Below are 538900 nucleotides of genomic sequence, written 5' to 3' on the forward strand. Positions count from 1 at the left end.
CACTGGCAGTTGTGGGAGAGCAGTGTGTGCTGAAAATTCCATGTTTTCACCCCCAGCATGGAGCAGCTGGAGCAGGACAGATACAAATTCATCCATTCCCCTCTTCATATGGGACAGTGTCAATTGTTCTTCTCCCCTGCTTACTCAAAGCAGAGAGAAAGGGGAACTGAGAAGTGATGAGTGTTGGATTCCAAGAGGTTTTGACACAGTTGGTCGCAATTAGACTAGAAGGAGATTGTCTCCTTTTTGGTGAAATATCACTCTTTTTATAGTGGCAAAATCCATTAAAATACAGTGAAGAAATATGGGACTTTTAGTCCAGGTTACTATGGCCAAATCTATGCTGGATGAATTTTTACCCCCACATTCTACAGGTTCTAAGATAGTGGAAGTTCTAGTGTAGACAAATCTCCAGCAGCTGAAACCATTTTGACCACCCGTGGAAAGGTGAGTCATTTCAAAATGGTGGTATAAATGGTGCTAGCCTCCAGAGTCTTTACTACACTAGGACTCCCATTGGTTTAGAACTAGTGGGGAAATTTTTGAATATATTTCCTCACTTTTAAGTTAGACCTACATGTGGAGTTTCACTATAACAGAGTTCAGGATCGGGGGAGTACACTGTATTCAAAAGTGTTTAAATTAAGAACTTGTTTTGATAACAGATTAGTCAAAAACAGCTAAATTGTGGCATTAAGCCAAAGACTTACATGGGGGCGGGCACTGTGGGAATTCACTTCACTAGCAGAAATTCCAGGAATCATCATTCCTTTCTCGGAGCTGTCAGTTGCACAGTGGGAGCATCGTCACTGTGCCACCCTTTCAGGGGGTGCTCTCCTTTGTGGCTGGACTGGTGCAGAACAGTGGGACTATGGCTCTACCCTCTTCCCTCCCCTTTTGGGAGAGTTAACACTATTAGTTAGTACCGATTACTAGCCTTGTCCTAAAGCACCATTGAGGTTCAGCTATGGACAGTGGCTGTGTAGGCTGTACAAAAGGACACTTCTTGTGCCCTCCACCCACGGGCCCAATCTGACACAGAATGCTTCAGCTCCTCAGTCGCTCTCCTTCAAGAATTGATTACATTAGAGTGATGTTGCCACCACCACAAGAATTAAAAGCAAACACATGATACTGTGGAAAGTTTGCAGGATTGCCATGCAATTTTAATAACTATTTCTGGGCCCCTCTTTATGGCTCTGTCAGAGCTGGATATCATAAATGAGGGAAGGGAACAAGAGAGGGAGGTGCACAGTGGTGGCTTTAAGCTGCATTTGTCCACCTGTGATCCTGGAGCTGCGATGCATTAGGCCAGTCTTCAGGGACAAGTTAAAATTGGTCAAGGCCAGCTCTGTTGCCAGGAGCCATTATATCAGCTGGAAATTGCTGGGATAAAGACATGCCCTGGCTATGCCCCCCTGTGCTGGTTGCAGGGAGGAGAGTAGCATAGAAACCACTATGCCAGCTTTGCACCAACCAAGAACCTCCCTGCACAAGAGTGATCCTGCCCTGGCTGACTCAGCCAGCTTTAAGATGGCAAAAGCCTGTCCTAACCCAGACGATAATCTGGCACTTGGATTCTGAACTGAGTGTACTTGTCTCTGTTGTAGGAGTTCTTGCTGAGTATCAAATTTGTTTGGCAATGCTTGCTACAATGCGTCTTACAGTGCAGCTTCAGCTTCAGCTTCGCCTCCATTACTTTCTCTCACCCTTCCAGTGACAGTTATTGGTTTTAATTGGTGGAAATGTCAGATGGACAAACTTGGAAACAATAGTTAACATGCATGAAGAATAAGGAGTTTAGGATCAGGGGGAATGCTGGATATTTATGTTGATGTTGACTCCAGAAATTGTTCTCGATTTCAGTCATGCAATGCTGTGTCGGTAGGGAAAATTGTATATGTAACTGCAATCTTTATAAAGTGTTTCTCTCAGATTTGTCTTCTATTTTCAGTCCAGAAAATTGGTAGATATGAATTTTCTAGGTAAGGGGTGTAATTTTCTCAATGGACTTTCTATATGAATTCCATAAAACACCATAGTAACATAGATGTTCCATTATATCCTACTGCCAAACAGGTCAAGAGGATCTTCTACTGTATTATATCACTTGTAGGTCATTCTGCAAGGTTCTTCTACGATTTTGTCATTCCAATCATGAATGGACATTTAAGGCACATCACATCCCAGTCAAAACTTTGAAGAGTTTATTCTATTTTATCTGCCATTTGCTCAGGTATCTAGAAGCCAGTATTTTTTTTAAGTTTCACAAATGACTATATATACCTATCTCTCTCACTGTCTCTCGCTCACTTAGTTTTATACTGTCTAGTGTCTGGGTTAATTAGCTAGTTCACTATGCAAAATATCTGTGCTGACTGAGATTCTTCTGTGTTGATTGTGGCAGAATAAAAGGCTCATTTTGCCTCCTTCACTGCAGTGGCCTAGTCCTGTAAGTCCTGCTAGCAGAGGCATTCAAAATGTCTTGACAGAGTGAGCTAGTATTTTAATGACGTTTCCTACATGGATGTGTCTATCTTAGGTACTTATATGGCTTCTATTACTGTTGTATCTGAACTGAGCACCTCACCATGTATTTATTCCCTCAACAATTCTTGTGAGGTAAGAAAGTGCTATTGTCCCAATTCAGCAGATAGGGAACTGAGGCATAGAGGGACTAAGTGATTTGCCCAGTCGCACAGAACAGGGAAATGAACCGTGGCAGAGCAGGGAAATTAACCAGGTTTTTAAAGTCCCAAGCTGGCACTCTAACCTCTGGACCATCTGTTTCCTCTGTTAGAAAGTTCATGCTTTTTATGGGGTATTCTCTGGCTGATGCCTGCACAAGTGAACAAAGAGAGAGGTACACAAGAGAAGTTTCCCACCTATTCCTCTCACAAAGAACCTCTGCTCCGGGGGAAGACAGACTCCTGTTGAACAGCCTTGTCCCCGCATCCTGCTCACTCCAGCCATGGTCATGTGGAGCTGGATGTCTGGGTGTAAAGTGGATGACATAAGGCATGGGTGGAAGAGCTGCTATTCCAGCATGTGAACCCCTGCAGCCCCAAGGGGAAGTTTGATACTGACTCCTCCAAAGAATTCTTATACTGACTTAACCAGAGTTCCCCCTCCAGCATGTAGGACAGAATTTTGGTCATGGAGATGATTTTACTGTGAACAGCTATTCACTGCTTTCAAAAGAGCATGGTTTGCTTTTTTTTCAAACCTTTCTTGTTTTAGTGCAATGTGTAACACTTATAACAGTATCAAATTCCAGTGCTTCATAGTATGTAGGAATTTCATTTCATCATACTAGTATAATATTACACAGAAGGTTCACCCCATTCTAAGACTTTAATTGTGGGAAAGAGCCCAGTCATTCCTATCATATGCTATTTAAAAAACAGAAAAGATAGTCAATTTCTGGCCAATATATGACTGAGACAGAAAAATGTGTCCCAGTTTGACTTTATTGCTGACTCTCTTTCAGATGTTTAAGGGCAGAGCTAGAACGTAAGATCATATTAGCTATGACCTGTTTGGCTAAAATGTCCTTGCTCTACAATGGATGAATAAATCAGTACCTACCATACCACAGAGGATTGGGGGCAACTCCAGTAGATCCCCAACCCCTACTACCCATGAGTGAAGGCCATCGTGTGTGGATGTGCAAGTGCGCACACAATCGTATTTATATTGACGTAAAAAAAAGGATGCTCACAATCTGGACTATTCTTACTGTCATGGTCCCTGGCTAAGCTATTTCTTCGGAGTCCCTTTTCCAGTCCCCCAAGAGCACCCTTTTCAAGTGGACGCCCCTGACTCTACTTCTCTTTGAAATGGGACCTCGCAATCCAACTGCTGTCTGACTGGGTCTCTGGGCCACATCTGCTGGTTGCCAACTGTGATACCTAACAGGCCCAATTTGCTTGGCATCTGCAAGAATTTCCTCTTCAGGTGAAGACAATGGACAATAGCAATGTTCAGTCACACAGAAGCAGCTCTTTTATTTTGATTTATTTTGCCAAAAGGTGCACAGCACTCCAAGGAATGGAATTAAAGCAACAAAGAGACCTATGCTTGGCACGTCCCTCAAGTCCGTAAGTACGCATGACTTAGCTTGGTTCCCCCATTCTCTTGGTAACCATGTCATGAACCACTTACTGCAGACCACTGACTCTGTGGCAGCCTGCAGCAGTTGACAATTCTCCCCACCTTTTCTTGTGGGAGGATCTTTTAAGTGATCAGTGCCTCTTGGTCTTCAGGTTCACAACTTTCGTAAAACATCTGTGTCACCAAGGTTGGGGCCAAGATATTGCCCATTTATTGCTATTATCTTGGTTTTTTTGTTTGTTGAGATGCTGCTTATCTAGGTCATTAGGTTTGTTGAGATGCTGCTTATCTAGGTTAACTTCCCTGCTTGTTTCCCCCAACAGCCCTATTTGATCTAATGGCATAGCAAGTAGCCCATTGTAAACAAACACAGAGGTATGCACAACAGTCATAAAAATAATACATTGTCCACTTCTCCACACTCACTATTTATTATTTCAAGAGAATGCGAGATGCCTTCCCATACAGGCAAGCTCCATGCTTTGAGGAGCTTACCGACTCGTTTTGGACCTGACTTGACAAACAGCTTAACAAGACGGTAGGGAGGAGTAGAAGAGGAAGGACAGTTTCAACATCGTTAAAATAATTCTGCATTTACTCAACAAGGCTAGTTCTGTGTATTACACCATATGTGAACTAGTGATGCAGATCTGAAGAAACTGCATTGACTTCAAAGCTGGTCCTGCTCAGTGCTCCTGGGGGTCATGTCTGGGCAATAAGCTGTGGTCACGGCTCTACTTTCCTCCCTTTACACCAGCATATAGCTGCAGGGCAGTACTGAGGGGAGCATGATCCACACTCGTAGAAGAGGAGGAATAAATGCTGCCTGTGGAAATGTTTCCTCATCCCTTGGAAGGCCTTATGCCTGTTCCTGGCCTTTGCTGGCCTAATGACCACAGCTGTTAATTCCCAATAGGTAATACAGCAGGGGTGGGCAAACTACGGCCCGGGGGCTGCATCCAGCCCTCCAGACGTTTTAATCCAGCCCTCAGACTCCCACCGGGGAGTGGGGTCAGGGGCTTGCCCCACTCCGCGTGGTTCCTGAAAGCAGCAGCATGTCCCCCCTAAGGCTCCTATGTGTAGGGGCATCCAGGGGGCTCTGCACACTGCCCCCACCGCAGCGCTGCTCCCACAGCTCCCAAGTGCCAGGAACCATGGACAATGGGAACTGGAGGAGCGGTGCCTGTGGACGGGGCAGCGCACAGAGCTGCCTGGCCGTGCCTCTGTGTAGGAGCTGGATGGGGGACATGCCGCTGCTTGAGGCAAGCGCCACCCGGAGTCTGCATCCTGACCCCCTCCCATGCCCCAACCCCTGCCCCAGCCCTGATCCCCCTCCTACCCTCAAACCCCTTGGTCCCAGCCTGGAGCACCCTCCTTCACCCCCAACCTCTCCTCTCCAGCCTCACCCCAGAGCCTGTACCCCAAGCTGGAGCCCTGACCCCTTCCCATACCCCAGCCCCCAATTTTATGAGCATTCATAGCCCGCCGAACAATTTCCATACCCAGATGTGGCCCTTGGGCCAAAAAGTTTGTCCACCCCGTAATACAGCATCATGCTAGCCAATATGTGTGTGACATATAAAATCTGTCCTTAAAAGGACACAGGGAGGACAATTCCTCTGGAATGGTGGTTGATGCATGAAGGGACATATAAATCTTTAGCGCATCTGGCACGTAAATATCTTGCAAAACTGACTACAACAGTGCCATGTGAACACCTGTTCTCACTTTCAGGTGACACTGTAAAGAAGTGGGCATTATTATCGCCTGTACATGTAGACAAACTTGTTTGTCTGAGCAATTAGCTGAACAAGAAGTAGGCCTGAGTGGATTTGTAGGCTTTAAAGTTTGACATTGTATTATTTTTAATGCAATTACTTTTTGCATAATTCTACATTTGTAAGTTCAACTTTCATGATAAAGAGATTGAACTTTAGTACATGTATTAAGTGAATTGAAAAATACTATTTCTTTTTTTAACTGTGCAAATATTTGTAATGAAAAATAAATATAAAGTAAGCACTGTGCACTTTGTATTCTGTGTTGAATTGAAATCAATATATTTGAAATGTAGAAAACATCCAAAATATTTAAATAAATTGTATTCTATTATTGTTTAACAGCGTGATTAATCACACAATTAATCATGATTAATTTTTTTTATAGTTTGACAGCCCTATTTAGTATCCCACAACATTATAGGGTTGGATGTGAGGAATACTATATTCTGTTAAAATCAGAGGGGAAATTAAGGTAGGTACAGGTAATTACCTGAATTGCAGTTAGGCCAGGATATTCAGGCTAACAGCACCTCTTATTAACTGCGCGATTGCGAAATTTTCAAATGAACACCTTCATGCTTCTCCCATGCAACCTTAGACACTTGCGAGGCACTCCTTGTAAACATCCACAAAACTCATTATCCACTGTCAGATTCCTTCTCAAAAACCCTTCTTTTCCATGATGCCTACAAAACAGTTGATTATGGTGAGGCTGCTCGTGTGAAGAGACCACTGCCTATCATGCTGACCAATACTATCTACTGGTCATAGTGCTTCTACTCCCCCATATGTCTGTATCTATTTGTTGTCTCTTGTCTGGTAGTTAGACTGTAAGCCCCTGGGACAGAGACTGTCTTTTTGTCATGTGTCTGTTCAGCACCTACCACAGTGGAATCCTGGTCAGTGACTAGGTCTTCTAGAGGGAACACTAATACAAATCAATAATAATAATACTTCTATGATTACACTAATTATATTTTAATGCTTTATTATTAAAAATGCTATGAGATTTTTAATGACCACAAATGGTTGGAAGCTCAGTTTTACATTTCTACGAACTACTGTATTGTTGTTATCTGTTTGTAGATCAAAAGCGCTCAAAGACCTCACTCAGAATCAAGTCTGTATAGTACTAGGAGCTGTACAAATACGCAGAAAGGCCTGGTTCCTACCCCAAGCACCTTACATCTATGTATATCAGGTATTAGTGCAATTCCTTGTACAAAGTGGGCAATTTAATTTTATTCCTCAGTCTCTGATTCTGTGGGTATTATGTCTGATAGCCAGCAGCAGCTGTGCTGCAAGATTGTCAAGAGAAATATGTAACTGAAGTCTGCATTTGCTGGTGCTGCTCCTACTGCAGTTACTTTGCGCTACAAAACTAAAGTATACAACACTAAAACCCAAAGACAAAGTATGCTTTCAAAATGTTCTGATGGCAGTGTTGCTGTAAACACTCAATTTACAATTCAAGAAAAGCAATCCCTATTTCTGTTCACAAGATAAGGACCTAGTGATATACAAAATTATAGATATAGAAAATTACAGAACGCTCTTAGATTCTGAATCAAATTGGGATCTTACAAACCTGACAAAAATGTAGAACAAATGTAGAAGGCCCTGCATTCAGTCAATGGCTTCTGGTGTTCTTTACAATAAGTATTCTTTGGAGAGGATTGTAGGGGTGAGGCTGAAGGTAGTGAAAGAACGCATCACCTAGTGCTCAGGGAAAATGTAAGGCGTTGCAAGAGTCTAACCTGGTAATATCATAGAATCATAGAATATCAGGGTTGGAAGGGACCCCAGAAGGTCATCTAGTCCAACCCCCTGCTCGAAGCAGGACCAATTCCCAGTTAAATCATCCCAGCCAGGGCTTTGTCAAGCCTGACCTTAAAAACCTCTAAGGAAGGAGATTCTACCACCTCCCTAGGTAATGCATTCCAGTGTTTCACCACCCTCTTAGTGAAAAAGTTTTTCCTAATATCCAATCTAAACCTCCCCCACTGCAACTTGAGACCATTACTCCTTGTTCTGTCATCTGCTACCATTGAGAACAGTCTAGAGCCATCCTCTTTGGAACCCCCTTTCAGGTAGTTGAAAGCAGCTATCAAATCCCCCCTCATTCTTCTCTTCTGCAGGCTAAACAATCCCAGCTCCCTCAACCTCTCCTCATAACTCATGTGTTCCAGACCCCTAATCATTTTTGTTGCCCTTCGCTGGACTCTCTCCAATTTATCCACATCCTTCTTGTAGTGTGGGGCCCAAAACTGGACACAGTACTCCAGATGAGGCCTCACCAATGTCGAATAGAGGGGAACGATCACGTCCCTCGATCTGCTCGCTATGCCCCTACTTATACATCCCAAAATGCCATTGGCCTTCTTGGCAACAAGGGCACACTACTGACTCATATCCAGCTTCTCGTCCACTGTCACCCCTAGGTCCTTTTCCGCAGAACTGCTGCCTAGCCATTCGGTCCCTAGTCTGTAGCTGTACATTGGGTTCTTCCGTCCTAAGTGCAGGACCCTGCACTTATCCTTATTGAACCTCATCAGATTTCTTTTGGCCCAATCCTCCAATTTGTCTAGGTCCTTCTGTATCCTATCCCTCCCCTCCAGCGTATCTACCACTCCTCCCAGTTTAGTATCATCCGCAAATTTGCTGAGAGTGCAATCCACACCATCCTCCAGATCATTTATGAAGATATTGAACAAAACCGGCCCCAGGACCGACCCTTGGGGCACTCCACTTGATACCGGCTGCCAACTAGACAAGGAGCCATTGATCACTACCCGTTGAGCCCGATAGTCTAGCCAGCTTTCTACCCACCTTATAGTGCATTCATCCAGCCCATACTTCCTTAACTTGCTGACAAGAATACTGTGGGAGACTGTGTCAAAAGCTTTGCTAAAGTCAAGAAACAATACATCCACTGCTTTCCCTTCATCCACAGAACCAGTAATCTCATCATAAAAGGCGATTAGATTAGTCAGGCATGACCTTCCCTTGGTGAATCCATGCTGGCTGTTCCTGATCACTTTCCTCTCATGCAAGTGCTTCAGGATTAATTCTTTGAGGACCTGCTCCATGATTTTTCCAGGGACTGAAGTGAGGCTGACTGGCCTGTAGTTCCCAGGATCCTCCTTCTTCCCTTTTTTTAAAGATTGGAACTACATTAGCCTTTTTCCAGTCATCCGGGACTTCCCCAGTTCGCCACGAGTTTTCAAAGATAATGGCCAATGGCTCTGCAATCACAGCCGCCAATTCCTTCAGCACTCTCGGATGCAACTCGTCCGGCCCCATGGACTTGTGCACGTCCAGCTTTTCTAAATAGTCCCTAACCACCTCTATCTCCACAGAGGGCTGGCCATCTCTTCCCCATTTTGTGATGCCCAGCGCAGCAGTCTGGGAGCTGACCTTGTTAGTGAAAACAGAGGCAAAAAAAGCATTGAGTACATTAGCTTTTTCCACATCCTCTGTCACTAGGTTGCCTCCCTCATTCAGTAAGGGACCCACACTTTCCTTGGCTTTCTTCTTGTTGCCAACATACCTGAAGAAACCCTTCTTGTTACTCTTGACATCTCTGGCTAGCTGCAGCTCCAGGTGCGATTTGGCCCTCCTGATATCATTCCTACATGCCCAAGCAATATTTTTATACTCTTCCCTGGTCATATGTCTAACCTTCCACTTCTTGTAAGCTTCTTTTTTATGTTTAAGATCCGCTAGGATTTCACCATTAAGCCAAGCTGGTCGCCTGCCATATTTACTATTCTTTCGACTCATTGGGATGGTTTGTCCCTGTAACCTCAACAGGGATTCCTTGAAATACAGCCAGCTCTCCTGGACTCCTTTCCCCTTCAAGTTAGTCCCCCAGGGGATCCTGGCCATCCGTTCCCTGAGGGAGTCGAAGTCTGCTTTCCTGAAGTCCAGGGTCCGTATCCTGCTGCTTACCTTTCTTCCCTGCGTCAGGATCCTGAACTCAACCAACTCATGGTCACTGCCTCCCAGATTCCCATCCACTTTTGCTTCCCCCACTAATTCTACCCGGTTTGTGAGCAGCAGGTCAAGAAAAGCGCCCCCCCTAGTTGGCTCCTCTAGCACTTGCGCCAGGAAATTGTCCCCTACGCTTTCCAAAAACTTCCTGGATTGTCTATGCACCGCTGTATTGCTCTCCCAGCAGATATCAGGAAAATTAAAGTCACCCATGAGAATCAGGGCATGCGATCTAGTAGCTTCCGTGAGCTGCCGGAAGAAAGCCTCATCTACCTCATCCCCCTGGTCCGGTGGTCTATAGCAGACTCCCACCACTACATCACTCTTGTTGCACACACTTCTAAACTTAATCCAGAGACACTCAGGTTTTTCTGCAGTTTCGTACCGGAGCTCTGAGCAGTCATACTGCTCCCTTACATACAGTGCTACTCTCCCACCTTTTCTGCCCTGCCTGTCCTTCCTGAACAGTTTATAACCATCCATGACAGTACTCCAGTCATGTGAGTTATCCCACCAAGTCTCTGTTATTCCGATCACGTCATAGTTCCTTGACATCACCAGGACCTCCAGTTCTCCCTGCTTGTTTCCAAGGCTTTGTGCATTTGTATATAAGCACTTGAGATAACCTGTTGATCGCCCCTCATTCCCAGTATGTGGCAGGAGCCCTCCCCTCACAGACATTCCTGCTTGTGCTTCCTCCCGGTATCCCGCTTTCCCACTTACCTCAGGGCTTTGGTCTCCTTCCCCCAGTGAACCTAGTTTAAAGCCCTCCTCACTAGGTTAGCCAGCCTGCTGGCAAAGATGCTCTTCCCTCTCTTCGTAAGATGGAGCCCGTCTCTGCCCAGCACTCCTCCTTCATGGAACACCATCCTATGGTCAAAGAATCCAAAGCCTTCTCTCCGAAACCACCTGCGTAGCCATTCGTTGACTTCCACGATTCGACGGTCCCTACCTAGGCCTTTTCCTTCCACGGGGAGGATGGACGAGAACACCACTTGCGCCTCCAACTCCTTTATCCTTCTTCCTAGAGCCACATAGTCCGCAGTGATCCGCTCAAGGTCATTCTTGGCAGTATCATTGGTGCCCACGTGGAGAAGCAGGAAGGGGTAGCAATCCGAGGGCTTGATGAGTCTCGGCAGTCTCTCCGTCACATCGCGAATCTTAGCCCCTGGCAAGCAACAGACTTCTCGGTTTTCCCGGTCAGGGCGGCAGATAGATGACTCAGTCCCCCGGAGGAGAGAGTCCCCGACCACCACCACCCGCCTTCTCCTCTTGGGAGTGGTGGTCGTGGAACCCCCAACCTCAGGACATAGCATCTCATGCCTTCCAACCAGCGGAGTCTCCTTCTGCTTTCTCGCCCCAGACATATCATCTGGTCCACTCTCCGCAACGATACCTGTGGAGAGAACATGAAAGCGGTTAGTTACCTGTGTCTGTGTTACTGGAACCTGGACATTCCGCTTACCTCTTCTGGAGGTCACATGTTGCCAAGCTTCTTCACTGGCCTCTTGGCTTCTCTGTGCAACCTGCTCTATATCTTTAGAGCTTTGTGCCCCTAGAAGCCTATCCTGAGTTTTGTCCAGTAAATCCTCCGTTTCTCGTATGCAACGCAGGGTTGTTATCTGTTGCTCCAGACCTTCAATCTTCTCTTCCAATATGGAGACCAGCTTGCACTTTGTACAGACAAAGTCGCTTCTGTCCTGCGGAAGAAAGACAAACATGGCACATCCAGTGCAGGTCACAACAGCTGAACCCCCACCTTCCATATCACCTTCCTACTACGAGCTTCCTCAGAGCAGTTTGCAAGACGTAAGCCTCACTGGGCTCACTCCAGGCGAACTCCCAGGCAAACTCCTGCTGTGAGCTGCTCTGCTGTCCCCAGCTGCTCAGCTAGTTCGCGAAGCTCTGGCTATTTTTAAACAGCCAGGCTTCCCTGAAGCAAACAAACAGACACCCTACTGCCCGCCCCCTGCAGGCTAGCAGCCAATCAGACACTCACTCAGGCTCTCACACTGCCCTCCCAGCAAACACACGCTCGGATACTTCCTCAGCAAGCAAACACACACACACTCGGATACTTACCAGTCCCAGGCAAACTCCTGCTGTGAGCTGCTCTGCTGTCCCCCGCTGCTCAGCTGGTTCGCCGCCACTCCTCAGCTGGTTCGCCGCCGCTCCAAATTATAAAGCAAATCCAAATATGATTTGCTTTATAATTCTACATATTAAATAATTGAACAAATGGACAGTGTGCAATTTAAACCTACTCAGAAGCTACTGTAACTTGTGCTGAATCAGGGTTGTTCATGTAATCTTGCTGGTACCCTTTGTCATCTTTATAGTTTGCAAACACCCTCAGCATTATACTGGTAATGTCTCCCATTAGGCCCAGTAACACATTTTAAATTGCATTAAATATATTGATCTTCCATTATTTACATGGAAGAGGCAGGGTACAATATTTTGAGTGAATAAATAAGTAACAAGCACAGACACAGCAAACATCCTTGACAAATGGGGCCCTAAAGGGCCACGTTACTAACCATGGCAGTTCAATTGTACTTTTCTCCATTTTATGGTAGATGGAGCAGTGTTTAATAACTGTTCCATAATGGACATCTTATTAACAGGACACAGCTCCTCCTGAGATTCACTGACTAAGCTGTGACACTTGTATTTGCGTGATATTGTACATACACAGCTAAACAACAGAGGTGCTGTCTCTCTCCTGATCGACAAGCAAAATGTTCACGGGTCTAAAAAATGTCCTGAGTTAACTTTTTTCCTGTCATTACTGAACAGTCTTTTTCCATCAAGATATTTTATTACATTCTGTGCCTTCTGGCTAACTATTTGATCATGTTTATGTAATTCTATCTGGTCATTGCTGTTATCAGTACATTTTCAAAATAATACATATCTTTCAGGCAAATTCTTTTACATTCTTCCACATAGTGCTTGATTTGGGGGTTTTTTTGTTTGTTTTTTTACTATAATTTGGCATTGAGGACTTTGCTTTTTATCTTTATCAAAGAGGTAAAATATATTTATTAGGAGGGTTATTTTTTTTCACATTTTTATGAGGTTAGACTATAAACTTTGTAACATGGGTGGGCCATGTGTGGGCCAGAGTGGGCCAATAGGATGGAGGCATTTTCTTTTTAACATGTCCCTGCACCTAACTTTTTCCACAAGACTCAAATTACAGAAGAACATGACCTCACCTAAAATATTAGCATCCCAAAGTACTTCAACTTCAGTGCCAATGTTAGCACTTGCTTCATTTTTTAAAAGCCATGGTATTTCTTAGAACTTTCTGTGCATGAGACAGATTACATATAAATATGCCTTTTTAAGAAATGTAAAACAGTGTATTTGTGCAGTGTGAGATGATGCATTTCTTCACATAGACCTCAATTAAAGGGAAAACATACTACAAATATATAAGGTTTCAGAGTAGCAGCCATGTTGGTCTGTATCAGTAAAAAGAAAAGGAGGACTTGTGGCACCTTAGAGACTAACAAATTTATTTGAGCATAAGCTTTCGTGAGCTACAGCTCACTGCATGCATCCGATGAATTGAGCTGTAGCTCACGAAAGCTTATGCTCAAATAAATTTGTTAGTCTCTAAGGTGCCACAAGTCCTCCTTTTCTTTTTACAAATATATAAGCAGCTTCATTTTATGTGAATTGTTTCTGACGATACACAAATACAGAATATCAGTGTCTGACATTTGGAATAAGATATTACAATATTAAGGATGTGTCCTAACCTTAAAGACAATGGCCCCAACCAACAAAGTACTCAAACATATGAATAGTCCGGCAAATTAAAATTAAGCATGTTTTAAGTGCTTTTCTAGTTTGGGGACAATATCAGGGATATATCTGTGGCTCACTCCTATTGCAATTGGATTGTTATCAATCCATGTACTAATACCTGAATGCAGGAAGAATTTATGCCAGATGTCATCCACTCACCCCCTTCGAGTTCAGAAGAATGGAGTTTAATATAACTTAAATTGAGCAAATTAAATTAATAGCGTAGACAGCAGACAGTGGGGCCAGACATTGGAACAGAAACAGAGTTTTAGACACGAAGCACCAAAAAAGGTAATAGACATATTTTTCTTGCATGTTACTAGTTCCATGCTAGGGAAATAGTGAATTAATTTGAAAAGAGGGAAAAATACACAAAAGCATACTGAAATTACAATAGTAGAAAAAGGGATCAGGTCTCACATTTACATAGTGCTTGTCATCCCAAAGTATCTCAAAGCTCTTTCAACAAATTCACTAAACTGATGTTCAAATAATATACAGTGTAAATAATATATACCCAGTGAAATACAGATACAGCTGAGGTAAAATGAGGTGGTGGTTTAGAGGAGCACAGGAACACTAAATTGATTAGAATATTAAATAAAGAATACTGTTGGAGGGATACTGTAGCTCTGTTGAACTTAATGAGAGTTTTGCCATTGACTTCAATCAGCCAAAAATTCCGATTTTACATTTCAAAAGATTGCACATGCTGCAGAACAATAGTCACTGAAACCATGCTGGAGCATTGCTTTATTACAGTCTGCATGCATTTGCACAACCAAAATATAACTACCAGCAGCAGAAAAGTCTAGAGCTCAGGTCTAAGTATTCTGATTTACCAAATGAGCAACTCCCTAATTTATCTCCTATTAAGAATATTAAGGGTAATTACAAAATGGAGCCTTTGTAGTATTGAGCATCATAGGCAAGTAAAATGTATATGGCATATTGCATTATCCCCAAAATCACTGTAAGTGAATTCTAACAGGGCTTTGGGAGGGGGGGCCTGCAAAGTACATCTACCGAAAGTCTTCGAAGGATTCATTATCATGGGGTTCTTTTCTTGCACATATGAGACATGCAAAGGGGTACTGAAAAGGTCACTCTGTTTACTGTAGAATAAATACATGTGATCTGATTTTAGTAGGAGTTAATCATATTCCAGAGTTGCTAATGTGAAAATTGTGATAAGTGGCAGCATCTTGTAAGCAGCTTTGTTGGTTTGTATACTGAAAGAGAGGGGGAAAGATTCCACTTGGGATAGCACTGGTAATATGCCCAGACAAAGTTGATACTCTTCTAGGTTGTAACAATTTCATTTTATTCTAGATTAATATAATCTAAGTGAAGATATCAAGAACAGAGAATCTGGTAGTACAAAATCTAAGGGAGAAATAATCTTATACTCAGAGAACAGAGGATACAGTACGACTTGAACATAAGGTATGTAAATTACTTATGGGTAGCCTGTCCTAATCTGTGTATAGAAGGCTGAATTGAATATACTAGGAGTGGTAGTCATGGCAAAGAAAGTGACAGTTTATTAAATTAATTTTCTGTTTGAGTTTGTATAATTGAATATTAAAGGCAGACAAAATATTCAGTGCACATGGAGTATAACTTTGATTGAACACATTATGGTACTTTATGCAAAATGCTTAGATTAATAATCAGACTGGACAGCTCCAGTAGAATCTTTTTATCACATATTAGCTACGTATTACTCCTGGTAATAAGTTGCCAAACCATGCAGCCTGTCCAAAAGACAAGAACAGATGCTGCTCTGATAAACAATCTGGATCATTTTTTGTAATTAGGTATTTACATGAGAGAACAAAACTGCTGTGCAGAGTAAATATTGTTCACATGTTATCCCTTATTGCTTATTAAACCGAATGACTTGATTGGCTCTGATGAAGGCTTTTTGGCCTTTGTGACATAATAACTGTTTCAATTAACTCCTGGGAGTAGATGACAGAGTATGGATCACTCAATGATTGTCTGTTTTGTTCATTCCCTCTGAAGCACCTGGCATTGGACACTGTCAGGAGACAGGACGCTGGGCTAGATGGACCATTGGTCTGACCCAGTATGGCCATTCTTATGATCTTAATTATTAAATTAACCTATAAATGATAAAAAATCAACTAAAGCATCTTCTGTTATTGTGTATGTATTATATGTTGGCCAACAGTATAATAAATAATATGGATTATTTCTTAATGTGGTTGGAAAGCCCAGTAGTGTGTTTATCTACGGATCTTCAAGATTGCTTAATACTCTTCTAGGAAGTTTTCTCTCTCAAAAAAACTCCTGCCCCCAAGAAATGTAATTAAGTTTAAAAAACACTGGAAAAAATACTAGTGCTCTAAAAGAAACCAATATGAACCACTAGATTCAAAGTTCGCAAAATCACACCATTATGCCTATTTTTCCTTCCACAATACCATGAGTGTCAGATATAAACATGGCTTCAGAGTAGCAGCCGTGTTAGTCTGTATTCTCAAAAAGAAAAGGAGGCCTTGTGGCACCTTAGGGACTAACCAATTTATTTGAGCATAAGCTTTCGTGAGCTACAGCCCACTTCATCGGATGCAACATGAATTTCCTGGGTTTGCTCTGGATGTGTATGTGTGCCAGTCTGATTTTTCTTCTTAAATTTTGTGAAAATATGATGTTTATTAAGGTCAAAGATATAATAAAAGCGCTGGATAGATCCCAGCATAACATGTTTAAGTAATGTGCCAGTGCACCTTAGTCCTAACCTGGAACTCTCCTGCTAATCCAGTCTAGCAGATCCTCCTGCATGTGAACTCTGGCTAAACAGACATGCATTGTCTGCAAAATCTGCTCAATGTTCATTAAACAGCAAGTAAATAAAGATGGTCTTGCTCTTTAATCTGATTATATTGAATAATGTAATTATATGTCTTATTTATCCTTTCTGTTTTTCATTTAAGGAAGTTTCTCAGATTTAGCAATATGCTCAAAACCAATTAGGAAGGCAAGCTGGTTATTACAACTTCAGTTCACCGAGTTATAAAACAAATGTAAAGAACAACTTTTATTACAGTGAAACTCTTATATTTTTAATCTTAAATAAGGGTTAGATTTTTTTCAAGAACCATGACTCAACACCAAAATTATTTCATGCAGCTCAGTAAAATGTAGGCCCATATAAGTGTAGTTTACAATGGGTGAGCTGGGAGGACAAGCTAGCAGAATCTAATTTATGAAGACATTACAATCTCCAGGCACAAACAGAAACAAACAGAAAAAATAAAACCAAACAAACTTAGACCCCAGCCTGTAAACTGTTCCACATGGGGAGACCCTTGTGGCTGTATCGAGCATTCTACATGGGTGCGATGTTCACCTGAGACTGTGAGCCACAAAGTGTGGCAGTCACATGGCTAGAATGCTTCTAGAGCTGAGGGTGTGTTTTTTGAATGAAGAAAGGGAGAGAATTTGGCATACATAAATTGGAAAGGCTATTTCAGGCATAAGTGGAATTCTTAATAAGTACTTTTTAAAAAGACAGTATATAATTCCTCCATCAATTACTCTTAGCACTTTCCATAAATTAAATACACACCTCCAGATTTAAGAAGACATTGATCAATGACTTCTTCTCTTTTATTGCTCAAAAATTTCACTTCCAACACCTGTTGCAAATGCATTGCTTCTATAGAATTTTCTGTCCACAGCAGCAGGATTTTTCTATCCACTTACTACACTCTGACTACCAACCCATCGACTTATCAATAATGTAATCTCTTTTATAAGTTTTAAAAAACGATCAGTCCTCACGCGTGTTGCTAATAAAACTATTCATTTTTGTAAGTATTGGTTAAAATTGACTCTTCCATGTATTTCTTGCTATAAAACCTGATCCAAAGCCCACTGAAGTCAATGGAAAGACTCTTATTTACTTCAATGGGCTTTCAATCAACCACATAGGGATGTCACTAGGTTAGTAAACTTTATTAAAATTCTCTCTCTTCTCTGAGCTTGGCATGAAAGCCTTAATGCTGGTAAATAACAGATGTTTTAGAGCTTTTGAAATCGAAGTTCTATCTAGGATACCATGAAACCTAAAGGGAATTAAGTAGTAGATGCTCAGCTGGTGTAAATCAGCCTAGTTCTTTGACAAAAGTGGAATAAATGGAGCTAAACTGATTTACAGTTGGGGATCTGGCTCCAAGAGCCACAACTTCTATGAAAAATGGAACCCTTGCAGAAGTGAGCGGGAGTTTGCCACTGACTTCCATGAAGCCAAGAATTCACCCAAAGAACATTAAGGGGATGTGGCAGACACTGCTACTGTTTGTACTTTAGTACCTTTCAATGCAGTCCTCTGTGAAATACTCTAAGTAAAAAGATGGACACTGTCCACGCAAGCATTATTGCAGTGCACAATAAGTTTGAACTGTTGTCTTTGGGAGTTTCCAGCTTCAGCACAAAGACTTGCATGGATACAATAGATCAGTTGATGACGCAGACCAGATTAGAGATGGAAGAGAAGTAAAAAAGATTAATGCATTATGAACAGCTGTGATTAAAAAGAATAAGGTTCTACACGCAACAATAGCTATGCTGGAAAATCATCTTCATGTATAAAATGTGAAAATAATTGGAGTGCCTGAAAATGAGGAGGGTATGGATAACTATGATTTTTTGGAAAGATTCCACTTGGTCTATATATATATGTGGAATGATCTTTTACAGTATCTGTTGAGCATGTGTATAATATTTAAATTTCCATACATAAAGAGTATGGTAAAGATAAGGTTGCAGTATCCTATCAGTGGTTTGAGTTAATATTAACTCTCAAGGATGTGGGAGTCCAAGAAATGAAGGAATTATGGGTGCAATTCTCAAGCAAGACATCCAAATCCTTTTAACTCTGCCCCCAGAGCAACCACATATCTTCCCCTCTTTGCATGTAGGAGGTATCAGAAATATGCAATACAGTACATTTTTTCTTACAACTTGTTTCAAACATACATGTGTCTGATACTAAGTGTAATGCTTTGTCACCACATTAGCTTTTGCTTATTTTTCATGTAAGTGCTCTAATTTCATGATATGAAATTTGGAATTGGAGACATATTAATGACAGTTGATAGTGGACTGCCTACTACCATACTTTATCCTGTAAAGTGCTCCTGTAAAGTAGCTCCTCTTCCCATGAGGAGCTGATTGCCCTTCCAAGATTGGGCCCTTAATGAGCAGTGATACTATTCAGTATTCTATTTGGCTAATTAAGAATTTGTATTGTTTTTGTCCCTAAATATGGCTGTAAAGGAGAGTAATCACTATAATCTGAATAAGGGTCTAGATTTAACATGCAGTGATAAGTAGGGCCAGTCATAAATTGTTTGCCAAAATTATTTTTTTGGCAGAAAAAGGGGTTTTGACTGAATAAAATTTTGCTCAAAAGCTGTTTGTCTTCCACAAAATAATTTTACTTTTTCTTGAAACTTGAACACAAAATATTGTGTATATTTACAAAATACAAAATATATATAAAATACACAAAATATAGTTGTGTATATTTATGTTAATATAACTCAAGTCTAACAACTTTTTAAATGATCCATGAAAAATATCCAGTGACTCAAATAATATAAATCAAGTCTCCCAAAATAAACAAGATGGGTTATCATTTCTACATATTACATAACCCTTAAATACTCACACTCCTTAAGCAACTTTGAGCTACATTGGCAAAGATCAGTGTTACCCATTAATCCAGTTATGATTATACAATAAAAATCCAAACATGCTCAATGAGATTCAAGAACAATTTCTTATGAGGAAAAATAATAGAATCTAGGTCTGGTCAAAAAAATTCTGTTGCAACATTTTTGCAATGAAAAATGGCTTTTCCAGCTAAATGAATTTTTTTTTACAAAAAATATAGTTTTAGTAGAAAACTTTCAGAGTTTTTAAATGAAAACTGAAATTTTTCACGGGAAAAAAATAATTTCCCAGCCAGGTCTATTATAATCACAAATATACTTAGTGTAAAATGCAGGGGGTGGAGGGAAATGGGGAGATCAGACCCTCAGAATTGACCATTGTAATAATCTTTTGTTTTTATATATTCTCAGGACTCATTAATTTTCAGTGAGTTTACAGTGTTGAAACAATAATAGTTTGATTCCCATCACTAAAACTAGTTTCTGTATGTGCATGCGCGCATGCACACGCATACATGCATATATATAAACATTTTAAAATACAACCAAAGCGCTGACTCAGTAGAAACATATTACATTCTCTGACAGAGAAACTGAATTAGTAACCCAGGGTAGGGGAACTGAGTTCAGGAGTAACCTCCGGACTGCTGCTTCCCTTCCAGATGGAGAATCACAGAAGATGACATGTGTGGTCTTCAGGGTTCAGGCTGCAAATCACCTCAGGCCCCTTTTGACAGCCAAATCTACTGTGCACTAGTTACAAGGGCCTTGCAGCAGACCATGCTTCCTATTCTCCTGGCCAGAGGAAAAGGTTGCCACAGTAGTGGATGGTAAGAAAAAGGGAGTTTAAAAAATAAGTATTAGTGTACGGCAGAAATTTAAAAAACATATGACATTAATTCTAGATAAGCTAAACCAACACAGCACAGTTGAATACCATTCTCTAAGAAACAGAAAATACTAATAATGTGGCATAATATCTGCTGCCCTGAACAGGAGCACTCCTCTCATGATGTTAACAAATCGGCATGCACTAGGAGGGGGTTAGTGGGGAAATGCCTTCTTTCCCCCTTCCCTCCTTTTTCTTTTTAAACTTTCTTTTCCTCTCTTTTTTTGTTCTGTTCCTCTGTTTCCAATATTGTCCTTTTAGCCTCCTTTTCATGTTCCTTTCACAGTAATACACCTAAAGCCAGTTCTTGTACTTCCATAACTTCCTGGAACTATTTTATCTTCATATAATCAAATACACACACACTGTGAACCCAAAGCTATGAGCATTGTAAAGCCAGTTTTAGATTGATTTCATTGGATGGTGGAAGCACTCAACTTCTTACAGGATCAGGCCCAACGTGTAAATTGTGTTTGAAAGTAGTGGAAGATTAACGCTTATGAAAAGTGTTAAACACAGTATGTACCTCACACCCAAGGATCCATTTCCTATCTTCACACTTACATACTTTATAAAAATACAGCACTGTACCAAAAAGGTCATATTCAAGTACATTTAGGTAATGGTGGTTTCCTCTATAGTACTGTACCAATTTTATATGGAATACTTTGCATTTTTATTTTAATATATTAACATTAGATCCTGTATAATTATAAAACTATCATTATAGTAATATCAGTGTAATTACCAGTGTTTACAGAAGAGACAGTAAAGTGCTGTCACCCAGTGTGTTTTATAAACAAAGGACCAGAATCAGAAGCAGTGCTTAAAGTGTCATAAGTTAGACTCCAATACATGGATTCTACTCTTAGAGCTACTTACTCTTACCAATGTGCAAAGGTGTTTAAGCAAGTGTAACTTACACACTGAGAATGGAAGAAGATGTAAGTTAAAGTCAGGTAGAGCTATTTTAACTTATACCTTCTTACAGGACATGTTAATGTGCCAAAAAAAAAAAAAAAGTAAGTTATAGCCATTTCAATTACCATCCCTAATCCTAGAAACGTAAAGCCAGTAAAGCTGGTTTAAGGAGGTTTGAAGGAGTGTAACTTACACTACTTTATAAACCTGTAATGAATTTAGCCCAAAGATTTGGAATCCACCTCTTTCTATTATGAAAGAAAGACCTAAGAATGGCAGTGCATAGCAAAAAGACTGGAATATCCCCAGATTTGATGCTGAGGCTCAGGAAAACCACCCCCTCCTTCCCCATGGATATACAGTTTAACATTTGGATTTACAAAAAGAAAAGGTAGCTGTAGCTCATGAAAGCTTATGCTCAAATAAATTGGTTAGTCTCTAAGGTGCCACAAGTACTCCTTTTCTTTTTGCGAATACAGACTAACACGGCTGTTACTCTGAAACCTGTCATTTGGATTTACAGTTTGTTAAAGTTATAATAATAATTCTTAGCTTCTTCATTAACATTCTTTAAATGGCACAAAACTATTTAGAGAAGCTACATCACTGATATATTCTCTATTGCAGATTGTTGTTTTTTTTTAATGGGATAAGAATTAATGTTACTTATTTCTACTCTGGTGCTGATTGCAGTACAATAATGGTTGCAGAGTACCACTGAATGTTTTGTGCGATTAACACTATGGGAATGGATCCTAAAATCTCTGTCTTTGTAGATCTGTGTTTCATTGTACAGTACAGGATTGTCATTGACCTGAAGAAGACTGTTTGTTTGTTTTTTATATTTTTTTTTTATAAAACCTAAAGGAAAAAATGCTTCCTTGAGATGGAGAAGGCTATCTCCAAAGACACTTTGCAATACTACTGTTTCATAAGTCTGTAGCTGAACTCCATGATTCCTTGGAAAACAGACCTTTCATTAGCGAAACTGGTTTTTCAAGAAGCTCTAGAATCTCAATTACCTTGGGACAGTGACATCAAGAAAAGTATAGAGTAGTTCCACATTTTGCTACATAATCTTCTTGGTCTAGCCCTGTCATTGTACATCTTAAAGCTTTAAGAATATTAATTAATATATTAAGTATCTTAAAGAATATTTAAGTTTTATAGGTCATCTCCTTTAAAGGTAAAAAATATGTAGGCCATTAAGGAACCCATTCAAGAAAAAAGGAAGATCAATTTTTATTTACTCAATTTCTAAACATCTAGCAGCTGGGAGAGGGTGTATGAGGGGGAGCAGGAAGAATGAAAAAGACCCCACAATGGTACAAAGTGACTGGAAGAACTAGGATTCAAAGACGTGTAAAATACAGAGGTGATGTGTAAGGTATTGTATATTAGATGCCTTTACACTCAGATTCCATTACACTCAGCTATACTTACATTCTGAGGAGCTGGAAGAAGGTATGAGAAATGTATGTTAAAGGAGTTTGGGGACAACTTTGACTTACACCTCTTTACACACTTCTGTTTGGTGTATACATTGCTTGTACTCAGACTCCCTTACATATTGGTAATATGGATGCAAGAAGCTCCTTGGGACTGTAATGTGTAAGATGCTCTAACTTACATCATCTGAACTTGAGCCACAGTCCAGAGGAACACTGAGTCCCTCTTCACTGACAACCTCATCTCTTTTTTGATGCACAGACATTCACATAAACCATTGGTTTATGAAAGCATATGTTAATTAGCTACAGACAATAAATGATTATTTCAGTTACCTGATCTTTAATGATATATTGTGACAGTGTGAATAATTTGTAACAGAGTTCTCCTCCTCACCCCAATGGACAATAAAGGGCATCAGAAAGAATCCCTTTGTACAAAGACTCAAAATGGCAGGCTATCATATATAACATTTCATGGTAAATAACTGGGTCATTACCATATACAGCCAATGCTATGGCTAAATTTTATTCAGTTTTTCATTTTGTAAAATTGCACGAGCCTCATCGTACATTAGTTTGCAAATAGTTCTGAGACTTATATGCCCACCCTTTGAAATATATGAAAGCAAGGAGAGTTGTGTATTTACAGGGCTGGGAGCCAGGACATCTGGGTTCTCTTCCCAGCTGTGCCACAGGCTTACTTTGTGACTTGAACAGGTTGCTTAGCTTCTCTATGTCACATTTTCCTATCTGTAAAAAAGGGGATGATAATACATACTTCAGAAGGATAATGTGAGGCTTAATTCATTAATATTTGTAATGCCTGAGATTACTGAACGTAATGTGTCTTATAAATATGAAGTAGTATTATTTATATGATTGACAGCTGGCTGAAATAACCTCTTAGATTAAAACCTGAAGAATAAAAAGAATAGAAAATAATTTTGTTATTCATTTGGAATTATTCTTCAAAAAATAGTTTGACGCACTCTGAGGTGCTTGTTATCTCTACAGAGAGTCTGCAGTGAAATAGGTCAGTTATTAGTTAAATTAAAAAGCTGACCTTTCTTTTTGCCTCCTCCTTCCACAAACCATCCGTATGGCTCTTAAATTTCTTAAGCAAAGTAAGCAATCATGGGATCAGAGGGAAGGTCCTATCATGGATCAGTAGCTGGTTAAAAGATAGGGGGGGAAATTGTAGGAATAAGTAATCAATTTTCTCCATAAATAGCAGGGTCCCCCAAGGATCTGTATTGGGACCTGTGCTGTTGAACAAATACATATATGATCCAGAAAAGGGGGTGAACAGTGAAGTGGCAAAATTTGAAGACAATACAAAATTACTCAAGATTGTTAGGTCTGAAACTGACTGTGAAGAGTTACGAAGCAGGTCTCATAAAACTGGATGATGGGGCAACAAAATGGCAGATTAAATTCAATATTGAAAAGTACAAAGTAATTCACACTGGAAAAATTATCCCAACTATACATACATGGGGTCTAAATTTGCTGTTACCACTCAAGAAAGAGATCTTGGAGCCACCATAGATAGTTCTGTGAAAATAGCTGCTCAGTATGCAAAGGCATTCAAAAACACAACCAATATTTGGCACAATTAGGAAAGGGATATCAGGGGTTCTCAAACCTCATTGCACCACGACCCTCTTCTGACAACAAAAATTACTTCACAACCCCAGGAGGGGGGGACCAAAGCCTGAGCCCACCAAAACCCCACTGCCCCGGGTAGGGGGGCCAAAGCCTGAGCCCCACTGCTCTGGGTAGGGGGGCCAAAGCAGAAGCTCGAGGGCTTCAGTCCCAGGTAGGGGGCCTGCAACCTGAGTCCTGCCACCCAGGGATGAAGCTTCATCTTTGGCTTCAGCCCTGGGCAGCGGGGCTCGGGCTTCAGCCCCGGGCCCTACCAACTCTAAGCCAACCCTGGAGATCCCATTCAAAGGGGGTTGTGACCCACTTTGGAGTCCGAACCCACAGTTTGAGAATCACTGGGATAGATAAGAAGACAGAAAATATCGTAACGACATTATATAAATCCATAGTACACCCACACCTTAAATTTCCCACGTAGTTCTGGTCACCCCATCTCAAAAAAGGTATATTAGAACTGAAAAAAGTACAAAGAAGGGCAACAAAAATTGTTGGGGTATGGAAAAGCTTCCATATTAGGAGAGATTTAAAAGACTGGAACTGTTCATCTTAGAAAAGAGGCGGCTAAAGAGGGTTATAATAAAGGTCAATGAAATCATGAAGGGTATGGAGAAAGTAAATAAGGAAGTTATTCTCACATAACACAAGAACTAGGGGTCACCCAATGAAATTAATAGGCAGCAGGTTTAAAACAAACAAAAGGAAGTATTTCTTCACTAAGTACATAATCAACCTGTGGAACTCATTGCCATGGGATGTTTGAAGGCCAAAAGTATAACTGGATTAAAAAAAGAATTAGATAAGTTCATGGAGCATATAGGTCCGTCAATGGCTATTAGCCAAAATGATCAGGTGCAACCCCATGCTCAAGGTGTCCCTAAATCTCTAACCTCTAGAAAGTGGGACTGGATGACAGGGAATGGCTCAATTGACAATTGTTCTGTTCATTCCCTCCAAAGTATCTAGCAATAGCCACAGTTGGAAGACAGGCTATGGAGCTAGATGGACCATTGGTCTAACCCAGTATGGCAGCTCTTCAGTTCTTTTATACAATGGATGATACAGAAGAGACACCCATACATAGTTTCTGAGCTTGATTAATTAAAATCTTTCTGGAAGTCAATGAAAGATCAGAATACGGAATACAAACATTTGGGTCATCCTATATCAGGGGACAAAGCATATATATGATTTGGGCCATTAGGTCTGAGGTTAAGTGGTGTAATGGTTAATCTGGTTCTGGGACAAAAGTGCCTATGCTGGTAGTTTAGAAGGAAACACAAACAGAGAAGGAGCTAATTATGAGTATTGTGAAGCAATGGAAGCAGGAAACAGAACAATTTGTCTGCCTGCTCCATTCCATGATTAGAGCCAAAACTACATACTCTCTACACTCAAACATCATGTTAAATAGGCTGTGCATAATGATGGACCTACAGTGAGAGAATTCCTGAGAGACACAAGTTAGATCTTAGATTGTTAATACTTCCTCAGTGAGGGAAAACAAAAAAACAACCCTAACTATTCACTTACCTTGTAAGATGTAAACTGTATATTAGGATTCCATCAAACTTTAAATATTGTAAGATATTATGCTCTCTATGGATTAGATGAAAATTTATTTAAACAATTCTTACATTTTGACAGAATTTTCTCTATTGCTTTCTGAATAGCTGCTTGATTTCAAATTATAATAATCTTGACTTTTCATATAAGAGGAATTAGTTGCTTATTAGGGGACGGGAACACATGACTTATGAGGAGAGGCTGAGGGAACTGGGATTACTTAATCTGCAGAAGAGAAGAATGAGGGGGTATTTGATAGCTGCTTTCAACTACCTGAAAGGGGGTTTCAAAGAGGCTGGATCTAGACTGTTCTCAGTGGTAGCTGATGACAGAACAAGGAGTAATGGTCTCAAGTTGCAGTGTGGGAGGTTTAGATTGGATATTAGGAAAAACTTTTTTTCACTAGGAGGGTGGTGAAGCACTGGAATGCGTTACCTAGGGCGGTGGTGGAATCTCCTTCCTTTGAGGTTTTTAAGGTCAGGCTTGACAAAGCCCTGGCTGGGATGATTTAGTTGGGGATTGGTCCTGCTTTGAGCAGGGGGTTGGACTAGATGACCTCCTGAGGTCCCTTCCAACCCTAATATTCTATGATTCTATGATTATCAAGGCAAGACATTTTGAAGCATTACAAAAAACATTGGCAACCTGTGGGGTTTAGTATAGATGAAAAATAAATATTTTAAAAATATCTAGTATTTAGCATAACTACTCTTTTCTTTTTGTTCTCACTGCAAAAGTGAAACAAAAGGAACAAAAATAATCATTATTGTATACCAGTTTATTTGCAAAATATTTCAACATATATTTCTCAGTATTGGCTTGGTTTCTCTGCAAAGACTTGACCTGTTTGAGAGAGAGAGGTGATATAGTTTGACAAACCTAATTAATTGACTTTTAGGAGGAAAAAAGCAGAACAATTTATTCTTCTGCTATATCCCTCATCCTGTACAGAAAGGTCAAAGTTTCAAAATGGAAAAATAATATAACAATTTCTAAAAAGTATTAAGGACTACTGTGCCATGACTGCTACAGTGATAACAAAGGTCTCTAAAACAAACTTTAAGGCACTTGGCATTAACAACCACTGTTGCACAATGGGGTCCTAATTCTGTTGTCACTATTTTGATGTTATTTGAGCATAATTCTGTTGAAGTCAATGTGCCAGATTCCACTTTTAGGTACTCTGTATTTACACCAGTGTAAGTCCACAGAGGATAATGGCATTACTCTGGATTCACACAGATGTAACTCAGAGCAGAATTTGGCCCAGTGGAGTAATTCAGTATGCTGTTGGTCAAGGAGATTAATAGTGCATAGACTCAAAGGACATTTTAGAAAGGTAGGAAGACAAAAAGCTGATGTACAGTAAACTCATCCCCCATTTTGATTTAGCAGCTTCAATGAGAGTGGAAGGCAGTCAGCATTTTGCAGGGGGACAGCAGTAGTACACCCTGCTCCCAGAGACCTCCCAGTCTCTAAGTTTCAACCAAATATTTTGTAATGCCTTTCCAAAATTATTAAAGAATTAGCTAAAGATTTTGGAATCGCCTAACAGATGTGTGCTTTAAATCTATTTGGAAAAAGGGATGAGTATTACTGGCCTGGAGAACAGTTTAACATCTGTATTTAAAATATCCCTGGAAACATTAGGCCTATAAGCTTTACACCATCCATGGAGAAGATACTTAAAACAGGAATTACCCAGAGAATATATATTATTTGGAAATTTATAATATATATAAAGACAGGCAATATTGATTTTGCAACAAATCCTGCAGAGGTTATTGTGTTAGTATCAAAAGTATTGGCAGGTAGATGCTATTACTGTATTTTACCAGGACTTTATGAAAGTTTATAAAGTAGATTGAATAAAAAGAAGCAATTTAACAAAGGTTTTGTTGTCTTAATTTAGATGGAATAACTGGGCCAAAGGTGTTACCATAACACTATTTAGTGCTGGACAGTGACTGGGGGTTAAACAAGGTTTGGGATTTGGTATATAGAGACCTCAGCCTGCTTAGTACCATGGTTAACACACCACTAAAAATCCTTTTTAACCTTTTATTAAGGATACAGAAATGAAGGAAAAACCATTAAAGTATTTGAAATGTAACATAAGGTTTTCATTTTAAGAGCACTTCTTGTTCCATTTCCCTTTAGCTGGAGAGAGTTTTAGGGACAAAACCCTCCAGTCTCTTAGATGGTACCAAAGATGGCAATTGTCCTTTTGGGGAAAAGAGAAGAAGTTAATTGAGATGGGCTAGAGCTGTTGCTGTTAAATTTGTCATAACCATACAGCTAAGGGTAGCCTAGAATTCCTCCTTACCTGTAAGGGGTTAAGAAGCTCAAATAACCTAATTGGCACCTGACCAAAGGGACCAATGGGGAAAGAAGATACTTTCAAATCTGGGGGGCCGGGGGTGGAGGGGAAGGCTTTGTTGGTGTGTTCTCTGGGGAAAGCAGAGAAGCATCAGGTCAAAAAAACCTCCTTCTCCTATATACTATCCTTTGGGACCTGGGGTCTCAGGAGGCAGTTGGAGTAGCAGCCATGTTGGTGAAACTTATTCCAGTAGCCTCCATATGTATTTCTCTTCCATCTGTTCTTTTTTAAGGAACCACAAAGGGAATGTAGCATGGAATAGCTCATCCCCTCATTATTTTGTCTATCAGTTTGGCCTAATATCCAGCACACTTTAATTAATTTCTAGTTCCACATTTTCTGTTTTTACCAAGCATGATTTCAACATAGTCCTTAAATTATTCAACTTGGCCTTTTTGTTTGGACTAATTTAGTCTTTCTGTCTGGTTCTTTTGCATCTGTTTATAACATTCATTATTGAAAGCAACTTGGCTTACCTTCTGTTAACATTTGTTATTATAGGTTATTTTAACATTTTATGAACTTTCATATTGATCTCACAAGTAAAGTAAATTTGTAGGGCCAATTTTCCAACAACTCTCATCTTTGCAGATCTGGCACAGTAGATGCAGAGATCAGAATTTGTTAGCCACATCCGTCTCCTGAAATCCATATGTCCAACTCAACAAAAAACCAGTCCAGAAAAAATATCTTATTTTACTGCAATCAGTTTAACAAACTCTTTCCACTTGAATGGATTACATCAGGCTCTAATTTCATTTCTCATAGCAATACTGGATCATCTGGTCAAACTAATGGTTTAATTATGATCTCATACAAGATATAATGTCATCAGCTATCTTCTAACATCACTTTTTACTCCCATTGGGTACATTTGTGCTGTAGCTGTGTTTACAATACAATGTGCAGTGATATGAGCTCATACAAAATATCCAAAATAAAACTACATCCCTAAGACTTTTATACCTTTCAGATATATGTATATAAGCCTATAACATCATGTCTTTCACAAATTGATTTAATTCTTCCTTGAGCAAATGATAACTGCATAAATGACACATTCATACCATATAGCCCTTCTAGTTTCTCCAGGATTATTGGCAGTTATATAGAAGATTTCTTGCTGCTAATGATGAGACAGGTGTCATGGAAATCGGGATATCTTCATGTTGCTTTATACATTTGCGTAGAATATAGCCTTTAATTATTGGAGGTAGTTATGGTAATTTTTGCAGAGTGTAGTAGGATGTGTCAGGCATGAATTCTGCTCAAGATTTTCTCCTTTTGAACTGTCACTTTCTCTCTGTTGAATTGATAGAAAAAACCAAAATGATTTAGTGTAATTTTCCATATCTAGTCTATTGAGGCAAGTTCATTTTTGGTCCATGGATGGTGCTGGCAGCAAAAACTATCATTTCCTTTTGGCATGGACTATGGATAAACACTCACTCCCATACTGCTGCACCTCACAGAAGTGTTGCATATTATCACCCAGAAGATGCTACTGCTGCACCTCAAAACTCCAGCAGTGAAAATTAAAATGTACAGCTCTGGTTCAGATCCTTCCTCTTGGAACAGTTTGTAATGGGCATCTGCACCTCCACCTCTAGAGACCTCACTTGTGAAGTTATACAATGCTCTGTCCACATTCTTATTCTCTTCAACATGTATCTACAACCTTTAAGGAGATTCTGGCTCCAAATACCTCCAGTATGAGGATGGCATGAAACTCTACTTACCTTCCATAGTAAATGCTAACAGTACCATCTCCCAGCTATCCCAGTGCCTAAGCAAGATCAATGTTGGGATCAATAGTAACTGAGGGCATCTAAACCTGATCAAAATGTTAATGGGAAGAGAACATTTCAAAGAACTAAGCAAAACTCTAATATCATCCTCAGTCAAGGAGGCCAAAAGAGTTCACAGCCTTTGGATCCTCATGGGCTGTGTTGCTACTGGATTTTCAAATAGCCACAGCTGCCAGAAACACTTTGTTCCATCTACCACTGGCCAAGAGACTAGGCCCTGTCCTATCATATACCAGCTTGGCTGTATGGATCCAGGTATATGTGACTTTCAGGCTCAACTAATGCAGTGTGCTGCTTTTGGAAATAACATCATCATCTCCGGGGGGAACACAAAACTTCAGTATGGTTCAAAATGCAGCAGTCCACCTATTAAGTAACACACACAATGCAAGTACATCATCCTGGGGCTCCAGATGTTACACTTACCACCTAACAAATACCAGACCAAATTCAGGATTCTGGTCCTTCAAAACCCTCAAAGGGCTGAATCTAGGCTACTTCAGGGACTCAGCTCTTTCTATGTAACTATGACCTTTCATGATAGCTGCATTCCTCAGGAGCAAGTGTGAAGCTCTATCTACATAAGGGAAATTTGCATCAGTGTAACAACATTGTGCAAGCCCTAATATAAAAGTTTTGCACTGATGCAAACCATGTCTTACACTTGCACAGTTTATTTTGGTATGTTACCAGACTACACTGCAGTGGTGTAAACTCTGCACCTATGCAGCATGTCTACATTTAAACCATCAATATCATTACATCAGTGCAAACAGGCCCTATGAGTCATGAGCATGGGAGACACAGCTTTCTCTGATGGGTGAGCAACAGCTCTGGAACTCTCTTCCTCAAGAGTTTAGTATAATCATGAATCTCACTGCCTTCTGGACAAAACTTAAGATACAACTCTTCTTCATAGATTTTCCCCAGTAGTAACTTTAGTAATAAAATATATCTCACTTCCTTCCCAGGTGGGTGAAGAAGAGAGAGAACCAAACATCAATATTAATTTGACTACATAGTGGACCCATTTAATTCCATAAAATGTTCAGACACTGCAGTAAGGATCACAATTGAAATGCCCAGATAGATTAGGTAGGTGAGATACCAGCCTTCAACAGGCCTTTTAAAATTAAGAAGGTTAAGGGATTTCTCAGATTTATTCAAAGAGATTTATTCAAAGAACAGAGCTAAGAGGTTTTACTCACCTCCTTTGCCAAAACCTCATTCAGAGGTACTTATATTTCCCATTTCCTGAATTTTTTAGTGCTTGTCTAAGTCAACCCAATAAAGGAGACCAGCTTCAACAGATCCCAAGGGTGTTATTGCTGATTGCCGGGAATCTGTCTGGCCAAGATGGTGTCCATTTCCCAGGTGGAAATCTGATCCCCATAACTAGACTGCGGACAACCATCCAGTAAAAGGCAATTTGTTAGTCATAGGGAAGGTGGTCAAAATTTGTCATCAGTCACACTCTTCTATGGCTGTCTTTTGTGTTCATGAAGTATTGACAGAAACATGATCAGCAATTCCTTCTACTTAATGTATGATGCATTATGTATGAAGCACCATATACATTCAAGATACTTTATGAGTGATATTTAATCATAGTAATATTAAGAAACATCAAAACACATTTAATGTTGCACAGAGATGCTGCATTTGCAAATGCATGTAATTCATTCTAATAAAGTGGTATACATATGAAAATACTAAAATCACCTTCAATTTGAGAAATTTTGGGGATTTTTCCATTAAAAAAGAACTTTTAGAGCAAGTTATTAGGTGTGGGAGACAAAGTAAAACTGTGAAGTTTCCTTATTTGTTAGCAACCAGATTGCTCCTTCCTATTTCAGATATCCAAACCCCACAAAAACTGGATTGACACATTATTCTGTGGCACTAGAAGATTTATAACTGCTCCAATTTAGTCAGTGTGAACGCCACCCATCCCTGCTACAGCTACACACAGTATAAGCAAACAGTATACTATATTTAAGAGGAGGTTTCTGACTTTGAAGACATATGGCAACTCTTCTTGAAGTCAGTAAGAAGAATTGGCATGTAGTACTTCTTGTACTCCTTGCCAGGAAGACAGATTGTACTTTTCTGAGTATACTGACAAATGTCCCTTCTCACTGTGGTTTTGCCCTTTTTATATTGCTATATCATTATTCTTTTCCTTTTGTACTGCAATTTGGATTACTACATTCTTAGGCAATTCTAGAATTTTGTTTTATTTTTGGAATGGTTTAGAAAATGATCAGATGCTAATTATCCTTTCACATATATACATTTATCAGTAAAAATATACTTAAAGAGATATCACCCATTGTGGTTAGACAAGCAATATGAACATTCAAAAGGTAATAAGAGTACGTACAACCACAAATAAACTGCAACATTTCTTTTTAAGTTGCATTTTTAATGAGACTTCTGAGCTGACTCTTGTGGGCTGCCTTTTTACATTTGTGATGCTAATGTGTGGAAACCCAATGTTTATAATTAGTGGCTGTTTTCTTTTATAATCTGCTGTAGTAGTCTTTTAACACAGAAGAACTTCTATGAATATTTGCCTTGGGATTTTTATTGTTTCAAGCAGTACATTTGTTGCTGTAGTATAAATATAGTTTTATTCTAAAAAGGTAGTTGAACAAAGAAACAGCTGCCTCTCCTCTTCCAAAAAAAAAAAAGGAAAACATAAATGGTCACATACTACCTCTATGCGTTTTTTTCCCCTAGGGGATAGGAAACTCCATGAGTTCTCATTTTCTCTTTCAAAGTGGAGCAGGATTTTCCCTCTGCCCCACATCGCCATGGAACTGCATATCTTGGGCTGTTCATGTGTGCAATATTATTTTTATGAAGGCCCACAGCCTCCACACTGCTTACTTGCCTCTTTCTTCCCCAGGGCAGCACTGATCATCTCGCATGAGCTATGTTGTCATGAAATTCCTCACTGATGTCACAACAACACTCTAGTACCACTCCTGCAGTTGTGTAAGTGGGAGTTACTGCTACAACCAGCAAAAGCTTCCAAAGAGATTTCAAGGGACGCATATTCTTCAGCTCTCTGGTTCTATCCCCCCAGAGCCATGAAGCCACTGTTCCCAGGTATCTGCCTGTTGATTTTGCCCATATGCTCAGGGTCTAACTGACTGCCATATTTGGGGTCAGGAAGGAATTTTCACCCAGGTCAGAGTGAGGTTCTGTGACCTGCAATGTGCATGAGGTCAGACTAGATGATCACGAAGGTCCCTTCTGACCTTAAAGTCTGTGAGTCTATGAGCCCCCAACCCAATCTGTAGCTCCTGATCTGTCATATGATACTTACTATGTATGCAGCCCAAATACTTCTGTCTCGGGCAGGATTTTAGCTACAAATTATTTAAAGAGAAGCACCATAACTCCAAAGAGGATGTGAAACTTAAAAATGATTGAAATAGTGCTTTGCCTGAAAAGTCTCTATGTGCTCAGTGCTTGTTTTTGTCATTTAACTAGTTTACATCTAAAAAGGAGGTGGAGTGCACCAACATCATAGTCTGTCAGCTTTCACAGTCACTCCATGGGACCACAATTTCTGAGCCTCAAAATTGCTCTTCCGTTTAGAATGTATCCCTACCATCCCTGGGTTGAACTCTGTCATTTTGAAGTTAGTTACACATGAGTATTTTAGATTAGTTATAAATACTATAGACAATGGATATATAAGTGCTAAAGGGCTCCAAAGTGTTTAAATTACTACTACTTCTCTTGTGAGGGGAAAAATGTACCACTTAGCCCTGGTCTACACTAGGAGTTGAGGTCGAATTTAGCAGTGTTAAATCGATTTAACTCTGCACCCGTCCACATGACGAAGCCCCTTTTTTTTTTTTACTTAAAGGGCTCTTAAAATCAATTTTCTTACTCCACCCCCGACAAGGGGATTAGCGCTGAAATCGGTCTCGCTGGATCAAATTTGGGGTACTGTGGACACAATTAGATGGTATTGGCCTCTGGGAACTATCCCAGAGTACTCCACTGTGACCGCTCTGGACAGCACTCTCAACTCAGATGCACTGGCCAGGTAGACAGGAAAAGGCCCGCAAACTTTTGAATTCCAATTTCCTGTTTGGCCAGCATGGCAAGCTGCAGGTGAGTACAGAGCTCATCAGCAGAGGTGACCATGACGGAGTCCCAGAATCGCAAAAGAGCTCCAGCATGGACCGAACAGGAGATACGGGATCTGATCGCTGTATGGGGGGAGGAATCCGTGCTATCAGAACTCCGTTCCAGTTTTTGAAATGCCAAAACACTTGTCAAAATCTCCCAGGGCATGAAGGACAGAGACCATAACAGGGACCCGAAGCAGTGCTGCGTGAAACTTAAGGAGCTGAGGCAAGCCTACCAGAAAACCAGAGAGGCAAATGGCCGCTCCGGGTCAGAGCCCCAAACATGCCGCTTCTATGATGAGCTGCATGCCATTTTAGGGGGTTCAGCCACCACTACCCCAGCCATGTTGTTTGACTTGTTCAATGGAGATGGAGGCAACACGGAAGCAGATTCTGGGGACAAGGAAGATGATGATGATGAAGTTGTGGATAGCTCACAGCAAGCAAGCGGAGAAACCGGTTTTCCCGACAGCCAGCAACTGTTTCTCACCCTAGACCTGGAGCCAGTACCCCCCAAACCCACCCAAGGCTGCCTCCTGGATCCACCAGGCAGAGAAGGGACCTCTGGTGAGTGTACCTTTTAAAATACTATACATGGTTTAAAAGCAAGCATGTTTAATGATTAATTTGCCCTGGCATTTGCGGCTCTCCTGGATGTACTCCCAAAGCCTTTGCAAAAGGTTTCTGGGAAGGGCAGCCTTATTCCGTCCACCATGGTAGGACACTTTACCACACCAGGCCAGTAGTACGTACTCGGGAATCATTGCAGAACAAAGCTTTGCAGTGTATGCTTGCTGGCATTCAAACAACATCCGTTCTTTATCTCTCTGTGTTATCCTCAGGAGAGTGAGATCATTCATGGTCACCTGGTTGAAATAGGGTGCTTTTCTTAAGGGGACATTCAGAGGTGCCCGTTCCTGCTGGGCTGTTTGCCTGTGGCTGAACAGAAATGTTCCCCGCTGTTAGCCACGGGGAGGCGCTAGCCACGTGGTGGGAGGAGGCAAAATACGACCTTGGAACGAAAGTACACATGCTATGTATGTAATGTTAACAGCAAGGTTTACCGTGAAAGAGTGTACCCATTGTTCTATAAAATGTGTCTTTTTAAATATCACTGTCCCTTTTTTTTCTCCACCAGCTGCATGTGTTTCAAGGATCACAGGATCTTCTCCTTCCCAGAGGCTAGTGAAGAGTAGAAGGTGAAAAAAACGCACTTGTGATGAAATGTTCTCTGAGCTCATGCTGTCCTCCCACACTGACAGAGCACAGACGAATGCATGGAGGCAGACAATGTCAGAGTGCAGGAAAGCACAAAATGACCGGGAGGAGAGGTGGCGGGCTGAGGAGAGTAAGTGGTGGGTTGAAGAGAGGGCTTAAGCTGAAAGGTGGCGGCAGCATGATGAGAGGGGGCAGGATTCAATGTTGAGGCTGCTGGATGATCAAACTAATACACTCCAGCGTATGGTTGAGCTGCAGGAAAGGCAGCTGGAGCACAGACCGCCACTACAGCCCCTGTGTAACCAACCGCCCTCCTCCCCAAGTTCCATAGCCTCCTCACCCAGACGCCCAACAATGCGGTGGGGGGGCCTCCGGCCACACAGCCACTCCACCCCAGAGGATTGCCCAAGCAACAGAAGGCTGGCATTCAATAAGTTTTAAAGTTTTAAACTTTTAAAGTGCTGTGTGGCCTTGTCCTTCCCTCCTCCACCACCCCTCCTGGTGCTTCTCTCCTCCACCACCCGTCCTGGGCTACCTTGGCAGTTATCCCCCTATTTGTGTGATGAATTAATAAAGAATGCATGAATATGAAGCAACAATGACTTTATTGCCTCTGCAAGCGGTGATCGAAGGGAGGAGGAGAGGGTGGTTAGCTTACAGGGAAGTAGAGTGAACCAAGGGGCGGGGGGGTTTCATCAAGGAGAAACAAACAGAACTTTCACACCGTGGCCTGGCCAGTCATGAAACTGGTTTTCAAAGCTTCTCTGATGTGCACCGCGCCCTCCTGTGCTCTTCTAACCGCCCTGGTGTCTGGCTGTGCGTAACCAGCGGCGAGGCGATTTGCCTCAACCTCCCACCCCACCATAAACATCTCCCCCTTATGCTCACAGATATTGTGGAGCGCACAGCAAGCAGTAATAACAGTGGGAATATTGGTTTCACTGAGGTCTAACCGAGTCAGTAAACTGCACCAGCGAGCTTTTAAACGTCCAAATGCACATTCTACCACCATTCTGCACTTGCTCAGCCTGTAGTTGAACAGCTCCTCACTACTGTCCAGGCTGCCTGTGTATGGCTTCATGAGCCAGGGCATTAAGGGCTAGGCTGGGTCCCTAAGGATAACTATAGGCATTTCAACATCCTCAACGGTTATTTTCTGGTCTGGGAATCAAGTCCCTTCCTGCAGCTTTTGAAACAGATGAGAGTTCCTGAAGATGCCAACGTCATGTACCTTTCCCGGCCATCCCACGTTGATGTTGGTGAAACGTCCCTTGTGATCCACCAGTGCTTGCAGCACTATTGAAAAGTACCCCTTGCGGTTTATGTACTTGCCGGCTTGGTGCTCCGGTGCCAAGATAGGGATATGGGTTCCATCTATGGCCCCACCACAGTTAGGGAATCCCATTGCAGCAAAGCCATCCACTATGACCTGCACATTTCCCAGGGTCACTACCCTTGATATCAGCAGATCTTTGATTGCGTGGGCTACTTGCATCACAGCAGCCCCCACAGTAGATTTGCCCACTCCAAATTGATTCCCAACTGACCGGTAGCTGTCTGCCATTGCAAGCTTCCACAGGGCTATTGCCACTCGCTTCTCAACTGTGAGGGCTGCTCTCATCTTGGTTTTCTTGCGCCTCAGGGCAGGGGAAAGCAAGTCACAAAGTTCCATGAAAGTGCCCTTACGCATGCGAAAGTCTCGCAGCCACTGGGAATCGTCCCAGACCTGCAACACTATGCGGTCCCACCAGTCTGTGCTTGTTTCCCGAGCCCAGAATCGGTATTCCACGGCATGAAGCTGCCCCATTAGCACCATGATGCCCACATTGCGAGGGCCCGTGCTTTGAGAGAAGTCCGTGTCCATGTCCTTATCACTCTCGTCACCGCGCTGACGTCGCCTACTCGCCCAGTTTCACTTTGCTAGGTTCTGGTGCTGCATATACTGCTGGATAATGCACGTGGTGTTTAATGTGCTCCTAATTGCCAAAGTGATCGGAGCAGGCTCCATGCTTGCCGTGGTATGGCATCTGCACAGAAAAAAGGTGCGGAATGACTGTCTGCTGTTGCTCTGACAGAGGGAGGGGCGATTGACGACATGGCTTACAGGGTCTTGTTTAAAGTCTTGTGTCTAAAACAAGACAGTGGGGTGGGAGGAGGTATTGTTTTATGATCTCTGTATGTATATAAAGTCTGCTGCAGTTTCCACGGTATGCATCTGATGAAGTGAGCTGTAGCTCACGAAAGCTCATGCTCAAATAAATTGGTTAGTCTCTAAGGTGCCACAAGTACTCCTTTTCTTAATGCACTTAGAGCATTTTGTGTGGGGACACACACAGTCGACTATATAAAAACGATTTCTAAAAAACTGACTTCTATAAATTTGACCTAATTTCGTAGTGTAGACATACCCTTAACTCCATATGGAAAGGGATTAGTAATTGATACATATTGGTACAAAAACAAGTATAACCATGGAAAAGAATAATCCTCCGCCCTCCCCCTCCTGTCTTTGCAGGTATGACTGGGTGAAATTGTATGGCCTGTGTTATAGAGAAGGTCAGGCTTAGATGTTCACAGTTGTCCTTTCTGATCCTAAAATTTATTAAACCTGTTTATTTCCTTATACAGCCAGTAATGGAGCAAGTCCCAGTGCACAATTTACTTGATTGCCCCTGTTTAAGAGATGTGATGGGACTCAAACTGTATATAAAACAGATTCAAAGGCAGGGTTTCTTTTTTGTTTAATGAAGAAACCTAATTAAAATGATAGGTATTTCTTGGGGAAATACTCAGGTCATTCATTTTTAAAGGTCATTCACTTTTAAAAACCATGATCTTTTGTTTTATGAAAGGTGTTTGAAGTCTTTGAATTTTTACCCCTTTGCCACCTTTCTCATCTAAGTGCCTTAAGTGAATCCTGAGTGGTTTAAATGATTAAACATCCTTTGGGGGATTATGATTTGTATTTCTGATTACACAATAAATATATCAAGTAGTTATTACACAATCAAGATTAAAATGTTTAATCCTCAAAAATTAGTTCATATCATATTAAGTGATCATGGATTTAAGGCATATCCAAAGGGTAAGATGACATTTGTCATTAAAATAATACTTTAAAATACACTGAAGGAGGAAAAGATGAATCGAGTGGTGAGGGGATGGGGAGAAAAGGGGAGGAAAGAGAACTGAACTTAGGCCAAGAATTAAATCAGAAATGTCACTGACCAGTTGGACCTCTTTACTTTGGGGTAGACTCTGCTCCTCAGTACTTGTACTGAGTGGTAGCTTACTACACAAATAGTCCCATGTGCACCATCAATTTGGTGGCAGATTTCAGTATTGTTACTCATGCTAGTCCTACTAAACTTGGGGTGCTACCCAACCTAAGGAATCAGAATCTGACCCATAAACTTTGCAGAATAAGCTATCACTCAGTGCAGGTATGGATGGCAGAATCAGGTTCTCAAAGACATTTGGAGGAAAGAGAATAAGAAATGTATTTCTTGAAGTAAATTCCTAACCGAATCTTGCCAAAACATGGGCAAGCTTTCCTTGCTTGAAAGAAATACTACACTTTTCACATACTTCCTCTGGGTATGTTTAATAGCCCCAAAATAGGCAAATTAGCTGGGATCTATCTCCATTAGCCTTATTACTCCATCTCTTAGAATAACTTGTTTCTGTTGCTGGAATCTGAAACAATATCTTTGGAAGAACAAGTTCCTTCTCTTACTCCAGGGAAAGATTTTAACTTGTCATTGAACAAGGTGCAGGGCTTATATACCCCATCAGCGTTCTCTGAAATTTCTGGGAAATCCACATATATTCAGCAATCCATCACTGAGAGCCAGTGTGCAGATTGGCCCCATGTAAATAATACAGATGCTCAGTGACAGCCTCTTGATTTGTATTGCTTCACTCAGGCAAAAGAAAAATAAAATAAAATAAAATTAAGGTATAAAAAGTGAAGGATAATTTACACTCCAGCAGATAAAAACTGAGAGAGTGTTTGTCTAAAGAGTTACTAAGCTGCTGAACAGACCAGCCATGCAGTGCCTATCCAGAGCCTAATTCCGTCACCCTAAAGCTGAGTGTCACATTGGTCCAGTAGGTCTAAAGAGTACCTTAATTCTCTTTTGCATCATTATTGTTATTATTAATCATTTGTATTGCAGTAGCGCCTAAAACACCAGTCAAGCATCAGGGGACCATTGTGCTGAGCACTCTATGAACACAACAAAAGACTGCCCCTTCTTCAGACATCTTACATTCTATAGCCTCAATCCTAACAAAAACTTCTATTTTACTACTGAAATTTACTACTGGGAGTAGTCCCATTGAAGTCACTTGTGGTAGTAAAATTAAGCATGTACATAAGTGTTTGCCGCATCAGGGCCTAAGGTAGGGTAACCAGACAGCAAGTGTGAAAAATCGGGACTGGGGTGTGGGGTAATAGGCGCCTATAGAAGAAAATGCCCCAAATATCGGGACTGTCCCTATCTGGTCACCCTAGCCTAAGCAGACATATCCTCTGCTTTTGACATAAAACTTGTAATACAGCATTAAATAAATTTCTCTTCTCCCCCCCCCCGCCATTTTTATTTAACAACAGATTTACTTTTATCTTTATTTTCACTGCTCTAAAAGTGGAAAGGTATTTAATTGACATGTGTGACTGCACAAATACAAATTTAGACACTTTTAAAAATACATGTTAACATTTTAAAGTATTGTGTGTATCAGGTCAGTTGCAGTGGATGAGTTAGTACAAAAACTAGGATTATACAATCTGCACTTGAATGGATCCTTGCACCTGGGCAGAATCCCATTGAAGAGGGCTCTGAACAGGCAAAAAGATGGTGCATGTAGATTGGATTGCAGGGTCAGGACCATTGCCTGGAAAGGAAAAGCATCAAAAATAATTTGATTGAGATATTTAAGATTGGGAAAGTCACTGTAAAAGTCATCAGTCTCACCTTTTGACTCCTTACCCTAGCAAGAGAACAAGAATAAAATCAACTGAGCAATGAATTTAGAACAATTTTTGAAAAAAATACCATTTTTGCAGCACATTCTCAGGCCGAGGAATTTGCTGCTTCAGTAGGTCATCAGGTTAAATACTATTACTGGATAATTTTATCACTCATAATGGGCCAAATCTTTCTCCTTTAATCCATGCATGTAGTTCTATTGACTTCACTAAAAATATTTACTTGTTTGCGAAAGATACCAGGATTTAACTGAATAGTGGTATGATAGCTGTACCAGATAAAATAACAAATATAATCAAGTCGTTTGCTTCAGAGCATATGCTGTTTACTTAAGAGGTTAGTAAGGAAGGATTTTCCATTCACCATTTCATAATTAGGTCAGAGCAGTTTCAAGCAACAGATACTGACTGCTGCTAGAGGTAAAGGGTCAGAGATGGACCTATTGTCTTCTCCAATGTTGCAAACCTTTTGCCCAGTGTAACTGTAGTTTATTCTGCAAGTATACATTATAGGACTCTTACGTGTGGGTATTGAGAAAATGGGCAGAAAAGCTGCAGAAAAAATGTGAAATATTTGAACTTGTATTAGTTTTTGAACTCTTCTTCACCAAGCATGCAAATGATTGCCCCTCTCCTCAGCCACAATGTTGTAAATTATACATTAGTGGTATGAATTACAAGCCATGTTTCTGTCTGGACTGAACTTGGATATCCATTTCTAAGTCTTTCAGAATAAAAGTTGCTAATAGAAACCATTCTTAACAATAGCAATAGCCTACGGTTTCCTTTAATTTTGTAAGGATTTGCATCTTTTGACCCTTTCAGAGGGGAAATTGACTAAAATCAAACTTTGCAGATGGAATCCTGACATTCAGAAAACTATAGGTTTTAGTGGCATTTAGTAAAGAAACCATTCTTAGAAAAAAACTGAGTTGCCAATGGACTGGATTAAGGCCTATGCACTATAGACAAGTCTAGAGTAATGCTTATGCAGTCAAGTAATGATGTCAGAATCTCATCCCTCATTAAAAAAGAGTTTCTAGATATGTTAATTACAAAGAAACCTTGAAAGTGACCTGAGTATAATGAAATCAGCGCTGTTATGAGCAGGACTAGGTTGCCCCCTGGCTAGCTGGAGGGAGGGGACCGCTTCTGCTGCTCCCAACTCTCCTGAGGGGGGACCTCTTCTGTAATCTCTGCCATCTCTAGAGGAGGAGACCCAAGATGTCATGCCTATCTCTCTGTGTGGGAGAGCCCTCTGCTGTCACCCCACCACTCACAAAGGTAGGGGACCTAGCTGCCACTGCTCCTTGCCAGATGGGCGTTCTCTCTACAGCTCACTCTCTCACTCTTTTGGTCTCCCCCTTACTCTCCAGAGTGAGGGGGAAGACTCAGTGGTGGAAAGTAGGCAATAATAAATATGGGATATGGAATGAATGAGGAGGGAGAGAAGATGAATGTGTAGATGGAATGAGGGAGGGATAGAGTAAGAGTAGGAGAGTCTTCACTCAGAGATGTCACATTTCAGTGTGGGTAGCCATTGGTTCTGCACACAGCCAAGAAGGAATGCTGGTCCTCACCTCACCCCTTGGTATAAGAATGGTTGGGAGAGTTACTATCTCCTTGGAGATGGGGTTCCTGCATATGGGTTGATTAGGAGAAGCACACCTACATCACATTGGTAGAGGTCTCTTGCTGCTGCCATCCCATCCTGGTTTTGTTTGGGTGGTGCTGGGTACATAGGGAGTCCTGCAGTCAGGTGGGGGGAGGATGAGTCCTTTCTCCTCTTGGATGGACCCAAGATCACCTGGAGACAAGGAGTAGGGAGGAGACCAGGGGTGGCCTAGCCTACTCAAAAGGAAATGGTGGTAGACCCCACCCCACCCCAGAAGATTGCATTTGAGGACCAGCACCCCAGGTGGTGCGATGGTGTGGAGTTCAAGGCTATGGCAGGGATCGGACTAAAGGGAGCCCATATGGCGGTGAGTCTGGGGATTGCCTTAATCTGACCCTGATTCTGCCAATTTTACTCACATCGAACAGTCCCTTACTACACCAGTAATCTCATTAAAACCAGTGGAATAGTGGCGGAAATGAGCATTACTCAGCTGGAGTAAAGTCTGCAGAAGTGGGCTGAGTCTTAATAAATCAGAACTATCTGAAGTTAAATCATCCATCCTTGTATAGGCGTAGCAGGTGAATTACGTGTTGACTATGCATGAAGGAGCAAAACCACCATCCACTTGACGTCCCAGTCACTCTGCTAGTCCAATCATGTGGATTTTAGGTATTTGAATAGATTAAAAATCACAGCCATTTTCCAGCAGGGCTTTTCTCAGCAATTACCTCCCGGAGCCCACTCAGAAACGCTTTCAAAAGGAACACGATGCCTCCCGGCTTGATTTCCTCCTCCACCTCCTCCTGATGCATCAGCAGCTCCTGCTACTTCCCCCTCCCCGCGAAAGACGGGGGTTTGCCTTTCAGCTAAGCAGACGCTCGAGCAAAGCCGGCGCCTCGCGCTCAGAAGTTGGACTCGTGGAAACAGGTGCCCTGCGCGGCCGCCTCCCGCGCCTTTCGCTCGGCAGCGCCCCGGCTCCCACCTCTGCCGCCCCCAGCGCCGGCCCGGGCGGGGAGGGCGCGCGCGCTGCGCCGGGGACTGGGGCAGCGCGGGTGCAGCTCGCCCCACGCGCGTGAGAGTCCGCCTGCCCCCGGCGGCGGCGGCGGCGGCGGCTGGCGCCTCGTGCAGCAGCATCTCCCCAGCGCGGAGCCGGGCGGCTTCGCCTTTTCCTCCAGCTATTTGCAGCTCGTCATTTCCGCCAGGCTCCCGGCCGTGCGGGAGAAAGAGGCAAGCGTGGAGCTCGGGGAGCTGCCGTGAGGGCGGGGGGAGAGCGTGGCTGAGCCCCAGCCCCGCGGTTGCCTGGTTAGCCGCTCACGCCCTCTGCCTTCGGAGCAGTCCGGGGATCGCTCGGGAGCAGCGGGGGCGGGAGGCCCGAGGCGACGGAGCGTGCAGCAGCTTCCACCCTCCCCGCTCCCCGCCGAGCCAGCAACATGAATTGAAACCCCGAGAGAGAGGCAGAGGCAGAGCCGGCGAGCGGGAGAGGCACGCGGGGCTGTGGTGGCGTCCCCTCCACTGGCGGGCTCCGGCGCAGAGGCTGGGCTGCGAGCGGGCTCTTGGAAAACCTGCTACAGCAGAAAGCAGCCTCCAGCTTTCTCCCGCCTCCCCGCCATCGCCACCGCCTCCCACTGCTCGGCTGCCCGGGAGGACGAGGGGAGTGGGGCAGCGCTTCTCCGCCCGCCCAAGCAGCGGCCAGGTCCCCGATGGCTCTCATCATGGAACCCGTGAGTAAATGGTCTCCGAGTCAAGTGGTGGACTGGATGAAAGGTAACTAGCGTGGCCAGGCTGTGTGGTATCCCCGGGGTCTCTATCCCCCCTGCTCCCTCCCCCCTTGCTATGGGCTCGGCAGCCTTCCCTGCATTGGTGTGTCCGAGCTCGTGTAATCTGGGTGTCACGCACGTTTGTTTTATCCCGCTTCCCCCCCCTCCCCCACAAGCGAGCTGGTGGCGTGTGGTGCGACGGCTGAGAAATAACCTGCCCCCGGGTCCGCAGCCCGGGAGGGCAGGATCCGTGTCCCGCGCAGTCTGCTACACTCGAGACTTTAACTGAACCTGGATGGACACTTCTTAGCGCCCTTCCGTGCCGCTGCCCCTCCGCCGCCAGGTTGCTGCTGCTGCTCTCCGTGGGCAGATGCCAGCTCTGGGGCTGGAGAGGCACCGAGTGCTCCCTCTGACCCCGCTGCTGCCCCGGTGTGCTCGGCAGGGGTCCCCGCACTCGGCCGCCAAGCAGCGGGGCCGAGGCCGGCGGGGCGCTGCTGGGAGAGAGCCTGGTTCATAGCGATCAAGTTCTCTCCGTCTCATCCTCATCGTCCCCTGTCAGCAGGCAGGTGTTTGATCCGCCACCGCCAGCCGCCTTCTCCCCCGCCCAGCCTCTTCTTTCCACCCCGGGAGCGGCCAGGGGACTTGCCTGGCCCGCGGGACGGGCCCTTCCCACCCCTCCGCTCTGGAGCTGCCGCGGTGGTTCGCTGCTGCGCTGCCCTTCACAACTTCTGCCGCCCGGCCCAGCCCCTCTGAGCGCGGGATCGCCAGAGCTGCCCCCTGGTCCTCCCCACGCGCCGGCCCGGCTTGCTGGTCCTCGCGAGGAGGCTGGTTTCCGCTGTGGGGCGCGGGGCTTGGCATGTTTGGCGTTACTGGCTGAGGCCGGTTGGTTCCCTTTCCTCTCCCTGTACAGCCAGAGCGATCGGGCGCCTCCAGCCCTGGCTGCCGGTGGAGTATTTGTTTATAGGGGGCCGGTATATGGTGGCTGTACAGCCGGGGAGCGCAACAGTTCCCTTGTCCCTCTCCCCGCACAATTCCATCCATTTACATCAGTAGGGACGCTAGGTCCTTCTAGTCTTTTAAGGCGGCTTCCCCGCCCCCCCCTTTTTTATTGAGACTGAATGTCATTTGCACCCTTCTTTCCTCATTATAAGGCTCTTATATATGTTGTAACGCTGCCTGACGCCTCAATCCACTACCTTTGTAGCGCGCATAGTATTTGCCAGCTCAATGATGGTTGTATGGGAATGGAAGGAGTATGGTTGAACACCCTCCCCCCCACCGATGATGTATTTCATACACTGTAATTCACATGCTTTAAGATTCAGTACCTATGTTCAGGAGGAAACCGGGTGGATTGTTTTAAAAATTAACTCCCGGTACTTGAGCATGAAAATGAATCTTTTTAAAAAAAAAATAGATTAGCTGGTCCAATTAAAAAAAACACATTACACATTTGAGCTCAGGCAATTCTTGACAGATGGGATATGAAATGACTCATATAATAAAAGTTTAACATAATGTCTAATGTTAGTTAATAGAGATGACTGATTTAATCATTGTATTTTGTTTTCAGAGGATTAAAACTTTAAGCAAGATCTACCATATGTGAGAGATGTAATCGGTATATTTTTAGTCAGGGTTTCATCTCTTGTGAGCACCATAAAAAGCTCCCCCCTTGAATGAAGCATTGGAAATCAATATATTGTTATAAATTGTATTTCATTGTATAAAACAATGCCTATCTCAACCCTAGATGCCAGCAAAAGTTTTAAAGCTTTCTGGTCATGATCTAAGATGCATTATTTACATTGACCTGGAACTCTTTATTGAACCGTTCTGTATTTATTCACCCCACAGCTCAAGCCCTTAAAAACAAATCTTATCCAGATAGGAATTGAGCTTTGACATGTTTTCATATTATCTTATATACAGATACAGTTTTAAAACTCTAATTTAAAAACCAGAATGTTTAGTATCTCTAATCTAGGCTGCAGCTGTGATTTGAATAAATCACATCTAGTATTATATATCCTTTAATAAAGACAGCACAACTGGATGAATATGACTTTTGAACAACTGCTACATTGTGGGAGTTCTTCATAGCATGTTGCACCCTACTAATGTAACAGCGTCATCATCCTTAAAATTTGAGGCACATAGCATATGTTTTCAGTTATTCCACCCTGGCATTTATAGCCATAAACAGAGTTATAATGTTCATTAACACTCACATTTCTTGCTGCTGCAGAAGTCCTCTCCATCCACAGAATTTAAAAACAAACCAACAAACATAACATGGTCATTCATCTTCTAAGAAATTACAGAGTAACCAAATTTTACAAAGCCATTGAAACAGGCTGAAAGTTGTCAATATTGATAGTATGTACCTTGTAACTGTAAAATATTTCATGAGAAGTATTAATTTAAATATTCAAGTCCAATAAAAGTAAAAGATTACAGAATATTTGGGAGCTTTCTCAATTGATGCCTTAGAATAGAGTGGACAAATGTAAACTTCCTCCACTATTGATTTTTAAACAAGTTATAGTCTCTCCCTTCTTGGCTTAATAGATTTGGGAAGAGAGGGTCTTAGTCTGTTTGTAGCTATATCATATTTTCTAGTCCTGCCCTAGAAATGTAATAACATGCCAACAAATTTTTCTAAAAATTTTTTGGTAAGGTGTATTCATTATATATTTTTCCTGACAATACTGCACCTATGTAAAATCAGTCATTAAAATAATTTCAGCTTGTTTATGATTACTGTAATAAGATCTAGTATTCAAAATTATATCACTATTTAAATACTTGTATCCTGAAACCTATGTCTAGAGATCACTATCATCTGTCTGAAAAAAAATACATGCAAGCTTATCAAAGAAAAATGGTTAACACAAATTATGCTTGAATTTTACATTGCAAAACTTGATTTTAAATGTATCTAAACTAAAAATTTAGTTTGGCTTTAGTTGGTCTTGTCTACACTTACTGGAGGATTGATGCTGCAGCGGTCGATTTAGCAGGTCTACTGAAGACCCGCTAAATTGACCATCAGTCGCTCTCCCGTCGACTCCTGTACACCACCGGATCAAGAAGAGTAAGGGGAGTCGATGGGAGAGCATCTCCCGTTGACATCGCGTAGTGTGGACCCCACGGTAAGTAGATCTAAACTATCTTGATTTGAGTTACACTATTCACGGAACTCAAATTACATAGCTTAGATCAACTTTTCCCTTTAGTGTAGACAAGGCCTTAGCAACGAAACTGCAGTAGCAGAGCAAGTAATACTGATGACATACTTAAAGGTTTTAAAGTAATGTTAAAGTGTTTTTAATCTTTGTAGGAATGAAATGAAAATTCAGATTACTCAAGGAGGTGGCGGTGAAATAATTTCCTTAAAAAAGGATAGAATGGCCTCTTGAGTGTTCATATTAAAGGAATGTAGGAAACAACTGTGGAGTTTTCTAGTGCATGGAAGTGTGCAGATTGAAGGGGTGGCGATACTGCCAGGTTATGCAAGTAACCTCGTCCTCAGTGAACAGACATACAGCACTTCTAACCTTCCCTTTCTTTCTTTTTGTACTTGGCACTGAAGGTGAAAGCTCACGTTCATTGCATCTCATTATGAAAGAAGCTTCAGCATTTGACTAGAACTCTCTTAGCAGAAAAATGTAGATAATTACATAATTTTATAACTCTTTGGTTTAGAAATTAGCAACATAAATAGTGGTGTGGTGTACTGTACTTGGTGAATAATGACATGCAAATGTTTAGAAATACTGTAATGGAAAAGGTTAAGTGGAAGTGGTCACAGTGATTTCACCCCCATCATTACTGTTCTAAAGTATTGCAATTTTTTACAAATTATCTGATGGTGACATTTGATATCACTTCAATCACTTTTTGTTTTCCTAATGCTTTTAAACATTTATTACTAACAGTATTACAGAAAGTCTCAAGTAAATAGCGTATTCATATACTTAATAGATACTAATTTGTATCTATAAAAAGATAAAGAAATAAAATGTGTAATTAGTACATCTGTCTTATTTCATTAGAACTTCAGTGGAATGCTGAGGAAAATGCATTAAGGATCTTCATAATAATGGCGATCAGTCCTGGTTTGCATCCATTGCACTGAATCTTCGTTATTAGAAATCAAGTGCTGTTTGAATGTTTTTTAGAAATTGGGTTATTTTGGTAAACTGTAAACAAGCTTGCTTTACTTAGGTGTTCCCTTATAGAATGTGTCTGCTAAGGGTAGATGTCTCAACAGAGTACAACAGTTTGTCGAAAAAATTGTTCTTTAGATCAGCTTTCAGTGTTCAAAGCACAAAATCTTTTTAAAAAAGGGAAAAAAATCCTACTGATTACTGTTATCTGGAAGGTATGTGTGTATGCGTATGTGTGTGTGTGTGGGGGGGGGGGAATGCAACACTTCAGATGATTGCTTTTGGTATTTATGTGACGATAATCTTACTGGTATAAATTCAACACTTGCAATAAATGGCCCAGTCTGGAATTATTTTTTCAGGCAAAAGAGGGGCATTTTGCTAGAGTAAGGACTAAAGGATTGAGCTCTATATTATAAATGGAGATAAACTAATGTAAGTAAAGCATTATAAGCTCAGAAGCAGTATGTAATATATCTAGACTTCAGGAGGAGATCTGGGTGTGCAAGGAATAGGAATGAAGTCCATGGATATTTCACTGGATAAAAATCTCTTAAAATAAGATTTTAAACTTCTAATGATTCCAGTATACACAATGTGGCCCAATAGTTTTCAAATGATCTATGGATTCCAGTACTGAAATGGACATAGTGGTTATAGAATTGGCTTAGCAGTTAGTTGGTCAACATTCAAATGACCAGTGAAAATCTATAAAAGTAGAAGAATCCATATAAGCTAGTCACAACTCACAATTAAAAAAGGACAAAATGCATTCAGCTTGTGTCAGCATGGATATTTTGCAAACTTTAAAATTAACCCATCTACTATAACTGAACTGACACGGAGCTGTCAGATCAGCAGAAGGATTGGCTTTTTCTCTGTCTCCGACATACAGTATGTTGTCTTGTATGGTGAAGATGGAAGAAAGGAATATTTTAATGTCTTAAAACTGCTTCTTTTTTTTTTTTTTGTGCTTTTTCACATGTTTAATGACTATTCTTAAAGGCCCTTCATGGATCACTGAACTAAGTTGGTGTCAATCAACTCCTCTGCCTTTTCCTATGAGGACATACGTGGATTTCACTGAGGAATTGTGAGACATTGACATATTCCATGGATGATTCTTATTGGGAGTCATGGTATGCACTTCTTTGAGAAGTGGAGCTGTCAGATACACTTCAGATTTTTGAAGCGTTGGGGAAATGTTGAGGACAAGATTTATGATTACTCTCCAAACACCAAGATGCACTTTGCGGAATCTTATATTTTTATTAACTATATCCCTTGTAAGAATATTTATAATAGCTGTAGTTTGCTGACAATAGCTTGATTTACTGTGGTTGATATGGTGACTCATTAGTTTTCAAAAAGTGTTAGTTAGTTTTAATCTAATGCTCCCAGTCCCGTCCACCAAAAAGGATGCCATGCTGGGGAAAAAGTTAATCAGGTTTGAAAAGCTAAATTAAACCATCTAATAAACCTTATACCTTTGTTAACGGTACCCTGTGATATTTTACCAAATGAGCTATCTTAATATCAAAAGAGAACACAGTAGATTAATATTGCCTTGTAGCTTCGCTTGTAGTAAACAGAAACTGAAATCTGATGTGTTGAGTTTCTCTCATGGCTTTTAATGTTATATTTTTTTCCATCCATAATATCTTCTTTAAAGCAGTGCATGTGGGGGGACAAGTAGCATGGAATAAATAAAAGCAGAAAGTAATTAAGAAGATTCTTAATTTTACTGTGTTTAATATTAAATACTGTTAATTTCCTCAGAATAATAATTTTTTTAAGTTAAGTAGAGTGCTACATAGGTTACTGTGTGTGTATATTTCTGATGAGACATCAAAACTGAGTCCCTGTCCTGCATAAAGAGAGATTCCATAGCCCTTTTCATAAGAGCATGGGTTTGTTTGGGTATCACCCTTCCCTCCTGACAGCAGTGCTTTAATTGACAGATGGCTTCCACCCCTCTGGTGGCAGCATTTCAGTGATCTATGTTTTATGCTTAACAATCACCCAGCACTCCTGGCCCAAGAAATTGCAGGGCTGTATGGAAATTCCCTGAAATGGCTCTGGTCTTTCCTTTTAGACCAAACCAGAGTGGTTTCATGGGCAACTGTTCTGCCGAATCTAGAGCCCTCCCCTCCAGAGTTCCACAGGTTTAATCCTTTATCTCATTATTCAAAATCTATGCTAAGGCTTTGGGAAGGTTATTTAGACAGCATGGGGTGAAGTGCCAGCAGTACAGAGACACAGCTCTTTATCTCATATCTCCCAGCTTTCTCGATACTTGGCACCTTGAGGAAAAACGATGGCTAAATTTGAACTTGGAGAAGACTGGTAGAAAGAGACATGCTCTTTTAAGACTGGTCTGCATCTTTAGGAATTCTTTATCTTTAGGAGTCTTTTAGAATCTTCCTTGTATTTGGATGTCCACAGAGCTACGGTGGCAAAAAATATGCCCCATCCTAGTGAACACAGATATTGCTACGTTGAAACTCGCATTTGTGATCTCCAGGCTTGATCATTGCAACTGGTTACATCTAGGAATGAAGCCCCACATTCTGAAAATACTCTAATTGGCAAAAATGCAGCCACTGTCTGCGTAGCAACAGCATTCGCTATGAACATACCACCCAAGTTTTCTCTGCACTAGCTTTCCACTAAATGCGGAGTCAGCTCAGTTAAAGATCTCTCTCCTGATATTCAGATCTCTCCATGGAACTGGCCTAGGTGCCTGAGAAAGATCACTTATCCCTCTGTGTCCATTACCTGCAATGACAGCTACTTTCCACTGGAACAATGAAACTGTCAAGCAATAATGGGGAGGCTCATGAGTGAAGGAGAGAGAACTTTCACAGGAGCTGAACAAGGAATATGGAATTTATTCTTATAAGCGCTAAGAATGACCATAGATATGGCCACTTTCAGAACTTTTGCAAAACCCATTTTTGGACTTGGCTTTCCCTGAATAAAGTTCCTCTGACATGCAAACACATTAGTAATCAAAACACAGTAAAACTATAATTTAATCAAACTATCTGCTATACTGCTGCTAATATCTGTGTCCCTTCCCTCTCATACTCACCCACCAGTATGGCTCCCATTTCCATGTCCTGTCCCTGCAGCTGTGGTTTTCCCTGGGGAGGAAGTCACAAAGTTTTCACCCTTGACTCTTCTACGTTGGGGGGTGGGGAGGAACGGAGGGAGACACCAATCTGGCCCATAGACAAGCCTTTCAATATTACCTCCTTCCAAATGTCCTCCAATGGTTTATTAAGTTACATTTGTTTTTTACTCTTTGGTTTAAAACGTTTTGAGCTCTTGTATGTAATGGCATTTTTATATGAACAAATGTTTACATTAGAGTCTACTGTTGTCAGCCTGGCTTTTTGTATTATAATAGATTATTCATAACCCACTTGCAAAACGTGTTCACCAGAAATAATTGTAATCTCCCTGTTTTTTTCCTTTTGGAAATAAGTCTGCCTAGGTATGAAAAATACACATGATCTGCAATCTTGCATTCATTGGTGAGACTGTGTAGGTAGTCCAAGTATTGCACAACAATGAAAAATGGTCATTGCTAATTGTCCTGTGTGGAACAGGTCAGACTTTTACATGGTGTTGGTGTTAAAATATAAAGTTTCTTTCAGAAAAACAAATTGAAATTCTGGCAGATCAGAGGGTGCATACAACACTCCATTCACTTTTGAAGTGATGCCATTAGACTTTGAAGCATAACAAGGAAAGCTGTTGTTGAAAAACAATGAAATAGGGCTGTACTCCAGATTTTTTATTATGAGGAACCGTTGAATGTTTTTCTTTCTTAGAGCTTTGATACTATTCTGAAAATTTTATTAATGCAAATTTCAGAATAACAATGAGTTGTTTCCTACAGTAGTGAAAAGGCTAATCTCTTTTTAGTTTAGTTTACTGTATCAAATTTCATTTTAAAAGGATTCCACTTCTAAAACTGCACTGAAGGGTCATCACTGAAAGTTACATATTTTACCTCCTCTTTTCTTTCTGTGAGCATCTCTTCAATATTTTTGCTCATCCTTATGACATGAATTTTAATAACAATGATAGTTGACACTTAAATCAGTTATGGTTATCTATTCAGATATATTAGTCAGAGGCTGAGACGCTTTAAGTGCCATGGTTTATGAGCCGAAACCAAATCTTGAGTTGAAATTAATATATGCGACAATGCTTAAAAGTCCCTTGGTTGGGTAACATTGTTTTTGCTATGGCAATCAGCCACTTCGCAAATAATTAATAAAAACCATATTTTAAACATAACAGAAAGCACATACTTTAGATAAGTTGTTAATCTTCTAGGTAGGTAGTCTTATTGGATGAGGCAATTTTGTTCAACATGAAAGTAAATGTGCTAATTGTAGTGGCCTTTTAATATTGCCTGTTATACCTTTATTTTGCTTGAACATACTGTTCTGTTTCTAAAACATCTGTTGGTTTAAACATAGCCTCACAATTTGTTTTCTCAAGTGATTTCCACAACGATTATATGCTGTGTTCATAGCAGTACTGCGTTCTGATCTTTCATAGTTATTTTGGGTTTTGTTACACAGTACAGCATGCTCTCTTAAGCCAAACAATTTACAAATGGGCATGGAGCATTCTTGACAGGCTTACTATTTGATGGCAGTCTTGCAAAATTGTAGAAGTCATGTGAACCATATCAATTCTTCATATTAGAGTTTAGAAATGTCTATTTTACAGGAATTTTGGCAGCATGCTTTCTAATATTAGTTCAGTAATAATTAATTGTACATGTTCACTGTGTAAATTCCCCAAATGCTGAGTTGCTCCAAACTTGTGTCTGCTTCCAAGAACCACCGATCGTTACCAAATCTCAGTGACATTCAGTTGGATTGTGGATGCTAGTCTGTATGTCTCAGTGATGGACATTCTATTGAGCGCAGTTCTGCTCACATTGAATCCATGGATGTTTTTGTTACTGATTTCAAAGGAAGCAAGCAAGCCTGTGTTGTTGTTGAGAGTGTTCCTCATTTTCAGACATGATCTGATTGTGTGTAGCCAGGAGAAAAGTAAAATGTATCACAAGAAGAGATGTCTGCAGCTGGTTCTTCAAACTTTGACTATATGTGCGTGTGTGCGATTTTATTTTTTAAGAGACAAGGTGGATGAGGTAATATCTTTTACTGGACCAACTTCTGTCCCTTACAATATCTGTTAACTGCTTATGCTGTGCAGTCTGTTCCACCTTGTATTTAGCTGTGAAACAGAGTACATTTCCAAGACCTGAAGGAAAAGCTCTTTGTAAGCTTGAAAGCTTGTCTCTCTCACCAACAGAAGTTGTCCAATAAAAGATATTCTCTCACCCACCTTGTCTCTCTGATATCCTGGGACCAACATTGCTACAGCTACACTGCATACATTTTTAAAGACATTTTTGTTTTGATTAAATCATGTTGGCATTATCACCTCAACTAAAGCTGTAATCTAACATTTTTCTTTTACCTCGTTAATTTTAGCTTTAGAACTAAAATCAGAACATAAGAATGGCCATACTGGGTCAGACCAATATCCAATATCCAGACCAATCCAGCCTAGTATCCTGTCTACCAACAGGGGTCAATGCCAGGTGCCCCAGAGGGAGTGAACCTAACAGGTAATGATCAATGATCTCTCTCCTGCCATCCATCTTCACCCTCTGACAAACAGAGGCTAGGGACACCATTCCTTACCGATCCTGGCTAATAGCCATTAATGGACTTAACCTCCATGAATTTATCCAGTTCTCTTTTAAACCCTGTTATAGTCCTAGCCTTCCCAACTTCCTCAGGCAAGGAGTTCCACAGGTTGACTGTGCGCTGAGTGAAGAAGAACTTCCTTTTATTTGTTTTAAACCTGCTGCCCATTTGTATTAGGCCCAAATCAAGGAACTGTACTAGTATGGTACTTATTAGTCAAACTGAATCCTCTTAGGTGTTTTTTTTTAAGGAAAACTATCACAGCCAAAAGTTTAATGGATAACAAGAAAAACTCAGTAGAACACATCTCAAAATGCCTGGTTTTTGTTTTAAAAGATATCATAAGATTGTTAAATTAATTTTAAATATTCAAAAAGCTAAATTCAGGATATTTCACAGGTTCTTGTTACTTTCTTCATTCTTCTGTTCTAGTTCAGATTCACTTTTTTTTTTTTTTTTAAAGCGAGAGTTTGAGAATGGTATTTGTTCAGCTGTAATTTGCAAAAAAAGAAAAGGATTTTTTGGTCCTGATACTTCACTATATTGAAGCTGTGCTCAGATGTAGAGGAGAAGGTTTCAGTTCCCTGCTCCTTGGCATTCCAGCCCCAGGGAGCCTTCTGTAACTTGCTCCGCTGGTGTAAGTAAATAGGACCAGCATGGGGGCCTGCTGTAACATCTGCTGCAGCTGGGCTGCTGAGGGCATGGAGCCATTTCCTGGAGCTTCCACTTCCCACTGTGGGCCTTATGCCAGTGTGGGATAAGGTGTTATGAAGCTCTGGTCTACCACACTCCTTCACCTCAACCCTGGAATGCCCTGATCACATCCCACCCTTCCCATACAGCAGGGTTAGGAGGATGGCTGGAGGTGAAGGAGCCAAGTCCCAGCCTTCAATCCCAGCAGGTTCCCCCTACACCAGTGGTTCTCAAACTTTAGCAACCTGAGGGCCCCCATTTTGATTTAAATTTTTTTGTGGAGCCCCAACCCCCTCATTCAGTCCCAGGCCCTGCCCCCACTCCATCCCTTCCTCAAAGGCCCCACCTCTTCCCAACCCTGCTCCACCCATGCCCTTCCTCTTCCCCACCTCTTTATGTCCCCTCCCCTAAGCACTTCCCATCCCCCTCCTCCCCCTCCCTCTCAGCGCCTCCTGCATGCCACTGAACACCTGTTCCGCGGAGTGCAGGAGGTGCTGGTAGGGGGGGAGTGGGAGGAATTGATCAGCGGGGTCCACAGACCCCCTGGAGTACCCTTGTGGACCTGCAGGGGTCTGCAGATCCCAGTTTGAAAAACGCTGTCCTACATAAAGGGAATTCTCTGCTGGCTATCCAGCCGTGTTAAGTCCTTAGTGGGCCAGAGAATCCAGCTTTTCATGTTCTGTCTGCCTTCACAGAACATACTCTTTGAAAATAAGTATGGGTCTGATCCTGGTGGGTGCTAAGCACCCTGAACTCACATTTACTTCAATGGGATTTGAGGAAGCTCAGCACCTCACAGAGAGTGTCCTTGCAGTATTGGGCTTTACGTAATTAACTTCTGCTACCATACCATATGGCAGTAATTTCCAAGTAAACTGTTAATTAATATAAAAGAGCACACCAGATTACTCTGTGGTTAAGCTGTATAATACTGTTATTCTAATACCATGGGTTGCCATGTGCTGCATATTCATGTTATTCCTCTATGTTTAAGCTAAGTAGATTGGCTTCATAAAGTAAAATAGTAAATCTACTAAGAACTTATTCAGACTTTAAATTAAAGTGTAAATGTTGTAATGTAAATAAATTATTTTAATGATTTAGCAGTTGCCCCTATTGAAGTCATTGGGAAAGCTCCTGTTGGCTTCAGTGATATCCTGCCACTTAAGGCACCCAGGTGCTTTCAGGGTTGGTTCTAGGGGTGGGAAAGCAGGGCACTCCTCCGGGACGCAACCTCCACTGGGCACTGTACCTCTGGGTTTTTTCCCCCACTTTGATTGGCTGGCCCTCCCCACTCTCCCAACCCCCACTGATTGTCTTGCTTGGATGCTGGGAGTGCATATGTTGGAGGGTGTATTGCTGAAAACATTTTTCGTCCTGGCCTGCAAAACAGCTAGAGCAACATAGGCAGAGCACATTTCTGAATAAGGTTCCCTAGGAAATGCATATGAAACTTATTTGTCATCTTCAGATTTTGGATGCCATACAAAATCACTTGCTAGTATTTTACTGATTTCTAGCCACAGATCCTCTAGACTGGAGCTCAGATCTGGTCAGATTACTAGCCAGGCTGTCTCAAAAGGGCTGTTCCCTGGTGTGCAGGAGGCACTGGTAGGGAGGGAGTGGGAAGAATTGATCCGCGGAGCCCGCGGACCCCCTGGAGTACCCTTGTGAACCTGCAAGGGTCTGCAATGACCTCATGCAATGAGGTTCACAAAGTAAGACTGTTTACAATGCAGAACTCTTACAATTTAAGATAGTAATATTTATTATTCATTTTATTCTGACTCTAACATGATTAACAAGTCAACAAGTGCTACAGTTGTCAATGAGCTATTTTAAAATAGGTCCTTCTCTCCTCACCCCTCCCTTTCACCCTGATAATCTGTATGCAGTTAATAAAGATGAACAAAATCTGCACCTATGCCATCTAGTGCTGTGATCCTGTCATTGAGGTCAGGCCAGATACATTTTTTCGATGAGAGATTTCTGGGGGATAGAAAAGGAGTACTTGTGTCACCTTAGAGACTAACCAATTTATTTGAGCATAAGCTTTCGTGAGCTACAGCTCACTTCATCGGATGCATGCTGTGATCTTCTACACTTTCCACAGTATGCATCCGATGAAGTGAGCTGTAGCTCACGAAAGCTTATGCTCAAATAAATTGGTTAGTCTCTAAGGTGCCACAAGTACTCCTTTTCTTTTTAAAAAAACTGCAGCAGACTTTATATACACACAGAGAATATGAAACAATACCTCCTCCCACCCCACTGTCCTGCTGGTAATAGCTTATCTAAAGTGATCATCAAGTTGGGCCATTTCCAGCACAAATCCAGGTTTTCTCACCCTCCACCTCCCCCCCCCCCCACAAATTTACTCTCCTGCTGGTAATAGCCCATCCAAAGTGACAACTCTCTACACAATGCTATTACCAGCAGGAGAGTGAATTTGTGTGGGGGGGGGGTGGAGGGTGAGAAAACCTGGATTTGTGCTGGAAATGGCCCAACTTGATGATCACTTTAGATAAGCTATTACCAGCAGGACAGTGGGGTGGGAGGAGGTATTGTGTCATATTCTCTGTGTGTATATAAAGTCTGCTGCAGTTTCCACGGTATGCATCCGATGAAGTGAGCTGTAGCTCACGAAAGCTCATGCTCAAATAAATCGGTTAGTCTCTAAGGTGCCACAAGTACTCCTTTTCTTTTTGCGAATACAGACTAACACGGCTGTTACTCTGAAACCTTTTCTTTTTGTGAATACAGACTAACACGGCTGTTATTCTGGGGGATAGGAAGAGTTGTAGGACTGTGTTGGTGATTCACTAGGTGGCATTCTTCCCTCTGAGTCTGTATTGAATCCATTCCCCTGCATGGTGTTAAAATGCAATGCTGCCAAATAGGCTATCTTTTAGTAAGGTGCTAAAAAGAAGACCTGACCACCCCTTGGCATGTTTTGTAAATGTAGAAAAGTAAAAATGTTAAACATGGTTCTCTGATTATATTCTGAATAATTAAATTATCCTTGTGGTTTCTATGAATAGAGTATTTTTCAGTACTGTCTTATATTGTTGTGTAGTAAATTGCTGGTTGTTAAACAGTTGCCATTTTTATCCAGTGGTGGTAAGGTTTATTTGGTGGATGAAGAGATTCCTCTGTTTAGTTCATGCTGTAGAAACTTAAAATATTGTTGTATTAAAGTATTTGGAGTGGAATATGTGTGCTGTTTTTTAATGATAATGATATACATACAATCAACTTAGAACAAGTTTAATCAAGAAATGATTAATATTATCTATTAAACTTTTGAAAATATATTTTCTACAATATGGCTTGCCATATATAGATCTAAAAACAAATACTAAGTTTCTTCTTTGTGTAGTAGTATATGTGGCAATAATGGGGGTTGAAATGACAGGAGTAGAGTACAGTAAGTAAGTGAATTCTTATTTCTTAAGTTGCTGTGCTACCAACTTTGGCTTCTAGATTTGTTGCTACTTTCATTTATTGTGGACTGTTCTCTTAAGAAAATAACAGGCTTGTATATATTAGTCCCAGTTAAATAAAGAAATCTTTTTAGACATATCTGTAGTTTCAGAACAAATACTACGACAACAACAATTTCCCTTTTAATCTCCTGAACTCTTTGCAAGTACATCTGTGCTGTCCTAACCGTTGTTGATCTTCAGAAGGTTCTCTGTAGCTTTGGCATGAGAGAGAGAGAGAGTTGGGGACAATATAGGTATTGCGTATGTGCTCATTGTCCCTCATTGTCATTGTCCCATTGTCTAAAATAACATGTGCAGTTGTATCTGTGCATAAATAAAGTTTGCTTGGGAGAGTAAAAAGTGGTTGGTTTCAGTCCAGTAGAAGTTAGTTATACCTCTGCATGTAGTGCAGGCTTCAAATGATCCCTTTGTTGTGGGATGTATACGAAGACAAGCATGAACTCCTTTGTGTGAATTCATGAGAACAAATGTCAAATGGAATGGATAAACCTGCATTCAGCTGGCCCAAAAACCAAGGGAAAGGTCCTGAAGGAGGAGAATACACCCTGATGATCACTAGAAAAGACATCTGCTGCTCTGTTTCTTAAGTGAAATTAGTTCTCAAGGTATTTTTTAAGTTACTAAATTATTACAAAAATTAGTTAACGGATGTGCAGCAGCACGTACACTCATCTCAAAAAATCGTAGCATCAGCCGAAATGGTTGTTCAACTTGGATAAATGTTTTGGGAAGAGATGGAGGGGGCGGGGGGAGAAAAATCAAGAAAGTTGCTGTTTGATATAATGCAGTAAATTAGCCCTTTTGGCTCTCCAGTAGTACCTGTATTTAAGAAGACCTAGATTTAATATTGTAGTAGGGTATATATTTTTTGTATTGGAAATGGTGTGAATTCATGCCATGTGGATTTGAAGTGCTTCAGTGAAGCATAGTATCAAGACTGTGCAAGCTGGCCCGCTCTTCCTAATACTTTGCAAAGAAAGCAAGCTCTGAATGATGGTTTTCAATAGACATGAAGTTGAATGGTATTAATGGACCCTTTCCAATTTCTGACTGCTAGTATGAACGGTATCTACTTATACACTATCAGTAATCTCAGTAGTGTGCATATCCAGAGTAGTAACACATTTGGCTCTACTGTTTCAGGGATTTCTTTCTTCCGTTATAATCTTTTATTCTTGGACTGTGCAGCAAAATAACACTTAATAGAGTGGGTTGGAACATTTTTGATGAATTTTTTTTTATCTAAGATTAAACATTTTGTGGAGATGTCATCTATTTCAAGGAAGTTTTTGTTGGGAAGGTCTCTAAGGTTTGAGGTAGACTCTTTAATAACAGAGAAAGGTGTTTGATTCAGGTTTCTCTTTGACTTTTCATTCCAATTTCTCAGCATTGCTTTAAGCATACGATTTAGCAAATTGTGTGTTAGGGTAATATCTGCATATGCATGCAAGTTATCATGAAACCGTAGTAAACAACTCTACAAAAGAAAAGAAAGCTTCTGTAATTATGAAACTTTCAGTCATCCTGAAATTTGTGTTTCCCCTAAATTGTTGTTTTTTTAGCACCACAGTTCATAATAATTTTCTTGGTTTAGATGAGGCTGCTGGAAGAGTCATGCCAGAGCTGTTAAGGTGTGCAATTCATCACCTTGTTTGAAATATTAGCATTTGGACATTCACTTAGAATTGCAGTAATTACAAGAGTATTTGACAATGAAACATTTGGGCAAAAGAAAATTTTTCTTTTCTATAAAAATATATCCAATTTAGCATCTAATGTTCACTGTAAGATAGCAGGTGGGGTTTGGTAAGGAAAATGGAGGGGAGATTCTAATCAATTGCTAAACTGTTGAAAGTCAGGATATGGTAGTCTCATCAGTGAGGTTTTTTTTTTATTTTGGCATTCAGTCTTAGAAATAATTTTTATTAACTATCTTCACTTATTTCAGCCTCAATTAATTTTTTGTCCTCTTCATCCAAGCTATTCTATATCACCGTAAGCTAAATTGAACTGTGGAATTGCAAGTTCTGTCCCAGGTTTGGAAGGAGATGAGTCTGATGGCCTCTGAATGAGTAAGCCTGGATAAGTTGGGTTAAAAAAATGACGACAATGCAGCAATCTGACCGATGGGTTGCTGGCAGTGTTTTTGAGGTAGAATGTGACTCCTGTGATGGCATATGTTAGATGGAACCCTGTGCATTTGAATTATGACAAATTCTGGTTTAGAGACTTGATTCTGCAAGATGCTGTGTGCCATGAACTCTGATTATCTTCCTAACAATGTGAGTTCAGGGCACGCTGCACTTTGGAAGGTCAGGCATTTGGTGCATAATAGAATAACTGAAAATTTCATTTAGAAATATGAGAGTTTAAAAGTACTGACTGAGGAAAAAGATTAGGTAACTGAAAGGAATCTTTCTTACTCAAAATACAGATGACCAATAAAATAGAATAACAATAAATTCTGGTCCAATCTTTTATTAATATTTAATATAAAAAGTAAAACAATACCCAACCTGAAAAAGGTATGAACATTTGCTTTGTAATATGCTGAAATATACTAGTCTCTTTCAACTGAAAATAATAATATTGTGGACTGTGTTGAGAAGGCAGACTTTTTTTTATCCCACATTTCAAAAGAAAAATTAGTATTCTCATAACTTTACATACATACAAGCTTCAGCTCAATTAAATTATATTGGTTTCAATAACTAAGACAGAATTAAATGCAATAACTGCTAGGAAGCACAAATGTTATTGTGAGACATCTCTGATTTTTTTTCACTCCTATTATATTAGTAAACTTCGTACATGTCAACAACTAGGTCTACCTTTTACAGGATACTGTGTTCCACTGTTAATTAACTAGAAATCCTAAGCATATGCTCTGTTTTGTATTATTTTAAAAGTATCAAAAGTACTGCCTTGGCAGAATTTCATATTGGTAAATGTTACAAAATCAAAATTTTTGTCATATTGGAAGAATTACAATGAGACTATGGACCTCTAAAAGAACTGATTGCTGCATATCAGAGTTTGCTGTAGAATTCTCAAATTCAAGGCACACCAGCAATTAAAAATATCCATATACTGCAAATTCTGGAATGAAAGTGGCTTCCAAATATGTGAGGTTTTAAAAAAATCAATATTGCAGTTTCCTAATATTATCATTGCAGTATATAGGTACATTTGCATTATCATAGTTTAGTTAGCACTTTAAGATACTTAAGAAGTAGCCAGCACAGTTGTTTAACTGTACAGAGGTGATACGTAGTTCCTTCATGTAATCAAGCTTTCTAAGGATCTTTGACTTCAGTCGGCTTGGATGAGGCACTAATGTGGTCCCCTTAAATTTACTGTAATGGGGCAGATGGGAAGTAAACTGGAGTTCAGAGGGAGCTTGTAAGGCCAACTTAAAAACTGTTGCATGCCTTTTTTTTATTGCCATTTCGCTGTTGCATATGTAATATACTTTTTAAAATTTTGTCTGTGCTTTCTTAATCCAGTTGCTTCATCTAGTAAAAATAATTTTATTTTTTAACTCTTTATAGACTTCACTAAACTTTAAAATATTTCATTTGAATTCCATTCAGAATTAAATGTTCATGTAGATTAGAATAAGTTATTAAAGATTTAAATGTTCATAATGGGACTTGTGCCAGTTTTTGAAATGAAGTCATCGTGGTCAGGAGCTAGAAAGTAATAAGCTTAATAAGGTTTTAAAGGTGTGTTGCAAAACATTAGCCCCTGTAAAACATGTAAGATGGTAACAATATATTTCATCTAATATATCCATCTTTAGTTCTCTGATGAACTGGGTCTGTGTGTGTACAGTTTAGGAATTCTTATCATGAGTGCTCATAGGTAGGGCCCTGCCAAATTCATGGTCATGAAAAATGCATCACAGACTGTGAAATCTGGTCTCCCCCTGTGAAATCTGGTCTCCTGTATGCTTTTATCCTATACTATACAGATTTTGTGGGGGAGACAGATGTTTCTCAGATTGGGGGTCCTGTCTCAAAAAGGATTTGCAGGGGGGTTCAAAGGTTATTTTGGGGGGGGTCATGGTAGTGCCACCTTTACTTCTGTGCTGCTTTCAGAGCTGGGTGGCTGGAGAGCGGCAACCATTGGCTGGGCACCAAGCTCTGAAGACAGCGCCCTGGCAGCAGCAGTGCAGAAGTAAGGGTGACAATACCCTACCACGCCACCCTTACTTCTGTGCTGCTGCCTTCAGAGATGGGCAGTCGCAGGGTGATGGCTCCGGACTGAGGGCCCAGCTCTCAAGGCAGCAGCACAGAAATAAGGGGGGCAATACCCTACCATGCCATCCTTACTTCTGTGCTGCGGCTGCGCCTTCAGAGCTGGGCTCCCGGCCAGCAGCTGCCTTTCTCCAGCTGCCCAGCTCTGAAGGCAGCGCCGCCACCAGCAGCAACGCAGAAATAAGTGTAGCAGTACCGCAACCCGCCCCCCCCCCCCAATAACCTTGCAACTCCTCACACAACTCCTTTTTGGGTCAGGACCCCTACGATTACACCACCGTGACATTTCAGTTTTAAATAGCTGAAATCGTCAAATTTACAATTTTTAAAATCCTATGACCATGAAATTGACCAAAATAGACCATGAATTTGGTAAAGCCCTACTTATAGGTATGTGGAGCCACCCTTACTGACAGGTCCTGTTGCAGGATGGTACACCCCAGACAGATACAATGGAGTGATGCTTAGGACTCAACATCCATATTCTGGTGCAAATATGTGGGAACGATGGGTGAGCTGCATCCACAAAAAATAATTTTAGTTCAACTCCCCCTGATGGGAGGAGGGAAGGAAGGGTGTGGGGGGATTGGGCTTAGTCGGGGGGAGGGGTTCTGAATTTGTGGGGCTCTGTGTGGGGGCTGTGTGCTGAGGGAGTGGGACTTGGTGGGATGGGGCCATACCTATGAGCACTCATGATAAGAATTCCTAAACTGTGCACACGCAGCTCCAGTTCATCACAGAACTAAAGATGGATCCATTAGAGGAAAACAATTGAAATATATTGTTACCATCTTACACTTTCTTTACAGGGGCTAATGTGGGGGTCTAATTGCAGGTGGTTGGGCTCAGTGGGGTGGGGGTTCAGGTAAGCGGGGCTTGTTGTGGTTATCCAGGTATGGGGGCGGAGCTCATTGGGTGGTGGTTTGATGGGCCTGCTTAATGGGGGAGTCCCAGCTGCTGCTGACAGGATGTCGCATGCTGAGCTCCCGCTTCCCTACCTTTCTCCTCATCCCCCTTCCCCATCCTATCCTCCTTCCCCACTGCCTCTTCCCTTCCCCTTCCCCTTCCCCCACTTCTCCTGCCCCACCTCACCCTGCGCCTACCACGGGCACTCACAGTTGTACAGAAAACAGGAAGGCTCCCAGCACCCAGAATGGAAGAATGACCCGCACTAGGACCCAGGAGGCAGCATCCAGCTGCAGAGTCAGCAGCAAGAGCTAAATCATCCTTCAGTTGGGCAGCTCTGCACTTGCAGAAATGGGGGGCAGTGGCACATGCCCCCCATGCCTTGCCTGTGTTTGGGCAATGCGCCCCCCAAACTATACCCATAGGTGTCCCCAAGCCTGCTGCTCTGGGCACCAGAAACCATGTGGGCATGTGACTGCTCTTGCGGCTTCCCTTTGCTTCCCCGTCATTTTCTGCGGGGAAGCAAATAAATCTGCGGAGGGATCTGAATTCTACACCCATGCAGTGGTGCAGAGTTCCCCTAGTAGATAGGATGGAGAGTTTTAGGCACTGCTAAGGAACAAATATTTCAATATATTAGAAATCTAAACTGTTTAGCAAAGCAGAAATTGCTTTATAATCTATTCAGTCATGTGGTAGATTTCCAAGGAACATCCAAATGCTGCATGAGATGGTGGTGTAGGTGTTACTTTTCCCTCTGTATATTGCTATGGCATTACAGCATCACTGGAGGTACCAGCTTTTTGCTCACATGCAATTTAGGTCCTAATTACTCTTGGATATTAAAGACCCTGTAACTCCTTTTGGAAGAGTAAGGGTGTTAGACCTGCTGTTTCAGCCAAACTTCAATTTGGGTAATATTGTACTTTTTGCTGCTGAATATTTCCTTTTATACATATTGTGTCCCTCATATCCTCTCATGTAGGGTTGCTATGTGTTTCACCCCAGAATTGGCAGCATTCTCGTGATGAGTGTAGTGATTCCTCACTATGTATTATGCTGCAAGAAAATGCTCAGAGTTTTCTGCTCTAAAAAACTTTGTATATAAAAGATTGTCATCTTTAGATATACTGAAAATGGTCCTAATTGCCTACCTTCCTGTTTATTAAAAAGAAGCTTTTCTAATAAGTTCTTTATATGGCTATCTAATTAAAACATCTCCATTATATTATTCTACATATATCTTGTTTGGTATGCAAAAATTATATTCTCCTTGGCAGATTTATTTCTTGTTGATGTTAGTTTAATTAGATTCCGCTGTACCGAATTTGTATAAACTAAGAAATAATAAGGCATTAAAACATTTTATACATTTGAAAATACAAAAGCCATTAATAATACTAGAGAGTATTTTCAATGTTCTTTGTTATAAGAGACCATTAGTTCCACATGCATGAGTGGCTCTGCCTTATGGCAAGGCTAAGTTGAGGGAAAATTTAGTTTGATACATTTAAACCTAGGAATTTCTTTAAATAAAGATAATTATAACACACAATGTGCCTTAACAAGCAACCTTTCTAAAAGCTGTCAGGCTGGAAAAATGCTTTTTTAGTGAAGAGGCAAAACTGTTCTTTCCCAAGTGCTCCATGTTAGGTGCAGCCCTTTTGAATTGTTTTAAGTCATTATGCTGTTCCATCCACCACTTCACTTGCTGCACTTTTTTTATTCAGAACTGATTTAAGTGCCCACTGGAGAAGCTTGAGCACTGGCAGGACACTTTTCCTTCTTACAACTGATCTGGAGCTTTGGCACTCCAAATAACACTGCTCATCACTAGCAGAGGCTAACTGGCTGGCAGAATGGAGGGTAGCCATATACATATTTGATGGAAGGGAAATGTCAAAACATTGAATGGACTAATTAGAATTTTTTGTTGAAATTGACATCTTCCTGTGGAACAACTTTGATACTTTGGTGAACCTCATATTTTTTCTGGCACATATTTGTTTGAAAAATTTCAACCAGCTATAATGTACTCTTATCTTTACATTTCCAGGTGGCATTTTCCCCTTTTCATTTATAGTACCATGATCAGGACCTCATGCTTTCTACTGCCACGAAGTTGGCCCCAGAATCCAGGGTGCTATTGCAAAATCCTCTAAAATATGTTGGAATGGGAATTTTCAAAAGCACTCAGCATTGACCTAAGTGTGCATTTAGTGAAGTCAATTAATTTTTTTCCCATTAACATCAATGAGAGCAGAGTTAGACCAGTGCAAAGTGTTTTCAAAAAATCCCACCCAAACATTCTTTCCCTTATGCTTGTGAAGATTGTATTGGTTTACGCTCGGTTGGCTTAGTCTACTTGAATCTCCAAACAGCCTGAAATTAGTAAAAAGTAAAGTTGAGAACTGGACATATTTACCTCAATGAGATATTAAATTTGAAACTTGATGATCAGTTAAAATGTTAGCATTAACTACTTTGCTGTAGTTTGAGACAGAAACTATGTTTTATGTGTATGTTAAGTGCCTAGCACAATGGCCCTGATAATCCTGGATGGGATCTTTGAACACTATTGGAATATAAAATATTAATGTTTAGCCAAAACATCAACATGCTTATCTCTTGTGCCTGGACCATGAAAAGAGTGAGATGGTTGATTGCTGTCAAAAGTTGCTGGTACAGGTAGTTAGAAAATCAGGCTTCATTTTTCCTCCCAGATAAAACTCAAGCCCCTTTCTCCTGTGGTCCCAACTGACAGGGGAACTGGAGGCATATTCCTTAGTATCATAGAATATCAGGGTTGGAAGGGACCTCAGGAGGTCATCTAGTTCAACCCCCTGCTCAAATCAGGACCGATTCCCAATTAAATCATCCCAGCCAGGGCTTTGTCAAGCCTGACCTTAAAAACTTCTAAGGAAGGAGATTCCACCACCTCCCTAGGTAACGCATTCCAGTGTTTCACCACCCTCCTAGTGAAAAAGTTTTTCCTAATATCCAACCTAAATCTCCCCCACTGCAACTTGAGACCATTACTCCTTGTTCTGTCATCTGCTACCACTGAGAACAGTCTAGATCCATCCTCTTTGGAACCCCCTTTCAGGTAGTTGAAAGCAGCTATCAAATCCTCCCTCATTCTTCTCTTCCATAGACTAAACATCCCCAGTTCCCTCAGCCTCTCCTCATAAGTCATGTGTTCCAGTCCCCTAATCATTTTTGTTGCCCTCTGCTGGACTCTTTCCAATTTTTCCACATCCTTCTTGTAGTGTGGGGCCCAAAACTGGACACAGTACTCCAGATGAGGCCTCACCAATGTCGAATAGAGGGGAACGATCACATCCCTCGATCTGCTGGCAATGCCCCTACTTATACATCCCAAAATGCCATTGGCCTTCTTGGCCATAAGGGCACACTGTTGACTCATATCCAGCTTCTTGTCCACTGTAACCCCTAGGTCCTTTTCTGCCGTACTGCTGCCGAGCCATTCGGTCCCTAGTCTGTAGCGGTGCATGGGATTCTTCCGTCCTAAGTGCAGGACTCTGCGCTTGTCCTTGTTGAACCTCATCAGATTTCTTTTGGCCCAATCCTCCAATTTGTCTAGGTCCCTCTGTATCCTATCCCTACCGTCCAGCGTATCTACCTCTCCTCCCAGTTTATTGTCATCTGCAAACTTGCTGAGGGTGCAATCCACACCATCCTCCAGATCATTTATGAAGATATTGAACAAAACCGGCCCGAGGACCGACCCTTGGGGCACTCCACTTGATACCGGCTGCCAACTAGACATGGAGCCATTGATCACTACCCGTTAAGCCCGACAATCTAGCCAGCTTTCTATCCACCTTATAGTCCATTCATGCAGCCCATACTTCTTTAACTTGCTGGCAAGAATACTGTGGGAGACCATGTCAAAAGTTTTGCTAAAGTCAAGGAACAACACGTCCACTGCTTTCCCTTCATCCACAGAACCAGTTATCTCGTCGTAGAAGGCAATTAGATTAGTTAGGCATGACTTGCCCTTGGTGAATCCATGCTGACTGTTCCTGATCCCTTTCCTCTCCTCTAAGTGCTTCAGAATTGATTCCTTGAGGACCTGCTCCATGAATTTTCCAGGGACTGAGGTGAGGCTGACTGGCCTGTAGTTCCCAGGATCCTCCTCCTTCCCTTTTTTAAAGATGGGCACTACATTAGCCTTTTTCCAATCGTCCGGGACTTCCCCCGGTCGCCATGAGTTTTCAAAGATAATGGCCAATGGCTCTGCAATCACATCTGCCAGCTCTTTTAGCACTCTTGAATGCAACGCATCCAGCCCCATGGACTCAGCTTTTCTAAATAGTCCCGAACCACTTCTTTCTCCACAGAGGGCTGGTCACCTCCTCCCCATGCTGTGCTGCCCAGTGCAGTAGTCTGGGAGCTGACCTTGTTCATGAAGACAGAGGCAAAAAAAGCATTGAGTACACTAGCTTTTTCCACATCCTCTGTCACTAGGTTGCCTCTTTCTCAGTATGAGGCAGGAGCCCTCCCCTCTCATGTGCTCCTGCTTGTGCTTCCTCCCGGTATCCCACTTCCCCACTTACCTCAGGGCTTTGGTCTCCTTCCCCCGGTGACCCTAGTTTAAAGCCCTCCTCACTAGGTTAGCCAGCCTGCTTGCGAAGATGCTCTTCCCTCTCTTTGTTAGGTGGAGCCTGTCTCTGCCTAGCACTCCTCCTTCTTGGAACACCATCCCATGGTCAAAGAATTCAAAGCCTTCTCTCCGACACCACCTGCGTAGCCATTCATTGACTTCCATGATTCGATGGTCTCTACCCAGGCCTTTTCCTTCCACGGGGAGAATGGATGAGAACACCACTTGCACCTCAAACTCCTTTATCCTTCTTCCCAGAGCCACGTAGTCTGCAGTGATCCGCTCAAGGTCATTCTTGGCAGTATCATTGGTGCCCACGTGGAGAAGCAGGAAGGGGTAGCGATCCAAGGGCTTGATGAGTCTCGGCAGTCTCTCTGTCACATCGCAAATCTTAGCTCCTGGCAAGCAGCAGACTTCTCGGTTTTCCCGGTCGGGGTGGCAGATAGATGAATCAGTCCCCCTGAGGAGAGAGTCCGCGACCACCGCCACCCGCCTCCTTCTCTTGGGAGTGGTGGTCGTGGAACCCCCAACCCTAGGACAGTGCATCTCATGCCTTCCAATCGGCGGAGCCTCCTTCTGCTCCCTTCCCTCAGATGTATCGTCTGGTCTACTCTCCGCATTAGTACCTGTGGAGAGAACATGAAAACGGTTACTTACCTGTATCTGCATTGCTGGTACATGGACGTTCCCCTTTTTTCTTCTGGAGGTCACATGATGCCAAATTTCTTCACCGTCCTTCTGTCCCCGATGTGCAGCCTGCTCTGAATCTTCAGAACCTTGTGCCCGTAGAAGCATATCCTGACGTCTGTCCAGAAAATCTTCAGTTTCTCTTATGCAATGCAGGGTCGATACCTGTTGCTCCAGACCTTGAACTTTCTCTTCCAATATGGAGACCAGCTTGCACTTTGTACAGACAAAGTCGCTTCTGTCCTGTGGAAGAAAGACAAACATAGCACATCCAGTGCAGGTCACAACAGCTGAACACCCCCCATCCATATTACCTTCCTTCTACAAGCTTCCTCAGGAGTTGTAGTAATTATTCAGAGAATCTGGCAAGATGTAAGCCTCAGTGGGCTCTCCCCAGGAAAACTCCTTCTGTTAGCTGCTGTGCTGTTCGCTGCTCAGTTTGCAGCTGACTGGCTTTTTATACAACTTCTCCAGTACTAAAAGCTGCAATTGTGGCTTGAGCACCAAAACCCCCATACTTCTTTCTGCCCCCGCTGTGAAAATCCCTGACAACTTCTTACTGTACTGTTGTGTAGACACTCAATTCTGCAACATGCTGAAAACAGAAAATTTGAGTAAAATGAATTGATAAATATTCTAAAACTGAGACTCTCATTGAGTTTATTAGTATTTATATTTAATAAATAATCTTAGTGTGTGGAGATCAAATATGTTGAGGCTCCATTGTGTGAAGTACTGTATCAACATTATAACAAGTATCCCTGGCTTAAAGAGCCAGCAGTCTAAAAGACAAGACAAGACAGAACAGATGAGACAAACATGCAGACAGGGTGATAACTGGGGGAGGATGGGTAACAAAAATAAAAGGTGTGCACATTTCTTGGCAAAGCAGAAGTCATTGCAACTTGCCACCTGCTTAGTTGTTATCCTGAGTTTAATATGAGAGAAAACACTTATCATTCATAATTAATGTATTGTGGATGTTCACTTTGGGACTTCACTGTGTTATGTGTTGTACAGATATGTAGTAAAAAATAGTCCCTTATGATCTAGATTAAGGCAGTACATAACAGGTGGGTGAAATCAATAGAGGGAGGAAGAAAGGGTAAGAGTAATAAGTGTTTTTTCCCCATAGATGAGCTTTGTGAACAATTGATAGTCATGGAGTGCCACTAGATGTAAATTGGAGTAGATCCATTGGGTTCTGATTTAATGTTTGTTCATGGAGACAAATTTGTACTGATAAAACATAATCCTGTTTCAGAATTCACGTAAAGCTGTAATAAAAATGTGTGTGTCCTTCAGAACTTAATATGATGCACCACACTCATCTGGAGGAGAGCTGGGGCTTCTAGCTACTGAATTTATATCCTGCTTGCTGCAGAGTGCACAGGGCTTGAAAACATGTGTTTTATGTAGTTCACATAATACTACCCCTTTTTGACCTGAGTGATGAGTCAAAATTTGGGGTCATGGGGACATTCTGGTTGGAAGCAGAAATTGATGGAGTCTGGTATTTTCTTTGATGCAGTCTTGTTTATATGCACGTAAAATCCTGTGTCTCTGAATACATATAGCAGGAAACAGGTTCTTTTGCTCACAGCACCAAGAATACTCTTTTTCGGCCTGCACTCATGAGCCAAAAACCTTTTTCGGGGTCAGACACCATGCGTTCAGCTGCTCCTTCTGGCTACCTGCCTGTTTCTGTGTCTCTTCCAGATTTTGTCTCTGTGTTGAGTTGAATACACATGCACCCTCTTCCTCCCCCCCACCCCAGTATGCTGCAAAACCCCTCTGTCTACTCTGTCCAAACTCCTGGGCGGGTTCACAATCCCCTTTTGTCATAGTTGAGGGGCTTCTCATTAATTTATACTGACATTTATGTTAATTGAAGGATGCATTCACACCCAATCGCAAAGAAGTTTGTGATCCAAGCAGTCACCAATACCTTTGAGCATAACTATATATATATATTTTTTTTTTTAAGAAAAACTTTTCAAATGTAACTAATGGATCCTTCGAGTCTATCTGGTGTGTATATATATGCGCCAAAGAATAATACAAAATGTGGAATGGTATCCTCTAGAACACTCTCTAGCAAGTGTTTAGTGAACTTTGACATTTCTATAACAGCAGCCTTCTCAGTTTCAGCTTTTATTTCTGAGGTTCAGTACAGCTCTTAAAAATTGGAGTAGTTTCTTGGTCAAAGCATTTACTGGCAGACTCAGAAAACATTTTAAAAGGAATTTTGAAGTGAAGTCACTGTATAGTTTGAGACCAAGGAAAAACTGTATATTCTACTGTGATGCTCACACAAAATAATTAATCAGAATAATTTTCAAGTTCCGTAGAAAATGTGGTGCAACAAATTTTAACATATTAATTAAAATGAATAATGCAAAATGTTCTCAATGTACTATGCACCATTTTTATAATATTGTATGTAAGAGGGCCAGATGTCTGTTGAGTGCCTGTTGGTTCCAGAGGTCCCTCTGCAGTGCCCTGCTTCAATTTCCCTTCAAAAACTTAAGATCACAGACCAAAGTTAATTAAAACAACTCCCCTTCTGGGGTCTAATTTATTTAGTCTTGACACATAGTGGCTGTCCTGATGCTGCATTAGGTAAGTCTCTCTCTGCCCTGAGGTGGGGAGCTACAGTCCTCCTTCCTGAGCTGGGTCATAGTTTCTTTATTGTCTGCCAGTACCTCTAGCTGAAGCTCATCCTTTTGGCTCTGCCTTTCAGGCCCCAACCGTTCTCCTAGTCATAGTGTTCTACTCACTCCAGCTTTTGTCTGCCAGAGCTTCTATTTACTGCTTCCTCTGGCTCTTTATGGGGAATACCTGTCCTCTTATGCAGCCCCATCAAGCCTGTTAATGGGACACAGATGGGCTGCAGCATTTCCTTCCTAAAGGTCCCAGTCCACTCTGTGAGAAACTGTAAACATTCATACTTAAATAAACATTATCTAAAACAGAAAATGACTGTTTACCATATGCCAAACACTATGAAATTAGATCTTGTGTCTGCTTTATACAGTCTTCTTAGCAGTTTTATCTCTAAAGGCAGTATAATCTGTTGGGGATGATCACCCCATTGTAGGGGAATCCTCTGATGGTGGAGAGCTAGCAGAGAGGCTCATTCATCACCTCCTTCCTGCTTCTGGTATAGGGGGCATAGAAAGTGCTTCTCTAGTTGCTTCACCGTGGCAACCAGCCCAGAACTAAGTAGGCTCAGAAGTAGGAGGGCAGAGGTGCCATTTATGCATCCACATATACCGCTCAAAAGTTGCTCTGTATACATTATGGCTGTACACAAGGGTTAGACCAAATATCTCCTAGTGAGTATGCATGCCTCCCATTAATATTAGTGGAATGTTGATATGCTCACTGAGAGTGACTCTGCTTCAGCTGTGGAGGGCTTGCAACCACATAGCATGTAGTACACTCTCAAAGTAAACAAAGCCCTTTTTAGATGGATTAAACTGTATAAGGTAAGGTGTGTGGTTATTTTTTTTTAACATTAGTATTTTAATTACAGTTTGCATTTCTTAATCCGGTGGCGGTCATCTTACTGAAGTGTGAGATATGTAACATGGGCAGTCAAAAAAACCCTTACTGCAGGTATGTGTGAGTCTAAACACATTGAAGTTCTTTCAGTGTATCATAAAACAAGCTAATATCTAGGTTGAATGTTTAAGTTACAATTTACAATACACTTCTGACTGTTAAAACAAAACTAAAGCAGGTCGTACATTGGTCAACAATAGCATCAAAGGAAAGTCTATAATAGTTGATTTTTTTTAACATATTCTTTGAACACTCATCTTTAAATATTAACATTTTAAGGTAAGTTTATTAAAAGATGCTTGAAACATGTTTAATCATGATGCCCTTTCTTAACAGAATGACAGCCAGTGGTGCCAGGTTCAAAAATACCAATTGTGATTACAATTTAAAATACATTGTCACACTGTATGGACTGGCTCATGACCATGAGTGCATATGTCAGGGCAGATTGTCAAAAGCAGGTCAGATGCCACAACCAGTGGTATGTTCTATAATTAGATTTCACCAACCTAGTACCAAATGTGAACTCCCAAAGCACTCCAGTAGTCTTCTAATGGAGTCACAGACAGTCCCCTTAGATGCTTCCATCTATCTTGCCACCCAAGCAAGTTGGTTTATGTGATAAATAGTCACTTACACCAAAAATCACAAAATATTCAGGTTGCAAGCAGTCCCAAGAGACCAGTCACTCACCCAGGTCGCCTTGCATCCTAGATCTCAATTCTATAGTAAATTAACTAGCGGTTCATTAGCTAAGAAAAAGGAATGAGAGTTTATTGAGAGGTTAAAGCAGGTAAAAATATATGTGCAGGTGAGTCATCTATACTTTCAAAAGGTAGCAGAGATATAGTATTCTGTGACAGTTTCCCAAAAATCTTCTAGGGCTACCCAGAGTAACTCTGGGGATCTCAGTCTTCTCGTTCGGTTATTCTGCCTGTTAGAATCCAAACTGTCCAGAGATGAAGAATTTTTCCTTGTGTTCATATTTATAACTTCTCCCAGAAACCAAGCTAACAGCAACAGTTCCCACACAGGCCCCTTTTTCATGGAGGGTGGGAGTGGGGAGGAAGTCTTTGCTCCTTGATTTTACACAATGGCTCATTTGTGTTTAATTAACAGAATTTAACATCTTCTTGTAAGAGACCATAATTTGCATTACACAAGGCTTTTTCTCATTTGATGGGTTACTTAGTTACAGGATTATATACAATGCAAATGGTTGCTGTTACATTATAACATGGATATAGTTGAATGAGAACAAGACATGCAGCATCCTACAAGCATTTTATAAACTACTAAACACATTCTTATCAATTTAACATCTAATATTTATTTTGATAATGCTAACACAGAGATAAGAGAGACTGGTATCCAGCTACACATCTGTCAGTGTTCAGTGAGGCCGGGGTGTTGGCATGAATTGGCACCTGGTCTACCAGTGTCACATACATCTTGCTGTTTACCTTGTGAAATGTTTTGACTACTGGCTTGAATAAACTGAGTGTCATTCTCCTCTGTAAAGTTATTTTTAATTGCCTAACAACTGAAACCATTAATAAAATGTTTCTGTGCATTCAGGATTTTTAAAAACTTAAAATCTGGAAACTGGATCCTCTCATTTGGCTTTAAGGCTTTGGGTATCTTTAGTGTTTGAGACAAAAGGATAATTTTTTCTCTCTATTAAAGTGAAGGGTCTACTATTTAATGAAATGTTAAAAGGCTGATACAACACTAGTCTTCTAAGAGTAACACTTAAATTGGTTTGCTTCTCCTCCACATGAAATACCCAAAACATTTAGAAATGTGCAACTACACTGCTTACAATAAAGGAAACATTGAATTATAAATCAAAGGACATTTTCTAATCTTCAGAGCACGGCAAAGTTGTAAAGCACAGTTTTTCCTCATTTTAACCTACCCATACAACTGCCTTCCAAATAGTTGTAAAATAAAACTTCCAACTCCCACATACACCTGTAATTAAAGAACCTACTCCTAAATCTAGACCTCCTCTGAACATACACAGCAGCACAAAACTGAAGCTTTGTCAAAATCATCTTAATTTTTATTGATGATACTTTTAAAAATATCTGAGCACAGGAAATTGGCAAAAGGCAATTTTTAACCGTTTATATCTCTGTAAAAGCTAAATGGAATTTCACAGGACAAGGAAAAGGTGTTCCCTAGACCTGTACTATTTCCCCTGACAAATACCAAAGGCCGCTGCAAACAACGGTTGCATAAATCTTTTTATAAGGGAAAACTAGACAACCTAAGTATAGGGGTTGCTGCCAGCTCCCCCAATAGTGATAGAGATATACAAATCTCATGGCAGCATAGCTGGGGAAGAAGAGGCTCCCTTGCCTGTAGAATGCTAGGCAACAAATGGAAATAGATTATGCTGAAGATGACTGAGGAAAATAGGTCCCAGAATGATGAATGTAGCAATCATGGAGCTTGGTGAAAACTGAAATGCAGGAGAATAAATTTAATTCCCTATAAATGCCTGTTTTTTACTTTATGCTGAATGGCAATGTTTTCGTTAAGGAGTAACTGTGAAAACCTGATCAAGTAAAACCATCCCTGGATTCTGTAATTCCTGTGTTATGTTGGACTAGATTTCCTTAATAATGTTTAGAGAATGCTTAATGATGAGTGTCAGGTTTTAGGTTGCTAATTTATTTTATTGTTATTTTTTACAAAATGGAATACATTTTAAGAGAACAAAAAATAGCTACATACCCTCATGATCTAGAACCTACGGAATTCTGAAAACATAGATTGCTCTATGTAAAGTGCTTTGAAATCTATGGAAGCCTGAGGCCCTGATCGTGCAATGAGCACCACTCAGATGGTCTGCATCTTCAGAATTCATTGCAGGATTGAGGCCTAAAATCTATTCTTGTTGGTGGTAGTATTAGGTTTTCTGTCACTATGCAGAACTTTATTTCCTGTAAATGCCATATTTAATTCCAAGATAACACCTATATTTTCATGACACTGACCAGTTTGGTGTATTTTCAGGGTGAATTTTTTTTACAAATACAAAAGTAAAAACTCTTGTAAATATAGACCCACATTGAAAAACATGTGAGTAAACTTATGCACGTGCTTAAGTGTTTGCTGGCTAACATAAGGTGAGAATTTAGAGAACATCATCTACACAATATTACATGGATTTTATAACTGTTCTGGAATTATTTGTGGATGCATCCTGTGAGATTCTAGTACTTTTTTTATATTGGCTTGTGTGTGTGTTAAAAGAAAAAAAATTGAATATTTCCACAATTTTTGTTTGACACTGTGTTTAAGACTTTAAAAATGTACTACAGTAATTAACAGGTAAACAAGGTATAAATGTTTTTAATGATTTCTCATTTATATCAATGCAGTGTTTTTCCTCCCATAATTATAGTGAAATAAGTGGTCATTAGGGACTGATTCGCCAAAAGACTGAAATTTTCTAATTAGAGAACAAGAGAGAAATGCAAGCTTCCTCAATTGTGATGTGGTTGCGTCTCAGACCTTTTCTGGTGTGAATCTGGGAATATTCTGGGATAATAGGCCTATTAAATCCTTGGCTACTCAGATTCCCATACTTTTAGCAATCTTGTTGTTTTTTTGTGCAATGCAGATGGTCATCATCCAATGGCCTTGATTATGCAAACACACATATGCAAAACTTCCTAATTGTCAGACTGGTTAAGCACTGGAGTAAATTGCCTAGGGAGGTTGTGGAATCTCCATCATTGGGGATTTTTAAGAACAGGTTGGACAAACCCCTGTCAGGGGTGGTCAAGATAATGCTTAGTCCTGCCTTGAGTGCAGGGGACTGGACTAGATGACCTCTCGAGGTCCCTTCCAGTTCTATGATTCTAAAACTTTAAGTACATGAGTAGTCCCAGTGACTTTAGTAGAGTATTGAATTGACTGCAAAATCCTCAATAAACATGACATCCACCATAATCTCTTCACCTCTGAGAGGACAGTCATACAGTCCTTGAAATCTAATCACCAGATAGTGATCAAACCAGCAGACTAGCATATCATAGAATATCAGGGTTGGAAGGGACCTCAGGAGGTCATCTAATCCAACCCCCTGCTCAAAGCAGGACCAATCCCCAATTTTTGCCCACGTCCCTAAATGGCCACCTCAAGGATTGAATTCACAACCCTGGGTTTAGCAGGCCAATGCTCAAACCACTGAGCTATCCCTCCCCCGGCGAAGTAGTACACAGCCATTGTAGTCCTCAACCACAATGACTATGTTAATGAGGCCAACCTACAGCTCCCTGGCACCACTTACTATAAAGCAGTGGCTTTCAAAAATTTTTTCTGGGGACCCAGTTGAAGAAAATTATTGATGCCCATGACACAGCAGAGCTAGGGATGGGGGGTTTGTGGTGTGGCAGGGGCTCAGGGCTTGGGGAGAGGGTTGGGCTGCAGGGGTGAGGGCTGCAGGGGTGAGGGCTGCTGGGTGGGCTGGGAATGAGGGGCTCTGGGTTGGGGCAGGGGTTTGGGGTGCGGGAGGAGGTCAGGGCTCTGGCCTGGGGGTTCAGGCTCTGGGGTGGGGCTGGGGATGAGCGGTTTGGGGTGCAGGAAGGAATTCCAGGTTTGGGGGTCTCAGGGCTGGGGCAGGGGATTGGGGCATGGGGTTGGTTCGTGGGTTTACCTCCAGCAGCTCCTGGTTAGCGGCGCAGCCGGGATGCAGAGGCAGGCTTCCCGTCTTCCTGTCCTCCAAGAGAGTCTACAAACTCATCCCCCACGAACCCACCCCAGGGACCTTCTACATGCTTCTCAAGATACACAAGCAAGGGAACCCAGGAAGACCATCATCTCTGGCCATGGCACCCTTATTGAAGGAATATTGGGCTTACGGAAACCATCTTCATACAAAGGGCCGGCTTCTTTCAGGATAAAACTGACATCCTCCACAAACTCCACAATATTAACAACTTCCCTGAGAACACCATTCTTGCCACCATGGATGTCACCTTCCTCCTTGCACCAACATCCCTCATAATGACGGCATAGCTGCCTGCCTCAAATATTTACAAACCATGGACAACCCTCAGATATCCACCCCAAACACATTGCCAAACTCATTCATTTCATCCTCACCCACAGCAGTTTTACATTCAACAACAAATGCTTTTTGTCAAAACTAAGGGAAGAGCCATGGATACTAGGATGGCTCTCCAATATACCAACTTCTTCATGGGCCTCCTTGCAGAAGATTTCTGGACAAATGCACCACAGAACCAATGATATACCTGAGATACATGGATGATATTTTCATTCTCTGGACAGATGGCTTACACTCCCTCATAGATTTCCACCACAACTTCAATAAATCACCATGCATCTATTATTCTCTCTCTGGAATACACCCATGGTAGCATCCACTTCCTGGACACCACACTCAGGTTCAACAATGAAATCCTACAGACAATCATATATAAGAAACCTATGGATCACCACACCTACCTTCCTAGATCCAGTACCACCCCAAACACAACCAGAAATGTGCTATCTACAGCCAGGCAGTCTGATACCACAGAATATGCTCTGAGGAGAAAGTCCAGGATATAAACCTTAACATGCTTAAAACTGTCTTCACCAAACAAGGAGACACTACCAGAAAAGTAGATTGCTTCATGGAATGGGCCACCCAAATACCCCGAGAGAACTTGCTTCAATGCAGAAATAAAACCCCCTCTGATCACACATCCCTAGTTGTCACTTACCCTGTAGGGGTTCCAGTGTTAGGTGGTATAATCAAAGTACAACCCATACTCGATGGGGACCCCATTCTGAAAGAACTCTTTCCTGAACCCCCACGTCTGGCCGTCAGACAACTCCTCCAACCTCATGATCAGAAGCAAGCTCCCCACAGACCAGGACACGCCAACTCAAAGCAGCACCAAACCCTGCCATAACAACAGATGCAAAACTGCAGATGTATCTCCACTATTACAATTATCAATACTTCCCACAATACACCTTTCAAAATCCATGGATCCTACACATGCCTATCACAACACCATGGTATACCTCATCCAGTGCACTAAATGCCCCAACAACAATTATGTGGATGAAACCAGACAATAACTACACTCTCAAATCAACTCACATAGGATATTTTTGTCTTTTATCGTTTGCCTATCGTGTGGGTGAACACTTTTCACAAAGCAGTCAGTCTATATCTGACCTCTCAGTTTTCATCCTCAAAGGAAATCTGCACAACACTTTCAAAAGACAATCCTGGCAGCTTAAATTTATTACTCTGCTAGATACCAAAAATCACAGACTGAAGTGAGACACTGGATTTATGGTTTATTATAACGATCTGTAATCCACTTACCTTCCCTTTTTGTCCTATGTCTGCAGAGATGTTAAGAGGCCGCTCTACCTTGAATGGTTCCTTACAATAAGGGCTAACTCGCTATGCTAAACAATCTGTTCCATCTTGCATTTTGCTGGGAATTCCTTTCCCAGACCTGCAGAAGCGCTCTGTGTGGCTTGTAAGCTTGTCTCTCTCCCCACAGAAGTTAGTTAAGTAAAAGATACTACTTCACCAACCTTGTCTCTCATATACTTAAACTCATGCATATTTTGTAGGACTTGGACCTTTATTTTGGATGTGCAACCTGGTTGACTTACATTTACAAGAGAAATCTTAATATGGGGGAATTTCCTGATTTGTGAAGGGATTTTGTTTGTGGGGGGAGGGGTTGATTTATTTTTTTCAGCTTTAATAGTGCATTAATGCTAGTGTCTTGCATTTAATTTGTCCTTCACTCTTTTTCTATGACAGTTATACATTCTTGCATGGTTGCTGATAGTGCAAGTAGTATTCAAGCAGAAGTATATTTATGTTGTTACTTTTACATTTCAGTGTATATTCTCTGTTGTTCTTTACTTATCTTATGTTCATAGTATGATAATGCTACTCTGAAGAAGGAGCCCATATGCAATTTTGCACCGTTTAAGGCTGCTGTGAGCAACTGATTCACTGAGGGAAGCAATAATATTATCTCCAAGTATTTCAAAATGGAAATCCTAGTTAGTACTGTTTCCCAAGCATTTGGTGAAAATGTCGTAATTTCTGTAGTACATCCTTGAAAATTTGAACCTACCATATTATACAAGATGGGAAGGTTAAATCTTTTTCAGATTATTTTGAAAGTATTGTTGTTCAGTTGCCTGCTCATTGACCTGATATGTAAAACTGAATATTATTCACTAATTTACTTTATAAGATGCTTTCAAAATCTCCTAGTGCCGGCATACTTAATTCTGTTTGTCTGAGAAAACCTGTAATCCTGTGTCTGCAAATCTTGATTTGCTTATTAGCCTTCCTCATCCTAACTGAAAAAGAGAGAGAGGCTTTGGACTAAAATCCAATGGTGGCTGGCCAGACATTGAAAGATTGTTTGCACAGCTGCATCTAGGCAGTGACCAAACCATTAAACAACCTAGTGGAGGAAAATGAATAAGAGATGCTTGTTGGCCGGAACATTAAATTTCCTGGGCATTGCTCTGCATGTTATGAAGTCATTGCACAAGCTGGGTCAGTGTCCTTACCCATTCCCCTGCCCCTCCTCCGCCCCTGTCCCTCCCGCTTTACGTTCAGGAATAATTTGTGCTTTGCTTTTTCATAATAAGATAGTGGTCTTAAAACAATTCCAATGAATGATGCACTCGGTGTATCTTAAATATAACTTAAATTAAGAAACCTTTTCCTGATAGTTAAGTGATTCACTGACATGAGTGAAGACTGTGTCTGGATATCTGTCTTGTCTCCTTGCAAACTGTAGATTATGAAACTGGGCTACTGCACCATAATTTAATCAGTAGCATCAGAAGATCATTAAGCTCCATTAAACATTGGGTCACCATCCTAACAAACGAGTATTAAATTATGGCTTGCAATTTAGCAATGCTTATTCAAGAGGCAATCCTTAGGTTCCTGGCAAGTGTTTAATGGTTTATTATCGAACAGATGCTTCAGAGTTTAACATATGACTAAAATGTTAAGTTGTGTCAGAGAAGATGGGTGCAACACTAAAATATGGTTAGGTCACTTTGGTTCTATGACTACATTAGACACAAATCAGACTGTATGTGCAAAAATGAAGTGATTCAGTAAGGTGTCATTGAAATTAGGACACTTAGTAGGTAGTAACATTAAAATCAAGTAAGGGCTTCTCAAAATGCTCCTTTTTTCTCATCAAAGGTTGGTTTACAATATCCATAGCTTATTCTGGGACTGCCTTTGTAAAATCTATTGACCAGTGATAGTGGAAAGCTTTCCCTAATGAATGATGGGGATGTCAGCCATCAATTTCTGAAGAATTTTAATTTTTTATGTAAAATAGTAATTTTTAGGGCTGTCAAATGATTAAAAAATTAATTGCGATGAATTGAATGTTTAGCACATCTGGCGTGTAAATATCTAGCAACGCTGGCTACAGCAGTGCCATGTGAACACCTGTTCTCACTTTCAGGTGACATTGTTTACATTTATGGGAGATAATGCTGCTTGCTTCTTATTTACAAACTTGTTTGTCTTAGCGATTGGCTGAACAAGAAGTAGGACTGAGTGGATTTGTAGGCTCTAAAGTTTTGCATTGTTTTATTTTTGAGCACAGTCATGTAAGAAAAAAATTCTATAGTTGTAAATTGCACTTTCACAATAGAGATTGCACTACAGTACTTGTGTGAGGTGAATTGAAAAATACTATTTCTTTTCTTTTTTACAGCACAAATATTTGTAATAATAATATAAATGAGCACTGTACACTTTGTATTCTGTGTTGTAATTGAAATCAATATATTTGAAAATGTACAAAACAGCCAAAAACATTTAAATAAATGGTATTCAGTTATTGTTTAACGTTAAAACTGATTAATCATGACTAATTTTTTAATCTATTAATTTGTTTTGTGTTAATCGCTTGAATTAACTGATTAATTGACAGAAATTTTATATTCCTTTTAACTGTGGTAATCTTTTGATTGTGACCCATTACAGAACTGTCTGAGTGAGTCTTCAGACAGATGGCTCCAGGGACTCTACTCTGCTGTTCATAGCTTTATCAAGCATCATCAACAGAGTGAAACTAACAAGACTCTCCAGTCTGTTTCACTGTTGCTATTCAGAACCCTGTAGGCAGCAGTGAAATCATCAGGAGGCTTGTCAGTTCATTGCTGTTCAGTGCTTCTGCTGCTTAGGAAAGCTATGAGGGACAGTAGAGGAAGCACTGAAGCTATGTGGTGGGTAGAACAGCAGAGGTTCTGAGGTGTGGGTTTGGCTAGTTTTGGGGCTGAGGAAGGGGGAAGTGAGATTGAGATCTTTTCTCTGTCCAGCTTCAAATTTACCATAATTTTATATCTATCTCTGTCTGGTTGGTAAGAAGGATCCCCCATGCAGGAATCCGAGCACCTTCTCCTTTCTCAGCAGCTGGGAAGGAGGAATTCGGTTTCTCAGCAGAATGTCATTCATAGACATCTTTCTTGTCCACCTTTTGACAATTAGTTTTAGTTTTCTGTTAAATGGCTAGTAAAATAGTTCAAGCACTGTCCTAGATCCCCATCTAGTGAAGACTTATGTCATTGTGATCAATATATTGTGAAGAAAGCCTTCACTGCTGTGCAAGAAACCAGAGTGCTCCTTTCATTGTTAGAGGCTGGGAACACTGTACTAGTGCTACAATTTCTGATGAAGGAAATTAAGAAGCTAGCTTCAAAATGGTTGAATTTCTCTCCACTGGCTAGTCTGCAGAGTTACACTGGTGATTGCTTTGAAGGAGAGCATATGCTTATCCTTCTGTCTGGAAGATACAATGATGGTGATTTGAGCTATTAGGATAATGTGGTGAGAGAGGCTACCTAGGTTAGAAGGGTTCTTCTGTGACTGAGTGTCACAGTTAATAAAATCCAAAATTTCATGTTTGTTTATTTTTAAACAGAGTACTGTCACAAATCTGTATGTAACACCTTGTCACACTATTTTTTTTCCTTTTGGTTTTCGAAAGATCCTTTTAAAGAGCACCAGCTAACATGTTGAATTTTTAGTGCAGGATATGTGTGTCTACAACATTTCAAAAATGTAATGTGTATGAAACCTTTTTTTCCATTCCCTTACTTTTCCTCTCTTCAGAATGGTGAAATTCATCACTGTGCAGAGGATCAGCTGTAAGTGGGACGTCAGTGGGGCATACTGTCTGCGTCTGGGTGAACCTTAGTCTGTGTTCATAAGCTGTACAAGTTGTCCTTATCCACTAGTACTTGGCTTAAGGCAATAGCCTTACTGTTGAAAGACACCATTGCAGTGGAAATAAAGGAAGAGGGGTTCTAATTAATAGAGGAATTTCAGTGTGAAGTAAAGACTTTAAGGTACTCTATGTGTGGAATATACTTGAGACTGAAATATTACCTAAGCATTAGTATGGGTACAGAACAATGGAAGATAGGAGTGTGACTGATAAATACATGTTTGATTAGTGGTTTGGCAGTCAGGAATAATGGATGATAAGTGATATGTTTGCTGATTCTTCAGATCAGGCACTTTCTAAAATGTCATCCTCTGGAGGATTATCTTGGTTCAGGAGCTTTGCTATGGTGCCAGAAGATTCCACAGCAGATCCAAGGCATAGAGATGGGGAAAGTAAACTGGGATTACTATTCCTATTTAAGAACTATTCGTTTGGACTTGTGCAACTCTTAAAAAGGGCAGCTAGCCATATGCTTTAGGCATGCTTGATGTCACTGTAAAATACATAACAAAAATACCCAGGTAAGCAAATACCTAAGGTAAGCAACTAGTACAACTCACTGAACTGTTTCTTTAGAAATCTGTGGGATGAAAATAATTTTAAAAAATTTCATGAGGTATCACTGTCTAGTAATGTAATTTCTGACGAAATGATTAAGGGTATTAAGAACAAAATACTAGTTTTTTAGACATTAATACATTAATATATTTGATCAATGCTTTTTAGTTACAAAAAGTCTCTTACCAGCTTAATCAGGTTGTAGAACTTTTTTTGGTCCAAATTGCAAAACCATTATAAATCACAAATTATGCCAGATTGTAAAAATTTCTGTTTGTGAAAGGCTGAAGACTAGGAATTGCATGGGCATTGCAAGAGAGGATTAAGGGTGCTTGGCTCGCAGTTTGGGGAAGCTTGCACTCTGACTGTCTACGTTAGGCCTGATTATTAATAGTCTCTACCTTGTGTAGTCATTTGTAATGATGTCAAGTACTACCATTCAAATATGGGTGCATTTTACGTTTGGTTAGCACAGCTGCAAATGATTATGTGAGGTGAAAGAGAGTGGGGGATTAGGCCCAATGTGTCTAGCTCGTCAGAGTCATTTGTCTTTTAGTCTGATGTGCATAAAAAACTGTGATTGAGACTGGTGTCTAGAAAAGATGAAACTATTAGAAGTATTATCTGTACAAAAACCATTCCCTATATCAAAGGTCATCCTTTAAAGGTTGGTTACAGAAACGTTTATTTTTGGCTGAAACTATGACTAGTTGGGTTACTGTGTATGGTCGTGGGAAAGCAAAATGAAAACTAATGGAGATGTTTATATGATGAGCCTTACTTTTTTTAATGTTGGTTCCTTTTGGGTGTTCTGCTTTGTTTAACTTAATCTACCATGGATTTTCCATCAAAGTGTGTTCTATCATAACGCTTTGCATTTATGCTTAGAATTATCTTTAGGGATTGTGGTGATTGTATCACTATGTGGGAAATATTTGAAGTACACAATTATTTATATAAAGTATGCACTGTGTATTACATAAATGTCTGAGTTGCAGACCTCTAGAATACACATTGCCTAAGGGTTAGAACAATTCCTGAGTTTGATTGGCTTCAGACCATATTACACACTCTCCAGATGTTTTCAACCATCAGGCACAATTATAACAGTGTTGCCCTTGAACCAAGGTGATATTTGTTCTATCACTTTAGATTTTGTTAGGGCTGTCGATTAATCGCAGTTAACTCATGCATTAACTCAAAAAAATTAATCACGATAAAAAAAATTAATCGCGATTAATTGCAGTTTTAATCTCACTGTTAAACAGTAGAATACCAATTGAAATTTATTAAATATTTTTGGATGTTTTTCTATATTTTTAAATATATTGATTTCAGTTACAACACAGAATACAAAGTGTACATGCTCACTTCATATTTATTTTTGATTATAAATATTTGCTCTGTAAAAATGATAAAAGAAATAGTATTTTTCAGTTCACCTCATGCAGTGTGATCTCTTTATGATGAAAGTGCAACTTACAAATGTAGTGGTTTTTTTTTTTGGTTACATAACTGCACTCAAAAACAAAACAATGTAAAACTTTAGCGCCTACAAGTCCACTCAGTCCTACTTCTTGTTGAGCCATGCTAAGATAAACAAGTTAGTTTACATTTACGGGATATAAAGCTGTCTGCTTCTTAATTACAATGTCACCTGATCGTGAGAACAGGCGTTTGTATGGCACTTTTGTAGCCAGCGTTGCAAGGTATTTACCTGCCAGATATGCTAAACATTTGTATGCCTCTTCATGCTTTGGCCACCATTCTAGAGGACATGGTTCCATGCTGATGATGCTCGTTTAAAAAATAATGCGTTAATTAAATTTGTAACTGAACTCCTTGCGGGAGAATTGTATGTCTCCTGCTCTGTTTTACCTGCATTCTGCCTTATATTTCATGTTATAGCAGTCTCAGATGATGACCCAGCACATGTTGTTCGTTTTAAGAACACTTTCACTGCAGATTTGACAAAACAGAAAGGAGCTATCAATGTGAGATTTCTGAAGATAGCTACAGCACTCAAGCCAAGTTTTAAGAGTCTGAACTGCCTTCCAAAATCTGAGAGAGATGAGGTGTGGAGCATGCTTTCAAAAGTCTTAAAAGAGCAACACTCAGATGCAGAAGCTACAGAAACCAAAACACCAAAAAAGAAAATCAACCTTCTGCAGGTGGCATCTGAATCAAATGATGAAAATGAACATGCGTCAGTCCGCACTGCTTTGGATAGTTATCAAGCAGAACCTATCATCAGCATGGATGCATGTCCCCTGGAAAGGTGGTTGAAGCAAGAAGGGACATATGAATCTTTAGCGCATCTGGCATGTAAATACCCTCTGATGCTGGCTACATCAGTGCCATGTGAATGCCTGTTCTTACTTTCAAATGACATTATAAACAAGAAGAGGGCAGCATTATCTTTTGAAAATGTAAACAAACTTGTTTGTCTGAGCGATTGGCTAAACAAGAAGTAGGACTAAGTGGACTTGTAGGCTCTAAAGTTTTACACTTTGTTTTTGAATTCAGTTATTTTTTTGTACATAATTCTATGTTTGTAAGTATAACTTTCATGATAAAGAGATTGCACTACAGTACTTGTATTAGGTGAATTGAAAAATACTATTTCTTTTGTTTTTAAAGTGCAAATATTTGTAATAAAAATAAATATAAAGTGAGCACTGTACATTTTTGTATTCTGTTTTAATTGAAATCAGTATATTTGAAAATTTAGAAAACACCCAAAATATTTAAATAAATGGTACTCTATTATTGTTTAACAGTGTGATTTAATTGTGAAATTAATTGTGATTAATTTTTTTAATCTCTTGACAGCCCTAATTTTTGTTAGTGCTTGCTGTTTGCTTGAAAGATGGTAGAAAGCAGCCACAGTATCAATAGAATGGCATGGTGATGTTAGATGGACTCTTGAGCTGTTCTTTTGACTTGTAGACACAAGTGCATGCTATTCTTGGTAAGTGTCCACATTCAAGTTTCCTCGTGGTTCAAAAGGGAGATACTTTTGGTCAAGAAAGATGCACAGAGGTGAAAGGGTTAATAGAATGTCAGTGTAGAAGCTGCTTCCATTTCCTTAAGTTTCAGAAGGGTAAAAAGATGGTTTCTATCTCTTTACTATTTATCTATAGATTAAACTTTAATAAATGTTTATTCAGATGCCTCCCACTAGTGAAAAGGCAGACTTGAAGCTGGAAGGAAACACAGTTAAGAAATCTTCAAGTACTTTATACGCAGTATCTCTTTTTAAAAAGGATGCTTTATATTTTTCAAATGACCTATTTATAGCACAATTATTACTTACAGTCAGATGCATGATAATGCATTTTTTTGCGGGTGGGGGACAACAGATCCTACAACTTTAGATACACAGAGGAAAAGAAAGTATGGGAAATCTGTTCAATGGAAAAAATTACAGACAGCCTTATATCAGGATCAAGTAGATTTTAAAATATATGGCTACCATTTTTGGAATTTGAACAAAATAAATACACAGATAATGAGATGAGCTTGACCAAATACATATAGATCTTTTAAAGGTAACAAATACAAATTATGAATCTTTAATACTTGTATAAAAATTAATGTATATTTATAAGATGTGAAAAGTTCTAGTTATATAGTATAGAAAGATATCATCATGTAGTTTCCAGATCCATCATTTAGATTTTGCATAAAAGGTTTTACAAATCCTAATATTAACAAAAAAATATTAAGAACCTTTAAAAAAAACCCCACGCTGTTGGGATTTAGACATCATCCCTATAATACTTGTAGCCCATATATTTCAGCATTGTGTTTAATGCAGTAGATCTCAAATTACAACTGTCCAACAACCAGTTTTCTACATTGTTCTTTCCTCTGGTCTCCAGGGCAATCAGAACAGACAGAAAATGCTATGTTGAATTGGTACAGAACTGCAAGATGAGTTGACCAGCAAGCACGTTTCTCTTTTGTGAAGGGATATGCAAAATAAATTGAGGGAGGCGGGGAGAGAACCAGCATGCTAGTGCATTAAAACCAGAAAGTAAAACACACTGGAAGGAAAAGTGTTGGTTGACTTGTTAGTTTTCATTATCATAGCTGAGCGAATTGCAAAGACAATGTGTAAATGGTAGAAATCATGTTAGATAAATAATAATTAAAAATTCTAATATGTGTTAATAAGAACATAAGAATGACCATACTGAGTCAGACCAAGGGTCCATTCAGCCCAGTATCCTGTCTTCCAACAGCGGCCAGTGCCAGATGATTCAGAGGGAATGAACAAAACAGGGCAATTATCAAACGATCCATCCCCTTTTTTTCCAGTCCCAGCTTCTAGTAGTCAGAAGATAGCTTTTTAAATTATTTGTTACGCATCCTGGGTCAGGACCTTGTTTGTGTTTGTACAGAGCTTAGCACCCTGGGACCCTGATTTGTATTGGGGCCTCTGCATACAAACCTTAAATAATTTATTATTAAATATAATCTCAACCTGAGGTGTCATACCTCTGATTGTGGTTTTTTTCTATAGTTTTAACAACAATTTCATTCAACTTTTTCAGAAATTGCTATGGTCTAGGCTGTAAATACAATTCACTTGCTAATGTGCCAAGTTCAATATCATTCTTTATGAAAACATTAATTTTATAAAGGAAAGTTTTATAAAGGGCATGATGGAAGCTTCACTGTGATAAACTATCTGTAGATATTTTTACTTTGTGCTAAGCATGTTAGATAATGCTTGGACACCTTACTGGAGGATTTTTAAAAAATATAATGTAACAACTAAACTATGTTTATTTAAAAAACAAACAAACAATTTTTTTCTTAGTAATGATGGGCTTAGCTTGCAAAATTTGGATCCAGATCTAAATTTCCTCAAAATTGATGTTTCATGTTGTTTCTGGTCTATCTCTAGTTTATAACTAAACCCTCAAATTGTGCTGAACTTTGAGGCTTTAAACCATTCCAACACCAGGCAAAGAGGATCTTTCAAATTAAAGTATCAAATACCATGATGAATGCATATCATCCTCCTCCCCCTTTGCAGCCAGTCATAGCAAACTATTCTGAGTAAATGCCTGCATTCCCTGTATGAGAGATGGTATTAATGCTGGCTTCATTCAAAGGATTCCTGACTTTTGCTGCTGTGGGTTGTTTGGCAGGCTCCTTCCTCCTTCTCCCCTTTACCTCCAAGACATTTCTATTCCCATTGACAACCACACAAACTTTCAGCATGCTTCAGCATTTTTGGTGTGCAAAGGCCACAGCTGTATGTTGAACAATATATCATTTATAATCCAATAAAAATAGTCCTAAATAAAACAATGATAATCTCTTACATTGAGAAGAAGAATAATCAGGGACATTGATCCTCGGTTTTCATAGAAATATGGACAGAATTGCAAAATTTGGGTCTTCTCACTGCATTTAGCAGTATTCTACATATTTTAAGTTTTCCTTACAAAAAAAGAAAATGGGTTTGCTGTGAACTTTTGGCAATGTTAAAACTATCTTTCTGAGTTGGCAGGCGCGTATATTGAAACCAGTAGCACCCAGAGGAGTGTGAATCTTCAAGTTTGTCAACAGCAAACTCTGCAGGCATGAAAACAGAAGAAATTTTAATCACATTGGGAGGACAGGACATGAATTTAACTTAGGGGAGTAGTATCAGAGATGGGGGGAGGGTGGCTATTTCATCCCACCTTTCTACTGGAACCCTTCACATTGCCCCAATCACACTTCTTTGCTTCCTAGATCCAGTCTAATGTGAAGATCCCCATACTTCCTCTGATGGTCCTTTCAACTCCTATAGCAGGGGTCGGCAACCTATGGCATGCGTGCCAAAGACGGCACGTGAGTGGATTTTTAATGGCACGCTGCTACCTGCTGAGTCCCAGCCACTGGCTCAGCTCAGCCGGCTGCCGAACCCAGGCTGGGACCCCGGTAGGCAGCAGCGTGCCAATAAAAATCCTGCCCGCCTTGGCCCACCCCCCTCCCATGGGGGCAGGGTGAAGAAGCTTAGTCCTGCCGGCTGCTGCTGCAGGGCAGGCAAGCTCCTGCCTCTTCCCCCAGGGTACTGGGTTCCTGCCCCTCCTCCTCTCTCTCCGTGCCGCCGATCAGCTGATGGCCCTTGTGAGGGAGGGGGAGAAGTGGAGCCGCAGTGGGTGCGCTGCTCCAGGAAGGAGGCGGAGAAGAGGTGGGGACAGCGCCTTGGGGAAGGGGGGGTGGAATCAGGGCATATCCCCTCCAGCCCCCTGTCGTGAGCTGCTCAGGGCAGGGGGCTGGGAGCACCCCCACAACTCCAGCCCATACCCCAGGCCTCTGCTCTGACCCCTGCACTCCCTTACACACCCCCAGCCCTGACTCCTGCACCCCCCAACACATACCCAGCACCCCACACCCCATGCCCTGATTCTTGCAACCCCCACATTACCACCCCCACCCTGAGCACCAAACGGGAGCTCCTGCACCCCCCCCCCACATTCCCACCTACACCCCTTGCACCAAATGAGAACTGCCCAGGTAAGCACTCCACACCCAAACCTCCTGCCCCAACCCTGAGCCCCCTCCCTCATTCTAGCTCCTGGCCAGACCCTACACCCCAACCCCCAGCCTGCTCCTTCACCCCCAGCTCTGTGCTCAATGCACTCCCACCCTCAGCTCAGTGCAGAGAGAGAGGAAGAGAGAAGAAGAGAGAGGAAGAGAGAGGTGAGAACCAGGGAGAAGGTAGGTACCCACTCTATGTGGGCGGGTCCAGGATCCCAGACTGGCAGGGGGCTGAGCGGGGCTGGCAGGAGCCGGCGGAGAGAACCCTAGACTAGCAGTGGGCTGAGCCGCTCATCCCACTGCCTGTCTGGGGTTCTGGCTGCTGGCCCCTTGGCTGGGTCCCAGCCGCAGGTCCCACTCAGCCCGCTGCTGGCCTAGGTGAATGGAACCCCAGGCTGGCAGTGGGCCGAGCGGGCCAGCGGCATAAGATCAGCATTTTAATTTAATTTTAAATGAAGCTTCTTAAACATTTTGAAAACCTTGTTTACTTTACATACGACAACAGTTCAGTTATATAATACATAGACTTATAGAAAGAGACCTTCTAAAAAACATTAAAATGTATTACTGGCACGTGAAACCTTAAATTAAAGTGAATAAATGAAGACTCGGCACTCCACTTCTGAAAGGTTGCCGACCCCTGTCCTATAGCATATTGCTCCCCTTCTCCTGATAAAGAATAGAACAAAATGGAAAAATAAAAAACATAATTCCTACTTCTTTGTCTCCTTGTGCATTTGTGGTACTTTGCTAAATTAGGTCACTACTATGTGCATGCTGTTTCCTCTGGTAGGAAAAACTTCATACAGCCATAATACATATGCATAATGGAGCCTAATATTGTGCTGACAACCTTAGCTCTCTATGGAGTGTAGTTGTAGCCGTGTTGGTCTCAGGATATTAGAGAGAGCAAGTGCGTGAGGGACAATATCTTTCATTGGACCATTTTGAGCCACACAGAGACTTGAAGAAGAGCTCTGAGTGGCTTGAAAGCTTGTTTCTCTCATCAACAGATGTTGGTCCAATAAAAGGTATTACTTCACCCACATTGTATCTCAAATGCAGGTCCCTTAGGCCACAGGATGTGAACTACTATTTACTGGGGCCTGGGTTGGAACCCAGTGGCACATGGAGGGCTCAGGTTCCCCTATCCCTGGCCATGGACTCTTGCTGCTGGGCGACATGGGGGTCATGGACTCTCATTGCTGGATGGTATTGCTTGGCTCAGACAACAAATCCCTCTCCACATGGTAGAGAATGCAGGCAATGCCTAGGTTCTGTTAAAAGGGTCACTGAAATGTCAATTGAAGTGACCCAAAAGAGGCTATGGAAACTGAGAAGCTTTACACACACACCCCCAATTTGTGAACCTTTTGAATACCTTATTTTTTATTGCATTTGCAGCCCATTTCATGACTTTGATGCATGATTTAACCCTGTCATATAAGATGATAAATTTGCACGCTAGGATCTGTAAATCTGTGTTTATTCATACTATATATAAACAAATACAAAAAATTGTTTCGTCTAAGTTTATAGAAGTTTTTTAATTTTAAGAATAACTGAAATGTACTAATATGAAGCAATTGAACTGTGCACCAACATTGGGTGGGCCAGTATTAAATAGTGTTCCAGTAGGTGACAGCCTTAGAATGTTGACCCTACTCCTTTAGTTCAAAGGTTGGTTTTCTCACCTTTACTCACACAAACTGAAGCACACCACCAGAGAGATACAAAGACTGACCAGTGGCATTTTCAAACGATAAAACAGCAAGCAATATCAGTTTCTTGTTGGCCATCATCGATCGAACGTATGTTTTAATGAGCCTGAGCTTTGAAAAGCTGTCCTCACCACTCACAACTGTGACGGGCAGCATGAGCAGAATCCTCAAAGCTATCCACACATTAGGAAAAATGTCCTTTAACTCTGCATCATGAATGAATTGGAGAACTTGGATTGGAGAGTGCTTCCCGTGTTGCAAAATGTGACGGACATTGTCCAATGCGACAAAGAGATCTTTATCATTGATGATGTCTGAACATTCCCCATGTGTCAGCATCTGGTGAAGGTCTGTACAATTGCTCAAGAGTGTTTTCCTGTTTGCCGGCAGCTTACTAAGGTCATACAAAATTGCCCAGGTCTTTTTGTAGTGCTTCATATATCCAAACCTTTCTTTGATGGACATGCGGGCCATGTCAATGAGTGAGCAAAAAACCACCCTCTTGAATTTTTCTTCTGAGCTTCCCATCATCTCATCTCTGCTTTCGGAACCAAACTCTCTTCTTCCAGTGAATACGAGTTTCCTTGAAGACAGGCTCATTTTCTGCCATTTCCTTGGCAGCAGTGATAGCATCTTCAAAGTGGTTGTCTCTGTGGGCCACAACGAAATCAAGGCAGCTTCTCATCAAAGTTGTAGCAGTTGTGATGTCCACTGACTGAGTTTGTAACACCTTGCTTGCAGAACTTACTTGGAACAGGATATCATGCCAAACGACAGTTCAGACCAGAAATTTGAAGATCTGGTTTTCTAGGCATTGCGCCTCATGTGGGATTCCAGCCTTGGCTTCACTTGAATGCGCCAGTTCCATCAGGGCGTCGTAAACCTCAGTCACTTGATACCTCACTGGCCTTCTGCTGTCAATGTGGCTCTCCCAGCAAGTGTCACTTAGTGGCTTCATGGTCAGATTTTGTAACATTGTCCGTGAGGATCCTCACCTGATAGTTAATGCTGAAAACAGGATGTGATGGGCTTCCTCAGGGTGCAGCCTGGAACTGGGGTACCATTGAGCGCTCTGGCATACCAATCTGGGTCCCCTCTCACACTGTGAGGCTGTGACAAGCTGCAGTCCTCTCCAGGTCTTTCACTTACACAGTCATACACGAGCAAGGATACACCCATTTGCAGTTACATGAATGCTTCTTCTAGCCACTCATGAACCAACAATAGAGAGGTTTCAGCCATTTCCCCCCAGCTGTCCAGCCTTGGACCCCAAAAGCCTGACCAATGGACATTTATTACCCACTCCACCCCTCCCTCAATGTGGAGAGGACAACGCACCAGCCCTTGTTCTTGAGCGGATTTCCCTTTGCACTTCAAACAACACACTGTTTTAGGTAAAAAATATAAAACAGATTTATTAATTACAGAAAGAGAGATTTTTAAGTGATTGTAAGTAATAGTGTACAGATCAAAGTTGGTTATCTAAGAAATAAAACAAAATTGCAATGTAAGTTCTATGCACTAGACAGGATTTGAATCAGAGTCTCATCATAGAATCATAGAATCATAGAATATCAGGGTTGGAAGGGACCCCAGAAGGTCATCTAGTCCAACCCCCTGCTCAAAGCAGGACCAATTCCCAGTTAAATCATCCCAGCCAGGGCTTTGTCAAGCCTGACCTTAAAAACCTCTAAGGAAGGAGATTCTACCACCTCCCTAGGTAATGCATTCCAGTGTTTCACCACCCTCTTAGTGAAAAAGTTTTTCCTAATATCCAATCTAAACCTCCCCCACTGCAACTTGAGACCATTACTCCTCGTTCTGTCATCTGCTACCATTGAGAACAGTCTAGAGCCATCCTCTTTGGAACCCCCTTTCAGGTAGTTGAAAGCAGCTATCAAATCCCCCCTCATTCTTCTCTTCTGCAGGCTAAACAATCCCAGCTCCCTCAGCCTCTCCTCATAACTCATGTGTTCCAGTCCCCTAATCATTTTTGTTGCCCTTCGCTGGACTCTCTCCAATTTATCCACATCCTTCTTGAAGTGTGGGGCCCAAAACTGGACACAGTACTCCAGATGAGGCCTCACCAATGTCGAATAGAGGGGAACGATCACGTCCCTCGATCTGCTCGCTATGCCCCTACTTATACATCCCAAAATGCCATTGGCCTTCTTGGCAACAAGGGCACACTGCTGACTCATATCCAGCTTCTCGTCCACTGTCACCCCTTGGTCCTTTTCCGCAGAACTGCTGCCTAGCCATTCGGTCCCTAGTCTGTAGCTGTGCATTGGGTTCTTCCGTCCTAAGTGCAGGACCCTGCACTTATCCTTATTGAACCTCATCAGATTCCTTTTGGCCCAATCTTCCAATTGGTCTAGGTCCTTCTGTATCCTATCCCTCCCCTCCAGCGTATCTACCACTCCTCCCAGTTTAGTATCATCCGCAAATTTGCTGAGAGTGCAATCCACACCATCCTCCAGATCATTTATGAAGATATTGAATAAAACCGGCCCCAGGACCGACCCTTGGGGCACTCCACTTGATACCGGCTGCCAACTAGACATGGAGCCATTGATCACTACCCGTTGAGCCCGACAATCTAGCCAGCTTTCTACCCACCTTATAGTGCATTCATCCAGCCCATACTTCCTTAACTTTCTGACAAGAATACTATGGGAGACCGTGTCAAAAGCTTTGCTAAAGTCAAGAAACAATACATCCACTGCTTTCCCTTCATCCACAGAACCAGTAATCTCATCATAAAAGGCGATTAGATTAGTCAGGCATGACCTTCCCTTGGTGAATCCATGCTGGCTGTTTCTGATCACCATCATCCTGATGGTACAAACAGTCCACCAATCTTCCATACAAAGGCTATAAATCCCTTCAGCCTGGGACTACATCCCCAGTTCAGTCTTTGTTCCTAAGGTGTTTCCAGGTGTTCAGTTGTGGGGAGAGTGGGGCCAAATTATGATGTTCCTTCCTCCATTTATAGCTTCATTGTTCCAAGCAAAGTCCCCAGCACAGTTTGTGGGAAAAGTGCAGGCACAAGATGGAGTCCAGTGTTACATGAGCTGGTCACATGCCCTTGCATGCTTCGATGAGTCACAGCAGGGACCATTCCCCATATCGTGGCTAGAACATTCACAGAAAAGTCCATCCGGTGTGGATAAGCTGCTTCCATGGCCTATTGTGTTTCTTAATGGGCCCTTATCTTGAATGTTTCTTCTACAATGTGCTCCCTGGATTGAATGTAAACTACCCCAGGAGAAAACACATTTGAAATATTGGTACATAGGCAATATTCATAACTTCAGATACAATGACAGCACATACAATCCAACAGGATATTAATGTTCAACAGTTCAAGACTTTTAGAATGATATCTTACAAGGCATACTTTGCACAAAACATATAATAATTTCAGCATGGTAAATATTGGGGGTGCCATGGTGTTGCTTTCGGGTACAGAATGTCACACAAGATATATATGCTTTGCAAAACTCCAAAGAGAGATAATGAATCTAAAGAAGATGATGCTGCATCTGACACAACCATTAAGGGAATGGCAGCCACAAGGCACAAAGAAAGCTCTTCAGTTTAGCGCAAGGATCCTTGCTTGGACACCACTGTTTCTTCCCTTCATGTTTGCGCCATTGTCGTAGCCTTGGCCATGGCAGTCCTGAAGCTTTATTTTATTCTCATTCAAAATGTTCATAAACAGTTCTGTTAGGTCTTTTCCTGTAGAGTTGTCCACAGACTGAAAACAGATGAAGTGTTCCTTTACTTGGATACAGCCATCCTCTTTGTCAACAAATCTTACTATAAATGACATCTTTTCACTGTGACTAATGTCGGGAGTGCAGTCTATAATTACGGTCTAGTACTTGGTTTTGCCGAGCCTCATCAATATGTTATCAAGCCATAAGCTCATTCAATTTGTTTTGATTTGTTTTGCTGCAGTAATGGTCCATAGCTTCTTTATGAACTACTCGACATAGGTGCTTACACATGACATCATTGTATTTCCCAAGGAGCTCTGCCAAACTGAGGAAATTACCTTTATGTTCAGTGAACAACTTATTCGAAGAGCTCCGGAAAACCAAATTATTCTTTGTAAGGAAGAGGGTAATTGAGATCAGACACTTGAGCATGTTTCTCCAATGCTGGGTTTCTACATTACTAATGCACTGATTTTCTGCATCTGTGCATTTACTCAGCTTGAGCCTGGACTCAACCTCCATCCATTTGGAGTAGGCCATAAAATGGCCAGGAGGCTTTTCATGTTGCTTCAGAGCAACAGTTAAGTAATGCCAGTGGTTGTACCCAGAAAGCACAAGTAACGATTTGGCATTCTTTTCAAATATTTTGCAACAAGAACAGACCACTTTGTCAGTTGATTTCAAGTAAACTAGCCAACGCCAATTTAGTTTCTTACCGTTCTTGAGCACTCTTTTGTAGTGTAACTGAGAAGTGTCTCTTCTGCTCATTTACTGGTGTCATATCCTTAATTTTTCCTGGCCCATTCATATGATGATCAATATCAGCAGAGTTTAAGATCACTGGCTATAAAGCAGGATCTGATGTATCGATTTGTGGTTTGCAATTTTTTTCACTGCTGTTTCTGTTATCATACGAGGCTGATTCTTCTTTGTTTCTCTCCTTTTCATGTGAGCTACATTCTTCTTTATCATCACTCCCCTTTATACTACCAGGAAAATTGAATGATTCTCCATCACTTTCCTCACTTTTCCATTCCTTATCTTCAGGTAAATCTGCTAATTCCTTAGTATGCTTAGCTCCTCAATTTCTTCTGCAGTGGGATGATTGCTACTGTCTAAAGCCCAGTCTATGTTGTTCATTTCAGATATTTTTGTTTCCTATACTGAGCTCCTGAAGGCTTCTTTGAGGGCATCTTATTATTTCTACGGGAGAAAACAGACAGTCATAGGGAGAGCAAAAGTCTGTGTTCTACAGTCCTAGAAAGTCATCAAACATTATGGCAAAAGAAGTAACAGTATTTCTTTTATATTGTTGCATAGATAGGGGTTTGACAGATATCTCTGGAGTCTCATTAAATACGTCCTTTTTTAGTTATTACCTCCTCTTCAAGTCTTAAAACACAAGTACACTTTCACAATTACACAATAAAACCAGGTTCACAGTATCACAACTGGGCTCTTACTTTACTTTGTTCTTATATCTCACTAACTGACTGGTGACACCCCACCCCTTATATACCCACAAAGGCATGGCTGACAACATTCTAGGAGGTTCAAAGAAAATGTAGTTCTCAGAAAGTCTAGAAGGTTCCATGAGATTCTATAAAGATCCAGAATATTCTAGGAGGTTAGTGAATAATGAATCCACATATGGAATACTAGGAACATTTTACTTCAAACATTCTATTTTCCCTTTTCCCGCTAACAACAAAAACAGCACCCTGAGCCTGGCACCCCCCAATCCCAGCATGCCAGGCAGTCGCTTGCCCATAAATCTGGCCCTGGTTTTCGGTTGCTCTTTAAGTAAGAAATAGAATGAAAAAAATAAGCAACTTAGAAAGGATGTTCTAATTTGGGATAGTAGGAAGTAATGCAGCTCATTCATTATTGTGGCAGGCTATTCTCAAAATGTCCTTTAAATTATGGCTTTGCTCTTTCTTGGTTTTATGAACTTGGTGAGGCAGGCAGTTGCCTGCATTTCTTTCCCCCTACAGACTGTCTGCATGAGTCTCTTCTATACCTGAGCGACAATTAAAAAATATACAAGAAGCAAAAAAAAAAAAAAAAGTCTATTTGAATGCAGTTTTCTTTAGAACTGACATATAATATATGTTTATTGAATGGCTCTATAATGACTCATTCTTAATTTGTATTATTAGCTGGGAGTGATAGGAAACTAGTTTTTCTGATTACATCAGTGTTTCATTTGATTATTTCCACAGTCTACGTAAGCAATGTGGGAATTGTTAAATGAAGAAATATCAAAAAAGTACTTATTGGCTTTATTTATTTAATTTTTTTGGCCTACTATGAAAAGACATCAAATGTCTGCAATCTGTTTTAACACTTTTTTTAAATATATAATTCATGTTGTATCATCAGGAAAAAATGTTCTGCCAACCGTTTGAAGTACTATATTTAGTTCCTTTCAGAAAATACATGTGCCATTATATGAGAGATTTCAGATGTGAAATAACTTGGAAAATGAGATTCTCAAATTTCAAAAGCCTAACAAGGTCTCTAACAGCTTTCTGGGAAAGTATATGAATATGGATTATTCAGAAAAATTCAGTGAAAACTATTTTCATGTGTTTGGGGGAGTGGTGCACGTGTGGGTCTGAATAAATGCTTTTTGGGAGTCCTTAATCTTTGAATAAAGTCAGATCAATCCTTTTCTCAACTTTGGTTGTACTTTAAGCTTTACAGCAAAGGGAGGCAGCACATGCACAAATTGGAATGTAGGAATGTAAGGTGGCCTTTTTTGCAAGGGAAGCGACAGGGAGAAAGTACTGCTATTTATGTATCGTATAACAGTGCTGGACTTTATTCCCCATGTCTCTATACTGAATGTAACCGGTAGTGAGAGTCCCAGAAGGATATGGCAGCACTTGGGTGAACTGAGGACCTCCCATTCAAATGATGGGAACAAATAGAACTGACACTTCTGGACTAAGAATAGGGATTTTATCTTTGGAGGAGGTAATGGTGTCTATATTCTGTGAAAGAAGCAGGATCCTCTTAAACATGCGTGCACACGTGCGTGCGCACACACGCACACACAGTGCCATGGGTGTGTATCCTCGTTTATAATCTTACATTTTTTATACATTTTTTCTTTAATGAGGGTTGGATACCCAATCTTGTTTTTCCCCTTAATAATAAAAATAATAACAACAACAATTAATATTTAATAAATAGCAAATGGACAGGCTAATGTGGTAACACATCCAAAATGACAGGCCATTTTGTTTTGGCCTGGCAGATCATGCGTGTTTCTACTTTATTTAAATCATCCCTTTTATCTATTGATGGCAACCAAACCATACAGTGTTTGGATCTACCGTTTGTCTTCAGTGGTCCAGTTTAACCAATCCAGAATCCCTTCTCCCCTTTTTTCAAGATTGATTCAAGAGATAAGAGGGTAGGGACTTTATTACATCAGCTCTCATTATTGAACACCAGACTATTGCCTTTTCCCTTACTGGAGAGTAGGGGACATTTTTAGCTTTCCAAGAGCCAAGCCTATAAATTCAAAAATTAGAAGGTGGAGGGAGTATTTAGTGTAAAATCAGTCAGAGAACACCATTTGTTGTTAAAAGGCTTATTTTTCTCTTAATATGTTGCTGAATGTGTCTCTTTCAGTAAGTGGACAGCTACTCAATTAGAAGAGGAAAAGGAGCGCTGAGGGCACAAAATGATAGGTTGATGGTGTGTTGCCTCTATGAGTTTGTTTATACTGCTGTGGGAGGAGGAGAAAAGCGTGTTCTTATAACCTGCCTTGGCTAACTTGGGTAAAAAATAGCAGTGAAGACATGGCAACTTGGATCAGCAGTTTGAGTTAAACTGTAGGGTAGCCTGGAGTTGAACTGTGTGTTTGTGCAGTGCCTAGAACAATGGGGACTTAATCTTGTTTGGGGCTTCTAGTGTACTGTAATACAAATAAGCCATGTGATGTCCTCCACAGAAGAATCTGTCAGGCTGGACTGGCAGCTTCCCAGCTGTAGAGAACATATTCTAGGTAAATGTACTTGTGCTGGGATGCAGACTTCTTGCTTTGCCTGGGATGGGAACCGCCAGCCATGACCCAGTGGTGCTGCTGGGGTGAGGCCACATAGTGGATTGAGGACTGAATCCTGGCAGGGCCATTCAGAGCTCTACTTGAAAGCCTCTCTGAGCTGAGGTAATTAAATGCATATGCACCTAATTATGCTCAGAACCTCAATCAAGCCCAGACTGCTTTCATGTGGTAAAGTGAATGGGATTTGCTGTCTAGAAATCAGAGCAGGAAGACTGAGTTTTCCTATTTACATGGTATGATTATGTACGGTTTGTTTTTGTAGTTTGAAGTATGTGGATTTAAGATGCATGAAGAGATTATGGCCGTGTGCGTGGTGTTTTAGTTGCTCTCCGAGAGAAGAAAATCATACAAAATGAAAACAAAACCCACAGAATTTTCTGAATAACCTGGGGACTCCTGTGAAGTTCCTATTCAGCAGACATATGGGCTCTTGCACTCACATGCTGCCTTACTTCGATTTTTATGCTTTCTGATTGTTCAGTAAAAGTGTTGTCTTTCGTTCCCAAATAAGGTAACAATTTTTAAAGAGCAGATTGCTTATTACCTTTATATCAAGATGAGTATGGCGGAAACTCCTGTTACGAGTTGTGATTTTGTTTGTTTGTTAAAATGTCTATAGTAAAGGTATGCACTGTAGTTGCAGCCATGTCATTCCCAGGATATTTGAGAGACAAGGTGGGTGAGGTGTATGACCTGAAGAAGAACTCTGTGTGGCTTGAAAGCTTGTCTCTCTCACCAACAGAAGTTGGTCCAATAAAAGATATTATCTCACCCACCTTGTCTCTATAGTAAAGGTAGTTCATTTCAAATTAGTTATGGATATTGCTTTCTGTTAAGTAATGCTACTAAATGACTTCAGGTAACTCTAAATATATGATGTACTTAACTAGGAATTTTATTAAATCTTACACGGTGAATTTCTAGATGGATAAGTAACTTGTAAGACACCTTATAACCACCTAATAAAATTCTAGTGTCCTTCATTGCCTTCATGCAATTCAGAGACTAATAGCAATGGACATAGTGTGGCCACATGCTCTGCAAGCGTAACACCGACAGACCCCAGTCATTGACGGGCGGGATCGAACTTGGGACCTTGGGAGCTAAATGCATGAGCCTCTCCTGCATGAGCTAAAAGCCACATGGCCCTTAGGTAAGGCTGTAGAGCAGACTCATTAATCTCTAAAAGGTCTCAGTGCCACTAGAGGAGACAGAACACCACACCCGGGAGGTGTGTGGGTTACACAAGGTTCCCCATAAGTTCTGCCAGTTCTGGGCCTCTCCAACAAAGACTACCAGTCCAAAAAACGCCCCGAAAACCTATAACAAATTATGTCAAGTAATCTGGTGGTTTTTGGTGCAGGCAAAAATATGTAGTAAGCTAGACTCCAACTAAGTCTTAAACCTTGTGTTCTACATAGTCTTGCTCACTCTTTGGGACAGATTCTTTCCCCTATTCCAACTGCCATATATTGTTCTATTAATGTCTGGCAGCTATTAACACACTGCAGCTGGCCAGGGGAGATTCTCAGCAGCATAGGTTTGCCATAAGTGACCCTAGGCTGCTGTTCTTGGAAGACCTGGCATAGGAGATGTATCAGATTCACATGCATAACACATAGCACTACAGGGATTCAGGGCTGCCATAAATGGAGGAACCAGGGCTGCTGTTTTGGCCCCAGGAGCAGCCCATAATCTGGAGCATGCAAAGGGGCATAAAGCCACCTTCTCTCCTCTCTGTGCAGCATAGAATTAGATCCTTTGATTTTTTTTTTTTTAATGCTTAAACATTTTGCTTATCCTTCATGGGCTTTTGTTTATTTAGTCCATTTTAGTTTGACTTTTTATTTGTGGAGTCCAGAATGTTATTAACTTTTTCCCCTTTCCCTCTCTTCTTGTAGGTCTTGATGATTGCCTGCAGCAGTATATTAAGAACTTTGAGAGAGAGAAGATTAGTGGGGACCAGCTACTACGTATTACTCACCAAGAACTGGAGGATCTGGGAGTCACACGAATTGGCCACCAGGAGCTTATCTTGGAAGCAGTTGACTTGCTCTGCGCATTGGTAAACTTCCTGGGAAGGAGGGGAGGAAAGAAAAACAGGAAATATATATTATTTGAGAGATTGCTGAATAAATAGTTAAACAAATTCTTCACATTAAATGCTAAATTGCTTGTATATTGTAAAATAGGAAGTAGTGCATGCCATCATGCTCAGTTGTTGATTAGAAAGAGGCTTTTAATTTAATAAACTGGTGTCACAGATTTGAGGCTGAGAGGCTTGCACATCAGCCTTAAGAAAAAAATCATCCTAGATCAACTCCCCTTCTCAAAGGCTAGTTTCTATTCAAATTGTAATGTGAAATTGTTGTATGAGAGTGCAATAATTGGATTCTGGTTGCCTTTTAAAAACAAAAGGTCCTGATATTAATCAAGTCAGTTTCCAGTGTCCCTTTCATGCACTCCCTTAGAGTATTATACATTACATGTTGGATGATTATTCCAGTTTGTTAAAACATAGCTGCTTTTATTTTACAGTAAAAAGGATTAACTGTTGAATAATTATCTAATGTGTGAATAGATTCATAGATACTAAGGTCAGAAGGGACCATTATGATCATCTAGTCTGACCTCCTGCACAACGCAGGATCTCACCCACCCACTCCTGCGAAAAACCTCACCTATGTCTGAGCTATTGAAGTCCTCAAATCGTGGTTTAAAGACTTCAAGGAGCAGAGAATCCTCCAGCAAGTGACCCGTGCCCCATGCTACAGAGGAAGGTGAAAAACCTCCAGGGCCTCTTCCAATCTGCCCTAGAGGAAAATTCCTTCCCGACCCCAAATATGGCAATCAGCTAAACCCTGAGCATATGGGCAAGATTCACTAGCCAGATACTACAGAAAATTCTTTCTTGGGTAACTCAGATCCCACCCCATCTAACATCCCATCACAGGCCATTAGGCCTATTTACCATGAATATTTAAAGATCAGTTAATTACCAAAATCATGTTATCCCGTCATATCATCTCCTCCATAAACTTATTGAGTTTAATCTTAAAACCAGATAGGTCTTTTGCCCCCACTGCTTTCCTTGGAAGGCTATTCCAAAACTTCACTCCTCTGATGGTTAGAAACCTTCGTCTAATTTCAAGTCTAAACTTCCTGGTGGCCAGTTTATATCCATTTGTTCTTGTGTCCACATTGGTACTGAGCTTGAATAATTCCTCTCCGTCTCCAGTATTTATCCCTCTGATATATTTATAGAGAGCAATCATATCTCCCTTCAACCTTCTTTTAGTTAGGCTGAACAAGCCAAGCTCCTTGAGTCTCCTTTCATAATATGTATGCTTCCTGACATCTGATTAAAGACATGAATGGTATAACGCTCACTAAGAAGGTTGTCTGCATTCTCAGATGTGGGATAGATGCTCCTACTGGGCATGGGATTATAGAATGAGAAGATAGAGTGTGATTCCACTAAAATGTTCTTGATTTTCCAAATTACTGGGGTTTTTAATATGAGCTAGCTTTCAGAGCTTCAGAAGCATCTGTAGGGAAGCCTAATCCCAGTGGAGCGAATCCAAGCTGAAGGATTCAAGTGGTCTTCAGGGGGCTTTGTAGTCCTGTGCATCTGCCAAAGTTGTTTTTCCAGGGCTTTTTTCTGGTGTTGCCACTGGAGCTATGTCACTAGACATGTCTCTAGGTTGTATTGTCATTTCTTTGGTGGGAGTTTGGAGCGGGGATGGGACTCAAATTAAAAAAAAGAGGGAAATACAATAAGACAAGAAATAAGATAGAGGTTTGGGTTTTGAACACGCTTTCTTCTAAGAACATTCTGTAAAGTTGTACCACTGTTGACAGTGACACACAGAGCTTGAGTGCAATAGGAGAACCTAGCCCTGGGGTCTGAACATATTTAAGATTTTGTATGTGTACACACACTTGTGTGTGTGTGTGTGTGTGTGTGTAGAGAGAGAGAGACACACACGGGACTCTTCTGAGAACTGCTGCAGATGTTCAGAGGGATGTAAAGTAGGTTATTTGCTATAATATAAAGTTCAATGAAAATATAAAGAAAACAAATGTTTATTAACTCAGAAGAAACAAAATTGAACTTAGTGTGTTTGGAGTGGCTGCACACTAGTGTAAACAAGACAGATTGTAACTTTTTTTTCATAAAAGCGTTTAGTTACACTGAGTGAGCGTTATTTGTTATAGCTAGTATAAGCTTGTTTCCTCATGCCCAGTTACTCTCATTTACATTCTGAGAAATGGGTGCACCATATATTTATAATTACCACGAACATAAAATAATATAATGGAGTTGGATTACATGCACAGGATATGAGGAATTTGTAGTGAAGGTTAAACATCATGCTTAGTTTGTGCTATTGTCTAGACCAGGGGTCGGCAACCTTTCAGAAGTGGTGGGCCGAGTCTTCATTTATTCACTCTAATTTAAGGTTTCGTGTGCCAGTAATACATTTTAACGTTTTTAGAATGTCTCTTTCTATAAGTCTTTACATACAACAATAGTTTAGTTATATATTAAAGTAAATAAGGTTTTTAAAATGTTTAATAAGCTTCATTTAAAATTAAATTAAAATGCAGAGCCCCCCCGGACTGGTGGCCAGGACCCGGGCAGTGTGAGTGCCACTGAAAATCAGCTCACATGTCGCCTTTGGCACGCGTGCCATAGGTTGCCTACCCCTGGTTTAGACATTAGTGACCAATGTTATGTATAGGTATTTAAGAAAGATAGGGTATAAAACTAACCTTATTTAAGCAAGTGCTTAATTGATTACCTATACCCCCCTTTCTGGGGTTCTTTTAATTTCAATTGCTTAACTAAAGAAAAGGATTCAAGTTGAATTTAGTTTTACTGAGTTTATTAAATATCATTAACAGTAGCAGCTAATAGTATAAGGATATCAGACGACAAAAATAGCATTGAGTTATGATTTGGCTAGCACAAACTAGAAAATTGGTTGATATAACCATTTACATTTTTCAGACTCAAATCACATAACCACAATAGAAAACAATACTTACACTTAAGCACGTTGTTTAGATTTTTGATTGAGTTTCTCAGAATAGGGCTTCGCTTTGTGCCAACTGGTTATCAACACCGGTATTGATAATGCAAAAGAGGTAAAACAATCCAAAACTACAGCACAAGACACAGTTTGGTCAGTTACTTATGTGCCAATTCACCCAGGTCTCCTTTCCAATGGATTTATAGCAGTCAACCCTTTTAACCTACTTCCCAAATAATTATATTAGTCCCAGGACCTGATTAACACTCCTAACTAATGTAGGTCAACTCCTACATTTATGACAGACTGCTTAGACTGAGTGCAGTTCCAGACGTTTGCAGACTTTGCCTCATTTATGTCTGTATACCCTTGAAAGGCAGTATGAAACCATTAATTATGGTTTGGGCCCTATCAAATTTATGGTCATGAGAAACACATCATGGACCATGAAATCTGATCTCCCCCATGAAATCTGGCTATTGTAGTGGAGGCGGGCTCCTACCATGCACCAGGCTCCAGCTGCTAGTCCTGACTGGGCTGGAGAGGGGCGGCACTTCCTCTTACCCTCCAGGGGCCGCTTCCGGGGCTGGGTCAGACCCATCTTTGGGAACCCCCACAGCTTCAGGAAGCTCCACGGGTGTGCTGCCTTCAGAGCCCAGCTGGAAGCTGCGGCAGGATGCTCCACAGTTTCTGGCTAGGAGCCTAGCTCTGAAAGCAGCGCAGAAGTCAGGGTGGCAGCCGCAGAGCTTCCTGTTCCTGTTCCCAGGTTCCCAGAGGTGGGTCTGACCCAGCCCCGGAAGCAGCTCATGCAGGGGAAGAGAGAGTCCTGTCCCTCCCCAGGCCCACAGGGACTAACAGCTGGAGCCTGGTGAATGGTAAGAGCCCAACAACTTCCACGTAAGGAGAGATTTAAAAGGCTAGGACTGTTCATCTTACAAAAAAGATGACCGGGGGTGCGGATATGATAGAGGTCTGTAAAATCATGACTGGTGTGAAGAAAGTGAATAAGGAAGTGGTGTTTGAATCTTCACATAGCACAAGAATTAGGGATCACTCAAAGATATTATTAGGCACTAGGTTTAAAGGCCAAAAGTATAACTGGAATCAAAAAAGAATTAGATACGTTCATGGTGGAAGGGTTCCTCAATGGCTATTGGCCAATATGATCATGGATGCAACCCTATGCTCTGCATGTCCCTAAACCTCTGACTGCCAGAAGCTGGGTGTAGACAATATGGGGTGGATCACTTGATAATTGCCCTGTTCTGTTCATTCCCTCTGAAGCTCTGGTACTGGCCACTAGACTGTTGGTCTGACCTGGTATAGCCATTCTTATGTTTTTATGTTTAAAAGTTCTGTGGATTGGGATTTTGGAGGCTGGTTCTTGACAGCATTTTAAAAACTGTGAGTCAGACCTTCGGATGGTATAAATTAGCATAGCTTCACTGATTTACACCAGCTGAAGATCGGTCACTTAATGAAACCATCCTTGACGTGCAATCTATTGATGGAGAATGTGGTGGTGGGGAGAGGAAACCCCCTCTAAAAAAAGGAAATAATAGATATTTTTTACTTTGAGCTTTGCATAGGTCATGGGGAAAGGAGCAGATACGGCATGCTTAGAAACTTACTTAATGTCAGTTGCTTAAATTGCTATGGCCAGAACTAGAACTTGGTTATATTCGGTGCATTCAAAATTGTGAACCTTGAGGATTACTACAGACAAGGCATCAGTGTGATTTGCCGGAGAAAATATTGATGTGCACCCATTATGAAATTAGTTATCACTAACATGAAACATTTCTGTGCAAATGCATGGAAGAATAGAACTACTTTATCCATGAATTATCCTCTTAAGAATATACTTTTTGTCTTAATCTCGTCTTCTGAAACCATTTCTTAGGTAGAAATCCTTTCCCCTGCCTTTTATCAGTAGTTAGATCTCAAAATTACATTTGTAATTAATGGTGAACATTAAACTTAATCATCCCTGTGCTACTGAGAGAAGATTCCATTTAGGAACGGAAGATCATATGTACTAAAGTTAAGATTTATTGGCAATATTTTCTTGTTCATAGGAGTAAAATTACTTATCCCTTTTATCATTGGCCTTCGTAAGCTACAGTTGCATTCATATGGCTGTTCCTTTCCCATCTTTGGCCTGAATTAAACAACAGAATCAAAAGTCCATAACTGGTCAATAAAATGAGGAAGTAAAAGGATATCTCCAATAGCCCACACAGGTCACTTTGAAGGTTCTTATTGATTTTTTAAGGTGTAGTTGGACAGTTCACTTAGAGCCTTGCAGGAAAATTATGTTAATACTAGAGGCACAAATGATCCCCCACCCCTTCCCACAAAATGACAAAAACAGAGAAACCATGGGTAGCAGCCTCAAGAGACGAAAACCTCAGTGAGGAGAGGATCCATTTGCAGAGATATCCCATGCACATGTTTCTCTCAGGCCTACTTCCCCGTGGGAATAAGGCCATGGAAATGGTGACCAAACTTGATGGATTCCCAGGGAGCTGTGGGAGGCCAGGCATCCAGTTGGAGTGGCTGTGTTCATGCATGGGCTTTTTTCTGGTGTTGCCACTGGAGCTATGTCACTAGGAACTCCATCCCCATCCGATGAAGTGAGCTGTAGCTCACAAAAGCTTATGATCAAATAAATTTGTTAGTCTCTAAGGTGCCACAAGTACTCCTTTTCTTTTTATAGCCCCATGTGGCACCAGGACTCCTGAGAGGAGGTTCTGGGGAAAAGATAACACACCTCAAAGCTGAATTACCTTTTATGGGGAGTCTTTGAAGGGACCTGTTGGGGATGATTATTCCCTTTTGCCTTTGGCTTATTCAGTTTTCTCCTGGTCCACCCAGCCTCCATCCTTCCTCACACATGTGCCTCAAACCCATGTAGGAGGGAGGAGGATGGCACTGTGATGTTTCCTGATTTCCCTTTCTGTAGGCCTGTGCACAAAACTGCCTTTGCCTCCCCCTCCATGTGAAATTAAGGGGTTTACAGTCTGTGTTGTGGATCTTAATTTTTATTTGTTTAACTTTGGTGGCTGCTTATGAGAGTTTAAAAAGGTGCACACCCATTCAGAGGAATTGGTGTTTAAAGATGTCCATTATGGAATAACAAGATTTAAACTGGTGTCACATTCATGGCAATGCCAGTGGTTTTACTGCTTCTTTTAAGATATTAGTCTGAGATCTGGGTGTGATGTTTACTACCATACAATGGTATTCTGACATATGAAATTCTAGAGGAATGAGACCAATTGTCTAACTAGGACCACAGTGATCTATTTGAGAGAACATACAGAAAAATACATAATTATTGCTTTGTTTTATGGTCTCTGATTGAATTGGACTAACAAAATAATTGTATACATGCTTTATTAGTGAAAATCTTCAGTGTCATAAGGAGAATTTGTATTTCTGATGTCCCAGAAGATAGTGCAGTGATACAGAAGTCGCTATCTGAAAAGCACAGATGGGATTGCTGGGACCAAGATCATCATTTATGTGAGACTCTCAAACTCCAAGGAGTTGTGCAGAATTGCTTTCCCTTTTTAGCACTTCCTTTAGCAGGATAGTATTGATAAACATTTCAATCACTTCGGCATAGTTTGTTTTTCAGTCAGCAAAATCTCATAGCAAATGTTAGTAATAAGAGAAGTGTTGTTGTAGCTGTGTTAGAATCATAGAATATCAGGGTTGGAAGGGACCCCTGAAGGTCATCTAGTCCAACCCCCTGCTCGAAGCAGGACCAATCCCCAATTAAATCATCCCAGCCAGGGCTTTGTCAAGCCTGACCTTAAAAACCTCTAAGGAAGGAGATTCTACCACCTCCCTTGGTAACGCATTCTAGTGTTTCACCACCCTCTTAGTGAAAAAGTTTTTCCTAATATCCAATCTAAACCTCCCCCACTGCAACTTGAGACCATTACTCCTCGTTCTGTCATCTGCTACCATTGAGAACAGTCTAGAGCCATCCTCTTTGGAACCCCCTTTCAGGTAGTTGAAAGCAGCTATCAAATCCCCCCTCATTCTTCTCTTCTGCAGACTAAACAATCCCAGTTCCCTCAGCCTCTCCTCATAAGTCATGTGTTCCAGACCCCTAATCATTTTTGTTGCCCTTCGCTGGACTCTCTCCAATTTATCCACATCCTTCTTGTAGTGTGGGGCCCAAAACTGGACACAGTACTCCAGATGAGGCCTCACCAATGTCGAATAGAGGGGAACGATCACGTCCCTCGATCTGCTCGCTATGCCCCTACTTATACATCCCAAAATGCCATTGGCCTTCTTGGCAACAAGGGCACACTGCTGACTCATATCCAGCTTCTCGTCCACTGTCACCCCTAGGTCCTTTTCCGCAGAACTGCTGCCTAGCCATTCGGTCCCTAGTCTGTAGCGGTGCATTGGATTCTTCCATCCTAAGTGCAGGACCCTGCACTTATCCTTATTGAACCTCATCAGATTTCTTTTGGCCCAATCCTCCAATTTGTCTAGGTCCTTCTGTATCCTATCCCTGCCCTCCAGCGTATCTACCACTCCTCCCAGTTTAGTATCATCCGCAAATTTGCTGAGAGTGCAATCCACACCATCCTCCAGATCATTTATGAAGATATTGAACAAAACCAGCCCCAGGACCGACCCTTGGGGCACTCCACTTGATACCAGCTGCCAACTAGACATGGAGCCATTGATCACTACCCGTTGAGCCCGACAATCTAGCCAGCTTTCTACCCACCTTATAGTGCATTCATCCAGCCCATACTTCCTTAATTTGCTGACAAGAATACTGTGGGAGACCGTGTCAAAAGCTTTGCTAAAGTCAAGAAACAATACATCCACTGCTTTCCCTTCATCCACAGAACCAGTAATCTCATCATAAAAGGCGATTAGATTAGTCAGGCATGACCTTCCCTTGGTGAATCCATGCTGGCTGTTCCTGATCACTTTCCTCTCATGCAAGTGCATCAGGATTGATTCTTTGAGGACCTGCTCCATGATTTTTCCAGGGACTGAGGTGAGGCTGACTAGCCTGTAGTTCCCAGGATCCTCCTTCTTCCCTTTTTTAAAGATTGGCACTACATTAGCCTTTTTCCAGTCATCCGGGACTTCCCCGGTTCGCCACGAGTTTTCAAAGATAATGGCCAATGGCTCTGCAATCACAGCTGCCAATTCCTTCAGCACTCTCGGATGCAACTCGTCCGGCCCCATGGACTTGTGCACGTCCAGCTTTTCTAAATAGTCCCTAACCACCTCTATCTCTACAGAGGGCTGGCCATCTCTTCCCCATTTTGTGATGCCCAGCGCAGCAGTCTGGGAGCTGACCTTGTTAGTGAAGACAGAGGCAAAAAAAGCATTGAGTACATTAGCTTTTTCCACATCCTCTGTCACTAGGTTGCCTCCCTCATTCAGTAAGGGGCCCACACTTTCCTTGGCTTTCTTCTTGTTGCCAACGTACCTGAAGAAACCCTTCTTGTTACTCTTGACATCTCTTGCTAGCTGCAGCTCCAGGTGCGATTTGGCCCTCCTGATATCATTCCTACATGCCCGAGCAATATTTTTATACTCTTCCCTGGTCATATGTCCAACCTTACACTTCTTGTAAGCTTCTTTTTTATGTTTAAGATCCGCTAGGATTTCACCATTAAGCCAAGCTGGTCGCCTGCCATATTTACTATTCTTTCGACTCATCGGGATGGGTCGTGTTGATCTGAAGAGAGACAAAAGATGGGCAAAGTAATATCTTTTATTGGACCAACTTCTGTTGGTGAAAGAGACAAGCTTTGGAGCTTCACAGAGCTCTTCTTCAGGTCTGTAAAAGGTATCCAGAGTGTCACAGCTAAATTACAAGTTGGGACAGACTGCTAAGCATAAGGAGTATCATATGGAGTATCATCAAACAGTTATAACCCATGCTTGGTGGGGACCACATTCTGAAAGAAATCTTTTCCAAACCTCCTCTTCTGGCCTTCAAACAACCCCCGCCCCCAAACTCACCAAGCTTATCATCGGAAGCAAGCTCCCCACAGACCAGGACACACCAATGCAAAGCAGGACCAGACCCTACCAAAACAAGAGATGCAAAACTTGCAGATGTGTTTCCATTGCTACAATAATAAATACCCTCTACAACACACCTTTTAAGATTCATGGCCTATCACAACGTGTGGTGTACCTCAAGCAGTGCATCAAATGCTCCAACTACAGCTATGTGGGTGGAACCAAGCAATCATGCTCTACAACGAACTCAAACCAAAAAATGATGTCATAAGAACATAAGAACGGCCATACTGGGTCAAATCAAAGGTCCATCTAGCCCAGTATCCTGTCTTCGGACACCAATGCCGGGTGCCCCAGAGGGAACAAACAGAACAGGTAATCATCAAGCGATCCATTCTCTGTTGCTCATTCCGAACTTTTGGCAAACAGAGGCTAAGGACACCATCTCTGCCCATCCTGGCTAATAGCCATTGATGGGCTTATCCTCCAAGAACCTTATCTCGTTCTTTTTTTAACGCTGTTATAGTTTTGGCCTTCAGAACATTCTCTGGCAAAGAGTTCCCTAGATTGACTGTGAAGAAATACTTCCTTTTGTTTTGTTCTAAACCTGCTGTCTATTAATTTCATTTGGTGACCCCTAGTTCTTGTCTTATGAGGAGGAGTAAATAATACTTCCTTATTTACTTTCTTCACAGCCATCATGATTTTATAGACCTCAATCAGATCCTCCTTAGTCGTCTCTTTTCCAAGCTGAAAAGTCCAAGTCTTATTAATCTCTCCTCATATGGAAGCCGTTCCATACTCCTAGTAATTTTTGTTGCCCTTTTCTGAACCTTTTCCAATTCCAATATATCTTTTTTTTTGAGATGGGGAGACCACATCTGCATGCAGTATTCAAGATGTGGGCGTACCATGGATTTATAGAGAGGCAATATGATATTTTCTGTCTTATTGTCTAGCCCTATGGGCAAGTACTTTTCAAAATGTGATAACTTCATATCTGACCTCTTAGTCCTTGTCCTCAGAGGAAACCTGTACCTCACTTTCAAAAGACAAGCCTGGAAACTTCATAACTTCTGCTAGACACTAAAAACCATGGTCTCAGTAGAGACTGGTTTTATGGTTCATTACAACAATTTGTAACCTAGTAACCCCTTTTTGTCTTGAGATTGAAGAGGTGTTAATTGCCCACTTCATTTTAAGTGGTTTCTTGCAACATGTGTTTACCCTTTATGCTTAACAATCTGTTCCACCTTGTATTTAGCTGTGTCATTCTGTGGCACTCTGGTTACCTGCAGAAGAGCTCTGTGAAGCTCCAAAGCTTGTCTCTTCCGTCAACAGAAGTTGGTCCAATAAAAGATTGGACCATCTTGTATCTCTCAGTAATTAAATAAATCATTTGGAATAAATAATTATTGAAACAAAGCTAGTCATCTTATTGTTTTGTATTTATGAAGATGGTGTGAGGAGCACACAGTGTACACTTATAAAACAGCATAATTTGAACACTGTAGATTAACCTGTTTGGCAGTGCTTCTTCAATGAGAAGGAAGGATGATACGCTTCTTAAACTTTGTGTTGGCATTGAAAGACCCTGGGAGAGGTGGCACTGAGAAATATATATTCTCGATGGAGCTGGTAGCAACGTCTGTGGTTAAGGTTGCCCAACACTTCCCATTGTAAGAGCCTGTTTTCAGTTGTTTATATGTTTATAACTTTGCAAATATCTAACCGGTTGGGGTGAAATTTTCAATGCCGGCTGTTTGCCTCAGGCTTTTTGTGTTTTGTTTTTTGCTTCAGCTAAAATGATTCAGCTATTTCTGAGAACGAAGCTTGGGAAAAATATTGTTTTCCTATGTCAGGGGTTCCCAAACTTGGTTTGTCGCTTGTTCAGGGTAAACCCCTGGTGGGCCACAAGACGCTTTGTTTACCTGAGCGTCCGCAAGTACGGCCACTCACAGCTCCCAGTGGCCATGGTTTGCCGTTCCTGGCCAGTGGCGCTGCGGGAAGCGGTGGCCGGGCCCATGCCGTTTCCCGCAGCTCCCATTGGCTGGGAATGGTGAACTGCGGCCACTGGGTGTTGAGAGTGGCCGTACCTGTGGACGCTCAGGTAAACAAAGCACTATGCAGCGCAGCAAGGGCTTATCCTGAACAAGTCGCGAACCAAGTTTGGGAACCCCTGGCCTATGTTAAAACACACACACACACACAAATTTTGCAACCGTTTCATCAAATACCTCCTTGCTTTGCAGCAGACTTGAAATTTGGCAAGGTGGTTGCCCTGGTGTCAGGGCGCTGTCTTTGCAAAAACTGACCCAAATTTGGCCAAGTTTTAAGTCTCTGAAAATCTCAGTTTGCATAAGCTCAGTAGAGACTTGTTCAGTTTGGCGGCTAAATTCTCCTCCAGAGAATCTGTTTGTATTGAGCATGCTCCATCTTCAGCGAGCAACAGGGGCTGACCAGGACTTTTCCTGTAATTGCTTCTCCTGGCTGATTGGGTCCTCTGTGGCCCTGGGCACAGGAACTAAGAGCAGGCAGACTGACTTTTCTGTGCTCTCAATTATTCCTGTCTAGCACCCATTCAGTGAGGTAGAAAAGGAGGAGGCAGCTACATTGGAATGTAGAGAGGTGAGAAATGTGATGGGGTGGAGGGACAAGGGAAGAGAGGGTTCCACAAGCTACAACAGGAGGGGGCCAGGAGCTTAGGAGTGAATCAGAGCAGAGTGAACAGGAGCTGGTGGTGAGGTATGGTGGGGGTTTGGATAGAAGTACAGGATGAGTGAGGCTAGGGGCAGAGGGGCAGAAGGGTGAATAACCACTAGAGCACATACTACCCCCTAGAACCTGGAATTGAACTCAGAAATCCTGAGTCTTCACATTCCTCTGCTGTCAGCAAATAACTGAATTCCAGTAGCAAAGTATGTATCTCTTCTCTCCCCTGTTGTGTGCTCCCGATAGAGGATAACAGTCTACTACAGCTACCATTTACTCTGTTACTTCAAATGGTAGAGTTTTGTGTGTCGAAATATTCAGACCTTGATGATGTACCATTTGGTGTCAATATTCCACATGATGGAATGTTTTTATTTGTCTTCTTTTAAGATAATTTTTTAAAGAACATTATTAGGGCTGAAAAATCAAGCACTTAGAAGTTGGAAAATGCCAGAATTAAGGTTGCATGAAACCTTAATTTGGCCCTCCCTGTGCATTTGTATCATTATACAGTCTTTAATTATACAATCACACAGAATGTTTTTCACAAGACACTGACTCATTCAGAGAATGGGTAAAATAATAATTTAGAGGAAAGAAAATGTATAACTTCATCCTTGTAAATTTTATTCATATCATCAAGAAATGTCAGGCATAATCAAGAAGTTACATTCCTAAATATGTAATTTATTATTTAGGATGTAGTGCAGTTATCTTGTAGACTTTAGCAGTTATATTTTCAAAAGGCTGTCTTGATTATTTAAACTAAAAGCATTTTTTAAAAGATCCATAATTATCCTTGTCTTTAAAAATGTTTTAGGTGTAATGACAAATATTTGCCAGAGGGAAAACAAATCTTCTACTTCTGTTATTCACTCAGCTGCTACTGCTGCTGCTTAGGGTTGTTAACTTTCTAATTGCACAAAACCAAACATCCCTGCCCTGCTACCTGCCATGAGGCCCCACCCCTTCCCCGAGACCCTACCCCTGCTCATTCCATCCCCCCTCCTTTCATCGCTTGCTCTCCCCCACCCTCACTCACTTTCACCGGGCTGGGTCTGGGGATGGGGTGGAGGAGGGGATGAGGGCTCTGGCAGGGGGTGTGGGCTCTGGAGTGGGGCCAGAAATGAGGGGTTTAGGATGCGGGAAGGGGTTCAGGGTTGGGCAGCGGTTCGGGATGCAGGCTCTGGCTGGGTGGTGTTTACCTCAGGAGACTCCCGGAAGCAGCCGGCATGGCTGTCTCCTAGGCGCAGGCACAGAGCATTTGCAGCATCTGGAGCTGGCGCTCGGGGCAGGGGCAGCGCAGAGAGTCCCCAGGGCTGCCCCAGTGCCTAGGAGCTGGACATGCCACCCACTTCCGGGGGTTGCAGGGAGCCAAGGCAGGGGGAGCCTGCCTTAGCCACACTACGCCACTGACTGGACTATCAGCGGCTCGGTCAGTAGTGCTGACTGGAGCCACCAGGGTCCCTTTTCGACCGGGTGTTCCAGACGAAAACCAGATGTCTAGTGCTCTTGCTGCCTCCTCCAGGTGGGAGGCAGCAGCTCAATAAATCACCGTCATTGAGGTTCTATATATTCCTGTCCTAGTTCTGTTCCTATTTTTTCCTTTGCCTCAAGCAGAAATATTTGCAGTAATATCTACTCCTGTGTTCTGTAGAGTAGTCCTATTCTTTGTGGTTTGGGTAATGCTTATTTTTCACCTAAACGAAATAATTTCTCAGGCATTTCTGGTTTTTTGTCCTCTAGGGGAAATGGTATCCCTTTTTTTACATCTACTATAAGGGGTAAAGATTTCTGCCGGTCAGAACCACTTTTATCACTTAGTGGGTGGAACACACAATGGGACTGTCAGTTGTCTTTGCTAGAGAGTTCAAGTGAATCTACATAGCAGCAAAGCCATTCTGGTCAATGAATATGTATACTTCCTCCACATGGATTGCAGCAGCTGGCTGTGGTGAAAAGGGAGAAACAATGGTTGAGGGAATTATGCCAGGTGGCCATATGGTCCTTCCTCTACCTTGTGTGTTTTTAAAAGACATGCAGTGACCTTGATCTCAGATGTGCTCAAAGACATCAGGGCAGTAGTGCCAGTGTAAGAAGCTATGATCCACCCATCTATTTTAAAGGGCTAAGAAACTGCTATTGGAACTGAGGCTTGGATCCCAGCAGCTTTAAACTGGTGTGCTGACAGAGCAGATATGCTAGGGTTAACGCTATATCTGTACACCAGTTTGGAACAGCCAGCCGTTCTACTTATCTATGCTGTGGCGTGAAGTGTTTTAGCCTATTAGCAAATGTTCCCCTAGTTTTTCTTAGGTTTGTGTTTTTGAAGTGGGCTTTTTTGTTTTGTTTTAGGAGTTAAGCAACTTTGTTCAAGCTAGTCCAAAGTGTTTTTATTCAGCTTTTCTCCTCATGGCATCAAATGGCTAGGGCTCTACCAAATTCAAGGTCCATTTTGGGCAATTTTGTGGTTATAGGATTTTAAAAATAATTCATTTCATGATTTCAGCTATTTCAATCTGAAATTTCACAGTGTTGTAATTGTAGGGGTCCTGACCCAGAAAGGAGTTGTGTGCCGGGAGGTGTCATAAGGCTGGTGGTGGCGCTGCTTTCAGAGCCAGGCAGCTGTAGAGTGGCGACTGTTGGCTTGGAGCCCAGCTGTGAAGGCAGAGCTGCCGCCAGCAGCAGTGCAGAAGTAAGGGTGACGATGCCATACAGTGCTGCCCTTACTTCTGCACTGCTGCTTGCAGAGCTGGGCCCTCAGTCAGCAGCCGCCACTCTCTGGCCACCCAGCTCTGAAGGCAACGGCGCAGAAGTAAGGGTGGCATGGTAGGGTATTGTCACCCTTACTTCTGCACTGCTGCTGGTGGGGTGCCGCTTTCAGAGCTGAGCGCCTGGCCAGCAGCTGCCACTTTCCAGCCAGCAGCTGCTGCTCTTCGGTCACCCAGCTCTGAAGGCAGCGCAGAAGTAAGGGTGGCAAAACCACGGTCCCCCTAAAATAACCTTGCGACTTCCCTAGAACTCCCTTTTGGATGAGGATCCCCAATTTGAGTAAAGCTGGTCTCCCCTGTGAAATCTGTGTAGTATGTGGTTAAAGCACACAAAAGAGCAGAATTCACAGTGGGAGACCAGAGTTCATAGTTCGTGAAACGTTTTTCATGGCCATGAATTTGGTAGGGCCCTACAAATGGCACAGAGCATTTGCAGGCAGAATGAGTAGGCTGGGGCCCTGCACAAAATATAGAAATAATTGATGGTGATTGGTGCTGCTGTGTGTCAATTTGAGAAGGAACTGCAATTCATCACTCACAAACTATCATATGAAGATGTAGAAAAGCAATTAACTGGTAAAATTTTAGCTCAAACACCTGCTGCTAAGCTTCACAGCTTTCTGTTATCGTTTAGTTTCCTCAGGTACTTGTTTTCTGATGGTTATAGAAGACTCCTTTAGACCCATTACTGCAGTATTGTGGTATGATTAGGGTAACTCCTGTTGCAATGGAGTTCAGTCATTCATGTCTTTCAGTTGTAAAAACAGATTTCCGAACTTGTTTAATCTCTGGTAATTCTTCAGTAGTTGGTTTTTATTTTGGATTGTGGAACCATAATATTTTCCATAGTATGCAATTATGTCTTTTTCTGTTGCTTGAAAATAAATGCATAGTTTTGCTTAGAAACCCACATTGATGGTGATGCATTTCCAAATTTAAATTATGATCAGACTTGGGAATTATTACTTGGGCAAGTTTTTTCAAGCTTAACATGTACAACTTTTCTTTTTAATATAGCCCAGTGATGAGGGAAAGAGGGTTGTTGGTTTGCCCACTGTTTTAAAGGTATTTTTTACAGCTGTGCAAAATGATATTCTGGTGGAAATTTGATATATCTATATTCACACTCCTTGCTATAACTGTGTTCTATTTTGTGTAGAGACTTCATTGAAATAGACTCCACTGCTAATATAAAATAGTTCTAAAATTTATTGATGTCAGGCACTAGCTTGTGCTCCTGATTATTTTTTTTTTTTAAATGAGAGCAGGTGATGGTTCTATAAGAGCAACAGGTTTTGTTGTTTTTACCATCATTATTTCCCCTCCCCCACCTGTGCCAATGAGGGAAGACATCCAAAAGAAAGACAGAAATCTTTAAATAGTCAAAATGTGCATCTTTAACTTATGGCCCTAAGCTTTTCATAGTAAGTACTTTTCTAAGTATTTTTTTAATGTAAATCTGTATGGCATTTTACCTCATCATTCAAATGTAGCAAAAGTGTATTAAGAATAGTATTCTAAGCCTGTATGCCTTGATGTAAAAGTGAAGAATTGAGCAAATTGCATATTATTATTAGTTTAATTATTCGCATTATAGTAGAATTCAAGGCCTAAACCTTGCTTGGAGTGCCACTGTGCTAGGCAATGTACAAGCACATAACTGTGTTAAAGAGCTTACAGCCTAAATAGACAAGACAGATGAATCTTTGGAGTATAATTAGTTATCTCTGCCTCAGTTGGGTTTTTATCTAAAGTATCAACATATATAAGATAAATTTGGAAAATGAGCAGAAATTAACAGTGTGAGAGATTAAATTTCTGAAGAAATGCAAGTGAATTTGTACTATAATAAACCTAAACAGAGATACGTAGTATAGCGGAAGAAGAAATGTGAACGAAATGTTTTGTGATGGTGAACAGAACGTGAATATAAGTTTGTAGCTATAGGACATTTTGTTCTGATTTATATAAAAGAGGCTTAATCAGATAGATCATGGAGTTGATAGTTCCTGTATAGTGTTGTTGTTATGACTGCATTTAGAAGTCTTACCATGTGCACTCAGGGCAATACAATAAAAGCAATATTATTTATGGTCAGTTTTCAAATACAAATTCTGTTTTGAAAAATAATTCTCTAAAACAAAGGGTTTGGAAAAGTTAAGATGCACTGTCTGAACAACTGATAAGAAAACATAAACCTTCATCACTAGTTTGCAGAAGACTAGGAGGTGATTTGATAACTACATGTAGCTGCTTGACAGCATCTTCACTGATGATGAACTGTTAAGTAAGTAAGTGTGTGTGTGTGTTTAAAAATATAATTTTAATTGACTTCTCAACATTAAAGGTTTATTATGGAAATACCAGTCCCTCTGTAGTTTGAGGAATACTTCTTACTGGCATAAGCATGATTCCCGTCCTCTAACTTTGCCAAACCCAGAATGATCTTGTATGAAATTTCACATGCCAGATCTTAGCCCAGTGTAACTTCTTCGTTCATTTGTTTCCTGCATTGTTTGTGGTGAATTGAACCAGACATTTGGGAGAGATGACCAGACAAGAAAGAGATGGCCTTCGGTTCTTCAACCTTTTCCTTACGTGTCTTAGCTAGAGCTGAGTGAGTTTTTGGTTTGGGGGTGAACCAAAAAAATCAGGGGAAAAAAAAATGGTTTGGTCTGAACTGAAACTGAATTTTTTTCAGTTTTTCTAGCTGCAACAAAATAACCAAAACACTTTTGTTTCAGGTCAAACAAAACAATTTGAGCAGAAATTAAACCTTTTCAGTGTTTTGTTTTTGTTCCTTTTGGGCATTTTCAGTCATGTTGCACCATTTTATTAAAATTAAATTAAATTTGAAACAAAATGGCATTTGGATATGAAATGTTTCAGTTCAAAATAATCAAAACAGACAGTTTAGACTTTTTAAAATAAAATTTCTGGCTAAATCTATTTGCTGAATTGGACCTGAATTTGTGAATAATTTTGATGCCCTGAAAAATGCATTCATCAGCAAACTTACTATTTACCGAAAAATAATAGTCCTAGTTCTGCTATTATGCTCATCATATCCCTCCAACTACTGGGCATAGCAAATCTATTTTTATTGTATCTGTTGTCCATGGTGCTAACATAAGTTAGTGGTTTTGATAAGGTGATTAATTACTGTTAGTTCTTTCACTGCATTACAAAGCATGTATTGTTTTTTCCATGTTAATTTTAATGTTGGCTTAGAAAGTTTTTCTGTTTATATTCTAAATATATCTATCGTATAATTGGTATAGCATCTTTAAATAGTGGAGAAAAATGATTGCCTTCAGTATACTGTGTATTTAATCAGCAATTAAGTCCCTTTCTAAGGGCTTGTGTATGACTAGGAAGAAAAGTCAGCAACTGTACAATTAAGAATTAAGTATTAAAGCTTCTGTAGTCAGAAAATATGTGGTAGGTCAATAGATAAGATTGTCTTGAAGCCTCTGGTTCTCAGGGTTGTATGTGTGTCTGTGATTTATTTTTATTTACCTTAAATAAATCTTTATTTATCTTAAATCCCGCTACATTATTCAAATAGTCTTAAAGTGCAGCTCTGCTGTGAAAAGTAAACGTGTAGTTGCTGAATGACTGCAAGTAAAAATGACAGGTTTCAGAGTAGCAGCCATGTTAGTCTGTATCCGCAAAAAGAAAAGGAGTACTTGTGGTACCTTAGAGACTAACAAATTTATCTGAGCATAAGCTTTCGTGAGCTACAGCTCACTTCATTGGATGCATGCAGTGAAGTGAGCTGTAGCTCATGAAAGCTTATGCTCAGATAAATTTGTTAGTCTCTAAGGTGCCACAAGTACTCCTTTTCTTTTTGCAAGTAAAAAGAGACTCTGGCTAGGATGATGGGAAACACGCACAAGCTCTTAGGTTGCTTCCCTTTGGCGCATTGTAACACCTCTCCAGGAGCAGAGACTGTGTCACCAGCCAAAGGTGTGGGATAGAGGGGGCAGCCAGTGGTGAAAGGGCCCACGGTATTTCTGTGGTCAGGGAATGCTTGCAGGAGGCAGATTCTTCCATGTGGATCTCAGCCCCCGTGGAGGTGTCTGCTTTCTATTCTACCACTCCATCAACAGTACCTATAGAAAACTATCCTGCTAATAAGCAGCAGCAAGTGTGAACTTCCCTTTCTATTATCACCTGAATAACTTGTTAAGACCCATTCATTGTACTGAAGTTCTGCTCTGAAGTGATCCCAAGGAGCAAATTATATACATCCTAACCATCTCCTCTCTTATTCACAGGATGGTTAAAAATACTCCTGGGGAAATTCTGTGCCAAAAATTAAAAATTCTTCACACAATATTTTAAAATTCTGCAAATTTTTTAGTATTTTATTTGTTAAACTAACACTACACAATCATGTCAGTTTCAATTATTTTGGTAATTTATTTCAAAATACCTGTCAGCAAATATGTCTGTAACAATACAGACACACAAAACTTCTCCCAGGGGCAGAGTTAAAGAAACGCCTACGATAACCCAGTTCCTGTTTCTCTGCCTTGTCCCCTCCAGCCAAGGGGCCAGACCGCCACTCCCTTTCCCCCTGAGTCCAGCCATGGGGCACCCCTCAGTCGAGATACTTGCACCCCCTCCCCCCAGAGCCCAGTCGTGTCACCCCAGCCCAGATACTCACACCGCCTCCTCCTCCAGAGCCCAGCCGTGCCTTCCCCAGCCCACACACTTGCATCCCTTCCCCCTAGAACCTAGCTGCGGGCCACCCCCAGCCCAGACACTCTCATCCTCTACTCCTCAGAGCCCAGCCACAGCCTCAACACTCACATGCACCCCTGTCCCCTCAGGACCCAGCTGTTCCCCCATAATCCAGACACCTACCCTACCTACTCACAGAACCCAGCCACGGGGAGCCCTCCAGCCCAGATATTTGCACCCTGTACCCTCCCAGAGCCCAGGGATGCAGAGGGAGAAACAGCCTGATGCTGGGTCCTGGGCTTGTATGAAGGGAACTGCGACTGCTGGGAACCCTGCAGCTTCCGCTCCCTATCTCCCCCAAGCAGTGTTTTCTGTTTGAGAGCTGGGCTCTGCTGGGTCCAGCAGCCCCCTGGTGGTAGCCAGCAGCTATGCAGCCCATTTCTGTGGGGGGAAAGGAAATTTTGTGCAGTGACGCAGAATTCCCCCAGGAGTAATATAATTTATAATACCCTTCAGACACAAGGGTAGGAGATGAAGGTGTTTGGTAACTGGTTCTTCATAATTATTTTTGTCAAAAGTTGGGTTTTTGTGGAAGTAGCAGAAAATGTTGGGTGACCTTATTCTATTAATAGTTGCTGAAAGCCTGTGTGGTCGCATGGGTGTAATGTGGGTAAAAAAGCCAAAAATGGGTGAGAGTTTAAAAATTGGATGGTAAGAGGCCACAAATCTTAGGGATTGACTCTGGTGACATTCTAAAAAATAGGAGCTCTCAAACATGCTTGTAGCTGTTTCCATTGCTTCACAATGACTCGATAGACATTACAGGCTTCGATGTGAGTTTTGAGGTTATTATGTGTGCTACTTGTGGTCTTGTGTGAGTGGTGGTGTTGATTTGCGTGTAGGTTGTGTTATGCTAGGAGAGTTGTGGGGAATGATGGGTATGTGCTGAACTGAGGGACTCTGTGTGTTTGAGGTTATTGTGTATACTGGTTGTGTTGTGCTGGGGGAGTTTTGTGTGTGCTGCATGGCTGTGGCAGTTGGGCACACGGGTGGTAGTTGGGCCAAGTAATGCACTATCAGTGCAGTCTCTGTCATATAGCTATTGAACTGTTGTATGCAAATTAGTTGTAGAGTAAGGGTGGTGACTGGTTGAATTACCTCTGATATCTCAATGGTCTAGGACAGGGATCGGCAACCTTTGGCATGCAGCCCCTCAGGGTAAGCCCCCTGGTGGGCCGGGCTGGTTTGTTTACCTGCAGAGTCCACTGGTTCGGCTGATCGCAGCTCCCACTGGCTGGGGTTCGCTGCTCCAGGCCAATGGGGGCTGCGGGAAGCGGCAGCCAGCACATCCCTCGGCCTGCGCTGCTTCAAGGCATGGGTACATTCCTTACTATAGCTGTGCACCACAGGGGTGAAATTTGTAAAGTCAAAATGGCTGAGAACTTAAAAATATAATGGTAAGAGACTTTGAAAACCCAGTGATGATCCAGCCTGGTGATATTCTGAACAAAAAGAACTCTTGACCATGCTTGTAGCTGCTTCCAATGCTTCACATTGAGTCAACAGGCATTTTAGGCTTCAGAGTGACATTCCTGGATTTGATTGTATAGGTACAGTTAATAACATGAATTTTATATGATAATTATATTTTATTTTATGATGCATTTTTCAGAAATATTTCCATAAAATGGAAGGATTACCAAATTTTTGTAATAAATTTATATTACTGTATAATTCAGTGCATATCTGCTGCATATTGGATATTGCATATTGCATAATTTCAGTGTAAGGGGTTGCACAGTACAGGGGACTACAGTACAGAATTTGGCTTTAAAATTGGAATGTAGTTAACAATTCTGTTGAGGTATGAGCTAGAATTGTATTGTGCTCAGTGTTCCATAGTTCTGCTATACTACTAATGGGAGTAAAAAGGAGTAAAAACTCTTTTCACAAAAGTCAGCAAATGTGATTTGGAATGCACCAGGTGAGATTTGGATGTTGTGTAGTATCTTGGTCCCACTGAAAACTAATGAGACTAATTGTAAAGTAAGGTATTGTTCAGGGTGAGTAAGGGTATCAGAATCTGTCCCATAGGCATCAGATCTCTTGGGTAGTAATGCACTGCTTTTTACAGCCACTTTTCAGAGCAGAAGCATGTTTAAAAATTTCTTTTCCAATGGTAGCTCTGATTTTTAAGCACACAGATTTTATACTTTAAAACAGTTAAAAGATTAATTACAGTTTTGCTGTTTTTCCATTTCTATTCTGTATCCTGTAGAAACAGAACATGCCAGGAACAAAAAAACCAAAACCCCACATTAATGAGTAGGCATGTTCCTACCTTAATTATCAGGAATGGCTAAGTTTCGAAGCATAAGAGCATTATTACTGTTTTTCAGTTCTACATGTTGGCAAAAAGTACTAACTTTCTTTCAATTTTATTTCTTTTAAATGCAGAACTATGGTTTGGAAACAGAAAATCTAAAAACCCTTTCTCACAAGCTAAACGCATCTGCCAAAAATCTGCAGAACTTTATAATTGGGAGGAGGAGGAGTGGTCACTATGATGGCAGGACCAGCCGAAAATTACCAAATGACTTCCTGACCTCTGTGGTGGATCTGATTGGAGCAGCTAAAAGTCTGCTGGCTTGGTTGGACAGGTAAAATCTCCCAAATGTTTCACAGGTAACCAGTTCATGCACACACCCAAAACAAACCTTTTAAAATAATTTTATATTGATTTTAAGTGTAAGCTAAAACCACAAGTTGACTTTAAAGAATGGAAATATGAATTGATTTTTTAAAAAGATGAAGCTTTAGCATGCAGTTTGGACTGCACTCAGCATCATATTTTTAAAAATACTGTAACAGTGGGCTTATCTGGAATTGAATATCAAGGCTAAACTGGATAAGGCAAATTGATTAATTTTTATATTGGTGCAGGGACAAACTTTTAAGTGAACTGTTTAATTCAAACAAGTTCTTTTGATGTTTATTGCACTGGTAAAATTTTTGAACCTATTGGTCATTGTACCAATGTTAATACATAGTTCCACGGTATCTATGTTGCAGTTATGGAATGTCTTTACATGCAGTTATAGAATTATTTACGTGCAGTTATGGAATGTCTTTGAAGCTCTAGAAACAAATAGAACTTTTCAGATCAGCTGCCTTTGATGTTGCGCTCCTAGGATTTGATCAAACTCAGATGACTAGATAGAGAGGCTCCCATTGCAATCGATGGGAGCTGTATCATGCCCTTATTTTACAATACCATGCAAATATTCAGGACCAGGACTGACCTTCTTACTACATTTTTATGTTCCAATTTTATTCATCATGGCACTGAGACTCTCCAGGTAGTAAAGATGATTATTACAATTTCTCAAGTGGTTAAAATGATTCTGCTTTTAAGTGTATGCCTTTATAAAAACACCTCACAAGTCATTTTATAGTCAACATAAATAGGCTGATTGTCTTGTCTTGATTTGAATATGCAGTTGGTAAAGGGCAATTCATATTTGTGTATTACCAACTGAAGCTGTGATACACTGTAGATTAAGTAAAAAAAAAAAGTGTGTGTGTGGGGGGGAGGGATACTTTTTTTCTTTTTGTCAGGAAAATTACCTTTGTCCCCTAAAAGACAGAAGTGTTTTGTTTTAAGTGAGATATGTACCTGTCCAGTTTTAAAGAATGTATTCTTCAAAGTCCTGCTTTTGCTGTAGGAACCGTAACTGCCATTGAAGTTTGAAAAGATTGGGCTAAAATTGGAAAACAAATAATGGAAAAGAGACATCTTGCAGTTTAAGGAATAATTTGTTGGTTATGGCGTAAATAACACAGATACTGTGTTTTGCTCTAAGTTTGGCAATAGCATAGCAACCAGAATTTTTAAAAAATGGATGCCTAATGTTGGACTTCTAAGTCCATATTTAGGCACCAAGAGGGGTAATGTTTCTTAGTGGACAGAGTACTGAACAGGACTCGGGAGACCTGGATTCTAATCCTGGCTCTGCTGTTAACCTGCTGGGTCACTTTGGGTGAGTCGTTGTGCCTCAGCTACCCTATAAAATATAAATGATACTTACCTGTTTTGTAAAGCACTTTGAGCTCTCCTGATGAAAAGCCATAGGTAAGAGCTGGGTATTATTATTATTATTTATTATTTATTATGTAGTAAGTGTAACCTGGTTTGTCAAAAGGCAAAGCACCTGGAAGCTCCCATTGACCTGGCAGTTCTGCATTTTTGAAAAGCGAGTTGTTTAGTTAAATGCCTAAATATAGACTTAGGAACCCAACGGAGATACCTATTTTAAAAAGCAGGAAAAGTCTTTTCCTTTAAGAACCATTTTGTTTAAAATATCTTTTGACATATTTTCTGATTTCTGATATCTGCACTTACAAAAGCACATTAATAGTTAAGTCTCTACTGAGAATAACCTCATTGAAGGCACCTTTATTTTTAAAAATTAAACTTCAAACTTACCTGCAATTTCACTAGTTTTAACTTGCCTTTTTAAAATACTTTAGCTCTTCTTTGCTGAGGGTTAAAAGTAAATATTTAGGGCCTAGCACTCTTAAAAAATGCCAATAACGTAAGGCTACAGTTTCCTGCTTACCTGCTGCAGCACATTACAACTTGTACTATAATTATACATCCTGTTACATACATTTTTAGTGGCCGAAGTGGTGCAAGACTTAAAATGTTTGAGTCCAAAAGACTGTTGGGTGTTATGAAATGGAGGGATTTTTAATTGAAAATGTTTTAAAATAAATTAACTTTTTTATTATTTCTAAAATATAATTGCACTATCTATTGTGAAGTGTCCATCACACTTGTAGTACTATCACAGGCACCTCCTTTCCAATTTGCTGGGAGGTGCTCGACCTCCGGCTTAGCCCCACGCCACGCCCCCACTCCAGCCCTTTCCCCAAGTCCCCATTTCCCACCCCACCTCTTTCCACCCCATTCCTCCCCCTCCCCTGAGCAAGCCATGTCCTCGCTGCTCTACCGCCGAGCCTTTTTCCCCGAGGGTGCTCCAACCTATGTCACCTATGACTGTGCTATTGATTGGAGTTTATAATATGGATGTACTACACTTACTGATGGCAAGAGACTCTTAGAAGGTGATGAGATCAGCTGACAGTTGATTTCTCTGCCTCTATAAACATAAACTCTAGATGAAAACACACATGCCCTCATGCTTTTTCTTGAGGAATAATCAGCTTCTAAAATCCAAATTCAACATAATAGTTGCTCCATTTGAGCACTAATGTGTGACATGATATCCAAGGTTGTGTCAAGATTGCATACTTTAGGATTAGACACAAAGCCAAAGCCCCCTGTTAAGAGTGGATATGGCCCAGCAATGCATGCCCTGTCATTCTTTACTGAAATTATAATAAGATTATTTATAAAGGCAGCCACATTATATCAGTCATAGATAATACAACAGGCAAACAAAAAATTAAAAGAGAGTTAATAAAATCATCTTAAAAATATAGTTTCCAATTTTACTTTCTGTTACTTGCGCATTTGAGCTCATCTGGAACTGTGGCTGCTCTGCACCTCTGAAAATGGAATCTCAAGGTGTTTCAAATTTCATGGCACTCAGAAACTAGGGCAGCAAAAATGAGAGGCTACTTTTGAAAATGTTGTCTTTAGTACCTGAATGGGGTTTTCTAGAAACAATATTTGAATTTCACTTAATTATACAGTAAACAGATATTTTGAACAGGTATGTAATTTAAACATTCTTGTGTACGTTTTTGTGAAATTTTAAGATTTTCTTCTAGCATATAATAATTTTCATTCAGTAGGTCCATTTTTCCTCTTTCAGATGTCTCAAGGGGGCAGATTAATGGCTATGTATTCTTCCTTCTTAAGAGCATGAATGTCTGGAGATCCATAGGGTTCTGTCACTTCCTGTTAAATGGCAACTGGGGGAGATAGAAAGCTTCTTTTACACAGATATGGTTTTGCTACTATTAGTCCTAACAATCAAAGTTGAGCTCCAGACTTTGCTGTTGCAGAGATACTATGATGGTTGGTGCTACCTAAGATAAAATGGACTGAATTTTTCTGTTGAATAGTTCTAGCAGTATTTTTTGATAGGTTCTCTCAGTCAGAGTGTTTTTCTAGTATTTCTTTATGCCTTGAAGACCTGAAGACATTTTCTATATGATGCTTTTATAGCCAGGGTGGCTCAAGTGTCTGACTGCTTCTCATGGCTAGCCTTAGGGAAATCTGCATTTTATATCAAATCTTATTTTTCATGTAACTTCACTATTGTGCTTTCAGTGCCTGAGAGAGATGGGGGGACATTTGTGATTAAGTTGGCATAGACTTGCCCCATATAAAATGAAAGGGAGGCATTGAGGTAAAAGGGTGAGGGTTATTAGCATGCCTCCCCTCTGACAATAGTTTGCAGCCTTGGAGTGATTTGATGTATTTCTGTCCTTGGATTCTCGGGTGGCAGCTCTGGCTTACAGCAACTTTTTTCATCTGTGACAAATAAATTAATTAAAAGGAATAATGTGGACACTAACACAGTGATACAAGCCATTGTAACATCCAGACTGGATCACTGGTATGCACATTTACTTGGGGCCACCCTGGAAAAAGCAGCTAGTGGCTCCAGCTGGGTATAAATGCACCAGCTTGCTTCTTGGGTGGAGAGCACATAAAACTTGAGCTCCAGCTCTGCACTAGCAGTTTGTTCACTTCTTAATGCAATTTCAACTTGTTGGTTACAGCCTATAAAGACCTAAATGAGCTGGGCCCAGATATCCTTTTCCCCTATGGTCTGTTGAGACTTGTGATCTATTGGGTTACTCTTACTGTTGGTTCCCAGGGTTGAATTGACCATGGCTGGTATCAAGCCATTCTTTGTGGAGGGTCCATTCCTCTAGAATCTGTTTCTTCCAGTGACTGATCAGCACCAGAGATCAATGAGCATCAGGGAATAGTTTAAAATTTCTATTTTTGCCAACTTTTTAAAGTCTTTTGGTTTACTTAATAGTAGGGATTGGGAGTTTTTGTAGAAGGCTTCCATACCTCCATTTCCAGATGTGTCAGTCTGGCTGTTCTAGGCGCCTACATGGGAATCTGATTCAGGCACTCTGAAAAGTATCAGGGCTCAGGACATTAAGGTGGTTGTGGTTTGCTTACAAGAACACTTTGACTTCCCTCTTTCTCTCACCAAGCCATAGAATTCTCCTCTACTTCTACAAGGGGTGTTGTCCTAACGTTTTATAGTCATGTTTTTGTACTCTTTTCCCTGTTCCTCTGATCTTTTGCCTGTTAGAGCTTTGTTTTCTTTAAAAAAACCATCTTTGGGTACATTTAGATGCCAACTGGCTTGGAATACAGGCCTTGGCAACCAAAGAGCTGCCTTGAATTGCTGCTTTCTATGGGCTTACATCAAGCCCATGGGTCAAATAATACTGCCCCATATGTATGGACGTATTTTTGTTTAAGGAAATATGTTCAGGTATTACAGAATTATTATGTTGTGGCCATTTGGGTTTCCCATACAACTACTGTTAAAATCTATCTCAGAGTTACTGTGAGCCATTGATTCTGCAGTCACAGCAAGTTATTTTCTCTTGAGATTAATAATATATAGCACTATTATAAATTCTTCTTTTCTGACATGGTAGATTCCTATTTTTTCTGTCTTTTAGGACTGATGCATTCTATCCTGTGGAGGAGAGTCTTCAGTGCTGTGTCTGTCTGTCTGGTACCTAATTACAAAGATAATCTGTTGTATCCCTTGAAATATGTGCTAACTACTTAGGCTAAGCAATATGTTCCACCTTATATTTAGCTGTGCCACTGAGTACCTTTCCCAGACCTGAAGAAGAGCATTGTGTAGCTCAAAAGCTTGTCTCTCTCACCAACAGAAGTTGGTTCAATAAAGATATTTGCTCACCCTCCTTGTCTCTCTAAAGATCACCTGTAACAATCCTGTGGAATGTATTTCTCATCATCTCTATTGAATGGCTATTAGCCATAACATGCAGCCTTCAAAAATTGAGGCATTTTTTTTTTAATTGAAAACCTCTCTGAAATAGGGGAGAAGACGAAAAAAAAAAAAAACAATTAGGCACTCGAATCACATTGGCAATGCACTGCTTTGTGTTTCTGGCCATGAAGCAGCAAAGTTTATAGATAACACAGAACTGAAGCAGCCACTGTAATGAGTAGAGCAGTGGTTCTCAAACTTTTGTATTGGTGATCCTTTCACACAGCAAGCCTCTGACTGTGACCCCCCTTATAAATTAAAAATACTTGTTTTATATTTAACGCTATTATAAATGCTGGAGGCAAAGCGTTTTAACCTCACAATCCCCTGAGGGGTCATGACCCCCAGTTTGAGAACCACTGGAGTAGAGAGTGCTATTTTACATCTTTTTATTAAAATATGCAAGGGAAAAAATAGAAAAAAGACCTAGGAAAATTGGAACAGTGGCAATAAAAAAAGCTCTGTCGAAAAGAAAATAAACAAAATAGTCAGAAAAAACTGATAAAAAGAATGAAAAAAAGACACAATAAAACATTCACCTTCCAAAAATGAACTGCAAAAAACACAGAGCTGACTGAGACAGTTTAAATGTAAGACTGATTACAAATTAAATGGAAAATAAAATTGAGTTTAAAAATTGTTTGTGCGCTGGAGATAAACATACAATTAAGGCAAACTAGAATGGAATCTTATATTGCAGACTGGTTTAGGGAGTGAAAGCTCAGTGAACTGTGGTTATGGCCACACAGTCTCAGTGCATAGCAATTCTATGGTATAAAGCCACTTTGTAAAAATGATACACTAATCTACTGAGTAAGAAGTTATCTGATCATAGCTGCTGACTTTATTGAAAAAGTACGCTTTTATTCCTGCTAGCCATGAAAATTCTGTTCCATCTTCGGAATCCTCATTAGAATTGTTTACAAAGTTTTGGTTGGGGTTGCTCTTGTATAGCCCCATTGAAAGTACCCTGTAAAAATTAATTGCAGTTGTGTGGTTCCATCTGAACTATTTTTCATTGAGTTCCATATCAAATGTATACAGTTAATCAGTTTTTTCTGTGAGCATCATAAACTCAACCAGGCTTCTGAGGGTCAAGCTATTGTTGTTTCTATCTCCAGCACCATTTTTAAGGTTCTACAACACAAATTGTACCCTTAGTGGCACCTGTGCACGCCTCACAGTTGGGTCCCTTTGTCCGGAGGCAGTAAGAAAATTGCAGAACAGTGACATCATAGAGGTGCCGCCTGAAGAACACCCCGGAAGCCCTGACTGTCGAGCAGTGCAGCAGCCTTTAGAGGTCATCTTTTCTTCAGTTGGGACATGGCTAATTCATTGTTCTTGTATTTTGGTCTCTTTTATTCCTTCACACTGCTTCCAATGGGTTCCCCACACTTTCTGTGGTCCATATCTTTGCAGTCCCGCCAGAGGTGCTGGAACAGTTTTTTTTAGCGGGGGTGCTGAGAGCCATTGAACCACACTGTAAACCCTGTATATAACGGAAACCACTTCAAGCCAGGGGGTGCAGCAGCACCCCTTGTTCCAGCACCTATGGGTCTCACCTAAAGTTCTGAAATGAACCCTAGATTTGTGAATCTGAGGACCTCAAACATTAATGTACTTATCCTCACAACAATATTAAGCCCAGTTTACAGATGAGGAACTGAGTCACAGAGACTTTAAGTGACTTGTCCAATAGCACACAGGAAGTGTACAACAGAGCCAGGAACTGAAATCTGAACTGAGTCCCAGTCTAGGCCAGTTCAGTTTCTTAACCAGATCACCATTCTTCCTGCGATAAAGTTTAGCTGTATTCTGATGTGTCAAACAAAAAGGTTGTCTTTGTCTTCATCTAAAATTGGGCAAGGACTCCCAGTTCCTTGGTTATGCCTCTGCACTACTCTGTTTTTTTTTCCTACATGGGAAGCTCTTGCAAAATCAAGGACCTTTCAAGTTTCAATGAAGAGAGTACCTGTTTCTTCAGATCATGTTCTACCTCACATTCCAGCATGGGAAATCTCGATTTTAAAAGATAACATCCACCATTTTAGCTTCCAGAAAAGAGTTGCTCCTGCTCTACATTATAATGCCACCATTTCATGAACACTCTTAATAGAGAATGGTCCTTGTGTGACTTGCAGTAGCACTAAAATAGTTTGTGTGTATGGTCTCTCATCATCTGCCCCCTTTGCTCCACCAATGATATTAATTTTGATGCTCTGTTTATCTGCTTTTCCTGCATCCATCTGTATGTTCTGCCACGTTGCCCTCTGTTTGGAATGTCCTCTTAATTCTAGTCCACCAAACTGCTGTCTTTCTGACAAAGAAACCACTTCTGAAAACCTATTTTTGTGTGTGTCTCAACAGAACGTGGTCCAGTAAAAGATACTATCTCTCCCACATTGTCTCTCACGTATTTTCTGTTATCCAGAATGAGTCAATATAATAAACTGTAAAGAAAATTCCTAATTACTACTGTATCTGGGCTTCCCAATACACTTCTCTATTCTGTCTTGTTTAGGTTGTAAATTTTTTGGTGGTTGGAGCTGTCTGTATGTTGTGTCTTATGCAGAGCTGAGAGTAGGGTTGCCAACTTTATACTCGCACAAAACCGAACACCTTTGCTCCGCTCCCTGCCCTGCCCCTCCTCTGAGACCCCACCCCTTCTCTGAGGTCCCATCCCCGCTCACTCCATCTCCCCTCCCTCTGTTGCTCACTCTCCCCATCCTTACTCACTTGCTCATTTTCACCAGGCTGGCTAGGGGGCTGGGGTGCGGGAGGGGGTGTGGGCTCCAGGGTGGAGCCAGAAATGAGGAGCTCAGAGTGTAGGAGGGGTCTCCAGGCTGGGGCAGGGAGTTGGGATTTGAGAGGGGGTGAGGGCTCCAGCTGGGAGTATGGGCTCTGGTGAGGGGCCAGAGATGAGGGATTTGGGGTGCAGGAGGGGGTTCTGGGCTGGGACTAAGGGGTTTGGAGGACAGGACGGGGATCAGGGCTGGGGAAGGGTGTTGAGGCACAGGAGGGGGAGTGCGGGCTCTGGCTGGGGGTGCAGGCTGTGGGGTGGGGTTGGGGGGTTTGGGGTGCAGGAGGGTGCTCCAGGTTAGGATTGAGGGATTTGGACGGCAGGAGGGAGATCAGGGATGGGGCTGTGGTAGGGGGTTGGGGCCTGGGAGAGAGTCAGGGGTGCAGGCTCTGGGTGGCGCTTACCTCAAGTAGCTCCTGGAAGCAGTGGCATGTCTATCCTCTGGCTCCTACGTGGAGGTGCGGCCAGGTGGCTCTGCGCGCTGCGCCATCTGCAGGCGCTGCCCCCGCGGCTCCAATTGGCTGTGGTTCCTGGCCAATAGGAGCTGCACAGGCAGTACTTGGGGCAGGGACAGCGTGCGGAAGCCCCCTGCTTGCGCCTCTGCATAGGAGCGGAGGGGTCATGCTTCCCGCGGACTGCCTGGCACGGAGGCTAGCAGTGCCGCCAACTGGACAGTCAGTGGCCCGGTCTGCGGTGCTGACTGGAGCCACCAGGATCCCTTTTTTGACTGGGTGTTCTGGTCGAAAACCGGACACTTGGTCACCCTAGCTGAGAGGAACGTTATGGGCTCTTAATAAATAATGAATGATGTCTATGTAATCTATGAAGTGTTTGTATTTGGAGAGTTGGATTGGGAAAGGACCAATCTCAAAATTCTACGGGATTCTTCATCGAAGCCTCGTGTACCATAATATAGCAGAGAAATGTTCATTTAAGAATTGAAGAAAATTTAGTTGATATTTTGTGCAGTAACCACCACAGTATTTTCACAAGGGTGTTAATTGTGTATTAGGTATTTCTACAGGGAACATTGGATTTCTTAGTGTGCTGTTTGTCCTAGGCACGTGCGGACTGGCAGGGCCAGCCCACAACATTTTGGCACCTGAGGTGGGGAGCTCAAATGATGCCCCCATGTCACCTCGCTTGGGCCAAAACTTTGAAACGCTGGGTCCTAGTGGCGCCCCCCAACAGTCTGGCACCTGAGGCAGCCACCTCAGTTCGCCTCATGGTAAGGCCAGCCCTGTGGATTGTTACTCAATCTGTCTTTCACAGCTGCTGAACCGTAACATGATCCATGTTTTCTCCCCAGTACTGGCCACAGCTTGCATATCAAATGCTTAAACTACTGCTACAATGTACATTAAACATTATGAAATGGGAACAAAAACATTTTGTGGTGATGAGATGTTTTTTTCCAACCAGTCAGTCTGATGCTTAGAGAAGAATTAACAGGCTGAGATACCCACTAGTTTGACAATTTAGCATCCCGGTGTCTTATATGTGAAAAAGCAGACTAAAAAAGTCAGTTAGAAGCCCTACTCTTCCTACCTATGTTTAATAAGGAGAAAAAGGTGGTAATCTACAGTAGCAGGCTGATGAATGTTGTCTTTCACGAAAAGTAGGAGTTCTTAAATTTCACACCAAGAAGGTAGATTAAGGAAATTAATTCCTCTGAGGTGCAAGAGACTGTGACCTCAACTGAGCAAAGCTACTCCTCAAAGCACTTAAACACATACTTAAGTCCTGTTGTAATGGGATGTAAGTATGTGCCTAAAATTAAGTGCATTGCTGAATAGATATGGACAGCTGAATCGGGACCTATAAGCCTTCCTGCTCTCAGCTGTGTATGCTGGTACCCTGGAACGCAATTTAGGATTCCTATTTATATGTCCAGTACAGCATGTGCTGATTCACCCATTGCCGTTCAAATACAGAAGTGTCTTAGTGTTCAGCTTTAGTACATTCTTTGAATGCTTTGGATTGCAGTAATTTCACTGTAGAATTCACCTTTCACTAAGAAATTGTTCTCTTTTTGCCACTGTGCTATGTTCAGTAAGACTATTTTGTGTGCATTTTATAGCACTTAAAAATAGTTGGATTTCTTTCTCTCATTGTTTTCAGTCAATGAACCTTACCCACAATGTGGTTGGTTTTTAGTTGCAGAGGAAAAGGTAATAACAGGTATGCATTGCCTGGAAGTATGGTGCCTAACGTGTTCCCAGTCACCAAAATGTGTTAAACCAATAACTCATACTTTGAAAGTACCAATCCCCTTCACTTTGTGCTGTGATTTTGTACAACCTTGTGAGCCATGTTTGGTTGTTTGTTGTCCTGACAGTTGTTTAGTATTCCATGAGGTGAAAAAACAATTAATTGTGTCTATAAATAGATAAAAAAAATGAATCTATGTGCTTTTCTGTCAGTTTTTCAGTTTGTTGTCCATGGGCCTTATATTCCCTTTATTTACTCCCCTTTATGTTTGTTTGAATTGGGGTAATGAACATATCAATAAAATTGTTACGCACCTACTCCTGTTAGTGCCACAGGAGCAGCTGCAAATGTTTAACAAAGCATTAATTTAAAAGTTTCTTTTATTCAATGTAAAGTTCATTGGATTTCCTGCTTATAGTGAATTAAACAGTCCAATTACAAGTGCAAGTAAAACATGGTATATGACAGTCTACCACCATGATTCTTAGATGGGATACTGACACAGTTACATGTACTACAATGCAAACTACTATGTTTTTCTTCGTTTGTTTGGGGTTTTGTTTGCCTTGCCTCTCCTCTCTGAGGGTTGAATTATGATACAGACTGGATTATCCTGAAATTTTTTATGCTAGAAGAAACTCTCAAAATGGGTTCTGGTTATTAAGTTTAAGTTCTTTTGCACACTTGTCCTCCTTGATCTGATTCTAAGATAAGAATGAGGTTAACTCTAGGCATCACGTTACTTCTACTCTGATAAAAGTGTTTGTTTCTATTGTCAGTAGTGGAACTTAGTTACTGCATTTGTTAACATTTTTGTTAATAAGACATTTAGGTCATACAAATACAAATTGTGTTAAGTGATGCATTTGTTTACAAACACTTTCATTTTCAGAACTACAGCTCAGAGTAGGGGTTACCAGTACTTTGCCTCGACCAAGTCAAATCAAACAGAAGGTGGAGGATAAATGTGAATGTGTCTGATTATGATATTGAAAGATGTATGGTCTGGAAGTACCAAGTTTATGCATCCTCATGGATACAAAGGAACCATGGGGGGGAGGGATAGCTCAGTGGTTTGAGCGTTGGCCTGCTAAACCCAGGGTTGTGAGTTCAATCCTTGAGGGGGCCATTTAGGGATCTGGGGCAAAAATTGGGGATTGGTCCTGCTTTGAGCAGGGGGTTGGACTAGATGACCTCCTGAGGTCCCTTCCAACCCTGATATTCTATGATTCTTTTAGTGTTCTGTCTTTTAGTTTTTAATGTACTCTTGAACTATAATTTTCATTTGTTTGCAATCATTGGTTACATATGGCTGTTGAGAAGAATAATCTATAACATACAGAACAGTAACATGAGACTAAACCATTGTTACTTAAGATGCATTCTTTTAGCTGATTCTTCTCCCAATTCTGTAGTGTGAATTTAATAGTGAACTTATCAACTTTTTAAAATTCCTAAAAGGTTGTGATATCACTAGTGATTTAATGAAAGTCCCAATTAAAAACAAACAAACCTTCTATGGCTCTTGTTTTTATTTACTTTGTCAAACAGCAGTTAGAAAAAACTATTAATCTAAAAAGGCTGACAGAGAGAGTAGATAGGAAATGCTGGGGAGGCCAGTGGGAGGAAATCAATAGGATTTATAGCACTTCTTGCATTATTGCCACATTTTTTGTGGATGTTGCAGAGGAAGGGAATCTTCAGAAAGGTTTTGAATGGACAAAGCATAACTTTATGAAAGACTGGGAAAGAGAGGGTATTCCGCACATATAGAGACAAACATGGAAAAAGTTCTAGGGATGGCTATGGGAGAGGAGGGTAAATGGGGCATGAAGGCTGACGTCACTTCTAAAAGTGAGCGAATGTAATAGGGCCCCAATCCAGCACAGCATTTGAGCATGTGTATAACTTTAAAGATGTGACAAGTCAGACTAGTCACATCCTTGAAATGATATACATACTTAGGTGCTTTCCTGGATCGGTGTCTTAAATGCTAGCTGAGAGTGGTAGGTCAGAGGAAAGTAGAGTAGTTTGCTTTTGAAGGAAGAGGGCAGAAGTTGAAACTTTATAGAGTTGGCTGGGGACTTAAAAGAAGTAGGGAGGATGTGTTCTGACTGGGTGTGGAATGCCTTTTTACCTGTTGCATTTTTGATGGATTCAAATGGCATTATCACACGGGTGAGGAGGTTGTTGTGATAATCAATCACAAGGTTATCAAGATGTAACAGTTACGTGCTGCTATTTAGGTTTGGTCTGTCCTGTCTGGAAATAAATTGATAATTTTAATATAATGTAAAACAATGTTACACGCCTTACTGTCAAGGTGGACATTTTATTAATGAAAACAGGATTTTATGTGTCAAATTGAGGCTTCAAATTGTGTCCATCATGGAGTTTGGCCAGTGATCCTATACTAAACATCCTAGATGAAATTTTCAAAATTCATTTAGAAGTGGAAGTCTCATTGAAATTCAATGTTTGAAAATGAGATTAGCCTCACCCACCTTGTTTCTCACCATTTTTTGTTGATTTTAGCTGCTGGAATGAGACAATTGCTTACTAGTTTCCTGCCTCCCCTGCCCCAAAATCCACTTACCCTTACCATTGTTACTAGTTTCACTTTGTATTTTCAGTGTCCGTTTTCTCATTTTTGTTTTTAGGTTCCATTTGTTTTTGTTAACTTACATTTGCAGTCCATGTGCCATTTTTTTGTTCTTTAATTTGAGTTAAACCCAATTTATTTGGGTATTTTCAATGTTCTTCATTAAGAACAATGCTCATAAAGGCTTCATTGTTGTCTTTATGAACTGTGTAACCTAATGAATAGTAGAACTATGAGAGATCATGCTGCATTAGAACCAAAAGCCTACCATAGAATTTTGTTTGGAAAAATGCTAGAGGCTTTGAGCCATCAAATAGATTCCAGCTGTGTAATTTGAAGATCAAATTGTAATAACATCCAAACATAAAGTAAAATAATACCATTTGTGGCTTGAACCCATTCGTTCTAAATAATGGTGAGAGTCATAAATGAGTATCATCTTTTTAAATCATTGCTTTAGAAGGGTTTTCTCATCTTAACAGTGGCAATTGTGAATGAAAATAAATACAAATATTTGTGACCCTTTTGGATACAATAGTCTTGTTTTAAGAGATTCTAGCTCATAACTGAAGAGTTAATTCAGGTTTCAAACATATAATAAGTTCATATTTTTATTGTAATTTGGCTAAGGTAGGTGGGGTGTGTGTGTGTGTGTTAGGTAGACGTTGTATACTGTACACATGTTGTTGTAGTGTGTGTATATATAAAAGCTGCATGTAAATAGTGATTGTAGCGTTTGACAAGTTGCTTTTGTCAAGCACCCTTGAACTCCTGACATGCACTCTGTCCACTAATCCATCACTTTCAGGACTGCTTCTAGTTTTCCTAGCCTCTGCACAGCTTCTACCAGCCATACTTCCATTATAAAAAGAACACACTGCCAGAGGAATATTACCTTCCTCCATCTAATATATGGAATTTCCTCCCCCAGAATTACATCAAATTGAGGTGCATATTCAGTTCTGACAAATTGTATCTTGTGACTTATGAGGGCTAGAATGGGAGTTTTAAACCATTAGAAAGGGGAGGAGATTCCGTTTTTCTGTTGGGAAACACCGCTAGTTCTTCAGAAAGTTCCAGGATAGCTGACTTAAAAATTGCAATATTATAGCACTTGGAGAAACTATTGTAGAAACCTATAAGAACTATCTAAAATATACTAGTTATGATGACTCTTGTCTACAGAGCTTTTTATTACTGAACTCATGGTTACTGGACTTTGGCTGGCTTTGCAGTAGGAAAAATATCAACAAAAATGGTAAAACTCTAAACATTTCCTGTAAAGTATGTGACATACAGAAGATACATGATGACATAATATAAAGTTTTTATTGATATTCATTTTGGGGTGGCTGAATTACTTACATGAGTGGACTCCGAGCTTATCTCAAATGAGTGGCAATAATACCTTTATATCACAGCATCATGTTTTTTTTATACTTGTTCTTTCAGTGTTTTGTGTGTGTGTGTGTGTGAGAGAGAGAGAGAGAGAGAGATTCAACTGATCGGGACATACAGGTGAATGAACAACACACAAGGGATGGATTTTAAGCATCAGGAAATAATGTTGTTCAACATTGGAGGGAAACACTTCCCGCTCCCACATAGTAGGCATTTATCCATGGCAGTGTTCCGGAGTCCCACTAAACAACCAGTAACTCGATGTAGACCCACCTAGGCCCACCCCTTGGATTCAGCTCACTTCTGAATCCTCCCCACCTTTTCCCACATGGAGGGATATAGAAGTTGCCAAAAGAGGATATCAGCCTGCAAGAACTTCAGGTCTCCTTTTTTCCTATTGGCAAAACCATAAACACCAACTCTGTGGGTGCTCCAGGGCTGGAGCATTCATGGGGGGAAAAAATGGCAGGCAGCCCCCCTGTCAGTACCTCCACCTTCCCCCAGCGCCTCCCACCTGCTGCGGATCAGCTGTTCCGCAGCATGCAGGAGGTGCTGGGGGAAGGGGGCAGTAGCGAGGGCAGGGCATGCTTGGGGGAGGGGTGGAATGGGACAGGAAGAGGAAGACAGAGGTGGTGCAGGGGCAGGGCAGGGTAGGAGTGGGGCCTTGGGGAAAAGGGTGGAGTGGGGACAGGGTAGGTGTGGGGACTTGGGGGAAGGGGTGGAATGGGGGCAGGGTCTGTGGTGGAGCCGGGGGGGGAGCACCTCCCAGCACATTAGAAAGTTGGTGCCTATGGGCAAAAGGACCACCAGCATGATATTTACCTCTTGGAGCTGGTCCCTTTTAGCCTTTACCATAGTGGACACTGGCCACAAGTTAAACACTCTTACTTTGCTAATATTGAACATTAAGACTTATTGTTATAACCTAACTGTGTCTCAATGATGCTGTGAGGAAGGCAAAAAACTCCATGATACCTCTTACCAGTTTTGTCCAAAGGGAAAAAAACTTTCCTGATACTGAAACAGGTGATCAGTCAGACCTGTAGCATCCTAAAAAACATGGCACGAACACTGCAACAAAGGGGAGGGAGAGTGGGGAAGCTAGCCAGAGCAAGACATTTTTGAAAAGCCTACAGGAGTTTAACTAGGTGGTGGGGGCCATGAGAGCCAATTGGTTAGCTTGTTCACCCATCCCCAGCCAGTGGTTAGGTGATGGGCCCAAAGTGGGAGCGTCTATGGCCCACATACCTACAAGCACTGCATCCATCCCAGGCAGTCCATTGAACATTCCTTCCCAGTTGATTGTGGACAGATACCATCCATGTAAAACTGTCAATGTGCCCAAATCCTCATTAGCAACATGCCTACTGTTAAAATCTTGGACTTGTCCTATAGAGACTTCCAGTCCTGCCAAAGAGTATGATAGTTTGTTTAAAATGGAAGAGAGACATAAGTGCTAGACTAAGATAACTTGAGACCAAGTCTGTATTTGAATGTAGTTCTTCAATAGTGAAAGGCGAGGACTGCTGTCCTCAGAAAATGTATCTTTAGTAATATTTTAAAATTCTTATAACAAAACCCCTGGGATTGAAAGATCCTGGCTCCAAATCAACCTTTACCTCTGCTTCTTAGAAAGTCTATTCTGATTGTGACTGTTTTGCCCTTTTTAGAAGCCGACCTAAGGGCTTGACCCAGAGTATTTCTATTGACTTCCCTGGGCTTTAGTTCAGACCCTAAGACACTCAGTACATTAGCCAAATGTATTAATGACTGTATTCATACCTGGGCACCAGCTGTACAACATATGGAAACAATAGCTTTTCTTTTCTCAGTAACTGTGCGCTTAGACTACCTCAAAAGACATGCCCCTGTATACCTGGGACTCGTATGGTAAAGTGGAGGCAGTTTCAGAAAGAAGCTTCAGCTCTTGAGGAGATGATGCCTCTATGATTAGAACTTCTCTCAAAATGATTTAAAAAATCCTGAAAAGCCAAGAAGACAGTTGAAGTAGCCATTTTCTAAAACTATGTTCTGGTACATACATCAGAAATATTGAAAATCCATTGTTAGCATTGTATTATTCTGTCCTATTAAGAATTAGTATTAAAGCAATCTGTGTTTAAAGTGCATTATGTGCCACTGAAGCGGGGAAAAAATCATCTTCCCTATGAACATTCTTTCTTTTTCTTTTTTTAGATCACCTTTTGCTGCTGTGACAGATTACTCAGTAACGAGAAATAATGTCATACAGCTCTGCCTGGAATTAACAACAATTGTACAACAGGTATGAGACTATACACTTATTCTCATTTGAATTTATTGTTGCCTATTTAATGGTAAGTGGCCCTTTGCAACTAAATTGAATCATTTTATGTCACCCACTTTTCTGTGTCCAGTTACAGCATAAAAGGAAAACGGTTGTGTTAGTAAAAAACTTTTTAGAAATGTCTGTTTCAATATCTGCATAACTTTGATTTTGGCTGTCCTATGCTTGTACTTCTCTCCTGTGTTGCAATGCTGATCTTTATTGTGAATTCCTTAGTCTATATAATTGTCAAGTTGAAAATTCCTATTTGATATTGTATTTTACTTGTAATAGTTTCTCACTTATTTTTCATTAAATGGAGTAGTTCAGAAGATCTCTTTGTATTACTCTGCATTTGTGCAGTCACCTTCATTTTTGCACAATTCATAATACCTAGAATCTTCTGCAGATAGTGTATATTTTCTAATCTGTCTAAAATGTTATATATTAGTTTTCTTAAATTTGGACTTCAAGAGAGCCACAAGCAGTTACTTAGTCTTTTGCTTAAAGGTCTGACTTCACTTTCCCGAAATAGAAGGGAAAATTGCTTGCATTCTGAGGGTGTATATAACCTAGAACCTTCCCCAGTTTCCATAATTTTGGGGGGATTTACTGATGAAAAGTTCTATAGAACAATAATACCGTGTGTGTCTTCAGTTTGGACCTGTCCCCACTCTTGGCTATCCTTCTTCCGGTAAAAGTGAAAAGCAACTTTTGTTATAGTCCAAACCAATGTTGGCACCCACTCCATTAGATGGATTAATGCTAGAAATTAAAGTAGTTCTCTTCAGCTGAGTGATATACCTTTGATTCGAACAGCCCAAAGATCTGTCCTGGTGTTTTCCAGTGCCCCTATGATTAACGTGGCTGTAATCAATTGCCTTTAAATCTTGTTAATTATATAGGTTTAGTTAATACCCCTGTTTGTTATCTAATTTTTGAGGGGCCAGTTGTGAATTCCCATTCAACAGTGAATTAATTTTATAGGCTATCCAGAGAGTCTACCCTATTTTATCTCATGATGTTTTTGTTTCTTAAAAATGCAAAGCTGAAGGACTACTTATTTGTTAGTTATGATTCCTGACTGGAGAATAGATGGCATGAGGGATTAGATAATAAATTCTGTATTTTGGATGGATTATTTTTAAATGAAAGGATGGTTTTGTTTGCTTCGGAATATTTTAGTCCTTATGAGTTGTTATTCATTTCTATGAACCTGTGGTGCCCCTTGCTTTTTGATTTGACCTGTGCAAACCCAGTAGAATTCAGCTTGCAGTGGTGTATTGACAAAATCAAACCTGTAGTTTAGGTCTGAGGGTTTTATTGAAGGCTAGAGTTGTACCTTCAGGCATGTTGGAAGTTAGAGCTGAACAAACTCAAAACCACAAGAGCTCAATCAAAGCTTTAATCCTTCCTGCCCCACAAATTACTCCATATCTACTAACCCCCCACTCACACACTGATCCTATTTATTATTAGTGTTCTCAAGGTGGAGTGCTGGTCGCTGCTTCTCTGGGCTTGGCCTATTCCTGGTGATTAAGAGGTACCAGTTAACTGCCCCTCCCATCGTCTATTTTTTGGTGGGGACAAGAGACTCAAAAGATTCCCACTGACCAAAAATGTTCAGTTTTTCAATGGAGGTTGGGAGGCATCCTGGTTTCTCTTTCCCCCGCTCTCCTACTGCTTTCCAGTAAAAAGTGGGAGGGAGACTGACTTGCCTGTTGCAGTAGGCTATGCTCTAAGGCCAGGGATAGAATCATAGAAGATTAGGGTTGGAAGAGACCTCAGGAGGTTATCTACTCCAATCCCCTACTCAAAGCAGGACAAACACCAACTAAATCATCCCAGCCAGGGCTTTGTCAAGCTGGGCCTTAAAAACCTCTAAGGATGGAGATTCCACCACCTCCCTATGTAAACCATTCCAGTGCTTCACCACCCTCCTAGTGAAATAGTGTTTCCTAATATCCAACCTACACCTCCCCCACTTCAATTTGAGACCATTGTTCCTTGTTCTGTCATCTGCCACCACTGAGAAGAGCCAAGCTCCATCCTCTTTGGAACCCCCCTTCAGGTAGTTGAAGACTGCTATCAAATCCCCCCTCACTCTTCTCTTCCTCAGACTAAACAAGCCCAGTTCCCCCAGTCTTTCCCCGTAAGTCATGTGCCCCAGCTTTCTAATCATTGTCTTGGCTCTCTGCTGGACTCTCTCCAATTTGTCCACATCTTTTCTGTAGTGGGGGGCCCAAAACTAGATGCAGTCGTCCAGAAGTGGCCTCACCAGTGCTGAATAGAGGGGAATAATCACTTCCCTCGATCTGCTGGCAATGCTCCTACTAATGCAGCCCAATATGTTGTTAGTCTTCTTGGTAACAAGGACACACTGCTGACTCATATAGAAACTATGGGCTTCATTTCCTATTGCCAGAGAATACCTAATTACCATGCCAAGCCTTATTGGACTCTACTTACTCAAAGTAATGCAGGGCTTCTGCAGTAGAAGGGGGTTGGTTTTTCTCTCATGTCCATATAGGAAGTTGTGGGAGGGAGAGGTCAGACAACTTTCCTTACCACCCAGAAGGCAGTGCCCCGTCTGCTTGCTCACCAAAAATGAAGGAAGAGGGCAGCTGTCAAGAAATGGAGTGTTGAGGCATGGTGGGAGGGAGGTGGGCCAGCCAATTGGCTGGTTTGGGGCACAGAACTTTTGTGAGATTTCACCATTGTGAAAACCAGCCATTTGAATGGCTTTATTCGTTTGCTATGAACTTTTTGCCCAGCTTGGTTTGACTTATCTTTGTATCTTGTGCAACAAATATGTCTTGCCTTGGTTGTATAATAAATTCTTTTTACTTCTTTTTTTAAAGTCAGTAATTTTACAATTCCAGAATTTGATTGAGTTTGCATTTCATTTGGCTAAGAGAAGAACTAAGTGCTCTAGTTGGTTTCTTTGTGGTTTAAAGTATGTGTTTGTCCTATAAAACTTATTAGAGCCCTTCTTGTGCTTTGCGAAAAGGGCCATACCTCAGAGGATGGCTGTGTGGGCATCTCTTGCCAAAGTTGCACCTGTCACTATCTGTAGTCATGGCTGTAGGTCAGGAGTAGTCAATTATATTTTTGTCAAGGTCCATATTTCTTGGACAAGGTATAGTCAAGGTCCAGATTCCAGAGAAAATAATAAAAAATAAGAATAATGATTACAATAGGTAAATAAAAAGATTTCAGGGTCTGTTCAAAAGTGTCTGATGGTCCGAATTTGGCCAGCGGTCTACCTATTGACACCCTTGCACATCGTTGTCCATCACTTAATGTGACTGAAAATGCCTCCTATTCCTTTTCACAGGTCTATTTTTTTTTACTAACTGGGGAGCTTGTAACTTATCAATCATTTCCTCACAAATTCATCCCCCTTCTCATTACTGCCAGTTCCTTACATTTTTTGAAAAGTACATTCAACCTTTGAAATGGGGGAGGTCTGAGAGTTATTCACCTACAGGAGTAACAGCAAATTTTATTCACTTGCCACGACAAAAGAGAAGACTCATCATCCCCAAAGGTAACATTAAGCCCCAATCAAGAAAGCACTGCAGCATGACACTTAACATGTGCTGAAGCTATCTTGGGACTTTAGTCAGGACAGGGACAATGATAAATTCCATTGCTGGTCCCAAACTCATCTGTTCTGATTTTTATTTACAGCACATATGTTCCATTCCAGTAACTTAGTATCTATTCACTGATCTTTTGTTTCATATGATCATAGAGTTTAAGGCCAGAAGAGACTACTAGATCATCTAGTCTGACCTCCTCTATATCACAGGCCACGAGCACCACCTAGCACCCTCACACTAAATCCAACAGTGGCAATTAAACCAAAGTACATGAGAACCCCCAGGAGACTAGACTATTATGTGCAGGTAGAGAATAGGAGGGATCGAGGTGCACCAGTGCTCAGGGCCCCCTCAATGGCAGAGAAATGATGAAGTGAGAAATGCCCAGATAATCCTGACAGGTGAGCTGCATCCACATGCTACTGAGGAAGGTGAAAACCCCCTGAAGTCTCTGCTAATCTGACCTTGGGGAAAATTCCTGCCTGACCCCATGTGTGGTGATCAGTTGGACCCTGAGCATGTGAGCAAGAACCAGCCAGACAAGCATCTGAGAGAGAGAATGGTTTATGCCACTTCAGAGCCCTGGCACATCCTGCCCAGTGTCCCATCTCCAGCCTTGGTCATCCCTCAAGCTTCAGAGAAAGGAGATTAAAAAAATCCCAGAATACATTGACATAGGTGGGGAGAATCTCTTCCTGACCCTTGCTGGTGGCCAAATAAAACCCTGAAGCATGAGCTTTAGGAACATAAGACATAAACCAGAAGTGAGACCCAGGGCTGTTGAGCCCTGCCTACCACCATCACAAGTAATTCCATCATATGGCTGCACTCACAAATTTGTCTAGCACTCTCTCTCAAAACTAACTAAATTTTTTGCCCCCACAGTTCCTGTTGGCAGGCTGTTCCAGAACCTCATCCCTCTTATGGTTAGAAACCTTCTTCTAATTTCCAGTCTGAATTTGTTTACAGCCAGCTTATATCCCCTTTGTTCTTGTTCCAACATTCTCCTTTAGCTTAAATAGCTCTTCACTCTCCCTAGTGTTTACCCCACTACAGTATTTATGGAGAACAATCATATCCCTTCCCAGGTTTCTTTTTGCTAGACTAAACAAGCCAAGTGCGTCCAGTATCCGCTCATAAAATAGGCCCTCCATTCCTCTGATCTTCCGAGTAGATCTTCTCTGCACCTGTTTCAGTTTAAATTCATTTTTCTTGAGTATGGATGATCAGAATTGTAAACCGTATTTAAGTATTCCAAATTGAATACAGTTAAATTACCCAGTGTACTACTGTTGTGGGCTACAAACTGAATGTCTAAATGTTGCATCAGCTTTTTAATCTCCGATTCTCTTTTCTTCTGCATTTAAAATACTTCTATGTGAGTTTACAAAAGCCCTGTACCTGAACTTAGCTATTAAGAGGCTTTTTAAAAAGACAAGTGGTGTTTTTAAATGTCTACACATAAAGTGTGCATTTGCTTAAGTTCTGTCTTTGGCTCTTGTAAATTGTTGTCAGGCAGCTTTTTCATATACAGTTTAAAAATAGCACCCTGAGCTTCAGCATGCAGTGAATGAGGCCTGTGAGGATTCAAACCCAATTTTTGTATCACTCGCTTACAGCTGAAAAGTCTTCAGAATTATTAACAAAAACACTGTTCTCTAGCTAAAATGGGTAAAATTAAACTGGCATATTTAAATAATTTTGCTGGTTTGAGGTTAATTGTAGGGATAATGTTTGGCATAAAGAGGATTACATTTTTCTGTTATCCGTACAAACTGGATAATGAAGAAGAAATTGGCAGAGTTTTGAAAATATGGAGTCTAGGAAAATGAGGTTTAATACAGAGTTCTTAAGACAAGCCATTGTATATAATTAAGGCTAAGATTTTGTCATGATTATTTTTAGTAAAAGTCATGGACAGGTCATGGGCAAGAAACAAAAATTCACGGAAGCTCTGACCTGTCTGTGACTTTTGCTGTTGTGGCCCCATAGTTTCTCCCTACCCACAACATGGTGGCTGGGAGTTTTGGGGTTCCCCCTTTGCCCACGGCAGCTGGAAGCTGTGCGGGGGTGGGCTCCATCCACAGCAGCTGGGAGCTCAAGGGTGACCATACTTCCCAAAGAGAAAATGGGACACTTGCAGCTGCTCACCTGATGCATTCCCTTCCCCCTGTGCGAGGCTGTCACCCGTCACTGGAACCCTGAGGAGGGCCTCCTCAGGAGTCTGTCACCTGTTGCTGGAACCTTGTAGGGGGCCCACTGTCGCCTGTCGCTGGAACCCTGCGAGGGCCTCACTGGCTACCAGCTCCAGAGTCCAACAGCCCCTGGGGCTGAAGCAGAGAATGTCACAGAGTTCTCTGAAAGTCACCGATTCCATGACTTCCATGACCTCTGTGACATAAATGTAGCCTTATATATAATGCAATATAGTATATGTTAAACATTATATTAACTAGTTCATTTTCTATTTTAGTTACAAGTAACTGTTCTGTATTTTTCTGCCGCAGAAATGGATATCTGCCATTGACAAATAGTTTCCTCAGAGCAATGCAGGCTATTATTGTAACCTGAAGAAAACTCTATTCACACTAAACATCTACTTTTCTGCTGTTGTACTATTTGGTCTAATTTTTTTTTTTTTTTGTTCTGGGACTTTAGTGTTATTAAGTAGTAGCTTTATCTTCCAACTTTCATCTTGGGAACGCTGGCATAGTTGAAACAAGTCCTAACTAGTAGCTGATTTCTGAGCTGTAATGCAAGTCAATTTTACTGATACTCTTCTGCTAACTCTGGAGACTTCAAAGGCTATCTTTATAAAAACATCTCAGACCTAGAGAAAAACCTTAGATTCCAGAGGTACTGCAAATCGTGGCAGTTCAGACATCTTTCTCTGCCACTTCCATTACAGGGTTATATAGGCTTTGTATCTTGAAGTTGTTCAGGGTCCAGTTCTGCCACCCATATGTAGAGAAGGATCTTACTCCACAAGGTATGCAGTTGAGATCAGTGAGGTAGTTTGTGGAGTAAATTTGAAATTAGGTTATACTTACTCCTATTGACCTTCACCCTTAACTATGAAAGCCTTGATCCTGCTCCCACTGAAATCATTACAAAGCCCACATTGACTCTATTGGGTTCAGGATTGATCTCATTGTGGTGGATTCAATCACAGAAACCCCCTTGGGACTGTCACCTGTGCTGAGACTAACTCTGAGCCCATTTTCTCTGCCAGTTTGGGCCTCCAGAACCCTGCCTTGTCGAGCCAGGCACGCCAGTCTGCTCCAAGACAGACCCAGGTCTGAACCACACACCCCAAAGCTGCAGACTTAACTGAAAACAGCTTAAGAAGTGCTCCTGTCTCTAGCACCCAGACACCCAGCTCCCAATTGGATCCAAACCCCAAATAAATCCATTCTATTCTGTATAAAGCTTATACAGGGTAAAATAATAAATTGTCTTTCCTCTATAACACTGACAGAGAGATATGCACAGCTGTTTGCTCACCCAGGTATTAATTAATAAGCAAATGTGATTTTATTAAGTATAAAAAGTAGGATTTAAAGTGATTCCAAGTAATAATAGACAGAACAAAGTAATTTACCAAGCGAAACAAAACAAAACACAACAAATCTAAACCTAATACAGTAGGAAACTGAATACAGGTGAATCTCACCCTCAGAGATGTCCCAGTAATCTTCTTTCACAGACTGGACTCCTTCCTAGTCTGCATCCAGCAATCACTCACACCCCTGTAGTTACTGTCCTTTGTTCCAGTTTCTTTCAGGCATGTCTTGGGGGTGGAGAGGCCATCGCTTGAGCCAGCTGAAGACAAAATAGAGCGGTTTCCAGGGCCTTTTATATTCTCTCTTGTGGGCGGAAACCCCTTTTTCCTTCTGTGCAAAGTCACAGCAACAAGATGGAGTTTGTAGCCACCTGGGCAAGTCACATGTCCATGAATGGTTCAGCATTTTGCAGGCCAGAGCCATTGTTTACGTTAGTTTGAACGTTCCCAGGAAAGCTCAGATGTGGATTGGCGTCTCCCAAAGTCCACTGTCAATTAAGTGTTTCTTGATTGAGCACTTACTGAGAATAGTTTTTTCTCAAGAAGCTGACCAAATGCTTCACTGAGGCTACTTAGAATCAAACACATTGAGATATAAGTACGTAGCCAATATTCATAGCTTTAAATACAAAAACGATACACGCATACAGACAGCATAATAATAAGCAGCAAACTACAATCTTTCCATAGATACCTCACCTGACCTCCTCTGTACAAGACCTTGTGCATAGGACCCTGGTTGCAACAATGATCTATATGGTCACAGTTCATGTCACTAATGTCACACTCATAATATAGTTTTACAAAGGTATGAAGTTAATTTTTTTAACTCTTGAATCATGTTCTTCAGAAGATCAGTTAGAAGTAATTAGACAGTGGGAGTAAAGGCAGGATTGAAAAAACAACACACACACACACAACAGTATAGAACCCATGAAGATAAGATTCTATGGTACTGGGGGGAGCTATGGAGGAGAGTCATAGTAATTCAAAATGAAAACACTTGTTAGTTTATATACTGTCAGGACAAGGACTGTTTCCCTTGTGTTGGTACAGTGCCTAGTGCAATGGAGATCTCATCCTGGTTGGCGGGCAAGAGGCGCTGTATGAATTGCTGCAGCATTAACAATTTCAACCAGAAAAAATAAAACATCACATCTGACTGTATATTTTTAAAAAAGTAATGCCAAGCACTGTATCAGGGGTAATTAATTTTCAACACAGTTAGATATGATTTGAACCTAATCTGGGACTCCTTCATGACTCTGTAATGCCTATAGTCTCATCCTTGCAGACATCCTTCAAAAAAAGCTATTGTGCCTTTAAAATATAATCCATTTATGGCTATCCATTCCAGACAATAACAGGTTAACCAATGGAGAACAGAAAATAATAATCAGAGTTTCCACTATCTTTTATCTAATTTCTGAGCATAAAAACTAACCACTTTGATACCTGGGGCTTTTTAAAGAAGGAAACCACCCTAACCTAAGCTGTGTTATATTAATGTTCAGTTATAAACTTTTGAAAGAACAACCATAATGTTTTATTCAAAGTCACAAACATTTCAGCATTACGAACAACCTCCATTCCACAGGTGTTTGTAACTGAGATTCTGCTGTACAGGTCATGTAGCAGGACATCAAAATCTATGGCCCTGAATAGGGGCATTTATGGCTGTTGAGCTGAGTCATCCTGTTAGGTGCTACAGCACTGCATACAGATGCAGAATAATTTCTGCTAACTCATAGTTGCCAGGGGATCTTGTTATTGCTACTTGGAATGTCTCTCTGGAGAGCAGGAAATAGGGATTGAGAGAGTTTACTTTTGTAATGTTTTGTACATGCACAGTAGAAGAATCCTATTAATTTTTTGTGCTGAGGAAACTTAAAATACACTTATATAGAAACCCAATAAAATAACCTGTTACAATAATCATTTTGAACATCTTATTAAAAATTGTTTCCATCATGGGTTCCTCATCTAATTGGTAAGTATTTCCTTTCTGACAGGGAGAATCCCTAGGAAAAGCTAAGGTTGATCTGAGGCTAATGTTTTGTTATAGTCACAAAAGCAAAGCCTATGAAGAAGATAGTTTTGGACACTTCACTAAGGTGTGTGATGTATTGAGAGAATGTGGTGAGAATACTGTGTGTTTACAGGCTAGTTCACATACGTGTCAAACTTCACTTTATTAGAACAGTTGCAGGATTGTGATAAAAACAGATTGAGGGAGTCTTAAGAAACATAAGATCGGCCATACTGGGCCAGACCAAAGGTCCATCTAGCTCAGGAACTTGGCCTAAATTTGGCCTTCAGGACCTCTCTCCTACCCTTCCCTATGTCATTGGTACCTACATGTACCACGATCACTGGCTCCTCTCTAGCATAACACATAAGCTTGTCTAGATGTCTCAAGAGAGATGCAACCTTTGCACTCGGCAGACAAGTCACCATGCAGTTCTCCTGGTCATCACAAACCCAGCTACCTGTTTCTAATGATGAATCTCCCATTACTAATACATATCTCTTCCTAATAACTGGAGTTCCCTCCCCTGGAGAGGTATCCTCAGTGCGAGAGGATACCATGGCATCTTCTGGAAGGAGGATCCCAAATATGGGATTGTTTCCCTGTGCTCGAGTTTGATGTTCTCTTCCCTGAGACTTTCATCCTCCTCAACAGCACAGAGGCTGTGAGACCGGGGGTGGGACCATTCTACTGTGTCCTGGAAAGTCTCATTTATGTACCTCTCTATCTCCCTTAGCTCCTCCAGCTCAGCTACCCTGGCCTCCACAGCCTGTACACAGTCTCTGGGGGCCAGGAGGTCCTTGTATCGAATGCACACATACACCACCTGTCCATAAGGCAGGTAATCATACATGCTGCATTCAGTGCAGCAAACTGGATAGCCCACACTCTATTGCTGGACTTCTGCCTGCATTCTTTTTTTTACTCCTGCAGCTCTTTCCTTCATTGGTTTGTTTTGTTTTTATCAGGGGGTGTTTACTGCCTTAAGTTTAAAGGATGTAAAGGAAGTGTATCTAGCTCTCTCACTCTCCCACTACTCCTCTAAACTACCTCGCAAAACTCCCCTGTCAGCTGTTCCTCTTCACTAGTTCACTTATTTGTTAGTTTTAGTTCTCTTATTCCTGGTTAGAGCTGAAAATCAGAACATGTTCTTTTGATCAATTCTGTTTTCATGTAGATCAAGCAGTTTGAAGAAGTTCAAGTAGGAATTGCTGTACTGGAGACCAGGGGTGTTACTCTGCTTACTATCCCTTTTATCCAGAATTATGCAGAGGAGACCTTCTCTGGGGCAGTGTGACCCATGCAGCGTTCCCTACCTCTTCCCTGGGCCATGTGGGCTCTGAGAAAGAAACTGCACGGAGGTGTCAGCCTCAGAATGAAGCCAGCAAAGCAGGTCCTGAGAGCGTCTGAAGCAGGGACTGACAGACACTGATGTTATCAGAGTGCTTTCTGCCGTTGTCATTGCAAACATTCTGAACTCTATATGCTGATTGGCTATTTGCCCCACCATCTCCCTTTGTTTTTCCATCTAACTAATCCCTTCCTAGCATAACCCTACTGAAAATATTTAAAAAACAAAATTTGTGTTGCTAGCATAATGTTTGCTTCCTTCACATTGCTTACTCTGCTTTTGTATTCTATCCCTTTCCCCTAATCTTTATCTGTCTTGTCTACTTAGGCTGTAAGCGCTTCAGGGCAGGGACTGTCTCTTAGGCTATGTCTATACTACAAAGCTAAGTCGACTTAAGTTACATTAACGATCATCTATAGCTGTAATTAAACCGCTTTTGCACGTCTACATGACGCTCCTTGTGACAGCAGAGCACGTCCACAGTTGGTGTTCTTCCATCGATGGAGAGAGCAGTACACCATAGATGGCTATCCCACTGCGCAATTCGCTGTCGTCTGCATCTGGGAAGGGGTTGCCGTGCCTCCTGGGAGGTGGGCTCAGCTCTGTCCTATCATTCTATGGCTTCTGTGCCACTTTTCAACAGCCCCTGTAAACTGTGCACCCCCATCTCTGTCTGAAAGCCTGGATCCTGCACTGCTCTCCAGTCTTGTGATGGACATTACGAACACAAAGTGACTCATCCTACAGTATTTCATGAGCTGCAAATCTGATAATGACACCGTGGTGTCTCCCCTGCTGTGTGCAATGAAAAGAAAGAATTCAAGATTGCTTTTGGCCAGAGCAGCTGCACACAGTAAGACCATCAGTACTGGGCTCAGGAAACAAGCACTGAGTGGTGGGATTGCATTGATGATTGCAGGATGATGAGCAGTGGCTGCAGAACTTTTAGATGCGCAAAGCCACGTTCCTGGAACTGTGTGTGGAGCTCACCCCCTACCCTCTGGCGCAAGGACACCAAAATCAGAGCTGTCCTAACTGTGGAGAATCGAGTGGCGATTGCTGGGTGGAAGCTGGCAACACAAGACTGCCTCTGGTCAGTCGTGAATCAGTTTGGATTGGGGAAGTCCGCCATGGGGGTTGCAGTGATGCAAGTGTGCAGGGCCAGTAATCGCTTCCTGCTATGAAGGACTGTGACTCTGGGCAATGTGCGGGAAATAGCAGATGGCTTTGAGGCAATGGGATTCCCTAAATGCAGTGGGGCAATAGATGGCATGCATATCCATCCTCATTTTGGCCCCAGACAACTTTGCGAGTACTTCAACAGAAAAGGCTACTTTTCTATGGTCTTGCAAGTGCTGGTGGATCACCGACCTCAACGTGGGGTGGTCAGGGAAAGTGTATGGCACATGCCTCTTCAGGAATGCTGGCCTGTATAGAAAGCAGCAAGCAGGGATTTTCTTTCCAGATCAGAAGATTCCAGTTGTAATTCTGGGAGACCCAGCCCTACCCCATGGCTCATGAAGCCTTAAACCAGCAGCCTTGACTGCAGCAAGGAGCGCTTCATCAGTAGGGTCAGCAGGTGCAGAATAACTGTTGAATGTGCCTTTGGCAGAGTAAAGGGTCGCTGGTGCTGCCTTTTTGGCAGATTAGACCTCAGCAAGGAAAATATTCCCATTGTCATAGCAGCCTGCTGTGCTCTGCGTAACATTTTTGAAGCTAAGGGGGAAAAGTTTCTCTGGGGTGGAGCATTGAGGTGGATGGCTGGCAGCTGCTTTTGAGCAGCCAGATACGGGGCTGCTAGATGGGCTCAATGCGGGTATTCAAATCAGGGAGGCTTTGAAGGAGCATTTTGACAATGAGCCCCAGTGATGTGTCTTTCTGTAATGCATTGAGCCAGGCATTTCTTTCTTGCATCTTAATATGACCTTTGTAATGATTGCTGTGAGTGCATTAATTTTACTCTGCAAATCCACTGATTGCTACTGTCTATGAATTTCAGCAGCAACCACCGTGTGTAGGAGACAAATAAAGATTCATTTTTATAAGTACATTTTTATTCTACAGCTATGCAAACATTTCAATTTCCTACAAGGGACAAGATAATGAAGAGCACTTTTTGAAATGAGGCTCTCACAGCTGGGTGTCTGTCCAGCTGTCTTTGCGAAACATATCCCTCAGGATGGAGCACATGGGGTACTGCAACAGCCAGGCACATGTGAGGAATCTGTGTGGGGAGTTTGAGGAGGGCAAGAAAGGCAGTTTGGTATGGGCTGTAGGTGGAGGATAGCACAGATGTGTTCCACCTGCAGCACAGTTAGGAACCTTAGCATATCTGTTTGGTCCTTGAGCAGCTGTATCATCTGCTCCTGTCCCTGTTTCCTCTCTCCTGGCTCTCCACTCTCAGTTTTTCATTGATAACAAACACAGAGCCTGGAGAGAGATTATCAGCAGCATCAGACAATTGCCGCAACTCCCTGAAAATGTCTTCCTTACTCCACCTGAGGGAACCATTTATCAGGCTGGGTTGCTCAGCTGGTGCATAACAGGAGACCTTCAAGGGCACCTCTGCAGAATCTAAAGAAACAATAGACAGAAGAACTGTTGACTGCACTCTCTCAGCCTTGGTTCATACAAGTTACATACACCACTTTCTCACTTTCTCTTGGCAGGCACACAGCATGGCGAGAGCACTAACCATGGTGAGTTTGGCGGAGGGGAGGGGGCGGAGGAGATGGGAAAAAGTGTTGGGTGTTTCAGAGGGGGATCAATACAAGCGCCTAGGGACACTATTCTGAATACTGGCGCCATTTTCAACAGGCGGGGGCAGGGGAATGGAAGTTGATATCTCACTCCTGAGGGTAACTGAGGATGCAAGGGTGCAGCCCTCCCAAGGAACCTTTGGCAGAGGATTGCAGAGTACCTCTCAGTTGGCATTTAGGCACTATCATGATAAGGGTGAAATCCTTCTACTGTTAAAGTTAATGGGAGATTTTCCATTGATTTCAGTAGGGCTGGAATTTCATCCTACAGATTCAGGTAGTCCATAGCCTTTGTTGCATGTAAAGTAGTACAAGTGGCTAGGATGGTACTGGAAGGAGCAGAAGATTTATTGCTTTTCTAGGCCATCTAAAGGCAGCTCTTCTATGATTATCATTCTTGACATTCCTGGAGTATCTAATAGATTTTTTTCAATAAAAAGATTGGAATATCTTCTTCCTCAGGATTCAAATCCTGAAAACATTGGGAATATCCGAGAAGCCTGATTTTATGTTCATTGTCTTCAAAGTAATCAGCCCCTTTAAAATAAAATATTTGCTGGAAACATACTTTATGCCTTATTCCTATTTTTTGTGTATGTTATGCTATTCTCCAAAAGAGACTTTTGCACCTTTCTTTAACAATTCTCTGTGATTTTAGCTTAGCAAAAGCTAGGGTTTGACTCACAACCTTAACCCTGCCCTCTTGTGCTTATACATTAAAATAAACTTTAATAATGTGGGACCTGATTTAGCAAGATTCTTGAGCACATGCATGACTTTAAACATGTGAATGGTCCCACTGAATGCTTTAATAGGATTACTCGTGCTTAAAGGTACACATGTGCTTAAGTATCTTACTGAACAGGGGTCATGGAAGGCCAGGATGGCCTTGTGATTGACTGGGACCAGGGCTTGGGAGATCTGCCCCTAGTCCCGAGCTCTGTCAGACTACTTGTATGACCTTGGTCAGATCTTTTAATTTCTCTATGGCACAGTTTCCCATCTGTAGAATGTGGATAATTTTACTTCCTTTCTCCCACTTTTGGTTTATTTATATTGTATGCTCTTTGGAGCAAGGTCAGCCTCTTGTGCACAGCAACTAACATAGTGAGGCGATGATCTATAATTTAGACAATAATAAATATGATTGCATATCACTTCCGAAATAGTTTAGTGTTATTTTTACATGAGATATACAGAATTGTCCTATTTATTTTTTGTACTGAGGAAACTTAAAATACACATAAATATAACAATAAATCTGTTAAAATAATATTTTTGTGCTTCTTATTTAAAATCTTTCCCACTGAGGATGCCTCATTTCCATTTTTTAAAGTGCTAATTGGTAAGAACTTGCCAAATATAACACTAAAACTGTAGGTCTTAAGCTCAGCTCAGCTAGATAGTTGTTTGTGTCAGCTATTCTTAACTAATGATCTGTCTTTAAGTATTCACACCATTAAAACTACTAATTGGTGTCTTTTTAAAGAGGCTTTTACATTTCCAGTCTCAGTGAGATCTATAAAACAGGTCAAGTTTGAGAAATATGAATACAGTAGCTTTTTAAGTGGATAACACCATTTTGCAAAGTGTACACTTAAGCCCCAGAACCTATCATCAGATATTTGCAGGCAAATACATATTGAAAACAAAGTACATTATAAAAAACATTGAGAGTGGACAGGGAAATCCACACACTTGCAGCCTCTCTCTCCATATTTGGTAGAAGGTTTGGTTGAAAGTTTCAAAAACATTTATCCAGGCCTCCAAGCACAAACTAAATATAGTAAATAGCCCAAATGATGAAGGTTTTGGAATGCTATAACTGACTGGAAACAGAGGTTTATAACATTTAATATTTTAAAACCTTTACTGCCTAGGATCCACATTGTTTAAATTTCAAAACCGTGTTCATAATGAGAATTGTTCCAGGGTACACATTATCCCTGGTTGTCATTTTCTTCCCATTTATAATTCAAAGAATATATGATGGCTAGTGATAAGGTGAAATGTAGGTTAAAGGAACACTGGAAACGTAAAACCTGATTCTATTTAGGAAAAGTGATACAACAGCCGTTTCATATTATTCTCTAAGAGTAGAGATAATCATGGGTAAGAATGACCTTGTTGAAATTAGAGTAGCTTATTTCTGTATAATACAATTTTTTAAATTGCAAACCTCAAGGGACATAGTGTAGTTTGGATAAGTTGCAGTCTGACCCTGGACGTCAGTGAATTTATAAGGTGTTTATGTATATATTTTTTAAATTTGATCATAATTTTAATCCATTTTTGGTTGCTATTCTAATACTGTGTTTATTAATGTCATTAATGGGCTCTGGTATACCTAAATCCAACTTTCAAAAATGATTTGGGCACTCCAGAACCCAAGTCTGAAGACATTCATTGTTTACCCACCAATGGTCCAGTATTTGAAAAATATCTAAAGTTTCATTGACTTGCAGTGAGGCCTGGGCTCTGAAGACTGTCGCTCTTTAAAATGGGACTTAGACTCCTAAGTCATACAGATTATTTGAAAAATTTACCCTTAGTTTCCCAAGTCACTGAGGTGCTTTTAAAAATTTTATAAAATAGTAATATAAACCCTCAGCTCCCAGAATACATGAATATATGAACTGTCAGCTTCCACATTAAAAGTTTTTAGCAATCATGGTTGGAGAGAAAAACATAAAAAATATAATCTCAGTGCACCTTAAAGACAATAACTAGAAAGCAAATAAATGAGCCCCAATTGTATATTTTAATTAAAAAAAAAAGAGAGAGAGAGCCAATCTCATGATATTTGGGTGTGCCTCTTGGTTTTTGAACATTTAGGATAGGCAATATTGAGCAAAGCCTGGGAAGAGAAGCAGGAGATAAAAGGCAGGTCCTGTGGTCAGTCTGGGTGAGAGAACAGGGAATCTCTCTGCTTAGAGTGCTGAAGAGAAACAACTATGGCTTTTAAGTCTTTCCTGGTAAGGGCCTGGGAAAGGCACTTGAATGAGAGAGCCATGTGCTGCCTGGAATAATAGACCTCTGCCACCAAATGAGGTGAAATGATTATTCACAGACCCTAGTGGAATGGCTGTGGACGCTGTGAGGACCCGAGTTGGGTGGCAATCATATTTTGGAGTTAAATAAATCTAAAGAAAATTTACTTATAGGTATCTGGCTTCCTTTCTAGACCGATACTTTGGATACTGTTAAAGACAACACTTACCAACTATTGCACATTGGTATCCTAGATTCCACAGTTATTTTCTGCATTAAATAGGGGCAGAAAAAGGATATTTCACCTACTCTCTTGGTAACTCTTCACAAAAATGTTAACTTTGTCATTTACTGTATTTATGTGACTCAGAGTTAATTGTAGAAATGAAGGTTCAGTCCTTGCATTTCTTGCATGCCTAAAACTGACACTTCAACTTTACCATGGTGAACCTGCTTGGAAATGGGAGCTTTAGATATGCAAGAAATGCAGGGTCAAGCCCTATCTCAGTAAACTGGTAAGGTCAGTGTGCACATCAGAGGTTTGTTTATTAGGGCAAACGTTTCAAATGAGATTGTCTGAAATTTGTGGTATAAAGGTTAAGGAGATAGCTGAGTCAGAAATACTGTGTACTTTTTTTTTTTGTATTGCTGAAATTCAATTAATTTTATTCCCTCTGTGGCCAGGTGAGCATCTGAGGAGTATATGTATCTAAAAATATATTTTGCTACAAATTATTTTGATACCCAGGAGCAATTACTGTATTTATAGTGTGGGAAGAAAATATGAGTAAAAGGCAGCTAGAAAGTCATTTGGTCCTAAATGATCTTCAGCATTTGAACATAGAAAGTGGAATTGAAAGTTTTTCATTAGAGGAATGAAATTTTGTCACTACAAAAACCTTTATTTTATGGTTTATGACACCTGCCAGTATCAAGCTATTAAACCAATATTTATGGGTTGCCCTTTTTTGTGATTGAAAAGAAGAGAAACTATTATGTCTATGAGAAACATTTTGGACACACTATAATTTTCAGCCTCTCATCTGTTAATGATTTTAGTGGAGATTTTCACCTATTGATTGAAAATGCCTTTAGCTGGAGAAATCACCCTTAGAACTGAAGTTGCATTCAGAATTCTGTCAGCAGCTAGAGCCAGCGAGATATATAGGTATATACCCATGCACTTCCTGTCAGCGCTGAAATAATTGTCGTGATTTCTGCCCTCAGCGTATCAACTCATCTTAGAATTATTACATCAGGAAGGTATTTTACTGTCTTCACAGCATATGTAAAGTGCAGACAAAAATGTGACCAGATATTTAGGGGAAATAAGATAGCACTTTTTTTTACAGAAAGGATAAAAATAATTCAGTTTAGAAGGGTGGAGGAAAAGAACCTTCTCTTATATAATATAACTCTCTATTAATTGTATCCCAGAAAATGGTTATTGATTTCTTTTGTTCTAGCTGTAACAGCAGAGGCTTGATCTAGTGCTACCCATTCTGGCAGATTTATGTAAGTTGAATTTTTGCATGAAATGTCTAGTTGCCATGATGATAGGTGCCGCTGTATATAAATTTTTAAAATAAGTAATGTTAAGGCAATTCTCTTTGTGTTCAACTACCTGGGTAATGATTACTTTTAGTTTGCATTATATTTAAGGATAGAGAAAATTACGGTTTCACAAAATATTCAGGGAAAAAAAGACCTACGTTTTTTACAACATTTTAGTTGTTATAAGATTTATAGGCAATTACTTTTTATAAAATAGATATTTTTAATAACTTACGTTATATTTCCCCTCAAATGCCTCTTTTCCAAAGAATGTTTTCTTTATCTTTCCTAAATGGATGTATACGATATATTCTCTTCTCCCCCGCAATTGTGCTTAGATATGATGTTCCTGATTGTATTAGTGATGGATAAGATAATTTTTACACAGCTGAATTCTGGATAGAGTTGGTTGGAGCAGGGGACAAGATGAGGGCCAAGGAGGTTAGAGAGGAGATAGTTACAGCCATTGAGGCACCAGAAGGTGAAAGTGTGGACAAGAATTTTTGTAGTTTGAATTGAGGGAACTGAAAAAATTTCTGAAATGCTGCAGGGAGGGAATCAAGAGAATGTGTGTGGGAAAGGAAGAGGAGTTGAAAATGGCACCCAGGTTCTGAGCCTGAGGGACAGAAGGTGGTGGAGTTGTTGACAGGGATGGAGAAAGAAGGGAGGGGGGAGGATTTTGGAGGAAACATGAGTTCATTTTTTAGTCATGTAGTGTTAGAGTTGGTGACAGATATCCAGGAGGAGATTCAAAGCTGTGAAATGTGAACAGAAGGGGAGAGAGATCTGTGAATCATCAGCACAGAGATGGTAATTAAAGCAGCATGAACTTAAGATGCTGCCCAACAACAGGGGGGTAGATGTAGAAGAGGAGAGAGTTGAAAGCTGAGCTCTTTGGGACACTGACAAAATGAGATGGAGAAGGACAAGCCGGTATGGGAGACCCTTAGGGAATAGTTAAAGAGATAGGAAGAAAATCAGGAAGGTATAGAGACTGTGACGCCTACTCTTGTATCATATATCATTTTAATCTTTGTTTGTCAGTGACTAAATAATTTAAATATTCGGCAAACGACGTAGGGGCCAATGAGGAGAGACACAGGCATTAGATTTTACTAAGTAGTGGTAAATTCATTAAAAGTTAAAATGATAAAATAAAAATCCACCCTCATCCCTTAGGGACAACTGCAGTGAAAAGGGTGGAAGCAGTGTCTGCTTTTGGCATTCATCAGCCTCATCTTCCCCCTCACTTTGAAGTTCAAATTTAGAACTGCCAAACTGTCCAAGGCCCAATACCATTTCATCCAAAGCCTTGACTTTTTAAAAAAACATTTTAGCATTTATGAATTTTAAAGGAATTTACTCTAGGCCTGCTCTATTGAAAGGCATTTTGCACAACGGCAGAAGGAAACCCCTAACCCTTTCCTATTGGCAGAAAAGAGCCTTACCTCATTTGCCTAATTCTGTAGGGTTAGGAGTCCAAATTGCAATATCGGTCACAATCTCATGCAGTAGCTTTGGAGACCATATTGTATTAAATCTCTGAATGGTTTACATATGAGTAGGGTTCCGTGTCCCTCACAGATGAAGACATGGATTCCGTGACTTTCCATGACCACTATGACTTTGCAGTGACTCTGCAGCTGTCACTGTGGCTGACCCAGGGCTGCCAAAGTAGCTGGCTCTGGGAACAGATGCTCAGGCAGCCCTGCAGCCAGCCACACTGGCTGCTGCTGGAGCAGCTCTGGGGCCAGCTGCACTGGTCGGAGCTGGAGCAGCTCTGCAGCCAGTCACTCAGGTGGCCCTGCAGTCAGCTTCCCCCACCACTGCTTGGGCAGCTCAGGGGGGCAGCAGGAGCAGCTGCAGCTTGGCAGGTTCCGGCAGCGGTCCTAGGTGTAGCCAGAGCAGTGGTAGGTGGGCTGACGGGAGGGAGGTTGGAGCAGCTGCTGCTCGGTGGCCCCTAGCAGCTGGTGCTGCTGGCTCCGGGCTTCCCCGCAAGCAACAGCCCTGCGGGCCTCCCACAGAGCGGTGCCCCCCCAGCTACGATTTAGTCAGGGATTTTTATAGTACAAGTAATGGACAGGTCATGGGGTGTGAATTTTTGATTATTGTCCGTGACCTGTCCATGAAAATACCTTTGACTAAATCGTAGCTTTATGTATAATTGTGTTCTACTCCATGGGGGAAGGTTACCACAGGTCCTCCAGGACACAGTGGTAAATGATTAATGTGTATCACCGAGACTAAACAGTTCTAGAGGTAGTTCCTGAAGTAATTTGCATATACTGGCTCAAGCTGGGTTTTCCAGAGACTAGGAGACAAAGAGCTTTTGGTATACAAGCATGAGCTTGAACTGATTTGTGGCCTTCTTTCTGATCCAGCAAAGGGAGAGGAACTTTTGTCTAAGCGGGGACCCTAACCTGGTGCAAGATTTGGAATGACTTTCACCTACTAGGGCACCATAAGAGTGATTGGTGACTCTTGTTATGTTTATTGTGTTTGTTTAAATTCATTTGTTTTCCTTGTAATATTTCTGCAATGCTTTTACCTCAGTAATAAAGGTGCTTGCTTAGAAGGAGCTTTGTGGTAACTTGCAAGTGCTGGCAATACATTGTTCATAGCCCTTGGAGAGAGACCAATCCACAGGGGCTGGCCTTAAGGCAGTTTGGCTTGCTGGTGATATTACAGGGTAAGGCAGGAAGCTGTGCTGCCTTAAAACCCCTGGTCAGAAGGCATCGGGACAAGGGTCCCCACCCAAAGACAGGTGATGGCTGGAGACCTGACTAGACACTCCTGGGATGCACTTGTCCTAAAACTGTGACACCAAGCACCAAGCTAAGTCTTTGCTGGTGCGTGCTGTGCTCAGTAATGGTACTTGAGAGGTCCAGATGCAAAAAGAGCTCTGTTGCCCGGGCCCTTCTTTATTAGGCATATATGCCACTCCGTGGTCAATCCTGGCACCACTGGGAGTTAAACAAAACCATGGTAAATGTACTGGTATAGTGTGCACTGGGGGGAGCATCAGGTGTGTAGCCATTACTACTCATTGCCCATAGCTATATTTAATATCTGAAAATCTTTTTAAAATGTGATAAAATTTAATAACTCCATTAAACTGCCCTATTAACTTTCATACTGTGTGGTCCTATGAGTGATGAGTTTTCTTATTCATATGTTGTCCATTGATGTGTTAAGAAATTGTAAAGAAAGGTACAAATAAACTATATAAGGAGGTAACTTTTAAACTGTAACAGAGGAAAAGCAAGGAAATTCAAAGATTAAATGTCATCTTTAAGCTATCTTAACTTTAAATAGGCACTGTCCATTTCATTTGGAATGTGTATATTTTTTAAGAAGTTGTTCATGGTATGGCATGATCTCGTAATGTATTTTAAAAACCCCGCACAAAACTCAAAAACAAAACAAACAAACAAGCAAAACCTCCTCCTTTTGATTGCGACCTTTGTCCTATTGGAAATACAGTTTTACACCACACACACACACACACACACACACACACACACACACACACACGCGCACACACACACACACACACACACACAGAGAAAATTTACAAAATGTAAAATACCTAATGATCATACAGTTTGCCTCACTACTAATGCACATTTGTTCCTTACCTTATTTTTTCTAGATTTCTAATCTAAAGCAAATATATATTTTAATGAGGCTGTTTTTCTGCATTTTTTGCTCAAATGTTTTGTGTAGTTCTTTAGAAAATACGCTTGTGTATCTCTCTCTCTCTCTCTCACACTCACACACACACACACACATCAAATTTGATTACTTATCATAAAACAATCAGGAGCTTTGTACATTTATTGATTGCATACCTGTAAATCATGGTTTTGGCAGTAAAGCTCTTTAAATATCTTCAGTTTTCTAATCATTATGCAAGAGTTGTGCTGTACTAAAGTGTGCTCAAAACAGCATCTGCTTCAATTTTTCCATAGGTTAGATTATTTTGACCTAATTTACTGTTTCTGAACCACCCTAGAGTTATTCTGTTCTCACCTGAGTTTCATTAATCAGATTTTTCATGCATTTGGTATTTTCAATAATGACAGGCTAAATTGATTGCATGTACCTTGTTTTTGTAGTTCTCTGTAAAGTACCTAGTTCATGTTGTCACTATACAAACAATAAATAGTGATGATAAATAGATCTGCAGAGTATCTTCCACCTGCTGCACTCCTTTCTAAGTTTTAGTCTATTTTTAAAGAACTCTTGTCATAGCCTACCGTAAAGATTCCAATTAAATCCCTGATTCGTGGTCTCATTAACAGTCTAATTTTGTATGTTACTAATTTAACTTCTCAGGAGTTACCTTCACAACTAATGCTCTATGTAAATATAGTTTTAAACTGAACTAAGTTCCATTGAAATATTGATGCAGGATCAAGCCCTAAATGAATTTTTTGGATAAGAATAATTTTGAGGCCAAAACAACATTCTTTTGGCTAATGCAGTGCTGACTGATGGAGAAACAGAGGGTAACATTTTACAAAAAACAAGTTAATCACCTTTATTTTTGCTAACTAAGTAGCAATACTGACAGACCATCTTACTGCTGGAAATTCTACTAATAAAGAGTTCAGTTACCGTTCTAACCAACTTTAGAAGCAAAGGCGTTAAAAGGATTAATGAGCTTTATTCCGGTCAGTGGTTACATTGACAAACGAGAGAGTCATATAAATTATTTGGCACTACTGGTCACTTTAATTCTTCTTATTTCTGTTTATTTGTTTATTACATTCATATTTTTCATTGATTTTAAGGTGAGTTTTGCAAAAGTGCTCAGCAGTGGCCTAATTCTACAACTTAAATCAATGGGAGCAAACTTTGGTTGCCTTCAGTGGGAACAGATTAAACCAAGCATTTATGAAAAATCATTCCTTTCAATACTTACTTATGGATATTTTGATTTCACTTATGAGATATTTCCCTTATCTGAAAAGCTTTTGTATGTTGCTCTTTAAAGTGATGGTTCCTGTGACAGATCAACTTCAGAGTGTCAAAAATTTCTTATCAGAAGAAATCTTAAAATAAAGTTACTGAAATATTAGGTGAATGTCTCTTTAAAGAGCTGATTCCAAAGTATAACACTAGCCTAGATACAGTAGAGATTTTAAAAGGAGGTTAATTAGCATTCCAAAACGATGTCCGTAACCCAAAGGCAATTGCACTGGGGATGAAGTAAGTGAGGGCAGGTGCAGGAAGGACTAACTGTTAATTGTGTGATAAACCTTCAAATTAACTTCTGAAGACGTAAATTGTAAAGAGCATGTAAGAAAAATTAGAACCTAGAGATTTTTATCAAAAGCCTCAAGTTCAGTCCTGAATGGAATTGGCAAACAGACAACTGACATTGCATGAAAGATTGGCTGCTATATTACCGGGGTTGGGGCACCTGTCTAAATACCTTGGTGAGAAGGGAACAGATGGAGAGGTCACAGATAGAGAGATCAAAGCAACCTGAACATGTTTAGCTGAGGAGTGGGATGAATGACACACCTACCTTGAAACTAATGCAACAATGACTAAACAGGTTTCAGAGTAGCAGCCGTGTTAGTCGATATTCGCAAAAAGAAAAGGAGTACTTATGGCACCTTAGAGACTAACAAATTTATTTGAGCATACGCTTTCGTGAGCTACAGCTCAAACAGAAACTCCAAAGGTGGCATGTGCCTGGATCTTGTTGAGGAAGACTCTCTTAGTTGAGATTTGGAGGAGAAAAAAGCTGTGATGCTCCATAGGTATCTAGGATTTTAGAAGAGCTAAATGAAGCCCTTCCCAAAATGGATCATTAGGTGGCAGGGAAGGCTGGATGTTACTCCTGACCAGAGGCCCCTACAGAAGATACGGCTAGTGTTAAGTGCAGATTTTAACTTCTTACAGCACAGCAGAGCAAACAGCTGAGAAAGAGAGACTGGGTCTATTCTTTGCACATCAGCAACAGAATTGTATGCTAAACTCTGATTGGAAGTACAATTACAATCAGTTATACCTGAGCACACCTACTGAACACAATGGGATTGTCACAGGTGTAATGAAAGACCTAATTAGACCCATGGAACCATTAGTATTTGAGGTGAGAAGGAAAAGACCCAGCTAGATATTTGTATTCCAGATTGTGTGGGCAAGACAGATAGTTAGAAAAAGTATATTTTATTCGTAAATTGAAAACACTTAGTCTGGAAGTGATTAAGGGAAAATAGAACCCATGTTTAGAGTCACTTTTGTGAAAAGAACTCCATTGATATCTGTTTGTTACTGTATAATTTAGAATTGTGTGAGAGACTAATAGCTTGTCAGATTCATTTCATTTTACATCATGAAGGTTTTTCTATATACCTTATATGCTTAGGTGAATATATAAATATCCCATAGATGCAGCAAGGATTGTCACTATTCATTCCTGTAAAATCTCATGAATAATAGACTTGTAACTAGAGGAGCAGAAGGGCCCAAAGAACTGCTTCTGGGTATAATTAAAGGAACATTAAATAATTTAATCTGTCAGATCTCACTTGCCTTGTGTTATTTGTAAAAGTAACGTGGGAGTAATTCTATATCCATTTTTTGATCGCCCTTCCTTTCCCATACAAGATGGGTATAATGACATGTACACTCTCCTCATCTTGGGCAATATATTTATTTATTTAGTAGACACGCGAACTTAAAAAGTACAAAGAAATGATGATTTACACTTTTTACATATTTGCTTAGGTAAGTTTTTAAACTATTATAGAATTTTTGGAGCGCTTTTATAATATACTGTAAAAAGCAAGGTTTGCAGAATAGGTACTGAACAGTTACAGAAAGAAAACACAGTATTAAAGCATTTCTGAACCATTTCCTTCCAGGTTAATTAAGGACTTCAGTGTTCTGTAAAAGTTTACTAATCTGTTCCCAGTTATTATTTGTTTGAAGGTGGTATAGAGAAAAACAGGAAAATAAACTTTTCATTGTATGCTCTCTGAATATTAAATGTTAATCTTCTGGTGATGTGCATGTGTTTATTGCAATAATTGCCCTGATTTACTGATGATGTAGATTGGCTGCAGTATCACCTTGAAATCATTTGGTGCTTTTTTTTTTAAATAAATTGTAGCCTCCCTCCAAACACTCATTTTAATCCCGTGTAATTATTAAAGTTACAGTGATAGAGTTCATACAGAATAAAATAATTTATAATGTTTCTGTGTCTAGTTTTTTCTTTATTTTTAGTCTTGAAGGGATCATTTTAAAATATAAGAGCCATACTGGGTCAGATCAATGGTCCGTGTAACTCAGTATCCTATCTCGGAAAGTGATTAGGGCCAGACGCTTCAGATAGAATGAACAGAACAAGCCAATTTTGAATGATCCGTCTTCTGTCATCCAGGCCTAGTTTCTGGCCATTGACGATTTAGGGACACCGGGAGCATGGGGTTGTGTCCCTGACCATCTTGATCCCTTTTGTCATTAATCATTAGTTTTTGTTGGGAGGTGGATGGAGGCGGAGTTACAGTAATCTAGTTTAGAACATCTGATATGACTTTTAAAACAAAAAGCAAAAGCAGTTTTATCAACCAACTATTTTTAAGCTGGAAACAAACTTTAGTTGCTGCCCTCATATGACTAAGTGTGGAGGGAAGATTGAGTTGCTCGTGAAGGACATTTTTATTTCCCAAGTGACTTGATTACCGTTCTTGAATTATGTTCATAACCTTGTGTGTGTTTCAGTGACTGAAAATCTGACATAATAAAAGATATATACATGGGTGCCTTAATTGTGCAAGCTCTGGAAGGCTGTGAAAGAAAGCAAAGAAACCAGTGGTGAAGAAGCTGAAATGCAGTTAATTCAAGAGCTGCCTTGGGGATGAGACCTCTCATAGATGAATTCTTATGCTCTGCAACTCTCTATTCCAGTTTATTCTACCTTCCTAGTGCCATGCAGCCTGGTTGAACAACCCTGACTTCACATGGCCCTAAGAAGTGGAGAAGAATGAATGATTTTATGATTAATTTACAAGATTAGGAATTAATAAGGAGACCTGGATTCTGTTTCTGGCAAATCATTTAATCTATCTGTTTCTCAGATCTCCATCTGTAAATTTTTCTTGCCTCACAGTGGTATTGCAGGAACAACTAAATAAATTAATGAATAAGGGAGTCTGATGGCCAGGAATATACACAGTCCTTCTTCAAATATGAGAAGTGGTTATTGCCTCTTGCACTCCCTCATCTAAGAGTGAGTAATATGGCTGAAATTTTAATTTAATTTAATTTTTTTTTATTTTTGCAATTAACAAATGAAAGTTTATGATTTACTTGTGTGTTTTTTTTTCATTTCTGGTATCCCATAACTGTTTGTAAGTGACTGCATCTTATTTTCTAATTAGCACAACTTTACAGGAATGGGAATAAAATCATAGGGTTCACAAGTACTTGCAACTGCCAAACCGATTATAATGCGGCAAGGGTCTAGCGAATGTGGTGTGATCGATATTGCAACCGCAGCCAGTATCTTTGGGAGACATTGTATTAAATGTATGAATGTTTACATATGATTGTGTTCTACTGTGTGTGTGGGAGAGTTATCACATCTCCTACAGGAACTAAAAAAGATGCCCGGGGGGTGATTAAGTCTAGTCACTGAGACTAAGCAACTCTAGAGAGGTGTCACCTCTGGGGTGGCTTCAGATACTGTTAAAACTGGGTTTTCTAGAGACCAACAGACAAAGAAAGGGCTTCTGATATAAATGGCTGGGTTTACACAGGCTTCTGGTTTCTTTATGATCCAACAAACCAACAGGGCCTTCTGTCCGGGGGTGGGGGGGAGGGGGCAATCTTTGCAAAAGGGTTGGAAAGACTTTTGCCTATTAAGGTCCCATAAGACTGATGAGTGACTGCTGGTACTAATCTGGTTATTTTTATTATGTTTTATCTGTGATGCTTTTACCTTTAATAGTATATGTGCTTGCTTAAAAGGAGCTGTGTGGTAACTCATAATTACTGGGAATACACTGGAACATAGCCCTCGGAGAGAAAGCAATGCACAGGGACTGGCCTTTAGGTAGATTGGCTGCTGGTGATATCCCAGTGTAACCAGTGAGGTGTGCAGTCCTTTAAAAAACAACAACAACAACAACAACAAAAAACAGTCTAGAAGGGACTGGAATAAGGGTTCCTGTCCAGAGATGGGTGATAACTGGAGGCCTGAGACCTGACTGGACACTCATGAAGTGGAACATGGGGGTGGGGAATACCCTGAAACTGTGACAGAAAGTATAAGAGCAATGGCAATATTGTGACACAAGATCATAGCCCATAGGCACCTGGAGAAGTGAAGCCCGTGACAGACAATTTCAGCAGGTTGCCAACTCTGTATATAAAACTATATAAAATACATCTGTTTCACATGGGCACAGAAATCCAGATTCATCTTAGTCTTTTCCATAAGATTCCCTATAGTGCAAATTTTTTGGTACTGGTACATGGTCCATGGTACATGGTCCAAGTTATTTTCAGCCTATCGGGTTTTTCTGCGGAAAAGGACCTAGGGATGACAGTGGACGAGAAACTGGATATGAGTCAACAGTGTGCCCTTGTTGCCAAGAAGGCCAATGGCATTTTGGGATGTATAAGTAGGGGCATAGCCAGCAGATCGAGGGACGTGATCGTTCCCCTCTATTTGACATTGGTGAGGCCTCATCTGGAGTACTGTGTCCAGTTTTGGGCCCCACACTGCAAGAAGGATGTGGATAAATTGGAGAGAGTCCAGCGAAGGGCAACAAAAATGATTAGGGGTCTGGAACACATGACTTATGAGGAGAGGCTGAGGGAACTGGGATTGTTTAGTCTGTGGAAGAGAAGAATGAGGGGGGATTTGATAGCTGCTTTCAACTACCTGAGAGGTGGTTCCAAAGAGGATGGTTCTAGACTATTCTCAGTGGTAGAAGATGACAGGACAAGGAGTAATGGTCTCAAGTTGCAGTGGGGGAGGTTTAGGTTGGATATTAGGAAATACTTTTTCACTAGGAGGGTGGTGAAACACTGGAATGCGTTACTTAGGGAGGTGGTAGAATCTCCTTCCTTAGAAGTTTTTTAAGGTCAGGCTTGACAAAGCCCTGGCTGGGATGATTTATTTGGGGATTGGTCCTGCTTTGAGCAGGGGGTTGGACTAGATGACCTTCTGAGGTCCCTTCCAACCCTGATATTCTATGATTCTATGATTAATGTTTCCATGTATTCATGTAATTGTCCTCTTGTAGGCTACGTGTTGAGCATTCTGGCCCAGATTCAGCAAAATACTTCAGTGGGACTACTCAAATAAAGTTAAGCAGATGAAGTCTCTGGGACTACTCACATTTAAAGTGAATCATGCGCTGAATTGCTTTTGCTGGATCAGGGCCACAGTGCTCAGCACCTTGCAGGATTGAGCCCTAGTGTATGCCCAATTCATTCATTAACAGTTTATGTAATCTGCCCTGGCCAACTTCCAAGTATTGATACATTAGGAGGCTTGGGAGATGAAGTCAAAGGGAGGAGTGCATAGTATAGTGATCAATTCGATAAAAAGAATATTATTAGCTACTAAATCTGGATTCCACTAGCCTATGCAACATCATACCAGTGGAACTTTGATTTTTGTTGTTGAATGTTGCCCTCTGTGAATTCAGTGGAATTGTAAGAGTGTTGTTCCTATGGTATGTTAGGATATTATTTAAGCTGGTGATTCTGTAAAATAACATCACTTCATTGTGAGATGATTTACAACAAGCTGTGATTCAAAGGAGTGGACAACAGAGTAAAAAGGTGCTGCTGCAGTTATTTTTTCAAAGAAGTGGAAAACAGAACCGGGGAAATAATAAACAGGAGAATTAGAGACACAATGGGAGAGGGAAGAAGACACTAGAAACGTATTGGATCATAAAAGTTAGTGATGGGGAGGAAAATGGAAACTACGATAAATGCATGTGTGATGCTGGCAAACCAGCAGTCAGGTTAGGATCAACAGGCCAAATAACTGTGTAAGAACCTTAGAGGTTTGTGGAGGCATTGCAACAGGAATCAGGACAATTCACTTATGTGGGGGTATCAAAGAGATGTTAAAAGGGGTTAATAGGAAAAGCCCATTCATTTGTGTTGATAAGAAATCAAGGAAGATGCTGTGTGCATGTTTGTCTGTATCCTGTAACTCTAATTACCTCAAATATGCAATGATACTCAGTTGTCATTAGATCAAAGGTCTGTATTTAACATTTGGTTGTGTATTCACAAGATGTGTATATACTGTATGACTCAAATGAACATTACTTGTATCATCTTCAGCTTATCTCTCCCTGTTATAATGAATGACCGACAATTGCTTTATGTTAATCAATATAGCTGGGTTACTTGTGTATACATAGGAAAGAGAATTTTAACTTCAAGGAATGAGTCCTTGTGGGCTCAACAATGAGGAATCTTCGAACACATGCTGTGCTCACAACACTTGGCAGCCTGTTTCAGCTATAAAAGAAAAACCTCAGGCAGGATCCTGCCGGCTCTGGTCTGCTGAACTCTAACAGGGAAAGTTTAGCTATTGGACATAAATCCCCAAGTAATTACTTGGGATGCCCTGAAAGAGTCGTGAAGAGACTCGAATAGACTCTACCTCTAAGCTGCTCTGTGTATGTGTGAAATGTGTATATATATATCTGTGATATATGTCAGTGCTTTTTACTTGGTCCATTGCTTCAAATACAGTATATCTAATTTTGGTTAGATTACTTTCTCTTTAAACTCTCTATTGTGTCTGTAATACCCAAAGCAAGGTAGGCACTTTGCAGATGAGTTTCATTCTGTCCTAAATACCTTACTATCTTAATAGACAGAATGCAGAAGAATGTTTATGAGGAATATGAGGGGTGCAGTTTGAGTGCTTCAGTACTGAAGTTTACCAAGCTTTTTTAATTATATTAAAATTATATTTTCATTTATATTTTTAATTATATTAAAATCTAAAATAAACCAACTCTACCTTTCCATAGGCTTGTTTTGTTTTGTTGCATTTTAACCTTTACGTATATTTTGTAACCTCTTCCGCATGTGTAATCCTTTCCTCCCCTCTCTATCTTGAGTCTTATCTTTTCCTTTCATGTTGTGAATACTTAGCTTGTTCCCAGCTGCTTTTGTAGAGTTCATTCTTGCTGTTCCTGCTGTTTGTGGAGGGAGAGACCACTGGAGCCTGATGATGATAATTAATTTCATCACTCCTTTTCATTTTGATGCCTGATGATGGGATATGTACTATTTTGGAGATAAACCCTTTGCTGGTTTCAGAGTAGCAGCCATGTTAGTCTGTATCCACAATGCGTAACTCTTGTGGATACAGTACTTGTGGCACCTTAGAGACTAACAAATTTTATTGGAGCACAAGTTTTGTGGCTTATGCTCTAAACCCTTTGCTGGATTTTCTGAAATATAAATTTGGGACCAGATCCTGGCTGGTGTAAATCAGTGTGCACTAGCTTATGCCATATTTTACTAGCTGGGGATCCGGCACATCACATAGACTAAAGAAACCTTTTTGATTTTTCTGGTACATACAATATGTGTAGTAGCTCTAGCTTTACGCATATTGCAGTATTCACCCATTTGTAGTAACCATCAACCTTGTTCAGCTGTTTTAGTTGAAATGGTACTAGTAGGGTCAAATAGCCTAGGGTCAGTTAAAAATTGTTCATTAAGAAAATTTTGGAGTGCAGAGCGTTAATGTGTAGAGCAAAAAATCTCTCTGTTCATGTGTATTCTGCTTAGAGGAGTAATCGTGCTATTGTTTCACAGAAATGGTAACTAATTGTCATCTCTTGTGGGAGTACGGCTTGGCTGTGGGTGACAGTTTATATGCATACTAGCTTTTCTAAAGAGAAAAAAAGTTTAACTTCAACTTGTACACGAGCTGTGAGCCAACTTAATTGCAATACTCAAATAACCTAATTGAATTGTTTTTTGAGGGGAATTTTCAGCAGTGGGACATGGGCTAACTCTCTAGGTGTGGAGGGAAGAAAGGTTCTCTAGCTGTGGGTGGTGTGGTATTAAAAACACTAATTAGGTGCTGATTGTGCCGTTAACAACACTTTGCAGTTCTCAAGTTTTTTAAATTGTTAAATGAAATGGGTATGAAAAGCCATACTTGCAAATTGTAAGCATCTCCATAATAAGTGGCCAATATTTCCTTCTCTATAAAGGGATGTTATAAAGGTGACTCACATTAATTATTCTGATCAGTTGGTGAGGATAGAACACAAAGTAATAGACTGAAACTGTAGCAGAAGCAATTTAGCTTAAATATTAGGAAAAAATCACTAAGTTTGGAGTGTTGTGAAATTATTGTTGGAGATAGTCAAGAAAGTGAAATGCTTATTTACAGGGATAGTTAGAAACAATAAAATAAAACATGCTGTGAGGCAGGGATTTAGATTAGATGAACCCAAGACCTTGATCCTGCATTAGGATCTGCTAGCATGCCTGGGCACTTGCATCCCTGCCAAGTTTCACTGACTTCAGGAACACCTCCTAAATTATTAGGATATGCTACATCCACCAGCTCCTCACCTCTGGTGACATTTTCCCTAACCCTGACCCCTCCCTTCCACCCAACATCTTCACTTCCTTCACCTGCCCCTACCAGCACCTCTGCCCCTCTCATGCCACTTTTCCCAAACTCTTGCTGCCCCCACCCTACCCTTCTCTTGCTCTCTCTGGAACGCTCACTCCATCTGTAAAAAAGATCACAGCCATCCACAAACTATTCATGCCTTGCTCTCTCCCACTCCTGGATCTCAGAGAGAAAATAGATCCTTTGGTGTCACTGGCTCTGCAGCTGTCCTCTTTTGGAGGCCTCTTCTGTTCTCATTCTCCCTGCTCTGGATCAGACTGTGGTGAGGGTGCTGGGCTTCTGCTCCCTTGTTCCTACTACTTCCAATTCTGCCTTCTTCCCCCTTCCAACTCTTTCTCCTTTTGAACAATAGTATATCCAACTTTCCTCTCCTCTCTCCCTCCATGTTTCTGTCATCTACTGTGCATCTAGTTCCTCCCCCATCAGACTTCCTCTCTGACTTGGACTCCTGTCACTCTCTTCCTCATCATCTCTTATACTTAATTTCAGTCCTTCAGCTTCCATGTTGATGACCCATCTGTTTTCTTAGCTGCATGTTTCCTCGCCCTGACCTCTTCATTTGACCTGCAGTCCTTGTTCAACTCTTCCATTCACCAAAAAGGCTGTTAACTTGACATGGTCTTTACCAAACACTGCACATGTGCATTCTCTCTCGCAGAGTGCCCCATTTCTGACCATCACCTGATCTCTTTCACCATCACCCATTAGCACCCTTTCTCATGCTCCTTTCAAACAGGAGGACTACATTAATGAAAACTAGGGGACTTACAGTTCAGAACTTTGGTGCCCGCTGCTATTCACAGCCCTATTGACTAAACTATGCAGACATAGCGTAAGTGTTTGTATATAGACAAGCCTTGAGATACAGCCTTTTGATTTTATTTGCTTTTTCAGCTTTGGCGTGTCTTTTGGGGGAGTTTCAGGATTACAATAAAGCTTGGGCTGGTGAGTCCATTCATCATAGATGTATGACTGGCAGTGAGTATAAGTCCATTTGGCCATGTTATTCTGTTCAGACCTAGAAATCTAATTCTAAGAATTTCCCAGTTGGTTTTCAATTTCTAGCATTGTAGTTATTGGTCTGTCAGAACTAGACAGTTTGTTCCCCTTTCTTTGGATTCCAAGCCCAGGACATATGTTTTCTTCTAATGTTTGTTTAACTGTTACGTGACAGAGTGGCAATTGATATTGATCCTTGCTAGTCTTCTGCTGTTTGTAATAAACAATATTGCTTTTTAAAAAATATAATATTTTTGTTCTGGTTTGGGTACGTTGAGGATGTGCTGGTTGTCTGTCACACTTAATTGCCAATACTAAAAGTACTGCTTCTCAATGACCACTTAAATACAAAGTTTCTGATTGGTTCATTTTGGGATGAAACAGAAGAAGGGGCAACAGCAGACAAACTTTGTAACCTGAAGCCCACATAAATCCATTATTTTATACATTTAGTTTTCTCTTTTGTGTGTGTTTTTAAATGGTTTAAAATATGGAATTAGAGTAAATTATTGTGTAATTTAGCACTTCTACTTAAAATATCTATAGATATTTCATCATAAGTGACTTATATTATTTACCCACAATTTAATAGTTTTTCCTCTTGGCTATTAAAATATTTGCTATATAGTCATTCGTGTTTTACTTATGTGAAGAAAAAATATTTTACTTATTATAGTTTAAGTACTCTCATTTTGAACTGTTTTATTTGTTTTCAGTATTATTATGTAATTCAGGCTCATAAAGAAAAATAGCATTTTCTCCAGAGTAGATAACTGATTAGACTCTGTTCTGTTTAATTTGAGTACTTGATTGTAGTAGTTTCATATGTAATATGAATAGTTTACTGTCTGCTCAGTGATACTTGGATTTTTAAATGTTGCTAAAATGTTTTGCAGTTTCTCATTGCTATTTTTGCAAAATGATTCCTGCAGAACATAAATATATCCAAATTGAAAATGTTACTTACCCTCTCACATTTAAAAGTGAAACGTGTCTTTTGCAGGTAAGAATGCAGATGCTTCATTGATGTCTGCATATAATTGTTAGATTTTTTTATTTGGCTAGATTTTCATTGGCTATATTATTAGCAATGCCTTGCCAATACAAACAGCTACTATTAGGAAAGTGTTCCCAAGTTAACCTGTTGGTTCTACTCTGTGAAACTTAAGAACAGGTTAGTTTTGGGTGTTTTTTTTTTTTCTCCCCCACGATTAGCACCAGAAGTATTTCACGGTTTAGAATTGCCCACACTGGTATTTCTGCCAAAAATTGATCTTGTACTCTCTGCACTATTGGAAAAAACATTTAAGAGATGTAAGACTTAAAATATGAGCACCATTTTTTGAATTATTATTTGTATTACAGTAGAGATTAAAGGATCCATCTGAAACTGGAGTAATGCTTTCAACAGCGTACATTTTATTTCATATGCACAAAAATATTCCTCCTCTTTGCTTTTCTCTTCCCTATATTTCCTAGTCTCTGTATCTGCCACGATTTCTGTCCCTAATCATAGCATATCAGGGTTGGAAGGGACCTCAGGGGGTCATCTAGTCCAACCCCCTGCTCAAAGCAGGACCGATGCCCAACTAAATCATCCCAGTGAGAGCTTTGTCAAGCCTGACCTTAAAAACTTCTAAGGAAGGAGATTCCATCACTTCCCTAGGTGACCCATTCCACTGCTTCAGCACCCTCCTAGTGAAAAGTTTTTCCTAATATCCAACCTAAACCTCCCCCACTGCAACTTGAGACCATTACTCCTCGTTGTGTCATCTGCTACCACTGAGAACAGTCTAGATCCATCCTCTTTGGAACCCCCTTTCAGGTAGTTGAAAACAGCTATCAAATCCCCCCCTCATTCTTTTCTTCTGTAGACTAAATAATCCCAGGCCCCTCAGCCTCTCCTCATAAATCATGTGCTCCAGCCCCCTAATCATTTTTGTTGCCCTCCGCTGGACTCTTTCCAATTTTTCCACATCCTTCTTGTAGTGTGGGGCCCAGAACTGGACACAGTACTCCAGATGAGGCCTCACCAATGTCAAATAGAGGGGAATGATTATGTCCTTTGATTTGCTGGCAATGCTGCTACTTACACAGCCCAAAATGCCGTTAGCCTTCTTGGCACACTGTTGACTCATATCCAGCTTCTCATCCACTGTAACCTCTAGGTCCTTTTCTGCAGAAAATCCAACCCCTGAATCTTCTATCCTCTATCTTTCTATGCTTTCTCATTTTTGTTGATAGCACCTTACATTCTTTGCAAAGTGATCACATGTGTACAACCCTCAGTGTGCTCTGTGTATGTAACAGTCTGACTCACTTTTCTTCTTCATTCTCCATCCTCCATGTCCCCAAGTCCATGGGTGATGATTCAACTCACCTTTTCTCTTCTCTAAACTTTGCCCTCTCTCTCTGAAGTGCTACATAAACATGATGATTCAACTCAGTGTATTGTGGATAATTCAACTCCCTCTCCCAATTTCCTTGATCAGATTGGAATGGGAGGGACAATTGCTTTCTGCACTAGGGAAATGTTTTAATCTCTCACACCTATTTTAAATCGATTGAAATGTAAGCTGGGTTACATTTTGTTTTTTTGGTGGGTGGGAGATGTTTCCGTGATATTAAGGAAAAGTAAGGATAAAATGAGAAAGGAGGAGGAAAGAGATATGGGTGAGGAGAAAGACGCCAGCCAGCCATGACTGTAGTAGGGCATGGCACAAAAGGATATTAGGGAGAGGGGAATAAAATCCATCTTGTGGGATTTCAACAAAAATAAGGTGGAGAACCAGAGGTATAGGTCTTTGCTACTCAGGATTTTCTTCTTATTCTACTCTCTCTATTTGGGTTACATAAATCCTTCCATCATAGTTGGGACACTGAAATGGGGTTTTCTCCGTAAATTTTTCAGTATGATTAACCTTAAAAAAAAGCAATTTTCCAAGGAATGTTTTACTTAGTGACTTAATGTCCGTCGTCTACTTTCTCTTTTCAGGATTGTACAGTATATGAAACGGAGAATAAAATTCTTCATGTGGTGAGTAGTCCTTGGATTTCTATAAACACACATCTCTACTGTGTAACATCCATGACTTTATCTTTTCTTTTCTTAGCAGTAGTGTCTGTGGTGGTGGTGAACTAATTTGGGTACGATGCATCATTTTAAATAACCAGCAACATGGAGAATCATTAGCAAATAAGTAGGGAGATGCTTGAAGCAGGACGCTGGATCTGAATATCCCTTTTTGGAGAAGATTGCATCCAATTCAAACTCTGATTTGGGCCCATCTCTGCTGATAGACAACAGATATTAAAATGTGGTTATGGTCACAGAAATGGCTATGTAAAAATGACATTTGACTCAACAAATCTGCTCTCTAGGCATACACAGTAGCATCTGTTTATTTCAGTGAAAAAGTTTAAAGTTTATACTACTTTTTACTCCTGTTACCACTGCAGACCCAATAAAACTATGGGAGAATGAAACCTACTCCTCCTGGCTCATGTATCATTAGCAGAAATGCTTACTACGTTCCACTTGCATAATCTTTATTGCTGTTGATAATACGTCTGACTTTCAAAATGCAGTTTATGTTTGAAGGGCTGCTCAATGGAGGGGGTGAGGAGACAAAAATGTGAGAAGTTTTTCTGGAAATGATTGAGGCAATGAACGTGGAACCCCAGTATAAAATATTTAATTGCTTGTCAGACTATAACTATATTTTGGTAGGTATTGAGTTAATACTGACCATGTTTCTAAAGTCAGCCACAAATAGTGCTGTTCCTGAGAGCAAGTAGTGAATTGGTTTTACTTACAACACACTTTTTATTTCACTGGTCAGATAGACTTTGATACCTACTCTTTATGCTACTTGGAAAAGGAGTACTTGTGGCACCCTAGAGACTAACCAATTTATTTGAGCATAAGCTTTCGTGAGCTACAGCTCACTTCATCGGCTGCATATTGTGGAAAATACAGAAAATGTTTTTATACACACAGACCATGAAAAAACGGGTGTTTATCACTACAAAAGGTTTTCTCTCCCCCCACCCCACTCTCCTGTTGGTAATAGCTTATCTAAAGTGATCACTCTCCTTACAATGTGTATGATAATCAAGGTGGGCCATTTCCAGCACAAATCCAGGGTTTAATAAGAACGTCTGAGGAACAGTGAGGGGAGGAAAGGAATAAACAAGGAGAAATAGGTTACTTTTTATAATGAATCAACCATTCCCAGGCTCTATTCAAGCCTAAGTTAATTGTATCCAATTTGCAAATTAATTCCAATTCAGCAGTCTCTCGTTGGAGTCTGCTTTCGAAGTTTTTTTGTTGAAGGATAGTCACTTTGAGATCAGAAATGGAGTGACCAGAGAGAGAGTGGTCTTCCTCCCCTCACTGTTCCTCAGACGTTCTTGTTAAACCCTGGATTTGTGCTGGAAATGGCCCACCTTGATTATCATACACATTGTAAGGAGAGTGATCACTTTAGATAAGCTATTACCAGCAGGAGAGTGGGGTGAGGGGAGAGAAAACCTTTTGTAGTGATAAACACCCAATTTTTTTGTTGAAGGATAGTCACTTTGAGATCAGAAATGGAGTGACCAGAGAGAGAGTGGTCTTCCTCCCCTCACTGTTCCTCAGACGTTCTTGTTAAACCCTGGATTTGTGCTGGAAATGGCCCACCTTGATTATCATACACATTGTAAGGAGAGTGATCACTTTAGATAAGCTATTACCAGCAGGAGAGTGGGGTGAGGGGAGAGAAAACCTTTTGTAGTGATAAACACCCAATTTTTCATGGTCTGTGTGTATAAAAACATCTTCTGTATTTTCCACAGTATGCAGCCGATGAAGTGAGCTGTAGCTCACGAAAGCTTATGCTCAAATAAATTGGTTAGTCTCTAAGGTGCCACAAGTACTCCTTTTCTTTTTGCGAATACAGACTAACACGGCTGTTACTCTGAAACCTGTCATTATGCTACTTAAGTACTCAAGTAAATTATCTTCATTTCTACTTCGCTGGATATGAGGCTGTACAAAAGATTTTCTATAAATATTTTTTTAAATGCTTCCAAATCAAATGTCTAGCAAGAGAAATTCTTCAGGCTGCTGACAGTTTTCATTTTACAATAACTGCAGAACAAAAAAGTCTCCTTGAATTCTTCAGCTGCACTGACATTTTTCCCCTGTGGGACAAAAAGTATGAGCATTTGTAGTAAGCCTGAGTTTGTCATCTTTGACTGACTGATTTCTACAAGCATTTAAATAATGAAGTTTTTAACGGTGCAGCCTTGGCAAAAAGTTGAAATGCTGCTTGTTGGAACTGTTCTTCTTCAAATACTTGCACATGTCCTTTCCAATGTAGGTGTGTGCTTGCCCCAAGCACAGTTGCTGGATTATTTTTCCTTAGTGGTATCCGTCGGATACCTCTGGTCCTGCGCACTCATAGCGCCAGTAGGACGGACCCTGCCGACCCTGTGCCCCTTCAGTTCCTTCTTACCACCTGTAACAGTTGCTGGAACTTCCCTCATTGCTCAGGCAATTTCTCCCACTGGTTTTTCTTCTCTTTCTCATGTATGTGTAGTTTAAGTAGTTAGTAAGTTTTGGATGCCTCTGCCCTTGCTTGGAGAAGCTTGTCCATTCCCCAGTGCCAGGGTATGTCTAGGACACCAGGCTGCAAACCTTGCACTGCCTATGGCAAGTCGATGCCCTTGTGCAACCTGCACTCCAGCTGTCTCAGGTGCCTAGGGGAAGCTCATTGGAAAGACTGTTGCCAGATCTGCAGGGACTTCAGACCCCGCACCAAGAAAGACCGGGAGGTGAGGTTGAAGGTCCTCCTCATGGACACAGCCCTAAGACCAGCATTGGAGTGTTTGGGCTCAGCACCAAACACTTCAGCTTTGGTGTGAAGTGCTCCTCCCACCAGTTTGGCAGTGATTCTCCTACCTGGTGCCCTAAGAAGAAGCACTGTAAGCACCAGGAGAAGAGTCGTTCCCCTGTGCCAAAAGGAAGCAGGCAAGGGGTTCTGGATAAAGTGAGACCCGTGTCAGGCTGCTCTCCTTCTTCTGCACTACAGCAGCCACCTCCGCCAGCCTCAGTACCCCCATAGGCTCTGCTATCTTCGGCATGGGAAGTGCCATCCTCCAGCAGACAGCGTACCAGTCAGTATGTGGTACTGTCAACCACAGAGGCATTTGTGGCTGCTTGAAACCTACTCATTCTCCCAGTCCTGAGGTCCCTGGAGATTCAGGACTCAGCACCACCAGTATGTATGAGCAACAGAGAGACATTTCCCAGCTTTTGTGTGGCACTACGGCCACCCTCTAGGGGAAAACCTCTTATGGTAGCCTTAGCTTGGGCCTCTCCATGGTGCTGTTCACTGGCACCAAGAGGGAACTTGGTCTCCCCACTGCAGCTCGTCTTCATTATTGGAGTCTGAAGAGGGATCCTACTCTCACCATCATCAGGACGGCCAGCACTACTCCCTGCTCTGTTTCCACTCTGCTCTTGCCTGAGTCGCTATGCTGCCCCTGAACACTTGGCCTCTGGGACCGTGAGGACCAGCACCCATGCAATGGTCTTTTTGGAACCTTGGGGGTTTCCCCTGAGACAGGGTAACATTTCAAGGTGTTCATATTCTGTGGCCTTGGAAAGTAGGGCACCTCTGGTACCGTGCCGTGAGACCCCCCCAACCTGGATTCTGGTGCTGAACCTCAAGAGGAGATCCCACAGGTCTCATTCGAAACAGAGGAAGAGGTGGAGGACCCTCAACCAGCCTTAGCCTTTTCCTGCTCATCCCCAGATGAGGCAGTGATGGATACTGATGTATTCTCACCTCAAGATGATCACAAGGCCTAGCAGGACTTATTGAAGTGGGTGGCCTTGAACTTGAATATCCAAACCAAAATGCTCAAAGAGATGACACATGCTTTACTGGACATTTTGTTAGCAGCAGGTCACTCAAGAGTGGTTCTACCCCTTAATGAGACAATCATGGACCTGTTTAGAGTGCTCTGGCTGATCCCTGCTTCCCTTCCTCCTACGGCCAAAAGGACTGAGTGCAAATACTGCGCACTAGCCAAAGGGTATGAATTTCAGTTTTCACTCTCTCCTCCAGGGTCCCTAGTGGTGGTGGCCATCAATGAGAGGGACTGTCAATGTCAAGTGGGCCCCACACCCAAGGCAAAGTTCCCCCAAAAGGTGGACTTGTTTAGCTGAAAAGCCTATTAGACAGATGGGCTAGATCTCTGAATAATGAACTAGCAAGCTAGTTGAACTAGGTCTCTATGATTTTAATATGTAAAAATTTAAGGACATACTCTCCCAAGATGCCAGGCAGGAGTTCTCTTTGTTAGTTGAAGAGAAGACATTAGCCCGAGTCTCGCTGCAGGTAGCCTTGGGTGCTGCCCGTTCTGTGGCCAGGTAGAAGGCCACAGCTGTTAACATCTGCAGAAGCTCGTGGTTACAGTCTTCGGGGTTTCCTCAGGAGGTACAGAAAACCTTCCATGATCTCCCATTTGAAGAGCTCTCACTCTTTTCAGAGCAAACAGACACCAAACTCCATGGATTTAAGGACTCCAGGGCGACCCTAAAATCTCTGGGGTTTATACACTGGCAGTGTCCAGAAAACACTACAGTCCTCAACAGACTGACGCTATTTACAAAGCCTGCCAGGCAAGACCAGCGGAAGAGGAAGAACAAAGGGTTCAGACATAGACCCTGTCCACCAACCTCCTCCTCAGGGTTGACACAATCTGCCCCAGGCCCTTGGGCAGCTTGAAGCCCTCGTTTTTACAAAACGCTCAAATACGACATCTCAATCCCTTCAGTTCTGGATCCAGTTACCCCCTTTTACAACCAACTCTGCCATTTCCTCAATGCCTGGACCCATATTACCTTGGACCGTGGAGTTCTAAGCACAATAGAATTAGGTTATACCCTCCAATTTTTAATCCACCCATCCTCCTTCAGGTACCCTTCTCACAAGCAACTATTGGAACAAAAAGTCCAATCCCTCCTTCGGGTAGGAGCCATGGAAGAGGTTCCACATCATCTAAAAGGAAAAGGATTTTATTCCCAGTACTTCCTAATTCCAGAAGCTGGAGTAGGGGGTCTCAGACCAATCCTAGACCTGCATCATTTGAACCACTATCTCAAGAGCTTGAAGTTCTGCATGGTCTCCTTGGCTTCCATCATTCCTTTGCTTAGTCCGTGGGTTGGTATGCTGCCCTTGATCTGAAGGATGCATACTTCCACATATCAATTTTTCCAAGCCACAGAAGGTTCCTAAAATTTGTTGTGAACCAGTTCTTGGTTCTCTTGTTTGGTCTGTCAGCCGCCCCATGATCTTCACTAAATATATGGCAGTAGTCATGGCTTTCCTCAGGAGAAAGGGAGTTCTTATATTCCCGTATCTTGATGACTGGCTAATCAAGGTCCAGAGCTCAGTTGGAATCCAACATCCATCTCATCCAATCGATCTTTTGGGCCTTAGGCCTACTAATAGACTATCAGAAATCCACCTTTATTCCTGTACAAAGGATAGAGTTCATAGGGGTAGTTCTTGACTCTGTACGGGAAAGACCTTACTTCTAGAGGATTGTTTTCACTCGGTCTCGAACATAAGTTCCCGTTAGATCCATCCGGTCACCACAGTCTGGATATGCTTGAGCCTTCTGGACTACATGGCATCACGCAAATATGTGGTACAACACACAAGCTATGTGTCAGACCTCTCCAGGCCTGGTTGGCCACAGTATATTCACCCTTGCGACACCATGACCTTTGCAACACTTTCCTTGATTCACTGACTGGTGGTTGAACCAAAGCACAGTTTGTGCAGGAGCACCTTTTTCAAGGCCTCAACTGCTGGTGACCCTGGTCTCCGATGCCTAGGCGTTGGGTTGAGGAGCCCACTTAGGGCCCCTCAGGACTCCAGGTCTGTGATCACAAGAAGAGCTTTCTCTTCATATCAGTATGAGGGAACTCAGGGTGGTCCACCCCACATTACGGACAAGACGGTTTCAGTTCTCATGGACAATACAACTGCCATTTATTACATCAACAGGCAGGGTAGAGTGTGTTCTTCCCCATTATGTCAGGAGGCAGTCTGGCTGTGGGAGTTCTGCATCACACACTCAATTTATCTAGGAACATCTTACCTGCTAGGAACACAGAACCAACTCGCGGATTGCCTCAGCAGGTCCTTCTCCGCTCACCACAAGTGGTCACTTCGACCAGACATTGCAAGGGACATCTTTCAAAGGTAGGGGACTCCCCTTATAGACCTGATTGCTACCCATGACAACAGAAAATGCCATCAGTTTTGCTTCCTGTGGGGCTGCAGCCTGGGCTCTCCTATGGACACCTTCCTGTTAGCATGGACAACTCACCTGTATTATGCCTTTCCTCCCAGTCCATTGATACACAAGGTTCTGCTGAAGATCAAGGAGGACTGAGCATGGGTCATCCTCATAGCCTTGGCATGGCCCAGACAGCACTGGTTCACCACCCTGTCAAGCCTTTCGGTGGAGATCCCAGTCTGGCTTCCGCTACATTGGAACCTGATCTCCCAAGACCACAGTTGGCTGCTCCACGTGAACCTCAGCTCTCTTCATTTGATGGCCTGAAACCTCCATGGCTGAATCCTGAAGAGCAAGCCTCCTTGCAGCAGGTCTGTAGAATTTTAATGGTCAGTAGAAAACCCTCCACCAGTGTGACTTATCTGGCAAAGTGGAAACAATTCTCCACCTGGTCTTTCCAGTGTGGCATTCCTCCTGCACAGTCCTCATTGCAACTTATTTTGGAGTACCTTCTGATCTTGAAACAGCAAGGTCTGGCCTTTTCCTCAGTCAAGGTCCACTTGGCAGCCATTTCAGCCTTGCATCCTAAAATCGACAAAAGATCAGTCTTTTTGTGCGAAATGGTAATCAGTTTTCTCAAAGGCCCGGAGTCGGTGTACCTTCAGGTAAAGGAGCCGATTCCTTCTTGGTGCCTAAACCTCATCCTGTCAAAGTTTATAGGTACACCCTTCAAGCCTCTAGCAACATGCTCGCTGTTGTACCTCTTCTGGAAAGTGTCCTTCTTAGTGGCCATCACTTTGGCTAGGAGAGTTTTGGAGAGCCGACCCTTCACATCAGAACCCACATATACAATCTTCTTCAAAGTGCAGCTGCATTCGCATCCAAAGTTCCTCCCAAAAGTAGTCTCACAATTCCACTGCAGCCAAGCACTTTTTCTGCCAGTATACTGCCCTAAGCTGCATGCGAATAGGGAGGAACAGCGCCTACATTCCTTGGATGTTAGGCAGGCCTTGGCATTTTATATTCAAATGCCCAAAACCATTCCACAGATCGCCTCAGCTGTTTATAATGATAGCAAAGAGAATAAAGGGACTCTCCATTTCTGCCCAGAGGATTCCATCTTGGGATTACATTGTGTATCCAGGCATGTTACAAACTCATGAGAGACCCTCCTCTGGATAACCTGACTGCTTATTCCATAAGATCTTGGGCATCTTTGGCTGCTTTTCTAGCGCAAATTCCTATTCAAGATACCTGCAGGGCAGCAATCTGGTCTTTGGTGCCTGCATTCTTAGTGCACTATGCCATTATCCAACAGGCTAGAGATGATGCCAACTTTGGCTGGCAGTCTTGTAGTCAGCTTGTACTTGAACTCTGAGCCCATATCCTGTGCAACTGCTTGTGAGTTGCCTATATTGGAATGGACATGTGCAAGCACTCGAAAATGAAAAAACCTGTTGTTCTTTGAGCTGTGTTGCACATGTCCATTCCAAGACCTGCCCTCCATCCCCTCTTATTGGAGTCAGTTGGGAAGAAGAAACTGAAGGGGCGTAGGGTTGGTAGGTCCCTTTATACCGGTACTATGAGCTCTGGCACCAGAGTGCACTGGAGCCAACCCTACAGATACCACTAAGGGAAAAAATTCTGGCAGGTCTGTGCTTGGGGCATGCACACCTACACTGGAATGGACAATGGGCAACACATCTTGCAGAACAACAGCTAGAGAAAAGTTAGTAACTGTTTTTTTCTTACACACGCAGAGATAATACCCTGTATTTGTGTGTATGTGTGTATATATGTATGTGTATAAATAAAAATAAGAAAATATATTGAGTTTACCAATGATCTGAAACAGAGGGTGAAAAGTGAGGTGGCAATAGTTACAGGTGCTACAGCGTTATTTAGTATAGTCCAGACTAGAAGATTGTGGAAAAACTTCAGAGGAATCTAACAAAGCTAGGTGAATAGGCAAATTGGATACAGATGGAATTGTTGACAAATACTTTTCAGTGTGCATTTCCATGCATAATTTGAACTCCATACATACATCTGGGTTTTACTCAACTGTAACCACTCAGGAAAAAGACCTAGATGTCATTGTGGACAATTTAATGAAATTCCCTACTCACAGCTCAGTAGGAGTTGAAAAAGCAAACAGTGTTAGAATGTGCAAAGGATGGTATAGAAATAACATGAATACTGTAATGTCATTATTCAAATCTATGTTATGCACTCACCTGGAACATGAAGTTCAGTTGTGGTCACCCTGTCTCAAAAGAAAAACGTAGCAGAAATATTATTTAACATTTCTTTTGCAGCGGTGCTTAGAGAGATCAGCTGAGTCAGAGTCCCATTTTACTAAGGTATTGTATAAATATAGTAAATGACAGTACCTGTTCCAAAGAACTTGCAGTCTAAAAGACAAAATGAAGCAGGTCAAGCAGGGAGGTGGGGATCACAAGGTAACAAAAGATAACCTATCAAAGCATCCTATCAGTGTGTTTGGTTCTCATCCCATCAGTAGCAGGGATCACAAGTTGCCAACTACCTACCTGTTATTAGATGGCAATTTTCTGTATGCTTTTTGGTGAATTTGAGGAGACAGATGAAGGCAGAGACTTTATGGATTTTCCTTCAGAGATATTACCATATATGAGGGATGGCATAGGGAAAAGAGTAAAGGTACATGTGGGAGAAGCAGACAAGCAGGTGATTACAAAGCCAGCTTTGTAATAAGATAATAGAAGACACAGGTAGGGCAGGGCTCAATTTTTGAGAGTTTTGATGGTTAGCATGAGAAATTTGTTCTTCATGAAATGGAAAAAGGGAAAGCCAATGGAGGGAGTTTGAGAAGGGGTGAGGAAGATTATCGTAGCAGCAACACTTTGAATAGATCTGAGTGCGGCAGAGTTGCAGGCATTGAGGCCTTAGAGGTGGAGATTGAAGTAGTGAAGGAATGAGATGTTCAGAGATTGGCTGGGATTTTTAGCAACGTGGGCAAAGAGGAAAGGACTGGTCTTGAAGTTGTGCAGAAAGGCATGTTGAGATTTAAATACAGCCTGGATGCTTTGTCAAAGGAGAGGGCAAAAGAGTCAGAAAATAAAACTGAAATTATGGGCTTGGGTAGTAGGATGATGGGGATGCTCTCTGCAATAATACAGCGAGATTGAAAGATGGGGTGCTTTGGGAAACGGTCAGCAGCTTGCTTTTGGCCAGGTGGAGATGGACATCCTTGAAAAGATGTCAGAGAGGGGCTGAAATTTTAGTATGGATGGAGGAAAGCAGGTCTGCAGCAAACTCACAGATTTGTGAGTCATCATTTCAAGGAGGGAAGTCAAAATCACGTTTCTGAGAGTGTGTTTGAAAGGAAAAGAGAAGAGGTAAGGCAGAGGCCTGAGGGGCCCACACTGAAAGAGGGAGAGTTGTGGAGAAAGACTCACCAAATAAGACCTTGAGGGAGTGATCCAAGAACTGGGGAGCGGGGAACAGGAGAGGATAGGGTCAGGAAGGCCTAGGAATGATAGGATTTTGAGAAGAATATAGTGGACAATGTCAAAGTTCAAGGAGAGTGAAGATGAAAGCCCTTTATATGGCTAGGATGAGGTCACTGAAGATCTCTATGAGAGCAGTTTCAGTGAAGCGCAGGGAGTGGAAACCAGATTTGAGGTGTTGTAGAATGGGATTAAAGGTGAGGAATATAAAATACCTGGTGTAAATGGTGTGCTCAGTGAGTGTGGAGAAGAAGGGTAGAAAGAAGATGAGGCAATAATTTGAGGTCAGATCAAGAGAATGGTGACTAAAATGATTAGCGGTATGGAAAGAATCCCATGAATAATTAGAAAAACAGAGAAAGTTTAGAGGTATATAAGAGGAAAGATGAGGCAAAAAAACTATGTGGAGAGAAAGTTAATTCTGTCATACAAGAAAACGGGGACATTCATTTAAATTGAAAGGCAATAAATCAACAAATGATGAAAATACTAGTTATCCTGTGGAACTCACTACCACAATATGTAATTCCCTCCAATATTTCAGCAAACGTATCAACTACTGAAATACGTGCCAGGTGTTCATAAATTTCACTGCAGTAGGGAATCAACAGTTATACCATTAAGTTTGATAAAGCATCATGAATACTATTTGCAAAATGTCCTTAATCAGTAATGCAGTTTTAGAAAATATAAAAGGTATTATCTATTTCCTGAAAACAGGTGCTTTATATTGGTACCACTTTTCAATGAAACTCGACATTTCTGTGATATAGCTTGTGCTGAATTGGTTGTATTGAATACTAATAACTTCCTAAATTGCCTATAATAATATGATTAACACAAGAGTGCTGTTTGTCTGCTTTTCTTACACAGTGAGACAAAATAGTTGGTTGCCCATATGCACAATTTCAATAATAGTGCATTGTTTTTCATCAAGGATGAGGGGAAAGCTGTGGACGTGTTGTTCCTTGACTTTAGCAAAGCTTTTGAAACGGTCTCCCACAGTATTCTTGCCAGCAAGTTAAAGAAGTATGGGCTGGATGAATGGACTATAAGGTGGAGAGAAAGTTGGCTAGATTGTCGGGCTCAACGGGTAGCGATCAATGGCTCCATGTCTAGTTGGCAGCCGGTATCAAGTGGAGTGCCCCAAGGGTCGGTCCTGGAGCCGGTTTTGTTCAATATCTTCATAAATGATCTGGAGGATGGTGTGGATTGCACCCTCAGCAAGTTTGCAGATGACACTAAACTGGGAGGAGAGGTAGATACGCTGGAGGGTAGGGGTAGGATACAGAGGGCCCTAGACAAATTGGAGGATTGGGCCAAAAGAAATCTGATGAGGTTCAACAAGGACAAGTGCAGAGTCCTGCACTTAGGATGGAAGAATCCCATGCACCGCTACAGACTAGGGACCGAATGGCTCGGCAGCAGTTCTGCAGAAAAGGACCTAGGGGTGACAGTGGACGAGAAGCTGGATATGAGTCAACAGTGTGCCCTTGTTGCCAAGAAAGCCAATGGCATTTTGGGATGTATATGTAGGGGCATTGCCAGCAGATCGAGGGACATGATCGTTCCCCTCTATTCGACATTGGTGAGGCCTCATCTGGAGTACTGTGTCCAGTTTTGGGCCCCACACTACAAGAAGGATGTGGAAAAATTGGGAAGAGTCCAGCGGAGGGAAACAAAAATGATTAGGGGACTGGAACACATGACTTATGAGGAGAGGCTGAGGGAACTGGGATTCAAAATTCATTAAATATTTGTTTCTTAAATTAGCATGTTCAGCTCTGAAAAGTGCTGGCATCTCCTGCAGACTGAAGTCCTTGATCCACAGCAAAGGTACAAGATGAACAGCAACAATGCAAAGTTCCCCCTATACCTCAGCAATGGCGGAAGCAGGTTTTGCAACCAGGGGGATAATAGAGTCATAGAAATGTTGGGCTGGAAGGGACCTTGAGAGATCATAAAGTCCAGTCCCCCTGCACTGAGACAGGACCAAGTAAACCCAGACCACTGCTGACAGGTGTTTTTTGTCCAACCTGTTTTTAAAAACTCCAATGATGGGGATTCCACAACTTCCCTTGGAAGTCTATTCCAGAATTAAACTACTCTTATAATTAGAAAGTTTTTCCTAATATCTTCCTTGCTGCAGATTAAGCCCATTACTTCTTGTGCTACATCCAATGAACATGGAGAACAATTGATCACCACCCTCTTTATAGCAGACCTTAACGTATTTGAATGATGGGTCATTGATGGTGGGCTGGAGAGTGAGCCCGCCCCACGCTCATCTGGGAGCAACGGCTCCTGTCCCCTGGTGCGGAGCCCGGCTCCTCCATCCAGGAGTGGGAAGCTAGAGTCATAGAGTTTAAGAGCAGAAAGGACCACAAATCAGACCCCCTGAACATCACAAGCCGGCACCCATACGCTACTGAGCACCCATACACTAAATTCAACAACCAAAATCAGACCAATTTATTACAGCCCAGGGGAGTCTAGAGTGTTACGTGTCACAGACAGATAATGGGAGGAATCAAGGTGCACCAGTGCCCAAGACCCCCACAAAGGCAGAGAGTGATTATGTAAATTATACCCAGATAATTCTGACAAGTGAGCCACACCCACACGCTACCAAGGAAGATGTAATTTAGGAGGTTTTTCTGCCAATCTGACGAGGGAAAGATTCCTTTTGGTGATTCCTGATATGGTGATCAGTTAGACCATGAGCACATGTGCAGGAACCAGCCAACCAAGCACCTGAGAGAGAGAATACTTAGTGCCAACTCAGAACCCTGGCCTTCCCTGTTCAATGTCCTATCTCCAGCTGTGGCCATCCTTGAAGCTTCAAATGAAGGAGATAAAAATCAATCCAGAATATGTTGGGGGATGGGGAGAAATCCCTTCCAGACCCCTGCAGGTGGCCAGCTGAAATCCTGAATCATGAGCTGAGAAGATTGTTCCATCTCCATGCCCTTTCAATCCTATTCTGTCTATTAAAAGTGCCAATAAGGGTAACAACTGTAATTTGGACAGGAACTGACTGAGCTGTGTCCACCAACTCTCTTCAGAGGTCACTGCCATCAGATGGTAACAATCTTCTATCACAGCTAACCTTTTCTAGCCTTGAGTTGCAACATCTGTATCCTGTTCCATTTCCCAGAATCATCTAGTCTCTGAAGTGTTTTTCAGAGTAACTGGATGTATTTATTTATTTAATAATCACATATTATAGGCAGTGCTGGTAGCCTGACACTTCCCATTATAAGATTCTATTTTCTGTTGATAATTTTGCCAGACTGGGTGTCTGCCTCAGGTTAAATTTTTTGGTTTTGTTTTTTGAAATGTCAGCCCAACTGGTTCAAATATTTCTGAGAATGGGGGTGTGGGAAAATACATTGTTTTGCCCCTTTGGCCAATTTTTTTCCACCTTTTGAACAGTTGTAATGCCCCCATGCTTTGGAGCAGAAACTTAAAAATTGACTGGGATGTGCCTTGTGTCAGGGATGTGCCTTTTGCTGACTCCATGAAAATCCATCCAAATTTGGCCAAATTATAAGACTTTGAAAAGTCAGTTTGTCTTTACGCAGTAGAGACAAGCTAGAACTTTGTAGTTTAGTTCCATAAGGATTCCATCTGCACTTAGCATGTTCCATCTTGGGACTGCAGCGGCCTGTGCAGAACTTGCTTTGTGATTGCAGTTTCTGGCTGCTCTGTGCCATTTTGGTTACAGGTCCGGGTATTGGTAGCGAGAGCAGGGAGTCTCTCCCTCCTGTGCTCTCAGAGACCTTCCTGGCCAGAATACTGGCCCTGGAAGCTGGGGGGTGAGGGGTAGGGAAACTGGGACTCAAGGTTGTATTTGGGGGTTGAGAGGGAGTAGATTGGAATTAGCTGGGCAAGAAGACTGGAACTGGGACCCAGGTGCAGGGGGACTGGGGTTGGCTGGGCAAGGAGACTAGGAATGAGGGAGGGAAAGGGTGAGGATTGGAAGCCAGTGGGGAGAGGAGTCTGGAACTGGCTGGGCTAGGAGAGTGGGGCTCAGAACCAGAAGTGTGTGGCAGGGTGGGGGCAGGGGGCACTGATTTGAGTGGAGCCAGAGTATGGACTAGGACTGGCTGGAGACTTGCAACTGGGCTGAGAAGCATGAGGAGTGAGATTGGTACTGGCTAGTTGAGGAGAATGGGACTGGAGTGGGGAAGAAACAGGACAGGGACAGTTCCGAGGGGAAAGGGCAGAACAGATCAGACTTGAAGGGAATGGGAAGACATTTCTGCCCAGCAGAGGATGCTCCCCTCCAGATCCTGAAGATTCCTGAGTCTCGCCATTTCTTTTTGTCAGCAAATATCTGTGAAGCCTGCTGGCAAAGTGTGTGTCTCATCCCCCTCTAGTGGTTGCTCCACACAGAGGATTACAAGCTATTGCTGCTGTCAGTTACTCTGTTAACTCAAGTGGCACAGGTTTGTGTGGTGGATCTAAAGGTGAATAAAACCTTCTGATGACCCATGTGGGTGTCAATATGCTGCCACATGTTTTTTCGGTTAGCTTTTTTTTAAACCTTTGATTTTTGTTGTGTGTGCAATTTCTATGATAAAAGAAGCATATTAAGGTTGCGAAGTCTAGCACTCAGAAGTTAGAAAATGCCAGAATTAAGGTTGCCTGTGCAACCTTAATTTGGCCCCCTTGTGATATTCACTGTGATAGTCTTTAATTACATGATCACATACTGTTCTCTCCACAGAACCCCTGCCTCGTTCAGTTCATAGGATAGACCTGCTCTGGGGATGAACCAGGGTTGCATAGTGAAGTCCACTGTAGGACCTCTGTTTCGTTTATTGGAGAAATTGGGAGGTGTGCAGTAACGAGGTAGGGGATTGCAGGAAGAAAGTAGGGTCTCATGGTTAGGATAGCTGAATACTGCCCTGAAGAACTGGATTGTATCCTTGCCTCTGCCACAGAGTTCTAGTGTGATGCTAGTTGAGACACTTAAACCAAACTTCCCCCAGGTGATCACTAAATGTATGTTCTTCATTTTCTGGGGGCATGTCTTGAGACCGCGGTGTTTGATTTGAACATGTGCTGAGCGCTCCCAGCTGCAACTGAAGCCAATGGGAGCCGTGCTTTCAACATATAAAGTTATGTATAATGCTACATACTCTGAAAAATCAGGTCCTAGGTGTCTCAAGTTGGGCATCAACGTTTAGTGCATACTTCTCACAGTAATCTCTCTCTGTTTCAGTTTCCCCCTCAGTAAAATAGAAACAATAAATTATGACTATACTGTTTGTGAGGCACTGTACTCTGGTGATGAGCCTGTGAGCAAATTAAAACTTCAGTCTTCAGAGCAGGGTTTGAATAGTGTGCAGTAAATAAGGCAGGAGCAATACGATGAATAAGAAGGAGAACAGGAAATAGCAAATAGTTGCTTGCAATGTCTGCACTGGAGCTGGAAGATATAATTTCCAGCTTGATGAGACATACCTCTGCCAGTGCTAAAAATAGAAGTGTAGTTGCAGCGGCAGGAGTGGCTAGCTTTCTGGAGCATGCACCTAGCGTCTCTGACAGGTGTGTACTTAAGGTGGTTTGTCCTGCTGCAGCTATACTGCTATTTTTAACTAGCTTGCTCAAACAGAGCTAGTGCAGGCGCCAAGGCTGATTCCCCACTCTGGCACTTTGAGTGCAGAAGGTGGGGGCCCGCAAGGATTCTATAAATTAATACTGGCCACTCCAGGCTTGTATTAAACTCCCAAGGTTACAGCTTTTCTTTGACCTTGGATGGGTAGATGCTGCCACCGCCCAAGTGCAAAAACCCCTCTCAGAACCCAGGAAGGCAAACGTGGGAATTCCTTCCTGTGGGGTACCCTCAAGCCCTTAACACCCCCCACCCCACCGCCCCGGGAAGAGCTGAGAATGAAAAGAAAGGAAATCAGCTATTGCCACCAGCTAATGAAACAGCATATGCACAAACCTCTTAAGGACACAAAAATCCAATCCTGTTCTTAAAAAAGGTAAATTTCATTAAAAACAAAAAGAAAGAAAATACATCTGGAACTTAGGCTTTTTGCTAGGTTTTAAAAAAAAATTACAAGGATTAAGCATCAAGATAGCTTCTTGAGGTCCAGCTTAAAGGTTACAAACAAAACAAAATCACCTGGGGTTAGCACAGAGGAGTCCAGAAACCATAAAGAAATAAAAGAGAGAAACCTAATCGCATCTTCCTAGACATTTCCTGATCTACTTACATATCTGGGGTTTCAAATGAGTAGTTTCTAGGTATGATCTGATGATTTTCGTACCTGGCCCAAGCTCTTACAGCATAGTTCCAGCCCTATCTCTGCTCTCCGGCAGAACAACACAGACAGACAAAGGGGAAGTTTTTTCCCAATTTAAAAAAGTTCTAGCCTTCCCATTGGCTCTTTTGGTCAGGCATCCACTCCCTTCCTTTTACCTATGGACTTTTTAACCCTTTACAGGTAAAGCAAGTAGAGAACAGCTACTAACAGGGTGACCATAAAAGGGAGCTTCCTCCTCCTTCATTTATCACAGGAGGTGTGCTCCTCTAACTGGAATTTATATCTCTAGCAGCATCCATCCTTTGCACTAAATGAGAGAGGGGTCCTCTGGAAAAATAGTATGAGATCATGTAGTTAAAACCAGTATCATCATGCATATGCACCAGGAGGATGAATTAAGATAACACAAAGGGAGGAGCCAGTCAGAGACTGAAGCCAGCACAGTAGCTGCATAAAGCATTTCAAGCAGGGACTGAGGGACACTGATAATAATCATCAGAATGTTTTCTGCAGTTTACACTCTGAGCATTCTTTCCCCTGTATTGACCGCCTCTTTGCTCCAACTGCACCTGCTTCACCTTTCGTGGCTTCCTGTTCCCTCCCTCCATCTTGGGATCGGGAAGGAATTTTCCCCCAGGTCAGATAGGCCGAGACCCTGAGAGGTTTTTTCCTTCCTCTGCAGCCTGGGGCATGGTTCACTTTCAGGTTTAAACTAGTGTAAATAGTGAATTCTCTGTAACTTGAAATATTTAAACCATGATTTGAGAACTTCAGTAACTCAGCCGTAGGTTAGGGGTCTATTTCAGGAGTGAGTAAGGTTCTATGGCCTGCAATATGCAGGAGGTCAGACTAGATGATCATGATTGTCCTTTCTGACCTTAAAGTCGATGAGTCTGTGAGTCTTTCCATTTAGCTAATACCCTCCTTACATTACCCCAACAAAAACTTTTTTTTGTAACAAACCAAAAAAATACTGTAATTTATGTGACGTTTCCTGCCATTGTATTGTTCTCCTTGCTTATAAGTTCTGTCCATTTCCTTTCCCTATTTAGATTGTAGACTCTTTGGGGGCAGGCAAAGAGTTATTTATTTTATTTATTTATTATATGCCTCTTATTCTCTGTTTGTACGGTGCCTAGGACAATGGGGATCTGTTCTGTTGCCCCAGGTGTTACCACAATAAACATGATAAAGATAATTGTTTTAAAAACCTAAGAGAAAATTTTAATAAGCTGTGAAAGGTAGCTAGACAGGTAGTATCTTTTGGCCTAGAATTAATTGTAATTAAGAATGACTAAATTGTATATAATCAACTGGGTCGGTAACGGGTAGGGTACACTATTAAAAGTTTATATAGGTATGTATTTTCAGTGTATATTTACAAGAGGCATCAGAGATTTTCTAAGAACAGCCAAATTTTTTTGACTGGTGAGGCAAGATCAGGCAGTATCTTTTAAGATTGTCATTCCGAAGGTCTTTAGGAGATGGCTGGCCAAGAGTATTATCCATTCTCATTTTGCTCTCTAGTATTAAAGCAATGATTTCTCATGTATGCAATTCTATGTAAAAACGAACAAACAGAGAAACCAAAACACTTAGTGTCATCAGTCTGATGAGTACTGTACAAACATACATGAAAACAAAAGAGCAAGTAAATACAACATATACTTCCCAATTTATCCTTCAGTAATTCATACCCTCCAGCAACAAAATAGATTGGAGAAGGTTCAGTGGTGAAACAAAACATTGTTTTTATGAAGTTTGTGTATTGGACCAAGCTATTCTTTAATTACTAAGTAGACAACATTATAATTATATCTCATTATCTAAAGTAACTATTTCTCATGGGATCCTCTTTAAGGATTCACTCTTATAGCACCTTATTGAACCCCTCAAGTCTATTAATGCTTGGTGCCTTTTATTTTTTTTCTGAATGTCATATTAAGTAGAGCTAATCAGAAAATGAGGCAAATGATTCACAGAAATTTTTTATTTCCATTTTAGTATGGCTTTTTATTTTCTGCCAGTATTTCTGACTGGCTCTCATATTAACACACACTGATGATGTTTAACAGATCTTTAAAAGGCTGCCATCTTAAGGTTCTGAAAATGTATTACATCAGTGCCATTAGTAGTTTCATTGAACAAAGAGCAGTCTTTTCGGTGGAGTTGTTGATCTTAAAAACTAAAGCTCCTCATGAGACACTGAGCTATCTAAGCCACCAGGATGTCCAAGGAAAGTAGTCTGTAGGTATATGAAGGCTCAAATGAACAGCAGTATTTCAGTTCACATTTGGAAGTTTATATTTGCAGCCGTAAGGGCTAGAAACTTAAACTGCATAAGACATCTTGAATATACTTCAATTTAATCTCTCAATTTTTGGTTTCATTATTCCATCTAATATTAATATAACCCTCAGTCCAATGTTTCAGTTCTTTTGCCAATGAAATAGCTTATATACGTTTTGATACAACATGCTTTTATTAGTTTTAGTGTTCATATGTTCCCAGATTTGGTGATTTTTTTACATGCATAATTGTCTTTCCTTCAATTTTTCATCTGTTCTTATGACGTCCTTAATTTTTCAGGAATTTTGAAAAGGTTAACATTCCAACTGTATCATATACGCATCAAATTGTTACTTTTCTTACACCATGCTGTGCTTGCTCTCAATAAAAGAGGGATGAATATTACTCCTGGCAACTCTTATAGTGAGAGCAAAATTATCCCACAAGGAATGAACAAAACCAAAATAGTGTTCTGCTGCTAAAGTTGCCTTCATGCCATCTAATAATTGGCAACAAATGGATGAATCATATCCTTATTCTTTCTGAGAAGCGTAGCAGCCTTAGACTGAGCAGGTAACCATCCCATAAGACTCAATGTATACCTGATGCAAATAACTTTCTCCTTCAATGCTTGCCAAGTTTAATGATTCAGTTAGTTAAGGGTGGTTGGTTGTTCCTTTTCTGCATCTCTTGGCAGTGTCAGTGAGGAAAATAGTGCTTATCAGAAATATAAGGCAACTGAAAATTGTAGGATGAATAGATCAGATATGTACTCAGAGGTTACATATTACCAAAAATGTCCTGGACCTGCTATTTTGCAAAATATAGAGCGGTGATACGGTCCCTTTCTTCTTCGAGAGATGTCCCTCTAGGTGTTGGTATGTCTCTGCGCCTTCACTCTGAGATTTTTACAGCAGTCCTCGCACCGGTCACGCATGCACAGAGCCTGTCCCCCCACGCTCTGAGTGTACCTTAATAGTATACGTGCGTGATCGGTCTCCTCAGTTCCTTCTCTACCGTTCCCGGCCTGAGACAGAGCTCAGCAGACTTGTTAGAAACTTTCTCTCCCTTTGTTACAATTACCTTTCTAGTTAGTTTGTAACCAGTAGTTACTTAGTTACCATTTTCTATCTTTTTCTCTTTAAAAAACAGCTTTTTCTTCATTCCTGTCAGCGGCAGCCGCATCTGACACGCCTGGCTCTCCAGGCTTTAAGCGCTGCTCTACCTGCAAGGAGGCCATCCCTCTGTCAGATGGCCATGCAAAGTGCATAAAATGTTTGGGGGAGTGCCACATCCCTCAAAAATGTGCCCACTGCAGCAAACTTAAATCTAGGGCACGGAAAGATAGGGAGCTGAGACTAAAACTGCTCCTCTTTCAAAAATCATTAGGGTCAGCTTCAGACCTGGGCACCGACTCCGGCTCCACTGCATGCCACAGCCCCCCTGCCACAAAGAGAGACAAGAAAACTGTTAAAAAAAGGGGGGGGGCTCCTTCTTTCATCCTCAACTTCACGAGAGAAGACTTCCTCAGGCAGGTCTACAGCCTCCCTCCTGGAGCTTTCCTGGCTCAGCACTTTTGATGTGCCAGGCTCCTCTGGCGCCACGTGAAACCTGCCTGTGGCTGCAACGGTACCGCAAAACTCCGACGTAGAGGCTTCAGGCTTCCAGTTGCCTGCCTCTCGTATGGCACTGTTCGGCACTGTGACGGAAGCGGTACCGACGCATGCTGACGTGCCTGACCCCCCGCAGGCTGTTATTGCTTTCCCGGCACTGGCATCGACACCTACTGAGCTGGCCGGCAGTGAAACAATGCTTTGGACACTGGTGCAGAGTAATTTTTCTTTACGGCAGATTCCTCTTGCGCAGCCCTCGCCTCACAGAGGAGCTCCAGCACTGCAATTTACACAGTCAAGGGACCTGCTGGTATCTCCTATCCTGCAGTCACCCCTACTCAATGCCTACTTCTCTCCAAATGCTCAGTTCAGTGATGAGGATGCTGGACTGCAGAGGGAATTTTCACCATATCAAATCTCCCGTCCTCAGACCCCAATCAATAGAGGTCATAGAAAAAAATACCTCGTCATACTCTCAGGATCCTGCCCCGGGGTGGGTAAATCCCTGGATGGCACCACCTATGCCCTTCCCACCACAGTGGCAATATTGGGCCCCATGGGTGTCCTCGAGACCACACTCGCTATGCCACCTCTACCAGGTGCACACCTGTCCAGCACCACCAGCTGACGAACCTGCCACTGATATAAGGCACCAAGCAGCACCATCACAACTGCAGGATCAGTCACGACCTGCCCCAAACCCAGTATACCCAGTTGTTACACCTGATGAAGCCTTACTTCCTCCTCCCCCACATCTTCAGATGATTTCTCAAAATTTCAAGACCTTTTCAAAAGAGTTGCCAGAGAATTAAGAATTAACTTGGAGGAGGTTCCTGAACAGCAGCATGAGTTAATGGACATCCTGCAGCCCTCTTCTTCTAGGATTGCCTTGCCAATCAACACAGCCGTTTTGGAACCTGCTAAGGCCATCTGGCAGACCCCTGCTGCAAGCCTACCTACCTGTAAATGGGCAGACTGCAAGTACTTCATCCCTTCCAAGGGCTCTGAATTCCTTTTCACTCATCCAGCACCAAACTCGCTGGTAGTAGATGCAGTCAACCAAAAGACCAAACACCAATTTCCCCACTCCACCCCATCCAACAAGGACAGCAAGCGACTAGATCTGCTTGGTTATAAAGTATATGCATCTTCCACGTACAGTTTTGCATTGCTAATTATACTGCTGTTCTGGCAAAATATGACCACAAAAATTACAACAAATTCATGGACTTTATTGATGACATTCCAGAAGAAAAGAAACAACAATTCACAGCTCTAGTTTCCGAGGGACAAATCATCTCACGTACCACTCTTCAAGCAGCCCTCGATGCAGCCAACACTGCAGCAAGATCCACTGCTATAGCAGTGGTCATGCGCCAAGGTTCCTGGCTCTCCTCCTCTTCCTTTACTCAAGGGGTCCAGAATACCACTGAAGATCTTCCCTTCGACGGTGACAAACTCTTTGCCTCCACCACGAAAGACATACTTCATTCAATGTAAGACTCAAGGGCAACTCTCCAGCCTCTAGGAATTGAAACCCCTACGACTAGAAGGCGACAATATCAATATCAACCCTATCAGCATCCACGCTACCCCGCGTATACCTGGCAACTCCATAGATCACATGAACAACAACAATGCCAGAGTCCCAGATACCCGTGTTGCCATCCCAATTCCTCGGCAGCGTCTCAACCCACTCCAACTAATAAGCAGATCTGGAGCCTTGGTCGAGGGTTTAGAAAACAACGTTCCCACTTCAGTGCTTACACCACATATCCCTATTTTTGGACACCGCCTATGACCATTCTCCCATCAATGGCAGAACATCAGCACCTACAAGTGGGTTACAGAGGTCGTCACAATTGGCTATTCGATCCCTTTCCTATCCTTGCCTCCTACCTACCCACCCACCATCCCCATCCCTCTTCAGGGACCCCTCTCACGAGCAACTACTCATCCAAGAAGTACAACATCTCCTTCGATTGGGAGCAGTGGAACTTGTGCCTGAACTACACAGAGGGAAGGGGTTTTATTCCCATTATTTCTTAATAGAAAAGAAAACCGGTGGATGGCGACCTATCCTCGACCTCAGGCAGCTCAACAAATTTATCAAAAAGTAAAAGTTCACAATGGTTACCCTCACCACCATAATCCCAGCGCTGGAGCAGGGCAATTGGTTTTCAGCCCTCGACCTACAGGACACCTATTTTCATGTGACTATACATCCGGCCCATTTTACCCTCAGCTCGACACATTTTCAATACAGGGTGCTACCCTTCGGCGTATCCACCACCCCTCATGTTTTTCCAAGCTCCTAGCCATAGTCACTGCCTACCTGAGGAAACAAGGGGTCAAAATTTTTCCTTACCTCGACGATTGTCTCCTCAAAGCCTCAATGTTTGACAAAGCTCTTCGATTCGTGCAGCTTACTGTCGATTGTTTCCTATCCCTCAGCCTACAAATAAACAAAATCCACATTATCTCCTACCCAGGACCTGGAGTTCATAGGAACACACCTCAATTTCCAGACAGGAATAACATCTCTCCCGCCTGATCACTTCAACACCATAAAATTATTGGCAATGAAACTCTGCAACAGTCCTCAGGTCACCGCTTGAGACTGTCTACAACTACTAGGTCACATGGCCTCTGCACTTTCGTGGTCCAAAATGCTCGACTATCCATGAGGTGCTTCCAAGCTTGGCTGGCCACGGTTTACAGACCGAATGTGCACGATCTAAATAAGCCTCTATCCATACCTTTCAGAGTCAAAGACTCTCTCCTATGGTGGACAGTTCCCTCCAACCTCTGCTCTGGAGTCTCCTTTCTTCAGGATGTTCCATCCCTCATAATGACTACCGATGCATCCCTCACAGGGTGGGGTGTACACATGTCCCACCACACAGCCCAGGGACTATGGTCTTCAAACGAATCCTCCCTGCACATAAACGTCCTAGAACTTCGAGCCATATGCAACACCTGCCGTTACTTCCTCCCATTAATCGGAACCAACATGTACGGATAATGAGAGACAACATCGCCTGCATGTTCTGTGTAAACAGGCAGGGAGGGGCTCGCTCTCACTCACTTTTGCACAGAAGCAATGAAGCTCTGGAACTGGTGCCTTGCGAACAACATTCGGATATCGGCCGCCTATCTTCCTGGAGCTATGAATACTACAGTGGACGAATTAAGCAGACGCTTTCCCTGGGATCACGAATGGGAGATAAACGAGACAATCATCAACAACATATTCCGCATATGGGGCTACCCAACCATAGACCTTTTTGCAACAATGAAGAACACGAAATGTCCCGAATTTTGCTTCAGAGCGGGACTGGGCAAACATTCCCTGGGAGATGTGTTCATGATCCCATGGCACAAGGACTTGCTATATTCTTTTCCTCCAATACCAGTTCTCCACAGAGATATAACAAAGATACGGACAGATCGTCCCATGGTAATTCTGATTGCCTCTTTGTGGCCCAGACAACCGTGATTTCTGTTCCTCATCAGAATGTCAGTCCACCCACCAGTCTCATTGCCCCTAACTCCAAACCTCCTATCGCAGCAACATGGCCGATTTCTGCACCCCAACCTGTCCATGCTTCACCTCAAAGCTTGGTTCCTACATGGTTCTCCCAAAACAAACTAGCATGCTCTGAGCAGGTTCAACGAGTGCTGAACACAATCTACTTGCATCACCTATCTCTGTAAGTGGAAGCTATTCACACACTGGTGCTCACCTAAACAGCTTCTTCCTATTTCTGCACCTCTTCCGATCATACTTGACTACCTATTAGACCTCAAGCAATCAGGCCTTTCTTTCAGCTCCATCAAAGTCCATTTAGCTGCTATTACAACTTTTCATGACAAGATCGACGATACCTCTGTTTTTACTCATCCAATCACCAAGCGTTTTCTCAAAGGACTCCAATCCCTGTACCTGGACATTAAACCTCCTACCCCTTCGTGGGACCTTCACTTAGTATTATCTTGCCTGGCTCAACAACCATTCGAGCCCCTAGCCACTTGCTCCCTCTAACACCTCTCTATGAAAGCAGCATTCCTGGTGGCAGTCACCTCGGCCAGACGGGCAGGAGAAATATCAGCTCTGATGGCAGATCCACCATATACACTATTTTTTAAGGACAAGATTACCCTCCTATTACACCCCAAATTCCTTCCAAAGGTGCATTTTTCATTCCACATCAATGAACCGATACACCTACCAACTTTCTTTCCTAAACCACATGCAAACTCTTTTGAATCCACCATGCATACGTTAGACGTACACAAGGCTTTATCCTTCTATTTGGATAGAACCAAGCCCTTTAGGAACCCTTCTGGACTTTTTGTCTCCATCACAGAGAATTCCAAAGGGACACCTATTTCTACCGAGAAACTTTCAAACTGGATTTCTGAGTGTATCCGACTGTGCTATCAGATAAAGAAAGTGACGCCTCCAGCCGGCATCAGAACTCACTCCACTAGATCTGTGGCTACCTGCGTGGCCTTTCTGTGCAAAGTTCCCCTGGCTGACATCTGTAAAGCGGCCACTTGATCTTCTGAACACATATTTGTTAAGCACTATGCCCTTACTCAAGGACCTCTCTTTGATACACGATTAGGCAGAGCTGTATTATCTACTGCATTCCTACCAAATCCGAAGTCCCTACCTCCTTGAGGTACACTGCTTTTCAGTCACCTAGAGTGAAGTACCCTCAGGGACCTCTCTCTCTCTCCAAGAGGTGGTTATTCACCTGTGCAGTAACTGACGTTCTTTGAGATGAGTATCCCTGTGGGTGCTCCACTACCCACCCACCTCCCCTCTATTTCGGAGTTGGGGTAGCCTCCGTTGTAGAGAAGGAACTGAGGAGACTGGTCACGCATGCGTACTATTAAGGTACACTCAGAGCGGGGGGACAGGCTCTGCACAAGCGTGACTGGTGCGAATACTGCTGTAAAAATCTCCGAGCAAAGGCGCGGGGACGCACCAACACCTAGAGTGGAGCACCCATGGGACACTCATCTTGAAGAACAACAGTTACTGCACAGGGTGAGTAACCTCCTCTTCCCAAAGAGTTGACAGCGTAACTTGGGCAAAAATGAAAAGGTGACTATTCAAGGTGGAGGGAGTGTGTGAGGACATGTTAGATGAGATGAGCAAAGAGAGAAGGCTTATTGTGTGTGTGTGGGTGGGGAGGGGAAATAGCTCTTTAGGAGGGGAGAAAGGTACTTAATGGATGAGAAGTGGGTGGCTGTTCCAGGGAAGGAGACAGCATAAAAGACGGTGCAAAGCTGAGTGTGAAAATGAGATGAAAAGAACAATAAGGAGAAAGGACTGGGAGAAAGTTATAGAACCAGAAGGGTGAGGAGGAAGTTTGAATTTGAGGAGGTAAGATGTTTCTGGATGATCATTTTTCCTTACATTAAGCTGTAACTTCCTCTTAGAAACAAATATATTAAAACCTCTTTTATTGTGAACTAAAATACAGTAGACCCCGTCCTCTGATTTGAGATAAGATTCTGGACGAAAACTTCCATACACTAAACTGGAGATGCTACATAGAATAATGCTAAGTGAACTGTATAGCAAAGGCTTATTCTGTATTAGTAGTAGGTAGCATGTTATTTTACAGTGTCTCTGGGTGACAGTGTCCCTTTAAGAGGGAGCCAGGCCAGTACACTCATCAGCACACTCCAATCTGGCTAGTTAATTGGGCTTCAAAGATGACATCTGGGCTATGGCAGAGGAGACCTAGGAGTCTGGGCTTCCTGGGAGCAGGAGATTGAGTAGGAGATGAGAACAGCTAGACACTTAATGGTTCGTGGTAAAAGGCAGAAGGCAGGAGAGTAGCAAGAGGGGTTTGCTGGCTGGTGGGCCCAAGCCAGAGAGCCGGAGCCAATGGCTAGAGAGGGCTGAAGGAGGGGAACAAGTGGGGAGCTTACCACTGACCTCTCCAAGACCAGCCAGCTGGACCCAGAGGAACAGTGAGAGGGGTCGGGAGATTGGGATGCTCCCATCAGAGGGGTTGTGGGGGTTCCTGCTGGGAAGAGCAAGATTGCAGTCCGGCTGGGGTGACTGTCAGAGCCAGAAGGACAGACGAAGACTGACAGAGAGTCCAGGCAGGGCTGAAGGTGCTTGTACATGGAACATCGAGGGATGAAATGTTGGATGATCTTGATGACTATTTGCATTGGGGGTAATAAATGGATTTTACATTGAGGTTTTGGTTATGGATTATTTTACATGATACTTTAATAATAAACCAGCCCGAAGGTGGGGTGGAATTGAGAGAGGAGGGTCTGCATAATGGTATTGGGTTTCCTGAGAGAGAAAACTGAGGCAGGGTGCTGAAGAGCCACCCCCAGCCATCAGAAGGTGGCTAATCCTGTTACATACAGACATTTAGAATAAAAAAATTAAAGTGCTTAAGTCCCATTTTTTAAAATGCTTGAGTCACTAGGGCTACGTCTGCACTACACACCACTGGTAGTGGTGTCTAGTGTCCATGTAGCTACATGCTGCAGTGTAAAGCAGGTTTTGAGTACATGGCAGTGGTGTAGCTACACATGTCAGGGAAAAGCCCTGGCAGAGGGGAAGCAGCAGGGACAGCTTCAGCAGTTCCATGCTACCAGAGCCTTTCACTGTGGCAGAGAAAGGGGTCCAGCAGCAAGGAGCTGTCAGAGCCTTTCCCTCATAGCAGGGGAATGGATTTGGCAGTGGGGGGCATCTCCCAGCTGCCTTCCCCCTGCCAGAGCCTTTCCAAGCTGCTTCCTTCCTGCCAGAGCCTTTCCCTCTAGAGGGGAGATGCTCCAGTGGTGGTCAGCTGGCAGAGCTATTCTCCCCTGCCAGAGGCATTCCCTGCTGCGGGGAAAGGCTCCATAGCAGGGAGCTGCTGATGCCTTTCTCTGCTGGGAGAGCCTTTCCTGTGACGGGGAAGGACTCCAGTAGTGGGGCTGCAGTGGGATGGTAGACTGCTTTAAAAAATAAAATCAGCATAGACAGAGAGGCACTTCTTGGGTGAGTAGAGAGTGTGTTGGGTATGTACTCACATACATACCCCCATCCTTCAGGCATCTCTTTTCCTGCCTAAGCTGGGCCACATCAGCTACACTTTATACCTATGCTAGGGGGCTATATGACATGTACACTACAGCCTGCCGAAACAAGCGTGCAGTGTAGACATACCCTAAGGGTGCAATTGCAGGTTGGGTAGGCACACCCATGCTCGCTTTCATTTAACTAGCACAGCTAAAAATAATAGTGAAGAGGCTGCAGTATAGTCTAGCAAGGTGAGTTCTTACCCGGGGGACAAAGCAGGCTTGTACAGCCCATGCTGAAGCTGTTGCTGCCATGTTTTCACAATTGTTTTTAGATGTGATAGCTAGACCTAAAACTAGGGCATGTGTATGCCTGCCTGTGTTGCTTTCACACTTTCGATTGCACTATAGATATATCCTTAGGCTACTAAATCCCATAGAAAGTCAATGGGACTTAGGTTCCTGAGACTCTCTTGAAAATTTTACTGCTAATTACTACAATGTTAGGAACTGAGATACTAGAGGAGGTGCTCTATAGGATGTGCTGATATACTCTGAATGTCAGCATAAAAGCTAGTTCTGCAGAAAAATCTTTTAAAAAAATCCTTTAAAAAATGTCCTAAGAATTATTTTTTTATTTTTACACACTCGTTTATCAATAAAAACAGTGCTTTTCCTACTGAAACACATTTCACAGCTTTCAAGTTATGACAGAAGGCTTCAAAGGCTTGATGAATTGCTTTTTCCAGTCTGAGGTACCTTCGTTTTGAATGACTGGAATGTTTAGCCAGAGATGCAGAGCAATTCTTAAACCTTGCTCAATCCCAAGACTTTCAATGGAAATCCATCAGAGACCATTGCAAACAACCAAAACCTCTTGAAGGGAAAAAAAGGAACATTACAACAAGTCATAAATTCTCCCTTTCTGTGAGTAAAAACAAACGAGACATTCTCTGAATCCTCTCATTGAGGAGATATCTTGAGGAACCAGGTGTCCTCATACCAAAAAAAAAAAAAAAAAAAAAGAATGGATCCTGGTTCCTGTGAAGCCAGCCAGCTTGATTAGATAGGAAAGGTAACTGTTAATAAATGAAGACCCATGTTCGTGTTTTATGGTTTGGTTTCATAGTGTGACCATATGTTGCCGTTATTCGTTGTTTCTAGTTAAATCTGTATTCTTTCTTATTAAAACAAAAGTAGGTTTATTTGTAAGTACTCACAAGTTCTGTGTGGTTTACAGGAGCAGTGGTTTAAGGTAAAACTAGTAAACTGGAGCACAGTGTTCCTTTGGAGGCAGAGGATCTGGGATTTCTGTAAGTAGCCAGTGTCAGGGGGAAAGATATAATGGGAACATTTCAAAGGGATTCTGGGACTGGAGAGCACCTATTGTTCACCTGCAAGGAGATAGCAGGGCTGGCATAGCCCAAAGCAAGAGAGCTTGGGTGGCTGAAAGGTTGATGATGTTAGGGAGTTGACACCCAGCTACCACAGGCAAGACTCCCTCATGCTGAGTCAGGGGGTAACAGGTAACTCCTAGTCCTGGGTACCCTGAGAACCTTCACTGTGCCATGGGAGCATAGAACTTCATGATGTCTGCTCGGGACTTTGCTATCGCAAATTGATATTATGTGGAAGGTGCTCAGCTACTTTGATGGGCAGCAGTATAAAACTCTTATGTATATAGATGCCACACATTTAAGAGCTGTTGGAGAGAAAAATTCTAGTACACTTTGAAATGTCTAAAAGCTACATAAGGTGGCTCTTCTGTACATAATAATATGGTGATTTTTACATCCAATGTTTTGAGAGATTCTATGTCTAGAGAAATGAGTAGTTTGTGTCCATTTGGAAAGCTGAAAGTGTGAGAAGGTATTAAGATCCTGTTTCTAGCCTCGATAGTGCACAAGATAATGGGCCTCAAACCTGGACACTTGAACAGGATGTAATTTTGGATGAATAGGAAGAAACATTTGTCTAACATGTTGATTCTTTTAAAATGGCAGGTGCTTGATGTTGCTCAGGATTTTGTAGTGTTAGAAGTAATATTGGGAGGGACGTGGGAAGAATATGGGTGCAGTGGTTAAAGAGCGTAAGTGTGCATGAAAGATGTGTTTCAGAAAGCTCTGCAATTTATAATATGGGTATCTTCACTGTGTGTGCATGCATATGCACACTGTACAAGTTATACAGTACTTCTGGGTAATTGGCAATCCATCCATGTTTTCTTTTTATAATTGAAAATGTCAATACAAAGTACTTTGGCATTTCTAAATTGAAATTTTCTGGCTCTGTTCCATGAAAAATGCTAATAATTCTGACAAGAACAAACCTTGAAATATCAGAATTTTTCATGGAACATAAATTCCAATTTTTGACCAACTCTAATTGGTTAACTTCACTTTCTATCTCTAGTTTTGATTAATTTAAATAGATTTTACCAAATACTCTCCTAATGCCGTCTTAAATGGCTCTTGACTTCTTAACCTCAGATACAGGTCAGAGAATAGGTCAAACTGTGAGGAAAAGTATGCTTGGAGTAGAATGATGTATGAAATGAATACACATCAGTGTAATAGCCAAGTTCCATTGTCCTAATATAATGCGATATTTTTGTGTGAGATCAATTTTGTTTGTTTGTCTATAACCTTTTATTTTCATTCTAATAAGCTACTGTTGGTGCCAAATGGTTATTTTGGGAGCAGTGCAATAAAGGAGAATTGCAGTAAACGTGAGTCAGTTCTTTATTGCATTACCTTGCTGCTGGAAGGAGGAGTCTGATGAAATTGCTGTTGCTATTCCTTGAGGTCCTAATCCAGTGCCCAGGGCACAGCTTGAGTTATTGGGCTAAGAGTTGGTTATTCCGTGAGGGTAAAGGGAGATGGAACTCCAAACAGTGGGAGCAGATACTACAGCATTAGTTGTGGAAGATCTCATAGTTCCTGTTTGCATGCTCTGCGGTAGAGAGCTGGTTGGTGAATCAGTATACAGGCATATCCACTCGCCACCTTCTTCTCTAGTCTGTCTCCCAAACCCCTTTTGAAGTGAAGGCCTTCTTCAGAACATAGTGCCCTGGCATACAGGTGCTGTGGAGTCCTCGCAGCTTGTTCCCCTTCTTTAGCTGACTTGCCCTGATTCGGCTAGCTAATAGTACAACTGGATTCCTCAGCAAACAATTACCTACTTTTAGTTGAGCAATGACTGGGTGAGCATGTTCTGTGTTTTGTAAATGCATATTTTAAATGAGACATGCCACTCTTATGCATCTCCTATGTTGCAAGGTATTTTTATGATTTGGTGTTTAAAACTCTGTAGAAAATATTTGTTGTAAGAATAGTTTGTGTGTACATTATTCAAAACTCTTTGATGGTCCTGTCTAGCAAACACTGACACAAAAGAGTTAATTAACTCAACTCGTATGTGTTTATAGGATCAGGCCCTAAAATTGTATTTATTTTTTATAAGTAGGCTATCAGTGATTTGATACTGATTTGCAATCATTTTGGAAATATAGCAACAGTTAAACTCTGGAAGAAATACTAGTTTCATTTTCATCTGCTAATTTTCTTGCTCCTGCTGTGCAAATTATTATAAATCAGGGTGGAAAGGTTTCCCTACATACTCTTGTTATAAAGAGACTGAAACATTAGAGTTCAATAAAATATGCCATCTATATGCTAAACCAAGGTCCCTGCTGCCCTCAAGAGATAAAAATAAGGGAAATTCAGGGGTTAGGATTTAGGATCCTGCCATATTATCACATTTGCTGTAATACTGTTTTGTTTGTTTTTCATCTGTTCCTCTTGGGTTTATTTCACCTTTTACATCAGGTGTTTGTTTTGTGGTTTGAAATTACAACTGTGAGTTTGACAAGGAAAGGTTAGTTTGATGCAAATCATTTATACAGCTTTCTACAGGTATTTCTATAGACTCCTGAAGAGAAGTTAACATGTGGATTCATTTTGATTATAAGGCATTAATTGCTATTTGAAAGGGTGACTGGTACTGTGAGCAAGTGAGGCATTTCACTTATTTGAGCAGTCTGATTAGCTTTAGTCCTTTTGAATATGAGGACAATTACACTGGTTCTTAATTAATTCTTCAGTTGCCACAGTGCTGTGACCAAAAGAATGTTGTCATCCTTCAGTGTGCTAACAGTACGCTCTCATGGGAAATCTGAGTTGTGAAACCCAGAGTTCTGGCCACCAATAAGGCCTTCCAGGCAAAGTTTTGAAGCTTTCCAAAATTACGAGCTCCAAAAATACAAAAGAAGTACAAAAAATAAATTATCACTACTTACCATCCTCAGGCAAGAGAAAATCATGACAGGGAGAGGTATAAAATACCTGCACTATAACTGCAGGCCTTGAGAAACGTCCAGTATTTTTTATTTGTTTTAGTTTTGCAGAAAAGAAATGTTGTCTGGGGTAGCAGGTCTAAGATATCGCCCCATTATGAACATGCTTATCTGTTGTAGGCTTCAACTTCTTGACTCCAAGGTGTACATTTTTAATAGTGAGAGTAATTAATGATTGGAACCATTTACCAAAGGTTGTGGTGGATTGTCCATCACTGATCATTTTAAAATCAAGATGGGATTTTTTTCTAAAAGCTATGCTCTAAGAATTATTTTTGGGAAGTTGTATGGCCTCTGTTATACAGGAAGTCAGACCAGATGATCACAATGGTCCCTTTTTGCCATGGACTGTATCAATAAATAGACTCACTCTTGGAATTGCTAAATTTTATATAAATTGACTTTTGGGGAAATTTTTATGATAACTACAAAACAGCCTTCAGCATTAATGTGAGTTGCCCATGATTGTTAAAATGACTTGATTTTCATGTGTTCTGAGCACCTCCACTAAAGTCAGTAGGTACTCAGCACCTTTGAAAACAGGTGAGAAGACTATATTCCATGCAAATGCTGATGCATCTGAACATTAAGGCACTGGTGCAATGGGTTTAATGATAGGGAATGGGGAGAGAATGCACACTTGAATTGGTTTTTTCTCCTGTTGCGGCAAAAGTGTTTGAGTTTGTGTTTTCTGTTCTGATGTTGTGCCAGTTTTGTCCCACTACAAAGATTGGGTCCTGTATTGTATTACTAATTGAAGTTTTGTTGGTGATGATGAAATTAAATTTTGTCCACCAAATTTTGTGTTTGATAAGCAAACTATAATTGTGCGGGCCAAGAGATTTATTCATTATAGGCCACGGTAGTTGTGAGGTAATTACATGTATTTTCTCTGCCAAGGCTGAAACTTTTAAATGCTTCATTCCAAATTTATTCCCTCTCCCCAATTTTATTTTAACTCTTTCTGATAGAAACCCTTGAACCTGAACTTGAATTTACCGGCATGGAATCCACTGACTTCAGTAGAATTCCACACAAATGCAGCGTCCATTCATGCGGGAACAAGACTTAACTTTGGTGATCTTTGACTTTAAAAAACAAAACAAAAACCTGCACAAATATCATTGTATAGTAAAAATATAAAATATTTTGGGGGACCAATACAATTAATTTCATAGTAGTAGAAAACTTCAAATACTTCAAAGTTCCCATTTTGAATTTTTTATATGACTGTAAAATGAGGATGATTGATCCTAACTTCCTAGACAATCTGAATTTATTTTTCAAAGAATGAACGATAATTGATAATTGAACTCAGTAACATTGTAAGTGGTCTGTAGTAGTCTTTTATCTGTGTTTGCCTTATACCAGATAACCTTATTGGAAGGAAGACTCAAGAATGTAATTTAGTTGTATAAGTTAGGAATGCTGGTTCTTTTAAATGTTTTTTATTGGGAAGAAAACTGTTCAAATAATCATGGTATATTTACTGTAGTTTTCCTTTCATTTTTCTTCTAGTGTAAAACTCTCTCTGGCGTCTGTGACCACATTATCTCTCTCTCATCTGATCCTCTGGTTTCGCAGTCTGCTCACCTTGAAGTGATTCAGCTAACAAACATAAAACCAAGTGAAGGGCTGGTAAGAAGTACGCAGTTAATCAAAACCGTTGTCCAAGATGAGAGAGTTAATTCTATAACTAAAATCTGTATTGGGGGGTAGAGACAAAGCCACTTCTTTTTTTAAAAATGTTTCTTTAGTTTGATTTTCACACAGCTGGGCTAATGTTATGGGTCTTTCACATGAATAACTGTTTATCAAAATGTAGTGAATAGAAAGAAATGGAAAGTAATTCTCACCAGTTTACATCAAATTCTGAAATATTTTAGACTATTCTATGATCTTGAAATCGTGGGGTGAGGGGATTTAAATTAATAAATAAACGGTGGCCATGAAGTTTGGGTGAGATTATGCACAAAACTGTCAAATTCTGGAATTTGCATCATAACATCTCTCGCTGAGAAATAAAACACTTTTATAATTTATTCAAGGACTCTATAGCAATTCCCAGGAGAAAAGTAGATTCTTTAATTGTATTGCAAGAAATCTACATGATTAATCAGATGGCTGTAAAAGACCAATGTAGCAATCCCTTGAGCGTCGCTAACGAGTTGACCACTGCTGCTTGGATTACGCATGCAGATAGCAACCGTTGCATAAAAGAAACAACACTGATTACAACTGGAGAAATGACGTTTGACATCATGAATAACAGTGCTACCTACCTACCTTGGGGACACCAGATAATGTTCGGAATTCAATTAATCATTTTCTTGAAAAATTGCTTTTACACCCTTTTTTGCTGCCTACACACACCCATGGTCCATTTACTTGTGTAATATCTGTACTGCTGTGCTCCCATTCCATGGGTTATTTTTTGGGTTAGTGGTTTTTATTTTTTATTTAATTTTAATCTTATGCCCAGGTACCTAGAAATAATGATTTACTTGGTATGTCTCTCTTCAGACAAATAGCAATTAAAATTAAAGGAATTTTATTTTTAATGGGTAAATATTACCCCATCCTTTCGTTTATTTCATTGGCTTTCTTTTTATGTCAGAATCCATTTAAAATTGCCCTTCAGGTTTTCAGCTCTCCATGGACTCCACCCTACCAATCTGGCATCTTAGTCTCTTACTCTGCTGCCTGCTCACCCCTTTCTTTATCCCATTTTCACTGGGAAGGGACATCCTCACTGTTTCTGTCCCATCTTTCTGGAGCTCTCTCCGTGTTTGATGCAAGGCCTGTTCCATGGCTGCACTGGTTTTCTAGCACTCTTTCCTCAGATCCCTCCTTATGACCCTCTTTTCTCATAATTCTGACAAGAAGTGAATCAACCAATACAGTTTTCTTTAAAAGCAAAATTATTTTTGTGGTTCTATTTCCAGCTCTGCCATTACCATGGGCAAGTCACTTCCCCTCCTTGCACCTCTGTGTGTCCCCCAGCTTTCAGTCTATCACGTCTGTGTAGACTGTAAGCACTTCATAGCAAGGACTGTCTCTTAATATGCATTTGTACACCCAGCACAATGGGGCCATGATCTCAGATGGGACCTTTAGGCACTATGGTAATACCAATAGTTGTAATTGTGTGTATTTTTAATGGTGGGGGAAAGAGTTAACCGTGCTTTGTACGAGCTTTAGCTGTGCATTATTTTGTTACTGTGTCTTCTTTCTTCCCCTTCCTCCCTTTGTCCCCATGCCACTGTTTTGTTGCCAGTTCTTCTTTGAGTGATTGTTCATGTCCATTCCAAGCAGGTGTGCGTGTGCCGCATGCACACCAGGCAGAAGATTTTTCCCCTAACAATGTCTGTAGGGTCAGCCTGGGTGCCCCCTGGGGTGGCGCCTTCATGGTGCCCAATATCGGTGCCCAATAGCCCCCCACCCCCTCAGTTCCTTCTTACCGTCTGTGACAGCTGGCTGGAACTTTGCTTGCTCTTGCAGCAAGCGCCTTAGCAGTGTCTTTGTTCGTAGTGTAAATAGTTTTTCTCTATAGTTGAAATTATCACATAGTTAGTAGTGTTTGGTAGATAGTTAGTTTCCCCTCCGGGGGTATGCCTGTGTCTCCGGGGTTTAAATTCTGTGAGTCCTGTGGCAAGTTTATGCCCAAGAGTGATCCTCACTTGTCCTGCCTGCGGTGCCTTGGTGAGACTCACCAAAGGACACGTGCTGCGTTTGCAAGGGTTTCCACCTAAGAACCCTTAAGGACAGAGAGCAGAGACTGAAACTCCTGCTCATGGAGGTGGCTCTGAGACTGCAATCCGACTCAGGACCCAACGACCCGGCACCGAGCACGTCCTCTTTGGCCGCAGCGCTCCGGCACCAACGGCACATGAAACGGGCCAGACTAAGGACCCTAAAGCCCACAGGCACCACCACTATTCGGGACATAGGGCATCGGCTTCAGTTCGGCACCGTTCTCCATCTCTGGTGCAGGTAAAGAAGAAGAGGCCGGCGAGGGACCGATCACCCCCCCCGAAGCCTAAGGGGCCAGTGCACCGTTCGCGAGTGGCTCGGCACAGACTGCGTCCACCTTGCTTCCACCCAGGGTCTCGTCGAGTCCTGCCCCAGCCAGGGTCCAGTCAAGTCCGAACCCTCCTCGGTCCCCGGACCATCTGGTGGACATGCTGCCTCGAACGCCTCTGGTGTCGATGGTGGTTGTAAGGGACCTGATGCGCCTCCCGGTGCTGTCCTCCCCCCAAAGGAGGGACAAGTCTCTGGCAACCACACGGCACCTGTTTCACTCCAGGGGCAAGCCAACCATGATGGCTCGTCGGTCCCCATCTTCGGCACTGCCCGCACAGACGCAGGAAGCGCGCCGTTCACCGGAGTTGAGTCGTCGTTTGTTGCTGACCCAGGGGACTGCTCCTCCGCGGTCTTCTTATTTGGAGACTTCGGAGTCAGAGGTAGACTCGGCTCAATCAAGCAAATCGTGCAGCAAAAGATGCCAGTCCCGGCGCAGTCACCAACCATACCCGGCACCGTGGCAACAACAGTGGCAACCACCTGCTAAATGGCCCTTCCGGGCACCCTGGGTGTACCATCAGAGCCAGGGTCCGCACTCCAAAACGGGGTCGGTGTCCTCGGCGTCGTTTGTGCCACAGTCAGTGCTGGCACCGCCGATGGCAGCGCCGCCCTCGACCGCAGTGGCCCCGCTGACTCACATGGTTTCGGCACCGATGCCTCAGCCAGCCCCAGCACTGGCTCCCCGACTGACGGCACTGGTGGAAGCCTCAGCTCCGTCCCTACCGACCTCAATGGTCTTGGCCTCACCGGTTTTACCTGCCCCGGCACCAGCTGTGATGCAGGGTTCTTCATCGGTGCCAGTTCCACAGACCAAGTACCACATGCCGAGGGACCCTCGGGGGGGTTGAAGGCAGTGAACTGGGTCCACCTACGGTTCTCTCTTCCTCGTCTTCACCCGATGAAGTGGTCGCGGGGACTTTGACGGCCCCAGCTTTGGAGGACAACCGGCTTCTTCAAGAGCTTTTGAAGCATACCGCCCAAAGCCTGGAGATTCAGGCAGAGGAGGTAGAAGAGGACTTAGACCCTGTCATAGACATCCTGGCTCCTTCCGGCTCATCCAGGGTTGCATTGCCATTTATCAAGGCAATAACTGAAAGGTCTAAGAACTTGTGGCAAACCCCTGCTTCTCTGGCACCTACGGCCAAGAAATCTGAGTGCCGCTACTTCGTTCCCTCTAAAGGGTATGAACACCTTTATACCCACGCTCCTCTGGACTCTTTGGTGGTCAAGGCGGCCAATCAGAGAGAACGTCAGGGGTTTCAAGGCTCCATGCCTAAAAACGGGGATGCCAAGAAACTGGACCTGTTTGGCCGGAAGGTCTACTCCACAGCAGGTCTACAGCTTTGTATAGCCAAACCAACAGGCCATAGTAAGTCGCTACAGACATAACACCTGCTCGTCCATGGCAAAATTTACAGAGCTTCTGCCCCAGGAAGCTTGGGAGGAGTTCTCTGTGCTCGTGGAGGAGGAGAAGTTAGTCTCCTGAGCATCTTTACAAGTGGCCCTGGATGCGGTGGATGCGGCCTCTCGCACTTTGGCCACAGAGAGGGTTATGAGGAGGGGCGCCTGGCTACAGGTCTCTGGTCTTCCCCTCGAGGTCCAACAGACCATTCAAGACCTTCCCTTCGAAGGTGTAGCTCTCTTCTCCAAGAAGACAGATAAGAGACTTCACAGCTTGAAGGACTTGAGGGGTACCCTTCGTTCGCTGGGGCTTCACACACCTGCTACCCAGTGCAGACAATTTAGGCCTCAACCTGCTCCTCGTCCTTATCAACCCCAGAACCGCCAAGACGCTCTGCGTAGGTGGAACAGGAGCACTTGGAGGAGGCAACGTCCTCCCTCTGGGCAAAACTCGGGCCAGCCTAGGGCCCCACAGGGCTCTAAACCACCCTTTTGAGGGTACGGTTGAGGACGGCTTGCCAGTTTGACCTTTGGATCCTTCCCATCTTACTTTCTCATCCCGTCTATCCCCTTTCTACCATGCCTGGTCTCAAATTACTTTGGACCGTTGGGTGCTCCGCACGGTAGAGAGGGGATATTCTATCCAATTCTGTACCTTCCCGCCCCCCCGAACCCGCTTCCCTGTCCCTCTTCAGGGACCCCTCTCACGAGCAACTTCTGTGTCAAGAGGTGCAGTCCCTCCTTTCAGTACGGGCAGTGGAGGAGGTTCCTCAGGAACTAAGGAGCAAGGGTTTTTACTCCCAGTACTTCCTAATACTGAAGGCCAAGGGGGGCCTCAGACCCATACTGGATCTGCGACAACTCAACAAGTATGTAAAGAAACTCAAGTTTCGCATGGTCTCGCTAACCTCCATTATCCCCTCACTGGATCCAGGAGACTGGTACGCTGCCCTCGACTTGAAGGACGTGTATTTTCATATCACAATAGTCCCACATCACAGACGCTACCTCAGATTCGTGGTGAACACAGGCCACTACCAGTTTGTGTCCTCCCATTTGGACTGTCGACTGCCCCTGGAGTATTCACAAAATGCCTGGCAGTCATTGCGGCATTCCTGCGCAAGCACCAGATGCAGGTTTTTCCATACCTCGACAACTGGCTGATCCAGGGTTGCTCGAGGGCCCAGGTGGAGGCTCAGGTCAAGTTTATAAGAAGGACCTTCCTCGACTTAGGTCTCCTCCTGAACGAGGAGAAATCCACTCTGTTCCCGGTACAGAGAATAGAGTTCATAGGCGCGGTCCTGGACTCTACTCAAGCCAGAGGCCAGGTTTCACTCATTTCGGGACATCATACAAGGCCTCAGGCAGTTCCCCACGACGTCAGCAAGAAACTGTTTAAAGCTGCTGGGACACATGGCCTCATGCACTTATGTGGTGCAGCATGCCAGGCTCAGGCTGCACCCTCTCCAGTCTTGGCTGGTGTCAGTGTACCGACCAGCCCGAGATGTGTTGGACAGGGTCGTAACCCTGCCCCACCTGGTACTGGACTCCCTCCTATGGTGGCTCAACTCTCGAATGGTTTGCGCAGGGGTGCCTTTTGCCAGCCCTCAGCCCTCGCTTACCTTGGTGTCAGACGTCTCGGATCTGGGCTGGGGGGCTCACCTAGGAGACCTCAAAACCCAAGGCTTCTGGTCTCTGGTGGACCTCGCTCTTCACATCAATGTCAAAGAGCTGAGGGCAGTGCATCTGGCCTGCTACGCTTTCAAAATGCACATAACGAGCAGATGTGTTTCGATCCTCACGGACAACACCTTGGTGATGTTTTATATCAACAAACAGGGAGGTGCACGCTCCTCTCCCCTGTGCCGAGAAGCCCTTGCACTGTGGGATTTCTGCATAGAGCGCTTGATCCACCTGCAGGCCTCATACCTCCCAGGGGTGCGACAGCCTCAGCCAGACCTTCAATGGCCACAAGTGGTCCCTTCGGCCAGACATGGTGAGCTCAGTCTTCCAGTTCTGGGCCTCTCCCCATATAGACCTGTTTGCCACTCCAGACAAGAAATGTCAGACATTCTGTTCTTTTGGGAACCACGGTGCGGGGTCCATGGGGGACAATTTCCTCCTCTCCTGGGAGGGCTGCCTGCTGTACACTTTCCCACCCATCCCCCTAGTCCACAGGGTGCTTCTCAAGATCTGCAGGGACCGGGCTCAAGTCATACTAATAGCACCGGTGTGGCTGCATCAGCACTGGTTCACCTTGCTCCTGAAAATGTCCATAGCGGCCCCTCTCACCTTACCACTGGTTCCCGACCTGATCACACAGGACCAGGGCTGACTCCAGCACCCAAATCTGGAGTCGCTCCACCTTACGGCCTGGATGCTCCATGGCTATGTGCCACAGAGTTCTCTTGTTCGGACCAGGTCAGACAAGTCCTCCTGGGTAGTAGAAAGCCCTCCACCAGGGCTACTTACCTGGCCAAATGGAAAGGTTCTCCATCTGGGCAGAGCAACGTAGTCAGCCACCGCTCCTCACCCCCATACCATTTATACTGGACTACCTCCTTCACCTAAAGCACCAGAACTTGTCCCGGTCATCAATAAGGGTCCACTTGGTCGCTATCTCCGCCTTCCACCCGGGTTCAGACGGTCTCTCGGTCTTTGCAAACCCTGTGGTCAGTCGTTTTCTCAAGGGTTTGGACAGGCTCTTCTCACACATGTGTCAGCCTGTCCCTGCCTGGGACCTCTCTTTAGTCCTCTCCAGGCTTACAGGCCTGCCATTTGAACCTCTGGCCACCTGCTCCCTACTATATCTCTCATTCAAGGTTGCATTCCTCGTGGCAATTACCTCAGCCTGACGGGTCTCGGAGCTCAGGGCCCTCACGTCTAAGCCCCCTTACACAGTCTTTCATAAGGATAAGGTTCAGCTTAGGCCTCATCCGGCTTTTCTCCCAAAGGTTGTCTCCCATTTTTACGTGACCCAGGACATCTTTTTTTTTTATCCCAAGTGTTTTATCCTAAGCCACACTTCTCCGACAGGGAGCGCAGGCTGCACTCACTGGACGTGCGTAGGGCCTTAGCCTTCTACATAGAGAGAACTAAGTTGTTCTGGAAGTCTGTCCAACTCTTCGTAGCCGTGGCAGACAGAATGAAGGGCCTTCTGGTGTCATCTCAATGTATATCATCATGGATAATGTCCTGCATTAGGTCCTGCTATAGCCTGGCAAAGGAGCCCGCTATTACAATTACACAACAGTCCAGGGACGATGCGGCTTTCAGGAGAGCCGTGCTATTTTCTGTGGATAACTCCGACCCCACCTCCTGAGCTCTAGCTTGTGAATCACCTGCTTGGCATGGACATGAACAATCACTCAAAGAAGAAAAAATGGTTACTCACTTTCTCATAACTGTTGTTCTTCGAGATGTGTTGTTCATGTCCGTTCCGATACCCACCCTCCTACCTCTCTGTCGGAATGGTCAGCAAGAAGGAACTGAGGGGGTGGGGGGTCAGCGGGGCCTGATATTGGGCGCCATGAAGGCACCACCCCAGGGGGCACCCAGGCTGATCCTACGGACATTGCTAGGGGAAAAATCTTCCGGCTGGCATGCACGTGCACACCTGCTTAGAATGGACGTCATCTAGTTTGTAAGCTCTTTGGAGCAGGGACCAGATGTTTGTTTATTTGTAGTATGAGGTGCCTATCAAACTTCTGGGTTGTATAAAATGGTAATCCTCATAACTGGTTATCTTTGTTAAACCATTTTCTGATGTTTTGTATGAAGGGTGCATCATTTTGTGGAATTTTTAAGATTTATCCAACATGTTCTGATTTATTGTCATTAGCCTGACCTGGTTCCCAAGTTGTCAGTTCTACAAGTTATGAAAGGTTTTGTAGTTGATAGTGGATGGCACCTTGAGGGCCTTTCACCACTTAAGTGCATAAGGAACTTGTGATGACTTCTTGACCTAACAATACCTTTTTTCCAGGATTCATATCATAATGGAATTGGGAAGATAGAGTTATGACTGACCTACTTTCAGTGGTTTGGACACATACTGGAGTTTTCTACTGGCAAAGTTGTTAACAATATTAATGTTGTTAACATAAGAGAAATGGAAGGGCTGTCTGCAAACAGGGCAGTAAATAAGCAAGAGTGGCTCATACCTTTGAAGATGGTACTGTCTGCCAACCAGGATAAGTGAAACATCTAAAATAGCTGGAGAGGAGAGTCTCTCTAAGAAGTTAAAGTAGGATGGGAAGAGGAGGGAGGGAAATAAAAATAGAAAGCAGAGTGAAACTTATCTGAATTTCTGTTGTAAATTGTTCTTGGGATCTGGGGAGTGGGAAAGGTGTGTATGGATGGATGAGTGGTTACTGTGCATGGTGTTGGAAGAGACAAACTTTAATTGAAATTAAAAAAAATTAATCTTTACATCTGGTATATGAGTACTAAAATATCACTTTTAATTAAATACCTCTGAAACTGTACATGAAAAATATTACTGAAATTTAAATATCACTCATACATAAATGTGAAGTATCAAATTACCGTACATGTGCTCTTTTCACAATTAAATATTTCCTGAGTTTTACAGTAATGTATATTGTAGTTAACATGTGGAAAGACAGACAAAATAAGCATAGCAAGTAGGAAAATATTGTGACTATTGTCATGATGTATGGGGAATTCTTTTTGGATGGAGCTTGAGTAGAGTGCTATGTTGTTGTTGTTGGGTTTTTTTCCGCTCCCCAGTCTGGTGCCTGATTTTGGCTCTGTGGTTGTTTGCATATATGTAGTACCTCATGAGTATTGCAGGAAGAAGGGATACAGCCTGCAGCATCGAGAAAAGTGAAGATGAAAAGGAAATTGTAAAATGCAGATCTCTCCTAAAAAGCCTTAATATCAGTTAAATATTGGTCAGCTTTGCAGAAATTTGTAGAGATACCCCATTTGAGAAAATACTTGAAAGTTGATTCTTCTGTATCATTGGACAGAATGTAACTTGGTGTTTCTTTCTGCTGTTTATGTTTCAGAGAAAAGAAATTGACTAGTTTAGCTGGTAATCCTTTACCCTAAGGAAATGGAATCTGAAATATTTCAACTGATTTATATGTAAGCGGGGGAATAGGCTAGCGAAAGGATCTGAGTCCTCGCTCCCACTTCCTTTAGCCAGAGGCCTCCCTGCCCTTGAGGACTCCCCTTCCACTCTCCTGTCTGGCAAAGTCCTCGTAACCCCAACAAGGCTGGGCCCAGGATTCCTGGGGGGCTTGACCCCCAACTCTGCTGTGGTCACCTAGGACAGGCTAGGGTGTCCCCACTCTGGGGTACTCTCTCTGCACTGGGCACTTCTCTGACCCACTGACCATTACATACAATTTAAAGCAAATGCAAGTTATTTAATTAACAATTAATTTTAAAAAGAATAACGAAAAATGGGAAAGGTTAAAGGAAACATATCAACCCGCTTTGTGGCAGGGAACATCACAAACAGTGTCTCTGGAATGTCAGGGCAGTTCACAATCTGTTCCTTGTAAGTCCCAGGCCTCCTTCTCAGGCCCTGGCTGTGCTGCAGGGATGCTGCCGGTTGGACGCTTGCTCTGGTGGTGGCCACGCACTCTCAGGCTCTAAGTGGTAGGACCCTTTTTCCCAGGGTCGCCCCCGCCCTGCCGGGGTTACGATCCAAGTCTTGGCTGAGGCGTCTCCCTGTGCTGGGCTCGCTGCCCAGGGTCCCCCTCGGTCTCCCCAGCTGCTCACCGCACCCAGCTCCAGACTGCTCCAGCTCCACCTCCACTCTGTCTCTGCGCTGCTGCTGCCAAGAAGGCCAATGGCATTTTGGGATGTATAAGTAGGGGCATAGCGAGCAGATCGAGGGACGTGATCGTTCCCCTCTATTCGACATTGGTGAGGCCTCATCTGGAGTACTGTGTCCAGTTTTGGGCCCCACACTTCAAGAAGGATGTGGATAAATTGGAGAGAGTCCAGCGAAGGGCAACAAAAATGATTAGGGGACTGGAACACATGAGTTATGAGGAGAGGCTGAGGGAGCTGGGATTGTTTAGCCTGCGGAAGAGAAGAATGAGGGGGGATTTGATAGCTGCTTTCAACTACCTGAAAGGGGGTTCCAAAGAGGATGGCTCTAGACTGTTCTCAATGGTAGCAGATGACAGAACGAGGAGTAATGGTCTCAAGTTGCAGTGGGGGAGGTTTAGATTGGATATTAGGAAAAACTTTTTCACTAAGAGGGTGGTGAAACACTGGAATGCGTTACCTAGGGAGGTGGTAGAATCTCCTTCCTTAGAGGTTTTTAAGATCAGGCTTGACAAAGCCCTGGCTGGGATGATTTAACTGGGAATTGGTCCTGCTTTGAGCAGGGGGTTGGACTAGATGACCTTCTGGGGTCCCTTCCAACCCTAATATTCTATGATTCAATGATTCTATGATTCTAAAACAGATAATCTTGTTACAGCTGTGAATGTTTTTCCAACCCTTAGCAAGGTTTTCTGACACACTTCTATAGCTTTTTAACTTTTAAAAATGATAATATGGAATTTCAAAGCAGGATTGTGGCATTATGAAATTTAATTTATTGATTTCCAGGTTTTCTAGTTCAGTTTTTCATTTTAGTGCTGTCCTTTACACTTCAAATACTGTTAACAGACAGTTTCATTCAAGACCTAGTTATTCATATGGGTTATATTTTTTTATGGATTAGGGAATATAGAGGTTAGTATTTCAAAACATTTTACAGACTGGGTGTTTCTCTGATTGCTGGAACAAACTTCAGATTAGTCTGTTACAGACAGAAGGTCCCTGTTCACATGGCAAATAAATGGAATGAAGCTGAGTGTAGCAGTGTGAGAGCAGTATACCACTGGTGGCCTTGCTAGCTGAAAGTCCAGGTATGTTAATGTTCCTCTGAGTCATATAACTTGAAATAATGAGGAAGGTGGGACTTTGAGATGAGGATGGATGAAGCTATATGACATTTATGAGGCTCTTAATGGTCCTTGTTAGCTTCACTGAACTCTAGAGTTGAACTGGAGAGGTGTGTTGCTTTAGTTTTGAAGGGTGCTGACTAGACCACTTTCAGAGCACATGTAATGTTTACTAAAGAAGCCTGTGACCTTTTCTTTGTGTTGGGCGGGGGGAGCTTCATTTTTGACCATCTCAGTAGAAGAATTCAAATTGAGTTAAATATGAGGTAAAATAAACTTAGCATCTTGCTGTTGCCATTCAGTCCAGTATCAGAGACAGCTAATTCACAAAATGCAATACATAACAAAGCACTGCCTAAAGTACATCTAACTTTATTTGTGCCTCCTTTTAAAAAAGAGAGTCTGGGAGAAGTTTTTATCTTTAACTGAATAATATTTAGCCCCAAGATAAAATTTGTTAATTGGTTTTAAATCAGACCATCTGCTAGTAACTGATCTGGGTACTCTCCGATGTTATTAAATATGCACCATCCATTAAGAAGGCTAGTCCTTAAATTAAGTGCACACGAGTTCCTTGTTCTTATGGTGCTTGCACTCAAAGGTTATTTCAGACATATTAACTGGATTACCACTTAATTTGTTTGGCATGACTTATTCTTATAAATTCTCCAGAACTTTAGAGTTGCCTTTGAATACTAGAGCATTATCCCTGCCAACTTTAGTGCTGTTGAACAGCACACATGAAGCACCATGTTCAGTGAGGGTGCTATTACAATATCGTTAGGGGAAAAACAACCCTGTAAACTTCTGTAGTTTCCTCATTTTTAAGAGACTACAAATCATACATATCCCCTCAAAGCCATGTATCCTCACTACCTTTTAGGGTAAAAGGGGGTTCTTCTGTTCATTTAAAAAATGCTTTGGAAATATAGACCAATCTTGGCTCTCACACAGTTGTGATGTTATATAATCAAGGGAACAGCTTCCTCTCCCCCTCTGTCCCCACATGCCCTGAGTGGTATGCAAATCCAACACTGGATCTCAGCATTTCAAGGAAAATTTTCCACAACCCCACCTCTTTCCTATTCTTGAATTAAAAGTCACCATTTTCATTTCTGGAAAGGAATAGATTGCAGGGGGCCTGTAATCCTTTGCCAAAGCATAGTTGTAAACCCTTAGCATCTTCAGAGTAATGCTAAATTAAAGCTAAAATACAGAAGTAAACACTGAGTCTCTATCCATTTACTTTCTGACTGAACATCTAATAATTCTCATCATTGTTTACTTCCTTTCAGTACTTTGCAATTTATGTATGTACCTATCTTGAACTGAGTTCACTTCATAGATCTAATTTATGTTGGAGATCTACATTAAGATTATTTTGTTCTTGATTATGCTTGATTTTTTTCTTTGACTAAGGTTATGTGCATTGTTTCAGTGACACATCAGCACTAGTTTTTACCTTATTTTCAAGATCAGTATGTTGTGTGTATAGTAAATATAACTTCATTAAAAGCAAATCTGACTGAAAACTTTTTTGTTTAGCTCTTCTGGTCGTTCAAGAGATGACATAGTAATGGAAACGTCTATATTTCACTGTTATAGTTGAATGCAATAGCTCATTTTTCTTGCACGTTAAAGGTGAGGGTTTTTTTAAATCTCTCAGTGTTGGCTTAATTCTGCTCTCACTAATGTCAGTTGGAGTTTTACTACCCTAACAATTCTGAAAACATTGATTTGTGCTGAACTCCTGCACAAATGAGATTGGATGGTCCAGTGGTTAGGATGCTAACTCAGGACTCGGAGATCTAGTTTCAGTTCCTTGCTCTGTCACAGGCTTGCTCTGTGACCCTTGGCCAAGTCACTTAGCCCTGGTCTACACTCAGAATTTAGATCAACATGCTTCCATCAAGCTAGCTACCATGGCCTGGGGAGGTGGATTAGCTATAGTAACAGAAAAACACCTTCCGCCGCTGTAGGAAACATCTAATCCATGGTGCTACAGTGGCATAACTACAGTGCTATAGCTGCGTTGCTATAGTGCCCATAATGTAGATATGGCCTTAGCCTCGTTATGCCTTAGTTTCCCATCTGTAAAATGGGAATAATAGCACTTTCCTACCTTACACAGGTGATAGCTATTAAAGATATTTATCTAAATAAATAGAAAATCGCATGATGCTGGGTAACATATTAATGGGAAAATGACATTGTCCTATGAATCTGTGGATTACAATGATTTTCCCTTCTAGTCCCCAGTAGTGAGTGACTGTGGAGTGAGCAAGTTGTGTGTTGGCATAAGAGGGTGGGGGGGGGGAGAGACAGGAATCCTCATGGAGCGTTCTGAGCAGCATGGAGTGGAACTCAGTCTCTACTTTGCCCGTGGTAGCATGGCATGTCCAGTAGGGGCGATGCCAATGATTTACTGCCTCGGGCTATGCGGAGCAGAATGATCTTTGCGGATATCTTTGCAGAGCCGAATGATGGAGTAATAGGGAAGTTAAAAATTTGGAGTCAGATAATCCCTTTCTTGGGGAGGAGGTGGAAGCAGGCAGGCTTTGTGGGAGGAAATCTTCAATGGTCCTCTTGGGGGATTCTCCCCTCACTTTGTTCCATTTTGGGAGTGGTTGCCCACCCCGCCTCATCATCAGAAAGGTTGCAGAGACTGGCCCCACGCATTATTAATCCCAGGAAATTTGCAGGCATCCAAAACCCTCCATCTGGAGGCTCCATGCATCCTCACTGTCTAGTCCAGAGGTCACCAAACTGTGGGGCACGTCCCCCTAGGATGACATGGAGGAAAGTTCCTGGGGGTGTGGCGGGGCCCAGTCAAGCCTGCACAGAGGGTGGGAAGGGAGTGCCACCCAGCTCCACTCCTGGCCCCGGCTGCAGCTCTGGCCCCGCCCCCAGACTCGGCCCCTGTCCGGGGCTCTGCTCCTAATCCGACTGCCAACCTTGCTCCCAGACCCGGTCCAAGCCGCAGTCCCAGCCGTGGTTGCCTTACCTGGAGTTGCATCCCCACTCCAGGCCCCGGCTCGTGGGAAGGGGGCAAGCATGGACACAGGTAAGAGAGGGCGCGACCCTAAAAAGCTTGAGAACCACTGGTCTAGTCTCTGGTGACCACTCCCTGGCAGCACAGTTCCAGTTGACGTCCTCTGCTAGGGATTCACTCTTGGCTGTGGTGCCCCAGGTAGAGGAGAGAGAACAGCATGTCGCCTGAAAACTTATCTTTCCTGGGTTGATCTGAGGGGCTAGAATGGAAGCAGTGCTCTCCTGGCCTGCCCAGTGTCTGCCTCCTTTCTGCAGAGAGGTCTGTTGAAAGGGAAGGAAGGGAGTTGTAGAAGTGATTGAACAGCAGCACATGGCATCTAGGGTGAACAATTTGGGCCTCTTTGCTGATGTCACCCAGAGAATGATAGAATTTTGCAAGGAGGGTGAGGGTGCAGAGCATGACTTGGAATGTGGCAGCTCCCCCAACTCTAGTTCTCGCTACGGTTGCCAGGCATCTGGTTTGCTAAGAGTGTGTTATGTAGGTCTTAAACTTGGCAAAATCATGATTAGATGATAAGGTTAGTTTTCTTACTTGTACAACATACTATCATACTACAGATGGGTCTCTCTTTAAAAAAGAAAGCAGTTAGTTTTGTAGTGTATTCCCCCATTTGTGGCTCAGTGCTTGCTATTAAAATATACCAGGTAGTTCTGGTATGGTCCCAACATCTGCCCACAAACTAATCTTTATGTTCTTATGACTTCAAAATGAGATGTCACTCACAGGAGATTATACAGTTCTACATATATGGTAATCCTTCTTCTTTTTGGTGTGCATTGATCAGCATTAAAATAGTTAGCAAATTGTCATGATTAAGGTTTACAGTTAACATGGTGTTGAGGTGAATGAGGCAGTTAGCAATTCTTAGAGCTGTTGTTTCAGGTACACATCACAGGTTCGGTTTCCACTTGGTTCACATTTGAAAGTTTATCTTTGCAATCTTAATGGCTAAAGAACTTATTTTTAATGAAACCTTAGATTCTGGTAGCTGAAGGCACCAGTCATCCTAATACAGCAGTTGGGTTTCTTTGTAAGCAGATAATGTTGCAGTGGTGTTTCTAGTGTAAGGGATATTTGTGAGGTACCACTAAAGCCATGGATATTCACAAAGATAAAGCTTCAAATTGTAACTTCTGCATAGGTGCCACAATCATTCAGTCTTATTGTTCTATCTCAGTTAACTTCTCTCCTTTACGCCCCCATTCCAGAAAAAAAAAAAAAAACCACCGCACCACACTTTTCTGTCCAGAGAGGTATTCCTTGTGGCATGTGTTAATTTATAGCTCAAATAATTGATAGATTTTCCTTTTAGAGAGATATGCAAATTGTTTTGGATGGTAATAGTTTATGAAATACTTTACAAATTCTTTCCCATGATGTCTTTTTCTTAGGGTATGTACATTAAATCAACATATGATGGTCTCCATGTAATTACTGGAACAACAGAAAATGTAAGTATTGCTAATACTGTACATTCAGGCCTGGAAGCTTTTTTGACCTTACATTTGGTTAATGCCTTCCCTTCGCTACAGACTATATTTTGCTTGCAAAACTCTGCTAGTTGGCTGTGAGGGATCAATGGCAAGTTGGAGGGCAAAAATGAGATTGCTTTTGTTTATTAATCCAGGACAGTCAGCTTTACTTCATTCTTGCAAGGTATTTAAAATGCTTCCCTTGATCAAATTAGGAGACAACTGACTTGCTGGGGTTTTCTTGGACTGTGTGTAAAAGATAAATGTTTTTAATATGTACTGACTTATATGCTGGAGTTTGCTGTGGCACAAGAAAAAATAGTTTTTATGTCTATCCAACCTCATTTAATTTTGTAATGGAAGTAAAAGCATGGAAATAAGTGCATCCTTTGAAATTGATATTAAAAAATGTTGTTGTACATTTCTGCATAGACTTCTGAGTAACATTGTAGTAGGGAAGTGTAGTTGTAGCCATGTCAATTCCAGGATGGTAGAGAGACAAGGTGGGTGAGGTAATGTCTTTTATTGGACCAACTTCTGTTGATGAGAGAGACAAGCTTGGGAGCCACACAGATCTCTAAGCAGAGCTCTATGTGGCTCAAAAGCTGGTCTCTCTCTCCAACAGAAGTTGGCCCAATAAAAGACATTACCTCACCCACCTTGTCTCTCTATAGTAGGGATCACTTAGATGTGAGCTTACTCATTGAAGGACACCAAAGGGAACTCTAAGCAAAACACAACTGCATACTTTTCAGCTGCCTTATAGTTTACTTTCTCCTTCTCCTCCACCCCCTTTGTACAGAATTGGCTGCCCATGAGGGAGATTGCAAGCTGATGGGGTTTTTTTTAGGGCTTTAATCCATAACAATAGATACAGAGCAGGCCTCTAACACAAGACTGTGCAGCTTTCAGGATTGTTTAGTCAATTTCTCTTGAAAACTTCCTGATGACCTCATGCTCAAACAAACTTACAAAGAAATACTTGTTCTACTCTGCTACTATATCATTTCCTGACAAACATGAAGCGTCTAAAATACTGAATACTTTTACATCTGATTTTTGCACTGGGACTCTGGAAATATCTCATGCCAGATAGAATGCCAGATAGAATAGGAATGTGTGTGGGGAAGGATCAGGTCCTCCACAGGACCTGCAGCATGCAAGCTTTCCTTGGACCTTTGACCATTTCTTCTTTCTCTTGCTGCAGACAATGTTGTTGGGCTGTATTCTACAATATGTCTGTGGTAGGACCTCTGTGAACACCAGTCTTCCTGAAGGAGGAACAACATAAGCCATTAAGGAACTTGAAGACTCAGTCAGGGTTCTTACAAATCAAACCACAGCTCCCAACATCACAGGTGGAATTAAGTACAGTTCAGTGTTGGTGCAGGAGGGTTGTGATATTTCTGGGAGACATAAGCAAAAATGAGAGAAGAGTTTTGAAATTTGAGTTTCCCTTAAACTTAAAAAACTAAGATATACAACCGACAAAGTCTACAAATTACTGGGATGTTTTATTTCACAAAGGGGAAGATAATAAATTCCCTAAGAATCTTGAGATTTCATTCATTTCATTTCCTCCCTTATGCATCGATATAATTATATAGTAGCAGAGTCCTGTCAGGAGGAAGCAAACACAATGTTTTTTTTTAATTTGGTCTTGATCAGTTTCATGCACTGAAGCCCTGGAGGTGTTAAGAAAGCTTCAGCCTACTGGTTGGATATGGACATACTACTACTAATGGCTAATAAAGTTTTAATGGAGAGTAAGCTGTTAGCATCTTTCAAACATTTGGTTGTTAGGACCATGCATAATATGGAAAAGACAGGCGTCATACTGGTGTACAAGAGGAAGCATCTACAGATTCTGAAAGGATTGGTGCCTGTCATTTCTGGGAAGATGTTACCTACCTTTTTTCCATTGATAGTTTGCAATCTGGGATGCTAGTGGATTTCTAAATGGCAGTGGCAGTCAAAAAATCTCTTTGCTTCTACATATGACCAAACGTTTGTGATCTTTTTTTTTTCTGATATGGAGCATTTCATAGCTATTGTAACCTCCAGGCAGGATTTATGCAATACTCTTTCCATGAAGCTACCCTAGAAGACCACTGAGAAGCTGTTTCCTGTGCAAAATATAGCTACCTATATACTTAGTATTGCAAAGCATGCACTGCGTATTACGTTTGTTATCCTTAACTCTGCAATCGCCTGCTAGGTGCGATTCAAGGCTTTGATGTCCGTCTATACAGCCGTCTATGATTTGGATCTTGGCAACATTAGAAGCAACATTTCTCTCCCAATATACCATTTTAGCCATTAAAATTAGTTGGGCATTTGTGCTATAAATCTTTAGATTTTTGCTCAGAGAGAATGGAGTCAGATTCTCCATGGAGGGTCTCTTGGCTCTGTACTGTGTTTTCTCTGGTGCTCCTGCAGAGTTAGAATGTGTTAACCTCATGGTTCAAGGCTTATCTCTTTACTCAGACTTTAGCTTGAAAGTAATGATTATGTGGGATGCCCTGAGGCAGGGTGATGGGTCAGGCATGAGTGCATGGGGTGGGGAGGGAGTTTGTACATGGTGTAAAAAGACTGGTGAGTACATTTTTACAATTCATAATATAAATATGTAAGAAAAATGAGAGACTCGATTCATTAGTTGAAAGGAAACCTGAACTGATCATTGTTTGCAAAATTAAATGTTTAATTCTCTGATGAGTATCCTGGTAAGAGATTCAAAAGGAAATATTTTCAAACTGGAGTCATGTTGTGACATGTATCAGTCCACACATTAGTGCTTCAAGAGTCGGATCTTTGCTTTTTTATTCTAACAGTCACCATATGAAGTTCTTAGAAAGTAGTTATTTATAAAGTCCCCCTCTGATTTCATTAAACTAAACTGTAAAAGGAAATAGTCATCAGTGCAGGTGTCTGTATTGATTCCTACTTGAAAAACCAGCCAATCACAAAATCAACAACCCTCTAATGAGAGGAATGCAATTATCTCTAGTACTGAAAGAGCTCAGTGAGTGGCCAGGACTTCAATTTTACATGTTATATGCAAAATGGCACTTTCACCTGCACAACACTATATGGGATAGTCTATGATTCCATGGGTGGTCCTCTTCCCTAACACCACTTCTTGCAACGCACATATTTTTCTTGGACATCTCCCATCCAAATGCTGACTCAGCTTATTATGGTGAAATCTGCATGATCACAGCAGAAGGGGACAATGTGACTGCAAGAGGCAAACATTTTGACAGACAAAATGGTTCAGTTATGTTGTTATGATTAAACTGAATTCTGGACTTTGGGAATATTACATCTAGATCATTTCTTTTTTAGTAAAGCCATTGATAAAGTTAATGTGTCTGATTCTAGTTGCTCAAAACAAAAATGTAGCAACTTTTTGGAGTTCCTGGGGCATAGATCCTGACACTTTCATACTGTGGCTCTTTGATCCTTCTATTGATAGCAAGTGAACTTCTGTATCTGTGCGGAGCCCAGTTGAAGTTGGTGGGGCTCTATCTACATGCTATCAGCTGCAGTCTGGGTGGGAAAAGTCGAAGAAGTATTGCTTTATAGAAAGTTTAGTGTAATTGTTTTGCACCAAGAGTAATTAGTCTATTGAAAATGTTAAAGAGACAAGGTGGGTGAGGTAGTATCTTTTATCTGACCAACTTCTGTTGGTGAAAGAGATATGCTTTTGGGCTCCACGGAGCTCTTCTAAGACAACACTGCATATATTAAAGATAGAAATATGAGAAATAGAAATGGGTTTTTTAAATGAGGCTGTTATTTAGAGAAGCAAAACTACCTCTACTAATTCATCTTTGAAGGTATGGATTTTTACAGGATCCATGTTCTAGTTGCATCTCTCACAACTAATAATAGTTTAGAAATATAAATTTACAGTTAATCTGTCTTACCCTAGATACTGATTGTATCTGCATGCAAAAAAATATTGATTTTTCTGAAGTTCACTTAAAGTATTTGTTTTAATTAGATTAGAACATGAAAGACATAATGTTGCAAAGTATATTTATGAAGCTGTTGTCCATTAGAGCTCTGACACCCTGAGCATTAGCAGAAGGTGGACCTCTAAGATTTACAGATATTAGATGGCTTAAAACGATTGGTAACTTATTAGTATTAAAAAGGCATCCTTAGAAACTGGTTAACCTTTGATAACATAAACATTACTACCTTTTTAACATTTTACTGTCTTGCATACAGTTATACAGAATATTGTGTCAAACAACTGTGAATGGCTTAATTAAAAATCTTTTTTATTTATTTACTTCATTGGAGAATGTAATTATGAATCTAACCTGACTTACATAGCGTAGCAATCGTACTGCTGAAAGAGAGATGGTGACCAGTAAGAACTGTCTTCTTTATCACCTCTTTTATTTTAAATTCAGTCACCTGCAGATCGGTGCAAGAAAATCCATGCTGGAGATGAAGTGATTCAAGTTAACCACCAAACTGTGGTATGTATAAATATGTTCTGTGTCAATTGGAAATAGAGGTGCACTGGCATATCAGCATGTATATGAAGAAATGTGTAGAAATGTTTTATATTTTGCTAAATTAATAGTGGGTTTTACATGCAAGGTTTTTTTTATTCCTTGCCCTCTTCCCCCACCTTCCAAATGCACTTTGTAACAGAATCTCACAATTTCTGGGAGAGGAAAATATGTGGTGTTCGTGCTTATCCTTTATCATCTGAATAAGGAAGTATTACTTCACACAATGCACAGTCAACCTGTGGAACTCTTTGCTGGAAAATGTTGTAAAGGCCAAGACTATAAAGGGGTTCAAAAAAGAACTAGATAAATTCATGGAGTATGGGTCCATCAATGGCTATTAGCCAGGATGGGCAGGGATGGTGTCCCTAGCCTCTGATTGCCAGAAGCTGGGAATGGGCGACAGGATGGATCACTTGTTGATTACCTGTTCTGTTCATTCCCTCTGGGGCATCTGGCATCGTCACTGTCTGAAGACAGGATACTGGGCTAGATGGACCATTGGTTTGACCCAGTATGGCCATTCTTATGTTCTTGTGAATATTATGGGAGATGTTGAATTATCTTAGATAGCGGAGGTTCTGGATAACCTAGGGAATTTTCATTTTGACTAGGCATTATCAATGGACATAGCTTTGTTCTGGGCAATAGAAGTTTTGGATAGGAGAGATTCAGATAATTTGAATGGTACTATAGTTGCAGGCTAAAGATTGACATTACTTGCTAGGAACTGGAAAGCTTCTTTAATTTAAAACTTAATAGAATGCACCCAGCCTATGTTTGTGTGCCAGAAAAAAAGGTGCATATATAGTTACTATTCTGACTTAATCTAACCATTGTTGATACACATAATTTAAATTTTTCAAAATTGGAAAATTAGGAGTAAAAACACCATTAGGTATACTTAATAATTTCCTATTATTACTACCAAAATTGAAGTGCTTTATATTACTTTCTGCTGACCTTATTTAGGACTATTAAACTACTGCAATCTAAAGAAAAATCTCTTTTTCTTTATGATAAACATATTCTTGTGTCTTGTAACATAAAATAAATATTATTGTAATTTTAAAAGATACACTTTGTTTTCCCATGTATAGTTGGGAATATGTATAGGCTATCTGTCTTTCATTAAGAATAGTGAAAATAATACATTTTAATGAAAAAGTATTCTTGCAAACAATTTAACTGACCAAAAAAGTTTCTAAACTTTTGTTAGTACAGCAATAGTTTGTTAAAAATACGTTTCTTAATTCCTTGTCGGGTTCCATTTATGGCTTTGGGAACTGATGAAATTGTATAGTATGTCAGTTCCTCTGCACAGCTCATAATAGTATTTCATTATGCTATCCAGTTAAATTTGATATATAATATACTGTACATGTATGAAAGTTAACTGATGAGGTGCTACCTTTTGTGCTGGGAAATTTAAATTGATAAGCCTAACCAGAACAGGGCAAGGTGGAGTTTTTTCCTTGTTGTTTTTGATCTGTGGAATAACCGTTTCAATTTGTACTATTAAGTTCAACTATATAAAATGCTAAAGCAAGGTGCCATTATCCATACACATACATTGTGAGTCTCTTCTTTATTTTTCCCAACTACAGGAAGCCAAAGAACCCTTCAATCTTTAAAAGCTTTTCATATCAAAACTCTATTAAAATCAACCAAAAAGTATAAAAGTCCTAAGAAACACATCAACAAGCACTCAGTCTCTAGAATGGAATGAATGTTCTTCCTATTAATTTCAATGGAAGTTGTCACTAAATCGCTTAGTCAGCTCTAAAAATTTCAACCATCTGATTTTCGTGCCATATCTGCACTCCCTTTACTTTGTAATGAGGACAGATTTTTACTTGTAAATAATATGACAGAAATCTTGAGATGATCTTTTGTTATCTAAGAATCATAGTTCCACTTTAAATTCAATTTCTGAAAGTTCATTTCCCCCCCTGAGCAATAAACCAGACACCACAAATGTGACTTTTGAGGTGTATAATTCTTTTGCAATTTATGTAATAGGAAATTGTTGAAGTAAAAATAATTTACAATTTTATTTTGTATGCTATAACATACAGTATAGAGTACATATATTGTAATAGAATAGTACATGTATTCAAAATCTAGTTTCTGGAATATAAAACACAGATTTTTATTGCCTCCACAATATGTTCTGAGGCAGTTGTCATCTTTGGTATTGTAGCCAAATGGCTTTTACATATTTTCAGCATTCCAAAATAAGTACTGCTTCTCCCCTTATGACAAATGAGCACTTTTGCTGGATACTGAAATGCAGCTTCTACATTGTGTTACAAGGAAGACTGGGCCCTCCATTTGACTTGGATTTGTAGACCCACAAGATTTGATCCATATGTATGTATTTTGGAGCGTTGAAAAATTGTAAAGCCCATTTGGCTACAATGCTAAAAGTGACAATTGCTTCAAATGATATTGTGGAGGCAAAAAAAAAGTCTGAGTTTTATCTCCTACAAACTAGATTTTGATTAAATGCAAATTTTAAAAATATTTTTTTGTGGTCTTACTGCACCCAGGATCTTTTCTATTACATATTTTCTCTTTCTGTTTCTCAGAGAGAGAGAGAGAGAGAGGATCATGGGTGCAGTGATTATATAGATATGTTTTGTTTATATATTTGTGGTCTCACTGCACCCAAGATTTTTTCTTTATTTTGGTGATTAGAAACTTACAATATGATAAGCATCTATCATCCTGTCGGTGGTATTCAATACTCCTGTTCACTTCAAAATATATTCTATTTTGTGTCCCTGGCCATGATCAGACCCTGCTGTGCTAATTACTGAACAGGCTGATATGTGTCCTGAAGAACTTGCAATCTAACTGTGGCAAGCCGTTTTTCTCTGAAAACAGATAAATAGATCAATTATACTTTCAGCTTTTTCCTCATTTGGAAGCTCAGGTTTCTGAGGATCCTACACACTGGATTTTCCAGCCTTTCTGTTTTTTTAAGCATCTGTTTATTCTCACTTATTATATTATTAGACAATTGAGACTGGTGGTTCTATTTTTCAGCATGCTTCTGTAGATCATCTCTTACCTATCCATTTATCAATCCTGAGTCCTTTTCAAACCCCTCTTTAAGGTTTAAATAATTATTACCAAGTCATTGGAGATTTACAATAGAACTATAGACAAATATTATTAACCTATAATTGTAATTAATTTGGTACCTTGCATGCGGGAAACCTAAACATAATTTTACTTAAAAGATTCCTTTTAACTTTAGCATAAAGTGAAAAATTGAGCAAAATGTTGAATACGTTTTGCTTATGTTTTTAAAAATCAATACTACATTTTCAATGCTAATTTTCCTGCGTCAATATGAGAATGTATATATATTAGGGAAAAGAAGATGTTAATTTATAACTCTGCATAATGAACAAGATTTTCAGCTAACTCCTGACCCAATATCAGTATTTTAATCTTGAGAAAGCTTCTTCTTTGCAAATGTCTGTTGATTTTAAAGTAAACAGCATAACAAACTGGCAAAGCAAGATAAATGACTTATTCATGCTTATTTTCATGATACATGTTCCAATTAATGTGTTCTTATGCTGAATGTCAAACCATTCTTTATTGGCATCCTCTGTGCAAGTGCTGGTATTTAATGCATATGGTTATGGAAATTGGCACTGGAATCAAAAGGTCTCAAGTGAGAGTCATGATTCTTTATGCTATATTGCTATGAAACCTACATAATATAACACAATCCATTTTTTTCTGGCATAACCATTGGAATTTAAATATTCTTATTAACGTTAAAAATTAAGTTTAAATTAGTTTAGAAAATGTTAATTTGCAATTCGGAAAAGCTTCCTTGTTTATTGTAGTTTACTGAAATTAAATAGCTACAGCAGAGTTCCATCAATACAATATTTTGCCTTACTATTGAAGGCTGGGATCTCTGAAGTATTCTAAGGTTTAGATGCCCGTCTCTCTCACTGAAATTCAGTGGATTTTGGGCTCATCACTCCCTTAGGTTTCCTTGAAAATTCCAGTGTTAATTTCCATAAAATGCCTTTTTGCCTAAAATATTTCTTGTACAAAAGTTAAAAAAAACAAACATAGCAGAATGTGTATAATGTACCAGTGTTCAAACAACTTCATATTTATTATTCAAGCATGTTCCAAGACAACCCTTCTTACACCCTCTTGATCAGTCAAAAAGTCTTGGGAGAAAGGTTGTTGATATCTCTCAGGTGAACTATTATTGTTCACTGTTACCTCTAGAATTTTGGATATGTCTGTAGTAAAACTATATTGTAGGTTTGTAAGGGAGAAACCACAGGAGTATCTACTGAGAGTGGAGGATAGCTGAGTGGTTGATGATTGTTAATCAATCTCCTGTGAAGTGGAAGTATTTTCTATAATTTGGAAATGTCTTTCGCATATTATATGCAGTTCTGATAAAAGGTTGAATTGACGTGTAGCAGTAGATCTCTATATTTTATGTATTTTTATTAGCTAAAACTCATCAGAAAATATGTACTAGCATTTCTGACTGTGTCTACCAATGGATGTAAAAAACTAGGGCAAATTGAACTAATTAGTGGACATTAGAGAGGCAAGGTGGATGAGGTGATATCTTTTATTGGACCAACTTCTGTTGGTGAGAGAGACACTAACTTTCCAGCCATACACAGCTCTTCTTCAGGTCTGGGAAAGGAACTCCCAGCCTCACAGTAAAATGCAAGGTGGAACAGATTGTTTAGCCTAAGTACTTAACAGGTATTTTAAGTTTCAGAGTAGCAGCCTTGTTAGTCTGTATCTTCAAAAAGAAAAGGAGTACTTGTGGCACCTTAGAGACTAACAAATTTGTTAGTCTCTAAGGTGCCATAAGTACTCCTTTTCTTTTTTTAGGTATTTTAAGGGATCATTCAAGGTAGAATGCCCTGTTAACACCTCTGCAATCATAGGACAAAAAAAAGGAGGTTAGTGGGTAACAGATTGTGGTAATAAACCATAAATCCAGTGTGTCTGTTCAGTCCATGATTTTTGGTGTTGAGTAAAGTAATGGATTTAAGCATCCAGGTTTGTCTTTTGAAAGTATTGTGCAGATTTTCTTTGAGGATGAGGACTGAAAGGTCAGATATAGATTGAAGTTTTGTGAAAAGCATTCATCCACAGGTGATAGTGTTTTTGTCTTTCTTCGGTTTCCTGTGAGTTCATTTGAGAATGTAGAGATTGTCTGGTTTCACCTACATAATTGTTGTTGGGTCATTTAGTGCACTGGATGAGGTATTCCACGTTGTTGTGATAGGCATGTGCAGGGTCCATGAATCTTGAAAGATGTGTTGTGGGGGGATATTGTTCATTCTAGCAGTGAAGATATGTCTGCACTGTTGTTGTGGCAGAATCTGTTGCTGCTTTGAGTTGATTTGTCCTGCTCTGTGGGGATCTTTCTTCTGATGTTGAGCATGGACAAGTCAGGGGTTGTTTGAAGGCCAGAAGTGGGCGTTTAGGAAAGATTTATTTCAGGATGGGATCCCCACTGAGTATGCGTTGTTGTTGTTTAATGATACCCCATATGGGTTCCGGTGTGGAATGGTAGGTGACAACTAGGGATTTGCAGTCAGAAGGGATTTTATTTCTGTATTGAAGCAGGTTCTCTTGGGCTATTTGGGATGGCATCTTCCATGATGTGATCTACTTCTCTAGTGGAGTGTCCTTGTTTGAAGAAGGTAGTTGAAAGTGTATATCCTGGACTTTCTCCTCAGAGCATATTCTGTGGTATCAGAGTGCTTGGCTGTTGATAACAGATTTCTTGTTGTGTTTGGGGTGTTTACTGGGTCTAGGAAGGTAGGTGTGGTGATCTGCATATCAGTGTCTGTAGGGTTCCATTGTTGAAGCTGATTTGGTGTCCAGAAAGTTGATGCTGATGTGGACGTGTTCTCGAGAGAGTTTGATGGATGGATGGTGATTGCTGAAGTTGTGGTGGGAATCTATGAGGGAGTTTAAGTTGTCTGTCCAGAGAATGAAAATATCATTGATGTATCTGAGGTATATCACTGGTGGACAATCTTATGTGGTGGCTAATAATTCCTATGTACTTACTACACACAGTTACAGTTTAAACTTTAATTTGGAGCTAGGTGGTACATAGATAATAATAATATCTATCTCTCTCAGAGCATGTTGGCCTCTCTAATATGGGAAAATCCTTTTGGATCACATTGACCAAGTCAACAGTGGCTGTGGAAGTTGCTTCATGTCTTCACACAGAAAACTGACACATTCTTAATAATAAATCCCTCATGGCTTAGAAGGTTTAATCAAAGTGTAAACTATCCTATACTTTCATGCAACATAAAACATTTGATTATTTTTGGTTTTGGAGATAGGCATATAGTGAGTTTCTAATACCTGCCCAGCTATCCCCTCATAAAATTAAAGAGTGTTAGTATTGAGCTAAGTTCAGTGTACATTAAAGTTTCTCTTCCACTACTTTTTAAAGAGCTGTTCTGAGGAGTAATCCCAGTTTTCCTGTAATTTTAACATAGCCTGTGTGGAAAAGAGCCTTTCTCAGAAGCTAGCAGTACGATTTGGGCATTAGGAACAAAGCCACTCACTTATCTGAAATTAAGAGATTTTAATAATTTTTTTTCATTTTGTTGCAGATGGAACAAATATGTTGCATAACTGCTTTAAAAATTCTTGTTGGGGTGAAAATACAGTGCTTACAGTATGAGCAGAGAAGTGTCAAATTGTGTTAAGAAAATAATAATAATCACCTCACAGACATTTGTATTGTGGTACATGCTGTTACATGTAATGCACTTTCATTTTCCCAGACCTTCTCAATACTTAAGAAGTTAATTTTTTTGAAGTTGAGTGAAGTTTAAGTTGTCTGGACCTATACTATCAAAGATCCTACCCAGTAGAACCCAGCATCTGTTGTTGTTCCACACTGATGGATTATACTTGCATATTCTGTTCTAGTTCATCCATATCTCTGTGTTGTATGAGCTAAAAGGACAATATCAGTTGTTTAGTTTGAGTTTCCATTTATTTATTTGTTCTCCATTACTAGTTATAGAGTGGTCCTCTGATGTTTTTGTTTGTTCCTCCTATGGAAAACCTTAGTTTCTTTCACATTTTTTAAAAGCAGCTGTTGCAGTTCAACTAACAAAATCATCCAAAGCACAGGACTTTATCTACCCAGACATCTGTTGGGAAACTGACACAGCATAGCACAGATTATCCAACAAGTTCTTGGAAAGTATTGGAGACAATTTTTTATTTTAGAAGTTGGAGAAAGCTACTAGGGTGTAGAGGCTCTTCTAGATTTGATTTTGACAAATAAGGAGGAACTGGTTGAGAATTTGAAAGTGAAAGGTAGTGTGGGTGAAAGTGATCGTGAAATGCTAGAGTTCATGATTCTAAGGAATAGCAAGGGGGAAACAGCACAATAAAGAAGATGGATTTTAAGAAGGCAGGTTTTAGCAAACTCAGGGAGTTGGTAGATAAGATCCCATGGGAAGCAATTCTAAGGGGAAAAACAGTTCAAGAGAGTTGGCAGTTTTTCAAGGAGACATTATTAAGGGCACAAAAACAAACTATCCCACTGCATAGGAAAGATAGGAAGTATGGCAAGAGATCACCCTGGCTTAACCAGGGGATCTTCAGTTATCTCAAACCAAAAAAAGAGTCCTACAAAAATTGGAAACTAGGTCAGATTACAAAGGATGAATATAAAGAAATAGCGCAAGCATGAAGAGATAAAATTAGAAAGGCCAAGGCACAAAACGAGATTAAAGTAGCTAGAGACATAGAGGGTAACAAGAAAACATTCTACAAATGCAGTAGAAGCAAGAGAAAGACCAAGCACTGGGTAAGCCCATTAGTCAACGAGAAGCGGGAGGAAACAATAACAGAAAATGTGGAAATGGCAGAAGTGCTAAAGGACTTTTAGTTTAAAAGCAGATGGACATGTAACATGGTGAATGCCAGTGAAAATGAGAGAGGATTTGAGGCTACAATAGGCAAAGAACAAGTTAAAAATTACTTAAATAAGTTGCATGTCTTCAAGTCAACAGGGCCTGATGAAATACATCCTAGAATGCTCAAGAAGCTGACGGAGGAGATATCTGAGCTATTAGTGATTATCTTCGAAAAATCGTGGAAGAAGGGAGAGATTACAGAGGACTGGAAAAGGGCAAATATAGTGCCCATTTATAAAAAGGGGAATAAGGACAACCCAAGGAATTACAGACAAGTCAGGTTAACTTCAATAACCAGAAACATAATGGAGCAAATAATTAAGCAATCGATTAGCATACACGGAGACGATAATAAGGTGATAAGTAACAGTCAGCATGGATTTGTCAAGAACAAATCATGTCAAACCAACCTAACAGATTTCTTTGACAGAAGCAGTAGATGTAGTATATCTTGACATTAGTAAGGCTTTTGATACTATCTCGCATGACCTTCTCATAAACAAACTGGGGAAATACAGCCTAAATTGAGCTACTATAAGGTGGGTGCATAACAAGTTGGAAAACCATTCTCAGAGAGTAGTTATCAGTGCTTCACAGTCAACCTGGACAGGCATATCAAGTGAGGTCCTGCAGAGATTGGTCCTGGGTCCAGTTCTTCAATATCTTCATCAGTGATTTAGATAATGATATAGAGAGTACACTTATAAAAAGTTTGTGAACAATACCAAGCTAGCAGGGATTACAAGTGCTTTGGAGGATAGGATTAAAATTCAAAATGATCTGGATGAAATTCAATGAGGACAAATTCAAAGTACTCTACTTCGGAAGGAACACATTCAAAATGGGAAATGACTGCCTAGAAAGGAGTACTGCTGAAAGGGAACTGGGGATCATAGTGGATCACAAGCTAAATGAGAGTCAACAGTGTGTTTAAAAAAAAAAAAAAGGCAAACATAATTCTGGGATGTATTATCATGAGTGTTGTAAGCAAGACACAAGAAGTAATTCTTTCACTCTACTCCATGCTGATTAGGCCTCCACTGGACTATTGTGTCCAGTTCTGGGCGCCACCTTTCAGGAAGGATGTGGACAAATTGGAGAAAGTCCAGAGAAGAGCAACAAAAAGGATTAAAGATCTAGAAAACATGACCTATGTGGAAAGATTGAAAAAATTGGGTTTATTTACTCTGGAGAAGAGAAGCCTGAGATGGGACCTAACAGGCTTCAAGTACATAAAAGGTTGTGACAAGGAGGAGGGAGAACAAATGTTCTTCTTAACCTCTGAGGGTAGGATAAGAAGCAATGGGCTTAAATTGCAGCAAGGGAGGTTTAGGTTGGACATTAGGAAAAACTTCATAACTGTAAAGGTAGTTAAGCACTGGAATAAATGGCCTAGGGAGGCTGTGGAATCTCCATCACTGGAGGTTTTTAAGAGCAGGTTAGACAAACACCTGTCAGCAGTTCTTAACCAGGGGTTTGGGGCCATTGTTAGACTCGCTTGGGCCCAGGGTGGAAAGCTGCATGGGACTGAAGCCCAGGGCTCCTATCCCCACCACCCAGGGCTGAAGCCAAAGCCTGAGCAATTGTCCTCCTTGCTACCCCTTTACGCCAGTCCTGGGTTTTATGTGCAGAAAAACAGTTGTTGTGGCACAAGTGGGCCGTGGAGTTTTTGTAGCATGTTGGGGGGGCCTCAGAAAGAAAAAGGTTGAGAATCCCTGGTCTAGATAATACTTAATCCTCCTTTAGTGCAGGGGACTGGATAGAAGACCTCTCTAGGTCTAGGTTTCAAACCAGTTTTTCTCCTCAATGAAAGTGCTTTAGCTCAAAGCCTTATAAATCTGGCCTTGAGGGAAATAATTCAAAAAAGAAATTTGGTCCCAGGCGGGTTAGTGGAGTATTGGGAGTCCGCCTGAGAGTTCTAAACATCGAGTCTGTAGCACCTTGGACTACAGCATCCATCACGCTTTGATAATGCAGGTGCAATTAAAAATCAATTTGGCTAGAAATAGAAATGTAAAGAAGCATCTTATCTTACATTTAAATATAAAGTTTCTAGTCCTTTTCCATATAAAGAACACACAAAATAATGCAACAAAAATCATGAAGGTTCAAAAGGAACAAAGAATGGGGATCTACTTCTTCTGTTGATCATATGCACATGCTTTTATGAAAGATGAGTCAGGAGCATATCCCAAAGAAATCATCTTTCTAACCCTTCTGAAAATCCTCTGGTCAGTCCTGTGAATCATGGTTTGATATTGGTGGACAGGAATCAATTGTTTTTAGGGGTGGTAGGATGTTGCAGCCAAATGCTTTTTCAGGCCTCTTCAAAAATGCTAAATGTCAAGCCCATGTTAGTTAATGGAAATGGTCTTGTAATTTACTTCAGAACTCTGTCCTGAGTCCCCTGTCATAGACCACCGCCCGCCAGGATACTGTCGATCCAGGTTTAAACTTCAGCTTAGGTGATTGGATTCTGCCCTCCTAATTCCTCCTGAAGTTTCAGTAGGATATCTCATTCTTAGTTTCCTAAATGGTTACATAATATGGGTATAAGGTATTAAATAGTGGTGCCCCCCTCACACACACCCTCTAAAGTATTTTGAAATTAAATTATCTCTGCATACAGTTTGTATTTCAATTTAAGTTTGTACAAGGAATTTCAAATCTGTCAGGAACATTATATAAAAGACATTATATAAGACATTCTATAAAAATGATGTTTTTATTTTATATATATATATATACAGAGAGAGAGAGAGAGAGATGATAGATATATAAAACCCACACACACAATAGTGTTGTGCTTAAATCATGTGCACCAGAGATGTGTATGTTACAAATCTCACTCATTTGTTTCCACATGTGAACAAACACCCTTTCATGTAACTAACAAGGAAGAGGCCTTGTTACTTAACAAATGCACCTGTATTAAGCTGCCCTTTGCTGGAAATACCCTTCAGGAAAAAAATTTATTGAGTATAGTCATAATATACCATGTTCAACTATATATATATATATACATATTTATATATATATATATATATATATATATATATGTAACCCTTCTGCCCGTCAGAGTTGGCAGCAACAAGGGCCGGGTTCAATATCTAGGGGTTCCATTCCAATAACACAATGCAAACCGGCTCGAGCCCCCACCCAGCGACCTGGGACAAATATATACCACCCCCGCTGGGCGCCTCCAAGAGGCAATACTTCCCCTCTCGCAAGCACATAGTCTGAGTGTAGCAAAAGTCTTTTAATAACAGAGAGAAACAATGTGGCATTATGTTGGGGAAACACCACCAACTGGATTCATAACACAACCCATGAGCAAAAACAACCCCACCCCAGGCAAATTGGGGCATGCCCTTTTCCCTTTGGTTCTTGAGTCCAGCAACCCCAAAAGTCCAATGCCCCAAAAGTCTCTGTCCCTGGTCAGGGCAGCCCCAGAGTTCGAAAGTTTATCGGCGGAGCTTTACCTCCCAACCTGGGTGGAAATGGGACGGGGGTAAGAGGCACCTTACGTGATCTGAAGCTGACCGCCCCATAGCTCCATAGCGGCGCTCCGCTCCGCCAGCCGCCCCACAAAACTCCTTTGCGCAGCTGCACTCCGCTCCACCAGCCGCCCCACGAACTCCTTCGCTCAGCTGCGCTCCGCTCCACCAGCCGCCCCACGAACTCCTTCGCTCAGCTGCGCTCCGCTCCGCCAGCCGCCCCACGAACTCCTTCACTCAGCTCCACGGCCCACAAGCAGCTCCTGCCATCCACACACTGCTCCGCGTCGAACTGCTTCACCAGCCGTCCCGCAAACTGCTCCACAATATATCTTCAGGCTCCCCCACTACTTAACACAACACTCAGTGATTTCAGCTCTTAGGTGAATTCAGCTTATAGTAGGGGAGCCCCAGTGCTGGTGCACTGTCAGCCCAAAGTGAGCTCAGCAGCCTATAACTAGACTTCTAATGAAATCAAAATTAGCTCTGATATTCCACAGTGGAGAGAGGAGGAAGTACAATCAGCATGTAAGGCCCTCACCAAGGGGCCCATGCCACCAAGTATTAATACTTGTCCCCAGCCTCTCTCCATTCACACAGTTTTGGAACCCATGACCCTTGCCTAGCGAGTGCTACTTAGATGATGGTGAATCCCTCCATCGTAACAAAAGGCCACGTACAGTTCCAAGCACAGTTCCCATAATCAGGGTAATAACAATTTATTCTTCCTGCCCCAATAACAGAGACACTGGGGATCCCACAGCGGCCAAAGTGACCATTTGGGCAGCTATGGTCTCATTCTAGGCGTGGTGGGTGTGCCTATGCAAATGAGATCTGCCCCTGAAGTTCTTTTCCACAACTTGCTACACCTCACCACCAGATGTCAGGGTGGAGCTCATCCTGACACTGCTTACATCCTCCCCCCAGCCAAGACTTTGTCGTCCCGACAAATCACACTCCCTTTATACCAACTCATTGGTTTCCTCCAAAGGGCCTCAGGAAGCCCACTTTAGCTTCCACAAGCCTGTGTGCTAAATGTATTGGCTCCTCACTAGTCACCCCAGGTGCATCATAAGTTAACCGTTTCACTGGTCTTATCACCCTGTCTCGTCTATTGAGAATCTCTGTTGCCGAAGTAAGGGGAACATCCTCTTGAGTGACGGATGGAGAGGCTTCCCTGGAGGGTCCCTCGGCTACTGGCGTAGGCCCCTGCACTCCTAGTTCTAACGCTGGAGGGTCCAAGGTGCCCAGGACATCCTCTACCTGTCTGTCCCCATTGTCCAATAACCTGTGTGTGTCATCACAGGGGGGTCTCATCAGCAGCACCGGGGTATCAGAAAGGGGCCTAAATAGTTCCGCCATTGGGTTTAGGGCGGAAGAGGGAAAACTCTCGTTTGGTTCAGCTGATCGAGACTGAAATCTTGTCTCCATCCCAGGATACACCAGGGTTGTGTCTTCCTCCTCAGACTCACTCTCAGATGTGCAGAATAGGGGTAAGTTAGCTGCAGGGGGCCCACTGTCTGTGTTGGATGGCGGCTTTGGTCTAGCACCTCTGTTCTGCCCGGCGGCCCTGCCGTGGCCCATCTCACAAGGGGTGCTTACCAATTCCCCCACAGGGAGCAAAAGGTTTCTATGCACCGTCTTTATTTGCCCTGGACCGTCTTCAGGTTTGATCTTGTAGACCGGCAGATCTCCCAGCTTTTCCATCACCAGGTAAGGTATTGCCTTCCATCTGTCAGCTATCTTGTGTTTGCCAGCAATACCCAAATTTCGCAGCAAGACTCTGTCCCCCGGCTGGAGCTCCTGCGAACGCACTCTAGCATCATATCGATGTTTGTTGCGGTCTGCGTTCTTCCGAGCCGCAGCGGTAGCTAAGCGATAAGCATCCCGCAGCTTTTCTCTTAGTCGGGATACATATTGCTGATGAGTTTCATAGCTATCTCCATCCTCTGATACACCAAAGCACAAGTCTATGGGTAATCTTGGTTCTCGCCCAAACATCAAGAGATATGGGGTGACTCCCGTAGCATCGTTCTTTGTGGCATTGTAGGCATGCACCAGAAATGCGACATGCTGGCTCCAGGTTGCCTTCTGCTCTGGTCGCAAAGTTCCCAACATATCTAATAGGGTTCGATTGAACCTCTCTGGCTGAGGATCACCTTGGGGGTGATAAGGCGTTGTCCTAGACTTTTTAATTCCTGCTATCTTCAGCACCTCCTTCAGAAGGTGACTCTCAAAATCCCGCCCCTGATCAGAGTGTATCCGAGCCGGGAATCCATAGACTGAGAAATATTTGTCCCACAATACTCGAGCAACGGTGGTGGCCCTCTGATCACGTGTGGGATATGCTTGTGCATACCGTGTAAAATGGTCAGTCACTACTAGAATGTTTCCAACATTCCTCTTGTCTACCTCTACAGACAAGAAATCAATGCATACCAACTCCAAAGGTTTGTTGCTGGTGATGTTCTTGAGATATGCAGCCCTCGTGGGCAGAGTTTTCCTTTGAACACATCGAGCGCAAGTCTCACATTTCCTGCGAACATCTTCAGCCATTCGGGGCCAATAGAACCTACTACGAATAAGTTCCAGGGTCCTCTCCATCCCTAAATGCCCAAAGTCATCATGCAGGGCCCTCATGGCCAGGGCTCTGTACTTTTTTGGCAGTACTAGTTGTGCTCGTTGTTTTTGTAAAGGGTCAGTGGTCATTCGGTGTAGCACTCCCTGAATCAGTTTTAGTTTGGTCCATTCTCTCAATAGTAGTTTACCCTCCGGGTTAGGTGGGACAACCGCAGTTGGGCTTCGCCCCTCCCTTTTGGCAAGTAGTGTATCACGAATGTCAATATCTTGCCGCTGGGCTTCTTGCCAGTCAGCCGCATTGAGCATGGGCAAAGGAGATTGGTCTAATGCAATATAGTTCACCGAAGCAGAAGGCATGCATTCAGGGGGCAGGCCCAAAGCTTCTGCAACACATCCCTGAAAGTCTTCACGGGCCTCTGGCTCTCGGCGACTCACACTGCAAATAGCTCTCACTCCATCTGTGGGTATCACAGCAACTTCTGGAGCCTGCGGACGCCTGGACAATGCATCTGCATCTACATTGCTTCTCCCTGATCGGTACTGAATGCTGAACTCATAGCTAGCCAAGGCGGCCACCCATCTCTGCCCTGTAGCATCCAGCTTAGCACTTGTTAACACATAAGTCAGTGGATTGTTGTCTGTCCACACCTGGAACTGAGCACCATACAAGTAGTCTCGAAATTTCTCAGTGATGGCCCATTTCAAGGCCAAAAACTCCAGCTTGTGGGTGGGATAGCGAGTTTCACTATCAGACAATCCTCGGCTGGCAAAGGCTACAGGTTTACATTTGCCTTCCACTTCCTGGTACAGGACTGCTCCCAGACCCTCCAAACTGGCATCAGTATGCAGGATAAATGGTTTGCTTGGGTCAGCAAAAACTAGGACTGGAGCATGAGTTAGGCAAGTAATGATTTCTCGAAAAGCCCTTTCACATCTCTCATCCCGGACGAGCCCCCAAAAATGTAACCCTTCTGCCCGTCAGAGTTGGCAGCAACAAGGGCCGGGTTCAATATCTAGGGGTTCCATTCCAATAACACAATGCAAACCGGCTCGAGCCCCCACCCAGCGACCTGGGACAAATATATACCACCCCCGCTGGGCGCCTCCAAGAGGCAATACTTCCCCTCTCGCAAGCACATAGTCTGAGTGTAGCAAAAGTCTTTTAATAACAGAGAGAAACAATGTGGCATTATGTTGGGGAAACACCACCAACTGGATTCATAACACAACCCATGAGCAAAAACAACCCCACCCCAGGCAAATTGGGGCATGCCCTTTTCCCTTTGGTTCTTGAGTCCAGCAACCCCAAAAGTCCAATGCCCCAAAAGTCTCTGTCCCTGGTCAGGGCAGCCCCAGAGTTCGAAAGTTTATCGGCGGAGCTTTACCTCCCAACCTGGGTGGAAATGGGACGGGGGTAAGAGGCACCTTACGTGATCTGAAGCTGACCGCCCCATAGCTCCATAGCGGCGCTCCGCTCCGCCAGCCGCCCCACAAAACTCCTTTGCGCAGCTGCACTCCGCTCCACCAGCCGCCCCACGAACTCCTTCGCTCAGCTGCGCTCCGCTCCACCAGCCGCCCCACGAACTCCTTCGCTCAGCTGCGCTCCGCTCCGCCAGCCGCCCCACGAACTCCTTCACTCAGCTCCACGGCCCACAAGCAGCTCCTGCCATCCACACACTGCTCCGCGTCGAACTGCTTCACCAGCCGTCCCGCAAACTGCTCCACAATATATCTTCAGGCTCCCCCACTACTTAACACAACACTCAGTGATTTCAGCTCTTAGGTGAATTCAGCTTATAGTAGGGGAGCCCCAGTGCTGGTGCACTGTCAGCCCAAAGTGAGCTCAGCAGCCTATAACTAGACTTCTAATGAAATCAAAATTAGCTCTGATATTCCACAGTGGAGAGAGGAGGAAGTACAATCAGCATGTAAGGCCCTCACCAAGGGGCCCATGCCACCAAGTATTAATACTTGTCCCCAGCCTCTCTCCATTCACACAGTTTTGGAACCCATGACCCTTGCCTAGCGAGTGCTACTTAGATGATGGTGAATCCCTCCATCGTAACAAAAGGCCACGTACAGTTCCAAGCACAGTTCCCATAATCAGGGTAATAACAATTTATTCTTCCTGCCCCAATAACAGAGACACTGGGGATCCCACAGCGGCCAAAGTGACCATTTGGGCAGCTATGGTCTCATTCTAGGCGTGGTGGGTGTGCCTATGCAAATGAGATCTGCCCCTGAAGTTCTTTTCCACAACTTGCTACACCTCACCACCAGATGTCAGGGTGGAGCTCATCCTGACACTGCTTACATATATATATATATATAGTTTTCAACTGGTAATTTGAAGAGAAGTAGTGTGAAGGCCTTATAAGAGATCAAAGGGGTGGTGTCTCCTCAGCAGTAATTTTTGAAAATACCTATCATTTGGTGGAATCTGGTTTGTTCCAAAGAATACATGAAAGAAAAAAGAAGAGAACAATAGCTAGGTCGGCAGCCCTGGGGTTAAATCATCACTGACAGAATGGATTTCGCATTAACCATCAGAGGCATCAAAATTATCTCAAGCTTGCCTTCATTTTGGCAGAATTTTAAGAAGGGGCTTGTGGATCTTTGGCCAGCCCATCTGTGCAGTTGCTCTATATATTTTTCTACTTCATTTCTTTTCCATTTTATCCTTCAGTCATTACTTCCAACCATAACCCCTGCTAGCAATGTCAGGTGAACAGACACCATTGTGATGAGCATGAATGCCATTATATGTAAATATGGCATTTGTGTATATAAAATGAGAGCGAAACTAAGTAAAATCAGACTTGGTCAGGAACTGGATTGGAGATCTTTAGAGGAAAGAACAGAAGGAATTGCTGACTGTGATACAGTTGGAAACCCTCTTCCCCCTCAGTCAGTACATGACTGGAGCCTTGGCATTGCTTTGGGACCACTGCACTCTCCTGGATGTCTTTTCCTTCAAATGAGATGTAAAACAGAGATCCTGACCAGGTGTAGTCATTTAATATATCCAATAGCATTTTTATAAGTGTGTTTCTCATTAATCCCATTGTCCTGGCTGAATCCCAATATGGACAACTCTGTTGTGTATAATTCTGCTGTAATTTACCTTTGTAATTTAGATATTTTGTTTTGTTTACTATTTAAGTAGGTTAGGGATTCTCCCCTTCCCTTTCCTTTGGAAAAAATGTTCTATAATGGTCATGCCTGAAGGCAGCTGCTGTGTTCCACCGAATGATTCCTATCTATCTATCTATCTATCTATCTATCTATCTATCTATCTATCTATCTATCTATATTAGTCTGTAAACTCATTTGGGATTTTTCTGTACAGAAACTTCTGAATAAATGTAGAGTATTAATAATGTGTTACTGAACAAACATTTAGGTTGTGCTACATTTTGACTTCAAGTAATAGTGCTTATTACAAGAAAAAAAGTCAGTCCTTTACATAAATTATCCCCTAAGGATGTGGCACATTATATGAATTTGCACTAAGAATGCTATAAATCATCAGCAAAAGCATTGGAAGAACCTTCCAGGACTGTGAAGGTGTGGGCTATCTAATAATTATCAGGTGATGGCACAATATTGTAGTTCCTAACTGTTAGATGGCTTATGCTGTAAAGTATTACAAGGTGTTGCTGCGGTACAGAGTGTGATGATCATACCAAAATAGTGGTAATTGGGAATTTGTGTTGCTTTTTGAAATCAAAATGCTGATGAATTTTTCAAAAGAATTAGATATTGGTTCTCTGGAGATGATTCTCTAATACCATGTACATATAATGTCACCACATAAATATATAATAAAAATGTTGAGGTAAAATAATTAAAGTATTTAAGAAAGTTAAATTGTAAGATGCTTGGGGCAAAGACTGTCTCTTTGTGTTGTCTACAGAAGTGAGCATAGTGCTGGTGCTTAACAAGTAAGAATACAGTGGTCACAATTTTGTACCTAACCAAGAGACTGTGTACTTGGGAGGTTTTTTCCACCCCCCTGCTCTATTGGGATTCGATACTTCTGAACTCCTTTATGCTTTGAATTTGTCAATCAAGCATCCAGTTGACAGGTACTACACACATTACACAATGTTGTTCGACTTCAGTCCTGATCTGCAGCCTCACTGCTGTTTAACTACCATGCCTCCTGAACAAAGATATTTAACCATGATAAACTGCATAGTGGTGTTACATGAAAGGACAAAAATTTGAGAAAGTGGGTTAGGAGAATCAAGTTAACTTAATCTGTGACCTGGGCTCAGTTTGAGTTCAGATCTCCAGAAGAAGGTGCTACCTTGCCTTTTTAAACAAATTTAGACATATTTGTTTTTCATCTGTATGTGTATACACATACATAGATAATTTTCATATGTCTATCTCTTCTCTCATATTATGACATAGGAGTCATGGCCAGATGGTACTATGGTGCCACTAGCTGGAAGCAAGGCGGAAAACCTGAGACCCTGCCCCTGTAGGATATAAGCCTCTGCCAGACATGATCGCTTTAGTTTGCTTTGCCCCCTTTGGAATAATCACCGGAGTTTGTTCTTTCTCCCTCCTTCTGCCTCTCTTCCTCCCCCTTTATTTCTCTATAATGAAGGGGGGAAATAGAGAAGAAAAAGAATACTGCCAGTCACTTCCCTTCCTATTCCTGATCTCCCAAAGCAACCCTACAGCAATCAGGCCAGGACCACCCCCCAACTGCTGTGGAACACTAGCTCCACCACTGTGGAAAGCCATCTGCTGATGTTTCATCGGATGCTTGTGTTAGGGTTGTATTTTCTCAGGGGTACTCAGTAGAGTTCAGTCCAAGATTGAAACCTTCCTGGTTCCTCTCAAGCCTCTGTCAGAGATTAAGCGTCTGCTCTTACAAAGGGGTGGTTCTTGGTCTGTTGTACAGACCTGAAAGATGCCTGTTTACATATCTGCATTCTATATGACAACTGGTGCTTCCTTCATGACACCCACAGGAAGACCCATTATCAATTCATTACCTTTCCAGTTGGCCTGTCTTCCCTTCTCCCCCCTCCCACCGGGTGTATATGTGAAGATCCTAGTGATGCTGATCTCCAGTCTTTGTCATGATTGGACGTTTGTACCCTTATCCTTGTTTGAGCTCTTTCAATTTCTTGCCTTAAGGAGTTTCAGCAGAGTTATCTTTTCCAGCACCCCCATTTTGGTCTGATCCTGAACTCTCTGCTATGAAAAGCTTTCATTTCCCTAGACAGACTCTTGTTGAGCACTTTGTCGACTGTCAGGGCCTCCTCCCTGGTTCTTCCCAGTAGCAACCTTCAGTTATTGGGCTGCTACTTAGCCTGTGTGGACTTAAGTCCAGATCCACAAAAGTGTTTAGGCTCCTCACTGCCATTGAAATCAGTGAAAGTTAGAGCCTAAACCCCTTTGTGGATCTGGGCCTTAGTCCCTTGGGTTTGGCTCATTTTGGATTCTGGTAGTTCTGTGGTGGCCCTGGCACCCCTGGTTCTCACACCTGATGAGTGACAGAAATCTAATCCCCATCCCTTTTATAACTAGGGTCCCCTTATTGATTTGAGTTATGAAACTTCTCTCTTCCTCTCAGGTGCTTGCAGAGAACTTGAATCTTCTCTCAGGGGCCAGTGCACTGCTCCCACCTGCCCCATACACAAATGATTATGTGGCTACTGAATGGAGTTGCTTCCTAAGGGATGATTTCTTTAGCATAGTGGCAGACTGCTTGGTTAGCAGCAGAAAATGTCTACCTCATGTAATCTTAGGATTTATTGGATCTTTTCAGCCTGGTTGAGTCAGGGAACATCTCTGCCCTATTATGCTCATTCTGGCATGTTTTGGATTTTCTAATGTCAGGCTTCAGCAAAGGTATCAGCATCAGTGCTCTCCATTTGCATGCCTCTGTTACAGCTGCTATTCAAGGCCTTATTGAGAACAGGGACATTGCTCCACATCCCTAAATTGAGAAGTTTTTCCCCATTATCTCTACAAAGTGATGGTTCATCCAGTCAGTCCTCAGCAGCACCTAGACTTTGCCTTGCAGGTCCCTTTTGGGCAGGCTCCTTCAGCATTTACTTTCTTTTAAGGCTGTTTTCCTTATTCTAGTCACCTTTGCCAGGTGAGTGAGTGAATGGAATGATGAGGGAATGTTGTTTTAGTGTGTAGAGCTGTCAAGGTTCCTTCCCCACTCTGAACTCTAGGGTACAGATGTGGGAACCTGCATGAAAACCCCCTAAGCTTATTTTTACCGGCTTAGGTTAAAACTTCCCCAAGGTACAAACTATTTTACCTTTCGTCCTTAGACTTTATTGCTGCCACCACCAAGCGTCTAACAAATATATAACAGGGAAAAAGCCCGCTTGGAAATGTCTTTCCCCCCGAAAATCCTCCCAAACCCTACACCCCTTTTCCTGGGGAAGGCTTGATAAAAGTCCTCACCAATTTGCATAGGTGAACACAGACCCAAACCCTTGGATCTTAAGAACAATGAAAAAGCAATCAGGTTCTTAAAAGAAGAATTTTAATTGAAGACAAAGTAAAAGAATCACCTCTGTAAAATCAGGATGGTAAATACCTTACGGGTAATCAGATTCAAAACATAGAGAATCCCTCTAGGCAAAACCTTAAGTTACAGGAATGTACATTCCATTCAGCACAGCTTATTTTATCAGCCATTTAAACAAAACAGAATCTAACGCATATCTAGCTAGATTACTTACTAAGTTCTAAGACTCCATTCCTTTTCTGTTCCTGGCAAAAGCATCACACAGACAGAGAGAACCTTTGTTTCTCCCCCCCTCCAGCTTTGAAAGTATTTTGTCTCCTCATTGGTCATTTTGGTCAGGTGCCAGCAAGGTTATCCTAGCTTCTTAACCCTTTACAGGTGAAGGGGTTTTTCCTCTGGCCAGGAGGGATTTTAAAGGTGTTTACCCTTCCCTTTATATTTATGACAAGAGCGGGGTACTCTGAGTCAGTACGCACCTGGATTCTATTATCAGCTCTGCTCATGACTTTTTGTATTCTTGGGAAAGTCACTTAATTTCTCTGTACTTTGGTTTACACATCTGTAAAATGAGTATAACAATGCTTACTTCACAAAAGCATAATGATATTTAATTAACAAATGTTTATAAAGCACTAGGAGGTTAACAAACAAATGTTGTTAATTTGGGCTCAATGGGTAGTGATCAATGGCTCCATGTCTAGTTGGCAGCCGGTATCAAGTGGAGTGCCCCCAGGGTCAGTCCTCGGGCTGGTTTTATTCAATACCTTCATAAATGATCTGGAGGATGGTGTGGATTGCACCCTCAGCAAGTTTGCAGATGACACTAAACTGGGAGGAGAGGTAGATATGCTGGAGGGTAGGGATAGGATACAGAGGGCCCTAGACAAATTAGAGGATTGGGCCAAAAGAAATCTGATGAGGTTCAACAAGGACAAGTGCAGAGTCCTGCACTTAGGACGGAAGAATCCCATGCACCGCTACAGACTAGGGACCAAATGGCTCGGCAGCAGTTCTGCAAAAAAGGACCTAGGGGTTACAGTGGACGAAAAGCTGAATATGAGTCAACAGTGTGCCCTTGTTGCCAAGAAGGCCATTGGCATTTTGGGACGTATAAGTAGGGGCATTGCCAGCAGATCGAGGGACGTGATCGTTCTCCTTTATTCGACAATGGTGAGGCCTCATCTGGAGTACTGTGTCTAGTTTTGGGCCCCACATTACAAGAAGGATGTGGAAAAATTGGAAAGAGTCCAGCGGAGGGCAACAAAAATGATTAGGGGACTGGAACACATGACTTATGAGGAGAGGCTGAGGGAACTGGGATTGTTTAGTCTGCAGAAGAGAAGAATGAGGGGGGATTTGATAGCTGCTTTCAACTACCTGAAAGGGGGTTCCAAAGAGGATGGATCTAGACTGTTCTCAGTGGTAGCTGATGACAGAACAAGGAGTAATGGTCTCAAGTTGCAGTGGGGGAGGTTTAGGTTGGATATTAGGAAAAACTTTTTCACTAGGAGGGTGGTGAAACACTGGAATGCGTTACCTAGGGAGGTGGTGGAATCTCCTTCCTTAGATATTTTTATGGTCAGGCTTGACAAAGCCCTGGCTGGGATGATTTAGTTGGGGATTGGTCCTGCTTTAAGCAGCGGGTTGGACTAGATGACCTCCTGAGGTCCCTTCCAACCCTGATATTCTATGATTCTATGAAAAGATGTGATCTACTTCAGTATAGTTTATATGCAAGCTTTGTTGGAGTGGTGGTGTTATTTGAGGCCTTCACTCTTTTGGTTATGATTAGATTTAATAATAAAATTAACACTGTGCATGTGTAGTACAGACTTTTAAAATCATATTTAACTTCATTTCAAAGTCAAACTTCTTCAAGTGATGTATTCCTCATTCAGAATCACAGGGAGTATAAGCATAGATGTTTGGATGAAAAATATTATAGAAGTGTGGAGTATTTATTATTCATTACTGGTGACAAGCTAACCTGAAAAAAATCAGAATTTTGGAATCTGTTGATGCTTCTTTAAATTTAGGCATCCATCCCTTCCCAACCCTATAAAGTATTCTGGAGGAGATAGTGCTGAAGCATTCTATTCTTTTCCAGTGTCTTCAGAAGGGATGGAGGGAGGAAAGGTGAACCTATTGTTTGCTTCATTCTTTCTGGATTTTCACATGACTACCAGCTGATACCCTTCCCCTCTGACCTCTTTTGGGGGAGTCAGTCTGCGTATTTACCAACCCTCATGGCAGATAGTTTAAGGTCATGTTACCAGCCCAACCATTGGCAGAATAAAAATGCTTCCTTTTGTTTAATATTTTGTTTCACAACCTGGATGACTGTACATCAGACCATTTTAACTGAGCAGCAGGTTACTAATTATTTGGGTAATAATTTCGTAGATGCAATGTAGTGTTTCATGCATAATTATTATTAATTTTGTATTCATTGTCAGGAGAGCAATCTGACCATTCAAATAATTTGTTAAAGAGTTTTTGGATTGTGTAAATAACTGAAAACTATTTGTGTGAATGGAGCCCTCCCGTCCACCACACACACAGTTTTTCTCACAAATATTGAAGGAAGTCTTTTGATCTGTCACAAGAAAAATTAAAGCAAGGTAGTAACATGAGAGCTTTGATTTCCTTCAACAATAACTTTTAATTAAATCTTTTGGTAGAATCAGCATGTTTGCTAAGCAGGAAAACAGTATAGAAGGCCTTACAGCAGTGGTGGGCAACCTTCAGCCCGCGAGCCACATGCGGCCCATCAGGGTAATCCGCTCGCAGGCCACAAGAAAGTTTGTTTACATTGACCGTCTGCAGGCATGGCTGTTCGCAACTCCCAGTGGCTGTGGTTTGCCGTTCCCTGCCAATGGGAGCTACAGGCGGCCATGCCTGCAGCCAGTCAATGTAAACAAACTGTCTCATGGCCTGCCAGCAGATTACTCTGATGGGCCGCATGCGGCCTGCGGGCCGCAGGTTGTCCAGCACTGCCTTACAGTTTATATTTAGAAGGAATGTATCTCTTTCCTGCAAAAATCTAATGACATCACCAGTTTTTCTGTAGATTGGGAACGAGTTAACATAGATGCAAGAAATATAGTCCTCCCTTCATGGAGGCATTGCTTACTGCCAACCCTCTTCCTTAGACACACTTTTTTCTGGCTATGTTAGAAGGAGGACAGGAGACTCTGGATGTAGTTTAATTAGGCTACAACTTTTTTCTTAAATGTCTGGGAGTACCCAGCAGATAAAAGTGTATATTGCAGGTAATTCCATGATCATTTTTGATATATACCTGTGGGGCTTCTGTAAAGCCCTCCCCCTTACCTAGCCTGGTCCCCAGCCAACTTGCTGCTGGGGCCTCACCATCCCCACCCCCTCGAATGAGGTTAAGAGGGAAGGCTATGTAGGAGGAAAGGGGTTGGCTCCCTATCGCGTCAATTTTAGGAGTCACAAAGCCTCCCATTTTTGCTCCTTTAAAGAATACCTCCTTTAAATCCTTTACCAATCCATTTTATCAGAGAACTGTATCCCTTCCCTAACTCCAACCAATAAATGTTGCAATGTGAATTAGACTACCAATTTTTTAAAAAAATGCAACAGTTCATATGCCTCTGTTGTTTGAGATATGCTTGCTGAATTTCTGGAACTTTAGATAATTCAGTGCTGTCATCTGCCTATATCCCGTGGCATCCTAAAAATGCTCCACTTGGGTCCTCACGTTTCTGCTGAGCCAGTAAATGTTTTTGAGGAGATGGCCCGGCTGCCCTGTAGTATTATGCATGAGAACAGGTGCTTCAGAAGGTGCTGACATAGCTTTTTGAGGATGGGGAGCTGGTTTACCATCTGGCTCTCTAAAGGAGCAGAAAGTCAGTCCCAGTCCACAACTCTTTCAAAATGCCAGAAGGATGGGGCGGAAAAGGGATTCGAAGGCTGACAGTCCTTTGCCCCACAGATGATTTGATTTGACAAAGGGGGTGACAGAGGGTAAGGGAGTAGTTAGACTCTCTCCCATTTTACTTTAGGAAAGGAGATAAAGAAAAGAGGGCTGCTAATATCAATTTTTCTAAAGTGGCATAAAGAGGGGAAATCTCAAAGAAGATTTTGTAGGAGGAGTTTGCACTATTATTTATTTTCTGTAGTATCCACAGTGTGCTAAGCTGTAAGGAAGATGCAGTCTCTTCTTGCATGCATGCTAAATGTGAAGATTTTAACAAAGCTATTTTTAAATGATCAGGGTACAGAGTATTTTTCATATCCAGACAACTTAAGATTTTACTAACTTTCTGAGGTGAAAAAAAGTTTCTGGGCTAAGACCAAGCTAAAAAAATTATTGTATCAAATTTTAACAGCAACTGAAAATAGGAATTCAGAATAAAAGTATTAATTTAGACTGTGGTGACGCTATAACCCAAATGTACCTGCTACAAGCAGGGTTCACATACCAAAGAGGAGAGTTTGTTGGAGCTGTAGTTCTTGTCATCCTTAAAGATCTATGTGTCTCTGTCATTACAGGCTCTACCTCTAGATAATCAACTATAACGTGAGTAATGCGTCCTGAGTCAGAGGTAACATGCATTGTACTTAGCAAAATTAAACGATGGGGTCTGCCTTCTACTAAAAAGACCTGTCATGATTAGATCACGTTGAAAAAAATTGATGTTGTAAATTATTTTTAAGTTACTTATATTAACCTTAACTTTTAAAAGTGGACAGGTAGGCCTCTTAAGTCATATCATGAGTTAAAATACAATGTGTTAAAACAAACCCAAGCAATCCTATCCAAACAAAACCGGCTCTGAACCCTTCAACAGGATTCAAATAAAGGAGTTTGCTGTAAATGAAATTTTCCTTTCCTTGAATGCTTAACTGAGTACTAAAACTTTGATGTCTTTTTGTTGGTTTTGCTTATTCGTCCTTTTTAAAGAACATGGGATAATCCACAGAATTTAAGATAATAAAATGCACCAAATACAGTGGTCTAAAAACATTGTTGCTTTGTAAATTATTTCTGCTCTTTGGTCAAATCCTACATGTTGACTAGCTGACTTTTATTAATGCATTTTGAAATTCCATACAAAAAGCTAGTATTAATTCAATATTTAGAAATCAGGAAATTCAATGCTGAGTTTGAAAGCTCAAACATAGCTCTGCCACACTGTGCTTATTTTGTAAAATATTGTGTATTTTATATTCTTTTAAATTATTTGTCTCATAATAAAATAAAAACTGGAAATTCTTGCATAACCTTGCATATAGCAACGTTGGGTGTCCAGACTGGGTTTGTTGTTTACCTCAAGATCAACAAAACAAGACACACTGAAACAGAATCAGTTTAGTGTTGTATAGTGGTGAAAATGTAGAAATCAATGTCCCTGAATTTAATTTAGGTGGTAAGTGAATCAACTTGTTAGAAATACATATATGTTCCTCCTCATGCAGCCCACAGAATAATTAGCACTGAAGTGCCTCTTTTTGGTACATGAGTTTGTGTGTGTTAGGGCAATTTGGAAGGAGCTTCTTTATACAGAATTTTGGAGATAACTGTTAACACTTGTGACTCCTTTTCATTTACTTTTCTAATTCTTTTCTTGAGGCAATTAGAAACATATTTTATCTAAGGAATTCAAATTGCTTTACCAAGGAGATGGTACATCATAGATGGGGAAACCGAAAGTACAAAGGCATTATGTCATATGGGCTAGACTTTGCCTCTCCCTGATGTGATTATCTACTGTGGGCGAAGATACCAGGGTCCCAATAATGTCACCAAAATTGATCCATTCAATGTTAATTCACGTGTACTCAGTGGTTTGACTGACAGCTAGTTCTCCTGTCTAATGTGAGGTGACTTGTCTTGCTCACACAGCTCCCCGTGTGAATAAATAAGAATAGCAGTAAACAGCAATTTTGGCAGCAAATCAGCTAGCTTTGCATGAAGTAGCAGGGTAGCTACTTGGAATTTGGGCAGGCCTTGCAAGACACAATCCAACCTCTCTCAACAGCAGGCTCAAAAGAACAAAGCAGTTTTGATGACAAAATGTGTGTACTGTGTCACACAAAGAAAGGCTTGACTACAAGTAGCCAAGTTACCCTCCTATCTTGTTTCCAACCAGAATCCCACTGTTGGCCTACACTAACGTGAGGGTGCCCTGGACTCCTAGGGGTTCTGAAAGTCTGAAGTCTTAAAGGGGGAAATTGGGAATGGCTGGGGGTGATGGTAGCAGGGAGATCTTGAAGAGATCTCCTGGAAGATAAATTTAGTTTATTTGGAAGAGGGCTTTAATCCAGTGCCTTTAGGATAGCTTGCTCTGACATTTTTCAGTTTCAGGCATGCTCCCCCTTCTCTTCCTACTTTTAACCGCCCTCCTCCTCAGCTAAAATAAAATTAACTCTATCATTCAGTTTATATTTATACTTCTGTTTTATTCTGTTTTGCTGGGATCTTATAATGATCATTGGTTTGTTTATGCTTCCCGGCGATCATCAGTGCTGAGTAGCAGTTTCCCTTAATCTGTCCTTGCCGATCTGATAGCTGTCTTGTTCCTCTCAAGAAAGTTATTATTTCCTATTCAAGAGAGATGAAACAGTCTGAGGGCTGACTGGTCCAGAAATGAGATTCTTACGAGGGCATCAATGAAAGCAGAAGGTGGACTTCATTTGAAGATTATAGCTAATTTTTCACTGGAAAGATCTTAGTCAAGTAAGATTGGTTTTGCCCTAGAGAATCTAAATTGGAATGTACAAATCCTAATAATTTTCAGTGTTCTTCTTTAATCCCTGCAACTCTTACACAAAGGTTAGAGAATCTTCTGTTTATTTGAAAGTACTCCAGGAAAGGCAGGACAGTGTTAATCTCCACATAGTTTGAAAATATACATTAAGTAGTTTTTAAAAACCTACGAGCATAACCAAAAAATCAGTTTATATATCTTTCTGCCTGTTATATTTAGAAAGGGGATGGCTTTAAAGCACAAGACATGATTCTCTCATGCGACCTCATTCCAATTTATATGACAAGAATCTTGCATTACTGCCATAACTCTGTAACTTGCACCACGTCATCCTCTTCAAGACTCTTAGTTTTGCTTTATTCTTCACCAGGATTCCTTCACAGAAATCTTTTCAGTTGGTGTACAAGGTTATAGAATTAAAATGAACAGTGGGTTACATGGAGAGAGAGGGTGTTTAACAAGTGAGAATTTTAATTCAGTGTTTCTGACAGCATAAAGGAGAATGAAATTACAGGTATATTCAAGGTGGTAACTTTCCTTGGTCCTTAAAAACACAAAAAATGTTGATTACATCCGTGTGAATCAGAAAGCACCATTATGGACACACAAAGTGGTTTTTCTTAAGATAGTAGTACTGAGAACAAAAAGTTTTAAATTTTATTCTGTAACCTTCTTGTTGCTACATATATTATTAAAGTAAAATGGAGACTATGGCAAGATGGAGAATGTATTCTACAAAACTTGATAAATGAATATGTGTAGTTTTATTCAAAGTACTATAGCAAAATGAGTAGTGGTTTTGGAGTGAAAAACACTGGGAAAGGACATATATGAAGTGAAGGTATATATATAAAATTGCTCCTATGGAATGCCTTCTGGACTCCACCCTGGACTTCTAAGCGTGGCTGGAACTTATATATTTACTTCCACGCTTGGAAGTCCAGGGTGGAGTCCAGAAGGGATTCCATAGGAGCAATTTTGTTAGTGTTCTGCTTCCTTGTTTACATTGATGTACTGTACAAACACATCTTTGGTGGAGAGAAGATGAGAATTTAACATTTCATGCAATGCATTTTGCTATATGAGAAAGGATGACTAGGTTCACTGTAGCACATGAAGAATGATGATGGCAGCCTTCCTGTGCCTCAAGACTATTGACATAGGCACCGTTGCTGACTTAGATTGGCATATTGCATATTCATCAGAGATCAGCAACTCTGAAAATAATTGGTGATTGCAAAAATCAATGTGCGATCTGACATAATGGATGAACAAGCTAAATAATATGTATATTTTGAGCATCTTGCATTGCACTTAATTTCTTGGCAGCATAAATTTGGTTACCAGTTTTGCAGTAAGTCTGAGTTTGTTCTTATGCACCCAAGAGTAAATTCCTTGAAGTGAAAGGGAAACAACATACAGATGTGTTTCACTGCTGTACTAGACTAATGAAGGACAACATCAATGCTCCACTTCTTTATATTTTTCCATCTTATCCTTCCATAAGTAGCAGCATGCTATAGGTAGCATTGTACTATGTGTATTTACTTCATGGATTTGGAAATTTCATATACCAGTTAGAAAATTTTCTTGTAAAAATAACAAAATTAAGAATGTTTTAATCATGATCCTTTAAAGTTAGGAGAAAACATAGTTATTAATGTTTAAAAGGAGAGACAGACTTGAGGGATGTAAAATATGTTAAAACAAATAGCTTTCTAAACACATAGGCTAAGATTTTCAAGTGACTTGTGATTTTGGGTACCTCAACTTTTGGGAGGTCAATCTGAGACACCTTAACAGGGCATGATTTTTTATTTATTTATTTATTTATTTAGAATACACTGAGGGCTTGCTCTCTGAAAATCAGATGCCTTTAAGGTGCCCTATACTAGTGATCTAAAATCTATCATTAGTCACTTTTGAAAAGCTTACTCAACTTGTGTACCATAACAACATTCCTTTTTTCAAAAGCTACATAAAACAAATTATTCCAAAAAATTCTACTAAGGATTTAGAAGAAAAGGACAATTAGTCTTTTCAGACTCATCAAGTGCCATATTTCACAATATTTGCAAAGTACAGTAATATAAATGGGAAAATTTGTTTTTGGACTGATGGACAAGTATAGTAGCTAGATTTCATTAATTAATTTATGGTAATTTAAATTGATGAAATTATTTAGAATAAAATTTCAAAAGCTGTGGTGTTTAAATTAACTAGCCTTTTACATTTATTTTATAGCATTGTAAAGAGTAGAAGCCTTAACTGAACCCTGTTATGCTTGCATCTGCCTGAAGTAGTAATATTTTAATGGTGTTTACAGTAATATTAATAGTATAATAGCATTTTTAAAGAGTAAAGGTATGGCAACATATATTTAGTAGAGTTTACAGTAATTATGAAGCACAAGATGTGTAGTTATATTATGTTACTATGGGTTAGACTATACAAGATAGAGGCTAGGTCCTTTTAACTCTTTAACCTCTAAGGAAATACATCAGTGTTCAGTTATAATTAGTTTAAAAATCACAATGAGATTAAATTGTGTGTTTAGGATGGAGTAGCAGTAGTTTATTCATTCTAATAGCTGAAATGGTACATATCCATTTTAGTGTACCATAATAAGTATTATTTTTAGGTGGCATGTTTTCTAACACTGTAATTTAAATTTTGACAGTTTTACAGAGTTAATCTTCTAAAATATATATATATATACACAAACCTATTATGTTATTATTAAGAAGGGAACATTACCTCTTGAATACTGTACCTCAATTTTATTGTAATGATTTTGCTGGTTACCAGGTGGGGTGGCAGTTGAAAAATTTGGTGAATGCACTACGAGAGGATCCGAGTGGTGTTATCTTAACTTTGAAAAAGCGACCTCAGAGCATGCTTACCTCAGCACCAGCTTTACTGAAAAATATGAGATGGAAGCCCCTTGCTCTGCAGGTAATGAAGCTTAATCATAAGTCATACACCATCATTTTAACTATAGATTATCTCAGTGATGCTTTATTGTGCTTCATCTCAGCAGCATATGGATTTAATCTTGTATGCTTTGAAAACTTGTTTGTGAAATGATATCTCCACAGCTTGTATTCATAGGCTCAGTTGAAATTAATCCATTAATTAGACCTTTTAAAATGAAAAGACAATCCATAAGATCTTTTCTGGTTTGGAAGTATTTAAAAATGATCCCAGATAACTACAGGGTAATTCTTCTAATGTACATGAATTGTTTGAAGGCTCCCATTCATTTTTCTGTGCATAGTTAGGAAGCTGCTAAATTATAGTTTAGATTCTTTTTAAGGTTACATTGCAGCATATTTTATAAATAGAGAAAAAACACGATTTGTTTTCAATTTAGCCAAGTACTTAATCAAGTGCACGACTTTAAGCATGTGCCTAAATATTTTGTTGATCAGGACCTTAGACAAGTGCATGACTTTACTCCACTGAGTAGTCCCATTGAAGTCTGCTCATGTGAGCAAAGGTATGTCTAAATTATTTGTAAGGATCAGTTCCTTAATACTTAAAATATGTGCAGGTCTACAGAAGGTCTAAGTTGACCCTTTATTTCTCTTGTTTTTTAATAAAACTACAGTATGCCAAAAATGGAAATAGTTTAGTCAAAAATTTGGCATTTTACTTTAGTATAAAACATCACTGTGATAGCTTTATTTCCTAATAATTAAATTTTAGGAAGTCCAGAATAATCTATCTCCAGACTGATTAAACCATTTTACCAATTGATGAAAGCTGAAAAATAACAAATTTCCTCTTCACTTCAGTTGGGACATAATCTAGGAAGAAGGAAGAACTTTATTTTCCTTGCATAAAAATTTAATTCTTAAGAGAGATTATTATCCTATTTTAAACATAGTCTAATTTAAAAATTAATACTGTTCATTGGAATAAAAAGTCATAGTGTGAAGGAAAATTAAATATGCAAATGCTACTGCTGATAGCGGCTTTCTTTGCCATTTAAAATGCTAACAGGTTTATAAAAGCAACTAATACCATTCATTGCTTCCTTTCCTCAACCCCACCCCCATGGTTAAATATACCATTGTCTTTCAACTTGAGTAGTTGTTAAAAAGATTAAGTTGTCTTAGCATTTAAAACATGAAGTACTCACTGGAAATGTGGCATTAAGTTTCAACCAATAAATAGCTTATCAGCATCTGAGAATATAACTGAAAATATGTATGCATGATAATGGGCATATGAATGTACTTACTTGAAAGTTGTGATTTTATCAATGCTGACAGTATAACCATGAATGAAAAGTACACATCATTGCTTAAAATGAGACTGTACCTTGTTTCCCCTGTAGTATTTTTTGGTGACATTGTCTGTTCATTTCATTAAATATTTGTTCTGACTCTACTTAAGTGTCTGCCACTAGACTATTTCCACTAAAGATCCCACAGCAGGATTTTATACGGGATACCAGTAGTGGAGACACATGAATATGCAGTTAAATCGAGAGAGGAGACAGGCTACTCCAAAGGGACAGGTTGGGTGGGGAATCAGATAGCAACTAGCTTCCACCCTTTAGGTTTCATACAGCAAGAGAGCATGAGTCTTTAAAGGGCTCAATGAGCCCTCTTACGTGGGAGTGAGACTCCATTAAACTTCCCTGAAGATTCTGATGTCAGGGCAGTGTACATGAGCCACCGGCCTTCCCTTGTTAAGATGCTTGTGCTGCTGTGATGTGTGCATCAGGGACATCATTTGCTATGGGATGAGGAGGCAATTACAGTTTTCATAGTTCCTCACCACTCAGTGCTGCGGTGTCTCCCCCAGGCCTGCGGCAGCCACTGGGGTCAGGCCATTGTCAGCACCGCCTCTCCCCACTAGCTGGATGGGCCAGTGACCTGGGCCAGGTCTGAGAAGAGGCGGAAGAGGCCCGGTCCCTGCACCAGGCCAGCCATGTGTGAAACACCTCTTGTGGCCTGCCACCCTTCCCATCTCTCTGGGATAGGACCAGGCCACCACCACGCCCTCCTTGAGAGTAGGACCAGCCCCCTAACCCCGCACGAGCAGCTGTGGCCTGAGTGAGAAGGTGGAAGTGTGGAAGGTGACACAGCTTTGCCCCCCACTCCATGATTTTTTTCTGAAATGATGACTCTAATGAATGTGCATGCACCAACATGCATGCATGAGTCCTATAATTCACCCACTCCTCAAAGTCTTAATTTAATCGCTAGATGAAAAAGGTTTGCACATGCACATTGCACTATATTGCAGAAATGAAAATTCACTTCTCTCTTAATTTGTTTGATTTGGGTCTAGTTTACAATTTAGCATACTTAGAATGACACAGAACAGATACAGTTTTTAAAGTGAAATTTTAAAGATTTTTTCTTACAATAAAAGTATTGTACAATAATAATACAGGTAGTTTTTGAGGATATTTTGATTAATAGAAACTGAAATCCTATTAAAATATTATAAATACAGACCTGATGTGACATGGTGATATGTTATAGTCTTATTAGACATGACATTAAAAAAAAAGCCAGGAATCTTATTTTCGCATGTTCGTATATATATGTGTATATCTGCAGTACTTCATGGCTTTCTAAAGTGAGGGATAATTATTTTCTGTAGGAAAAGTTTCAACAATAAGTAAGACAAATTTCAGAATCTGCATAATGCTAAGATCTGTCTTGTTAACTTAAACAAATTAGAGTGAAACAGAATACCAGTTGGCCCCAGATGAAATCAATTTTAAAGCTTCAATACTAAATAAGTGTATAATAGCTATGGCAAATTTTGATTAATATAAAAGCAAAAAATGTGCCATACTCTCACAGCTGTTCAAAAGTATTAACTGATTAGCATCAGACATCTGCATCAATTATCCATACTATTTTGATTATATTTTCATTTCTCTACAAATCCTAATATCACTGTCGAGGACACAGTTTACTCCAAAATTTACACTTTGCAATTAGAAATTGCTATTTTGTGTTTCCTAAGATCTGTATGTGCCAGTTTTACAGACAGCTGATATTTTGTTTAATGGCAGTGGGAAAAACTTACTATGGGGAGAGGGTGAAAAATGGATGTTAACATAAATAGATAAAAGGAGCATTTCCATAGTCTCTTTTTTTGAACCATAACATATTTGCTATATCAAGATGCCATGAAATAATTGATAATGTTATAAGTGTGCAATCATCTCAAAGCTAAAACTGTTCAACAATTTCAGCACGCATAAGCAATAATAAAATCCATACCCCAAAACAAGATCTTGTGAAAGCAAAAAATATAAGATATATTAGTAGCAACAGGTAGGGACAGGAAGTACTAATTAGTTATTGACTTAGCGCCTGTAAATTAGCTTTTTATTTCACTTCTGCAAGAGGAGTGAGCAGAAGAAAAAGGCAAAATGTGATTTCTGAGATTAATCAAATCATATTGAGAGTTAGAGGGGAAAGTGAGACTTGGCAAAATGTAAGAAGCACTGGTTGTGAAACAGAGATTTAGTTTTTGCAAGCACCTCCATCACAAACATCTCTAATAGTTGTCACATCAAACTTGGAGGCATAAATGGTTCAGCAAATTAAATTAAGGGGCTCGTTTACATTGGGTTGTTGTAACTGAAACCTTTTAAATCACAGTTCTAACAGAGAGTGAATAATATTGACACATTAGTCAGTAAACTGCCCTCTGCCTGCTTAGTTGATAATTGTATGTACGAACATGAAAATTCGTCATTTGCAGCAAGATAAAAAATAAAAGATTTAATGGAGAAATATTAAGTATGCCAATAAGATGGGTGACTACTAGTAAAGTACTCCAACGTCAGCACTGTGTAAGTGCTACTAATGACTCTGTATATGAATCATTTCGGAGCAGGAGATGACAGGGGTTGTGAGAGTTTTATGCTTTTTTTAATATGTCCTGGTAATATTCTTAACCACCAGTTGTCCACTGAAAAACTTTTCTCCTCCTGTAGTGCTCTAAACTTGTAATACATCAACCAAAAGTTCATGGTCTGTAGATGTGAAAAGGGCTTGTTGGTAGTGCCAGCTGGCAAATCTGAAAAACTACGAGTCCCACAAGCGTATTTTTGTGAATGAAATATGTTTATTTTCCACAACTTGTTCCTGTTGTAAGTGTCTTGCAATGCACAAGTGACATTTAAAAAATGAAACTTTCTGTTGACTCCTTCATTTGGTTTCCTTCTTTTAGCAGAAACTGACTCATTTTTTTTTTCACAATTATTATAAGCTGAAAATATCTCTGAGAGGTAAAAAAGTAAAATAAAATAAAAAAGCCAAATCTCTGAGGCATGCTAGAAACCAGAGTGCAAAAATATGACTCGGCATACAGAATAACGCTGACTAGAATATGGCTTTATATATTGCACAACATCATATAATGAGGTCCCAGCCTGTGTACATGCATGTGCATAGGTTGAAGTATAATGTCCATCAGAAGTGGAAAAAACATCTATTTTGTTCTGTACCTGTTTAACAGATGAATTTTTTGACAGCAATCTGAAGGCTCTCTGTTTAAACCTCCATAAATTAATATTTTCCACCTTTTTGTGGCTTATCAAAGTTCTATGTTTTATACATTTTTATCATGTCATAATTTGTGAATACGGGGATTTTCAATGTATATTTTTTATAAAACTAGAATTAGGCAGCTGCAATATTGGGACTTTTTAAGATGTGTTTTGCAGTTAGAAATATTAAATTATGTGATCATATAATAAATGCTAACATGTCATGAATGCAACCATGAATCTTACTAGATTTGTTTTTCCCACTCCCTTTCCATTGCTACTGTTGTTCATTGTGTGGAGTCTAAAATGACATTCCAGATCATAATGATCATATTTTTAACAATCATTAGACTTAATGATATGTGTCAGGTATGGAGTTTTATCTTCAAGCTATGTTTTTCATTTCTGCCACAATTTGAGATAGTTGCATAGTTCTCTGATAAAGTATTCAAACTTTGTCTGTCCTTAGAACAATCCTTCTGAGATTTAGCGTGTTTGCTGTACCTCATACCTTCTGTTTCAGTCTACATTCTTCTTCCTGACCTCTCCATTTCTATTATTTCTGGGGCTGTAACTGCCACATGCTGTTTTGGGATAAGCTGCAAAGCCTACCTCTAGGCCCTGGTATGTGCTTGTGCTGTTGGCCAAAAGGACTTTGAACTAACCTGCTGAAGACTCCTGATCCAGACTGGACTCTTTCACAAGCTCATAGCGGGACTAGAGAAGCAGGGAGTGATGTTTCTGGAGGGTTCAGCTAAGCTACGAGGGCCCTGTGCACGCCATTGGTGTCAGTGGAAAGACTCTCATTGATTTCAGTGAGCTTTGGATCAGGTCCAAATGGGTAGTCAGCATCCAGACTTTAGAATGTTTGTCAAGAGTTGACCAGAATTTTCCTGACCTCTCTGATATCTAGTGGAGTCCTATAGGGAGTCAGTCCTTGGTCTGGTATTATTCAACATTTTCATAAATGACTTGGATAATGGAATGGAAAGTTTGCTTATAAAATTTGCAGATGACACCAAGGTGGGAGGGGTTGTAAGCACTTTGGATAACATGATTAGAATCCAAAATGACCTTGACAAATTGGAAAATTGGTCTGAAATCAATAAGATGATTAAAGACAAGTGCAAAATACAGTCAAATGCACAACTACAAAATGGGAAATAACTAGCTAGCTGATAGTATTGCTGAAAAGGATCTGTGGTTCCCCGGGGGTCATAAATTGAATGAGTCAACAATGTGATGCAATTGTGAAAAAGGCTTATATCATTGTGGGGTGTATTAATCGGAGTGTCGTACGCACGACATGGAAGGTAACTGTCCTATTCTACTCAGCACTGGTAAGACCTCATCTGGAGTAATATGTCCGGTTCTGGGTGCCACACTTTAGGAAAGATGTGGACAAATTGGGAGAGAGCCGAAAAGAGAGCAACAAAAGTGATAAAAGGTTTAGAAACCTGATCTGTAAGGAAAGGTTTTAAAAAATTGGACCTGTTTAGTCTTGAGAAAAGAAGACTGAGGGGAACCTGAAAACAGTCTTCAGATATGTTAAGGGCTGTTATAAAGAGGATTGGAATCAATTGTTCTCAGTGTTCCCTGAAGGCAGGACAAGAAGTAATAGGCTTAATCTGCAGCAAAGAGATATGGTTAGATATTAGGAAAAATTTCTAACTGTAAAGGTAGTTGGACATTGGAATAGGCTTCCAGGGGAGGTTGTGAAATCCCCATCACTGGAGGTTTCAAAGAAGAGGCTGGACAAACACCTGTCGGGAATAGTCTAGGTTTACTTGGTCTTGCCTCAGCACAAGGGACTAGATTTGATGGCTTCTCAAGGTCCCTTCCAGTCCTACGTTTCTATGATTTATGGTTCTGGGTTAATCCATTATTAATCATCACCATTTTGATCTAGAATATTTGGATGACTGATTTTGTTCATTTTTAAATAATGTATTGTACTACTCTGTGCACCGCTAAGGCTGTTGGTAAAGGATTTTTAGTAGCTATTCATGCAAGGTTCTGAGGCTTTAGAACTTCATTTGTGGTTACATATTCACTTTTGCTGTACTCAACTCTCCAGCTTCTTTGCTGAAAGAAAAGACATCTTGAAGTCATTGTGGATAGTTCTCTGAAAACATCTTCTCAAAGTTCAATGGCAGTCAAAAAAGCTAACAATGTTAGGAACCATTAGGAAGGGGATAGATAATAAGACAGAAAATATCATCATGCCACTATATAAATCTATGGTGTGCCCACACCTTGAATACTGAGTAAAGTTCTGGTCACCCCACCTCAAAAAAGATATCTTCTAATTGGAAAAGGTGCAGAGAAGGGCAACAAAAATGATTAGGGGTATGGAACAGCTTCTGAATGAGGAGAGATTAAAAAGACTGGGACTTTTCAGCTTGGAAAAGAGACAACTAAGGGGGGATATGATAGAGTTGTATAAAATCATGACTGGTGTGGAGAAATTGAATAAGGAAGTATTATTTACTCCTTCACATAACTAATGAACCAGGGATCACCCAGCCAGCAGGTTTAAAACAAACAAAAGGAAGTATTTCTTCACACAACACATAGTCAACATGTGGAATTCTTTGCCAGGGGATGTTGTGAAGGCGAAAAGTTTAATGGAGTTCAAAAAAGAACTAGATAAGTTCATGGAGGATAGGTCCATCAATACTCATATCAATAGTCATTAGCCAAATGGTCAGGGATACAACCCCATGCTCTGGGTGTCCCAAGGCTCTGATTACCAGAAGCTGGGAATGGATGACAGGGGATGGATAACTCAATGATTGCCTGTTCTGTTCATTCCTTCTGAAGCACCTGGTATTGACCACTGTCGGAAAACAGGATGCTGGGCTAAATGGACCATTGGTCTGACCTAGTGTGGCCATTCTTATGATCTTTAAGTTTTTCCTTATCTGAGGTTGGAGAGGAAATTCTACTTTGATTATTTATCATTCTCCCCTTCCCCCCCACCCCGCTTTGTTAATTTGCTTATATTGCCTCTGCATTCCTCTAGTGATAACATTTGTTCTGTTTTTGTCAGTTATTTGTGATTAAATTCATGAAATTAGAGTTTTAATCATTAAATTTAAATAAATCCCTGTAATCTGTAGGATATTCAGTTGCCTAGTTGTCTTTTAACTACATAGGAGCTTGGCACTCTCTCTAGTGTTGTTTAAATGGATTCTGACCAGATTTCCTACAAAGAGTTTTTTATACAATGTTTCATTACCTCTTCATTTCTTAGTTGCATGCTGAAATAGACTGAAATGTGTAAACAATGTAGTTTCTTAGGAATGTTTTATTCAATAAATTATTTCTTATGACCAAAACACAATTGTTTACTGTTGAAGACACTGTAAAAAAATATTACTACCTAAAACTTTGTGTTGGTTTAACTTGTATTTTTAAAAGTTATATACCTTTCTTCTAGAGTTTGTTTATTACTACTTGACTACTATGATTCTCTGTGTTTACATGTGTTTGTGTGTGGACACACACACAGTATCACCATTTCTCTAACCATCCTAACTTTGAACTTCACTATTAGTCCAAGGAATACAATTGGTAACGTGTTTGGTCTCTGGAGATGGAAGGATTTTAATAGTGTTACTAGGTGAGCACTCCCTCCTAGTCTACAGAATGGCACTGATTGCAACATTGCAAGTTCCAGGCAATGATAGAGAAACAATTAGGTGAAAATGGCAGTCCCAGACACAACCAAAGTGGAAATATTTGGAGGGAGTATACTGTATTTCATCATTGGTTTTGTCTGGCACTAGCATGTGTATGTGTGTGCATGAAATGTTTTGAGTAAGCTGCCTCAGCTTGTCTTAATGTATCCTTTATCATAAGGATCTTAGTGACAGGATCACTTCTGATAACATAGAAGGAAGCTGTGAAAAAGATTTTGCTTTCTTCTAGATTCTGCAAGTCCCATTGTACGGGAAACAATGTACGTCATTGCAGTTTTTCCTTACCTTCATTTCAAGGATGTTGTGAAGCTTTATTTATTAATGTTTGTAAAATGCTTTGAGATCCTCTGTGGTTGAACGTAGCGGGGAGAGAGAGAGTGGATGAAAGTAGTTGTACTCTGCAAGACTCGGCCTACAATCAAAGCTCCACTCATTTGTACCGCTAATATGTTATGCCATTCATTTAGTCCTCTTCCTTTGTTGCATGCTTGGATCTCTATCCAGAATTCTGATGTTTAAACACTGAACATTCTGAGAATTGTCAGAATTAGGCCTCAAGTTTAACATCCCACTGAGCTAGAATGTGAAAGCAGCTCATACCTAACAGCTCTTGTTCCAATCTGTTTTCAGGCTCTGCTTTTCATCCCATTATCAGCTGCTTTTACTTCTCATTTGAAAGGTTATCTTCATAGCCATAAGGACCTTAAGTCTATAATTTTTTTTTTAAAGAAAGTTGAGCTTCTGTAGCACAAGATGGCAGCCACTACAAAGAAGTACCAGCTTGCTGAACTGCTGCCAGGTGGCCCAATTTGAACACATTTTTGAAGGGTTTGTTGTTGTCATATCTGTTGAAAACAGTGACAAACATCTGGCAGGGACAATTTGTTTCACTTTTCCATTCCTTTTGTTTAAAAGTGGGCTTCTACTTCTATGCACACTGCCAGGTTTTTCTTCTACTCTGCTTTTATGGAATAAGCTGACGAGGTGAATTTTACAACCTGACCCAAAGGTGGCAAGGGTAGGACACTTCCAGATCTATTGTGGAACACTACTCCCAAGCTTTGTGCTTGATGTTGTACACTCTACTTATAGTTCTTGACCTTCTTAAAAAAACCCATGTCATCTTGGGAGAGCTAGACAAGCTACTGTCCAGCAAGACACTAGAGTTGCTCAGATGCCTGGAGAATTCACTCAAAAAGCAACTCTGATACCATAGCCCAAGTTCAGCTGCCCAACATGGAAACCAAGGGTTTCCCTCAAGTTATCTTCAGACCCCCAACCCCAGTCAGCAGGATGTGCGCACATACACACACACTCGTCTCTGATGGACTGAATATAACATTTTCCAAGACAAGATCAGAGTTTCCACTGGCTCACCTGAACAGTGAAGAGACTGAAATCTCTCATTCTTAAAGACTCATGAACCCATCAAATATCCAGAGTCCATTATCAGAACTATTCTGAACAGCAAACCAACCAATAAACCTGGATTGCCTTAACCAAATTTTGTACCACCTGCTATGAAGCTGCAGGACTGCCAGGTTGCAACCAAATAGCTTTATCAGAAGCTGGGTCTGTCTCACAAACATATATGAGGCCTGGAGTGTCAGCTAGGCCAACACACAGGGAAACTGTTAGCCAGTTCCTCCCTGCACCTGCAGGCTAGTGAATCAAGGCCACTGGGGTGCCAACTGGCAGTGGCCTGGAGGGAAAGTTTACTCCCCATCACACTCAGTAAGCCTGAAAAGGCACTTCCCATATTGAGCATCCATTAGAAAGGAAATAAAATACTTTGCTTTAGTAGATGGTTCAGGGATTCAGAGTTAGTTTTCATGGTTGAAATCTTCAGTGATGAGATTTCTGTTGCCTTGGTTCAGGAGGGGTTTTTAGAATTCCTGAAACGGATTTCAGGCTCATGCTTGTTTTTAATACTCATATGGTCTTTTATCTGTTCCTTCCTCTGTATGTCTTTCTCTCCCTGCCCAACCTCCCTCAAATGGAGGCTGTAGTTTGTTTTGTTTTTTTCTTTTTTTTACATATTCAAACTGTGAGGGACTCATATTTATTCTAGCGGTTTTAGAATAACTAACTAGCAATAAAATTAGCCAACACTTCAATTTGTCATTGTCTAAAGGTAAAAATCACTAAGAGTTAGCAGGACAGGATTTAAAAGTAGTCATCAAGTTAATATTCCAAAAACGTATTGCAAGATTAATACTGTACCAACAAAAATTCCAGAATGAAGTCTAACACAATACCACCCCCAAATAACATTTTGAAGATATCCTGTGACACAGGATTTCCATTCATGTTTGTAAGATGTTTCAGATATCCTAAATGGCACACATTATTCTAATAATATTTAAAGATGCAAAAAGGAAATACTACAGTAATATGCAGACAATTTTTGATGTATCCAATTACTATTGTGAAAGATTGAAAAGTCTAATTGGTTTAGCAAGAAGACAGCAGCTCATTGCTCTCTTACAGAAGGCCAGAATTTGGAAGACGGTCTGTTGTTAAACCCTCAGGATTTGCTGTAGTCTAGGTACACTGCAGAGGTGTCATGATTAATATATGGGGAAGGAGAGCTGATTACTCTTTACAGACTGCCCCATTGACCTGTCACAATTTATTCTTTACAGAGCTTGCAGAAGTGACTTCTATGCATACTGTCCTTTTAGCCTGAGCTCATAGCTTTTCTGTTCTAAGTACAACATGAAAAAGTTGTGTCCTAAAGCACTGATGTACGTGAGGAATCCATAGCTGTCATGACCACTGTGTACTTTCAAGCCTGTAAGATTTATTCTTCAAGGCATTTATTTTTAACAAATGGAAAGAGAGCGAGCGCTTTAAAATCAAAACAAAATAAAAAACAACGCATTTTTAATATTAGAATTACTCAGCATGGATCAAAATAATGGCATTTGCTTTCTTTTGTGAGTGTAGTTAGCATAAAAGCCCAAACTTAACGCTAGTCAGCAGAAATATTGTGAGGCTGAACAAACTGGAGTGTCTCTTATTTCGTTCATTGGACTTCTCTCTCTCACTCAGAGAAAGAGATGTGAGAACTGATGGGGCTGTTAATCAGAGCTAGTGAGAGAGAGAGAGAACACCAAGCTCGGCTGGAGTGGTAGCTACAATCCAGGCATAGTCTGAAAGGGAGGTGTTCACTGCCTGACTAAGGCTTAGGTAGGGTAATAAATGCTAAAAAACATGTGAAGTGTTATTTGGTGGAAATGTGCCCTGAAGAGTGAAGAATAATAGACTCCCATTTGCTCTGTATCACAATATTTCTGCTTATAAAATATGAAGTCAGAGCTACAGAATCCAAAGTTGTAGAAAAACTGAAACTTCCACAGATATTTCTTACATAATAGCGCTGGTATTTTTTAATTTAAATGACATAATTTTTAATACATACCTATACAACCTTTATTGTAAACTCTAGAGTTTAAACAAGTCACTAGCTTCTGGGTAACTTACATTAGTGAAGCTTCCAGTGGTGTCCCTACATGATTATTTTTATGGGCACTGGCAATAGAGTAGCTTGTACTAAGGAAGAGGGAAGGAGAAAGGACAGGAGGAGGAGTCTGTTTCACAAGCATAGGTCATGTCCCTTTTATAGTTTGTGAATATCCCTTTCTCTTTAATATGAATAGTTTTTCAGATAGTTTAAAACAACCATATAATATCAAAAGTATTTATTTTTAGGTTTTATTTTATCAGTGTATGTAAAGTTTGTCTTTAATTTTAATGTGAAAATAAGAATATGCTAGATATAATAGATACCCATGTGTTTTTTTTCTCTTTTTATTTTAACCAGCCACTTATTCCTAGAAGCCCTACAAGCAGCATTGCTACACCATCCAGCACGATCAGCACACCCACTAAAAGAGACAGTTCAGCACTCCAGGATCTCTACATACCCCCTCCTCCAGCAGAGCCTTATGTTCCCAGGTAAAAAGCCAGTGATGATGTTGCAGGTTCATACAGTTTATGGACAAAGAATGGCACTTGTAAAAGACTGAGCATTCAAACAAGTTTAAGACAATAGTTAAAGAAAAGAAAAATGATTACACTTGTTAAAAGTACGTATTCATGTATATGGATTGGAGGACGAGGCCTCCGATATTTACCCATAGAGTTTGACTAGTTGTTAGAAATATAAGAGTGACTACACTGGATCAGACCCATGATCTGTTTGGTCCAGCATTGTGCCCCCTGCAGTGGTCCACACCATTTGTTTCAGAAAGAGGTGCAAGACCCCCAGAGTAGGTAGATGTGGGCTAATCTACCCCATGATGGTGTCATCCTAATCCCTAGTAATGAAAGATTGTCTTGAACCTTGAAGCAAAAGTAGAAAGACACTTTGTGTCTGTGATGTCCACCACCTTGGCCAATGACAGGGATTGAACTGGAACACTCCATAGCTAAAAATGTGAATTTCTATAGCTTGAGCTAAAGGGAGAGGCTCTTCCTGCAATAGATTGCTACTTTTCTACAGCCAGGGTAATTCCTTTTTTAGTTACGTTTTATATAACATCATTGGAGCAAATTGCTAGGACAATATTTGAGGTATGACTTACATTCTATATTTTGTAGCTACCCAATTGTTCCATAAATATATATGCCACTCTGAGCTGAAACAGCCACCTTCATCACTGTCCCTTCAAGTCTCCATCTGTCCTCCTCTGTGTCACAGAACCTTTTCCTTCTGACTGAGCTGAAGTTAGGAGTCAGAAGAGGAGCAGCAGGTTCATCCTTCGGTTTATCACACTGTCCTATTACCACTCATCCAATTCAGTGTGCTACCGCAGTATACCCTGTTATTCCTCTCCAATAATCCTATATGGACATTAAAGCATATAAATACATTTGTAAAATATGCATTGTAAGCCATACAGATACCTTAAAATACACAGTGAGAATAGCAATAGAACATAATTCAGAGTAACAGATTTTTCTTAAAATGTTTTGGTATTAGTGTGTATAGAACATTATATGACCAAATAGTGATTAAAAAGCCTTTTTTCCTAGCAGTCTTTTGTTACATTTACTGGGCTTTGTTGGGAGAGCAATGTGCATATTTCCTTAGGGGTGATTAGAGTCACTCAACAGTGACTCTTCCAGCCAGTTGATAAGATGTGTTGCCTGATGCTGACAAGGCTTTCTTATGGGTTATCCCAGGGTGAGGTGAATGGCAACTTAAACTGGCCGGGGGATAGAATGGTGCATTTATGAGAAACCCTTTATTCTTCAGAGATACTGAAAACCTTCTGAGTCAGAATACTGAATGTCTTGTTCATGGTTTTGATGATGTCACAATTCTTCTATGAAGCCCTGAATTGAATCTTGTAATTCATTCCTGGTCACTCCATTGTCTTACCTAGTCTATCATTCACTTTTAGAAAAAATGCTATGTGCTGCCACTTTATGTAGTATGCAGCATAGCTAGCCCCTGCTTAAACAATTATTCCAATCTGTGTCTTTAAAAAATGACAGACAGTACAGGTAGTTTCTCATTAAGGATTTTTTCTTCTAATTTGTTTGAAATGCCCATAGGGAATAAACATGTCATTAATTCATCTTGTCACCATATCTCTATGCAAGTGCTACAGAAAGAACATTGTGCCCTCAGAAAAATTATCTTCAGGCCTCAAAGATTTAATTCTAAACACTTTAGGCTAAAAGAAAAGCAGTCAGAGTTCTTCAGGTTTCTCTTTAGATGTAAACCTTACAGTTATAGACTATCAATCTTTTATCTTTGAAACTGAAGCTAAAATATGTTTCTGGGCTCAGAGAAGTAAGGCCTATAAACTGCTTATCATACATCTAGCTCTGTTTCTTTTACTATGTTATTTTTATTAAATGAGAAAATAAATTGGTTTTGCACAGCATTTTTAATGTGCAATCCTACTTCAACAGCTGATAACCCATCTATCACAGAAGTTGTGATGTTTAAAATTCATCCTTTATATGATTTATTCTAGACATAAAAAAAAAAATCATGGTAGTGTTGGTGTGTGAACCGACACTAATGAAATACTATATCAATTACTTATCAGTTCAATGCACCTAAAAAACTAAGCTTATTGCATGATTAAGCTGTGCATTTCTGTAATCTTTTTGTCAGCTTAATCCTATTGAACTGTATTTCACTTCACAAACCCATCACATAATATATTGCATAATATGACTTGATTGAAAGATGTGTTCTGGCATTTTAGCAGACTTTTGTCTATAATTATATGTATTTATGCATCTCTTTATTTTTATTTTGTGTACCATCAAATAGCTTGGTGCCGCTCTCCTGGGTTGCTGTTACTGTTTGCGTTCTTAGTTGACTACAACAAAAGCAATAATTCTTTTGCTACTGAAAAATAATAGGGATTCACTGCTTCAATGTATAGTATATATCTCTGTAGCCATACCACCGTGGGGTCTGACTATATCCACAAACAGCAGAGACAAGAGTTACCAGTGAAACTAGAGAATGTTTAGTTGGAACAGTACTGGGGCTTATCTTCTTTGTGGTTCAGTCATTTAGAATTTATATATTCTATTTGAACAGAGTTACCCATCCAACATATTTTCATAGGCCCAGTTAGCCAATACTTATATATATTTCTCTCACACCAAATGCAGTGAAGCAAAATTTTGGCATAAACATCTGAGGTTCATATTCAGCAGTTGGGTGTCAGTATGTAACAAATTATGGCAGCAAACAGAGTCACTAGCTGAACTGCGCATGTGAGGCATGAGAGTTAGAAATGAGGAACTTCAGCTCCAAAAACTTGAGCTTAAGGTGATTCCTTTTGTGATCCCAGACTCTTTACAATGCCTGCAAAGAAGCTATAAACTCTACCACAACTAACTGAAACTATTCTTCTTTATAGTAGAGGTCTTTGTTTTTGGAGCTAAAGAGACTACATACATTTCCCAAAGAAAGAATGTGTGAAGTTTGCTATTCTTTTGACTACTGTATATAAGGGTGGGGTATACTGTGTATAAGGGTGGGGCTTAGCTGTCTTAGATGGGTTTAGGACTTCTGGTGTCATTTTACCTCATCCTCTGATTACCCAGGACTTCGTCATAAGTAGGGATAGAATGTGGGTTTATGAACTCCAGAAACAATCTTTTCATCACTCAAGCTAAGGAGTTCATGGAGTACTTGGTGGCTATCGATACATTAATATACCATCACATCTCAAAAACTAAACAGGATCTGGTCTGGTCAGTTTTTTGAAGGGTGACTTTGAAGGACAATCTGAGGCATGCAGGAGAAGCTGTCAGTGACCCAGTAAGTGGCACACTTCTCTCGGATTCTGTATACTTAATCAATGTTTATTTACAACATAAAGTCATCTATTCATGACGCCAGGAGCCTTGACACATTAAAAATTGATTATAAAAGAATAAAGCAAGCATCATCTCCTAATCTGAAAACAGAAAATGCTAGTTTAAAAAAAATCCAAATAGTAGTTTACCGTGCAGAACATCTAAGCCCTCATTGTCCACCTCCCTTCTCAAAAGACCAAGAATGATAGATGGGCTTTGCAACATATCCAGAATTCAGGCTATTTTTAAGACTAGGAAGGAGTAAATTCAGGTTGCAATTGAAGTGAATTACCAGAGATATATGGAACAGCTTGCATAGTACTGCAGCCCCCAAAGATCATGGCTCTAGTCAATATGACCTATTTCTTGATCATATAAATATTGATATGCGCCCACACTCTTAAAAATATGTTCAAGACAAAAAAAAAGTCCTATCTCGATTCATTCAAAATCTCTCTCATTTACTACAGGGATGAAAAGGGAAATCTTCCATGTGATGATATTGGCAGACATATAGTGGGCAAGCCAGTTCATAAGGGTTCCGAATCTCCAAATTCATTTCTTGACCAGGAATATCGGAAGCGCTTTAATGTGGTTGAAGAAGATGCAGTCTTATACTGCTATGAATATGAGAAAGGAAGAACAGGCGGCTCTGGGAGGAGAGAGAGCACTCCAACGTACGGTATGGCATTGTTCTAATAAGGATAATCCAAATCCCCTTGTTTAGTTTTAGTAAATTTGTTGGTTTATGTTTCTTTTTGAAACAGAAAACATGTGCATATCCATCTGATTTTCTATGAATTTTATTACGGAAAGATCTCAGGCTAAAAGCTTTTGATATCGTGTATCAAAAAACCCTACTGAACGACTTAAGGCATAAAAAGTGGGAGATTAGTCCAATACCTTATTCTTTATGATGATTGTCAAACAATTTTTCTGAGGTTAATATATTGTTCCAGCATGCAGGTACTCAGTATTCCTCTACACTCTATGAATATGTCTATCTAGTAATGAGAAAGGGTTGGTGAGGTAACATCTTTTATTGGACCAACTTCTGTTGGCAAAAGAGACAAGCTCATCTTCAGGTCTTGATGTGAAGCTGGGACCAATGTGGTTACAACAACACTTCATCTAGTAATATGGAGTGTGCAAACAGGTGTGTGTGTGTATACACAACACTATTGCGCTCTGCTGGATCGAATTTCAGACCTGTTCATGTCTCCCTCTAGTGGCTGGCCCAAAGAAGATATAGGGCGGGACTTCCAAAGAAATACCAATTGGAGTTGATCACCTAACACCCTTAGTCTCCTTTGAAAACCCCGGCTATAATCCGTAGAGCTATCACACTATTGGAGCTTCTGCATTAGTTGAAGTAGTACATTTTCACAGCTTTGGAACAGAAGAACTTTGGTTTTGTTCCTGCTGAAAATTGAGAAGTTGCCATGGCGTGGAAAGAAGTTAGGAGGGAGTCCCCAGGTATCATATAGGGCCATACACTTTCTGTTTTAGGTCCAACTGAGGCATCTATTTGTGACATTTTCCTCACTGCCCAAATTCAGACAGGGCTTACACCAGTGGGGTTTTCACCACTACAATGTAGTGATGAAGCAAATTGAGCCATTTCAGAGACAAATTAGTTTGTACCCACTCCCTCACATATATGCTATCACTCTCATACCTTTACTTTGTCAAAAAAGGAATTCAACTAAGTTTTGTCTGTCTCCAAAAAATAATCAGAATGTAATGAGCATAACTGCTGTGTAGAGAATCAGACTGCCCTTAACAAGATGTTTTGATGGCTGTTGTCATAAACATACAGCTAAGGGTAGCATAAAATCCCTCCTTTACTTGTAAAGGGTTAATCAGTTCCATTAACCTAGTTAACACCTGACCAGAAGGACCAATGGGGAAAGAAGATACTTTCAAATCTGGGTGGGGGGAAGGTTTTTGTTTGGGCTTTTGTTGTTCTCTCCGGAGACAAAGAGAGAGACCAAACAAGTAATCCAGCTCCTACTGAATGATACATCTAAAATTACAGAAATAGTGAGTAATAGAAAGGAAATGCATTAGAGCAGTGGTTCTCAAAGCCAGTCCGCCGCTTGTTCAGGGAAAGCTCCGGCGCACTGAACCGGTTTATTTACCTGCTGCGTCTGCAGGTTCGGCCGATCGCGGTTCCCACTGGCCGCGGTTCGCCATTCCAGGCCAATGGGGGCTGCTGGAAGCGGTGGCCAGCATGTACCTTGACCTGCGCTGCTTCCTGCAGCCCCCATTGGTCTGGAGCGGCAAATCGCGGCCCATGGGAACCACGATCGGCCGAACCTGCGGACGCAGCAGGTAAACAAACTGGTCTGGCGTGAAAGGGGCTTTCCCTGAAAAATCGGCGGACCGGCTTTGAGAAGCACTGCGTTAGAGTATCTTCTGTTTTCCCTATGCTAAGAGGAAGGTTTATTCCTGTTTTTTTGTAACTTTAAAGTTTTGCCTAGAGGGGAATCCTCTGTATTTTAAATCTTACTACCCTGTAAAATTACCTTACATCCTGATTTTACAGAGGTGTTTCTTTTACTTTTTTTTTCTTTACAATAAAAGTTCTGTTTTAAGAATCTGATTGGGTTTTTTAGTGTCCTAAAAACCCAAGGGTCTGGTCTGTGCTCACGTTGTTTACTCTCAAGCCTCCCCAGGAAAGGGGGTGAAGGGGATTGGGGGGATAATTTGGGGAAACAGGAACTTCAAGTGGTCCTTTTCCTAAATCTTTGTCTAACTCACTTGGTGGTGGCAGCGATACCGTTCTAAGAACAAGGAAGAATTTGTGCCTTGGGGAAGTTTTTAACCTAAGCTGGTAGAAATAAGCTTAGGGGGTCTTTGATGTGTGTCCCCACATCTGTACCCTCGAGTTCAAAGTAGGGAGGGAACCCTGACAGCTGCAATTTTAGCTGAGCACATTATTGAATACTGTTCAATGCATTTGCTGTTCTATTTTAATTATTAAGTTTAATGTAAGCTGCATGTTGGCATAACTATGGTATCCTTGACACCACCTTCCTTTTGAGCAAAAGACAAAATAGAATTAATTTATCACAATACACAGATTCGGTACACCATACTGAGGCCTTGATTGCAGCCAAGCTTTTGAAATCCTTTGAGAGAGAAGGTACAAACTGATCTCAAGCTGTATAAAATATTCTCAGGACTTGGTGTAATACACATACAGAATATTAAAGGATGCATTTTCATGAAGATGCATCTGTTTGCAGAGTGTGCCTTTTAAAAAGATAAGAGTGGAGGAGACGAGCCCTGGAGCATCCTTAAAGACAGTTATTGTCAGTTTTATCCCAGCCCTCACTTTATTTTTTTTAAAGGAAAGAGTCAAAACAAGGAGAAGCAAGTGATTGTTCTCTATATATAAAATAAAAATTGTCGGGTGGGGTAGTCTAGGATCCCTCCGAATTTCTTTTTCAAAGCAGTAATAATTCCCACCTGCTTGCTGCTCCTGTAACTGAGGGACCAACATCATTTATAGCAGTTATAGCAGCCAAAGGGAATGTTGGCAGCATGAAGCGTAAGGACCTTTAAAACCTAAACTGCTTAGCAAAAATACCATATGAATGTTTGTGTGGCTCCAGTCTACTGGAGCAACACACATGTTGCAGCATTAATTTTTTTAAAAAGTATACGTTGGGTGACCATTGCGTTGAATGTGTTTAACCACCCAACAGTGGATGTAAGGTGCAGATATTTGAATGATGCTGTGAATGCAGGGAGTGGCATTTATTCTGTCATGTTCCGCTGACCCTATCATTATTGCCTCTGATTTTATTTCCCTCTGTTCTTTCATGGGGGTGAATGAGCATGGCCCTTAGTGTTTTGAGAATAATAATTTCCTCTGTAGTAAGTAAAACGTGTGACAATACAGTACTTTGCAATTCCTCTGTAGCTCCATTCATTCACTTTATTTAAAAAGAAAACTTTCCAATATGATCCCAGATATATAAGAATTATTTCATGGGTGCATTGGTTTCAGAGAATACTTTTCTAAACTAAGCTGATCAGACAGAGAAATGCTATCATTGAGATATATTTGTGTGCACCAGATTTTTGCTCTTCACAAATTCTACTTATTTTTGAGTGTTTGTCAACAATTTTCCCCAAAATGCTGAAACAAACTACATTTCCACGTACATGTTGATGCTTAATTTTTTATTCTACTGAAAAGAATTGTCACTATATTTTAAGGGTCAAAGCCCTACAAACACTTATGCATGTATTTAACTTTAAGCATAAGAATAGTTCACAGAGCATTTGCAGGATTCAGGCCTAAATGATTAAAGCTTCTTCTCACTTATTTCCCCTCCACCTGCCCTAAGCCAGTTATTATTAAGATCAGTGTCAAAATAAAATGTAAAGGAGTACTTGTGGCACTTTAGAGACTAACCAATTTATTTGAGCATAAGCTTTTGTGAGCTACAGCTCACTTCATCAGATGCATACTTTGGAAACATTTGCACAGTATGCATCCGATGAAGTGAGCTGTAGCTCACGAAGGCTTATGCTCAAATAAATTGGTTAGTCTCTAAGGTGCCACAAGTACTCCTTTTCTTTTTGCGAATACAGACTAACACGGCTGTTACTCTGAAACCTGTCAAAATAAAATGTAGTTCAAATACATTCTCCATCTAAAATAGCCTCTAGAAAGACTGTAGGTGAATTTTCTATGTATCTCAAATCAGTAATTGGTGTTGATTATCAAATTCTCTAGTATGCTGGCCTGAACCACATGAACATTATTTTCTCTCAAAGACTGAATATATTGTAGCTAGCCTACACTGGCCCAAAGGAGCAGACTACAGAGATTATTCTTTGCCCTTGGCATTCTTACTTAGAATTAGATTGTTGTTGCAGTGGGACAACTCCATGTTATTTTAGATAAAAACAGGCATATGCATATTTTCTTATGGTGTTTCTAACATGGGTGGAGGGGAAAGTAGCGCTCATTGTTTTGTTAAGGTGTTGTCTTAGCTAGAGAATTATAGTTCATTTTCTAATCATAATGTGATTATACTCTTATGAAAAAAGCCCAACATCTGTATATCATTAAAAGAAACTGGGGTAATAACTTTTCACTTCACTTCTCTATTGACCATTGTATTAGCTCAGAAAGGTAGTTATGTTGCCTTTTAACTGAGCTATGTTGCCCGACTGTGCCCTCTTCTAAGTCAGATGCTTAAATTGCTATTTATACCTATGCATCATAATGAATGGGTATGTACTACAGTGTCTTGCTACTGGGTATCGCTTTTGTGAGGCTGGTGCAATACCTCTTCTTGGTTCAAAATATCACAGCAAATAAATCCTTCTGCAAAATTCTCATCATCCCTCTAATTTTGAACTATGTGCACATTTTCTGTTACATCTCACATGGCTCTCTAAAATATTCAGGGCATTACATCAACTTAGTTACAGCTATTAAAATTGGATGTTTCATTTATTATAATTTCAGAGTGCAGTCACATCCTGAGCTGCATTAGAATGCCACAGCACTAGAGTAGAGATGGCCAAAGTTCAGGTGCATAGAAACACTGGGATGCTTAAAGATCTGCCCGGGGTCCATTATTATGCTGCATGATACTTTTCCAAGTTTCCACTCTAAGAACTGAGCTATAAATATGTGGATCATAGTTAGCACTGGGAAACAGTGGGGTTATTTAATCCTTCTATAGAGCCTTTCATCTTTGTAAGTTGGTTTTATTTTAATTTGTTTTTCTTGTGTACACCATACTGTTCAATCCCTTCAGAGTTTATTAGTTAAAATGTACTTATTTTTTAAGTGTATTGAAGTTCCAGTCACTCAAATGCCTCCAAAGCTTTCCACACGTACTTTATCAACACAGGGTTTATATGTGGCATATGAACATGACATGGTAATTTCACAGAAATGTGTAAACCAAAACAATTTGTTTTGTTTTGTGGTGAATTACTGGTGCATGCCGAATGGAGTTGGAGAGTCCAGAGCATTAATTATTTTCAGCACAAGCTCATAATCAGTAATATGATAAAATCATTTTTAAATGCCTTTGGGCCTGCTGCTTCAGTTGAGATCAAAAAGACTTAGCTATTATTCAGGAATGAGGGAATTGTTTTTTTGACAATTTTAAAGGATAGATTTCTGACTGGTTCTCTATTACTGACTGGCAGCTACCATACAGTTATTGCTAATTGACCTCTGAGAGCTTCAGCTTACATCCCAAATTAGAAGTTTCCTTGAGAATGTTCTTTAGAGGAAGTAGATGTAAAGGATCCATGTGAATTGAAGAGGAGATTGGCAGAGTAGGAAGATGAATGAAATTTGCTATCATGGGAAGGAGATAATTTAGGCAATCCAATGGATAGTTCATTTATGAATAAATATGGAGCTTTAGAAATCAGTATCTAGAGAAAACATTTGTTATGAATGTGGACCTTGGTAATGAGCAGACCTACCTGTTTTTTATTACAGCTTTACAAAAAGTCTTGTTGTGATAGATGCAGTATTTTTTGTATAGTGTGGTTTGAGTTCAGTACAGTGCAGCACAGAAGAGAAATGTTTATATTTCCAGAGAATTAACCATGAAAATTCTTAATTGTATCAATATAGGAGGCTAATATAGGCATCAGTTCAACACTAGCCCTATTCAGGAAAGCACTTAAGCATGTGTTTCAGTGAAGCAGTAACTTCAAGGGGATTTAAGCATATGCTTAAAGTTAAGCAGGTACAGTATTTAAACGATTTCCTGAATAGAGATACTTCCCCGATTTGTGCCCATTGACAATACAGAACTTTTTTTAAAGATATTCCTCTATGCTGTCTTATTTATTTTTGAGGATTATAAATAACCCTTGCAGTGTATAAAACGCATAGCGTGATTTTAATAATTCCATACATGACATACTTGAATAGCTTGACAGACATGCTTGAATATTTGTTTTCGGTATAACTGTGTGATAAATGAAGTGTGTGTGTATGTGAGGGAGAGGGTGAGGGGGTAGCTCCCTTTGATGGACACCCACCCAGCCAGTTAGCTGTAAAATCCCTCTTGGTAGCTGTTCTCTACTTGCTTTACCTGTAAAGGGTTAAAAAGTCCCCCAGGTAAAGAAAAAAAAATGTGGGCACCTGACCAAAAGAGCCAATGGGAAGGCTAGAACTTTTTAGAATTGGGAAAGAAACTTTCCCTTTGCCTGTTGTTTTCTCTGGGCTGAAGAGGCGGGCAGCAGGGATGCTGTGTAAAGTTTGAACCAGATATGAAAACTATCAGATCATATCTAGAACTACTTTTAACAACCCAAATATATAAATAATTTAGGAATGTTTAGGAAGATGCAATTAGGTTTATTTTTGTTTATTTTTTAAGGCTTGTGGACTCCTCTGTGCTAACCCCAGATGCTTTTGTTTGCTTATAAACTTTAAGCTAACCCCCAAGAAAGCTATTTTGGGTGCTTAATTTTTAGAATTGCTCTTTTAAAATCTAGCAAAAGCTTAAGTTCCAGATGTATTTTCTTCCTTTTTGTTTTTAATAAAATTTACCTTTTTTAAGAACAGGATTGGATTTTTGGTGTCCTAAGAGGTTTGTGCATGTTGTTTGATTAGCTGGTAGGAACAGCTAATTTTCTTGTTTTCTTTCTCAGCTCTTTCCGGGATGTGGGGGTGAAAGGGCTTGAGGGTAGCCCACAGGAAGGAATTCCCAAGTGCTCCTTCTTGGGTCCAAGGGTTTTTTTTTCATTTAGGTAGTGGCAGCGTTTACCAAGCCAAGGTCAGAGAAAAGCTGTAATGTTGGGAGTTTAATACAAGCCTGGAGTGGCAAGTATTAATTTTTAAAATCCTTGTGGGTCCTCACCTTCTGTACTCAAAGTGACAGAGTGGGGTTTCAGCCCTGACAAATTGTATATCTTGTCTTCCTATATATTTATTTACAGAAGTCTTTCTAGTAATGTCAATGAATAAAACTTTCCAGGTTATTTTCATTTTAATGTTGCTGTGTTTTGAGACTAAAGTTATATTCATACTGTTATGCATTGTGACTAATGGATTGGTAAGCAAAAGTAAGAATTCATTCTGTTTGTAAAAGGGTTTAAAACGTTTTTGTTTTTGGACTGCCAGATATTGAATTATACGCCATGAGGTCGCATTGCTATCTTGTATCAGTACATTATTTAACTTGTTGAATATTTCAGATCTCCTTAAATAGCTAGTAATTAGGTTGTGCAAAACTCCTTTCCATTGACCAATGTCTGTACTTGTGGAACTTTCTTAAAAGGAGTGACAGTTCACAACATTTTTTGAAAATACCCCCATGGCTCTCAAATTAAAACTTTTAAGTATAATAATTTGATCTGTCTCTTTTCTGTTGTTGTCTTCTAAAATGTGAGTGAATTTTCAAGACTTAATATGCTGTGTTTTGGGGTGGGTGAAATGCTTCACCGAGAGAGGCTACATTTGAGCTTTGAAATAGTTGTTTCCATGCCCATTCAGCCACTGATGTATCTACTAAGACAGACGCAAAGTGGCCATTTGTGGTAATATTTTTGTGATATGGACACAGATCTGATATCAGTTAGTCTGAGACCAAAAGCTCATTTCACATAGGGCATAAAACAATTCTCTCTATATCTCAAATTGTATTACAGAGTAATTAACAGATGCTAAGTGGAAATGACTTGGAAGCCTTTATGTGCTTGGAAGAAGCTCCTTCTAAACCTTGAGTTTTAAGTCTGATGTTACTGAGAGGGATTTTTTCTCTGTTAGTGGGGTTATTTCCTAACATTTTTGAAAAGTTCCATGGAATACTTAACTTCCACTTAGACCATTAACAATAATGGACTGAATGAATTTGTGTTTTAACCTCTTGTCCAGAGGATATACTGGATCTATTCCCATAAATAATTAGCCTTGTAGGATTAACATACATATTAACACTTCATTCAAAATATTTTGAGTTATACCAGACATTGTAAGAAGGTGGCATGACACCATTTTTTCTCTGTTTTAGGCAAACTAAGACCTATCTCTATGCCAGTGGAATATAACTGGGTAGGGGATTATGAAGATCCCAATAAGATAAAAAGAGATAGTAGGAGAGGTAAGTGACCTGGTACACTAATATTGTGCAATGCTGTGTGTTTTTCTTAGCATCACTTAAACTGTAAGGAGCTTTCCTTAAGTCAAGACCTCATTTGGTTCCTCCCTTAACATGTGGATTTCTGTTAACATAATCTTGGAGTGTTCCCATTTTTCATTATGTATACTTTATTTTTGCTCATCCCCATGTTCTCCGTATAAGGCCTGAGGAAGCTACACAGCAGAGGGGTACCAATTCAGTTTGGCCGTGTTTCATTATATTGACATTGCATTATTTGAACATAGTGCCATCTGATTCTCTTTTAGAAATTGGCCCCAAAATTCCATAAAATGATAGTTAATTCGTTTTACTGTTATGATACACAATTAATGTGGATATTTTAAATCCACTTAGCTTGATGGATTGTTATTTTTGGCTGGAAAACATCCCAGGGGGAGCTAGGAGGGCTCAGCTAGAAACTGGTCGGAGATGAAATGTTCCCAGATAAAAGGTTCAGCTGCAGAATTCCACTGTGCCTCCATCCAATACATTCACAGACTTTAAGGCCAGAAGGGACAATCAGAACATCTAGTCTGACTGTCTGTATAACAGGCCATAGAATTTCACCCAGTTGCCCATATATTGAGCCCAAGGCAAAACAAATTTAAAACATGCCCATTGCTGAATGTTTTTATCACAGTAGGACCCAGAGACTGCATTGTGCTAAGCACTATACCAATACATGAAGACATGGTCCCAACCCAGAGAAGCATACTATCTAGGGAAGTGGTTCTCAACTGTGGTCCACTGCTTGTTCAGGGAAAGCCCCTGGTGGGCCTGGCCGGTTTGTTTACCTGCCACGTCCGCAGGTTCAGCCAATCGCGGTTCCCACTGGCCACGGTTCGCTGCTCCAGGCCAATGGGGGCTGCAGGAAGTGATGTGGGCTGAGGGATGTGCTGGCCGCCCTTCCTGCAGCCCCCATTGGCCTGGGGTGGCAAACCGCAGCCAGTGGGACCCGCGATCGGCCAAACCTGCGGACGCGGCAGGTAAACAAACCGACCAATGTTTTAACAAACTGTTCTTACCCCATCATTGTTTTATGTTCACATCTTGTAATTTGAAGTTCTGAGGCTGTAGTATTGCTAACTCTTAAACCTCAATGATACACTAATAAAAAAAATGGATATAGCTTACTGTATGCAGCAAAAGACCACTAGCTTAGTTTGTCTTACCACTACAAAAAGGAATTATTTGTATTGTGGTGGTGTTTAGTATTCAAGGATCAGAAGCCTATGCTTGGTGCACACACAATTAAAAAGCTGTCCCTATCCTAAGAAGCTTGCTGTCCAAATGTAAGATGAAACTCAACAAATGGCTAGAAACCAGAGGGAGAACAAGGTAAAGTGAAATAGTCAATGCAAAATATACACCACCATATTCATCTGTGATCTATTTTCATTAAGGGTATTGTTCTAAGAACAAGACTGCAGATGTCATAATAAAGTAATAGCTGTGTATTTGGGAGAAGAGGGCAAGTGATTTTTTTTCTAGTTTCTTTGACATGAATCTTGACATGAATCCTTGTCCATCCCAAAAGAACTATTGCTATGTTAATATATTCACAACATACAAATAATTTTTGGAATACATTTTGTTTTATGAGGCAGAGCTAAAGACTTCAAAAATGACAGTAAACCTTAGCAACAGTAAAGTGCAGTATATTTAGGAAGAAGTAGTGGCATTTATTAAATGATTTGCAATTCAGTCTTTTATTACTTTTTCAATAGAAAATTCATTACTTCGCTATATGAGCAATGAGAAAATAGCTCAAGATGACTATATGTTTCAAAGGAACAGCAAAAAGGATACAGGGAAAAAATCCAAAAAGAAAGGAGACAAGAATAGTAGTCCAAGTCATTACTCCTTGCTGCCTAGTTTACAAATGGATTCATTAAGACAAGAAGTCATTGGTACACCTGGGCCAGACACCACCTACTACCATGTGAGTAAAAATAACAAGATGCATGATGATGATGGGAGACCGGCTTGTGACTTTTTAATATTGCTTATTGCACCCTTTTCTGTTTGATCCTATTTCAGTTGTTACAGTTCTCACTATAATTGTGCCCTCTTCCCCGCATCTTTTGGAATTCTGATTTTAATCTTACAGACTGGGGAATGGATATATCTACAACTGTGTTTAAAATCAACTCATGATCCTAAAGGGGATTATGTTTGAAATAGTGTTTTACATCTTTATCTTGCCAGCCTTTGCATAAGGATCTCATCTGATCATCATTCAAGTATATATTTAACTGTGATTTCATATGTCAGATATCATTAGGCATATTACTATGTCTATGATTGATATGACCTGGAAAGGATTGATAAAATAGTGGGAAAAACTGAGGGTTTTTTTTTTTTTATTTTTGATTAAGAAGAATCCTAAAGTCTGTAGCTGCTTTTAGCATATAGCCCTCAGTAACTCAAGTGACGCTGAAAGAGAAGAGTGTTGAATTTGATGTGGGATGTCAGATAAATCAGTAACTTCTAGGTATGTCCAAAAATGAAGTATTTGTTAGAAAATAGGAAGATGTTTTGGACCTGCTATCATTTTTCCACCCACAATAACTACTAAATATTAAATGTTTAGGTCTTAATACAGAGTAGAGGAACATAATATACCTCCACCAAAAGTGAAACTTGATCAGCAATTAATCTCATACCATGGGATTTTCTTCTTGTTTCATACATTCGTTTGAAGTGTATTACTGCTAATAATTCATTTGAGTACATTTAAAGGAGGAAAACAAATGTATTCACAACTTTTTTATTTTTGAGCTAAATAGCTGTGTTCTCCGGGTGGAAGGAGCATAGCAAAAATAAACTGCTTAGGCTTACTGTATTCCTCCAAAGGAGAAGCAAATAAGTTCTACAGCAGGGTTATCAAACTAATTGCTGTTATTTTCATATATCAGGAAAAGAGCCATAATCTAGAATGTCAGTATGCATGGGATCTGTTGTTGTGGCTTGATCCCAATTTCTGCTGTGATGGTGTGTGTTCACAGCAGATGGAGCTCCACTGAGACTAGTAGGAAACAGGTGCTCTGTTCTCCTCTTATAGCACACTGGGCCAGATCCTCAGCAGTTGTCAGTTGATATAGTTTAATTGAAGTCAATGGTGCAACAATGATTTACATCATCTGATCATCTGGCCCATTAATTTTAATACTTCCTTTGATGCTACTGTGTATACAAGTCTGATCATTTTCAAGAAAGGTCTTATAGATGTGGTACAGTAGAGCTACTCATGGTTCACTTTAATTAACAGGATCCACAGGAGCAATGAATGTGCTTTCCTGGTATGTTAATCCACATGCAGTTGGTGTTTTGCCTTATCTCATGCTAACATCTTGCAGTGTCACCTTTAGAGCAATACACATTAAGTCCATAAACTGTCATCTCTGAGTAATCAATGAAAGTAGAAACAAATGATTCATCTAACGGGTTGTGAAGTCAGATTGCTTTATTGCACTCTTCTATGTACGTAAATTTTATAAATTGTATCCCCTTCCTCATGTCTGCAGCCAGTGCTAGCAGAAATATAAATCAAGCCAAGAAACCTTAAAATCAAATGTATTGAAAATTGGGAAGTTCGAAGTTGCAATTTTTCTGTCTTTACAAGTGTAATGAATTTTCAGCACCTCTTCTTATGTTCTTCTTATAATGCGCATTTTTTTCTGCATTCACCACTTTTCTCCATTTGATGCTCTCCTTTCTTTATATACATATTTTAAGTGTGGGTCTCTTTTGAAAAATGCTATTTTGGGGTTCCATGATTGTTGTCTATCAGTTTGCTTAGTTTCCAAAAATGTGTTTTTTCTGGCTGTAGCACCACAATTTGCTTAGTTTCCAAAATCCATTTGCTTAGTTTCCATATCCAATTTGCTTAGTTTCCAAAAATGTGTTTTTTCTGTCTGTAGCACCACAAACTCTACCAAAATTTGAAAATGAATCTAAAGTCTTTATTGCTTATGTATAATTGCCAGAAAGGATACCTATGTAGTGCCATTAGCCTTCAGGGAGATTGTACATGTCTGTCAAAAAAAGAAGAGACAGGACTGAGATATAGTAAACACAAGGGGAGTTGTTTATTCAGAATGCTAGAAACACGTAGACCCTGTGTCTCCTTGGTGTTCCAGCTCTGAGATGGAGGAAAACAGCTTAAGCTGCACCTTGTTACCACACAGTACGGTCTATCTCAGGGGTGGGCAAACTTTTTGGCGTGAGGGCCACATCTGGGTATAGAAATTGTATGGCGGGCCATGAATGCTCACAAAATTGGGGTTGGGGTGCGGGGATGGGGTGAGGGCTCTGGCTGGGAGTGCAGGCTCCAGGGTGGGGCCAGAAATGAGGAGTGCAGCATGCAGGAGGGGGCTCGAGGCTGGGGCAGGTGGGGGCGGGGGAAGGAGGAGGGCTCCAGCTGGAGGTGCAGACTCTGGGGTGGGGCTGGGGATGATGGGTTTGGGGTACAGTAGGGTGCTCTGGCCTGGGACGAAGGGGTTCAGAGGGCAGGAGGGGGATCAGGGCTGGGGCAGGGAGTTGGGACATGGGGGTGGTGGCTCGGGGTGCACTTACCTCAAGCAGCTCCTGGAAGCAGCGGCATGTCCCCCCTCCGGCTCCTACATGGAAGTGCAGCCAGGCGGCTCTGCTCCATATGCTGCCCTGCCCCAAGCACCGCCTCCACAGCTCCCATTGCCAGGAACCGCGGCCAATGGGAGCTTCAGGGACGGTGCCTGCGGACAGGGCAGCGTGCAGCAAAGCCGCCTGGCTGCACCTCCGTGTAGGAGCCGGAGGGGGGTCATGCCACTGCTTCTGGGAGCCACACGGAGTGGCCCCCGACCCTGCTCTCCAGCTGGAGCGTCAGAGTGGGGCAAGCCCACCCCAGACCCCGCTCCACAGCGGGAGCTCGAGGTCCAGATTAAAATGGCTGGTGGGCCAGATGCGGCCCATGGGCCGTAGTTTGGCCACCTCTGGTCTATCTGTTTTTCATTAAGCAATTGTGAAATAGAGTGCTTGACGTCCTACATAAGTAAGGGTGTAATGTGGCTTCCAGAATCTGTTACTAGCAGTGAAGCTGAGAAGGAAAGAGACAAACATGGAATCCTTCACACAACACCATCTTTGGTGTTGCTTTGTAGAGAGGAGCTGCACTTTGAAGACATTGAAAATTCTGTGTATTAAATGGTAGGCCCTGAAAATTGTACTAGTAATGTAGGTACAACAGAGGAAATATTGGCAGAAGAGTAAAATGGAAATCTCTTCAGAGGAATAAAATTTTATAAATACTTTTAGGTCATAGTTCTGAAAATATTGTTTATGATTACAGCATTGTCTGTTATACTGCTTAATTAAACTAAGGTGATAAACTTGCTTCTTCACTCATAATTGTGTGGTTTCAATTAGCATTTTCCTTAAATACTTAGATTTTGCCACTTCTTACTTATACTGAGGGTATGTATGAAAGTAATAGCTGTCTTGAAAGCTGGCAAAACTTCTGCTTTCTAGTTCCTGAAGAAAATAATGGGCATGAAGTCCATACTGTACAAGAAGTTATGTGTATGTGTGCATGCATGCATGTGGGTGCACATGTACATTTTAAGGACAAATACTTTTAAAACATTGCATGATAAACAATAGACCATATGTCCTCAAATGGTTGTGATGGGCTGTGTCACAGAAACCCCCTTGGGACTGCCACCTGATGTGCTGAGGCTACCTCTAAGCCTGTTTTCCCTGGCAGCTTGGGATTTCAGTACATTGCCTGGTTGTGCCAGACACGCTAGCCTGCACAAACACAGACCCAGGTGTGAACCACGTCCCACAAAAGCTGCAGGCTTGACTGAAACCAGCTTAAGAAGTGCTCCTGTCTCCAAGACCCAGATACCGAGTTCCCAATGGAATCCAAACCCCAAATAAATCCGTTTTACTCTATATAAAGCTTATACAGGGTAAACTCATAAATTGTTCGTCTTCTATAACACTGATAGAGAAATATGTACAGCTGTTTGCTCCCCCCAGGAATTAATTACTTGCTCTGGGTTAATTAATAAGTAAAAAGTGATTTTGTTAAATATAAAAAGTAGGATTTAAGTGGTTCCAAGTAATAACAGACAGAACAAAGTAAATTACCAAGCAAAATAGAACAAAAACACGCAAATCTAAGCCTAATACAGTAGAAAACTAAATGCAGGTAAATCTCACCCTCAGAGATGTTCCAATAAGCTTCTTTGACAGACTAGACTCCTTCCTAGTCTGGGTCCAGCAATCACTCACACCCCCGTAGTTACTGACCTTTGTTCCAGTTTCTTTCAGGCATCTCTTTGGGGTGGAGAGGCTATCTCTTGAGCCAGCTGATGACAAAATGGAGGGGTTTCCCAGGGCCTTATATAGTCTTTCTTTTGTAGGTGGAAACCCCTTGGGTTCTCCTGTGCAGAATCACAGCTACAAGATGAAGATTTGGAGTCACATGGGCAAGTCATATGTCCATGCATGACTCAGTTCTTTACAGGCCGATGTCATTGTTTACATGTTAGTTTGAATGTTCCCAGGAAAGCTCAGATGTGGATTGGCATCTCTCAAGGTCTGTTGTTAGCTAAGTACTCCCAATTACTTGAATAACCCCTTAACACTATGTTGACCAAATCTGCTTTGTGTTACCTAAAGCAAACACTTTAAATACAAGCATAGAGTGAACGCTCAGAACTTCAGATATAAAAATGATACATGCATATGAATAGGATGAATACATTCAGTAGAACATAACATTTGCAAAGATATGGTACATATCTAGCATAACACATATTCCAGTTGTGTCATATTTACACTCATAAGCATATTTCTATAAAGGTGCAACGTCACAATGGTGATCTGTGAACCATCAGTTATCTACAGAGTACTTGATTCATAGATTTTTAAGAGCAAAAATCGACCATTGTGATCATTTACTCTGACCTCCTCATAACACATGCAATTGGACTTTCATGAATTAATTCTTGCTTCAAGTCCAATAATTTTGATTGTCTAAAAGATATGCTCCAGTTCAAAGATCAAGTCTTGATTTAGAAATTTCCAGTGATGGAGAATCCACCACAACTCATGATAAGTTGTTCCAAAGGTTAATTATTACATCCACTTAAAATGTTGTGCCTTATTTCTAGTCTGAATATTATCTGTGCCTTATTTCTAGCTTCAACTTCCAGACATTGGACCTAGTTATACCTTTGTCTACTAGATTGAAGAGCCTTCTATTATCAGATTTCTGTTCCCCAAGTAGGTACTTATCAAGTCACACCTTAACCTTCTCTCTGATAAACTAAACAGATTGAGTTCTTCTGGTTTCTCATTATAAGGCATGTTTTCTATTCCTTTAATCATTCACATGACTCTTCTCTGAACCCTGTCAATTTGTCAGCATCCTTCTTGAAGTGTGGACACCAAAACTGGATAGAGTATTTCAGTAGCAGTCACACGTGCCAAATACAAAGGTAATATAATTCCCTACTCCTGCTTGAGAGTCCCTATTTATGCATCCAAGGATTACATTAGCGCAGTGGTTCTCAACCTATTTACCATTGTGGGCTGCATCCAATACTACTTGTATGGCCCCAAGGATGTCACATGGGCTGCAGTGTGCTGATTGGGCTGCAAGTGGGCTGCAGGTTGAGAATCACTGCATTTTGGCCATGCATCACATTGGAAGCATGTTCAGCTGATTACCCACCATGACTCCCAAATCTGCTTCCCAGGATAGAATCCCCCATCTTGTAAGTATGGTCTGCATTGTTTATTCCTAGATGTATGACCTTATATATGGGTGTATCGAAACAGGTTTTTTTATTGCACTTAGCTTACCAAGTGATCCAAATCACTCTGTATCACTAATCTATCCTTATTATTTGCCACTCCCCAATTTTTATGTCGTCTGGAAACTATCTCAGTGATGACTGTATGTTTATTTATAGGTCATTGATAAGTGTCACATAACATAGGATCCCTAGAAATCCATGCAGTCATTCCTCACTTACAGTTACATTTTGAGACCTATTAGTTAGCCAGTGTTTAATCCATTTAATATGTGCTGTGTTCATTTTGTATGTTGCTGGTTATTCACAGATAGAGCCAGCTGGTTCTATGGCACTGGCTCTATCATTTTGCTTTTAGCTGGTTCTGTACATGTCTCTTCAAGAAAAAAAAATGCATGACAAAAAAACCTACATTGACAAATTGGATTATTGCCTACATAAATTATACACTACTGTCCTGTAAATAAAGCTGGTAATAGTAATTAGCAATGTTCATTATAATTCAAAAGCACATAACTACCATTTATGTGTTAAAATAAAATAAAAATATCAACCCATTATCTCCTGAAATGTGATCCAATTCAAAAGAGATTTGTTATCACACAGACACTAAAAATTAATGATTTGTTCTGAGTTAATAACCTGAGGCCTTTAAAAGCATGGTAGTCTGTGAATTGTATTATTCTGTTGTTGTTTTTTATTTATTTTACTTTATCAGAACAGTGACATTACCAAATCCTTAAAACAGTTTAAGATTTGTGATTGATTTACCATGGCAACAATGTCTGCTCAGGAAACATGTTAAAGAGTTATGGCTTTGAAAATTAAATAGTTGTTAATTATATCCACTAAATGTGTTGAACTGTTACATCAGTATACACATGTTCTTTAACAAAATGTGAAAGCAAACTAGTATACATTTTAGTCTGCAAAGGTGATTGAAGGTGGATAAGAGAGAGAAATAATAATTTTAAGATTATCCACCATGTCACTACATAGTTTTGGGTCTTTTTAATTCCAGGAAACACTGCAAACCTACACTGATTTTTGTCCAAATTGTTTTTTCTTCTTCTTTTTCTTCTTCAGTGTTGTTGAGGAAATATCAACCAGAGTGTTAATATTTTTATTAAGTCAAGGCAAACTCTTTGAGTTGCTGCTAATCCAAAGCACAGTCAGATGTTCAAAGTGATGTATTACTCTGGATACAAAGTGGTGCAGTTAAAATTGTCTTGGACTTTTGGGACACAACAGATAAGGGCTCTGACACACACAATTACATTTTTGTAAGTTTGTTGTAGTGCACTTCATAGGAATTTCTCCACCATGTTAGGCTTTATTTTTGTTACAGGAAAAGAAAGTAGTTATTTAAGAGATAAATTGTGTCATGGGGTCAAGACAAGCTGTATAACGTAAATAAATAATACTTTCTATCCCTCTAGAAATAGCACTACTATTGGAAGGAAAAAGAAACTGACTTAACCCAGTAGAACACTATGCAAGTAAAACAAGCAATATTCATAAATTGTTCCCAAATCAAATGTACCAAATTGTTTACATCACTAGTAATCAGGCTCCCTGTGAAAGGCAGGGTATTAACATTTTCCCCTTACCATACTATAATGTAACACATGGTCATCTTACATGTATGTCATTTTCCTCCTTTTCCAAATGATTTTATACTCTGTTGTTGGTTCAGTGTATTAGTCAGTTCCTGTTGATCTGCTGTTTGTAAAGGTGGCTAAATGGTGTTACAACTTCGCATGGTCTCTAGACATACAGCACCATTTTAAATAATTTTGAGACTGAGATAGCAATACTTTTTTTGAGTGGCGTACTTGTCATTCAAAAGACTGGACTTATTTGGTGGTTGAGATATAACTGATAGAGGCCTATGAAGCCAGAAAAGATGGGTGGAGCGAGAAGAGAGAAAAGCAGAGCAATTCTCGGGATTTTTTGTTGAGGATTAATTAATTTATACTTTGAGATACCCCCTTTTTTCATATTTATATATTAAATATGGGAAGATGTGAGCCTGAGACCACCATTAGCTCCTCGCTGCAGATTTGGTACAGTTTGTGCATACTTGCAACTGAAAAAAACAACAACCCCCAAAAACAAAAAAAGAAACAAAAACTGCTTTCTTTTTAACCAGGAACAGCAATCCAAAAAAGAAGGGAGAATATTTAGGTAATTTTCAGCACCTTTCTGTAGTATTGTTCAACTAATTAAATACTCATCACAATGAGCACACCTGTGAAAAAGCCTAGCATTCATATCCCCACTTTGTACATGGCAAAATAAAGGCAGAGAGGTTAAGTGTTTTGTCCAAGGCCACAGAATCAGTGCCAGGGTTGGGATTAGAGGGAACCCCTTGCTTTTAGTCCATCATCTAGATGAGGCGACTAGTCATATTATTTAGTTGACTCTCACCTTGTTTCCAGGGGTTACGTTTGCTCACCAGAGTTGCTGTCTCAGCAGCAGGCAACCAGGTGAGGTCATGGAGGTCTCAGCAACGTCCGTGATCACCCAGGTGGCACTGATCCCAGCAGATAAAAATTGATCTGGAGTGAAACCAAACATTAAGCTAACAGGTTTTATGGGACCCAAAAGACCAGATGGGGTGGCTATGGAAAGAAGACCATGATATTTAGGAGAAATCTAACTAACTTCTAATCCTAGTCATTGGTTTATAATCTCAAATCTAATTTTTTTGGCAAAGAAAAAAATGTAGAAACATTTTTAAGTAAATTAAATCGAGGATTAACTTTCATATTTAGAGGTCCAATGGGGAAGAGGGACTGTGGCTACCGATTTTTCTAGAACCCAAAGGCCAGCCCTTGATGAGAGGTAGATTCTCTCTCATAAACTTGCTGTTCCTCTCCACATGAAGGCTGAGATAAAAGAAAAAGAGAAAATACTTGAACAAATACTACTTACCCTTATTAAGCTTTTTGAATCAAGTAAGTATATTAATAGAGTGTATCTGCATGAAACATTGTAGCAACATGCACATGAGAAGAGGGGTCTGCACTTCTTCATACAACACAAGTTTCCTAATAAACTAGTACACAGAGACCTTTTAACATGTAAATAAAGGATTAAAGCTCTTAGATTGCATGTTGGTAGATGAAAAGAACTAGAATTTTATTTTCATTTTTAAGGAGAACGGTGTTTAAATTACTTCCGCTTTATTATTTTTCCTTCTAATTCTGCACTTTTAACAAAACAATTACAGGGAAAAAGTAAAAAATACAACAAAACAGATTTTAAGTAGGTGTTTAAATCTGGACACTTGTTATCGTACTGTTGCAACATATGTTGCTTGGCGTATTTTCTACTTTCAGTTGCTTGAAGTTCACAGAGTGGAATTATTTAAACATCATGACTATCTAGTGCTTAATTTGTTCCAGGGCTTGCCGGGGCTGAGTCCCGGCACCTCTAGGCTGGCAGTTCATAGCCCTGGCATGTCTGGGCTTGCTGTATCAGTTATGAATGTAAAAAAATTGCTTGAGCCCTGGCACCTGATTACTAGCGCCCCAGCACCTCTTTCATTACAAATTAAGCACTGTGGCTATCTCTTTTTGATGCAATAGTCTATAGTTACTCTGGTCACTTTGTAGTATAAAAAAAATCCACCAGTTGCTCTGAAGAGCAAACTAAACCTGGAGAAGAGTGGAAAATATTTTCCACAAACATTTGCTTTAATTTTTAAACACTAGTTTCAGCAGTGTTCATGCCTCTTTTTCATTTTTTTTCCATGAACTTTTGTGGCTGAGTAGCATGAATGTTTGCAGAATGATTTTAGGTTTATATGCTTGAATTCCCAGGGAAGGCAAGTTTTATATTTCTTTTTGCAAACATTTATCAGACACCTGATTAAAAGAATTTTGCACATCTAGTTAGTGTACAAAACCAGTGCTATATATCTGTTGACAAATAAGAAACAACTCTTGAATTTCAAATAACCAGACATAGGTTAAATAAAATTCATGAATACTTCTTTGTCGAATAATGCATACATGGTGAAGAAATCACAATCTATGCACTATGCATGTGGGGGATGGAGGAGGAGGCAAAGTGTAGTTTAATTTGTTACAAATTAATCCCTTAGCTTTAGATATAACTATGCTACAGTACACAGAGTAGCTTCCATTGAAGACGTAAGAAAATAAAATCCCATGTAAAGGTGGTACACATGACTATTAAAATTCCCCTGCAGATGAATAAATAATTATTTGTAACCTCGGCCAGAATTCTGAAAAAAGTGAGTGCCTACAGTATATATAACTACATACTTAGCACCTAGAACCAACTTGATTTTTTTTCAGGTGTGGAGTGTCCCCAGCTCCCACTGAAATATTAATATTATTCTATAAAAATCCAACCCTGCTATGGTACATGAAAATGATTTGAAATCAATACATGTTGCATTAACTAACTCAAACTTTACCTGATGATACACTGTACCTTCCTATGCTAACTGATACCCACTTGTGCCTGAAAGGGATTCACCTTAAGAAAGACAGGCGGTACCACTGCCTGCCCTCCTTCATGACTTTCAGTGGAGAGCAGGTGTAAGTCACAGATGAAACTCCATCGGAGCCTTCACTGACTTAGTGTCTTCCCAGCTGCCCGGTGTTGCCTATTTTTTGGCTGGTGCAGGCTCCCAGATGGATGGGAAACTGCCTCCTTTCTACCTCATCAGTCTCCCTTCATTGAACTTTCTGCATGGATGAATCTGGGCCAACAAATCTACACTAAAAACTGGGAAGGAGGGGATAAAGTATCTGTAGGTGTGCATCTGTGGAAGTTGTAAGAATGCAGAGCAGCCCTGCTTTCTTCAGTAGAAAAATAAGTAGTAGCCTTACAAAGTAATAGAAGAATAAAGTGTGCTTAAAAATTTATTCAAAAGCAAAGCTGCTAGTAAAATATTCCATTTCATGTGATGCAGGGTGAAACCGCCGAGTCAGTGCTATCTGACACGTATTCATGATGTATCTGACACCTATTCAGACCTTCTGCTGTAACCCTCCCCACCATGCTTCAGCTATATAAGGCTTTCCCCGTTATGGACGGTTGCCTTAATGGAGGGAGTTCCTCTACCAATCATTTTAGTTGTTTCATTCAGTTGGGAAATGAGGAGACTGAGGAAATAACTGTAGAATTCCAGCCTCACGCCTACTGGAGCATGAAACAGTCATGTGCACAGTCACAAGAGTCTCATAGCCAGAGCACATGGCTGTCTAGTCCAGGTCTCCACCAGTTTTCTCAAACGTGACCTACATAATGGATAAGCACCTCTCCCTTTTTGGGGTGGAGGAGACAGGCTTCCAACCTCTGTTTGCCAAGGATAAGAATCTGAGTGATATTGTACATCGTCTTTCCTTGTACTACAGTTCTTATCATCTTACATTGTACTAACCACAAGGCCACTAATAATAAAGCACATGCAACATATGTGAAGAGTTTAGAACATAAATATTCATTATATTGATAAGTAATGTCTCTGAGATCATTTTAGCTTTAATACATGAACAAAGTCACACCATCTTAGAACAAACAGCATAGACTCGTAGACTTCAAGGTCAGAAGGGACCATAATAATAATCTAGTCCCATAGTTCTCAATCTTTCCAGACTACTGTGCCCCTTTTGTCTTGGGTAGCCCAAGTTACACCTCACTTAAAAACTACTTGCTTACAAAATCTGACATAAACATACAAAAGTGTCACAGCACAAGTTGTATGAAATTGTAGTTTGTACTGACTTCACTGGTGCTTTTTATGTACCCTGTTGTAAAATTAGGCAAATATCTAGATGAGGTGATGTACTCCCTGGAAGACCCTGTGTGCCCCAAGGGGAACATGTACCCCTGGTTGAGAACCACTGATCTAGTGTGACCTCCTGCACATTGCAGGCCACAGAACCTCACCCACCCACTCTTGTAACAGACCCTCCCCCCCCAATCTCTTGCTGAGATGGGGAGGGCTCTGAGTTACTACAAAGAATTCTTTCTCAGGTGTCTGGCTGGTGGATCTTGCCCACGTGCTCAGGGTCTAGCTGATCACCATATTTGGGGTGGGGAAGGAATTTTCCCCTGGGTCAGATTGGCATAGACCCTGAGGTTTTTTCACCTTTCTCTGCGGCAAATCTCAAAATGGAACTGTTAAGTGTGATTTGATCATCCAGGCAGCAGTTGGTTTGCATAATCTCAAATATGTACAACTGTTGTGAAACTGAGGTGTTGAATTCCAGAACTTCAGTTTGTAGCTTTTCTCTTTCTTTGATTAACAAGCCACCATTGGCCATTTTTAAGGTTCTTCCATCAAGAAAACTATATAACTTAACTAAATTTTATTTCTTTATTTGCAGATTAATTTTGTTTTGAAAAACAAAACTACCCTCCTACAGCTGACAAGCCTGTCTTTGTCTCACATGATAAAACAAATAGAGAGAGAGAGAGATAGTAAGGTATCTAGTCTACCCTGGCAATGCAAGATTATTCCCTGCGGTATATTATCTAGTGCTTTGTCAAGTTTAATTTTACATTGTCAAGAGAGGTAGATCTACAGTCTAATACATCTCACCATTTGAAAGCTTTCTTGATTTTTGTTCAGTCTATATTTCCCTGTTATCTATTTCATTTAATCATTCCTGGTTATGTCCCCCTTGTATCAGCCTACAGAATTCTTCTTTCTGTGGTGTTTACATCTTCCCTATAGCTCTAGCTTTCCTGTCACATCATCCTATAGTAGTACAATTTAGAGATTGTTATAGGCCAGTTGAATTAGTAACCCAGTTTCTCTTTTGTTAAATAAGAGGTTAAATGTGGCAAGATGTGTAGTTGTTTCAGACAAAAATACATCTTGGGTACATGGTGAGGCAGCAGGCTGTCTCACATCAGAAACCTTGAAGTGGGGTTATCTCATAACAACTAGACTCCCTGGTGTTTTTTAATCCACCTAGAAAATTGTACACCTGGTCATTTGAGTGGCAAAATAAATAGTAAGGTTAAATATTATTGAACTATATAGTTGTCACATAAAGTCATGGGTTAGAAACTTAGTTTGCCAATCAGATTGTTCTCTGTCTTAACCAGTTTCTGGTAAATCACTAATTTCCTTGACTGGCAAACAAGATACTCAAGTATGGAAGCAGCCCCACTAGGTCAGTGGAGATTTGGAATCCTCTGAGGCTCTTGTGGTAGCAAAAGGAAGAAAATTGAGTCTTTCTTCCCTTATTGTAGATGATGCTCAGTGTTTGTTCATGGCAGTCAGAGATGGTGAGCTGACCATTACATAATCTCTCATGGACCACTGAATAGATGGATTTTGTAGTGTAAAAAGAAAGTAGAAAAGAGTTCTAAAAAAGTCTCCAATGACAGAGTTGAAGGAAACAATCCCATCACAATTTACAGTACATCACTGCTTATTATCTGCTACCAATCATAGAATCATAGGACTAGAAGGGACCTTGAGAGGTCTTTTAGTCCAATCGCCTGCACTCAAGGCAGGACTAAGTATTATCTAGACCATCCCTGATTGGTGTTTGTCTAACCTGCTCTTAAAAATCTCTAATGACGGAAATTCCGCAATTTATTCCAGGGCTTAACTACCCTGACAGTTAGGAAGTTTTTCCTAATGTCCAACCTAAACCTCCCTTGCTGCAATTTGACGCCATCGCTTCTTGTCATTACTTTCAATAGTGAACAATTGTGGTAGACTGGTATGTGTTCAGTGAAAGTATCTGCATATCAGGATCAGCATCAAGTGTACAGGCAAGACAGCAACCATTAAAGTACATGAAACTCATGCTGGAAAACACAGCAGCAATAACCATCCAGTTACTGTCTAAATATTTAGAGAACAGATATAGAGCAAATAAGTGGAAAAAAGCCTAGTTCTATGTCTGAAAGTAGGCCTTTTTCTGCTTATTTTCTCTACAGTTGAGAATCTGAATATTTGTTTGCATTCTTGTCAAATTTTCTTCTCAAAGCAATTATTTGCAGATTGGAAAGCTTTTGATTTCTCTTTTACACAGAAACTATTGTTATAACTCTCAAACAAGTTGGTAATAGATTAAGAAGACTGTATATCCCTAAACAAACAGGAAAAAAGACTGTTCTCTCTGAGTTTTTTGTAGTTGCTTGTAATGTTGATTTTGCAGCTGAAAAGTTTTATCTGTAACTGAGCCCTAAATATGTTTCGTTTTTTTTCTTTTTGTCTGCTTGGCCACATTCTGAGATGCTTTTTTTAAAAAGTTATATAGTCAATAGCTAAAGAATTCCTCCCCGTTTTGTAGGGTGAACATCATTTTCATTGACACACACATTCAGGCTTCCCTTTGCCTTGAGGAAGTGTGTTGAAGCTTGAGGTTCTTCCCTGAGGCACTGATGAATTGCTTGATATAAATGCATCCATCACTTTCAAAGGCCTTCTGGTCCTAGGATTCTTAACCACACTGGTAGAGAAGAGTAATAGAATGAGGTGTAATTGCTGTTCATTATTTTCATATATTGTAGCAATCAAAAGTATTCCAGGCACTCCACAGAAGACACTCAGAATGACCTGATTTTAAATTAGTTGGTGGGTGCCACCTAATTTATGAGAATTCAGTCCAATGCTGCTACTGACATCAAAAGCAGTTGCTATTTCCTGTTTGCAAGCACTTCCATAGATTGATAGATTATAATGCCAGAAAGGACTATTGTGATCATCTAGTCCGACCTCTTGCATAACACAGACCACAGATCTTCCCTATATTAATTCCTGTTTGCACTAGAGCATATCTTTTAGAAAAACATGCAGTCATGATTTTAAAATTCCAGTGATGGAGAATCCGCCACAATTGTAGGTAAGCAGTGCCAGTGGTTAATTACCCTTACTGTTGAAAGATTGTATGTCTTATTTCTAGCCTGAATTTGTCTAGCTTCAGCTTCCTGCCATTGGATCGTATTACAATCTACTATATTGAAGAGCCCTTTCTTATCAAATTTCTGTTCCCCATGTAGGTGCTTATAGACTGTGATCAAATTACCCATAGCCTTCTTCTTCAAGTGCTTGTTCATATAAATTCCAATTAGGTGTGTGCGCGCCGCATGCAGTTCTCCGGAAGGTTCTTCCTCTAGCAGCATCCATCGAGTCGGCTCTGGAGCCCCCTGGAGTCGTGCCTTCATGGCACAGCATATAAGGCCCTGCCGACCCACTGCCTCTCCAGTTCCTTCTTACTGCCAGTGACGGTCGCCGGAGCATTTCATCTCTCATGTTCAATGAGCGATCCTCTAGTGTAGTGTTTCTGTAAATAGTTAGATAGTTTTTTAAAAAGTTGTTTGTCTTTAGTTAGACTTTAGGACTTGGGGTACTGGGGGTGTTTTCCCTGCCCCTTTTCCCCATCCCTCTCCCAGGCCCGGGGCATGCCTCTGACCCAGGGGTTTAAGCCATGTAAGGTTTGCCAGAAGCTTGTGCCCAAGGGCAACCCACACTTGTCTTGTCTAAAGTGCTTGGGGGAGTCCCATCAAATGGACAGTTGTAAGAGCTGTAGGAGTTTTGGCCCTGTAGTGGGGTGGTTACCCACTCTGGCCCTGACAGGGCTGAGGCCAGCCCTGAGAGAGGGCTGGGGCTGTGGGGAAAAGCCCAGCCTGATTGAGGGAGCACCTGCAGCTATGGCCAACTCAGTCAGGCCCAGCTGGCCCCTATAAGAGGCTGTGAGCCAGGAGGCCACGCAGTCTCCCTCTGCCTGTAGAGGGAGAAGGGCCTGGCTGCAAGGTGCCGAGCAGGACACCTAGATTGGAGCAGGGCTGGGGAAGGGCCAGAGGAGCTGGGAGCTCTGGCCTGGAAAGCCTCAGGCTGCAGGCCTGACTACAGGCCAAATAGGTGCAGGGCTGCAGGGGGGCAGCCCATGGGTAGGCGGAGGCAGCAGGTCCAAAAACCCCTTGCCTGTGATGAGTGGCGTATACACTGCAGTCTGCCCCTGATATAAGGGGCTAAGTGGGGACTGGCAGTAGCCCAGGCTGAGGCGAGGTGAGATTAGAGTGTGGGGGGTTCCCCTGGGTGGGGAGACCCAGAACCTGAGAGTGTGGAGGTACTGCCAGGGGGGCAGCACCCCAGAGAAAGGGGCACCAGGTCCTGGGGAGGGACATGGGGGCCAGCAGTAAGGCAGATCACTAGCCTGCAGAGGGCGCTCTGGTGGCTGAACGAGCTAATTCCCGACAACTACCAGCAGGAGTCACCACCAGGTGAGTCCAAACCTTTACAGGCCCCCACACAAAGAAAGAGAGGGACCACAGATTAAAGTTACTGCTAATGGAAGCAGCTTTGTGCCCTCAGTCTGAGTCGAGCCCCATGGACACAGCACTGGGCTCCTCAGCATCTATGTACAGGGTGCAGGCTTCGGTCCGGGAGGTGCCGAGGAAGGACTCTGGTGTCAGAGATCCTCGGCACCCACTCCCCAGCGCTGAGGATGGTGTGGGATCAATCTCTGCACCGCTCACAGTCTCCTGTCCCAAAGAAGAAGCACAGGAAGACTGCTAAAGGGCACTCCCCTTCCTGTGCAAGGGAACAGGAACCACCTAAGGGAGGGGGACCAGTGCAAGACCGCACCTCCGCTCCAGCTCTGGGAGTTCTGCATAGCACACTCCATACTTTTGGAAGCATCCTATCTTCCAGGGTCGCAGAACGAACCAGCAGACCGTCTCAGCAGGTTTTTTCACAATCATGAGTGGTCTATCCACCTGGATGTAATAATATCTTCCAATAGTGGGGAGTTCCCCAAATCGACCTGTTCACCACAAGGGCCAACAGGAAGTGCCTACAATTCTGCTCCTTCCTGATCCACAGCCCGGGTTCGTTGGCAGACACATTTCTGCTTCCATGGAAGGACTGACTGTTCTACATATTTCCTCCTATATCACTGATTCACAAGGTCCTCCTCAAGATCCAGAGCGATGGAACCTCGGTGATCCTGGTGGTATCTGCCTGGCCACGTTTGCATTGTTACACCATGCTACTGGAGCTATCAGTGGATACTCTAATAACTCGACCATTAGTTCTGGACCTCATCACTCAACATTACAGAAGGCTTCAGCATCCCAATCTCGAGTTTCTCCACCTCATGGCTTGGAAGCTGCATGGTTGAACCCGCTAGAGCTCACATGCTTAGACCCCGTTAGGGAGGTTCTTCTGGGTAGCAGAAAACCTTTGACCAGAGCTACTTACTTGGCCAAGTGGAAAAGATTCACGATTTGGTGCTTGCAGAGCCGTATCTCTCAGACACAATAATTGGTCCTCCTGAAGTTGCAAGAGCAGGGCTTGTCTCACTCCTCAAAAAAGGTTCACCTGGCTGCCATCTCAACTTTTCACCCAGAAGAGCATGGCCACTAACCAAATGGTGTGGTGGTTCCTCAAGGGGTTGGACAGATTATATCCTCAGATTCAGCAGCCCACCTCCACTTGGGACCTTAACTTGATACTCTCAAGACTGATGGGGCCACCATTTGAGCCCCTAGCAACATGCTCACTTCTGTACCTTTCCTACAAGGTGGCCTTTTTGTTTGCAAGAATATCAGCCAGAAGGATGTCCAAGCTCAAGACTCTCAGATCCGACCCTCCATATAGCATTTTTTTACAAAGTTAAGGTGCAAATGCGACTTCACCCATCTTCCCAGAGGTGGTCTCGAATTTTCATGCCAACCAAGACATATTCTTTCCAGTCTTTTTCCCAAAACCCCATGCCAATAGCCACCAGCAGAGGCTTCACTCCCTGGACATATAGCGTGCACTGGCATTTTATATTGAACAAACTAAGCCATTTTGCAAGTCGAACCAGCTATTTGTTGTGGTTGCGGACAGGATGAAAGGCCTCCCAGTGTCGTGGATCACATCCTGTATCCAGGCTTGTTATGACCTGGCAAAGGTCCCTGCCCCTGCTCTGACTGCGCACTCCCCCAGAGCTCAGGCATCCTCGGCAGCCGGCCTGGCCCAGGTAACGATCAGGAAATATTTAGAATGGCAATGTGGTCTTCAGTCCACACCTTCACTTCACATTATGCCAGCATGCCAGGGACGATGCAGCGTTGAGCAGGGCTGTGCTTCAGTCAGCAATTCCATGAACTCCAACCCCACCTCCTGTGTAAGGCTTGGGAGTCACCTATTTGGAATCAATATGAGCAAGCACTCGAAGAAGAAGAAATGGTTACTCACCTTCTTGTAACTATTGTTCTTTGAGATGTGTTGCTCATATCCATTCCAAACCCACCCGCCTTCCCCTCCGTCGGAGTATCTGGCAAGAAGGAACTGGAGAGGTGACGGGTCTTATATGTGGCGCCATGAAGGTGCAACTCCAGGGGGCTCCAGAGCCAAGCCGACAGTTGCTGCTCGGGGAAAAGCCTTCCAGCAAACTGTGTGCATGGCGCGTGCACATACCTAATTGGAATGGATATGAGCAACACAGCTCGAAGAACAACAGTTACGAGAAGGTGACTAACCATTTCTTCTCCTCAATAAACCAAACAGATTGAACTAATTGAATCTGTCACTATAAGGCATGTTTTCTAATACTTTAATCATTCTCATGACTCTTCTCTGGACCCCCTCCAATTTATCAACATATTTCTTGAATTGTGGGCACCAAATATTCCAGTATTCCAGCAGTAGTTGCATTAACAGTATTCCAGAATAACAGTATTCCAGCAGTAGTTGCATTAGTGCTAGTATAACCTCCCTAATCCTATTCACTGCTCCTCTGCTTATACATCCAGGGATCACTGGAATGAACTACACAAGATTTCCAACCGTGGAGAATCAGGTCCATTGTCTATGTTGTATGGTTTGTGAAATTATATAGAAGTTAGTACATAATAAAATATTAATAACAAAAGTACTGAAAATGTAATTTAATGAATTGGGTAACGTTCAGACTTTAAGGTCCATTGTTTTGTGCCTTTCCTGTGTACGCAAACACTTTGGCAAATCAGCACAATGTTTTTTAAATGAGCAAGTTTTTCTAAGCACTGCTCCTGGGATGCTTTGAAGATTGTTCAGTCTGAGTCCCAGCAGCATTATCAGTACTCCCAGTGCTACACAACTCTCATGCCCACAGTAGCCACAACCCTGCAAACTATCAATCAGCACTGCAGGTGGTTTAGTGCCTGCACTGTCAGGAGAATAACTCTATTTATTTATTTATTTATTTATTTTTGCGCTGGTGGGGTTGGGGAGAGGAGTGTGTGAGCATCTGCCTGCACTAGGAAAGAGGATATTGGCTTTTGCTTTGTTGCCTAGTATCCTAGCTTGTGACTCAGCCGATCCATTTCTGCTCTTGTATTTGTGAAAAATGTAAATATAGATTAAACATCAGAAAATGATACTGTTTTTATAGGCCAATAATTTCCTTTTATCCCCTTTTCAAATATTCATCTTTGCTCTGACACTAACTCTAACCAGATGCAAAGAGTCCTGTGGCACCTTATAGACTAACAGATGTATTAGAGCATAAGCATCCGACAAAGTGGGTATTCACCCACGAAAGCTTATGCTCCAATATGTCTGTTAGTCTATAAGGTGCCACAGGACTCTTTGCTGCTTTTACAGATCCAGACTAACACGGCTACCCCTCTGATACTTGTAACCAGATGGGATTTCTGACTCTAGGGAATTTAGAATTTAGAATGGCTCTCAGTACTGTAACTCAGAGATCACTAGTGCAAGCTTATGATTGAAAAAAAATGTTCATGTTACCTTTCTCCACACTCTGAGATGTTCTGTTTCACTTCGCACTTAAAGGAGATTCCATTAGGCTCACAGAAGGCAATGTGCTTTGTATCCTGGAATGACCAGTTCTTCTACCAAGCCTTAAATCATGGGAGAAGAAAAATGGTGTGATATGACTTTTAAATATATTTATAATGGATGAGTTACAGATACTAAAATGTTCTTTCCCTCATTTCCCTGTGGAAACTTTCCCTGCATATTTTCTTGGGTCAAGGACTACCTGACTTCAGCACTGATGTGTACAGCTATTATTAGAGCTATTTCTGGTGATATGATGCAGTGATAAAGAAGCACAAAGCACCACTTGCTGGAAATGTCGTTTTAGTCCTGAAGGGTATGAATTCAGTGAAATCTCCAACTCTTGGAACTAATTATAAGGACACATATTTGGTAACTTAACCAGTAGATAGAGGTTCTCTCATGATGAATGGTACAAAGAAATTTGACCAGCTGTACAAACAACAAGGTTGTGTTGAAATTTTCTTCTTCAGAAGATGAGCAAGAGAACAGTACGCTAATTGTAAATGTCCTCTCCATCAGATCCTTTGGTATAAGTCTGCCTTTCTAAGAGGCTACTCCATGCTGATTGCCTAGTCCATCAAAGTATATTATAAACTCCTTCCTCATAACTCTAGAAAACTTTTGATTCATGTTAAAATGGGAGCACGGTCTTGCAAATAAGTCTATTAGTATATTTCCTCTGTATTGCTGCTTGTTTTCACCAGAAACTTGATTTAGTTTTGGAAGTCAGAGCAGATGCTTTGTATTGCCTGTCTTATTCATATAGCTTATATTCCAAAGTGTTTAAGGGAGAGTCGTTTACAAAGATGTATTGTCTGGCATTCAAAACACTACAGCAAAATTCTGCCCTCATTACTGTGTAGGGTGACCAGACAGCAAATGTGAAAAATCGGGATGGGGTTTGGGGGTAATAGGAGCCTATATAAGAAAAAGACCCCAAAATCGGGACTGTCCCTACAAAATCAGGACATCTGGTCACCCTATTACTGTGGCACAGACAGGTACAAGGGGAATGGCAACCCCCAAACACAGTGCATGCAGGCTGAATGGTGGCTGAGAGAGATCTGGCTGGGGTAACATGCCCAGCAACATTCCTTGCTGCTGCAGAAGATGTATACACTCCTGTCATAAACACCAACTAGCATCTGTAGCGTGTGTGCAGGAAACTCGTGGCCTGGCTTTGTCCACAGACCCCAAGATTCTTCTGACTGTGGTAAATGATTGAACCATTCTCATTCACTCTCTCCGCCCCAATGGCTCTTTAATTATAAGAGTCATAGGGCCAGAGAGAATGACTCTGCAGCCTGGTGGCCAGGGCCCCAGGGTCCAATCCCCTGCTCCAGGGATCCTTTATTTATACATGATGGAACAGCATCAAAAGGAGAGAGGCCCACATCAGAATATCCCATACCTCAGTGGTTAGACTACTCTCCTGGGAGGTGAGAGACCCCTATTCGTATCCTTTCTCCCCATCATGCAGAGCAGAGATCTGAATCCAGGGCTCCCAGATAAGTGCTCTAACCAATGGCCTAATGGGCACCATCCGTCCCGTGTTTTGATGGGACCCAATCTTGTAGATGGCATCTGACCACATCAACCAAATCAGGCCCAGTGTGTGTCTTAGATGCTCCAACCCCAGTTCCTGGACTGCTCTTGGCCTTAGCCAGGAGATAGGCATCCACACGCCAAGAGAAACAGCAGTGCACATGCCCAGAAGCAGAAACTTAGGTGCCTGGAGAAATTCTACAGCAGACATTTTAGGCACCAAGTGAGTTTAGGTGCTTGTAGGGTTAGGCAATAGCCAAGTGGATCGCAGTGCTATAAAACTGGGACTTAGGTTCTGGAGCTCTGTCTGTAAAGCAGCAAAATACTTAAACACATGTTTAACTTTAAGCATGCAAGTCATCCTATTGAATTCAATGTTTCATAGATTCATAGATATTTAGGTCAGAAGGGACCATTATGATCATCTAGTCTGACTTCCTGCACAGCGCAGGCCACAGAATTTCACCCACCACTCCTGCAAAAAACCTCACACCTATATCTGTGCTATTGAAGTCCTCAACTCGTAGTTTAAAGACTTCAAGGAGCAGAGAATCCTCCAGCAACTGACCCGTGCCCCATGCTACAGAGGAAGGCGAAAAATCTCCAGGGCCTCTTCCAATCTGCCCTGGAGGAAAATTCCTTCCCAACCCCAAATATGGCGATCAGCTAAACCTTGAGCATATGGGCAAGATTCATCAGCCAGATACTACAGAAAATTCTTTCCTGGGTAACTCAGATCCCACCCCATCTAATATCCCATCACAGGCCATTGGGCCTATTTACCATGAATATTTAATTACCAAAACCATGTTATCCCATCATACCATCTCCTCCATAAACTTATTGAGTTTAATCTTAAAGCCAGATAGATCTTTTGCCCCCACTGCTTCCCTTGGAAGGCTATTCCAAAACTTCACTCCTCTGATGGTTAGAAACCTTCGTCTAATTTCAAGTCTAAACTTCCTGGTGGCCAGTTTATATCCATTTGTTCTTGTGTCCACATTGGTACTGAGCTTAAATAATTCCTCTCTCTCTCTGGTATTTATCCCTCTGATATATTTATAGAGAGCAATCATATCACCCCTCAACCTTCTTTTAGTTAGGCTAAACAAGCCAAGCTCCTCGAGTCTCCTTTCATAAGACAAGTTTTCCATTCCTCGGATCATCCTAGTAGCCCTTCTCTGTACCTGTTCCAGTTTGAATTCATCCTTCTTAAACATGGGAGACCAGAACTGCACACAGTATTCCAGGTGAGGTCTCACCAGTGCCTTGTATAACGGTACTAAAACCTTCTTATCTCTACTGGAAATACCTCTCCTGATGCATCCCAAGACCGCATTAGCTTTTTTCACAGCCATATCACATTGGCAGCTCATAGTCATCCTATGATCAACCAATACTCCAAGGTCCTTCTTCTCCTCCATTACTTCTAATGGATGCGTCCCTAACTTATAACTAAAAGTCTTGTTATTAATCCCTAAATGCATGACCTTACGCTTCTCACTATTAAATTTCATCCTATTACTATTACTCCAGTTTACAAGGTCATCCAGATCCTCCTGTAGGATATCCCTGTTCTTCTCTAAATTGGCAATACCTCCCAGCTTCGTATCATCCGCAAACTTTATTAGAACACTCCCACTTTTTGTGCCGAGGTCAGTAATAAAAAGTTTAAATAAGATTGGTCCCAAAACCGATCCTTGAGGAACTCCACTGGCAACCCCCCTCCAGCCTGACAGTTCACCTTTCAGTAGGACCCATTGTAGTCTCCCCTTTAACCAATTCTTTATCCACCTTTCAATTTTCCTATTAATCCCCATCTTATCCAATTTAACTAATAATTCCCCATGTGGAATTATTAATTAAACGCCTTACTGAAATCTAGGTAAATTAGATCCACTGCGTTTCCTTTGTCTAAAAAATCTGTTACTTTCTCAAAGAAGGAGATCAGGTTGGTTTGGCACGATCTACCTTTTGTAAACCCATGTTGTATTTTGTCCCATTTACCATTGACTTCAATGTCTTTACCTTCTCCTTCAAAATTTTTTCCAAGACCTTGCATATTACAGATGTCAAACTAATAGGCCTATAATTACCCGGATCACATTTTTTCCCTTTCTTAAAAATAGGAACTATGTTAGCAATTCTCCAATCGTGTGGTACAACCCCTGAGTTTACAGATTCATTAAAAATTCTTGCTAATGGGCTTGCAATTTCATGTGCCAATTCCTTTAATATTCTTGGATGAAGATTATCTGGGCCCCCTGATTTAGTCCCATTAAGCTGTTCAAGTTTCGCTTCTACCTCAGATATGGTAATATCGACTTCCATATCCTCATTCCCATAATGCTACCATTATCCCTAAGATTCTCTTTAGTCTTCTTAAAGACTGGGGCAAAGTATTTGTTTAGATATTGGGCCATGCCTAGATTATCCTTGACCTCCACTCCATCCTCAGTGTTTAGCTGTCCCACTTCTTCTTTCTTTGTTTTCTTCTTATTTATATGGCTATAGAGCCTTTTATTATTGTTTTTAATTCCCTTTGCAAGGTCCGACTCTACTTGACTTTTAGCCTGTCTCACTTTATCCCTACATGTTCTGACCTCAATAAGGTAGCTTTCCTTGCTGATCCCTCCCTTCTTCCACTCCCTGTATGCTTTCTGCTTTTTCTTAATCACCTCTCTGAGATGCTTGCTCATCCAGATTGGTCTACAACTCCTGCCTATGAATTTTTTCTCCTTTCTTGGGATGCAGGCTTCCGATAGCTTCTGCAGCTTTGATTTAAAATAATCCCAGGCCTCCTCTACCTTTAGATCCATAAATTCTTCAGTCCAATCCACTTCCCTAACTAATTTCCTTAATTTTTGAAAGTCAGCCCTTTTGAAATCAAAAATCCTAGTTGCAGATTTATTTTTGTTAATCCTTCCATTCAGTTTGAACTGAATTAGCTCATGATCACTTGAGCCAAAATTATCCCCTACAACCATTTCTTCTATGAGGTCCTCACTACTCACCAAAACCAAATCTAAAATGGCATCCCCTCTAGTCAGTTCAGCAACTACTTGATGAAGGAATCCATCAGCTGTCACATCTGGGAAAATCTGAGCCCTATTATTATTACTAGCACTCGACCTCCATTCTATATCTGGGAAGTTAAAGTCTCCCATGATGACACAGTTTCCATTAGTATTTACTTTATTAAAAACATTAAAGAGGGCTCTATCCATATCCAAATTAGATCCCGGCGGTCTATAGCACACTCCAAGCACTATCCCAGGGGAGACTCTAATAGTTTTCTTCCCCAATGTAATTTTTGCCCAGATGGACTCAGTCTTATCCATTTCATCGCTTCTTATTTCTTTACATTCTACCTCATCACTGATACTCCATCAAAGGTACTCCACCACCTTTACCTTTATTTCTGTCTTTCCTAAACAGCACATACCCTTCAATACCTGTAGTCCAGTCATGACTACTATTCCACCATGTTTCTGTTATCCCTATAATATCTGGTTTCACTTCCTGCACCAGTAGCTCTAGTTCCTCCATTTTGTTACCTAGGCTCCTCACATTCATGTACAAACATCTTAATTTTTGCTGTTTGGCCTCACTCACATTCTGTACCCTAATAGGCACGGTCATTCTACAGCCAGTATAACCTGTTAGACTGGTATCTACACTGCCCTTCCTCCTACCCACGGCTGTATCCTCTCTTACTTGGTTTTCTTTCCTCTCAATGCTAAAATCCGGCGTGGAGATTACCTGGACATCTCCCAACCATCTCCCCCAAATTCCTAGTTTAAAGTTCCCTTAATCAGTTGTGCCAGCCTCCATCCTAGAAGTCTATTTCCTTCCCTACTCAGATGAAGTCCATCCCGAGAGAACTGACCTCTGTCCATGAATGCCTCCCAGTGGCCATACATCCCAACACCCTCCTTATAGCACCACTGCCTAAGCCATCTGTTAATAGTCATCATCTTCTCACACCTTTGTTGCCCTTCTCTAGGAACAGGCAGAATCCCACTAAAGATCACCTGAGCCTCGATTTCCTTAAGCGTCTTCCCCAGCCTAGCATAGTCTCCCTTAATACTTTCCAGCAAGAATCTAGCCATATCATTTGTTCCCACATGAAGGATAATTAGGGGATTCTTTCCTGCTCCCTTTAGAATCCTTTTCAACCTCAGGTCTACATCCCATATCTTAGCACCTGAAAGACAGCACACCCTCCTATTCTCTGGATCAGCTCTGGTTACAGGCCTGTCTATTCTTCTCAGTAAAGAGTCCCCAATCACATAGACCTGCCTTTTCCTGGTGACGGTGCTATTCTCCAGTCTGTCCCCTGTTCCCTCTGGCTGCAAATTCTTTCCATTCCTATTCTCCCTTGTAATCCTCTTTAACCCATCCTGTATCCTCCTGGAGCTCATATTTGGTGTAGTCTCCATTAACTCTTCCCCTTTTTCTATAGGACTAGCTGCTCTTCTCTTTTTCCTTGCCCTTCCACCTTCAGTGACTATCTGCTGAGCCCCTTCTTCATTTTCCAACTCTGCAAACCTATTCTTGAGCTCTGTTTCTCCTTCACTAGCCCCTCTTTTCCTCTTCCTGGTTCTTTTAGTCACATGCTTCCACTGACCACTTTCCTCACCCAGTGTCTCCTCAGAATTCCCCAGTCCTGCTTCCATCTGCAAGTCTGAGCTTTTCCCTTCAGATACCTCATGTCTTTGCTCCATAATCTGCTCAAACCCCTTCCTAAACTCAACCAGACTTTCCACCTGCATCTCCAAACCTCAGATCTTTTCCTCCATCAGCTCTATCAAATGGCATTTCATACAAACAAAACTCTTACCAGGTGCCACCTCCAGGATCATGTACATACCACAGCTTCCACATCCAGTCATCTTCATTGTGTCTTCCGCTAATGTTAATAATATAAAATGAGAAAATATTTAGTATTTTCACTTCAGCTTTTAATATTTACACACTATACAAATTAAAATTGTGATATCACACACATACAATATATCACTGAATATTCAGTCTAAACATGATTAAACATTTCCCTCTCTTCACCAAAGAATAAATATAATAGATTTTAAATCCCTGGTGACTACTTTGTGATTTCCTGCACAAGGAATTTTTGCGCTAGTGTAGCTACACTGATTTAGCTTTTGAAACCAGGGAAACTACACTGCTATGCAAATCATTCTTTCCACTGGTGCAGCTGCATCAGGGTACCTGCCTTAGTGCAGAAATTTCTACTGTAGTCAAGCCCTTAGAAGCCATCTCTTCAAATACTATCACCCCGTAAAGAGAGAGAGAGAGAGGGAGGGAGGAAAAGCTTCTAGAATGTCTTAGATATGGCTTCAGTAGTAAAAGTTCCCTGAAAGTTCCAAATAAATTTCTGTTAATGGTTAAACTTCTTCATTCCCTCCACAAAGCACTAAAAAAACCTTTTAATTATCATTTTCTGCAGAAATTCTTTGATTCAAAGAATGTGCATAAAGTTACATTTTAAAATTATAATAGTGTAGAATTCCTCCTAAATAAATTCTACTAATCAGTTGGCTATTTTTTCAGTTGTAGTCTATAATTCCCGAGTTAGAAGCAATTCAGTCAAAGTGAAGAATTCTTTTCTTCTCTTTCTTTTCTGAGTTCCCACATGCTGCCAGTCACAACTCCAAAACACTAGGGACAGGCTAACCAAGAAAGTAAACAAGCCCAAATCCTATTAGTAAATAAAAAAAAATTACTTGCAAATATTTGTGTGTCTAGAACTTCCTCCCCTTTTGCCACACTGTTTTTCATAGCCTCTTTTATTCACTAATTCGTGAACATTCTGGAGAGGTAGTATTTATTCATCAGAATGTGTTTAGGAAGCAGACATCATAAAAACAAGCATGAATAATGTTCATGTTTTCATTCTCACTAGGAGAGCTCCAGCAGCTGTTTTGTAAGGAGAAGCATTTTGCCATATCATAGAATCTCAGGGTTGGAAGGGACCTCAGGAGATCATCTAGTCCAACCTCCTGCTCAAAGCAGGACCAATCCCCAATTTTTGCCCCAGATTTCTAAATGGCCCCCTCAAGGATTGAACTCACAACCCTGGGTTTAGCAGGCCAATGCTCAAGGGAGTTGGAAAGAGAAATAAAAATAAAACTTTTTAAAAAATCAGCACTAGGGAGGTGGTGTGGAGAAAATTGATTTCAGCCACCACCAAGTAAGGTTGAATAGGGCTATCTAGTCTGGCAGCACTTCACAGTTAGGGATTAACCTGGTCATCCATCTGTGTGCTGGAGGGCAGCCAGGCCGCGAAGAGAGGAGAATAACTACACTGGAGCACACACCCCCGGCACCGCCTGGTAGGGTAGTATCAGACGTATATGCTGTGCTATGCGTTTAGAAGACAATCTGAGGAGCTGGAGAGACCAGTGGCGGAAGTGGCAAGCAGCAGTTGCACCACACAAAGAAAGCAGCACTACAGCAGCAGCCAGTAGTTTCCTCCATGCTGACATCAACAAAGTTCTGGTGCTGGGTCTGTGCATGCACGCCCGTCAGAGAACAAAGAGCACCAAGACAGCATACTCCATGGCAGTATGCAAATACTGGAGGTACGTGTCACAGGTCAAGACAACTGCACCTGGATTCCCCCTCAGTGATTCAGCAAGAGCACCCACTCTCAGGCTGTTGTCTCTCCGGGTGGGGGGAGACACGTCCCTCTCCCTTCTGACTGGGGTATTCCCAGGCCCCTTCATTGTGTAATTCCTAGCACAGACAGATTGCCCTCGAACACCTGCTTGCTTTCTCTTCAGAGATGGATAACTGCATAACTGCTACAGTTATAAGTTACCACATAGCTCTTTCGAAGCAAGCCTACTTTATTCTTACAGTACAAAGCATCACGGAGAAAATATAGTAAACACAATAAAAGAACCTACACACATGCTAATAAGTTTAGCAGATTTCATCCTAACTCTCAAATGGGATTTGGCAGGTGCAGCCTTTTAATACCCCATCCTAGGGGCATCCTTGCAAGTTCATTGGAGCTTCAGTTCAGAACAAGTACACAGACTTATGAGGCCTCTGTAGACCAAATCCTTCCATTTCTCCCTTAGGGATTGGGCCCTCTGTAGACCACAGTTCCTGTCCATTTGCTGGATCAGGAAGAAGGCCCTAAATTAGTTTAAAATGAGATTTTATCCAAAAGTCTTTCCTTTGTCTCTTGGTCTCTAGAGAATCCAGTTTGAACGTGTATGTACATATCTCCTGGGGGGATGTAAGTGGCTACAAAGGCTGATCCTGGAGGAAGTCCATTAGCATCTCCCCTGCCTATTAGAGAAGGTACATACAGTGCCACAATAACATATACAGTTACATTTTAATACAATGTACCCCAAACTTGGTAACCCTAATTCAGTAAGGTTTAATTTAACTCAGTAAAGTTTATCTTAATTCCATAAAGTTTGTTTAGGATAGTAACAGGATACTGTCAGGCTGTCACAACGTGAACAAGCTCTGATGAAAAATGTCTCCTCATGGTGCCAAGTTAGTCCCATTGAAATGGGTGACTAGTTATTTTCTGGTTTGAGTCTTTTCTGTCTGACTTACATTAAAATAGTAATTTATAACTTGTTGTCATTGGTTAAAATAAAGTTGATCAGTATAATATTTTAGTATAATATTTTAGTGCTAAAGTATGTGCTTTAACCCCACTGAAGTTAAGCAAATGAATAAATGTTTTGTTGAATGAAGGCATTAAATCTGTTCATGATGATATGAGAATAGTCATATATTAGTCCTACTCTCAGCTGCACACATTTGCATTGCAACTAAGTAATTAGAATCTGTCTTCAATGTATAGAGTTTAATTTAAGATTGGAAGATAACTGAAGAATATGATGCTTATCTCTAGTTTTAAGTGCCTCAAAGGTTAATTGCTTTATTGCCCTACAGTAACTATGCTTACAAAATTTTCAGTGCATATCATTCACTCCTGCTATATAGAAATATCAGTATATTGAAGATTTTTGAAATCTAGTGAGATGTAGAAGATTTGCCAATTAAAAATTGTAAATAATTTTTGTGAAAGAGAGTGAGAAAGAGTTGGGACAGTGTGCTTTCACCAGTAAATGTGTATAGTTAAATGTAATGTGTGATCCATTTTAAAGATTCTGAATATAAAAACTGACTTTTTTTAAATGGGAAAAATCAAACCATGCGATATAATTATCAGGGGAACTATACCGATGTTTGTTTAGTTTATTTGAATGTCAGGCACTACTATCTTAAGTACAGCGTGCATCTGGGACAAAACTAAAAGGGAAAATGTTTCATTAAAAAGAATTATTTTGATTTTTTTCTGCTATTAATGCAAACCAAGTTCGGCATAGACCAAACCATCCCCAGTATTGTCAAATTTCAAACGAATTAGCTTTTAACACTGACTATTTCTGAGAAACCAAAATTAAACAAACTGCCAGTTAGTAATTTTGCAAATTAACTACTAAGGAGAAACAGCTGCATAAGAATTTCCTACAGTTAGAGGCCAATCCTGGTAGTCTATAGATTCAATGATGCAGATTCAGGCCCCTAATGCATTTTAGTTTGAATTATCCTGAGATGGTTAAATGCCTTAGAAAGAAAACACCACATTTCTATGAGCTCTGTCTTTAATACTCTTAAAATAGGTGTGTTTTAGTGGCCGCGGTTGCAATGGAAACGATATAATTTAAGATACTTTTTTATAGTTTATGGTTGATGCTCTGGTTTGGGCATGTGTATCGTACAGGCACTTTAGTGTTTGGTATATTACTAAAACACGAGACATTGACTCCATTCAAATAAATGAGATATAGGATAATGGAGGGAATTTTCAGTGTAATTGTGACATGAAGTGAAGTGGCCCTGCTTTTGGAATGAGAAGTTTTGCTAATTGAAGTTGTGGTATGTAGCATATCGTTCAGAACATGAATAAACAGTTGGAACCTTTTCCATTAGCAGCTATTTCTACTTGAGTTGATGTACCCTTTGTGTCATATGTACAGTGGCAGTACTGTTTCTATTCTATCAGTTATGTTGAATAACTAATAAGTAAGGTTCAGATTCTGTCATGGGTATTTTTAGTAAAAGTCATGGACAGTAAACAAAAATTCACAGAAGCCCATGACCTGTTGCTGACTTTTACTGAAAATATGGGGGCTCTGGCCCCAGGCGGCTTCTCCAGCCCCACCGCTGTGGCAGGGGCTGAAGCCAAAGAAGTCACGGAGGTTCATTAAAGTTATGGAATCAGTGACCTTCACGACAAACTCATATCCCTCACTAACTGTCTTTCTAAAGTGGGTTTTAGCCCATGAAAGCTTATGCCCAAATAAATGCGTTAGTCTCTAAGGTGCCACAAGTACTCCTCGTTGTTTTTGCGATTCAGACTAACACGGCTACCACTCTGAAACCTGTCTTTCTTTTGTGTGTGAAACCAGGTTCCTTTTTAATTTCAGTGTTGTTCTCAAAATGCGTAACAGAGATGAATTCTTGAAAGCTGGGGCCAGTCATCTATTTAAATATAGTAGGTGAAGCTTAAAGGTGTATTGAAATCAATACTCTACTTTGTAGCTCATTAAAAATATTTCAGTATCCAGTCTGATAAGGCATTGATTAATAGAATTTTGCAGCAAAATATGAGTTTGATGGTGTGCTATGGGTTGCTTTTGCTGAATTCATAGGATTTAACATTTTACCTTGTTATGTGTGTGGCATGTTCCAGACCTAAATAGAAAAGGAGAAAAACAATTTCAGGACAGCGTGGAAAAACAATATCTAATAATTGGTGAGGAGCTGCAGTTAGCCAGTTGATGGCATTTAGCAGCAGCATGGGAGTCTAGTAATCACTGTGTCGCCATGCAGCACCAACAGAGTAAATAAAGAAATAAAACACTTTGTGAACTTGACCCTCACGCACGTTTTTGGAATCATACATCCTGTGAGTATGCGGTTGAGTCATTAGGTCTATTTACACATACTGTTCTAGGAAAATGTCATCTCCAAGGTGAAACTGGAGCCAGTTTTGTTCTGCATAGAACCAGTCAAACAAATTAAAAACCTAAAATCTAAATAAGAAGGTAAGTTAAGGCCTGATCCAAAGCCCATTGAAGTCAATTGAAAGGCTCCCATTGACTTTAATGGGCTTTGGACCAGGCCCTTAATTATTATCTCATTGAAAGTGCTAATTCAGAACACTGAATTGTAATAAAACCTTCCTGCTTTTCAGTACAATATATTATAGACAAAAATGGCTATTTACTTAAATTATTTTGAGGTGACAAAGATCAATACCCCTTCGCTAACATCTCCTCCAAAAACACCAAAATTCAGCAAGATGGAAACTCATTTCTGCAGAACACACTTAGATTATACATTCAGACCAGAAGCACTTTTATAGGTTGTGTTTAAAAAACAAAACACCTTTTTTAAGGTATTAAGTACCACTTAGGAGAAAATAAGCAAAACTTCTCCCTTCCAGTTTACGTGAATTAATGATGAAAACACTTAATACAGAAAAGTCAAATGAAATAAAACAGTGGGTTTTTTGCACTGACAGCTCTTAAGGAATTTTTTTTTAAATTCTGTATCAAACTGTCTACACTGAATTAAAGTAAGATTTGCAAAATTGCCTAAATGACTTAGAAATACAAGTCACTTACGCACTTCAGAACATCTCACCCTAAATCTTTCCTTCTAGAGAAATACAGACATATTTAGGCCTATATAAATAGACTCATTGAACTTGATTCAGAATTGGAATTGGTTGCCTTTGATGAGGCTTTGCTAGTTGGACCCAGTGGAGTAGCACCATTAGAGGAAGGAAAGGGACTAGACACAGTCAATCAGGAGAAGTTGTCCCCACACTTACCACCAAAGGCAGGATGATTTCAAGCAGGGCCCTATTGATTTTTTCCAACATGAAACTCCCGTTATATAATCACTCTTTCAGTCTCCTATATCACCCCACCCAGTCCCATATACTCTGATGCTATCTAGGATCAGACGGGGTGGAGATAGGGATGATTGGCCTTCCCCAGTGCATTTTCAGGCATCAGGGTCCAGGCCAGCTGCTTAGTTTCATGATGTTACTGTTAATTATTGTGGCAATGTTGTTATATGGATTTAATTTGCTGTTTGAGAATTTGTCAGAACTTCATAGGAGGAAACCCCTTGGACATGGAGACGGGTTGTCCTTTTCCCATAATGTGAACGTGTGAGCTAAGTCATGACGTATATGCAAGAAGTGAGAAAGAGAAGTTAGGTGTGGAATGGACCTTAAAATAAAGAGAGCTTTGTAACATCACACCCCACCCTGCTGTGGGAAGGTTTGTCTTATTAAGTAGGAGCAGGCTTTAACCCTGTGGGGCCATTAGTATTTTAACTTTGATTTATTTGTAACTAGTAAGACTAGCAGATGCCTGAAATCTTCGATTTTGATATTGGCTAAATAAAAGTTGAGGTGAGCGGTATTTACACTCAGACTCTCTTCTGTGAATTTTATTGCTGCTACCAACAATATATTAAGCTAAAATACAGGGCAACTAACACTAAAGTGGTGCATGTTTTTTATGATTATGATTATTATTATTATATTTTTCACTCACTGAATAATGGACATTTATTGGATTTGAGTCTTATTGCAGACGTGACCCTGTAGTATAGCTTTTTATCAGTGAGGCCCTAAATACAGAGATAATTCAATTCTGACCTTATTTCTATGCCAATACTTAAAACTGTTTGGGTGTGTCGGCTCTTGGTTACTAGGTTCAGTCAGGACCAGGTAAAGGACATAACTTTGTAAGTCAAGGGTCTTTAGTTGTGGAGCTGTCTCAATCTTCCATATCTTTTGGGACATGATAATAATAAGACTCATTTATTTCAGCAGAGTTCTCCCTGAGTTTTGTTTTTGGACCCCTTCTTTTTTTTTTTCAATTTTTATCTCTCTCTCCCCATTCCCCTTTGTTTATTAATACATAATACAAAATAGTATAGCAGTCAAAAATTCAAATGCTGAAGGCATCTACAAGCAAATCTGCCAACTCCCAGCCAAATCTTTCTAGCACCAGCCGAAAAATATTTTTCATAGTTTCATAAGGCATTGAAATAAAAAAAAAAGCAAACACATACACTAAAATCAGAAATTAAGATCAGCTATCCAGTGGACCACCAAACAGAACTAAAGGACTTCCCCCACAGGAACACTACCACTCTAAATGAGTGAAAAATGTCCTATTAACACAAAACATAGTGAAAAAAAGAAAGCCTGTTTCTGAGAGAAACTTTAGTTCTAGTTGGTGAGTTGATTTTATTGTGCTGTATTGTTTTCCTTCAAGCGTTCATGAAAGTCTGAAATAAAATTGTATTTTTCCACTTGTGCTAGAAATCTGCCGAGGACATTTTTTAGATTTTGCATTGTAATGCTTTTGGTGTTCAAAGTTTTGATTGCTATTTTTATAAGAATTTAGGAAGGGTCTGGAACACACTAAGTACACTGTTAGTTTTTCACTGCTTTTCTGTGTCTTCATTTGCTTACAGACCTTTCAGCAATCTTCTCTACAGCAGAAAACTAAAAAGAAAAACAAAGGTAAGCATTAAATGGGTACTTTTTGAAGTGATGGTAAAAAACAGAAATGTGAATATTACTGTTTAAAATATTGTAGTATTTTACAGGTTGCAGTTTGTTAGCCTGAACCAAATTTATAGTCATCAGTTATCCATATGACAGAACTATCCAACCAGGATTAACAGCCCTTCTCTGATTCAGCACATCTTAACTGTATTCAACATTCTCTTTTACAGAGGTCTGAGCATGTTACTGAATTGCACTATGCAGGGTTTTGTGGGTCTTTCGAATGTTAGTAAAGCTGTACTTTTCAAAGTATTATCCAATATAAACCTATTTTAATCTTTTTAATATATATTTTTAAGCAGCCCTGCCTGTATGTACATTCATGTGTAGCTATTGGTGTGTTTACATATGTTGCCATGAAATGAACTATCAGGATGTACACAAACATATGTACCCACATAACACTGTATTTATATATCTTGTCCTCCTTTCCTATAGAATCCGTCTTGTTGCCTTCATTTATTGCATTTTGTCTTGTGCTCAGATTATAATATCTGTAAGATAAGAGAATATATGTACTTTTTTCTTTTGCCATGCACACATTTTGTTGCTTGATTAAAAAGAAATAATAATAATGACAAAGAAATTATTATTGAAATGTTTCTGTTAAGTTTGTAAAGATGGATCAGATTTTTAGACAAATTTAGCATTTTGTGTTTGATTGATTAAATGCATAATGTGAAGCCTTTCACGTATACTCATTTCAATTTAACTATTTGCATTTTTAGCTCCAATTCCTGGTAAGAGCAAAAGACGGATTTCCTGTAAAGATCTGGGCCGTGGGGACTGCGAGGGCTGGCTTTGGAAAAAGAAAGATGCCAAGAGTTATTTCTCCCAGAAATGGAAAAAATATTGGTTTGTTCTGAAGGATACTTCTCTATACTGGTATATCAATGAGGAGGTAAGAAATAGGCCCATTCGTTGCTCATCCTGTCTAATGCTAATAAGTCTTATACTGTTTTGTTGTCATAATTAGATGGAAGGTCAAATACCATCCTGAAAACAGGTGAGTGATTTTATTCACCCAAATAAACTTACTTAAATCAGTAAGATTACTTGTATGACTAAAGTCACTCATATGCATTAGAGTTTGCAGGATTTCCCCTTTAAGGTTTTTTTTTTTTTGGAACATAAGGAAGAATGTAACTACTCACCTCTATATTTCCATACCGTTAATAGCGTGTAATAAAGTCATCATTCTCTCTTGACAACAAAACACTAATTTAGAAGAGCAAATCTAGAGTCATTTGTCCCTGTCATGATAACTGAGCCTACATTATAGCCATAATTTATGTTGCATTTGGGGGTACCTTATTTAATTGTAATAAGGAATCTGTGGTATTTCTAAAATCCACTGTAGTTATGCAAAACGGTCTCAAATTGTGTTCTCTTTTGATACATTGTATCTAATTTGGATTATCGTTTTGAGTCCTTAATTATATACTGATAATGTTGGAAGAGCATCATTAAGCTGCCTAAGACCCTGATCCTGAAAGGGTCCCTCATTTATCTAATTTATTTGCTTCTTTGGAAGAATAATTGTTTTTTAAATCCCTTTTTGGTGGAATGGACTCTTTGCCAGTTGTGTGAAAGATCAGAATTTCTTTTGGAAAATCCAACTTTTTTCTTAATGGAACTCTTTTTAGGAAACTGAGATAATTTTAAACTCTGATAGACTCTCATGCAGTAAAATATATTTACACCATGTGTCTGAATTAGAGCTGTCAAGCAATTAAAAAACAATAATAGAATACTATTTATATAAATATTTTTGGATGTTTTCCACATTTTCAAATATATTGATTTCAATTACAACACAGAATATAAAGTGTACAGTGCTCACAAGTCCACTCGGTCCTACTTCTTGTTCAGCCAATCATTCAGACAAACAAGTTTGTTTACATTTTCAGGAGATAATGCTGTCCGCTTCTTGTTTACAATGTCACCTGAAAGTTCGAACAGGCGTTCACATGGCACTGTTGTAGCTGGTGTTGCATGATATTTACGTGCCAGATGCACTAAAGATTCATATGTCCCTTCATGCTTCAACCACCATTCCAGAGGACATGCATCCATGCTGATGATGTGTTCTGCTTGATAACGATCCAAAGCGGTGCAGACCCAACACATGTTCATTTTCATCATCTGAGTCAGATGCCACTAGCAGAAGGTTGATTTTCTTTTTGGGTAGTTCGGGTTCTGTAGTTTCCGAATCAGTATGTTGCTCTTTTAAGACTTCTGAAAGCATGCTCCACACCCTGTCCCAATGAGATTTTGGAAGGCACTTCAGATTCTTAAATCTTGGGTCAAGTGCTATAGGTATCTTTAGAAATCTCATATTGGTACCTTCTTTGAGTTTTGTCAAATCTGCAGTGAAAGTGTTCTTAAAACATACATGCTGGGTCATCATCCGAGACTGCTGTAACATGAAATATATGGCAGAATGCAGGTAAAACACAGAGCAGGAGACATACAATTCTCCCCCAAGGAGTTCAGTCCCAAAATAATTAACTCATTATTTTTTTAACGAGCATCATCAGCACGGAAGCATGTCTTCTAGAATGGTGGCCAAAACATGAAGGGACATACAAATTATTAGCAGATCTGGCATGTAAATACCTTGCAACATAGGCTACAGAAATCCCATGCAAATATCTGTTCCCACTTTCAGGTGACATTGTAAATAAGAAGCGGGCTGCATTATCTCCCATAAATGTAAACAAACTTGTTTCTCGTAGATGTTGGCTGAATAAGAAGTAGGAGTGAATGGACTTGTAGGCTTTAAAGTTTTACATTGTTTTGTTTTTGAGTACAGTTATATAACAAAAAAAATCTACATTTGTAAGTTGCACTTTCACGATAAAGAGATTGCATTACAGTACTTGTATGAGGTGAATTGAAAAATACGATTTCTTTTGTTTATCATTTTTACAGTGCAAATATTTGTAATAAAAATAATCTAAAGTGAGTACTGTACACTTTGTATTCTGTGTTGTAATTGAAATCAATATATTTGAAAATGTAGAAAAACATCCAAAATATTTAATACATTTCGATTGGTGTTCTGTTGTTTAATAGCGCGAGTAAAAGTGCGTTTAATCATGATTAATTTTTTTAATCGTGATTAATTTTTTTGAGTTAATCCCATGAGTTAACTGCGATTAATCAACAGCCCTAGTCTGAATGGTTCCAATTCCTCATCAACGTGTGAGTTCTCAACACTCTGGGGCAGACTTTTTGTTTATTACTTCATAGAATAATAGAATATCAGGGTTGGAAGGGACCTCAGGAGATCATCTAATCCAACCCACTGCTCAAAGCAGGACCAATCCCCAATTTTTGCCCCAGATCCCTAAATGGTTCCCTCAAAGATTGAACTCACAACCCTGGGTTTAGCAGGCTAATGCTCAAACCACGGAGCTATCCCTCCTGCCATACTTGTCTGTATGATGCTTAGTCCTGGGAGGCATTTTGGACATTTAGATTATTCTTGTTATTTAAGACCATTGTGGTTCCAAAGTGTGGTATCTTACTATAAAAAATAAAGAACAAGAATAAGCAATGTGTTCTTTCTTTTGATGTGTAAATATGCTCCTGTGACTAAGATAACTTTACTTTTTCCTCCAAGAAAAGAATGTGCTTAAAGATATCCAGCATTGCAGGATCTGTCCTTTCCATACTTTCCTTCCAAATTATTTCAGTTCTACTTTTCTCTGTACATCTGTGCCTTTAAAAATAAAATAAAAATAAATAAAAAGCCATATAGAAGGACATTTAGAATATTAAAAATAATTTTTGGAGTATCTTTAGTTCTTACATTGAAAATTATTTTAAGGGCTCATCATCAGAGAGCGTACTAGATTGTATGCTCCTTATAATGGCGACCTGGTAGCTTCTATTTGTCTGTAAGATTTTATGTATAGTCATAATGCTATGTTATAATGTTATAAATGTTGTTAATAATAAGACCAACCAAGTTTATTACTATACTGTCCTATAGCAATGGAGAAATAAAGGCACCTCAAAGTAATACAGACTCTATGAATCTATTTGAAGTCCCTTTGAGTCCCTTTCTAGTTGGTTTTCTTGCACCAGGATGGAAAAGAGGCAGTTTACTGAATTTAAATGAATACATCCTGTATTCCTGGGAATACCTGTTCCTGTTGTCTTGAGAGAGAGAGAAATTACAGTGTCAAATGATTAAACAAAGGCTTGTTGCATGCTTATGCACTGGTGAATGGTACACTTTTAGAAAAAGGAGAAAGATGTGTGATGTATGTGCTTCTGAAGACATTGCTACAAAAGCATTTTACATAAAGATTGTGTTCCATGATGCCAGAAATCCTTATGTATTTTTCCCCTTTTTGGAGAGGTTGTGAATATCTAATATAATTTAATGGGAGCAATGACAGAGAAAATCTATGAAGCTGGAGCAATACAGTGAAAAATGTTTAAAAGTGGTAGATAGTGTTCTCTGAGAAGTAGAGCAATACCAAAATCTAGACAAATAAATTGACAAGCAGTCCAAGCATTAAAAATGAAAAACAAGTTGCTATGACAATGTGACTATAAATGGGAAACCTAAGCATACGCAGAAACAAATGGAAAGTCCTTTACGTAGGCTAGAAGAACACATATTTGAGTTAGGTGGTGAAAATCAAAAGCATAGATGAAATGAAGACTAAAATTGTCAAAGGCAAAGATAGTTGTCACGGGTGTCAGAGAATGTAAGAGTTCTTTGCATGAACAATAAGAGCAGAGGTTACCAAAAACAGTAGTGGAATGTTAATTGCCTGGTACGTGGATTCAAATAAAGGTATATCTCTCAGCCTTCCAAGGACTAAATATGTGACAAAGAACAAAGTGATTGATAGATACATTTTTTTAAAAAAATAGAAAGGGAAGAGCACGAAATTATGTGGATTCATTACTTTAACATATATCTGTTTTCTCTAGTCTCAATTTCATGATTCTATGTTAGTGATGTTAATAATTCACAGTTATAAACAGCAGTATAACACAGCCTGTGGGGCTGATGTATTGGTGTCCTAAAACAAATGCTGTGCTTTTAAGTTGTGAAAAGTTGAGGACAGGTCAAAGTCCAGTAAAGCTATTCACAATTACCAAGTCTTTAGAGGAGGAGGGAAAGAGGCCAAGATTCCCCCTCTGTCAGTGTAACTGATAAGATATAAGAATAACTGGAGAGAGATCATTCATCTTAGCTGCAACATCGTGTAAAGATGGCAAACACTACACATTTGTATTTTAAAATTGGGTTGATTTACATTACTGTGGGGTTGTTTTGTTCTCATAGTAAATTACAGGTTGAACCTCTCTAGTCCGGCACCCTTGGGACCTGACCGGTGCTGAACCAGAAAATTTGCCGAACCACAGGACGGCAATGCAGAGTGCCAGTGGGTCTCCATACATGTGGGAAGTAGGGGAGCAGGGGGTGCTGTAGTACCTCCAGGCTTTGCGCCCAGCATGGGCCCCCACCTGGGGGCCCCGCTGCTGGCACGCGAAACCTTAAATTAGAGTAAATAAATGAAGACGTGGCATACCACTTCTGAAAGGTTGCCGACCCCTGTTCTAGACTAAGGTCCATGACCTCCCACTCTGGCAATACTCCCATTGATTTGCCAGGAGTACAATAATATGCCGTATGTAGGAAAGTAAGTAAAACTCTCTCTTTGTTTATGTTTAAGTTTTAATGGACTTTCGTCTTAAGCCTCATTAACTTGAGTAACATATAGAACTGTCTTCATAGGATGAAAAAGCAGAGGGATTCATCAGTCTACCTGAATTTAAAATTGATAGAGCCAGCGAGTGCCGCAAGAAATAGTAAGTGTGTTTAAAATCATACAGTGCAATAACAAAAGAAAAGGCGGAAAAAGCAATCTCTTGCTTTCAAGGAGTGAAAGTTTCCTTGTTTATGATAGTCAAATTAGAATGGAAATCATTGTAACGTGATTTGGTTGCATAACACAAATCATGGTAAACAGTCAATATTCCTGTGCTGAGGGGGGAGGCAAGGGGATGTGCATGTGCTTTGAGGGTCCCACCCAAGGACACAATGAGTCTGTTGCAAAAGCCATACAATTTTCAACCATCAGCAAAATTAATTAAAACTAATAGGAATGCTTAGCTCCTTCTCACCCTGCTCCCCAGCTTCACTTTCATTGTCCCTCTTTTTTGTTTTGTGGAGGGACAGATTTAATGGGTTAACAAACACAAATAAGCCTTTTTAAAAAGAAAAGGAGTACTTGTGGCACCTTAGAGACTAACCAATTTATTTGAGCATAAGCTTTCATGAGCTACAGCTCACTTCATCGGATGCATGTTGTGGAAAGTGTAGAAGATCTTATTATATACACACAAAAAGCATGAAAAAATACCTCCTCCCACCCCACTCTCCTGCTGGTAATAGCTTATCTAAAGTGATCACTCTCCTTACAATGTGTATGATAACCAAGTTGGGCCATTTCCAGCACAAATCCAGGTTTTCTCAAACCTCCCCCCCCCAACTCACTCTCCTGCTGGTAATAGCTTTATCTAAAGTGACCACTCTCCTTACTAATAGATAAGCTATTACCAGCAGGAGAGTGAGTTTGTGTGTGGGGGAGGGCTGAGAAAACCTGGATTTGTGCTGGAAATGGCCCAACTTGATTATCATACACATTGTAAGGAGAGTGATCACTTTAGATAAGCTATTACCAGCAGGAGAGTGGGGTGGGAGGAGGTATTTTTTCATGCTTTTTGTGTGTATATAATAAGATCTTCTACACTTTCCACAGCATGCATCCGATGAAGTGAGCTGTAGCTCATGAAAGCTTATGCTCAAATAAATTGGTTAGTCTCTAAGGTGCCACAAGTACTCCTTTTCTTTTTACGAATACAGACTAACACAGCTGTTACTCTGAAACCTTTTTAAAAAGCAAGCGCTGAGAGATGGAGGAGGTGAAATATTACAGAGGTAACACAAAAAAAGAAGAGAGGGGTAAAAGGAGGCCTGTTCTTTTTCTAAGTCAGTTATTTACATCCACTAAATCCCTTTGCCGCTGTGGGATTCTATGTTTGAAATAAAAAGTTTTGCTAAAAAAAAAAATGCTTAGCTGTACAGTAGCTGTACATGGCTTTATTTTAAGAGCTTTTTGCTTTTCCGTAGTTAATTTGTATCTGTATAATTTGTGTCATTGTTTTAAAATAAATAGCAATGTGTTTGAAAAAAGCTAACTTGCGATTTATTATGGCTCTCAACCAAGTGTTTTAAATACAAAGTAAGTGAAAAGATCTTTAGGAGACATGTTGCCAAATCCATGGCCAGACACAAGCCTTATTTTATTCAAAACTAACTAGGAGAGTTTTCTAAGTTTCAACCATCTGCTGACATTGTGGGCTGCCTCTTGAGCAGGGATAACACAATATAGCTCCAGTGAAGTTAATGAAGCTACGCTGATTTACTGTAGCTCGGGATTCAGAGTACCAGCCGTGATAGTCTGTATCCACAAAAAGAAAAGGAGTACTTGTGGCACCTTAGAGACTAACCAATTTATTACTTTTGTCCTTAGTTAATTATATATCTTTGGCATACATACGTATCTATCTTGCTGTGCACCTGCGTTCACACATTTTCATTCTTACCACTGAAATCTCTGTGCATTGCTCTGTTACAGGCAAGTGTGTGGTTTGGCTCTTTTGTGTAAAGCTCACCTGGCACCATTGTAATTCTTTCAGCAGACCTCTGTATTTTAGCACGTGTCACTTTCAAGTTTTTCAAAGAGTGCTTTTGAAACCATGAAAACTGTACCAGATAAGCTGTTTAGAGATTAAAGCTTGTCATGATGACTTACATGCCCCTTTAAAAAGGATACTAATGTTGTTACCATTAGTTTACAATGCTCTTTAAAATAAACTGTTCTGTGTAATAGTCTTTAAAAAGGGTTAAAAAATGAAAAAACTTCCACCTGTGGTTTTGGGAGTTTCAGTGTTCAGTCATTGCTCTGTGTTTTTCCACAGATTAAATGCAATGTGGCTCTGCTTCATTTATTTTCTTGTTAGTGAAGCAGCGTCATTGATGATGTCAGTTCATCTCTGAAAACTGCACTTCATTTAAATTATTGTCTCACTCTGAGTCCTGTCGACTGAGTAGCAGAGCACACAAATATGATTAATAAAAAACATCCACTTGAGTGGCAGATAAAAAAAAAGATATTTAGAATCCAGATGACAGATGTTATAACAATTTTAAGATAAGTCAAGTTTTGGGTCTCAACAACTTGATTATATCTTTTTAAACAGAGCAGATGCTGCTCAACATCTGTTCTCGCTTGTGTAATATTATGCTGTGCACTGATGTGTAGAGGAATCCATTTTGTTTAACATTTACAGATTTCCTTCCCTGACAATGCCTTTCTTTCTTCTAATACCTCGGCATATAGTCAGAGAAAAGAACAATTGTCTATCTAATTGATCTCCCTTGAAAACAAGGACAATGCACTTAATATACCATACTCTTTGTTTTGTTTTCTTTGACTTTGCTCTGTGTTTTGATGCTATTTTAAAGCAATCTTTGGGAGGCCATTAGTTTTAAAAACTATTTCTATATTGTACATTACTAATAATTAGCTTTCATAGAATAGTTTTCATATCTACATCTCCAAGTGCTTCACTACAGCTTTCTGTATTTGTAGAAAATTCTCTGCACACTTTTTGTTTTAACAAATTGTTTGCAGTAAATAGATGAAGTATTGAGCTGCAGTGACAACTCATGTTGATTACTTTGGTGGGTGGGAAAGATGACATGCCATTACCCATCATGCTAGATGACCTCGTAAACACCCCGTTGGATTACAACAGCTTGTCAAAAATCAATCCGCACATCACATTTTTCTATTTGACTCCCAGTCGTTAGTGCTGAAGGTGATGCCAAGGGCACTGTGTTGTGAAAAGTCAGAGGAATGAGAGCTTTTCTGTTATATCAAATAAACTGTTCAGTCATTTTTCTGTTCAGAAACTCTTTTGACACCTCCACCCACATAAACACAATTGCCTGTTGTATAAACTATTTTAACTGCTTCATCTTATCCAGATGTAACATCTATCATGTTAATAGCTGTTGAACTGTCTTTGTGCATGTTTGAATGCAGATGTTATTTAAAGATAGATGGTCAATAAAGCCTTTTAATCAGTGACAGCTGGATGGATTCCAAAAGTTATAAGGCTGAATTAAAAAAACACACACATGCTTAACCAACCTGAAAGAAAATTAAACACAGTCTCATTTCATTAAGTTATTTGGATTTCTAATTACCTTTATTTTTGAAAAAGATGTTTTGTATAATTATTATTTTTGCACGTTATGTTTTGACTTTTTTCTTTCCAACAGTGCATTCAAAGCCTGCCATCCTAAGATCAAAAGCTTTTACTTTGCTGCTGAACATCTAGATGACATGAACAGGTAATCAAGCCTAATAAAGTATAAAATCATATAGGGAACCATCTCTGAATACAGTGCTTTCCTCTGAAGCCAATGATAACATGTCATATATTTGTTTTCATTAAAGGTTAAGTTTTAGATGGATGAGTGCAAAAGAGCATCTTAATTTTTTGAGAAAAATATGTTTTTAATCCCCATCCTCACTTATGGTCATGAACTTTGGGTAATGACCGAAAGGATAAGATCATGGGTACAAGCCGTAGAAATGAGGTTTCCCCGCAGGGTGGCTGGGCTTAATCTCCAAGACAGGATGAGGAGCTTGACTATTTGGGAGGGCCTCGGAGTAGAGCTTCTTCTCCTCTGGATCAAGAGGAGCCAGTTGAGGTGGTTCGGGCACCTGATAAGGATGCCCCCTAGGAGGCTTCCGTTGGAACTCTATCGGGCACGTCCCATGGGGAAGAGGCCCCCAGGCCTACCCAGGACACACTGGGGAATCCTCCAGGAGGAGCTGGAATCTTGCGGAAGAAAAGGGGGTCTGGTCCTCACTACTCTCCATGCTGCCGCCATGACCCTCACCAGGAAAAGCAGCATTAAGGAGAAAGAAGATATTTTTAATATTAATTTTATGCAAAAATGACCTCCAATTTTGTTGAAACACGTCCATAACATGTCAAAAACAAACACACATCTATTATCACCCTTGTGGTGGAACTAATCATGATAAATTTCTGCCCAGAAGGAGGTAGCAAGGAAGTAAAATCAGGCGTTAGAGGTCAATGTTTCTTTGAGCTATGATGATAGTGGTTGTGCTCTCCACTGTGCTTTTCCACTATGGCTGAAGAAACATGAACTCTGCAGGGTGGGTTCTTCAGGAAAAACAGCAGGTAATGATGTTTCTGAGAGTGGTGCTTTTGGGCCCAATCCATCAAGGATGCTCAAGTGTCCTCAAGTGGGAGTGTAACTGGCTAAATTCATCCCGGTGCAGAGGGCCAGTACAAGGCTTATTCAACTTAAACCCAGTTTTGAGGGCCTGTGTGCACACCTCTACACGGTGTGAATTTCACATAGAAGGCACTTAGGGTGAGATCCTGGTTCTGTTGAAATCAGTGACGAAACTCCCATTGACTTCAGTGAGCCCAGGATTTCACCCTTAGCACCTTGCAGAGTAGAGCTGTCTGTTCCTTAGTCCAGTTTTGTGATCTTATTAAAAATGCTTTAATTTTCAACAAAACTTTAGCAAAATCACTTTTAACTCATCTAGGTGAACTTTATACAAACTCTGGTAACCCCTGTCTGTTCAGGTGTTTGCTACAGCATTTTTTATTTTTCCCAGCATAAAATGGGTTACATTTATTTTGAAAAAATATATTTATGTGTCTTTCATTATATGGTAAAAGAACCTAATTAAAGTTTCCCATCTTAAATTGGTTATCCTGTTCCTGTGGGCTCGTGCTTGCAGACTCCATTAATCAGTGAAATGGTGAATGTGCTTTTAAAACAAAGAAAAAAGACAACCTTACACAGTCCATATAACTTATTAATAAAATACCTTAGCAGTGATAAGAATGATGATACCTATATTTACCATCTCTAACTGCTTTTAGGTAACAGTCAGTTTCTGGAAACTTTCATTTCTTTCTGAGATCTGTTGACCAGAAAATAGATTAAAGTTTTACATTTATGTTTACTTTTACTTAAAATGGATATAGGGTAAAATTTGCAAAAGCACCTAAGTCTCATTTTCAAAATTTGTTTGTAAGACTTTGCTTTTGCTCATCATTGTGTTACGTAATTCCATCAGGCTAGCCACTAATAATGCACTTTACTATGCACTGAACAAAATACCCTCAGGACTAATGAAATCCTGACCACACTGAAAATACCATGAGTATTAAACATAAGTAAAATCTCTATCAGTAGATCAACACTTGGTATGAAAATATGCCAGGTTTTGGGGGGGTAAAAATACATAACTGTGCAATAAACAGAAAGTACACACCAGTACTTGGAAAAATGTTTAAATGGGTCTGTGGCTAATCACAGTTAATTTGATTTTTTTTAACCCTACATCATGACTTACATTTTGCCATTTTGGAATGAGTTCTTAGCAGGTCACAAATTAAATAAATAAACAAACACACACACACTGGACCAAAATCTGAAGTAGTGGCCCTACTCCACCAAATACAACTGAGATCAGAATCTGGCCCTGTGGTAGTAAAATTGCTCTTTTTTAAAGTATCAAAAAATAATTACCCCTAGTCCCAAGCTCTGGTTCATTTCCAAAAACACTGACTTCACACAATTAACCTTTTTTTTTTAAAAGGTGATTACTAAAGAATAAATCCTTTAAGTTCAGAGACAGCATAACAAAGTATTTAAGAGCACTTGTTACATCCTACTCCAGCCTTACATATATTCACTCAAACTTTAAAAATAGATGGTTGTGACCAGGGTCCCAGTGGGAGCCAGCTATGGTCACTCAGTTAGGGTGAACTGCAAAGATTGGGGCAGACAATCCCCATAAAGCTGGTGGATATTCCAGTACTTAGATTCACCATGCCAAATAACAGTTCCCTTAAAGTGATCCAGCCTCAGGCCTCCATCCATGTACCCATGTCAAATATGATGAAAATTTCTGTACATCTTATTTCATCATATAAAAGGAAAGGTTCTACCAATCCCAAAGGATCGGACACATTACCTCCCAGGTTAATGAATGTTTCAGATCTTACCCAAATATATGCTACAGCTAATTCTTATTAACTAAACTAAAATTTATTAAAAAACAAAAGAGAGAGTATGGTTAAAAGACCAATATACATACAGACATTCATTCAGTTCATTGAGGTTCGGATTCATAGCATAGATGGTGAGCTTTGTAATTGCAAAGAGTTCTTTCAGAAATAGTTCATAAGTTATAGTCCAATGTCCAGATCTCATATTCAGGGCATACCAGCATAACTGGGACCTCAGTCTTGTGACTCAAACTTCCCCTGATGAAGCCAAAGCAGATCTGAGATGACAGAATCAGGACCCAAGGATCTTTTATACAATTTCATGTCTTTTGACAAGTTGGAGTTTCTCAGGGAACAAAAGGTAATCAGGATGACTTTGAAGGAGGTCCATCACCGGTACTTAGCTATACGAATTAACGTAAGGCTATTTGCTTGTTCCTCCCTCATTCACCTTACATTTCAAAGAGAGATGAATACCAAGATATCCCGGGTTACAATTCATTTAAATGCTAGGATGTTCTTTTGATCTCTGAATTATCAGAATACAGCATAGACGGGGACTGTTGATTACATTGTTAACCCTACTCACATACATGTAAAAACACAAACATTATCTCCCCATATGTCTTTTGAGGGTCATTTAGTTTGCAAGATGTTTAACCCTTTCTAGCCATGTGTCACAACAGTATTAAAATGTTATGAACCATTTTGATTACACAAAATGGTTCCATCATTTTCTGTTCATTTTTATTGTTGGGTTTCTGACAACCACTTTCATTATGCAGTCCTTTCAGCACTGTTTGTACCTTGTTACTGGAGGCAGAAGAGAAGGGCAGGAATCTACTAAAAGCATAGCCTCATTGAGAGGGAAATGTGTTTTCCGGTATTTAAATTCCTTCAATAATTATTAATAAAAATAATTATTCGTTATTTCATTGTACTTATGTATACAGAATATAGGAACTATATATGTGTGTGCGCACATACATACCTATGATATGTATGCATTTTAGACTATATAGTCTTGTTACTGTTCAGATGATCATGTTGATTTTATGAGGCCTAGATTTCCATGTAATGCTGGAAACTTCTGTGTTTTGTGATCATTGTTCTGCTATTTGGTACAGTGAATGTGTATTTCCTAACCTCATCCCTTAGTTAAAGGGACACTGTCTTTCCAAGGCTGGCAAGCTTGGAATTTACCATTCCCTTTCTAAAACATATCTGCTTTTCAAAATGATCAGTGCCATCAACATTAAAATCCCATTTTCTGAGCTGGGAGACATAGAGACAATAAACCTGCAGTGGGAGAGTGTTCAGAGAACCTATTTGCTCATCCCACTGTGTCTCCATTCAACCATCTCCATTTTTGTGAATAGGCAGAGTATTGATATTTATAAGCATCTCCTTTCTAAAGACACCCTTCTGTGAACCGAAACAAAGGCACAAGTCTAATTTCAGTCTGATACCATGAGAACAAAGACTTAGAACATAAGAACAGCCATACTGGGTCAGACCAAAGGTTCATCTAGCCCAGTATCCTGTCTTCTGACAGTGGCCAATGCCAGGTGCCCCCGAGGGAATGAACAGAACAGGTGGTAATCAAGTGATCCATTCCCTGTTGCTCATTCCTAGCTTCAAACAGAGTCTAGGGACACCATCTCTGCCCATCCTGGCTAATAGCCATTGATAGACCTATACTCCATGAATTTATCTAGTTCTTTTTTGAAGCCTGTTATAGTCTTGGCCTTCACAATATCCTCTGGCAAAGAGTTCCGTAGGTTGACTATGCATTGTGTTAAAAAATATTTCCTTTTGTTTCTTTTAAACCTGCTGCCTGTTAATTTCATTTGGTGACCCTAGTTCTTGTGTTATGAGGAGTAAATAACGCTTTCTTATATACTTTCTCCACACCATTCATGATTTTATAGACCTCAGTCATATTCCCCCTTAGTCATCTCTTTTCCAAGCTGAAAAGTTCCAGTCTTATTAATCTCTCCTCATACAGAAACCATTCTATACCCCTAATCATTTTTGTTGCCCTTTTCTGAACTTTTCCAATTGCAGTGTATCTTTTTTGAGGTGGGGCTGTGATGGGTTTGGTCACAGAAACCCCCTTGGGACTGTCACCTGATGTGCTGAGACTACCTCTGAGCCCGTTTTATCTGCCGGTTTGGGTCTCCAAAACCCTGCCCTGTTGAGTCAGACACACCAGTCTGCTCCAACACAGACCCAGGGTCTGAACCACATGACCCAAAGCTGCAGACTTAACTGAAAATAGCTTAAGAAGTGCTCATGTCTCTAGCACCCAGACACCCAGCTCCCAATGGGATCCAAACCCCAAATAAATCTGTTTTACTCTGTGTAAAGCTTATACAGGGTAAACTCATAAATTATCTGGCCTCTATAACACTGATAGAGAGATATGCACAGCTGTTTGCTCCCCCAGGTATTAATTAATAAGCAAAAGTGATTTTATTAAGTATAAAAAGTAGGATTTAAGTGGCTGCAAGTAATAACAGACAAAACAAAGTAAGTTACCAAGCAAAATAAAACAAAACATGCAAATCTAAGCCTAATACAGTAGGAAACTGACTACAGGTAAATCTCACCCTCAGAGATGTTCCAATAAGCTTCTTTCACAGACTAGACTCCTTCCTAGTCTGGATCCAATCCTTTTCAGACCAACCTTGTGGCTTATAGCCTTGGTCCAGCAATCACTCACACCCCGTAGTTACAGACCTTTGTTCCAGTTTTTTTCAGGCATCTCTTTGGGGTAGAGAGACCATCTCTTGAGACAGCTGAAGACCAAATGGAGGGGTTTCCAGGGCCTTTTATATTCTCTCTTGTGGGCAGAAACCCCTTTTTCTTCTGTGCAAAATCACAGCAACAAGATGGTGTTTGTAGCCACCTGGGCAAGTCACATGTCCATGAATGATTCAGTATTTTGCAGGCGGACAGCATTGTTTACATTTTAGTTTGAACATTCCCAGGAAAGCTCAGATGTGGATTGGCGTTTCCCAAAGTCCATTGTTAGTCAAGTGTTTCTTGATTGGGCACTTACTGAGAATAGTCCTTTCGCAAGAAGCTGACCAAATGCTTCACTGAGTCTATTTAGAATCAAACACATTAAGATACAAGTACATAGCCAATATTCATAGCTTCAAATACAAAAATGATACACACATACAAACAGCATAATCATAACCAGCAAATTACAACCTTTCTATAGACACCTTCCTTGACCTCCTTTGTACAAGATTTGGTGCGACTATAGGACCTTGGTTGTAACAATGATCTATACAGTCACAGTTCATGTCAATAACATCACGGGGCAACCACATCTGCACACAGTATTCAAGATGTGGGCATACCCTGGATTTATATAGAGGCAATATGATATTTTCTGCCTTATTATCTATTCCTTTCTTTATGATTCCCAACATTCTGTTCGCTTTTTTGACTGCCACTGCACATTGAGTGAATATTTTCAAAGAACTAACCACAGTGACTCCAAGATCTGTTTCTTGAGTCATAACAGCTAATTTAGACCCCATCATTTTATATGTATAGTTGGGATTATGTTTTCTAATGAGCATTACTTTGCAGTTGTCAACATTGAATTTCATCTGCCATTTTGTTGCCCAGTCACCAAGTTTTGAGAGATCCTTTTGTAGCTCTTCACAGTCTGTCTGGGACTTAACTTTCTTGAGTAGTTTTGTATCATCTGCAGTATTTGCCACCTCACTATTTACCCCTTTTTCCAGATCATTTATGAATATGTTGAATAGGACTGGTCCCGGTACAGACCCCTGGGGGACACCACTATTTACTTCTTCCCATTCTGAAAACTGGCCATTTATTCCTACCCTTTGTTTTTTATCTTTTAACCAGTTACTTTTCTTAAGAGCCTTAGATGAGGGACCTTGTCAAAGGCTTTCTGAAAATCTAAGTACACTATATCCCCCTTGTCCACATGCTTGTTACCCCCTCAAAGAATTCTACAGATTGGTGAGGCGTGATTTCCCTTTACAGAAACTATGTTGACTCTTCCACAACAACTTATGTTCATCTATGTGTCTGACAATTTTGTTCTTGACTATAGTTTCAAACAGTTTGCCCGATACTGAAGTAACACTTACTGGCCTGTAATTGCCGGGACCATCTCTGAAGCACTTTTTAAAAATTGGCGTCACATTAGCTATCCTCCAAGTCATTTGGTACAGAAGCTGATTTAAATGATAGGTTACAGACTACAGTTAATAGTTCTGCAATTTCACATTTAAGTTCCTTCATAACTTTTGGGTGAATACCATCTGGTCCTGTTGACTTATTACTGTTTAGTTTATCAGTTTGTTCCAAAACCTCCTCTAATGACACCTCAATCTGGGACAGTTCCTCAGATTTGTCACCTAAAAAGACTTTGGGAAATCTAAAAAGGTTTGGGAATCTCCCTCACATCCGCAGCTTTGAAGACGGATGCAAAGAATTCATTTAGTTTCTCTGCAATGGCCTTATTGTCCTTGAGTGCTCTTTTAGCATCTCAATCATCCAGTGGCCCCACTCATTATTTAGCAGGCTTCCCGCTTCTGATGTACTTAAAAAAATGTTTGCTATTACTTTTTGAGTCTTTGGCTAGCTGTTCTTCAAATTCTTTTTTGGCCTTCCTAATTATATTTTTACACTTCACCTGCCAGAGTTTATGCTCCTTTCTATTTTCCTCACTAGGATTTAACTTCCACTTTTTTAAAGGCTGCCTTTTTGCCTCTCACTGCTTCTTTTACTTTGTTGTTTAGCCATGGTGGCACATTTTTGGTTCTCTTACTATATTTTTTAATTTGGGGTACACATATAAGTTGAGCCTCTATTATGGTGTCTTTAAAAAGTTTCCATGCAGCTTGCAGGGATTTCACTTTTGGCACTGTACCTTTTAATTTCTGTTTCACTAACCTCCTCATTTTTGTGTAGTTCCCCTTTCTGAAATTAAATGCTACAGTGTTGGCCTGCTGTGATGTTTTTCCCAACACAGAGATGTTAAACTTAATTATATTAGGGTCACTGTTACCTAGGATATTCACCTTTTGGACCAGATCCTGTGCTCCACTTAGGACTAAATCAAGAATTGCCTCTCCTCTTGTGGGTTGCAGGACTAGCTGCTCCAAGAAGCAGTCCTTTAAGGTTCCATTCTTTAAGCCTCCAATAAATGTCTAATAATAATAATTCTTTAGATTCTGGTTAGAGTACAACTGGTTACCAGTGTCACTTAGATTTTTGGGGCTATCTGGGTTGCAATACAGCGAGCCTATCTTGCAGCTGTGAGCCATGTGATGGGGAGAATTTGACACCTTCCTTTTACCAGAAACATTATATTGCCTCTTATATATGGCAAGGCAGAAAATTATTTTGATGTCTGCCACGGTTATATACAGTATAGTCCTGATTATCCGAATAGCACGGGGAACATAGATTTTATTTGGATAATCGGGAGCTTAGATAATAGAGCGAATAGGAGACATTCGGCCTTTTAGTCCTCCTCCTCGCAGTTCTGGCTGGGGTGGTAGGGAGGGTCTCTGCTCTGCCCCTCCCAGACTACAGCCTCCCCATCCGATCTCCGCACCTCTTGCCTGCAGGGATCCGATATCACTGGCCCTGCAGCAGCACCCTCTGTTGCTCCTTTGTCATGGCCTGCACATTCACTCCCATGCCAGCAGGGCTGCAGAGGGCCTCTTGTGCTGCTGCAGAAGCCACTGAGAAGCAGGGTGGCCTCTCCCATGTCTGGGGCCTTGTCCTCCTTACAGTCCTGGCTGGGGGTCTCTGCTGTGTTACCCAAACATCTGCATTATTCAAATCCCTTCCTTCTCCCCCAGCATGAGACAGATGCTGGGGGACAAGGAAGGGATTCGACTAATGCAGAGGTTTAGGCAATAGGATTTCAGATAAATGGGCGTATATTCTATAAGGTTTTGAGGTGAGTCGCAAAGTTCCTTTCTTCTGATGTTGACAAAGGATGTATATGTTGTTTATCTTCACTTTCTCTTGAAGAACAAGATGGCTGCTAATATCAGTGGTACTGTATTTATTCTTTATAGCAAACAAATACTTTTTGTAATTCTCACAAAACAATTAAAGCTGCACACCCTAAACGCTTTGTGAGTGCTGAGTATCATCTTGACCTCCTGCACTTCAGAAAAAACACTGGTTACCAAGACACAGTATACCAACCAACCAAGGTTTGAGTCTTTCAACGCACTCACCAATTTTTCAGATTCTTTTCAAGCATATTTGCACTATATCTTTTCATACTAGTAACAGGAAACTCTTGCACTATAACAACATACATATGTGAGGTCTCCAAAACCAGTGAATGCTAATCTTCCTATTGGTTTAACAACCCAAAGAATTTCATCTTTATGCTGTAATATTGTATCCCTTTTCTGTTCTTTAGAAGGTTTTTATAACTTCCCTGACATTCCATGTCATCCTCATATGTTTCCAGCTTTAGTCACTCTACCCATTGCTTATGCACACATTAAAAAATGTTCTGATCTTCATTATGAAACCCACCATATCTAAAGGAGCTATGCTGGGGGATTCCATGTTACATGCAATTTCATTTATTACATTATTAAATATGCTTCAGAAGTTAATGCAGTCCTTCTTTTAGCATCTGAATTTACAAGCCACTCACGAGAAGATGGTGCTTGAACATTCTGCCATATTGGGCCATATTGCAAAGATTAGTCATTTATTCCATATTGTATGCATGTCTGGTTTAGATAGTATTCCAGATTATTGGACAGATTGTCAGCTACTGTAAATTATTAACTGTTAGTTCTTCTATAACTATTATATAAATTATTCTATAACTCTGTTAGTTAATGCACATTTCATGAGATTGTCAGATTGCATTTTTCAGGAAATAGCATTTTCTGACAACAAAATTACCTATTAAAATGTAGTTTATGCCATTTGATTGTTTACAAAAACCAGTAATTTGCAAAAGGTAACCAAGCCATTAGTGCAAATTAACATAACTAAACATTAATTTAATTGAGTGCCATGAGGATTTTATTATTTCTTGGATGTTGGATAAAATGAGATCTTGCTAAAAGAAAAACCTTATTAGCTCTATTATCTAGTGTTCTGAGATCATAAGGCCTTTCCAGAAATGTTTCACTGGGTTGTGTGTGTGTTTGTTTGGTGGTTTGGGTTTGTTTGGGGTTCGTTTTATTTGTTTTGTTTTTTGTTTTTTCAGTGCACATTGGCTGCATTTAGTAGTAGTAAACTCTGAACTGAAGTAAAAACCATGGGTCATGCTTCACTGCAGTGCTTTTAACATATTTTAGGTTGGTCTTTGTGAGGAACTTAATGTAACACTTCGATAGTTCTTTGCAAAGGGTCCTTCTCTCTTCTAATTTAAGACATGAACAGTTCTGTGGGGCAGAATTAGTTGGTTTTTGTTTGTTTGTTTGTTTGTTTTTGCTTTAAGACTCCAGTTATTTTTATAAATGTATGGCAGCTATTAACTATTATAACTGAAAGTTTGTAATCTTTTATTCTGATTCACTTGTCTTCTCTCCTCCCCGTGATAACATTAATTAGAGGGTCATGTGAGATGTTCTGTAGTCACAGCAACAGTAACTTCGCAGCTAGCTACTGTTATTCCTAATGTAAAGTTATTTATGGTTCTTGTACATGATTTCAACTGTCAAAGGACAGTGCTGTGGTCCTTTTGAAGGAGAGCTTCAGCACATCATGATCTGATGTATGGTTAACATCCACTGAAATGCCTTGGAAACTGTTATTTGGAAACAGTTGCAAAAGATGCTGTCCCTCACTTGTCAAGAAAATATTCTATTTCCTTATCTCGAGTGTGCAAAGGAGGCATAGCAGGCTCTGAAACAGGAATATTAGCAGAATACATTTTTCAAGTAAGAACAGAGTGGTGGTCCCTCTCATTTTGTTGGATATTTAAGCATTAAAAATGCTGTTCATTAGCTTGGCAAGCAAGGGTTCTATGACCCTGGCAATGGAATTTTTTGGAGAAATAATTCCAGATTTACCTATGGGAGGTTGTCATGTTGGTTTAAAGCCTCAGTGATGGAGGAGTTGATGTAGTGTGAGCAGTTGGATAATGAACACACTGAGGGCCCCGTGGGGGGATGACGGGAGGTTGAAGCAGTGCATTGCTACAGGCAGTTGAATTCATTACTAGAATAAAAGAATATAGGTGCTTTTTTTTTAATTCATGCAGTTTATGGATGTGTTTTTTCGGATCTAAGTAGAAGTTAGAACTTTCAATGTGAATTCTGTTTTGATGCAACTGCCTTTCCCTCCCTCTGCTTCCCCAACACACAAAAAACAGGTTCTGGTGTGCTTCCATCTCTTTATACTATGCACTATAGGTAAACTTTACAACACATAATGGCATAATTAAACCCCTTTGTCTGTTCAGAAGTGAACCTGTTCTTTTGACTACTGGGTTTGATCTTTTTCCCCTGCTAGGATGCCAAATCAGGCCTTAAAGTGTTGCTTAAATCTCTGTAAAACAGTGTTTGTTCTTGAGAAATCAGAACAGCGGGAGTATCGGTAGGGTGACACATCTGTGAGCACCAGATTTAATAGGGCTTTGATTATCGCAAAAGTCTTTATTTTATAGAAGTTTGACATCTTCACTAAAGGTTTTCTTTTTGAAACAGAAACTTTGGTTCGGAAACAATTGTTCAACAGCAAAATTATAGCTCTTTGAAGACACTATGAATAGAAATATCAAAGAAATCAGCTGCTTTATATATAAAATATCATTGTCATGTATCTCTTTCAGATGGCTTATAACCTTTTAAAAGTAGCAAAGCCCAAAAAATTAACATGTTGTATTAGTATCACTGCTTTTTTTAAAAATATTATTTCAGATGGCTAAACAGAATTAACATGCTTGCTGCTGGCTGTGCAGAAAGAGAGAGGATCAAACAAGAACAAGGTACAGTGGTATTATTTTGTTTACTTCATTTAGCTCCCCTTAGGGTTGCCAGCCCTCCAGGATTGTCCTGGAGTCTCCAGGAATTACAGATTAATCTTTAATTAATGATTATGTCCTGTGATGAAACCTCCAGGAATACGTCCAACCAAATTTGCCAACCCTAGCTCCCTTTCTTGGCTGACTTATTCTTCATATTTTTCTGTGTGTCCCAGGTCCCATTCCCATCATCTAAGAAAAATTCATAAATGCGTTTCAGAGCTGCTGGGGAGTTGTTTGTTTTTCTTCACTCACAAGCAAAATCCTTTCAACAAGATTGAAGCTTGAGTTCACAGGAAAGAAATTTTCTTCTAAAGACTGTTGACTTAGGGTATATCTGCACTACAGTGGCACAGTTATGGCATTGCACCTGTGCCACTGTCGAGCCATAGTGTGTAGATGCTTCCTACTTTGACAGAAGGGCTTTTTCCACCAGTGTAATTAATCCCCTCTCCAAGAGGTGGTAGTTAGGTACAAAAAAGAATCCTTCTGAAGACCTAGGCCCACAGCATCTACACCGGTAGTTAGGTCAACCTGTCTATGATGTTTGGTGCAAACTTTTTCATAGCCCTGAGTGAGATAGCTAGGTTGATCTATTTTTTAAGTGTAGACAAAGCCTTAATTTGCTTACCCTTAAAGACTTACATTACATTACATTAAAGGCAGATTTACAATACCAGTATTTTCCCCACATACATTTGCAGTGTGCTGGCTTGTTAGCTTTGATGCTCAGCCTCTGCTGAGCAGCCAGTGTGATCTCTGGCACAAGAGTGGACATCTCACTAGGGTGAGAGGTAGCACGTTCTAGTAGACTAAACATAGTTCTGAGGAAAAGGAACTTCCATGTTCTAATCCTGTCTCATGCTGATTGCCTTGTGGCCTTGGCCAAGTCATTTAAACTTTCCACCTTCATTTCCCCATATGTTAAAAGGAACATTAAAATATTTACTTTCCTCCCAAGAGCACCATGATGATTAATTAGTTGGTATTTTAAAATGCTCTTTAAGTGCTAACACTAACCTGAAAGCACACACAACTTCCAGTAGTTGGGGATCAAGCTCTGTTGGACTGAGGAAGGAAGGGCCTCCAGAGAAAGGAAAGACAAGTGTCCTCCTTATCATAGGGTCATAGACCTCAGTGTGTTGTAGACATTTTAAGAAAATTGAGGCCTCAGACTATTTAAATTTAAAATGGCTTCCAAGGTAATTAAGGTCAGCAGTGAGACTCCCTCCTCCCACTTATTCCAGAAAGACATCCCTGGCAATTCTCATGAACGTTCCTTGTTATCTCTCTAACATCATTCCCTAGCATTGATTTATCATATGGGGTAGACAATGCCCTCTGTATTTGTTTGTGTATTTGCGTTTAAGCAGGGCAAGAGCTATGTAGCTAGAGGGAGCTGCAATTGCACATCCATCATTCACCAGAGTATAGGGTTTTTAGTTCAGTTGAGTGCCTTCATGGAGCCTCCCTTGACTGGAAGCACAAGGGCTGTTTTGTTTCTGAATAGTGTCCTTAATTACTAAAGGCATCAGGTTAACAAAATAAAAACAATCTATGATTTTAAGCATTTTTGCAGTATATGAAACTCTAAAGCCAAAATTGCTGTGATTCGGTGGCTCTGCCATTATTCAGCTACATGCTTGATTTTTCAAAAAGTCTTTTATTTCTATTCTGTTCAGTCTTCTGCAACAAGGGCTTTTAATACCATTGAAACAATTCAACAGCAATTGTCAAACCTGTTTCAATTAAGCATTGAATGGTTCTGAACCTACTGTGCATAAATATATCTCACGTTCTTTAGAGATGCACAAATCACTGAATTGTGGGTGAAGTTCTGGTGGAAATGTCCCTTTCTTCAAGTGAAACCTTCACAGAATACTATATATCAATATCAAAATTGTTCCACATTAAATGTAGTGAATGTTAATGACATGATAAGGGGCATCTTTGGACACACAAATTACTTTTTTCCCAATGTTATAAAATAGGGGAGAGGAATATTTATTTTTCATACCAGTAGAAAATAGGCAGTCCTCAACTTTATGATGTTCGATTTAAGATGAACATTTCTGAATTGACACCCTGATTCAACCTATGACCATTAATCCAGAAGGTTTCCAAAGCGTGCTCTAACCATTGATTATGTCCACCATTGAAATTCTATCATCTGTGGAGTAAAACCTGGCAATGGTTTAATAGTATCTTACAGATTTTAGGTAGTTAGAATGTAATCATTTATCCCAGTTAGGGATTAGGGCAGCACATTGATACTAACAATCGTTCTCTTGCTACAATAGTCATGATACCTTTAAAGATGACAAGAAGTCTTTTTGATTTGTTTTATCTAAAAGACGCCACCTACAGCAGCAGATTTCTTTCCAGACAGCAAAATTGCAGGTTGTCAGCCAAATTTAATTTTGACTAGTGAACTGCACAAAAGCATTGGTCAAATTCTATTTTTTGCTTTATACAAATCAAACGGCAACTAGGTGGGTGTTTTTAAAGAAAATTTTATCCTGTGTTGCTAAGTTTTAGCCTCACACTAAATATTTGAGCCAGAATATATAAGCCAGAAAAAACCGTGGGTTGCGATGGAATTGCTGACAGGCATTTCGCCATAAGCAGCTCCCTCAGGCTTTGCTGTAATACACATGCACATACTTGGATACAGACACTTTTTTTAAGAAGTAATTTGAGAGAGACTAAGACTCAAAGAGCTTGTAACTTTTTATTTTATTGTATTTTTTGCTCTTTCTCAGACTTAGGCCTCTGATCACGTGAAGGAAATTACTTGGGGATTTCTGTGTAGACATAATTACTTCAAGTTGGTGTTTTAATGATTCATGATACCTGTATTCATATTCAGTTGCTTTATGAGGACAGCGGCATGCCCGTCACAAATCAAGACAGACAAAATCATTCCAGGAAAACTGGCTTGTTATAAAAGCAACCATAAATTATTAGCACTTAAAAGTACACCAAAACCAAAGGGAAATAGTTTACAGTAAGATCTTATTTTCCTTTAAAAAGTGAATAGCTTTTATTATATCTTTTATACCCTTAAATATGGTATTAGGTACAGTATATTTTTAATTGGATAGTACATTGATCAACCCAATAAAATCTGTAAGTAAGGGCTATGTGATGTATGAACTTCAAATTTAAATTAACAAAAGGTTGAAAATATCAAATAGCTTATGTTACAGCAAGAACCACTCTTTATCAATATATCAAAGGGGACTAGAACCATGTAATATACTTCTTTGGACCTATATTTGGTGAAGAAGGTAGAATTACCAACAAAAAACTATAGACTAAGCTATTCTACTGTACTGCCTAAATACCAGGTGCTGATACAGAGAAAAACTGAGTGGTGATATATAACCAGTGGTCAAAATTGCACATCACATGAAAGTGGCAACGTTGTTCAACTTAAATTGGCGTGGCAGTCAGTGGGTGTGCAAAATAATTGTCACTCTCATGCATCTTGTATTATAATGTGGAGTTCAAACTCAGGGAGTGGTGCCCACATATGATGCCCACACATGTTTGGGATGGTGCATATGTAAGATACAATCTGTGCTTTATCTTGAACTCTTAGTCCGGGAGTATAATGCAGTAAAATCTCATTCGGTGGGCAGGTTAGTGATAGAAAGCTAAGGGAGATATCATTTGATTCGTAAAAATCTACCGAATCATAATTTCAATGGTGTCACCCTCTGTGGCATGGCAGGGGAGAATCATTGCCCTCCTGGCTCCCAGCTCCAGGTCATCCAGTTGGTGGAAATTTTGATAATATAATGTCATCAGAAATTAGTCAAATTGGGTATCATTTGAAAGCCCTTTTTCTCCCGAACACGGTGGTGCCAAATGTGACAAATCTAGAATATTTATGTAGATATATATTTGTGCAAATATTTAAAACTCAACTCTTTTTGAATTATTCTTTAATACAGGTATGCATTGCGCACATAAAAAAAACATTAATCTTGGGTAATCCTAGGGAAGCATGCCTTGTGTAGGACTGAAAACATTTCTTTATCAAAGACATCGTCGGTGTCATCTCTGTCTGTGGCACCACTGCTAGACACGTCACATTGATCCTCATCCACACCATATTCACATGTCCCCGTGGAAGGCAGGCTGCTGGCCAAACATTTGCAGGGTGGTGAGGATTTGGTCTTTGCACCCTACTATTTGATTAGCTGAAGGATTGATTTGGGAGCGCCTGGTATTTCACACACAACTGGTGTGATCAGTCCATCTTCCCAGACCTAAGGGGAGAGTAATTTTGGATGCATTTGATCATCCTGGAGCCATCCTATTGCTTGATAATTTGCCCTCTTGATAGCAGGTATAAATGCACCCCCTTGTTGGTGGCAATTTTTCTCCATCTGTCTGCTTCTTGGAAAACATCTGCCAACATCGCTCTGCAATTGTCCTAATGTTGGTCTTTGTAAACTCGGCATATGAACAACTCTGGTGCATTTATGCTCAGCTGGTCCGAGAACCATCAGAGTGCGGAGAGAGTCTTCGAAGGCTGAATCAAATGCCAAGATAATTTAATCTTTCCAGCCAACCTTCAAGTAGTGTCACAACCTGAAAGAGCATGGAAATCTGGTAGGTGTGGTGACTTAAAATGGTCTGAGCGATACGAGTACATCTCTGAGGGATATGCAGTGATTCTGGTCCCCAGCAGCAGGCACCAAAACAGAATCTTGTAAAAAGTCTTGGTTAGCATCTCACAGAGAGTACTAGAACATCTTTGTCTTGTGCAAAGATCCAGAGTTTCGAAGCACCTCCCTCAGTGGTATTGTTGGGCATGCAAGATATTTTTAGTGTCAGCTTCCTCACGAAAACTATGAATACTCTCCACTGAACAGTATAAGGTAGCAGTTTCATTACACCATGCAATGATGAAATTCCTTGAGCAATGAATTCTTTACATGCTGGATCATTTTTCCTGCAAGGCATGCAGTTAACTCATCCTTTATGCGAGTATGAGACACTAGCTTCTTCATTGTGACATTGGAGATGTTCATGGAGTCATTGTACTGGTCATACCTTGGAGTCACCTCTTTCTGGTAATATTTTTAATTGATTCCTCTGCATGTGTGTTAAACATGAAGTGGTTTTTGTCATAGGTCCAGTATTTTCTCTGTAGCCACATAATGAAGTATTCAACCACATCCTGGCAGGTGTTAACAGTTTCTGGTTTATTGAGAGCTCGTACCTCAGCCATGCCATCTATGATTGCTACCCTGAAAGGCCTTTGCTGGTATGAGGTACCAGTCACATTGTCAGTAGGTGCTGGCTTAGGAAGACCATGCAAGATGTGCATTAGTTTGCTTTTCATATGTCAACATGCATTGTTCAGCCACATTCAAACATTGATTGTGTTACCATGGATAATTTGTCCTTTCTCAAAGTCTCACATAGATGAACATCACACTCAGATCTGGACAGGACCAGGAGATGAGCAAACAATGACCTATCTGTGGTTAGCTTTTTGCATTCGAGAACAGCTTTAGTCTATTCTTCTTGATTGGAGCCCATAAATTGACAGAGCCTTGGGTAATTCTTTGGGTTGTGAAGGCTTCATACAAATCATGACTCAAAGTATCCATTCAACTGACATCTTTATCTATCTCGTCACTGAAGACTGCTTTCCTCATGATATTAATGAGCTCTGGTCCATCAGACACAAAGGGGTTGCTAGTATGAGTAAGCTCATTTGTAGCTTTAAAATTGCCCCTTCTTGGCACTGAAAGAGTCTAATGAATCTAGGTGGTGCTTGGTTACGTCTGGGGAAGTCATCCCAATCATGTACCCTATTAACTTTACTTTCCATACAACATTTTCACTCAAAGTGACTGCTTCATACAGTTTCTCATTTGCCTCACATGTTGAAACTGTGCTTAATGAATGCCTTTGGGCTTCCAGCTTACCACAGAAAAAGCAGTTGTTCTTCTCAAAATGCATACCATGGGACCGAGGATAAGGTGAGTCTCACCCAGAGCTGGCACTTGTCCCAGTATATTCAACATTTTCCTGTTGTTCAATGTACTTCCTTTCCAATCATGCCAAAATCAGTTTGCAGGTGAATTTCTTATAGTGTGTAAGATGCCATCGAGCACTGTATTTAACCAGGTCCTTCATGTTGGTATTCTCCAATGATTCAGCTACTGGTTGGTACTCTGTCTTCCCACTGATACCTAAAAATGATCAAGACCAAAGTAAAAACAAGAAGGTGTTTGTAATAAATTACTTTGTGATTGTAATTAATTATGTTATATAATGTATGTTATGTAACTATGCTCATACCATTTACAGATGGATTCCAATGATTTCTGGCTGGATGTCGACCTCTTAACTAGAGCCTCATTACAACTCTTTTCACATAATAAACAAAGCTGATAAACAATACTACTGAACCACTTCTGTTTTTGCTGATGATGGCAAATCAATTAGAAGTACTCCTTCCATGTATAGTAATCTGTAATCATTGTGTTTGTGGGTGAAAGAGTTTTCAAATGATACCCAACTTGACCCATTTCTGATGATATTGTATTATCAAAACTTCCATCACCCAGAGGACCCAGAGTGAGGGGCAGCGAGGATGACCACCTAGGATGACACCATAGAAATTATAATTCTTTAGATTTTTACAAATTAAATGACACCTCCCTTACCTTTCTATCATTGCTTGCCCACAGAATTATAGATTACAAAGGCTGTTTTTTATAATTTCTTTTTCTCTGTTGCCCACTTACCAAATAGGTGCAAATTAGACCCCATTTTGTGGCCAATTTAAGTCTAATATGCAATTTACATCACCACTAAATTTGGCCCAAGGACTTCCATGTCCATTGCACTTGCTGAATTTGGCTCATTATCTTATCAGTCACATTTTTGCTGTGATAACAAGGTGGTAGGAACCTTACCAATATGCCTAAAACAGAGACAGATTCCTGTCTTACCTCCCATACAACCGATTCCCACTGGAAATCATGTCAAAAAGCATGAAGAACTGTGAGAAATTCATGAAAAGACTATACCTGACTATACAGGTGATAGGATTTTTTGTTTGTTTATTGTTAGCTAAGTTTGTTAGCGTTAATGTTGCTTCATAACTCAAGGATACTAGCAAGTTAATATTTTTTTCATTTTTTTTTCTACTTGAAGTATAGTTTCAACAGACTCCAACCAATTTTTGTCCTATTTTATTTGGCAAATGTTGATGTAGTAATTTTGTGTAGAGCCGAACATTTTATAGAGTACTATGGGTATTTTGTACAAATGCCACATTTATCATTTATATACTATACAGTTTGTATTCACAGTGTTTCAGCAGATTAGTATGTAATCTGCTGAAGATGGAGTGGTACGTTAGATCTATAAAAAATGTTTTGAAGTCTGTCTTCTTTAGATTGTAAGAACTTTAAATTATTGTGGTTGTCATTTATGAAGTCAGCAGTTGAAAATGCTTATTTCATAGTGGTATCTGAGGTTTGTCTTGGCATTTGTTTTCTTGAAAGATAGTGTGTGTATATATATGTATCAAGATAGTTTAATTTTTGGATCTGACATGTACACAACCTTTTAGATTACTGGAGTGAGAGTGATAAGGAAGAAGCAGACACTCCATCAACACCCAAACAAGACAGTCCACCACCCCCATACGATACATACCCACGACCTCCTTCGGTAAGTCATCTACGGTTACTTATTTGGAAATGTGTTTGGCATAAAGCATCAGTTTTGCCTACTTGAATTATTTCTTGTGAGATTAAAAAAAATCTGTAAGTATAAAACTCTTTCAAAAGAACAAATTTCATTATCTCAGTCCTTGATAAAATGTTTGCATTCATCTCAGGGAGGTAAAAAAAAGATCATAAAACACATTTTTAGTCACAACCTGTTTCTGATCAAAATTAAGATCATGATGATTGTGTATCTTTTTAAATGTATAGTTTTCCTGAATTTCAAAACCTCCATTTTATTAGTGGTCAGGAAATAGCCCTAGCTGGAAAATAGATAAAATATGGATTAGCACCAGTTAACAGGGGCACAAAGGTGTCATTTGTAAGGCTGAAATTTTGTCCAGGGGCAGGAAAGGAAGCTGTGATTTAATAATCATGTCTTGCATAGCTGCAGAGAAAAGAATCTGTGTTCTCTACAAGGAGAAGGGAAAATCAGGGAGAGAAGACTGCTATGCCATAAACTTAAAAATAAATAAACAAAGAACACACACAAAAATAAAACCTGTTGCTCCTAAATAGCCTGCGTGAACATGGAAGGCAACAAGGATGACATTTATAGGGCTACGGTTCAGTGAAATACTCAGTTTAAAAAAAAATAGTGGGTTGATGATGCTTTTCTCCTTTAAAAAAACCCCAAAGATGTTATAGTACTTTACTTCCCAGTCCACTGCTTTATTGAAAACATTCATTAAACAACACAACTTACTAACATTAGAACAGGCCCAGGGAAGCAAATTTTATTTGTGACAATTAGAAATAAGAGGACAACCAGCACTGCTATCTCCACCAATGTGTACAAAACCCTGGTTTTGTGAGGACACATAACCTTGCTCACCAGACAAAGTTAGTTCAGTCATAGAATTCTTTCCATCCCCTCTTATGACACCATTTCTAGGACCACTCCACTGCACAAAACAGAACCTATTCACTCAAGTAGCACCCCAATTACCCTAGGTAACATTCAGAGGTTCTTCCTAAACACACAATGATTGTGCTGTCAAGTGTACACATCAAGCAACAACCTTTTAAGTAGAAAAATGAACTCTATCTCCAGAAAAGCTTCAGTAGTTATCTAACATACAAGTTCTGTCTCCAGTGATTACAGTTGTTTTGTTTGTGAAAACGTGTGTATATTTATAAATTAAAACAAAAAAGTAAATTCTGTTCAGTTTCTTCTCCCAGCAGTAGTTAACATAAAGCTAGATTATGAAGCTCGAACTCAGACCGCCTTCAGAATTTTTAAATTCTGTCGATGTACAGAGAAACAATTGACTAGTGGATCTTTAAAAATTGAATAAACAAAAGTAGGAGTACAAAACAAGACAAAATTTCAAATTCCTGGTTTCAGAGATGTATGAGTTATCGGAGTGCAAAATGTTGGATTGGAGCATATGGGGGAAGTATTTTTTTCCTGGCTGTATAACTTAAAGGACATTTTTATGTATACTCTCCAAAGCATTCACCTTTGCACTGAGTCCAAGCACTGAAAACTTCATCCCAAAGAAATTTGTTTAAGGAGTTACATGCAACTAAATAAGGTTGAAGTGGAATTTGGATGTCATCTGAAGATAGTACTCACAAGCTAATACAGGGCCAGAGTTTCCCACGCTTGTACATGCTCAGTAGTGATTTACTCTGTGAATAATGTGAGTAATCCCATGGAGTCTATAGGGCCGTTGTGCATGTAAGGAGCATTCAATGTTAGTAAGAATCTTATCCACAGTAATTGTGTTTGTGTGTGTGTATCTGTATGGTAAATTTACATATATATATTTATATGCAGAGACAAAATATGACCATAGGAGACCAAACTAGTTAGTCTGGTAATACATGCCCTCAGGATTAGAGTGAATACGACACCTGCGTATTTATTATTAGTAGATGTGAATGTATTTTAATCTAAAAACAACATTAATATTCATTTTGTAGATGAGCTGTGCAAGCCCTTTCGTGGAACCAAAACACAGCCGACTTTCATCTACAGAAACTTCCCAGTCACAGTCTTCGCATGAAGAGTTCCGTCAAGAAGCAGTAGGAAGCACCACTGAATCACCTGTACGCAAAACAGCCAGTCAGCGACGTTCCTGGCAGGATTTAATAGAGACGCCACTGACAAGCTCGGGACTGCACTACCTTCAGACTCTGCCCCTTGAGGATTCAGTGTTCTCTGACTCAGTTGTAATCTCTCCAGAACACAGGCGGCAGTCAACTCTTCCAACTCAAAAGTGCCACCTACAGGATCACTATGGTCCATTTCCCTTGGTAGAGGGTGAGAGAAAGCAAGTGCTAAATGGGAATGGGGGCAAGCCCCGTAGTTTTACTCTGCCTCGGGATAGTGGGTTCAACCACTGCTGTCAGAACCTTTCAGTTAGTGCTTCTGATCACCAGGAAGATGTACAACAGAAAAAGTTAGATGAGGAGGAGGAAGAAGGGAAAGCAGCAGCAGAAAACCAAGAAGATAAAAGTAAGTATTGAATATTCTCTATGGCTATTCAAGATTTCTATTTAAATAACGTACAAGTTGAAAGTATTTTCCTCTTTAATTAAAACAAAAAGAATAGTCTCTTTAATTTTCTTTTAAAATTTAACAGTTTACCCTTGTTGCAGATGCAATTGAAATGACCTTTCTGATTTGTTTTTTGTACAGTTCCCTAATAACTAACAGAATGATGAGTCATGTACCTTAGATTTCAGAACACCCATTGTTACAGAACAGAATTACTATTTCCTTGGAGTAATTTTTAGTTTTAAATGTTAATGGATTTTGTTTCTCTTTCCTTTCCATTTCTACTCACTTTCCATCTCGACTAACATACTCATGCCTTTGAGACGTATTTGGTGGACTTTCCAGTTCAGAACCTGCTCCTGTTGAAGTCAATAACAAAACTCCCACTAAATTCAATAGTGCAAGACAAGGCCCTAAGTGCTTAGTGTGTAGGTTGTAGAATCCTGACAAGACAGCTGAACAGGTTGTGACTAGTTCAGAAAATAAATAGCATATGTTTTCACCAGTTCTTCACCATTTTCTAACATGCAATTTGAAAGATAAAAATCCAAGAAACAATTTATGAAACAAGAACTTCAGAGAAGATATCTACATGAACAACTGGGATAAAAATCCACCTGAAACAGCATAACCACTTCTGTCATGGCACATTAGCTTGTCTTGAGATCAGCTTTTTTGTCAGAGTAATCCAAATTAACCTCTAGAACGGGGATTTCAGAGGAACCTTCTCCCCACACATGCATACACCGGTATCAGACAAATCTACCCCTTATCTGTTTCATGAACTATCCATCACCATTATTTATAGAGCTTTTTAACATATGTTGGCTATCAAAGTTCATTTACCAACCATCTTGAAGGGCCAGCAAACAAGGGCTGCATCAGTTAGTTATGGGGTTATGCTACAATTAAGTTATCTGTAGGAGTGAAGAAGGCAGATAACCTACCAGCCTCTTGAAGGAACTGTGGTTGCTACTAACCTGGATCCCTCGAAATGTGTAGAGGGCCTGTTGGCAGAGTTGGCATGAATAAGGAGTTTGAAAATGGTAGAGGCAGTGAGGTGGGAAAGAGTAAAGACGTTTCACAAAACAGACAAAAAAAATATCCATTAAACTGTAAACCTAACAGTACTGCTGAATATTGGAATTAGTGTTGAATTTTTTTTTATTCTCCATGGCAGATGTGAGTTTTGCTCTATATTTATGTTTTTAATTGATAGATACTAGATATTCTGTTATATGCATCTGGCTTTTAATTAATCCGGTGCCATTTTTTTAAGGAAAATTGTCATTTCAGCTCATCTGCAGCACCTTTCAAACATTTACATTTAATAGGGTAACATTTGGGCTACTAAAGCGTCAGAACTTAAGATGTCTGATGCAGTTAGCTATATGATTAAACTCCATCACCCAGAGACAAAACATGTTACCCTAACTACTTTTACCCCGGGAATTTGGCCTTCAAATGAGCTTTTAATGGTAGCAATAAAAATGACAAAAGCCTCCTAATTTATGAAAGGAAAAGAATAGCAGCACTGACACTACTAGGGGCAGCTTAGAGTCTTTGTTATGGACCCTGTGTTCTTAGGTGATTTAAAGTTCAGTTGCAAAGCTTTTTGTCATTGCATTTTAAACCACACAGCAATAATAAAGGGACACACTTTGGATTAACGGGCCAGAATCTGGACTACCTTCTCCCCACCCCATCCCACCCCCATTTCCAGCCCCTTCTCCAAAATTGACACGTATGTTTCCATTTTGAAAGGGTCTTCTTGACAAGCTCATGTTGGGTTTTTTTGTTTTGTTGCGTTTTAATTTTAGGAAAGCAAGTAATTACCAAAGGAGTGATCATTTCAGAGAAGTTAATGACTAGCTAGGGGAGCAAAATGCTCATGATGAATTATTAACCGTGAGAATATAAAAATGTGAAGAAAATATCAAGTAGCATGTTGAAAAGTTTGAACTGCTTGTTGCTATGGCTACAGTGTTCTGTTTATAGGACTGGCCTTTTCCTGTGCGCTAACCAATAGACAGACAGGATTTTATTGCCAACCTTCTTGCAAAATGTAGAATCTCAGTTTCTGAACTGTGGTGATACAAACTTGCTCAAAACATTGAGTTTTCTGAGATGATAGGTGCATTTGTGCGTGTTGCACCATTGGCCCTGCTTTCTCCATTGTTGTGAGAAAGCAAAAAATTGAAATTGACAAGATTCATTCTTTCAGAACAGAGAGAGAGAGAACAATAACCCCTAGTTCTCATATACAGTGTTACCTTTAGAGACAATCCAAGTTGGGATTCAGATGACCCTGTACCTTGCAATAGATTCTTTAGATTAGTACCCTAATGAATCTCAAATAGTTATGATCTATTGGATAAATTGTGTGTGTTAAAGTTGCATCATTTCTATTGATTTTGGATAATAAATACAACTCCTTTGCAACTGTTAACATGTGAGTTAAATGTCATTGCTGGAAGTTTGTCTTTGGGTCTTTTTGTTTCATTTGTTTTTAATTCCCACCATTAAAAAATACAAAAAATAAAATCAACTAATTTTAAACGACAATCCCCGATCCCATGTTTTTGAAAAATATTGTTCAGACAACTGCACACAGCTTAGGAATTCAGTGCTTTGTTTATGACTCTTGGTCAGATCATCAGCTAGTGTAAATTGGCATCGCTCTGTTGACTTCTGTGGAGCTCCACTGATTTATGACAGCTGAGGATCTGTCCCTGTGTCTTTAAATCGCTATTTCATGCCCAGAGTAGGCATTGCAGGTACACTGCAATGGATGATTTTGTGTACCTGCTCTGCTACTATAGCTTGATACATTGTGGTGAGTTTAAGATGCTGAATGCCCTTTCCTATGTTGGTTTGTTAGAACATTAACTGTATTCTGTACAATCTCTATATTTTTACTCCTTGTTACAGCACATTAACATTGTACTGGTAATCTCTAATTGGGTTATCATTTTTATTTCCTTAATGAATCATTTAGTCTTTCTTTCTCTGTATTGACATTGTCTTGTGATTATTGTTATTTTTAAACCGGAGTTTATCTCCTGTGGTGTATGTATATACGTGCATGTTTTCACTTCTGAGATTATTACGCAGGCAGACATTGTTCAGGGGTGATTCTTTGGAACACGTAGGATCCTCATTGGGAGCAAACCGCCTCTTGTTTTGTTCTAAAGCAGGCTGCACATGATGAATGTATTAATTGGTAATGGCAAAACACATTACGTATCCGTGTTTAAGTCACAAAGGACAAGTCCTGCCTTCTCAGATTTGCCTCACTGTAGATGGAGGTAATAGAATTAGACAGTTATGCATCACATCACTGCCACCCACTCTCCTTCAGGCCTAAAGTTTATCTGTACGTTTTGACATGGATTTTACCACAGGATGCCAAAGAGCACCTAAAGTTGTTCTTGACAGAACAGTTTATTTGCTTTTTGCCTCTAAAAAGCTTACTTCATTTTTACTTTGTTTACTATTTGAAAGTTAGTTTTGTATGGTTATTCTCTCATTTTCATAGGGCCAATGATTTTGTGGGAGAAGGTGGATTTACTAATCTTAATATTTAGCATGTAATAAACACGAATGCTCTGCAGCAGCAAATTGAGCATAGCTCCTACTGACTTGGCCAGAGGGAATGCTCCCTTCCTGCTCATTCACTAAAACTATCTTCTATGGACCACAAGAGGACCAGTTGGAGTCTCTGCTGCCATAACTAATAGGACACCAGATCCAGCGTTAGGCATAAGCAGACTAAGCAATTGCTTAGGGCCCTGAGCAGCTCAAGGGAGGCCGCTATTAGCTTTTTATTATATGTTGGGGAGGGCAAAAAAATATCCCTGCTTAGGGCCCCCAGTGGCCTAGCACCTCACTCCAGGACATGCTGCAACTAGAAAGGAAACTTCGAATTGGTTAAAGCTGATCCTTGGCCTAGTCTCAGCAGATAAACACATGAATTCTAGATGAATTCTAGCAATATCTTTTTGATCATGTAGGCACAGTGGGTACTGTAATAAGTAATAATTTGATTATATAGAATCAACCTGTTGTAAAGAATATGGATAGAAAACATTTTAAAACAAAACTGCTTATTGTATAGCTAGATCTATGGATTTTGAGAACGTGTGGAAGAAAAAAACCCTTATAGGCCATTTTTTCCCTTTGCAGGCTCATTTTCTTCTGCAAAGTTCCTGTCCTATATAGTCTCTCTCTGCCCCTACAAGCCTTCTGTGCCCTTCTCCTATTGGTCCACAGCCTTGCAAATCCTAGGGTTTTATACTGCTACCCAGCACAATAGCATCTGAGCACCTTCCATGTAAAACTGATAGCAATAATGAAGTCCCTAGTTGATTTCATGGAGTCTCGGGCTTTCGTCCTTTTTCAGGGTGAAAGCTCTGTTTAGAGTATTTGTTTCAGGTTTTTATTTGTTTGTTTGTTTGCTTTTTTGTTTTATAGAGAGGTGTGTGGATACAATGGGTGTCGATGCTGTGTCATTCTTACTACTGTAGAAGCCAGTGGGTGGTTGTTTTGGGGTGAGAGTGTTGAAGAGGAAGATTTTGTAGTGTTTCCTAAATATGATCAGACTTTCTAGATTAACCTGCTCTCCGTTTGTTTCACAGCCAGAAACCCTCATTCAAGAATGCTTTGTCTCCAGCTGTTATATGCTTTGTCCTGGGTTTTGTCATCTGCATTGTGCCTGAGGAACTCAGCTGTCTTGGAGGTTCATAGATCAAAATTCATTCTTTAAAGTAGCTGGGGCTTGATTCATCTGAAGCTCCTTGTTAAATGGTAGGGCAGGAACTGCTGCAGCTGCTGCTGGCATCTCTCAGCAGCCAGGACTGAGTTCTTTGCTTCTCCCTCCCTACCCAGCAAAACCAAATAAATGTATTAGTCTCTAAGGTGCCAGAAGTACTCCTTTTTTTTAGAGAAACTAGAATTTGCTGCTTCCACACCACCTAGTGTTTATAGCGAGGGGGTGCAGGAAGCTGCAACTAGGCAAAACAAGGAAAGCCAGTGTCCACACTCATAGGATCAGCTCTGGGAGAGACCGTTGTTATCTCCATAGTGAAGGTTACAACCCAGGGTTTCACCTTGGGGAGGGAGAGTGTTTTAGTCAAAAAGTGAACTGTGGATAAGGTCAAGTATTTCAGATTCCCCAAACTGGTAGCAGTGAGGCTTTTTTCATTTTCTAAAGTAGGCAAGGCAGCATTCCATTTTAATGAAGTACTGTATGACACATAACCCTAGTGGGCTAATAGCTGGACCAAATGGTAACATAGTACTTCTCAGAAAGATCAATATTTGCTTAAATAATGAAGGCTATGTAGCATCTCCATTTTAACTGGGTTTCTGCCATGTAGCCTTCAGGGTGTTGTTTTCTATTTTTCTTATAAATAGGGTACCTTTCACTTTTACAGTGGGATTAAAAGATAGTGAAACATCCAGAAGTGAGCAGCACTCATCTGTGAAGCTCAGGTGAATGTAAACTGAGGATGATGTGTGCCTGAAATGAGTAGGACAGGGTATGCTTTTGTGATATAGAACCATTGACTCTGTTTTCCAATAGAGAGGACTCCATTAGATATATTCTGTGGTTTGACCACCTTGTTAGACAGCTTAAATCTGCACCAGCAGACAGGAGAGGACCATTAACATGTTATATTTTCCCCACTGTGACTATTTGGGTTAATAAAGGTATGTGTGTCATGTAGTGTCTAAGATGGGTGAAGGAAGGAATAAGAGAGATGATAGGTAATATGTCAGGTTGGAAACATACCTCATGAAACCTAATGGATGGCATAAAGTACAACATCTTCAGGGTCACTAAGGAAGATGTTATTCTAACCTACAATATGAACTATATGTCTTGTTAAAATCAGAACATTTCCCATTGTTGTTGTTCTGTCTGGTACAGCCTGTGACTCAAGTGGGCTAATCTCCTGGCTGCATTTTTGTGTGTCATTTTACAATCTGACCTGTTTTTAAATGCTTGGTTGAAGGTTCTCATCATGACTTTCCCTTGGCTGGAGCGCCTCCCTCACGACAGCTTGTTGCTGTTTTCATTTACAGATTATTATCAGCAATTCCACCACTTAATTGTCTTTGAGACTTCCAGTAGTAGCTCTCACTACTAACTCATAATTAGTGTAGCATGGAATGTTAGAAGAGTATTTTTTTAAATTATTCCAATTATATTGGAATATATTCACAATGCCTTACATGCGTTTGCTGACATGAATTCATAGTGCAAAGAAAATATTTTAATTTATTTCTTAGAGAGGCAAATCATTTGTAGCAGATTGCTGTTTCAGGTAGTTGGAGGCAGTGAAAAAGTATAGTGACAGAAGACTGTGTCTAACTGTTCTGGTATTTTCTGCTCTTGGTTTTAAATGAATAACAAAATGCTTCATAAAACAAATAGGACATTCTGTTGTGCATATTCCTGTGGTCTTTATTAATCTAGTTGACATAATATTTCTTAAAGATCCAATTATATGAGAGAGCAAATATATTTAAAAGCTAATCCAGGCTGAAAAACCCAACCTCACTGATTTTACAAAGTCCAGTTGGGTGTTATTTTAATATGCTTCTTTTTGCATTATGAAATCTATAATTTCATATGGATAGCTCTATATATTCATATATAATAAAAAATTGTCTTACTAGATGACAAAATTAGTTGCTTAACACAAGTAGGAACTGGATAAATTCATGGAGGTTAAGTCCATTAATGGCTATTAGCCAGGATGGGTAAGGAATGGTGTCCCTAGCCTCTGTTTGTCAGAGGGTGGAGATGGATGGCAGGAGAGAGGTCACTTGATCATTACCTGTTAGGTTCACTCCCTCTGGGGCACCTGGCATTGGCCACTCCTCGGCAGACAGGATACTGGGCTGGACGGACCTTTGGTCTGACCCAGTACGGCCGTTCTTATGCTCTTAATAAGGCCAAAGCACATATTTACTCCATATAGGCAGGGATACTGTAAGGTGTCTCTTAAGGCAGATATTTGCCTAATAAGAATGGTCTCTTGTACAGGTTTCACTGTGTATTAGTGAACGTTTTGGGGGCCCAATTATGTGAGGTAATGAGTGCCATCAACTCCCATTTAATTTTTTTACCAGAAGACTGGACAGTTCTGCTTAATCAGAACTACAGCCTACTCTACTTTAGTTTTCCTCTTTCATGGGAACGGAGGGAAAGAGAAGGATGCCCCACGCATCTTGCCATTTCCTAAAATATGTGCAATGCCACATCTATGTTCTGTCTGCAGCTCTCCAGTTTCATTAGGAAAGAAGGTGGCCATCATTACGGTTTCATTAGGGCTGGCTCACTTGTGAGAGAAGTTGCTTTCACTTCATCCTAGCCTTATAGTAACCAACTAAGCAAAGGACGAGTCAGATTAAGTTTTTCCCTGAAGCATGCACCTTAATGTGCCTTCTTCCAGAGACTATAAAGCCTGACAGAGTTACTTTTGGCCCTGTGCCATTTTTTATTCCTGTATAGGAGCTACAGTTTTGTGTAATTATTATATTTTAGATAAGCTTTTCTCTAAACTTTCAAGAGCACGCTAATATCCATGAGAAGACATGCACCCCATTAAAAGCCATTTAACTGTTTCCAGTCTGTTCACTTACTTGTTTGTCTACTACCCATATAAAATATGTACTACTCCTACAAAGATTTTCACTTAGAGAAATCAGTACTGTGCATAGGCATACCTCTTACAGATAACGATACTGATCTCCTTAGTAAGCCACTTTGAGATCTACTGAGGAAGAGTGCTGTATAAGAGCTAGGTATGATTAATGTATATGCTGGGTGCTGCACAAACACAGAAGAAAAAAGATGGTCCCTTCCCCAAAGGGCTTGCAGTCTAAGTATTATTATTTATTTTATTGTTATTATTACTGTTCACATTACATTTGGCACAACATTGACATTTGTGGGTGAGGGAAACAAGCTTTTGTAAATCCAGTGGGCATTGTAAAAGATTCTGTACACTGATGAGTGTGAAATTTTAAATTAGTGTGAAAACCAACATTCTTCTGCAGTGTTTGAAAGCAAAACACCACATCGCTTACAAGGTAGCAATTCAGAAAGCAATACTGGCTATTAACAAAAGTAAAACTGACTTAGCCAGATGCCCTTTTACTTCAGTGGTCTTTTACATGGGTGCAAGTATCTACCCATAGAAATCTGGTGCCTTAATTGATTTTCATTGCCTAAGCTGTAAGAAAAATAGATGAATGGCATAAAGAGTTACATGTTCAGTAGATTTTATAAGTTATTTCACTTTTAATGATTTAAGATATAGTTAGCAGCAAAGGTAAAGAAGTTTTTTGCTTAGAATATATGACTATAATTGTATCCTTCCACAGGAGGGGACTTCCTACATGACAATCTCTCCAAAGGATTTCTTGCAGAGTGTACCCCAAGTTGTGTTATTGGAGTGGAGGTGGTTAATAGATCCATGCCCCCACAGACTTCCCTTGGCTGTCCCCAGGTTGGGAGGAGGGGTAAGGAATAGGTGGATAAATTAATATACTCCATGGTTGCATTAATTAACTTTTCCTGATAAGTTCCATGGAGCAGAGGAGCAACATATGGCTTGCCCTCGGCTTTTCTATCCTCCTCCCTTTCCCCATATCCCTTCCCTGCATAAACTCCAGAATTTGGGCAGGGAGGCAGATGATATGGTGAGGCCATAGCCCCATTTGTATATGGAGGATTGATTCTTACATGGAGTACCCCTTCTCACACTATTCTGCAGGACATAATCTAGGCTATTAGTTCTTATGTCCTGTCCCTGCAAGATTCTTAATGTATAGGATTAAATGATGTGTGATTGCTCTCTGGTTTACTAGCTTGTCATGACTCTCAGGCAAAGTATAAAACTCTTTGCATGTTTGGAGATGTTTTCTGCAAAAGTACAAAAGTTGCCTTCATTTTAAAGCATAAGGTGACCAGATAGCAAGTGTGAAAAACCGGGACGGGGGTGGGGGGTAATAGGCGCCTGTATAAGAAAAAGGCCCAAATATCGGGGCTGTCCCTATAAAATCAGGACATCTGGTCACCCTACTAAAGCATAATATGCTGAATTTCTTTTAAATTAGGTTACATTATTTACTTTAAAAATATATATTTTGCATGCAAAATGGAAAGACATACAGCTTGTTTTTCAGAACTTGCTGTATAAATTACAATTAAAAGAATATTTTTCTATTCTGAATTTTGCATTTTTTCAGTGAGAGACTGAAATTAATGCATTACAGTCAGGGTTTAATCATTTACATAAATCTCCTTGCAGCAAACTCACTAAAAATGTTTTTAAAGAAGCTCTCAAATTTAACCTCAGCCCAGGATGTGAGGAAGCTTCTTAGCAAGGGGATGTATGCAGAATTGCGATCATTCATCTCTTCAGTGACATACAACAGATATTTAGCCTAATCTTAAAGATTTCTGAGACAGCTACAATGAAGAGAAGTTAATAAGACATCGTGTGTATAAGAATGTTTGAAAAATGTATATACCCTGTGATATTCCAGGGTGCAATCCAGAGTATGAGGGATTGTGTTAACACCTGCCCCGCAACCTTAGGCACCTCACAATGTTTTGCTGTTGTAGCTCCCACCCATGTCTGCTCACAAACAGCATGCAGGTTACACACCTTCTGTCTGTCTATCTCTACAGCCCTGATCAGGTAGTGCAGCTCATGTTCATTCTTCTATTTCCAAACAGCAAAGTATTTTCTGGAGGTCTGTGAAGAATTAAGAGTTATTTCTTGGCAGCTGGGAGTTGCATTTGTTCTTCAAGAGCCTGATGCTTGCAGTTCTAATAAATTCACTGGATGACTTTTTCTTTGTAACCCTTTTGGCATGTGCCTGAATGTTCAGTTTTGCCAAGTCTCAGGAATCTGGCAATATGTGATGTTTTTCTTAAAGTCCCAGCTCTTCTAGAAAGGTGATTGTGTGGGAATCTCAGCTTTCATTAAAACATAAAAAGTCAGTTTTCTAGACCTCATGGTTATGGTGGAAAGCTTGAGAACATGACCCAGGTGCACACTAAAGTCACAAAAGATAGAGGGCAGATAAAAAGAACCCTGAATCTATTAATTTTAAAAATCTAATTATTTTTGTGGGCCTGACTCATTAGTTTTGATTGAAAATACTGAATACCATATCACCAGAAGAGCTAGCATTATATTATTAAATAGTATGATGTAATGGATATAAGCATTCATGAAACAGCCTTTAAAAATTCTGCATTACAGATGGAAAACTATTACTAATTATAATATTGTAGGGGAATTTTTAAAAATGTTTTAGTTTGCGTCTGACATCTAAGCCATACTTTTACTTTTATTTTTGAGCTGCGAGATGATACATTGAGATTTTGTATAAATTTGTTATCCATCCTGGTGAGAGTCTGATAAATAAAATGAAATGAATGATGCATTGCATTTAGAAGTGAAAAGCAAATAGTACTGAAGTTATTGATGGAATGTGAATTAAGTTTTGAAGCAGAGAAATTTCAGAATATTTTATGCCACTTAATGGATGCACATACTTTTATAGGAATAGCAGAGACTCAAATTTTATAATTCTGGGGAGTGCACTGGCAGCTTCCCATGGGCCAAGAACCACCCCTAGTGTTTATACTCATGCTTATTATTTAGTCCAAATTAAATGTACACAACCTTAGCATTTGTTAGTACTTACATATTTCTTTATAGATACAGATTATTTGTTCGAGTTCCCCAACAACAAACTAAGATTGCCAGAAGTCCAGTTTTCAACTGGAACAACCTGTCAAAAAGGGACCCTGGTGGCTCCAGTCAGCACCGCTGACCGGGCCATTAAAAGTCCGGTTGGCAGCGCGGTGGGGCTAAGGCAGGCTCCCTGACCGGCTCTGCCTGGCTCCTGGGAAGTGGCCAGCATGTCCCCCTGGCTCAGGGGTGGTCATGGGACCTCTGTGCGCTGCTCCCGCCCCAAGCACCGGCTCCACAGCTCCCATTGGCTGGGAACTGCAGCCAGTAGGAGCTGCGGGGGTGGCACCTGCAGGTGGAGGCAGCGCACAGAGCCCCATGGCCGTCTAGGAGCCGGAGGGACATGACACAGCTTCCTGGGAGCCGCCTGAGGTAAGCGCTGCCCGGAGCCTGCAATCTGCACCCCTCCCATGCCCCAAACCCCTACCCCAGATTGGAGTCCCCTCCCTCACCCTGAACCGCTCATTTCTGGCTCCACCCTGGAGCCCGCACCCCCAGCCCAGAGCCCATACCCCCCAACACACGCCAACCTTCTGCCTTAGCCTGGAGCTCCCTCCCACACTCTGAACCCCTCAGCCACACCCCCAGCACAGAGCCCTCTCCTGCAGCCCAAACCTCTCAGCCCCAACCCAGAGACCACACACCCAGCTGGAGCCTTCACCCCAATCCCTTGCCCCAGCCCAGTGAAAATGAGCGAGTGGGGGAGACCAAGCAACGGAGGAAGAGGGGATGGAGTGATTGGGGGCAGGGTCTCAGTGAAGGGGCAGGACAAGGGCGGGCCTCGGGGAAGGAGCGAGGCAAGGGTGTTCGGTTTTCTGCAGTTAGAAAGTTGGCAACCCTAATATAAACCAAATGATCAGCTTCATATTGTAGTTACAAGATAAGGAGGGCCAAAATGGCTGCATGTTTAACTTGGAAGGCCTGACTTGGAGCCCACTTTGGGCATTTCTGTTTCAAAATAAATACAACCAATTATCTCTCTCTGATTATAGAGGAGAAAATTTTGGCCTCTTAAAATATAAAATGACATATTAGCCCTGACTCATTTTAAAGGTCTGAGCTATTAATGTGATGGGGGGAAAAAATCAGTTAGAGACTTGCTGACAAATTTCTATAGTAATTTTTCTAGTGAGTTTTCTGAAGTGTAGAATTAATTTTGCACGGGTTTATAGGAATCTGGGGAAGAAAATTCAACAGGCTTCTTTTGGGATATTTCCCCTATTTGTAAATTTAAGACTTGTCAGAATTCCAGCATGTCAGACAGTAATACTGCTAGGTTTACACATTCCAGTAATATTTAGATGAGCATATCATAGGGCTATGCAAAGGTTTTACATACATCAGGGACTAATCCCTGTGGTATTACATCCCAGAAGAACAAGGCAGGTACTGTGAAAAGTTTCAAAGGGAGACCATTTTGATTGATCATTTGAGGGTAACAAGAATAGATTTTAGAACGTGGGGGAGGTGTATTACAGAATTAAATACCTTATTTATTTGAAACTCAAGGTTCTAAAAGCTTCAGCTAATGCCCTAGTTCTCCCACATACACTATTAATCATTTAGACTACTTAAAATTAATACTGTTAAGATACTGTGGCACAAATATCAAAATTCCATTTTAAAATTCTAACAATTTTAAGTGACTTCTAAATTTGGCACAAAAGTAGCATTTGTATTGTACTGACTTCAAGGCTTATAGTCTAATATGAAAATCATATTTAATGGCCAGTGTTGTTCTGTTATTTTCCTTGTGGGGCCTGTCCTGTAGTAGGTGATCTCTGGGACAGATCTCGCTCTGTTAATCTGTTTCCTCACTCCCCCAGGTGGGTATTATAGTTTTAAGAATACTTGATAAAGATCTTGTAGGTGTTTGTCTCTGTCTGAGGGATTGGAGCAAATTTGGTTGTATCTTTGGGCTTGGCTGTAGACAATGGATCATGTGATGTGTCCTGGAGGCATGTAGGTAAGTATAGCAGTCAGTAGGTTTCCGGTATAGGGTAGTGTTTATGTGACCATCACTTATTTGCACGGTAGTGTCCAAACAAAGAGATCCACTTCCTTGACACTACAGATTGACAGAGCGAGACAGGTACCCAGAGATCACCTACTACAGGACAGGCCCCACAAGGAAAATAACAGAACACCACTGGCCATGAAATATGATTTTCATATTAGACTATAAACCTTGAAGTCAGTACAATATAAATGCTACTTTTGTGTCAAATTTAGAAGTCACTTAAAATTGTTAAAATTTTACTTCATTAAAAACATTAAAGAGGTCTCTATCCATATCCAAATTGGATCCCAGCGGTCTATAGCACACCCCAAGCACTATCCCAGGGGAGGCTCTAGTAGCTTTCTTCCCCAATGTAATTTTTGCCCAGACAGACTCTGTCTTATCCATTCCATCACTTCTTATTTCTTTACAGTCTACCTCAGTAGTTCTCAAAGCCGTTCCGCTGTTTGTTCAAGGAAAGCCCCTGTCGCACCGGACCAGTTTGTTTACCTGCCGCGTCCGCAGGTTCAGCCGATCGCGGCTCCCACTGGCTGTGGTTCGCCGCTCCAGGCCAATGGGGGCTGCGGGAAGCAGTGTGGGCCAAGGGACGTGCTGGCTGCCCTTCCCGCAGCCCCCATTGGCCTGGAGCGGCGAACCGTGGCCAGTGGGAGCCGCGATCGGCCCAACCCGTGGACGCGGCAGGTAAACAAACTGGTCTGGTGTGCCAGGGGCTTTCCCTGAACAAGCGGCGGACCGGCTTTGAGAACCACTGGTCTACCTCATTATTGATATGCAGTGCTACTCCACCACCTTTGCCTTTATTTCTGTCTTTCCTAAACAGCACATTCCCTTCAATACCTGTAGTCCAGTCATGACTACTATTCCATCATGTTTCTGTTATCCCTATCATATCTGGTTTCACTTCCTGCACCAGTAGCTCTAGTTCCTCCATTTTGCTACCGAGGCTCCTCGCATTAGTATACAAACATCTTAATTTTTTGCTGGTTGGCCTCGCTCACATTCTTTACCCGATTAGGCACAGACATTCTACCGCCAGTATCACCTATTAGACTGGTATGTACACTACCCTTCCTCCTTATGTCCATTCTCCTACCCATGGCTGTATCCTTTCTTACTTCGTTTTCTTCCCTCTCAATGTTAAAATCTGGCATGGAGATTACCTGGACATCTCCCAACCATCTCCCCCAGATTCCTAGTTTAAAGCTCTCTTGATCAGTTGTGCCATCCTCCATCCTAGAAATCTATTTCCCTCCTTACTCAGGTGAAGTGCATCCCGAGAGAACAGTCCTCTGTCCATGAATGCTTTCCAGTGGCCATACATCCCAAACCCTCCTTATAGCACCAGTGCCTGAGCTTTCTGTTGATAGTCATAACCTTGTCACACCTTTGTTGCCCTTCTTTAGGAACAGGCAGAATCCCACTGAAGATCACCTGAGCCTCGATTTCCTTAAGCGTCTTCCCCAGCCTGGCATAGTCTCCCTTGATACATTCCAGTGAGAATCTACCGGTATCATTTGTTCCCACATGAAGGACAATCAGTGGATTCTTTCCCGCTCCCATTAGGATCCTCTTCAGCCTCAGGTCCACATCCCATATCTTAGCACCCAGCAGACAGCACACCCTTCTGTTCTCCGGATCAGCTCTTGTTACAGGTCTGTCTATCCTTCTGAGTAAGGAGTCTCCAATCACGTAGACCTGCCTTTTCCTGGCAATAGTGTGATTCTCCAGTCTATCTCCTGTTCCCTCTGGCTGCAAGTCCTCTCGATTTCTATTGTCCCTTGCAATCCTCTACAATCCATCCCGTATCCTCCTGGGGCTCATATTTGGTGTTATCTCCATTGACTCTTGCCCTCTTCCTATAGGACTAGCTGCTCTTCTCTTCTTGCTTGCCCTCTCTCCTTCAGTGACCACCTGCTGAGCCCCTTCTTCATTTTCCAATTCCACAAACCTGTTCCTGAGCTCTGTTTCTCCTTCACTAACCTGTCTTTTCCTCTGCCTGGTTCTTTTAGTCCCATGCTTCCACTGTCCACTTTCCTCACCCAACAGTCTCCCCTCAGAGTTCTTTGCTCCCGCTTCCATCTGCAAGTCTGAGCTTTTCCCTTCAGCCTCCTCATGTCTTTGCTCCATCATCCACTCGAACCCCCTTCTAAACTCAACCAGACTTTCCATCTGCATCTCCAATCCTCGGATCTTTTCTTCCATCAGCTCTATCAGGCGGCACTTCATGCAGACGAAACTCTTTTCAGGTACCCCCTCCAGGATCATGTACATGCCGCAGCTTCTACATCCAGTCATCTTCATTGTGTCTTCCACTGCTTGGTCACTCCCACTGCTGCCTCTGTATCTGTCATCGCCTTCTCACCTAAGTCCTGTCAGTCCGGGAAACACAAACCAAACCAAAACAAACCCCCAACGAGCACCACAACGCTGCCAGACCACGACACACTCCCTTCACTAGCTTCTCTGTTCCTTTGGCTGGCTCTTTTAATCGTCCCCCCAAACTCCTCCAACAGAACTCCCACTCAAACTCCCCTGTTTACAGCTCTGTTTACTGGCTCCTGTGCTGCTGCAGCTGTCTGTGCCACTGCCTGACTGGCTGGCTACCTTTATAGGACCCCTAGTCAGAGAAGCCCTGCCCCCTAATCAGGGCACAGCTTCTCTCCCAGCACACTGCCCCTACCAGCCTGTATAATACCAGTACAAATACCTACAAATACCTTCTCCTCCAACAGAATTCCCACTCAAACTCCGCTGTCATCTCCATGAATATAGCCTTGCAAAGTTGTCATAAAAAATTACCAGTGACATCATTAAAACAGTCTTTACCATGACGATTTATGTTAATGCAAAAACCTAAACATATTTTGTAAATGAATAGAGATTGTTTGCCAAAGAAATTGCTGCCCCTGGGTGAGTAGAATTGTACAGAGACTTTGTGTAATTTGGCAATGTCAAGTCCCATTCACATAGATAGAAGTTTTGCAATTGTTTCCACTATCACGAAAAAGGGTTTCAAAATTAATGAATAGAGCTGGTTGGGAAACAGGATTTTAGGTCTGTGAAAAATTTTCAGAATTTTTTTCATCCTGAAATGAGGGATGTTCCTGTGGAACATTTCAATTCTGTTGAATCACATTTTTAAATGGAAAACTGTTTTGTTGGGAAAACTTTTGACTAGCTCTACTACTGAGTATGTTAAGTGGCTATTTTTCAAGCTTTATCATAGCTTTCTTATTTCATTTTAAAGTTTAATACTGGAAGAACTTAGTGTACTTCAGACATTAACAACCAGATAAGATTTTTACAAAGTGAGCTATGTTTGTTACTTCTTTCCACAGAACTTAGAGTTTGGGGAAGTTTGTGACAAAAGATTCAATGATCTACTATTGTTCTATCTGAAATGATGGTTTAACTCCTATAGCCTGATTCAGCAGCCCTTACTCATGTATTTTACTTGAGTTGGCACTGTTCATGTAGGTAAGGTTTGTATATTGGGTTTATATTAGGCAGTGTAAATACCAAGTTTAAGCCTTATAATTTTTAATGGATTTTATTAAAGCCTTAAAAATCTGTGTTGTGAAACTAAAATCTGAGTCTTAACTGTGAGGGTGCTTCTTGTGCTGTTATCACTTTCTATAAATACTGGGTGAATCTTATTTAATTCTGATATACTCTAGTCAGTTGGGTAGAATTTTCCTTTCCTACCCCTATTCCCTATATATATATATATAATGTGTGTGTGAGACAAAGTCAGGCCAGATGGCTACAGGAGAGTGCAGATATTAAACTGATAAGAACAGATATAACTTAGATAATTTTTGTACTTCACGGTCCCAGAGACATAAACAAGGTTTTCATCTCGGGGCCAAAAGACCAAAAACATCAAGACACTTGATCACGGCCTTGCATAGACCGAGAGACTACATACACTTTTTTTTTTTTTTTTTTTTAATGTTCCTGGAGGCACTGCAATACCAGGTCGATGCGTGGGGTGGACAGAGCAAGCTCCTATTCCAGCCCCCCGTTCCAAAAATCAATTTAAGAGACAGTCCTCAAATAGAGAACATATCAGAGATTAAACTGACAAGAACAGAAACTGTGCTTGATCTTAGCCAAAAGGCCGAGGAAGGTATAAGCAGGTCCCTCTTCCCCTGGTAACTGAGCAGGGGTTACTCCAGGTTAATTACGACACCTGGGGTCAATTAAGAACCTGCCAGAACGGATTAAAAGCCTTCCCCCCCCATCCAGTCAGTGTGGGTGACAGGTGTTGCGAGAGTGGAGGCAAGCTGAATGGTGCGGAAGCTGACAAGGACCAGGGGAGAACCCCACAGATATAGAGATTGGGGAGAAACCCTACTCTGAACAGGAGCTAAGGACCCTTCAAGGTCCAAAGACCTGAAGAAAAGGACCCTATCAGAAGGGAGAGACTGAGCCATGCATTTGCTGTGGTGCTGCCATGCCCAGAAGGGCTACCAGAGACTAGGGGCTCTCCCTTCCCTGGCAGGAGGGTCGGGAGGAACCCTGCCCAAGCAAAGTGGAGACAATAAGCCAACGGGCATGGGGAAGTAACCCAGGGAAGCTAGCAGCTTTCTTGGGAACTGGCAAAGTGAGACTGCTACCTGTAGGGTCCCTGGGTTGGGGCCTGGAGTAGGGGGCGGAACCTCTCACTGGATGCCCACTGAGGAGGCCAGAAGCCCCAATGAAGCAGTGAGGGCCTAGTAGGCCCAGAAATGGGAAGGCCGCTTGGAGACAGAATTTCCCCATCCACTATAAACAGAGGGGGGAAATTCTGAGAGACAAGACATTATCCTGACCCACCGCTAGAAGGAAGCACAGGACCCACTGAGGCGGAGAAGAAGCCCTGTAGCTTATACTAGGAAGATTTTCAAAGCCTCATTTAGAGGTGTTGTGTAATGAATAGCACATTTTCCTGTTGGTTCTCATCTTCAGTACAGAGTTCATAATAATAATGGTTCTTACAGCAGTTTTCATCTGTGGATCTCAAAGTGATCAAATGATAATTTCTCCATTTCTGCATATGTGGAAATTGTGGCACAGAAAGATGTAGGGATTTGCCAAAGGTCACACATACATATAACAAAGCCATTTGCAACATGGTTCTCAAGGATGCTAGGAATACATATTGATAAACCTGTAGAAATGATATCTATCCTAGTATTTCTTATGTTAGGGAAGGTGTTACAAATACAAATCCTAGAAAGTTGACAGTGATGAATGAAACAGTGAGAGAGGGGAATGATTTTTTTTAAAAACAGCAAAATACATTTTAGAATTTAATGAATTGTGGTTTAGTAAATCAATAGCTTCTGACAGACACTGTGGTGCTTTATAATTCTGTAGTGCTAGTCATAGATGCAGACATTAAACTCTGTAGTGGCTATCATGAAGATTATAATGTCCACAGGCTACACTTGTAGCTTTGCACACTCTTTGTAAAATGTTTTGGGACTCTACATTCTGTATTTATTACTTAAGTCTATAAAATTTGGTGGGAAAATATCTAAATAATGAGAGAAACCAAAAAGATGTAAGTGGGCTGTGTACTAATCTCACTGGGAATAGATATGCAAACCAAGGCTGAAGTAATTTTTGAGCTATTAATAGGGATGGTGGAAGAGTTTAGAATTTTCAAAATATGGAAAAAAACCTATTGTTTCTAAGGCTTACAACATGCTTGTACAAGGCTTGTACAATTAAACAAACTCAAATTGCCCCTCCCCCAAAATCTCTCCAGCCTAAAGCTAAGCATTGTTAGGATCCCAGCAAGGGCATTCGGGGCCAAGGGTCAGAACAGGGGCAAACCTGAGGCTAGGAGTAGCTGAGAAGTTTGTTGTCAAGTCCAGACCAGAGTCTATACTGGGGCAGAGTCCAAGTGAGGTTTCAGGGTCTGAGTCAGGAGACAAAGTCCAAACAAAGCTGAGGTCACGCCAGGAATTCAAAAGCAAGGAGCAGGAACAGCCATGGCATCAACAGAAGATCCAGGCTGTTGCCTGGACACTTTCTGGAACACCTCTTGGGTTCATGTAAAGCAGTGAGCCAATCAGGTCTGTCAAACTCTTGAGGTGGAAATTTCCATGGTCTGTGTCCTCAGCGAGTCATGGGAAGTGGAGTCACTGCAATGGCTCCAAAATATTACACTGCATTTATATGTCAGTCATTTCACAATTCTGTTTGTACCACTATCCTTTTCTGGATAGAATAACTTATACAGCATGTAAGCACTGCTATTTGTGTTACTGCTTAATGAGTTATCTCTAGCATATGTGTTTCAATATTGCCAGATGTAAAGTAATATAACTTGGTGCAAAAATTCCAGCCATACTTACAAGATGTGGGACTCTATCCTGGGAAGCAGTGACTCTGAAAAGTCCTGGGGATCATAGTGGATAATCAGCTGAACATGAGCTTGCAGTGTGGTGCTCTGGTGCAAAGAGCTAGGGTAGTCCTTGCATGTATAAAAAAGGGAATATCGAGTAGGAGTAAAGAATGTATTTGGCACTGGTGAGACCACTACTGGAATTCTGTGTCCAATTCAAGAAAGACTTAAAGCTTTATAACCATTAAAGCACAAATTTTGTGAGCATCACGTCAAAATATACAAAGCAAATATCCTTAAATCAAACTCTAAGAAGTTCTTGAGCAGTTTTGCTTTCTTTGCCTATTTATACGTTTTGGTTATTACCAATGGAATATTTTTTCTTCAGTTTGTGTGTGTATGATGAAATTGATGTTTACGGACATTTAACAGCTCAAAATCTTTCCAAACCTAATTATATGAAACATCTTCGTGGTAAAATGGAATAATTACCTTTATACAAATAAATCCTATGTAGGCTACCCTAAAAGTATTGTGTGCCAGGGTCAAATCCTGTTTTATTACTCATCTTTAGGCCCTACCAAATTCACTGCCCATTTTGGTCAATTTTACAGTCATAGGATTTTAAAAATAATAAATTTCATGATTTCAGATATTGAAATCTGAAATTTCATGGTGTTGTAACTGTAGTGGTCCTGACCAACTCTGAAGGCAGCAGAGGTAAGGGTGGCATGGTATGGCATTGCCACCCTTCTGCGCTGCTGCTGGTGGGTGCTGCCTTCAGAGCTGGGCACTGGGCCAGCAGCCTCTACTCTCTGGCCACCCAGCTCTGAAGGCTGTGCAGAAGTAAGGGTGGCAATACTGCAACCACCCTACAATAACCCAGCATGTTGACCCCCTTCTCCTCCTAAAAACAAAATAAAATAAAAAATACCACATCACCACAATGACAGACTTCTTAAAAGCCCATCTGTTCTGCACAGTCTACTGGGAATAAAGTCTGCACACCATTCCTTTGTGGTATTTTCTGCTCCTTGTAAAGCATGATGTAAAATTACAACATTATGGGCTAGATTATAAATTTACAATCAGCTTGGAGCGAGTTGCATCATGTCAGGAACAGACCAGAGAATTAATTGTGACTTAGACTCTCAAATTCCTCCCTTGCTTCTCCCTTGCTCTGGAGGGAGCAAGTTTACTTCCTCTTTTCATGGAACAGTTCATTCACTCCCTCCTGGTGCACATAGTCAGCTGCTCTGGCCAGAGCTCATCCCACTTCTCACCCCTGCCTACCTGTTCTCTGAGGAATATTCAGCAAGTAGCTCCTGCTTTCCTCTTCTGGCCAATCATCATCAGAGCAGGGCAATGAAAAGGAATGAGAGGAAAGCTAGTGTTGGCTTCTCAGGTCAAAATTTTTGGTGGCCTCAGAGTGCGGCCATCAACTCTTGCTGGTGGCTGCTCTAACACTTTTTCCCTAAAATACTTAATTAGCTTTAGGAAAAACAAATAAATATACTCATATACATGCCCATATAAATGTAGTTTATTTATTGCTTGCTAGTAAGTCTGTTGTAAAAAGTGATATTAACAAACATAAAAGTATCACTTTTCACGGCAGACTTACTCAACCCTGCCAAGCCTGGGGACAAATTAAGCCCTGGATGGCAGATCAGGGTAGGCAGTAGGGGTCAGGGGCGATGGAGTTGGAGGGGGCCTGGGTAGGATTTGTCCCTGGAGAAGCAAACAAATGTATAACAGAACTGCCAGTTGCAAAACTGTTTTTGTTGCTGCCCATGATTTTAAAGATTTGTTCAGATTTGTTTGAATAAAATGTCTAAAATATTCAGAAAATAACAGTATTTGTTGCTGTTGTCACATTAACTGAATGAAACACAGATTTCAATATAGTTTTATCAAGTAGGGGCCAACAGATGCGACTGGGAGAAAAAGCTCAAAATAAGCTCAACTAAGTTTTTGGTTTATTTTTAAGCACCAGCTATACCCTCAGCAATATGCAGAATATAGAGGAAATCATAGTCACTGCTCCAGTAAATTTGGCAAATCAACGTAAAAACTGCCTTCAAATTCTTTAAGAATACTGCAAAAGATCTGTTCCTCTTTGTATTACGTGAAGGCCGCAGTTAGGATTGGGGGCCTGTTGTACTAGGTGTGGTACAGACTCTCAACAAGAAGCAGTCCCTGTATCAAAGAGTTTACAATCCAATAAATAGACACACAATTAAACAACGATAGTCGGACAACATATAAACGTAGTGGAAAAGGTATATAACATGTGCAACGTTTTAAAAACAAACTGCCACAACCTTTCCTCTGCTTTTATCTTACTAGGTGCAGGTGTTTCAGCCTTGGTTGACTCAGTGTGCCATTCTCCTACTCTGCCTATTCCAAGGAAATGGAAGTCGGGGGAAGAAATGTTGTTATTAAATAGCTTTCAAAAACTCTGTCTCTCCATCTCAATTTATCTACAACTGGAGGAAGAGCTGTCATATTCTTGTTAGATCCCTAACTATCCCTCTCCCCCTTCCATTAAACCACCAAAAGGGGCTGTTGCCCATGCTGAATACAGCCTAACAGTGGAACTATATTTTAATCATACATACTGTTTTTTGTTTGTTTTTGTTCTTAAAGAAAGATAGCCTTATTAACATTAGTCAGTAAGGGTTCTATCTTGTTCTATACCAGCATTATGTCCACATGTGTTTTGCAAATGTGCAGTTCTCTATTGCCTTGTTCAATCATAGTTTCAATGCCACAATTAAAATTTATGACATATATACACAGATGTATAGACAGATATTTGTCTGTTTCCTGATGCAAGTTTCCTATCTATATCTGTCTCGCTGTTGCTAAGCTTTCTAGGGCGGGGAGGGTGGCAATAGTGCTGTCATGTGCAGTACAGGCGATATTGTAATAATTAAATAATTAAAGCATTGAGAGCTCTGGTTCCCACCTGTATCCTACTCCAGTAGGCTTTTCTGTTACAGGAGGCTTCTTGAAAAGCTATTCAGATTAATCCAATCAAATGCCCATAGTATTTTGTAACCTACAAGAAAATATTTTTGTGCATCATTTGTTAAAGCTATAATTACCCTATTCATTCACTGACAATAGTCAAACAGATTATAAAGTGCATCAAATACCATAAAGTAACCTGGGAAAATACATTCCCAATCGCAGACACCACAGTTCTGATACACCCTATCGCACACTGGTTCTCAAACTGGTTAGCGAGAATTGCGAACTGGGAGGCCTGACCCCAGCCAGGCATGGGGCTGTGAGCCCCAAGCCCCTCCAGCCCAGCTCCACTGCACCTGCATCCTGTTCCACTTCCAAGAAAGGGCACCAAATAGAAGTTTGACCATGGCACTATTTTTTCCTATGGCCAGCCCTGGGACTGAGACAACATGAGAGGGCTTGATTGTTCAGCAGCTGAAGAAGCACTTTATTATTTAAGGTTTCAGAGTAGCAGCTGTGTTAGTCTGTATCCGCAAAAAGAACAGAAGTACTTGTGGCACTTTAGAGACTAACAAATTTATTAGAGCATAAGCTTTCGTGGGCTACAGCCCGCTTCATTGGATGCATAGAATGGAACATATAGTAAGACAGATATCTATATATATACATACAGATAAGTTGGAAGTTACCATATGAACTGTGAGAGGCTAAATGGACACAAATCTGACATCAGGAATCATAACATTCAAAAATCGGTAGGAGAACACTTCAACCTCTCTGGCCACTCAGTAACAGACTTAAAGGTGGCAATTTTGCAACAGAAAAGCTTCAAAAACAGTCTCCAACAAGAAAGTGCTGAGCTTGACTTAATATGCAAACTAGATACCATTAACTTGGGTTTGAATAGGGACTGGGAGTGGCTGGTTCATTACATATAATGAATCTATTTCCACATGTTAAGTATCCTCACGCCTTCTTGTCAACCGTCTAAATGGGCCATCTTGACTATCACTACAAAAGTTTTTTTTCTCTTGCTGATAATAGCTCATCTTAATTAATTAGCCTCTTACAGTTTGTATGGTAACTTCCAACTTATCCGTGTGTGTGTATATATATCTTACTATATGTTCCATTCTATGCATCCGATGAAGTGGGCTGTAGCTCACGAAAGCTTATGCTCTAATAAATTTGTTAGTCTCTAAGGTGCCACAGGTACTCCTGTTCTTTTTATTATTTAACAGCCAGACACACAGGCATATACTTTCTCTTGAAAATAATGGGCACCTCTACTGCTAAAACCACTAAAAACCGGAAGTATCTCGAGTCTTACATTAAACGCGGTTTTACCAGCATTGTTACCTCTGGTATTGAAAAACTGCAGTGCATCATTTGCTGCGAAGCTTTGTCTGCTAAATTGATCAAACCACGCAAACTGCAGCAACATCTTGAAACTAGACAACAAATGTCCTCTGCTGTGGAGGCCTCGCCCATGCCATGTTGTGTCGTTACGTATCACCCGAACCAAAATGCCACCTCCGATAGGTGAGGAGCTTGTTCTGCCAGCATGCAAAGGTACTGTGTCCCTTATGCTTGGCAACGATACTGCCAAAAAGCTTAATATACTTTCTATGTCGAATGACACTGTTAAACGCAGAATATATGAGCTGTCTGAAGAAATCAAAGAACAAGTTGTGCGCAAAATTAAACACACGGCTTTCAGTATGTTCAGCCTTCAACTTAATGAAACTACTGCGCACAATTCGTAGTGTTTGTATGGTGTGTTAATGCCGAGGATCTTAAGGATGGGTTCTTATTCTGTGAACAACTTGAAACAACCACAACAGCACAGACCATTTTCAATATGGTGAATGGCTTTTTCGAAAGCAGTGGCATTGAGTAGAAAAATCTTTGGGGTACCAACGGTGCTCCAGCCATGATGAGTGCATGGTCTGGCTTTCAGCAGAAAGTAAAGTGCATGTCACCTAATGTGATTGTCACTCATTGTGGACTCCATCGTGAAGTCCTAGTGCAAAGACATTGTCAATGTGCCTTAATGCTGTGGTGGGTGGTGTTGTACGAGCCCAAACTACATTAAAGAACATGCTCTGAATAGTCATCTCTTTTGAGAGCTCTGCAACGAAATGGGTGGTGAATATGAAGTTTTGCTTTTCCACGCTTAAATCCGATGGCTTTCTAAGGGGAGTGCATTAAAGCGCGCTTTTATACTTCATGAAGAAATGGCAGATTTTTCCCTGCAAAAAGAGAAACGAGCTGAACAAAGGTTCAGTGACAAGAAATGGCTTCTCTGTTTGGCATACCTAGTTGGTATCTTCGATAGCCTTAATGACCTCAATCTGTCACTTCAGGGAAAACGTTCAACATGAATAGACCTGACTAATAAAATCAGAGCCTTCCAGGTGAAGTTGGATCCGTGGTGCAGGAAGTGGGACACAGACAGATACAGCACGTTTCCGACACTTTCCTCATTCAGCAAGGAGGAGGGGGAAGTCAACATAGATAGTGCTCTCAAGTCAGCTATCAGTGAACATTGGAGGGCCCTTCACAAAGAGTTCTCATGCTACTTCCCAGCAGTACCACAAGTACTTCATTCCCTGGTGAAGAACCCTCTCAGTGTGACAGCTGAGCAGTTACCTACTAAGGATATTCCTGCACAGGAACAGTTTGTCACATGATCACGTGAAATTTGATCTCCCCCTGCTGCTGAGGCCTGGGGCTCCTAGCTGCTAGTCTGGCCAGGCTGGAGAGGAACAGGAGTTTTCCTTCCCCTGCCTGGCCTCTGTTGGTGGGGAGATCAGACCCACCTCAAGAGGCAGCACAGAAATGAAGGTGGTACATCCACCCTCCACAGTTCCTGCTGCAGCTCTGTGTGTCGAGCTGGTGGCTTCCTCCCCTGGCAGCTCCTACCATGGCTGGTGGCTTCTGTTCCCGGCTGTTGAGCTCTGGGCTCTCCCCCACCCCTGCAACTCCTGTGCGTCTCCAGACGCGGAGCTTGAAGCTTCCTTCCCGAGCAGCTCCTTCCAGGGCTGGGGACTTCTGCTCCTGGCAGCTGCAGCCGGGACAGTCCGGGCTCAGGGCTTCTGCCCCATCTCCCCCCTGTGCTGCTCCAGCTGGGGCTTAGGGCAGCTTGGGCTCGAGGTTTCCGCCTCCCGTGTCTCCAGCTGGGGCTCGGGGCTTCAGCCCTTGCAGCTGCAGCCGGGCTCAGTGCGCCCATGCTCGAGGCTTCTTCCCCCACAGCTCCTGCTGGGACTCAGGGTGACCCTGTAGGGGCTACCATCCCTGGGGCTTCTTCCAGAGCTGGGGCATCCGTTTTTCTTGGGGGGCCCTCAAATTGGCCAGGGGCCTCTGCCTTAATCTGCCACTGGCCTGGACTAGCAGCTAGGAACCCACCTCCTGCTCAGGGAACCTTCTCTAGCCCAGCTCTGAAGGCAGCACAGAAGTGAGAGTGGCAATCTTGGGACCCCCTCCCCATGATCCCATTTTGGGTCAGGACCCCCACTGTTAGAACACCATGAAATTTCAGATGTAAACATCTGAAATCATGAATTTGACCAATCTGAAAACCCTCTGGCCATGAAATTGACCAGAATGCACCATGAATTGGTAGGGCCCTAATGATGATGAAGTGAAAGCAAAATTCACACAGCTGCCTCCAAACCAGTTCTGGTGCTCAGTTGCAAGTGAATACCCACTGGTGTCTGAAATGGCCCTGAGTCCTTCTGCCGTTTCCCACTACTTACGAATGCGAGAGTGGATTCTCCAGCCTTCTCACAATAAAGACGAAATCTCAAAACTGGCTTCATGGGAAGAACAACATCAGGTGCGCCCTTTCTAAAACAACATCAAGAATAAAACTTCTTGTGTCAAATAAACAGCGTCAGCCAGCTCACTGATTTTTGGCTGCTGCTTGTGATTAATTGCTGTCAAGTATTAAAATAAAATTCTACTAAAAAATACCTTTTCTGCTTATAACAATAATTCGATAAAAATATTTTAGTCTTAATTTAAAAGCCATGAGAAAAGGTAAATTCATTTTAAGCAATAGGGTTTAAATTTAGCATTTAACATAGTGTTAAATATAAAAATGTGTTTTTAATTTCTAAGGAGGGTCACATTCAGAGGCTTGCTGTGTGAAAGGGGTCACCAACAGAAAAAGTTTGAGAATCCCTGCCCTATCATCAGAGCCTTACATTCACGATGCATCTGATTTATTTTATTTTTCAAAACGTATCTCAGAGGACACACAGAACTTCATTACCTCAGTAACTGTAATTAACTCCACACCAAAAAAAATATGTCAAATGATAGCAAGGATATTATAGATGGATGACATGAGCTTCTTGGGTTTCTAGATGTTTTACTTTTGTCCCTCTTTCAAAGACAACCTAGTTTTCCACACCTCCTTTATGGTAGATATGAATAATACATTGTAATAAGACTATTTTTGAATCTAGTTACTTTTTGTGCATTTGTAGCACCAATACTACCATCATGAGGTGAAGACTTCCAGAATCCCCTTTGGTGTGTTTGGAATAAAAGTATTTAGGAGACCGGAGACAAATTAGAGACGTTGCTGATTATAGAGGCCTCAGTAGCAATTCTGTTGTTTAAAGTTGCGTTGAAATGTACGCATATAGTGGGAATTAAATCTCTTATGATGCATAGAAAAAAATAATGAATGTATTGCCACCAAACTTACAACTTTCTTAATGGAGAAAGAGTTTTCTGAAATGTTATAAATCAGCAAATGTTTTCAGTTTAGGAGTTAGCAGCTGTTATGTGTGACTCAGTTTTCATGTTTAGATTTGAAATCTAACTTTTTCCTTTGGGTTTCTCTAGGTAGCAAATGGGTTGGTCAAGATTGTTCAAAGTGTAGGTCCATATAAGCCTAGACTAAATGTCAGACATAAGCTAGTTTCATTTAAAAGAAAATACCACAAACTCAACAATATATTTCACACATCCAATTACTTATTCAAAAAAAAATTCAACCTTAACTCTGACTCTGCAGTTCTTAATTTTTTAGGACATAGATTTGATTTTTAGAAATGTATATTTTACAATAGGAATAATAGGTACAAAGGAGGAAACTAGTGGGAAGTGATTTGAATAAGAAGCAAATGAGTATGTCTTCATAGAAAGAAACAAAGCTGAAGTTTGTGTATAGGCAGTGTGAAAAGAATGTTTGAAAGCTCGAAGATGAGGGGTAGAGGCAACTAGATAGACAAAAATGTAGTTAATAAAGGAAAATATATATGGTTGGGGATTTGTTTCATTCTGAATAATTGGTTGTGGCTATATGAGATGGGAGTATGCTGTGTGTAGGACAGGAGTGTGGAGTGTGCTACTGTGTAGAGCCCTGCAAGTCCGCGGATAGCCATACGTGAGGATGCGGCTATCCTCAGCCCATTTTTGCGGATCGGATGCGGGTACAAATTTTGTATCCACACAGGGCTCTACTGTTGTGTGGTTTTGGGGGTGGTATACATGTTAATATTTTCTTCTTTAGTGATTTCCTAGATTTTAAGTGACTGTATTGATGTGAAGTGCACTTGTGCAAACTTAATGGTAAATGAGCAAAGAGGTTTTTGTGTGAAAATATTTAAATTACAAAGCCAGAAAAATCGAGTTTGCTCCAGAACTACCCTCATGGAGAGTGATCATGCAATTAACTAATCAAACACAAGATGCTCCAGAAGCCTTACATCATCAGAACAAACTTTCATTTCCTGGCTATAGTCTAAGGGCAGGTAACTGTTACCTGGCAACTTCTGAGGGTTGCTGTCTTTTATAGATGTTCCTTTCATGAGTTTCAGAACACTCAGTTTTCTTCCCCATCTTTAAAGTCCTAACTGTAGACTAGGATTGTTTTACATCCATCAGACTCTGGTTATAGAGAAATAACCATTTTCTTTTTGAGCCTCTGAATGTTCATCCTTAATCTGTCAGGTAGGAGTCTCTGCATGACAACATGATGTTCACCCTAGTCCCGCGTTTAAGATAATTGCCTTCATGGCACTTCTACCCCTGCTGAACCTAGGCAATGCAGCGTGATATTGCTAAGCCTTTCGTTGGTATTTGATACCAATACTTAGTTTGAGCTTTTTATTCTTAATTTTATTTTGAAATATGTCCCGTTTCCTAGCAGATTGCTATGGCAACACATATGGTAAGGTAGCAGCTGATGAGCCGCAGGCTTTATCACTGCTGAATTCAGGGGCTGCACTTGACTCCAGCCTGTGAGTTTCTTCAGGGAGCGACTAATGTAATTCTTCCTTCCCTCCTTCACTGATCAGCTGACTTCAACATCACCAAGGAAACCAACTCTGCCCACACAATTGAGATTTGAGACAAGCAGTACCACAGCCTAAATGGGGTCTTTGGGGCTAAGGCTGTTACAGGCTGGATGAGAAGTTTGCTGAAGTACTTCCCCTTTCTACCTATAAGAGTTTTTTATGTTACTGCGTACAATCCACTTTGAAGAAACAAATTAGCCCCTTTCTACATCTGATCTAAAAACAGAAATATTATAAGGATAACCAAAAAGTTAGAACCCCACTTAAGGACTGAATTTGTTATCATACCTATTTTTTTTTAGTGCAAACGGAGCATATTCTTTAAAGAATACAGTAGATAGCATAATACCTTGAAAACTTCAAATTCTTAGATTCTATAACAGTACTATGGAACATTTTAAACATCATTTTCCTTACTCAAGGAATTTTTGACTGTCAGTACATGGGGTTTTCTATCTGAAGTTTAAGTGTTCACAGTAGAAATCTGTGTGAAGTAAATATCCTGATTAAACATTCGTATTTTGGAGTTTCTTTGGGTTGTTTTGTTCTTGTTAAAGTATAAAATATAGTTGGCTTTGGGCATTCTATTAGTCTAACAGTTGTGTCAAAATGCAGCCAGGCAGAGGATCTGAGTCTGCGACCACAACATTGATCATTCAGTCCCAGATGATAGAAGTTGGAGTGCTGTGGAAGCAGTTTGCTCAGCGCACATAGTGAGGGTAGCGCCTTCCATCACTCTTATCATGACCCTCTTGTCTGTCATTGCCAGTATCCTACAGTCCACGTGCAGAAGTACAGTCGTCATAATGTGGAGCCTCCAGGGGAAAATCCTCATGGTTCAGAAATGTTGTCATGACTTCCATGTGGCCAGAGCCTATAATCTTACACAGCAGCTGGTCTCTGCACCCCCACCCATCAGCTTCATTTGGCTCTGAGTCATTTTTAGACTAGGGAAGAACCCAAACAGATGGCCAGGGTCAAATCTGTCTACTGCAAATGCAGAAATGCCAAGGAATACGTGAAATTGGGATTTTTCCGCTTTAACTCTGCATTGACCCCACCCCATTACAAACACCCCTAATTTCTTTAGCTAAATAAATGCTGGCATGATACAGAAATATAGGGTCCAGTAGGGTGAGTACCACATCATAGCTGAAATATCAGGAAGCAACCCTTCTATAGAGCTGAATTTAATAAATGCTTGGGGAAGAAAGAAAAGATTGGTTTTTCAGGGCTCAGTCTTAGACAGGAAATTTGGACTCTGTTGTCTTTGTTCCTTGATTTAAAGGTCCCTGAGAGCAGAGCTTACAGGAGTGGATTTTCCTTTTCTAGTCTCCTCTAGAATGAGAAGAATTTGGTCAGGATCTTTTTTTAAACATTGTGAACACTGCATGTAAGGGGAATCCATCCCCAAGAAAAGAGGGTATGTGTCAGGCGCACCAATTCTCAAGAAAGAGAGCATTCCAAAGGGCTGGGGTAGTTTGACTGCCCTTGGTTCGAAAGTTGGGCAGTTGGATGGAAGTTGATCTCAGGCAGAATCTTGAGCAGAGGTTTCTTCCCTTGAGTTTTATGGTATGTTTGTGAAACCTTGTGATTCCTGAGGGTCATCTGTGGCATGCTGTTGGTTTATGGGAAAAAATTGCTGTTTTTTCTTCAATAAATAGCAGGTTTTGTGATTGTAAAGGTATTTAACCAAGAGCAGGATTAATCCACTATATGACATAAGGCTGTTTTTGTTGTTTCGCTTTTTTCTGTTCAATCGTATGTAAATGTATTTGCTTAGCAAGCTAGAAAAGATAGTAGCCAATTTTAAAAATCACTTTTATTCAGACTTGCAGAGACTGAAATAATTTAAAATCTGTTGGTTGTTGCTATCTTTAAGTTGTAATCCACTAGGGATCATCTGACATTTTCAACACTTGATTCCTGTAAGAGGAGCCCTTGCCCTAATGAAATCCCTAGTCAACTCTGATTTTCTCTAATTACTCTGGTGAATGCAATGTTTGGCAGATGATGTGCTCAGTATAAAACAAACAAGCAAACTTTCCAACAGCTTTGAAAGTAGTTAATAGTTTTTATTTGAACAATTATAAAAATTTGAAATATGTGGAATGCCAGAGGTATCTCTTTTATGTAAAATCTTTTTATGTAAGAACAGTAGTGTAAATATAATTATTCTCATTCAAAAAGCAAAAGCAAAATTCACCAGCTGATAATGTGTCCTTTCAATATCTACCAGGTGTACAACATTTTATCATTAATTCTCCATTTTAAATTCCAAGTGGTTAATGAATACACTGCTGCAAAATTAACTACGGTATTACTAGGAGTGGCTTTTAGGATGCCTTAGCCACATCGAGGTGGAACTGCAACTTTGTTTTACACTCAGGAAAAGAGATTGCTGCTCTACATTTACACAAAACAAATTAATACTAGATTTCAAAGAGCAGAATCTTGTTATGCTAGTTTATGCAGCTTATTGAATGTGCCTATCCAAAGTTCTCAACGGGATGAGCATCTGAAAATTCCTTTTCATGCATTGTAACAGTTCAGCAAACATAGTCATAAAAAGAGAGAATAGAAAGAGGATTTGTTTGTTTGTTTTACCTACTCTCATAAATAGTCTGATCTTGGATTGAGGCCTACATAATCCTCTGGTCACAGGTGATATGGAATGTGTAACAGTGTGTCAGGGTTCTTCCGTTGACTCACTTGTTTAGCAGGTGTCAGCGTAAAGTTACTGAAGTTTTAGCCAGTGGTTGGAGGTACAGCTCTTTAACTTTCAATATGGATATAATGGAGATAGAGAAGTGAAATAGGACACAGCATGTCCTGGAGCGACCTTGGGACAGCCAAGCTCAGGGAGGAATCTGCAAATGAGATTTAATTAGTTATCTAGTTGTTATTTGTATTACACCAGTGCCTAGAAGCCGCAGCCACGGACCAGGACCTTGTTGTGCTCGGCACTGTACAAACAGAACAAAAAGACAGTTCCTGCCCCAGAGATTTTATAATCTCAGGATAAGACAAGAGACAGCAGATGGCTATGGACAGATTAACAGGGGAGTACAAGGAAACAAATTTACTCTTAATATTTATCAGAGAGTATGCAACAATCTAGAGACAATAGAGTCATCAGGAAGGGAATATTTAGAAAACAGAATGTATTACTTGCTACTCCAAAAATCACAGGTTTCCATCCCTTGTACTGAAGAGGAATCTCTCTTGGCAGTAATATAGTTTGTTTTCAGCGTACCTAAGCATGTCATTCCAATTCAGGGCAATAGTAAAAAAACTAGTGTATATTACATACTGTTTATATACAAAAATGTAGTTTCTCAAACATATTCTTTTATAAATAATCTATTTTCTAATTGGCTTGTTCTATTATTTGTTATTTATGTTTCACTATTGCTGAGAAGCCCCCAACCAAGTTTGGGCCCCATTTTGCTAGGTACTGTACAGACAGACTGCTCCAAAGCATTTACAATCTAAATAAGTTAGAGAGAGAAAAAGTAGTATTCCCATATTGCAATAAGGAATTGAGGTACAGACTAATAAAGTGATTTGTTCCTGGTCACGCAGGAAGTCTGAGACCATCTATTTATATTCTGTTATTATTCTTGAGTTATGAAGAAAGCCAGTCCCTGTGTGCTTCAGTTAGAACACTAACTCTGGAACTGTGTTCTTTACTGAGAACAAGACTTTTTGGCTCTCTTCTCCATATTTTTTTCTCCCTCTGGATCATCTTAGTACTACCTACCTTTAACTTTGGACCTATGTGACTTAGCTCATTATCTCATTTCGCTCATTTTCTGATCCCACTTGTTCCCATCTGTCTACCTGTCTTGCCTTTGTCCAGGCTGCACTATAATTCCTACTCTTGAATATGAGTTGTACTTAACTGCAAACAAGATTAGAAATTCTAGAGTCATTTTTAATTATTTCATTTTTACGGGCTTCCTGCATCTCTGTTTTCTACATTCTAGAAAGTCCAAAATGAGTTGTAAAGATAGACCAAGATTCCTCATGAAATAGGACCATAATGGCCCACCTTGATTGACTTACATCTCCACACCCAACTCAGAATTGTCGACCTGATTTTCACAGTTCCTTGTGGTCTCACTCTACCTTTCCCCTAACTTTATATTCACTTAAGTCCCATGCTTTCCCAGACTTGGCCCTTCTCTATCTTTTTAGCCTAGGCTCTTCATTGCTGAGAATCATTCTTTCAGTTACGGTGCCCCATCCATCTAGAACTCTATCCTTCATCCCCTCCTTGCTTCCGTCAGTAAATCAAAAACAATACACAGACATACATCAGAGACTGAAGGTTCAGTCTTGAGTAGGGCTTTACATTCGTGGACCAGTGTCTAGAGGATTTGTGAAAGAAACAACTTTTAAAGTGGAGATTGAATAGAGGAGGAGGTTGTTTGGAACACAAGGAAGAACTGGGATTCTAAGTGGAAAATGTATTATATTTACATCATAAAATATTGCAGCATTACATCACAATATAATGTTTTAAATTGCCACTGTTAGGAGTGCATGAATACTACTCAAATGCCTTTATAACTTTTGTGTGATGCTCTCATCCATAGTAAACAAAGTACCAGTATTACTCAATGGTTATAGAATTTTCAGGTGGTACCTATCAAATATGTTTTGTGCAGATCAAAGACAAAAATCTTCGTCCAACAGAAAACTATGTACTGCATTGCTTGTCGTATATATTGATTTATTTCTAAGTAGCCACTTCCCACAGCTCCCACTGACCAGGAACGGCGAACCACAGCCACTGGGAGCTGCTAGAGGGGGTCCCGTACCTGCGACTGGTCAACGTCAGCAAAATGTGTCATGGCCCGTAATCAGATTACCATGATGGGCCACATGCAGCCCGCAGGCTGCAGGTTGCCCACCACTGGGTTAGGTGAATTGTTAGAACAGGGCTCAATATGCAAGAGTCAGGGTCAAAGTCAGGCCAGGGTAGGAGACCAGAGATCAGAGGTAGTACCAAGCTGGAATTACAAGACAGGAATCAGTGTCTAAGTCAGGCTGGGTTCAGAGACTAGAGATCAGGAGATGAGGTGAGATCTGGAGATGCAGCAGGCCCGAAGTCTGTGGTTGCCCAGACAGCTTCCTGGGACACCCTTCATGGTTAAATATGGGGCTTGGCCAATCAGAGGGCCATAGGGTACTTTCACTCTGGATCCCAAGGGTGGTACTTCCTGTGGTGCCCACTCACCACAGTGCTCCCTGGCTGTGGCTTGCGTTGGTGCTAGCCCATTATGGCTCCTAAGCAGGAATATTTTGTGGCCCCACACATACTAATAATTAATAAGGCCTTCCCTCCAACCCTTGAGCTGCGTGGGCCCCTAAGCAGTTGCTTAGTCTGCTTAAGTCTAGCGCAGGCTGTGGCTCTTCATAGCCTCGTGGTTGCACTGTGAGAATATCGGCCATACAAGGCTCTGCAGACCTGGGTTCTAGTCCATGGATCCTTACATGTGGAAAGGGGAAGGCTGAGCAGTAGGTGGAGATGGGAAATTGAGCTGAGTTGGGAGAGGAAAAAAGACAAAATATTCTATTTATCTGATCTGTCTAGTGTATGTGTCTACAGCTAATATATTTATAACCAGAAGCTGGCAATTGGCGATGGGGGATGAATCACTTGATGATTATCTGTTCTGTTTGTTCCTTCTGAAGCACCTGGCATTTGCCACTGTCAGAAGATGGGATACTGGGCTAGATGGACCTTTGGTCTGACCCATTATGGCCGTTCTTATCTATTTCAGTATTGGGCCTGATGCTCCAATGCCTTTGACCAGTGTAGTCATTTACAATTGTGCAAAGTGGTCAGTCTGTAAATGACTACACCAGGTGCAAAGCTGTGGAGAATCAAGGCTGAGATCTTGTTTTACATCACTGGCACAACTGTAATGCATGAGAGTCATTGGGTCTAAGGGCAGTCCCAATCAGTTGTCAGAGTTCATGCAAGAGTCTGATCGCCAGGAGATGCAATCCAAGGGGAAGGTATAGCAAGGCACCTGGCAGGCTCAGGTGAGACAGCAAGGCAGAGTTGGACGAGGCAGCAATGAAGTGTCAGGGTAGGTCCTAGTAGCGACTAGTGAGCAATGACTTGTTGCTCAGACAAGGCCAGAACGGAAGAAGGAAGTTTATATATAGTCACTAGCTAATCACAAAGCAGGTCACTGAATGCAAGAATCTGGCCCAATCAAGTCCATGAATTCCCTAATAATTAAGGCCCTGCTTGAATCATGGGATGATTGTCAAATAATTGTAGCTGAGTTGGGGACAAGCCATGGAAAATCACAGGAAAGTAATCCTGGACCTTTATTAATTGCAGTAATTTGGAAAAGCCAGAGACTACCTATTTATTTAAGAAAAATTTGCTGGAACGATATAAATGCTCAAGTATTATGTTATGCCTGCTAATGTTTTTGATAACCTGACATTTTGCTGCAACTATATTACAGTCATTAATGCATGGGGCCAACAGCGGGGTTGACAGGGGGCTACCAGTCGCGTGGGAGCTGAGAGTGCCAGCGGGCCAGGGCCGATAGCAGGAGCCCCACCATGCGTGGAGCTGACTGTGGGACTCCGGCCACCAGCCACCCTGGGCTGACAAAATTGCCGTGGAAGCCTAATATTGCAGGATCTACAATTTCCACAATATCGCGAATTAAGAAGGCCTTACTGATCATCCAGTGCATTGGAGTGGCATGAGGGCCAAGGTTGCTTCCTGAAAACCCAGTGGACCTAGGTTTGAGACTGGGGTTTGAAACCAGGGTCCTGACATTACCCCGTTTGGGGTGACCTCAGGGTGCCTCAGGCTTGGGTTTATCTGGGTGTGCCCTGTGGAAGAAATTCACTTTTCCAGGGCTGTGTACATGGTGAGCTGGTTCATAGGTCTGATCCTTCCCAGTCGATGAGGGTACCACAACTTTTCTCTGCATATCTGGGAATATAGGATCTCGTGGATGAGATACTTTCCTTGTCCCTGAATCTGACTTGGTGGGAGGGCTGTTTTGTGTTAAGGAAGGGATTGTCAGAGAGGGGTTTAAGGAGGAAAGCATGAAATACAGAATTCATGTTCAGGGATGGGAAAAGTCAAAGCTTAAAGGTTACTGGGTTGATTTGTCTGCAGATCTGGTAAGGACTTACATATTGGTGATCTAGTGTGCGGATGGATTGGCCAGCCTTGAGATGATTACCTGATAGCTGCATCTGCTGTCCCACTATGAAAATGGGACCTCCCTGTCAGTGACAGTCAACATAATGCTTGAAATTATCTTGACAGCATCAAGATGTCACCCTACGCCCTCTTGGGTTTGTTGGATTTGGTGTATCAGATTCAAGGCTGCGGGTGCCGTAGGCAGTGCAGGGTGAAAACTGTAGTTAGCAAAAAAACAAGCTCATATGATTGAGGTGTTGTCCATTATTATATGCAAATTCTGCATGTGGAATCAATGAAGCCCAGTCATGTTGGTGGAAATTTGTGCAGCATCATAGGTACTGGAACAGTACCTGGCTCATTCTTTCCAATTGGCCATTTGTTTACGGATGACAGACAGTTGAGGTATGGAAATACACCTCTAGTAAGGGGAATACTGCCCTCTAAAACCATGACACAAACTCGGGTCCCCAGTCTGAAGTAATGTGGTCTGGGAGGCCATGGTGGTAAGATGAAGCGACAGGTGGGGAGCTGTGTTCAGGGAATGAAGTGCAACATCTTTGTAAGCTGGCCCACCACTGTTAGTATAGTACGGCAACCTTTGGATTAGGGGAATTCGACAATGATGTCCATGGTGATCAAGGCCTTGCAGGGTCTCAGTAGCTATTAGCATCCCAAAGGATTTAGTTCGAGCTACCTTTGTAGGGACACAGGTGTGTCGCAAGATCTGACATAAGTCCTTGAAGGTAAAGAAGTCTGTACTTCTGTGTGACTTCAGCCGGGGGGGTTGGTATCAGGGTTCGGAGCCTCTGGGCAAAAGAGTCATCTTGAAGAGCAGAATATGTGGTTGCCATTGAATCCGATAGCAGTGATACTCCAAGGAAGTGATGCTGTTTCAGGACACAGGGTGACTCTACATCGGATTCCCTAGGGTCACTGGTATGCTCTTGTTTTCTGGAGAAGGTGTCTGCTTTTCCATTCTTAGTGCAAGGGAAGTATGTGATGGTAAAATCAAACCTTGAGAAGAAGAGAGCTCAGCTTAATTGTCATTGATTCAAAGCTGTAGCGGAGCTCAGGCACTCCAGATTTTTATAGTTGGTATATACCTGCACAGGGCATTTTGTCTCTTCCAGGTAGTGACTTCAGTTTTCATCTTGATGACCAGCAGCACCTTATCTGAAATTGGAATTATTACATTCAGCGAGGGAGAGTTTTCAAGAGAAATATGCACAGGGATCGAGCTCTTTCTAGAGACTCTATTTGGTACAACAGCAACAACCTGATGACACATTGGAGGCATCAGTTTCGAGAATGCATGGCTGACTTCGGTCAGGGTCCCTGAGGGTGGGAGCAGTGGTGAACATTCTTTTTTCAGGCATTCAAAAACATGTTGGGCTTCTACCATCCAGAAAAATTTCGTGGGTTTTGACCAAGGAGGTTATGGGAACCAGAATTTGAGAGTAATCGCATATGAAGTGCCTATAAACGTTTGCACATCTAATGAAGCATTTGATTTCCCAAATGTTTCAGGTCATTGCCCAATCACGGCTCACTTCTACCTTCCAGGGATCCATGGTGGACTCCTTTGGACTCTATGGTGGGTTGCTTGAAGACACAGTCTTCCAGTTTTTCATAGAGTCGGTATTGGCAAAGCCCTCCTAATATGTTGCTCGCATGCTGCTCAGGCATGGGTTGATGCTCAGAATAGATTAAAATGTCATCTAGATCAGTAACCACATAGTAATCCGACATATTCTACAAAACATCATTCATCAGGTGCTGAAAAGTGGCAAGCACGTTGGTAAGGCCAAAAGGCATCACCAATTGTTCAAAATGGCAATATCACATTCAAAACATGGTTTTTCACTCATCTTGTGGCCAGATGCTGACTAGATTTAAGTCTTCCCTGAGATTCAGCTTGGTGAATGTCCAGCTGTTCTTACTTGGTCTCGGAGCTCCATGATTAGGGTAGTAGATATCGATTTCACATGGTGATTTTATTCAGGGCACGGTAGTCAACGCACAGCCTCAAAGATCCATCCTTTTTTACAAAGCAGACAGAGGCCCCAGCTGGGGAGGTGGACTATGGAACAAAACCTTTTTTAGATTCTCATGAATATATTCCTTAAGAGCTTCCAGTTCAGGCTCAGATATAGAGCATAAATTCTCCCAACAGTATCTTAGCACTGGACTGCAAGTCCATCAGGCAGTTGTATTCACAATGGGTGGCAGGATGTCTAAACATTCTGTTTTTCGAACACATCTGCAAAATCCTGGTATCTCATTGGAAGAGAAACAGCTGACCCTAGAAGTAAGGAAGCCCATTTTGCTGTTTGACCCCATGTACCCTCCTCCACACCTGGCGCCTGGGTGGGGTGTGTGGCTGGGGATTTTGAAAGCTTCAGCCTGGGGGCCAAGTGGCAGTTGGTTCAGCAGTACTCCAAGCTAAACATCACAATGTGCTGCTGCCAGGAGATACTTGGGTCATGCTTGGCCAAGCACGGGTTTCCAAGTATGACAGGAAACTATGTGGACCAGATTGGCTAAACTGAAGAGTTTATGGTGTCCACCAATTACTGCTTCCATCAGTCAGGAAACCACTGTTCTGGGACCTAGATGCAAGCAGTGAGCCGTTGACTATCTTGACCAGGTCAGTAGCAGCCTTGGGCTGTATGGAGAGACCAGGTACTTGGGCTACAGTGGTGTCCATGAAATTATCACCTGCCCTAGAGTCAAAGTTCACTGGAGGAGAACAGCTTGTCCTGAATTCTAAACTCAGAGTGGTGGCTGGAGCTGCAGGTGAAGGGATGATCTACAAGACTTTGCCCGGTGGAGTTTTCTATGTAACCTAAGCTTAACCCCTTCTTATTGAGGCTGGGCGGGGGGTGTTTCCCAAAGGTACACAGTTCGGGGCCTTTGCCAGGCAGATAACACATGGCCCATGTAGCCTCAGGAAAAATCATATATTCTCTCATCACCAGGGTTCCTGTTCAGAAGCCAAACTCGTGCCAAGTCCACCTATGTGGGCTCAGGCTTGGGGGTTGCAGGTAGAGCCTGGACCTGAACTGGATCCTCTCTCCTATCATGTCGCCACTCACTAAGCTGTGTGTCAATCAGAAAAGAAAGTTCAATAGCGGTGTCAAGTCCTGTGCAGGGGGGGTGGCTTCATGTCGGCTAGTTCATCTCTTATCTCATAACTTGAGCCTGTCTGAAATTCATGCAGCTGGGCCGGTTCATTCCAAGCCATATCTGCTGCCAAGCATTGGAAACAACCCACATATGATGCTGGTGATCCCGGCCTGACAGAGCCACCGTAAGGCAGCCTCCACTATGAGGGCCTGGTAGGGATCATTGAAAACCATTCTAAAAGCCCTCAGAAAGGAGTCCCAAATACCAATTGAGGATGATCCTGTTCTAACGAGGAGATACCCACTCCAAGGCTTCACCAGTGAGGAGGCTAATGACGAGGCCTACCTCAGCTTGGTCCGTCACACAGACATGGGCCGTCAACATAAATAGGACCCTGCACCGATTTACAAAACCACAAAACTTGCTGCAGATACTGCTCCAGTAAAGGCACCATGGGCTCAGATACTGAGGGGGCTGCGAGCCATGAGGCTGGGCAAGACATTCCCATTTGCTTCTGTGTGATCCATTCCTGCACGATGAGGGTTTCGCCTGGAGCCAGTCCACCATGACCCATATGGCTTGGTTTTCTTGTAGGAGGGCGATCTGCTCCTAGGGACTTGATGTTCTGGCGGGCGCCAGCAATGCTGCCCTGGTGGTTTCCATGCCCCTTTCCCCCCTTTCCTTGGAACAGGAACAAGACCACAAGGAAATCAAAGGGTAATGCTGAAAGCTCAGGAGTGAGGCAGGTCTAAAGGAAGTCCTGATCAGTGGTCAGAATTTGTCCAAGAGGTCTGATCACCAGGAGATCCAGTCCAATGGAAAGATACAGCAAGGTGGCTGACAGAGTCAGGTGAGGCAGCAAGGCAGGGTCAGGTAGGTCCAAGCAGCAACTAGTGGTAAAAAGCTTGTTGCTCAGACAAGGCCGGAAGGGAAGCAGGAAGCTTATATATAGTCACCAGCCAATCAGGACCAAGACCACATGGCCAATCAGGAAGCTAGTTGCAGAACCCTGGTATCCAGGCCACCCAAGACTGAATTTGCTGGTAATCCAACACATCAATGTGGCATGACAGCCACAGCTGCTTCCTGAAAACCTAGGTGGGTCTGGGTGTGAGACCAGGGTCCTGACAACAACACAGAACTTTCAGCCCAAGGGAAGGGAGGACTTAAAATAGCTTTAAGCCAATATAGTCCCTCCTGATACTGAGCTGATCCAGGGGGCAGAACTGGGGCTTTTAGAGACCTTTTACACCACTGCCTCCCTTTTACATAGCATAAAGGGGTCTGGAGCATGGCGAGGCTCTCATTCCAGGTATCATCATATCAATCTAATTTTAGACCCAGACATTTTCAAGTTCTGCAGAACACATTTGAAATAGTCTAATATAAAACCTGATGTAATCTGCCCTTCAATTTCTAAATATGAGGGTTTTTAAAATTTGCCATTTCATTACTAAGATATTTTTTTAAATAGTCATTCTTTTGCTGGATGTACAAAACCACAAAGTTTTGTGTTTCCTCTGGCTTTCCCAGGGAGGTAAAAAACATTCCCAGAATTATGCTGACATCAGTGAAGCATCTGTAAAAAGCATTTTTGTTATGATAATAGCACTAATATTCAATATTAAATTCAACTATATTAGAGAGAATATAAGTTAAAAATAAGTTTGCCACATAGAAAAGAACAAAATGAGTAAGGAGGGATTCTCTTTATTATTTCCAAGCTTCAAGTCCAAAGCATTAGAGTAGTTTTGAAACACAAATGAGGGCTCAATTTGGAACTGTGGTTTAATCAGGACACTGGATAAGTATGCTGGAATTGTTGAGCCTGCTGCACAGAGTGGGGGTGGGGCAGGAAGAGTTCAGAGGGAGTGTTCTACTGGATCTATCCAGTGTGTAAACTAGAGAGGTTTTGGTAAAATGAAGTTGAACTTCAGGCAATCGCAGATAATTTGACTAATTTCAGCTCATGTTGATATTGGAACTGGCATTGGCCTCCATTCCAAATATAGCCTTTTTGCATATGATCTGGAATTCTCATAGGTGAGAATAATCAAATTGAAATACATAAGTCATTTCCTAGAGGAATCTAGAGAATGTACAGAATATACAGAAAGGTCAATAACCACTCTATGAATTCACAATTCACAGAGAAGGGACAACTAGAATCCAAATAGCATCTTGTGCTCTTTCTACATATGCAAATATACATGAACATCATCATGCTCCCTCTTTCCTGCACTTGTTCTTCCAGTTACATGGTAACACCTATAACTTTACGTATACAAACTTATACAAATAACAATGAACATTTGCCAAACTCTTTGCAATTATGCTGTTTTTATTTTCCCAACTAGCTGGCTTCCTGAATCTAGGAATAATCATCCATGCTAGTTTAGAAAAGTTACTAAATGCTTTGGTCTTGCATAAAGAAGACCCCTCCCATGGTCCCAGCATAGTTGCTTGCCCCAAACTCAAACCTGTTCAACTGAGGATAGGAGGACATAAAATAAGCAAAAAATGGTGGAATCCTCATAATTCTGAGAAGAAAGTAGAAGCCCCACCAAAATTGAAAAGAACTTTGCACATCTACCAATAATAGTTTCTGTAAATAATGCATGGTAGGCACCCAATTTTTAGAACTGGTTGAAAATTTTCTGACAAAATTATTTTCAGTCAAAAAATGGCATTTAGTCTAATCAAAATGTTTTGTGGAAACGTATTGGTTTCAGCAAAAATTTCATCAGGAAGGTTTGTCAGGTCCAGTATGGAATTGACAGAGTGAGACCCTTGAATAGCCAATACCTGTTGATTAGAGCACTCACCTGGGATGTGACAGACCAAAGCTCAAGTCTTTGCTCTGATTCAGGCAGACCAGGGGCTTGAACTCAAATCTCCCATATCCCAGGTGAGTGCCCCAAACGCCAGATAATTGGCTGTTCATAGAGAGAGGGAGAGAGAGATCGTGTTTTTTCATGAAAATTTTCAAAAGGTCACATTTTTGTTTAACATTGGAGCAAAACCAAATTTTTAAACCTTGAAATTTTCATGAACTGGAACTGTTGTTTTCCAGCAATCCCTACCTTTTATTGGATGTAGGTTTTAGAGTACTTGGAAGAATCAGGCTTTAAACAGAAAGCTGGTCTCAGCCTTAGCAATGGCAGAGCTATTGCCCTGCTTATAATAACATCCACCATTTGGGGCTGGCAATAGTTCTACCATTCCACCAGTTTGGGGCTGGTGAGTTATCCAGTTATTAAAACCTTCATAAATGACCAGAAAAGTCAAGGGGCTCCCCTGCAGTCAACCAAAAACTATTCCACTGTTTTCAGGAACAGAGAGAGTAAAACAAAAACATTTCTACCCATTATATAAAATAGCTTGTAATGAAGGAAACAGGGCTGAAGTGTAAATGAGGTCTGGGTCTGCAAGACACCAACCTCATTTAGTATGGTTATTGGATGGTGTGCAGCCTATTAGACATGGAGGCCACACATTGAGCAATAAGTATAAAAATAAATATCAATCACTAATTTGGAATGAAATTCACTCCGAGCAGAGGGCCAACATGAGGCCTAATCCCCACTGTAGTCCTACTTAGGCCTGTTTTGTGGCCTTAAATGGTGCATATATCTTGTGCTGATCCTCTGCGCAGGGATGAATTTCACTCTCGCAGAGCACGAACCTGCCCACATACTGAATAAGGCAGGAGTCATGTGGGAAAAAGTAGTGTGCTGTTTTGCAGTGTGTATTCCCAAGCGTGTAGTGCTAAGTTTAGACAGGCAACCTTAACTTTGGCATCGCCAGTGTTCTGAGGGCTTCATTTTGCAACTCTCAAATTCTTCTAGTGTAGCTTTTTGCTATTGAAAGATGGAGAGGGGAACCAAATCATTCTTGATATATAAACTACATATGGGAGTACGGAAAGAATGATGCTTATTTGTGTAAAAAAGAAAGCATTTAGTAACCCCACCTCAGTAAAAACTGAACGAGAAAAGGCGCTCCCTGGGGATCGCCATGTTTTTGAGTCAGACCCATGATTTCTTTCCTGCTTCTGTCTCCACAAAAAGGAAAAGGTAATATTTTTAAATGTATACAAGAAGAAATGATGAGTATACATTTCTTAATGTAACCACCACCCTCACTGCTTTGTGAGATCAGTGCTGTTTTTCCCAGTATTGTAAATTTTAGTAAGTTTCCTTTTGGTATTCTTATTTTGTTATTTTTAGTTCAATATTCAAGGAGACAGAAAATTCTAAAAAGACAGGTAATATTGGAAAGGATGGAACTTGCTATATGCAAGATAGTATGTTCCTTCATAATCCAGCAGTGGGTGTTCCACATTCCTTGCTCCATCTGGGCAAGGTCAATTCATTTACCATTTAATGCAGTAGCATCTTTCTATAAGGCATTATCCAGAGCTGTGACGCTCCTGTGACCCACTACTTCCTCATCATGTAAGCCTCATTCTCCAAACAACTCACTGATGCTGTGCAGCATGTGTTTCTCTGGAGTATGCTAATTCTCCTGGCAGGGTATTGAAAGGCAGTGTTAGCTGTGTCATTGAAGCCCTTCCTCATTCATTTACTCCTGTGTAAGTACCATCCAGCAGCCCTTGTCTCTGCAGGTGTCTGTTTGACCTAAACAAGCCTGAAGATTGCAATGGCTTTCCACTCTTAAAAATGAATGGTTATAAATCTGCCAGCATTCATCAAGAAGAGTTTAGATGTGTCAGAATAGCTTTTCAAACAAAATACTCAGACATGCTGACTGTTTCCCCCAGTGGAGGGGGAGTTACAGCAGCCCTAGAGCTGCAGAAGCAGCAGTGAATCCGCTCATGGTGTGCGTGTTTCTTTCCCCAAAGCCTGTATCCATTGCTAGGTCAGCTTGATTACTCAAGCCACAGGATTTGGCTCTTAATGCATATACATAAATGCACTAGAAATATGGTTAAATTATTGGAACAGATGATGAACAGAATCTCCTGCTCAGAGTGCTATATCTGTTTGTATTGTGAATATGTAGATAGAGATAGAAATACATATACACACTGTTACACTGCTAACTGAGAGAAGACAGATGTAAGGTGCAATTAGTATTTCAGTGGTTTTCACTAGAAAGTGTGAGTTCAGAGACTTGCTTTTCTGCAGATTAAGTATTTACTCCCAAGAATAGGAAATTCTGTAAACCTGCTATTACTCCGTATACTTCTTTGTTAATAAGAAAATTTACCAGAAGCAAGGTATTACTATTCAGATTATAATCTGTTTAGAAATTAAAATACATAACACATTTGCATTTGAAAGGTGTGCTCCCAGAAGACTGCAGTAATGTATTATGCGTTTTGTTAAAAATCACATCAAAGTGAGGCTTCTCTCAAGATAGCTGCTCATTAATGACTGCTGGTGTGCCCTCATTTCTATGTGCAACTCTCACAGGGGAAAAGAGAGGCAATCTGCATTATGGCTTTCACCTTCTACATCCCTCCCTTCATTTAGAACTCTGTGTACTGAAGTCATTTTAAAATCTGATGTCTCAGTAAGCTCCCTTATTGAGTGTGACTCCCAGTCAATTCCCACAGGTGGAAATCTTCTGCTCACCTTCTGCTTTCTATTTTGTTGTCATTCTTGGAAAATTTGTGACATTCCCAACTGTTTAAGGGACCTGACTGAAAATTCCTTCTGTCTTATTCACTGGGTTCGTATACAATCCTGTGTCTTCATTCTCACGCAGCCACTTTTGATATGGACCTGACCTCCAACTCCTGCGAACTGGCCCAAATACATCACTACCACACGTTTCTTACATTTTTCCAGTAGTTGTAGGGATCTTCAAAGATTTCTAGCAAGCAGTTTTGGTTGTGTAATCACTTTAGAGGAATCATTTGCCCTTAGAACTGTTTTAATAATTGATGAATAAATATGATCAGATCAATTCACTGTCTCTCATCGGGGTATGTTAATTGTTATATGTGAACTACAACTGGTTTAATTGTCAAAATGTTTGCAAATCTCATGTTTATTCGAACAAAAAGTTCTTGTCCATTGTGTGTCGTTTGATCTCCTGTTTCTGAAAAGCTGACCTCTTGCAAGGCAACAGAAGCAATAACATGTGACTTAGGTGATCAGTCACACACCACGAATAGCAATAACCAAAGTGAACTGTTCACATAGAAAGAACTTATAGGTTGAAACGTCTTTGTTTAAATTATTTGGCAAATGCTATGAAAAAAAGAATACAGAGTCAGTTTGTGAATGATTTGCAAAAAGAAAATTAAGCAACCTATCTCCCACCAGCCCACTCCCTAGCTAGAATAACTCTCCGGGGCTAGAGGAAGAAAAGAAGTAAATTTCTGTTTGAAAAAGGGTGAAGTGATTCTTCCGACTTAGGACGGAAGAATCCCATGCACCGCTACAGACTAGGGACCGAATGGCTCAGTGGCAGTTCTGCAGAAAAGGACCTGGGGGTTACAGTGGATGAGACTCTGGATATGAGTCAGCAGTGTGCCCTTGTTGCCAAGAAGGCCAATGGCATTTTGGGATGTATGTGTTGGGGCATTGCCAGCAGATCAAGGGACATGATCGTTCCCCTCTATTCAACATTGGTGAGGCCTCATCTGGAGTACTATGTCCAGTTTTGGGCCCCACACTACAAGAAGGATGTGGAAAAATTGGAAAGAGTCCAGCGGAGGGCAACAAAAATTATTAGGGGACTGGAACACATGACTTATGAGGAGAGGCTGAGGGAACTGGGATTGTTTAGTCTTCAGAAGAGAACACTGAGGGGGGATTTGATAGCTGCTTTCAACTACCTGAAAGGGGGTTCCAAAGAGAATGGATCTAGACTGTTCTCAGTGATAGCTGATGACAGAACAAGGAGTAATGGTCTCAAGTTGCAGTGGGGGAGGTTTAGGTTGGATAATAGGAAAAACTTTTTCACTAGGAGGGTGGTGAAACACTGGAATGCGTTACCTAGGAAGGTGGTGGAATCTCCTTCCTTAGATATTTTTAAGGTCAGGCTTGACAAAGCCCTGGCTGGGATGATTTAGTTGGGGATTGGTCCTGCTTTGAGCAGGGGGTTGGACTAGATGACCTCCTGAGGTCCCTTCCAACCCTGATATTCTATGATTCTATGATAACATCATACAGTGCCTGCCATAAAAAGCTGATATTTATGAACACTTCATAATGCAGTTAGCACAATATTTCTTATTAATATGGGGTTACACAGTGGCATCTATTGTGATTTTAAAGGCAATTACTGTAAAGTAGTAAAATAAATTATTTAGCCCCCAAGCATGCTTAATAATTATAAAAATGAGTTTTCATTTTGATTGCCTTTAAACAGCCAATGAGTAAATAGTACTGCAGTATATTCACACTTCTGTAATAGTACACTGTGAAGAACTAATAATGGAACTGTGATAGTAGATCTAAAGCATGACAAAAAAGGAACTTACCATTTAATGATGGTATTACCACAATTCTTGTAAAAACATTACTGAATAGCCTCTTCACAGGAATCTCTTGCTAAAAGTTCTTTGAGGAATTTGTCACCTTCTAATCGAAAACGTAATTGAATTCTAGCTCCATAAAAATGTCTTCTGCCAGTGCCACCAACCAGAGAAGGCCATGGTGCACTCTGCCAGTCAAAAAGGGGGACACAGTCAACATGGAAGGCTCTCCTATAAAAGCATGTTGGATTTCCCAGCCATCTTACTTAGGGTACATAAAAGAACTGATTTTAGATATCCAGTAGTTAATGCAGCCTTGTTGTAATGTAAGTGAATCCTGCTGTATTTCGCAAAGTCCAAAGAGTCAACTTATTTCCGGTAAAATGTCAGGAGAATGAAGGAGAATTCTCCTTTGATACCCCAGTTGATGTCCTGAACCCAGTTATGTGAGATTTCAGAGATGATGGTGCAATACAGAAACAGCAGACTCCTCAGACTCTTATGGAAGTCTGAGGAGTTTCCATTTTCTGTCCCACTCACTCCCCACTCAAGCAACCTTCCCCCTCAAAAAAAACCACACAAGATCAGCCTGTTGTGTGCAAAAGTAAAGTGGATTCTGGTTTAATATACCTGATCAAAATGGATTGTTAGTCATGCAAGTTTTGAAATCTTTTTTTTACTACTTGCAGTTGCAGCAAGATAAGTGTTCCTTATTTTAGACAATAGATTATGTAAGAACTCCTATAGACTTCAATACTCAGATTATTGTTATATGAGCTGTTCTCCTCCCCCCACTCCTCCTCCGCTTTGGCATACAGAATAGCTTGCACAATTGCTAGTTGTGAAATAGTACTATCAAAGAATTTAAAGATAGAATGCAGCTCCATGTGAGCCCCATAGCATTTCAGTTTTATACCTGTTGGGAGACACTTTTTTTCTTTGAGAAGACTGGGGATGAACTAAATGGGCCTATCATTCTTTCCATCCAGGATTTGTGTTAATATCTCTCTTCCATTGTTGGAGTAGTAGCTCTTTTCTGTTAATTGAACCCTGGTGATCTACTGTACGCTGAAGTGTAAAAGCAGAACTTCCTGATCTTGTCTCCTCTTCCCATCCTAGGTGTTCTCTTTTGGGGAAAAAAATTCTCCCTGAAAAGGGATGGGTGAACCTCACCAATTAAATTACATTTTGGCTATATTAGTAAAGCTAGATTATATTCACAAACCTTTTTATTCTGTGTAGTTTAAATCCAGGGGCCCTTTCCCAGAGTGATTAAATTTAAAAAGCAAAACTTGTTTGTATATGTATATATGTGTGTATATGTATGTGTGTATAAAAATACATACAGCATATAGTAAAATAGACATATCTATTTATGCCAGCCTGGCTTTTGAAGCAGCTGTTTTAACCCTATTCATATAATTTTACTATATGCCCTCTACCCTTCTACCCTCTAAGAGCACAGACCCAATAAGTTTCAGGAGTGTGATGATGTTTGAACCCCACACTAACATCAATTGTTCAAAAGTTAGGTAAAATGAAATGGCCTGTCCCTATTTCTGATCTTCCACTCATAACTTCACAATACTGGGTCTCCAGTTGGGAGAGTGAAATGAGCCAGATTTCATGTCACCACTTCTGCTCTTTCATAATTAGCTGTTGGTAGGACATGTTTGTGTATGCCCTGTACATTCAAGCGGGTTGAGGTGGATCCCTCTCTCCTCCACCCTCACTCCCATGACCTCTCCCAGTGCTTGCCAAATGGGCTAATCCAGGTTAAAACAGACTACACTGAGGAAGTAGATATACATTAGATTATTTGATCTTCTTTTAATTGGTCTTCATTCCGTTTTTTTAAAGTGTCTATGCAAATTGAAAATGCAAAACTGCACACTCCTACATAGCTTGTGTGCACCAGAAACTGAAATTTCTGAAGGATCATAGTATAAAACCAAAACAGTGCCATGTCCTTGTGCTCACACATGCATGCAGACAAGAAAAGCACTGTAGTGCTAAAACCTTATGAAAATCTTGCCATATTTGCTATTTTCTCTTGTATCAAGATTGCATGATATTTCTAATATACTAATATGATATGGAAATAATGGCACGTCACAGTTCTTTCATCATATTGTATCACTGCTTTATCATATTAGGCTAATACACTGCGAGAGTTGATAGAACCTCTCCATGCCAAATCGGATCCACTTCTCTTGGCACTGAACTGATTGGACTCAGATTGATATACTAATGATTAGAGAATTTAGATCGGAGAGAATTGGCACGACGGAGACTCAACTTCAGCCTCTTGCAAGCAACCTAATGGCCTCCATTCAGAAAGTTTAATTCTTCTTGAATAACTTTGATGTTTATAAAAGAACAGACATTTTAAAGCATAGACAACCAAATGTCTGGATATGGGGACTCCAGGAAAGTGTTAAAGGGGCAGACCTATTACCAGTCTTTTGAAGAATGCATCCTTTCCACAATGGGACTAGGCACAAAATCATATCCTGTCTACGTGGAGCGCAGTTGCAGAAAATACTGCCCCCTGCATAGGAGAACAGAAGGGGAAGAGGGTCATGGCAGGGGAAGGGCTCTGATGACACACAATTGTGTTCTGCAGACTTCAAGGAATTAAAGAGGGATCAGCTATGGTAACTATAAAATCCTGTTGTTTTTATTGACTTCAGTGACTTCATTCAGGCAAAGCAGAGAAAGCTAATATAATTTAAGTGTACTTCACTTAAGTGAAGGAGTTAACTTGCTGTATCATACTAAATTAAGTGTATTCTTCCAAGTCAAGGTGTGTACAGACTATTTGGAGACTTCATATATGTTTAATGATTTATACTGAATTATCAGAGGGCACACTGATTTGGATGACGGTGATGGAGAAGATACCTCATGCTGGGATTTATTAGACTCCACAGATACAATCTACAAATCCCCTTTATCTTCTAGGACTTACATGTGAGTGATGCTGCCTCACAGAACAGGCATCAAGTATTCTCTGTATAGAACTCGCACTCCATGGGGTTGTTTTGGGGCCAGTATTTGTCTGGATGTCACTCAAAGTAGATTCCAATATTGTTATTTATCATTATGTTCTGGCTCCCCTGTGAGTTAATGTTTGCCTCTATCTCTGTGATTAGAATGTGGATTTTCCTTTATATATTTGGCTACGGGTGTATTGTAATAATGTCAATGCTAATTACTTGATATTTCATATTATCTTATGGAGAGATACTTTTAAAAATGTATTTTGAAATGTTTTCTTTCTGTTGGCTCAATGTATGGTATTGCGTTCTGTTAATACCAATAAAATTATATATATATATAGTTATATATATATATAGTTATATATAAATATTTCCCTTTTATAAATAAGTAGACTATGCTTTTTTCCTCACAAGTAAGAATTGTGCAGTGGATAAAATTGCATCTCTCTGCTTTACAGCAGTAACAAAGCTATAATAGTTTTAATATTAATTTTATAAAATAAAAATCCAGTATACTATGACATATATGCTAGTTGGATATTCATCAGTATGCATATTGTGTTTCAATTTAACATTAATGGGCCTCTCACAAGTCAATCTATATATTTAACACCATGATTTTGACATTTTTAATTGTTACCAATCAAGAAATTGAACATGCCTATTATAGCAAAGTATGCCCAGTGTTACTTGTTGTTTACAAAATTGATACAGTTTTTTGCCTGTTGACCAAACAGGTAAACCCACCATGTTTTTATTACTCGTGTATCCTTAGGAATTGATTTTTAAATATAATTTACTGCTCTTTCCAACACTTGACAAAGGCAGAATTCATCTCTTTATATAATGTTGCCTTTGAAATACTTGCCTCTGCCAGTGTCGATAAATCAGTGCTAAGTGCATAAAGATTCTGCAACCTGAAAGATTTATTGTTAAAACCTTGATGGAATGCCCTGCAACCTGAACCAGTCCTTTGCATCCTGTCATTAAACTCCAGAATCAGTTAGAAATTAAATGTTTTGGAAATGAATTAGAGTACCAGAAGCCAAGATAAGAATCTAAAATGCCCTTTGGCTGCCATTTTGGGTTCCACTGATGGCTCATTTACTCTTTTTTGCCAAAGGCCAGAAGGAGCTAATATATCTGCCGCACTGTGCATTATAACTCAAGCTTCATTTTTTCCTATCACAGACTGTATTGAATGAGCATTACCATTTTTGAGAGGGATTCCGAAGGGCTGCAATTAGCAGCCCATGACATTAATTGCATACACATTTGTCAAATATTTTTTCTGTATGCCTTAAAATAAAGTTTGGAAAATGGCAGTTAACGTTTCTTTAATGAAGACAGTTGATTTATTCATGAGGTTAGGTTTTTTAAAGGTATTATTTTCTGCTTAATAAAAAAAATCTATATTACTCATTGGCAAATTATCCAGATTTGCCTCTGCATACCCTTTGCCCATAAACTCTGTTACTCCCTTTTCCTGTGGGAATGCACACATGTATTCTTCCTAATGGATATGGGACAGATGTCTCTTCCATCATGATTATGGTACCAATTGTGGGAGAAAGTTTTTTTAATAAAGTGCACACGTTCCATGTTCAAAAGTTTATTCAGCATCTGGACATTTAATTGCATAAGAAATCTGTGGTAAAGAGTATATTGCTGTTAAATTTTTGTTGTCGTTATTTTAGGTTTTGTTACCAAAGGTGCTATATAGGGGCCCAGTCCTAGGTGGTGCTTAGAGGAGAACAGACTACAGTGGTGTTGAGGGCATTCAGCACCTGACAAGCTTTACATCTTGCAATGTCATGTCTTAAATAAATAAAATATAAATTAAGCTACAGATTCATTAGTCTGAGGTCTAATTAATGCATTTATCAAGAAATCTGCAAGAACATTGGCATATATGACATGTTCTAAATAAAACCTATGAGTAAAACTTTCAAAAGCGCTTAAGTCCAATTTTCAGAAGTGCCTAAGACACTTTTGAAAATGGAATTGAGGCTCCTAAGTGACTTAGACACTTATGAAAATTGGACTTAAACGCTTTGGGAAATTTCACCCTGTGTGTTGTAATATCCAGCAAAGTAAAGCATACCAATATGACATTTACTATCCTGTGGAGTAGTGTTCCTGTTCTCTGTGAACAGGTGATGTACTAGGAATATGTACTCTATTCAAACTTAGTTAGCTACCAACCCTATAAACCTTGACTGATATTGCTGTTGTACAAGAGTGAGTTTTGCTCGAATTGGACTGATGAGTAATGTAGCTATGTCCAACTGTCCCTACCATTTGTCATTTAACCTTTTGCAACATCGTGTGCCCTTACAGTTTAGGTTTATGAAAATAATGTTTTGCTGAAGAAATACTTGCTTCCAAATGGTTGCTGCTGGACTAATCCATGGGGAAATCATTATCCATTTAAAAGTCACAGTGCTCCCATCTATACAGTGACACAAACTGTCTCTCCAGTTGCACTGTCCCCTGAATACTTCAACTGTCTTTCCGGGTGGCATGGTTTTACTTTGTCCCTGAACTGAGGAGAATGAGAGGAAGCTTGCAGGGAGAATGGTAATGGTGAATGCAATGTTTATTTCACTTTAACGGTTTGCATCAAAATTAAACACTAATTTCCACATGTAGCATAGAAAAGAAATAGGAAATTGACAAGAGAGACTCTTTCATTATGTAAAATTTTCCCAGTGAGGCACTAAAAAATAAAAAGCAGCAAATAAAAATTAAATTGACATTTACATATGGAAGATAATGTAAATAAAGCACTTAAAACAAATATTAAAGGTTAGATTTATAAATATTTGTCATTGCCAATAAATTCTGCTTCTAATCATCAGTTTCCTGTTACTGTTAGGAATTATTTTATTTTTATTTGAATTTTATTTTTTCTATGCACTTTTGCACTCACTAGTACAGTCATACTTAAGTGAAGTTCTGGAACTTCCTTCTAATGGGAGCAGTGGGGGCAAAACACTTAACTGGCTTCAAGACTGAGCTTGATAACTTTATGGAGGGGATGGTATGATGAGACTGCCTGCAGTGGCTGTCTGTGACTGCTAATAGCAAATTTCACCAGTGGCCAGTGATGAGACACTAGATGGGGAGGGCTCTGAGTTATTACAGAGAATTCTTTTCCAGGAGTCTGGCTGGAGGGTCTTTCCAACATGCTCAGGGTCTAACTGATCGCCGGGTCAGATTGGCAGAAACCCTGTGGGGTGTTTGCTTTCCTCTGCAGCGTGGGACATGAGTCACTTGTTGGTTTAAACTGGAGCAAATGGTGGATTCTCTGGAATTTGAAGTCTTTAAATCATGATTTGAGGACTTCACTAACTCAGCCAGAGGCTATGGATCTATTACGGGGTGGTGTGGGTTTGGTTCCATGGCTTGCAATGTGCAGGAGGTCAGATTAGGTGATCATAAAGGTCACTTCTGGCATTAATGCCTGAGCTGATGGATCATGAGCACTGGAGGTTAAATAGCCTGAGAATGTACGCCCTTCAGAGCAGGGATCATATTGGTATGTGCTTGTACTGTGCCTATCACAATGGGGCTGAGGCCTGTAAGGTGCAACTTCAATATGCTTAATATACCTCAGACCCTACACAGACTAGGAGTCTGGTTCTCCCCTTATTTACATCAGTTTTATAGCTCCTTTTATTTCAAGGAACCAATTTCACCAACAAAAGAGGAGAATCGGGCCCTAGGTCTCAGATGATGAGTGTAAATCATTGTACAGGAGTGTACACAGCTCTGCTGTGCAGACTTCCTCGACAATTTCCTCTGTGTCTTGAAGGTTACATAACAGGCATAAATAGGACATGGATAAAAATCTCCCAGATACACTTCCTCTGTACAGGAGGCAGTGGTGTAGCCTGTTACCTTAATACTCCTGTCCTCTGATTCTCTAGTTGCTAACACTTACTCTGGAAATGTGTATGTCAGCTCATTTTTAAGGGCATCCCTCCCCTAATTCAGGGAGAGTTCTAGGAAACTCTTTTCTATCCCCCACCCCCTTCAGCGTACACAGGCCTCTCTGAAGCACTCCATCACCTCTGTGTTGCTGACTGACTTAGTGGGAGCTCTAATGTTAAAACATTGTATAATACACAGGTTAAGAAAAAAGTGTCGGTACATCTGGGTACAGTGCTTATATTGTCCAAAAATACAAGTTTTGTTTTAAAAGTCATAAGATACATAGAGTACGTAATCAGCAATGACCCAAACTTAGGTGAATATATTTAACAATGCAGTTTAGATATTAGCATCCTACTACTTTGAAAGAAGAACAAAAACGAAGGGGATTGCAAGAAACAGAGAGGGCAGGAGAGGTAGAAGGCAAAAAGGGAGGGAAGATGCAAAGGAAAGTGATCCGCAGAATTTCAAAAGAATCCCAGAGATTAACACAGCTTGCATTTACCTTTGAAAAAGGGTTCATTTTAAGAAACAAATAACATTCAGACCTTTATTTTACTGTAAGTACAGAGAAGGAGGTGATAAGTGATATAGGTTTCCTTTTGCACTTTAATAGAGGAATCTGTCCTAAATCATGCTGACCAGCTGATTAGCCTTTGGTTTCCATGCAGACCAGAATTGCATCACATTTTATCTCCTGCCTACTCTGTGCTGTACTTAAACACTGTGCCAATTGTTCTTTTCTCAGTAATCACCCGTGGGAACTACACTGCTCTCCTACTATGAGCTGATTTTCCATCTAACTATGGCTTCCTTTATAAACGTGCCTCAGAGAGGTGACTTCATGTGCAGATGAAAAATTTTACCTTCTGCTGGTTTGAGTGGTTCTCTTCTTTTGGTTTAGGGTATGACTACACTGCATAAAAACACCTGCGGCTGACTTAGTTTTCCAGTGCTATGAAATTGTAGTGTAGACATTCAGGATCAGGCTGGAACCTAAGCTCTGGGCCCTCCCCCTTGGCTTCTGCCCAAGCCTGAACATCTACACTGCAATTTGATAGCCCCACAGCCTGAGCCCTGTGAGCCTGAGTCAGCTGACATGGGCCAGCCACAGGTGTTTTATTGCAGTATAGACATGCCCTTAGGCTAAATCAAGAGAGAGAGAGAAAGAGAAAATATTCAGTTTTGTCAATCAGTCTTCTATCTAAATAGATGTAGAAACTATTTAAATTCTCATTTCTTTGAATTATAAACTTTGATTTTTCCCCCTTTGTGTAATGTAGACTTATCTTAGGATCCCTGTCACATGAACATTAACCCTTAGAGCACTGAAGAATTTATGGTACTCTGGTATTTTGCACTGAGAATCTGAAGAATAGGTTACTTCTCTTCAGTGGCTCTTCCCATCCATCCAACCCAGCCAAAGCCCACCTTCTCTCTCCTTAGGCCTTCTTGCTCTCCCTTCTCTAAACATAATGAATCCCTCCCATTTCCCTACCTTTTTCCCTCAGCCCTTCTTTTGTTGAGCACCAGAAGATCTCCCAAGCAGAATGCCACCTCACCCTGCTCACCTGCCTCCATGTTCTTTTTCCGCTTGCCTTATTCATACTGGTCCTGCCCTACTCCAAGCCTGACATTCTGACGCTTCTGCTGGCTGACCGACTGAGTAAGGGTTTGGGAATTTTGAATAAGGGGACCAGGTCATGTTTTAGGCCTTATCTTCATTAGAAGTTCACGTTTGCTTACTATGTATTAGCTAAATCCAGGCACCTAGTGTTTATCTCAACCTGCTAACACATGTGACAGCTAGAAAGTGCTTTGTCTGCACTAGGATTTTACTTCATGTTAATTACCATGTATTAGCTAACACGTGGTCAGCAAACACCTTTTAGTGTGGATGTGCCCTCAGTGTCAAGAAGGCAAACAAGGAAGGAGGGCAGATTTTTGCATGGGGAAGGAGGGAGGGTCAGGACTTCCTTTACCTAATACTCCCAACCTGTCCACTTACCTGTGGCCAGAAACCAACCCTTGTCCCTGGCATGGCACTCACTAGCAGCCACTAAAAGGTCTTAAAACTTTTCATGAAGTTAGTTTCCGGGTGCTAAAGATGAACTGCCAAGGCTTTGCTGTAAAGTTCAAAGCAAATCATGTGAGATTTCCAGGGGGGAAGGTAGCTGTTTAATAATGTAATTAATGCCTTTTTTTAATAAAATTACCTCCCCATGATCCTGGGAAAGCTCAGCTGAGCTGGTTTCTCAGCCAGAGTGTGTGACCTCATTAAAAGGAATGAAAATAGGAGTTTAGATTTCAGTAAAGCACAGGGATTTCAGTTTGATCATTTTCACCTTGCTCACTCTCTGACATAGAAACCAGTAAGTCTATAGCTCAACTTTCTCAGGGTTTTCAGAAGGTGGTAATTTTGTTCAAATGCATCTTTAATTAACTACAGGTGAGTAGTGGCTAAGCGAGTGAGGCGCTGAATAGCTGGATGAAGCATGTAACCAAGTAGTAAAGTTAGCAAAGCAAAACATTTAATTATTTGAAGAAGAAAACAACATAGTGAGCCTGGAGGATAGAAGACAGGTGGAGGATAATTGAGAAAAGGGTTGCAGCCACAAAAAGGAAATGGGAAGAGGCAACTGCCTTGATAACCTCACCAAACTGCAGAAGCTCTCTTTCCCCAAAATACTGAAGATATGCTCAGATGGCTGGCAACCTAAAAAGAAAGAGGAACTTAAAGATGAGGAGAGGAATCTTAGTGACAGTGGGAAGAACAGCAGAAATATGATGAGCAGGTCTTAAAAGCCTGCAAGCCTCAAAAGGAGGACTGTAGGTCCTTGAAACACCTGCACACTCGGTCTGGTGGGTGACAAAGTTGAGGGCTGATGGTGTTGTGTTACCTTTTCACAGATGATGTGTGTGCTAATAGCATTGGATGTAATCTGTAGTTCTTCTGGTACCTTTCTTAACTGCAAATGCTTCACAGGTCTGTAGTGGCATGAACCCTTTAGTGGAAGAGGACTAATGGAAGGTGTAAGAAGACACCTCTGCTGATATAATAACAATAATATGGAAAGCTTCTGAAGAAGATAACAAACCTTTAGAGACTAAGATTAGAAGAGTGATGAGAAATCTATGCTCAGGGCTCTGTGTTTTCTGTGACTCTGTCTATAACATCTATCCCCTGCCACAGAATCAGGCTCTAACCCATAGGATTGAATATGAAACCTTCTGAATTCACTGATTCAGTGTTGTCTTCCTGAGCCTGCAAACAGACAGTAATTCTTCTCAGTGGTCAGGACTGCTCCTGTTCAACTCAATGAAGAGTTATGTCTGAAACCTAATACCACTATGTACATATCAGCAATGGTAACTAGTTCACTCTGACCATTTTAATAGCAATATCCAGCTAATGTTTTACCTATTGATCTTGGATATACTGGGGGAAATAATGTAAAGAGGAATATGGTTATTGACAAGGATTTCTGGGTCAGGAAACTAGTTAACTCTCACCAACTCACAAAACTCAGATAACTCACAAATGGGATTGAACTGCCAAAATCCCAAAGTGCATCTGCATGTCTTTAACTCAAATCATTTCTCATCCCTTAATGTTGTACCAAAAGCCGCAACTTTCTCCTCATTAGCTGCAAAAAACCTCCATCTTCCCTTCCTGATAAAATGTTTATGGCATCTTTGTAAATTCAGAGGCAGTGTAAAATACATGTCAGAAACCTTCCAAAATTGAAAGATGAATATCAAAATAATGCAATGGCTTCTGTGCTGCGTGTATTATTCAGTTTCACATTTAATTAAATAAAAAATGTCTGATGTTGAATATACTTGAATCTCCAGCAGAAATTTCATTGTCACAGACTGGTGCCACTGTGGTATAGCAATTGGAGACCTCGCTATAGAATTTAGGGCTAGTGTGCCGCAAAGTACATGTGGGGGCTGTTCTATACCCAAGTGAAAACGCTGCTCAAGAAATGGATGCGGCCAGGAATAACAATCAGTGTTCCAGATTAGGGACTCTTACCTGCAACAATGTATGGAAATCCTAAAACCATTTTTTTCATAGGAGCCAGGTGGCTAAAGAAACACAGTCTGGGACTCAGGAGCCAACTCAGAATAATGAATAACAACCTAATGTTTGTGATGCCATTCTAAAATTAGTCTGTGAATCCCACTAGGCCTACAGCCCTCCTCCAGAATCTGTTCTGTATCTGAATCAGGTATCCCTTGAGGCCTGATTCTTCCTTAAAAAGACTGTAATGCAGGTGCAACGTATCAGACAGCTACAGCCCCACCTGAGGCCTTCCATTGGCAAATTGATGTATTACTAACCCAGTCACTTAACCATGAGCTATCTTAGATTAAACCATGAGCTAGTTTAGACACTTAATTTAATCTCAAATCATGATGCTTTTAGGATAGATACCATATCCTTTAGGGTATATCTACACTGCAATTAAAAATCTGTAGCTGGCCCATGTCAGCTGACTCAGGCTCACAGGACTCGGGCCAAAGGGCTGTTTAATTGTGGTGTAGACCTTTGGGCTGGAGCCCAGGCTGTAGGACCCTGAGAGGTTAGGAGGGTCCCAGAGCTTGGGCGGCAGCCTGAGCCCAAATGTCTACACCACAATTAAACAGCCCCACAGCCAGAGCCCTGCGTGCCAGAATCAGCTGGCATGGGCCATCCGCAGGTGTCTCACTGCAGTTTAGAAATACTCTGTGTCTCAATCTGTGAGATCAGGAGCGTCTAATCATAGGAACCAATGTCAAGAGTAAACTCCCAGCCCCCACCACAGTTCCAGAGAACCATACCTGCCATGGAGACAAAAAAGAAATAGAAGGGAAAGGACATAGCTGAGTGGGGAAGAGGACAATCTTCCACTCATACCCAAATTCACATCGTGCAAGAGGTTAGTACGGAGTTACAGCAAACAAACAACAAACATCTACAACAGCATGACAACTGCTACCACATGGATGTTACCATGATGGTGGTTGCCCTCAGGAAAGGAAGTGAAGGAGAATAGGGAGTTCTGCCTATCCTCCCTCAGGAACTTTTCTTTTAGGAACCCACAGAGGGATAAATGGCTTCAATCCTCTAACATATGTGTTGGTTCTTGGACCTCCATCTTAATATTTAACTGTCCATGAACTGTCACTCTTGTCCCTCATCCTTTGCCCCTTTGTCATGGAATAACAGGGAAAGAGAATCCATTCCTTCACAGCTTGTATTTTTTAAAGTCTTTGGAAACTTTAGCATGATTTAGGTATTTAAAAAAGCAAATATTTGTAATTCATCTTTAAAACTCCGGATGTTAGCCAGTTAGCTAAAGGTTTCACCAGCATTTACATATTTGGGGTGAAGCTTTAAAATGAAGTTATTCAGTGAATAGTCTCACTCCCCCACATGAGCTGATTGACGGGCAGCTCCAGTCACTAAGAGCAGTGCTGTCGTCTTTATCATTTCCCAGGGTGCAGGAGCATTCCACTGGAACAAGGTGATGTTGTAGCCTCTGCAAAGGTATCTGACATCACTAACAAAGGGGCCTAAATGCAGAGCGACTTCTAAATGCTCAGAGCCACCTCACTGGCTCTCTTTTCCTCACTGCTCAATCCTTCACACCAAAGCCCCGGCCCTACTCCCAAATGCAGATGACTAAGTGATATCAGTGCCTGGATGAAGATAACCTCAAGCAAGATGGAGGTGAGGTATGTGGATAGAGGGGAAATATTTCAAAGAAGTGGCTAACACCATAGCACTATCTTTTCAGTACATCTGTCTGCCAGTTGTCAGGATGGGGTGCAAACGGGGGCCTTCTGGACTCTTCATTGCTGCCAATATCAGAATAGTGTCTGCTACTAAATATACCATTTTCCATCCAGCCAAGATGTTCCCCCCATCTTAAATCATTGATCTGGTTACCACAAATGGAAATTCTCTTGCCCAAGTTCCCCCTCAGGCCCTTTCACAGATTCATTGATGGCTTCTAGGTTCAATTACTGCATAATTCTTTATCTTAGCATGAATGTGACAGCCCTGAAGAGCTTCAGTTGATGTTGATAGTGGCAGAGGTACTACTTAGTAATACAGGCTGATGAAAATCCTTCACCTGTGCTTTTTGGAACTGCAGAGTTACAGATGAATTTAAGGTTTCAGAGTAGCAGCCGTGTTAGTCTGTATCCGCAAAAAGAACAGGAGTACTGGTGGCACCTTAGAGACTAACAAATTTATTTGAGCATGAGCTTTCGTGGGCTACAGCCCACTTTATTGGATGCATAGAATGGAAGATGTAGTAAGAAGATACATATATACATACAGAGAAAAGCTGGAAGTAGCCATACCAACAGTAAAAGGCTAATTAATTAAGATGAGCTATTATCAGCAGGAGAAAAAAACTTTTGTAGCGATAATCAAGATGGCCCATTTAGACAGTTGACAAGAAGGTGTGAGGATACTTAACATGGGGAAATAGATTCAATATGTGTAATGACCCAGCCACTCCCAGTCTCTATTCAAACCCAAACTGGACAGTCTCTACGCAAAAGAATAAATGGACACAAATCTGACATCAGGAATCATAACATTCAAAAACGGGTAGGAGAACACTTCAACCTCTCTGGCCACTCAGTAACAGACTTAAAGGTGGCAATTTTGCAACAGAAAAGCTTCAAAAACAGACTCCAGTGAGAAAGTGCTGAGCTTGAATTAATATGCAAACTAGATACCATTAACTTGGGTTTGAATAGAGACAGGGAGTGGCTGGGTCATTACACATATTGAATCTATTTCCCCATGTTAAGTATCCTCACACCTTCGTGTCAACTGTCTAAACGGGCCATCTTGATTATCACTACAAAAGTTTTTTCTCCCGCTGATAATAGTGCAGCTTAATGAATTAGCCTCTTACAGTTGGTATGGCTACTTCCACCTTTTCATGTTATCTGTATGTGTGTGTGTGTATATATATATATATATATATATTTATATCTTCTTACTATATGTTCCATTCCATGCTTCCAGTGAAGTGGGCTGTAGCCCACTAAAGCTTATATTCAAATAAATTTGTTAGTCTCTAAGGTGCCACAAGTACTCCTGTTCTTTTTTTAGATGAATTTAAGGTAATGCTCTTCTTATTCAAAACCCTAAATGGGTTAAGCCTAAACTGTTTCAAGGACTGCCTCTTAATTGCTCATTAGGAAAGCTGGGATTTTCAGTAACTTGTGAAATGCATGATAGGGTTGAGAGATTTCTTAGTGGCTGGGCCCAGAACACCGTGCCACAAGAGATTAACATGCCATTGAATCTGGACAGCTTCAGGCTAAATTATAAAAACTCATCTCTTCAGCATAGTTTTCCCATAATAACTACTAACCACCCATGAGGAGAAAGCATGGTCCTATGAAACAAAAATTGTTGCTGGAGGAAAGAGATGGAGAGAGATGCACTTTTTATATAACAAGGGATAAAAGGAAGGGAGAAACAGACAAAATAATCTGCTGTCAGATTTAGCTAGCTTTATCCAGATTTCTTTGTAAATCACTCAGATACCATTAAGATAGCACCTTAAATCGATAGAATTACACATTGGAAGATGCAAACAGACATGAATACATGGACCGTACTAATGTTCCTATTTATTGTAATGTCTCATGGAAATTCTAAAATTGCAGCCTAGCGACATTTCTAAAAAAGCAGAAAAAAATCAAGAACACAAAGGATTTGAGCCAGTGTATTAGTATTCACTTATTTAGTCTTTTTCTTTTATTTTAACAATAACAGTCTTTATAACAGAAAAGAAAAAAAAGACGATGGCATCTTGTCATTTTTATTTGTCTTTAAATGCTGCCTACACACACATGTGATTAAATCAGTGACTGTCTCCCAGCAGCATATTATATAGTAAGAGGATCTAGGGAAAGAACACGCAACAACCCAAAGGCTCTTTTCAAAGCCACAACCTCTCTCTCAGTTGAAGAGCTGTAATCCTTCCTCACCTATAGGATGTTTAAAACAAAATGTGTGCTTTACAAATTACTATTAGATTACAGAAATGTACAGAAGAGTCAAAGGACTGCATGTCTCTGAGGATTTCTGCTGATATTAATGATTGTAAAGTGCTTAGAGCATGTAAGGCGTTATATAAATGTAAGTATTATTCTGGGAGACAGAGGTTTTTTTCTCTCTAGCTTCCCTGTTTGAAACTGACCCAGGTGAGTAGTTACTAGACTGTCTGATGTTTGTTTGGCCTCTGTGAAATGAGTAGTTGGTCTCAGTCCAGTTTGTGGTTGGCATGTATCTGCCCCCCAGAAAGCTGAGGTCACCATTTGCACCAGTTAGCATCCTTGTCAGTAGTGTTAGTAGAAAAGCTAATGTCTGAGTATACATGGAGGCTGAAGCCCCAGTTCATCAGGGTACTTAAGCATGTGAATGCTCACATTTAAGGCACCTAACTTGTGTGCTTAAAGTCAGGCATGTGCTTAAGTCTGAATGGCCATCTGACTTCGACAAGTGTTTCTTTCAGAAGCAGGTTGAGGAGACTGGCAGGTTAGGCTGGGGTAGGAAAACATGCACTACTGACGGGGAAGAAATAAGGTCTCCTCTCTCTCTCTCTCTCTCTCTCTCTAATGCCGTCTTAGCGTTTAGTGCTTTCACAGGCCATATTTGTTTTAAACAATATGTGCAGGAGAATCAGTGAAGCAAAATGAATAGCTCATCCTTTCTCCCGCCTGTCTGTGTTGGTCTGCTTAGACTACAAGTGCAGGCATGGGCTGTCTCTTACTCTTTGCACAATTCCTAACCCAACAGGGCCGCAACTTAAGCGGAACCTCTAGGAATTACTGTCGCACAAAGGATAGTACAGGTGACCTCATAAATTACTTTTTTCACATGTGCATGAATAGGGACAAAAGAGAGAGAAAATGTAATGTCAGTTGAAGAAGCAAAACAGAAACAGCCCCCCCACCCCACACACACACACAATCGTAGGGGAAATGCCGCCTCCTGAACTGAAGCACATCTTTACTTTGTTTTTGAGAACCCTTTTCGTATTCCCCTAAAGGGGGGGAAAACCCCAAGACAATGTTAAGCCTCCTTCCCCTGATTATTTTTCAGTCGGATCTCTCACCTGAAGTTCCTTCTCTTTTCGTAGGCAGCTCCTATTGCTTCCATTTCTTGCAATAGCTTATGAATTAACTATGGTGGTTATTTGTAATTACGTGTCTATTATGACAGTAAACTTATACCCTGTAATCTTTTTTTTTCTGCTTTGTAAAAAGCTTTGTATTGTCAAAAGTTTTGCTTTTGTTTCACTTGAAAAGTACCGTATCTAGAAGTGATTTACTTAAGCAATAATTAGAGAGAAAAATAGCTTTAGGCAATGTTTGACTTGCAATACTTTTGAGGGGGGGGCAGATTTTGGCAGATGTGGAATACTCTCCCTATATGTGAAATGATCCTTTTCTGGATTTGTTAAAAATACTGCTTTTAGGGAGGCTTTTATGGGTTTTTAATAACCATGTTAATTATACACTGTTCCTTTCTCTTGGTTTTTTTTTTTCCTGGTTTTTTAAAGCTGAAACTGTAGAAGAAAAGCCAGAAGACTCCTTGCAAGATTGGTACAGAGCCTTGGAGCAGGCCAGTCTGTCGCCTTTAGGAGAATACCGGATTTCCACCAAGCTGGAGTACAAGAAGTTTTTTATAAAAAGATGTAGCGATCCAGTAGTCAATGAAAAACTGCACCAACTGCGAATTCTGAAAAGCACTTTAAAGGTGAGATAGTAGAAGGTGGGGGAAATCCCACCAAAGAGTTGGATCTTATTATATTGTAATCAAAGATTAACTATACTCAGCTGGAAGGCAGTCTGAATCTTGTGTGTGAAAAGAACAAAAGAGAGACATGGGAAAATTCTGTTCTCAAAGCTGAGGAAAAGTGTCCTGGGGGGGAGAAATCTGTTTTATTTCTCAATAGATAAAATCTCTGTGAGCTCCTCCCCTACCGAGTTAAACATGATTTGATCTGAAATTTTCAGAAGAGGTATTAATCCCCCTTTTTCCCCAAAACATTTTCATTTACCAAGATAAACGTGCTATATCATTACCTGAGAGTAAGCTTAATTAAAGTCAATCATTTGGAAAGTGGCAGTTTTATTTAAAATGTTGCTGCTCTATGATTACTAAGCTTGTCTAGAAAAGAATTGAACATTTGTTTTCTGCCTGAAGGTTGTACAAAGATTTATGAAATAAATGGCAGGAATGATACATACAAATATTGTAATAATGGCCCTACATTTAAAACAGAGCATTTGTATTTTGAAATTTTAACCACCTTGTCTACTCCCTTAATCATCAGAAAGTTATCGCAGTGCATGCTATTCCAGATTACATCAGGGATGTTCCTTTAAAGCACAGTAAGCACTAGATACTCTTATGCTGGATCTTCCTTGAGGCCCAGTTATCTATATTAAATTTAACTTACTACATTTTAAGCCGCTAGATACTAAATACATTGGCCTTTGGTAGCAGCTTTCGTCTCAGAGTGCTTTACTAACATTAATGAATTAAGTCTTCCAACCCCCCTGAGAGGCACTTAAACAGTATTATCTCCATTCTATATGACCCGGATCCTGCAAAGACTTACACAGAGGATTTACTTTACTCACAGTGAGTGTCATCCCATTTCAGGCAATAGCGCTACTCGGGGTATGTAAGGTTAAACGTATATGTAACACTTTGCAGAATTGGAACATGGAGGGAGAAAGTAAGGCTTTTAAGTGGCTTTCCCAAAGTCTCACATAGGAAGTCTGGGAAAGAGCCAGAAACAGAACCAAGGTTTTTGTACTTAATCACAAGGCTGCACTTCCTGTCCTGTGCCTTAATCACAAGGCTGCACTTCCTGTCCTGTGCCTTAATCACAAGGCTGTACTTCCTGTCCTGTGCCTTAATCACAAGGCTGCACTTCCTGTCCTGTGCCTTAATCACAAGGCCGTCCTTCCTCCTGGAAGGTGCAAGCTCACTGGGCAGTAGTAAGGAGGGGCAGAGTACCCAGGAGTTATTAATACAGCACCAGGGAAGCACAGTCCCGTACTACAAGCACAGGAGTTCCTGTGTTCTAATCTCAGCTTTGATGTTAACCTTTGGCTCAGTTTCCCTATCTCAAAAATGAATATGCGACTACTCTGGGGAACATCAAAAAGCTATTGTTTGCAAAGCACTCTCAACATGAAGATCACTTTATACATGTTAATAACATTTTAAATGTACTACTTCTTGGTACCATGACTCTTCCAAGTGTATCAGGTGAAAGACAGAGCAGGCTGTTTTTTTAACTACACCCATCACCCTCACCAAAATGGATGAAAGGTTTAGCATATGTGTACAGTTATCATGGAACAGATAAGTTAGCAGTGGGGACCATGAAGCTTCCTGTAGGAATAAACAGTAAAGGAGAAGTTGTTGATGAACAGATCACTACTATCGGAAAGGCCTCATGCTTAAACCTGGGTGCTAATTGTATTATTAAGGCTTGAGTCTGTTGCATCCAGCTGCCCTTGATTGCAGTAGAGTGGAGTGACTGCAAGGAAGCCTGAAGCCGGCTCTGATCTACACCTGCTGGGTATGGCCCCTCAAGAGACCTTCACCAGCCAGGGATTGTTAAGAGCATAGCACAGAGCAGCCACACACCTTCTCCACCCGTGTGCACCCCAGACAGCAGGGGAATAGGGTACAAGTGGGCTCTTCTGGCTCTGAACTTGAGGAGGAGATCCAGCCAGGTTCTCGCCCCTATGAGTATGTCTACACTGCAGCTGGGAGGTGTGATTCCCAGAGCCAGTAGACAGACTCATGCTAGCTCAGCTCCAACTAGCATGCTAAAAATAGCAGTGTGGATGTTGTGGTTTGGTCTAGCCGCTCAAGTCCAAGCCTGCCTGGGTCTAGGCAGCTAGCCTGAGCCATCACCAGTGGTGCAAGGTCTACACTGATATCTTTAGCAGGCTCACTCATCTCAAGCTGTCGCAAACCTGTCTACCCATGCTGCGAATCAGTGTAGACATATCCTTTACAGTGGGAAGGGCCAGAGCACCGGCTCTACTAGATGTATTTATGATCTTTAATGAAGAGCAGTTATATCTAATTAAAACATCCTTGCTTAATTTTTCACATGTAGTGCTCAGATGCCAAGGTGAGGAGCACAGCTGAAAAGCCTCCCTGAACTGACTGATGTCAGGCCATCTGTTTGCATCCCACACACTAACAGTATTTCTTATGAAATCAAGAAAAGTCAACAGATGGCACTTCACAGTGTGAAACTGTTTCTTAGAAACTAAAGCAGCTAATAGTAAATAGCTAGGATTTTGTTTTTATATAACAGATCAAGGGGTAATAAGAAGGGAAGCCCTGCAGCCCAAGTGATGTCCAACACCCTGACCCATGTATGACATCATTTTTAAGTAGACCTCAAGAGGCTTCAAATCAATGGCACATTATGCCCCCCTCTTTCTAATGCCTTTGTGTCTTACATGTGCTTGCCCTTTTGTTAAGTTGCTCATCATTTATATGAGATACTCTTGCTAGTAATTTATCGCTGTCTGTTCTTTTTTCTTTTGCAGGCCAGAGAAGGAGAGGTAGCCATTATAGATAAGGTTCTCAATAATCCAGATTTGACATCTAAAGACTTTCAAGAATGGAAACAAATGTACCTTGATCTCTTCTTGGATATTTGTCAAAACAGTACCCCAAGGGACCCTGTAAATGGCTCTTCTGAAGTAGATGCACTTATAGCCTCTTTAGCACACACCCATTCATACATTGAAACGCATGTATAAGTGTTGTCTTTTTTGTCAATTTGCTACATTCCAATCCTTTACTCAGTGCATAAAGTAGTTTTTCTATCAATATTTGGGAGGTCTGGTAAATTATATTTTAATGTTACTCAGCTATGTGAAGTAAACCTTACGTGGTCCATGATCCCATTGTCTTTAATGGGAATTTGTATATTTTTATGCTACCAATGCTCAGCTTGTGTTTAGTTTGTGCAAAACAAATGAACATGGTTTTTAATAAATAAAAATATATTTAAAAAATACATTTTGGAAGATGGTGAGCTTCAAAATGAAAGCTCTAGAGGATCAAGGTTTTGTGACTGAAGGTCAGTTGACCTCTTTAAAAATGTAATTTTATACTATATAATTCCAGTGTTGCATTACATTTTTGGAGTTCAGGTATTATTTTGATTGTGTGGAAAATAAAACATTTTTTTATAGTTAATGAAAAACTCTAGGAATTTTCTTAAGTGACAGACAAAAAGGTAATGCAGTGATTATCGCTGAGTTTTGATGAAAACGGACAAGTATTCAATAAATAAATAAGGACAAACAAAAAAAAATCACTGACACAAGTTCAGTTATCAAAAGTTCAGGTATTAACTATCCCATGCTTTTTAAAAGCTGGTTTGTAAGAGAGCTATAGTACAGGTTTTTCATCAGTGCAAATTAGTTTTTTTTGTTTTTGTATTTTTAATTAAGACCAAATTGTATGTTATCCCCCCTTAATTTTATTGTTGGTTCTTTATTATTAATAATATGATTGCTTTTGCACTGATGGTATCAGGTTCATGTGTAGCTTTTTGCAATGACAGCAACCAGACTTTGACCATGCTTGTTAAGGATGTTTAACTCGTCCAAAAAAAGTAGCTAAAGAAAAGGATTCCGACATAACGCTTTCCATCTGAAACACTTTGTCAACTCCCAGGTGGCAGAGAGGGGGTAAATAGGATTTTTCGACTAGTCTCCTACTTGTTTCCTAATCTGTTAAATTCAACATTTTGTATGCAGGGAAAAATGTGATATTAACAAGGTCAAGATTATAATCTGAAAAACTAGTGACAATTAAAAAGCCTCTGTTTTGCTTTTGAAGAGGAAAGGATGTCTCCAGCTTGTGTTGAGTTCACAAACCAATTAACATGTTTGAAACTTACATAAGATTTCAGCTACATGTGAAACAACCCAGGGAACAGGAGCGAAACATTTACTTAGACTTTATGCACACGCCCTGGAATGGGCATGGAGGAGGAAAATCCTGAATCATGCATTTATCCTTTACCAGCTTAGTGTTTATGAAAAGTGAACAGAGCATGACAAAATATTTGTGCTGCTTTTTAATGTTTTGCTGCAGAAGTTAAGAGTCATGACACGGTTTGATAATACTCATGGCAAATGGAAAAGCACCTGTTAGTAGTCCTTACCATGAGTTGTTCACTGAACCAGCTTTAGACTGTTGCCTGTACAGCTCAGTGAATGTACTTAAACTTTAAGAGCTCAGATGTTTACTGGTAATTATCTTTGCTGTTGGGATGAAGGCAGGAAAGGAGGAGTGTCTCTCTGTTTATTTGTTTTGAAGTTTTTTTAATGCATTTTGGATTGCAAATGTTTTGCAGATTTTGCACAACTGTACAGAGGCGTGGCCTTTCTGCAGCCCATTTGAAATAATTCTAATTCAAGTCAACATGGCTGACGAATCATGTATTAATGTTTGTATGGAATTCTGAATCCAGTGTAATATTTGTACCATTTAGAAGAATCTGTTTGTATGAACTGGACATTTATTTACTGCATGGATACTGACTTGTATATTAAATTTGTGAGATTTTGTATATTTCTCATAACAAAAAATGCTTGACCTGATATGAATTGTATTATTGTTCCAAGCATTTACACTCTTGTTATTGTTTTACTGGACCAAAAGTAAATATATTCATATAAAAATTCTTCGTATCTGATGGATGTATATGCACATCACGTAGCTGATTCTTTGTTGAAACTCAGGCAGTTTAGACAATGTAGATCTGTTGCTATGCAACAGCTATTCTGCCTGCACTTTACTTTAGAAAAGTCAGCTTGATTGCTGTAAAAGGTGAAAATTAAACATTACCATTTAAGATAGTCTAGCATGAAAGAGAGGAGAACATTTGTCCCATTCATTGTGCTGCCTTCTCTTCATAGAATACTAAATGCTCTTGGACAGATATATTTTTACCGTATTAACTTTCAGGCTAGAAAGGGAACATTGCAAAATGAACTAAAATAAATTTAGCTTTTAAATGAATATTTATTAGATTTGTTTTGAGTAAATTAAATCTTTAATCAGACTCTGGAATCTAGTCACATAACTGCATTTTACAGTGCCTTAAAATGTCCTCCCAATCCATTCCCTATTACTCTGTCAGCATTGCCAATGCGAAGTGAGGCAATTGCTTTCTCTGGTATAGCCAGGCATTTAATATAGAATTTCAAGGAGTCAAGTTAACTTTCTTTCCTTCTTAGTCCTTAATAAAAGTCAAGCTTTTATTACTTTGTTTCCCTCTCATGTATTGGTTCAACAGTTAAAAAGAATCTCACCATCATCTTGATCATCTAGCAGGACACAGTATGCAGGATGTACTCACTTAAGTAGCTGGATATAGCAACTATTGTTGCATGTTCCACTGTACCTTATAATAATTATACCCATTCTGAACTGGCTGCCTCAATTAATGTGTGGTTTTGATACAGCAAATATGTACTGTGCCAATACAGAGCACACTTTAAAGCCCCACCCTGAAGGGCATGCCATAACAAAAGCTATTTCACCGAAAGGTTGCTTCCCCTCTCGGTTCAGTTCCTATATCGAACAAGCAATGGTTTAATATATAACCATAATTAAGGCTACATTTTATCCAATCACTCTTCTCTGTGCGGTAATTTCTTGCTGATTAGCTAAGGCATGCTCGCTTAGCTATTTACTCAAATAATACCATCCTCTAAGTGTTACTTATTAAAGCTGTTACAGGCAACAATTTTCTGCTCTTTATATATTACACTTTCATTTTGCTTACCTATAATATAAAATCCAATACCACTTACCATCTGGGGAAATGACCTTTAATTTAAAAAAATAGAGATTACATTTTTAACCCTTGCAAAATCTGACTTTAGACAGCTTTTAAATGCTTCCATGGAAGTACAGCATTGGGATTCCTCTACATCATCCATTCAGGATGTGCTGCTTGCCACATCTGCCTTGGCAAAACCTGCCTTCAGCTACACGAGTCACAGCACATTTTCCCCATTCTAGTGCCCAATTTCGGTCCATAAGCGCTGTGTGGGCTGTTTCTAAAGCAAACCCTCAACTCTGTTACATTTAGTGCTGTTGCAATTGTCTTTTTTCCTCTTTTTTCCCTGCTGTCCTGTTCTTCAACCGTTGGAAGCGATGACTCAGCAGCTGGGCTCCACTATTACTGGGTGTCCTTAGTTTCTGCCAATTCTGAGAGTTGTAGCACTGCACACTGCAATCCACACCAAGGGAAGGGAAGTTTGCAAATCTCTTCCCAGCAGTCATTGTCTATATCATAACCCACCACATCTTGGGTTGGCACCTCCTGTGAGTCTTGCCATTTCTTTCCCCCAATGAGAAGTGCCGTTTCCTCTACCACAGCCAGACCATAGCAAAATCGATCATAGATCAATGGCCGTAAGCGAGTCCACTGGTTTGGGGCAGGGTCGTACCTTTCTATTTCAGAGAATGGTTCATAAAGTCCTAAAAATGTGAAGATGGCCTCTCTAATCGTTGCCATCTGGTGCCCAAATCGAGCAATGCTCATGGACGCTTGCTTTCTCCACTGTCCTTCCAAGCTGCTCAAAGAGAACACATCCTTACTTGTGTTGGTTTGATCTGTGTATTTGCCACCTGAGATGTAGATTGTGTTCTTGCACACTGTACTGGCATGGCCATGCATCTTGCATGGCAATTCTGTAGCCTTCATCCATCTGTCTCTGCTAATGTTATAGACTTCAACAGATGAATGCAGTGATCCGGTCTCGCCTCTTCCACCAATTGCGAAGATCATGTTGTCCAGGATGCAACAAGAAAATTGGCACCTCTTTTCAAGCATTTCTGTGATTTGGGTCCACTTGTTAAATCTTGGGTCATAACGATGGACCTTGTTTGTAACTGACAAGCTGGTGCTTTTCATGTCATTTTGCAAATCTGCTGTTTCCCCACCCAGCACGTACAGGTAGTTTCCAATCACGCACATGCAGTGATTCTGTACTCTGTCCTGCACCTGTGTTAGAGTTCTCCATTTGTGATTGTAAACATCAAAGGCCATCACATCGCTGACCAGCCCCTCATTTGAAGTCCCCCCTCCTAGTAGGATGATTCGCGTTTGCTGGTTTCTCAGAGTGCTATACTTATCCTGCAGGATGGGCTGTTTAAAAACTAATGAATGGTAGTTTATTGCTTTTATGATCAAGCATTTAATAGGTGTCGTGAGAGACACTTCTGATTGAGTGTAGACTTTTCTCAGATCTTCCACTGGGATGAGACCAAATCTTATATGTTCTAATAGGTTACTTCTGTGAGTCAACCTGGATTTATCATGCTTCAGCCAGATGAGCACTAGATTTAGTAGGCAGGATTCGTTCACCATAGGGACATCAGGGGATTCTACCACTGCCTTCAATGATCTGAAGTTCAGTAAGAGCAGCTCCATGAAATGCAAATCCAAAAGTTTCCAGAGATTACTGATGATGTATTTTTCTGTCGCCAACAAAGCATCTGGAAGATAGAACTTTGTGGCAATGTTGGCAGAAAAACAGCAGTTTTCCAGGGTCAGGTTGTTAACCAAGTACTGATTGCACAGGCCAATAGCCTCAGTCACTTGCAAGTAACTGGCAGCTTCCAGGGTGTCCTCCAGATTCTCGAAAGAAAGGGGCAACCAGGAGGTATAAATGAAATCCAGTACATGCTGGAGACCAGTTGGTGAGATGACTTGTAGGTGAATGACACTGGCTTTGGATTCTTTTGTGTAGCTTTTGAACATAGCTCTGAAATAATCACTGGAGCAGGCCAGCAGGGACTTGTGTGCAGGAAACTCATTTTCCTTCACCTTCAGTAAAATATCACACATCAAGCCTTCGGCTCTAAGCATTTGGTACTGGGAGAGCACAGTACTGCAGTGTGCTTTGCAGTAGGCCAGGAAGTAACTCATGGTGCATAATACGATGCTTTAAGCTAATTTATTAAAATTAAAATGCAATGACCAATTAGAACAGTTGCACAAATCAACTTCTAGGTCCCTTTTTAAGAATGCCCATCAGAGTCTCCATCTATTCGAGAAAAGCCCAACCAAGAAAATCAGGCCCTTTCCTAGCCTAGCAGGCTAGCTTAGTACATTTGCAGTGAATTAAACACATTCATTCAATGAGAAAACAGCTGAACCTAGTATCAGCCTTGGGATGCTTACTTTTCTTGTTTCCATTTCATGCAGAAGGATGGAAGGTCCACAGTTGCGGGGAGCTACTGCTTGGCTGGCCATCATGTGACAGATGTGGGAGCTAGATGACAGTCTTTACACATGGAATTTTGCGTCGGCTCAGGCGTCTCTCCCGCTCCTTCTTTCTCGGCAGGCTGATCAAATAGCTCGTCTGTGGCTGACAGTGCATGGCGTTGAGCAGAAACCGATGAGAGGGGGGAAGTGATGAGGCGAACGTTTGCTGTTGCTTTTTCTGTCTAAGCCTTGTTTGTATTTCAAACTTAGATAAGTTTAGATCTCACTGACCGTGGGACAACAGAGCATGTTTGGTGATCTTCTCTCACTGTGTTAGGAAATCTGGGCTGAAGAGCAAATCAGCACCCAGGGAGCAGAGCAAAAGGGCTTTCTGAGCGTATAAATCTTGTGCCTGGAAGCAGAAAGAAAGGCAAAATACCATGATTAGTCACTGGGTTAATTTGACATGCATTTCTGAGCCCTTTGGTTTAAATGGTATCACCATAACTCACACCTACCAGAATAGAATGCAAACACAAGCTCCGTGACATAGCTGTCCAAGAGCTGAACTGAGCTGGGGGTGGGGAGAAGGATAGGGCGGGGGAAGAATCTAGTAGTTTTATGAACAGCCTGAGCCAAAGCATCTGTCATTGAATGACCTGAATGGAAATCACGAGAGTAACACATTTGTATAAAGTGGTGACAAAAATAGATCCCATATTATGTCATAGTAAACTGAACTCTGCTTATAGAGGAGAGAGAATTGGCATCTGTTACCAGCTAGAAACAAATCCCTGAACTTCTGTGGATAGTCCATAGCTGACTATATTAACTTTTCCACTTTCATTTTGTTCTAATTAAGTACAAATAAAGGAGGATTATCTGATTCCTCACCTACGCCTTCTGGGATCTAATTCCCACCAGGGAAGGGAGGTGTGGATGGGCCACATGTCTTGGTCTCTTGAGGCTTTAGCTTTGTTTGAGTAGACCTGGATTCAGGCTCTGAAATACGGGACAGACAGCAATCAGGAGTTTCCTTTTGACACCCCTGCTTCCAAACACTCAAGGCTTGTAAAGTGACAGAGTTGATAAAATGCTAGAGCATCCTGCTGCATTGTGGACCAACAGACTCTGGAGCAAAGTCCTGCAGTTGTCCTTTGCTGTCATCCACAGGTAAAGTTTCTCAGCATTCGAGTGGCTACATGATATAATTTCTATTCATTTTCTGTACACTGGTACAATTTCACAGCTGATTGGAGTGTTTTTTTCTAGGAGGGTTTGTTTTCACAGTGATTACAAGCTGCAGTAGATAAAACAGAGACTGAGTGACTTGATCATGCATCAGAATTATACAGTGTGTCCTACTCTGACTTTTTAAAATGTGCGTGTTCATTGCTATAGCATTTTACAAATGATTTTTCTGCAGAGACCCACTTTCTGTCATTATATGAGAGACCATAAATCAGGGTCTTGTTGAAATAATAATCTGTGTTGCTAACTAGGTGAAACTAACACAGACTGGTCAGGGGGTGAGAGAGAGAGATTTTTTCTTATATAAGCTTCCTGTATCCCTGGAAGGAAATTTTAAAACATTTAAGAGGAAATTAAGCAATATTCTATGATTTAGGTCAAGCAATCTGATTGGTCTTTTGCCTTTCTTTTTTGCACCAACTAAAGATAAAATGATTCCCCATTGCCATCAAACTTGTGCAGTCAGTCACGCCTGTGGGTTCAGAGTGGATGTTAAATGCTACATTTCTCATTGTCATGGTGCCACTTCCTTTGCTTTTGTTTTGTACATGATGTGGATGACACAAGGGTACAATCAGGCCCAGACTGTTTAAAAGACTCTAGAAACTGTAGCTGATCCATTGTGTCACTGTAACCAGGAGAGGAGATGTGAATGCAGCTGAACAAAATGGGGCTTCTCTATATACAAAAGCTGCACTGGTTTAACTCAAATCAGTAACTGAGGCCTGGTCTACACACAGGGTTGCACCAGCTTAACTATCAGGGTAATGATAACCTACTTAGTTAAACTGGTGCAGCTTTCTATGTTGACACTCTGATGTTAATGCAAGCTGGCTTATATTGGTTTACCTTACATTTTTAAATTATAGGTGTAGTAGTACCTATTGTAAATACATAGTGTAAATTACAGGTGCAGGCTAAACTGGTGTGCGCCAATTTTAAACTGATATGTGTCCACACACACAGTTGTGCTGATTTAACTAAATCTATTTAACATCATACCTACAACTGGTGTAACGCCTGCCTATAGACAAACTCTGACTTAAGCTAAATTGATATATGCCAGTTGTAAATGTATTGAAGTGTGTCCACATGGGTTTAACTAAACTGATTTAAAACCAATTTCAGCTAAACTGTTGCAATAGTTACATGCAGATCAGCCCTCAGTTATGCCCATGTAAATCTGAAGTGGATGAGAGGAGAATTTCGTTCATTTTAGCTGGTAGAAATATTTATCTGGGGCATTTAATTGTCTGACTGGTCATTTCATTAATTACAGAAAGACCTAAACATTGGGGTGGTTTATTTTTTTTTAACGAAGAGTTGAAATAAAATTAAATCTTTTCTTGAGTCCTTCCCCAGAGTGTGGTGTTATAAGAGCAATGCCCTTATGCCAAACTGTAAAGTCTTTGGCTGAACATAATGAGAAAGGTTATAATATTTTTTTATTTCAAAGTAAGGAACTTTTCTCACTGATTGGTTGGTTGGAAGATCAAGCCCAATGCTTTTACATGAATCCCTAGATAGCCTTTAAAGTTAGGTTAAAATTGATATTTCAATTACACATAATTTACTTGGGAAACCAAACTTTTTTAAAAAAAAATCTATATGCATCCATTAGATTTAGTGAAGCTACTTGGCAGAGACTTTTAGCATATTTTCTATCTAAAATGGAAATGGTTTGGAATAAAACCTCAGTTATATGGAAGTACCCAACAGCCTTCAATACCTTGGAAATGCCAGATGAGAATGGGTTGTGCAAAACTTCTAGGCTTTGACTTTTGCAATTATTTTTTTCCAGTTGAAAAGCTGGGAAATATTACACTTTGCAAAACTTTGTCCAATGTCATTAAATAGCTTATAACAGACCACAAGTTAGCAAAGATTTCTATTACCTTTTTAAACGTTCCCATTATTTTGTAAGAAAAGGGCACAGAAAAGAGAAAAAACAGAGTACGAAGTTACACAATTAAAACTGGGCTCATCAGTGACAAGTAGTTCACAGTAAAACAGTCATTACAAAGAGGCACCGTGAGCAGGATTTTAGCTACAAAATGTTCCATAGGCAATCAGCATGCGGTGGGTACTGCACTGACTCTACAAAGAGATGAGAAGGAAAAAAAACATGCTGACTTTTGAGCTGCACACCAGTGACATCATCACTTTAAGCAAATCTCTTTTAGTTGCTGGTCCAGCTTGTGATGTTATTTCTAATATTCTTCCCCCTCTTCTCTTTTTCAGGTGCTCTTTTTTTTTGTCTCCTAGGAGGACACATTTAATTAGCGTGTTTATTGCTCCCTCAGTGGATTAAATATGTGTTCCACATTGAATAAAAGCAAGTTGGGAAAGCTTTTAAACACGGTTTACGTGTCAGAGTGATTGCTGTGAGATGGGCATGTCAAAATTTGGGCTGTTGCTAGCACATGAGCTACTAAGGAATAATGAGGGCAAGCACATAGAAAATAATGTGTAGAATATTTAATAAAGAGACCTATATAATTTCTGCTTTGGATCACCAGGAGGAGGGAGGTGGTGGTTATGCTGCAGCTTTCTCCCAAGAGCTCAACTGGGGAAAGGAGTTTTCCCTTGCGGTCTGGTGCCCAGAGCGGCCTCATGCCCCCAAGCTGTCCAGGAGTTGCTCTGAATCCCCCTCTCCAGCCAATGCGACCCACTTTGGAGGCTGTGCTGGGGTGCTAGCAGGGAGAGAGGGGAGGAAATTGCAGGCTTCAGATGGGTGGTCCAGCATCAAGGGTCCTGCACCCTGGGTATGGCCAGCTTCGGGGCTGAATCAGACACAGTGGGAGTTTTGCAACTGGCTTAGCGAAGACCAGATTGGGCCCTAAATTAAAACTATTTTACTGACTGTCCACTTCTGATTAGAAAGCAGGAATGCCAGGCTGCGACAGAGCAGTCCTGCCTGGACAACTAACCTGACAATTTCTGCACTAGAACGTGTGCCGCTCCTCAGTCCTGTTACTGGGCTGGGCTTCTCCCCACTTCCAAAGTGCCGTGCTGCCACATGCCCAGTCTCGTCCAAGGAGGTTTGTTGTCTTCAAACCAGCAAGTAAACAGACTGAAAACAGGTTTTTAATTTATTTCTGTTCCCTCAGGGTTCAGGGCCACCCCCCCTGCACATCTCTGTCACTCCTGCTCCTGGCAGCTTCCCAGTTCTAGTCAGCTTGGCTGCTTCCCTAAGCATCTGGCCCCTTGCTCCAGGGACCCATCACCAGCAGTTGCTCCCTTCCACTGTGGCTCTCTCCCCCAGCTGCCCACGAGCACTTTATGGCCCAGGTATAGCCCAGCCCTCTCTAATAGCTTGGTTGGACCCACCTGCTCTGGTCCAGGGTGCTCACCTCAGTCTATCCATGGGGACCAGCTACCCTGTGACAAGCCTCTAGTAGCTTGCTAACGTACAGCACCAGTTGGCAGTGAGATGAACATCTGATCCACAATGCTGGGGTGGCCTATGTGATGAGGTCACTTCCAATTTAACCTCCCATTGCTTTTATATGGACAGAAAAGAGAGGATAAGGAACACCCAATGCCCTGAGACTGCAGAGGAAAGAACACAAATGATGGTTTCCTCTATCAAAACCCCGCCAGAATCAGGTAGTGCTAAGAATATTTACAGAGTGCACTGGACACTACAGAGGTCTTTCTGAGATCAAGATGTGTTTACTATCAGATGATTAGAATTAAATCCTCTCCAGCTCCCCTAATTCAAAATCATTCCAGTACTCCCTAAGCCACAGCATTTTTCCTTCTTCACAAAAATGAGGCAGTGGCATAATGCAACATTATTAAACAGACTGAATCTGTTACCATTTCAGGTAGCAAGTGTCGGATCCAAACTCACAACTGATGACATGGAAATGGAAGTTTTTAAGAATTCCTGGAGTTACATACATCATCATCATCTTCACGTTGTTCTTCAAATCCATAAGAAAAGCTTAGTTGCCCGAGGAGTGAGGAGTGGAGGGAGAATGCACAGCTGTGCCGTACATATTTAATTTACAAACACACACACAAAGGTTTGAATAATTTTATTCACTGGTAAGAAAATAGAACATAATTTTATAGACTGGGTGAAACCCAGCTGAAATGAACGGTGGAGAAGCTTATGAGGAAGAATGAATGATGTGCAAGGCAATCCTCACAAGTAAAGAGATTATTTTTTTTAATGATGCATGACTAAATAAGATTAGGCTTGATTGTGGCAAAGGCACGCGTGATGTATATTGTATACAGGGCCAGCCGGCATGGGTTTGTTGCCAAGTGCATGACTAGCAGTCTTCACTGATAGTTTGACAAGCACAGACCGGAGATTAGAAACAGTATGTACAGATAACTGGGCCAGAGACTTGGTGCTGGAGGCTCAGCTCACCTGGAAGGTAGCCAGACATTGTCCCTCCACACAGTAGCTCCCACAATTGGGGGAACGAATCATTTTTGCTTAATGTTTATTTTCTGGTTTTGACTGTGACAGATACAGCACTTTTCTGCAATATCCTTGACAGACCATATGATATTAAATGTATTATTGTGGGCTGGGATTCTATGTAACCTCTCTAGGAGGGAGATGTGAGACCTGGGAGTTCAAAAGGCTATATTGACAATGGGCTAGACAAGTATGGACTTTTGGGACAATAAGTGTTAAGTGGATTTCCTGGGGAATCCCTAGGGAGAGGTTAATGCTTATGCAGAAACCCAGCCCTGTGAAGCTATGCACAGGCTAGGGTGACTGTCTGCTGGTTACCTGTTACAGAAGGCCGAGATCAAAGGCCTGAGCTGTATAGAGAAATGGGTGGCTGGCCCAGCCTTGGTTCTAGTTCTGGATCTGAAGGCTAGTCTACACTGGCAACACTAGTCGCGGTGCAGTGCTGGGAGAGAGCTCTGAAAAACCCACCTCCACAAGGGGCGCGGCTCCCAGTGCTGGGGCACTGTCTACACCGGCGCTTTACAACGCTGAAACTTGCTGCACTCGGGGGGGTGTTTTTTCATGCCCCTGAGTGGGAAAGTTGCAGCGCTGTAAATTGCCAGTGTAAACAAGCCCTAAGCGGGATGAACTTGTAACCATGGGAAAAACTCATTTGTGGGTTTGGAAGGAATAAAACCTACCAGAGCCCTAAGGTGGAGTTTGGGGTGAGCTTTGGAAAGCTTTCTAGAATACAGAGAAGTTCTTTTATTGTTGTAATGTGTTTTCTCTGTAATGTTTTCACCTTAGAAATAAATGTACTTGGTTATAAAGGGCTGCGTGGTGACTTGTAACTGTGGGCAATACACTGGCTGTGATCTTCATTCAGAGAGACAGCAAAGCATGGGTGTTGGCCTGTTTCGGCAGTCTTAGTTTGCTGGGCATATCGTAGGCAGGGAGCTGTGCAGCCTTAAAAACGCCATTAAGGAGGGAATGAGACGCAGGTCTCTGCTCAAGAGAGGTGACAACTGGGGGCTAGAAGCCTAAAGTGGGTGCCCTCAAGGGACCATGGGAGGGTTGGGGCAATACAGGTGCAGTTACCTGGAAACTTTGACATTGACATTTTTAATCTGGCTATGAGAACCAGACCACCGGTAAAAACTGAAGTCTGTTGTGCGAACCCTTGGGAAACAGCAGGAGCACCACCTCCCTCCTGGTGTGATCCAGATGGGAAATTTGCACAGGCTCACCCTGCTTGCGGAGGTGAATCAAACCTATTTGCCTTCAGTGGGAACCAGATCAGTCCCTGAGAGATTACTGTCACAGCTCAGGGCAACTGCACCTGTATTTCCTCTCAGTGGCTCAACTCTCAGGCTTTCAGCTTCCCAGCTATTGCCTTTCTAGGCTGTAGACTCACCCCTCTCTCCTTTTTGACTGGGGTATTTCCAGACTGAACAGTTCCCTGCATTGACTGTGTTGTTCCTAGCGAAAGATAGTCTGCCTCAACAAGCCTGCTTGCTTCTCCCCTCAGAAATGGTTCACAGTGTAATTGCCAACCATTATAAATTACCACACAGCACTTCCTATGCAAGGCTATTGCATTCCTTACCTAAAAGTTCTACAGATAAAACATATTAAAAACAATAAAAGAGCCTACACACATGCTAATAAGCTTACAAGATACCACCCCAACTGTCTCCAACCTGGGCTTTGGCAGGTGAGTCCTTCAAAACCCCCAGAGGGGTCTCTTTTGTGTCACCAGTTCATAATAGCCTTAGCTCAGAACTAGCACCCAGTTTTATGGGTCTCAGTAAAAACATAGGAGCAGCCATGCTTGGTCAGACCAATGGACCATCTAGCCCAGGACCCTGTCTTCTGACAGTAGCCAGTGCCAGGTGCTTCAGAGGAAATGAACAGAGCAGGGCAATATCTGTCATCCAGTTCCAGCTTCTGGCAGGTGGAATTTAGGAACAGCTGGAGCACGGGATTGCATCCCTGACCATCTTGGCTAACAGCCACTGATGGACCTTGCCTCCATTAACTTATTTCATTCTTTTTTAAATCCAGTTTTACTTTTGGCCTTCACAACAGCCCTTGGCCATGACCTGCTTTGCTGAAGTGATCAATTTTAGCTCTTTTGGGTTACAATTCACTTTAGTCTTGAACCCATCGGTAATGAAATGTTGCCACCCATACTGTATGGCTGCGGGGCAGCAGAACTATACTTAATATGCCCTAATTGAGGGGGTCTCCTTAATTTACCTCACTTGCTGAGCAGAGCAGAGCTGCCAAATCCAAGTGAAAGGGGTGAGGGCAGGTGTTTCTGTCTGGTGGTGTGAACTCTGATTAAAGAGTTCTAGATACCACTGGCCCCTCCCTTAGTGCAGAGTCCTTGTTTCTGTTCAGTGATCACAAGAGCTGTCGTCACCAGCGAGCTGGTCTAGGGGGCTGGACCATTGACCTGGCGTAGGGACAATGTAGCAGCAAAAGACAATGCAGAGGGGCAGCAGCAGTGAGGTGCCCACTACCCAGTGAAATCATTAAGCTCTGGGCCAAGTGGTGGAACCTCAGAACACAGCGCTGCGGCTTGCAGCAAAGGCAGCAACAACAGCGACGGAGATAACAAAAGCGGCGAGCAGTGGCAAAGGCGACCGTTGCGAGCAGCAGCAGAGGCGTTGCTTGTCCCCTTTCTTCCCCCCATTTCGGGGTGGAAAGTGAAGCCGCGTGGATGCATGCCTGACTTTGGATGAGCAACTGAGAGTGGTGTGCAGCAGAGGGAAAGGGGAGTGGTGCACTAAAGGGGCATTTGTTTGTCGGACTTTCACACCTTGAGGTGGGAAAGTGAGGTCAGGGACGACTGCCCAAGATACCATGGGGTGGGTGTTCCTGATTTGCATACTTTTGAGTCATTGTTGAGATGTTTTCCCAAATTAATGAGGTGTTCCCTGCCCCTTTTTATTAACAGACTCAGTGCTTATGAGTGGGGAAACATTGCCTCTCAGAGCCACCTGGGGTAGTGTTTAGTTTTCCCAGATTTCTGGGTGGATATAGGGGCTTGAGCCAGTTCAGTTTTGTATTGTTAAAAGGAACCCGTAGACCTGGCCCTTGCTGCTGCTGACACCGCCTGGAAGTAGGGTTACATTGGGAATCCTTATCAAATGTGAGATGCATTATTTATCTCCTTGCTCTCATTATTCTCCACTAGCTCTTGTCCCAGCAAGCTCCCAAATATTGCCTTGCTAATCAAGAGCAATGATTTACTTAAACCAGTTCAAAGGGCTGTGTAGTCACTTATTTCAGTTTAAACAGCCTTATTTCAGGTTAGCTCAAGTTGGTTAGCAATTGACTTAAACTAAATCAGATGAATCACTCTTAAACTGAAACAACAGTGAACCATTGCTACTGGGAGTTGTGAGGTAAACAAAGCATCTCGCGGCCTGCCAGAGCTTACCCCAAACAAGCCGCGAACCAAGTTTGGGAATCACTGGTGTAGACATTACCTATGCCAATGGGAATAGGTCTCCTGTCAGCACAAGTAATCCACCTCCCCGAGAGGCAGTAGCTACGTCGATGGAAGAATTCTTCCATTGACCTAGCACTGTCTACATGAGGACTTATGTCAGTTTAACTGAGCCATTCAGGAACGTGGATTTTTCACAACCTCCTGAGCGACGTCGTTGTGACAACCTAATTTTCTAGTATAGACCAGGCCTAAGTTAAACCATTGCAGGCAAGGCCTAACAGTGCGAAGTGTGTCTTCCTGCTGCTGTGCAGTTGCTGGGCAACTTTTCAATTTTGCCAAAGCAGGGCAAAGGCCACTGCTTATGTTAGGCCTTTCATCACACCACAGGGACAAAATGGCAGACAAGCAGGGGAAAGCAAACGGCAGAATGCCTTGCTAACAGTGGAAGCTTGCTGAGAAGGCAAGGCCATACTCAAAATACCTGAAAACTAACTAGCTTTCATTAGCTGTTAAGGCTGCCTGGTCTGTTCCTGAGACTACAACTGACCCATCTCCTAAGGGCTCCTATCCACCCTCAGCAGAGCACACTGATTTGCTCCCCAGTAAGCTGATGGCTGTTGAACTCACTGGACCCCCTCCAGCCTCTTCAAGCTGCCAAGCAAAGTTCTTAGAGTAAGTGTATGCAATCTGGGGTGAGCAGCATTGGCCCATTCCCACACAGTTGGATTTGGCTTGGATTCCCTCTTAAGTATTCAAAATCATCCTTTTGTCATCAAGGTATTCTGGTATTCTTCAGCAGGATGCCATGCCCTTTCCTGACATTTTAGAGCCCTCTGTGAGAAGTCAGTTAAGTCTAATTCCTCCCTTTCCTCATCCTATTCACCCCATGGGACAGAGGGGCAGCATAGAGCCCATCTGCTGGTTTCATGATGTCCCAAGAACCCCTGATGCAGGTGGTAATTATCAGCAACTATTGCCATTAGATTTTTTGCCCCCTTCTTGCCCCTGCAATATGAGAGAGATGGAGCTAGATGAAGACTTCAGCCTAATGGAGGTATTGGACAACAGTGTAAAGTTGGTGTAAGGAAGATCAGAATCAAGGCCAGTGTGACTGACTCAGATAGCTTAGAGATTAAATTGAGGCTTGACATCGCAAGGATTGGTATCATTAGTCTTGTACGGAGGAAGAGAGAGCGCTGGAGACAACAATAAGATCATGCAGTCACTTTGGTTGGTATTGTGAGCATCTTGACACTCATGCAATTTTTGTTGGTGATACTGTTATTAAAGGGGGAAAGGCCATGGTTTTTCAACCCTTGAGCCTCACAGCCTGTGAAATCTAGATCTCCCTCACCTCTTAGGAATAAAAATTAACAAAATTATGTTTCCTCTGACCAGGTTTTTAATCTGCACAATGGAAAGTAAAGAAATATTTTTGTACTTTCAATCTATGTCACTATTAGTGGAGTTTCACTGCATCTTAGTTCATCATAAGTGGGCTCCAATGTATAAGCTAAATCAAACATTGTAGAGAAAGATTACAATACACTTGTTCTCCCCCACATCACAACACCACAAAAGAAACCCTGTGTCTTTTCTAGGGATGGGTAATTACTGTTAGGATAAAGATATTCAGGCCTGTCTGCAAAGGCCTGTACTTTAAGAATTTAGGTGTATTTTTATTACTTGGCTAGTTTTAGAGGTATAAAAGAAAGAATCAAAATCACTGTCTGCTGGTGTAAGGGCCTTCTCTTACTGTGACAGTCTGAGGCCCTGTTCTTAGGCTAAGGCCTTTGGCTAAGCAGCAGAGGCAGCCATAAGCTAGGAAGCGAACAGTCACATTCTCACATTCCAAACTAGTCACATTGAAATAAGGTGCTATTGGGCTGTCAGGCACTATCAGGACAGGATTGTATTCCTATCACCTCCAGAGAAAGGGAAGTGCCTAGAAAATGTAAAAGGAAACTGAGTTTGATAGCATCCTGTCTGGCAAGAACTCACTTATCAATAGCTGAGATATGAAATCTTCACTTTTGTATTGTCTTGTCATTATAGTTCCCACTTTGCTATTGTTTGTTTGTATAATCTCTGTTTGGTTCTGTGATTGTTCCTGTCTGCTGTATAATTAATTTTGCTGGGTGTAAACTAATTAAGGTGGTGGGATATAATTGGTTACATAATCATGTTACAATATGTTAGGATTGGTTAGTTAAATTTCAGGAAAATGATTGGTTAAGGTATAGCTAAGCAGAACTCAAGTTTTACTATATAATCTGTAGTCAGTGAGGAAGTGGGTGTGGGTGGGAAATGGGAGCAGGGAATGGGGGTAAGAAAATTGGAATCATGTTTTGCTAAAGGGGGAAATGGGAACAGGGAATGGGAGTAAGGAAATTGGAATCATGTTTGGCTAAGGGCAGGAATGGGAACAGGAACACAGGTAAGGCTCTGTGGTGTCAGAACTGGGAAGGAGGATACTAAGGAAGGAAACTGGAATCATGCTTGCTGGAAGTTCACCCCAATAAACATCGAATTGTTTGCACCTTTGGACTTCGGGTATTGTTGCTCTCTGTTCATGCGAGAAGGACCAGGGAAGTAAGTGGGTGAAGGAATAAGCCCCCTAACAATTACATCTTCTTGTAAGCAAAAAAGGAAACATTAAGATCCAGCTACAGCCGTGCAAATCTCCAGACCATGTTTTCGGATCGGATGCGGATACAAAATTTGTATCCACGCAGGGCCCTAGATCCAGCAGGTGGCTTGAAATGACCATTTCTGTGGCTTCCCTCTGCTCCACTCTTCTACCAAATAGCAATATTTGAAAAGTAGTAGTTGAAGGATTTAAATAGATCTTGTATCCTGGACCTGAACCTTATATTAATGGGTAGTGGCAAGGGTTGCGAAGTTGGCAATGGAAAGGTACAGACAGAAATGAAATATTTATGCCACTCATCTGCCTATCCTCCCAAAATGTGTCAGTCTGCCGTTGACTAAGATAAGGTGTAATATCTGTTCAACATTTGATACATCTTTAAGGGGGTTATATTATGCATTTTCAGGGGAATGACATAGCTCTTAATTTGAGTTAGTTCTTTTCCCACATCATCCAGGAAATACCTGCATGCTCAGATTTTCCTGATATTGGGGCATAACCTCAGTCTGTTGATTTCATTGGCGCTACATTGATTTATGCTCACTGAGGATCTGTTCTAGTATCTTTTAGAACTGTATAGAGCAACTTGAGTAGATGGTGGTCAGGGGCGCCTTTCTGGGGAAGTGAGCAGCATGGAATGGTAGACGGGCTGCGGCACCTGGACTGGCATTTGGAATTTGGAGCCCTTGGAATTTGGAATCATCTGATGTGACTTCCTTTCAATCTTTTCCTCCCTCCCATCGGGAAAGCTCCCCAACTTCTCCCCCAACCCTCCTTTTCTGTCTAGGAATAGGTTCATCTTGCCATCTTTCTTGAGGTTTTATACTGCCACGCATCACTGCAGTATCTGAGCTCCTTCCACATGAAATCAATAGCTACAGTGAAGTCCTTAGTGTACTTCACAGAGTCCCTGGTACTCCTCCCTTTTCACGGTCAAACATCTGCATGGAATAGAGGTATTGGTTTAGGTTGTTTTTTTTAAAAAAATATTAATTTCCTCCTTTTTTTGTTTGCTCGAGGTTTACAGGTAGAAAGGGGTGGCAGTATAATGAGTGTCATTCTTATTATGGAAAGGCTTTTTCAACGAGGAAAGTTTTGCTGCATTTCCTAAAGCTGGTCAGACAGTGATGATAGAATCATAGAATTGTAGGACTTCAAGGAACCCTGAGAGGTCATCTAGTCCAGTCCCCTGCATTCATGGCAGGACTAAGTATTATCTAGATCATCCCTGACAGGTGTTCGTCTAACCTGCTCTTAAAAATCCTCAATGATGGAGATTCCACAACCTCTCTAGGCCATTTATTCCAGTGCTTAATCACTCTGACAGTTAGGAAGTTTTTCCTAATGTCTAACCTAAACTGCTCTTGCTGCAATTTAAGCCCATTGCTTTTTATCCTATCCTCAGATGTTAATGAGAACAATTTTTCTCCCTCCTCCTTGTAACAACCTTTTGTGTGCTTGAAAACTGTTATCGTATCCCCTCTGAGTCTTCTCTTCTCCAGACTAAACAAACCCAATTTTTTCAGTCTTCCCTCATAGGTCATGTTTTCTAGACCTTTAATCTCTTTTGTTACTCTTAGAATCATAGAATCATAGAATATCAGGGTTGGAAGGGACCCCAGAAGGTCATCTAGTCCAACCCCCTGCTCGAAGCAGGACCAATTCCCAGTTAAATCATCCCAGCCAGGGCTTTGTCAAGCCTGACCTTAAAAACCTCTAAGGAAGGAGATTCTACCACCTCCCTAGGTAACGCATTCCAGTGTTTCACCACCCTCTTAGTGAAAAAGTTTTTCCTAATATCCAATCTAAACCTCCCCCACTGCAACTTGAGACCATTACTCCTTGTTCTGTCATCTGCTACCATTGAGAACAGTCTAGATCCATTCTCTTTGGAACCCCCTTTCAGGTAGTTGAAAGCAGCTATCAAATCCCCCCTCATTCTTCTCTTCTGCAGGCAAAACAATCCCAGCTCCCTCAGCCTCTCCTCATAACTCATGTGTTCCAATCCCCTAATCATTTTTGTTGCCCTTCGCTGGACTCTCTCCAATTTATCCACATCCTTCTTGAAGTGTGGGGCCCAAAACTGGACACAGTACTCCAGATGAGGCCTCACCAATGTCGAATAGAGGGGAACGATCACGTCCCTCGATCTGCTCGCTATGCCCCTACTTATACATCCCAAAATGCCATTGGCCTTCTTGGCAACAAGGGCACACTGCTGACTCATATACAGCTTCTCGTCCACTGTCACCCCTAGGTCCTTTTCCGCAGAACTGCTGCCTAGCCATTCGGTCCCTAGTCTGTAGCTGTGCATTGGGTTCTTCCGTCCTAAGTGCAGGACCCTGCACTTATCCTTATTGAACCTCATCAGATTTCTTTTGGCCCAATCCTCCAATTTGTCTAGGTCCTTCTGTATCCTATCCCTCCCCTCCAGCGTATCTACCACTCCTCCCAGTTTAGTATCATCCGCAAATTTGCTGAGAGTGCAATCCACACCATCCTCCAGATCATTTATGAAGATATTGAATAAAACCGGCCCCAGGACCGACCCTTGGGGCACTCCACTTGATACCGGCTGCCAACTAGACATGGAGCCATTGATCACTACCCGTTGAGCCCGACAATCTAGCCAGCTTTCTACCCACCTTATAGTGCATTCATCCAGCCCATACTTCCTTAACTTGCTGACAAGAATACTGTGGGAGACCGTGTCAAAAGCTTTGCTAAAGTCAAGAAACAATACATCCACTGCTTTCCCTTCATCCACAGAACCAGTAATCTCATCATAAAAGGCGATTAGATTAGTCTGGCATGACCTTCCCTTGGTGAATCCATGCTGGCTGTTCCTGATCACTTTCCTCTCATGCAAGTGCTTCAGGATTGATTCTTTGAGGACCTGCTCCATGATTTTTCCAGGGACTGAGGTGAGGCTGACTGGCCTGTAGTTCCCAGGATCCTCCTTCTTCCCTTTTTTAAAGATTGGCACTACATTAGCCTTTTTCCAGTCATCCGGGACTTCCCCGGTTCGCCACGAGTTTTCAAAGACAATGGCCAATGGCTCTGCAATCACAGCCGCCAATTCCTTCAGCACTCTCGGATGCAACTCGTCCGGCCCCATGGACTTGTGCACGTCCAGCTTTTCTAAATAGTCCCTAACCACCTCTATCTCCACAGAGGGCTGGCCATCTCTTCCCCATTTTGTGATGCCCAGCGCAGCAGACTGGGAGCTGACCTTGTTAGTGAAAACAGAGGCAAAAAAAGCATTGAGTACATTAGCTTTTTCCACATCCTCTGTCACTAGGTTGCCTCCCTCATTCAGTAAGGGGCCCACACATTCCTTGGCTTTCTTCTTGTTGCCAACATACCTGAAGAAACCCTTCTTGTTACTCTTGACATCTCTGGCTAGCTGCAGCTCCAGGTGCGATTTGGCCCTCCTGATATCATTCCTACATGCCCGAGCAATATTTTTATATTCTTCCCTGGTCATATGTCCAACCTTCCACTTCTTGTAAGCTTCTTTTTTATGTTTAAGATCTCTTCTCTGGACTTTCTCCAATTTGTCCACATCTTTCCTGAAATGTGCCACCAGAACTGGACACAAAACTCCAGCTGAGGTCTAATCAGCATGGAATAGAGCAGAAGAATTACTTCTTGTATCTTGCTTACAACACTCCTGCTAATACATCCCAGAATTATGTTTGCTTTTTTTGCAACAGTGTTACACTGTTGACTCATATTTAGCTTGTGATCCACTCTGACCCCCAGATCCCTTTCTGCAGTACTCTTTCCTAGGCAGTCATTTCCCCTTTTGTATGTGTACAATTGATTGTTCTTTCTTAAGTGGAGAATACTTTGCATTTGTCCTTACTGAATTTCATCCTATTTACTTCAGACCATTTTTCCAGTTTGTCCAGATCATTGTGAATTGTAATAGTATCTTCCAAAGCACTCGCAACCTCCGAGCTTGGTATTGCCAGCAAACTTTATAAGCGTACTTTCTATGCCATTATCTAAATTATTGATGAAAATATTGAACAGAACTGGACCCAGGCCAGATCCCTGCGGGACCCCACTCGTTATGCCCTTCCAGCATGACTGTGAACCACTTATAACTACTTTCTGGGAATGGTTTTCCAATCATTTATACACCCACCTTATAATAGCTGCATCAAGGCTGCATTTCCCTCGTTTGTTAATGAGAAGATCATGCAAGACAGTATCAAAAGCCTTACTAGCATCAAGATATACCACATATTTTGCTTCCCCCTTATCCACAAGGCTTGTTACTCTGTCAAAGAAAGCTTGACAAATCTATGCTGACGGTTACTTATCACCTTATTATCTCGTAGGTGTCTGCAAATTAATTTATTATTTGCTCCATTATCTTTCTGGAAACTGAAGTTAAGCTGACTGGTCTGTAATTCTTCGGGTTGTCCTTATTCTCCTTATTCTAAGTTTGCCCTCTTCCAGTCCTCTGGAATCTCTCCCATCTCCCATGACTTTCCAAAAATCATCACTAATGGCTCAGCTATCTCCTCAGTCAGCTCCTTGAGTATTCTAGGATGTATTTTATCAGGCCCTGGCAACTTGAAGACATCTAACTTGTCTAAGTAATTTTTAACTTGTTCATTCCCTATTTTAGCCTCAGATCCTACGTGATTTTCACTGATATTCACTATGTTAGACATCCAATAGCTACCAAACTTGTTGGTGCTCGATGCTATCTGGTCATCCAAGTCTAGCAGTCAAACAGGAGTCTGAGGCTTCATACCACTTTGCCAAATTGGGGGCTTCCGCGGAAGGTGAACACAATGTCTTGGCCAGTTCTTTGAAGCATTTCCCCTTTCTGACAAGCATAATTTCAGTCTTGCCTGGGTTCAGCTTGAGCCAGCTGCTATTCTTCCAATACTGATTTTTTTTGTCATTGGCTCTAAAGGCTTAAGTGGGACATGGGGCCTTGTATGAAACCTCTGCACTAGGGTAAATTTATCTCAGAGAAAATAAGCTCTTTTAAAGCCTTTCTTCCTAAAATATAATCTGTGGAAATGGTGGGACTCATATTTAGTTTTTTCATATTCATATTTTCCTTTGATTTTTTTCCTCTTCCTTTTTGACGCTCCCCTTCTAATATATCTTTTGCCTGAAATGCTGTCTGTGAATTTGTGCATAAAGTTACAATGTTAGTATAGGCCCCAAATCAGGAAAGCTCTCAAACACATGCTTAACATTAGCATGTGCTTAAGTCCTTCTGATGTGCTTAATGCTTTCCTGAAGAGAGAGACTTTCCTGAATTGAGGGTCTTAAATAGGACAAACCTAGTTACATACTGAGATTTGGCACTTTTGAGACACTACAGTTGCCCTGTTTTGAAAATTTGCCCAGCATATCAGTAATTTGAAAAAGTACAGAACAAAGGGATGAATGTCTGTCTATTGCCTCTGTTCACAGGAAGAGTGATTGAAAATTCATTGCCTAACATCATTGCTGTTTAAAGAGCTACTCCCTGGGGATATCCCAGCTTCGGCATTTTTGCTGAGATCAATATATAAGAATGCATGTTTAAGAATTCATGGCTACAGTATAAAAATATATTTCAACAGTGCTGAGGTTAGAATATTTTTTGCTGCCTGCACATAAAAGGAAAATAGGTTAAGTGGTTTTTTGTTCTCTTCGTTGAAAGCTTAAGAATATAAACATTCCTGTTCTTGATGTTAGTAGCTTGCATTCTTGAAGGCCAATTGATTTCATTTCTCTTCTACGCTAGTGAGAGACAATGGAAAATTCCAGGTGATCCAGTAAAGAAGCAGGAGTTAAAAGGCCAGATTCTCATCCCCCAGTACCATCCCTTTGGCTATGTCTATATTTCAGGCTGGAATTGTAATTTCCAGACCCTTGCTAGCTCTGAACCAACTAGCACACTAAAAATATAGAGTATAGCCCCTGCAGAGCAAGTGGTGGTGGGAGGAGCTAGCCACCCTGAATACGGACCTAGTGACTTGGATGGGATCGTATTTGGGGCAGCTACCCTCTGCTGCCCCTCAGACCGCTGCAGCTACATTTCTATTTTTAGTGCACTTGTTCAAACAGAAGGAGGGTAGGAAATTGCCCCTCCAGCTGGAAGTGTAGATGTATGCTTTGGCACAGCTTGAGTGATGCAAAGGGGCTGGATTCTGGCCACAGCTTCCTAGCACTGCCACTGACTTATTGGGTTATTTTGGACAAGTTACTTACCTTCTCTGGTTTTTCCCTTTGTAAAATAAACATAAAATCACCAACCTGCCTCAGAAAAACAAGCACTGAATTACAGTAAACGTCCTTTGAGATCTTCAGATGAGGGCTTAATCTGGTAGGTACCGAGTAACTCCTGAGGGGGTGGAGTTTTCCAAAATCCCATTGAAATCTCAGAAAAACAGGGGCAGTGGGAACAAGGGCACTCAGCTCCTGCAGGAGGTTCTGGGCACTTTGCCGGATCAAGCCCTACAAGTGCAAATTCTTTATTATTATATTAAGTAGCTGCTCTAACCACTGGACCATGAGCACCATTAAGCCACTGGTATCTACGACATAGAGACAGTGAATAAGGCTGATTCTTCTTTAATGCCCCCTTTTCTGTTATATTGATATGATTTTCAGTACAAACTGTTCTGAACATTTCTCACTCAGAATATTTTAAAGTCTACAGTCTACATAGCTCCAGTGTCCTGAAAGGAACGAGGCCAACGTACACCAGCTGAGGAGCTGGCCTGTCATTTTAGACCATTTATGTGGCTGCAGCACGTGTGTACTTCATTTGACTCACCTGCCAAATGGTGTGGGGAACACAGGGATTTGCCTTGTTCAGACGCATACATCACAGTCTTGCCAAGTGGGAGCATTTCAGTGGAGAATTCACATTTGTATCACAATAATTATATGAATTTGACACTGAATCTGATTCCCTCAGCCATGTGATACGGATGCTCTTTCCCAGGGTCAGGCTCCTGATTTATCCAAGGCTCTCCCACTCAGTCTGTCCTGTTCAACTGCTCCGCTGTAAATATCAGCATGGAGAGCCGCCTTCGTCAAAGAAGGGAATAAAGATGCCGTTTCACCCACACATTGTAGAGACTGACTCACTGCTATTCAGGCACGCAGACAGCCTGCATATGCTTCCAGGTCACATGCGTATGTGACATTTAGAAGAGTTAGGTGACCTGAAGTGAGATTATCTATTGGATCTAAATGAGCTGCAGAAAATGGACTTGGAAGCTTTAATTTATCCTAGTTAACCTTCAGCATTCAAAAAAGAGGATGAGGGCATGGCTGTGCACAGAGCAGGTGGGCAAGAAGTGCTAAGAACGCTGTCAAAGCTGAACGCTCTTTACAAACTGTGCATTCGCTTTGATGACCCTTCACTGTCGCAGAGACTACATCGGCACTGGGTGAGTCCCAGCTCTCAGACACACTCATTCTGGCTCTCATTGAGCGAGCACGCTAAAAGTAGCCACGTAGCTGCAGTGGCACAAGCTGCGCGTCCTGAATTCTTACTCATGTGCTCCAGGAGGGTTTGCACTCGGGGTGCCTAGTGGTTGCAGCCTCTCGCTGTTGCCCAGGCTACTGTGGTCTCACTACTATTTTTAACACAAGAGCTCATTGAGAGCTACGGTGAGTGCGTCTGGGAGAGCTGGGAATCATGCCCCTGGTTCCAAGTGTAGCTGTAGCCAGAGAGATGTAAGGTGTCTTTCCTAAGGTAACACTCCAACTGAGGCATTGGAGATTTGTTCTTCTTTTGAGCCTGGAGATATTGTGTGTTCTCCATTAAGCTGGACCTCTCTAATTTTCCCCTCACCTCCCAAATTCTAAAAGTAGCCAGCATGTGACGTACTAAGCGATACTCTATTATTGCAGCAATGTTTTTCTGTAACACCCACATTCTGCTAGGTGGTGGTTAAATTTCTGTTCAGGTTGGAGGTTATTTTAATTTCCCATCAGCTAAAAAGTGGAGGCTCCAGACTCATTTCAGCTATGCCAGGAGCCAGAGAGGAGAACTGTAAACTATCCAGAGATGCTTTTATTGTAGCTGAAGTAAATTTTTGCTAAGAGTTCAGCATCTAATTAGACCAACTTTGTTATGAAATAAATTACATTAAATGAGCAAGGTGGAGAAGGAAAGTTCAACCTCATTCCAATCATATGGGCAATACGGTGAATATATATGCCACCTTTAGAAAACCAATATTAAGGGAATACACTTCACTGGCTGAACGTAGCTTGAGGCCGGTTACTTAGTGATTACTGAGAGCTACAGAATTTTTTTTTTTTTTACACAAACTACTCTTGTGTACAACAAAGACAGTATCATCCACTTTTCTCTTCTTTGTTAATTTTTCTGTTTACTCACTAGAATATTAATATGAAACCAAGCCCGTTCAAACCCAAGTACTCATACTGTGTTTTAGTTTGATCACAACTAAGACCTGAAGTTATATAAATATAGATATGTTCAACATTGTTAAAAAAAGTGAAGTGATTGCTTTAAATCATGCTTTTTTAAAAATCTTGTTACTTTTAAAAATTAAATAATAACTTCAAATTCCAATATTGCTATTTACTAAAATACAGCAACATATTGTCTTAGGGTTCAAAATATACCATCCTGACAAACCCATAGTGGAGGCAGCCTACCGAATGTGACTTACCCACAGCCCGTCAATGTGAACTACATTGTTCTTACCAGGGCCAGAATATTTTCACTTAGAGCTCTTTAATATTTCACTACTTGATTATGTGACTTGCAATTAGTCACAAGTCTGCCTTAGGTTGTCTCAGGCAATGTCCACCAGAACATTTGAGTAGCTCTGCTTACTTTGTAAATGGTTTTTGACTCCTTCTAAACATATAGGAAACAGACTTTTATCATGGTTTATTGCTCTTATCTCTAGCTCTTCCTTATTTGTCTCCTAAGATCTGTTTAACCCAGTCACATGATGTAGACCAAAAGAGAATGCTTCAGTATATGCCTGGACATGCAAAGGTGGTAGCCTCCCATTTAACATTACTGATTTTCCCTTGTAACTTATCCACACATGAATGGTACTAGACAATTGTTAAAGCTCATGGACTGAAATAGATTTTTTGCCAAGTGAATGATTAAAAATGCTTCATTCATAAAGCTAAAACTTACTCTTAGTTGAAATGTACATGCCCTAGAAAACAGGGGATTTAAGTCCAAAACACAAAATTATTTCAACATTTTTGGCCCTAAAGTCTTCACAAGAAAAATAAAACTCTTTCCCCAAGGCAACCTCCTCTAATACAGAGATGTTTTCCCAACAATTTGTCAATTCTGTATTTTGTCTCACTACACAAAGTTTCCAAAATGGGATTCTTCTTGCATATTCCCAGAAATAATTTACTGACATCACATAAGGGAGACAGTAGGAAGCAGCCCAGGGAAAGCAGCACAACAACTATTAAAGGGAGGCAGAATGTGGCTGCTGTTTATAGGGTCCCTGGGTTGGGACCCGGAGTAGTGGGTGGGCCCAGGTCTAAGTGGCCTAAATGGCATAAACCCCCAAAAGGGGATAGGACTCAATAATAAAAGCCCAAGAAAGTAGCTAGAATTTAAATGGGCCCAGAGATGGGGCTGAAGACCCCAGAGAAGGCCAACCATTTGCTGGACTTTGTTACCCTGGAAGGGGTTCCTCCAAGCATTTCAACCGTGTGAATTAACCAGAGGGCTAAGCCACTGAAGACCCACCTGACGAGGGCAAAAGCTGACAGAGGGCACCAGGAAAAAGAATGAGTGCACCCTTTCACACTTGCACAATAGGGTCCTGGCCTCTAAGACCTGCTGCAATATAAATAATAAAACCAGAATAAATACTAGCACCCCATAAGGTAGCTCTTTCATTCAGATTACACAGATGCCATAGTTGGGATGCTATCAGATCAGCTGATATGTATTTGACTTCTTTATGGTGAAGGATTAGGCTCGCCAAAATTGTTGTATTAAATGCAATAAAGCTCATTTAAATTTGTCATGTAAACGAAATGATCTTTCTATCTCTAGACTCCACAAGCTATGTGTGTTTGTGTTTGTATGCCGATCATCTGAATAATCTTGACAATATATTTTGTTCAATGGCCGAGGACAAAAAGCCTCCTCCAGGAAGCATTATGATCTTGGTGTTTCATTAACTGAATCCCTTGCTGCAGGTATAGAATAATGACTACCATTAATTTCCTGGGGGAACTTTCCTCCGCCATGTAGCCCCAGTAACTTCTCTGTAAAACACAACCAGGCTAGATCCTTTTTTGCCATTGGCAAGAAATTATGGTGCCTAATATTGGGTAGAAAGTTAACCCAGAAAATTCTTCCTCTGGCTTTCATTATTCTATTTGAGTTTTCAGCAAGGGAGACTTAAGGTTTGTCTTCACTACCTGCCAGATCAGCAGGCAGTGATCATTCCAGCGGGGATCGATTTATCGCATCTAGTCTAGACGCAATAAATCGACCCCTGAGCACTCTCCCGTCAGCTCCTGTACTCCAGCACCATGAGAGGCGCAGGCGGAGTCGATGGGGGAGCGGCAGCGGTCGACTCACCGCGGTGAAGACACCACGATATGTCAATCTAAGTACATCAACTTCAGCTACATTATTCACATAGCTGAAGTTGCGTAACTTAGATCGGTCCCCCCCCCACCCCCAGTGTAGACCAGGGCTTAGGTTAGATATTAGTAAAAATGTCTAACCATAGGATAGGTAAGGAAGAGAACAGGTTACCAAGGGAGGTGGTAGAATCCCCATCATTGGAGGTTTATAAGAACAGCAAGACAAATACCTGTCAGGGATGGTCTAGGTTTACTTGGTCCTGCCGCAGTGCAGGGGCTTGACTAGATGACTGCTTGAGGTCTCCTCCAGCCCCACATTTCTATTATTCTATGACCTATACAGAGTTTCATGATGACAATGCAATACCGTCTCTGTCAGTCTCAGTTACTTCGTGTTCATTCTGAGAACACAGTGTAGGATAACAGTGATGAAAGCTATTCTACTTTATTTAGTAGGTTCCTCATTAGGCAAGCTGTACATTTAAAGTGTTTTATTTTTCCTCCCATTGTGGTTCACTAATATTAGCTCCTTATTGTGCTAGCCATGCTTTTGAAATGCCTCTAGCTTCACTGTCTGTGAACATTCAGAGAGTATCAATTTAATAAGGAGTGAATATGTAACAGCCCATGACTATGGGACACCCCCCCCCACACGTTGTCAGATAACCAAACAGTTATCACAGTTATTGGTGGGGCTGGCTGTACCGCCTATTAAGGTTGACCCTGTTTTCAGTTGCATATAACTAGAGCGCCGTGGTTTTGGCAAATGCAGAATAAAATAAAAAACAAAAACAGACTTGTCGAAAGGGGACACAGCGTTGGCCAGCTTTGGCCCAGCCATACCTCCCTCATCATGACAGAGCACCACAGCTGTGAGGTGCTATGATCCTGTGTCCCAGGTCGCAATTCCCAGAGTGGAGAGCCAGGCCTAAAGCCGTGGGACACAGGAGATGCCACTGCCCAGGGTGAGGGGAGGGTGGGCTCACTCTCCAAACCCCATCTCAAGTTTCCCCTCCTCACCGGGAATTTTTCAGGAATTTCATTTCATCCCCCTGGAGACCAAACATGCCCTCCCCTCCCCCAGGGATGATAAAATGAAATAAAACAAAAATTAAAATAAAATTTAAAAAGTCATAGGGCTCTGCTGATAACTTTGTCAAACTAAAAGCATTTGGGCTTAAGTTTTCCAGGCTGGGTATCTGGTGTTTTTGTAAAATTCAGAGCAAAGTTTTTGGAAAATTTCAGCCAAAATCGTTTAGCCATATCTGAAAATGAGGCTATGGAATAACATGTTGTTTTTCACGTGTTCTGAAATTCTGGTGATCTTTTCTTTGAAAAGTTCTAGCATCCCCGTGCTTTCGAACAGGGACTTGAAATTTGATAGGGAAATGGCTTTTGCGTCAGGGATGTGCCTTTCACTGGTCTGTTGGTGAGGGGATGGAGAAGGGTTGGGGCCCAAGCCCAGCAGTACGGTCTACTGGTTATATTCTGTGCCGTGTCACCTAGTGATGGGGGGGTCAGTGGCCAAGTAGCCTAGCAGTGACTGTCCATGGCTATCTCGCCCAGGGGTGAATGTCTGTGGTCAGGGGCGGGGGAACCTGGGCCTTCCTTGCTCATCAGGTGCCAACCCAGGGGCCAGTAAATAGTAGTTCACAGTCTGTGGCCTGGGAGGGCGGGTACCCCTAGGCTTGCTCCATGGGCTACTTCCTACCCCAGGTTCTGTTTCTCTGTTGGTGCTGCTTGTTTGGTTCTGAGTCCCCCCTGGAGTCTTCTCTGGTAGCACTCCAGAGAGTCTTCCTCTCTCAGTTGCAGCTTGTCGTCATCCACCTCCATGGTTGGAGGGCCTGCAGTGGCCCAGCAGTGAGGCCTGGTCCCAGCCACCTCCGGCCTCAGTAGCTTCTCAGCAGGAGGCTTCAACACACAACTGCTCTCCTGCTCTGTCCACCCAGACTGAGATGAGCTGCTCCCTTTTGACCTCAGCTTCCACTGTGAGCATGCTCAGCAGGAGAGACGGAGCAGAGCTTTCTGAGCCCAGAGCTGCTCTTTGGCCCTTACCTCACCAGTGTGGGGCTTGTACCCCCGTCATGCAGCCCTGTGGAAATCCACCCAAATATAACTGAATTATAAGTCTTTGAAACACCACAGTTTTCATGTGCCCAATAGAGACTTCTCAGTTTATAGCTGCTAAATTACTCCCCAAAACTGTCCACGTTGTCCAGGCTGACAAGGGCTTTCCCAGCAATTGCAGCGCTGGGCCATTTTGGGCTATCCCGAGTCTGGGCCTGGCAACCTGAACTGAGAGCTGTCTCTCCTGTGATCTCAGTGCCCCTCCTTCTGGGTTCAGGCAGTGTGGAGAAGGAAGCTGTCTAACATGCAGAAGGGATAAAAGCCAGATTTGTGCAGAGGGTAGATTGGGACAAGGAGCCTGAGGGTGAGACTGGGACTGGAGGCTGGCAGAGGGAGAATGGCACTGGGAATTGTGGGAAAGGCAGACTGAGAACTAGAGGGAGACTGGTACTGGGAACTGGGGCAGCAATAGTAAAGGGAGACTGCAAGCCAGGAGCTACGGGTGAGACTGAGGCTGGCTGAGGAGCCAGGTGGGAAACTGGGACTAGCTGGGCAAGGAGACCAGAGGGGTAGGGGAAGGAGGTGAGTACATGACCACATGAGACCTCTGTCTCATTCAGTACACAGGATGGCCCTGCTCTGGGGATGAATCAGAGTTATATAGTAAAAGAGGCTGTTCTCTGAAGGATCTTTGCTTCATTTGTTGCAGAAACTGGAAGGTTTGCAGTGAATGAGGCAGGGGATTGCAGGAAGAGAAAGGATGGGGCTCATGGTTAAGGAAGTTGAATACTGCCCTGGAGAACTGGAGTCTATCCCTGCCTCTGCCACAGAGCTCTGATGTGATGCTCCTTTTCTGGATGCCTGGCTTGAGACTCTTGGTCTGACTTGCAGAAGTGCTGAACTCTCACAGCTACAGCTGGGAGCTGTGGTTTGAACACACTGTAATGCTAAGTAAAGAATCAGGTCTTCAGCATTTCAAATTGGGCACCAAAAATTAGTGGATACTTTTGACTTTAACTTCTCTGTGTCTCAGTTCCCACCTGTTAAATGGGGCTAATAGCCACTTACCTCACATGGGTGTTGTGAAAATACATTTATTTTTGTTGGTGATGCTGTGGTCAGATACTATAATGAGGAGCTCCACAGAAAAGCCCATGAGGAAATTATAATTCTGTCTTCAGCGCAACAAGAAGAAAACAAAATATTTAATTATTTAGTGCACAGGATGGATATTGATCACTTAATTGAGGCCAGAGTCCTCTGGAAAAAAATGGTATGTGATTGAGTAATTAAAGACTGTAGCATAATGCATGTACACAGGCGGCCAGAATTAAGATTGCACAGGCAACCTTCATTCTGGCATGACCTACATTTGCTGTGCACATTAAAACACTTACAAATAATTCTTACCAGCTCCAGTAAAAGAATGCATATCACTACAGTAGTGATAGAAACTGGTGTAGCTCAAAATAGAAAATTGATACCATATCTCTGATTCCAGGATCTGTGCATTCTGTTCATTTACTTTCAATCCACCTTTCCTTTCTTTCAAAGGCCCATTTCCATCTTGTTGTAGCCTCTTCTTTCTGAAAGTTAGATATTAAGTAATAGAACATGAGCATTGATGAGATAGCCTGGGACTTTAGCAAAGAATATTGAATTTGTTCATTAATTATAGAGAGGAAAAGATCACAAAATAGTGGGAAATATGCATATCTGTATCTTATTCAGCTATGAATGTTTGTGGTATGTTTAAAATTCCATGCCTTGAGATTCCTGGGAAATAGAACAAAGTAAACATCTCCAACTTGAGAATTTTGTGAGCAGTTGGAGACTGTAAAAATCCAAAGGATGACATTTTTCCAGAGAATGTTTTGCATTGCAGTGAGTGATAATGCAGCAGATGGGAAATTGTTCTTTCTTGATCAAATAGGCATGCTAATCTTGTCAATGTGTCAATGAAAGATGCGCCTGCTGCATTCTGGATCTTGACACTTCCTCTAATTTCACCTTAGACACTCTTGCTTTAGGGCTGCGCAGTGCATAAAGGGGAATTAGCTACACATGTACAGGGTAAAGCAAACTAGTAAACTACACTGATATTGCATATTTAAAGCAAAAATACAAGCATGTACTTTTTTCCTGAGTTGAAGTGACTGAGAATCCTGTATAGAGTCATGCAAATATTATCTGTCATGACTTAAAATGTAAGGATACTAGTGGCTGACTTCGGTATCCTGTCATGGAGCAAATGAGAAACTGCTGCGTGCATTAAACATGTCATTGTTAGTAACATTCCGTTGTAAACCTGTTTTCTAACCAGAATAATTATCCTTATTTGAATAGAATAAATTACAAGCAGTCCAGGCAGATTTCATTGCATGTAGAACAAGTACAGTCACTGGTAGAAAACTCATGAATACCATTACCAGAACAGTCCCTCCACAGTGAGTAAATGACACGAGACCAAGGAAATACAATGTATTGAATTTCTCCAACAATAAAATTTCATTTCCAAAAATAGAATATTCCTTAAACAATCTTCATTATGTACATTCCATATAAAACAAGCATGTGGGTTTCACATTTTATCATAATATTTAAAGTTCTGTTTGATCATACTCAATTTCTGTGCAATATTAATACAGTGGAAAAATATATAGGAGACAGTATTTTATATCACCTTTTAAGGGCCTGATTCTTTATCTTTTGTTCAGGTGAGTCGTCGCATCAAGATTGGTGGGACTATTTGCTTCATTAAAGGTTGCAGGATTGAGTTTTAAGACCCACTATTCCAGGAAAGCACTTAAGTGTGTGCTTAATTTTAAGCATGTGCTTAAGAACTTTCCTGAACAGAGGTGCTTTCCTGAATCAGGGTCTATTTAAGGATCTTTCTACCGCGCATTTCTGTCACCAAGTTCTGTACAAGGTAAAAGCAATGCATAAATATCTGACCAACAGTGCATTTTACATTTTTAGGCAAAAGAAAATACTGTGGCTCTATAGCAAAGGAGGAATTTAGGATGAACTCATCTTCAAAGAGCATACGTGAAGATTTTCACCGTACTTTAACTCTCTATTTTACAGAATTTCAAACCCACCCGTTAACCAATAATTAATATGTAAAAGTAAAGCATGGAATAGATTATCTTTCACAAAGTCTGCAATCTGCGCTTTCATTAAAACATTTTATCCATGAAACTGTTATGTCAATAGCTTCTATTTTCAACAGCAAGAGAAAAAAATCAACTAGTAAGAAGATCTTTCTCCCTGGAAAAATGGTTTATTTGATTTTTTTTTTTACTCAAACTGTGAGTTACATTATTCTCTGCTCATAAAATCAAACTTATTCCTGAATATGTACAGGTTCACCACTTTCTGTTTTGTGCTGCATTATGTCACCAGTACTTTTTACATTATGCAAAATAGACAACAAGAAAGGGATATAAATGTACAAAGAGGACATTTTTATGGAGTATCTTGTATTTAGGAAGTTCATAATCTTCGTACAAATATATAAAATATTTCAATAATCTGCACTCATTATATTTCATTCTGTTTCTCTTTTCAGATCTGCAAGATAAAAAAAAAAGACAAGAAATGTATCATTTACCATTGTATTTGTGGATATTGTTTGAGAAATCATGAAAGTTCATGTAAGTTCTTACTGAACATATATTCTTAGCATCTGCAATTTGCCTTGCACATTGTGTAGTCATTTACATCTGTGCAGAGTGGAATACAAAGTGGGTGTAAAATACCATCATTTTGATGTGGTACCTTCCTCAACCCACAGTTCACATCTGTCTAATGAAACTGTGGATGTCCTCATGATTCTTCGAATTGTCTTATCCTTTAATGAATCTGACTAAGGTCTTGGCCACTATGGCATCCTGTGGCTATGAGGTCCACAGGATAAATAATAAACATGCATTGAGTAAATATAACCCCCCCCTCCAGTATTTCCTTTCTTCGGTTGAACAGTATTGCCTTTCAATTTCAGTGAATGTCCCCTGGCTCTTTAACTATGAGAAAAAGTAAATGGGAGGACCTAATTTTCCTTCTCTATGCCACTCATTAGCTTTTACACAATTATCATATCCCTCTTATTCATTGCCTCTCTAAACAGCCCCAACCTTTTCGAGTCTCTCTTCATATGGAAGTTTCTCCTCGCCTCTATTTTTGCCACTTCTCTCCACACCCTTCTATTTCTGCTGTATATTTTTTGACTGACAGCGCTGAACCATTATTGTAGGTGAGAGCGTATGATGAAATATTTTCTGCCCTATTTTTGCACATCCTAACAGTTTGATTTTTCGGCTGCTGCTGGCACTCAGGTTTTTCCCCCTGAATAGTTACGGTTAAGGTATAACCCTGCAGAGGGTCTAATCCTGTCCCCATTGAAGTTAAGGGAAGTGTTACCATTGATTTCAGTCATACAGATCAGATCAATAATGAGGAAATACCAGATCTGAAATGCAGGAAATTTGATCTCTTGGGATATTTGTTTAATCAGTAAAATTTTAAGTATTTTCAGGATACCTGTATTTGGTGTAAACTCTATTGCACTCAATAAACTTTTACTAAACTTCTCAGAAAATTAAACAGTCATCACACCATGAAAAATGACCATGGTTTGTAGCTCACAATATTTTACATAAATACTGGTTTTGTTGCTCTTCCTAAGATGTGGGGGCCTTTATCAATCGGAACAAGAATGGAAGAGAGACTGGGAGTGATCAGTTTACAGCAGAGACAAATAAGAGAGGACATAGAAGTGCTATATCAAATAATCCCGCATGACTAATACTGATAGCTTGGACATGTTACGTACTTTTTGGAAAAGAAGTCAAATTAATTAAGAAATGGTGAAAATAAATTAGTTGTCGAAAAGAACAAGGTAAGGAATTTTTCCCAGAATGTTTCAAACGCTGTTTATCCCTCATAATAATCTGCCGATGAAGTGAGCTGTAGCTCACGAAAGCTTATGCTCGAATAAATTGGTTAGTCTCTAAGGTGCCACTAGTACTCCTTTTCTTTTTGCGAATACAGACTAACACGGCTGCTTCTCTGAAACCAAAGCAGCCTGATCACATCTCAGTATGGCTTAGCACATTTATCCACTGCCTATCACTTCATTTCAGCCTGAATTTCCTTCAAGTCATCCCACAGACAGATGGCTTTCGTTGGACATCTTTTCAAATTCTGGTCTCACTTTCACCAGTGTTAATGTGGAGAAACACAACTGAAGTTGGTGGAATTACAGTAGATTTACACCGGACTGTGCCTAGAATTTGTCCGTTCAAGTGTTACATAGCCCCAGAAAGACACTGTTGGTTTGAGAGCTCTGAATACTGAAATCCCTTGCACCTGCAAGTTGTTATATTCGTAAAATGACAAAAATAACATCAAAATTTTAAAAGTCTGCTTGGTGGATTCCCAGTACACAAACACACATGCCTTCCAACCTGGGTAATTACATTCTGCCCACATATAGTCTCCCTGCAGTTTCAGTTCCCTACTGTGTGACTTGCTGAATGTGAAGAGGTGTGGATGCTTTTCATAGGTGAATGGAAATACTTCTGGGGACATATTCGTTCATATGCATGCAGGGCTCTTACTGACATCGGTGCAAGCCAGGCTCTGTACACTTTATAGCATAATTTGGCCCTTAATTTATAAAGTATTTTGTGATCCTTCAAGTTGAAAGATGCCAGTGTGTAAGATATTGTTTTATATATATAAAGCATGAGCAGCTGCTTTAACTAGAGCTCCTTTGTTTAATGGGCTCGAGTCAGATTTTTAACATCACTATAACACAATAAACATCTTACTCAGTAATATTGTATTTCCAGAAAGGAGGATCTCCATTGTCAGCACAACTACAAAGGAGCCATTATGATGTCAATGCAAGTCAGAAAGCTCCCCTGTGGTCCATCTCCCCACTCTAATCTTCCCTTAACTCCCTCTTACACCAGTTTGAGCCTCACTTATTTTCTCAGTTCTACTCTATTACATAAGAATGGCTATATTGGATCAGACAATTGGTCCATCTAGCCCTGTTTTCCAACAGTGGCCAGTGCCAGATGCTTTAGAGGGAATGAACAGAACAGGGTAATTTACTGAGTGATCCTTGCCCTGTTGTCCAGTCCCAGCTTCTGGCAATCAGAGGTTTAGAGACACCCAGAGCATGGGGTTGTGTCCCTGACCATCTTGGCTAATAGCCATTGATATCCTCCATGATCTTCTCATTCTTCTTTGATCTCAGTTATGCTTTTTGGCCTTCACAACATCCCCTGGCAATGAGTTCCACAGGTTGACTGCACGTTGTGTGAGGAAGTACTCCTTTTTGTTTGTTTTAAACCTGTTGCTTATTAATTTCATTGGGCGACCCCTAATAATTATGGAATGGGAAGGGGTAAATAATACTTCCTTATTCACTTTATCCATTCCATTTATGATTTTATAGACCTCCATCATCCCACCTCCCCAGTTTTCTCTTTTCAAAGGTGAACAGTTACAGCTTTTTTTAATCTCACCTTAATTTGGAAGCTGTTCCATACCCCTAATTATTTCTGTTGCCCTTCTCTGCACTTTTCCCAATTCGAATAATCTTTTTTTGAGATGGGGTGACCAGAACTGCATGCAGTACTCAAAGTGTGGGCATACCATGGATTTATATAGTGGCATGATGATATTTTCTGCCTTCTTGTCTATTCATTTCCTATTTGGTCCTTACATTCTGTTAGCCTTTTTGACTGCCGTTGTACATGGTGGATAGTTCTCTGAAAACATCTGCTCAAAGACTCCAAGGTCTTTTTCTTGAGTGGTAGCAGCTAATTTAGACTCAATCATCAGGTATGTGTATCATTTTATATTCCTCCAAAGATCTACTTTTCTGTGTGTGTAAGCTGAACTCTGCTGATATTGATGGGAGTTTGTAAAGTAAAAACACATGCTGCTATGTACAGTATTAATATGCTACTGATATCCAAGTGGTTTGACTGCTTGGGTCACCTCAGTCACTTGCTCAGTTCCTCCATCTGCTCCTAGGACCTTCCCCACACAATAACTCTGTCCCTTGCTTATAAATCCAGTCCTTTGACTCTCAACTTCCATTGAAATCAATAGCATATGCCAGACAAAGTTAAAAGCTTTGAATTTATTCATATTATTTTTGTACTGCTTTATGGCCCCAGTCTCAACTGGGGCCTTATTGTGTTAGATACTTTATAAGCAGACGGTGAGAGTGGGTCTCTGCTCTGAAGTGCTTATTAGTCTAAATAGACAAGACAGATAAAAATTTGGGAGGGGAAACAGAAGCACAGATAGGTGAAGCGACTTGTCCAGTACTACAAAACCAGTCAGTGGCAGAGTCAGGTCTCCTGACTCCCAATCCAGTGCTCCATCCACTAGGCCAAACTGTTTCCCCTACTGCATCATGCCAGCAATCTATATGCTTTGCAGGAGTTTTTCTTTTTCTTTTCTTTTCTTTTTTTTACTGAACATTTTAAATTCTTTGAGCTCTATTCCCCAGTTTGAGCTCTATTCCACCAAGTTCACTTTGCACCACTTATGAAATACATAGGGAGCCTAACTCAGCCAGAGCCTCCCAGTCGAGGATTCCCACTGTGTAGCTGGAGTGGAGAATCAAGCTCTTCATGTTTTAATTTGTTTTAATTTAGTGAATTGCTGTGATAGTTATGAGCAATGCTTCATAAATTAACAAACACTAATAATATTACTGTCACAGTTCAGGGCAACTGCACCTGTATTCCCCCTCAGTGGTCCAGCACACGCTCCCACTCTAGGCTCACAGCTCCTCAGCCGTTACCTCTCCTGGGCAGTGACATGCACCTCTCTCCCTCCTGACCAGGGTTTTTCCAAGGTACACAATACCCTATTTACACTGTGAGTTCCTAGCGAGCCAGACTGCCTGATCTTTGCTTTCTCTCTGGAACAGGTTAATTACCCATAGTTATAAGTTACCACACAGCCCTTTCTAAGCAAGTATGTTTATTCTTAAGGTGAAAGCATTACAGAGAACCTACACAACTGCTAATAAGCTTATCAGAGCTCACTCCAGCTCCCACAAAGCCTCTGGTCTGTTTCAGCCCTTCTGACCTTCCACAAGGATTGCCTACCGCTGCCTTGGACAATAGGTCCTTCAGTTTGCTGGATCAGAAAGAAGGCCCTGAGTCCATTTAAACTCAGGCTGTTTATCCAAAAGTCCTTTCTTTCTCTGTTGATCTCTGGAGAATCCAGTTTGAACCAGTGTATACAAGTCTTTCCAGGTGGTGGTAGCTCTCTGGAGGCATTACAACCTGAGTGAATTTGTCTAATCACCCAGCACTCTTCTTAGTTCCTAAAGGCCTTTGGTCACCTTCCCCCATGGAATTACAAACAATCCCTGGCCCACATAAATTTAATATAGTAAGATCTCCCAAAGATATTGCATGAAATTGCCATATTTGTTACAATTACCTTACTCTCCAATGCTCTCCCAGCTCTCTAGAATTGCTACTTATTGCCAAATGAGTTTCCTTGCTTACTGACCCCTCTTTTAGCTCCTTGTGGGGTTCCAATCTGCTCTGAACTCTCTCTTTGTGCTCCAATTTGCTGTCTCTCAGGTCCCAAATGCAGTCTATTTTTAGAATGCAAACTCCTACAGAGATCAATGGGAGTGTTTGAACTCAAAACTAGGATACTAGATGGTGCATTAATAATTTTCATACTTATACTCCCTTGGTTATTTTTCAGCTGCTGTAGCCTTTCTACCAGTATCTCTTGTGCCACTCAAATCATCTCCCACCTTTCATCATGCTACTCTGATCATTTTAAAATAAATCAATAGGATTTAAACACTTGCTTAAAGTTAAGTGCATGCTTAAGCACTGTCCTGATTAGGGATGGTCTTAAGCATGTGCTTAAATGCTTTCCTGAATCATGGACTTCATGTCCCTTCCTACCCCCAAGACCCTCTACTTTTTCATTCTAAAAATCACAAGATTCTTGGCGTCCCAATCCTGCTCCCAGTGAAGTCAATCAGGCTTTGCCATTGATTTCAATGGGAACAAGAATGAGAATTGTAGTTTGCTAATATTGTAACAAATTCAATGAGGGGTGTTTGAAAATGGGAAGTGATCTAATCTGGGTAACACCGAACATTGATATAAACTTACAAAATACACTGCAATAACATTACTGACCTGCAAATGCTCAGATTTTTTTTTTCAGACCTAAATCTCTCCTGTATCTTTTCCCCTGTCCAACATACCAGAACACTGACTAACTGGCAATGGATTAAAAATTACATTCTAAAATGCAGCAGCAAAGATGCCAAACTGTCAATACATTTTGCTAATTTACTAAACTGTAGGTGACTAAAATATGTGAGAGAAGGAATCTTTTAAAAAGAGAAATAAATCTGTGTTTGGGCTGAAATCTTGTATGTTGCATGTCAGGATGTTGTGGGATGAAATGGCCAAGTTTAATGCTAAAAACATGGAACTGTCCTTTCTAATTGTAGAGTTAGAAGGGGAGGGGCACTATAATATAGAGGTATGTATGTGTGGTCCACTTATGTAGTTAAAGACTGTATCCTAATACATATGTGTTAGGAGGCTGAATTAAAGTTTCATGATCAATCTCTGTCCATGCCCCTCCAAGCCTCTGAGTGCTTGACTCTGCCACTTTTTACATGTGACATTATCTTTGCAAAAAAGGTGCATATTATTAGCACCAAATATGTTCCTAATAGAAAACGAGTAATCGTGCTGCGAGCCCAAAGATTCAGTAAATGCCTCCCACTCAACAAGCTTCCAAACTGGAGACCACATGATGTTTACTTCTCACCAGGACCCATTTATAGACATGTTACTCACCACTGCTGCAGTTACATATGCATCGATAAAAGAGAAGAAAAAGTACTGCATCTCTTTCTACAGTTTGGAATAAAGATTAACCCTTCCTTTTAGCATTATAGTTTGACCAGGTGCCCATATCACAAATCCCTTATACACTATAATCAATAGAAAACATCCGGCATATTTCCCATGTGCTATATGCTGACAACATGCAAATTCAGCAATGAGAATTTCAGCAACGAGAAATCATTGCAGTTATTGGAAAACGTCAGTAAATGGACAGGGTGAGAGCTTTAAAAGTGGGAGAAAGGAGCAAATTATAACGAGAAAGGTTTCCTTTAGAGATGTCAGAAGCCACAGAACAGACTTTTGTCCTCAGAGCTTTTAAATGATAGCTGGGCACTCGAAGCCAATAAGCATCCTGGGAATGAAAGATATTAAATTCAGTAAAGTAAGAAGGGGACAGAGTTCGTGAACTTTCACAAGTCTGGAGAATTGGTATGATATTTCAAACACACAGAACTAAAGAAGGAAAACGTGCAAAAAATAAATTCAGAGCCATATCCTTAGTTCACAGCTTACTCTAGGGAATTGGTGCCGTGAAAGGAAAATTTAGATAATCCATTTTTGCCAGTTAGCAGGCAAGAGACTTACCCTTCCTGAGAAGGTACCTTTCAATTTTAAGGGATCTGTCTTAATTAGTTGGTTTAATTAGTTGCCTTATCATGCTGCCCTTACTTCCTTTCAACTGGCGCCATCTGTTGAGATCACCTTCTCCTTTGCATTTGATTTAATATCTATATTATATGTGGGATATCTGGACTGGCAGTCAGCAAAGGTGGAAGAGACAGTAGGAAGCCAAATGTGTTCCAGTCACACATATTAGCACTGAGAACAGGATTAGAGGGAGAAGTTCTTCTCTAATATCCATGCTTATGTTGGGTGAGGGTTGAGTTAGCAAATGGAGATTAGCCCTCTTACCTTCCATTAACTAAAGTTAATTGACGACAAAATTAAAAATGAAAGTTTTTTTAAAAATAATTTTTCACCTCACCAAGTGGGGAGGAAAGGCAGGTGGTGGGGATGACAACTAAAAGTAAATAAGAGCAGTGACATTTTTCTCCACACAATGAAAAAAAAGTCAAAAAAAATATTTTTAATATCATCAAAAAACAATGTAGACAAAAATCACATTTTCCCACAAAAAAAATTCTTGAAACCACGTTTGCTGACAATAACATTTTGACCATTATTAAACAGCTTTAACATCTCTATCTTTGCTTTCCTTCCTGTTATTAAAAAGAAAAGGAGTACTTGTGGCACCTTAGCCCTGGTCTACACTAGGACTTTAGGTCGAATTTAGCAGCGTTAAATCGATGTAAACCTGCACCCGTCCACACAATGAAGCCCTTTATTTCGACTTAAAGGGCTCTTAAAATCGATGTCCTTACTCTACCCCTGACAAGTGGATTAGCACTTAAATTGACCTTGCTGGCTCGAATTTGGGGTACTGTGGACACAATTCGATGGTATTGGCCTCCGGGAGCTATCCCAGAGTGCTCCATTCTGACCGCTCTGGACAGCACTCTCAACTCAGATGCACTGGCCAGGTAGACAAGAAAAGAACCGTGAACTTTTAAATCTCATTTCCTGTTTGGCCAGCGTGGCAAGCTGCAGGTGACCATGCAGAGCTCATCAGCACAGGTGACCATGATGGAGTCCCAGAATCGCAAAAGAGCTCCAGCATGGACCAAACGGGAGGTACGGGATCTGATCGCTGTTTGGGGAGAGGAATCCGTGCTATCAGAACTCCGTTCCAGTTTTCGAAATGCCAAAACCTTTGTCAAAATCTCCCAGGGCATGAAGGACAGAGGCCATAACAGGGACCCGAAGCAGTGCCGCGTGAAACTGAAGGAGCTGAGGCAAGCCTACCAGAAAACCAGAGAGGCGAACAGCCGCTCTGGGTCAGAGCCCCAAACATGCCGCTTCTATGATGAGCTGCATGCCATTTTAGGGGGTTCAGCCACCACTACCCCAGCCGTGTTGTTTGACTCCTTCAATGGAGATGGAGGCAATACGGAAGCAGGTTTTGGGGACGAAGAAGATGATGATGATGATGAGGTTGTAGATAGCTCACAGCAAGCAAGCGGAGAAACCGGTTTTCCCGACAGCCAGGAACTGTTTCTCACCCTGGACCTGGAGCCAGTACCCCCTAACCCACCCAAGGCTGCCTCCTGGACCCAGCAGGCGGAGAAGGGACCTCTGGTGAGTGTACCTTTTAAAATACTATACATGGTTTAAAAGCAAGCATGTGAAAGGATTACTTTGCCCTGGCATTCGCGGTTCTCCTAGATGTACTCTTAAAGCCTCTGCAAAAGGTTTCTGGGGAGGGCAGCCTTATTGCGTCCTTCATGGTAGGACACTTTACCACTCCAGGCCAGTAACACGTACTCGGGAATCATTGTAGAACAAAGCATTGCAGTGTATGTTTGCTGGCATTCAAACAACATCCGTTCTTTATCTCTCTGTGTTATCCTCAGGAGAGTGAGATATAATTCATGGTCACCTGGTTGAAATAGAGTGCTTTTCTTCAGGGGACACTCAGAGGAGCCCATTCCTGCTGGGCTGTTTGCCTGTGGCTAAACAGAAATGTTCCCCGCTGTTAGCCACAGGGAGGGGGGAAGGTTGAGGGGGTAGCCACGCGGTGGGGGGAGGCAAAATGCGACCTTGTAATGAAAGCACATGTGCTATGTATGTAATGTTAACAGCAAGGTTTACCCTGAAAGAGTGTAGCCACTGTTTTATAAAATGTGTTTTTTTAAATACCGCTGTCCCTTTTTTTTTTCTCCACCAGCTGCATATGTTTCAATGATCACAGGATCTTCTCCTTCCCAGAGGTTAGTGAAGCTTAGAAAGAAAAAAAAAAGCACTCGCAATGAAATGTTCTCCGAGATCATGCTGTCCTCCCACACTGACAGAGCACAGACGAATGCGTGGAGGCAAATAATGTCAGAGTGCAGGAAAGCACAAAATGACCGGGAGGAGAGGTGGTGGGCTGAAGAGAGTAAGTGGCGGGCTGAAGAGTGTAAGTGGCAGGCTGAAGAGAGAGCTGAAGCTCAAATGTGGCGGCAGCATGATGAGAGGAGGCAGGATTCAATGCTGAGGCTGCTGGAGGACCAAACCAGTATGCTCCAGTGTATGGTTGAGCTGCAGCAAAGTCAGCTGGAGCACAGACTGCCACTGCAGCCCCTGTGTAACCAACCGCCCTCCTCCCCAAGTTCCATAGCCTCCACACCCAGACACCCAAGAACGCGGTGGGGGGGCCTCCGGCCAACCAGCCACTCCACCACAGAGGATTACCCAAAAAAAAAGAAGGCTGTCATTCAATAAATTTTAAAGTTGTAAACTTTTAAAGTGCTGTGCTTAAAGTGCTGTGTGGCATTTTCCTTCCCTCCTCCACCACCCCTCCTGGGCTACCTTGGTAGTCATCCCCCTATTTGTGTGATGAATGAATAAAGAATGCATGAATGTGAAGCAACAATGACTTTATTGCCTCTGCAAGCGGTGATTGAAGGGAGGAGGGACAGGTGGTTAGCTTACAGGGAAGTAGAGTGAACCAAGGGGTGGGGGGTTTCATCAAGGAGAAACAAACAGAACTTTCACACCATAGCCTGGCCAGTCATGAAACTGGTTTTCAAAGCTTCTCTGATGCGTACCGCGCCCTCCTGTGCTCTTCTAACCGCCCTGGTGTCTGGCTGCGCGTAACCAGCAGCCAGGCGATTTGCCTCAACCTCCCACCCCGCCATAAACATCTCCCCCTTACTCTCACAGATATTGTGGAGCACACAGCAAGCAGTAATAACAGTGGGAATATTGGTTTTGCTGAGGTCTAAGCGAGTCAGTAAACTGCGCCAGCGCGCCTTTAAACGTCCAAATGCACATTCTACCACCATTCTGCACTTGCTCAGCCTGTAGTTGAAGAGCTCCTGACTACTGTCCAGGCTGCCTGTGTACGGCTTCATGAGCCATGGCATTAAGGGGTAGGCTGGGTCCCCAAGGATACATATAGGCATTTCAACATCCCCAACAGTTATTTTCTGGTCTGGGAATAAAGTCCCTTCCTGCAGCTTTTGAAACAGACCAGAGTTCCTGAAGATGCGAGCGTCATGTACCTTTCCCGGCCATCCCACGTTGATATTGGTTAAACATCCCTTGTGATCCACCGGAGCAGCACTATCGAAAAGTACCCCTTGCGGTTTATGTACTCGGCGGCTTGGTGCTCCGGTGCCAAGATAGGGATATGGGTTCCGTCTATAGCCCCACCACAGTTAGGGAATCCCATTGCAGCAAAGCCATCCACTATGACCTGCACATTTCCCAGGGTCACTACCCTTGATATCAGCAGTTCTTTGATTGCGTGGGCTACTTGCATCACAGCAGCCCCCACAGTAGATTTGCCCACTCCAAATTGATTCCCAACTGACCGGTAGCTGTCTGGCGTTGCAAGCTTCCACAGGGCTATCGCCACTCGCTTCTCAACTGTGAGGGCTGCTCTCATCTTGGTATTCATGAGCCTCAGGGCAGGGGAAAGCAAGTCACAAAGTTCCATGAAAGTGCCCTTACGCATGAGAAAGTTTCGCAGCCACTGGGAATCGTCCCAGACCTGCAACACTATGCGGTCCCACCAGTCTGTGCTTGTTTCCCGAGCCCAGAATCGGCATTCCACAGCATGAACCTGCCCCATTAGCACCATGATGCATGCATTGTCAGGGCCCATGCTTTCAGAGAAATCTGTGTCCATGTCCTGATCACTCACGTGACCGCGCTGACGTCGCCTCCTCGCCCGGTATTGCTTTGCCAGGTTCTGGTGCTGCATATACTGCTGGATAATGCGTGTGGTGTTTAATGTGCTCCTAATTGCCAAAGTAAGCTGAGCAGCCTCCATGCTTGCCTTGGTATGGTGTCTGCACAGAAAAAAGGCGCGGAACGATTGTCTGCTGTTGCTCTGACGGAGGGAGGGGCGACTGACGACACGGCTTACAGGGTTGGCTTCAGGGAGCTAAAATCAACAAAGGGGGTGTCTTTACATCAAGGAGTATTTCAGGCAGGACTTCACGGAGGGTTCCAATAAGAAATGGTGCACCTAAGTTATTGTTCTTATTGGAACAAGTCGGTTAGCTTGGCCTTTGATTGATACATGGCTAGATTTACCTCACTGCACCTTCTCTGTGAGTGACTGCAGTGTGACCTAGAGGAATGAGTCCCCTAGAGAGGGGAGGAGGCAAATGAGTACAAAACAAATCTGGTCTATTTCTTGTTTTGATCCACTCCATCTATCTTTTACATCTTTGGCTGGCAGCAGACGGTGCAGAAGGACTGCATGCCATCCACATCTCATGGCTGCTCGGCAGAAGATGGTACAGTACGACTGCTAGCCATCCTCATCTCTTGCCTGCCTGGCAGAAGATGGTACAATACGACTGCTAGCAATCCTAATCTCTTGCCTGCCCGGCAGAAGATGGTACAGTACGACTGCTAGCAATCCGTATCGCCTGCCTGCTCACCATAAGACGATTCAATAGGACTGACTGCAGGACTAAAGAGAATGACCTGGTCAAGTCACTCCAAATTTAGTCCCTGCGCCCATGTCTGCCCAGGCGCTCCCAGCCGACGTGACCAGGAGCACCTTGGACACGTCGAGGACGACTACCAGTCGTACTGCACTGTCTGCTGCCATAAGGCAAGGGGTTGCTGCTACTGTGTAGCAAAGCCATACCACATCTGCCAGCACCCAGGATATATAGGGTGATGGTTACCTGAGCGGGCTCCATGCTTGCCATGGTATGGCATCTGCACAGGTAACTCAGGAAAAAAGGCGCAAAATGATTGTCTGCCCTTGCTTTCACGGAGGGAGGGAGGGAACGGGGGCCTGACGATATGTACCCAGAACCACCCGCGACAATGTTTTAGCCCCATCAGGCATTGGGATCTCAACCCAGAATTCCAATGGGCAGCGGAGACTGCGGGAACTGTGGGATAGCTACCCACAGTGCAACGCTCCGGAAGTCGACGCTTGCCTCAGTACTGTGGAAGCACTCTGCCGAGTTAATGCACTTAATGCACTTAGAGCATTTTCTGTGGGGACACACACACTCGAATATATAAAACCGATTTCTAAAAAACCGACTTCTATAAATTCGACCTTATTCCGTAGTGTAGACATACCCTTAAAGACTAACCAATTTATATGAGCATAAGCTTTTGTGAGCTACAGCTCACTTCATCGGATGCATTCAATATTGTTCAAGTTAAATTGCATCTCCGTGTAGTGATGATAACAGTGTGAATGAAGGTAAATTTTGACCTTTTTTTGCAGTATTGTAACTTAGTAGGAAGTGCACAAGGAAGCGTCAATAGAGTCTGTGCAGCAGAATATCTAGTGAACAGAAATAGGCCTTCAGACTGCTGGGCAAAGTGTGGCATAAAACCATTTCACCTGATGCGCTGCTCCCGTTATTTCTTGCTGGGATACCACTGTCGTTATTTCTGCTGCCACATTTCTTGCCAGGCTACTGTTTGCCCCAATGCTGAATTAACAATTGCTCCTGCAGAAGAGTGACAATTTAGCATGGTGGCTGCTGAGGGCTGTTTCAGACCAATATGCAAAGGGTAAATTCCAAGGCAATTGCCAACGAGGGTATTGTGTTGACCTATTTGCCAGCATGAGAGTTTGAGGTAATAAAAAAAGAACAGATAAGGGTATGTGTTTGCATCTGTTTGGAGGACTCTTGGTCAAAATGCAGTATTATTAGTCTCTGAGTGGTTGCTAGGCTACCCTCTTTCATTTGGCGACTGCAGGGGCACCCCGGTTGATTTGTGTAAGCAATTGATGTGGACATTAATCAGCATGAACAAGGATATAAATGAACACATTAGAGGTGAGAACTTTATTCAGGGTGGGTGGGTGTATTTATCTTAATTCAGCTTTTAAATCAGTTGAAATAACACAACAGAATTTTTTTTTTCAGATTAAAAATCTTTTTACTTTCAGAATTGAAATGGCCAGGTTTTATGTAAGTCCTGATATTAATTTGGTAAATGCCAATTACTTCTCCAAGGATCTTAAACAATTAAATGTATTTCTTATTCAGATAAATCAGCACATGTGATCGGCTGTCATCAAATCAGTCATGTGATAATGGTAAAGAATTATAGTTTTGAAGAAACCATTCCTATGCCCTCAGATCCTCTCTTTCTTATCAAATGCTTTGCTGTAAGAACAATCTTTACCAAGAATCAATATTCAACAACAAATTGTCCAGATGAGCCATCAGCTACACTCTTCCTCCAGCTGTGTTTGCTTTCTGCTCTTCAGGAGAATTTCATCCAGCTGGCTAAGTTTATTTACCACATCCCAAGGGCGCTGGAGGTTTAGAACTCTTCTCAACCAGGTTTGGAACCAGCAGAACATGTCGTCTGTGTTCAGTACCTTGATCACTCTTAATTATGGAGGCTATTGGGGTATAGCTATATTCAATGACAACAGCTGATGTTGCGACCTATATTTTACCTCGTCCATTTTTATCAGAATTAGCTCTCCTAGTTTAAGTTTGGATAAACTGGATTCTGATGATTAAAGAAGAAAAACTGAGTCCTCTTAGATTTGGCATATCTTCACTCTGTATCCTTTGAGTGAGAGTATAGAGGACAAGGGGATTTTTTTAACCTTTAAGGTTGACAACATTGCAACATTTTTTGAGGCCTGGCTGTGTCCCTCATATATACTTTCCAGTACATTGTCCTGAAAGGACTGTGCAAGTATAATATTAATGCCACAGATAATCAGACCAGCTATGGAGAATTCTTCTCATTACATGTAAATTATAGGCCGAACATAGGATTCCTGAGGTAACCATGTCGTATACGTTTGGATACGATTTATAGTTGTACTCTTGCTATTGGCCATTTGAATCAGTTCTGATTTTTGTGGTGACACTGGTAACCCATTCCAGACTACACACACATGTGCTTCAGTAACAGCAGAGCCAGCTGAAAAGTTTCAAATTTCAAAATTTTTCCCAAAAAAAAGAGGCTATTTTCACAAAAGTAGTAATGAAAAAGGGCTCCATTTTTTTATCGTCTCTCATCCTGAGTTTCTGGGGCTTGTAGTATGTCCCAAGCCTAAAGCTATCAAGACCATGCAAATGTCTTGTTAACTTCTTGCAAGCCCATACGTCCTCCAAACATTCTTTCTCTGTTTGGGCATAGCTGGGCTTGAGTCTGAAAATTGTCTTGCATTATAGGCTACAGACTTCCAGGTATCTCCTTGTAACTGAAGTAGCACTCTCCACGACCCCAGCTTTTGGCATCTGTTGAAATAGCGGCAGACTTAGAAATATCAAAATATGCCAGTATTGGGGGTTGGAGCAATAGTTTATTCATAGCCTCAAAAGTACATTCTGTGCTTTATTTCACACCCACAGAGATGTGAAATAAAGCAGTTCATAAAGAACTTGGACTTTTGAGGACAGACTAGGTATAATTTTCTCCAGACTAGTAATCATATAGAGCAGTGTTTCCCAAACGTGGGACCCCGCTTGTTCAGGGAAAACCCCTGGCAGGCCAGGCTGGTTTGTTTGCCTGCCACGTCTGCAGCTTTGGCCAATCGTGGCTCCCACTGGCCATGAAAACGTGGCCAGTGGGAGCCGCAATCTGCAGAACCTGTGGACGCGGCAGGTAAACAAACCGGTCTGGCCCACCAGGGGCTTTCCCTGAACAAGCGGTGTCCCAAGTTTGGGAAACACTGATGTAGAGGAACTACATCAGTTCTGGGATATTTTTAGATAGAAGCACTTTAACTACAGCTCTGACTTCTCCCTCTTCACCAATTACATGACCTAAGACCTGTAGTTTGGTTTGCTGTAGCATGCATTTCTCTATTTGATTCTTGTGCGCACCCTCAATTGCTTTCACAACTTATTTCAGTTTTTCATTATGTTTTCCCTCTGACTTCCCATCAACTAAACTGTCATCTGTGTAAACAGGCCTTGTAGAATCCCATTTAATTTCCTTTGGAAGGTTTCTAGGGAAATTTGTGATATCCAATGAGAAGCAAGGAAAGCATATCTTCCAGATATACAATGAAAGTTGTCATCATCACACCGTCAAGATGGAGTGGAGCCTGCCAAGATCCACTAGTTGCATCTACTGAGGAGAATACTGTTGCACAAGTTAACCTGGAGAGTATAGCTACACTGCTAGGAAGCATATATCTTTCTCTCCTTATTGCTTCACTCTTTAGGTCGATACAGATATGCATGTATAACAAGCACCACAAGGGGGGAAAAAACCCTCTCTCAGTTCAGCAAGGCACTTTTAAAATTATTCTCATCCATCCAATCCTACCTTTGCTTTGGGAGACAGTAGGATGGGCACTCCATAAGAACATAAGAATGGCGCTATTGGGTCAGACCAAAGGTCCATCTAGCCCAGTATCCTGTCTTCCAACAGTGGCCAGTGCCAGGTGCCTCAGAAGGAATGAATAGAAAAGGTAATCATCAAGTGACCCATCCCTTGTCGCTCATTCCCAGCTTTTGGCAAACAGAGTCTAGGGACACCATCTCTGCCCATCCTGGCTAATAGCCATTGATGGACCTATCCTCCATGAATTTATCTAGTTCTTTTTTGAACTCTGTTATGGTCTTGGCCTTCACAACATCCTCTGGCAATGAGTTCCACAGGTTGGCTGTGCATTGTGTGAAGAAATACTTCCTTTTATTTGTTTTAAACCTGCTGCCTATTAATTTCATTTGGTGACCCCTAGTTCTTGTGTTATGAGAAGTAGTAAACAACACTTCCTTATTTACTTTTTCTACACTAGTCATGACTTTATAGACCTCAATCATATCTCCCCTTAGCCGTCTCTTTTCCAAGCTGAAAAGTCCCAGTCTTATTAATCTCTCCAGGCTGTACTGAATGCATAGAATAGAGCCCCTTTAACAGGATCTAACAGGTGATCTTTACTGTCATACTAGTGGACACAAATAGTCTATTAATAAAGTTACATGAAAATTTCAGTGCATCAAAGTAGTAAAGAATTCACAAGATGTAGCGGATTAAAAAATTTCCAAGGACAGAATAGCCCTAGCTCTTCATTACCCATAATTAGTGTCATAGACAACTTGTACGAGGTAGGTTGCAATGCTGCTACTAGCAGGTCAGGCTTCTGTATCGGATATGGACTGACCACAAAGCTTCCTTCGCAGAGAAATATACCCCAAATGTGTGTGTTCACTATAAGATCCTTTAACACTCAGCCAGGTATGGCTAAGGTTAGCTTAAATAAGGTATGTTGCATGCAGCTCCACCTCGTGGCTGAACCGTATAATACAATTTAGCATTTCATTACAGTTAGCCTCTCAGATGATCTGCGATAAATCCTATATAGATACTAGAAGCTCAGGAATGATTTTGCAGCAGCAGCAGGGAAGTAAAGGCATAGGGCAAAGCACTAATTGCCTCCTGAGCTGTGCGGAGCATTATCAACTCCCTTTAACTTCAGTAAGAATCAGAAGTTAAAACTATACCTGATCAGTACAAAATAGACAACTGTAAAAATCAAATGCCAAAAAGCCAAAGAAAGCAGCATCATTTTTTAAAAGGGTGAAGGAGAATCTTCTATGGGGGCTGACAGTGATTAAGACCCTGACACTGCAACTGGCTCTGTGACTCATTGCTTCCATGTGGGATCCACACACCCACAGCCAGTTGCAAGACTGGGATCTAAACTAGGAAATACCTCTGAAAAAGAAGTATTTTCAATATATATATTATACTTTGGGAGTGATGGGCTGAAGATGAATGTCCAAGTTCCATACCACAGGGATCATCCCAGCAAAGGCTTGGTTGCCCGCCAACAGAAGGCATGATGGGAAACATCTAAAGGGCAGATGCTGTCAGAGTATAGGCACCTACCAGGATGAGGCTCAAGAAGAGGCATGGTCACTGAAGGTACAATATGTGCACTGTTACCCTCAGCCTCATTATCGTAGGGTCAAACCTAAAGTCCTTGAGTAGGATTTTTCAAAAGTGACTAGTTCCCCAATGTTTGTGTGTTCCTCCTGAGACATCCAGTTTTCAGAAAGTGCTGAGCATCTGTCTGCTAAAAATCAGGCCCCTTTAAAAGTGTCTCAAGTTGGGCACCCAGTAACTGAGGCACCCAAAATCACTAGATACTTTTGGAAACATTATTCCCTACTCTCACAAAAGTCCCATTGACTGAGTAAGGACTTCAGGATTTGGACTTGTTTTGCACACAGGAGCAAGATTTGCATAGAAGAACAAGCTGTGGCTTGGTCAGGTCCTATCATGTGCTAAAAACAGCCAGTGAACCCCAGCAACTGTACTCAGGAACAAATATACACCAGCGTGTTGATTGTATATAAAAAAATTATAACCCTAAATGTCATCGCCTTTAGCTGTTATGATTACAGAACAACAGGGTGAGGAAAAAAGAAACATTTTAACAATCTTGAGGGGCTAAGAGCTCTATGCCAACCTCATTCAGTCATGGTCTTGATGCTGCCTAATGATTAATGGCATTTCCAGCACAACAGGAAACACACAAATTATCACATTTCTTTTTTTAAAAGAATCAAGGGTGAAGGGCTAGTCAGAAAATAAAATGATTAGTTAAGAGTTAATGCAAATAATACTTTGCACCCCTATAGGGTCTTCCATCAGAAGATAGCAAAGTACTTTAAATATACTAATGAAATACTCTTTTAACATTACTTTGAGGTAGGTAACATATTTACCCCTATGTTACAGATGAGGAAAGTGAGGCATGGAGAAGATAAATGTCATGCCCAGGATTCAGGCAAAGCCAGGAATACAGTAGTACTAGGTCTGATCAAAAACTTTCCATCTTAACATTTTTCGACATAAAATTGGAATTTTGACAAAACCAAACATTTTCCTGGCAAGAGTCTGCTGCCCTTAAAAAAAATGGAAATTTTTGTCAGGAAAATGAAAACCCCACGGGGTTTCAGCCAAAAACTACCACTTTAGACTGTGTGGTCTTCTTTCATTGCCCAAAAGTAAACATTTTCTGCTGAAATTTTGACAAAAATGTGGTGGGTTTGTTTCATTTTTGTTGAAATTTTCAATGGAAAAACACCATTTTCCAAGACAAACCCAAATTTCCTTTGAGTCTTTCTGGAAGGACCGATTCTGCAAAGACTTTGCACATAAGTAACTCTATGCATGCAAATAGTTTCACTGAAATCAACAGAATATACAGGTATATTGATACTCACATGTATCAAATTATTCAAGTGAATAAGTCTTTGCAGGACAGAGCTCTTAACCACAAGATCAGACTGTCTCTGCCATAAAACTAATAATTGGATTTAGTAAATTATTAATAAAACTTTTATTTTTAAAGTAAGCCATGTTATTAAGCCAAGGAAAATCTGAAGCATGAGTCTTATTTTAGATTTCAACCATGTTCACATTTCATTTGGTTCTGGCATGTGGCTCTCCAATGAAACAGGAATCCCTTCTTTTAAATTATGCACAAAACTTTATTGTAAATCTGAATGAAACATGTTAGAAGGAAAACGCCACTGGAATTATTCTCTAATTTCACATGGGTGATGATGTCCGGTGTTATTGTCATACTGCCAGTCACATGATGGCCCAATCAACTGGCATGTTCTCCAGGGTGAAGTTACAAGGAAGACAGTGCTGCCTCTGTTTAAGATTGGCTCATGTTCTCAAGGTTATCATCATAACCACATGGGCTAGAAACAAAGCTTTGATTCTGGAGTACAGATTTGCAGCAGGGATAGATTGCATTGCAAAATCTGCAGATACATAATTGTGGTACACATGAAGCTCTGTTGGAGCTTGTTAAGTCCACATGTGTGCAGATTACAAGTGACACTGATAAGTAGTCTTTGCTGACTGGTGAGGTTTATAGAGCTGGAGATTTTAAAAAAAGGCTAGGAAATTAAATGCAAAAGCACTATGTTAAAACAATGTTCAGGTTATAACTTAATCCCACAAACAGCAAGTAATGTAAAAGTTAGTAATGAAGATACAGTCTAACTGTCTTGTGTATATATAAATTAAAATAGAGGGTCTGATTCTCCTCTCACCTGAACCCATAGTGTCACTGAAGTCAATTGATACGTCAGATATACATTGCGGTAGATGATAGGTGAATCACTGTCACAGTCGTTAATTATTGTGATGGTTCTCAGTGTGTCCAGGACTGTAAGTCACTTTGTTATTCCCTGCCTCCAGCGAGAGGGAGACTTTCTTGTGGCAGCTACCTGATGACACTAGCCCCTCAGCCACTCTCCCCTTGAAGCCTTTGTCTGTGTTATCCAGTCCCTGATATTGGCTACTGAAAGGAATTCCAGATCCTCAGTGCCCAAAGGTGCAGTGTACCCCAATTTACCAGTTTTACCTTAAGCCATTCCTCCTGTAAACTGCACAGCACTTGTGAGCACTTACAATAAAACAAAAGCAGCTTTATTTAAGAAAGAATAAAGATTTAACTAGAAATAAGAGGGAATGATGGAAACAATCGGTTACAACACACAATAAAGACTTGCCTCCCTTCCACAGCAAATCCAACAAGAGACTTAGGAAGGAGAAGAAAACTTTCTAACCTTCCTGTGTTTTCCCCAGATTGGTTAATATGGGGAGAGGATACGTGTCAGGCTGCTGGCCTGTCTGCCCCAGCCCAGGAAGGACTAGTGCCATGCCCAGAATCTTTTCAGGCCCTTCCTTCAGGCACAGTTGCTTATGCTCAGAATAAAACAGTGATATTTGGAGCTGACCTGCCTTAGCAGCCAAAGAAAGAATGGCTTATCACTATAGTGAGCAATCATATGAATGTGAAGAAATTTGAACCCTGTTTCTACACACATTTGGATAAAATTGGTGAGATGGCGTGAAGAATGCTAATCTCCATTCCACCCACCCCTCTGCTTTGTCCTCTCCACAGCCCCCAGCTCACCTCCTTCCCTCCTCTTTTGTTACTGTTACCCCACTTAACATATCAGTGTAGTATTGTTATTGTCTGATACTGCAGCTTTGACCAGTTATAAAATTGCTTAATTGCATAATTAGCTCCCGTGAAGCATGCGATCTTTGGAAAGATAGAGGCGCTGTAAGTCATTCACCCTGTCAGTACTTTTCATTGTCTGTTTCTTTATGAAAATCAATAAAAAAAATTAATCACAATTCACCTATTCCCCTAAAACTTAGGCACAAGAGCTAAGGTCACCCGATGAAATGAATAGTCCACAGGTTTAAAACAAACATGGTCTATTCCAAGCCCACACTGCATTGTAAACCCAGCAATGCTGTTGGGAACTTGACGGCACAACAGGAATACCAAATGCCGTTCTGTTTATTCTCTGTGAAGTATCTGGCACTGGCCACTGTCAGATCCTGGGCTAGATGGACCATTGGGCTGACCCAGTATGACTGTTCTTATGTTACGTTAACATCAAAACAAAACTGCTCCCAGAGGCTTTTCCTGTTGCCTCTCTCAGGTTATGTCTGTGCTGCAATCGGTAGTGTGATTGCAGGTTCGGTAGGCATACGCCTGCTCACTTTAGTCTAGCTAGCACGACTGAAAATAGCAGTGAAGATGCAGTGGTAGAGATTTCAGCATGGGCTATCAATGCGAGTACATACCCAGGGTCCCGGGCGGGCTTGTACATCCTACGCTGAAGCCCTTGCCACCGCATCTTCACTGCTATTTTTATCTGTGCGAATTAGAATACAACTAGGTAAGGTATGCCAACATAAGCTGCAATCACACATTTGACTGCTGCGTAGACATGCCCTTCCCTTCAATCCCCCTGCTTGATGACCTACTGCCGGAGCCCATCTCCCTCCTGCAGCTCCTTCCAACTGAGCTCTCTCAGACCTTCATAGGGATCAGCTGACCCTTTTCCTCCTGGGTTTAATAACTGACTAAGGCTGGCTGGCCCTGAGCCCTTGAAGGGGCAGACCATCCTACTACAGTTCCCCGCCACACTGTGAGGAGCGGGATCATATCCCCCAAACCCCCATATATCTCAGGAAGTCATCTGGAGACCACGCCCATTTCTATAAAAGTGCTACTTCCCAATGGGTGCTGGAGCCCCTGCCTCACCATCAGCACCCTGACAATGTGACTTCGCGAGAGCTGTGAGGCCAGATAGTCATCTAGCTGATGCTGCCCTTCACTATTTATATCAGTACCTCCAAGCCCACACATTTAAAAATTATTACTCCGCCCCTTTCCCCCGAACTGTGAGGTTTTTTTAATACATTTGGAATTCTTTTTATTTGCCTCTTGGTGTTTTAGTCCTCAGGGGTTCACATTTTTCCAGGTTTTTTCATGCCTCTATGTGAGTTTGTGGCAGTGCCCAAAGGAACCCAACTCAGATCAAGCCCCATTGTGATAGGCATTGCTTATACATGTAACAAAAAGACAGTCCAGCCCCCAGAGGGTTTACAGTACCGGTATATGACAAGAGACGACAGATGAACAAAACAGATAAACCAGGGGCCACGGTAAGAGTGAAGCAAATATGTCGGGAATAATAAGTAGCAGTGTCAGAATGCCAGCTGCTCAGCCATTGATGCCTAGCAATTAATGCTGGGTTTTTTAATGCAAAAGTGCCAGGTTTTTAAAGGGATTTAAGCATGTGAAGACTGGGAATGTCTATACTATGCACTAAGCCTGGGTTCTGACTCAGGATTGAGCCCATGTCCTTCTTCACTCTACACACAAATCAGGCTGACTGGAGTCAGCAAGCACTCAAGACCTGGGTCCTAGGACCCTGCGAGGGGGCTGAGTCAGAGCTCAAGTCCCACTGAGACTCGGGTCCAAGCCCTGTCATTTTGCGGTGTGGATGCAGCTCAAGCCACAATCCAAGTCGAAAGGTCTGTGGAGTACAGTATGAACACATTAGGCTCAGTATTTTCCCTAAGAATTGAAATTAGAGGGGGATGGTCAAATTTACAGAGCGGGGGGTTGAAAAATGATTAAAATGGAAACATTAGTTGGAACTAGTTGACCACTGGGGTGAGGTTAGGGGAGTTCAGAGTGAGGGGGTATAAGGAAATCCCTGAATGGCTGAGAGACCTGGGGCCAGCAATTGTAAGCCTGGGTTTACAATGCAGTGTGGATGCTCAAGCATGGGCTTGGACCACTGATTCCACAAACCCAGGTCCCACAGATCTGGAATTACAGTGCAGTGTTGATGTACCCATAGGTGCCTACTGGAATTTTCAAAATGCCTAGGTGCCTAGCTCCCACTGAAACCAATAGGAGTTAGGTGCCTAGGTGCTTTTGAAAATACCACTAGGTGCCTATCTATAGCTTCAGGTGCCTAAATATCTTTAAAAAATCTGTTCCCCATCAGCTCTAAGGTTTCCCTAAAGAGTTATTAGTCATAGTGCAGTATATATGAGGCTGTTCAAGCTACAGTTATACTTTTCTGTAGCAATTATTGCCCATCTTGTTAGAAAAGCAACAATATATCAACTAGATTCAACATTAATCTTTGGAATTAATTTTTCCAAACAGAATAATTATACAAATTGTATTGTCTGGAATAGAAATTAACTTAAATTAGTACTAAGAAAAATAATCTTTCACTACTTAAAGATATACCAAAAGCACTCTAGAAAAGAAACAGTAAGTGATTCTTGAAAGAAGTGACATCTGCATTGTATCACTTCACTCTGTTGGAGAAGTGGTGGAACATATTCTGTATTTACATTGCTATTGCAAAGGGGAGAGGATGGACTAGAAACATTTCTCGGGTAGTCAGGGAAACCCACAAGGGCAAACTGAGAACAGCATGGAGTACTTTGTTCTGCTTTAATACTTAAATGAAGAAACTAGCAGTTTAATTTGTACAAATCCTGTTCCTAGAAGGAGACCGAGATGATAAGAAATGTCCAGAGGCCTTTGTTGGTAAATACAACAAAAAGGTTCCTTGACATTTAAAGAAATAAACCCAAACCAGACTGGCATCTAAATGAGGTTCCCCTGTTTTGCTCTCTCAAGCTTTGGTGATCATAAATGTTTTGGATAGGAAGCCTATGCACTTTCTAGTGAATGGAGCTTTCGTGCCTCCTCCAGGTGCAAATGGCTCCTGCAGTTTAAATCTATTTCAGTGCCTGAATTCAGTTTCACAGTTCAGACAGTGGAATTAACATTTTCCTGGATGTTTTAAGAGAGAAAGCAAAATAGCCATATAGATTTACCTCAACCATCACTCTGTGCTGCAGTCATTTGAAAACTAAACTGAAATTCAGTTTACAATGAGAATTGTTTTCGGTGTTTAGATCATTTCATTTTAGAAGTTGCACAGACATATATCTTAGCGATATATCTTGGCAGGTGTATATTTATTTTTAAGCTACAGCAAAGGACTCTAGCCCTGCTTGAGTTTCAAATCTTTCAGGGGTGTAAATAAATCTGACATTTTAAGATTGCAGTAGTCAAAGCTTGGTGGTCTGTTCTGACTTGTTAATGAAAACAGGCAAATTCATGCCCAGAAATCCCATTAATGCATCCAAGAACTCTCAGCAAAAAGCATCTGTGCCATGTGTGATGCTGTCTGGAATGACTCACGACTGTGAGTGCCGACCTCAGGGCAGACTGTCAGAAACAGGGCAGGCACCCCAAACTGGTGGTGTGTTCTATAATAAGATTTCATCAAACCAGTGACAAATGTGAACTCCTGGATCACTTTACCAGTCTAACCATGGAGTCACAGACAGTTCCCTCAGACTCTCCAGCCTATCTTGCTACCCAGACAAACTGAACTTTGTGATAAAAGGTCACTTAAACCACAAATCATACTACATCAGGGTGCTCCCAGTCCCAAGAGACCAGTCACTTAACCCAGATCAATTGGTACTCCAGATCTCACACCAAAGACAATGCTGGCAGCCAATTCTGTAGTAAACTAACTAAAGGTTTATTAGTTAAGAAAAAGGAAATGAGAGTTATTGAGAGGTTAAAGCAGGTAAAATCTATGCACAGATGAGTCACAGTTTGTAATTACAAATGGTGGTAGTGATGTAATAAACTGCCAGTTTCCCAAAAGTCTTTTCGGGGTACCCAGATTGTCTCTGGGGATCTCTGCTTTGCATCTGCTTCTCTGTAAGAGGCCAAACAGTCCAGAGATTCAGGATCTTTCCTTGAGTCCACATTTATAGCTTCTTCTCACAGAAAACAAGCTGACAATGTCACTACAATTTGGTGACGGGGCATGAAGAATGCATTTTGAGTCTTTGACCTCCATTCACCACACACAGTGACCTCCTGCTTTGAAATGAGCACTTTTCTGTTAAAATTCTTCATTTGCATTCCACAAGGCTTCTTTCTCCTTTGATGGGTTATTTAGTTGCAGGGGTGTGCACAATGCAAATGTTTGTTACTGCATTGTAAAGGGATACAGACAAGAGAAAACAATGCAAGTAACATCCCACTAGTTTTCATGAAGTTTAAACACCAAATACACTCTCATATATTTAATAATCACTAAAATGGCCCAGGTTTGGTGAGCTGTTTATTTACTATTTTTTAGAAGTTCTCCTTTCAGCCTCTCAAAGCAGCTTCTTTGATAGCTGGGACAGTGTCATTCCATTCAAAGGCAATGTCCAGCGGATATGTTACATGCAGCATTGCTGCACAGTGAAGTAGTGAACAGGATTACACATGGTGTAATTCAGCTATCTGGTTTCTTTCAGTGTGATGCTGACATGTACAGTATGCAAAAGGAGTTGAAACAAGAGACACCAGGCCCAAGTGTCCTTGGATGTGTGGGAAGAGCTTAGGTGGAAGGTTTGTCTTGTGATAACATTCAAAAAGCCCAGGCAGGAATGGGGGTTTCATTGTGTGCAGCACTTAACACACCCTGAGAAAGTGACCAAGTCTCTGCCCTGAAGAGTTTATGATCTAACTTGAAGCAAGATGAATGTACCAAGCGATAGAAGGGAAGGAGGAAGGTGCACATGGAAAGAAAGTGAGCACAAGCTGCCAACATTTGTCAGATCCACATGTCCTGCATCCTCTTTTGAAAGTTTAACACTTTTGCCTTGGACTTCACACCATCCTCTCTGCCTCACACCTGTACGAGAGAGGTCTTCATAGGCTCAGGAACCTGGAGAACCAGCCTGTGCATAATGGACAACATCTTCTCAGAGCTGGATAAGCAACCAGGCAAGGCATCACCCTCATGCTGCTAGTTTGCACGGACACTGAACTGTCCATGGTAGAGCTATGTGTATTAAGCCATCTAGTCCATACAGGGCTGTGCCTAATTTCCTTCATTATCTTTGTTTCTTTGAAACTATTACAAGTACCATGTTAATTACCACCACTTTTGAGAGCTTATTGTTCAGTTAAATATTTAAATTGTGCAGCCTCTAGCCCACAATGAGCCTTTCCTGAGAGCTGCTTGTGTGTTACAGCGGGTGTGAGGAGGAAGGCCAGGAGGGAGAGAACAGAGGCAACAAGTGACTATTGATAATGGGGGTGAGGGCATAATTCTGAACCCAATTCCTGAGAAAAAAGAAATAAAAATATAAACCCTGGCAGAAATCTGGGGAGGCACTTAACCCTGCGTGCCCGTCCCCACCATGAGTCACCTCTGGGATGGAAATACAGGGTTGCTATTTAAAACACCTTAAAATGCTGTTTGTATACAGTATATTTTATTTGTTCACATATTCTTCTTGATTTTAATGGGAGTTCACAACCTAAGAGCAGTGAGCATTTAGAAAAGAAGCACAGAGGAAGGGTCAGAATAGCATTAGGAACCAGCAGACATTGGAGGACTAGTTGAAATTTTTTCATCATAGCTGATATTTAATGTAAAATTGGGATTCTCAATGAAATTTTTTGAGCAAAGTATCTGCTTTCCACAGAATATTACAATCTTTGTCAAAAAATCAAATGTCTGAAAAACCTAAATTTAAATAATTGTAATGCAGATTTTTTTTAAAAAGTCACCACAGGAGGTCCTGGCAATTACGGGCCAGTAATCCTAATTTCAGTACCAGGCAAACTGATTGAAACTAAAGTAAAGTACAGAATTATCAGACACATAGATGAACATGATAAATTGGGGAAGAGTCAACACAGCTTTTGTAAAAGGAAATCATCCCTCACCAATCTATTAGAATTCTTTGAGGGGGTCAACAAACATTTGGACAAAGGTGATCCAGGGGATAGAGTGTTCTTGGATTTTCAGAAAACCTTTGACAAGGTCCCTCTCCGAAAGGTTTTTAAGCAAAGTAAGCAGTCATGGGACAAGAGGGAAGGTCCTGTCATTGATCAATAACTGGTTAAAAGACAGGAAACAAAGGGTAGGCATAAATGCTCAGTTTTCACAGTGGAGAGAGGTAAATAGCTGGGTCCCCAAAGATCTGTACTGGGACCTATGGTGTTTAACATATTCCGAAATGATCTGGAAAGGGGTAAACAGCAAGGTGGTGAAGTTTGTATACTGTCAAAACTACTCAAAATAGTTAAGTCCAAAGCTGACTGTGAAGAGTTATAAAGGGCTCTTACAAAACCGGGTGATTGAGCAAGATAATGGCAAATGAAAATCAGTAGTGCTATGTGCAAAGTAATGCACATTGGAAAACTTAATACCAACCAGACATACAAAATGATGGTGTGACGTGGTGTATCAACCTGACACTGGCCCATTTAGGGTTAACCACACTCTGTAGACTGAAGAGGCCAAACTCCCTCACCCTTATGGGCATGCTTTGACTGGAGACAAGGTATAAAAACGAGCAGCTCATCTCAAACTGGTCTGACTGAGGAGGAGAGTGGACATGTGTTGCAGGTGCCTGCCAGGAAGCTGCTGGAGCTCCAGTCTACAGAAGCCAACCATGCTGAGGTCCCTGCGGCAACCCTATCGACCACCATCGATGACGGAGAAGAATTTGTTCGCACAGGGAAAATACCAATGCTGGAAGTAAGGGTAGAAAACAACACAGTGAATAGAACTGGTACAGAGAGTGACTGAGCCTGAACGCAGGAGAATCGGTTCCTCAGGGCCCTGGATCAAGACCCGGTGAAATAGGGTGAGCCCGGGTCCCCCCAACCCCACACCGCACCCACATTGGGTATGGTCACCACCCTGAGGAACATGTCTTGAATGCAAGGGCAGCTGCATAGATCCTGGACACTGGGCCACGCCGCCTTGAACACAAGGGCAGCCACATAAACTCTAGCCACTGGGCCACAGTGCCCTGAAGACAGTGGCAGTTGTCTTTCCCTAGGGGCAAGAGGCAGTCCAGGGAACTCTTGCCACTTGAGCAGTAACCCCTGTTTTTTTGTCTTTCTCGGCCTGACTCCCCATCGCAGGGTGTATCAATCCTATGACAGATGGAGTCTAAATTAGCTGCTAACACTCAACAAAATGGTTTTTGGGGTCCTTGTGGCTAGTTCTCTGAAAATATCTGCTCAATGTACAGTGGCGGTCAAAAAAGCATACAGAATGTTAGGAACCATCAGGAAAGAGATTCCATCGCATGTCCAGACACTGCCAGAACCCCTGCGAAGACCTCCTCACCCAAGCCCATGCAAGTGGACGTAACACAGACCTAACTGGACCATTCTGAATGGGAACACTGATGGCGAGAGAACTTCGTGTTTCCACTTTGGTGGCACTAGCCACATGGTGTATGTCTAGTCCTCCTATGTCTCTGAACCACATGGTTATGGGAAACAACCATGCCCAGCCTCAGTCAGGGGGTCGAGTCTCGTCAACATTGGGAAAACTCCACCAAGCCCCCTCTAGCAACCTATTCTGGGCACCTGGCCTGACACATTGAAAATGTCCTCACAACTACAACTCCAGCTACAACTCTGGCTCTGGGATTTTGGATAGGTACTTCTCTCCCCACCCTCTCCCCGCCCCCCAAGGGCCCTGATTGATTCTAAGGCCAATAATAACTTCATGGATGCTTCCATGGCTCAAGTACTTGGCTTACCCATACAGCTGAACTCTGCCCCCAATTTAATTGAGACAATCCATGGATCACCGCTTCCTCTGGGGCTGTTAGTCAGAAAACTACAATTTTGGAGGTGAAGGTTGGGGAGCACCATGAGCTCCTCTGATTCAGCCTGCTCCAATCCCTAGCACTTCCCTTTGTTATGAAGAATCCCCTAGTTGGTGAAATATGACCTGCATATCTCTTGGCATCAGCACACAATGACATTTAATTCTGAGTTTTGCAAGGACAACTGCCTCCTGACTTCCAAGTTCAACCCTCAAGAACCTCAGGTCAGACGCTTTGTCCAGGCTTCAGAAACAGGGAGAGATGCTTGGGCAACAGGGAAGGCCTCCTTGCTACTAGGGTCAGCTGTCACAATCCCTGCAAAATACCAAGAGTTTTAAAAAACAAAAATTCAAAAAACAAAATGCAGACATACTACCCCCTTACCGGGAATATGACAGCCTGATCAATTTACAGCCTGGAGCCAAGATTCTGTTTAGCTAAATATATTCCATCTCAGTACCTGATTTAGCCACCCTTAAGCACTGCATCCACAAGAATCTGGAGAACGGCTTGATCCAGAGTTCCCCATCCATGACTGGGGCCCCTGTCCTCTTTGTGAAACAGAAAGACAGCTTTTTAGACTCTATGTTGACTACTGTGCCCTAAATAAAATCACAGTGCAGAATTTATACCTGCTACCCCGATCCCAGAGCTCTGGTTTGGGTAAGATCAGCCTGAGTATTCAACAAGTTAGACCTCAGGGGGGTATACACCCTAGTCAGAATCCGGTCAGGGATTAATAGAAAACCACTTTTCACATCTGGTATGGCCAATTCAAAAATCTGGGGATGCTTTTGGACTTACTAACGCACCTTCAACCTTTCAACATCTAATTAATGATGTCTTACGAGATATGCTGGACCAGTATGTGGTCACCTACTTAGGTGACATCCTAATTTTCTCTGAAGATCAAGTTATGCATCACCAGCATGTGTGCAAAATCCTATAAAGACTCCATCAATAGGTGCACTATGCTAAGCTGCAGAAATGCATCTTCGGTCAACCCACCATGGAATTCTTACGCTACATTCCATCCGCCAACGAGGTCTGCAAGGATCTCTGGCAGGTGGAAGTGGTTCACGACTGGGCAACCCAGTGAAGCATTCAAGAAATTCAGCACTTTATTGGGTTTGTGAATTTCTATGGAACTACTTTATATGGAACCACTCCTGAATCCTGGCCCCTGTGACCTCTCTGCTGCAAAAAACCACCAAGTTTTCTTGGATGCCAGAAGCCCAAGAAGTCTCTGATCACCTGAAGGTGGCGTTCACCTCTGCGCCCATCCTCATACATCCTGACCAAAGTCAACTGTTCATCCTGGAAACCAAAGCCCCCAATGTCACCGTTGGTGTGGTGCTGTCCCAGAAACAGAATTTCATCCTGGTGCATACTGTTCTTGCAAGTTCACACCTGCAAGCATAACTGTGAAATTTTGGGGAAGGAGCTGATTGCCATCAAAGTGGCTTTTGAGACCTGGAGGCATTATCTAAAAGGAGCCACACACCCAGTTCAGGTGTTCACTGATCACAAAAATCTAGAACACCTGCATTCTGCTAAAGTCCTAACCCAAGAACAGCTATGCAGAGCTCTTTTTTTTTTCTAGGTTTGATTTTACTATCACCTACCACCCTGACTCCTGCAACAGTAAGCCAGATGCTATGTCCCACAAAGGGGAATATGCCAATGATCCTAAGGGACCTGAAGAAGAGCCTCCTGCATCCTGAAACCACATCATTTCCTCAGAGGATCATCGCTATCTGATTTGCTCATGACCATATGTTCTGCCCTACCAAGTGACCCCTTCGTCCAGACACTCCAAACTTCCAACACTAAACCCCAGGGTAAGCTCACACAAAAGGATGGACTCCTCCTCATTTGTGGGCACATCTAAATCCCTCAGGGACACCCCTGTTTGGAGGCCCTATGCATTTGCCTTGACATCCCCTATGCCAGGCAAGGCAAAAACCACTCCCATGGCACACTAGTCATTCTGGTGGCCAAAACTGTGGTCTGACTTTCAGGCCTATGTCAGCTCTTGCAACGCCTGTGGTCATACCAAAGTTCCCCAAACTAAAACCTTTGAGATGTTAATACCCACTGAGACCCCCTTGAGGCCTTGGGCTAAATTACAATGGACTTCATTATTGAACTACCAGAATCTGAGGGATACCATACAATACCATACTGATAGTAGTGAATCAACTGACAAAGATGGCACACTTCATTCTCTGTGCACATCTTCCCACCACCAAAGATACTGCTCATCTCCTCATCACATATGTGTTCTGCCTCCACCACCTCCTGGACCACATTACCTCAGATTAGAGTTCCCAGTTTATTTCTCAGTTTTGGCAGGAGGTGTTCTTCTTCTTAGAGCTGTTGTCTCCATGTATCAACTGCCTACCACCCACAAATCAATGGCCAATCAGAAAGAGTGAATCAGGTGTTGGGACAATACCTGTGATGCTTCAAAAGCCACCACCAAAATGACTGGGCTTCACTGATTCCATACATGGAATTCAGATACAACAATGAAGATCATGCCTCAACGAAAATGAGCCTGTTTTTTGTGTGTGTGTGTGCAAATTATGGTTGCCACTCCCGTTTTCACCATGCACTGCCCACTGTACCCACAGTTCCTGGTTCATCAAATCCACCAAACACAGGAAGAGTTTAAACAAAACCTAGATGTAACCAACACAGCATACAAACATCAGGCTGACCATCACCAGCAGGAGGGCCCTACATCTGCAGTAAAACAAAAGGTATGGCTACCCACCAAAGACCTGAAGACAGGCAGACCCTTATGTAAACTTGGACCACCAGTACCTAGGACCCTACCAGATCTGTAGGCAAATCAATCCTGTAACCTTTGAACTCAACTTCCCTGCTATCTTAAGGTGCACCCTGTATTCCGTGTCTCCCTCCTAAACCCTTCTGTCAATTCCTTTCCCAAACGAAAACAACCTCTCCTTCTACCAGGCCAAGGCCAAGGTGAATACCTTGTTCACAAGATCCTAGACCCCAGATACAAAGAGGGAAGATATGGTAACTTGTTGACTGGAGACAGAAGACTGGTCCTGGGAACCAGATCATTATACACATGCTCCCAAGAACCTTCCACAGAACCCATCCGGACAAACTTGGTCCTTGGTCACCCCAATGGAGCAGTGATGTGAGGACCCCAATATTGAATGAAGTCTACTGGCTCCCTAGGTGGCATCCTTACCAGAGTACCTGACCCTCTGAACTGTCCTCGCATATGAGACACTTCTTTGAGGAAGCCTTAGATGAAGGAATATCCCAGTCCTGACAGCTTGAAAAATGTCTCTTCTCTTTCCTGAAAGAACCTTTCTGCTTTTAAAAATTTAATTGTACCTTCCTTCTGATAGTCCTTCCCTGTTCCCTCCCCCAGACAAAAAAGCACTCAAACCCATAGATGCATTGATCAATTGAATGGGCTACAGACCAACTCACAAAAGCAAGGGAATTCAGAAATTGATATCTAAAGGGCAATGTGTCCTTAATTCATCTCTGCATACCCAGAGGAGGGTATAGTGTCTATTACTGGAAAACTCTGGGACTGACACAGGGCCCAGGAACAACAGAGCAGTGACAGCGGTAAGTCTGCTTCCCTGGCTTCTGCCTATTTAAGCCTGAACATACATTTCTAAGGCTTTGTGTATTGACATTTTATTCCATTTCTGTATACATTTGTGCTTGCTTAGTTTTCAGTATAAGGGCCGCATCCCCAAAGGTTTAAAATAATACTATATATTTACTGTCATGGGTTCCCCTCCCATGAGTTGAAGCAGTCTTGCTATGGGAATGCTTTTTCCGTTTTTTCATGTTTCTTCAGTAAAAGCTCTTATATTCTTTGTCTGCCCCTTGTTTGCTTGCTTGTCTGTGAGTTTGTTTGGAACAGGAAGAGTGGAGATTGCACTCTTTTTTGATTGCTGTTGTTTGCTCCAGGAGTGCCTTTGTGCATCGTGAGTGGCTCTGTATGGTTGTGCTGGGCATAGTAGCAATTTAGAACAAGGTTTGCTCCAAGGCAACAAACATGAACAAAGACCCAAGAGAATTAAAAGCTGAAGTATTAATAACAGTGTTATCAACTCAAAGTAAATGTTACCAAAGGAAGGGGAACTTCTGACTATGGGCCTCAATGCTGAGGCTTTTACTCTGTCCTTGTTGGTCATTGGGATTTATTGCATTAGTGGTCCATTACAGACCTAGTTGCACCAATGCAATCCCTAAACGTAGACAAGGAAAGCCACTGTTCGTACTGGTTTGGCTGACTTGAGATTTCAATCAGAGGTTTGCTGAACTGACTTTTGTTATCTACACTAGATGTTTTCCCCAGAGCAGTTACAACATGCCAATGCTCAAATGTGGAATATAACATGTGACAAAGGCTCAGAATGAGAGGAAACTTGAAAATGTTGTGGGATTCATTCCCTTAATATAATCAATTTGGACTTCAGCCTCAATTTCATGACTCTTTATTTACAATGCTAATAATTTTCAACAAGAAAAGTGACAGGTCATCCAATTTGTGTGGCACTGAGGTAACCTCGGGACTAAACTGAGTGACATCCATCAAAATGAAGTACAGGTGAAATCATGCAACTGCACCAGTTGTTGGCCATCAATTGCTGACTCAGGGCTAATCCCAAATACAGATAAGGCCTCAAGACTGGCAAACTATCACTGAACCCAATGGAAGTTTGCCGAACTACAGACTGAGGGAGAAAGGAGCAAGGGGATCTCTAGATTTGGCTCCATATGTTAAAACTGTCCTATTTAAAGGCAATAGAATATATTCCTTATAAGTAGCCTGTATGACATCAGTACAAAGTTTCAAATTAGATGACAAAAAATCCAAAGTACATTTAAAAAGTAATTTAGATGGTTCCTGAGTGCCGGGCTGTGAAAACTTAATTAGGTAGTCTCCTATCAAATGACAGGAGGAAAACATTATAAAATGAAATGACGAGGGGACTAAGTCTATGAGAAATAAATTAGCTTGATTGTCATGTCCAAGCTATGATATTTCGAATCACTCTGTCAGTTTAATTGACTACAATTTATGTAAGTTTGATAAAAAGCGTTGTGCCATTAATAAGGGATTGAGTTGCATGTTGTGTGTTTGAGAGCACTTAGCCCTTTACTCTGATTAAGGTACTTACAATCTATGGTGCTTGAACTTTGTATGGTTAAGTAGTTGTAATATTTATTACAGGCTTGTCACCATAATATATGGGTGCACTGCACATGGCTTAAGATGATGATATAATTCCCCTGTATAGGGAGGTAAAACCACTATATAATCTCATTCATAGCTCTGTAACTATGTTCTGTGTGATGCTCCCAAGAAAAATCATATATTACTGTATGTATTTTTCTCCTGCAGACCATATAACTACTGACCAAAGGCACCTGGATCCACATGAATGGGCCTTTAAGCCTATGCAAAGCTCCGTTTATGTCAGCGAGACTTTCTGTGGGAATCAGAGTCTGTCTACACCAGGGGCGGGCAAACTTTTTGGCCTGAGTGCCACATCGGGTTTCCGAAATTGTATGGAGGGCCGGTTAGGGGAGGCTGTGCCTTACCAAACAGCCAGGCATGGCCCGGCCTCTGCCCCCTATCCGACCCCCCCTGCTTCTCACCCCCTGACAGCCTCCCACGGGACTCCTGCTCCATCCAACCCCCCTGATCCCTGTCCCCTGATCGTCCACAGAACCCCTGCCCCGTCTGCCCCCTGCCACCCCATCCAACCCCTCCTCTCATTCCTGAATGCCCCCCAACCTCTGCCCCATTCAACCACCCCTTCTCCTTGACCGCCCCCAGAACCTCTGCCCCTGTCTGCCCCCCGCCACCCCATCCAACCCCTCCTCTCATTCTGACTGCCCCCCCCAGGACCTCTGCCCCATTCAACCACCCCTTCTCCTTGACTGCCCCCGGAACCCCTTCCCCTGGCTGCCCCCCGCCGCCCCATCCAACCCCTCTTCTCATTCCTGACTTCCCCCCGGGACCCCTGCCCCCATTCAACCACCCCTTCTCCTTGACTGCCCCCGGAACCCCTTCCCCTGTCTGCCCCCCGCCGCCCCATCCAACCCCTCCTCTCATTCTGACTGCCCCCCCCCAGGACCTCTGCCCCATTCAACCACCCCTTCTCCTTGACTACCCCCGGAACCCCTTCCCCTGACTGCCCCCCGCCGCCCCATCCACCCCCTCTTCTCATTCCTGACTTCCCCCCGGGACCCTTGCCCCCATTCAACCCCCCTGTTCCCCGCCCTCTGACCACCCTGACCCCTATCCACATCCCCACCCCCGACCACCACCCCGAACTCCCCACCACCCCGAACTCCCCTGCCCTCTATCCAACCCCCACTGCTCCCTGCCCCTTTAACGCACTACCTGGAGCACCAGTGGCTGGCGGCGCTACAGATGCACCACCCAGAGCACCAGGACAGGCAGCCGTGCCGCCTGGCTGGAGCCGGCCACGCCACCGCACAGCGCCAGGTCAGGCCAAGGCTCTGCAGCTGTGCTGCCCGGCAAGAGCTCGCAGCTCCACTGCCCAGAGCAGTATCCCCGGAGGGGATAGCAGGGGTGGGGCCTGGGGCGAGCTTCCTGGGCCAGGAGCTCAGGGGCCGGGCAGGAGGGTCCCAAGGGCTGAATGTGGCCCACGGGCTGTAGTTTGCCCACCTCTGGTCTACACAGATCAGATTGTAGAAATGGAGCCTTAGATTTTAGGGCTAGATAATCACATGTTCAGAAAGTTCTAAGGAGACTGCATTCCAACTGTTTTTTTTTAACAGATGTAATTTATATTGCATATGTAGAGAGAGGCAGGCAAGAGGCAGAGCAATGGCTGTGCTCCATCTTCCCACATACTGGCCAGCATATCAGGGAAGTAAGCTGTTCCACCGAAAGGGAGACCTGCACCCCGGTAGCTTCCAGAGTCATCCTATGTTTCTGGGCTTCCTTTGTAGGATGCTTCCAACTCACCAGTGATTAAACAGTAACCTAATCCTTAGGAAGTTATGCAAGAACAGCACTGTTGGAAACTTAGTTTTCAGTGTATAAATATGTCTCACAACAAAGGCTCAGCGCACAGTATTATGTAATACACCATGATCGAAGGAAACCAATTATTTAATAGCCCTAATTCACACACACACAAAATGATATGGAAGTAGGGCATTGTCTGCTTCTGAACCAATTAGCTAGAACCTTCTCCCTGCTGATCTGAAAAATTCTGTCCCTCATTGTAGACTGAAATGAAAAGGTCTATTTGCTGACCCCACAGCACTCGTGTGAGAAACTTTTTGTTCTTAGAGTGTATTAGAACTTCTGAGGGGGGTAAACGTAACTGAGGCAGGGAGGTGCATGCACAAGTGTTCACAACTTCAAACTCTCTGGAAATTAGCTCCTGAACATAAGAGGTGCTATAATGGGATATAATTTGTTTAAATGTTAACTACCAGTACATGCTTCTTGTCACATTTTCTATAAAATATGACAGTTCTTTGAATTATTCATCTGTGGATGTCTCATCCAAGTATAAACATTATCTGTTTAAAATAAAGATGTTGGTGAATGTAAAGAATTGTTTTGCACATTTCTGTTAAAAGAAAAATTAATGCAGATCTTTTCCAGTGTTGAGCAAAATGCTCTGTAATCTTTGAATGCTTGCTTTGAAGGTGTGTCATAAATATAAAGGGAAGGGTAAACCCCTTTAAAATCCCTCCTGGCCAGAGGAAAAATCCTCTCACCTGTAAAGGGTTAAGAAGCTAAAGGTAACCTCGCTGGCACCTGACCAAAATGACCAATGAGGAGACAAGATACTTTCAAAAGCTGGGAGGAGGAAGAAAAACAAAGGGTCTGTGTGATGCTTTTGCCGGGGACAGAACAGGAATGGAGTCTTAGAACTTAGTAAGTAATCTAGCTAGGTATGTGTTAGATTATGATTTCTTTAAATGGCTGAGAAAAGAATTGTGCTGAATAGAATGAATATTCCTGTCTGTATATCCTTTTTGTAACTTAAGGTTTTGCCTAGAGGGATTCTCTATGTTTTGAATCTAATTACCCTGTAAGGTATCTACCATCCTGATTTTACAGAGGTGATTCCTTTTTACTTCTATTAAAACTCTTCTTGTAAGGAAACTGAATGCTTTTTCATTGTTCTAAGATCCAAGGGTTTGGCTCTGTGGTCACCTATGCAAATTGGTGAGGATTTTTACCAAACCTTCCCCAGGAAGTGGGGTGCAAGGGTTGGGAGGATTTTGGGGGGAAAGACGTGTCCAAACTATGTTTTTTCAGGAACCCAGATAAAGTTTGGTGGTGGCAGTGGAAGTCCAGGGGCAAAGGGTAAAATAGTTTGTACCTTGGGGAAGTTTTGACCTAAGCTGGTAAAGAGAAGCTTAGGAGGTTTTCATGCAGGTCCCCACGTCTGTACCTAGAGTTCAGAGTGGGGGAGGAACCTTGACAAGGTGTCAGTGCAGTTAGTTTTCATGTCCAAAAGGGCAACGCTCAGTTATTGCCTGTTTGATTGGCTCATATAGGTGCTCCTGCCCATCAGTAGGAATGAGTGTGTTCCTTCCCTCACTCTACCCTGTGTAACTCTCATAAAATTTCCTAGGGTCCTTCATCTGTGCTGAGGGATATAAGCAGTCAAAGTCTCCTCAATCTTTTCTCTACCTCCATTCCCCCATTTAAGCCATAGGATGTCATTGGCGCTGTAGGAAAACTCTCCTTGATTTGCAAAGGGGCAGGAAATTAATGGTAGCTGCTCTCAGTAACATTTGATGGGTAGTGGAGGAGAGGGAGTGGAGGGTCTCAGCAGTGGCTCCTGGTGGCAGTGAGAGTCTGCTTCAGAGGCAACAGCCTCACCATTTACTCAGCTTCCAGGAGCTCACTGCCCTGTCTAGTCATGGGAAATAACATATGAAGAAATTGGTCTCTAAAAGAAAAAGATAAGGGGGAGTAATTGACTCAGAACTGGAGCAGGTGGGAATGAGGCTGTGTCACCGACTGATGATTTTATTGTGAATCTCATGCTATTTGGTGTTCTTCCTGACGTCTCAGCACCTGGAGACAAGTGATTATGTGGGAATCTCAGTTTTCATTTTTAAAAGAAACATTCCTAGCCCTTGTGGTTGCAGAGAGAAGCCTGAAAACATGACCTGACCACACTCTAAAGGCTCAAAAACTAGAAGGCAACCAAAACGACCCAAAATAATGTACTATTATTTATTATTGATGGTTATTATTATACTTATTATTTATTATGTACTACAATTATTAATTTTAAAGCCAATGTCATAATTTTGGGAGGTCTGACATGCTTGTTGACCACTTGGGGTTGGCCATACTGAAAATAGCCCCCTTAGCAGAGGATCAGGGATTGATCCTCTCTGAAGTTGACAAAAGAGAAACTAGGAGTAAAGAATGCAAAATCTATCTCAGACAAACACTGGGCTAAACAGTGAATGAGTGGGTGAGAGGCAGGGTGACCAGCTAGCAAGTGTGAAAAATCGGATACTTTTTTTTTTAAGGCAAAGGGGTATAGTTGCCTATATAAGACAAAGCCTCTGGGACATCTGGTCACCCTAATGGGCGATCATGTTAAATTGAGTGCCAAAAACTCATCTAGCCCATACTTTTCCCTTATCACTCTGGACTGTGCGATCTGCCTCCTACTTAAAGTTCTTAAACAGGAGCACAGCTGCACTATCTTGATTTCCTTTACATCTGTTAGTCATTACACCAAACTGTTACAAGCTGCTCAGAGAGTGGGTGAGATCTGACACAAGGATCCTTTGATCTGCCTTTAGTTATATATATATATTTTATATTCTTGCCCAGATCAACGGAAACTGAGAGGTTGAGGATATTAAATTATTGGCAAGGCTTAGGCTATGAATGTGCCCTTCCATCTTTAGCCAAGTTGAGGACCTCTCTTTGGAGGTGTGGAGGAGAGAGAAGGCTTCCATTTTGGTATTCAGTACTTTGCCATAGTCCTAAGGAGTCTCTCCCATCAGGGCACCACAGGATAATCCTATAAGTGCTATGGAAGTATCCTGGGAGTTTTTTCTGCCTTATGTAAGGAGACAGGTTATTAAGACATATGTGATAGTGGATCCTTATATACGTAAGTTTGAGGTGCTCCTTGTCCTAAAACATGTTGCTATGTTATTTCATTTAAAGCTCAAAAAAGAGTAAAAATATAAATCTTTCTAAGAAAACCTTCTGCAATGCAATTTATTTTTCATATTTGCCTAATACCAAAACTAACTCCTCCATCTCCCCTACTGTGCTCTCTATGACACTACCGCCTCGCCCCCACGCAAGAGGGGTATACATAGGATGTGGTAGCATATTGCACTATCCTCTGATGAGACAACCCTGCCCCCTCACCCTTGGCTCCATCGCAATTACTGCAGTGCAGAAGAAAACTAGGATTTCAGAACTCCATGCCAGGAAGCCCAGCTCAGTGGGGATGGAATGTACCCCAGCAGCCAGCGGGCTTTGGGGAGGAGTGTGTATGGAGCTGGTGACGCTCCAGACAATCAGATCCATCGGTCATATACCCTGGTGGGGAGAGATAGGGCAGGAAGCTGGATGTACAGAGTGTGGGGGGAATGCAGACTTGCAGACTCTACTGCAGCCTGGAGGTGGAAGCAACAAACATGCAGTGACTTTTTTATTATTATTGTTATTTGCCGGTGTTACTACTCAGGGTCCCGAAGGGAGGTTTCTGCAATCTCATCCCAGCTCTGATGGTCCCCTTCTCCCTGTGCCACAGTGCCAGGCCCAGCTGCTCAAGCATAGGGAAGTGGATAGGTTTTCCCCTTAATCTGGAACTCCAGGACTGTGCTGACTTATCAATGTGAGCTGATACCATGGCAAAGTACAAGCAAGGTATAGAGTACAAATGTTAGCAGGACAACGCATGTTCATTAGAGGAGATGCCTAGGGTTTGTATTATTGTATTTCAGTGTTAGCTGTTTCCTCTTGTTCTGCTTAAATGTGGGGGACAAAGGACAAGCTAACTGAAGGCTATGTCTGAATCAATGACCGGGGAAAGAAAGAAGGAAACCCTCTCAAGCACGATGCAGTTTAAAAGCAATCTATGTTGGGTAATAGAAATGATACTTTTGTACTTACAAGCAAGAGTTTGATTGGAAGGAAAGTTAATGTGACCATTTAACACCACAATAGGGAAACAAACATATTTTATAAATAATTGATATCTACACATCAAAGAAAGCCATTCTTATAACTGAGGGGTAAAAGAGTCCTACTACCCAAAGGCTCATTTCTCTCAAGTGAAGCCACTGTTAGAGATGCTGCTCTGTTGACAGCTTTTTAGAGGCCAGACAGATTTCTAATGGGTTACTGAGGAGGTAACCCTACAATCGCCACCATACAAAGTCTAGGGCTGCTGAGGATATCTTTCCATAGCTCTTCCTCCTCCTGTGCTTGTTATTTGACTAAGGGTACATCTAAACTGCAACAATACCCAGCAGCAGTGAGTCTCAGGGGACTTGGGCTCATGGGGCTTGTACTACTGGGCTAAAAATAGCAGTGCAGACATAACCACTTGGGCTGGAGCCCAGGCTCTGAGATCCACCAAGACTCCAGCCCGAGCGGGAACATTTAAACTGCTACTTTTAGCCCCGTAGCACAAGCCTGAGTCATTTGACCCTGGCTCTGAGACCTGCTATTGTGGAGCTTTTTTGCTGTATAGATGTACCCTAACTCATTTCTGTAAATTAACAGTAGACTCAATCCCAAACGTCAGGGTTTAAAACAATCTCTAGCTATTAGAGATCAGAATGAGCCCTAATGTGGGGGCGGATTATCCCCTATTTCCCCCCTGTGGAGTTCTTACACCTTCCTCTGAAGCACTGGCCATTGTCAGCCACAGGATACCAGAGTAGGTGGACCTCAGATCTGATCCAGTGTGGCCATTCCTTGTTTCCTAAGAGTTCTATTGTTTAATGTAAACTGATTTGGGTTTTGACTGTTATATCTGAGAAAAGTTATTTGCTGCAGTTCTCAAAGGAATCTGAACTTTGTCTTCACAGGAAGGTGAACGAGATGGTCTGTGCACAAGGGTGACGATAGAGGGAGGAAGGCTGGGGAGCAGGGCCACACTACAGGCTGGAAAATAACAATGTTGATACATGATGGCCAAACAACCTAAGGGTACAAGGGTCTGTCAGGTTAGCCTATTAGTGAGTTAAACAACACTTCAATGATAGGCAAGTCATATGGCCGAACGCTCTCCTTAGACCAAATTCTGGCTAAAATGATTGGTACCCAAGTGAGCGCATTTATAAACATGGCCAGAAGAAGGAGCTGGGCCTGCCACCCCACAGCCCTGACAAGGAGTTACAGCACCATGTGGTCTCCGCTTTTGCTTCTACCCACACCTGCAACTAGACTACCAATGCCGCTGCCAGTCCTGGAGCGGCTCCTCCAGTCATGGCCAACCCAAAGCTCAGGCTCCAATGGGAAGGAACTGGGCCCACTGCACTAGCCCTTGCTGCTCCCAGCTGGTGATTCAGCACCACATAGCATCCCCACCTCCTAATGGAAGCTCCCTGGGCTGGGATATAAAAGACCCTAGAGAACCAAAAGTTCCCCTTCATCCCTTTCTAAGGCATTCTTTAACCCCTTCACTTTCCCTAAGCTACCTGACTCAGCACCCCCATTCATGTCACTCTCCGAACCTGAGAAGCAATAAAAGCATGAGAAGATGGGTTGGGGAAGAAGGGAATACAACTGCAATGCCAAGTTATTTTGCTGTATGATGATCTAACAGCTTTAAAGATTTAATTTAGTTGGGTATCCATCCATGTAGCAATGTATTTTCTTATACTGCACTTCAGGGCATGTGATAATCATCATTGCCAGATCCCCAGTAGACTAATTATAAGACAACAATTTTCAAACACTAAGAATAACAGTCATCTGAAACTAAATCTGGGGTTAAATTTAGGTCTGACTATCTCTCATAGAAGGAGGAAACTTTAAAGCTCTACATTAAAAATTCATATTTCTCTGGGCACTGGTTTAATATGATGACTACAATATTACATTTTACAAAAAGGTTAATTTCCCTTTTTCCAGGTTTCCTAAGGAGAAAGCCTCTGTTGTTACTTGAAAATCACAGGAACATTTTGCCACAGAAGGCGAAACACAATAAAGTATTAAAGGGGTTTTTTGTTTGGTTGGGTTTTTTTGTAAATTGACACATTTATGTTGTACACAAACAAATAAATGTTACAATGTGTTTTGGGCCAAATCACTTTGATTGCACATCATATCCTTCCAGGCCCCGGATACTCTTCAGTTCTGCAGTTACAGAATCCTCCTGCATTATGTTCTATATTGCTTTTTCTTCTTTTATGTGACTAGGCAGAAGATTCCAGATGCCATTCTTTTATTTCACTTACAGCTCCTCTGCCCTTTCTCCAGGATACAAAGGACTTGTTTCAATAGAAGTAATTGGCAAATGAACTGTTCTGTTAGATACTATGTGACACAAATCACTTTTGCTATTTTTAGCCAGGTTCAGTTGCCCCCTCTCCCTTTAAAACTGAATCCTTATTGATACTGCTTGATGTACCTTTACAGATTCAGACTTTTGAAGGAAATCGGCCAATGCTTTTTTTAATAGAGATGGAAGTTCCTTGCTTTAGGACTCAAGTCCAAAAATAGCCAGAATGTAAGACAACAGAGGCCGAGATTTAGAGAGACTTGTTCAAAATCAGGTGAAAATAATTTTAAAATCAATGTCTTTGCTATGTTGATGAATTTTTCTATTTAAAAGCTTTGCTACTGATCATAGACAAACTCCTAATTGTGAGAGTGTGTGTGTGTTCCCATTGACATAAATGGGCTTTGGATCTGCCTGTAGTTCCTAAAGCCACAGTAAAGAAAGATCTCTTTTACTCACCTGTTCTTTTCTACTACTGGTCAGCTCTGGGGACAAATTTCAGCTCACTCTTTATATTCTGGATCTCTGATAAGTTGACAGCAGGGCCTGGAAGTTTCTTGGCTCCTGGGAGCTGCTTCTTCTCCTTCTCCTCCTCTGTAGAAGCAGGAATGCTCTGTGCAAAGGGAAAATAGTCACCTTACAATAACCATACACATCTCTTGAGCATAAACAGAGATCAGATTAATTGGGAAACGTGAAAAGGTTTTTTTGATGCTAAATGTAATCACAATGGAAACTGGACAGCTGTAAGAAGGAATTAACTTGGTTAGTAGATGCCTTGAGATGCCTGCACATGTTTTGAAAAATACATTAAAGTGTGCTGAATGCACAAGGATTTACATCTTTCTACATGTGAGTAGCAATTTACTATGTTAAAGGAATAATGGGAAGTGAATCTGGTGGAGTGCCATAGGCAGTCAAAAGGAAGAAAAGTAAATGTCCATTTTTATGACCTAATATCTTGTCGAGTTACATAGCCATGAGCTCTAGCTACTGAGAAACCTAATATTCTGCAACTCCCGAGTCTCTGAAGAGCAGAGCTGTGATGGTAGCTCATGGGCACTAAGGGCCTGATCCAAAGCCTATTAAAGTCAATGGGAGTTTTTCCATTGACTTCAGTGAGCTTTGGATCAGGCCCTGTGGAAGAGATGGATTTTGAGAGATTTGCAACACAGCGTAGTGGGAATCTTTAAAATTAAGACCAAGACCTGGGTCTGGACTCAAACAGGGAGCTAATGTAGAGTGTTGGAGCATTGGAGGTGAGGATGGGGTATGTTCTTGTCATCTGTGTTAGTTATAACATGGCCTACCACATGCTGTATTATCTGCAGCTTCTTCATGGTCTTCCATTGACAACCCTTATTTGTCGTACATGGCCATGACTGAAGCTGGAGGTGATAAATCACTTTGGCTGGTCCAGCTATGACTGGAAGGGATGCATTTCTGGCTTCTAACACCATGTGGAGTAGTGCTGGATGAACTTTTCTACATACAACTTTTTTTTTTTTTTCAGCAAAAATGCTCATTCGGTGATACCACATAACTTCTTGAGTGCATGTTGATTTTGCTGAATTTTTCATTTTGAAAAAAACTTTTTAAAAGTTCAGAAAAAATCAAAACAGTCAGTTTTGAAATTTTCTAAGTGAAATGTTTTGATTTTTCAGTCTGAAACAACTTTTCCTTTCAAAATTTCCTTTAATTTTATTTTTAAAAATTCAAAGTTATTTTAAAATGCTCAAAATCACAAGGAAACATTTCATTCTTTTTAAATGCAATGCTTTGTTTGATCCAAACCCATTTTTTTCTTTTCTAAATTGCCAATGAACAAAAAAACCTGTTTTTCACCCAACTGTAATTCAGATGTCCAGGAGTAGTGAAACATACAGAACAAGCCCAGAACTATGTATTACCTTGTTGTGTCAGTTGGTGGGTAGATGCCCTCAAAAGATGGTGTCATGGTTTTGGCCAAGTCTTCAGAATCTTTCCCTTTGCCCAATTACATCACCTTGTGTTTCTTGGATTTAGGTTTCAGTGAAGCTAGTCTTAATACAAGTACAAGACAGCTGGTGACAGCTTCTCTCTGTGAGAAGCTGTCAAGCCAGGTGCCATCTGTACAATGCTGTTATTGAAGACAGCCTAATTCTTCCCCTCTCGTCCCCCCATCTCTAATTCCTACTGTTTCCTTGACATTAAGACCAGAAAGGACCATTTATTATTATTATTAACTGTAGTAGCTGAACATTTATACTGTGGCAGTGCTTACAGTCTACAACCGGGACATCTCATCTCAATTGACTTTAAGGTGGGTAGGTAGTTTTCCAGCAAGGAATTTAAGATTTTTCCAGCCTAAGTTCTATATCAGGGGTTCTGAAACTTGTTTTGCTGGAATCCCCTTTGAAAATATTTCAGGTTCTGGTGACAGTCCAATAGTATTAATAGTACTATTAATACAATAATAGTATTATTTCTAGTAATTGATTGACCAAATATAGCTCCAGGAGGAAGAGGTTTCAGAGGGGTAGCCGTGTTAGTGTGGGCAGTGAAGAAACAGATTGACAGAGCGAGAAGGGTACCCAGAAGTCACCTACTACAGGACAGGCCCAATAAAGAAAGTAACAGAACGCCACTAGCCATCACCAACAACCCCCAACTAAAACCTCTCCAGCTCATCAAGGATCTACAACCTATCCTGAAGGATGATTCCTCTCTCTCCCAGACCTTGGGACACAGGCCAGTTCTCGCTTATAGACAGCGCCCCCAACCTGAAGCAAATACTCACCAGCAACTACACACCACATAACAGAAACACTAACCAAGGAACCAACCCCTGCAACAAACCCCGTTGCCAGCTCTGTCCGCATATCTATTCAGGGGACACTATCATAGGACCAACCACATCAGCCACACCATCAAGGGCTCGTTCACCTGCACATCTACCAATGTGATATATGCCATCATGTGCCAGCAATGCCCCTCTGCCATGTACATTGGCCAATCTGGACAGTCTCTACACAAAAGAATGAATGGACACAAATCAGACATCAAGAATTGTAACATTCAAAAACCAGTAGGAGAGCACTTCAATCTCCCTGCACACTCAATAACAGACTTAAAAGTTGCCATTCTTCAACAAAAAAACTTCAAAACCAGACTTCAATGAGAAACTGCAGAACTGGAATTAATTTGCAAACTGGACACCATCAGATTAGGCTTGAATAAAGTCTGGGAGTGGCTGGGTTACTACAAAAAATAATTTTCCCTCTGATACTCACACCTTCTTGTCAACTGCTGGGAATGGTCCACATCCACTTTGATTGAACTGGCCCCATTAGCACTACAAAAAATAATTTCCCCTCTGTTGATAGTCACCCCTCTTGTCAACAGTTGGGAAGGGCCACATCCACCCTAATTGAATTGGCCTCATTAGCACTGACCCCCCCCCCACTTGGTAAGGGAACTCCCATCTTTCATGTGCTGTATATTTATACCTGCTTACTGTATTTTCCACTCCGTGCATCTGATGAAGTGGGTTATAGCCCAGGAAAGTTTATGCCGAAATAAATTTGTTAGTCTCTAAGGTGCCACAAGGATTTCTCATTGTTTTTCCAGGAGGAAGAGTGAATCTACTGTGGCTTCAATTTCTCAGGGAGAAGCAGCAGAGAATTGTAGAAACATTTTAACTTCTGCCTTTCTGGGCCACAAGGGCTTTTCATGAGGCATCATCTCCAGGAAATTTAGGCTACTATAAGTTTGATTGGCTTGATACATTTGTATTTAATTTTATGTCATTTAATTCATGCAAAATAACTTACATGTGCATGCATGTTACTAATGATGTGATCAGATGTTTGTCTGTCTTGTTTCACTGCCTAAGAGCCAGAGCATTGGTGAAAGGTTTATTCCAGAATTCTGTTCCAGTTAAAATATATCATTTCTCATAGAAATACTTGTGCATGCTTACTGCAAATGTGAGAGCTAGTACAAGTAAATCTACTACTCTTTGGGGAAACAGAATGCTAATGGGGCACAAAAATAACAAACTAGAGTGGATATCACAAAAAATTGATCACAGTATAAATCCAGCTCTAATTCTGACTTCATTTAAGCACCATACAAAGTATACTGTACTACAGTAAGAATATGTGTTGGCTTCCTTTATATTTATTATTACTATTATATATTGTTTCTGTTGTGGTAATGTGTGAGGACCACAATCAGGAATCAGGACCACATTGTACTAGGCACTGAGCAGTGTCCAGGTGACCTCACAATCTGGGATTAAGGCAAGTAGAGTAAGTAAATTAACGGAGAAGGAGTGGAAGGGAGGCAGCAGAAGGTCTCAGGAGACATAGATGGTTACCAGACAGTATTGTTTTCTTACACAGTTTCATTGCCTGATAACTTGACTAAGCAGAAAAGAATAAGGGCCTGAATTCCAGAACTATCTGTAGAGGATATTGTAGAACAATTCCAGAACTATCTGTAGAGGACCTGTTTAAAAATGATTGCTGCCTAAATCACTTACAACAGAGTTCTCTTTTGTAGTACTGTGTTGTAACTGACTTAGGTTACATTTTGGTCTTTGGGACCATGTAAGGTTTGGACATGTTTTGGAGAGGTTCCATTCTATACATTATTTTTAGGGTTACTTTTTAATCTCAGATATGTGGCATTCATAACTACGTGCCTCAAATTATCCCCCACTACATGTGCAATGTGTACTGTGCAGCTGAGATTGGAACTTGATCTCTAACTTTATCAAAGGAGGTCTAAAGAGTCAATAAAATGCCGGATGGTGGTAAGATTAGGGAAGCAAATATCTAGGTGAAGAGACAGTGTTCTTTTTTGAAATTCCCATGTCCTCCCACTCAATTTGCTTGCTACATGCCCTTTTACTCCATTTTTTTCACATACAAAACTTACAAGGATTTCAGCCCATTGAATGTGACACATCTTCCTTGAGAGGTTCTCAAAATATAGCCCATAATGTTCAGATAGATTTGCCTCTAATGGCCTTAAAGATAGAACCATGGATTGTACTGCAAAAGCTAAATAAACAGAAAAAACTGAAAAGACAAATCCACTGGGAACATTTATGTTCCACTGCTACACAAGGTATAATTCAGCAGAACCTTTACTCATGTGAATAGTCCCATTGGTTTGGGGAAGTAAAGGATACAGGATCAGAGCAGAAACTTTAATTCTATAGTTCCTGTTTCATATATAATATACACATAATTGAAGAGCAAAGCTATAATTCAATGATCCAACTAAATCAAACAGTGCTAGCCATTTATCTTATTTCTCAAATATACTACCAACCCTCGTGCATGCATTATTAGTTTCTTTTTAATATCTTTTGCATTCCTTCAAAATTGAATTACTAAATAGCAAATATGTTTTAATTTTTTTTCAGAAGAGAAAACCATCTGTGCTTGCAAGGTCACTTTATACATTTTCTTTCCAAAATGCCTTGTTCAAAAATAAGTTAGATCAGTTTTTCCCCCCCAAATGACTTTATAAACAGAGCATCATTACTGTAAAGTATATAAGAGAATTTAGCAAAATAACCTCTTCTGTTTTGATTAACAATGAAACTGATAAGAGGAGAAGAAAGAATTAACCTTCAGTAAGAAAATTACAAGTCTGAAGTGTCTATAGTAGCTGGGGGAAAAGGCTGATAATTTGTCCAAAAATATTCCCTTTTAGAGAGAGATCATCGGTGTCCCTGGAGTAGAATGGGGTGTCACAATCCCCCTCTTGGTCTCCCATCGCCCCAGTCAGGAGTAAACTATGCTAGGGCTATACACCGTGCAATATATACTCCCCAGAGTGCTGGTTTGCTTTCCCATCATTGCCTTCCCCTCACCTGTCACTGCTGATGCCATTCTCTTAACTAAGCAGGACCACATACCCTGGTACTTGTTTATATTACCATGTATGTTTTGACTTCAAAAATAACACCAGGTATATCAACTGTATTCAACAGTCAGTGGTTGACTTCCAATTGGGATTGGTATACGCATGCCTGTGATAACTAGGATTGGCATTTTGTACTGTAGCCTAGATAGCTGCATAGCACATAAACTGCAGAGAGTCTCCTGCATTAAGTTTAAATATTATTTTTCTTACCTCCTCCACTTCAGGTATAAATTCTTTTCTTTTGGGAGGATGCCCTGCTCCAGGTCGAAATGCTCCCATTGGGATGTTGATATTAGCCTGTCAGAAGGAAACCATGATGGATTCACCACACCAAAAAAAAGTCTAAATGCAATGAAATTACAGACAAAGATGCAATTGCAAAAAAATGGATCACTGGCGTGAATCTCTCTCTGTGTTTTTTATTTGTAGCCACTGCAGTGTTTTTACAGAGTTGGTGCTGGAGTGATGGCTCTCAAACCCTTTCATTCTATGGGCCGCTTATGAAGATAAAGATCCTCTTGCTGGCCCTCTCCACCCAGCTTCCAGCTCCTGATCCTGCTCCTTGCCTGTGGCAACTATAGTGATTAGTTACATAAAAGCTTAATATTAAGATGGTACTAGAGAGACAAAATGGAAATAATCACATTTTCCTGTTATGAGAATGGCAGCTTGGCCGTTCCCCACACCCACCATCCTTTTGAAGTCATGCTACTTATTTCCTCCCCCGTGCATACAGTATTAATATATTTATCAGTAGTTAGCTCCCTGTATTGCCTGCAGCCCCACTGCTTTAAGTTCTCTGGGTTACTTTGCAGTTTGGTTTTGTTCACCTGTACATTTGCTACCCCTCCAGTTTTGGTGTTACCCACAAATTTGATTGAGGCTGGATTTACACCAACGGAATGCTATTAGATGGAATAGATTCAAACAGTGCTTAAAGATGACTGTTTTTTCAGCTTTTTAATTAACTTGGTCAAAAAGCCGCTGGATTTTCATGGACAGGATATCACAGCTCAGCCGAGCTGTGGAGTGCATCTGGTATGGGGACTTGGAGGTGGCATCTCTGCTGTTTGCAGATGGTGTTGTCCTTGCTTCTTCAGACTGCGATTTCCGATGTGCACTTGAACGTTTTGCTGCAGAGTGTGAAGCGGCTGGGATGAGAACCAGCACCTCCAAATCAGAGGTCATGGTCCTCTCCGGGGAGAGCACCTGCCCTTAGTGGATGAGTTCAAGTATCTAGGGGTCTTGTTCATGTGTGACGGCAAGCGGAAGCGGGAGATTGACTGGCAGATTGGTGCGGTGGCGGCAATGATGCGGGTGCTGCACCGATCCGTGGTGGTGAAGCGGGAGCTGAGTTCTCAGACGAAGCTCTCGATTTACAGGTCGCTCTATGTCCCCATCTTCACCTATGGTCATGATCTTTGGGTGATGACCAAAAGGATGCGATCGCGGGTACAAGCGGTGGAAATGAGGTTTCTTCACAGGGTGGCTGGGCTTACTTTCCAAGACAGGGTGAGGAGCTCAGCTATTTTGGAGGGCCGTGGAGTAGAGCCGCTGCTTCTCCAGATCAAGAGGAGCCAGTTGAGGTGGTTCAGGCACCTGATAAGGATGCCCCCTGGGAACCTTCCTTTGGAACTCTACTGGGCACATCCCACTGGGCAGAGGCCCCAAGCCTGACCCAGGACACACTAGAGAGATTCTATCTCCCGGCTGGCCTGGGAACGCTGGGGAATCCCCCAGGAGGAGCTGGAATCTGTCGCAGAGGAAAAGGAGGTCTGATCCTCCCTACTCTCCATGCTTCCGCCATGACCCTCACTAGGAAAAGTGGTATAAAGGACAAAGAAGAAGAAGAAAAGCCGCTGGACTTCCTAAGAATCCTGGATTGGGCCACAGCTAGTAGGAAGGAGATCTGCTTGATAGCTGATGGATTTGTGCCTTGTGCCAGAAGCAGATCTACAGACTTCATGAAAGTTTTAGAGCAATGAAAGCACAATAGTATTTGTAGTAAAATGCATACTGTAATGTGGATCCAGTTTAATTAGCACATGAAGTAATTAGATCCGGTACCCCAAGCACCTTTCTGGTTCAAATAGGTTGGAGTGCTCAGGAAAGTTCACTAGTATGTTCAATTCTACTGTAAATAAAATCAGTGGCAAAACCCTCTACATTGGCTGCAATGAGAGCAAGTTCTATGTCTATCTGAGGTACTTACAGAGTATGACTACATAGCAATTAAAAACCTCCGGCTGGTCCATTCCAGCTGACTCAGGCTCGCAGGGCTCAGGCAAAGGGGCTGTTTAGTTGCGCTGTAGACATTCAGGCTCGGACTGAAGCCTGGGCTCTATGACTCTGCAAGATGGGAGGGTCCCAGAGCTCAGGCTGCAACCCCAGCCCAAATGCTGCACTGCAATTAAACAGCAGCTTAGCCTGAGCTCCGCGAGCACAAATCAGTTATGGATGTCTAATTGCCTTGTAGACATACCCATATAGCCTCCAGGAGCATCTCAGCATCTTACAATCTTTAATGTATTTAACTTCATAGTACCTCTGTGAGGAAGGCAAGTGTTCTTTGCCTCAGGTCCCCATCCATAAAATGGGCAAAGAGAAACTAAGCGGCCACATAGGAAGCCTGTGGCACAACAGGTCACAAATTCCATGCTTGCTTCCCAACACTGGATCACCATTCCTCTCATTTGGAAAGTATGTTGTTATAATTACCTTAAGCAGTTTGGCCTCCAGTTGGTCAGTTACACTTAATAGTGTTTGAATTGTCATTCGTGGGTCAAATTCACCCTGCTGGTAAAGGGAATGGCAAATTTTACCTCTTTGCCTTAGACCTGTGCCTTTGCACCCCAGGAGGGATTCATCCAACTGGAAGGGTGGGCAGAGTTTCTATTGCTTCCTCCTCTTGTGGGCTTTGCCAGTCAGGGCAGCTTAATATTTCATCAGCCGTTCCAAAGGGTCTTCACTAGTGGAGGAAGCCAAATCAGCACAAACCCCTGACCACCTTAACCATGACCTTTCAGTGGTCAGTGCTTCTCCCCGTTGGAATCAATGGCAGTACTCTAGAGTTATGTCAGTGCAGCTGAGTTCAGAGTCTGATCTGTTATCTATTCGAGAGTTCAGACAGAAAGTTGCAGGCTAGTTTAAATGTGTCTTTAAAACAAAGATTTTTGAAAAGAGAATGAATGATAGATAAATATGGTTGCAGCCCTGAAGAAGAGCTCTGTGTCGCTCGAAAGCTTGTCTTTCTCACCAACAGAAGTTGGTCCAATAAAAGACATTACCTCACCCACCTTGTCTCTCTAATAGATAATATTACTCTCTGACTATAAATGGACAGATAAAATGTATGATGTGTCAGCTTGATGGCCTATTATACAGTGATCTGGACTACTAGAGCTGGACTTATTTTTACAGTCACTTAATTCTCTGGTTGGGAGTGTTGCAGAGACAGAATATACAGACCAGAGAGTCTGAGTGCCTTCTACTGCCCTGAAACAACCCAGAAGGCCAGTTTAGGAGTGTTATTGGTGAGACCCATGAGTCATGGTCACCCCTATTCATCCAGAAGGACAGATGAACAAACTGTAGGGCCACTTGAAGGTAACTGTGTTATAATAAATTGAGAAAATATGAATGTTTTCAGAGCTCTGAACAGAACAGAGGACCTCCACTAAAACACTAAACCAGAAAAGCACTTAAATGAGAGGAAAATCAAAAGCAGTAAATGTTGACAGAATGTATTTTCAGCTACTACTACAGACAACATTTCACACACAGATTATTGACAGCTTCTTCAGCTACATTTTTTCATGTCAGTGTATGGATATGGATCCTTACATTTCCATATCTGTAGCACAATATACATTGTCATTTCCCGAGATGTAGGACCTATTGTATCAGTATGTAGTAGCAAAAGCTCATAATCCATGAATCACTACAAGCTACAGTGTATAGAAGTCACTGACACCTTGTATCATGGATCTGAGATAGCTGCAAGAAAAATAGGCATCAGTTGCGGTGTAGGTTTTCTTACTACAGCAGCTTCCAACAGCTTTCCTTAGAAATGTAGTAAAAAACTCAGTCTGTGCAGTGGTTGCTTTTCTAACATTTGTTATTCAAGACTATTTCATAATTTTGACTTTCTTAAAGAATTACATTTAGTGATTTGGGGGCACAAGCTTTTTTAAAAAAAATACTAACAGTTATTTGGACGTTTAAAGTTTCAATTTAGAGGTTGGAAAAAAATCTTAGACGTGACCAAAAGTGTCCACCCCTACTCTTTCAGTAAAGAAACAAGCAAATCAATTTAATTCAAAATGTGTTTAAAAAAAGAAAACTTGTTTAAATATAACATATTAAGATTAGTAGCTGATTAAAACTTAGATCCAAGTTATAAATCCCCTAAACTGTGAGTTAATAATGTAAATGATTTTGAAATCATTGAAATATATAAAGGGTGAAATCCTGACTCCCCGTCTGAAGTCAATGGCAAAATGTCCATTGATTTCAAAGCCAAGACTTCTCTCAAACAGTTATGCCTTTTTTGTACAAAAAGTCAGCTCTGTTCAGTTAAATCACACTTTATAATAATAATACCTCTCTCCTATACCCACATATAGGCCTTGCAGCTTCAAAATGCTGCACAACCATTAGTTAATTAATCTTCATAATACCTCAGTGAGTTAGGAAAGTATTATCATGGGAAAACTTAGGGCAGATCAGCCATGATAAATTCTATTTGGGGTTCTTATGCTATTTCAAGCTTAAACTGTTTTTCCTATCAACATGCTGGGAAAATCTATTGCAAAAATATATTTAACAAAAATTGTAATAATATTGTACAAGTTAGTATTTGAGGAGGCACCCTGGCCTTTAGGCTAAGATCAACTGATTTAACTAACTAGTGTACTTTTTTTTATGTTATATGCTTAACCACTAACCCTTGTCTGTATTTTCTACCACAGGCAATTGTCAGCTCGTACAATTTTTCTTTATTTCTTTCTTCATTTGCAATATTAAAATCATTTCTGATGAACATGAATTGACATGGCTGGGGTATTTATAATGTGTATTCAACAATGTATGTGTTCTATAATTTTAAATATTCTTTATTAAAAGTTTTTATCAGTTTAAAATCTAACATGAGCTTAGTCTGGGAATGATATCCTGCACTTGCTGGCACAGCCAGCCTTTGGGGCCTAGAAAACACATAGTAACCAGCCTCTGTGAATTGACATCCTAGAAGTTTCTAGGATCATCTTTGGTTTCATTTAAAAAAAAAAAAACCCAAACAAACAAAAAAGTATAGCTCTTACTGTTTTAGGACCAATTCCTACTCACGCTGAAATCAATGGTAGTTTTGCAATAGACTTCAGTGGGAGAAGAATTAAGGGGTTAGTTTCACCATGCTTTGTTCACCTACTTCCGAGAGGTGTTGTGACTGTTCTGTAGTTAATGTTTGTAAAAGACTCTAAGAACTACAATTTACCAGAATGAGTAGACACCCCTACCTGGCACAGTCTTGTCATTGATTACTTTATTTTGGTTTTCCCATAAAATGTCTTTCTGAATAACAATGTAGTTAAATTGAATACTGGAACTATATATTTTGTTGTTCAAAAGAATGAAAAGATGAAAACATGCAAACATTAAAAGCTGTGCCATCTATCTATCCCCATACTTCTACCACAATGTATTAATTCTAAAGAAACCCCTCGGGTTTTCAGAGATGGGACTTGCTTATAATAGTGATTGGCTGTATATATGGAAATTCTGTGGATTATCCTGTTGTGTTTAGCAGACCCATCAACAAACAGTATTTATCATGCGAAGGGCTATTGTTTTTAAATCAAATCTGTGAATCTTTTTTTTTTTTTGTTCAGATCACCAGCAATTCCTCAGGTCAATGTTTTTATGTGCTTTCATGTCTACCACGGCTAAACTTTTATTCTTTTTAAAATAATCACTAGCTACACTTAAGTGTTGTTCATTACAAACAAAATGCAGATTGTGAAGCAATTGATGTAAAAATTCATTATTTTCTGATATTAGAAATGTAAGTACTGTCTCTTACCTGAATGGATCTGACATTTGAAACTGGCTGTTTTGACATTCTTAAAGAGAGCACCTTAATTCCTGCAAGCAAAATGAGAAACTGTTACAGGCTCTGACATTCAGATAGCAGAGCTTGATAAACTAGAACTTAACCCATGCTGCTTCTTGACAGGCATCCATTTCATCAGCCCTTCTACTCTTTCAGTCTCAGTTTCAGAGTTGCTTAGATACTCCCTTCTAATACCTGAGGGAGTGAGAACACCTGAGCTTTCCTGGTTAATCTTTCATAGCCAGAAATGGTGACACTGCTTTCACATAAAAAAAATAATAGTGAGGGGAATCAGAAATTCTTAAGACATTAAGGACTTTCTAGAATGAGCAAATAGCAAAAGGAAGACGTTTGGGGGCAAACAACGTACTGTTACTGTTGTCTCATAATAGAAATAGAGGTTACAAAAGCCCTGAGCCTGCATCTGGCCTTTGCAAATAAAAATGTAATCCTGGAGCATACACTTTTAACAAATAAAAATGTATCCATTGCCTGACTCCCAAAGCTTAAAAAAACGCTCAAATCTATTTCTGTATAGACTGGGGGAGTGTGGGAGGGGGAATAGACACTGTTAAATTATAAAGTCCTTTGGAAATCTTCAGGCCACAGAGAACCTTCCCTTCAAAGATTTATATTAAGTAGATTTTTAGTAAGTTTTTGATCAATAGCATAAGAAGGAATTAAGAATGGAGACCATTTTAGATAAACGTGGAAAAACTGATACTGACTTAATATACAAATTCACACCAGGCCACTTACTCAGTTCTACTGACTCTGAAGTCAAGGAGCTCAATAAAGACTGACTGGAAAGCAAGAATCAAATTCTACCATCAGTTTCACTCAAGCAACCTCATTGGGTTGAATTTTGCTTTTGCTTTTTACTATCTTTTGTGAGGGCTATGTTTTCAGTTTGGGTAGGTCTGTGTAAGGATTTCGAACCAAAAAACCCATCATACAAATTATAAATTGTACAGTTCCAGGTGCTTTTTTTCACTGTGATAACCTAAAACCAGACATAGTTTACGTAACTTCAAAGTGCATTGTGTTGTCTGTTTGACTGACTTTGGTGGCGAAATCCTGTCACTTAAGTCAATGGCAAAACTCTCAGGATTTTACCCCTTGCATTCATTTATTTTTTTTTAAGTTGCTACTATGCCTGGAAAGTAATCATTTTCTCAGATGACTGATAGAAAGTGGACCTATGCTGATACAGTGTTGGTATTCAGTGATTGCATTTCAAGAATTATAAAAACCCACAAAATGTTAGAAAGACATGATCTATTATGTCTTATAACAGGGGAAAACGTAATTCTTTTATGCTATGATCTTTCCCCCCTTTCTGATCAGTTAAAAATGAAAACAAAGGCAAAGGAAATTAACACACATACGAATTTAAAAAATACAATGGGAGTGCTTCAAAACCACAGCAGCAATGAAATTACAGTTAAGGCTTCTAGCATATGGCAACACGCTCCCCCACCTCACATGAAATAGCTGATATACTTTCACCAGCCTTTGGCCATACTTAAACATGGATGGGTGAGGAATTAGACTAAATCTTTACTTAGAATGTCTTTCTTTAAACCAAGCCATCTTAGTTTTTGTAATATGTTGTGAGTTCCTAAGAAACCTGTGTTGAAACTGATTGCAATCAGACACTGGTTCTTAAAGAGAGATGTATGATACAATTGTGTAGGATTGCTTTTGGAGGAGGTGATTTTTTCCTTCCAGTTCATGCTGCCCTCATTACTGCCAAAGAAATCAGGACAACAGCACACTGATGAGTAAAAATAGACAACCTTCTCTGGCTGCATTCCCTCCCTTCCTTCCCTCCTCCCAATTCACCTCTAGCACAACTACTGACTGTCAAATGTCTAGAAATAAAGCTTAAGTTACTTCAATATCTTTCTCTCACACCACACAAAGACAGACATGGATTAATAAATATATATTTTTATAAATGCTTTTATTTTGCCATGTATATCTGAGAGATATGCAACAAAATGCTGTTACCCACATTCTGTTATTTCTGGCATTTTGAGCAGATTTGCAAACTTGAACAAATCACAGCTCACATTCAGTATCAGCTAAGAATTTCAAACCCCCTTTGCCAGGCAAATTGTCTGATACACACAAAGCCTTGTTCTCAAGCCTCTTTGGCTTCCCCACACCTTACCTTTTACCTTTTATGGCCTGAATGCAAAGGCAAACTTTGAAAGCAATGACACTCGTATTTCGGTTTGGAGCTATTTAATGCCTGACTTCCAATGCAAACTCTTTTACTTTGTAGTGAAATCACTCATGTACAGGAATATTTAATAGGAAGGAATCAGTCAGTATTCCGGAACGAGTTTAAAAAACAAAGTTATCTTCTCTCCTTCAGCTAAAAATAATTCCTGAGAGGGGTGCAGAAAGATGTGCAGCTGTCTGGACTGACTGATTTCTTAGTCAATTTGCTTTAAATGTGGCTGAGATACACAAGGCACTATCATAATTTCCATCTTTCTTAATCCTACTGTACATAAGCAGCAGGACAAAACAAAACCAAAAAAACAAAACCAAAAACTCAAACCCCGAATGCGGTCCTCTTACCTCCTGCTGTACTCATGAAATCAAACACCATGGGTGTTTTGGCCAGAAAGCTGCAGTGTGTTTTCTTATAAAAGACTTTGACAGGAACTACACACCACTGTGAAACCTAACTGGTACTGAGGAGAAGGAGAAACCCACACTTTGCTTCTTCCTCTTTGCCAGGCACAAACTTACTACATTCTGCAGGCAAATACAATAATAACGTAAAGTTTTCGATAACACGGTTGTTTCTGCCTCCACTACTGTATGTTCACAGGAGCTATGATTACAGTGAAGAAAACTTACATCTCTCCCATCCCCCCCAACATTTTTTTTACCAACTGTAACAAATTTTTTGAAAAAATTAAGCATGCTGCTACATAGTTTTGTTTGTGATGTCACTAAGTATTAAAGCAGCTTTCTGTTTTAAATCTTTTAAGATCCCCATAGATTATAAAGCAGTAGCAATAACAATCTGCACTAAACACATTAATATGATGCACAAGATGTTCAAATAAACAGAGACCTCTAACCACTTCGGACACTTCACAGAATCTTTCAAGTTTGCAAATGAGACCTTCAGCTTAGTTTACTGATTTATTTATATAAAAAAAGTTCCAAACCGTCAAGTGAGTATAGACACTTCTTTTCGATGCTGAAAGAGACACGTTCTTCAGTCAGCTGAGATCTTGACTGTGAGCCTTTAAATGTGTCTGAAATAGCGAGAGTGCTTTGTGCCTGTATGGCTCTGAGAGCTGCTCAGGGCTGGAGTGGAACTCAGTTTAGAAGCTAAGTGTAAAAGCGAATTCCTGTCATAGCTTGCAGTTGTTCTTCCTAAATATAGAGTTTGATACACCCTGTATCTTCATTCCCTCTGAGACACTTGAACTGTTAAAAACAGGGTTCAAGTGTCAAGCAATAGCTGTTAATGAAACACACCTTTGGGTCATTTTTTGCTGTCACACTCACTGTAGTTTTTGGGTGTGCACAGGAGCAAAGCACACAATGGTAGAAGGCAGTGCATATCCTTAAACTTTCCCTATTCTGTTTCAGGCACCACTTGCACAATGTTATCTCTTTACCACTGCACCAAACCAAGGATTGCTCACAAACACATACATTTTCAGCCATGTTTTTAGAAGGTGCTCACTAATTTTTTTGACTCAATTTTTGGGCACCCAGTTTGACACACCTTGGGCCTGAAATCATTGGAAGCTGCAATGGTCCAGAGGAACTCTGAAAGTCAGGCATCAGGTGAGCCCCCCAAAAGCTGAGGCACACAAAATGAATGAATTCTTCTGAAAATGTTGGCTCTAATAAATATTTGTTAAATGTTAGGGATCTGGGTTAAGAAATGCTTAGAAAGTACAAATGGGAGCAGTCATTGCGATTAATGCAACAATACGTCCACCTCATTATACTATATCATGGCAGAGCACAGACATGAGCAGTCATCCCTAATACCTCTCCTGGTCATGCACATTAGACATCTCTTGATCCTCTTTAGTGAGAGCTTTAAACCCTGATCTGTCTATACCCTCGCAGTTGTGCTTTGCACCAAACTGCAGATTTTCCCATCAGTCCAGGTCACACATGAATCACAAGAAATGGATCACATTTGTTTGACATCATCCCCATGTTCACACTCACACGACTGCAGCCTCCAGTTCGTTGTGACATCATGGGAACCGACATTCTTCCTGCTGCAGCTGCTCCCACCGCGTCTGACCAAGGACACCAATAATAGAAGACAGCAGAAACCAAAGAGAGCTGCTGTTGCTGCACTGTCATCATCTGCAGGATGGTGCCGAGTCATGCTGCTCCACTCCCTTATGAGTAATGGATGCATTTGCTGGCATGATACACTGCGATGAGGTGGCTTGCCCACCTACATATCTCAGGGAACTCTCCAACCAGCCACCCACCTACCCCATCATAGCTGCCAAGTTTTGTGCAACTCTGTGTTCTGAACCTACCACTGCTTGGAACAGGGTGTATTGACCATAAGCTGAAATCTGTGGTCATATGCAAATGATCTGCAAATATATACATTAACTCATTACACAATTTGCAGAAGATGTCACACAAGAAGCTGCACAAGACTTAGCAGCTATGGGCCCAATTAGTTGCAGCCATAAACCTACGTGGCAGCAGTAGTGCTAATGAGTGGTACTGCACAATCCAATATGAAAAACAAAGTCAAAGCATTTTTTACCTTAACTATACTGAAATATTAACTGTTTTATTGCGATTTCAGCTGGCTTTTCCTTTTCAGTTCATTTGGTGGCCTATATAGTAGAGTTATGTTTGAAGTTCTTGCCATTTGGCTTTAGTTCATTTGTACCCCAGCTTTATTGTGAGAAGGAACTAAAATATTTTTGAGGCCAGGGGATTTTTACACTTAAAACATGCCAAACTTCACAGCTATGACTTCAGAGCCATGATTTAGAGTGCACTGATAATACATTTAAATTTTTGCTAGCAGTGGAATTTTTGCAATATATTATGCGCTCGTAGCTCATTGCTTGCGAGGGGATTGATCCTGCCTTAAGGTGCAGCTTTATTCTGTGAAGTTACTCTTTAAAAACTGCATTGTGGGCAGTCCACATTTATTGTCTTAATGATTTCCATATCAAATGCATTCAGTTTACAGGTAAAAAGATGATTTCCTAACTGCCAGCCCTGTACATTTCATGTATTTCACTTGATACTACAACATGCATGCTACATATTTACCCTCCTAGGATATGAAAGTCAAACAGGTTCTTTCCCTAATTATGTCATCACCAGAAATAAAGGCTCTGCTGTCCACATGAGGCCTTTACTTGCACCTCTGCAATTCCATTGTCTTCAGATTATGCTTGGAATGACGTCGATTCAGACCTATTTCCTTCAATAGATTTGCACATTAGGAAGCGATAAAAATTTATTAAACAAACCTATTGATGCACAAAAAGGAAGAGAATTAAGTTAAATCTCTAGCTGTGTTAACTACATTGCGATAAAAGGAGTAAAAATCATTAAAAGCACAATTTGTCACTAAAGTCAGAAAATGTCACAGCAGACTTGTTGAGTAAGAACATGCCAGTTTTACAATCGCTTTGCAGTGTACAGCCACAGATGTATTCTACCCCATAACTTGTACATTCATCTGCCACATACATTCAGTTGCTGATTTAACAAGTTGACCACAGAATATAAGAGCTACCATACTGGGTCAGACCATGCTCCATCTTGCCCAGTATCAGGTCTCTGATAGTGGCCTGTACTAGAGCTTCAGAGGAGTGTACAGAACAGGGCAATTATGGAATGATCCACCCCTGGTTTCTACTTCCAGCTTCTGGAAGTCAGAGATTTAGAGTTGCTCTGAGCATGGGGTTCTGTGCCTGACCATTCTGGCTAGTAGCCATTGATTGACCTACCCTCCATGAACTTATCCAGTTCTTTCTTAAATCCAGTTATACTTTTGGCTATCATACCATCTCATGGCAATGAGTTCCACAGGTTGACTGTGCATTGTGTGAAAAAGTTCTTTGTGTTGTTTGTATTAAACCTGCTGCCTATTAATTTCATTGAGTGAGCCTTGGTTTTTGTATTGTGTGAAAGGATAAATAACATTATGCACTTATTCCACACAAAAAGCATGATTTTATAGACCTCTGTCCTATCCCGCTCTTAGCCATCTCTTTTCTAAGATGAACAGCCCTAATCTTTTTAGTTTCTTCTCATATGGAAGTCATGCCATACACTTGATCATCTTTGCTGTGCTTCTCTGAACCTTTTCCAGTTCTACTATACCCTTTTTTAAAGATGGGGCCACCAGACCTGCACAATATTCAAGGTATGGGTGTGTGACATTGCACTCCATAATGCAGTGTTTCCCAAACTTGTTCAGGGAAAGCCCCTGGCGGGCCGGGCCAGTTAGTTTACCTGCCGCGTCCGCAGGTTCGGCCAATCGCGGCTCCCACTGGCCGGGTTCACCGCTGCAGGCCAATGGGGGTTGCGGGAAGCAGCAGCCAGTACGTCCCTCAGCCTGTGCCCCTTCCCGCAGCCCCCATTGGCCTGGAGCGGTGAACCACGGCCAGTGGGAGCCGCGATCGGCCGAACCTGTGGACGCGGCAGGTAAACAAACCTGCCTGGCCCGCCAGGGGCTTTCCCTGAACAGGCGGCATCCCAAGTTTGGGAAACACTGCCATAATGTTTTATGGAAATATGCTTATGAGTGTGAATACGATGTAACTGAAATATGCTTTATGCAAAAGGTCTCTTGTAAGGTATCATTAAAAAGCTCATGATCTATTGAGTGTGTTCATCCCATTTGTTTGCATGTATTATTTCTTGTCTGGAGTTAGGAGAATAAGATATAAACTTGTCTTACTGATGTAAACATTAAGCGGAAGCCGTTAGCGTGTCTGGCTCAACAAGGCAGAGTTCTGGAGTCCCAAACTGGCAAAGAAAATGGGTTCAGAGGTATCTTCAGCATGTCAGGTGACAGTCCTAAGAGGGTCTCTGTGACTGAACCCATCACAGGGTGCACTATGGATTTATATAGTGCTATTATGAGATGTTCTGTCTTATTTTCTATCCCTTTCCTAATAGTCCCTAACATACTGTTAGCCTTTTTGACTACTGCTGTGCACTGAATGAAAGTTTCCAGAGAACTATCCATGGTGACTGCAAGATTGCCTTCTTGAGTGGCAACAGCTAATTTAGACACCATCATATAACATATATTATACAGAATCACTATGTACTGTACTATGAGATGCTGAGAACACACCAGGAATAGTAGTTCACTTGTAATAGAAAAGACATATTTTTGTTCAAAACATACTGTTAACACATTCTTAGAAGCTCATCTATTGAACATATTCATATTCACATTATTTTTAAAAAATCACTACTTTTTATCTTGGAAAATAGAAGTTGTATAAAACTAATTGATTGTGTATATCTTACTTTTTGACTGAGATGCTTTACCTTGTAATATCAGAGCTGGTTCTTTAGATGGTCACCTAGCAATTTATTTATTTAAAGACTTTGTACACTGGGATAGCCTCATGAGACGCAGATCTTGTTGTCCTGAGATTCCCAGGAGTAAAGCAGTCATACTATCTTACTGCAACATGCTTTAGTGCAACACAAACAGTATAATGCAGTCTAAAACACCAGAAATAACAATGAGCAGTCACAGTTTCCATTCGCTGTACACAGGCAAGGCTTCTTAAAATAAGAGAATCAAAAAATGTTCTTGGGTGTCCGTCTCTAAGGACCAGGTACAGCCCTTTGGGGATGCAAAGTCTTCCTTCCCTTACTTAATTTTAGGTCTAGAAATTATAGCTGAGTACCAGGGAAAGTCATATCTAGAAATAAGACTATCCCAAATTAGTACATATTCATGCAATATAGTACGTTTATATCATTGTCTTTGCTTGAAGAGGTTTGGGAAGGAAGGCAGAGACTTGGGTCACAGTATGAGATAAATTATTCTCTTTATCCAACACATTAATGATTGAAGTAGCTTCCTATATCAGAAAAAATAAGTTATGACTGAGTATTAAATGTACAAAATCTACCAGTGGGAAGAATTATGACAGGATTCAAATGGAAGATCTTAGAGAATGAGAAATGCTGATTGCTTTCTTTCTCATGGAAATTTTATTTTTGTTCATTTGTTTTTTTCCCTTAATATAATAAAGGTGTGATGTGTAGGAGTACTTGTAAGAGACTGAATTTTATTTCCTGGGCCCAAGAACCTGACATAGGTCAGTGTTACAAAAGTTTAATACATCTGTCAGGGGCCAATTGCCACCCCAGGTCTAGTGGCTACTCTTACACTTAATCTGAACCGAAAGTAATCTAGGCTCTTTAACTATTGAAAACATAACAATTTTGAGGGTTAATGACAGACTTCAGTTGTGCCTATCAAAGAAATGTCATTTGAAGAAGGTAAGTGACTTAACAAAGTGTCATGTGAATCATATATGATGTATCTTCCAGTTTTCCCCAACCCACACAAATGTTTAACATAAAGAAAAGAAAAGAAAAGAAAAGAAAAGAAAAGAAAAATCATTTTCTCCTGAGTTCTTGGATAATTATGCCAACACATTTAATAACAGTGCAGGATTATATGCAAACAGAGTTTGCCATGCTTTAATATACTAATGGAATGGAAATCATAAAACATTATTAACTTAACTGATCTTTGTTGCAAATACATTTTTGAGTTGTCAAATGTGGTTCTCTTTCTTTCTTTCTCTCTTTCTTTCTCTGTTTTTTTCAAATTGAAGATCAGTGATTATTGTTACAATCTGTTCCACAAAGAAATAATTAGCCTTGTGTTAAGGAGAGTGGTCTCATTAGACGCTGCCAGGTGACCTTATTCTAATTCCTGAAGTTCTAACATCTTTAATAGCTGTGTTTGCATTATCAAGATTTTATATTAGGCTTTTACAAACCACATTGTCAATGTAACCCATACAAATCCTAGAACATAATAGCCTTGACCACATCTAATATCAGTTGCCTCATACTCTTTGTGCACAGCATTAAAATCTCACTTATCAAAAACCTTTTGATAAATTGAAATGTGGGGTTGTAGCACAAACAATTACGTTATTTCAATTCTGCTCTTAGGAAAATGTAGCCACCATATAAAGCACAACTGACAACACACGAAGAGTGTACTGATTAAAATACATACTCATTGAAAACAATGTGTTGATATGATAAATATCTTGTCTAAAGCACTCCAGTGATTCAATATCATTTTGAAAATAAATTAAAACCATTACACTGCAGCATCTGATTTAGTTCTTGGCAAATAAGTTTGGGGAAAAATAAGAACCAGGTGAATCTGACTCCATATTATGAACACAAACAAATCTGATTGTTTTTGAAAGGTCAAATACCCATTCACTGTATTACCAATGCCAGGACAAACTCCTTTTGCTGAATGCTGTTTCCAGCAGTTCTGCTGAGCTATGGTAGTCTCTATCTTCAGTTGTCCGACTAGGAGGGTTCATTGGACTTTGTGGAAAGGAAATGCACTCAGGGGTCCCTTGATCCCCAGCAGCACATGCAACAGATTTGAATGGAGTCGTTGTCCAAAGTCTAGCAGGAGAGTTCAGACTAATTTCTGATGCTCCCTCCCACAAATGGCATATCAACTAAGGGTATGTCTACACTACGAAATTAGGTCGAATTTATAGAAGTCGGTTTTTTAGAAATCGGTTTTATATATTCGAGTGTGTGTGTCCCCACAGAAAATGCTCTAAGTGCATTAAGTGTATTAACTCGGCGGAGCGCTTCCACAGTACCGAGGCTAGAGTCGACTTCCGGAGCGTTGCACTGTGGGTAGCTATCCCACAGTTCCCGCAGTCTCCGCTGCCCATTGGAATTCTGGGTTGAGATCCCAATGCCTGATGGGGCTAAAAGATTGTCGCGGGTGGTTCTGGGTACATATCGTCAGGCCCCCGTTCCCTCCCTCCCCCCGTGAAAGCAAAGGCAGACAATCATTTCGCGCCTTTTTTCCTGAGTTACCTGTGCAGACGCCATACCACGGCAAGCATGGAGCCCGCTCAGGTAACCGTCACCCTATGTCTCCTGGGTGCTGGCAGACGTGGTACGGCATTGCTACACAGTAGCAGCAACCCCTTGCCTTGTGGCAGCAGACGGTACAGTACGACTGGTAGCCGTCATCGTCATGTCTGAGGTGCTCCTGGTCGCCTCTGTGAGGTCGATCAGGAGCGCCTGGGCAGACATGGGCGCAGGGACTAAATTTGGAGTGACTTGAGCAGGTCATTCTCTTTAGTCCTGCAGTCAGTCCTATTGAACCGTCTTATGGTGAGCGGGCAGGCGATACGGACTGCTAGCAGTTGTACTGTACCATCTTCTGCCGAGCAGCCATGAGATGTGGATGGCATGCAGTCCTTCTGCACCGTCTGCTGCCAGCCAAAGATGTAAAAGATAGATGGAGTGGATCAAAACAAGAAATAGACCAGATTTGTTTTGTACTCATTTGCTTCCCCCCCTCCCCTGTCTAGGGGACTCATTCTTCTAGATCACACTGCAGTCACTTACAGAGAAGGTGCAGCGAGGTAAATCTCGCCATGTATCAATCAGAGGCCAGGCTAACCTTCTTGTTCCAATAAGGACAATAACTTAGGTGCACCATTTCTTATTGGAACCCTCCGTGAAGTCCTGCCTGAAATACTCCTTGATGTAAAGCCACCCCCTTTGTTGATTTTAGCTCCCTGAAGCCAACCCTGTAAGCGCCCCTCCCAGCGTCAGAGCAATGGCAAACAATCGGGCATCTGAGAGTGCTGTCCAGAGCACTCACAATGGAGCACTCTGATGGGGCTAAAACATTGTCGCGGGTGGTTCTGGGTACGTGTCGTCAGGCCCCCGTTCCCTCCCTCCCTCCGTGAAAGCAAGGGCAGACAATCATTTCGCGCCTTTTTTCATGAGTTACCTGTGCAGACGCCATACCACGGCAAGCATGGAGCCAGCTCAGGTAACCGTCACCCTATGTCTCCTGGGTGCTGGCAGACGCGGTACGGCTTTGCTGCACAGTAGCAGCAACCCATTGCCTTCTGGCAGCAGACGGTGCAATACGATTGGTAGTCGTCCTCGTCGTGTCCGAGGTGCTCCTGGCCACGTCGGCTGGGAGCGCCTGGGCAGACATGGGCGCAGGGACTAAATTTGGAGTGACTTGACCAGGTCATTCTCTTTAGTCCTGCAGTCCTATTGAACCGTCTTATGGTGAGCGGGCAGGCGATACGGACTGCTAGCAGTCGTACTGTACCATCTTATGCCAGGCAGGCAAGAGATGAAGATGGCTAGCAGTCGTACTGTACCATCTTCTGCCGAACAGCCATGAGATGTGGATGGCATGCAGTCCTTCTGCACCGCCTGCTGCCAGCCAAAGATGTAAAAGATAGATGGAGTGGGTCAGAACAAGAAATAGACCAGATTTGTTTTGTACTCATTTGCCTCCTCCCCTGTCTAGATCACACTGCAGTCACTCACAGAGAAGGTGCAGCGAGGTAAATCTAGCCATGTATCAATCAGAGGCCAGGCTAACCTCCTTGTTCCAATAACAACGATAACTTAGGTACACCATTTCTTATTGGAACCCTCCGTGCAGTCCTGCCTGAAATACTCCTTGATGTACAGGCATACCCTTTGTTGATTTTAGCTCCCTGAAGCCAACCCTGTAAGCCGTGTCGTTAGTCGCCCCTCCCTCCGTCAGAGCAACGGCAGACAATCGTTCCACGCCTTTTTTCTGTGCGGATGCCATACCAAGGCAAGCATGGAGGCCGCTGAGCTCACTTTGGCAATTAGGAGCACATTAACCACCACACGCATTATCCAGCAGTATATGCAGCACCAGAACATGGCAACGCGATACCGGGCGAGGAGGTGACGTCAGCGCGGTCCCGTGAGTGATCAGGACATGGACACAGATTTCTCTGAAAGCATGGGCCCTGACAATGCATGCATCATGGTGCTAATGGGGCAGGTTCATGCTGTGGAACGCCGATTCTGGGCTCGGGAAACAAGCACAGATTGGTGGGACCGCATAGTGTTGCAGGTCTGGGACGATTCCCAGTGGCTGCGAAACTTTCGCATGCGTAGGGGCACTTTCATGGAACTTTGTGACTTGCTTTCCCCTGCCCTGAAGCGCATGAATACCAAGATGAGAGCAGCCCTCACAGTTGAGAAGCGAGTGGCGATAGCCCTGTGGAAGCTTGCAATGCCAGACAGCTACCGGTCAGTTGGGAATCAATTTGGAGTGGGCAAATCTACTGTGGGGGCTGCAGTGATGCAAGTAGCTCACGCAATCAAAGATCTGCTGATATCAAGGGTAGTGACCCTGGGAAATGTGCAGGTCATAGTGGATGGCTTTGCTGCAATGGGATTCCCTAACTGTGGTGGGGCTATAGACGGAACCCATATCCCTATCTTGGCACCGGAGCACCAAGCCACCGAGTACATAAACCGCAAAGGGTACTTTTCGATAGTGCTGCAAGCTCTGGTGGATCACAAGGGACGTTTCACCAACATCAACGTGGGATGGCCGGGAAAGGTGCATGATGCTTGCATCTTCAGGAACTCTGGTCCGTTTCAAAAGCTGCAGGAAGGGACTTTCTTCCCAGACCAGAAAATAACTGTTGGGGATGTTGAAATGCCTATATGTATCCTTGGGGACCCAGCCTACCCCTTAATGCCATGGCTCGTGAAGCCGTACACAGGCAGCCTGGACAGTAGTCAGGAGCTGTTCAACTACAGGCTGAGCAAGTGCAGAATGGTGGTAGAATGTGCATTTGGACGTTTAAAGGCGCGCTGGCGCAGTTTACTGACTCGCTTAGACCTCAGCAAAACCAATATTCCCACTGTTATTACTGCTTGCTGTGTGCTCCACAATATCTGTGAGAGTAAGGGGGAGACGTTTATGGCGGGGTGGGAGGCTGAGGCAAATCGCCTAGCTGCTGGTTACGCACAGCCAGACACCAGGGCAGTTAGAAGAGCACAGGAGGGCGCGGTACGCATCAGAGAAGCTTTGAAAACCAGTTTCATGACTGGCCAGGCTATGGTGTGAAAGTTCTGTTTGTTTCTCCTTGATGAAACCCCCCGCCCCTTGGTTCACTCTACTTCCCTGTAAGCTAACCACCCTTCCCTCCTCCCTTTAATTATTGCTTGCAGAGGCAATAAAGTCATTGCTGCTTCACAGTCATGCATTCGTTATTCATTCATCACACAAATAGGGAGATGACTACCAAGGTATCCCAGGAGGGGTGGTGGAGGAGGGAAGGAAAATGCCACACAGCACTTTAAGCACAGCACTTTAAAAGTTTACAACTTTAAAATTTATTGAATGACAGCCTTCTTTTTTTTGGGCAATCCTCTGTGGTGGAGTGGCTGGTTGGCCGGAGGCCCCCCCACCGCGTTCTTGGGCGTCTGGGTGTGGAGGCTATGGAACTTGGGGAGGAGGGCGGTTGGTTACAGAGGGGCAGCAGTGGCAGTCTATGCTCCAGCTGCCTTTGCTGCAGCTCAACCATACACTGGAGCATACTGGTTTGGTCCTGCAGCAGCCTCAGCATTGAATCCTGCCTCCTCTCATCATGCTGCCGCCACATTTGAGCTTCAGCCCTGTCTTCAGCCCGCCACTTACTCTCTTCAGCCCGCCACTTACTCTCTTCAGCCCTCCACCTCTCCTCCCAGTCATTTTGTGCTTTCCTGCACTCTGACATTATTTGCCTCCACGCATTCGTCTGTGTTCTGTCAGTTTGGGAGGACAGCATGAGCTCGGAGAACATTTCATCGCGAGTGTGTTTTTTTTTCTTTCTAAGCTTCACTAGCCTCTGGGAAGGAGAAGATCCTGTGATCATTGAAACACATGCAGCTGGTGGAGAAAAAAAAAGGGACAGCTGTATTTAAAAAGACACATTTTATAAAACAGTCGCTACACTCTTTCAGGGTAAACCTTGCTGTTAACATTACATACATAGCACATGTGCTTTCATTACAAGGTCGCATTTTGCCTCCTCCCACCGCATGACTACCCCCTCAACCTTCCCCCCTCCCTGTGGCTAACAGCGGGGAACATTTCTGTTTAGCCACAGGCAAACAGCCCAGCAGGAATGGGCTCCTCTGAGTGTCCCCTGAAGAAAAGCACTCTATTTCAACCAGGTGACCATGAATTATATCTCACTCTCCTGAGGATAACACAGAGAGATAAAGAACGGATTTTGGTTGAATGCCAGGAAACATACACTGCAATGCTTTGTTCTACAGTGATTCCCGAGTACGTGTTACTGGCCTGGAGTGGTAAAGTGTCCTACCATGAAGGACGAAATAAGGCTGCCCTCCCCAGAAACCTTTTGCAAAGGCTTTAGGACTACATCTAGGAGAACCGCAAATGCCAGGGCAAAGTAATCCTTTCACATGCTTGCTTTTAAACCATGTATAGCATTTTAAAAGGTACACTCACCAGAGGTCCCTTCTCCGCCTGCTGGGTCCAGGAGGCAGCCTTGGGTGGGTTCGGGGGGTACTGGCTCCAGGTCTAGGGTGAGAAACAGTTCCTGGCTGTCGGGAAAACCGGTTTCTCCGCTTGCTTGCTGTGAGCTATCTACAACCTCCTCATCATCATCATCTTCTTCGTCCCCAAAACCTACTTCCGTATTGCCTCCATCTCCATTGAAGGAGTCAAACAACATGGCTGGGGTAGTGGTGGCTGAACCCCCTAAAATGGCATGCAGCTCATCATAGAAGCGGCATGTTTGGGGCTCTGACCCAGAGCAGCTGTTCGCCTCTCTGGTTTTCTGGTAGGCTTGCCTCAGCTCCTTCAGTTTCACGCGGCACTGCTTCGGGTCCCTGTTATGGCCTCTGTCCTTCATGCCCTGGGAGATTTTGACAAAGGTTTTGGCATTTCGAAAACTGGAACGGAGTTCTGATAGCACGGATTCCTCTCCCCAAACAGCGATCAGATCCCGTACCTCCCGTTTGGTCCATGCTGGAGCTCTTTTGCGATTCTGGGACTCCATCATGGTCACCTGTGCTGATGAGCTCTGCATGGTCACCTGCAGCTTGCCACGCTGGCCAAACAGGAAATGAGATTCAAAAGTTCGCGGTTCTTTTCCTGTCTACCTGGCCAGTGCATCTGAGTTGAGAGTGCTGTCCAGAGCGGTCAGAATGGAGCACTCTGGGATAGCTCCCGGAGGCCAATACCATCGAATTGTGTCCACAGTACCCCAAATTCGAGCCGGCAACGTCGATTTAAGCGCTAATCCACTTGTCAGGGGTGGAGTAAGGAAATCGATTTTAAGAGCCCTTTAAGTCGAAATAAAGGGCTTCATTGTGTGGACGGGTGCAGGTTTAAATTGATTTAACGCTGCTAATTCGACCTAAAGTCCTAGTGTAGACCAGGGCTAAGAAAAAGAGCTAGTGGGACATGGTAAGTCTGTCTGGGTAGAGAAGCATGCTAGAGCTCAGAAGTCTGTTTGGAGAGAGAGAGTTGAAGTGAAGCGTGCCAAATGTGGTGGACTGGAAGGAGTGAAAGATCAAGGAGACCTCAAAAAGTGTGAATAAGTTTAGCTAACAAGCACCCAACCTCTACAGGATTTATCTATAATGAATTCTGAACCTTCTGTGGCCCATCAGTCAATGAATTCAGACTGTATACGCTGCAGATGAAATAAAAGATCCAGATGATTTCAGCTTCAAGAACTTTCAATTTCCTAGTTTATCAATAACAGGAAACTGATCTACTTGTTGCAGTTCCCATTAGAAACATCAACAAATATATTTTTAAACCCCCTTCTGCAACTTCTGAAAAAAATCATACAAATAACAAGAATTAATTTTTTCCAGTATCAGGACTTGCATAATTCTATCAGTGTTCAATGATCTCTATCAAACCTTACTTTTACTGAATGTGCTAAAGGAACCTTTTTTTAAATCATCTGTGGTCCCGTGCAATTAAGTATTATAAATATACAAAAATAAATCAGTGAATGGAATCAGGGTGGAGACGGGACAATAGTGAAGTCCCACAGTATCTAACTCCTAAATGTTTTATTTCATAAAACAAACACAAATCTCTAGAGTTAAATAATCATTAATAACAATTCCTAGGAAATTATGCAGACTTTTTTTAAAACTAGACATAGTTTACGTCATGTGAGGGGATGGGCTGTGTACTGAAAGGCTGGCCGTATTTCCTGTCCAAAGATAATACAGAACCTGAATAAGAAGCTGCAAGTATTAAGCTGCTTCATTCAGCTACATCTGGCTGTGCTACACAGAGGATTACCTTTTGAAGTACAGCTCAATTCTGAAAAGCCAGCTCTCTTCAAGGAGCTGAAAGTGAGGTTTGAAAAGTGACTGTCATATGAAAACAACATTTGAAAACTGCAGATTTATACCACCTTTATTTGTTGAGTCTGTCAACTGATGGTCAGAGGCTACAGCAGATAGCCATTTGGCAAAGTCCCTGTACACTGGCTGGACTTGCTGCGTAGGGATTCAAGATATTACCACAGCAAGATTAGAACTAAGGCCTTGCCTTCACTAGAGGAAAAGGTGTGTTCTTTATCTGAGTTAGCTAATGCATGGTAATTAACATGAGGTAAAATCCTAATGAAGACAAGTTAGTTTGTAGGTTTCACATGAATTAGCAGGTGAAGGTAAACCCTAACGTCTAACTTGCTGACTCATGAAAACTGCAGACTGTCTTGTCTTCACTAGAAATTCATCTCATGTTAGCTAGCTTGAGTTAAGAACACACCTTTTTTCCTAGAGAAGATGTACTCCAAAAGCTTCAAGGGTCAAAGTCAGTGGGTCTGTGTGACTATTTGGAAATCTGTTTGTACAATTTATGTATCCCACATGAGATTATGAAGTCTCTATAAATCTTGACCAACCAGCAAAGTCCATTTTGAGTGTGGCGATTAGTTGCCTTCTCTGTGGTCTCTTCACCTCCATGTTGCGCTGAAATGCCAATGTGTAGTGGAACCGAGCTGACAACAGGGGGTGGTGAAATTGAGATGGTCCTCTACTAAAATACAAACCTCATATACAATGGATTGGCTCCCAGCCAGAACTGATTTGTTAGGGGAGAAGTCACCTAACAACAAGGTCACCCGTTGGTAATGACCAGGAGGTCACATGACAGTCTGGAAGGTTATAAAAGGACAGGACCTGACTTCTTTGCTCTTTGGCCACTTTTTACCAGCTCAGGCTGAGAGGAGCTGCATGAGGTAGCCTGATGAAGCAGTGTGAAGTCTGCCTTCCTGAACACAGATGGACCCCAAGGCCGCTCAAGGGAAGGGTGAGCTAGAGGGAGGGGAAATGCATGTGTTTGTTATTTGTGAGATCTGTGTATTTCTCATGTGATTAAGAAGAGAGCGATAATGTGTTAGAATTCTTTGTGTGTTATATGGTACACCTACCATGTGGCCCTTTGGACCCAGGAGGCTCAGACTTCTGGGTCGAGTTCTGGGAGAGGATGTAGCTTAAGCTATAGGGAGAGTCTGATGAGTCAGCATTGGTAACAAGGACTGGGCAGAGAGACTGTGTAGTCTGAGCTCTCAGGACAGGTTGCTAGATAGAGCAGGGGGTCTCAACCTTTTTCTTTCTGAGGGCCCCCCAACATGCTATAAAAACTCCACAGCCCACCTGTGCCACAACAATGGTTTTCTGCATATAAAAGTCAGGGCTGGCATGAAGGGATAGCAAGCAGGGCAATTGTCTGGGGCCCCATGCCACAGGGGCCCCCATGAAGCTAAGTTGCTCAGGCTTCTGCTTCAGCCCCAGGTGGCAAGGCTCAGAGCCCCAGGCTTCAGCCCTGTGTAGCAGGGCTTAGGCTTTCTGTCCTGGGTCCCAGCAAGTCTAACACTGGTCCTGCTCACAACCCCTTGATTGAGAACCACTGAGACAGAGGATCTGTACTCCAAGAATATGATGAGGCACCATTTACAGTTGTTTTGAGGCCTGTCTGTTAGCCTGTGTTTGATCCCTTTAAGGTGTGCCATGCAAACATAGACTTAAGAACCAATTTTACTGGGCTGTTTGAAAAGGTCAACAAAAAAGTGCCTACTATTTGTCTGTGGTGTCCATACTAACTTTTGTAAGCAGATACCTGAAACTTAACAGAGAACTTTGACTCTATCTTTAAGTTAAGACCAGAATGGTTTTGCACTATGAATAACAGTCACCTAAAATTCTACTTACAAAACTGTGTCACATCTTCTCCTTAGTTTTACATAGCAACTTAAGCACTCTTTACATTTATTTTAAGAATTCAGTTTAAAACAGCATAACAATATTATATGCCTGGCTAACTCCTATGATCTGAACGTCTTTCAGATAGAGTAAGTGAAATGGTGGATAGTCACCCTTTAATCATCTAAAATCAATCTCTCTATATACATCTTTGTAGTGTGTCAGTCACCGAAGTGATCATCTTGTGCCTTGATTTCCTTCCTCTCTCTGATTTTGTTTCCTTTACTCACTTCCCCTTCCCCCACACTTCACTCAGCTCATCTGGCTATCTCTTCTGTCTCTTCCCCCATTCATGCCCAAACCTTCATTCATGCATTTCCCTATGCCTAAACTCCTCTTTCTGACCTGAGCCCTCATCCTACAAATACTTATGCATGGACTTTAAGTCCCACGGGACTACTCATGTGTTTAAAATGTTTGTTGGATCGGGTCCATAGTCTGCTGTGACTCTGCCCTCCCCTCATCAAGTCATTTCTCAAAGCTCACTTCTTCGAAAAATGTTTGGGAACTATAATCTTGCAAATATTAGCTCAAAACAATCCCAAAACTCCCTTTGCAGACCTCAAGGCTCATGCACTTACTCACCCAAGTGACCTCCTAATTGTATTGTCTTCATCCTAACCCGTAAATCCTTTCTGTGCCACTCCAGCTCAGTTTTGTCCTATCCTCCTGTTATTCCCATCTGAATTTATGTCTGATCCTGCAGTGAGCTCAAATTGGGCAGACTTCAGCACTCATGCAGAACTCACGATAGGATCAGGACTTTAGACAGTAAAGTACATCAAGGCAGGTCCTTATTTTTTTAAAGCCTCATGTGCATTTATGGTAATATATGAATAAGAAGTCTAGGCATTTCAATAATAGATCAAAGCTGAAATGAAAAATAATTAGAGATGTAGATAATTAATCTCAAGATAAATCTGTTTGTTATTTAGCAGCTAGTTGCTTGTGACACTGAGACTGATTGAATTTGATTTTATCTTTATTCATTTATTATGTTCTATTTTGTATTTATATGCCCAATTATTTTTGATTAGTGTTATTATGCTTTTGCCATAAATCTTTTTAACTTGACTAAGGTTTTACATGGATTTAAGTATTCCTGCATAATGATGGATATATGGATTCTCCGGCATTCAGAGTCTTTCTGCTTTTCTATATGCCCCTGCACTCACCCACCCATAACACAGCACAGGCTTCTAAAGCTGTGACAGAATTGGAGTATGGGAGAATTCTGCAATTCCGCTCTGGGATAGCTAAAAGCTCGACTGACAACTGAGTATATTCAGACAGACTAGAAAGGGTACAGAGGTGCAGCTAGCCGTACATCTGTGACAAAAGCCACAATGAATGTACTCCAAAGAAACAGGAATTGGGAGAGCTTTAATTTCTGCTCACAGAAAAGTTCTGGGTCTGGTTCTGTTCAATATCTTGATCAATGATTTAGATAATGGCATAGTGAGTACACTTATAAAATTTGCGGACTATACCAATCTGGGACGGGGTGCAAGTGCTTTGGAAGATAGGATTAAAAATCAAAATGATCTGGACAAACTAGAGAAATGATCTGAAGTAAATAGGATAAAAATCAATAAGGACAAAATGGGAAATGACTGCCCAGGAAGGAGTACTGCAGAATGGGATCTGGAGGTCATAGTGGACCACAAGCTAAATATGAGTCAACAGTGTAACGCTGTTGCAAAAAAAGCAAACATCATTCTGGGATGTATTAGCAGGAGTGTTATAAGCAAGACACGAGAATAAATTCTTCCTCTCTACTCTGCACTGATTAAGCCGCAACTGGAGTATTGTGTCTAGTTCTGGGAGCCACATTTCAGGAAGGATGTGGACAAATTGGAGAGAGTCCAGAGAAGAGCAAGAAAAATGATTAAAGGTATAGAAAACATGACCTATGAGGGAAGATTGAACAAATTGGGTTTCTTTAGTCTGGAGAAGAGAAGACTGAGAGGGACATGGTAACAGTTTTCAAGTATGTAAAAGGTTGTTACAAGGAGGGAGAAATTTGTTTTTCTTAACCTCTGAGGATAGGAAAAGGAGCAATGGGCTTAAATTGCAGCAAGGGAGGTTTAGGTTGGACATTAGGAAAATCTTCCTGTCAGGGTGATTAAGCACTGGAGTAAATTGCCTCAGGAGGTTGTGGAATCAACATCACTGGAGATTTTTAAGAACAGGTTAGACAAACCCCTGTCAGGAATGGTCTAGAACAGTGGTGGGCAACCTGCAGCCCACAGGGCACACGCAGACCATGGCATAATCCACTGGCGGACCGCCAGACCGTTTGCTTACATTTGCACAGCCGCCTGCAGTTCCCCGTGGCTGTAGTTTGCCATTCCAGGCTAATGGGAGCTGCAGGAAGCCCATCACAGGTCTAGATAATACTAGATACTACTATAGTAGACAGTCTACTATAGTAGTATACTATACTATACTAGTGCAGTAGATAGAAGATACTAATACTAGATAATACTTAGTCCTCCCATGAGTGCAGGGGACTGGACTAGATGACCTCTCAAGGTCCCTTCCAGTCCTATGATTCTATGTTATTTGTAATATAGAATATATAACTTGAGGGTGGGGGTTAAGTCTAACTTTCTAAAAAATTAGTAGTTTTAAAAGGAAACATTAATGGTTTAGTTATGTGTATCCATATAATGAGTATTTATATAACTATGAAATGGATTGACTGTCTTCACTACTGGTAACGCATGATGCTTCTCATACATCAAGATTGCTCCTCAAAAATATATTTCTAAATTCAAAAAAGGTACCCTGTAAATAAAGATTTTTGTCTCTACAACTTCTTGCTCTTCCTTAGAAACCTCATATTTCTTATACACTGTTTGGGAACAGTGATTACGTTGTGAATTTAACTTGTCTTAGTACTAATCTACATACATGCAGTTTTTAAACAGAACCATCTCGAAATGACTGTGGATCAGAACAATAGCTGTGTGAATAATTTGTAACAAATAACTAACTTCACAAATTCAGCCTGTTTTTCTGCTCATGGAATACTGTGAGCAGGTAAAATATTCCTCAAATACACTATTGTAACTTATTTGACAAATACAATTTTGGATGCTTTATTCTACATTTTGAGTAGTTGAAATTCAAGCTGTATTGCTTAACTGTGTGTGTCAGATGGGAAATGGAAGCAATATCATATTACCTAATGCTAATTTCCAAGACAATACTTACCTGTGTATTAAAGATTCACTTTCCACAAGTATGTGCCTCTGACTTTGATATAAGCCTTCTGTGGACATTTCTGGCAGTAAAACTCAAGTGCTCAAATCTTCACAGAAAGCAAACCCATATGGGGTGCAGACTGGCTGAAGCAAAATATATTTTAAAATTCAAATAAATACTTGTGGAAACATTTCTGTGGTCTTTGCCCAGCTCTCTTCAGAGCATGTTTTTCCTGTAGCTTATAGATTTTGTTTTAATCTTCATATAGAAGTTAACATCATCATTTCTATATGACCTTGTGCAAAACATTCAACACTGTGTCCAAGTTTCTCTATCTGTACAATCTGAATAGCACTCTGCTTCTCTGCCTCACAGGATGTTCTGAGGCAAATTAATATTTTTAAAATTCTTTGGGATCCTTTGGCCAAAAGTGCAATAAGTACAAAGAGCTATCATTCAGAAACTTACACAATTTAACAATTTATCCACAATTTATGGATCATATGCTTTACATTTTGACACTTGATAATCATATTTTAGCCACACATGCTGAGACATTATCCACTAAGTTTAACAATACTGAAATAGTAATTGTCATAGTTCTGAGCAACTTACACCTGTATTTCCCCTCCGGGGCTCACCCAGGGCAGCCACTTTTAGGATTCTGGCTCCTCAGCCAGCACCTCTCTTGGGTGGAGACCTGTGCCTCTCTCCCACCTGACTGAGCTTTTTCCAGGCTGCATAGTTCCCTGCTTACACTGTGTTATTCCCAGCAAGCCAGACTGGCTAACCAGGCCAGCACCCATACTTTGCTTATTCTTCAAAGGCAATGAACAATATAATTGCCAACGGTTATAAGTTACCACAGAGCTCCTTCTAAGCAAGCACATTTATTCTTAAGGTGAAAGCATTACAGAGAAAACATAATAAACACAATAAAAGAATTACACACAGATGCTACTAAGCTTGCCAGAGACCATCCCACCTCCAACAAAGGCTCTGGTAGGTGAACAGCCATTCAGAGGGGTTTTCTGTGGTTACAAATTCATAACAAGAACAACTATGCACAGTTCATTCTTTCCTATATAAAGTTTGGGCCTTTGTGTCCTCAAGTAACAAGTGATTGGCAGACACTGGCTCCCTCCTCATTGCACAGCTGCAGCAGGTTGTGTCTGGAGGTGGGAATTTGCATTCACCTTCCTTCAGATATTTCCTAGGAAATCTGCTTAACTTTATCCCAACAATTCCTTCTTGTCTGGCAAATTGTTTAAAATAGTCCTTTGATATTCTCAGCACTTCCCACAATAACATATAAATTTTACATTTAATACAATGTAATCCAAAGCTACTTAAACTTAATTCAAAAAGGTTTCTCAAGAATATTGCAGGAAATTGACCCATATGTCACAGTGATGATAAACAGCAGACCCTATTTTCATGCTCTCTGGTGATTCACATATGGCCTTGAAACTTTGCGGAGGAATTGGTGGGAGGATTTTCAATGGCCAGATGACTATACTTCTGAATATACTATATGTTATTTTTTCAACCTAAGGTTAGCTGGTATTTGCTCCATTTTTGCAAGATCTGCCTATTTCAGAAGGTAGCATATGAATGTTTGCATTTTCATATTGCTGCTTTGGTATACAGACTTTGCCATAGTTATCCATGCCTTTACATTCAGCTTGTATTACTGCTGTGTGCTGCACAAGGGGGATACCCTTGAAGGCCACTTGGAAACCTCAGCTAGTGCAAGATGTGGCTGTTGCCTACTTAGGGCCTGATTCTGCAACTCTCATACAAACTGTGTAGTACCTACTTACATAGGTAGCCTTATTGAAATGCTCTTATTCCATCTTAATCTTTAATCTTGACCATCTAATATAAAACCAATGGGACTACACACATCAATGCAACTTCATGCCTAGGGCTCCTAGGTGCTATGGTAATATAAATAAAAATAATTAAGCACATGCATAAATGCTTTGCTGAATAGGAATGGATTTAAACATGTGCTCAAGTACTTCCTTAAACTGAGGCACAGTACCTTGTCTGTACAGTGCTGTCTATAAAAATGTTTCTAATCTCTGCAGTGTGTTTTACATTGATTTATTTATTTACTGCATATTACACAATAGATTTTTGCAAGGGTTCTGACCAAACATTTTACAGAAGCCAGCATGCAAACCCCTGCATCCTCTGCAAGTCTGCAAACACAAACTGAGGGTATGTCTATCCTATCTATCTTAAGTGGTAAATCCTTTAATTCTGGCATAAAAATAATAACATATAAAATGAAACCACTTGCTTCCATAACAACCATTCTTGAACAGTCTCATATTTTATGATAATAAAGGGCTCATTCATGCATTCCTGTCACATTCAAAATACTCAGTCATTGTAATAAGAGGACAATCAGGTTCAGTATTCAATTTACTCAAAAATATGTCCTCTGCATTGTGGGAGGCTCCCTCTTCTGCAGAAGCCAGCAATTTTGTGTGTTTTGTCTGTATTAGGACTTCTGTCTGTAAGATGTACAAAGTATATTTTAGGAACATTCTTTCTGATTTGCACTGCTGGAGTTCTATGCCAGTTTCACAAATGGTATTTTATGCAGTTTACAGAGAGAGCAGGAAACAAAACTATAGTAATGTTCACAGACGCCTTTTATAGACCCAGTCCTGCAAACACATAATAGCAGGCACAGATCTTATTTACTGTGACTGAGTTCAGTGAGACTACTCATGTGAGTAAAATTATTCACATGCATAACTGTTTTCAGGAGATGATCCTATACATTTTAAGATATTCCCAGAGACTAGCCTGGGAGTACATAGTTTAGGTTTACACTAGATGCATTTTCGTACATGAAGCTAGTAGAATTTTCCTTTTTATCTTTAAATTAGGGCTGTGATTAATTGCAGGTGACTCATACAATTAACAAAAAAAATAATCGCAATTAAAAAAATTAATCGCGATTAATCGCGATTACTCGCAGTTTTAATCGCACTGTTAATAGAATCCCAATTGAAATGTATTAAATATTTTTGTATGTTTTTCTACATTTTCAAATATATTGACTTCAATTACAACACAGAATACAACGTGTCCAGTGCTTACTTTATATTATTATTTTTATTACAAATATTTGCACTGTAAAAAGATAAAAGAAATAGTATTTCAATTCACCTCATACAAGTACTGTAGTGCAATCTCTTTATTGTGAAAGTGTAACTTACAAATGTAGATTTTTTTTGTTACATAACTGCATTCAAAATCAAAACACTGTAAAACTTTAGAGCCTACAGGTCCACTCAGTCCTACTTCTTGTTCAGACAATCGCTACGACAAACAAGTTCATTTATAATTACAGGAGATAATGCTGCCCGCTTCTTATTTACAATGTCACCTGGAAGTGAGAACAGGCGTTCTCATGGCACTTTTGTAGCCAGCACTGCAAGGTATTTATGTGACAGATATGCTAAACATTCATATGCCCCTTCATGCTTTGGCCACCATTCCAAAAGACATGCTTCTATGCTGATGACACTTGTTAAGAAAAATAATGCGTTATTAAATTTGTGACTGAACTCCTTGGGGGAGAATTGTATGCCTCCTGCTTTGTTTTACCCACATTCTGCCATATATTTCATGGTATTGCAGTCTCGGATGATGACCCAGCACGTAGTGTTCATTTTAAGAACCCTTTCACGGCAGATTTGACAAAACACAAAGAAGGTACCAATGTGAGATTTCTAAGGATAGATACAGCACTCAACGCAAGGTTTAACAATCTGAAGTGCATTCCAAAATCTGAGAGGTACGAGGTGTGGAGCATGCTTTCAGATGTCTTAAAAGAGCAACACTCCGATGCGGAAACTACAGAACCTGAACCACCAAAAAAGAAAATCAACCTTCTGCTTGTGGCATCTGACTCAGATGATGAAAATGAACATGCATCGGTCCGTTCTGCTTTGGATCATTATCAAGCAAAATCAATCATCAGCATGGATGCATGTCCTCTGGAATGGTGGTTGAAGCATTTAAGGGACATATGAATCTTTAGCACATCTGGCACATAAGTATCTTGCAACGCCAGCTACAACAGTGCCACATGAACTCCTGTTCTCACTTTCAGGTGACATTGTAAACAAGAAGCAGGCAGCATTATCTCCTGCAAATTGTAACCAAACTTATTTGTCTGAGCGATTGACTGAACAAGAAGTAGGACTGAGTGGACTTGTAGGCTCTAAAGTTTTACACTGTTTTATTTTTGAATGCAGTTTTTTTGTATGTAATTCTATATTTGTAAGTTCATTTTCATGATAAAGAGATTGCTGTACGGTACTTGTAATGGGGGAATTGAAGAATAAGATTTCTTTTGGTTTTTTACAGTACAAATATTTGTAATAAAAAATAAGTATAAAGTGAGCACTGTACGTTTTGTATTCTGTGTTGTAACTGAAATAAATATATTTGAAAATGCAGAAAACATCCACAAATACTTAAATAAATGGTATTCTATTATTGTTTAATTGCACGATTAATCGTGATTAATTTTTTTAATCGCTTGACAGCCCTACTTTCAATGTGTGTGTAATTAATATAACTACAGCTGCATCATTGCTCTGTGTAGCTAGTCTTCAAATGAGCACACAAGAACTGAACAGACTGAGCTACAGAATAGCCATAGCCACCCCTTGTAGAATTATTTTTGTGTTGACTCCAGCACTTCTGTAACAGGCTTTCTGCAGAAATTAATGAAAAAAATGATAAAAGGGCTGAATTTTGGAAGTATTAACACTTCTTTCAGAAATATCAATACAAAAGAAAAGTAAGCACAATTGTTATTTTTGCCAAAGGGAATCTAATAAAAAAACATTAGTTCATGTAGGTAGGATTGTAAATCTTTCACTTCTATGGGCTTTCTAAAATCAATTCTGACCTTCCTACAAGTTTCAATAAAATTGCACTTCTTCAGCAGGATACAAAGTGGTGTATTTGAATAGTAGTGCATAAAAGTCAAGAAAACTGGGGGAGGAGAGGTGAAATGTGTTAATTTTTATAACTAGGGAGTACAGAAGAGTTAATGAGGAAATACCCAAATGATTTGGACACGTTATTTGTGCTGCAAGTTTTTTTCTTTAATACTGCATTTTAAAAGCTCAGTTATTTATATTCTTATTTATGCCAAAATACTATGTCAGCACTGGGAAAAAATTACTCAAATATCTTCTATGAGTCCCTAAATCAGTCCTGGCATTATTCTAGGACTGAATTCTGCTACTACTTGATATGAAATCAGACTAAATGAAAACACTCCAACATTCTGGCATCTGATTTCTATTCTAATGCTGCAAGTAGCTTTTGGAAGTTGTGATAGTTTCTTTAAGATGGGGACCTCACCCCAAGGATTTATGTTTTTGTGATCACCTCCTATATGCATGCTCGTCTCCAATCCATGGAGATCGTTAAAACACAGTAAGATCCTATCTACAATATGAGCCCCCAGTTCTGTGTTCAGATCTGCTCTGGTGGATCCCTAGAGCTGTGCAAAGCCTCAGTGATTGCTGTAGGGCTCCACATGGCCTGACGGCTCTGCCTGTACAAATCTGCAGACTTGAGGACAAAAGTGGAATCTTTGCTGAACTCTAGCACAATTCATGTCATAAATATAAAGGGAAGGGTAAACCCCTTTGAAATCCCTCCTGGCCAGGGGAAAGCTCCTCTCACCTGTAAAGGGTTAAGAAGCTAAAGGTAACCTCGCTGGCACCTGACCAAAATGACCAATGAGGAGACAAGATACTTTCAAAAGCTGGGAGGAGGGAGAGAAACAAAGGTTTTGTGTGTCTGTCTGTAGTCTTTTTGGCCGGGACAGAACAGGAATGGAGTCTTAGAACTTTTAGTAAGTAATCTAGCTAGGTATGTGTTAGATTATGATTTCTTTAAATGGCTGAGAAAAGAATTGTGCTGAATAGAATAACTATTTCTGTCTGTGTATCTTTTTTGTAACTTAAGGTTTTGCCTAGAGGGGTTCTCTATGTTTTTGAATCTAATTACCCTGTAAGATATATACCATCCTGATTTTACAGGGGGAATTTCTTTATTTCTATTTACTTCTATTTTTTATTAAAAGTCTTCTTGTAAAACACTGAATGCTTTTTCATTGTTCTCAGATCCAAGGGTTTGGGTTTGTGGTCACCTATGCAAATTGGTGAGGCTTTTTATCCAACATTTCCCAGGAAAGGGGGGGTGCAAGTGTTGGGAGGATTGTTCATTGTTCTTAAGATCCAAGGGTCTGGGTCTGTAGTCACCTAGACAAATTGGTGAGGCTTTTTACCAAACCTTGTCCAGGAAGTGGGGTGCAAGGTTTTGGGAAGTATTTTGGGGGGAAGGACGCGTCCAAACAGCTCTTCCCCAGTAACCAGTATTAGTTTGGTGGTGGTAGCGGCCATTCCAAGGATAACGGGGGTAATATTTTGTACCTTGGGGAAGTTTTGACCTAAGCTGGTAAAGATAAGCTTAGGAGGTTTTTCATGCAGGTCCCCACATCTGTACCCTAGAGTTCAGAGTGGGGGAGGAACCTTGACATGGTGGCACAGTGGTGGGATTAACCTGAAATCATTTTGAGATCCAGTTGAGATTTTTTGAACTAGAAATACAGATTTTAAAAAGGAATTTTTAGGAAGTCCAGAAGGCAGCTTTGAAACTGAAAGCAGCTTGGTTTCTCTCTGCTTTGTGGCCAAGCAGAGACAAAAGGGGATTATCTTGTGAATTGCAGGTTTTCTTGCCTGGAGGCAGGGTACTTAACTCCTGCAGGGAAATTCACAGTCTTCCAACCCAGAGGTTTTTTTTTTTTCTTTTCTTCCTAAAAGTAAATAGGGGGTGTGTGCTCTACTCATTTGCCTGGAGACAAAAGTGGCAGGGTTTTTTTAGGATTTTGATTTTTTTTTTTGTTTTACAAGGAGCACAGGTTTGAAAAGAATTTTTTTTCTTCTTTGGGCTGGGTAAGCAGGTTTCCAAGTAGTTGGAGGGTTTTTGCTTTAATTTGGGCCCAGAGCAGAGACAAGGGAATTGTCTTTTTCTGTAGGCTGACAATCACTATCAGAGAATAGGTATTCTATTCCAGCACAGCAAAATTTTACAGCCAAGTTTTGTTTGGTTATTTCTAAACCTCGGGTGTAAAGTTAGTTAAAAACAGAGAGGTTAGAATGGCCAAATCCTCAGCTCGACTACAGCTGGAATTAGCCAAATTTCAGGCTGAGGAAAAACAAAGGGAACATGAAAGACAGATAGAACTCATGCAGCTGAAGAAGGAACAAGAAAGGGAGGCAGAACAACACCAAGAGGCTGCCCACAAGAGGGAAATGGAGGCAAGGAAGCATGTGGAGGAGGAGAGGGAAAAAGAGAGGAAGCATGTGGAGGAGGAGAAGGAAAAAGAGAGGAAGCATGTGGAGGAGGAGAGGGAAAAAGAGAGGAAGCATGTGGAGGAGATGGAGAGGATAAAGGCCCAGCAGAATATACCAACAAACCCTAGCAATCCTTCTCCAGGTACCACTTCCCATCCCAGAAAGTTCCCCACCTACAAGGCAGGTGATGATACTGAGGCCTTCTTAGAAAACTTCGAAAGGGCCTGCCTTGGGTACAACATCTCTACTGACCAATACATGGTAGAGCTGAGGCCGCAGCTCAGTGGACCCTTAGCTGAGGTGGCAGCTGAAATGCCTAAAGAACACATGAACAAGTATGAACTGTTTAAATCCAAGGCGAGAGTCAAAATGGGGATAACACCCGAGCAGTCTCGTCGGAGGTTCAGAGCCCTAAGGTGGAAACCAGACATGTCATTTACCCGACATGCCTACCACATTGTAAAACATTGGGATGCCTGGATATCAGGAGCAAGTGTTGAATCTCCAGTAAATTTGCCCTTCCTAATGCAAATGGAACAATTCTTAGAGGGTGTTCCTGAGGAAATAGAAAGATACATCCTAGATGGGAAACCCAAAACTGTAATTGAGGCAGGAGAGATTGGAGCCAGATGGGTGGAGGTGGCAGAGAAGAAGAAAACTGGTCGCAGTTGGAGCGGAGACCAGAAGGGACCACCCCAGACCACACCCTATTACCGGGGGCCGCCCAAAGCCCCACCTACCTCCCAAAGAACCCTCCAGACCCCTTATCGTCCCACCACCCCGTTCTCCAGCAACCCTCCTCGCCCCAGTGACCCGTCAGCTGGACGATGTTTTAAGTGTAACGAGCTGGGGCATGTAAAGGCCAACTGCCCCAAGAACCCCAACAGATTACAGTTCATTGCACCGGAATCACACCAGAGGTCCACAGGCCCAGATACCTCCCAGATACCCTTGGAGCGGAGGGAAACTGTGAGTGTGGGCGGGAAGAAGGTCACCGCGTGGAGGGACACTGGAGCACAAGTGTCAGCTATCCATGCTTCCTTAGTGGACCCCAATTTAATCAACCCAGAGATCCAAGTGACGATTCAACCCTTCAAGTCCAACTCTTTCAATTTGCCTACAGCCAAGTTGCCTGTCCAGTACAAGGGCTGGTCAGGAATGTGGACTTTTGCAGTCTATGATGATTATCCCATCCCCATGCTGTTGGGGGAAGACTTGGCCAATCATGTGAAGCAGGCCAAGAGGGTGGGAATGGTCACCCGCAACCAGGCTAAACAAGCCGTGAGGCCTAGCTCTGTTCCGGAAACTTCTATCAGGACCCAGTCAGAGGTGATGGACCTGGACCCCAGGCCAATGTCTGCAACAGCAGTAGTGGATCCAGTCCCAGACACCCAGACGGAACCAGTCCCAGAACCGGAACCAGCCGAACAACCAACACCAGACCCCGTGTCAGCACTGAATCCAGTACTTGCAACCTCAACACCAGAGGGCCCCACCGAACCTGAACTGGCAGCAGCCGATAACCCTACACAAGAGGCTCAGCCGGAGCCTGAATCCCAACATAGTACACCAGCGGAGAGCGGTTCACAGTCAACAGAAACAGCTCCATCCCCTATATCGCTTCCAGAGGGACCAAGCCTAGGTCCACAATCCCATGAGGAACTGATGTCTCCAGCATCAAGGGAACAGTTCCAGACCGAACAGGAAGCAGTTGAAAGCCTCCAGAGAGCTTGGACGGCGGCACGGAGCAACCCACCGCCTCTCAGCTCTTCTAATCGATCCAGGTTTGTTGTAGAAAGAGGACTTTTATACAAGGAAACTCTTTCTGGGGGACACCAGGAAGACTGGCATCCTCAGAGACAGTTGGTAGTTCCAACTAAATACCGGGCCAAGCTCTTGAGCTTAGCCCATGATCACCCTAGTGGCCATGCTGGGGTGAACAGGACCAAAGACCGTTTGGGGGGGTCATTCCACTGGGAGGGAATGGGCAAGGATGTTTCTACCTATGTCCAGTCTTGTGAGGTGTGCCAAAGAGTGGGAAAACCCCAAGACCAGGTCAAAGCTCCTCTCCAGCCACTCCCCATCATTGAAGTTCCATTTCAGCGAGTAGCTGTGGATATTCTGGGTCCTTTTCCGAAAAAGACACCCAGAGGAAAGCAGTACATACTGACTTTCATGGATTTTGCCACCCGATGGCCGGAAGCAGTAGCTCTAAGCAACACCAGGGCTAAAAGTGTGTGCCAGGCACTAGCAGACATTTTTGCCAGGGTAGGTTGGCCCTCCGACATCCTCACAGATGCAGGGACTAATTTCCTGGCAGGAACTATGAAAAACCTTTGGGAAGCTCATGGGGTAAATCACTTGGTTGCCACTCCTTACCATCATCAAACAAATGGCATGGTGGAGAAGTTTAATGGAACTTTGGGGGCCATGATACGTAAATTCGTAAATGAGCACTCCAATGATTGGGACCTAGTATTGCAGCAGTTGCTCTTTGCCTACAGAGCTGTACCACATCCCAGTTTAGGGTTTTCTCCATTTGAACTTGTATATGGCCGTGAGGTTAAGGGGCCATTGCAGTTGGTGAAGCAGCAATGGGAGGGATTTACACCTTCTCCAGGAACTAACATTCTGGACTTTGTAACCAACCTACAAAACACCCTCCGAACCTCTTTAGCCCTTGCTAGAGAAAACTTACAGGATGCTCAAAAAGAGCAAAAAGCCTGGTATGATAAACATGCCAGAGAGCGTTCCTTCAAAGTAGGAGACCAGGTCATGGTCTTAAAGGCGCTCCAGGCCCATAAAATGGAAGCATCGTGGGAAGGGCCATTCGTGGTCCAGGAGCGCCTGGGAGCTGTTAATTATCTCATAGCATTCCCCACCTCCAACCGAAAGCCTAAGGTGTATCATATTAATTCTCTAAAGCCCTTTTATTCCAGAGAATTAAAGGTTTGTCAGTTTACAGCCCAGGGAGGAGACGACGCTGAGTGGCCTGAAGGTGTCTATTACGAAGGGAAATGTGCTGGTGGTGTGGAAGAGGTGAACCTCTCCATGACCCTTGGGCGTATGCAGCGACAGCAGATCCAGGAGCTGTGCACTAGCTACGCGCCAACGTTCTCAGCCACCCCAGGACTGACTGAACGGGCATACCACTCCATTGACACAGGTAATGCTCACCCAATTAGGGTCCAACCTTACCGGGTGTCTCCTCAAGCTAAAACTGCTATAGAACGGGAGATCCAGGATATGTTACAGATGGGTGTAATCCGCCCCTCTGAAAGTGCATGGGCATCTCCAGTGGTTCTAGTTCCCAAACCAGATGGGGAAATACGTTTTTGCGTGGACTACCGTAAGCTAAATGCTGTAACTCGCCCAGACAACTATCCCATGCCACGCACAGATGAACTATTAGAGAAACTGGGAAGGGCCCAGTTCATCTCTACCTTGGACTTAACCAAGGGGTACTGGCAGGTACCGCTAGATGAATCTGCCAAGGAAAGGTCAGCCTTCATCACACATCTCGGGCTGTATGAATTTAATGTACTCCCTTTCGGGCTGCGAAATGCACCCGCCACTTTCCAAAGACTTGTAGATGGTCTCCTAGCGGGATTAGGAGAATATGCAGTCGCCTACCTTGACGATGTGGCCATATTTTCGGATTCCTGGGCAGACCACCTGGAACATCTACAAAAAGTCCTTGAGCGCATAAGGGAGGCAGGACTAACTGTTAAGGCTAAGAAGTGTCAAATAGGCCTAAACAGAGTGACTTACCTTGGACACCAGGTGGGTCAAGGAACTATCAGCCCCCTACAGGCCAAAGTGGATGCTATCCAAAAGTGGCCTGTCCCAAAGTCAAAGAAACAGGTTCAATCCTTCTTAGGCTTGGCCGGTTATTACAGACGATTTGTACCGCACTACAGCCAAATCGCTGCCCCACTGACAGACCTAACCAAAAAGAAACAGCCAAATGCTGTTCAGTGGACCGGAAAGTGTCAGAAGGCCTTTAACAAGCTTAAAGCGACACTCATGTCTGACCCTATACTAAGGGCCCCAGACTTTGACAAACCGTTCCTAGTAACCACAGATGCATCCGAGCGTGGTGTGGGAGCAGTTTTAATGCAGAAAGGACCTGATCAAGAATTCCACCCTGTAGTGTTTCTCAGCAAAAAACTGTCTGAGAGGGAAAGCAACTGGTCAGTCACTGAAAAAGAATGTTATGCCATTGTCTACGCTCTGGAAAAGCTACGCCCATATGTTTGGGGACGGCGTTTCCACCTGCAAACCGACCATGCTGCACTAAAGTGGCTTCACACCGTCAAAGAAACTAACAGAAAACTTCTTCGGTGGAGTTTAGCTCTCCAAGATTTTGATTTCGACATCCAACACATCTCAGGAGCTTCTAACAAAGTGGCTGATGCACTCTCCCGTGAAAGTTTCCCAGAATCAACTGGTTAAAATCGTCCTTGAGATGTGGAAAATATTGTTAGTCTTTATGTACTTGGTAGTATATTTAGAGATGCATGTGTCTTATTAACTCTGTTTTCCTAGAGCTCCAGGAAGAAATCCCAGCCAGTGTTTCACCCTAGCTGAGATTTGGGGGGCGTGTCATAAATATAAAGGGAAGGGTAAACCCCTTTGAAATCCCTCCTGGCCAGGGGAAAGCTCCTCTCACCTGTAAAGGGTTAAGAAGCTAAAGGTAACCTCGCTGGCACCTGACCAAAATGACCAATGAGGAGACAAGATACTTTCAAAAGCTGGGAGGAGGGAGAGAAACAAAGGTTTTGTGTGTCTGTCTGTAGTCTTTTTGGCCGGGACAGAACAGGAATGGAGTCTTAGAACTTTTAGTAAGTAATCTAGCTAGGTATGTGTTAGATTATGATTTCTTTAAATGGCTGAGAAAAGAATTGTGCTGAATAGAATAACTATTTCTGTCTGTGTATCTTTTTTGTAACTTAAGGTTTTGCCTAGAGGGGTTCTCTATGTTTTTGAATCTAATTACCCTGTAAGATATATACCATCCTGATTTTACAGGGGGAATTTCTTTATTTCTATTTACTTCTATTTTTTATTAAAAGTCTTCTTGTAAAACACTGAATGCTTTTTCATTGTTCTCAGATCCAAGGGTTTGGGTTTGTGGTCACCTATGCAAATTGGTGAGGCTTTTTATCCAACATTTCCCAGGAAAGGGGGGGTGCAAGTGTTGGGAGGATTGTTCATTGTTCTTAAGATCCAAGGGTCTGGGTCTGTAGTCACCTAGACAAATTGGTGAGGCTTTTTACCAAACCTTGTCCAGGAAGTGGGGTGCAAGGTTTTGGGAAGTATTTTGGGGGGAAGGACGCGTCCAAACAGCTCTTCCCCAGTAACCAGTATTAGTTTGGTGGTGGTAGCGGCCATTCCAAGGATAACGGGGGTAATATTTTGTACCTTGGGGAAGTTTTGACCTAAGCTGGTAAAGATAAGCTTAGGAGGTTTTTCATGCAGGTCCCCACATCTGTACCCTAGAGTTCAGAGTGGGGGAGGAACCTTGACAATTCAACTGTGACCCTGTCAACACTTGGGGCAGTGTGTGGGTAGGTGTTACTACATACCCGAGTGAAAGGCAAGTTGAGTCCACACTATGGTGTGTAGCTACACATTACACTAAAAGGCTCTGTCAAGAGGGCGGCAGTGGGGAAAGGCTTTGGCAGCTCCCAAGTACCATAGTCTTTCACTGTGGCAGGGAAAAGCTCCCTTCCAGAGCCTTTCCCCACTACAGCGAAAGGTTCGAGCAACTGGAGCCTTTCCCTGATGCCAAAGTCCTTCCCTATGTACTCTACTTGCCTAAGCAGTGCATCACTGTCTACGCTGCTATTTATACACATGCTGGGGGAGTGTGCAGTGTATGCACTTTACACCCTACCTTAAGTGCAGGCAGGCATACCCTATGTTGTAAGTAGGGTCTCAGACAGAATTGAATTTGTACTGCAGAGAGGACCTCTCTTCCCACTCACGAAGGCAGCATTGTAACAGTTCACACTGGAAAGTTTTTCTTTACACCAGTGTTTCTCAAGCTATCTGATGTATGTGAGGGACCGGCAATTTTTTTTTTTCCAATGTGCACGAAGACTGGCAGCTGATGGCTCGCGGACCGGCACCGATCCACGGACCACCACTTTGGGTAGCACTGCTTTACACCACCTAGTGTCAGAAACTTAATTTCCTTTTAAATGAAAGGGTAAGTTGGGCAGCAAGGAGAGGGCCGAGGGGGCAGGTGCTGGGCTATGACACCTGGGCTCAGGCTAGGGTTTGAAATTCTGAGTGCTCAGAAACAGATTCAAAGAGGGGCCGGGTTAACACAACCCAGGCAGTTAAAGCAGGGCCCTGGCCGTTGGGC

The 538900-nt window shown here is 41.3% G+C and overlaps 3 protein-coding genes across 7 annotated transcripts; 1 reads left to right on the forward strand and 2 right to left on the reverse strand.

Moving 5' to 3' along the window:
* The first annotated feature begins 40107 nt into the window (after nucleotides 1-40107).
* On the forward strand, nucleotides 40108-417922 carry CNKSR2 (connector enhancer of kinase suppressor of Ras 2). 3 transcript variants are annotated; one of them, XM_084643098.1, is made up of 23 exons: nucleotides 40108-43835; nucleotides 100799-100962; nucleotides 122584-122786; nucleotides 139364-139451; nucleotides 152689-152718; nucleotides 174987-175028; nucleotides 207891-208010; nucleotides 223235-223294; nucleotides 227743-227811; nucleotides 257963-258109; nucleotides 270216-270349; nucleotides 274201-274412; nucleotides 282748-282837; nucleotides 284604-284818; nucleotides 318580-318628; nucleotides 319402-319574; nucleotides 324441-324514; nucleotides 328059-328130; nucleotides 339760-339827; nucleotides 347473-347573; nucleotides 349559-350093; nucleotides 412866-413062; nucleotides 415897-417922. In XM_084643098.1, exons 1-23 carry the CDS (start codon nucleotides 43772-43774, stop codon nucleotides 416110-416112), a joined length of 3123 nt encoding a protein of 1040 aa, XP_084499224.1. In that variant the 5' UTR covers nucleotides 40108-43771; the 3' UTR covers nucleotides 416113-417922. The 3 variants fall into 3 exon arrangements, with proteins under 3 accessions (XP_084499224.1, XP_084499225.1, XP_084499226.1); XM_084643099.1 differs by lacking the exon at nucleotides 152689-152718; XM_084643100.1 differs by lacking the exons at nucleotides 152689-152718; nucleotides 257963-258109.
* Nucleotides 417923-419281: 1359 nt separating this feature from the next.
* On the reverse strand, nucleotides 419282-421335 carry KLHL34 (kelch like family member 34). Its single transcript, XM_084617070.1, has one exon. The coding sequence runs from the start codon at nucleotides 421311-421313 to the stop codon at nucleotides 419559-419561; it is 1755 nt and encodes a 584-aa protein (XP_084473196.1). The 5' UTR covers nucleotides 421314-421335; the 3' UTR covers nucleotides 419282-419558.
* Nucleotides 421336-447477: 26142 nt separating this feature from the next.
* On the reverse strand, nucleotides 447478-522563 carry SMPX (small muscle protein X-linked). Of its 3 annotated transcripts, none has more exons than XM_084618712.1 (5): nucleotides 522494-522563; nucleotides 503522-503583; nucleotides 497653-497739; nucleotides 491980-492133; nucleotides 447478-447616 (listed from the first exon to the last, which is right to left on the reverse strand). In XM_084618712.1, the coding sequence occupies exons 1-4, from the start codon at nucleotides 522522-522524 to the stop codon at nucleotides 491993-491995; spliced, it is 321 nt and encodes a 106-aa protein (XP_084474838.1). In that variant the 5' UTR covers nucleotides 522525-522563; the 3' UTR covers nucleotides 447478-447616; nucleotides 491980-491992. The 3 variants fall into 3 exon arrangements, with proteins under 3 accessions (XP_084474838.1, XP_084474840.1, XP_084474839.1); XM_084618714.1 differs by lacking the exons at nucleotides 447478-447616; nucleotides 522494-522563 and adding exons at nucleotides 449510-449603; nucleotides 507773-507860; XM_084618713.1 differs by lacking the exons at nucleotides 447478-447616; nucleotides 522494-522563 and adding exons at nucleotides 449510-449603; nucleotides 506746-506876.
* Nucleotides 522564-538900: the final 16337 nt, after the last annotated feature.

Source organism: Lepidochelys olivacea, assembly GCF_965140295.1.
Source record: "Lepidochelys olivacea isolate rLepOli2 genome assembly, chromosome: 1".
Lineage (NCBI taxonomy): Eukaryota > Metazoa > Chordata > Testudines > Cheloniidae > Lepidochelys > Lepidochelys olivacea.

What these genes read in the sequence shown, in the direction of transcription:
- KLHL34 (XM_084617070.1), bottom strand. Translation starts at nt 421,313, where the DNA reads ATGAGTTACTTCCTGGCCTACTGCAAAGCACACTGCAGTACTGTGCTC.
- SMPX (XM_084618712.1), bottom strand. Translation starts at nt 522,524, where the DNA reads ATGAAGACAATACAATTAGGAGGTCACTTGG. An exon ending in CAAATGTCAGATCCATTCAG is followed by an intron (nt 497,740 to 503,521) that starts GTAAGAGACAGT and finishes TCCTTCTGACAG; the next exon opens with GCTAATATCAACATCCCAAT. An exon ending in TTATACCTGAAGTGGAGGAG is followed by an intron (nt 492,134 to 497,652) that starts GTAAGAAAAATA and finishes CCCTTTGCACAG; the next exon opens with AGCATTCCTGCTTCTACAGA.
- CNKSR2 (XM_084643098.1), top strand. Translation starts at nt 43,772, where the DNA reads ATGGCTCTCATCATGGAACCCGTGAGTAAATGGTCTCCGAGTCAAGTG. An exon ending in TTACTGGAACAACAGAAAAT is followed by an intron (nt 223,295 to 227,742) that starts GTAAGTATTGCT and finishes TTTTAAATTCAG; the next exon opens with TCACCTGCAGATCGGTGCAA. An exon ending in AAAAAGAGATAGTAGGAGAG is followed by an intron (nt 282,838 to 284,603) that starts GTAAGTGACCTG and finishes CTTTTTCAATAG; the next exon opens with AAAATTCATTACTTCGCTAT.